The 576,716-nt window shown below is 41.3% G+C and overlaps 1 protein-coding gene and 1 long non-coding RNA gene across 6 annotated transcripts; one reads left to right on the top strand and one right to left on the bottom strand.

Moving 5' to 3' along the window:
- Positions 1-150,036: 150,036 nt before the first annotated feature.
- LOC126045173 (uncharacterized) lies at positions 150,037-152,167 on the bottom strand. Its single transcript, XR_007507945.1, has 3 exons — positions 151,996-152,167; positions 151,787-151,829; positions 150,037-150,670 (listed from the first exon to the last, which is right to left on the bottom strand). It is a non-coding gene; the product is annotated as an uncharacterized LOC126045173 (long non-coding RNA).
- Positions 152,168-152,985: 818 nt separating this feature from the next.
- KLF12 (KLF transcription factor 12) lies at positions 152,986-403,944 on the top strand. 5 transcript variants are annotated; one of them, XM_049815883.1, is made up of 8 exons: positions 152,986-153,249; positions 224,230-224,293; positions 252,963-253,052; positions 307,903-308,440; positions 323,946-324,081; positions 336,672-336,731; positions 377,040-377,197; positions 394,517-403,944. In XM_049815883.1, exons 2-8 carry the CDS (start codon positions 224,273-224,275, stop codon positions 394,696-394,698), a joined length of 1,185 nt encoding a protein of 394 aa, XP_049671840.1. In that variant the 5' UTR covers positions 152,986-153,249; positions 224,230-224,272; the 3' UTR covers positions 394,699-403,944. The 5 variants fall into 5 exon arrangements, with proteins under 5 accessions (XP_049671840.1, XP_049671843.1, XP_049671844.1 ...); XM_049815885.1 differs by lacking the exon at positions 152,986-153,249 and adding an exon at positions 153,313-153,477; XM_049815884.1 differs by lacking the exon at positions 152,986-153,249 and adding an exon at positions 154,580-154,687.
- The last annotated feature ends 172,772 nt before the right edge of the window (positions 403,945-576,716 follow it).

Here is a 576,716-nt window from a genome sequence, read left to right on the forward strand (position 1 = left end):
AGTACAATAGTAAAGAAGGAATAAAGGAGTAAAATAGTTTTAATGTCTTCTGCCATATGCCCCTTCTAGACCTTTAGGAGAGAACTAAGTTATCAATAAAATGGATTAATTAATGTTTGTGCAGCATTTTGAAGAGCCAAAACACCCTTGCAAGATATAGGTATTGTTAACAAAAAATGTGAATATTTGCAATATTATCATGATCCTCTTAGTTAAATACAATGCAGAAAACAACATGACCTCATAGACAAAAATTTAGATCTGAATATGAAAACATCAGAAGGTCCTCAGGTAAAGAAGGTATTATGCTATTCACAGTGTTGCCCACGGAGCATACATGCTTTATTTTTTCACAAGAGTTAAACTAAACTAAGTAGTTGACTACAGTTGTAACCAGTTAAGCTTTTCCTCTAGTTGCAGAGTGATATCTGATTATCTGTGGTGGGCAAACACAAATAATAATTTGTTTTTCTCCCCTCATTCACTAGAGAAATGTTTGCCACTGGTCTGGTTGATTACCTCTTACACTTTTTTGCACTTACATGGCTCTGTATCTTGGTAACAGTGCCCCACACCTGCACTGTTGAACCTCAGCTTATAGGGAGTTATAAACATGCCAGCTTGACAGAATCATTAAGTAACCACACTTTCAGGCTCTCAGAAAATCAGAAATATAGCTTAGTCATAGAATAAAACTGTGCCAGTGGATTATGTTTCTGCAGGATGTGCAAGCCTGAAGGATGATCTTGTTACACTTTCTCTGTGCCTCATCCCTGCACTGGGAGCATCTGTTTATGAATCTTCAGAATTCACCCTGGCCATCATGAAATAATTGATTGTCTTTGTACAAAGGTGGTAATAATTCTTTTTTTCTTTTTTAACAAGCCCAATATGATTTTAACAAAATGTCTTCATTTTACTTATGGATGGAAAGAGTTTGTAAATTATTTTTTTTTTTTATTCTTGCAGTGAGAATCCAGAGACATCTGTATTCCTAGAAGGGTTGTTTATTGTGTGGCATAGTCTGGGAAAAATAATTCAGTGGAAATTAAAGTACTAAGTATTCATCCACTATTCCCTCTCTTGGCCAAAGCTTCCCACAGAATTTAACAGATGTTACCTTACTAGTGATAGTATTTTGTTTAATAATTTTCATCATCAAATTTTGATAATACTTTGAGAGAAAAAATGTGAAAATAACACAATTCTGCATTGCATTTATAGGAAGTGAATGGTCATTTCTACACATCTTTACTGCACGTTTCTAGTACCCTACTAGCTTCAGCTGTCTAATGTACAGCTGGTTGAACTGTTCCATAAGGGCTGCCTGATAATCCCAAAGACGGCATAAAAAGGAAGAAGAAGCAGTCTTCCAAGCCAAGCCACAGGGATGACAAGCTCAATGCAGTGAGCTCCCAAGGGACATAGCCATTCTCTGACATATCCTATGGCTTTTCTAAGCACTTCCCTAGCTCACTGGTACACTGACAGTATCTGAAATATGCTCGCACCTCTCTCCCACACAAAGCACCACCAGTGCTGACCAGGAGTCAGGTGGCTACTAATATATATTGCTGTGTGCCAGGTACAGTGGAAGTGAATCCTTAAAAAAGCTTCCTAAAGCAGCCACACTTCCCTTTATCTAGCTCTGGCTACCCATCTAGTGTCTGCTTCCTCACCCCTCCTGAGAGAGTAACGATGCTGGTAGGGTGGCTGTGGGGGTGTGGAAGAGGATGGCGGTTTTCATGATCAGCCTTTTAGCTCCGGTTACTGTTGGGTGCTCTTTCAGCTAGGTAGTGGAAGCAAAGGCCCGATTGCATCATCTCTGTCAGAGACGTTTATGCAATAGCTGTGGTGGCGGAACATATAAGTAGCTATTTTTGTCTTAGAATTGATCTAGCTGCAGTAGCTGCGCTCTGAGACACTGACTGGGCATCCAGCTGCCCCACCCCTCCTCTGCTCATTTAGGCACTGAAGGGTTAGTTACAGTTGTCAGCTCGATCTTCCTCTTTTCCCCTTTCCCCCGCCACGTCCCTTTAACTCTGTGGGCAGCTCTGCAGAGCTTCATTCTCCACAGTGTCACCTGCCGCACGCCGATAGTGACAGGAACAGATACCACTGCAGGCAGTGACATCCCTCTGTGTCAGGCAGAATCTCCTAATCAGTGCACACAGGCCTGTGCAGCGCAGACATCTAATTGTTTACTTTCCAATTTTTTCTGCCCTAGGGAGACAGTGCTCCGAAAACAGCCCATCAACTGAAGCCCTCAAGACCTGGAAACTTTCCATATGCGTCCAACCTGACTGCTGGTCCAGGGGCTGAGGCACAGTTTCTGAGAAGCAGGTTCTACATGTCTGAGCTCTTAATCTCTCTTCCCTTTGTTCACTAGTTTGTGGTTATTCTTTGACATTGCACTCCTAAAGTGCAGCGCTTAAGCTGGAAGGGCTGATATTAAGAATAGCAACAACAATACTTAGCAATAATCTTTTGCATTTCTAGAGTGTTTTCCACCTATGGAGTTCAAATGCCTTCAGAAAAATTGGTGTTGTCAGTATCCTCATTGTACAGGTCAGATAGCTGCAAAACAGGCTAGATAATAACGTCTTGTCTCCTTTCTGTTCATTTAAGCTACTTTAAAAGCAAGCAAGAAAGGAAGAGAGAGTGTGTGAGAGAGGGGGGGGAGAAAGGAGGGAAGAAAGGAAGGGAGGGAGGAAGGGAGAGAGGGAGGGAGACGGATGGGAAGACAGAAAACAAGGAAGGAGGAAAAGAAGAAAAGATGGATGAAGCTCAGCCTTGTCATTAGGGCTTCAGTCCCAGCCAGAAAAAATGGAATGATATTGAGCCCAGTAAATCAAGTTTTAAATGAAAGTAATGTAATTAATGTTGATCCACACAGATTGATGGTAAGGAATTGTTGTCAAACTAACATGATACATCCTTTTTTTATGAAGTTAGAACTTTGGCTGATAAAGGTAATTATATTTGCATTGGCTTCCGTGAGGCATTTGTTTTAATGGTATACAACCTTATAATTGAAAATGAAAACAACAGAAAATCAGCACAATGCATGTTAAATGGAGCAAATGCTAGGTAATTGATCAATCAAAATATGTCAGTGAGAAGTCATCGCTAAGCAAGTGTCATACACAAGGTCCTGAGTGGATCTGTTCTCAGGCTTTACAGTGCTTTTTATCAGTACAGCAATTTTATCAGTGTTCTGAACTGAACATTACCCCCTGCTGATTATACCTGTAGTTGATCTGAAGATTAGTGGAGCAGTTAATAATGAAAGAGATGGATGGGTGAGATTGGGCTGTCTTAACTTACTGGCAAATTAGGTGCAAGTAAAAACATTCTGTTTTTAAGAGATGTGACTGTGATAACATACATGTAGGAAGACAGAAGGTAGACCACAATTTTCAGATTGTACAGGACAGTATGTAGCTGCCATGTGGGGAGACGGAGGTAAAGATTAACTTGAATATTTGGGGATGGACTGCCCAGTGGCTTGAAGGAATAAACATGGGGAAAGGGACTCACTAAGAATATGGTCCAAGGCTCAGTAGTGTTTCATAGAAAAACTGAAGATGATCTGCAGTTATTTCACAAGCATATTTAAAAACTCATACATGCACATTTCCAAACATAGATGGAAGTGAGAAAATCAACAAAATGAGGAAATGAGGAAAAAGCCAGCAGCAAACACACATTCAAACTTAATTTAAATTCTAGTTTTTGAAAATAAGAACTCATAGAAGTCCTGAAGATTGTTTTTTTCCCCAGAAATCTTTGGCAATCATGCAGGAGAAAGGTGTTGAGACACTCTAGTTAATATCTCTTTGGGTTTTTTATCACTTTTGTTGGAATACTGAGGCCAGTTCATTTGTAAACTCCCCAGAAAGACTGTTGAGAAATCAAAAAAGACCCAGGAGAATAACGTAAGGATTGGAAAACATGCCTTATAATGAAAGACTCGAGGGCTTTAGTCAATTTAACTTACTGAAGGAGATTAAGTCATGATTTGATCAGTCTCTATGTTACCAGTTGAAATTTTGATCAACCAGGGCTGTCAATCTAACTGTCTAAAATCCCATAATGGGACATTTAGCTTATATAAATTCAGACCAGAGAAGAGATGAAATTAGTTAATGGTGCAGGGTAAATGATGCCTGGAACACATTACCAAGGGTTATGGGTAAATTTCTCAACTATGGAGATTTTTCAATTAGTATATGATGGTTTTCTAAAACACAGGAATACCCTGTGTGAAGATATTTAAAAACCACGAAAGCTGACTAGGCCTTTGTTGTGCAAGTGACTTCTCAACCTGAATAAACATAAGTGAAGGTAGGTAGCTCCAAGAGACACATCCAAGCCCACAACAGGACAGGCAGAGCTGGAACCTCGGTAGCCAGAACTGCAGTGTCTTATCCTTGGTCTGCTATATCTCAGCTATACTGTTACTGTCAGTGTTTCCTTACCTAAGGACCTAAAGCAGCCCCATTTCAAATATAATTGCCAACTACTGCAGTGGGAACTGAGCGGGGTATTGAAGCAACAAAAGGCAACTCCCATTTATGCCACATTTCTTCTTTTCTAATAAATGTTGTGTCTCTTTATTACACTTAGAATTTCAAACACCTGTCTCTCTGAGCCTTCTTAGACTCTACCAAACTATGTATAAAAATAATAACCTCATAAAGCAAACACAAGATGAAGAAGTAGTAAAGAATTACAAAAATGAATGTTATAAAAAGTTAGACTAATCCCCTGAGCAGGAGAGGACTTCATTTTTCAAAAGTATGTCTGACTACGCTAAAGAATTTGCAGTTTTAAATCCCTTCATGGCAGTCACTTTGCCAACAGACAATAAAGCTGCAGTTTAAAACTACATTCATCTTCGGCAAAAGGCAGCAGAGAGCTTTCAGTGTGTTTTTAGCACCATCTTTTTTCTTGTAGTACCAACTACTCCACAGGGGGGAAAAGTGCAATTAAAACTTTCAATTATCAGGACGTGGCCAATAAACCTTTTTTTCTCCTTCTTACCCTATCATATCTTGTCTTTTCCCCTCGTCTCTCAGGGCATACCTGCATATTTGCTCATCCTTCTCTTGTTGCTTGAGCTATAGTAATGCACCTAGATGTCTTCCAGACCTAACATGGCTCTCCCCAGCCATGTCCCAGCTTGAGCAGAGGGATCCCTGTCTGTCCATGTAATAGATATATCTCAGTTCAGTTTGTTTATACCTTAACTTTTTAGATGCTAAAGTCTGTGAAGAAAGGGCTTATCCTGCTTTTGTGTATGAGCAAAAAACTCTTTGTATCTCACATCATATGTCCTATCAGAAACTTGTAAATCATAGAATCATAGAATCATAGAACAGTTTGGGCTGGAAGAGACCTTATGGATCATCTAGTTCCAACCCCCCTGCCATGGGCAGGGACACCTTCCACTAGACCAGGTTGCTCAAAGCCCCATCCAACCTGGCCTTGAACACTACCAGGGATGGGGCATCCACAACCTCTCTGGGCAATCTGTTCCAGTGCCTCACCACTCTCTCAATGAAGAACTTCTTCCTTACATCTAATCTAAATCTACCCTCTTTCAGTTTAAAGCCACTACCACTTGTCCTATCGCTACATGCCCTTGTAAAAAGTCCCTCTCCAGCTTTCTTGTAGGCCTACTTTAGGTACTGGAATGTCCTGCAATCACCTGAATGTTACAGCAGGAGATGTTTAAAAAGGAAGAAAAAAAAGAAAAGCGTAGTAGGCAAGGGAAGTATTGCAGGGGAAATATTCAAGATAGGAGAAAAGATCTTTGACTAGGTGCCATTAAGGTTAAGGAGCCTACATGTTCCTCCCTGTGGTGTCCTACATGTGATTGAGGTGTAGGATTGTCACACTTGGATGAAATGAGTCATTTAAGGATTAAGAAGTCTATCTATCTGTATTCTATGGTTGTCGTTATCTCAGTTGCTGAGTGCCTTACAGGCTGTAATTATTTACCCTCAGAATAGCTCTGTGAGTTAGGTAGGTCGCCTGCCACTCTGGGTTTTTTTTCACGGCCGAATTCAATCTCTCATAGAGTTAAAAAATAGTTTGAAGATAAAGAGGAGCTCATTTGACCTTTCAGTAATTAAGTTTTTGGTACTTTCTCCCTGTTCCTCACTCTACTCTCCATCATTTTCTACAGCCCCTTGATCTGAAGCACAAGAAAGAGGCTGTCTTGCCTGGGGCAGGAAAAATCCTGCTTCACTGAGCTGAATATTAGGATTGTATAAAAAAAACAACCAAGGTGATTCATCACAGCTCAAGATGTCTGATTCTTGTAAGCCTCTTGGAGGTGGTGTACTGGCAGGGCAGCATTACTGTATCCTTAATGACATCCTCTCTAAGGTGTGATTTTTAATTTTGCTGGAAAAGAAGCAAGAGCAACAGAAACAGTGTTTTCCTGATGTAATTATTATCTGATGATACTCAAGCCTGTTGTCCTCCATGTATCACTAGTTTCCCCTCGTGTACACACTGAGGAAATGTAAAGTAACAGTCGGTTGGAAAACTACAGAAAAAAAAAAAAAGAGTACTTAAACTTTCTGCCTGATATTAGAAGACTCTTGCATAGTGATGCATCTTAGTAAGAGTGAGCAAAAGACATAAACACCTGTTAAATATTCAGTATCATGATAAAGTTCTTGGAAAGCAGACTATCCAAATTCCTAAGTGCCCTGGTTTTTCAGAGTGTAAGTGCCCAGCCATTTCTGTGTAGCAGTGTCTTTGGAGAGGTCTCACTCAGTAGCCACCAAAATATGCTAAGTCATTAGTTTATTGTGAAAATGCAGGCAATAATGATGGCTATGTTTCCTTTGAGTGTTTATAGTAAATTAGACAAGTAATGGCAACAGTGGAGTCTTATGGATGGTAAAAAAGATAAAAAGACAATTTGTATTGTTTTGGTAATCAAGCCATGGAGGACATATGCTTGTGCCTGTTGCTTGGCGTGAAGGAAGACATGCTGGTTCTGTAGTTAAGAGACTTTTACAGTTTTGTGTGTTAGTGCATTTGCTCCTTTAAAGGAGCAAAGTAATTTTGATCATTTTTCCATGCATAAGGAAAAAAACCTGAAGGTTTACAGATTTTCTTCTTTCACATGATATTTTCCCACCACCTTCTTACTGTTAAACTTTTATTAGTAGATTGAAGACTCAGGGGGCTTATCTATACAGCTTATACAGACAGATCTGAACTTCCATTTGTGCTAATTGCAAAAGCAGGAATGTGGGGACAGTTATGGCTGACAGCATCTACTGTTCTTCATTATGAATTCCCATCACTGTATTCATGGATCAATGAGCCCTGCAGAGTCACAGAGCTAAGCAACTGGGATGATCTGGGCCAGGCTACCAAACTAAATTTCATCCAGAGGTGAGCTTAAAGGTGGTGTGACACTATGTGGATATGACACTATCTGGGTGAGCATCTTCACAATGAACATTGTTCGCCATTATAAACATTTATGTCCAATGCAGTCCCAAAAGTCTAGAATCTGAAAAATGGAAATGGACATAGTAGGATGGCATGGCCTGTTTTCAGTCAGATTGTTTAAACCCCTTCTATGTATATTGAATTTACTTACTACCAATTTCATTGAAATATAAAACAAACATTCAGAAGGAAATACATGATTCATACATTGCCGTTCTGTTTTTTATTGTTCTTTCCAAAGAGAAGGTAACACATCAGTATCTCAATAGCTGTCTAAAGTCAAAAGGAGGCTGAAAATCCTTATTAGGAAAGAAATGAAGGCAGAAATATAACTTCTATTTTCACCTCTAATAAACTATTTCTGTGCTACATGTACTTGTTAAGACATAGACAAAGTACATTTCCTGGCACAGGATATGATAGGAACTTTGCAAACAGCTATGCTAAACTTCTGGGAGCCAGTAGATTACAGCTAAAATTGTATCGAGGTGTGGTCGTTTTGCTTTTCAGCTCACAGAGGTTCTGTTCTTTGTCACCTTCCATTTCCAAATAAATTTGGAAAATCAAAATAAAGCCACAAAGTTTTGCCTGGTTTCCAATCAAAACAGCAAATCCCTGCATTTTGCTGCATTTTGCTTGAAATCTTAGGTTAGATTGACACAGAAGGCTTATGAACTAGGGCTGTATCTCTGGCTTGCAAAGTAGCCACAGAGGAGAAGTGGATGGTATCTGATAAGGATTTCCATTAAAAAAGGTTAACATACTTCTAGTTAGATCATGTGCTAGAAAACTGGTGAGAAAGGCTGAACACACAGCAATCATGGACAAGTACCCAAATTTCTATACATGCAATACTTGCCAAGAAAATCAAAAGTCTCCTAAATAAAGCATATGTGTATGTTTCACTGCAATCTTATAAAGCTGTCCTAGGTTGTTCTTCATAGGTAGAAACAATGTGAAGAATAACTAAGATCCTTGCTTAAGTGTTAATAATTTAATATCAGAAGACTATGGTTGTGATTTCTGAGGCTGAAAAAGCCTTTTTTTTTTTTTTTTTTTTTTTTTTTAACTGGCAAGTTGACCGCTGCAGGGAAATACTGCTTTTTCCCCAGAACAGCCTCTGGGCAAGGCCCTAAATGACCCAATAGCATGTTTTATCTTTGCTTTAGTATTTATATAGCTTCATCATACTCTTATCTGAACAGCTGATTGATCTTTACAACTCTCTCTGAGCTGGGAAAATAGTATTTTTTCAGATATATACATAGAGATGAGACACAGACACACTAGAGATCTGTCGTGGTTTCAGCCCAGCTGTTAACAAAGCACCACGGAGCTGCTTGCTCACTCCCCCCACCAGCCACAGCGGGATGAGGAGAAATATAAAGAAAAGCTCATGGGTAGAGACAAGGACAGGGAGGGATCACTCACCACTTATGGTCACGGGCAAGAGACAGGCTCAAATTGGGGAAGAAACAAAATCAATTTAATTTACTACCAATCAAATCAAAACAAGGGCACTGAGAAGTAAACCCAAACCTTAGAGAACATCTTCCCCCCAGCCCTCCCTCCTTCCCGGCTCAACTCCACTCCTGATTTTCTCCACCTTCTCCACCCCAGCGGCGCAGGGGGATGGGAAATGGGGGTTGGGGTCAGTCCGTCATACCTTGTCTCTGCCGCTCCTTCCTCCTCAGGGGGAGGAGGACTCCACACTCCTCTCCTGCTCCACCGGGGGTCCCTCCCACAGGAGACAGCCCTCCACGAACCTCTCCAGCATGACTCCTTCCCACAGGAGACAGTCCTCCACGAACTTCTCCAGCGTGACTCCTTCCCACGGGCTGCAGTTCCTCACAAACTGCCCCGGCACGGGTCCCTCCCACAGGCCGCAGTCCTTCAGTCCCAGCCTGCCCCCAGGGAGCGGCGGCCATCTTGTGGGGCCTCCACCCCCTGCTCCGGCGTGGGCTCCTCTCTCCCCGGGCTGCAGGTGGGCATCTGCTCCCCCGCTCCCCTCCGCGGGCTGGGGACACACAGCCTGCCGCCTGGTCTCCCCACGGGCTGCAGGGGCATCCCCTCCTTCCTCCCTGCCCTCGGGATCTGCACAGGGGTTCCTCTCCCATCCCGATCCCCCGACTCCCGGCAGGTTTCCCCTCTGGAATCTGTTCTCCCAGAGGCGGCTCCGGCTCCCAGCCGGGGAAGCTTCCAGCAGCTTCCAGCAGCAGCCAGACCTGCAGACCCTACCCTGCTACCAAAACCCCGCCACACAAACCCGAAACAAGATCCAAAAAAGAGCTTCACTGTCACAGTCCCACATACTCCTCTGTCTATAATATTGGTACCTGGAAGTGCGGAATGCCTAGCTTTACACTGGGGGCCTGGGGAGAGCTATGGACATCAGGTGGGATCACCAAAACATTCATCACTCATCCACCAGATGCGAGGACATACAGACACTAAAGCTGGCCCCTAGGAAAATGCTGAGGAGAAGGGTGTACTGTAAACCCCATAAATACCCAGGATTTTGAAATTATAGTTACACCTGTGTGGACATCACTTGTAATTTTTTTTAAGTGGTGTAGTCCTCCTCTAATTCAAAATATCCAGATGCTGGAATCAGAGTTTGGTTCATCTCCGTGTGTGAATGTCCCCCTTACCAGGCTTCAGACTGTGCAGAGAAGAACTTAAGAAATAATAGGATAGTGATGGTAAAGCTTAGAGAGTAATATGTAACTAAGAGTTTGGAGAAATCAGCTTGCCATGATGAAGTTCCAAGCCTTCTTCAAAGAGTAGTGATTTTACCCAAAGATCACTTCACTAGAGTAGGGAAGAAAATCCAATTCTGTGCACATTCATCTGAAAACAGGCATTTCTGCACATAGGGTGAAAGAGAGTTAGAAGCACAAGTCTTGTAGAAGTTTGCAGGACTGCAGTAATGTATAAAAAAATGGATATCTTCATCCTAATGATGCTCTTAAGGTCATGGAAACCTAGATCAAAATAGGAACTTAAGTCATGCCTCCAAAAATTGGGGCTAGCACCATAATGATGACCATATATTAACAGTTTTTCTGCTTAATCCTACATATGCCTATGCACACGTTTGGCCCTACACATCATCTTAGTTACATGTCATCTTACTTACACATCATTCCAATCTTGTTGAGTTGACGATTTTGGAATACGTTTAGGAACAAGGCTATTAATATGTGTAAGTATTAACAGAATTGGGCTGAGAACTGTCCAAGTAAAGGCCCAACTAATATTCTAAACTGGACAGATGGATATGATACGCTTTTGGCAGGCTTTCGCATTTCTCCCTCAAACAGGTCACAACTGCTTATAAAACAGGGTTTTACTGCAGCATTCACTTATATGATGTATTTTTCCTATGCTTAGAGTTTATATCTCATTTGCTCCATTTCCTGTCAGTATTTTCTTCCCTCTATTTATCCCAATTTTTTAATATATGTACATATATTCCTTTACATAAATAAATATAAATATTATCTCCTAAACACTTAGGTTTTCCTGTGAACAGTTTATGCTCTTTTTCTTGTATCAAACTATTTAGATAAAAATTAGGAAGATACTAAATTTTAGCTGATCTGATTTCATTCTGTCATAGAGATTGCATTCTGTCACATTACACTATGTTGAATATTGTGACCAAAGAATCATGACAGCAGGTAAAGTCAGAATGTGTAATATTTACTCCATACTTACATTACAAGTCTGGCAAGGAATGTTAGACAGAGGAGATGAAAACAGGTCAGAGACAGATTTGTTCTTGTTCCAATTTTTTTTTTTTTATTTCATGTAGAGGAGGCTCATGGAATGGGGCCTTGTCTTGATTATGATTGCCTGGTTCTGATTAAGGAACTGGGGTGATCCCACATAACTCAGGGGACCCTCTCTGCTACTTCACGCTATACCAGTGTGAGAACTGGTCCAGTAGTGAAGCTTGTGCCAATGCAAAGTTAGGAATTATTTGGATCTCATCTTCTCTTCTTCAGCTCCCCTGAATAAATCCTATAGAATTTGCAGGAAATTATCATGATTTTATTGAACCATCCAGCTGTAGGTCATTATTCTTTTTGCAGGCAACTCTGCTGATTTTCTATAGGAAATAATGGTTTCACCATTCAGACTTTGGTAGTACTCTTCTACGAATGGATGGACATACCAGCCACAATTTTGTCTCGGGTGATCAGCAGTAGCAGAACAACTCAAGGCCTTTAAGGAAGGATTTTAAAAACATGTTTTACTGGAGTAGGTTTGAGTACAGAATTGTGAGCCAGATATCTTTATTGCTGCCCTCAGTCTCAACTAAAGCCAATAAAAGGCCTCCCATTAATCTCACTGGAAAATGGATCAGGCCCTACATGCCTTCCTGTGCTCTTGGAAAGCTATTTTCTGTACAGTGATTCCTGTGAGATGATGAGACAAAACAAAGGGAAGGGATGTCAAGGTATTTTCCCCCACTTTGGAATTTGCAGTAAGCCAAGACCCTGCAAGTTTTGCTTCAATGCAAATGCTTTTCTGTGGGCCCAATGTATTGATGAAAACACCCATGCAAGCAACCTTGCTTCGTGCCATTAATATTGGATGTTGGCTTTTAAAAAAATTACCTGGAAGAGTTCCTACCATCTGCATTTGGTTCTGCATTAAAGTAAAGAAAATTAGATTGACCCATGGAAGCAGCTGTAGTTTTTTACAGTGTTGTTTTCCATTAAAAAACAGTTCTACATCCCTTCCATATTTTAAGTCACCAGCTTCTGTTCTTAAAGACATATCTATATATTAAAAATATCTATGTATACTCAAAAAGATCCATTTTCTCCAATACATGAGAATACATTTAAATTGCTGCAGAAATCTACTTCTATTTGTCCATGTAGTGGAATAACACCTCTGTAAAAGTTGTCAAGGAAAGTTTTGGTTGCTCCAAGGGGCTGTTTAATAGATCAAAAAACTAACTTTCCTTGCAGCTTGCACCAAATTGGAGACTTTTAGTAGCTTTTCTGAAATGAATTCAGTAGACACAGTACAGTGAATTATAAATAGCACAGAAAATAGCAATAGCAGCATAAGTGGAATTAGCTAACCATGCTTGTTTCTCTCTAGAGAGCTCTGTAGGTATAGACGTGTGCTGGTGACTCCCTTTCCTTTGTATTGGTGACCCCAGACAAAAAACAGGATGCTGTGGGAAAACTTGCGTTGCCATATTCTACCTCTTCTGAGGAGAAACAGCATCAGTTTTCAAGACTGTCTTTATTACACAGCAAAAGCAGAACAACAGATGAAGTACTAACCCCACAGTACTGCTATGTGAATAACCAATTTTTCAATTTTCTGGCAGTTCTGAATTTGTTTTAGGTTGACCTATAAAGTAATTTGTCATATGGATTATTCAGCTAGCTGAAAGCAAAAGGAAAAACAATTCCAGTACTGAGTGATGTGTTTCTTCAAAACAGTTGGTATTTCTTTGATAGCTTAAATACATTTTTTAAATGAAATTTGAATTTTTAAAAGAAGTTTATTTTGGAAAATTTTAAAGCAGAATGTTTGGGTTTTTTTCAGACTTTTTAAGATTTTGAAACAATTGGTTTGTGCCATGCTTGTCCATCAAAATGTAGAAAAAGTAATGAGATTTTACTGGAGGGAAAAAAAAAAAGATCTTCTTATACCATCCACAGGATCATCAAGCAGTTTTAGTCAGAGGACTGTATCTTCATCAGAACTTATCACATAAGTGTTCCCCCCCTCAAAACAGCTGTGATTGTATGGTTTGCAACGTATCCAGTGTCCTTTTCAATATCCCATTTGCTCAGCATCCCTGTACTAACTACAATAATTGCTAACATCAGAATAGACTGGGTCCCCAGTGCAAGCTGCCTTTATACATCTGGGATCTTCTTATCTGTCTGAATAAATGAATGGAAAGAAGACAGAATCAGCACTGAGTGATCTTCCAGCTTTGCATGATTCACTAAGAAAACTAGATATTCCCACTGCAAGTGGCTCAAAGGCTGTATATGGGGAATTGTGCTATTTCCAGCTTTGTAGTGTTAAACACAGAGAAGTAGCTTTATGGTTCATCTTATTTGGTAATCGTTTCTGAATTATGGGAATATATATGAATCTAAAATGAAAGCCTGTGCACTTTTAACTTCCCATTTTTCTATGTACACATTTCTCTTTAGCCAAAGAAACATGAAGAGTGGGATACATCTCACCTGATCTTACAAGAGTAAAAAATAGGAACCTAATTCAAAGTTAGTCTCTATAGGCTTCCTTTATAATTAATAGAAAGACACAGGTACCTTCACAGAAGGATTCATTTCAGATGAATTGTTCTGATGCCTACATTAGGATGAGATGAATAGCCTTCTGAAGGTGCCTATCTTTTCCCATTGATTTAAAAGGGACCCTAGTGTGACTTAGATGCCTGAGGTAAGTGAGATTAATCCTACCTTGAACCTAAAGGGACAATATGGTTTGGTTTCTGTAAATGCACATAGACTTCAACAAGACTAAGGAAATTTCCATTAGAGATCAATAATTTCCTATACTACATATTTTCTGAAGAACACATTTATAAACATTTGCTTAAGGGATTTCTTAGTAGCTATTATATATAAGAAAATAAGAGAACAGGACCTTCCTCTTTCCCACCCTGTCCTCAACAGGATGCTTTTGAGTATCTGCATTTACATTTTCCTTGACTTCCTGAGCCAATTACTAGTATGTAGAAAAGCAGTACTGAACTTCAAGGGGGGTAGGACCATCCAAAAAGAATGTCCCTAACTTCTATAAAAGGAAAAATGATGACTTTATTAATACACTTGTGTAGTCAGACTAGGATGCCAGGGTGAACGAATGAATGCCACTTTTGAAAAGCTGTGCATGTATCCTGACCTGGGAAGTGTCTAACAATGGGTGCAATTATCTTTTCAGTGATGGCATATCATTAGTTTTCACTTTAATTGCCCCACCAGTCACTTGACAAAGACTTATTTGATGTCTAATCCTACAAGCCAAGCTCTGGAAATACTTGTGAATTAGAAAGAATTGTACCTTTCCAGGGACAAGGACGGCTGGATCTCTATGCCAAGCTTTAATTACACATAGATTTACAGTATACTGATACTTCTAAGAGATGGTGAAGTAGCTAAATGTGTATTTCTGAGTGGGAATGGCAAACAAAGAATGAATCCCTGAGCTGTCTTTTTTCAGAGACAGTAGGAGAGGGGAAACAATGTATACATACTGCCAGAAAAGCTAAAATAAATGCAAACTGGTAATTATACTGTACACAGATTGACATTTTTTTATAGTCACGATGCTCATACTATCAAAATTTAAATGCAGTGGTGTTGATGCAATCAAGCTCTTCCCCATTGTTCCAGCCTCTCCCAGCAGTTGGGGTCAGCCGTAAGGACATGGAGCACATGAAGTATGGTTGGCCACAGCAAGACCCAGATGCTAAGCTAGGGATGATATCTTTTCAGTAGCTGCATCTGGCTCGTTGGCAGACTCTACAGGCTGATCTGCTGGCAGGCCTGGATTTGCCTCTGGGTCTGTCATCTGTCATGTTGTTACGCTGCTGATGGGCTGTCTCTGCTGCCTTGCCCTCCCGGACTGCATTTGCCTTTCAACCACTTTTGCTGCTGAGGATTACGCTGCTGTTCCAATGTTTAAGGACAAGGGGATGGCAGTACATTGCTAAGACATGTAGTTCAGAGTGCAAGATCAGGACAGCATTCTCAGAGTCAGAAATATGCTTGGCATGAGCTCGTTAATGCATGTTTTAAAAAACGGCCCTGCGGATTTGGAATTCACTTGCAGCCTATTTGTTATGCTTTACTGCTGGTTAGTAATTCAGGGCTCCAATGACACATGCACCTTTGTTTTTAATTATGACACTTTCATTTCAGCATATACCTGATGATGACATATACAATTGTTGATTAGCAAAGCAGAAGCCTTAATGAGCATGGGGTAGCTTAGTGAGCTGGCTGTAAAATAAATATGAAATGTATCACAGATTTCTCCATTCTCTGCTGCGTGGCGCATAATAACTTGAAGAAAACAGTTAAAATAAAATATTAATGGGCTAGCAGAACTGGGAAAACAGCTCACTGTTAACATGCCCAGTAGTGAGAGAAAATTACAGGTTTCATTGTGTATGCTGCACCATCTGCCTACACAGAGAACCTAAGCCATAGGCTCTCCCGAGGGAAATAGCTGTGGATAAGTTATTCAATTAGAACAGCATTATTGGCCAGCTACCTTGGAGAATTGGGTTGATGATGTTGTGATTATCCTGCTCTACATTCCTTCATGTCCCAGACAGGCTGCATTGCTTTGCGACTTCCTTAAGTGTTCACTCAACTGTACAGTAGGTGAGCAATTGAAACACAGAATATCAGGGATGCCTGAAAGAAAATCAATTTTGAATGAACTTTCTCTGCTTAGCCACAGCCTACATATTCTGAGTCATATTGTATTTTTGTGGACTTCAGTATAGTAAGTGACAGAACTGGCAGTGGGAGGAAAGAGGATTTCATTGTGTGCATTTAACCTGTGGCTGGGCACCAGAATTCATATGGTAGGTTACAAAACAGTACAGTGCTCCTTCAAGTGTGACAGTCTTATTAGCGACACAGAAGCTTTCAAAGACTACAGCAAGACATGTTTTGAGAAACTGCTTTGGCTCTTTGTCACCAAAGTCCCAAAATGGTTTTTTTCCTCTTTGAAACTTTTTTTTTTTTTTTTTTTTGCAAAACAGAAAAATCAGGGGCTGATCCCAATCTTGCAAACCCATTTTTTGCTAACCTCCTGCTGACATTAATGACATCTAAGAAGCACCATCATATTCTCAAAATAGAACTCAGTCTCCCTATGCTACCTGCACAGGAACACAGAGAAGCTTGCTTTTTAATTTTTTTAAATTGCTTAATTTTAAGCAATGCTGTACCGTAAAATTTTTATTTAATTTTTAAAAATAAAATTATAAATCCCCACCCTTTTTCATCACCTAGTCTTGCTTAGTTGGCCCTGATCTACTTTGCTTTCATCAGCAACTGGATTTTAAGACAGTGGGGACTTGCTGTATCATTTATTTTGATGTCTTGTATCACACAGGCTGTAGAATTTTTAATATCAGTAAATGAATTGGTGCCCCTTTTAACTAAGCAGCAAAGGTTTATGGTTTTCCCATCAACACTCAAAATTCTTCAGGTTTTTAATTGTTTCTATGCTCAAAATTGTAGTCATATTTCCTTCCTGGTATGTCATGCACCTATCTAATCTGGAAAATCTAACAGGGAATGTTACAAGGGGAATTCTTGGGAGAGGCACATTTTTTAACTGTGCTTTAATCAGAGCTGAGCTCTCCTGGAAAGGTGACTTATGCCTGCTCTGAGTTCACATCACTATCAGTAATCTTTTCCTCCTTCTTCAAAGCTGGATGTCTTGTTAAACAAAGATGTACATCATCCACAAGGTCCACAGGAGGGAAGCATTTGCGAGGTGACAAATGAGGTCATTGGCTTTGCAGCTGAAGAGTCCTCAGATGAGTTCAGAAAGGTCCAGTCTCTGAAAACAGCAGTAATGCGGCATGACTGATAACACCAGGTCGGTTCATTTCCTTGCCGTTTATTTTTCATTGTATATTATGGGTGCAGGTGGACAGCAGGGAGACAGCCTACCTGTTCACCTTGTCCTTGATGCAATGCCTTGCTCAGGGAGAGAGGAAACATAGTCAGCCATCCCAAATGCCTGGAGCAAGGCAGGCCCCGAAGGAAGGAAAGGGAGGCCTCTGAGGCTGTGGGAGCTCTTGTGCTTCAGGAAAATTTGGATCATGATAGTGACTTCTTGTGTAAAGTGCCTTGAAGGGACAGGATAAAAAACAATGTCTAGAAATGAAGTAATGCTATTTATTAACATCTGCTTGCATCAACTGCTTTGAAGCCTTTTCTGCAAATCCTCTTCGTGCTGCATCTTACATGACTTATCTCCTAGATCCCATCCTCCTTTTTGTCTGGACAGCTGATACCTCCAGAGGGCATCTTCTGCCAGGGTGACTTCCACTACTACATCTGTGTGACTTTTAAACAGTGGGGCCACAGGGTGACTTCCACTACTACATCTGTGTGACTTTTAAACAGTGGGGCAGTGGCTTTAAACTTGATTGCAGGGTACCAACACATAAAGCATGAATATTGATGAAGTGCTGCTGCTCCACGTGTGCTCATGCTGTTAATGATAAATATGATAATAATGGAAGTCCCTACACCCAGCAAGAAAACCAGTCTCCCCTTGTGCAGCCTCACTGAGTGCCTCTGGAAAGGACAGAATTCATCTGTCAGCTCCTTGTAGGGCCATAAAATATATTGACTTTTTAACTTCTTCCACTCCATGGAACCACATTTTTTGCATGCAGACTATGACACAGAGATTAATATGGGACTCCTGGGATATGCAAACCACTGACTGAAGGGAATGCCATTTTCCTTTTATACTACCAGCGGAGAAAATAGTGCCAGCTGAACCCATCTGCTCACCTACTGATGAATGTGAAGCTACTAGCTGGGTCTTCATTCACAGCTTTCATGTCCATTTTTTTGATATTGCTACTTGGCACTGTAATTGAAACTGAGATATCTGTAACAGTATATTGTCTTAGATAGCCTAGTTGCGAGACTGTGTTATAATCTTTAAAGTAATGGTGTCTTGTATCAATTTTGAGAGTCTTTTATTGGAAGAAAGGTTCCAAAAAACGTGTATTGTCTTTAAAAGTTTGTATAAGGTTGGTACATTTCCTCCTTATTCTTGTGCCACATTGTTGATGCCTAACAGAACAAGAATTATACCTGTTGCATAACTTGACCAAAGTGCTGCCTGGGTGTTGGGAGTTCTGGGGGTTTGTCATGGGAGTTTTGTTCCTGAGCTCAACAAGGCTGTGCTTTATGCATAGCGTCTTCATTCCTGTGAGGTTTATTCTCTTTCTCCTGTCTCCTTAAATGTGCACTTACAATTCAATAACCTCATTAAATGACATTTTTTAAATATTTATTGAAATAAATATAGGGTAATACTACACAGATAGATAAAGCTACTGTGCTTTTTAAACAACAGGAGTGAGAGAAGCAGGTACTGTGCCTTTATGGCTACATCAGCAAGAAGTTCAGCAATGAGACAGTAAGAAGTGAAACAGTTACGGGAGTGGCATTTGATTTGTCTTTGCACAGACTCCAAGAAGCCCACAAGTAAACACACTTTGTAAGCCATCAGCTTTTACTTGTGATTCATTATTAGCATTGCTGCAGGTACAGGTAATACATTTTAAAAAGAGACATTGTGTTGCTCTAATTTTTTTAACTTTGCTCTTCCTTGTAGAGCAGACAAAAACGTGGTCCTGCTACTACACCATGTTCTGCTGTGCACAGTTTCCAAAAACACAACAGCAGCCCATGCTGTGTTTAGGTGGAGCATACATGAGTTGCCCTTAAGATATGGCTCGCTGCCTGAGCAGAGAAACCTGGAAGTGCAGCCCTGGATCTTGCAAGAGGCTGTGGCTGGAGCACAAGGGGGTCTGCACACCATTCCTGTTTGCATAGTGTGTGTTAGTGAGATGCTACATCATATGGATACAGCTGGACCTTCCTGGACAAGCTATCCATGAACTGGTTACTGGTGTTTCTGCAGCCTGCCTGTGAAACCTGTGGGATGAGTGGGCACACGAGCACCCTGCCCTACTTGCTTTGCCACTTGCTCCCGAGGCCCTCCTTCCCTCCCACCAGCAGGATGCTGTCCAGTCACAAGCAGTCAGCCACCTAAGTGACACAAAACACAACCTGGCACTAAGAGATGGTGCTTGCATCTTTAAAGCCAATGGAAATTTTTCAGCTGACTTGGGTAGGGACAGGATCAAACCTTTTGGGAGTGTCACCTGACTGTGCTGCCTCCAGTGGAGGGTCTCCAAGAAGTTTGGGACCTTCCTCAGCTCAGAAATGGGAAAGATGAGTTGGGTCAGCGAGACACCTCATTGAAAGCTGTGGGTTTTTAATCTCAGTTTGCTCAATATTTGTTTAAGTTTCAAGTACTGAGTGTGAGAATTTATTATCTTTACTGTCTAAAGAAGAGCTTAGGGACTCAGCAAGAGATCATGATGAGGGAAAAAAAATAAATGAAGCTTGAACTATGAATCTTGGGTCCAGTGAAGTAAAGAAAGGGAAAAATGCTTGGTTATAGAGATGTCTAACTGTTCTGTTTTGCTCTGGCTTCTCCCACCCAGGCATGAAAAACTCTGAACTTCTCCATTAGCCTGGCTACATGGACATCCTGAAGAGACCTGACCCTAGGAGGACTTACCGAAAGAAAACCATATTCCTAGTAAAGACATCCTGTGTAGCAGTGACAAAGAGATGGTTGTCCTGATGGCAGAATTTTTCCATGGCAGAGTCAAACAAACCAAGCTAATCTGCTTGCAGGTCCTGATCTTGCCAGTGCTGGAGTGAGCTGTGTCAAAAAGCTGGGGCAAGCTGCCTACATCTGAGGAAAAGGTAAGGCTGGAAAGTTCTGAATGGGTCTATGGCTGAGCTCTTCTTCTCAAGCAACTCTAATTATAAATGAGGATAGAGGTAGGTAAGGCTCAGGCTGCCACTTTTTGTGCTCTTACGTTTGTTCAAGCTGACAAGAAGGATGACCAAGCTCCCCAAACTAAAATTGTTAAGTCTTTATTTGAACACTTAATGCCAACTTTTTTCATCAGATTCTTTGCTGTGGTCATTTCCAGAGTAGGATATTTCTTCTTTTTAAATTCCAAACTAAACTTGAGAGATTTTGGCGTGGTTTTGTACATTCACTTCCTGAAGGATTGCTTTGCACCTGAGGTTCAGATTAAAAAAAAACCTGTTCAGCTAGTTTAAAAGAAGTACTGTTCGACAAAGGACATATTATTACTTAGGTCACTGCAACCACTTATTAATGTCACAGTCAAAAAGACATCTCCAAAGTTACTGAAACAATCCTTTACAGACTATGGGAAGAAGACAGATGTCCCTACTGGACAATATCTTTGGCAGTCTGTCATCTGGGATGTGTATTTATTATTCTAACAGGAGCAGGCAAAGGGCTATGGAGTGCAAAGCAAATGGTACCTCTGCAAAGTATCTCTTCTTATTTAATTGTTTTAAAATTCTATTTTAAAATGCACTCTTCATCTAAGTGTTGTGCTTGGAGAGATTCCAGGGCTGTCTAATCTTAGTAGAGAACAAGGAGAATTTTGTACACATCTGCCTTTGAGAATTTTACAATAATGGATATTTGTGTTGTTTCATTTTTGTACATGCTTTCCCCTCAGGGAGAGTTCTGTATCTGGAAGCTCATGTTAATTTAACCCTCGAGTAGAGTTGCAGCAAAAATGGTTTGCCCCTGTGGGAAACTGGTGGTGATGGTGAAGAAACAAGCTGTCAAAGATTGAGAGTATACTGTTGTTTCTGTCACCTACTTATTTGTGTTGTGAGCATCAGTGCATATACATATTTACAGGCAGGAGCAGGTCTTAACATATAAGTGAAAAAAACCTTTCCTATTGTGTGAGTGAGATAAGCAGGATATTGGAGAGACTGGTGTCAACATTGCCACAGAAATGCGAATTCAACTTGTCACAAATGTCAGAAGTGTTCAGTTTTTTTAAAGATCCTCCATTTTTAAATAGACTCTAAGACTGCCACAAAAGGAAGAAAAAGAGACAATGCCAGAAGACTACTGAGAAATTAAGTCAGTTTTCCAGGAAAAAGTACTGAATAGGTTAGTTTAAAGGGAGAAAAAGGAAAAAAAGCATCAGAACACAAACTTTCTTAATTTTTAATGGAGGCTTACTCAGCATGGGAGAGAAAGAATAAGATTTGGCTGATGAAAAAACTATTCTCTCAACACTTCCTATTAGCTAAATGTCTTCCTATTAGTAATGAACACAGCTAATTGTGCCAGCAATGGGAACCTACATTTAAAGAATAAGCCTTTGATCTTTAAATGCTAGCAAGATGAATAGGGAGAGAGAGAACTAATGGTAGATACTTTTTCCATGGGTTTTTTTGCTGTAGTATTTTTGGTGTGAGCGATAGTTTACAAAGCACTAAGAAGGAACGTATGTGCCAGAGTTGAGCCCAGTTCATAGTTCTTGCTGATGTCCAGCTGACTCCACAGAAGCCAAGAACTGCCCTAGACGATGCTCCCTCAGGATTAAGGACAGATTAATCCCTGGAAAAGAGATGCCTGCTCTTGGACAAGATATTGAAAGAAAGACTGGAAACCTGTAAAGCACTCCTATAACTCAGGCATCGTTTGTGGCATTGAAGACCATCTCATTTGTGCTGTAGAGCTGGATAGATGGTGGTGGAGAAGTCATTAAAAAGCATCCAGTTACCAGCTAGAAAGGGAATGTATGCAGTACAGGTACTTTCATTTGAAAGCCTGGGTTCACTGAGCCTTTGTTTTGGAAAAATTCCCCCCTACCCCAGTCTACCACACTCCTTACAGTCGGAAGGGGACAATTTGAATATGCAGCAAATACAGCATGTTCAATGTCCAACTTTGCTCTGGCTTCTGCCTCAGACAGACATGACCCAAGTGGGTGTGCTCTGTAATAACACCATTCAATCAAAACATTGGCAATGTGGTAAGTTTAACCAGATCTGGCATGCACAACTATCTTAAAACCTCAAGATAGTGTCTCCAAAAACAATCTGCACACAGCAGAAGGTAATTTCTTTGCACATATTTCCAAGCCTACTTCAGCTGACACTTAATTCCAAAACCATTCTCTCTCCCTTTCTTAACGTGGTCAACTTACCAGAACTTAGATGTCTCCACATCCTTGCTATCTTATCAGTGTCTTTCTGTGCAAAGCTTTTCTACTAAAGGGTTCACATTCCCAAGCAGCTCTCCATGTTCCTTTCTTAGGTGATGACACGAGCCAGTGTTTAGAGACTCACCTACTCCTTGGGTTTCCTGCATAACTTTGAATACTCAGAAAATAACCTTTCTAGATGGAAACAATGGGTTATCAAAACCAACCAACACCAGCTCTGAGTTTTGAGCTTTTCTTAATCAGCCATTCTATGAGCTACTAATGTAAACAAAATGTTTTGCAATGAAAATGAGACACCTAGAGCAGAAAGCAGGACTGTATCTGTATATGAGGATAGAGTATATGAGGAGACCTTATAGCAGCCTTCCAGTACCTAAAGTAGGCCTACAAGAAAGCTGGAGAGGGACTTTTTACAAGGGCATGTAGCGATAGGACAAGGGGTAGTGGCTTTAAACTGAAAGAGGGTAGATTTAGATTAGATGTAAGGAAGAAGTTCTTCACTGTGAGAGTGGTGAGGCGCTGGAACAGGTTGCCCAGAGAGGTTGTGGATGCCCCATCCCTGGCAGTGTTCAAGGCCAGGTTGGATGGGGCTTTGAGCAACCTGGTCTAGTGGAAGGTGTCCCTGCCCATGGCAGGGGGGTTGGGACTAGATGATCTTTAAGGTCCCTTCCCACCCAAACCATTCTATGATTCTATGATAAAAACATTTCACACCTGGGCAGAAAGAGTGAATGACAATGAATGAACTGCAGTTGTTCTTCACACCATAGGTCATTTGTTATGCTTGTAAATGAGAAAGAGTTGTTGTCTATATCTGACAAATGAGACTATTCCCATTCTGAGTCACCTCAAAAGTTTATTCTTGCTGTTCCAAGAATTTAGGGTCAGTATGAAGATATAGCATAACTATCTTAAGTATCCAAGTAACATTTTCTTTTAGTATGCCAAGACAAACATGGAAAAGAAGGTGATACTCAGCATCTGGATCTGAGTGTTTAGCAGTGACAAGAAATATATTTTCATTTCCACACTAGTCAATTCATCTAAGCTAATTTAGAAGATTATAGGACCTGCAATTGCTAGGATTGTATTTTCTTAACTCTGCAGTTTTCTGTCATACAAGCTTTGTACTTTTGTTCATAAAATCTACTGTAGCAGTTTTTGTGGTGATCACTTCAAATAAAAACTGCAAGGGGGAATCAGGGAGTGGAAAAATACATGTGATTATCAGTTCTTAAAGCTGACAAGCAGAAGTCAAGTTTGCACTTAGTTTGTGGATTTATTGTTTTGAAAGCAAAAGCTCACCTATGGAGCACAACCTGTGATTAATTACATACTAATAAAACACTTTGCAGAATATTTAGATGCTATTTGAAACCACATCTGTTTTTCAATTTTAGTGCCTACTGACTCACCTTAATGCCTAAAGCAGAACTGTTCAAATCATCTTTCAAAGGATGGATCTGGAAGGCTAGAGTTACTAACATCAATGGAAAAAGTCCCACAGACTTTAATAGGACCAGCACGTCATCCCTATGGAGTCCCTCACCATTCTTGGCCTTGGCTGATTTCTGGTCCTTTCTAGCCAAAGGTGTGCTTCCCCTGCCACATATAGGGCTTCTGCATGTGACTAACAGCCACATGTACACTCAGAGAGAGAGAAAAAATGAAACTGATTTGCGCAAATTAGTTCAAATGGTGCCTACACATTTGGGATCTCTAAGGTCAAAAGCAGCAAGCGTGCAAGCTATGGTCCAAAATCACAAGGAAACACACATACACACACACAGATCATGATACTCATAAATTTAGAGTCTTATATTTGACAGAAAATAAAATACATGAACATTGAGTGTACAAACACACATATTTTGTTTTAAGGGTCCTTAAAAATAGTTGCTGGTGAAACAGGATTTCTATACAAACAAAGAATCATATCTATAGACGGTCTTTCATTCATTTAGTAACTGTCGGTTCCATCAAATAGGGGCTGTATCCTTAGGAGTTCCTCTGACAAAGGGGTCCCCCAGAATCTGGAAGGTGATCCAGTTATAGTTTAAATAAAATTATGGCAAGGATGACTGACTGAAGATGGAAGTCTCTGAGTGTGTGTGGGGGGGTCCTTTCTCATATGGGTAAAGTGAGGACAATTATACCTGTCCTTAAGTTTTGTGGTGAGTGGAGTCAAGGTCCCTGGTGTGAGGTTTGGACCTGCTTTCTTTCCATTATTCTTTTCTTCTATTTCTCCCTTTCTCTTTTGCTATGTACAGACCCCATATTTATATGAAAAAAACCTTACATTGGTTCTTTTTAGATTTATACCTGTTAACAAAAAGGGGCTCTTAACTTAAAAGCTCTGTTTGAGGCAGTACCGGCAGACAATGAAAGATTGCTGTCAGAGGAGTGGTAGATGGCTGCTTCTGCTGGGAGGAAAAGGTAGATTACAGGGAGCCTTTACCTTGGAAATTCCATCCAGAGCAAAATCACCAAGAGCTAACAGCTCTTCCTAGCTCTCTCCATGTACTGGGAGTTGTCAACATAACCAGGAGACTGTATTATCATGCTGTGACTATGCCTGGAAGGAGAACTGCACAATGATGCATTCCCATCCCATGCCTGTCACAGGTGTTGGGATCCCTGAGCTGTCACAGGAGTGTCCAATTGATGAGGAAGCATCTGAGGTGAACTGACTGCTGATCAAGCCTATGTACTCTTATTTATTACTAACAGGTCCTGCCCGACTCCCTTTAGGCACGGCTGGGCAAGTCTTAACCCTTGCAGTTTTGGATCGTCAGACCTTCTGCTTCAGCCAGCAGGGCTGTGAGTCTTTGAATTGCCTGGACACAAGCTAGGAGCTCTGCATTACAACCCTCATGGTGTAAGAACTTTTGGTCTGAGCAGCTGTCCAAAACTTGAGGTCCTGTAACTTGTTTCCATAAAAGAGACTGATGATGGAGTTAAGATTTCCTTGATGAAACTGTAAGTCTATAAAGGATACACAGAGTCTTGTTTCCTTGACTACAAGAGGGATCAAACAAGAAATTATTTCTTCACTGTCAATTCCATATCTATTTCAGCCAAACACACAACTGAAAACTATTCTTTCTTGCTCTTTGCTCTGCATTTTCTCCGTCAAGCTACCTTTACATCTGTTGATTTCTTTTTGCCTTCTTGGTTTTTTTTCTGTAGTATTTCCTGTGCAAAGCTCTTTTATCAATGATTTTCACACTCCTGAGCAATTGTAGTGTGCTATGTACCGCTGTTGGCAGCAGAAGACCCAGTTGTTTAAGCTGCATGGGTCCATATAGAATTTCTTGCGACTACTCTTAAAGAACAATGACAGTTATATGCTCCTGTTTTAGTAAGACTTAATCCATCCCATAGCAGTGTATTTGCATAGGGTTTGCATAAACTTATTGTGGAAGTTGTCTCACCAATGGGGAAAGAACCAGTAGAGCAGAAGTCTGGTTATACTTCTGTTTCCTCTCCTCCCTCTGTTTTTGGGGGGTTTTTTCTGTTTTTTTTTTTTTTTATAATAATAATGGCATTTAAAATAACAATGAAGCAGCACATGCCTTAGCCAGCTCTTCTGTCCCATACTACACTGTTTTAAAGAATTTAATCTAGGACTTCCCTATCATCCTGTTTTCCATGCAGAGAGAACTATCACTGCTATAAACAGTGGGATTCATCAGCTTTGCTATCCAGTGGTAATGCACATCAAACTATTAAATGGTTTCTTAATGTTAACATTTCTTAACATTAACATTCTTAACAAGATTAATACCTTACAACTCCCCACAACAGGTAACAATACTCTATCACCTACTGTGCCCATCATGGCCTTGTGCATTTCCACTGTTCTACTTCAGTACACCAACTAGCTTGACCAAAATTTCAGCTTGACTTGCTTTCTTACCACACAGCTGGCAAAGCAAATGGCTTTGCTGGTAACAGTGGCTTGTACATAATTGCAGTACTTACCATTGGACACAGTTTAAAAAATTGCTGCACCATCATGGGGAAGTTCCTCACCCTGATGATTTTGTGCATCTGTGCTGGCATGACCATAACCTTTAGCCCTCATCATCCAAAGCAGAAATTTCCTTCTATCAGAGTTGGAGATAATATTAAAAAAAACTAGCTTGAGACTGTTCCAGTAAATGGTTAATAACAAGCTTGGAAGTTTCTGTCTGTATAGGCAAATGAAGGAAGAGCATAGCACACTTTTAGTTACATGTTTCAGTTAGAGCAGGAGCATGAGAAACAGACAGAAATTAATTGATTTACAGAGAGGAAGAAAGCCCTGGAACCAGAAGGGCTCAAAATCTTCTTCATAAAGACTAGAGGTTATCACTTCACTGAGAAGCACTGTGAACACAAGAATACAAGATTTTGAAAGATCTGATACTACTTTTGCTGTGGATGAGGGTAGATGCTTTGTCAGTTGCAACTGAAAACATCACAATTCTCTTTGAAGGAAAATGTTCTCCTGTTGTACCTTATCTAGTTTATCTGACTTCATTTCAAAGCAATCACCAAGCTGGGCCTACTTTAATGTGACAATATGAAAATAAAAAATAAGTACTGGAATATTCCTATACTTGAGTACCTACCGTGTTTTCAGCTTAGACCATTATGCAGCAGCAAGAAATCATGGCAGACCTGTCCCTTGCCTCATTCCAGAAAATTGTGACTCAATAGCATTTCTGTTATGTCCACAGATTTCATTGTCATAATGTTACTAGAATCTGACACAGAGCCTTACTTGCTAAATATCATCAAGCTCTGCTCCGAGGATCTCTTTACCCTAGTTGAAAACTACATGCTGATCTTGATAACACCGGCACAGGTCCATAGCCATTTCATGGAGCATCCTGAGGATCAGACTCTCCAGCGTTTTTTTCGACAGTGCAACAACAGTGGTTCTACTTACTTTTTTTTAAAAAAAAAACTATCAATGCAACTGCACCTACTGCAGTTGCACTGATAGCAATGAGCTGTGTATAGTGCAATAGCCACTTACAATGGGAAGCTTATAAAGTCAAGAATAATTCTCTGGACTTGAATCAGCTTGTGTCCTAGTAACGGTTACTGACTTTGACCACTTTCCTGAAACCTGGCATAAAATCAGCAAATCATTTGCTTTGTTTTAATTTGTCTTCTGTTCTTCAATTAAGAGGAGTTAATCTTGCTGTTGAGTCATGATTACTGCAGCTACACATTCCATCTCTGCAGGAATCCAGACAGAAACATCCCAGTATTAGAAAAATACACATCTGGAAACTTACATTGGTTCTCTTACACTACTACTGGTCCTTAGATGGGATGAAAAAAATGCAGGCTCTCATAATAATGGAGTCAGGCAAGAACTGAAAGATTCCCTAAAATCAGATGCTGTTTTAGTTCCACTGGGACAATTTGACATACTAAAGAAGGCTAATGGGATAAAAGAGCAAGTTCTTCGTATTGAAGTCATATTGATACAGGTGCCATCTCATAGTCAGAGATCCCTACAGTGCACAACATATAGGGCCTGCCAGGATAATGAATGAAAATTAAGTATTCCCATCATCCCACTATGAACAGGGCAGGGTTCATTTGACCAATGAGATATCTGCAATGTACATACCTACACCTGAACTCCCATTACAAGTCCACTGAAGAGACAGTACTCAAGGGCACAATTCATCTCACTTTGAAATAAAGAGATGAAATAGATGAGATTGACTGAGTTCTAAAAGTGCTTATTTATTTCAGTTGAAGTGAGTTAGTAGGATAACGAGCTCAGATGTAGGCACTCAAAATTAGAGAAGTTTCCCACCCCTGGGACTGAGTCTTTGACATCCCTAATGTCCATCTAATGGGACATGGAAAATAAGTAATAAGACATAAGTTGCAGTAAGGCAGATTTAGGTGAGACATTATAATACCAGTTGGCATTTCAGTAATTTGTTTGGAGACGACATGGAACCTCCAGCAGTTTAAGATTTTAAGAACATACTACTTATTGCAAACACAACTGATCCTGTATTGGGGCAATAAAATAGCATTCAGGTCTCAAGGTGAGCTGTCAAGGTCCTTTCTAGCTTCTTTGGTGATTATAACTTGAATGAGGAGGAGAGATACAATGAAATTCTCTAAACAACACTGCAAAACAGCAAGGTTTAAGGCATTTTTGTGTATATTGCTACCTGTCGGTAGATAAGATGGAAAACTTGGTCATATGCATATTGCCACACTATGCTTCCCCCATTATGGTCTACATGTCCCATTGCTCAATGAATCTCAGCACTAGATTCCTTTGCAGTCTCCAGAAAACTCTTTCTTAGCTGACTTTCATTTTCATAATGGCACTCTGCCTTGTACTTAATACCAGTTGTAAGCACTTTGGCAACTTTATGCTCAATGACCTTCTGTAATCTCTCACAAGCCTGAAAAAAACCCAGAGAAAATAAGCATTTTCAAATGCATTGTTGTGGTTTAAGTCCAGCCAGCAACAAAGCACCATGAAGCCGCTCAACTTGGAGCTGGTGAAGGTTCTAGCAGCTTCTCACAGGAGTCACCCCTGTAGACCCCTCCCCCACCACCAACATTCCCCCCCCCCCCCCAAACATGCATGTAAGAGGTGTTCTTCTCTTCCCAAAGTTTATTCATGATGATGCTTATGCAAGTTTTACTAAATGTGCAGAATAGTTTACAATGCAACACATATGTTTAAACTGGTAAATCAATAACAAATTTTGGAAGTGGGGGAGAAAGGGAACTGCATTCTTTCCCACTGAAAATGTGACAAAGCAAATGTGTACCTGTTGGTGATGTACGAAAAAGAATTACAAATGCTTCATCTCCTCACTGATTTCTGCCCTTTTTCAATTTTTTCCAAGTCCTTGTCAGAGGATCAGGGAAGCCAGAGCAGCCTCTTGCTGAGCTCATGCAGCTATTATATGTTGGAAGTGCTGACCAAACAACCCTCAGGTGCATAGCTATGGTTGGGGAAATTGTGATTATTGTTCTGAGGACTTGCCATGGGGAAGCTAACCATGGATTCTTAATGTGTACCAGATGGGACCACAGCTCTTACTTTTTGCAGAGAAGTATTTAGAAGCACTCTGAGAATAAGTATGATAGCCTGCAGGTTAGTGCTAACATGAATTTTATGCGAATTAAAACTATTTACCACTGCCAGGGAGAACACGAATAGAAATGGAATGAGTTTCTAGAACCATGCCCAACAGTTTTTTAAAATGTTCTATAAAATGTGAATTTAACCTTGTGAGGTTTTCTTCTTTAATATATTGCTTATGTAAAGACCTGGAATAGTGGTTCATGCACTGAGTGGAGGGGTGAGGGATTCATCTCAGCTGCCCTTACATTCTGTCTACAACCAAGATCTCACTTTCAATCCTCTTATCTCACTCCACAGTCAATGGAGAGAAGCAGGCACTTTTAAACATATCATAATGATCCGTTTGACACTTCTCTGAAGTATTCTGAGGTGAATTGGTCTCTATATGTGCTTATTTCTCTCCGTTGTCCATGAGGAGAGCCCATGCAGCTAGGCAGATGTACATGCCTAAATCTGGAGAAAAATCTCACTCCCTAGTCCTCTCTTTGCTGTTACAGGTGGAGCTGAAAGAATGAACCTAACTGCAAGCTCCTCATCTGGCTTCTCTGCTGAGTGTGTTGATGGGTCTTATGGTAGTGGTGGTTGGCAAATAGGCTCTAGAATTAGTATGAAAGTTATGAATTTTCTTAAGTCAGGGCACTACCAACAAGCAGTAATCATTCCTGACCAAAAGTTATGGAGGTAGGCACCAAACCAAGACAGCACTTAAGCACATGCTTAATTTTAAATATGCAATTAGCAGTACTGACAAGTTAAGCACTTGCTTAAGTGCTCTGCTGGATCTAAGCCCTCTTTTTTTAAGCAACATCCACCTTCCTCTTGCTAATAGAGCTCTGATGGGAATGAATTACTCAGTTGGGATGTTCTACAAATGAAAAGCATGTCTTCTGTGACAGAAACAAAGCTACCCTTTGGATTTTAATGAGAAACCTTATTTTTAAAATAATAGGAGGAAAAAAAAATCAGGGAAAATTTCCATTTCAGCTCTGTTTTGTAAAGCCATGAGTCAATATTTGTATTAAAACAAGCTGTGTTTCTTTTGTTCCTTCCCCCTTAACTTGTAAAATCTAAAGTAGTTTTACAAGGAAAATCTACAATTTTATTTGGCATGCAGAATGCTAGAGAAAAGTGCTAAATTGGCAATGAAGGGAAATATTTGTACTTGTCAACTTTACTGATTGAATAATAGAACTTAGAAGTCATAAAAATTGTTCTGATAGAGAAATCACCTGACAAAAAGGTTTTGCCTGAAGGAAAACTGATTTCTGATGGACCTAACACACCCAGAGCTTTTTTAATATATATTTCACTTTTCTTGCTAGACATTTAGTAATGTTTCTTTCTCTTCTTTTAATTTCAGAGTTATACACATTGCGTTCGATCTAAGGTTGCACCACACAGTATTCAAATTGATGTTTTACATGCACAAATTCAGGAAATCCATAGTTAATGTTCATACATTAACTAAAACTCATATTGGAGATATGTCTCCGAACTCTGAACTCAAGTTTTTAAATTATTTACCTCAATCTGTTGAAAGTTAAAAGATCAGTCAGTTGCTGAATGTGCTCTTGGCTTAACCAATAATATCAAAGCTCTCCTATTGTAATTCTAAAATCTCTGCAAGGCCCAGATGTGATAGAACCCAGGCAATAACTGGAATGCTCTTATCTCACCCAAAAATCTACCTGCACTTGCAATTGCTCTTATCCCTCGTAAAACAACAACAAAAAAATGGTGGAAATTAAAGAGTTTTGCAACATGCCTAAAGGTTAACTGAGGCAATTCTGAACAGGGAAGGACATCAAGGAGGCTGCATGCAATTTCCAAAATTAAAGGGATGTGAAAAATGTTCCACGAGTAGCCATTTTTCTTTTTGTAACAGAGAGAGTTCAGTTTCAGCCCAATTGCTGACTACAGCTGTGTCACAGCATAACATCCTCACGCATGTAAAAACCCAAATTACTGCTCGTATGAGAACTTCAAGAGAATTTCCTGACTTGTTTAACAAAACCCCCCTCATCCACCATAGTGCAAAGTCAGTGTTTCATAGATGGGAAAAGTATGTAGCACTGAAATTATTGGCAGAACACACATTAAGGAATTCATTGCCTGCCTTGATAACTATAGGCAGCTGCAGCTTTAGCAGAAACAGCTTTCTGCATGGGCCTGGAGTCCCTCGATGAGATGTGTAGGGCTTGATTCCCACAGCTGTATGGAGCTCTGGCAACTTTGCAAGGAGTCCAGACCCACTTGGGTTCAGGATACCAAAGGAGTCAGTTCTTAGAGGTAAATGCATTTTATTGATTCTTACAGGGGGCACTGTCCAGCACCTCCTCCTCCTCTTTATAGCATTCATCCACTTCAGTGAGATTTTATAAAAATACATTGAAAGTAGCCCATACAGTCTCTTTCTGTTGACCCACTTCTGCTAGGGAAGATACTATTGCTTTTGTTGACCCTTTCCTCGTGAGGAATTTGTGAAATAAGATCCAGATGTTAAGTTCAAGTACTTTTCTTTCTTTTCTTTATAGAGTAAGACTCTGGTTCTAAGGGCTCTTCATCTGTGGTCACCTCCATAGTACTACCTCACTTGTAATTTCTTCTCATTCAAATTCATGTTGTTCTCAGGATGTGCCGAAGTCATATTAAAATACCATCTTTATCTCATTGGCTCAAAACGTATCAACATGATTCAGAGGATACCTAATCCTTCTCAAAGTAATGGGGAAGAACCAGGGACTATTTGTTTTCTCTGCTCCCTACTGCTCCCAAACACCACTTAAATGTCAACTTGCATACATAATAAAATAATAAGTAAATTTCTTTTAAATAAAAATTATACACCTTAATGCTTTGTCACTGAGTGATGCATTATCTTCAAGTTCAAAAAGAGGTAGCTGTCAGAATCCACCATTAAATAAATTGCAGGTTTAAAATAAACATTTAAAAGGTATTAATTATGGACCACATTTTGAAAAACTGCTACTTGGGGTTTTTTAGGTACCTCCTTTTTTGGGAAACTACTGTTTGGACCCTATCATGTATTATAGCGTCCATTCCTTTAAGAGGAATTTGGTTCCCCAGACCCAACACCTACTCTGACTGGCAGGGAGGGTATTCAAAGAGGAAGGTTTTGAAGTGTCCTGGAAGTAGGACTTCTGGTCTGCTAAGAGAAGGCCCTAAAAGGTAGACATTTTCCCACAGCACTGACACAACAAAGATACTTATTCCCTACAAGGCACTGGATTTTGGAACAGGATGGACTGGGAATAAATTGAGTACTTAAAGCATTTTGTAGATTCTTTTGGAAAAAAAAATATCGTATAATCATTAATACTTGAATGTACTATATTTTTGCCATAAGTTATATTCATTATTACTTGAAACTTATGGATGATTTCACCTTTTTGCTGATGAAAATTTGGGAAAAAAGCTATAATTATCTGATGCTGAAAGAAAAAAGTTACCATCCACCACTTTAAATGGCGTGGTTTATTAGGTGAAATTTATCCTTCATATTTCCAAGGTACTTCAATAAATCAATGCTGTGTAAATTCGTATCACACATCTGCCTCAGAATGACCTTCTGTTTGTTTATGACTATGTCTGAAGTCTTTTGATCTGTGTTCCTAACATAGATACATTTCCTTGTATTTAAAGAAATACAGTTCTTGGACCTCTCCTGGAACTTGACTGAGTATTAACTTCCAAATTAGAGAATTATTCATCAAAGTTCAGAAATTCCACTGCCAGAGTTATTATTCCTACTATTAAAAAGAGCTAAGAGTATATTATATATGCTGGGAGGAACAACTAGCATAGAGTAGTGTTGATAATTGCTGTAATGCAATTTTCTTCAGTCTGAGTTATTGTCCTACTCTTTATCTTGTCCCCTATCTGATGGAAAACAGACTTTTCTCACCTCATACAAGGCCTAGCAAGAATGACGGGCCTTATACACTCTTAGTTTTCCCCATTGCAAAGATTCTGTAAGTTTCAATTCCACAGCACTGTACCAAGATCTCGGGAAAGAGACCTGGGTGCTTAGGATCCCTGTAGTTCCTGAATGATGGGAGCATACTGTATCCCTGAAAACCTCTACGAAAAACCACCAAGATAATTATCAGGCCCATATGTTTATCCCGTGACAACTTTTTGTAGCTGTCTCAAAGGGTAGTGTTACAGAATGCCCTGACAGGAGACCAAGTTAGGGGGCTACAGATTACAACAGATATTTATTATAGCATCTTTTACTGTTCAAATTGTTATTTTTAAAAGAATCAGGAATGAGCTATATGGCTTGTTGTTGATGCCAGTGGGTGCTGCTGGCCCTGGGCAGATGTGGCAGGCTCTTGGTGTCCTGAGTTCATCAGTTCTTGTGGATTCAACAGGACCATCAGTCTCTGGAGCTTCAGTTTTTAGGAGGCTTTCACATTCTACTTCTCAGCACATGTTTTTTTCTATCCTTCACTCTGCTGTTTTCTGGGACCTCTTTCTCCATCCACACCAGTAGTTACCTATACAGCCCATTCACACAAACTTACACCAAACCGCCTTTTACCACTAGTTCACCTGGTAAGTGAAGGTAGCAATGTGAGTTGACTCTCACAGTACAAGAAATGAGAAATGAATAAGAAATGAACGTATTTTTTTCCTGTTTACTCTTAGGTGAAAAAAAATCTCATTGCAAAATCCTTCTGTCTTCATCATCTGGCCTATAGCATTTGCTATCTCCATTTTTCTTGTTAAACATATACTTAAAATCTATGTATTGTTTGTGGTTTGATTCTGCAAAGCTTACTTGCAGATGTCAGAGGGGAGACTTGCCTATGTGGTGACTGTTCATCTGAGCAGAATTTACAGAATTGGGCACTATGTTTTGAAATGCATACTATGAAATATACAGATACACAAAATAGGCACATTAATATACAATTATGTTGTAATTGTGCAACCTTAACACCGTGTTAATACAGGTTTCTTACATTTAGTGTGCGATATATTTGAGAAAACATATGGCACATAATCCTCTCCAAATGGTTTTAGAAATGAAAAGGTGTCCTCTATGAGCCTCTGCCACTGGGGAAGGGAATGTTTTCTCATTTCTCTGGATGCTGGAACCCCATGATGAGCAGATTTGCATAACAATTAACCTCTAAAAATAATTTATAACCTCCCAGATGAGAAATCAGCTTCAGGGTGGTTAAAAGGGGAGACATTCTTTATTAATGTGACTGTTTGTATAAAGGAGGCATCCAAGCAGTGTAGGCAGTCCCTCAGAATGGAATATAATACTTTCTATGCACTATAGTGAGTGCAAGGTGGTGTTTTGCTTCCATTTTCTCTGCAGAAGCATTAGTATCTCTCACCAAAAGAAAGAAAGAAAAAAAAAAAGAAAAAAGAAAAAAAGAGTGATAAAGAAACTTCCTATTTCTGCTCTATGGTAGAACTACATGGAGAAAGCAAACCACTGCAGAATCACTTGGATGGATTTTGTATCTCCCTCTGCTTACACACACTGAGTGGTACTGGGTTTCAGAGGGTGCTCCCCCAAATCCTATGCCAGAGTAATCTAATTGCACAGGTTTTATGAGGGAGATTGGAGTTGTTATTTTAAGTGGATATATGTCAGTATATATGATCTTGAAGCATTTTGAAATATCCGTAGAGACACTGACAAATAATTTCCCATCTCTGAGAGAACTGTCTAAAGGTGGCAGCCTGAGAACAAGACAGTGGAAGGCCAGTCTTCTTCCTGACTATGTAGCTAGACCTCCTACCAGATGACCTCCTACCTAGCACATCTAAGTGTAAACCTCCCATTCAGAGTCACAGAATGTAGTACTGGCTTTGAATCATACAGAGTTCATAAGCATTCATATGTAGAATTTGTGTTTGGATCAAGTAATTTTTGTCAGAAATGCCATTTTGGCTTATGCTGTTTTAAACATGGAAAAAGCAGAGAGAAATGTGCATTTGGTATTAATTAGGGCAGTGTCAAACAGTTACTTCTGTTTTCTTATTAGGCATTTATTATGCTGTTTGCTATCTCTGTGACTCAATCTTTTTTGCTACTGGATGAATCCTGATTGATATTGGCTGTGAAGTCTTCGCTCCACTGCACTCATCAAGAGTTGTGCCATTGCTTCCACTGTTGCCAAGGTATTATCCATTGAGTGTCAGGGCAAGGATGTTGTTTCTTACTGATCTTTACAGTGAACCAGCTGAATGTCTTCTTATTTGATCAGAGTTCCTCAACACTCATGTAGCACCTAGAGTATTAGATTTCAGATTTCCTTCTACAAAATATGAAATAATATTTCTAATTGCACAAATGAGTTTTTCAATTTGAAAAATTGAAAACTGTATTGAAATGAGACAACTGAAATTTTGAATGGATAATAATACAGTTGAGATGAAGGGATGTCTGACTGGGAGACCAGAACATGAGATTGGAGACTACCCTATTCATCCCCTCCTTTCCAGGTTCCAAACACATTCTTAGTACTGTAGATAGTTGAAGGCAATAAAAATAATTAAATCTCAAACTTCAAGCCTTCACCATTTGTCAGCAAAGATCAAAAAAGGATCTCCCATCACCATCACTGCACAGTTTGGGGGGTTTGCTCTCCTCTGTAGCACTGGGGCTTGGACCTGGATGAAGGCAAGAATATTGGACCAGAGCTCTGCTAAAACACTGCTGGGCACCTGGCAAGTGTCTTGGTCAATGTGGCCTAAGGCTCATCACTGGTTCTGGATAAGGAAAGGACCTTGTACCAGCTTGGTACCTTGATGGTGTTTTTAGCCTAGACATGGTTAGCCATAAGGTTTATCCAGGTATATTTTAGCTCATCAGTTCTTTACATTCCAAAGGCATAGGTTGTTAGTGGTGACCTGCTCTCTACACATGTTATACAGCTGAAGTTCCTCAGAAGACTGAAGTATGACCTAAAACTCCAGTGGGTTTGTTTCATGAAATCTGAGTGAGCCTTGATACATTTCAGTATGTAAGGGATCATCATAATCAATCTAGTGATCTCCATTAACCTTCCTTTCTAAGACACGTATGAGACAACCCTTACGCTTTCTTCTCATTCCTTTCACCAATTTTTCTGAAGCAACAATCACTATATTTTAAAAACATAACCTCTGCTCCACATTCTGAAAATCTGTTTAAAACGTGAAACTGCATTTCATTTTGGAGGGGTTGAATAATTCCAGGTATAATTTGAAAGATTCATAACTTCAGGCTGATCACAAAAGGGCACTCTCCAGTCCTTTTAATCTTTTTGTGCTAATGTGTCTAATTAATTTAAAAGATTAATTCCTTCCTTTACATGGCCTTAGTTATTTAAGAAAATTGTTGCTTCTACAACCCTATATTCTGTTTATTCTCCCCTCTCCCCACTTCCCCAGTGTCCATTAGGTCTTACTGGACTCTCAGTGCAAGAAAGGAAGGAGAAAAAAAATGATTAATTAAAAGAAAGAAAGATAATGAAAATTAATTCAAGGCTGGTAATACAATAACACCTCTCTTATCACAATACCTATTAAAATCTAGTTTAGGATATCAGTACTATAAATTTTTTTTTACAGCATAATTGGGTTGCAGATGACTTCAAATTTGGCATGCAGACTGCTGCTTTGCTTAATCCAGGCAGAAATGTGCAATACATAGAAAGAAACAAGCTGAGGACAAACTGGAGAGTTTACTTGTGGGAAGAAAGCACTTCTTTAGAGAATGTCTTATAAAACATAACCAAAAAAATGAGTGAGTTGTGCTATCCTGATGGTTTATTAGCATGGAAAAATTGAATGTACTATCTACTTGAAACTTCGTATGGATTTATGCTTGATGCACATGACCAACACTTTAAACATTTATCAGACCAACCTGGCCACAGGGTTACACTTGTCTGCCGAAGTGAATAATATGAGAAAAGAGGGGCCAGGAAGTTTGGTTTACATTTACTAACTCGAATGTAAGTTTAGATTCTCAAGAACTATGATTTTAGCATCTCTCTTATCAGCAAGAGCATCCATCCAGTGCAGAACAACTGTGAGCTTGATCATTTGTCCTGCAAACAGGGTAACAGCTCTCTACCTTGTGAAATAGTGAAACACAGACCTGATCTGAATTTGAGCTCTAATTTTTAGGTCAGCAGGGGCTGTGAGCAGTGCAAACAAGATTAATACCTCTCTGTATACTGCGTGCCATTGTAATAGCACTATCAAAGGAAATATCAATTCTAAGCCAGCTATATGGTATTACATTAAACACAGGGAGGCCTAGAAAGAGTTATAATGAGGTTTGCATCTTGGTTTCTATCGCTATACTGATTTTGATTATTAATAGCTATCTGAAATTGATTTTAAGACGAACATTTCTATGCTTCTTCTCAAGAGTGTTGTTGGAGAGGTTTTCAGGTCAGCCACCCTGGAAGGGAAACTATAAACTTTGCTCAAGTGCTCAAAATGAAATGTTTGTGTTATCTCATCTAATAAACAGCTGAAGTGAGAGTCTTTAAACCAGTCTTCCTTTTGAGCGTGTACGGAAGAAGAATAACGGCACACACTTGAAGAAATGGAGCTCAGGAGGCTTGAAATCACGTACATTTAGTGCTGATGATCTCGTTTGGATCACTGGGCAGCCGTTACGCTAGCTGGATACCGTCAGTTTCAGGGCCTCTTGAAGCGATGAGCAGATTGTCACTAAAAACAGATTCAAAAGCCTGAGCACTTCGTAGAAAATCCTCCCCAGGCCGAGGTGACTGGAAGAACATTTTGGAAAGCATTAAGTGGCCCCCATGTATGAGCACAACTTTCTCTGCAGCAGGAAAGGTGAGGATGCTGAGGTGAGAGCAGACACCTGAGCGTGAGGCAGACTTGTCGCCTCAGTCCCTGCTCAGGGGTCTTTGCCGCAGCCGGTGAATCCGTAGCCGGAGAAAGCAGGGTGCTCCCATCTTTCCCTTACTGTGAGATGGGCGCCAGGGCTGATGCATCTCTGCGGGTGTACAGAAAAACACAGTGCGTGGCTTTGCAATGGTACTACTCTGAGATCATTGTCAGACCTCCTGTGGCCTCCCACAGAGCTGGATGTGTGCATCTGCACCAGAAAGCCTTTGACAGCTGCTAGGGAGAGCCAGTGCCCTCCCCTCCATCCTTTCTCAGACCCCTCGAAAAACAGCAAGATCTGGCCCCGGATAGCACCGGCTGCCTTCTCTGCTGGATCAAACTGGAGAGTAGGAAATGAGAATTTGGGTAAACTGTGAGCTTGTAAGTTAGCAATACCTCCCTTCTCCATCACACACTTCCATGGGGGTTTCGAAGCTAAGCGTGTATAATACTGGCTCATGCAGCAGTACTGTTATCATACAGCTGAAATACTGAGCCAAAGGAAAAATTACAGGCTGTTACTCAATCTTTATAGGAAGATTTGTACATGTAAAGCAGCTAGGAGGCAGCTGTTGAGACAGAGTTGGGAAAACATGCCCTAGCTTGAATTTGGATCCTTAGCCTAATACTCTGCAGCTATGCAGTAGACCTCCCAGCCTCCTCTTTTCCCAAATAACGGTCCAAATGTCTACCCAAACTCCACATTATTCATTGTAATTTAGCAGAAGGGCTCAGCTATCTGCTATTGAAAAGAAGAAATCCCAGTTCTTCAGTGGTTTTTGCAGGGGACTTGAAATCTTTGAAAGGTTTTCAGGGCTTTACTCCTCATACCCTTTCACACAGGGAGGAGCAAGAGCAAGTTAATTCTTCTGAGCTTAGCCAGTCAGATATTGAAAAGAAAGTTAGCAAGCACCTGGCTGCAGCTGGACCAGAGCTTTCTGAAGACAAAACTCAGCCAACCCTATCTGAAATCAGAGACTGCACCAGCAAAAGCTGTCCTGCCAGTGCTGCTGGCATGAAATAAACAGTGCTGTGTTTAATGTCAGGGATATGTTGAAGAATGTCACACATTTTACCGCTGAAAACATTGCATTTTTGCAAGCTCCATAAAATCATAAAGATTAAGGAGAATGCTTTACATTTCACAAAGCTGTGCTCTGTTGGAACATCTAGACTGCCAAGTGGGATTTGTCTTACTAACCTCCTTTTTATGTGGGAGTGTATACAAATCACAGTGTGCATTTCACCTGATACAGAGGTTTTTGATGCATTGTTCCACAGAATAGTATGGAAATGAAAATACTTTCGCATAAAAGGCACTCTCCTTAGTAATCAGGGTTTTCCTATCCCTCTACTGCTTGAAGATAAAATGCTGTTGGGGGATAAAGAGGAAGCTGGATATTCATGAGAGTGCAGAAGAAATTTTTCTGCCACTTCACTTATCTGAAAGACCATGTTTCCCACTACTGGTGATGTGAAGCAACTCTGATTGCCTTAGGTCTTAAAGTTGTTGTAGCTACCTTACAGCAAAGATAGGATAAGGTCTCAAACAGCTAAGGAGTCCACCTGCATGAAAATCAACACTCTCCACTAGATTCTTCTCAGGCAAAAAACTGACTTCAAAATCAGTAAGTCCATTCTCACTATGAATAATTTTGATCTCTTATGGTGTAATAAGTAGCAAGCCCTGCTTCACTGTGGGAAAACTACCACAGTTTTGTTGCAGGTTCACGACAATAAAATCAGATTTTAAGTACTACAGCTTCAGAACTAAGGAGTCTGTACTGAGTGTGGGAAGGAAGCAAGTCTGAACTACTAGCATGATGATGGAAGTCTTTCACAAATTTGGGACCACAGAAGCACTGTGTAAATAAGGAGAGTACAAGGGGATTTTAAGCTGACTTTAACTCATTTTCTTTTGGAAACTGCATTTGGAAAGGATGTTTTTTTAATGTTTCATTAATTGATTATACCTCATAAAATTAAAAGATCTGATATAAGAATTCAATCTTGAGTTGTTGCAGCAGCCCTGTAATAAGGGTTTAGGCTTAAGACAGTGACATAGCAGTAGCTGGATTCTGTACGTACCATTTAATTGCACAAAGCATCCTTATTTCCCAGCCTCTTTTGAAAGATTTTGACCTCTCTTTCTGTTTCCTGCCTGTATTATACTGTCTTCCAGAGCACAGTTTAAAATTTAATGCATTAATAAATGCCATCAATAAAAGTATCCAGATAATTCACATTAGGTGCCATGAATAATTATAAAATCGATCATCAAAACGATCTTCCCTAAAATTATGCATTTTTCCTTTTCATTGCACCATTAATTTGAGGCCTAATCCTGTATACTTTGGCCTTGCAACACTCCTGCTGATGTCAAGCAGAGCCTCATTAAATTCAGATGTTCTGCCCTGGTGGTTCAGATTCCAGCTTCAGAGCCTGATTTTTCAGTTCTTCAGACTTCCTTTCTGTTTCTTAAGAAGGTCTGAGGAAACCTAGTTTATTTCATCTAACACAAAAACTCTTGCAGACTTTTTATCTACAGAAAACTCACTGCTGCTGATTCTAGAAAATACCTCTTCACAAGCAGCTCTGGAATGACAGGGAGCAGATGTGTCTTTTTTCACCAGTATTGCTTTCTGCTATTAGTAGAGGTACATGGTGAAATGATGGCCTTCTGTGCAGAAGCAAATTCTTTGAAATAGGTGACTATTTTTCAGACCCTTCCTCGCCACGTTGCTGCAGACACTAGTCTTTGTTCAAGGATCTTCACATTCAGCAAGGATCAACACAGCACTTGTCACATGGAAATTTTGAATCCCCAGTAACCTCCTCATTTAAAATGACTAGCTTTTGGCCTTTTCCTCAGGGGGGGAGGGAGGAGAATAGATGAAGAAACTCTTTCATTTTATGCAGTGCACTTTCCCTCCCTGGCAGAGTGCAAAGTTGGTACCATCCCCAGTTTCTCCTGGGATTTTCAGTAAATAGACGTATGGGCCCCATTGACCACTAGATTAAAGGATCTTCTGTAGTTCCTGCTCACTGATTAACTATTTTCTTTGCTCCTAAGTTGCTCTCTGTGTAACACCAAACCATCCATTGCTTTAAAGCTGAAAGGTACTGTCAAGTCAAAGACAGACATGCCGTTTAAGTTCATTATTTAGGTAGATGGGTGTTTTATTTATTTTTGTCAACAAGAACTTCCTAAGAATTCTTCTTAATTATCATATAGGTGGATCAGAGGGCTCTAACCCTCCACCACAATTTAGTGCCTATGCTGCTCTCACCCATCCTGCCTCTGATGGATTATTAGCAGTGTTACGCTTCCTTACAAATAACTCGTAGTAATGTTTTGTTCACCACTCCACAAGGAAACACCAGCAGCTTTTTGGACTTGCTTTATATTCCAGATGACTTCATCTAACTCGAAAGCATGCAACTCCCTGCACTGTTATACTGAATACCTGTGTGACTTTACGTGACATTTGCATTATCATAGAAATCCTCACTCGTATTGATAAAAATCATTCTGGCCAACAATAGTGAATTAAAATGTAAGCCTATACAAGAATAACTGTGTTGCTTTTTATACAGAAAGAATCTAACAAAAAATCCATTCTTCATTTGCTTATGGGTGGGACTCATAAATAATGTGAGTTTAGTCATTGATTTAAGAGAGAAGTATTTCTCCCTATTAATATAAAAATGTCATTTTCCAGGTTTTGATATATGATGGTTGGTATATTCCAGCAAGAAAGATTGAGGCCATATTTCTTCAGTGGTTTTCTAGCCATGATCTCAATGATTGAACTGAGTTTGAATCCCCATTTCTGGCACATATGCTAGGTTTTTTGACTTCTCAGGGTGGTTCTGCACCTACATGTTTCATAAATAAGACTGTTTGTAATAAAATTAATATCTTCCAGAATGCAAAAAATATGCATTTTTTAGTATGTTGATATCATCATAAAAATAGTTTCTAGTGACCCTTGTTCTGTGTTACAGAAGTATTAATTCTTCAATTCCGAGGCTGATTTTACCAGCTTACTATGCCACATTAAGTGTTCTGCTCTTGCTTGCTCAGCCTGACTTGTAGCTGGCCAGGTTCAGTGCTTTTACCTGCCCTTCCATCTGTCTGGACGTTTATAAATGTTAATCATGACAGTCCTGTGCTCTGTATCCTCCATGACTAAATGGAGAAATGTATCTGTCAGAGCTGTCAGACTGCCACACTCACACATACATTCTATGAAAAATTACACCATAAAATACACTTTCATTTTTTTTAATCCTTCTAGGACACCACACAGGTAGTCAGACATCTTCATGACTGTGGCCAATGCAAGATCCTTTATGGATATATTCCCTATTTTAATTATCTTCTCTAATTACATTCAGGTGCTTCTCTTGTAATTACAATGAATTGAACACCAGTATGTTTTCCTCCTTTATTTCTTTTTAGTAATTCCTGGTTTATTTTATTAAATAGTTCTCTTGATACCTTAAAAAGATAACTCTGCACAATCCAAGGCCCCCCTCCCCACATACATATCATCAACACAATATATTGTCCAGAAGTTATGTTTCACACTTGATCTTTTTACAACTGGAGCATGTTTTCTCCTACATTCAGGGAGTAAAAACCTTCTGTTGTAACTTACCATTTTTTAAAAAAACCAGTAATTTAAAATCATTCTGCGCTGAGAATAATCCCTTTTCCAGTGTTTCCTACTGAGAGAGACGGAAAGAGTTCATGTCTCGAACATCGCGGCGGGGCAAGTTGTGCCTAAACCCAGGAACCCTGCCTAGCAAGGAACCCTGTCAGGTGAAACGCGGCCGACCGGCCCCGATCCGCCCCGGACACCAGCCCGGGGCAGGAGGCCGTGCCGTGCCGTGCCGTGCCGTGCCGGAGGGTGCGCAGCTCCCTGCTCGCACACGCTCTGCTGACGGGCCGAGCGGGGCAGCCCACCGGCCGCGGCCAGAGATCCGACCGACCGCCCGACCAACCGCCCGCCCGCCCTCAGGTCCGCGCCCAAGGGGACGTGGCCCCCACACGGCCTGAAGCCCCGCATGCCCGTGCCCTGTGGAGCGGGACCCCTCAGCTGAGGGGAGCAGCGCTGGAGCCAGGGCCGGTGAGAGCTTTCTTGTTGCTTTTCCTCCTTCTCTCTCCTCTCCCGTAACCCCCCACCTCATCCCTTTAGAGACAAAACCACTGACCAGGTCTGGGACTGGGAGCGGACCCAGCCGCCGCCGGGCTCCTCTCCGAGAGGGAGTCTGGGAAGCGAGGGGGTCCGCTCTGAACCTCCTGACCCGCCGGGAGGGCTCGCCTCACTGTCTTCCCTGAATTAATCCCCAAGTCGGCAAGGCTTGTAGTGTATATTTGGTGACGTATGGTTAGCACGTGTTATGCAGTCTGCTGATGTAGTTTCATACCAATTCTTATTGTGAGCGTACCAGCTCTTGTTGCAAGCATGCCAATCCTTGTTGTGAGCGAATAAAAGTTTTCTCAGTTAAAGGATCCCTGGTGTCATTTCACCTTAATCCTGACCTGGGAATCGGCAAACCTGAGTCATTGTTCCGAAAAATTTGGATGTGACACCTATCCGTGTTATTACCTGCATTTTCCTGCTAATGCTCAATCATAAAAGAACGAGTTTCAAAGAGGCACCAGGCAACATCCCTGGTAGAAATTCCTCTGTCAAGACAATGTCACGCTGATGTTTTTATCACTACAACTCAAGTCACTCAATTTTGGGGCAAACTAGCAAGACTGATAAACCCTTAAATTGTATGGCACGTAGGAATTTCCACACTGCAGAGTATTTCTCTTTCTCCCCACCTGCAAATAACAAAAATGGCAGTTTCCTCTTGATTCCTTGTGCCTAATGTTTCTGATAGATGAAGAACTGTTGTCTTTCCATTTTTGTCCATTTCTCATTTGTAAAATAGGCCAGGAAATTAAGAATATTATGCAAGGTTTATGATTCCTGGGTTTCTCTATTGGCAGCACCACTTTCTTGTCAGTTGTCATTTATGCCAGGGTCTGATCCCGTAGTATTGTCCCAGTGGGTGACAGGCTGGTACCAGCTGAAAGGCGTCCTGGTTGTAGGTCTGGGAAACATCAGATCCAGACTGCCTTTGAAGCACAGAAGACGCCAGTTCTCTGAATCAAGTTGAGAATAAGGTTGCATCTTCACCAGCCTAAAGGTGCATATTGACAAAAAAGTAATGAATGTGTACCAGCTGCCTCACTGAAAAATCCCAGGGGAAAGAGAAATGTCTATCTTCCATTACAGCGTAATGAGCTACAGGAAGGCTCATAGCATTGGCCTCAGCTAGACCTGCCATGTGAAAGGTTTCTGGGCCTTGCCTGTGCTAGTGTTTTACATGATGGTAACCAGATTGTTAGCTGCTGCATTAAAAACCTCTGGAAGTAGGAAAAACACTCTAAAAATCTGCCAGAAGATACTCTCTGTCACTGCAAAAGCCAATTTCTGCAGAATGCTGTACCACTGTGTGTGGCAGTATTTCTTTTATAACATGTTCACAGTCCTTTCTTATTTTAGTAAGACTGGTCTTCCCTCCCTCTGGATTCTGGTTGGGTATCCATATATCTGACATACATAATACTAGTCTTTATCCTATACCTGCTATCTGTACCACATCTACTTCCCCTGATCTGAAGGGACTTTTTGGAGGGGAAAAATAGCATGGCAGGGAAATTATATTCATATGTAAGTCATGGAGAGATAGAGTCATGTGTCATGCTTCCAGACTATATAAAAATAGAGGAAAGAGCAACTTAAGCAATCAGTTGTTTTGGTAGGATTACTTATCTTCATCTTCTGCTTTTGTTGTGAATACCCTTTTTGTGTGTGTGTATGTATAAGTATGTGCATCCATATACGTATGAATATGTGCCAGTCTGATATTTTAGACTAATTTTGAGGGGACCAGGACGTGTTTCTAAAGCAGACCTACAACTGCTCTCCTCAGGAAGCTGAAACAGTTTCCTTCTTTCAGTGTGCTATAATGCACACTACTACATACCCATGCTTGGAATCCACTACTGCCTGTTCTTGAAAGTATTTCTATCATGTAGAGATACCTTTAGTTCCACAGTTATTCAGGGGTAGTTCTTGAACCTCAAATTCACATGAGACAAGCTCTTAGCAGATTCTCTTCTCATGTAATTCATATAATTCATATAGGATGGGAGATAACCAGCTGTGCGCTTCTGCATTTTCAAGTAGGTGCTTAACCCTATGAAAAATCACATCCTGCTCTTTTTCCTACTTCGCCAATTTTTTCTGACGTTCCTTAAGGACTATTTTTCCAAAACAAAGAAAGAAAAAAATGGATAAACAATAAGCTCTCCCTGTGTTTTAACCCACCACACCCAGCTCCTCTTTTTGCAAAACAAGAACTTGAAGAGATTATTCCATTCTTTATTAACATGAAACAAACCCACCAAATAAATATTTTAAGGCTTTTCAGCTAATTTCATTGGCAAACTCCAAATTCTGAACATATTTTTACCAAGCTTTCCTCCTGAGATGACAGCCTGAACTCGTTTTGTCTTCCTCCTTCCCTCAACACCCCCTGTCACCTCCCCTGGAGAGACTGAATGCCGCTGATTGTGCAAATTCAAGCCCATCAGCACTTGTCATCTCTCATGGAATTTACCCTTTGACATTCAGCTTCCACTTCGCACTCGGAGGCAGAAGTTTTATCTTTGCAAAGCACAGAAGTTGTTTCCTTGGAAAAAGCAAGAAACGTGTTCTCCTGTGGGGAAAAAAAGACTCACTTCATCATGGAGACCTTAGGGAGAAAATCCCTACATTATATTTAATTCATGTATTTTTTTGATGGGGAATATTTTTCTTTTTTTTCTCTACTTTTCTGATAAACTGAACAACCAAGGTCAGTATTTTGTTGAGTTGTCCTTGCCCCAGAATACAAACTTTCAAGACTTAGATAGTGGCCTTGCCTTCTAACCCCAAATTACAGCCAGTCACCTTTACAAAAAAATCATTCCTTGTTTAATATGTATTGTGATTACATTATCTCACAATAGCAACCTCTCTCCTGCCTTTAACAGCAGCCAGTCCTGTACATATATACTTTAAAAAATTTACTAAGAGGAAAAGATAGAAAGTTGCAAGGGCTTCTCATTCCTGTTTTATCTGACACAAGGAGCTCTGAGGTAAGGGCAAGTCTGTCCTCATTTACACTTGTTAAGCCTCATTGAAATCAGTAGGGTTGAGCTAATGTAGCTGATTACAGAGTTTGGCTCATAACCTGACTCCTGTTAACTCACAACACTATCTTCCGCAGGTGGAACAAGATGAGATCTGCTGTCTGCAGTCTTCCATTTATAGGAATAGTAGCATACCCATTACTTCTCTGCAGATCATAATGTTGGCTGCTTAGCCTGACAAGGAACATACATCTCAGGATACCAAAATTAGCAGAAATCTCCCTCCTTGTAAATGTGATTTTTAGTGGTATTGTCTACTAAGGGATATGAGTAAATGAATTTTGGACCTTACTTGCAATTTTTATTTTACTCGGCAAACAGCAGGATACAATTTTACTATAAATCTGTGTTAACAGGTTAGCTTTGTTACACTTCGCTTTCTGTATTGGATGAAATTATTTTGCCTTCTAATCTATAATTTCTTTATAGGGCTTATTATTTGTCAGGGTTAATGCTTCAAGGGTGTATTTGGGTCATATTGTTAATATTGTACATTCATCCATGAAAATGTAGCAGGACTTCTTTTAGCCTGCACTCATAGCCATGCATGTCCTGAATTGTCACACAATCTGGATAAAATTTTGTTTCAGATCCTGACAGAGAAAGTCAATTATCTGCAGACAAAAATGCTAAATTCTCAGCATCTCTCTTTCTCATCGCTATGTTGGAGAGCAGAAGTATGAAGTGGGAAGCAGATCATTAATGTGAGATCGTTTGTTCTTCTGATGCCAGTCTGGGTAAAAGATGACAGCATTAGGTTCATGTTGTGCCACTGGAGTCTTAAAACCATAACTACTGCTGAGTCCAGAGGCTAGTGGAGAGGCTCAAAGTATGCCCAGCTTGAGTTGCCTTTAGCTTGATTATCCTTCTTATATTAGCATTGCTAAGGATTGCGTAGCACATCGAATTCAAATAATGGGGTATACCTGATGCTTAGACCTTTGTAACCTGGTTTTCTTATAACATAAGGCTTATGTATTCTATGCGGCGAGAGACCATAGCTTCCTGTAGTCCTGAATCACAGGTTCCTGACTCGTGAACCTGCGAGATACCTCTATGCGTCGTGGTTATGGTGAGCTGGGCAGGGGAATGAGCTCAGTCCTTGTTCCCTCAGCCTCAGTTGGGTCTTGTGCACGCTGAAGAAGGCATCTGTGACGCACAAAGCCACAGCAAACCAGACCTCATTAGTTCTGCTGTCACTAAACTACATGCGATTTGGTGCATACCTCGTGGACTGGATAAACAAACCTTTCCAGAGTTTCGTTATCTCTTCAGTCTTTGCCACATTACCTGTGGCTGTCTGGCACAATTATGCATCACAGCAGGGGAGTTCAGCAGAGGCAAGCTGTAGGAATGCCGTGTTCTCCTCTAGGGTTTTTTTTCCAGGTTTTTTCCCAGAGTTTCATTCAGTCTTACTGATTATCCAAACTGCCTTGCCGTTTTTCTTGGAAAATCACAACTGTAATTGCTATGCTGTGCACACCTTTTTGATCACTGTGTTCTTGAGTACAATTTGAAAGATAGATTATAGAGACACTAAGCATTTTTTATGCTTACAACTCGAAGTGGCACTAGTAAATAACCATGAAATAGTAATCTCGCATCTATAATTTGTCATGGCAGGTTCTTATGAAATCATTATGTAATTAATTTCTTTATCAGCCATCTGAAAGTCCAGGTAGGGAAACTGGATGATGAAATATAAGACTAGCTAAAACTGTAACCAACCAAATCTTTGAGAGATACATGGATAGATTTTTTTTTTACTCCTATAGTTTCTATGCTGTTCTGCCATTACAGATGAGTTCTCCAAGTATGAATGTGGGTCCAAAAATCATGATGTTGAACTTCAAGCACTGCAGAAGCTCTGTGGCAGAGTACATTAGCAAGCAGGAAGACATATAATGAGGAATTTCTCATTTAAAAACTACTAAGCTTCATTAAGAACTATATTTTTCTTCATTTGCTGTGTTCCTATCCATCTTGCACAAAACTTTGCATTAGTACTATCAGGCATCAAAATTAGGATTTACTGAACTTAATTTTAGCCATATAAATCCCAGCTACCCAGCCAAAGAACACTGTCCAGGTTTCACCCTACAGTAAATGGAAAAAGAAGGTAAATCAATGGCATTCTGGTGCCATCTCTCTCTCCCCCACTGACTGTTGAAATAACATGGGCATTTGCATTACAGCACCCAGAATGCATGCACCAGTGGGCATAATAACTGGCCATAAAGGATATAGGACACACAGTGATATGTTTGGGTTTTTTCAATATGCATTTAAGTATGGCTAGCTAGATACATATCAAATAGCTTAAGTTCAGCCCAGGTATTACTTGGATCAATTTTTTTCTTTTTGTTTTTAGTCTCCCTAAAATTAGAAGCACCATCAATTTTGAAAGAGAATTGTTTTGGCATGTTCTTTGTAGAACATACACATTTATTTAGAGGTATAAATTTCACTGGGGAAGAATATACAAGGCAATAAAATACTGTGCATGATTAAAAGCTCATGCCATCTTTTAATAACATTTCCTTCTCCTTTTTTTTTTTTTTTTTTGCCTTAGGCAGCTTTGAAAATTCTGCAGTTTCCAGTAGAATTACTTTGATAAAAATAATTTGAACAAATATTTTTATTCTTAATCTGACCCTGAGCTATCTCAATAGATAAAGAAAAATATGCTCAGCTATGGAGAGGCTTGGACTTAACTTGACCCTTGCTTTGGAGTAAGCAGAACAGCAATGCAAAAGATAAGTAGAAACAGGAACAACTTGCATTGTCAAGAGCACTGTCCTCATGCTTTTGCATAGGATAAGCACACACTGTAATACCAATGCTTGTTTATGGACTACTGTCTTTACTCGACATAGTTGTGCAGGCAACTTCCCCCACTCATTTGCAACTGTGTAATAATGCAATGCCATATAGCAATGTCACCAACAGGCAAGTAAAATTACTTACTATAGATCTGGCTTTAGCAGGAGGTGGAGCCTCTTCATCCCAGTCCTCTGCAGGCAGACAGAAAGTGCTGCATAATTGGTTGAGGGACCATAAATCAGTTTGGAAACCTTAAGAGCTGGACCTAAAGGAATTGCTTATCTTCTGTTTCTGTCATTTGTAAACACTGATTTGTAACAGACTAAAAAAAAAAAAAATGGGGGTTTTAAGGCTATTTATAGCCATTTGCCATTATGTTTACTCATTAAACTTACTGAAATCAACTAAGGGCAGAACAGGGCCTTTAGATATGTCCTGGCTTGAAATCTGTGTCATCTGGAAATGATATCTCCACCACTCCTTTGAGGATCCAGCAGTCCTTGACGTTCTCAGATGTAGGAGTTACCCTGCCGGCATCCCTGGTGCTTTACCTGGCTCCTTCCATCTCTTTTCCCAGATGTTACAGCCGTCATTGCCATTTGTATCACTGTTCCCTCAGCATTGCACTAGCCTGTTCTTGTGTCAGTGGTAATATTTCTCCATTATTCATATGACACTGAGGTTAGAATTTTTCTCCTTTTTTGCTCTGTTGTAACATGCAGTTCACCTTCTAGTGACACCTTTTCTTATACCTTGCTATTGATGCATGACCTATCCGGCTACAAGAGTCATTTTTCTGCTGGTACTTTAATTCAAATCTACCCATGGGTGGTGGATAATTTTAATTGCTACCAGCAGGAAGCTGGGCGTATTCCGACCCAGACACCTCTGTCAAGAAATGAGTGGTCATTTGTGACATACTGGAAGATAAAAGTAGCCAAGGACGTTATCTGACTTGAACTGAGCTGACAGATTTTTACAGTGTTATGTCTGGAGTCCAAGCACCTATGTTTAGAAAAATACGTAGAATATAATGGGTGAGGCAAGGAAAAGGCAAGGGAAGTCACTATATAGAATAAAATGTACCATGTGACCTCCAAACCTCAGGTGCAAAGGGGACATAAAACCTACATTGTGCCTATGTTTGAGAGATGCATGGTATTTTTAACCCTGAGTAACACCTTTCTTGCATTTACATGTTACTGCATAAACATTTGTAGGGTTGTAATAAGTGACTTGGGATGTGAACTTCATTGCCTTTCACAATAACAATTACTTTTCTTAAAATGCCTATTTCCAACATAAATGAGGATGTTCTATCAGTCTTTTGGAGTACTATAATCAATGGACCATTCAAATTCAGAGGCTAATTAGGATGAGTAAAGATTATGGAATCTAGCCATAACTAAGTCTTTATGCATATTTCTCATTGGTGTACACGCTCAAGTTAATAATAGTAAGTGCTTTCACTTCTAAAGAGCTGTTCAGTGAATCTCAGGAGTCCAGAAGTGGGGGAAAAACTCATCAATGGAGGATCTGGCGATTTGCCTAAGGTCAGGCAGTAAAGTGGTGCCAAAGGTAGGATATCAGATAAACCTCACAGTTTGACATTGTTTGACAAATGAGCAAGTCAAACTCTCATGTGCAGTAAGCTTGTTTGAAATACTTGCTGTAAAACGTACACACCGCTATGTTACTGCCGTTACAGAGAAGTGTTAAAGAAAGACAAGGAGTCCTACAGAAGACCTATCCCAGATAGACCAATGTGCTGTGAATAGGCTTATCATCCTACAGGTGCAGCATATGCAGAAATAAGCACTGGGCTAAGCCTTGAGGTGTTATTAAAAAGCCAGTCTGGCAGGTGAAATCTGTGTAAATGAACCCAGGATAGCTCTATGCACTTGCTGGTAAATTAATGTCACAACGATCCCTGATGTAGTGATACTAGTTTAGTCAGTATATCTGTATTAATACAGTGCTGTACCCAAACAAATTAGGTCTGCTTCTCATCAGGGCTTTTTAGCTTGGGTCCACCTCTAGTCTGACCAAGTGCTATATGGGTACCAGTGCTAAGTATTTGCCACTTTCACATTTCCCCAGCAAAGGCACAGTTTTTCCTGGGCCATCAAGATGGGCTTAGCAGCTGAGTTTTGTCAGTACGTTGTACAAGCCAGCTATCGCGCCTCTGAAGCATCCTGCTTGAATATATGGGTGTTATTATATCCTGAACCTGGCTCCCCTGACAATTTTGGATGCTGACAGTTTCATAAAATCTTCCCTCCAACCACTGGTGGTGTAAAACAATAATAAAAAACAAATCCAAACTCTGATTGTATTGCAGCCTAGAGTAATATTGCAGCAGGACTGTATTTTCTACACTTAATAAAAACATCCTTTCAATAGACTTGTGTACATCTTAAATGGATAACGTCCAGAAGTATACAGTGTGATATGTGTCAGAATCCTCGCTGGATGACATTTCTTCTTGTCAGAATGGCAAGAACATCAATACAGAGAAATCTTTAGAGCCAAGTGGGGCACTGTTTGCTCAGCTACAAAACCCACTTTCATCTCTCATAAGCGCTCAATGCAAAATATTCTATTGACATATCAAAGTTTATATGGATTGCCAAAGGAAAATAAGGGTAGGAAGCCAGGGTGTTTGTCAGAGATAGGTAGAACAAGATCAAGATACTCTGCCAGCAGCTGACAAGGCAAAAGATTGTAGGTCAGCACTAATAGTATGTGATTTAGCTCTAAGAAGCCACTTGTCATATAGCTGCAGCCTGAACATTGTCTCTTAACCGCTCATTCTTTGCAACAGGCCCACTTTAGCCATGGTGATTTGAGCGGATGCTCATGCGTCAGGTCTGTTAACTGAACTACTGACAGAACTGCTAACCTCTAACCAGTAAATCACCCAGTTAGCTGAAACAGAATCAGGTTGCTGTTAACAGGGCTTCATTTTCCATTTTGTTGTTTACTAATACAGCTGGAGGGGATTTTTCATGCTGTTAAGTTGCAATCTTTGCTAAAGTTAGCCGAGTTGTTTTGGCAAAGACGACGGTTGCCATTGCTTGCCCTGCTAGACCCTTACATGGACATACAACCCTCTCCCTGCTTAGCTGACCTAATATAACAATGCTGTATCTAGTCCCCCAGGGAACTATTTGTCAGCAGCTATTCCCAAATACTCATACCGTGAACTCCTAAATACAAATGAGGAGGGGTTTTTATGCTGCCTGCTCGATTACTAATTTCTTTTTTGTTCTCCGCATGCCCCATCATTCATGAAGTAGGCATGTATTTGTACAAACTTCCTAAAAAGATATGAATGGATTACTTGATTTTTTTTTGGCATCTTTCCAGTGCTCTGCCTTGTTTTAATCAAAATGGGTGGAACACATATTGCACTTGCTCGCACAGCACTAAATGACTTTAATAAACTCACTACAGAATTCAGTCAAATGTTGCAAAACTTAGTACTGACAATCTGTCAACACTCGAAAACATTTTGCTCAACAGGATGTGTTACGAAGTACTCTGCCCATTCAGTTTAATTTCTGAATTCCTGAAGAAAAAAAAAAATTCCCCTTGTTGTTCTCCTGAGAATCCTCACATATGTCAGTCTAATTAAAAAAAAAAAGTTGTAGCATTATCGAGTCTATGTTCTCTCAAGGATCAGTACAGTGACAAACGTGTTCTGCTCATTTTCAGCACCACTTTTTTCTTAGAGCAAAAGTCTACCATTCAGCCAAGAAAGGAGATGTTATCTTCTGAAATAAAAACATGTTAAATGGAAAGGTATTTTAGGGAAGGGCTGCTCTTCCCCTCAAGCACTAAATATAAATCCTTGTTGTCAGCTAAGAGGTTCTTGACTGAAACTGTGGAAGCAATAGGATGAATTAGTGTGAACACACCCGCAATGACTGTGGTGAGTTCCCTCTGTCATACTGACATCATCTTTGCATTTGTTTTCAGGGCTGATTTATTCTAACAAATCATTGCCATCCATATTTTTAAAACAGTCAAAGTTTTTCCCATGAGTGCTCGCTGCAAGATTAGCGTCCCCTTTTGTTTTAACTACAGCTCAATAAACTGGGAAGAGAACTGCTGGGATCTGGATGTGAGCCCCGGGGAGCAACAATTATATAGCAGTAGTCTTTCATTTTGCTATACACAATTGATCAACACAACTCCAATCATGTCTGCTGAGCTGCATGCAGAAAGCGTACATGATCATTGAGGAAGACATAATCTAAGAAATTATAATCTTTCCACAAATATTAGGTGAGCAGAAACAGATTTGCCAGATAAATTGCTAGTGTGAAATATTCAATCAGCTTAACTTAATATGTATGTAACATATATAAATATTGCTGTCATTCAAGCTGCAAGTGGATCCTAGCACCCAGGCAGACCTCACAGAACTGAATGAGACTATACATGGGCATATAAGATTGTTTTTGATGTTTTCTAGCATCCTCAGTATCAACATGGTGACTAGGAAGATATTAGAAGAATAAATCACTTGAAGAAAACCTTGTTCTAAATTATCATAGCAGTCTTAAAATGTTAGTCTTTTCACATGCCTGCTGTTTCAGAAGTCTACTGAAATGGGTATTATTGGTCATTTCTCCAAACCAGGAATATTCATTTCCTCACGACCTCTTCTAAGAACAATAGCCTGCCCTGCAAATTGCTTCCTATATGTTTTTCCTAGGATGCTACTTAGTGCAAACACCCCAGAACCTGGTGTTTCTTGTCGATGTAGGCTGCACAGTTCAGCAGCATTTATAAATTACAGGATCTAATTATGCTTGTTAAAACTACTTGAGGACCTAATAAGAGGGCACCGACCTAGACCTCCATGGTTACACCTGTTGTGGCAAAATACATCCATTCACATCTCGCAGCCCTGTTTGTGGAAAATCGCCTGTCTACCGAAGAGATGTACGCCTAAAGGCGGCCACTGGCACGTCTAGTGATATGACTGTGGAAAATGCAGTGTTTGCAGAAATCAAAACAAGGTCCATTCATTTCTCTTTTGGAGTCAGTGGGAGTCTTGAATCTAAAATCTCCAGCAGTGTGGAAAATGTGACTTGCGTGGCGACAGTTGCCATATGGTTACTTCTACGTTTACCTGCTGTTGCAGTATGCTGTGGCTGCCCTCTCAGCTGTGCATGGAGCATCTTTCCCATGGATGTCAGGGCAAGGGCTTAGGCCACCCGAGGTATCGCATTCACGTGTGGCTACAGTGCACAGCTGGTCCTGCTCAGACCATGGCTGTGTCTGCAACGTTCACCGTTATGATTGCGGGCCGTTCTCTCTGGGGTTGGCCCTGTGTCAGGCCCCCATGCTTCCTGCCCTCAGCACAGCGGTGGCAGGATGGACGCCATCCTCCAGCCCAGGGTGTGCTACTGCTGGCTGGCTCCCCACCAACTCAACCCCCCTGCCCGGACCTGACACCCCAAGCTGCAGGATGCTCAAGGGAACACAGGCTCTCTCAGACCCCCCCCTCTCCCCAGCCGGCACCGGCAATCCCACCCAGCAGCTTTAGAAGCTAGCACAGAATTGATAGATTCTCCTTTCAGTGTTCCCTGGATGCTAAAGTAATGAGCCGGGATACCATGCTTGGACATTCAGACCCTCCTGTCCAATTTTTTCAGTGGCACACAAGTGAAAGCAAATACGCAAATATCTTGCAGGTTGAGCTGGGTCTTAAATACATAGGCACTACACTTGGCCCTATCCAGTTTCCTAGAGGCCTTCCTGCCATTGCACTGAGGTGCTCTTATCGGTCTCTAACTCCCAGGGTCTTTCTCCTGAGGCTCAGGACTTCTCTTCGAAATTGAAAAACTTCTTAGGTCAGCTATTTAGTCTAACTTTACTTCACCCTAAATGTAAATCCAAGCTTCAGATTTCCCTGTGAAAGCATACCCACCTAATTCTTTCTCTGCCTGAGAGCTGACTCTGTGTCTTTCCAGGTTTATATTTCACCTAACTCACATATGGCTTCATTTTGCTGTGTCTGGGAATTTGCCGCTCCCAAGCCACCACACCCTGCAGAAAGGCTTTTCAAGAAAACTTTTTGTAAGCTTCAGCTTGCCTGATGTGTTTTTCTTCAGTCATTAAGTTTTTACAACTGATTTTTAACCCTGAAGTTGTCAGAAAGGTGAATATGTATCCATTAAGAAAGTTCATTATGGGGTTTTATTGCACTGATTTGTAGTATTAGCCGAATCCCTAGATTAAACATGGGCAAATTTGCCAAATCATCACACAGGTACGACTGTGGGGATCATGTCAGGCACGTGGGGCTTTCTTAAGGACCAGCTTCTCATTTTTTTGTGGTATTAAGAAGACCTAAGAAAGCTCAGAGCAAGGACAGTGCCCTCCTTAATTCTGATGGGGCATGTGAAGCATTTGGCTGCAGACGACCCACTACTTTCATAAGCAAGTTTAAAAGACAGCTTAAGCAATGAATCAATGTTTTGGGCACTCACATAATTTTCTGCCTCATTATCAGTGTCTGTTCTCTGCTAAAGACAACACTGTTCAGAGGTTTTCACTTATGTGTAACAAATTACATTATATTAAACAAAAAGATGATGTATGCAATGACAAAGACTTTGAAAATTAATCACAAGAGAGCTGCTCATTTAAGTTAAATTTGCTCATGTTTTGGGTTTGTTCTGTTTTGCTTTCCAACGGCATATAGCATGGCTCAGATACAAGACCCTGAGCTCCATTTTGGATCTGCCTTTCAGGCTCTGTTAGACATAAAGGGAAGTAATTACAGTAGAGGACATTGTAGAAACTAGAAAAAGGATCAATACATGTATTCCCCTAAGAGTGTTCAGCCATTAAACCAAAGCAGGAATTTCCCAAGAGCTAATAAAGGCTTTCTGGTTTTACCCAAGAATTCTTCTAATTTTCCTGTGTTTCCTCCCTGCTGACTAGCACAGAGCTTTTTCATCATCATGTTTAGAACTCCTAATATTAAAGGCACAATTTGGCTTCCCTTTTGTTATATTCAAGGTATTGCTTCTATGTCTGGCAGACCTTGGCTTTTTCCAAACAGAAAGAGTCTTATTTTTTTAGTGGTCTAAAGGGCAAACGCAACTTATTAATCATAGTAAGAAGCATAGACCACTCAGTAGCTAAAACTACTTTTAAGTCCAAATACCTAAATATAGAGCTTGACTCCTGAGTTACTAGCCTCGCTATAGCTAGCAAAGGCTACCAATTTCTCCAGTTAAATTTGGAGTTCTTGGTGACTTGCCATGCTTTGGAAATATGCAGACCTCGGGCAAAAAGTTAGTTACAAAATCAGCAGTTCTAGACAAACAATTCTGTAACAGATTTCCTTGGTTTTACATATAAATAAAGGCCGTGTCCGAGTCACGGAATCAAACATAACCATGGTTCCTCCCCAACCTTTTGGATGCTTAATTGGAATGTCTCTATGATGCTATATGTGCCAAATAAAGCCCCCTAAAATATTTAATTCAAATCCAGACATTTCTGTGGTGGCTGCCAGCCCAATTGTGCTAACATTAGGTTTAGCCATGATTAGACACTGATTTACGCATTCTAATGCCTTCTTTTTACAATAGCATCATGAACCAAGTGACTTGGGAGGAGTTTTCAGAGTGGAAATTGCACTGGGAATATCAGTTATTACTGAAAACGTAATGAGGAAGTCTAGCAAGAATGCACTCTCCCAGCTCTGAGGCTACAACAGGCTCATTAAAAGTAAAAAATAACTTAGCATTTAATGATGTTTTGAAACTGTTACATTTAATCTTTAGTAGAAACATGGTCATGGAAATAGTAATGTATTTCTGTCAGGCAGTTTACTGAACACTGCCTGCATACTGCTGTTTCCCTAGTTTGGGTAGAAAACCTTTTACAATATTGCTCTATTTTTGATGAATTGTGTTCATGGAAATTTTATGTCTCCAGCATTCTGTATCCCTGGCACACTCATTCTTCCTCTTTTTTGTTTATCCCAATGTTTTTTATTCCATCAATTAAATTATGATTAAGGCAACACACTTTCAAAGAAATATTCCCCTTTGTACACTATCGTTTTGTTTCTACATATGTCTGTAGGGACCTAGTGGCATAGTAGTTCAAGCAACTTGCTGCATATCTAGAAAGTGTAAGTCTGAGGTTTGGGCTGAATGCTGATGGTTCCTTGCAGTCAACCCTGGTGAAGAGAGGTTATCTGGGCATTTGGACTCGAAAGCTATAGGTGTCCAAACACAGTGCCGTGCGTACCATTTAGCGGTGTTTAAGATGAGCTGGACTTCGGGCTTTGAAAAGGCCTCATTAGATCAGTGAAGGTTGTGTGAAGAAGGATGAATCTCCTGGGTTCGCACTGTCAAAGGTGCTGTACTAGTCCTGGGGTCCTGCCAGCCCCTGCAGGAGGCTGCTCCCTCTGGACCAGGTATTCCCACTTCTGCGGAGACTAGGACCTGAGGCTGGTGATCCTGGTCCCAAGGGCAGAGATCTGGCTGAGATGCACATATGCCTGCAGACGTAGTCTCAGAGCACCAGAAAATGAGAGAAGATGATGCTGAGAAAAAGCAAATGGCTTAAAATCCCCCAGCATCTCTCTGTAAAACAAACAAACAAACAAACAAACAAAAACCAAGAAAAACCCCAAACAAACACAAAACCAAAAAAACCACAAACAAACAAAAACCAGGAGAACAGGGACCAGCCATGGGTCTTGCAGTATTTCACAGTAGGTTTCCATTTCTCAGCTACCCCTCATCTTTACCCACAGCTGAAGAGATAGAAGTGACAAAGGGATATCAAGATGAGATTCAGTTGCAAAGTCAGAGACCTAAATAGGAATCTAAAACTTACAAGTGTCCACATTATCCTAGTATCTAAGCTCTTCTAATCGGTGGAGACCTGGTCAAAAGAGCCGGCTGAGGTGTGTTCAGCTGACCAGACACAAGTGTCTGCTGCAGTCTGCAGTGAATAGTTCTCCATCGTCCACTGGCTGGATTGACTAGACCTTCATTGCCTGTAACAGCATCGGACCCTCACTCACAGCTGGGTCGCTGGGTCTGGAACTGACACCCTCAAAGCTCAGACTAACAGAAGCAACTTCGAAAATCTTGACCAAAGCAGTGTTGATATGCTTACGAACAGTAAAATATCTCATGCAGAACCTGTTCAAAAGTTACATGTTTAAGAAGTATCGCTGCTGGGCTGGGCAGACCAGGCTATCAGCTTGCTAGACATATTCTAAAGGATGAGCTGAGAGAAGATGGCTTAGGCTTGCAGCCTGCTGGAATTAAGTCATCCCACAAAATTCAGCACTGCAGCTGGGTTTTTTTTAAGAAGTTGAGTACTGTTTTATCTAATAATAACACCATCACACATGCTAAGATAAAACTAATAAAATCTCATACTTCATAAAATCAACTTTTTGCTGCCAGGATCAAGAACTAAATTCTTCTAAATCATAGAATAGGTCTGTATAGTTGGTCAAATGAATTATAGATCTTTTCATCTTTCTTTAGACTGTTGTCACACACACTGAAGCAGGATATAAAGTTTGACAGCCCCTAGTAAAGAAACTTCTTGGATGTTGATATCTGTATTCTGGCACATGAATAAAGTAACAAGGCAGTTAAATCAAATTCATAACTTTTCCACAACATCCTCCAAAACTAAGTATCTTATGTATGTGTTTGCTTACCAACATTAAATTGTTTAATCTCTATCAGAGTCAAAGATTGATTGGTATTAATAAAAGTAATATATTTTTAGCATTGAGGGTGTGCAGTAGAGTATGTGTTAAGATCACTGGAGTGATGAGTGTCTCAAGACAATGTTTCAGTGTTAAGTGCATACTGGTATCCCCTGCTATTTAATTCGCATTGAAGTGAGATAGAAGCGAGGTAACAATGACTGATTTTGCAACATACCTAGGTTTTTTTTCTTCAAGACCAACTTTTGTTAAAAAAATTATTAATGTGATATGAAATTCTAGTTTCTTTTATACCAAGAATACAAAGCCGTGAGGGTGAAATACAAAGACTTATCATGGATTGGAAATTTAAAAAAAGAATAATCAAAGGCTAGGAAAAAACTAAATGAGTTTATTTAAAAACTCCACCAAAATAGGATTGTCTGTGAGAAAAAGACAGAGAAATTTTAAAATAAATAATTCTAAACACTTTTAAATTGTATATTTAGAAATACACATTCAACTAAAGTGTCAAGTATTAGTTTAGTATCTAAACAACAATATTAAATTTCAAACTAGGACAATTTATATTAACCAGAAAGATCTTCAGAAAGGTGCTGAAAGTAAAAAATTAAGTGTTGGTTTCACTGGTGAAAACATGAAACATTTTCTTTTCAAATTTAAATCTTTGGTGGGAAGTTGAGAGGGTCGAGATCCCTTAAGAATTTAGTAGGCTTTGAATTAGGCTTACGGGGCAGCAAAGATTTTTTTTTTACTTTATTTTTATTTTTTAACAAAGACTAGAGTAAGAGACAGGAATGGGAAGGAGTAAAGTCATGAACCAGTAACACGTTCTCATCTTGAACACTGCATTTGGTTCTGGACAGCCTACACCGAGAAGTATACCGCATAAACTCAGGGGCTCAGGGATGGGTGGTGAGTGTGACCATAGACGCATGCTATGGGAAAAGATTCCACTTCCAATAAAAACTCCAAAGATTGGGACCATTACCTCAGAGGAAAGTCAAATAGTCAAGGAAAAGACAACCTTAGAGAAGGTGACACAGAGGCTATGCTATGGTATTCAGCAGAGCACAATACAATACTCCTACATGGCTATACAAGGATAAGGGGAATGCCAATGAAATCAAAAGATAGCAACATTTAGCGGACATACTTTAAGCTAAATATTGTTTTCCCAGCTGTGAGGAGCCAATTAGCACAACATGTATTTGAATCCGAAGCACAGAGTGTGCTCTTGCGGATAATTAAAACATGCTGAGCTCTAAGTTCGAAATTCTAGGTATGGTATCAGTCCCTCACACACCGAGGTACCTGCAGATATCGAAGTGGCAAGAGAAAGCAATTTAGCCTCCTGGCAGATAGTTAAATAGCTGCTTGTTGGTTGTTGTTTGAAAATATGCTTGTAAAATCCAGTACTGGCAGGTGGGAGAGTGCACCCTGAGCGTGCTGGGTTACTGGCCGGATCTGGCACTGCAGTTTCCACAACCCTCTGCCCCACAAGGGCACAGCAACTGCTGGAGCAGCTGCACTGCCGCCAGGGGCTTGGGCAGCCTCCACCATTTAAAAACTGCTGAAAATGTGATCAAGAGCTAAATTCAAAGTACAGGGAATTAGGTCCCCTTAATCCACTTGTTTTATAGGCCATAATGAAGCATTTAAAACATGAAAGAAATTTTTGGAATGAACATAATTGCCAACATATCCTTATATGAAACGTGAAGAACAACTTGTTAATCCTAAGATCCTATTCAAAAGTGAAACCCTAGCGCACTCGTTCAATTAAAAATAAATATTGCAGTACCATCGGCAAATCCTTGCTTCATTCTTTGTACGTAGTGCCTTAAATGTTCTTGGTCTACGTTTTGCCAAGGGTAGTCAATAAAGTATATACTGCCTATGGAGCAGCTTCTTCCCACAAGATGGTCAGCAAGTTGTTAACAAATGACGTGACTGCTCATGCATACATGAACAGTACTCATGCATACATGAACAGTTTTAAGTATTTAACATTGTCCACTGCCCTAGTGAATCATTTCAATGGACTCAGTTCTCACCTACTGTAAATTGGTTTAGTCTCACGAAAAATCATCATGTAAGTGTATAAGGAGATGTGAATAAAACAATTTTGTATGCAGAGATAGGGTAATGCACTTTATATTGCAGAAATATATGTGCCCAGGAAAACATAAGCAGTATCAAACATGCAGAGAAACATACAGTTGTTTAATTCATGAACTGTTGAGGCTTTAATAACAAACAGTATATTTTTGTCATAATTCAAGTTTTATTGCAAGTCTTTTGATCTCCAGACAGCTGTAATTTCCTTTTGTCTATCAGCCAAAAGGACTTTTACCTCAGTTTGGTATTTTGCAAGGAGTAAAAGAAAGAATGACTCAGATAATTGTATTTGAAGCTGCTGGGTAAGGCTATTTTCACTCCCTAGAGGTAATGTTTTTTTATGCCAAGCTTGAAGTTTTGAACTACAAAATAAAAAGTGTGCTAAATACTGATTTTATTAGCTCTTTAAGCATTTCACTTTGAAATAATGGGAGGAAAGATCATAATACTTTTATATGTGTAATAAATCAGTTCTAGAAAGGGAGATGCAACGCAATGCAATTATTTAATATTAGTAGTCCTCTTGGCCTTCTTGGAACTTGTCTCTATGGGAATAGTTTGTGTTGCTGCCATCCTATGTACTGTCAGATCACAAAAGTTCATAACACCCCCCATCAACACAGTTTTAGAAAAGTCAGCAGACTGCAGAGGCAGAGCCAAGGAACTGAGTCTCTTTCAGTGATCTTTATATCAGAAACATATTCCCACCTTATGGTAAATGTTCTGTATTCCATGAACAAGAACAGCCTATTCATCTGCACACCCCAACAGGAGCGGCACAAAGAAGGGGTAACATAAAAGAAGGTGAGAGGTACTTAAATCTTTTAAACCCAAAAGATTTTGCCCTGGCATCTAAAGATGAACAAGGCTCCTGGCCAGTTCTTACTTAACTGAGCTAGTTTGTCCATGGCTATTATGTACTGAAGATTAGGAAGAGCCCTTTCAGTTCACAGAGTTATTAGAGAGTAAAACAGGCTACCAAGGGAAGTAGTTGCAGCAACAAGCATCAGAGCCTAGAATTGATGAGCATCTAGGGGCTCTTACAATGTTGAGTATATCTCCTGAAAGGGAAGAGATGAACCAGATGGATGGCTCTCACCATCCAAAAATCCCATGCTCCACACCTCTCAGCCAGCATGGCATCTTTCCTAAACAACTCATCTCCCTACTCACTTCCATAAGCTCTTCTAAAGCCTGACAGTCTCACCAGTAGGGCTAATTACCCCAGCGAAGCAAAACACTTGCACACTGTGTCAATTCAGTGTGTGTTTACAGTGAGGAAAACAAAATAACTAAATTCTTCAGCTGGAGATGGTTACACAGAAAATATATACACTGTACAATAGGTAAGTTTATACCCATGTGTTTGTTCACATATGTGCACCCATGGACACCCACACACTATTTATTTCTACCAAAGGTCGATTCTAACCCTTCTGTTGACTGAATTTGTATTGACTGTGTATCTTCTAATGGGATTCTTGCAAAGAACCTGTCACTGCATTTTTGGGGGGTAGTTTACGTGACGGGGTGTCTTCTAGATGAAATTCTAGCAGTGCTGTGACTACTCAGCCGCCCACAATCTTTGCAGGTGCAGAGGTAATTGTGGCTCCTTTGACCCACCTCAAGCAGTCTTTTTGTTCTTACTTGTTAAGGAGTGGCAAATCTCATTTCGAAAGGTCTGCTTAGCACTTACCTTCCCTGCCGTGTTAGCTCAAGTTATCTACATGCAGGTTAATTCCTTGAATCAAATCAGCCAAGTTGTAAAACACCACTTGAAAAACACAGAACAACATGGTGCTGCTGGAACCTGACTGCATGCTGACATAACTTCACCTTGAACTCCTAGCCCCTGATCAGCCGGCCAAGTTCGGACTGGGCTGCGAGTAAGTTATCTGGGAGTAGAGTGAGAAAGATCTCAGGGAAATGTAAGAATTGTGCAAGGGCCCCCACTGCAAGAATACGGTTGCATTGTGATCAAACACAGCAATAAGCTTTAAGAATACATCTAATTAATGGGGGATTTCCCCCCACTGTTGAGATAAGAGCTTTTAAGGGAGTTCGGGCATAGAATTAAATAGGCACATTCTTTTGCACACCTCTAACCTTCCTAGTCCTTGGCTGCCCCTCGGGGTAGCAGCAGTTTCTAGTATTCTGCCTTTGACCCAGTGTCCCAGACCTGAAAGTTTTTAGCCTAATTTGCCTCCTACCATTAGTTTGTTCTTGTGCTTTAAAAGCAGTTGATAGGGAATTTCCTACGAACACTTGCTGCTAAAACTGCTGTAGTAATAATATTAATAAGATGTAATACAGCCAAATAATGCATCAGAGACTCATGAAGCTTTCCTCTAAAAATATTGGAATACAATATGTGGAAAGTATTATACATCAAATTGATTTTTCATAGAAAGCTTAGGGAATCAATCCCCTACTCATAAATAAGATGGCATAAAAGAGCTGGAACTGCTCCTAGAAAGCCCAAAATTTTTCTTGAGCAGGTAATTGGCACTGTTTCCTGTAATGCATCTGTTCGGTAGATTCAGCTGCAGCTGTTAAAAAATGCACCCTAAGAAGACCATGCAGGAGCTATTCCTTTGTGGTGGTCTGGTTACGGCCATCCTTGGGCATGCTCAATAGTTCCCAAGAGTGCTTCAGCCTCCCATATTGATCTGGAGGTCACAACTCCAAAAAAGTTTAATGTATTATATACTTTCTTGGTGTTATCAGATAGTTGAAGGGAAACATCAAGAAGAGGATGCCATGGGGAGGACAGAGACTAAAAATCAAATTCCACAGCTTAGAGCCTGGGGCAGAAGAGGCTTAACTAACCATGTAAGTAAATTGAATAAATGCACAGATTAATTTAACATTCATTTTCACTTGTTACTCATTATAGATATTGCTAATTTTAAACAACAATTTGTTTTAAGAAGGTTACATGAAGTTGTATTTACTACTGGTTACAGCTGTAAAAGAACCCACCTGGACACACTTCACAATTATAATTTCTACAAAGTGGATTGGAAGCCCAAAGCCCAGGCTAAAGTAGAAAAATCAGCTATTTAACCCCAGGGTATTAAAGACACTGGCCATATGAGATCCTACAACAATTAAAGACTAAAAAAGTCTAACTAATCATGCAACAGTGACAGTGGGTTTAGGTGAATCTTCTCAGCAGCAGAAACGATTTCAAAAGGCCTCTGAATCAAGTCATTGATCGGATTCTAAAGGCACACTTCAAGCTGGTGTATCCTTCTATAAAGAAACAAAAGGGATAGATGCAAAGGTGGATAAAGGGGGAAAAGCTAAATTATATTTTTCCTTAGTTCAGGTGGGATTAAGATTTTATCTTGTAATTAGCTGGCTGTTAGAACTCACCATTCTATAATTCACAGCTTTTGTAATTTTTTGTAATTTTGTAATTTTTTCATACATGTGTCCAGTGCAGGAGATGGCACATTTCAATCAGTTACAATCATTCCCACTTTTTGGGAGATGCCATGAACTCATCTGAAACACTGACTCTTTTGAGTTTAAGCACTTTCCGTGAGTTTCAGGGCCCTAGTTATCTAATCTTTGAAGTTCATATTTGACATTTGCTCGTTGTCATAAGTTTACAAAGCCCACACTGTGGAAAGCACTTCTGAGAAAACATATGGCAATAGCTACAGTAAGGAGGAAAAAAAATCCAGACTGGTAAAACTAAAATCTTTCAGTATTTAGAAACCCTACTGTAGAAAAGCTTCCATAGGGTCTGATACCAGTATTTCTTCTAATATTTATCAGGCAAAGCATATATGATGATAACAGCCAATAAAGGGTTTTAATATTTAACCATTGTTAGCAGCTGTTGGGAAAATTTCAAAACTTCTGTAGTGTAGAAAACTGCTGTTTATAGACTAAACATGGTACGAGAGAGATTGCTTCATCCATGGAAACTTGCTTCATGCTTGGCAGTTATGCTGCTGCACTGCTTTTGCAGGAGAGTACTGCCCAGAACGCTCCATCCACTCCCCCTTTCTCTCCCCTTACATCCAGCCTACGTTACGGGTGGCTCAGAGATCAATGCAGATACGCCCCAGGTTTGCAAAGGGGTTTTTTCCAACATAGAGCTAAGGGAATGACTGGCAAAGCTGTCAATAACACTACCTTCTGAAAGAGAAGATTTCATGCAATTAGAAGAACTCACAGCTCCTTAGATGTATTTGCTCAATTCCTTTTGACTTCTTTAATTTGCTTTCCTAAACCAGTTTTACTAGTATCGATTGCACTACAGCATGATAGCATGAAAGATTATCTGCCACTAGGCTCACAATTTAAAAGGCTAAATGAAAGGTGTACTTATTTTAGCATTTTACATTCTTAGGCTTCTATTTTTGGCCATTTTTATAGGGAAGTATTAAAGTAGTAGCTCCATAAGTCCCTCTTTGAGAAATGCTCTAAAAATTTAAACTGATAACTAGAGACCAGCTAGAGCTATCGGGCAGCTAAAACTGTGACAGTAAAACTGTTCTGATAACTAGCACAAATAAACCAGACAGGAGAACTTTTGTGCCACCCTGGCCTGGCCTGGCTGACCAAAGCTTTAAAGCTCTGAACCTTCAAATGGCTTGAAAGCATAGTGTGATACCCTCCCTTTGGCCCTTATGGAAAGTACCCCAATATCTTACTGCATGTTAGGGAGACTCCAGTATCACCTGTAGTCACTAGAAGAGACTTCCATTTCCCTGTATTGTTGTGGTGCCAGATCTACATGTTCCCACAGAGCTCATGTAGCTCCGTTACCCTCTGGGTACAGTAGAAGATGTAGAGCTCTTATTAAAGTGCCCCAAGCCTTTGGTGTATAGATACAGTCCATCCAAGAGGAGGAATGCTTTGATGTTATGATGTCCTTCAGTGCTTATGGCCTTAAGTCACCTTTAAACCAGACTAAGGTAAAAAGCAAATACAAGCTTTTATTTGCTTCATTCAAAGTAGTACAATTACAAATGTCTATAAAACATGCAGGTGAATAAATGAAAGAAAAACTATGATTTACTCACTCATGATAATGTTATTTCTAAAAAATCTCTGTTGCTCTTCCCCATTCAGCTGACTTGCTCTCCCTCTTCTGAAATGCTAATAGTCTGGATTTTAGGCTTTGCCCATCCTTTTTGTCTTTTGTTCAGTGAAGCAACCTGTTGCTGCTAGGGAACAGCACTCCCCAAAAAGCACTTTCAGATAGATTCACATCTTAGATGACCCCTCTTTCCTAATTCTCCCTAGATGGACTGTATACTATAGCCTATATGCCAATGTCCTTTTGAACTCTTCTAGAAGAACAGGTTTTCTCCTGGAACTCTTATTTCCTCAACTGTCCGCTCTCTCAGTTCAGATAGATGTTGTTTCCCTTCTTTATGCACGAAAATGTCTTTTGTTAAATCAAAAGGCTTCTCTTGCACTTAATTACAACTCTCTATGAGAGAGAAAACTCTTCCAGCATCCCCCCTTCTTGGTATATTTGGCGAATTTCGGTGAGGAATCTGCCTTTCACTGCACCCACAATCTATATCAATCTGCACATTAAAGAAATTCATAGGAAAAACATGCAAAGTAGGAGCACAGAAATTTGGGGTGAAAGGGATTTCTGGAGGTCTAGTCCAATACTGCCTTCAATACTGCATCAGGTCAGCCATAGATAATCATGCTTTGCACACTTGAGGGCTCCCGACTTTTATCAGAATTTTATCAGACAACTTTAACTAAATACTTTAACAACAATTTGAGGGAAACTGACCCACAACACCTTCCTCTTAGGCTTACCTTAGTTTGAAGTTTTGGATTCAATTTCACAAGCATAGAACAGCAACAGGTTTGATGGAAATAAATGGGCTTTATATGATCACAGAGTATTTGAAAGTTGCCTTTTTCCAGTAAGACATTTTTACCTAGGAGTATCTGATGCATTATAGTGTTATTGATAAAATGACATTCTAGCCTTCTTGTAGGCATGTGTAGGCATAAATTGAAAAGAGATGGAGAAGACCTCCAGATTTCCTATTGTTCAACTTTCAGTAGCCAGTGGGAGCAATCTCCAGGAAAATAACCACAAAATCAGTCTTTAAAATGGGTGTAAATAGAAGTATTTTCTTTCAAAAACATTGAAATGTTTATTGCTCATCAGCAGCAGATTAGGTACTAGATGCCTAAGTCTAGTACAACTTCTTTTGTTTATACCTGGAAAGATTCAGGTTGTTTGAAGGGTATTACTAGATTACCTTATATTCCTGAGTTCAATATGAGTCACAGGAAGACTTTAGGTACATCATGACTTATAGCCATGGACTTTAAAGCCACTGGTTTCATTAGGATTATTTCTCAGACGTTTGCATTTCCCTTGGAGGTTGCAAAGTATTAGAAAAATGTGTATCAAAACCACTTTTTCCTAAGGTTTGGGAGGGCATGGAGAAGATGCTGTAACTACAGGATGAATCGATTAGCTGCTAACTGCCTGCAATTGCCGGTTAATGTTACCTTCACAGCAGGAACAAATATTGGTACCTCCAACAAGCTCTTGGTCTCCATTCCTAAAGGAGAGTTGAGCTGCAGCATTCTCCAAGGATTGCAAAGATGAGCTAGGATAAAGCTACTTTCAAAAGAAGTCAGGGAATAAAAACAGAGCCTTACAAACCACTGGTAGGACACAATGATTTCTGAATTTAGCCTAGAATTTTATTTACATTTCCCTTGTCTTTTTTTAAATCAATCCTCTTCTATTAGAAGTGTGAAGTGATGAAAAATATACCATGTTCCAAATCCGAAAGCTCCTACATTAATCAATGGCTTCTCGTAGGACAACCATTAGCACATGATGGGTAAGGTAAGCTTTTGGAATGCATCTTCAATTCAACAATAACTTAATGTGCTCTGTAACAAATTGTTTACATATGGTTGATGGAAATGGTATTTTTTGGTAACTCATCACTAGTATACCTCTTAAACTACATTAATACTTTTATATTTACTGTGAATAAAGTTACAAACTCATGGCAAATGAAAGTGAAGTCTATGTGTTGCTATTATTTATTCATTAGTCTTCTATGGATTTAATACCCAGAGATGGTAGAAACTTTACACAGTAAGACAAATGCCTGTCAGAAGACTTGAGCATCTAAATAAGTAGCAAACAGAGAGAAAGGCAGTAATATTATATTCCTGTTTTCTACTTCATGCTATGCATAATAGGTTTGTGTATTTTATTGCAAACCTAAAGCATAATAGGTTGGTACATGACACCAGGGTGCTAAAATGAAAATACAGCTTAATTATATATAAGGTTTCAAACAATTTGTTAAGGTGGAGCAGCGCAGGCTGACACAGCAGTCACAGTAGCTCTGCAGTAATGTTATACTGTCAATGAGGGCTAACAATTTATTCCAGTGTCTCTGTGCTTTTCTGTGCATTTCTGAAGGTTCTCCCATCAGTCTCTTTATAACTCCTATCGTGCTTCCATCATATATTGTCTACAGATAAACATGTGGGATCTTCAGAAAATATCTCTTGCAGTCCCTCATGAAAATTTAAATCCAGGTAACCCTTTTTGCACATAATACTTCAAAGTCTTTTTAAACAAAGGGTTTTAAGTATGATATAATGTATACAAAATGTGACAAAGTTGGGGTTTTTTTTCTGCTTAGGACAGAGGTTGAATCTTAACTTAGTTTTAAAATGTTGGGTTTGCTTTTGCTTTAACTGCTGTTTTCTTTCTGCAGTGAGGCTACAATGATGGAGGTACCAGCTTCAAAGTGTTGGTATGCACATAAGGACTGGTTTGAGTTAGTACTGCCAGCAGACAAGGAAGTCATAGAAACCTGTGCCCTGTCTTCGGTCTTTTTAAGGAAGTTAATTTGTTCCTTGTAGCTCCATAATGAATTTCATCTAATTTGCTTTTTCAGGAGACTAATGTATGGCTATGAAACTTGCCTACCTATGTCCAGCAGTCATAGGTACATAGCAGAATTACAATTTTAAACCTTAAACCTGATAAATGTATGCATTTTATAGAGAACTGTAGGGCTAGAAAATGAGCCAGACCTTAGTTAAATTATCTGGAGAGTGAGGGGGAATGACTTTTTTTCTCTGCTTCAGGTTAATGCTGGAAGAATCCATTTCCTTCAAGAAAAGTGGCAACTGAACTTCTTCTGCATAGGAGAGATTTCTAAAGTGAATATTTGGCACTTAATGTAGAAATATTTCCAGTCCTTTAAGTGCTCTGTTAAAAGGTCTTTAGATAAACTTCCTGAAGAATTTTAGTAAGAGTTCAACAATTCACTTCCATAACAATTATTGTAAAAAGCTGCAGAGTATAAAATGTGATTTCCTTTCTGTGGGAAGAAACTTCAGTGGTATAAAATACCTTACAGAGGATGCACTAATATAATCTTACAAAATGTTATAAAAAAAATACAGCAAAATTATAATTTCCCATCATATCTCACAGACCTTCTGTGTCTAGAACAGCTATATTTTATAATGTTAGCTTCAAACACAGTGGAAAGCCTGACGAATGGGGAAGTGATTTGCTTAGGCTGAAGGAATGAAAACATTTCTAGATCAGTTGGTAGCATCTGCCACTAATAGAGAATTAGGGAGCTAATTTCCTCAAGGACAGATTACTTCCTAATTGTCCATTTTAAAGGTTCTTCTTTATGGTTGGCATTTATGCTGTGGTAGTTCCTACAGATTGAACTAGTACTGCATGCTGAGCAGACACACGAGAAACAACTAGTGGCAAGAATAACAAATAATCAAAATAACAGGGTACTGGATGACATGGAAAAATATTCAGATCTATGGTATAATTTCCATCACAATTATTTTTGCTGTAAAGTATGAACAGATCCAGCTAAATAACTGTTAGTAAACACCGGCATTCTCTATAGCTTTTCATTAACTGCTGTACTAGAGCTTCCGTCACATGAGATTTTAAGAGCTTCCAGCTTTCCTCAGTGCCTCAAATAATGTGCAAATTATTTTGGAATATAATATCACTTTCTCCTTTTTAAGTCAGAATTTCCAAGACAGAGAGGAAATATCCATTCCATCAGATGAAGAATATTTCATGCTTAAATCTCATATCAGAATTTCTTCTCTTCTACTACACCCTCTTTATAAAAATCTATCAGAGGGAAAATTTTGAGTCACTCTGTATGGAAATAAATGCTTCTTTTCTTTCACTGTTATTTATGATCTTGTTCTGATCCAGGAGCAAATGATGGAACAAACACAATAAACTAGGTCAGCTAATTATATAATTACACAAATAACTATAAAAAGTAACAAACAAGAAGCATAAGGGTAAAGGGTTATGTACACATCGGTGCATTAGACCATAAAAGGTATTTTCCACTATGCCAGCCAGCAATACTGCAAGTGTCTCTTCAGACTGATCATATTAAACTGAAGCTAAGATGTAAAATGAGAGAGGAATAGAAGGATTTCTCTACATAGCCTACAACTGGAGAGTGTAAGAACTACAAATACAAAGTTTAACTCCCCAAAATGTTCTGAAAGTACATTAAAAATGGACAGTCTATGTAAAAAAGGAATAATTTAAAGAGAAAGTCTGTTGCTTATTTTTCTGCAGGGGGGTATTTAAGAACAAAGGGTTAATGCTATGAAACAAGAGAACAGTTCATTGTTGCTGTTATGAAATTTCCTGGGTAATTTTTACTTTGCCTTACGAAACATCACTTTAGCTCTGGGCTTTTTCATTGTAGTGGCTGTGCTATTTTGAATGCCTGATCTTGTTCCTTTTCTTGGGCCCTTCTCCTTTGCTTGCGGGAGTTTTATTATAAAGGGAGATGGACGGGGAAGATTCTGAGAGGGAAATAATGACATTCCCAGAAAGACTGGTGAGTACATGCCACGGAAACATCATTTTCTCAGCAGATCAGACATCATATCCTTGCTCATTTACAACAATGTGCTGTGATGCCCCATGTGTTAGGCTGGCTTGCAATGGGTTTGTCACTCCTGCACAGCTCCGAGTATTCAGGTTTCCATTTAGTATCTTTGTTAAACATAACATTAAGCCTGTGTTTTACTTTGCCTGTACTAAGAAAACAGCTTCAATGTGTGTCAGTATTGTGCTGAATCAATACTTCGGTGAATGCCTAAAAGTGGGGGGTTTTTTCATTTTTTGAATTAGGGTTACCTCAGACTTCCTGCAAATGGTTCTCATTTCAGTTACCTCAAGGTGTAGCAAAAGACGTTGTTCCATTTTTTTTCATACATCATACTAACTTTAAATAATCACTACTATACTTTGATCCAGAGCCTGCCCATACTAACTTTAAATAATCACTACTATACTTTGATCCAGAGCCTGCCCAGCTTCTCATGGGTGTGCAGAAAGGAGAGCAAGCAAAGTTCCTTCACATCCTTCAAAGTCTACATAAAGACAAGGGAATGCAAGATCTGATCATGTCTCCCATCTGTGCTTCTGTCAATATTTTAGTAAATGGTGCAATGAAAGTATTTTATAATTGTCCTGGGAATATTAATGCTATTTACTCCTGGGCACTGAGAATGGCATAATAGTAGTATTTTAAGGCTTTTGGTTCAATACACCATATTTTACTGAGATGACGTCAGAGTGCTGGGGCAAGGTACTCGCCTTCTGTTGAGCTCGTAATAAAAATATTCCTCTGACTACCTAATTTCTTCAGGTTTTACTGCCAGGGATTGAGCCTTGTTTCTAGTGTATGCTCTTCCTTGCCACTGAGTTCAGTGTTATCCACCAAATCAGAAGTGTCCCTGCCAAAATTTCTTTTTGTCTCTTCTAATGCCAACATTTTCTTTCCGATTCTCACCTTCATTAGTTCCACACAGTTTTTCAGACTTCAGAAATGATGGGCAATAGGTATGACTTCAAACTTCAGCTGAGCTGGAAAGGATGATCGACGGATCTGTTTTCTTTCTGCTCCCATGTATTCTGACAATGGTTGTATACGTTTTGTTTGATTTTTCTTTTTTTCTTTCTGGTCTTCTGACTGAATTGCTCATAATACGGTATTCAAAAATCTTCACAGTGCAGGTTAGGTGCTTTTCAGAAGCTCCTGCACAGCCTACTCGATTGCTCATTCTTCATGATCTCTGTCCTCTGCTTTTGGAGTGTTTGTTTTGTTTTGTTTTTAAAAAAGGCATTAACTCCTTCTGAGGATTTGCTTTCTGATATTAAGTTCTCATTGTCCAAACTCAGCTGCCAGGCTGGCATGTAAAAGCTTTCCAACAGTTCTTTTCTTCAGATCTTTTCTCAGATCACTTAATTTCAATTATATAATTGTCCCGAACTGCATATAGGTGTAATACATTAGAATATTGCCTTAGAATCTGACTTTTCATTCATTCTGTTTTGCTTGCTGCTTACAATCAGGGTGCTCAAAATTCTTTTAATGTACTTACTCTGTATGCAAAACTGCATGCGGTGAACAAATTGCAGTCATTGTATCACAAGTTTCAGGAAGGACTATGCAAAATCGCTTTTTTCCCCTGATATCTGAAAGGATTTGATTTCCATTCAGAATATTTAACCTTCCTAAGCCATGTCTGCATGTTTTACATAATGATTATAATTCTGTAATGTTATTTTTGTGTCGACATTATACACACCACATGTTCTAATAAAAAACCACTGGCTGTAGCTGAATATCTGCACCACTTAATTTTTCTGGTGTTGTAGGAACAATGCTTGTACTGTTTTACTACATTTTTTGTGTCTGTTATGGTATAATGTCTTTGACATGAAAAATGTATCGCTGTTATTTGACATTAGAAGCTTTTCGTCTCCCATTTCTTTTTCCATTGGCTATTTCTTCAATACTCTTATCCTTTACTATTCAGGGTTAAATATGGGGGGGGGGGGGGGTGTGGAAATCAATAATTGAGACTGGAAGAGTGTAGACTATGTTTTGGGGGGGGGGCAAATGCTTTTCCCCATACCTATCATAAGCCTATTTGTTTACAGGGACTGCAAACTAGGTAGCTACAGAGGCTCTGCTGCCAGGTGAGAACCTTCCTCCTTGTGAGAGTGATGACTCAGGACAACCTAGAGAGATGTTGTGCCCTCCCTGACCCAGAGAGGTGGCCCCGAGAAACGGAGGGGCGTGGAATTCCTTGTCAACAGCCAACCCCTTTCCCGCTGCTGGCTGATCCCACACCACCAAGTCCCTCTCCGTAGCAGCTGCCTTCTGCTCTAGTTGTGTCTGGGTGCTGCTGGCACGTTCAGGCTCCTCGCACTTTCAGGAGGTCAACACTGTGAAACGTGGGACCGGTTTCTAGCCCTTGGGAGGAGTAGCACAACCAGCTCTCTCCGCAGCGTTTGTCTTGGGGTGGGCTGGTCTGCAGCATCGCCCGGGAACGGGCTGGCCATGAGGATCAGGGTTCAGTGCCTGAGCTCCACCTCCTCTGTTTGGCATTGCAAATGCTTCCATCCGAAACGGAGACAAAATGGGGACTGTGTTATACACCCTGGAGCCAGGGAGGCTGGGAGGTATCATCTCCTTTTCCTCATATGTAAAGTCAATGTTGTAATGGTATTTGTCCAGCTCATCAGGAGATGACAGAGAGACTGCAGGGATAGTGTTTATTTTTCAGTGAAAAACCGGAGGTTTGATATTTTCAGTCACACCCCCAAAAATGTACAGATTTCACCCAGAACTTGTCGTGATTTGATGGAAGGATAACAATTCCTCGCAACAGCTCTGCTTAATATGAAATTTAACTGTCTAAATTTTCAGTGAGACTTTACTGAAATTTTTCAGATAGTTTTTGTTTTCAGATCTACAACTCCATTCAAGGTGAATTAAGAAGACTTTCTGAAGAAAATACTGCTTGAGTTGCCTTTTTCTAAATATTACTTGGGTTTACCTAAACGGAGCTAACTTCTTGATAAAGTAATGCTCTGTGACTTGATGTTATCTAAACTTTTTAATTTAAATTTGGGGGCTTACTGCAGTTCAGTTGCTCAGCCCTTGGCAGGTCACTGGGGGAAAAGCTGTGTTTCATCCAGGTTAACTTTTTACTCACTTAGAGGCGAAAAGAGACTGGATTCTCTCAGTCTAGCATTTGTGACACCAGGCAAAACGAGTTTGGGGCTGGGAAATGAAACTCTTTGCATCACTACAAAAAGCCAAAAGAAAAAGTGTTGTCTCTTTTCTAACAGGAAGGGTGCTGTACCCCAAACAGTTTCACAGTATTTTTTAAAAAACCAAACCCTCGTTTGGAGAAGGCATGGATTAGTTAACTGTCAGCTTCTGGAACAGGTAGATTAAGAGGCTGCAGCTCCTACAGAGAAGTCAATAGAAGTGCACCTACTTCACAAGTCCAAACTCTTAAGTCAGTTTTTGCAAGCTAACATTTTAGCTGATATAATCCTAGGGCTTATTTTTTGTGTAACATAAAATGAATTTTTCAGAAGAGGAATAATGTTGGGGGAGAGAAGGGAGAAAGTGTCTTTGCTGTCACTAATCCCTTTGGACATCAGCAAAGAGAGGTGAGGACAGGGAGAAGACAGGAGCATTGGTCATGCAAGTCTTTGGCTGTACAGCTGAACAACAAACCAGAGACTCTGGTGAGCGCTAGAAACCAGCTAAGGAAGCTATGCCATTAACTCCAATGTGTTTCTAGATCTTCATGGTACTGCCTTGCCATATGTTTGTTGAAGGATACTTAACTGTAAAATATCTTGGGTAACATATAATTCTATATTGTCCTCTGTTTCCATGAAGCTAAAAACTACCAACCTTTTGCTTGTGCAAACTATTTCTGAAATCCAGAACCACGTGGCGAGACTTATAAAAATATCCTGTGATTTACTTTTTTATTCCATTCATTTCTTTGGCCTGCAGTTCAGAAAATGATTGTGTCCTGTGTACACCCAGAACTCCTCACCGTAACAACTATGTCCACCTTTGGAACCATAGAAACTAATGGCAACTTAACAATGCAGTTGCTCATTTTTAATCAGAAAATAGTTGGTTGGGGCTTGTTTTCTTGGATTTGGGGTTTTTGTGGTTTGGGGTTGGGGTTTTTTTGCTTTAGGCCTTTCTTTTTCATTTAACTCTTGCAAATCACACTGCATTCTCTTTTATTTCAAGCCTCATTTCACATCTTTATGCACAAGGTCAAAGAGTATAAGTCTAATAAGTATAGCAGTGGTTTGCCCTGTGGATATGCAATACACGCACTCGTGTTCTCGTCTTCCACCCCTCAGCTTGCTTTCCAAATGGCACCCAAGAGATTAATAGCCATTTGAGTTAATGCTTAACTTAAAACTCCAGTTCTGGCTTCTTTACAATAGAACTGTGTGTGATACCATAGAAGCTGATAGTCCAAGCATTAAGGCTTTTTATTAGCTTTCATGCATGGATTGTTTGCTATATGGGGTTCTTAAAAGATTGGTTTTATTTTCTTACTCAATTTTGATAAAACAGCATAAAATATTTCATAGTTCAGAAGAAATCAGCAAATGGCTTTCAGTGATTATATTCTGTACAGTAATTACATGCAAAGCACAGTACACTTAAAACCTAAAGAATTCAATGCTAAATAAAAAAAATGCCAAAGGTAAGATGAGAAAAAAATCCTTTCTTTGCTCACTTTAAATATTACATGATTATATACTACCATGCTGATTATCTATCTGGTACTCCACACATATGCTTTGCAGGGCTCTGGGTAACGGATTAAATGCCTGTGGGGGCACTGTCTCTACTTAATGCCATGCAGAAGATGTTAGGACAAGAAGTGGAAATGATGTAGTGATGTTAAGTTATCATCTCATCTGTTTATGATCCTGGGCCACCTATGGAACCAGATGTATTTTTGCAGGCCTTGGCTGAAGTCTCCATTGCTGGGGGATCTCTGGGAAGCCTTAAGGCTACAGAGAATTTCACTAGTGGCATATGCTACACATCCAGTCTCATGTAGCCTTCAAATGCCCACTTCTACATCAAATCAACACAGTTTTTCTTTATAAACAAACAAACAAAATATTTACAATAACTAGGTTTGGTGGTTACAAAACAGCAATGTTTATTAACCCACTTCCAGAATGGAAATAGGAGAGCTTTGCAAAAAAAAAGGAGAGACAATTTTTTTTTTTTTTTTTTCCTGAAAGCGTATGCAGTATGATTGAAAAAGGATCCTAATTTTAATTTAAAAACCAGAAATTTGAGGTTGGATCACCTCCTCCAATACCATAAGTGGAAGGTTTTCCCTCAGGTGGAGGAGGTACCTAGAGACATTGAACCCCTTAAGTAGGCCAGAAGAAAGAACAGGCATATGAAGCTGAGCTTAGTTTAGGGAGAGAAGTTCTGAAGGGAAATGAAGGCTGAAGTAGACAAGTAGCAAGGGAAACGATTTCTAGAGACTTGGCACTAAACATAAAAGATTTTTTGCATACATATATTTAACTGCTAGACATATGAATCCTAAAAAAAGTAACTATGCAAGGTATCTTAGAGGAGTCCTTACGTTTATCCATATTAAAAGCATATCATAGGTGCAAATTATTTTTATGCATTTGCAGAGGGGCGGAGGGCGGGATTGGTTTTGTCTGCAACATTCAGTGGTGACCATTAGGAGGCTAAATGGTTGCTTCCCCAGTTGTCCTCCCTTCCCATTAAACTTATGCTAATACTGCTTCATCTGCATTAGAAACTCTGGTAGAAGTTGGCTAGTAAAACCAGTTCATGGGCTAGTACTGTACAGTTCGCCAGGTATTAGCTTACGGCAAGAAAAGAACTTCTTCCTTTCCCTTCCTGAGGGCCAGAGCCCATCCTGTATGGGCTTTGAGGTATGGTTAGTAAGACAGTTTTCAAAGAAACTTCTTTTCACCTTTAGCTGCTGATTTGTGGAAACCTCTATGTTCACAGTAAAGAATTGATTTCAAGAAATTTCCCACTTTATAAACATGCTGTAAAAAAAGATCAAAATTCTCAAAATGGTATGTATTAACACCTGCAAAACAAAAGCTTCTTTTCAATTCAAGCCAAATTTTTGCTTTCAAATGTAAATTAATTTAGAGGAATAAAACATTAAATCTCAGATGGGAACAAAAATGTCAAATTATTGAACCAAAATTTTTCCAATTACTAGATTTTTATTTGAAAATTGAAAATTTCATGACTTCAATTTTCACTCTGATTCAAGACTGGATCTGCTTTTCTATCTAATAGAAGAAAAAAAAAAATGTTTCTTCTCTAGCTATATTATCCACACCGTTTTTAAAATAGCTCTTTGTAATTAGGCATCACAGAATTAAATTGTTTTCTGGCCTCGCTTCTTTTTTCAAAATAGCTTTTAGTTTTGATATTCAGTATGAACTCTGCCTCCATTGGGTCACAGGATATTTTAGCTTTTACCTAAAAGCACATACTGTATGTCGTTGCTCTTACTAACAAAGTTTCACTGTACTTTGTAAGTGAACATTATAATCACTGAAGACATTATAACTCAACAACCCACAACTAATATAACTTTACAAACAGTATACAGGCCACTATTACTGCACGCTATATTTGCATGGTAACATTCAAGGGAAAACCCCCACCTTTTCCTCCTACATGAGTATTATATCATGCAGTGGAGCCATGACTGCAGTTACTGTAAGAGGAAACCAAGGTATTCACCTTCTAAAACAGATTAATTTGTTAATAACTTTTATTGGTTTACTTTATCTCATTTTTCAGTAGAACCAGATATGTGGATCAAAAGACTTACAGCTACCTGCTTTGCTTAATGCCCTGCAACGAATGCCCTTGCTTGCCTTTATCAATTTACTGCACATTGTAGAATACTTCTCTTTTTTAAAATAATTGAGAAAAAAAAAATGGCCCCAACTGAACATGCTAACGTGCCTCCTATTGAGTCTATCTTCAAGCACCTTGCATAATTACTTTCATTCAAGTTCTTAGAGTATTTTAGGATGGCATGCTTCATTTGAAATATGTTTCTATTGACAGGTCTTGAACCTCCAAGATGCACCAGGTAAGAGCAGCGAGTGTTGAGCAACTCACTGAATAAGGCTGCACTAATGAAGTTAAGTTATTCGAACCGTTCATTTTCACTCAGCCATGTATTCTTGATATTATTATTACCGTTATATATTTATTATTGTATTATCAGTTCTTAAAAAGAGAATAGAATGGACCGTATTTCTATTTCCCTGCCACTGGGCATAAGTATGCTTCTAATCCCACAGCTCCCTGAAGCAGCTGATGTTTTCTCTGTACAGACTCCCCTGCCTCCTTTTTTGAGTTTTGGTTTTGTTTTCTCTCCCTGATGAGTTATTGCTGGTTTACAGCCAGTGTATGGGAGAGTCTGTGACATTTAGCTGACGTGAAATGTGAAGAAAGTGGTATGGTACCCCATATCAATATGTACGAGAAATATCATCATCATCATCATCATCATCTAATGTTAAAACTTTCTGAGGATAAAGTAAATGAAAGCAGACATCTGGATTTCAATAACTTACTATTAGCTGCATTTTGTTTATTTTCATTGCAATAGTTACAGGAGGCTCCCTCGTTGAAAGCCCAGTGATACTAGCTGCTCTAAAACCTTAGAGGGAGGGACTGAGCAGTTCTAAATACATTGTAATCTCCAAAGGTAACACAAACAAATGTGGGTTTAGCCCCTATAGATCGGTGACTTGGGTATCCTGTTGATAAATCCCATTATCTGCACTGGTACTCTCCATGCAACTATTTCTCTCTTCTAGGAAACCAGCTCAATGGCTAAATATTACACTAAACTTCTAGATAATGCACCATCTACATCTCTTTTTTGTGGACCATTCTGTAAGTAACTTACCAAAAGTCAGAGAAGACTCTGTAAAAAAGCCAAGATTTAACTTCAGCCTTCTAAATGCCAGTTCACTGTCCTACCAAATAAAGGCTTCCATCTACACAAAAAATAGCCAATACGTTAGGTTTTTATTCTACCGTATGTTTATTTAAACTGAAGAGATGGCTGTGCCATGCGATATAAATCTCAAGTGTAGGCACAAAGAGCTTTGAAAATATATAGGTGAATTTTTATGTGCAGAATTTGCCATGGCCCCATGAAAGGCTGACCTGGGAGCAGCTACAAGTAAGTGTGTAACTAATGAGGACAAACGTAAAAATTTACCTGTACTTCAAGTGAACCAATTATGAGTACACCATACATGGAGCAACAATGACTGAACCTTCCTTTTCAGACTTTACTGTAACTAAAGAGGTCTCTGTAACACACTTTGGTACTTCAGCAGCATGAATCCATTTTTGAAGGTGAGAATAACACAATATAGTCCAAATGTATCTCATTTTTGCTGACATAACAATAACTCTTTCCTTCAGCAGATAAGAAAGTGAGTTGAAATGTGAGGTGAAAGGTGAGATGGACTCATGGATCCACAGTGGACAGTTTTTCAGTAACACGTTCACAGAAAATGAGACGAGTCCCTGCAGACAGACAATCAGAAAACAACCATAGGGCAGCAGTGCTTCAACTCAAGACATCTGAACCTTGGTCTGAGCTTCCTTAACACTAATATGATGAGCAATAAAGTGAACAGAAGATGTAATTCTGAGAATTAAAAATTGTTTTCCTTTTGTTGCTTAGCAAGAGAAATTTCCTTAAGCAGCCTTTTCCATGGAGGTAGATGTTTGCATGGCAAGGTTTTGGTAGCAGGGGGGCTACAGGTGTGGCTTCTGCGAGAAGCTGCTCAAGCTTCCACCATGTCCAACAGAGTCAAAACCAGCTGGCTCCAAGATGGACCCACCGCTGGCCAAGGCCGAGCCCATGAGTGACGGTGGTAGTGCCTCTGGGATAACAGATTTAAGAAGGGAAGAAAAAAAAACCACCCTGCACAACAGCAGCCGGGAGAGAGGAGTGAGAACATGTGAGAGCACCAGCCCTGCAGCCCCCCAGGTCAGTGAAGAAGGAGGGGGAGGAGATGCTCCAGGCGCCGGAGCAGAGATTCCCCTGCAGCCCGTGGGGAAGACCGTGGGGAAGACCCTGGTGAGGCAGGCTGTCCCCCTGCAGCCCAGGGAGGTCCACGGTGGAGCAGATCTCCACCTGCAGCCCAGGGAGGACCCCACGCCAGAGCAGGTAGATGCCCAAAGGAGGCTGTGACGCCGTGGGAACCCCGCACTGGAGCAGGCTCCTGGCAGGACCTGTGGCCCCACGGAGAGAGAAGCCCACGCTGGAGCAGGTTTGTTGGCAGGACCTGTGACCCCACGGGGGACCCACGCTGGAGCAGTGTGTGCCTGAAGGACTGCACGCTGTGGGAGGGACCCACGCTGGAGCAGTTCATGAAGAACTGAAGCTCATGGGAAGGACTCACATTGGAGAAGTTCGTGGAGGACTGTCTCCCGTGGGAGGGACCCCACGCTGGAGCAGGGGAAGAGTATGATGAGTCCTCCCCCTGAGGAGGATGAAGTGTCAGAGATAACATGTGATGAAATGACCGTAAACCCCATTCCCCATGCTCCTGCGCCACTGGTGGGGAGGAGGTAGAGAATTTGGGAGTGAAGCTGTGCCCAGGAAGAAGGGAGGTGCGGAGGGAATGTGTTTTAAGATTTGGTTTTATTTCTCATTAACCTACTCTGATTTGAGTGGTAATAAATGAAGTTAATTTTCCCCAAGTTGAGTCTGTTTTGCCTGTGATGGTAAGTGGTGAGTGATCTCTCCCTGTCCTTATCTTGACCCACGAGCCTTTTGTTATATTTTCTCCCCCCTGTCCAGCTGAGGAGGCGGTGTGATAGAACAGCTTTGGTGGGCACCTGGCGTCCAGCCAGGGTCAACCCACCACAGTAGAGTACGTGCCCAGCTCAAAAGACTCCTCTGCACACTCTGGATGAAAACCTGTTATGAGTTTCCAGTTTCTCTTCCTTCAATATGCCATTCCCAAGAATGGGACACCTTGAACACCTTGTGTGCATGAGTTAACTCAGAATGAGATTAATTTCGTGTAACTTTGGATTTCTACAACACAGAAAGCTGGATATGAACTAGTTACTTTAGGATCCTGTAGAGTCAACAGACAAATAAAGACTACAGCATGATTCCTCTAATGAAAATGTCTAGTTTAGGATTAAATAAATAGCGTGCCCTAAAGGGCTTGTATCTCTTCAACGACTCTATGGGGGGTCACCAATGACAAGCTCAGATGCACACATCTACTTCTGCACAATTGAATTCCACCCCTGCATAGGTTCAACGAGAAAAATCTAACCTTGCTCTATCCAGTTAAAAATTAAAATGTGCTCTTGCAGTAATGGAAAGTATTATTAACAGATGAAACAATTATCAGTATCTTCCTTTATTTCATTAGTTAGGTTGTGAGGTTGCCTAATCTACCAGCTACCTCAGAGCTGGCATATTCTCAAAAGCTCTTCAGAAACAAGTTTCTTCATCCTGTAACTGAAAACAGCAACTCCACCGTCTGGAGCAGCAACTCCACCGTCTGGAGCTGAGGTTCTCAGTATTTTTTCCTTTTCTAGTTAAACTGCAACACCCCCCCTCCCCCTCTCCCCCCCCCCCCCCCCCCCCCCCCAATTAAGACTGTCTCTCCAGTTAATAATTTAAAATGCATGGTGTCTCTCCCCAGTTTAATGTTACTCCATCTATAAAATGTGTATAGCAATATTCACCTTAGTCTTATTGTGAATATTAAGAAGAAAATCTTAATATGTTGACATGCTAATTCTTAGCACATCTACATTCTCAAAGAAGTACTTGAATATATGTGAATGAAACAGTCAGGGAGGAGAGTTAGTGGATCCAGTAGTAAAAGCCATCATTTATTAGACTCTCTCAGAGACAGGATTTCGTAATCTGGAGCAGGCTGTCTTTAAGGTGTAGACATCTTATTCTGAACCTATCTAATTAAATGCATCCTTCCATTTTTCTTCACCTATACCCATCATCTTAATCTCTAATATGCTGTGTAACTGTCAAACTTCTTCTACCCTCACGTTATACCAACCAACCACTGTCCCTTCAATCCCTCTCCCCTTTGCTGCCAGCCCTTCCAGCTGGAATTCCTTGTCGTAAGTTCACTCTTTTTTTGATCCCTCCTGCAAAAGTCAAAATCATCGTCTGACTTCGCAAAGTCAACACAGACCAGTATAAAAAACTCAGATATCTTTCACAAGCAGTTACCTTCCACACCGTTATACATTTTGATGTCTTTAAAAAGAAGACATCCCTAGCACGTCACGATGCCTCTCCAGAGGAGTACTGTAAGAGTCCACAGGGTGCAATCCACTCTTTCCCGCGCCGACGAGGGGCAGGACGTTCCCCGTCGTTCCCTAGCCTCCTCTGCTCGGTGCACTAACTCTACGTGTGCAACGTGCTACCCTGCACTCTCTGCCACACACAAAGGAGAGCAGGACACCATGCTCAGGCGCCATGCACGCAGTACTATGAAATCCTTCAGTAGATCTTCTCCCTCAGCTTTCATTTCTGCAGCTTTAAATGGGTTAGTATCATCCGTAAGCTTTGTCGTATCATAAGTATGTTTTGTCATTTCTGCCTTTTCTCAGTTATTTATGGATGGATATTTACGCAGACCATGAGAGAGATGCTTCCTTGTGACCTCCCACACTAAGAAACTGGAAGAACTGCAAACTGGCACTTTATTTCAACTTTCAACTTCTAATCTTTTAATCATTATTTATCTATCAGATGACCGTCATCACCCTGTGCCTTCTTTAAATACCGTTGGTGAGGGCATTTAACAAAAGCCTTTTTTGGAAATCCCACTGTATCTACCCAAGCTCCCGTATGTTTGTGATTCCTTTAGAAAACTGGTAGATTTTCAGTGCCTGACCACATCTTCCACCTCTGCTCTTTATGAGAGCCTCCATCAGCCTGCCCAGCAGATACCAGATATCGGCAGTTCCACAGACCTTGCCCAGACTTCTCTCACATTTGCACATTCCTGTGGCAGTTTTAAACAATTAATGCTTAAATATTTCATCCTTGAATTCTTTTGGGGATCTAAGGTGAATACGGTAATGCCTTGGTTATCTGTGAACAGCAGTTCATTTGCTGTTCTGTTAGAAATTTCTTCTAGAGACGTTTCGATATGACACGGATTTTTGAACCATCTCCTGTAAGGATGGTTTCCTTTGTGCAAAACAAACTTTTTCAGCTCCTCCATGGCAAACACAAATGTCAAGTGTTCATTCATTTGTTTGGTCTTCCCTAGGATAAGTGGTCTGTAAGCACACTGTTTTGCATTTTGGCCATCTATTAGCCTTGCAGCCAACAGAATCTTGGAAGCTCCATGTACATGATTGTGTTTCCAAATGATTTATTTATTAAATTGCATTTGTTTATTAATATTCAAGCAAGTCATTACTCAAATTCTTTTCTTTTTTTATCTGACTGCATTTTTATATTTAATTTGCCATATTTTATGTTCTTCCATAGTTCCTTATTTGGAGAGGTCATAATTCAGTCTTTGAATGATGAATGATTCATTCTTTGCATGAGAATATATTATTCCTGGAATGCTATATAGTTATTCTGAACAGTCTTTTTACTGTTTAAGTCACTCCTTACTCACAATGGCTTGGATTTTATTGGATTTTATTTTTTCTTCATTGCTTTAACAGGATATTTTTTAAGGTATTAAGTGCATTTCCTCTGAGATTCCAAGACAATATTTTTAAACAAAGCGTATCTGTACATATACATCTTTTTGCTGCTGCCCCTTTTAATTTCTTTTAAGCAAGATTCCTTTTCTTTTTTTTTTTTTTTTTTTTTTATTTGCTAGTATTGGAAATTGAAACACTATGATGGTGTTTGAGGGGTTTTGTTTTATTTCCTTTTGGTTTTGTTTACTTTTGTTGTTCCTGCAGTGATGTGCCTTACAGTCACTGGTACAAAGTAGCTCTTGGACAACACTGCTTTGAACCAGGACCGGCATGCAGATCAGGACGATCAGTTGTGTATTTATTTCCTCGCTAGCTGCTATTTGCTGCAGTCATTAACATTATGGCTAAAAATTTAGTCTCAAGCATCACACTCCAAAGAAAGATTTATCCAGATCATACAGAGGTAATTAGCATCTTTCATTATTACTGTGTTCCTGTCCTGAGAGACCCTCTGATCTCCTAAAACATGTCACAGTCAGGGTTGAGAGGTACAGGGATCAGCGAAACCGTTCAAATGCAAGACATTTCTCAGTTTCACCTTGGAGCTTCAATTCATGCAGATCCTGTGCTATTTACTGAAAGTTAGAAGTTAACATAAATTACGCAGTCTTTCAGATAGTTGGCTATGATGAGCTGCCTCCATTAATTCTTCATTATTCTTGCCATATGTATGATTTTTTGCTAATTCAACCTTCTCGTATTTACACTAGTGAAATTAAGCCCGTTCAAAAATCGTACGGCAACGTGGCATAAAATCTTTAACAAATTCTTCTTTTTCAAGGGTATCTGAGAACTCTTGTATCATTAATGGATCCAGTTTCCCACACTGCATGATAATTACAGAGACCAAAGATACTCCAATTAAATCAATATAAGGCTGTCACCATTTTTGTAAAAAGAAATTTCCCACCTTCTATATGCCATCTTGAGATCAGCTACTGTGTTAACAACTAACATCAACATGACTTTGCTCATGACAAAAATGTGGCAGACAGAGAATTTGCTTAGCACAGGGAAACAGGAGTGAGCTGTCTTTATTTTCAGGGACAGCTATTTGATTCATCCAAGGGCAGGCCACACAAACCACCGGGCTTTTCTGAAATATCGTGTGCAGATATCCATGTAGATTTAATCAAAGCTTGATGCTCAGTGTCAAAGTAGTAGAGAATAAGCATTTCAGTAAGAATTGTGGAAGAGTCCTCCCATTTTACATATTAATCTAACTCTAGTAGAAAACAATTTCTAAGAGATACTTTTGCTGCAAAATGATTAATTTTAATGGCAGGAAAAATTTCATCACTCCTAAATCTATTCTGGTTTACCAGAATAACAGGCTGCTAGAAATAGCTAAATATAAATAATAATAAAAAATGAACAACAAACCAAAATAAAACTCAAGGAATGTAAAACATATAGACAATTTTATGAAACCACTTTATGAAAAGATACAGCCACCATTTGGTGAATGATGTGCAAAATATTAATATAGGACTCCTCAAAAGGCATTGTTTTGAGACAATTACTGCCGCACGTAGCTTTAATTGAACTATTTTATTAACTTTCTCTTCTACAGTGCCTCTTACAAGCAACATACAGATGGATCTCCTGCATCATGATGTGCTTTGCAATTACACATATACATAGTAAATATACAAAGTTATACTGCTTTTCCTGCCTTGTCACACACACATCTTTTTGTCTTTTTATGGACCTGCTTTTGCTGCATTTATTGTAAAATTAGATCTGTTAAAGGTCATTATAATTAAAATAATATCACTTCTCAGTATATTCACTGAAATCCTCCTTAAGTGCAGAAGTGAATGAGAGACATCTGGTTCCAACTGGGACAGGAAATGTCTTTGCTGACATGGGATCATATTTATTTCAAAGAAGTCTAAGGGTGATCTTGGGAACTACAGATGAGCATGCTTAATACAGTATCAGACAAACTGGTGAAAAGCTACAACAAACAACAGAATAGTAGGAAAAACAGATAAATATGGTATATTGGGGAATAATTCTCTTGGTTGTTTTCTTTCCCTATACATCTCCGGTTGTACGACGGCCCGAGTAGATGGGCAACATGCTCTTCCAACAGCAGCAGAGCTGGCAAAGCCTAGTTCCCTGTGTCTCCATTTTCTCCACCCTTTTCCTAATCTCCTCCCTCGCACCCCATATCCTAGCTGCTATCTGTGACATAAACCAGCAGAGCTCTGCGGCTGAAGCCACAGGTATGTCCCTGCTGACCGGCCACTTGGCAGGTGAAACAGAGCAGCTCGCTGCCGAGTTTGGGCTGGGGCGCTTTCCTGGGGCCGTGCTTCAGCAGCCTTTCTGAACAGCATCAGGTGGCCCTGCCACTAGGAGAAGCAGGACCTTCTTCCTTGCTACTGCCCTCTTCACATGTGCCCGTGTAAGCACTGATGTATTTTTGTCCATTTTCTTGTCCATTTCTTTTTTTTTTTTTTTTTTTTTTTTTTTTTTCAGTTGGCTTGGTTCCCCAGTCTAGTTCGCTGCTAGTTCAAATGCAAGGAGGGAAGGAATGCTTTCAGTGATATTGTCAGCTGATGTCAGCTTAAAATGAAAATGCCTGTCAAAGCAGAGGCTCAGTTTAAGTGTCTACCAAAAGTCAACCACCAGTAGTTGTGAAACGCATAACTTTTCTGAGGTCATTACCCTCGTGTCAAATTTGGTAGTGCTCGATCAATTTAACATTTAAAAGTTATCAAGAAGAAACTGACAGATGGATGAATTGGCAATTACAGCACATAAGCACACTTCTTTAGGAAAGCAGGCTATAAATTATATATGTGTGCGTATATATATATATATATGCATGCAAACATGAAGGCACATCTATCTGTATGTCTATACATAACAGTTAATGATAGGCTGGAAGGCTGTAGCTAGAAGGTGGCTATGCTTCATGGCACACCATGTAGTTGAGGTGCCCAGCCTGTCCTAAGCAGGAGTGCAGCTGGAGCTCCCTCCTGGGAAGCCATGTCTACCTGGGTCACGTCTGGGAGAAGGGACACAGGACCAGGGCATACACTGGACCCTGGGACTGACCGGGAACCTTCTGATACCTTGGCATAGATATAACCTGCAGATTTTTTCATACTTAATAAAGAGATTTTTGGAACGATTTTGGACAGCTGACTAAAAATATCAGCACAGTACCAAATAACACTGGGGAACTATTAGGGATATATCATTCCAGGTACAGCTGTCTCTTGAACAGTCTGTGAAACTTTAAATCCCTTCCTCAGTAAGGACACAGCAGAACGTGAAAACTATAGATAAAGCTAACAAGAATGATTGGGGGCAGAAGAAAGCTTACATATGGAGCGGGACTGATAAAGATTAGGAGTCTTCAGCTTCAAAAAGAGCCGTCTGAAGGTGATACACCGTAAAGGGCCTTATTTACAGTGCTGCAAAAGGTTTTGCTGGCTGTGGTATGTGGGGACACGTCAGACTGAATTCCCACGTTCCCCGGTGTACTAAAACACTCTTGCAGTCACCTCCAACAGCAGGATGCTCAACGCAAATACCAACCAGCCTGTTTCTTCCAGCCTTATGTTCTCTGTAATGAGGCAACGAGCTCAAACCAAAGGCTGCCCTTTCTCATACAACACATAGTTACACTGTGGAATTTGCTCCCTCAACGTTGGGTGCTAAAGCTGTGACAGATTCCAGAGAGCATCAGACATATTCATGCTTCCACCAGTGACATTTAGATGCAACGGGCTTGACACATAGCCTGCCTCAGGATATCCCTAAAACACTGGTGAGACAGCACACTTAAGACAGTTCACTCTCATTCATTTTTAAAAATTATTTCCCTAAACCTCTGTAAGAAGCAGTATACTGGGTGACATGTACCTACGGTCTGACTTTGGTATGACCACTGTTATTTTCCTACAGTTGTGTTGAGGAGTGGGAAGCAGAGAGGTTTGTCTCTGTTGCACTCTGTTGAATGGTGTGTCATGAAGGAGACAGATATAAATGGTCTACATTATCGCTTTCCAATGCTGGCTACGTAAGAGAAATGCACTGCCACTTTACCCCTAGGAAAGAGCAAGAACCCCACTATGGGTCTCAGAATTACTCAATTAGCAGATCTGAGACTCCAGTTCCTTTATCTCTCTGCTTCCATAAGGAATAGTACACACAAAGGGCTTTAACGGCCTATGCTAGACATCCTTTCTGCTGTCTTGGATAGGATCACCATTTTCAGAGAGTCTGGACAAGACCTAAGCCTTCCCCTTTTTCCCTGGAGCCCTTGTACCACTGGAAAATTGCTGCACTGAACAAGGTGGTGGAAAGAGGAGGCTTCTCTTCTGCGTACATGGCAGGGTAGGCAGATGATTCAGAATGTTATCATATATATAAATATCTACATAAATAAATATGTATGTATAAATATATATATACACACACTTTATGCAGAAGATCTATATTAAAATAATGTTAAAGTTATGAAGAAAAGCTCTTAAAAGTTAGAAAATTCCATCATTAATTCTGCACAATGTTTACATTGTTCAATCCTTCACAGGAATTAAAGATAGGTTCATATTTTTATTCCACAGAATCTTGCCCCACTGAAGCAGATGGTTGTTTTAAAATTAATAAGCAGTTATTTGTTGAATACTTACAGTTCAGTCTTTTGCCCTGAGCTTTATTTATAGCACACTACACAAGCACTGCCCTGAAAATTTATTAACTACCTTCTGGGTAGAAGCAGTTGAAAATCTTCCAATAAAAAAATACCCTTTTGTCCAAACAACAACTTTCTATGACAGACTTTCAGCATAAAGAAAATTCATTCTGAAAAAAAGAGAGAAAGACAGACAAAAGGGGAGAAGGAAAGAAGGGAAGAAAGGAAAAGAAGGCAGAAAGAAAGCAAAGAAGGAAAGAATGAGGGGGGGGGGGAAGATCTGTTTTAAAAGCGGTTTGATTATGTTGTGATTTTTTAATATTTTCAAAATGGAATATATTGTCTTTTGTTCTTAAAGACAAAATGTACTCTTCCATATACATACTTATAAATTAAATCCATCTCCAAAGATTTGACTTTTATGACAGAAAGAATTAAGCTTAATTAAAAGCTTAATTAAAATTAAAATTAAAAATTAAGCTTAATTTTTTTTCTCCAAAAATTTGTTTCACCAAAAGATCAAAATTATTTTATTTTTTTTCTAAATTGCAGTGGGCTGAAGCTAACTTCCTTCCCCCCCCCCCCCCCCCCATGAACCAGTAATTCCCATAGAACTTTATTTCTTGGTTTTATGATGCTCATTGCCATAGAACCTCACTGTTTCACACTATTAATTAATTTCCACAGTGGTTCTATGAGAGACAGGGATTTTTTGAAGCCTATTTTATAAAGGGTCAAGTAAATGAAGGTGAGAAGGGATTCAGATACAACCAGAGCGTGTAGGATGAAAAAGAAGCTTGTAAATGTGAAGACTATTTAAAATTACCTCATAATAATCAACATGAACATTTTCCTAACTGTAACCAGTTTTCACATACTGGCTTCAATGAAAGCCAATGAAGCCAGCACCAGCTGGAAAGAGAACTTATTATTCCCCCCCACTCCCTCCATGGACTCTGCCATCATTAAGAGAAGAAATAGTGCAGAGAAATGTGAGGCAGTATTTCTGCATTAGGTCACAGCAGAACAGTGGTGGTCCTCTTGCAAAATCAAAATGATAACGCTTCGGACTTCTATTCAGTAAATCCAGTTTGAGGAACAAATGGAAATATAAACTGGAACAAGCTCTGTGATTGGCCTTATTTTGCTGTGAAATAAACTCTCAACTTTCCATGCAGTTTGCTGCAATGTTTGGCAGAGGATTGTGAACTGCATTTGAAGAGAAGTGACATTACTGTTACGTCTGCTGAAAAGCTTCATCAAACCTAGAGCTTTCCACTTCTATACTCCGTCTGCAGTGCTACACACCTTTACACTGCACAGCTGGTTTGTTTAAGTAGCTTTTCAACAGCACTTTTGCAACAGAAATACGTAAATGTTCACGTGACGCTGAGTTTCATGTGAATGCTGCAGTTAAAGGGGTATGCAGAACGGGCCTTGGGACCCATCGCTTTGACATAAACAATGACAATACCACAAGGACAAACGTGTTAACGTGGAAGTTGTCGCACTAGTGAACCAAACTGCTTGCAAATGGATTTATTATGAAACAGTATCACTGATTGCTTCATCGATTACTCTGTGTAGCTGTGTTTTATTTCGGATAAGCGCTGCTGTCTGGAAAAGTGATTAGGGATTGCTGGATTTGAAACTGTTAATCTATCAACAGGACACGCCCGCTTATAGTGCCATGCGTTCAAAACATCTACTGAAGTCTGTGGGATCAGGCATAAAAGCTGAGGGCAAAACATCGTCCTGCTCACAACCAGTGGAGAAAGAGACGCCTTGTTAGATGTTGTAGCAGAGGTTAGAAAACAGCTTCCTTGCCTGGGAAACACGCTTTGCGGTGGTGACCTGTTACAGTGAACACTGCAATAAATGAGGCAGATAAAGCTGCAGATGTATTAAAATGTCTTTTCCAGCTACAAAAGAAAGTTCCACAGCGAAGCTGGTAAAAGTTTTCACAGGGTGGTGGCAGGTGTTTAATTGCTGAGAGATAAAAAGGCGCTGGGAAGCCACCTCGTCGCTATGATTAGTCACTCTGAATCAAGTGTGACTGACAGGCACAAGGAGGATGGAAACCAATGAAGCAAGAAGTTTGCTTGGTTTGCTGAAGAAGTCAGGGGGGAAAAGAATTGTTTCCTGTCATTTCACATAGATTACCTTTCAGCCACTGGGAGATCATCCAAATCTTTCCAGTCAAACAGTCTTTATGTAACCTGGATCATCACCAAACCAAAAGCAGAAAGCAATTACAGGCTGAGAGATGTGAAGGCCAAATCTAAGGAAATGTAACATACAATGCTTGGACTATACAGTGTCGCTGCTTCCTTGCTCTTGCTGAAGCTGTCGATACAAAACATTCCCTCTGCAGCATCTGTAGCCAAAGACAAATTTTACCAGATTATGTTGTCTGACCAGAGGTCTGTTATTAAGTTACATACGATTCCAGGTATAGAACAGATGACTTGTTTTGATACACTGCTATCATGGAGAAAAATGTAAGATATGGCAGGAACAATTTCCAGCTGATTCCTCGCATGCCCATTGCCTTGATATTTTTTGAGTCCCTGAAGTGTTAGAAATGCTGACCTCCATCCTCTTACCAGGAATAAAATCAGGAATGTATGAGTGTGGGTTTCTCAAGGCCAGTTTATTTAGCTAAAGGAGACAAAACACCCTGTTTCTGTGGTGAATGTAACCCTTTGAAGTGTTGTTCTCTCCCTGGTTCTTGGAGTTTGCATTCTCAAAACCAGAGAATAGCTTAATGGTAAAAAGGTGAGCATCGTATAATCTCTATATTGCAATAGTAAGGTGACAAAGAAGGAGACGGTGATTCAAACATGTTAGAAAGAAAGATTTCTAGGCAATACCACAGAAAAAAATAAAGAGCAGTAGCAATAAAAGTAATAGTTGCTTATCATTATGGATGCGTGCCATTACTAGCCCAAAGTTAGTCTACATTTTTCATTAAGTTGTTTAAGGCAGATTTTCACACAGATACAGATGTAATTTCAGTATGACGGAAATTACTGACTGCATTGGTTTTCCCACTCTTAATGAGGGAGCTCGCTTTACAACTTCCTAAAACTCAATGAACTTTGTAAGAGCCTGAAAGACTTCTATTAATAGCTAAGATGTCTTCAGGTATGCCGTTAGGATATTCATATCTGCACACAAAGCTTGTGGGGAAAATTCACCCAAGGGTATGTGCTTGGGTATCTATAAATTGTGGGCACACTGTTTGATCATCCCAGTGAGTCATGAGGTACACCAGAATGCAATTACAAGCAATGGATTCCCATCCCCAGTTCCCCTGGCCTCCTGAACATACCTTGCAATCTCGTATGAAAATGGCCTGGAATTCAGCAGGGCCCGGGAGCAGTGCCAGAAACCACAGGATACCCATCCATATGGAAATGTGCAGCCACCAATGCAGCACAGCGCGGTATAGATGCCTGGCATAAATCATAGGTAACATCTAAGAGCGCAGGCACAACAGTGGGAGCAGGCAAAGCAGAGATAGATACATCGGAAAGGATACACTGATGTAATTATTATTCCAGAGGGGATTCTGAATGTAAGCAAGCCATTAGATGTGATGACAGCTTCTTTGTTTTTTCTTACAGAATTTCACCATAATATACAGGCTAAATTTGATTGGAAATGGCAGGATATTTTTTCTGACGATCCCAGGCGTTAAATCATCGACCTCTGCATGTGTGTGTGTGGTTTCTTCTACATCATTTTTGTGGGTACTAAAGAAAGACATGGATAAATTCCAAGTTAAAATGTAAGAATATATTTCTTTTTTCTTCTTCATCAATTTTTTTTTTTTTTACAGCAGAAGAAACTGTAAGTTACATTTTGATTTTATGGAAATTTCTATGCATGTTTATCATAGTATGATTTAGTAAAGTTTTTTTCTTTCTTCTTTAAAATACTAACTTTCAGGTTTTTATTAAAGTTTTCAGGGACTTTTCAGCAATTTTCTACAGCTTTCATGAATATAGTTTCCAAGATTATTACCTACAGGGATCCTTAGATCAACACTGTGAAAGTAACATAGAGGACTATGTATACACTTAAAATTTAAGAAGTCCTTCCAGCAAACAGATTAACTCTTAAGTAAAATTTTCCTAATAGTTTTCACTTATTGACTAATGTGCTAACATAGTATCAACATTTAATAGATGAAGCAAGTACCTTTTAACAATGTTTCTGAATTTCTTCAACAGAAAACTGTAGTAAGTAGAAAATGGAAAAAACTGCACTAAATGACTTATTATGAAACTGCAGTGATTCACCTGTCCATTCCCAAATCCTTCCTAAAATCCTTCTTTAAAAATTAAAGACTCTGGTGTTTAATTTATCCATAAAGTACTGGGCAGGGGGAGGGGGGGATGGGGGGTGTTGAGTTTTCACTCAGAAATTCTATAAAGTTATTTAAATAGGTTCATCCTGCCTGTGGCATGGAAACCTTCCTCTTCTGTATTCAGACCAATCTTTCTGCTGCTGCTGCTTTTTTCCCATTCTTCACGACAACATAGTAAACTTCAACACTGAACTTCATTCTTCTAAGCCTGCCTATGTAGATAAATTGTAATATGGGATATCCGTTTCCTTATGAACCTTTTCCAGCTTCATAGCGTTCTTCCTCTCTTCTTGTTTGTAATGGTATTTTTCCTGTATGAATTCCTCCACATTTTACATTTTAATATCTGTATTTGCTCCTGTAATCAGTTACCTTCTGATCTTTAAACTTGGTTGCAACTATATTTGATTGATCTTTATTTTCAACTTCTTAAAAACATCTTAATCTCTCATTTAGTCTTTTTTTTTTTTTTCCAAAATAGAAGTGTAGCTTTATTATGATTATTATTTATGTTGTAGTCCCAGTAAAAATGCAACCTTGCACTGTACAAATATAGAATACAGAACAGTATTTCCTTATCTCGGTATCCTCCACTGAATATATCCAAGACTACTTAAATTTGCATGTTCTTCTTTTAGTGGAAAAAAAGCTTCATCAAATGTTTGATTTCTTAAAGCAGCCCACATTTTTAATTCCCCCCTTTTGGCAACTTTAGCCTCGTTTCTCTCACGTAAAAGCCTGTTCTGTTCCTCACATGGCCATTGAGCGTCACTTGAGTACTCACCTAGCCCCAGCTGCCGGACCAGAAGGGACAGGGGTCTTCTCTAGGTCTGATCTATCTCATATATACCACTCCCACGTGGATGGCACAGATAATCAAAACAAGTTCAGTTAGCTCTAGTCACCTATGTTTAGGCAGCTGGGCATAAGCCCCTACAGTCAATGAAACTTGGGGAGTTGTTCAGATGCCATGGTACTGGAGGCTCAGTTCAGTGTCCTGGCCTGGTGTCTACTGTCATTTGAAATGTTTTATGTTACTCTGCCTGGCCTCCAACTGCCATTCAAAAGAGTGGCCATCTCTCTCTAGTAGGTCCCATGTCACACCTGCCAGCTCCATGAGAGTATCTCGGGCACCCTAGTGCATCTCAACACTCACCAGTGTTAGGGCCAGCTGAATCAAGCTCTACACATCACCTTTAGGCTTCACTCACTGCACTGAATAGACTTCACCTTCCTCGGTTAGAGCTTAGATAGCTTGGGATCAATTCAGTCTCTGGAGTATCCAGTGCCTTCTGAGATGTCCTGAAGTATCTGAGGCATTCTCACAAGGCTGGCAAGTATGGCACAGGACCTATGGCAGAAGACCCACGTGCTTCTGGAGAAGATATTGGAGGCCAGACAGTTCATCTCAAATGACCCTGAATGCCTATGTTTAGGTGACTGAACCAAAAGAATAGTTCACATGAAGACATACCATTTTAGGATCTGTGATCTGAATCTCATGTCCAGAATGGGATTCATTCATTTCGTACCTTCACACAGAACATTGTATCTGAGTTAATCACCTACATTTCTTCCTGCTAAAAAGAAAGGATGTGATTAAATGCTTGAGGCACTATAAAGTGTCAGTACTGGTGCTAATGCCAAGGAAAGATAGATCATAAGTATCCACTTTAATGAAGAAATAACATACAGTTTGAATCCAGCAAATGCTTTTTGGACAACTGTTTTCTCATATTTAGGTGAGCAAATAAATTAGGTGAATCATGTCATAGGATTATTTTCATCTTGCCATTGGCTCTGATGAGAGCCCAGATGACAAGCTCAGAAGCTGAGTTAAAAAGTAGTTCATGGAAGAAAAATCCATTGAGGCCCATTAAGGATTGAGACACAACTTCTGGGTCAGGAATTCCCTGCTCTGAAATATGCTGGATGTTAACTAAGTATTATTTAAAGATTTGTACCATGTGTTTGCTATCTCTTTTCCTTTCCCCAAGACATCTGGTACTGACCACTGCTGGAGACAAGATATTGGACAATTCAGGTTTCTGGTCTAACCCAGCACAACATTTGTATGTTCTTACATTAATTCTTACCTCTGTAAATCTGCTCTTTTTCACCCCTGAAACACTGTCATCTCTAATCCTTCTGGAAGCCTGCTCTAGTCCCTCCCTATGACTTCTGCCATGAGTATTGCATCCCTTTCCTGTTGCAAGCAGTCCCTTCCTCAAAGAGGCAACATATATGGGTTGTAAAGAGTAAGTATATCGGGTAGACATAGTTCTTGAGAATACTTTACTCTGTAAAACAAATAAACACACACTTTCATGGTCTGCTTTACAATACTGCAAAAAGTGGTTATGAACTGACATCTATTCCAGCAACACTTGTACATGTGGGGTTTTTTCTTAGTTAAGGAGATGGTTTTATGAAAAAAATACACAGCACAATGCAAGGAGCATCTGCACTTGGATTAAGAGCTTCAGCAATCTGATCCCTGCACTGATGGAACCAGTTAATTTCAGCAAACCTCTAAAATAATCCAAGGTATCTTAGTAACCGTGTAATTATGTAAGCACTCAAAATACCACAATGATGAGTGCTGTGGTGGGTTAAATGGTTGAGGTGACCTTTGTTGTGGACCCTTCACACACTGACATCTAGAAAAACATTGCCCTAATTTTCAGGCATGCTGAGATACCATACTATGAACTGAAAACCATGAGACCTGTCAATTCTCAGCAGCTCTAAAAAACACCCCCAGGTAAGACAACTTGGGAATCTCTCTCTATATACCATTAAGAATGCTATGACAGAATACAAATTATTTGAACGTGGATTGTGTTTAGAATCCCTGCTATCTTTTGCCCTGCTACTGATTTAAAACCCAGAGAGCTGGACAAGAGACATTCTAGCACAAGGCTAACAATCAACAGCTGCTAAACTGTGATCATCCTATCAGCACAGAAAAAGTTTGCTATCATTCAGGTAGACACCAGTTTTTTGAGTCTGAACTCAAAGAGACTGGCAATTTACAAAGAGGTGATAGTCTTCAACCACCTGTAAAGAAAATGTTATGGCTGGTCATTTGACAAAGAGAATTAGCGCCTATAAGAAAAAGGATAACTGGTAATTTTAATGAGTGAATGAATGAACATACTGCATGAGCAGTAAAGGACCCAAATTACCAGCAAATGTGTGGAGTTACTCCACGATGTAGGTAGATAGGCATCTCATGGAAGAAAATTTAGCATACGCTGGAGGATGTTGATCAAATCCTCCAAAGAATGCTCAAGAGTGGTAACAAAATTAAGTCAAAATGGCATACATGAATCTTATTGTTTTGTCTGAGTCCATATATCCCTTGTGCTTTGTAATTAAGGGCAAAGAGGCTCTCAATGTTTTTAAAAACTGTTTCATGTACTTAACTTTTCCCTGGAGAGGTAAATTATGCCCACCAGATTAAAGTTCAGAGAAAGGATGTGATTAAATGCTTGAGGCACTATAAAGTGTCAGTACTGGTGCTAATGCCAAGGAAAGATAGATCATAAGTATCCACTTTAATGAAGAAATAACATATAGTTTGAATCCAGCAAATGCACCAGAAGGGACAAAGGACAAAGTCAGTGCTGGAGTCTGAAGAGACTCAGGAAGTTGAAAAGCACACGCGAGTTGAGATTAAAGTAACCCTTTTAAAAAAATCCACAGTAAATGCGTAATTGAAAAATAAACACTTTGGGGTTACAGTAAACTTTTTGACTGACCCTGTTACCACTCTAATTACAGGCATTTCCAACAAAAGGAAGTACGATATCCTCAAGAGCTTGCATTCATATGACACAGCTTTAGGTATCTGGACACATGCATTAGAAACCTACTTCAGCTGCACTTACTCTATAGCTGGTGGAGCAGCTCAGCCAGAATCTGACCAACCAAGAAAAGCTGAGTAGAACAATCCAGACTGGGACTGTACACATCATTTACAAAATTCATAAAAGTAATGACACCCTTATACTGCATACCCGGTCTGAGAGCTATAGAGATATGAATGTTAACACCTTTCATGCTTGATTCAGAACAGCCATCTGAACCTCCTGGGAAATATCCTGACTGGTCTACTTGACAGCATTCTGGCTTAGACTTTCTAGTTCTCTCTGTTGAACACTTCACTTTGCATAAATTAGGCATTTATGGGCATGTTAGTGCTCAGAATGGCTATGAGTGTCCTCAGATCAAGAAGACCTTTGGTTTGTTTTACAAACCTTACAGTACATTTTAGCTCCATGGTTATAAAAACTTAAATAATTCAATTTTTAATTATCTAAGTGATGAGGTGCAACTCCTTCTTGATTTTGTGTGAATGGCAGGTATTTAATTTTTTTTTTTTATCTAGCCTGAAAAGACAAATGTATAGAAAATGTACTTTTTTCATATGTTTGCCATTTTTTAACATGAATTCACAAATATCTGAGGATATCCCATTTTTGTCTTTCCTTTGAAGGATAAACAAGCAAGCCTTCAGTAGGACTATTTTAGAAGGATTGTAACAAGTCTTTGGTTTAAAAAGAAGCCCTTCACACTAAAGTGGTATGGCGTCAGGGATGTACAGGCTGTATACACAAATCTAAGTATGATAGGGACTCTTTCCCTTTCAGAAACTTTCAATGTTCAGTCCAGCTACTCCAAAACAAATATTGAGACCGTGAAATAGAGGACTGGAGAAAACAGCGGATTAATCCACTGTGCTATTTGCAGCATCAGGTTTCAAAGCTGCTTGCCTCTAGATCTCTAAGCTCTGTAACTATTGTGTCAGATGGGAATACAATAGACTATGCAGTAAAGGGAGTGGTCATACAGACACAGTATGTGCTTCACATTTACTAGGACTGCTCACTACACTCTTCCCATCTGAACACAATAGTATAGAAAATATTTATGGGGCGGTAAGTAATTTTTGTGGATTTTTCCCATTCCACATAGCCCAGAATACTCTGAACCAGCTCCAGGAAAACAGGAGCTTGCCAAAACATTAGTTCAAGCAGGTGGTTCCAATTCATAGGACCTTTACCTTCTCTATGCTTCAGAGATTCTTGGAACAACAAAAAAACTCACATGCCTATGTTGGCAAGCGTAAGATTTGAAAGGCAGATGTTATTCTCACATCCACCCATTGGAATCCTTTTGCCAGATTAGCTAGTATCAGAACTATTACTTAGCTTTTGAACTGGCCACATGGGAGGGCTGCTATAATAGGGCAGCTACAAGCCATGTGCTGCCACTTATCTTTGTGCCTCTTACTGCGAAAGAAAAAAAAAAAAAGGAAAAAAACCAAGGAGTCTGAAGAATGGTAATTTCTTACCCACTAATTTGTTTCTCCACATGCCCTAATACACAAACCCAAACACTAGCGAAAACTCCTCCTGTCAGCAGATGGACACAGGGAAAACATAAAGCCCCTGGGGTGTCGGATTTGAAATGCAGGGGGATGATGTGTCTGGCTAAGTTCAGATTCAAATTTCTAGAACAATAAAGGGCAAAATGCCATTTCAGAATGTGCAGTAGAAAATTTTCAGAAAGATAAATTCTTCAGAGAGAGAAAACAACAGTTAACCAGTCGAAAAGATACTACAGTTTTACAGGTAATTACTAATTCCAAAAGCAGTATTAGCTAAAGTGATTACTTAGGTAAACAGTGGACAACTGATAAATATTTTTCTTCTGTTTTCTGTCTCTGTGCAAACATTTTGATTACAATGTTGGTCTGTGCCCCTCCTGATGTTCTACCTCCAGCGTGGACTGATATAGGGCTAACAGTGGAGGATTGTTATCTCTTGATAATTTCTTATTCAGATGGATGCACGTGACGTGCCCAGCCCACCCAAGTAGGACTGGTAACCAAACAGCTGACCACCTTGTAATATGATTAAAGCTTATCACAAAGTCACATGGCAGTGAAAGATGACTGGACATCTATGAAAGGATCAAGCCTGATCAAAGCAGTATCTCCTCTCACTGATTTGAAGGAGAGAGTTATGTGCTGGAAGAGGAAAAACTAGGGCAACATTTCTAACAAAAACAGTTTAAGAAGGAGTAGATACAATGTGGTTTGGCCACTTCATACCTACATGCAGCATGTCTGCGCTTTTGCTCTCACAGCCTATGTTAAGTAGCTACTCCCCAGGTGGGAATCCTTAGGAATCTCTCAGCAATGACCTCAAACAGCCAGCACAATGTGTGAGGAGCTACTGAGAGCCAGGGAGTAAGAAATACTGACAACGTGAGCCTACCTTACATCCATCCCTATGTAGAACTTGGATTAGTCAGGACTACAGAAAAGTTCCTCTCTTTTGAAGACAGGGTATCCGGATTCTTTCTTGAAGAAACATAACAGAACTCATGCTTTTTTGTTGTTGTTAAAATGCAACCAGAAGTGGTGCCAAGACCCACTTTTAACAGAAGGTGTGGTGTCCACATCTCAACTGGAAGGTTCAGGTTCCATGTCCTCCCAGCAAATAGTGCAGTTCATATCTCCCACCTGACAAATAAGGGTTCTAATAATCAGCCACATAACTAACTAGGATGGGTGGACTTTCTGTCCCTCTATACAGCAATGGGGGGGGGTGGGGGGTGGAACATTGATAAATCATGATGTTGTAATCCAGGGGCTACGGTCATCACAGGAAAGCGGCATTTTTAGGATTTGGTCTTTGCTTCTAGCAGAACTCTAATATTAAATGAGTGAAATGTAGTCAATATCCATTGAATTTTCCAGGCTAAGAGTGTTACATTCCCCATTTCTGGGGGTGAGAGTGCCCTGAACATTGGTGATGTATCTGGTATGCATGCATGCATGTATGTGTATTTGGCATGGAAGCACTACTGCCTCCTCTTCAGCTGTGTTTCAGGGGAAAGCATCCATTGCGTTTTTGTGAGGCCCAATCCATTAGGCATGCTCCAACAATATCTAACAGTTTGGGTCCGTCAAGCGTTTGTAGATAGAGCATAGCCTGCTTTCCCAACGTTTCCCTTATTTTAGACAAAAGAAAGGTATTGAGTTCTTTAATCTGGCTGTAAGTGTCTCGAGAACTTCACAGTCCTACAGAAAGGCATCTAATCAAGCTAGGCAACAGATGACTAGCTGGTTTTTGGATCACCAGTCCGGGCTCAGACAATGCAATTCCACTTAAGTCCTGCTGTAGATGCTTTAACTCTTTTATTGGCTTCAGCCCCATGATGTTATCTATGGCAGTTGTGACTTCAACATGATATTGATGTGAAAAGGTGAAAAGGTTGGAGGATGTTCAAGTGGCTGGCTTAAACATTTCACCAGGAAAAGTGCTTTCTCTCTTGGCACAAGAGCATAAGGTTGAGTTGCTTCTCTTTCAGTCCTAAAACTTAAAGAATCTCTAAAGCCTGCCAAGGTTCTCATAAAATATTGAAAAGAATAAAAAGATGACCTGACTTTGTCACATAAAAAAGTCCTCTGAAGGCAAAGGAAGTCTTTTCATTTTCAGAGGAAAAAAGATGGAAGAAATATGGAAATGGAGAAATTCTGGAGCTAACTGTGAGAATGTTTCTCTGAGGGAATAGAAATAAAGAAATGTCATAAAGAAAAGAAGTGGTAGGTGATGTCTGCACCTAAGGATGGGTCTTCTCCCACCCTTCTATTCAAATGAATGTTAAACTCACTAGTAAATAATCTCTGAGAGATGTGTCCAATATGTATCAGATTTTCTTTCTCTGTGTTGCCTTCTTAGAAAAGCGTGTTTGCTTGTTATTTTTCCTGGACTTCTTCCCAATGTTTGTATACTTGTTTGGTTTTGCTGTTACTCTCCAATGCATTACACTGGTTTTCCTTTACCCTTCTTCACTTCCAGTCCTTTCCTGAATGAAACGGCTCAAATTGAATGCTTTCAGCCCTATGTCTTGTAAAGGTTTTGATCAACCTTCAACTTCACAGAACAGCAAGTTTTCAGCCACTCACACTTTTCAGTTTCTCAAATGGCACCCAGGTTCCCTTCCCCACCCTTTTTTCCCATTTAACAAGGGTTTGCTTTCTATAGCAATAAAGAATCTGGAAAAGAAAGGCCTTGTTTTATTTCATTAATACTTAGGTTTAGACATCTCTGAATTTCTAGAGAAGATTGAGGCTGTATATAAAACATCTCTGTGGGCGGAAAAAAGGAAACTTAAAAAGAGAGGTATTTTCTCAGAAAATGTTTGAAGAATTGAGTTTTCAGAGGTGAGTTTTTGCAGAAAAAGAGCTTCAGACAAGCTGAATGCATGGACTGGCTGCCACTCCAAAAGATGTGGGTCTTCCTTAGGTCCTATGTGATAACTGACAGTGCTGTACGGCTATCTCAAACAGTGCTGGTCGCAAGTGTTTAGTCAAGTAAATTAAGCCTACAGGGATAGGATTCAATACCTGAATTTAAGATCCTAAGCACAGACACCTTGGTGTGAGCTAGGTGTCCAAGTCACTACCATGGTCATTACAGGTCATGTCAGTGCAGCCAGTGGCGTATGCAGACTTACTCAGCTGACCAAATGGAAGCATCTACACTAGGGTGCAAACTCCTTTGAGTGTTATTGGTTTACCTTCAATTGCCTAAATAAGCATCTTGTGCCATTAGAGTCGTGCTGGCTAATCCTGCCTGGCCTCCAGTTGTCTGTCCAGAAGTCACATTGTGCTGTATCTGAAGGTCCCCTTTCAATGTATGAAAGCACAAGGTTCAAATGGCTCCTGTGGAGGAATCTGAATCCTGCCCCCACTGTCTGCAATGGAAAGTTAAGACACCTCACTCACATTCTCATAGCTAAATTTCTGTGCTTGAAGCCAAAGCTGAACTTCACTCTAGGGGACTGCCTTTGAAATGCAGTGTACAGAGAAAAGAACTAACCCCCTTTTAGAGTGGGAACATTAAAGACAGTCTCAAATACCTTGGGAACCACAGAGTATAGAGAATTCATTTTTGTACTTATTTCTCAGACTTAAAACCCCATTTTGAAATGTTAGGGATAAGCAGTAGGTCTCTGGTAAGGCTTCTAGATTCTTTCTCACTTCTGTTTCTCCTACGAGCCCATCAGCATCCTGGCTCAACATTCTCTGAAACTTTTTCTCCAGACAGCGCTCCTCCCTCCCCACCACACCCACACATATTTCTATTACTCCCTATGGTAATATCCCCTTTTTACAAAGTATCACAGAATAAAATTACAGGCACAATTTGCTTGACAAAAAGAGGTTCTTTTAACGAGTACCTGTTCTCACAAAGGAAGACTAACCCAGCTTCATGAATACTGACAGAATACTTGGTGTTTTTTTCAAATATGCTTAGCTCATAGGTGGATACTCCAAGCTATACTTCAGTTAATGTTGTTGACCAAGAAAGTGGTAAGAACAACTGCATTTATTGAAACATCAAAGATCATTTGGTTTTATGGGTGACTTACTAAAGCAGCATGCCTTATTAAACACTGGCTCCACCTGCACAACTTGGTTTACCTACAACAGTTGTTTAAGCTGTTGGAGAGAATACAGTGAAAGAGAGAAATGGCAGTGCAGAACTGAAAGTCTTTGAAAATTCCCAGTGCTCTTCTTCAATCTTTGCCTTTTGTCATCTTTCATTCATTTCATACGATAGCAACATTGCTAAGTATAGTAGGGATACACTGCAAGTACAACCAGAAAGCCAGCTGACAGTAGTGGGGGTTTTTTAATACAAATGATCCCTAAAATCATTTACTTAGGAAATCAGACAGTGAGGATTAGCCGGTATCACCCTCCGTAAATGCTTGGGATCACGTATTTAAATAAACAGCAATCTCTTAAGAGAATTAGTATTTCGGGGTCCTTTACGTATTACATAATGTAAATGACATGATACACCAAGTCACAAGATACAACAAAAGCACACAGGAAGGCAATGCCACTCTTCCGAGTGACAGAACTTCACTTTAATTTATGACTGCACGTACATAACGTGATTCTTTCAAAGGACTCATAGCCCTCTCTTAGAGTAAACTGCTTTTATGGTACACAATTCCTAAAGAAATTAATTTATGCTATTTAGCTTAAGTCTTATTTTTGCTGACTTTTAGCTTTTAAAAAAAAGTACTGTTTAATCGTCTCTTTTTTTTTTCCAATCTCATGTTAAATAGCTTACCAAATCAAAACCTATCCCACAAATGACCTCATGGGAGTGAAGAATCCAGTTCGTAAGTGCAGTTCTTTTCTGCTCCCTTCTGCTTTATTTTTGGCCCATCATGACAAATCTTAAAGGAAAAAACAAGAACCGACACACAAAACCCAGCAAGTATTATATAACTGTATCAAGCTGGCAACTTAACTCTTCCAGGCAGAAAATTACTTCTAACTCCACTGTGTCTGGAGCTGAAAAACCTCCGTATGGAAATCCAGCTCCAGGACTTCTCACCGGTGAGCGTGGCAGCTCCCCGAGCAGATGTCCGCGCGCACCGCGAGTCATCGGCAAGGACTCGACCTGGGAGCATCGGCACCCAAGCAGTCGCCCACCATTTTCAGCTGAAAGGGCAACTCTGCCGCTCATCCCTTACTCGGTGCGCAGGGCAGTCGGCTAACCTGAGCAAGCCAGGCCAGAGGGTCAAAATAGTGCAAAAAACCTCTGGAGACGGGATTTTTGTGCCAGTCCTCCCGTTGCATTAGCGAAGCGACGTTGGGCAGCATTCGGTTGGGGGGAAAAGGGGCAGCAATGTTTGAAGCATCGCTTTAACCTCGCGGGCGCACAAAAATGGAAACACGCAGAGAGCGGCCTGCTGCCTGCTCCCTGCTGCCTTGCCCGGGGCTGGGCCGCAGCCTCGGGGCTGAGGCGGGGCCGGGCCGCCTGAGCCTTGCCCGGTTTCAGAGAGCTCAGCGGACAGCTCGCAGATGCTGGGGCTGCAGGTTTCGACAGGCGAACCGGAGAACGGCAGTGAGCACATTCAGCTTCCCCGGGCGGAGCGGGGTGGTGGTGGGGGGGTGTTCCCTTCCCCGCGGCTCCCCGCGGGGCTGGGCAGGCAGGGCAGGGCGGCAGCCGCCCCGCAGGCCCCGCCGTTGCCGCGGCAACCCGCGGGCGGGCGGCCTCAGGCCCAACGGCTGCCTGGGGTCCCCGGGCGGGCCTGAGGGAGGGAGGGAGGGAAGGAGGAGGCGCGGCGGGTCGTTGATATGCGCGGCGCCTCGCCGCCGCGCCGGGGGTGCGAGGGCGGACAAAGGCGGGCTTCATCCGGCAGCGGGGCCGCGCACACAAGTCGCTCTTGTGGCGGGGTGCAGATGTGCGCAGGGGCGAGGCGAGGGGTCGCGCCACCGGCCAGCGGCCCGCGGAGGAAGGCGGGGAAGCGGCCGCCCTCCCGTCTGCCGGGAAGGGGCGGGAAGGCAGCGCTGCGGTCCCGGCGCCTTTCGCTCAAGGCCCCCCCCCCCCCCCCCCCCCCCCCCCCCCCCCCCCCTCCTCCCCGCCTCGTCAGTTCGGCAGGCCCCGGGCGTGAGGGGCGGGCGGCCCTCTCACACCACGTCGCCCCTTCCGCTCCACAGCGGGCCGCCCCGCCGAGACCCGGCGGCGCCGGAGGCGGCGGGTGGGCGCCCCGCGGGTTGCGCTGCCCCGCCGCCGAGGCCGCTTTTCCCCCGGCCGGCGGGGAGAAGCCAGCTCCTGCGCGGCGGCTCGGCGCTGCGAAGGGGCTGGTCGTGGCACGGGGGGGGGGGGGGGGGGCTGTCCCCTGGGCTGCAGGTGTCACCGGGGAGGTAGGGGAGTGCCCGCCTCCTGGGGCGGTTGAGAAGTGAAAAAGGGTATTGGCTGTACTTAATTTAGAAGCGAGATGAGGTGGCGTGGCGATTCTGTTCTCTTTTTTTTTTTTTTTTTTCTTTCCTCTCCCTCCCCCAGTGGCTAGAAGCCAAAACTCTCCTAGTGAATGCCTCGCGCTGAATGGGAAAAGCTGCCTTGTTTAATTAATGTTAGTTCTTTTCCCCAAGAAGAAAAGGAGAAATATTCCCATTATTTTAGCTCTGGAGAAGCCTCAGATCTTGAGAGAGCCATGGAAGACATACCGAGCCCAACCCTCTTCTCCCCTCCTCCCTTCATTACCACCACACATAGAGGCACACACGTATACACAAAAGGAGAAGGGAGAGCAGAAAAAAAGGAGCAATTACCTGAGAAACTGGATACAGTGCTATAGGGCACCGTGGGTACACCCATACTGTGAGGAATTCAAATTGCAGAAGTAACCTCTGCAGTAACCTCTCCCTGAACCACGCCTGGTTTAGTACACTAATCCACCCAACGCTGAAATAAATTTGTCCAGAGCATGCACGGAACAGTTTTGGTAGCGTTTGCAACACAGTGGAATCCCTTATTCAGAAAATCACATGGTTGTGCATAAAGACGTTAAAATCTCACTCTAATGTAGATTATATATAATTCTCTCCAAATGCACAAAAATAGCAATAGCTACAAACCAGATAGCAGGTCAGCCCTTTTTTTTAGATGTCTGCTTTCCTGTTTCCTGTCCCTACCCTGTTTTAAAAATAAGAAGTTTGCTGTAAGGAAAATACACAAACTTCTGTTACACTGATGTAAACATCAACATTCCCACTGGAATGTTTGGAAGCACAGCAAATGTGTTTGTACTAATTGTAATCATGAAAACATAATGATGAATAATATAGAGTCATTTAGATGGTTTAGGTCACTGCTTTTTCATCCACTACTACTAAGGTACGAGTTCTGTCTTTCCTGTAAAAATACTCAGTTTTGCTGGAGCCTTGCTTTGGTGCAGATTTGTGACTGAGACTGAGATTGTTGTGTGACGGAGATTATTTTTCGTGTTTGGGAAAAAGTCTGCTGCAAGTTGTGAAAAGGTGTCATACTTCTTTTTTGGCCTTTGTTCCATTTACACCTTTCTGTGCACAGATCCTGTGACTGTAATCTATTACTCTGATCAGTTTGTCTTAGTTTTTACAATGAAGCTAGATGTCTGTTTAGAAAATGCCCTAGGAATGTATTAACATGGAGATGTGGTTCCAAGCAGCAGGAACACAGTGTTCACAAGCAATACTTGAAGGAAATCACTGTGTTTAACAGCATCGAGACCCGGACCATGTCTTAATTTCACAGTCCTTGCTTAAGTGTTAGGAATTTTCAGACTGAATTATTTAATAGACTACCAGGTCTGAAGATGAAGTCAGAATGTGTAAGGGAGGATGCACTGTTCGCAGCACCAGCACTTTTATTTAACACTTAATTATGAAGCTGTGCACAGAGAAGCTTTTGAGATTGTTGCCATTAGAAACTGAGCCCTAGTCGCTCGGGTTATGGTCAGGCTGCCATCTCTACCCCCACCTTCCTCCCCTGCCCTCCTCCTGCTCCGCTGACTGACCTTGCCACGCTCGGCTGAGCTGAACCTTGAGGTGCTGCAGTGTTTTACGTTGCTGGGCCCTAACGTTTAAGGTGCGAGCGTGCAAGGGGTGGTGCCATCCTCAGGGACAAGAGTATTTGCCTCCGCTGAAAAGCTGCCAGCTGTCATTTAATACCGCTGAGTATCATGTAACAAATATAAAAGCTACATGACAGTGAGAATCCCTCTTTTCCTACTGATCTAGGCTGGAACACAGCAAAGTTTCCATTTACTTCTAGCTATTGTGAAAAGAAAGCTCTATTGACCTATTTTGACACTCAGCCAGGGAGGTGACTGCATCAGTCAGAAGCTGACATTTTTTGTTTCCGAACTCGCCCACCAGAATTTTAATACTATGCTTTGTTTGAACAGCAAGGCTGTCATTTCAGTGCTTTTCCTCACCATTGATCTCAGCATTATGTATTTTACATGGTATTTTGGAGATATACTATTAGCCATTATTATAATATTCTCTGTGTAAAATTACTGTGTATGTAAGCTTGAAGAAAATTTCTGGTGAATTTTCATGTTATGCACTGGCACCGAACAATCTTTTGTGCAAAGATATCACAGGTTTGTTCGTTTGTATCCTCTTCTTCCCAGGGAGACTCTGATCCTTTACCGCACAAGGCATTTGAAGTTTGGCCGTTGATTTTTGTGAGACCAGGAGCAGGCCTTGAGGTCCCTTAATTCTACCTGTCACTGAGCATCTCCCACATTGGGAGCCAAGGGCATGCAGGACACGGTGGGATCATATCCTGAATTGATTCTCCTGGGAGGAATCGATCCTCTGGATGATTTCCACAGGCACAGCTTCCAAAGGTGCCGAGTGGTGATACACGGCAGCACAATACCGGCTTTGCAGACCAGCAAAGGAGTGGTCACTCTAAGCAACAAAGCATAGGAAAATGTTTTGTAGAGAACAATGCATTAGCAGGACATTACGGCCTTTAATTTGGATTGTCAGTAGGTCGAACTGGATCATTGCTGGCACACTGAGGGACCGCCTGAGTTTTCTATGCATCATTTCTGCCAGACAAGATTCCTTCAGGTGGACCTAACAGCATTTTTGCTATCATTGTGAAAAGAGAAATTTGAGCCAGGTTGCCGACAATACTGACAGCAGGGGATTTTTTTTTCCCAAAAGGTATAATCGTCAATTAGGCACTGAAGCTCCACTCGCTATCAATCATTCGAAAATCTCCCTCTGCATGATGCTGCCTGGCCTCAGGGCTAGAGCAACAGCTGGGCACCACCTTGTGCTCTGGTGGGCCTGTGGTCCATTAGCCCAGAAACCTCCACTGAGATTATCTTGTCAGGGAGGGAGCTGTTTAAACCTTCCATTCATTACCATTTTCGAGAACTGTACCGCATTCAGTTTGAATAAGTAACTAAATCTTGGATTAGAGGACGAGCATAAACTTTGTGCGTGGAGTCTTTTGAACAGAAGTGAATGTCTCAGCTGGGATGGGCAGCAGAACCTACAGTCTCTGCCTTCAGTACCTAGAAAAACACTAGCTGTGGCTGATGCAGATCTATGTTAAGCAAAGTATGAAAAATATAATTTATTTTTAAGTTGAAGCAGTTACGGAGCAGTGTGAGATGGCAGTAATTATTTTTAACCTCACTTAAAAACCTGTATTTTAAAGAAAATGTAGGAGTTCAAATATGGGGATATTTTGTGAGAGCCAGAAGAAATACTGCTGATTGATTGACAAAACAAAATAATCTTCAAGCACAGTATCTAAAAAAATGCTGCGATTATCTGAAATAAATCTAAGCAGAGGGATATAAAGTTAAAGACTGAAAAGAACTTTTCACGGAGATGTGGTGAACTTATCCACTGATGTAACTTCTGGTGAGATAAAAGTTGGTAAAAAGAATAAGAAAATGCTTACAATTTCAGATATCCCTTTTTCTGTAGCAAACTCACAATCTGCATATTGCTTTTCGCTTTCATGGTCAGAACTGGTATTTTTTCAAAAGAGCATCTTTCCAGTACAGACACTGTTTACAATAAATGTCTTCCACACATTAACTGTAGCTGTTTGCAATCTGATTTTTAAACAAGTAAAACATCCAGTGCTTTGATGTTTCAGCAGACTGTGAAGGCCCATGGTTATATCCCTCCCTTTATCTGAAGGAACTGGTAGCAGAGAAACTAAAGTCCAAGCAAGGCACACTAAATTTTTGTCCGTCTTCTTCGTATGCTTTGTCCTTGGCTATTTAACATGCAGTGACTAGTATGTGGGAGATATCTGAGGTATATTATGGAAGTCAACAGTATTATCAAGAGTTGCAGTTCACAACTCTAGAAACGCTTGGAACCTAATCTGTTTTTTTTTTCTTTCAAAGAGATGGCAAGCGCATTCTTATCACTTCAGATTACCCTGCAGTACTTTTAAGTGTAACCCGTTAACATGACTGACAGTTAGGCTTTCTAAGATCCTAGGATATCATTGCTTGTTTGATTCATACAATAATCATTAACATACCTCGTTTCAAGAGCAAAAAATGCGTGTTTTCCTGGAAGTCCTATCTTTAAGGCACTTGGACTGCTGGCAGCTGGCACCTTCTTCCCTTTGTCATGAAACCAAGCCTTCTCATAGAATCAGGCTCCATGTTCATCTTAACAGCTTTGTCTGGCTGTCCACAGAGGCAGCTGAACATCTCGCTGTCTTCAGGCTCATGTTCAGTCTGCGTTTGAAGAACCAGAGAGTGAAAAAAGATTTGCTTCCTCTCTCCGAAGAAGATGCAAAATTCCTTATTCAGTGCTAGCTTGTTGAGATACCTATTTAGATGTTTAATGCAGAACTTCTTGTCCCTAGCTTACATATACTCCAAACAGGATTTCTTCCTTTAAACCCTGTTAAAAGCCTTTCTGGAGTAGTTTACCTACATATCGTGACACAAGTGGGAGATAAGGAAAGGCAGTGACTGTACTTCTCCTTGTGAGCCAGCAAGGCTGGACAGCTACAAAAAGAGAGCTGTATCATCACCATTTTGTAGCATGTATCAGCATGTACCCACTCGATATTCATGACGGCATTCTTCTTCCAGAGCTCTGGCTAGTGATTAAATGCCCATTGCAGTTTTGTGTCTCTCAAATACAACTAAACCTCCAGAAATCTGATTATGACAGTAACTGGGATGTTGACAGGAAAGTAATGGAGCTTGCAAAGGTTAATTTGAATGAAAAAAAAACTTGTCATGAATCCATGGTACAGAGCAATATTTTCTAATCTGTGAGACTTGCATATAGTGGGCATGTGGTAGGAGGAAGGAAACCAAGAAAGGATGTCTTTCAAGCTGACAGATTTGATCATGAGAAATCTTTGGCTCCAGGTTTGGGTTTTGTTTAAAGTAAGTATCTTCCTGGCGAGGCAGGCTTCACAAATGAGGAAGTCATTTTCAAACACTACACTAATATAATTTTCTGACATTAAGGAATCTGCATCTCTAACACATACAGACTGCTCAAATTCTCCTTTACAATTTCAAGACTAGAGGAAGCCTACTGATACGAGTGAAATTATTGGGATTTTGCTGGGATACATGAGAACATAACTTGGCCAGCTTAATTACCTGTACCTGCATCAGTTAGTGCACTACGTTTTTTCTGTCTTTGGAGTAAAGAACCACTGCAATAGCCTCATACCTTTTGTTATAGATGTTCTGAAAGTGCTTGTGAGACGTGCTGGAAACTTCTCCGTACAGTCCTAAGTTTCACGTTATGGGAGCTTGTCTTTGATTCTGTGAGAAAGATGCACTGAAAGTCTGCAATAAATTATTAACCATGTCAGTGAGCCAGGTTTTGGACAGCTTAATTTATATCGAGTACATCTCTATCCAGAGCTGGCATTGTTGAAATAAATGGGGCTTCCTCTTCTGTAAGGAGTCACACAGCTTTGAGTAAGATTATCAGAAGCAGTTCCAGGCTGTGTGATTTTTGGACGAAGATACTATAGAAAGCACATGATATGTTCGTGACACAAGATGAGCCAATCAAGAATCAAGCTGGTTGGTTTTATTGCGTTTGTTTTTTTTAATAGGAAGCAGTACTGAATATTACACATTTACATAATCAGCTACATGAGTAAAACAAAATATCCATATAAAATGATTTTTTAAAAAATCCCAATACTGAGATTTAGCTGAAGTGAAAGCTGCAGCTTCTGTAAACTATGGCAAGGTAACATTTGGGCCAGTTATCTACAACTGTGAGAGGTAGCCAGGCTCTTCCTAGACATCAGTTGTATATCCTCCAGACAGGAATGCAAAGGTATTCCTGTTTGTCTTCATAGCAGTCAAGATCTCAGAATGGTCTTTCCCCAAACCCTTTGCTTTTGGGAGGGAGGGGGGTGATTTGGCTGAATTAACATGGACATGCCCCTCTGACACCCTTCTTGCCAAGACAATTTCTGAAACACCAAGGCAAGAAATTAAACTGGGGTTCAGCATATTAAGGGACATACTATTATGTAAACACAACAGGCAAGAAAAATGTGATTCAATTAGTTTTTGTGATTTAAGCTAGGTGCCAGATTGTACTTGACAATCTATGCTCATTCCTAATGTCAGCCTGATCTTAATGTTGTGTTTTTATCATGAGTTCTTGTTGACAACATAAACCACCTGCACAGTAAAACCCTGTTATTATCCACAATCACACAGGGTGATTTTACAGTACATACAGTAGATTGAATGTCATTTAGTACTAGTGTGGGGTCTTGTGAAAGAGCTTCGTATTTTACGGTTGCTTGTAGTAACTATCATATACTGGATCGTGAAATTTTGCAAAAGTGTATTTCAGTTATAATATTACTGTGGATTCCAGTGGAGAAGGCACTTGCTAGGTTTTTTGATAATCAGGCATGAGAATAATTTCTGTTACTGTAATGGATATAGCAATGTGCCTAAAAATGTACTTCCCTTTACATACAAACCTTTCTTCGTTTTAAAGGGCTTACTTCCCTGCACGTATATGTGTGCCTGTGTTGGCTGGAGAAATTATGAATTGTAGGATCGGTATTCTGACTCCCCAAATATCTGAACGATCAGAATTTTAAATTGAAATAGTGAGGACTGTGGGCAGCCAGTACCATCAAAAAGCCAAGTCCTGAATAACCAAGGAAAAGGATGGGAAAAGGCCTGAATTCAGCCAGGCTGACAGCAGGTGAGAACAAGACTGGCAGGTTTATAGGAATGCCCAGGAATAGTTGTTCTCAATAGCAACTTATAGACAGAGTGAGAAGCTTTTATCACCCTTGATAAGCTGAAGGTAGATTTCATGGGGTTAGTAAAATAATCTTAGGAGAAAGCAGCTGGCATGCTTGTTAAAGCAAACAGCAAGCAGAAGTAAAGGCCAAGGAGCTGGGCAGGTAATTGGAGATTGACCAGGTGTTGTAAGAGTTAAAGAAGAGAGCCCACATAAGCAGCTACAAACAATGAAGGAGCAGAGAGAGACTAAACCAGAGACAGATAACAAGACACACCAGCTTTGCCAAGTTTTTTCCTGCCTTACATAACAAGGAGGTGTCTGAGGCAGAAGAAGAAACAAATACACATATCTTTGGAGCAGAAAGAAAAAAACAATATAAAGAAATTCATATCTGACCCATAAACTCTTGACTGATCCCTGAAAGAGAAAAAAATATGTCATTTTTAGGCCTGTGGCACTGACCTGAAAGAAAAATACTGTCTGAAATGTTAATATTATTGTTTAACGTTCTGGGGAATGTAAATAATTTTAAAAGAAATTTTAAAACATGAGAATTTGTTTCTCCTGCAATAAAAGATAGTGCAACATAGCAATACATATATTGTCTTATAATGTTGTACCTGTAGGTATGAATACTACTGAGCTTCAGAAGAGAAACGTGGCTCCGTATCCATTATTTCTGGTAAAAGCTTTTTTTGCCATTGGATTTTAAATCTCTCTGCAATGATCTATGTATAGACTTAAATTCCTGAATAATTTTGAATGGCTCCATTCAAAGTTACGTAGCTGTAGCAGTGTGTGTGATACCAAACCAGCTCTATCCTTGGGGGCCTTGGATGGCCCCCAGCTCAGGACAAACTGTCCCCTTTGTAGAGGTACCCACCTCTCATGGGACTTTTTCCAGCAAGCATCTCTGTAGCTGCTTCTTAGGGATTCTCAAACACTTACTGCCCTACAGTGAGCGTTTTATTAGTTATCATCTTCCAGCGGTAGGGATCTTTTCTTACTGATAAAAGGTAGCCCATCTCCACAGCTGTTATTTCAGCTGCCTTACCTAGAAGTGAGCAGCACCAAGCTGCAGATAAGACCCATGTTCATACCTTGAGATTAGACACTGGCCCTACATATATAACCACACACTTAAATTTAGGTGTCATTATCTGGAGCTGAGTCCCACTAGTGCTAATTTCACTGTTACTCTATAGCCTCTGATTTCCATCTCGGTTGGTGCCTGCCAGCATCAATCAATGGTGAAGTGCTGATAATGCTGACAGCTTCTCAATGAAGTGCTCTGGCACATGATACCATGCAATTGGCCTACCACTTCCCCCCAGTACCACAAAAGCTGAGACATCTGCTCCCAGACCTGCTGAACTCTACGTCTCCACAACAGTAAGGATCAGGGGATGGACCTGCACAGGTGATGTTGTAGTAGATATCCCTACAGATAACTTGATCAAGAAGAGAAGGATCTTCTATTGTAAAGAAGAATCCTTCTTTAGGCAGCTGAAGAAAGCCTCAAAATCACAGACCCTGGTGATCATAGATGACTCTCATCACCCTAGTATCTGCTGGAAGGGCAATATGGCCTAAACAATCCATGAGATTTCTGGACTGTATTGAAAACTGCTTCTTGATGCGGATGATCAGCGAACCAACGAGGAGATGTTGGACCTGCTACTCAAAAAACAAGGAAGACTTGATTGAAGATCTGAAGGTCAAGGGCAGCCTTGGCTGCAGCAACTGTGAGACAGTGGAGTTTAAGATCCTGAGAGAAGTAAGCAAGATAAATAGCAGAATTACAGCCCTGGACTTCAGAAGAGCAGATTTAGGTCTGTTCAGGGAGGCTTTCATGGGAAACTGTGCTCCAGGGCAAAAGGCCCAAGGAGAGCTGGCTGATCTTCAAGGGCAGCCTCCTCAGAACACAGGAACAGCGCACAATGTTCAGAAGGTTGAGCAAGCATGGCAGAAGGCCAGTATGGACGAACATGGAGCTCCTGCTTGAGCTCAAACACAAGAAGTACACAGAAGGTGGAAGCAGGGACAGACTACTTGGGAGGAATGAACAGATGCTGTTCAAGCATGTAGGAATACAGTCAGGAAAAACAAAGTGCAACTTGAGTTGAAACTACAAAGGGAAGCACAGGGCAACAAGAAACGTTTCTGTAAGTACACCAGTAGCAGAAAGAAGACTCATGAGAATGTGGGCTCATTGCTTAGTGGGGCAGGGGATCTTGTGACAAGGAACATGGAAAAGGCTCAGGTACTTAATGCATTTTTTCTCTCAGTTTTCAGTGGTAAGGTCTGCCCTCTGGCTTCCCAGGTCTGTGAGTCTCCTAGCAGCCTGCAGGTGTGAAGCAGTACCCACAGTAGGAGAAGACAGAATCGAGGAGCACTTAATCCACTTAGACATTCACATGGGACCAGATGGGATGCACCTGAGGGTGCTGGAGGGGCTAGGTAATGTCACTGCAATGGTGCTAACACTTTTGAAAAGTCATGGCAGTTTCAAAGCGGGGAGGTTCCTGATGACTACAGAAAGACAAACATTGCACCCATCCTCAGGAAGGGCAAGAAGGAGCATCTAGGTAGCTACAGAATGGTTAGCCTCACCTCAGTCCCTCAGGCAGTTAGGGAGCAAATCCTCCTGGAAGACATTTCTAAACATATGAAGGACAAGAAGGTGATTGCAAGCAGCCAGCATGGGTTTATCAAGGGCAAACCATGCCTCACCAACCTCATTTCTTGTCTATGATGATGTTGTGCACAAGGGGAGGGCAGTGTGTGTTGTATACCTTGACTTTAGCAAGCCTTTGACGCAATGTCCCCTAGTCTTCTTATCATAAAACTGGTGAGATACAGGCTAGATAAATGGATGATAAGGTGAGTGGAAAATTGGCTGTACTGTTGGGCTCAACAGGTTGTGATCAGTGACGCAAAGTAACTTGTGTGGTGGCTAGTAGCTAGTGGTGTCCTCAGGGATCAATACTGGGACCAGCAGTGTTTAATCTCTTCACTGATGACCTGGCTGATGGGACAGACTGCATTCTCAACAAGTGTGCAGATGACACCAAACTGGAGGGAGCAGTCAGCACACTGGAGAGCAGGGCTGCTATTCAGAGGGACTTTGACAGGCTAGAGAAATGGCCTGACAGGAATTTCATGAAGTTCAACAAAGGCAAATACAAAGTCTTGCATCTGGGATGGAATCATGCAACAATGCAGGCTGAGGGTCAGCTGTCTCAGAAACAGCTTTTCTGAAAAAGACCTGGCGATCGTGGAGGACAAGAAGTTGAACATGAGCCAGCAATGTGACTTTGTGGCCAGGAAAGCCAACAGCAGCCCGGGCTGCATTAGCAAGACTGCAGCCAGCAGGTCTGGGGAAGTGAGCCTCCTTCTCTGTTTGGCACTTGTGAGACTGCATCTGGAATAGTGTGTCCAGTTTGGGGGTCTCCAATACATGAAAGACATGGATATACTGGACTGAGTCCTGAGGAGGCCAGTAAGCTGCTCTGGAGCTGAAGTACATGATCTGTGAGGAAAGGCTGCAAGTGCTGGACCTGTTTAGCCTGGAAAAGAGAGATCTAAGGGGAGATTTGCAACTAAAAGTTGTGTCTGCAACTACCGGATCAGGTGACTTAAAGAAGACAGAGCCAGGCTCTTCCTGGAGGTGCAACAGCAACTGGATGAGAGGCTGTGGCTGCAAGGGGGAACATGGGAGATTGCAATTAGATACAAGATTTTGTTTTTACTATGAGGTTGGTCCACTACTAGAAGAGATGCAGAGACACTGTGGGACACACACTCCATCCTTGGAGGTGTTCAAGACTCAACTGGACACAGATCTGAGCAACCTGATCCGATTAGCCCTGCCCAGAGCAGGGGGGGTGGATGGGATGTCTCCCAGAAATGCCTTCTGGCCTACTTGATTCTGCAAATCCGTGGTTCTGCGTTACCTGGCCTAATGCTCCTACTATGGAATGCATAATGTGAAGAAGGAATAGGTTTTAAAAACTTGATTTCGAAATTCTCAAGTGTGGATGAAGATTTATTTACAACAGCAACACCTAGAAGTCAGCATAGGTGGTTACACAGGGTCACAAACCGTAGGACTCTAGAGGCAGATCCCAGGTAGTGGTAGAGGGAGTTCCCACCATGTCATGTAAATCTAACATTGTTCTGCAATTTTTTGTGTTGTGTCCATTGCTGGAATTCTTCCAGCAAACACCTGTGACAAATTACACATCCTATTTTTGTCTCGGTAGCTGGAGGCTCAGAATCCAGTTTCAGCCTCTGAAAATGATTGATACTGAGCCAAAGAACAGAGATAGCCAACCTGATGGCAAATATGCTTATTAATAATGGAACATGAAACTGAACTAAAATAATAACCATAACAACACGCCTGGTCAGTCAAGAAATGCGGAATTTTTTGTGCCATCAGCAATGTTTCAGCCAAAATATGTAAGAGCAAAACAAAAAAGTGAAACATGTCACAAAATAGGGACATTCTTCACATGAGTATAATCTGTCTGAAAAGAAATATCAACAATATAATACTGGGAAAGGCTGAAAACTCATAACCGTACACAGTGTAGACGATGCATGTTAATTCAATCCTCTGTGAACTGGCATTTCTAGCGAGACTGTTCCAAAATGTTATTAAGGGCACTGCAGCATATTGCAGAATGTGTTGGCAATGCCAAAAACAGAGGGAAATCACGAACATAGCAAAAACATAAAGACAGCTGCCAAACATTGATTTTCTTTAAAGGTGGGAAGCAAAGATACTAGGGGTTTTTAAGAGTGAGGAAAAAATGTTGGAGTGTTTTTTGCATGTCTGTTCACAAGAGCTGAGGAGGCTAAACGTAGTGGTTGAAATGGGTTTAATATATTCACATTCTGTGCATAATTACACTTGGGGGAACACATTTGACAAGAAACCAATAGTAATACATCAGTGCCTGTCTAGGAGCATCTCAGTTGTTGCCATGCAGCAATTCACGAACTTGGATCTCCTCAGTGACTGTCAACAGAACTTACAGAACACTTCTGTCCTCCAAAGGCATAAGTCCCTGCCACCTGAAATTTTAAAAAAAAGGTCCCATGAACTGCAACATGTCAAAGGTAACTCAGAAAAGTGATAAGTCAAATCCTAGTTTCACTTTTACTGTTGCAACATCATAGTTTTCAGAAAGTTTGTCAATGAATGCAAATACGATGAAGTGAAAATTTGCGGGAACTGTGTTTTAGGAGGTTCTTATGCATGATCCAGCTGCATGACTGCTCACAGAAACTGTACAGAGGATTGTGGCAAGTGCTGAAGAGTTAAAATTCAGATACTGAATGAAGCAAAACTCTGTCAGAGTATTTGGTGCTGAGTAACCACTGAATCACACATTGTATCAGCAATAAAATGAATGAAAAAAAATCACATAGGAAGAAATGGACCAGCCAGCAGAAAGTCCCACTGGAGTTAAAGATCTATGAGTGTGGAAGACAACTAGGAAAGATTTAAGTAGCTCTTCTCCATTGACAAGTAGTGCCTGGAAGAAAGAAGAGTCAGAAATTAACTTTACTTCTGACAGGAGCTGGCTCAGAATCGTTTAATGTTTTTAATTCTTTTCAGTTAACACTAGTAGAGGAGGCTGACCATGAAAGTACTGTATAAATTTGAGGAAAATATTACTGCATATAAAAATGAAAAATATGAGTGATACGTTTTTAAACCAAGAATAAAATCGAAAAATGAAAGTACATGCACTTGTGACTGATTTAAGGGCTTTCATTCAGCTTCGCTTAGCAAACAGTTCAGGTGCTTTAAGATGTTACTGCTTCCCAGCTGTTTGTTATGGTCTCTTTGTAAGAGGTTATCACCCTTTAGCAGAATTGACAGGAGGAAATGTATGCCCATGCACAATCTACTTCAGTACAGGAGTTGTCTTATTCAAGCCCACCTTTGCAGGTGATTTAAGGCTGGCTGTCAGCCTTTGCGTTATCACAGCAGAGGCACAAGCACACGTTCCCTTGTGCCAGCCCCAGAGTGGTGATGGTAAAGGAGGCATGAGTAAAATTTTCAACCACTGAAGCAAGATTTGCTGGATTTTACCAGTCAAAGCCTTAAGCCCACCAAGCACCTTTGGAGGTTGGGGTTTTTTTCTTCTTTTATGTGGGAAAAGAAGTCGAGGGGCTGAGTTACAGGGCTCAGGGGCTAAGTGAAGGGATAACTGTTAAATGAGCAACACATAATTAAGACCTGGGACTTAACACTCATACAGAGACTACATTGGAAAGCAACGGACAAAAGCATTAGAGTTGGTCTTCCAGGGACTTTGGAAGATCCCAGTGGGTTTAAGAACATAGATGAGAAAACCGCATTGCCTTCCTTTCGCCGCTCTCCTGTGCCCTCCTGTTCAAATTCCTAGGAGAACACCCTTCATCCTGAAATAGAAACTGCTTTGGAACAGGACAGTTGCTGCTCTGCAGGAGGAAAGCAAGTGAAACAGCAGGTAGCATGGGTGCAACTTTCTGGCCAGAGCAGGAAGCACAGTGGAAAAAAGGGTGGAATCTTCCACTTCTGTATAGGTCCAAAACCTGTAAAGTGGGAATGTTTTCCACCATATTTCTGTAGAGGAGAGTTGGAAATACTTTTCTGCACTTGATGCAAAAGGAAAATATGGTAGCTTTTTGACCATTTTTCCTCCCGGTTGGAAAAAATCGTTTTTGAAGATAAACATCTGAGTTTTTAACAGATGTTTCACATGAAAATACACCTTTCTGACAGTCTAGAGGTTGTTAAGGTATACCTAGATGAAATTTTGATGTGAGAAAAACAGTAGGTTGACAAGTGACTCCTGGCAGCTTTGAAGACATAAGCTTCTGGAATAAAGCAAAAAGAAACAAAAATGTATATTTTATGTGGTGGAAATAGCATACCCCATTCAGAAGCTAACCCAACAATATGTACAGGGAAATGAAAGTACAGCTGAGGCCATCACCCACCTGCCTTAACAAGCCGGAAGATACTTCCTTTTTTATTTTCATGTGTCTTGTAACTGCATTGTCAAAACTAGAGATCACTGCCTCAGAGGGGCTAGCAAATGCAGAATGGTGATGAGAGCAAATGGAGACAGACTCTTTGGCTTTAGTAATTAGGTGTAGAAATTTTTTGTCTTTATTAGTGAGAGTGTTATTTATGAAGTGTGGATGGAAGCTAACCATAAACCGCTTCTTGCCATTGCCAAAAGCACTTCAGAAACACCCTTTCTACACCTTGGAGAACAGATACTTCTTTTTTTCAGCTATACATATACGATTTCAGATTGAATCCACATCTGGGGAAAAATGCACTGGTTGGTACATTCGCAATAGCAGGGCTCTGCAACTGACAATTTAATCTGGCCCAAAAAGTATTTTTAACATTCTGAAATGCATTTACGCATTACCAGGTATTTAGTCCTGTGAGCTGCTACTGCAGCCATAAGACACAGGAGAATAGTGTGGGAGAGCAAACTGCAGAGGTTTCCAGAACAGGTATCCAGCCCTGATTCAGAAGGTCAGACATCCCTGGCATGGAGATTTGGCAAAAGTGCAACAGAGCAAAGTCTGAAGGCAGACTATGTGTCTGTTGAGCTGATAAAGTATCAAACTGATCTCAGATGTAATTTGGATTACTGGTGGGGGTGAGATCCTAAGGAAAGTACTAATACTACTGTTGTATTATGATATCTAAAATAAAAATATAAAATAATAATGGTATAATAATAGCATATTCCCAGCTATTGCTACTGATTTATGGAAGATCCTCACAACACTAGATGAGATTTTCTCTAAATAAGCTAAAATAATGTTTCCGAGATGTTGCCCAAAAACTATTTCAAAAGCTACAAAAAGGGAACTTAGGTACTGGAAATATAAGAAATGAAAAGGAAGTATTTTTAAGTTTGTTGTGTATGCCAAAAATACAGGCCAAGTCAAATGAAAGAGCTCATATTGGCACCACAGAAATTGTTGGACCCCTGGAGCAAGGTAGGCATAGGTTTGTTTATGCTGGCTGAAGAAGACTAATATTTGTCCTAGCTTGCTATTTTCACTTTCTCATGATAGCTTTACTAGAAAATATTGCAACTAAGTAGGCAATTAGGCATAACAAATTATTTCCTGGTATAGAAAGAACAAAATGCAAGCCACAAAAATTAGTAGATAACTTAAAGAATTTTGTGGGGAGTGGAGTCATGTAACTGCCAATCCTTGTTATCTCAAATCTAAAGTGTTGTTAGAAACAATATCAAAATAATAAAGCACTGTGAAATAACCCGCAGAATCAGACTGATCTGTATTTTGATTAAATTACAGAAGGGCAATGATTACATTTAGGTTGTCATCCATTGACATTTCACTTGACAGGATGCTGAAAACTACTAAAACCCCATGTCTGCTGTATAAAGAAAGGAGTACAGCGGGATAAAAAGCCTGATACGATCTCGTGACCCAAGAGCTGCCCTCACTTCATAAACTGATGCTATGCATCAGGGAATAATGGTCTCAGAAGACAATGTCATGCTTGTATGAGAACATCACTCTTCATATATACTGTGAAAGGATGGGTGACCCCTTTTCACAAATGGTAGTAAGAGATACAGATTAGCAATCTTGCCAGAAAATGCCATCATGCTGAGGACATCTTTCCCGAGAAGGTCTCTGGCACAAACCGAAACAGATGTTAATTGCCAGGCCTTATGAAGCTGCCGTCTAGGCCCCAAAGGGCCTTACTGGCCTTGACCAGCATGGCCCGGGGCCTCCCTCCACACCCTGCCCTTGGCCCAGGGGCCCCATTTCAGCTCAGCCCCAGGCACCCAGCCCTGCCCTGAGAAATGCTGGAGATGTCTCTCTGCCCAAATTGTTGCTTGGGCATCCTGGATTGACCTCGCACCTGGCCAGTAGCCTCATGTATGGTCACTGGACCGTCATCTCAACCTGACACTGCTGATTAACACAAAGAAAACCTTCACGTGTTGGGCTCGTTTCTCCACTGGAGACTTGGCGTACACGACACATATATTTCAGCACTTTACGTTTCAAGGCCTCACTCTCATTTCGGTTTCTTTGAATGGTCTGACTTCAAAAGTTCCTATGAATTAATCCATTTCAGCATCAAGCTGAGATGCTCTAATTGTGCTTCTGTAAGAAGTGTCCGAGTTCTAATATATAATAACCTGCTCATAAGGCTTTTCCCTTTTGCACTTGAAAGAACCATGTCCTTCTCACTACAGTCAGCAACCTCATGCATGAAAACCATCAGTCATCATAAGGGATGGGAGCCTTTTCTTGCAGATCCCAGAACTGATGGAATTTCAATCCTATCACTTTTAATCCTGACCATACCTTTGCCACTCCAGTGGAACAGAAAACCTTGCCCTTTTGAAGTTAGTGAAAACAGCCCTTTTGAGCCTTTAGAATGTCACACCTTTATTTGTGAGATCAAAAAGCCCATTATTACTGAATTCCTGTTCTCCGGGTAGGTACTTAAGTAATTTTTCACCTACCTTCAATGTCTTAAGTAGTTTATTTCCTGAGTTCCATGAGGAAGAGTTTCCATTTTAATCATCCTTGAGGACCTTGTCTGCAATGTCTTTGATTTTTCAAAATCCTTATCAAATTGTAGACACCAGAGCTGGGCTTATTCCAGCAGAATAACAGACAGCAGTATGTAGCCTTCCTACACTAAGTATAAATTCCTGGGTTACATGTAAGCATTGCATTACCATGGGAGAGCCTGTTCACCTGATTTATTTCTCACAAGCTTCTTCAGATTCATTTCTTCCCCCATTATTTGTAGATGAATGAGTTTTCCTATCACCATGTTGAAATACAAGTATTTTTATTAAACTATTTACCAAGCTCTTGTACAAAGTTCTCCATGATACTGACTCATCACTCCCCTAATATTTTAGTCTTCTACAGACTTCAGGGACAATATTTTTGTCTTTTATTTAGGCGTCTGTGATAACAATTTCAACAGCATAGGGGCCAAAACCATCTAGGAGTATACCTACTCAGTGAAGAATACGCTTTTACAGTTACTGTTTTGGTCTCCTGGAGTAACCATATTTCACACTGATTTTGAGTTGGTTTTGGTTCTCAGTCAACGTTACATCTTCTGGTTAATTATAATCTTGAAATGTCTTCAACTGTATTAGTATACAAAAAAATCTGCCTCAAAAGGCAATAATTAAAGCTTCAGTCAGCAAAGGTAAATTTATAAGACTACAAATAATCCCAGCTTTACCAGTGACAATTACGTTTAATGGCAATCTTTTGCAGAGTCATGTAAGATTCCTGGAGTTGATTTTCAGTTCTTGTCTCTTGCTCATTCAGGCAGAGGAAAAAAAAAAAAAAGAAAGAAAGGTGCATCATACTTTGCTCCCAAGGTAGAAATATTCCTCACCATTCAGGGAACGTTTATTACAAATGGCTAAATGTAGCACTGCTGATCATCTACCACTGCACTGATGCAATGCAGTCCATCTCACATGGTGGAAAGAAGAGGAAGGAAGACAAGGGAAGAACTGGAAAGCACAGAAGAATGTAGAACAGTTTCCACGCCGTATCTCACTTCAGCTCCTTAAAACCTTTTCATTAAAATACATTGTGCAGGATCAGGAAAACAAAGTCAAATTTTAGTGAAAGAAAATGAGATTTTTTTTGTGCCTGTTTAGTATCAGCCGTGAACATTGGCCATTCCAGAACAGCCAGCCACTGATCCAGAAGAAAAATCCTCAAATAAGAGAATGGTTAATCTCAACATGAGGCATCCCACAATAATAGTGTTTTGATTTGAGACCCTATATTGTGAGGCACATCCAAGAAATATTTAGTGGCTTAACTGACCCTGAGGAAGCTGAGAAATGAGTCACTAAAACTAGAACACCTGTTATTTATGCAGTCAGATTGTAGCCCAGCTGCAGGTAGAATAAAAGGCTCAATTCCAGTTGCAAATGCAAAATATTTAAACATCGACTTACACATGCATTAAGTATATCATAAGCAGTAATCAAATCTATTTATTTCTTTTTCCGAAACATTTGGATGCTTTTAAAATTATAATTAATTATTCTACAGTACTGTCACACTGTACTACTTAAAAACAAGTCTGAACCAAAAAGTATTAACACTACAATGTTAGTATTAATAAGCAGATCCCTGGAAAAAAAGAGGATAGATTTTTGAAAGTAATTAAAGTGAGAGAATCTATGGATACCATTTTTAAAGCCTATAGAATTTATTAAAAAACACATATCCATAGAGTTTCAAACTAGTTTGTAGAATATAATAGAACATTTTCTCTTTGGCAATGCTTGCTGTTTGCAGTAGAGACCATATACCTTTCTTTATATTGGCATTGCATCTATCATGCTGTGGAATGTTAAAAGAAAATTTTAAAATGGTGCAACTACAGTCTCGAGTAGTGAAAAGGGCTGTTTTCACTGATTTCAAAAGGGTAAAGTTTTCTGTTCTGTTTTTCTAATTCTATAGAAGTGTTATACTCAAATGCTAAATGAGTTTTCCAGAAGGCCTATTTTAATATCATAAAAGCATATCCAAAATGATACTGGCACATTTATTACAGAAATAAGTATAGGTAGGAAACAGTTAAAAAAAATGGGCAAGCGAACTCAGAAAAGCTTAAGCCACTGAGTCCCTCTTACGCATAATCTAAGTTTCAGATACCTTTTACTTGTATACCCCTTCTGCTTTAACAAAAAGGATAAATTTAAACTACAGAGCTGGGCTGTGTTCCATTTCTCCTCTACTGTTTTAAATAAGATATCCAAATTCTTTCCATTTGTCATGGAGCATTAAGGGCATATTTTCATCATGGATTATATAGAATCAGTTGGTATTATGCCATGTTGTGATGGACCACAAAACATCATATAACCTGGAGCAAATTTCAGATGTATGGAAGAAATTCTAGTTGAACAACAAACCATGAAAATCTAGGGGAAGCTAGGCCTCTTTGACTACAATTAAAGCATGCAGCAAATTTGTTCCACCAACAGGTTTTCCTGTGTTCGGTGATTGACAAGGTTTGTTCAACTTCTACAGCACTGTGCATACTGAAGTTTGTGCATGAAATTATTACCACATATGGATTATACAGATGCTCTGCAAACTGAGAATCAGTTTATCACAAAAGTGATTAAGCAAATGAGGCAAAATCCAAGGATATAGTTTATATCCCTTTATGTTTATATTTATATTCCTCTCCTTAGCAGGAAACAGTACTTTTTTTGACCTCCAAATCAGTATTTGATAGAAGGAATGTATTAGTCCCTTTGGTAAGTCTCAGAGAAAAGTCCTCCATCGACAGGAGCTGCACCTTCTTACACTGCCCTGCCACCCGCAGCACCACAGTGTTCCTAGCTTTTCCACAGCTTGATGCCAATGACCAGTTTCTTCTGGGTATTCAGTTCCTTCACCTTTTCTGAGGATCCAGAAGAGTCCTAGGGATGGCTGTGCCGTTGTAATGAAGACGTTCACCCTTAGGGCTTTCACTAAAACTACTGACTTATTTCAAATTAGCAATTAAATTAGAATCATTTTCTTGGTCAGATTGACTCAGGCCAGACTTTGAATCAGTAGTCTCCATACGAAAGGTGAAAGTGTTATTACCAACTCACGGGCAGTAGGTTTTCAAAACATCCTAGATATTGCTAAGTCGCTTACTCATGATCCTGTCTGTAATGACACAGGAGATATAAAAGGATCCACTTTAAGTAGTTGGTTTCTGAGTATTTTGTAGCAACCATCTGTTTCTCTCTGCAAGCTTTATGTACATCTAATACCCTCACGAAGTCACGTCTGATGACTTGTGTACATCAATGTTGCAGTAGTTGGGGTGGGGGGAATTACTAGAGGCCAGTTTCACGGCCAGATTAATTTTTACTGCAGCCTTGAATTTTTACTGCACTTTGATGATGGAGGACCATAATAATCTGTCACAAGTATCATCAGATGTCAGTATCACTGTATGTAGAGTGCTGGATTAAATTTGGTACAGTGGCTATTATTGTTACCACGAAACAAGCTTATTGCTTCGTTATTAAGAAGCAAGGAAAGAGTAGTATGTGCCTGACCTCTGAATAGCATAGATGCTTTCAAAAGACACATTCATTTTCAGATTTTCCTTAAGCTGGTCTGTTCATCCAGAGTTCCTATAGGTAGTAATGGCTATTTTTAGACATTTTTTTTGGTTTTGCCAAAAGGATAAATACAGCATAGGCTACATATTTAAATTGGTGATCAACTGAAGTAAAACAAAATCACTTTCCTGTGTTACATTTATTATACCTTCACTGGATTTGGGCATAAAGGCTGGTATCTATTCAGAAATACAGTGATTTGAGGACATTTGATCTAGAGAAATGCTGAAGAATGACACAATCAAAACCAATGTGTAGCAGTGCCCAATTTGGGCCAATATTTCTGTAGTTGACACATTCAGTATGTAATTAGCCCCAAATATTTCACCTGCTTCTTCCTGCTTTTTTTAATATACATAGGCTACACCTTGATCTTAGGTGTAGTACAACAGATAACTTGTTGTGAGAGGGATTATCATCATTATAATCATTGTCTCTATCAGCTTATTTTTTTTCTTGATTCTTGCTGTCATTTTAGTCAGTGGAAGTAGTCCCAGGTCCTATACTTCCCTAACTCAGAAAAACAACAATAACAGAAACCAACTCAGTCCATTTCTATACCGTGACAGTTGTATTGGTTGCATGCAGCCACCGACATTGCTGCAAACAGCATGCACATTGCCTATGCTCAGGACATGCATCTTCACAAAAAGTCCAAGACATTATGGACGAGTATCACCATTCACATCTTCGCAGTGAACTGTCTGAGGCATTTCTGTAACAAGCTGTGAAATACCAGTAGTGCACCAAGAGAATTAGGAGAACTCAGAGCCAAGTTTGAACAGGTACTTTTATTTTATCTGATAGAATTCAATTTTTCTTGGTTTTTTTTGTTTAGCCACTTGAGATATTTCCCTGCACCTCCTCATTCCTTCTAGCGTCTCACATGCAGCTCCTCAGCAGACCAGCAGAATTCTTTCGAGACACAGCACCTGAGTGGGTTATACCAGGAGAAATTCAGTAACTGCAGCAGCTGTTCGACTAGTAATCAGAATAGGGCAATCTAAGAAAAGCAGATGATACAGATAATGCATGAAAATCACCAGGTCTTGTAGGTATTTATTGTCCAGGAAGACCACCGTGCTAGGTGTGACTGAGCAAGGAGTAACTAAATTTGTGGAATGAACATTGCAAAAAAGGTGTTGTTTATGATAGGGATATGCCCTGACTTCTATATTTGAGTCTATAAATACCTTTTGAGTACTGTTACAGAGTTTTATGAGCATTAATGGATTAGTGAGGTTGTGTCACTAACATGAACACTGACTGCTCAGAGGAAGTAAGTGAAGCCTGTATCTTTAGAGAGACAAGACTTCAGAAAAAAATGTTATGTTTTGGGGTGGGGGGTTGTTGTGTGTGGGTTTTTTGTGGGGTGGGGGGGTGGTTGGGAGATTAACACACTGGCAGTTATTCCTGAGGGGCAAGACTACAGCCTTATAAATCCCTATTCCAGATATCAGGACTACTGCTAGGAAAGATCTGTTTGCTATACAAGCAAGTACAGGATGCTTTTCTTACGATAAAAGACAAGAAGAGTGATGGGGTGCATCACGACAAAGTTGGCTCTCAGTAAAGAATATACTACCTCTTTTTTCCTTTTGTGTGTTAAATATGGCATAATATATGTGTGAAGCAAAGAGGGAAACCTGATTATCAAGGTAAAGAGTGAGGTTAAACACTTGATTTTGAACAGCCTGTCAAGATGCTATATAGCTGAAAGCTTCTTTGTGGTTTGTCACAATACAGCAATATGTCTTGTACATACTTCTCCCTCTATTTGACTTGCATAGGGATTTGAAATCACTTCTCAAAATGCATGTTCTGAATTCTGTAGGAGTTTGCTGGCTTGCTGTCTGATATTTCTGATTTTTGAACATAGATGCATAAATCATTACCCTTTAAAGCCTCTTCTAAAATTTATTGGATTATAATTAACAAGGATCAATTTAATAAAAGCAGGAACACTTTTAAAAACACATTAAATCTAACCAAAATTATTATGACATTTAAGAGCAAAGTGCAAGGTGCTTACTGTTCCAACATTAATCATGTGCCAGTATGGATGGGATTCATTTCACCTCACTATAGCCATCTAAAAATAAGTCATCACACCTAATCTACTCACCTAAATTCCTATTAAATCAATGGATAGAGACAGGAATCCCCAGGGGTACACCAGCCCATTCTCAGATAGGTGGGATAAAGACACCTATTTCTTACTGGTAAATATAGACAGAGCTAGATGATGTGAGATAGGAGCTTCATTTATTTGTCCACAGATAAGGATCTTGTGCCGTTTGAGATCGCTTATTGTATTGGGTCTGGCTGAGATGGAGTTAATTTTCCCCGTAGCAGCCCTCGTAGGGCTGTGCTCTGCATCGGTAGCTGGAAAGGTGTTGGTAACACACCAGCGTTTGGCTACTGCTGAGCAGTGCTGGCACAGCATCAGGGCTGTCTCTCCAACATTTCCCCGTCTCACCAGTAGGCTGGGGGTGGACAAGATCTTGGGAGGGGACGTAGCTGACCCAAACTGACCAAAGGGATATTCCATACCATATGACGTCAGCTCAGCTATAAAGGGAAGCTATAAGTAAAGGGAGATGGAAGGGGGGCATTTTTGTCCTCCAGAGCAGCCACTACATGTACTGAAGCCCTGCTTCCCAGGAGGTGGCCAGACATCGCCTGCTGATGGGAAGTAGAGAATAACATCTTTTGTTTTCCTTTGCTTTTGCGCGCGACCTTTGCTTCGTTAAATTGTCCTTATCTCAACCCACGAGCCTTTTGTTATATTTTCTCTCCCCTGTCCAGTTAAGGAGGGGACGTTATCAAGCGGCTTTGGTGGGCACCTGCCGTCCAGCCAAGGTCAACCCACCACACTTAGGGTACCCAAGATATCCATGTGGAGGTGGCAGATGTGACCCAAGACTGACCCACAGAAGACCCTTCCACAGCAGCAGCTGGAGGCTAGACAGGTAGACAGAACTGTGGATACTTTTCCTAAAAATGTACTAAATACGTGACTGTTGCCTCTGAATCATGTCCAATGACTATAAAGGCAGCTCAGGCACATCTAAGTACCAACACTTATCTGGAAGTATGTATCACTGCCACACTATCTAGAACTGGTTGGTTTACAGAAGGAAAGAAAACAAAACTGGCTGAAAGTTTCCCTGTAAATATACTCAGAAAAATAAGCAGGCTGGCATTGAGAGAGGATGGTGCAGGGCCTCTCTTCATCCCATCTGCCTGCTCTGGGACGTGTAATGTTGAGCTGAAGATCTATAAGGACTAGCTGAAATGACTCCTAGGGAATGAATGCAAGGATGGTGTGGGGAAGACTGAAAAAACATATTATAAGCAATGGTTATCACTGTTGGTATAGGTTGATGAAGGCAGATTAGCAAAGTAGCTGGAAACCACCCTGGCTTGCATGATGCCAGCAATGGCATCAAAAGAAAGCACCACAAAGCAGTTTTAGAAGAACAGCATCCATCCTGCTGCTTCAGTTGGCTTCCACTCCTAGTCCAGGAAAGGGTCAAAGACTGTCTTCCTAAACACAAAAATGGGATTGTTAGAGGACAAAAGGGACATTCACGCTTAGAGCAACAGAAAGTCTACAGGCAAAGAACTGTTGTGGCTTCCTAGCTTCCCAGGCCAAAGCAAAGTGAACACTGTGAACCACCCACACTGCCTTTACCGCATCCCTCTGCCTCGGGCCAAGTACCGCAGGAGAGTAAATTGTTCTTGACTTGAGGAATGGGACTTGAAAACCAAACCTCTGCTTTCTGCAATCTTTAATTTACATGCTTATCTTACAAGATTACCCTTCATGTAGGCTGACTTGGCACCGGATTGTTTGCAATGATAACTTTAAAATTTTCTATGTTCTTTTATATTTATTCTCAGGTATGAGTTGCATCAGTGGTTCTCTTTATAATTATGCCCCCTGCCTCCCACCACCCTTGCCTTGCTCCCAAGTACATTTTTTCTAGCCATGGCTGAGATTCCTTCCTCCTGGCCGCTGACAGCTCCCTATGACATTTGCGAATGCTTCATTGATACAGAAAATGACATTCAGTCACATGCATGGTCCTGGACTTTCTCCAGTCTTCTCAGGTATTCCGGTAGAACGGGTCATATGTGTGTCACTCAGTGTTGCTAGCAATCTCTGTGGTAACCCAGCTTTGCATGTCCTCCGATTATCCAAATGAACATCTCTATTTACTTACTTATTCTGAAGTTTAGGTTGCACAGCCCCTGTTAGGAGGCCAAAGACGGCTAGCAGAGACTGTCCTCAAGTTCAGCCTGAATGTTCTGTCTCCCAGCTGTGCATGTTTGTTTGCAGAGGTGGCAACTGTGCTCACAAGTGTGGGCTAGCAGGAAGGAAAGCCCATTTCTAGATGAGGCCAGCCATTTGAAAGCTGTTCCAGGAGTTCCAGGGACAACGATACCCTGGGTAGCAGAACTTAAACTTGTGACAAGGGTAATCACTGTAGTATATACCCAGGGGACTGTGGATTGTTGCTGAAGAGCCATTTTGGGCAACAGATGCAAGGCGTTTAACGAAGGGTTGGCCATGCCTACACGTTGACCCCTCTTACAAGTGGACTTCCTTACCTCTTTGAGAACCCAATAAGATAACCTACGACATGAGCGGGAGAAGATTGGAAGCTCCCACAACGTCCGTGATTTCATGCTACGCATCAAGAATGAATCACTCTTGAATTAAATTTTTCCCATAGGCAATACTACTGAGGATTTTGCAGTCTTCCCTTTGAGGTATTCCCAAAGGTTGTATTCCAGTGCTGCTCCCACCACAGCAATGGGCACAAGTAACACTGGGGGTTCTGGTTTTCAGATAAGGGTAAAGCCAGGTTTCTAAATAACTAGATTATAACCTCAAAGGCATTTTTTTTTTCGGAAGAAATTAATATTCACTTAGTTGCCCTCTCATCTTCCAGCTCAAATTTTTTTTTTACCCTCTGTTATGTATTCTTCATATTTCAGTTCTCCAAGTCCATCTTCCTTTTAGTTTCAGTATCTTAATAGGCATATATGCATTAAATGTGCTTTTAGTTTTTGCTTTATCCTACCAGAGCTGTAAGTGGGAAAAATTATTCCTGTCCATGTCCAAACCTCAAATATTGTTTATTAAACACATGGTATGTCCCAGTCTGGAGGTAGCTGCACTTCCCTGAGAGGTCAAGTGACAATTGTATGTCTGATTTAAGTACCTTTGGGATATGAAGTGCTGTATATATGTTGAGTGTTATAAAATGTTAGTTTATACTTGCGTTGGTTTTTTTTTAATTGTAGACTCATATATCAGTATTAGAAGCTGTAAAACAGTTCAGCATATATAAGAAGAAAAATATATTGCCAGTATTACCTCCCTCACTGGTATTTGTTGAAACAAAAAGGTCTAATGGAATGTTTGGCTTTTAAAATTATGCAGCTACGTCCTGCAGAAGCTTAGCAGTTATGGCAGGGCAGTAATTGTGTTTTGCCCGTGAGTTTTTAAAATTGTCCGGGCACCAAAAAAATAATGAAATTTTGTAAGTAAGTGGTGGATTCAGCTGGGGCTACGCAGGTATGGGCAGTCTCTCTTCGTTAGTGTTTATATCATGGCAGTGCTGAGGGACATGAGCGGTGAGCAGGACCTGATTGTGCTTGGCACTGTACAAACAAGGCAGAGTTTGCCCCAGAGAGGTTATAACCTAAACACACGGGTACCGAGAGGCGAGGGGAGCAGCCCCACATCAAGCGGGAGGCTGGGAGCTGAGGCGAGAGCCCCCTTCTCCCAAAGCTGAACCCCTGTAAACCAGATTGCTTCTCTCCTGAAGACTCTTGTCTTCATGTCACAGGTGCCTTTCTAGCCAGCTTGGGGGTTTTTTTGCTGCAAAACCTTTAGTGTTCTGCCTGCGAGGTAGAAAATATTGATTTAAAAAACAAAACCAGAAAAAGAGCAAGAAGGGTCTGCTTAGAGCTGTCAAGGTTAAACTTTGAAATGATTAGTCACTTTCCATTGCAGTCAGTGTGAACTACCAGCATTTCTTAAACATTTCTTTTCGCAGCCACTTACTTGAATAATTAACTCCCGTGACCCTGCCTTGTCATTTACTGGTTAACATGGTCAAATGCTATCATTAACTTTCAGCATTAGATGTGCTTTCTCATACTTTCCACTCACTGATGCAAATGCCCGGGCTTGAGGCTCGCATTTCTAAATGTAGAAGCGCGTGAACTCTTCGGAGGCGTCCTCCTGCACAGGCAGTTGGCTCTGGTGTTGCGGTCTCCATGTTGTCGTCGTCTTCTCGGATCCCTTGTTTCTGGGCAGCCGCAGAGGAAACGTGTCGGGGAGAGAGGTTTACCTCGCAGTGGCCCTTCTTTATCAGCAAAGCCAGGAAGCTGCACAAATCCCTGGCACGCATCCACCTTCGGCTTTCTGAGAAGCAGATACCGTGTCCCAGCCTGTGCTTCATTTAAAGAGGCAGAGCATTTGGGGTGAAAAGCTAAGAGTACGGAGCACTGGGGCATCATATTTGTCCAGATTTTTTTCTCCCATCCAGGGAAAAATGCAACCTAAGCGATGGTGGGGACTTTGCAGCTGATTGTGGCTAACAAAGTGATAAGGGCTCCTCAGGATGTTACTGAGAACTCCCGAGTTCTTCCCTACAGGGACCAAATTTTGCAGGTCTATTAAGACCTGCAATGGGAAATTTTGTCCTGGAGACAAATACAGGGTTTGATCTGAGTGTAAAGTTCTCATTTTGCACTCCTACTGGGAGTAGGGTGGGAAATTGCAACGCAGCAAGCTCCCTCTGTCCTCTTGACGCACAGGCAATGGCAAAATGTCATCAATCTCAAAGAAAGATTTATGTTCTTGTCCTTTTAAATCCCTACCTTGCATTACACCATTATCACAATACATAAGGTAATGGCAGAAGTTGAACGAGTCATGGGAGACTTTCACTTAGATTTAATCCAAACTTTAAAAGCTGCCTACTCTGCATTGCCACTGCGTGGCATGTTTTTAAGCTACAGGAAATATGCTGCATTCAGCAACATCCCATAACGTTAATTGCTGAATAATCTATCCCGTGGACCTCAGTGTCAGTGCTGTAGGTGACAGGCAGGGTTAAAAACCGAAACTCTGATTATTAATTTTGTCTGTCACTAGCAAAGATAATTCTTTGATTATGGAGGTTATTATGGAGCTTGATTCAGGGACAAAAAAAAATACTTTTAAACTCATCGTAGTGGAAAATCTTTAAACTGCTCTTTGGTACATTTAAGAATTCCTGTGCTCCCTCTGGGAACAAAATCTAAAACAAAATCTAACATGAAGGGAACAGGTTTGCTCCAATGCCAGAAGTGCTCTAATTAATTTATCTGGTTTTCATGGTGATAAATGGGGTCTGTCAGAGGGTAATAATTAATTCTTAATAATGTGAACTTCTCAAGGTCATTTTGCCCTTAGGTTTTTGAAGGGTTCTCCATAACCAAAACTGATACTGTAAATAAACAAATCTTGATTTGCTACACATGTGGTACAGGTATGTGTTTGTATTAACGAGCTCAGCTCCCCTCAGAAGCAGGAATGTCATTTTTTGATGCTCTGGCTACTGCCTTCCCACCCTTTGTTTGCACTTACTTATCTGTCGTACAAATGGCCCTGTTGACTCATACTGTCACTGCAAAGCTACCCAGCCTCTTCAGAGCCAGGACTGATCCATAGATCTGGGTCTGATGCCGGCAGCCCTTGTGTGGGACTAATATTCTCACCTTTAAAATTAGAGTCTACTTTGTTGCTGGAAGGTCCCACAAGAAGGACATGAAATGTTAAAGTGAGGGGGCATTTTTTAAAAGGTATCGTAACACCAGGGAGAGAAAAAAAAATTTTTTTTTTTCCTAAATCACTAATCTCTGTTCTGCATCTGTCTACTCATTTACCCTCTGGTAACACTGTCAGCTCCCCCTTTCCCAACAGCTCTCTCTCTCATGGAAAAACTGGGCAGGAAGAGGTCATTGAAAACATTCTTGGGGATTGAGGCTACCAGGGCTTGCTGCTGCACAATTACGCAAGCAGATCCTTTTGAAAACAACTTTTAAGAAGGAAATAGGGAGCTTACAGTGAACAAGTGAGAACAGTACTTATTGTAACTGTGTGCCTAGTACTGACTTTCCGGTCTTATACTGTAAATCAGGCTGCGCTAAGGCGTAGCTGAAGGACATGAAATTGAAGAGAGAAAAAAAATCAGATAGCTATGTTTATGTTCATCATTTTAGTCTCTATTCTGTAATTTAAACTCCTAGTAGAGAAAGCTTGGAATTCTGTAAAATATGCATTTAATAGTAAAGAAAACGTAGCTGTGTGAGCATAGGTGGCAACCCCCAAACTTCCACTTGTCGTTACGCAAGTCATTTTCCTGTGAACACTTTGGGATTTTTTGGTTTAGTTTTTGGTTTTAACATGTGTTTCTTTCAAGGGTTTTGAAATGGTGAACTTAAAGCTGAGCTAGGTAAAACCAGTTACGGATCCTGAGTAATCTTTCATTGCCAATCAAAGTAATGGCTTTGTTTCGCTTGCCCTTTTTCTTTCTCTCTCTCACTTTGATTTATACCCTGGAGTTTTGCTCAGTGATTTTTCAGAGGCTTCAAAGAAGTTAAAATAAACATGTTTAGTGCTGAACAGGTTCATCTTCTCTTCATATTTTCCCTCCAGTTCTTTGCCACGTTCACAGAGCTGCCATGCAGAATCTCTGCCTCTGGTTGACAGCCCCTGCCACCCTCTGAAACCACGGCTGTTCCATGCAGAGATGTCCTTTGGGGCAAGTTTCTCCTATGGAGGGGAGGCAGTAATGTGCCCTTAAAATTGTCTGCCCTCTGGGTTAGGAAAGGTGTCTTATCTAGGTCACCGGTCAAGTTGTTGCGTCTGTATGCGCAACCACCTAGGCTTGGCTGAAAGTCTGCTGGGGATAGCGGGAGGCTGTGCAGGGACAGGGTCCGGCTGCAAGGTCAGGGGCCGAGTTTGGGAAATACCTCTGCTATTGACTCTGCCTGTCACAGATGCACTTCAGGGGAAAAGGATATGAAATTGATAGCTCCTGGCTCTAGCATGTATTTATTAAATTCTCCTCTCCCTTTTGAAACTCTGTTTTTTGGTTTCATGTTTTACCTGTTCAACACAAGTTCACTGTGCTGGGTCTTTCACATGGTTCAAATACATGTATAGGAACACTGAAATTTTTATTTTAATGAGAACTATCTCATGTTTGCCACTGATGGCTACAATTGCAACCCACCTTACTGTAATAAACAGATTTAAGTCAGAGGGGCTACTTAGCATAAATGAGGACAGAATTTTAAGATAAAAGCTTAAAATGATCACGTTTCTTTTTAAATGCTGTTATGTTTGTTAAGTTATATTATGAAAATTCAGGGCTAACATTTAATAGACAGAGGGTGCAAGCTTCAAGAGTGGAGCCATTATTATACTGTGTTTATCCAGTTCCCTGTAAACTGATTTTAGTTTAAGTTTATTTTTACACCACGGCCACTGCGGAAAGCAGGACTTGGAAAAAAACCCAACCCAAACCAAAACCCCTCAGCTACTCACAGCTGTGCAGATGTCCCTAACCAATGCTGCTTTTACGCTAATGACTTTAGATATTAGTACCAGGGAAATCTCCAACGATTGGGTAGCTGCCACACACCCGCTTCTGTGGATGCCTCTCTCCTCCTTTTGCTTTGTCTGGTTTATGGCTCCTTCACATTGTTGCTCATTAACAGACCAGTGGCATATTGCGCTCCCAGCTGGTACTGTGCTTTCCTGTCTATATGCCTTCATGTAAAAAAACCCACTGAATCGATGCCTTGCCAATGTGTCTAAAGGTTGAAAAAACACCTTAAAAAATGCTGACATGTTTGTTTTCTCAAAACAAACCTTGTGCCTGTAATGTTAGAAGCTCTAATTGCCTAGGGAATTTCTTCCTCTGACTGTGTGAAAGTTGACAATAAAAAGAAATCTTCTTACAGGGAAGCCTTTTTTTTTTCTCTTCACCAAATTGTTTCACTATGAATCAAGGTTATAACTAGAATTACAAAGCTGCAAAAGGAACGGGGGCTTTCATTCAGGCCCTTTTTTACCCTGAGTCCTCGGGGCCTGGCCCACCTCTGGGTTTCCCAGGACATTCCCACGGCTGCAGAGGCAGTGACAGCTCTGCCTCCGGCAGGGAGGAAACCCCAGGGCCCAGCGACGACAAGAGTAGGACCCTGGGCCAACAAGGATAGGACTGGAGAAGCTGCTGCTGTAGGACAAGGCCGCTGGGGTTAGAGGAAGGCTCGGGGGAAGATGCCTCCTTCCTTTTCCATGGGTCCAAAGCAGATGCTGAGGCTTGATGTCAAGCAGGTATCGCTGCAATAGCGGGGGGGTTGGGGGGGGGCAGTATTTAAAAAGCCTTCATCTAATCCTCCTGTATTAATTAACCCTGCACTGGCATGAAATATTTTCATAGACTCATAGAATCATTTAGGTTGGAAAAGACCCTTAAGATCATACAGTCCAGCCATTAACCTAGCACTGCCAAGTCCACCACTAAACCATGTCCCTAAGCACCACATCTACATGTCTTTTAAATACCTCCAGGGATGGTGACTCAACCACTTCCCTGGGCAGCCTGTGCCAATGCTTGACAACCCTTTCATTCCTAATATCCAATCTAAACCTCCCCTGGTGCAGCTTGAGGCCATTTCCTCTTGTCCTATTGTTTGTTACTTGGGAGAAGAGATGGACCCCCACCTCATTACAACCTCCTTTCAGGTAGTTGTAGAGAGTGATAAGGTCTCCCCTCAGCCTCCTTTTCTCCAGGCTAAACTTGTCAATTTGTCTTAATCTAAAACAAAAAAACAGTGGGTCTTAAAATGATTTAACTTTCGGGATTGCATCAGACGAAAGATTGAGACTACGTATGGATTGGCATTACATATGCCAACATGTATATACTGAAATAATATGTACTGAAGCTTGCAAACTGGGCACCAGGGTCCTCTCCCAGCAGCGTGACTGTGCGGAGGGGGCTGAGCTGCCGTACCACCCTCACCACAGACCAGCTCTGGGGGCTGCTGGGAGCCAAAGGGCTTGGCAGCAGCCATACAGGCAGTGCTGCCACCCCAGGATCACCCCAGCCACGGAACCGAAGCCGGCATGGAAAACGTCCTGCAGGTTTGGGGAGCCACTCCTCTGGCATGTATAGAGCATCCCTCCCTTCCGCAGGGCATCCCGTCTGTACCAGCGCTGGGCGGGCAGCTCGGGGGGTCACAGAGAGCTGCCAGGTAGAGCGTGGACTCAGTCTCAGCTGCTGGGTGATGGTGTCTCAGACCAAAAAGTTACTGGTATTTTATGTAAAGCACATGTGACCTCTTGTGATTTTATCTGAACTCTTTATCTGAGGTGGAAGCTTCTGTTATTGCTGGTACTTTTCCCATAGGGTCTGACATAAATCAAGAACTGAAAATGAGGTGGGATACCCAAGGCTTCTAGCTCACTTTGCAAAAGCAGTGTGTAATGTGCTGAAGTGGGAGTGTCAGGCTTTGGCTTTCTTGTATTTCCTGGCTATTGTTGATTTATATCAGATCCTTAAAGCTATTTAAACACAGTGTTTTGTTGGTATTTCCTTAGTATAAATGAGTGAAAGGGATGACATGTTTCATGGAAGCTTATGAATGTATTCTTCTCAGAAAGACCCAAAGGGTTCTCTTGGCATCAGCACATCTATTAGGCAATTGTTGTTAAGATGTGTAATACGTACGAGGTAGACTCCGTGGCTCCTAGAGGTTTGTCGTGCTGTCTTCCTTTAAACAGATACCTATAGTATTTTGCATATGGCACATATACAAAATTCTATGTATTTATACTATATACCAAACCATGCTCCATAAAGCTCTCTGGTCTCTCTTATAAAACACTTACTTAGGATATATGCCACGTGTGGAAAAAATTCTGTACCAGATTAGATTTTACAAGTTTTCATGCATGCTCATTTAGATGATTTATCAACCTCGCTATCAGGATCTTTTAAGAAAAAAGGATCTTTCAAAGCTACTAAAAGGAAGCATATACCATATGATTACTGCCAGTGCTTACTTTTAATTAAAACTGCCCTGAAATAAAATAACAATATAAAGCATATGAAAACAAGTACCTTCAGGGTCATTACACCAATTCTTGTATTTCTTTGTTCTTACTGGAGGCCAGTGACAATTCTGGGAGCAATTCACAAGGACATCCCTTTTTATCAGTTCACACTTGGTCTAAACTAATGGTCCTTCCCCTTTTTTTTTCCAAGTGGAGATAAAAGCACAGAGATCTGGAGGTGACAGCTGAGTTCAAAGCTCTGCCTTGGTGGCTGTAGACAGCAGAAGCCGGGCAGGAGCCTGAGGCCACAGGGACTGCCCCCCGCCACCCCTGGTGACGGTGATGCTCCCCACACCACACCAGTCTGGCCAGGGGTCAGCCAGGAGCTCACCTGCAAAACCATCTTTTCTAGAAAATTCCCTGGGAAAGCACTGCGTTGGCATCATCCTTTGAGGTCCTCACGAGCAGATTCTCCCTCTGAAGAGTGGCAGCTTTCAGCTCAGCTCCTCACACGTGTAGCTTAAAAACGTCCCAAATTACAGGCAGCATTTACAGGGACAGCAACGCGCTGATTCTGTGCAGAGTGTCCTCCCTGGCTGCCTCCAAGGGCTGCAATGAAGACTATGAATTCTGGGAGTATTTCTCATTTAAAGAGTACGGCAGCCAGATTTCTAAACCCAGATCGTGCCTTTACCACTCACTGGTGTCACTGTCAAATCACTAAGCCTATGTTACGCTGTTTCTTAAACCCAAGCCATGTGCAATGGCAAGTCAAAAAAAAAAAAAAAAAAAAAAAAAAAAAGTCCAGAAACAGCAACACGCAAAAAATGTGGGAAAAGGCTCTGTATTTCAGACATCTTTGTTCTTATACTGTTGTTTTTTTCTTCTTCATAGTACTAAAATTGAGATTTTTCTCACCAATTAATTCTATTTTTTTCAGGACATGCAACTAAATTACTGGAAATACTATAATAATCATTTCTCACAGTCTAAAAGAAATAAAATCCAAGCCATTACAGAACACATCCAGCAGCTACAAAGAAGATGCTGTTTTGACTTGAAGGTGCAACAAAAATATTGTTTCCCACTGAACGATAATGGCAAAGGCTAATGCATACCAGCTGGGGAAAAAATAATTACGTGAATTATAAGGAAATATTGCCCTCTTATTTTAAAATGCATATGCACACACACAGGAGTGGGGAGCTAGGGTGTACCCTTTTTGTAAGTGAGCAAGATTTACCTTTCTCTAAATTGAATGGTATGAATCCACAATCACATGTCATAGCCTAAATCTCAAATAAAAGTTGCATGGGTTAAATTGATAAGTTATTACAAGTTAAATAACCAGAGGAAAATATTAGTCAAAAGCTTGCTCCCACCAAAGATTTGATATATAGTTTCTGAGAAAAAAAGAGACTGCTAGGTTCTGAAATGGGCCCTGGAGTCATTCAGGTATTATTTAATAGGAAGAGAGTTTATCCTGGAACAGACCACGGTGTGTGAGAGTGACTGAGCAGGATGAAAGACTCCAACAGCAGAAGCACAAGGTGGTATCTATCACTCCAACCTTTTCATTTCCCAGCCAGACATATGGCTGAATCTTGTAATTTAAATGCAGATTATCTGTCCCAGCAGGAGTGCCTGAACATCCTGGAACCAGTGTCATGTTTCAGTAGGGGTGTCAGTGACTGTTTTGTGTTGCATCATTTCAAAATGTTTTGTTCTCTGCCAAATTTAAATGTTTTTCATGCTTTGAAAGGATGGGTCTTCCTTCTACAGATGCCTTTTAGCCTTTTAAGGGGAAAAGCATTCATTTCTGGTTTTCTGTGCTACCTGAAAGCTAGTTTCTCTCCTGTTTACACAGGAGGAATGAGTCTCCCCATTTACAGTACCAGGATGGCTGAACTTCAGAGTGTTTGGCACCTCAGCCTGGGACAGAGCTGCAGTGTATAATGCACAGTGGTGAGCTGTATGCCAAGGGCCTTTTGATGCAGACACGTCATTTAGTCATGCAAATAAATAGAGGGGTTTCATTAAAAATCAAAGTCAGTAGGTACATGGGTATAGGTATATAGGTATTAGCACATGCAATTTTTGGCCACATTTTTTTGAGGAGCAGGCATTAGGAGCAACACATACACCTTTCAAAATTATACTGGGACTTGGACAAAATCCACGTGCCTAAATCCCAGGGATCCAGACTGCCTACTCTCCAGCAATGTCTAACCCACTAGATGTTTACTCTCCAGAATCATCCTGGTCTGCTTGTCAGCTCCCTCAAAGAAAAGTTTTGAGCCAGCTCAGATGCAGCCCAGTGTCAGGACATGCCCCACATCTTTTACCTAAGATCTGTCGTGCTCCAGACTGACCAGACAAGATGCCCAGACTCTTCTGAAATTCCCAGAGAGGCCTTAAACTATTGGACTCAGCTTTCAGGGTCTTCAGTGTTATCCATCTCATCTTGGAAGTTGGGCAGGTTTTGAACTGTCAGGGTTTTAGGCTGCAGCTCCTAAATACCAAAAGAATGCTTAAATCACAGTGCTGGGGATATTCGTAGAGGGAGTAAGCTCTGCTGCTGCTCAAGTTAAGACACTGTGTAGGTGGCACAGGAAAGGTCGCATGGACAGAAGGAGAACAGGGAAGAGAAAGCCAGTCCACCTCAGCAGCTGTAACAGAGGGGTGAAAGAGGGGAATGAGATGGACAATGTGAACGTGGGACAGTGGTTGCTCTCAGGGGAGGTATAGGTGCTATGGGTGGCACGAAAGGCTGTGTCTGATGTGAAGCTCCTATAGAAAGACACAGGCATCCTCAAAGGCACAGTAACAGTATGGCCCAACAGGTACTTGTTCTCAAGTCACATCCGTGCCAGTAACTGGGGCACAGGTCCGAACGCTAGTGTGTGACTAGCCACATAGAGCTAATCGTTGGTGTGGTCTCCTAGTAATTGTCACCTGGGGTAAGATCACATCTGGTCTAGGGCTGAAGTGAAAAATACGGTTGCTGACACAGCAGGGACAAGGAAGTCCCAGCTGCTAGGACTTATTTCCCAAGTGAAGGAGAAATGCCATAAAAAGGCTACTTTTTAAACTGGAAGTAGGCAGCAATTTACAATGCAGGACCCAGGAGAAGTGACTGGATAACACAGCAGAGTGACAGAACAGGATTCAACCTGAGCGCTGTAGAGGAAGCCACACTACACACCTGATCTTAATAATCTCTGTATTATGAAATGGTGGACAGGGGAGATGATAGTCAGAAACACATGCTGAGCTTACCTTGATGGAATGCCATTACCTGGTATGTCCAATCAATGAAATTTCTGGTTTAGCTCATGGGTAATGAAATAATTAGTTTAGATAGAACTGAATCAAATGGGACATATTCCAGAGTAAGAAATACTCAAGCCACAGTGAAATATATGTGCAGGGTAAAAGATATGTCCCTCAGGAAGGTTGTTACTACATTTATTACCTAGATTAGTATGTGTGCTGCTGTGGAGGGCAATTACATGTGTAAAGAACTTACATTGCTAACAGGTACACTGAGAAGCCCATCAAAACTTAATTCAAGCACTTGTGCTGTCTGTGTAAAGGCTCTTTGATTCTTCTTCCATTGTGTGCTAGAAGAGCTAAATTCTTCCTAAAAAACTTGCATGCAGACTAATCAGTGAGCGAAACTAGAGACAAAGGTGAGAAAGGATAATGTAGGGTGGGGGGAGGGGTTTGCATTACTGTTCTTCCCACTGAATCTCCAAATGTCTCTTTAGCAAAATGTATTCAATAGGTTAGGAATCAAGGAGTGTTTCCACATTTTCTGATGCTCATTAGCAATTGGTAGGAGAGAGCAGATCAATGTTTGACAGCCTTCTTTCAGAAGCATATTCTTAAAATATCTTAAAATATTTAGAGAGAGATTTTGACATGTTCATTCTCCAAACCCCTGGCTTTTAGTTTTGTCTTTGCATTATTTTGGTTTAAAATCCCAACCAAGAAAATCATCACTTTCTACGCCTTGTAGGCTTCGATCCTTTGAAAATCTGATTTAATTAATTCTGCCTTTTGCCTCTCACCTAGATAAACAGTCTTTTTAAAAAATAAACTAATGCCATCAACAACACTAACAAATGTCCTGTCTCTGAGCACAATTAGTAAGAAAATAACCTTAGTGGTGTTTAGCCTGCAGACACCCGGTGGAACTCCACAACCATAGATTCTAATTAAGAGATTGACTTTTCAAGAAAGATTAGAATAACAAAATGCATTTAGCTTTGCTAAACAGTGACAGGGAGGGAATAGGAGAACCCTCGGCAACAATAAGAAGATTGTAAACACCAACAATGGACAAGAGCTGTTTAAAGGAAGAGAAAGAACACTTTCTTAGGCACCAAGAATAATAAGGAATAATGGATATGTTAAATAGAATAAATAAGTTCAATGTTGATTATTGGTATTCTTATTATATTACAACTTTTGAATGAACACAGGGATGTTACTTGTCAAGGACAGATTTGTTCATGACCAAGGGAAATGCAAGGGTTCTGATTACCTTATTAGCACTGTGAAATGTAACATGTACTTTCACATGAGAGGCTGTACCACTGTATGTCTCCCTCGTGATGAAAATGTTTGCATCAGGTCTGCTTTCTAGGTGGCCTTTGTAGAAATGCTCACCAGAAATAACATTTACAGAACTGCAAACCCACTTTATCCTTCAAAGGAGCAGTGGTGGGCCCACCACCTTCACGCTGCAGAGCTCCAAAGCCTCTAAAAAACCACAGCTTTCCACTCATATTTAAAATGCCAAACTCAACATTGTTAAGTTTTTCTAGGTTATCAAGATTCAGGCTCAGGCATTAGTCTAGCTGCAGTAAAGGCTAATGCTAAAATCTTTCATTAAAAGCACTGTTGTGTAACCAACCCATCAAGTTTTTCTGGGTCTTGATAGTGGAAGTGTATGCTATTATTGCTGAGAGAAGTAGGGTCTTCGAATTAACCTGGACTACGTCCATTAAAGTTCTTGTAGAAAAGCTTAACTACTTCCGGTGAAGTCTCAGGATCCAGAGATGGATACGGAGCCCATATGCAGTTCTGGGTGTCCAGAGTGGGAGGCGAATCCAGCAAGGCTCTGAGATTGCCTTCTCCCTTGGTTACCTGGGGACAGTTTCTGATGGCCCCTCAGAGTGTTTCTTTTCAAACAGAAAAATAATCCCCTCCCTACTAACATTAAATGTCCTGCTCTTCCTCTGGCACGTGGGCTCGCCAGGTGAGCACCTTCCCTCGGTTCCACAATGTGGACAGAGCTGGGGATGTGTACTATTATATGTCATTCTAATGTGATGTTTTTATCAACATTTCCCAGCAGTTATTCAAATAGGAAGATAACTAGGGAATTTTTTTTGTTTTGTTCCAGTGTAGAGGATGCATGCAAGTGTAGCATTACAGCATCTACCATGCAATTGTGATGGCATGTGATGGCACTGTTTCCAAATAGTCTGTCCCACAACAAAAGGTCAAGTAACCACTCAGACAGACACAATGACAGACTTCCTTTCTACCTGACATGCAATCTTCCCAGAAAATTAAGACAGAAATTACTGAGTACATTTGTAAAACATAAAATGAGAGGTGTGTGTACAAAACCAATTAAGAAAAGAATTGCTTTTTGCGGCTTTTTTCCTGGTGCACTCTTTTGGAAACTTACCTCCATATACTAATTAACCTTTGGGTGACTTTATGTAAATTAGATGGCATTCTTTGCAGTATTGCTGTAGTAGTTTAAGTGATTTAAAGTGATATAAAGTGCTTTAAAGGTAGCCAAAAAGTTTCTTTTTAATGTATTGCACTATAAAGATGTTGGAATGATCAGGCTCTCTTGGAATGAGAGACAGATGAGAAGAAGGACAAAAGGTGAAAAGTGCTGGGGAACATACTGGGAAGATACACAGACTTGATGGGCCACATCCCCAGCTTGATAAACATGCCCAGGACCACTACCTCAATGTAGATGTTCAAACTGACATCACCTCAGGACCTGGTCTTATACATTGAAAATAGATATTAAAGATGTTAACTGGAGTTCTAGAGCCCTTGGTGATCTCAGAGAAGTAATTTCAGTAGATCATAGAGTATCACTTATGAAGCCAGGTGACTGGCTTCCCTTATGATGGCTTGCTGTGCAATTAGTTTTCCTGTGTGTCTGAGACATCAGGAACAAAGAGTCTTGTGAGGGAATTTAACTAAGGAAACAGTAGCCAGATTTATAAAGATCTGTTGTTATGCCTAGAAGATTTCAGAGCAGAATTAGCCTCGGTGATCTGGTGTTACCCACAAACACCCAAAGCACTTGGGACAGCAAAGACATGAGGAGCGACTAAATCAGCGTCAAAAGAGCTGGAGTCCACGCTAAAGCCAAGTGTGCTCCTGATGCCCACTGAACCATTTGGCACCACAAAGATGTCTGGCAATGCCAGTAAAATGTAGAAACCTATTTTAGGATGAGGTGAGTCATACTCTAAAGCTGAGTATCTTTCTCCATTAGAGAGAGTGCAAGGGTGGTTAGTCCTGATGTAAATGCCTACAGTCCACATTTAGTCAGAAATATCCCAGTCCCTCAGGCAAGCACAGCTAATATAAGGAGTGGTGCTGGGAGATCAGAGGGGTAAGAGATACATCACCTAGGTGCCTGCTGTGTATTATTATTATTATTCATAACATATATTAAAGCATTATACATTAAAATGTGCTTATTACATATTGTATTACATATCAAATATATATTATTGTCAGGGTACTGACAAATCATTTTAAAAAAAAAGTGAGCTGATTCAGCCCCTGGAAAAGATGGCTAAGGTGCTCAGCTCAAGACGGTACCAGGCTGTGACTCCGAACGCCATAAAGCTACTACAGCCCACACGTAGGCTCCTTAGGTGCTGAGATGGGGGAAATGCTACTGTATAACTGGTTTCAGTTGTTCTTCCTTGTTAGTTTAAGAGGCTCCCCACTCAGTACTGTGGCTGTGATGAATCCCAGGCACCTGATTCTCCCTGTGACATATACAGAACGGGTATTTCACACTGCACGGTATGAATTCAGTACTGGGAGCCTACAAGCAATGTGCGGCAAAACTTGGTATTGTCCCGTTATCTGTAGATGTAAAGCCAGGTGTCTAGAAGTTAAGCACAGTAGCAGCTAGCCTGTAGGCTCACAAATTTTGCTGGATTTAGCTCAAACTCTTGGAAGAATGCCAAACAGCTACCTGGTTCACTGTCTGCATTGAACAGTGGAGTCAGGCTGAGAGATTTACTTCAAGGCAGTCTGGGGGAAAAAAAGGAAAATTTCAGAGAAATTAAGGGAAAATTATATCATCAATTATATCATAATGGCATTAGGCAACTTTGCAAGCTGCTATTAGATAGGGGAGTGAGTTTTCAGGATGATGGAGAGGCAGGCGCCATGATAGCTGTGATGATGAGGGATTTTCTCCTCAGGGCATCCTGACCATCAGAGCGTCCCCAGTTAACTCTACTGGGAGAGCCACCTGCTTAACATCTCCCCTCCACCCATGCTTTTCCCAATAAACTTGTTCCTGGGCAAAGTGGGGGTATGTAAAACCCTGAAAGGCATCGAGAAAATTTCTAATATGCTGTTTCCCTTTGCTACCTCTGTTTTGCCAAAAAGAGATGTTCATCCTGCAAGACCTCTGGCAGAGCAGCACCGAGGCTGCTGGCAGGGCACTCTCCACGAAAGCCCCTCACTCCGCAGTGTACTTTCAAACCTCTACCCACTGCAGCCGGCATTTATTCGTGTCTTGGTTGCAGAGGCAGGTTCCCTCCCCAGCTCCAGCACATAAAAAAGAGGAGCGGAAGTCCCTAATGCTGGGGCTGTGAGATGGTGATGCTTTGCAATCAGCCCTAGGTTTTCCAGGTTCAGCGTAACTTTGCATTGCTACAAGGGACATACCAAGGACACAGTGGCATAGGAGGGGCACTCCTAGTAATGTTTTAAAAATGAAAAGAAAGCTAATTCACAGAAAAAACACGGCAGACTAAGGAAAAGGATGGAGCTGCCTTTTCTCTCTACCCCACGACTGGCCTCATGCTCTGGTGTGTTTCCATGGAGGCTGTTGCTGTCACTGCATGGCTCATGCTGGAGTGTCACATTGGATGGGAGCCAGCTCAACAAGAAAAATAAAGTGAGTTTTTAAGAGGTAATGTGGTAAATGTTCTTCTCAGTCTGTCTACCAATATGTGCTGTCTAGCCTGAGGCGCGCAGCACATATGGATGAAGCTACTGAAGTTTGGTACTTTAAACTTCTCGAGTCACTTTTTGCAAAACCAAAGGAGACACGTTAGACTAATTGAGGGGGAAAAAAAAAAAAAGATAGGTAAGGAAAGGCAAAGCTGGGCAACCTGATCTCAACAGACTGCCACCGCCCATTTCTCAGTTCTTATTCTGGGGCTTACAGGCTTTTCCATGTACCAGGGGATTTTCCCTGCTGCTTTGACACTGGCAGAGTGGGCAGCTGTTCATAGCAGCAGACAGCCAGGGGAGCAAAGCACTCTGGCCATGCTGACGGTGCCCAGGCAGGTGACGGCGTCCAGGGCAGTGGCAGATGCTGGCATTTGGGCCACCTGCCTGGGGCAGCTGTAATGGTAGCCCTGCCCTCCCGCTCTCCCAGCAGCTGCTGGAGTAGGCAGCCTGGCTCCAGCTCCTCCTTCCTTCATGGAAATTCAATTTTACCTCCACTGCTGAGGCTCAAATAAGCTCTGATGCTAGCTGCTCCGCAGAGAATTTGGTCAGCCTGGTTGGGGGGGGGGGCTGTGCTTAGAAAGGCCAACTTTTAAAGCAAAATATAGGTGATGTCTGGTCTTTGGAAATCTGTTCCTCTCTCACTTACGGTCTTTCAAGACATTTCAGCAGTCATTTTGCGGTGTGCCCCTGGGCTTCTGGGAGAGCATCACAACCTCCTCCTCTTTTTCCCATCTGTCAGCTCAGCAGCGACAATAGGGCAGACTGGAGTTTCTTTCAGCTCATTCAATTTCTATGGTTAGCATTTGCCAAGTGCTCAACCATTTGTAAAAATCATGTCATCAGTTGTCATTAGAAAGAGAATTGATAACTCGTATTTACTGAGCTTTGCAGTCACTCAAATGAATTATTCCCTTAGTTTAAAAAACAAAACCCACACAAACAAGCCCAGACCTTAAGTAAGCAATTGCTACAATAAGATGCTTAGGTTTTTCAGCTGTTAGATTGATACCTGGTGGCACAACTATGGTTAATAACCTGTGACATTCTCCATTTAAAAAATCCTCCTATAACTCATTTTAAAAAAAATAATTTACTCATCTGAAAGGTGGTATGTACAACTGAGTCCAGATGAAGCCTCTTAATGCTTGTGAGCCATCAACTTTTGATCCAGAAAGCATACGATTGAGAAATCACCATGACCACGGATATGTCCATGATGCCCAGGTGCAAACCCAAGCATTTCAAGCCAACCTAATGAAATAACAGAAGTGTTGAAAAGAACCATTTTCAATGTTTCCCATTTCCAATCTGATTCTTAATCTTCTCCATTCCTGAGGCTGGGTAAATATCTCCTAAATCCAAGAGAATCTGCTACTGGAAAAGCCAAGTTGCGTGGCCTTGAAATCAAAACAGAAGTTAACAACATGAATCCCTTAGCAACACAGGAAAGCATCTGTAAGACAGGGTGGAAGACGGGAAAGGAGGAATGCTGTCTGAGTAAAGAAAAAGCATCTAAGTGCTTACTTGTTTGGAGATTTATTCTGTTGTAATTTATTAACATCTCCATGGAGAACAAAGAACTTTGCTGAATTAAAAACAAGTGGGAAAAACCAGAATTTCTTGAAAATATTTGTTATACCTAAAACCTGTCAAGAAACACGTGAAAGATTGCTATGATAATATCTGCAAAGACATCCCAGATGTTTTTGGCTGCCTACTAGGTACAAAATCAGATCCATGCCCAGCTGAACTCGTTCCTTTGCTAACCTGCCTGCAGAACACTTCTCAGTCCCATGCACTAACCCCAACCATTTCCGAAACATTTCTTCTGGCTTTGAAACTGCTCCTCCAGGTCTTTCATGTGAAGAACTTCTTTTGTAGCCTAGGGCTACATGCACAGGGAACAAATTAGCTATCACTAATTTTACAAAGACGCAGTAGAGCACAAAATAACCAAGAGCCGCAGAGAACACAACACAGTGGGAGTTACAGGAAAAATTTGGAAAGATTATCCTGCAGCGTGTCTCTATTTTACCAAAAGAGATGTAGTAGCTTTAAGGCTCCTATGAGAACACAGTACACCTCTCTTTATAAAGCACTGTTTAAGAGGTCCCATTTTTTTTTTTGTCTCCTAAACAACCAAACAACACAGTATTCAATATGAGGAGCTGAGATAATGGAACTGAACATGGAGCTTAAAGTGATGTAAGAAATTTTCTCAGGGTGGTTTAGGTCCATAAATTCAGCTACAAACTACAGAGTTTTGAAATGAAAATCCAGAGCAACCCGTTCCATTCCTGAGCATTGAACTGACACGGTGTCCAGAGCCAGGAAGTGCTTGTCTCCATTTTTTTTTTTCTTACAAAAACATTAACCAAACACTGGAGAGATGCAAAGACCAAAACCTCCTTCTTTTCCAGAACATGTTCCTTGATGATTTCCTACTCCCTATTAACTTTTGCCAATGTCGGATTATATTAAATAAGGAACTGCCCCTCCTGTTCTCCTGCTTCTTAAATAAGATTGTAACCCTTCAAGGACTCTTGCTAAAAGAAGGCAAGTTCAAAATAAAAAAAAAATAGTGGATGATCTCAATCCAAGGTTATAGAAAGGGCACCAAGCTTTTGGATCAAGGGAGTGAAGCATTAATACTGTGTGGCCCCACTTGCCTAGAATATATGTCTTGGCAACATTGCTAGTCTAGCTCTGGCAAATTGAGTATTTTGATCTCTGTCCCTGGAGAAAAAACACGCACCTATTATATCAGATTATAATTTTCCTCTTTTGTGTAGTGTAACTGAACTATTCTCCATTATATACTTTATTGTATCAGAGAGGCTGCATTGTGTACACTAACACTGCCATTTATGCACTGAGCTAGGTTGTTTTTGTTGTGTTTTTTTTTTAAGGAGAGTGGGCTGAAGGGAAGATTTCCTGATAGTCTAAGAACAAACAATTGGTTTATACAAAGTACAGAAAAAATACAAATGCTGTGTACAAAAGCTCCAGTGTTCATACCCAAGAATATTACTGCTAGAGTTTTGAGTGAGTCACATGAAATACGATAGCGCTACTTGTTAGTTGTACTTCGATGTTTTAGAATGACCATTTTGGTTAATGGCCACCTAGAAGTTGACTATAAACCCCAGCATTTGATGGCAGAGTGCCATGCATGTTGAAACACTTTATAAATAGATTCAAAGAAACAGCAGCTGACATCCTTGCCCCAAAAAGTCCGCAACCTCATGCTTGTCGGCGGCTGTCGGATAAAGGGGCAAGGCCCACGTATTCATGTTGAGCTTAACACCAGTTTGAGTGGAGAAGGAGTGGAGGAAGCACTTGGCAGATGATCACAGGCTGGATTGCAAGACAGCAACCATACCCGAAAGGCTGTATCTGCTGATGTGGTCAATTCCTTGGCAAAGAAAACCCGTTTATTTGCCTGTGTCCAAAAGGGAAGGCTTGTGAAAGGAATTAGTAACACAATCCCTCAAGTGCAGGTATTTGAATTGATTATCTGTCAACCCAAAGGTTTCCCTAAGTTCAGCAAATGAACACAATCTGTCTTCTAAAATATATCATGTAATTTGTTAAAGCTTTTGTCTAACCATGCATCCCAAATAAAAATGCATTTAGTTTTTGGTTTGGGTAGTAAGGTTGATTTTTATTTTTTTTTTTTTAGTTTGAGTTAAAAAATAGAATATAAGCTGAAATGGAATAAACAATAGATAACTTAGGAGTGATTTTTTTATAACGTGTTAATTTAAATGACAAAATCTCTCAATATTCAGCACATTAGTGATGTATTTCAGATGTATCTTTATGTGTTTGGGGCTCGCATTGTTAAAATATGCTATTGATTTTCTGTTTTCTTTTGTTCTGAGGTTCCAGTGTGCTCTCTGCTGGTGATGCCATTCACCATTTTGAAAAATGATTGATTCATTATGATTAAATTAAAAAAAACCCCACAAAACAACAAAACAAACCAAGACTTAAAACATGCTGAAGTTAAAGGTAGAAGTCATTAAATTGCTTTCAAGAGTGTTATTTATTTGCACATTTGCTGGATTAGGATCTAAGACAAAATGCAAATAGGCCAATGGATACTGGGGAAGAATGGTGAAGAAAATTCTGTATCATCAGTAGAGAAAAACTATAGGAGAGGTGAGAGGCCGAAGAACATTATGGGGAGATTTTATAAAACCTTCTTTTTGGTAAGGTTTAGGAAACTCCATTAGGGGAAGAACAGATATGGGAAGACTGAAAAGAGCCATCTGGGATTGTAAGTGATGGGTCTCAATAAAAGTGAACTAGTAGTACTGCTTTGTAAGCAATATGGCAGAAGTGGAGAAGGATTACGGAAAAAAGTCTAAAATATGCTTGTCAAGCTTATGAAAAAGTAACCAAAAATGTTCCGTGGGCCAATTTGTTCTCCTGACTTCCAAAAGTATGTTTTTCTATTTTTGGAATTGTATATGGCAATGCACTGTTCAGAGTCCTGCTTCAAAATTTAAGATTGTTTCTGAAAAAATGGCATGCTGAAAAGTCCCATTGATTAATAGGAAATGTGATTAAAGTTCCTTTGTTCAAGAAAAAAAATTAAGAAAAAAAGAGAACTTTCTAAATCTTTAGAAACACTGTATGTTTTCAAAGTATTTCTGTGTTAAAATGTAAGCCAGAACATTTTCACATAGACAATGTATGCTCAGCATTGTTAAGCCAGATGCGAATGGAAACAGAGGGGTCAGGTATATGGAGTGAGCCAAGACGGTGATTTAGTAGGACAGGTTTTCCATAAAAGCATGTGATTGAGAACTACATTTCTCTATAAATCTGTGATATATATCAAATACTAATGTGTAATATCCCTACTTCTGTATCAATCTATTGATATATAATCATGTAATACGTTTCTCCTGTGAATGTAGCTACATATTTTTTGCTTTAGATACTGCCCTGCAAATTCATGCATATGGGTAATAGTTCTTAGTAGCAGGCAATAGACCATGTAAACAGCCAACATAGCACATAATGAAGCTCACAGAGAACAAATTTTATCACCAAATGTCAGTCAGCCAACCCCTCTTCTAGATGATTTCCTTAGATGTATTAGATAAATGAATAAAATATTACTAAGTATGACAAAATAAATATTGATGTTTTTAAATATTTTATCTGAAATTCAATGGAAATGAGCTTCGTCTGCTTCTCGGGGCATGGCAACGTGTATAACATGATGTTTCTCTGTTACGCACCTTATCACACTGTCTACATGCAATCTTCCCACTATCACAATTCATTTTTCATGTGCCAAGTATTCATTAATCCTTTAACCTCAGTAGGTAGAAACCAGTTTTTCTCTGCAGAACACTCAGTGCTGGGAAATTGTTGCTCCCTGTTCCAAGTGGTTAAGAAGGATGAATGTTAATACTCATGTTTTTTATTGATAATCTGAATATAAGCTGTGCATCTATCCAGGGAATGTTTCCAGCTGTGTTCTATAGTAGACTGCTTCCTATGGGATTGCATATTTTATCTTTTAAAACAAGCGTTACAACATTAACTTTTGACTTGGGTAAAATCTTCTGAAATCTAATGAATCACATATGTAACTTACGGTGAGTTGTTGGAACTGGTTCTGTATCTAAAGTGGTAATGCAAGGAAATGGTGTTGCTTGGGTCATTAGACTGTATTTTAACTCTACACTCAGTTTTCTCCAAAGGAAATGATTACACCAGAGGCAAAATTATAATAGCAAATCATGCCTAATCCCCTTTATAGCTTGTGGAGACATATATTTATATAGACTGCGAGGTAGACTTCTGTTTATATCCATTTTAATATTTCTTATTTGCTATTCTGCATTTTTTTTTTTTTTTTTTTTCACCTTGTGGAAATAGAGGTAAGATGCAGGGGCAAATAGCCAGGGGGTTATGTTACCTAAACTGTTTATGCCAAAAGGCGGCAGAAGACCAGTTACAGGGAGAACACACGAAGCAATGCATAGATGTGTATTTCAGGCAGTTGGCATGAAATCCTCTATGGGACCAAACATTGGTTCTGGTTCTTCTGGCTTCCTTGGTAAATACCGTGTAGAGCAGCAACCCTTAATTTGTATTTACTGAAAGTAATAGCATTTTAGCAGTAATTATTTACCTGAGCTCAGCCTGGCTTGCTGAGTAAATACACATGCTATACAGGCTTTTACAAACCTGCTCACTTGGTGGGCCAACCTACCAGACAAGGGATCCCTCTTTTTGCATTTTATTTACCAAATTACTGTTAGGAGTGGGAGCCGCTGGAGCTGTTGAGCTGAGCTTGAATTTGAGGAGGATGAGGGCTTGGGACTCCTAAAGAACTTGCCATTTTGTACCCCCTCTGACCGTGGCTTTTGCCAGGGTCCAGCAGGGCACCCTGACTATTCACAAGGCTATTAAGCTTCCTTGAATTGAATCCCACCCGAACACTGCCTGGAAACCATCCTGGCAGCCAGGGCTGGTCAGAGCTCACCTGCGCTCTAGCCACACGCCGTTTACTTCATGCAACGCCAACCCTAGGGGAGGAAGCAGAAAATGGCCACATCAGCTTCACATTAACAAAAGGCTCTTCAAAGCAAGGGAAGCCCTAGGTAACCCGTGGGGCCAGCTTAATAGTCTTGACACTGGTCAGGCATGGGCCAGGATCTTTGCACCAAAGTATTTCACTGTGTAAACACGTACCTGTAAGAAGGCTTTTGGAAAGAAATAGAGATTCGCTTCTTAAAGTTTAACACCGACCCTCGGGATTTCTATTTTTGCTTCCTAAGGATTTTAAAGTTCTTCTTTTAAAACACCCATGTGATAAGAAGAGTTTACTTTTTAAACAAACTTGTAAAGATTTTGGAAAACGCTCCTCCGCATACCGTCGTTAAACCCTTTACAACCCAGTATCTGCAGCCCTGAGGTGTGAACCCCACCCCCCCGGCCGAAACTCTCGGTTTGCAGAGCCGCGACTCGGGCTCGCGCGCCCACCTCCACGCTAAACCCCCCACCTCGCGTACTTCTCACGAGCTGCGGACCGTCCATGCGAAGGGGGGGGGGGGGGGGGGAATAAAAAATAAAAAATAAGAGAGAGAAAGGTTTGCGGAGCTCGGCCCCCGCCAGGTAACCGCCAGGGCCCGGCCGGGACAGGCAGCGAAGCGAAAGCCGCCGCGGCCGCCCGGCCTCCCCTGCCCCGCCGCCCTGGGACGGCGCCGCCCGCTCTGCTGCGCCCCGGCCCGCCGTCCCCGCCCGTTCCCCGCAGCGGCCCCCTGCCTCTCGCGGCTGCCCCTCAGCGTCCCCGCCGCCCTGCGCGCCATCCCCCGCGGGACGCCCCTCAGCACCGCCACCGCCATGGGGCCCCCTCAGCACCGCCACCGCCCTGTATCATCCCCCCCCGGCCTCCCCTCAGCGCCCCCGCCGCCCCGTGCCCGCCCGCGAGCCTCCCTCACCGCCCCGTTAACCTGCCCCCGCCCCGCCCCTCCCCTCCCCTCAGCGCCCCCGCTGCCGGCCCCGCCCTGCCCCTCCCCTCAGCGCCCACGCCGCCCCCCCCCAACACCCCCCCCCCCTCCCCCCCCCGCGGCCGGCGGGGCGGGCCGGTGCCGCGGGCCGTGAGGCGGGCGGCGCGGCCGGGCGTTCCCGTCCCCACCCCCCCGCGGGGCGGGCGGCGCACCGGGGCGGCCGAGGGGCGGGGGCGCGGCCCCTCCCCTCCCCCCGCCCGGCTGCCGGTGGGGGCGGGGACGCGCCGCATGCCAGCGACGCCACCGGCGCCCGCCGCGGCCGGAGCAGGGGCCGGGAGCTGGGGAGGGGGGGACGCCGGTCCGGACCGGGCCCTTTGTCTGAGCGGCCGGTGGGGTGCCGCGGCGGCGGCGGCGTCCCCACCGTGAGGCGAGGCGAGGCGGCGCCGGGAGCCTCCACCCCCGGCCCACCCTGCCGCTGGCTCATCATGTGACGCGGGTAAGTCGGCGGCGAGCGCCGCGGTTCCCCGGACTGCCCCCATTCATTTCCCGGGGACGGCGGCGAGCCCGGCCGCCGGCTGCCTCCCTCCGCCCGTGCCCTGTGTGAGCGAGCGGGTGACACTGCCCGGGGAGAGCGGGGCGGACAGACAGACAGACAGACAGAGCGAGCGGGGAGCCCGTGTCAGGGGAAGGGAGCAGTTTCTCCGGCTCTGCCGCTTCTGCTCAGGTCTGTGCCGATTCCCTTTCTTACCAGGATAAACGGCTAACGTGTGTGGCTTTCGCTGCTGCTGTCCCAGTCAGCTTTCGATTTAAAAAAAAAAAAAAAAAAAAAAATCGCTCCTATACCGAAGTTAAATAATTCTAAAGAAAAGCGGGGGCAGGGCGCCCCCCCCCCCCCTCTTCCCCCAGCGCCGCCGGAGCGGAGGTTAACGGCGGTGTCCCGTGTGTGTGTCCCCCCCCGCGGTGCCCCGGAGGCAGCGATGCCGGGGGGGGGGGGGACGACGACGCTGGGGGCCGGGCCCCGCCGCCGGCCCGAACTTTTCCCTCAAACTTTCCCACTGAGGCTTTAGGAGGGGGGGGAGGGGAGATGGGGTGAGGTGGGGGGGGGGGGGAGTGGTGGTGAAAAAAGCTGGGGGGAAAAAAAAATCAAAAGCGATAAGCGAGGAGTGATGAGCTGCGAGCTGGGAGCGCCCAGCCCTTTGTGCTGCCGTCCCCGGGCGGGGGTGCGGGCGGCCGCGGTGCCCCTGCGCCTTTTGGGGGGGGGGGGGGTGGGGGAAAAAATTACTGTATATAAATAAATAAATAAAGATTGGAGTGTGACGCTCCGTTGGGGGGGGGGGGATTGGAATGTAACGCCATATGGGGGGAAAAAATAAAAACCGGAGTGTAACGCTATATTACAGAATAATTACCTTCTGTAAAATAAATACTTGCTCTTCCAGAAGTCGGCTGGCGTTGCTCGGGGAGCAGACCCCGGGTCTTTACGTTAACAGCCCGTGCCCAGAGCGGCTGCGGGAGATGGGTGCCCCGTGGCATCGGCGTCACCCTGCGAAGCCCACCGAAATCTCCGCTGCGGGTGCAGCCGGGTAAATGCGCTGGGTGAGCGTCGGGCTCCTGTCCGCCTCCCCCGAACGGGCGGTGCGGGATTCTGGGGGAGGCGGATAGGAGCAACCAGATGCGTTATTTTTTATAGTTCCCCCCCGCCATGGTTTGCAGGGATGTGATGCTCCGCTCCAGGCAGCGGGGTTTTTTCGGATCTTGGCGTGGCGTTCGCTCCCGCGAACGGGCTTGCGTGGAAAATAAGACGTTTTGCGCGCTTAGGGAGCAGGTACGGGCAGTTTGGTAGGAGGCACCGAAGAGAAGTTCACTTGCATCGGGGTTTATATCGAGCTTGTAAAATCCTGCTAGCTCTCGGCAGTCCCCCTCCCCCTGAATAAGTAAGTAAACCAATTTTTTTTTTTTTTTTAATTATCCACCATGGAATAAATGGTATTCTTCTTCCCCACCCCCCACCCCGCTCAGTTTTGTGTTTCGTGTTTTTTTTTTTTTTTGTTTTTTTGTTTTTTTTTTTTGCTTTTCCCTTTTTGTCTCACCGCGGCAGGTAGACATTCGCGGCAACTTTGCAAGGCTGCTTTATATAGCGCTGGCATATGGGCTCCATTTTCTGCTTTCTGGTTGGTCTACAACTCTGAAATGTACAGGAACAGCAAAGTGGTCTTAGCGTGGGATTAGTAACTGTGCTGAATAGGTCACAGATGGGGCGATAGGAGCATTTTATTAATGACGTAAGGCTGCTTAAACCGAGTCTGCTTTCTTTTTTTTTAATACATTATTCGTGCTGGGGGAGGGGGAGTATCTTTCTAATGGGACGTAATCAACTTGAAACCGCTGTCTGCAAGCTGGCGTGTCACCTATCGTCACAAACCGACCACGCATAGCAAAGGAAACATTGCATGCGGATTTTTTTTTTTTTTCTTTTGGTAATGTTTTTTATTTTTTTTTTCCCCTCCCCGTGCTGCCGGAGGCTTTGGCAGCCGGTCGGAGCTGCTGCCGCTACGCTGCCGGCAGGTGCCCGGGCTGGAGCCTGGTGGGATGACATCACCCCCTCGGCGGACGGGGAGCAGCACCCATGCGCACCCTTCCCCAGGCCAGCACCCCCACCCGCTCGCCCACGCTGCGTCCAGAACAACAGTGGTGGTATTCTCCTTCCTTCTCTTTTTTTTTTTCCCCTTTTATTTTATTTTATTTCATATTTTATCCTCCCCCCCCCCCCCTTCTTTTCCTGTGTCTGGTACCTGCATCTGAGGGGGAGGGGGGCAGTCTGGGGAGCACCTTCTTTTAGGCAAACCTTTTCATTAGGATACTGGCAGCTTTACAAGGTGGCTTGGGCTTTTTTTTTTTTTCCTTTCTCTTTTTTTTTTTTTTTTTTTTTTTTTTTTTTCCCCCAGCTCACAGAGTAGTCAATAGCATTTAAAGAGGGCTGGGAAAAATCGTATTTTTTCTTCTATCCCCCAGATGTGGGGAAAAAGAGGCTTTTTGAAGAGGAGGTATGCCATGGGGCATTTGATGAGTGATTGCACGTGTGCTGGAGGGGCTGTGAAGGCGTTTAGGACGTGGGAGATACTGTTTGGTTTCTGCTTCTGATGGTGAGGCAATATCAGATGTGTAAAGAAGGGGGGATGGGAAATGAGGTATTTTAAATTATTTTTTTCCCCAGCGATGCTTGGTGGTAATATTTCCAGGCCTTCCTGCACTCTTTTTGTAAAAAAAAACACCTTTGCTGGAAAGGCCCTTGAGAGCCCAAGAAGACTCTGTGTAACAACTTTTAAAAATAAACTTTAAGATTCCAGGACAGGCTAATCGCAGAGTCTTCTGCCAGCTGTTTCTGTCGGGATGAGCCAGACCTGAACGTGCACAAGCAGAGTTTTATTTCAGGCAAGAGGAGGCTGAAATGCGGTGGGTGGGTCTGAACCAGCTCTTCTTCCCCCAGGAGATGGTAGAGTGGGGTCAGCGAAGGGCTTGGGCTGCAAAGTCCTGTGGGAGCGTCCACCTTCCTCTTCACCCAGACCAAGGCGGTGCGTGACGGTGCCCGCCATAATTAAATAGAAATGCAGACCATGTTTCTGAGGAGAATGGGTGATGCCTCTCCCCGGTGTGTGGGGAATTCTCTGCTGCACCGCAGGGTTGCAGAAGGTCTGTGTAATTCGGTGCAGGTTTCGGGACCAGCAGGGTGTCCTGTCATTTAGATTTTGGGTAGCTTATAAAATAAAGGGAAGGTGTGTGCCTTTTCTCATCACTGGGTGGATGATGCCCGCTTACGCTAGCCTTCCCAAAGTTGTAGTGCTGTAGCCTGCAGGCTGCTGGATCACCTCAGTGAGCCTTGCGTGGCTGCTGGTGTCGCTTTTCAGGATGGCCAACCTCCTTGCTCGTTCCTTCAGTATGTCATTTGCATTGTGTAACAGGTCTCATCAGTACAAGGTTGGTTTTGACCAAGTCTTTGTTCGAATCGAGTAGAATATGAGACTGTGAATGAGGTGTTTGTGTATTAATAAAGCCAGAGAAATACTTTACTTCTGCTGAAGTGTTTTGCTTGTGGCTTTTTAAGGATTGTATCTTGATTTATTTTGTTAGGAGGATGATTGTGGTTTGCCTTTCCTTGATGTAACTACAAAATGAAACAAAAAATTAATTTCTTGAAATGGAAATTTAATTTTTGGAAAAGCTGAAATGGATGCAGCACTGAGACTTTGACCTTCTCAGCTCCTGACTAGTGGTTGTTTACTACAGCTGCAGCTGTGCGTCTTTGAAAGAGGAGGAGCTGCAAACACAAGCATGCTCACTTTCCCCAGCTAAGAGGAAAACATATTATGAGCATGCCATTTCAAAGTGAGATGTAAAAAAAGTATTGAGCAGTCAGGTTGTGGCTATTCCTTTCCTTTTGTGCAAGGTGTGCTGTATCTGTAAGACAAATTTTGAATATTGGAAGTGCAAATGTGAAAACATGAAATGACTGCACTTCCCATGTGGTGAAAAAGAAATTAATTTTTTTAAACTAAATGCATGCTAATGCTAGAAAAGAGAAATGCTTTTGCACTGTAGTACTAAGGACACTTTCAACATTGTTCGTTGGTGGAAAAAGCTCCACGTAACCTTACCCTGTGTTCAACAACTGAACTTTAGACAGTCCTCTTGCTTCAACTGGATGATTTTTACTTTTCAAGTTGGTACTAAATGCAAAAAAACCCCAAACAACAAGAGTTATGTTTGACGATTCAGTGTCAAAATGATTGTTTTAGTTTATAGCTAGGCATAGAGCTATGTTGACAAACTTGACTGGAGCATTGACTAGACCTAATATATGTATGTGGCACTGTTGCAAAAGTGGGTGAAATTGGACCAACTGAGAACAGTTGCGCAGTTTCTTTCGGTTTATATATATAAAAAAGAAAACAAACAAACCTGTGCTAGTGGTGCTGTGCTTGCCTTTGGAAGCTCTTCTCTGTGCAGAAGGTCTGCTTGGACTTGGTGCCTTAAAATCTGTGAACTTTCTCGTACTTTTGCAAAGTTTGGTGTGACTGGTAGGTTTGAAGTTTATTCTGAGTCTGTGCTCTCATGTTTGCTCCGAAGCAATAACTATGATACAAAAATGGTAGAGTATTCTTTAATTAGTTTTATTTACCTTTTGGTGGCAGAGAATTCTTAAAATAATAGTGAGACACAGAAGGAAGAGGAAAAATGAACATGTCTTTGCCAAAAAGTCAGTGTATCTACACTGTATGTAACTCTGAGCTTGCGTGGACCTTCCTTTCTTGCGTTTGGTGTAAAATCTCATGGTACTAATCAGAAAGCGTGATCTGGACTTTGGTCTAAGCCAAAATCAAATTATAATATACAAATATCTGCTGCATTTATGTCTGCTGCAGAATGATGTGTTTTGATTTGGAGAAGACAACTTTAAATTATGGTGTGCCTTGGTCCTATAACTATTTCTGTCATTTCCTGCATTTTTGGGAAGGGATGGTGGCATGAGCCATCCCAGTGTTTCTCAACTGCAATACATGGTAAAACCTGGGACTGAATATATGAAGTCATGTGAAATATATTCAGGGACCGTACGCTTCATACTCAGTATGTTTCTTCGTGCAGTCCGCCTCTGTGCTCATCAGCTCCTGTGTCAGAGGAGCCCCTTCAGCTGCAGGTACAAGGGTAGGACTTGTCTAGGTGTTGGCTTGCTGATTACTTTTTTTTTTTTAATTTTTCAATTTATTTTTTTAAAGTTCAGTAAAATCACAAGGATATGAAAGCTAAGGTATATTAGAACTAAAATTGTGTGTGTTAGGGTCAAGGGAGATTCCATGATTAAAGACTATTAAAAGTATGTGCTCTGTGATACTGAATAAAGTTTGCCAAGACCCTTGCACGCTGGTGTTTCCTACCCTCTGAATGCAATCCTAGCAATGGCTCTATTTTTTTTAATCTCCTGGTTCATTTATTTGTTTATAGATTTTTAAATTTTTTTTTTTCTTGAAACAAATGCACTCGTGCAATGTTGGTTATCCTTTTGTGGGTTGCTGGTAGAGCTGGCGTTGACAGCCTTTGGAGTCGGAGCGCAGACCAGCACCACTTGAGTTAAGGAATGTCTGGTTAGCAGTAGCAAGCTTTTGTCCTCTCTGTGAACCAGCCTCCAGGACGGGAATGAAGCATGCTCTTTGCTAATGGCTGGCACAGTATTTGCTACATAGCAGAGTAATGATGGGACTCAAAAATCCCAAGCTTTGTTCCCGGCTGTGGGGCGAGTGTGTTCTCGTTGTTTAAGTGTAGAACAATCAAATGCATGACCTTGGACATCCGCGCTGCAAAGGGGATAATTAATCAGATGATGCGTCGTGTCGGGAGACCTGAGTTCTGGTCTCGGTTTTGTCGGATGTCACCTAGGACAACCGCTTCGTTACCCTCTCTGTAAGGTGGTAAGCAGTGACCCTAATTCCTAATTAGTGTGGGGCGTTGTCCAGTGGTCAGAGCTGCAAAGAGCACAAGGTTATGCATGCTAACACTCATCCCCCTGTGGACTACCTAAATAGTTTCTTTTTCTCTGCCTTGGCCAAGAAGGGCTTTGCAGGTGGTGGCATTGCTTCTCTTTTCTGGAGCCTTATAGGTCCCTGAGAGCAACAGGGGAAGCAGAAGGATGCCGGCTGGCCGGGTCGGTGCAGGAGACGTGCAGAGAGCTCAGGCCAGCTGGAAACAAGTTCAGGTCCGTTGGTGGAGTCGGAGATGCCACCAGCGAGCTCTGGAAGCCTTCCTGAGCATGGGCAGACTGTCATTCTCGGATATTTTGTTCAACTCTCGACAGACTGGTGTTGACATGGGTAAAGGCAGCTATCTAACCCCAGCAGTTTCTGTCGTCTTCTGTGGATCCCTGAGGGAGAATCTTTCCAAACAGAATATTCTGAATTATTTTTAGCTTTTTTTCCCCCCTACCAAAATTGTCAGAAGTGACTGGTGTGCTCTCAAAAATGTTCAAATCAAACTTTGCAGAAGCAGTCACTGAGAAATTCAGCTGAAATGATTGAAGTCTGTTAAATGGAATAATGCGACATTAGAAATTTGTAACGTGAATTTCAAAGAATGACTGTGACTGTTATCATTTACCATGGATGTTACTCCTTTTTTTCCATGGTACCAGCATTTTCAGATGGTCTGCTAAAAATTCAGGACACCTTTTACAGCAGATGTGATAACACGTTGTCATCCGAGGTAGCCACTGAGATATCTAGGGTTAATGGTATCAGTTGCCAGTTCTTCCTAGGAAAAAAAGAAAGATAACGGCTCTGAGTATTACGTAGTAACATCTGACGTGAATCTGAGCAGGACTTGACTTAAAATCAGAATAATATAGAAATATTTTTTTTGTATCTGTCTTCATTTTGAGTGTGCAATGCTGGCATAAAACAGTTTTGAGTTAGTCTTCAAGTATGGGTTGGCAGTGCTCTAGAAGAACATGTAAAGAGCTGTGATTGATGACACTTTAAAATCTTTTTAAGTGTTGGACAGTAGTTGGAGCTTTTCCAGTTCTTTTTTCAGAGAATCTTTCGATTGCAAGAAAATTTGGGTTAAGTGGGAAATGAAAAGATTTCTCTTAAAAAAACCCACCAAAACAACAACCCCCCCCCCCCCCCCCCCAAACAAAACAAAAAAAAAACCCCACAACGAAAAAAACCCAAAATGCAAAGTTGGGGAAAAACATTCCTTTCCAGTTTCTATAAATCAGTAAGAGTTAGAAGGCAACTTAGTTTTTCACTGGTTCCATCTAACCAAGGAAATCTTTCATATAGACAGTGCCCTACAGAATTTTGAAAGGGAAAAATGAGCAAAGTGGGTTATTTTTCCCCCTTTGAAAGGGAGAGCATGCAAACTCAGTCTAGTTGGTAGGCAGATTTGGAGGCTGCTATTTCGGAAAGCATTACCATTTTCACTTTTACTTTCCAGACCTATATTGGGCTAAATCGATGTTTTGCTAAAATGTCTTTGACATTTGTCTAAAGAGTACATACCAATAATTATGCACCTTCTATTTTGAGAAGGTGATAGATGTGTAATTTTTGGCTGTGACTCTATTGGGATAAAGTTTACAATAGTCACATCGATCAATTAAATATAAACATAGCACAAATTGAAAAATATAATGAGAGTTAGTACACTTTTTTCTTCTTTGCATCCCAGCCAGTATCCAAGAGGGGTTTATTTTGTGCTTGTCAAAGATGTGCTCTCCTTTAGGTTTCATGTGTTTCTGGATTTAAGGAGACAATATTTCTTTTTCATTGCAATGCTGAAGAAGCATGTGGGCTAGGCAGGGATGGGAGGCTTGAGTCTATGCATAGCAATTACAGACACTTGCCTAAGTCACTTCTGGTGGATAGCTTGAATAAAATACATTCCTTTCCCCAAAAGAGGAGCCTGGCTCATCCTCGCCTTGGAGGTGTGTACTAAGATCATGACACCAGAATCATTCTTGTGGTCAGAAGGCTGTCAGAAACCCTCTCCGTTGGCTGACAGTAGAGGACGTCTCAGATGTTCAGCTCGCATGTAGATGCGTGCGCTGTACTTGTTTGAAGATAGGTGAGAGGAGACCTGCTCTGCTGAAATCCTGGGAGGAGCGTTCCTGGCCCTGCAGGGTTTGGTGGTGGCGAGGAAGGAACAGTAGTTTCTGTGGGCTCTTCTGGTGGCTTTTGTTACTTCGCGTTTAACTAGTCCCGTGTGTTGTGAGAGCAGGCACCCCTAGCCAGGCTGTGGTTTCCTACAGCAGGGACAGCACCGGGAGCTTAGTGGTTTGGTACCCAAGTCCTCTTGTGGGCATAGCCTGAAGTCCATCAGCAGAAATGAAAAATGCTTGTACATTCAGATCCCTCCCAAATACTGTTGAAGGTCCGTGTGTGCGTGGCTTTCGTTGACATGTCTTTTTCCTTGCCCTAAAAAAGCAAAAAAAACCAAAAACAAAACCAAAAAAATCCCCCAAAACCACAAAGAGAAAAAAAGAGGAATTAAACTAAAAGGAGAAAGTTTCTTCTTGTGATGACTTCTGACCGCGGTCAATGTTGCATGTTCCCATACATCAGTTCTCATCCCTGTGCGTTCAACTATTGCTCTGCCTTCTGCCTCTTGCCAGCAGTGCTGCCCTGCACCCCCTTGGGTGAGGAGTGCTGGTCTCTGACGGCCGCTTCGTCTTGCTGTAACCCTTCTGCCGATGACCTGGATGGAACAGTGTCTTGTTGTTAAAAAGCTTCTTTAATTGCTATTTTCAGCCACAATTTCTGGATCCTGGATTATTTTAAAGCTGCCTTCATTTTATGAAAAGTGTAGCAACTTGAACTACTCTTCCCCTCCCAGACCCTGCTTTTTCCTAAAAACATTTCTACTTGTACTGTTGCGCTTTCAGCCCATCTGACTGAAGAAGCCAGGGGCCCTTAATGCTATTTATAGTGCCTATAAAATATATATATATATATGTGTGCTTAAAATTGCTACTTGCCCTGTGTGAGGGACATTTTCTCAGTTGTTCAGCACCTAACTGGCAAGCCCTCTGAGCAGGGCTGCCTCTCTAAGCGTGTGGCTTTCTGTGGTGGCTTCTGCCTGGCCAGAGAGCGGGGCAGGTGGGGCGAGGATGCTCCCCGGCATTTGGCCGTGGGTACTGGAGCATCTTTCATCAGGCCCAGAGCGAGCCAGGGTCAATCCTCCGTCCAGGCTGGCTCCTTGGATATTACTGTGATACCATAAATAGAAACGTGGGGGTAGCACAAAAAGTCTTCTTTTCATATCGGTTAAATATTAGAAATATGAAAATAGTCAGTGGAAGTGTTCTCCTTGTGTTATACAATGTTAAAACTAATTCGGCAAACCTGAGAATTTTTATCTGTATCAAATAATCTGTGAAGGTAATTTTTATAGGAGGGAGCAGAAATGAGACAAATGCTACAGCAATCATTTGATATGATCTAAACCAGTAATTCCAGTCAGCATTTGTCAGACATCATAGTGTTTTCAGTTAAAAAGTTGAACGACTAGACCGCAGCTTTTATGAAGCTTAAGGATTGGCAACTGTGTCAAGTACGGGAATTGTGTCCTAAAAGCATCTTGACAGAGCTGCAAGTGCTACAGAAGCAGCGAAGCCACGAAGCCACATTTAACAAACATGTAAGTTGCAAAGACTTTTAAGGATTTTTGCCTGGATGAACAAGTTTGAATTTAGCCACAGATGCCGAATTCAATTGGTTCTCCCAGTTTGTAATATGAACCCTGGTTTTGGAGACCCGTCCAGTGCTGTATGTGTAGTAGGAGGCTTCCAGCTTGAAACTGAGCTCTTAGTTCAGTGGTTTAGGAGTATTTCTAGGCTGTTTTGCTTTAAAACCATCATCCTTGCTCTTGGTGCCTGATGCAGGCTTTCCTAGCTTTCTGTACAGCAGTCTTCTGCCTAAACATGAAGTCCCCATGTTGTGGGGGATTTAATTCCCTGTCTCGTAGGCTAAACAGCATATTAGGTACCCCCCATGGAGTAGCGTGTAAAATACAGTTTAAGTCTGCAATGACTTAATGAAAAGGCTTTGAAAAGTGTGTGTTTGAGGTCTTAATTGAAGAGTGAAGCTGCGTTTTGAGTTCAGTACTGTCCCGAAGGATGGTTTCAGGTGATGGCTGGCTCTGTTCAAAGTCTTTAGTTGGTGGTGGACATGTTGACATTTAAGCAAATAGCAGAAGGAACGTACTGTAAAGTCAAATGAAGTTATACTCGCTGGGGGCAGGACGTAGCGAAATGAGAAGAAATAAGAGATCTCAACATGGGATCAAAATGTAGATTAATTGATTTGAAGATCAGAAAAGACCATTACGATCATCTAATTCAATTTAAATAATGCCATCTGTAGAGTGTCACCTTGGTGTGCATGAAGCACACATGGTCTCTTGGAGCTGGAACATTTTGTGAATGCACGTTTGCAATGTAAAAAACTTCATGCGGTGGGGAATCAACTGTCGTCTTTGGTAAGCTGTTCCAGTGGTTGTAATTACTCTAATCTCTATGCATTATTTGTACCCTGAATTTTTCCATATATTTGGCTTCCAGCCACTTAACCTTGTTATACCTCTGTCTCTTAAGTGAGTGGTCAACCAGTCTTCTGTCAATTCCTTCTCTGTCTTCATTTTCAGAGTTTGCATAATTGAACAGTGTTTTAATTTGCAGTTGTTGAAGAGGGTGAATTCATTTAAATAATTTTGACTTTAAAGTAGCAGGCAGGAAAACTTGATTTAAACAATCAGTTTAAGTCTTGTTTGGTTTCTGCAGTTCTTACTGATTTTTCCGTTCCCAGTGATGTCTGTTGGGTAAGTGACGCTTAGTTTGCTGTTACGCAGCAGATGAAATAGTCTTTATGCAGACTATGCTCAAATTTTTAGCGGAGAGAATGTGTTGTATGCATACCTATATATTTAAAAAGTTTGTGGAGTTAATGTTCGTTTACTGAGTTTTAATTTTTTGCATGTTTAGTATTACACTGTGACTGATGATGTTTTTTTTGCTTACTAGATGGTTTGATTTTACTATGGACTTGGTCAGCTATACTTAGAAATTGGAACTTGTGTAAATTGTAGAAAAAATAATTGAAATTATTTTTATCAATATTTTGATTTATTTTTAATGTGCCAGGTTAAAGATCTTACTAAAAAGTATTTGTGTTTAAAACTAAATTTTATATTAAATACAGGAAAAATAGTACTTGGTTATTAAAAGAAACTCATAGTTTCTGTTTAAAATATCCTTGAGAGTTTTAGAATTAGAAGGTATCACCCTTCAGCATATTGTTTATATTAAAAGACTGGAAGAGAAAAACACATTTACCTAGTTTCTTTTGCTCCCGGTAGATTTTTCAACTTCTGAATGAGCTAATTATTGGTCTGTGGTGGTTGAATAAGCTGTGAGAAAGAAGATACTCTATTATGCACCTGCTTATTGATTAGTTTACTACATTTGAGTTTTGTTTAATCTGCGATTTTTATCAGGTTAGTAGTTTCTTTGAAACTTCAACAGCAAATGAGTACTGAAGAGCATTGATGAAAGAAGGAATGTAAATTGGTTTCATAATTTCAAATGTAATTTTGTTGAATAATTTAAATAAGAGTCAGAATTTTTCATTAGAACATATAATAATGTTACAGAAAACAGCTATTTCTTTACCAGACAGGTTTTGGAGCACTGTTGGTTAACCTGCTTCTTCTAGGAGTATTAAACATTGTCAAAAGATAGGAGTAGCTGTCTATTCTCATTTTGTGAAGCTGCCTATGAAAATAACTTTTTCAAATATTTCACTTATTCTCGGCTGATGACATTGACACCTCGTTTTTTGGGTGCCCTTTCGGACATGTCTATTCAGTGTATTATATCTGAAGTTTGAAATAGGATGCTCGTTGGTTAGATGTACCAGCTGAGCAGAATCGCCCAGGCTCAGTGTTTGGTGTGCCTGCCTTGTGCTGCACTTCTGAGACCTTTCTGTCTCTTGCTCACTTTGCTTTTTCTTCCTATCTTTTTTCAGGATCAGTGCTGTTATTTGGGTACTCTACTTTTTTCTCCCCCATAACTGCTGTTCCTTAATCATACCAGTTTTAAAAGAGTGAGTAAGAATACCAGGTGGTTTTGCTGAGGTCTGCTCAACTTGGGGAAGTTGTGCTCTTTCACAGTGACCTTACCGTTGAAGTCCTACTGGTACTTGAACAAACTGGAGCCCTTCCCTGTAATTATTTCATCCTTTTTGGAGGCTTTCTTCCATGCTTATGTATACACTGCTCTATTTCCTCAGTCTTCTCAAGGAGATATAATTGTAAATAAAGCTTAATTTCTACATATTCTGACTTCAAAACTGTGATCATAAGTAACCTTATTTTATAAGGAAACCAAACTAAAGATGGGCCTTTCTCCTTTTTTTTTTCCTCTGCCTTCTCCCTAACTTCTTAAAATAGCAACTAAAGGCCAAAGCAAGATATATTTTTTGTTTTTTTCCCCAGCTTTTTCATTGTATAGTTTCGTTCAGTGTGATAATTCCATTTCTGCTTGTATTTCTCATGGAGCCAGGCAAAATGATGTAGGATGCAGAGTTATCAAAAAATAGTACAATTGGAAATGTAATTCCCTTCCTCTTTTCTCAAAGAGGGAAAGGGAGCTTTGCTGGCTGTGTCACTTTCTTTTTGCAAGTTGACGTAACTAGTGCAGATCCTGTGAGCAGGATCAGGGTTGCGAATGAGGACCATTGTGCGGTGTAGCCCTGTGCAGCAAGTCAGAAAACTGAACAGTGGTGGTCAGAGGAAAGGTTTTACTAATGCTTTAAACTGCCAGAGAGGAACGTGAGCCAGGTAAGAAGCGCTGGAAATAACACCCAGGCACAATGGAGACTCTCTGCCAAAATACTATCTCCTTGTGCTCTTGAGAAGTCCAAATGGGTGTTTACTTATCTGTGTTTTAAAAAAGGAAAGTGAAATGTGTGTAAAATTAGCTTTACAATGTATCTCGTACACCACTGCTGCCAAACTAATTGGTCTGTGGGGAAACATCACTCTTCTAAAATCCAGTCGACCTCCGGTCACTTGTTACAGTCCCAGCGTTTGCTCCAGTTCTTCCTCCTGACGACAAACTCTGCTCCAGTGCGTGCTGCAGCGTCTTGGTTTAAGCTTCCAATGGGGTGCTTGAAGTGGGCTTGTGCTTTCCTCCATTTGGCTTGCTGCTATTCATGATTTTTATGTTCTTTATGAACGACCAGTTTATTAAGAAATAGCCCCTTACAGTCCAGCAGTGGTGTAGGAGGCTCGTGAACAGCTCTCCATGGAGCTTTTGAACTTTGTCTTCTAAGTACAGCTCTTCGCATGGCAAAGAAGCGTGAGCCTAAAGTGTCTGCAGTCATTAGCTTAAAATCCTTCCTCTGCAAAGGCTAATAATGATTTCGTTTTCTACTGAAGTGGAATTTTTAGATGTTGTTTGTTGTTCTTCACCAGTAATGTTGCTCTTGTTTTCTCCATGCAATTTCTATTAGACGTTTTATCTTTTTTTACTTTCAAGTTGGGTTGTCTGGGTTTTTTTTTAAATGCAGAATTAGTTTCCGTTGCGCACAATTCTAAATATGAAAACCAGCCATCCCTTAATTTATATTTTCATGTTATAGATGACATAGCATGTTATAGGTCCCTGGAGCCCTGAATTTCTGGCGAAGATTTATTGCAGTGGTTCCTGAAAACACTGCGGTGAAGCAGTAACCCCTTGGTTTCTGGGTCGGAGCAGGAGGCAGCTGGAGCTGCACGTGGTGTCTTGGTGCTGGTGTCTCGCATTACCTTTGGGAGAACTTGTGGTACCTCACAGGGAAAGCAGCTCCGTTTCTTCCGTGTAGGTCAGGCTGTCAGGTGCCTTTTGCGTCCTGCTGTTCTCTAACCGGGATGTCTGAGGTCCGAGGTGACCGTGACATCTCTTGCAGTCTGGCGGGAGGGTCCCTGGGGCCTTTCCCTCTCCCTGTGCTCTGGGGGAGGGCTGCCTGTGGTACGTGTCCTCGTGTTTGTTCTGGCTCCAGGATCTTGGGAGAGTATTTCTGCTCTTTGCCATCTGTTTCCCAGTTGTGCTGTTGGACTCTGTGCGAGTCACCCTTCTCTGGGATGAAGGCAGGTTGCAGGGGAGAGAAATGACTAAATTAAGGGGTGGAGGGAGGACACAAGTGGTCCAAGAAAAGTAAACGTGTGTGTGTGTTTCATTAGTAAATGGTGGCAAAAAGAAAGCCCATCATTGCTACGTGGTGACTTAAGATCTTCTGAAAACTATTTGCTGCTGAATATACTTTCCATGTGACATGGATTCCTCTTATTGCAGCACTAGTTATTATCCACTGAAGATCTTGTCCGTTACTAATATCTCAGTCATCAGCTCTGGAATGACATTTCTTATACTGCAAATGACTCTGAGACGTTTTGTAAGGCAGAAATTGGTTTTCACTGCTTGCCACAGAAGTTTATGTAGCTAATGTGATGCCTGGTACATTATGTAAAGTGATTCTGTTGTAATGGGTTCATTTTTGTTGTTTAAACAATCCTCTGTTGTAAAGTCAAAGGAGTCTCCTGGCTGCTCCTTCTAGGCTTGTTGAGAAGCTGCAGCTTTATTTCATGTGTTGTTCTTGAATGTGGGTCTTTGTAGGTTGCAGATTCGTGTTGGATGCAATAAATTTTGTTACAGCCAAAGTCCATGGGTTCAGCTCGATGCCTGTTACATCAGGAGGAGGTTGAGGTGCTTCCTCGAAGGCTTGGTGTTTCTGTTGTTACCCTAAGCCACCAAAGAGCATCCGTGTCTTATCCAGTGTTGAGTTTCTCTAAGCGAACAAAATGCAACATCCTGAGGAACTCTGGATATGTGTTTTGTGTATTAAACAGTTGTCGAGGGCATCTTGTAGGTAGATGTGAGCAGATGTGAGAGCGCGATGTGTATTTTTCTAGTCTGGATTCTTCTGGTGAAACTTCAGAGTCTTTGTTTTTCAGCGAGGATGTTTGGACATATAATGCTCTTTAAGTATATCATTTAAAAGCACATTACCCGGCTCTTTGGAAACAGAAGTCATACAGAACTTCTAACAGACAGGAAAATGGATTTCTTTGTTGCTTTGATCTGTCTTTAGTGTGCAGGAGCACAAAAATACTGTTGCAGGCATTTTGTTTTAAAGTTTTAAGTCTTTGCATTAATCAAAGTGGAATTCACAGATTTGTTATTTCTACTTAATGTCTGGCTTTTTCCTCCTCTCTTTTTCAGATAGAGATGTTATGTCATCACTGATTTGCTGATAATCTTGCTTTTTCCAAAGATCCCATCAACAAAATTACTTCAAGTATATTTTGTGCACCTCACCATTTATTTTATGTCTGCAGGATGCAGTGAGCTAGTCATGCCTTAAATTGATTTAAATATCTGTCAAATAAGAAAAATAATAGAAAAAATAAGTAAGCAGCATTCTATTATAACATGCTACTCTATCCCTAGATCTGGTCTTTATCTTCATTAAGATTTGAACTTTACCATGAGATGCATAATACATTTTTAGTAGAGGGTGGTGAGATATGTTCAGACCTCCAAAGCTGGTGTACTGGCTGATAATTTGGAAGTAATTTAAGAAGTGTCTAATTTTTGCATTTGCAAAACGAATGTAATGCTGTTTGCTCTGGACACTTTTAGATCTACCAATGGGAAAAATACATAGAAAAGCTGAGTAATGCAAGGGTTATTATACATCTGCTTCAGATGGCAAAGTCCACAGGGATTTCTGTAGATGCTTGCTATGTATGTAGCTTCAGTTGCTTCTGCAGGCTGATTTTTTTTTTTCTTCTTTTTTTTTTTTTGAAGATGTAAGGAAAAGTGTAACTTCTTTCCTTTGTCAGACCACGAATAACTTCTATGAGCCCTGTAGCCACCAAAAGTATACTGAAGGAGGCTGTTTGCAAGAGGTATTACCCACTTGGTTTCCTTGGAAACGTGAAACATGTTTTACAAATATTGACTTGAGAAAGCTGCAGCTTAGAGGAAATCCTAAACTGTTGGTTCAGGCTTTTAAATTAATATCTCTGAAGAGTTTAGGCCATATTGAAAGTCACTGCATGTCCATGAAATGATATTTATAATAATTCTGGGTTTCTGTGTTTCTTGGTGTAATAGCTAATTCTGGATGCTGGAGGACTGGAGAGAATCTGTGAAAGTTTTGCTGGATAAGGAGTGCTGAACTGGGATCCCTGGCTCCAGTTTCACTTGTGTTAACCCAGCTCCTGCTGGAGTTAACAGATTAATGCTCCTAAAAATCAGGTGGTTAGTGCCTTACTCACAGCTGATGGACTGCAACCTGGAACGTTTTCTTCTTGGTGGAGTTAGACGCTGTAAATCATCATTCATGTCTTGTAAATGTTCCTAAACTCTGTGGAGGGTGGTTTGAATGCTCTTTGTTATGTTTATGCAAGAGACTGTGTGATAAGCCAAAGTAAATTGTGTTTGCTGGATAACTTATTTTTATTATATAGGAATTTTCATATCCACTCATTTTTAAAGGCTGCTGATCATAGTTTGGTCTTGCTGGGCTTGTTAAGGTTTTCAAAATGAAAGATCGTTTATCCCTGGAGCATGGTGTTAGAATCATGCTGGGGGGGTGGGAAGGGGCATCCGTATGGGAGGAAAAGCATACGGCAGAGTGCGTACATGTTAACAAGTGCTGAGTTGTACATAGAGTGGATAGAGATCTCTTCTTTGCGCTCATTTGCGAGGAACAGGTCTTGGTTCAGTCACTCTAACGGAGGTGCTGCCGGCTGTGGTTTTATCTGTGCTTCTCTTAGTGTCAGCGCTGGGTTATGTGGTCCCTGTTGCCACCCATCTGTGGTGCCTGTCCCTCCGTCACTTATACCACTTCCACTGTAAGTGGACTGGATTGGATCAAGAAACTGCCCTAACTTCTTGGGTTTTACCGATTTATTCTTAACTCGGGTTATTTTCCCGGTTCATCCCCCCAAACAGCTGTGGCTGTGCAGGAGCGGACCAGGTGGTTGGAGGCCACCGGTGCTGCTGGCAGGAAAGCACCTCTAGCTGTTCCCAAAGTTAGGAGAGGGACAGCCTTACATCCCCAGGGTTTTGGATTTTCCCAGGGAAAAGCCCATCCCATGTGAGTTTGTCTGCTGGCTGTAGTGCTAGTTGTTTCATGGCCAGGAGAAGATGGCAAGGCACGGTTTTTAAGGAGGTATGATGTATTATGATGAACAAATGATGTACTTGGAAAGAAAATGAGCATGCAAGCCTGTATGTCTGTTTTAGACCTGGATAAGACTTTGTGTGTCTCAAATCATTGGATTTTTCCCCCAAAATGTATTAAATGTTTTCTGCAAAATATTATTATTCCTTATGAACTGTGCCTTGCTTGGTGATTATAAAGGTGTTTATGGTGAGTGGTGTTTATACTGAGTGGTCTAAGGTAGCCTTCTGTGGCTACGTTAATTAAGGCAGAGTGAATCTAGGTCTGCCTACATCAAGGGGCTGCAGGAGGATTTTACACTGGAAGTAGGAGGTGGGATACAGGCAGGCGGCTGCACAGATGCTTGTAGGGATCGGGTCCTAAGTGTCCCGAGGCGTTGGTAGCATAGGCAACCAGGGACCACTGAAACCTCTATGTCACAGATAAGACAGCTGTATCTATGGGCTATATGTCTTGTGGGACTTAACGTTAAGAGCAAATAGGAGACCACAAAAGCCTTCTGTGCATGGGCCAAGTGATGCTGCTTTTCTCATCAAGCCAGTTTAACTGAGGAGAAAGGCTTTGTTTAATGCTTCACATCCTGAAGGTTACAAGGATGTTTGTCTGTGATGTGGGTGCTAAGGGAGGATTCAGCTGTATTGTTTTTCAGTGGCTGGCTCTAGCAGGTGAAGGCAGCTTGCTCTTGACTTGCCACCTGCAACGGCTGTGAATTACAGTGGCAGAGGCTGTGAGATGGCAGAAAGATAAATGAATGGGAGGTGGGAATCGGGGACCTATGGAAAGAGAAAAAGTGCATATCTAGGAAAGACATAGTGGAAAATGGCAGTGATGCAGAATCCCATGGAGACTCCTGCTGTTGGCAGCTTGTGTACAGAAGCGTTGAGCTGAAGGGGAGGTCAGTAAATGATGAAAAAAGGTTTCTTGGTTGGTGTTTGCAGAAGGAAGACTGAGAAAGGGAAGTGCTTGATGAGTCTTAGGGTGGGGTGGTTTTTTGTTTGTTTAGTTGTTTTAAAGCCCACAGATAATCAAAGCAGAAGGTAGAGTTTTGTATGGCTAAAGGCAGAACAGCAGGTATACTGAGTCATTCATTGAGGATCATGAACGTGCATCAAAAAAAGTGAGTATGGCAGTTTAGGATGCCATATATAGGTACTAACAGAAAAAGAAGATAATTATGTCAAATGAACTGTGATTCTTTGTGTAGCCAATTAAACTACATGGATTACTGCAAAGTCAGTCAAGATGGGAACAAGGATTTGCAGCATAAGAGTTCTGCTAAAAGTATGATTGTTTTTCTGTGAAGCCATTGTGCCAATACAAACTGAATTTCATACTGCAGGACTGATTGTAAGATAAATGCCTCCAGATGAAAGCTGGAGAGAAGTCACTGCTCTTTACTTAAACTTAGAAGGAAGAAGGGATAACTGCAGTGAAGGTGTATAGAGAATTCTCAGAACATGAAAATAAAAGATGGAAATGTATGAAATGGCAGAGTGCTATTGCTTTTATTTGAAAAGAGAGGATTATTCTGGGTTCTTTCATCTCGTAATATGATGAGTGTCTTCTGAATATCACTCACTTTAAGCCATTAGAATAGTAGCCATATAAGTAAGGTATGCAGCCTCTAAGGCAGTAGTCAGGGAAAAAAATATACCTTTAGACCTGTTGCTCTTTCCCCATTTCTTCTGATTTTCTAGGGTGTCACCAGTAAATTGGTAGCTGCAAAAACTCAGTCCTGTAGAAACATCAGGGGAACTTTAAATGTTCAGTGTTTTTCTGGCAGAATATTGATACTATTTTCAGATTTAGATTCCTTGTTGTTTCTAGCAAGTATAGGCAGATTTTTAGAAAGAGTTATGTGATATTTAGTTAGCTGTTGCTTGTATAATACTGGAGGCTCAGAGCATCTCTTAGCTTTGTGGTGGCTCTAAAGCAGCTCCAGCGTAGCATCAGTGTCAGTCCTTGGATATGTTGGCTCATGTAGGTTGTGTTGACTTCTGGGAGTAAGGTGATGAAGGGAGTGATAGATGACATTAGTCACAGATAAAGGGAAATAACAATTCAACTAGAAAGTAAATATCTCTTTCTTACTTACCTTCAGCCTCTAATGTGTGTGAATCTCTGTCAGTTGCTTCTCTGACTGGGCATGAGAGCTACAAGGTGTTAAAACTTTCTGGACAGAGCACTTGAATTCTCTGTAGTCTGATGTGATGAAAGAAAGATAGATTTATTTCTGCTGGAGGAAAGATGGAGACTGCTGTTTTCAGCTCCATGACAAGACGTCCTTTACATTGATGCTGAAATCGCCACTGGCAGTGTTCAAGGCCAGGTTGGATGGGGCTTCGAGCAACCTGGTCTAGTGGAAGGTGTCCCTGCCCATGTGTGATGGGTTAACCCTGGCTGAACACCAGGTGCCCACCAAAGCCGTTCTATCACTCCCCCATCCTCAGCTGGATAGGGGAGAGAAAATATAACAAAAGGCTCGCGGGTCGAGATAAGGACAGGAGAGATCATTCACTATTACCGTCACGGGCAAAACAGACTCAATTTTGCAAAATTAACTCAATTTATTACAAATCAACCAGAGCAAGGTAATGAGAAGTAAAATGAAATCTCAGAACACCTTCCCACCACCACTCCCTTCTTCCCGGGCACAACTACCCTCCCGGATTTCACCACCAAGCCCCCCCAGCGGCACAGGGGGACAGGGATGGGGTTTATGGTCATCACACGTTATTTTCTGCCGCTTCACCTCCTCAGGACGAGGGCTGATCACACTCTTCCCCTGCTCCAGCGTGGGGTCCCACCCACGGGAGACAGTCCTCCACGAACTCCTCCAACGTGGGCCATTCCCACGGGCTGCAGTTCTTCACGAACTGCTCCAGCATGGGTCCATTCCACGGGGTGCAGTCCTTCAGGAGCACACTGCTCCAGCGTGGGTCCCCCACGGGGTCACAAGTCCTGCCAGAAACCCTGCTCCGTGGGCTCCTCTCTCCACAGATCCGCAGGTCCTGCCAGGAACCTGCTCCAGCGCGGGGTTCCCACGGGGTCACAGCCTCCTTCGGGAACCCACCTGCTCTGGTTCCCTCCACAGGCTGCAGGTGGAGATCTGCTCCCCCGTGGACCTCCCTGGGCTGCAGGGACACAGCCTGCCTCACCAGGGTCTTCACCACGGGCTGCAGGGGAATCTTCGCTCCGGCGCCTGGAGCATCTCCTCCCCCTCCTTCTTCACTGACCTTGGTGTCCGCAGGCTTGTTTCTCTTACATGTTCTCACTCCTCACTCGGGCGGCAGTTTCTCCCCGTCCCAACTTTTTTTCCTTCTTAAAAATGTTATCACAGAGGCGTTACCACTATCACTGATTGGCTCGGCCTTGGCCAGCGGTGGGTCCGTCTTAGAGCCGGCTGGTATGGGCTCGCTCTCTCTCGAACACAGGGGAACCTTCCAGCAGCTTCTTACAGAAGCCACCCCTGTAATCCCCCCCCAGCTACCAGAACCTTGCCAAACAAAACCAATACACCATGGCAGGGGGGTTGGAACTAAATGAGCTTTAAGGTCCCTTCCAACCCAAATCATTCAAGATTCTAAATGAGAGAGGTTAGTATGGAGGTAAGCTGGAAGTGTCATCTCCTTCGAATCAGAAGTGTCTTTTTCATGTCTTCCAGTGTGTGTTTGTCACGAAGCCGTCATTGCCGCAGGCTGCCTGGGGAGGCTGGAGCCAGTGGGCAAATGGCTTCTTCTAAGAAAGACAGGGCAAGGAAGAGAACTGATGGGTGGAATTGGCAAGGCTCACAGAGTCCTCATTGCTGACTGAAAGGAACTAATTATTCCAGACTTGTGTGTCAGACTTATTGGTCTGGATTCAAATCTGCACCCTGTATGACTTGAAAATAAATTCACCAAACAGCAATATAATACTCTGGGCGTATGTAAATGGTGAAGTTACTGAGAGCATAGGAAATACTGCGTTTAAGAGGGAAAGATTCATGTGGCAAATGGAGCCTCATGGAAAAAGCCCGGTTTTAATGTACTCTAAAAAACCCTGAAAGTCTGAGATACTGGCAGCATCCTCTTCAGTTAGCAAACTGCAGAAGCATGTCTGTGCAAAATGAGAAATATGTTTGCTTGGCCAGCTTTTCTGACTGAAACATTAAAGGTGTTGTGAAATACTGTAGAATGTATAAAGGAGCATGTTGTCAAGAAAATCACTTTGCAACACGTGATGGTTGCACATAGAATACAGCTGGGGTGGCTGTATGAAAACAAGAGTGAAGCTGGTTAGGAGCAGTTGGCCCTGTTTCTAAGAAAGATGACTTTCCTATATACGTAAGAACTTAACAGCATTCTCCAGGCTTACTAGAGGCAGTTTATACACTGCGGTGCACCTCATTTAGTCATAGTGACAGTCCCAAACTTAATGAATGTTGAGATTTTGGGGACAAGACTTAGGAATCTTAATTGCATCGTTATCGGTATTTCTCTGTGTGTGGTGGGTTGAGATGGAGGTGGGAATGGAGAGGAGGGAGGAGGAGCATCTGCTTCTTACTAAGCTAGGGTTGTTTTGGGTTTTTTTTCTGAACTGAATTAGTCATTGAACTAAAGGGGGGGGAAGAGTTAGGGAAAGAGCAAGTCCTTGGAAAGAGATGAGCAAGCAAGAAAGGAGAGCTGCAGGAATTGATGGAGGACCAAAGGAGCGGCTTTTGGTGTGGGGCTAATAGGTGGTAGAGTGGGCCATGGCATCTGGAGGCTTCCTAGCGAATATGAGAACTGGTTGGGTTCCCACCTGCCAACAGGCTGTTCAGGAGAATACCAGTAACAGAGAAGACCCAAGGACAGCAAGACCCAGGTACACTCACATAATACCAGGGGATGAGGGAATAAGGTTGTGCCTCTCAGCAGAGTTGAACTATCGCAAGAGCTGCAGTGGCAGTGCCAGGGTACCGCCTGCCCTCTGGGCATGGGAATACCGAAAATACGCATCGGTGGGTTTCGTAATTCACAGCCGAAGAGCCTGTGCCTCTGCAGGGGTATGCCTGTGTTGCTTGGGTCTAAGAGCAGCTCTTTGCCCAGAGCTGTGCACCCGTGCAGCATCAGCCTTTTTCTCCCGGCTCCATCTCCCTTCTGCTCAGTAGCAGCAGTAGCTCCATCCTCATGGAGGTCTGGAGGGCACAGCTCTCTGAACCAGAGGTTCTCGGGCACTGGATTGGAGGTGCTGTACAAATAGACGAAAAACTGCGGGATGGGAAGAAAAGAAGTGTGTTAATCTTGGATTTACTGGAAGTTTAAACAGTGAAGCTCCCACTGTTTACACAGTAGATAGAGGAGTATCTATTAAAGGAAATAAACCACTGCATGTCAAAACCTAAAACAGCCACTGAGGGATTTTTTTGAAACAACTGTGCTTTAAAAAAGTCAGATCCTTTAATTTGCAAGCAGCAGGGACATTGCATAGTGGAGTTTAACTCTTGATACAAGTGGATATCCACTTCTGTCACTAGCAGGTTTTTGCATGGGGAGTGTGGTGTTTCAGTCAGTGTGTCCTGAATGTCACTGTAGCTAAACTGAAGTTGTTCCTTCATGGTTTCATCATGTTGTTTGGCTTTATAATAGTGAAAAATCGTGTAGTTTGTAGACACTCTGGGGGCCGCCTTTGCTGTCTTCTTTTCTTAGATACTTAAAGGTAACTTCAGGGTTTTAAAGACTCGGTGCTTAGTTAAGTGTAGGATAGATGGCTGTACACGTACAAATTGCTGATTTTCATGGTTTATCACTGTGTCTGGGCTTCAAGTTAAAAAAAGTTGATTTTTTTTTTTTTCCTTTGACATAGTTGAAAATTTGAGCTGACATTGCTTCCTCATTAGTAATCAAAGCGCAGCAGGTAGAGGCCTTCATTCACGTGCGTAACTGTGCTGTCTTAAAAAAATGCAAGTGATACCAAAGGAATGAAACACAGACTGGTGCGTTGTCTGCTTTCATTTCACTAAGAGTATAGATAACTTCAATGGGAAGAAAAAAAAAATCCTGCAGTAGGAACTTAGCATTGTTCATCTTGCCCGAGTATAATATATAGAAGAAACTATTGATTCAAGCTTACACTTGCATTCTTTGTAACACTTAGAAGTTCCTTCTGTCTTGTTGCCAGCTCTTCTCTCTTAATTAGTCTCTGTGTGTGTAATTTATTTCTTTTTTTTTTTGAAATCTAACCAGGTAATTGAGCAACAGCCTTCTTCAAATTCACTTACCAGTGACTGACTTCTCCTGTAGCCCTTCTTTCCCATCTCTGATATAAATTAATGATGCAATAGCATGCAGAAGAAGGTAAAAACCCTGGTACAGGTTGTCTGTATGAATCTGGGAATTGGTCTTAGCATTCATTCTTTGCTTATTCAAATACTGATGATAATACTTGAGGGAGAAGAGCACTCTCATAAAGGTACTAAAACTGGAGATGATATTAGATTGGCTTGAGACAGTCTGGGTGCGGTCTAGAGGTGCAGAGTTGTTTCAGCTCATTACTGAAATAGTAAAGTTACCCCACAGGTAAATTTTTAGGCTATCTGAAGTTGGGTACTGAAAATGTGTGTCTGCTTTTGAAACAGTTCAGCTACTAGTATTAGTTTTCATATTGAGACACTGAAAAAAGATGTGCATATATTTGTAAATAAACATAGGGTAGTTGCGAGAAGCATTATTTACTTAAAAGTTCTTGCGTAAGTAACTGGAGACAATTATTACCCTTCCACATCTGGGAATGAACTGAGAGGCAACCGAAGAAATTACTAGCTTTGCAGCCTTTGCCTTTTTGCTCACAGGCATAAAGCTTGGTTTAATGTCAATGCCAAGGAAGTAGTAGTTGCCCTTTTTCAAAAACTGAAGGTGCTCCCTTCATTATCATCTGTACAAACTGAGAGTGGTATTAGATGTACCTCACATCATGTCACTTTAAAGAATTATGAATTTTACCTGCATAATGGTTTCAAAGAGATGAAAATGCGATTTGGGTTTTAATTCTTGCAAATTGTAGCATAGCAGTGACAAGAAGCTGAAATCTTGGAGAGGCTGACTTGGGGGAGTATGTGATTTTTGTCAGTGATTCTACTAGAATAAAGAGAGGAAGAACAATTTTGATCCTTCTCTCAAGATACCAAATACATGAACAGTTACCGTATTTGTGTTTAGTGCATCAGTACTGTGTTAACCTGAAATTAGACAAATGAAGTTTTAAAAATATTTTTTCTGTCTTTATACTGAATTTTGTCAGAGTTACAGTGCATCCAAATGGATTATTGCTGTTCAGTAAGTCTTTCAGAAAGTGTATGAACACTACGATCAAACCATTTGCCGAGATCTTTCATACAGGTTTGTTATAATTAAAATCAGTACCCAAAGCACGCTTCAATTTTGCTAACAGTAGTGCCTGATCAGAAGGCCATGGAGAATAACACAGAGTACATGGGTGGTCCCTTCGAAGAGAAGCTGATCTCCTCATTTGGGTCTATCTAAAGACTCAGTGACTGTAAATTGTTTAATCTGCTTGGAGAGCACAAAAGCTATTCAATTATGTTAATCATCAGTTCAGCATCATCACAGAGTTGAGCTGTGCTTTTCTTCTCCTGTTGGAGAATATTGTCCATAAATGTATCATAAATGTTTCCTTTTCAAATAATTTATTTGTTTTATTTGTACAAGCCCTGGTCACAGGTGAGGATCTCCTTATGATAGGTGATCCACAAACAAACTCCTGAGAGTCTTAAGAGTGAGACAGCTGGCAGTAGATGGACACAAGCAGGCTAATGGGGGAACACACGGGAGAGCAATGAGGGGGATACTTATCACAAAGAATTAAAAACCCCCAAAACCCAAAGAAGTCAAAACAAGTGGAAAAACAGCTGAGGTCTCAGCACATCAGCATCGTGGAAAGAAAGTTTGAAGGTAGACAAATCCCTCTTATAAGTGACCACAAAATGCACTGTAATGCATGTGTATATATATACAAGTAGCTATTCTAGATATATTTTCATATATGTAAATACAGTCTCTTCTGTTTTTCACCCATCCTTCATTTGATTGTTGCTGTGCTGTACAAGAACTGCTTTGCACTTTCTTGGGTGTTTATGTCATTTCGGTACAACTGGTGCTTGCACATCAAGAGGGCCCATAGCAGTGATGGTTCACAGCTCTCACTGGCTCTTTGCTCTTCTTGACCTACTCTTGTTTCTCCCTTCTACTCAGAAAGCAGCTCCTTGCATCAAATCTACCTGAGATACATCAAGATAACTTTCCCCTTACCTTTTAAACCCCTTTACAACCCTTTACGCTGGGTTTTTTTTTTTTTTTTTGTTTGTTCCCTGGCATGTCTTGTCTGTATTCATGACGGACATTAATTTTCTCCTATTTCACCTTACTGGTTGGTATCCAGCCCAAAGGATACATGCATACGAATCTGTCATCTTTGCTCAAACTTTTTATTTTTCAAGGAGATAACTTTTTCCCTTATTGTTGATGAGCATCTTTTGGTCTCTGTGTCTCTCTGCTGTACCTGTCTTTGTAGACTTTGAGTCCTCCTGGGTAAGGACTTAATGTGGAGTTGCGCTTAATGATGGGTGCTCAAAAAGACCCCACCCAGCAGCCTGCTAACCAGCCCATTGGTAAGGACGTCGCGCCCCAGGTCCACTGAAAGCGAGAGCGCGCATCAGCTACGCCAGTGGCAGCTGCTGGGCTTTCAGCACGCTTCTTGTGCTGGTGCTGGAGCCTGCTCTATAGACAGGGAGGGTGCTTGGAGGCAGGATTGGTCCTGCTGGGTTTGCAGGCCTGTGGGCAGGAGGGGAGGTGCTGGGGCGGCTCTGTCAGGTGGAGGAGAGGGCTCCCAGCGCAGCACTGCAGTGCAGCAGCAGCGGGAATGGGAATGGCAAAATGTGATGCTGTCTGGTTGGCAACTGAGATTTTTTTTTAAAAAAAAAAGGGGGGAAAAAGACAGTGTTAACAGTTTAATGGCAGCAGGGAGGTTTTTGCAGAAGTCTGGAAAGTTTATGACGTTGTTGATAATACCATGCAAATCCTCATGCTTAACAAAGCTTTAGTAGGCTATCAAGTGACATTAGCTACTGATACGGTGCTTAACTCCTATGCCATAGCATGTATAGCTGAACAAGAAATGTAAAAAAAATAGCCTTCTTGAAGTCACATTTTTGGCTGAAAATGCCATCAGAGGTTAAATGCTTGCTTTTTTTTTTTTTTTTTTGGTCTGTATTACTGCATGTGTAAGGATATCTTCAGGCAAGACTGACTTGCCCAGGCCTGGTTCCACGGCCGAGGCGTTTGCTGTGATGTGCTGTAATGGTTTGGCCCTTGTGGTTCTGTGGTGCTGGTGCTTTGTGTGCTGGAGCTCCCGGCACCCTGCGAGGCGGCCTCTGTGCGGCCGCGCTTCAAAGCTTGCTCCTTCCCATCTGATTCACGCGGCAGCTGGGGCACTGAAATTGAATCCCGCTACGTTGGAAGTAAAAAAGAAAGTCGGTTGTGGACTGTTTTTAGAGAAAACATCACGGACAAAGAATTTCCTCAAGGAGCCCTGAATGGGATTTGGTACTTCCGTGCATCTTTGGGGGAGGGAGCAGGGGGGAGGCAGCACTGGGTGTGCGAGGGCCAGCATGTATTTCAGGGATCGCTTATATTTTCACTGATCGTAATTAATAGCTGTTTTTCAGATGCGTGATTTGAAAATGGGGTAAAAAAAATTCCTAAAACTGCTCAGATAGTTTCAGAGGTAAAACTTGTTGTGGGGTAGGTGGCAGCTCTGCTGCACCTCTGATTTTTGCTTCCATTTTTCTGTGCTGTTCAGTTGTCTTATGTGTGCGTGTAACTACAGTGGGAATTAGAAACTTGAAGAAGTTCAAAGTCTGACTTTTCCAGAACGTGACCTCTACCATCTCAGGCATGAGCAGGCTCTGGCAGATAGATATCTTACTTGGCAATTACTTCTGCTCAGCAGTAGCAAATGTAGCAAGGTACTAAAGAGCTTTTAATGCTCCCTTTGAACAAGTTGATAAAATGTGATGGAAAGAAGCCAGAGGAGATGAATTGAGCGCAGTTTGTTAATGGTACTGCAGCAAATCATGGTAGTCTGAGTGTTGCCGTCTGAGTGTTGCCATCAGCTTCGTTCTCCCCTCTTCTGCTCAAAAGTACCCCTGCCATTCTGCAGAGAAGGGGAAGTACTTTCTGAGTCTGATGGTACGTATTTTGCCTTTACCTTCCTCTACGCAGTCTCCACCAATCTTCATCATCCTGTTACACTGAGTTTTTGGCAGCATTCTCTGAAGGCTTCATGGTGTCAGTGGGGATCAGTCGGAGCCAAGTCCTCTGGGTGTTCCTGTGCAGACTGCAGGAAGGTGTGCTGGTGGTGGCAGATGTCCCTCACCGTGCTCTGTGCTTGTAAACATCGGAAAAGACATTAAGTGCCAAGCGTGCTTCACCAGGAAACTAGCGAACCTCTTTGGTTTTTACTTAATTTTGAATTGCAGAATGGGCCTTAGATGTAAACATTAATATTAAAGATCCTTCCACTAGCAGTCCTTGACCCACATCTGCATCCCCTTCTTTGTCCTCTGAGGAGTTAAAGACCTCAGTATTTTGTGCAAATGATGTTTTCTCTGGGTTGTTCTCTTCCGAGTGCCAAGTAGTTCTGTCACCTTGCAGACTGTGAGGGTAAAAGCTGCTTCCCCTGCGTTCAGTCACTGCAGTTGGGCATCTGGTTTAGCCTCGTTGCCTAGATGTCCTCCATCAGCAGTGGTAGACAGGTCTCAAAAGGGTGTTTCCTCCCACCAGTCACAGAAATGTATCTTGAAAGAGGATAAATTGCTGTCTGGAGGTTGTCTTTTTCCTTGACTACAGAGGGAGCCTTGGACTGTTAGCTTTAGTTAGAAGTGTTTAGATAGCTAACGTTAGGTGAGCTGAAATCCACCCTTAGTTTACAGCACAAGTTGAGTAGTTGAGGTTGCCTTTTTTCTGCATTATCCTCCTCTTGGTTGATAATGCAGAAAATATTGAATAAAAGAAAACCTAAGAGAGTGCTACAGTTGTGGTGTTTGATGTATCCCCATCACAAGCCCTGAGTAAAGGATAAAGGTTTCTTGAAAACTGAATTTGCATAATGTGCAAGGGATAGTTACCAAATCAGTCAGGCACTGAGGTAGTGGTGTGTGAACATGCACATGTAAATCTTCCCTTTAGTTACCCTTTTCTTTCCTTTTGCTCTGAATTCCTGACCTTCTGTTCCATGATTTAATGGGAGTTATTCAATTAAATACTTACTTGCTTTTTTCTCTGAATTTCTTCCCTACTCCTTCTGATCCATCTCTTTCTAAATGAGGTTTACTCCCTCTCGTTTTCCCTTCACCCACCTGTAAGTGTATTCAGTGTCGACTGGGAAAGGGGCATGAAATGGTTGTCTTCCTCTCCTCCCTCTGAAAGGTTTATCTGGCAAGTTCATGAATTTCCTTTATTCCCAAGAGCAGCTCATAAAGGATAGATTTCTTCTCCCAAGTGCAGTGAATTTGAGGTGATTGCCAGAGCATTGTTCTTCTCAACAGCTTATTTTTCTCTGTGGATGGACCCTCCTCCACAACTATTTTTAGAGCACTGATTAAGTGATAATTTAAGTTTGTGTTCAGGCTTCCCTGAAGTAGTCAGTAACGTAATCCAGTACCACTTCGTTGGTGGGTTTGGTATTCTATACAGAGCACCAGCAAACTGGTGCACTGAAGCTCAGATGAAAAATGTAACCCAAATTTTTCTTGGAGACTGCAGGGAAGCCCTGGCCCATCCCTTCCTCCGTGCAACGTCACCAGCTTTCAGCTGGGCTGTTTCAGGTGGCAAGGAGAAGGTAGATCACTGTGCTGACGTGATTGGATCAGTATACATGGTTCACGTGCAACTTCTGCGAGGCACCCGCATCGTATGTCCAGAAGCAGGGCTGTGCTGGCACAGGGGTTTGGGTGACCTGAGCAGACGGCTGCAGGAGGAGGCAAACCAACAGGCTCTGACGAGGCTAATGTTGCTGGACCCCCTCACGCAGAGCACTGTGTTTGGCACTGGAGAAATGAGACCTCTGGAGATCCACCGTTGTCTCCCCCCAGCTCCTCCAAGGCGTGAGGTATGTGTTTTGTGCTTCTCAGAGCATGTGGAGATTTTGGTATGTAGGCTGGGCAAGGTTGGCCAGCCTGACTTGCTGCCTCGCAGCGGAACTCCCTTCCCTCTCCTGAGTGCTCTCACTCATTGCCGCTGTGTTGCTTCCCAGCTGCTGCTTCTGTGTCTCTCTTTCCTGCTGCGAAAGGCTTGTAAACCTTGCCACTGACCTCTCTCCTTTGCCAGGAGCTTGATGCATCTCCCGCAGGGGCTCTGTGCCCTCGGAAGAAGTGTTACTTGCTTTCCCTGGCTAGTAGCTCTGCATTCAGTGGCCCAGTTGCAATGTCAGACTAGGATTGTATCGCTGGCATCATTTGCACCACTGAGCCATTTCAAGTGGGCTGTGGGTGTGACTGGTGTGAAACGACTCTTTAGTGGGCAGTTCCCAGCACCTTTGCAGTGTTTAATTGCTGGTATCCCCACGTGTGTGTTCCTTTAGTAATACTTAGTAGGTGATGTACAAAGCTTGCTTCACCTTAGTCTTGCAGTGATCTGACGCTGCTCTGACAGCCGGCGTGGCCAGAGACTCTGCGGTTGCGCTCATCTGCCAGTAACCTACCAAATGAATTGCTGCTGGGATTTCCACCTATGCTGTTGGGCTGTCAGCTTGGGGTTAGTTTCTTTTACAGCACAAAACTCTCAGAAGTATTAGCAGAAAAGCTACAACCCTTGAAGGTGTTCACAGAACAGTTAGCAGCTATGCAGAAGACTGCTCTCACAGGGTAGCCCTAAAGCATATGGGTAAGTAATGGTTGTGTTGTTAAAAGTAGAAGTATCTCCTTAGGAACCCCTTTTTGCAAAGGTTTAACCTTTAAGCACAAGTCAAGGTTGTTGCTCTGTTCAGTTGGGTTTGTCTCTGCTGTGTGCAGACCAGATGCTTTAAAATACTAAAAAAGTATTTCTTCCCAGTGTTTCCAGGTATGTTGGGGTCCTGCTGCGTCTAAGGGCTCCATCTGCTTTTCATTCAAGCTCTGGGCTATCTCCAATTTGCAGTTCTGTACTTGAGGATCTTCCTATTTACTGAGTTTTCCTTGTCACGTGGCAACCGATCTGCTTCATTTGGTTTATTTTTGTCGGAGATCTGCAAATGGCTCATCTGGGGTAGAAAAGACCCCTTTGTTGTGACTCTCGGCAGTCAACAGCAACAGGCTTGGAAGATGGCCCAGATCCCAGCTGGCCAGGCCCCGATGTGGCCAGCTTCCATGTACGTGGCACCCCACTAGTCTTCTGCAGACAGATGGCTTACGCCACAGTTGCAGCTTGGTGCTGGTAGACCCAGACCCTTATCCGTGTCTTGCGGTGGTCACTAGCTCTGTCATGCTCACGTGTGGTCTTTCAGCGTGGGATGGGATGTCAGAAACAATTTTTGCTAGTGTGGGGGCCAGGACCTCTGAGCTGCTTATGGTCAAGTTGTTATTGGATCGTTACGCCCAGTCTGTATAGCAAAACAAGAGGAAGAAAGTGCCGTCCACAGTTGTCTTACTCCTGTTTGCTTTATAAGATGAGAACAGTTTAAGGGCCCTTTTTGGTAGGAAGGAGTATGAAGGTCTTTGCAGCTGTGAGATAGGTGACCCTGACACCCTGCCATGCTGCTGTGATGGTGCCTTTCTGGCACGAATGTCACAGCTGTTCTTCAGACCAGTTCCATGTCCAGTTCCTTCCTACTTCCTGGCTTCTCTCGATGGATCTAGGACTCGCTTGGCTTCTTGGTCTTTCAGTGGTGTACTCCTCAGTCCTTCACCCTGAGGAGCTCCTAGTTTCTCTTATAGCCCTCTCCCAAATGCCTTGATTCTCTCTAAAAGGAGGGCTTTGAAGGCTAAAGGATGAAGAACCTGGAACACAGTATTACCAGATACAGGGTGCAGGCAGAAAGCTCCTACCTACCCAGATGACTTACGCTCCCTTTCAGTGGCGGTAGGAAAGCTTCAGAGAGTAAACAGCTAAAGATCATACAGGAGATGGGGATTAGTGATGGGATCAGTCTCCAGGTCTGTCTGAGTCCAATAAATATGTTCAGCTTCCTCTCCATAGTAAAATTGGTGTCTCCATGTAACTAACATATGTTGGATTTTAGTCCGTCACCTGTATGTAACAAATAACTCTATCTTAAAAATGAACAAAGAGCAGACCACACACACACACAAAAAGTATTTGGAGCTGATGCTCTTTTCTTTTTCTTTCTTTCTTTCTTTCTTTCTTTCTTTCTTTCTTTCTTTCTTTCTTTCTCTGTCCATCACCGTTCCTCCTTTTGGTGTAATTCCTCCCTTTTCTTCAGAAGGCTATTCCATTGCAACTTCAGACTGTTGATGGCAGAAAAGTAGGCTATGGTCCTGCATCGTGACAGGCCCACAGACCTCAGCAGGTACCACCTGCTGAGGGGCTGTGCTGAGAACACGCTAGCCTTGAGGTGCTGCTAGTGGATGTCCATTTTGGGGGGGAAGCAGGTTGGTCCTCTTACGACATTCCAGAAGTGCCTTTTAGAAGTGATCTCTTGTGTATGACCTCTGTACTAAGCTGTTGTACCAACAGTTTCAAGAGGGCCGTCAGAGATAAGTAGATTTGTCTATTCAAACCACCACGTCTTTATTTCTGTACATAAATCACAAGTTACAAAATTTCTGAAAGCCTCTTAGTCGTTTTGACTTTGGATGAGAAATAGGCTCTAAAACCTAGCAGATTTAGCAATGTCTCTGGAGCATCTGAAGTGGAAAGATTATTTGGAAAATGACCTGTGTGGTACTGAGATGGTTAATTAAGGTTTCTTACATAAATTCAGTTCAAGCCTTTTTGCCTTATGAAACCTGCTCCTGTATAGGCACAGATGACCACTGCCAGAGCAGTGATGTTTTCTGTCTGCATCGTGACCGCGCCTGGGCCCTGGTTGAAATCTCGCAGAGGTGTCTCACGTCCTTGGTAGTCTGGTCCTGAAAAAGGTGTGGTCACGGGCCAAAAAAGCGTGTTGGTTGTGCCGCCTGCTCCATAAGCGCAATTCCAGGTGGCTCCTCCGGCCAGGCGCGCACAAGCGAGGCGCTGCCGCGGTCCCCCGAAACGTGGCTCCGCGAGCTCGGCGGTGGGGGTCGGGGCAGCCGTGGCAGCGCGCTCTCCGGGCTTTGCCTGGAGGCAGGGCTGTGGAATTGCGATGCATCACAGGCGCTTGCACTCGGCGCCGATCTGTGCGTTGAGGTGTAAAGCATTGATCGTAAAATATCCCCTGGTGATTTATGGTCTTGTTGGAGCAAAGCTTACTGACACAGATGTTCTTTTAAAGTTTATTTAAGTCATCTTCTTGAGTATTTTGTACTGTTTAGGAGGCTGAATCTCCATCTCCTTCTACTCCTGGGTGCATCACGGGTGTTTTGGGCACTTCCAGTCTTGCAGGCTTTTCCTAACTGTCCTGTTGGATTTTGGTGTGCCCCATAGCCCTTTGTATCTCTCTTGCTCATCTGCTTCTCCATAGTCTCCCTGCATTATGGCAGAACAGCAGCAGTGTGAAATTTGGGCTTGCTTGTTAATTTTGGGGTTGTCCCCAGGTTTTCTGGAGAGGAACGCTTTTGCTCTGAAGCGGTGTAGCAAGGTACAACAGTAGTACTGGGAGAATTTCTGTAGCTCATTGCCTCATGATATGCTTGCTTGTGTTTGGAAAGTTATCTCTGCAGTCATAACTTCTAGGTTTCCTTTTTCTCATAGGGAAGACTAGGTTATGTGGAACCAGATGACACTTGTGAAGGTTTCCTACTCACCACGTGTGTGCAGATGTGTGGATTTTTCAGTTTTTGTGTTCAGAAGAGAAATTCTTTCTTTCATTTTGACTAAAAGGGGGGGGGGGAGTGAACATTCAGACTTGGGGGGGGGAGGAAATATTAGACCCACCCTTTTCTACCCAGGAGCAGACTGCTGCTTCTGCCAACTGGCCTCTTTGAGAGAGCCAGCGAAGTTGTCAAGCCCGTCTATTTTCATCCACTGACACAGTGCACCGAGGCAGCTGGAGGTGCAGGCACACAGCAAGCAAGCGAGGGAGGGTGGGTGGGTTTTATTTTTCCTTCCTTTGCTCCTCCAGCAGCAGAAATTTTTTCTTGCTGATTGACAGCATCACCATTTCAACCCTGTTGAGGTTTTGGGAGATGGAGTGATCTGAAGGGGCTGGAAACGTCTCGGCCAGAAGTACTGAAGGGGCACCTCAACATTTGTCATTTAGAGAAACTGGTCTCAGCCTCACATGCGTGTGGCTTGGCGTCAAGCTGCTGGGATGTCGTTGTTGAACTGACCGAGTCACTGTGGGTGGGTGCAATGGTGACCATGGGGGGCTGCAGGCAGGATCCTTGATTCAAACAACAAAATGGAATTTTTTTGACTAAGTAAAGGTCAGAAATGCCAAGGCTGCTATTAGCTGACTCAGTCCTGCAGGAGATGATCAGAAAAGTGTAACTACCAGAAGTAGGACACACGTAATTTATAATTTATCAGTATATAGGAAAACACATTTAATGTCCTGCTGTGCAATAAATGTATCCACTACAGGATCACCAAAGAGCGATAAGATGCTCTGCTTGTTTTTTTAATTCACCTCTTTTCACCTAGTTTAAAAAAAAAAAAAAGTTGCTTTTGTTCTTTACTGTTCACTTAATCAAGAGCTTTATCTCGTGTGCTTTTATCTGCAGGCTTAGAAGAGTGAATGATGCATAGGATCCTGACTTGAGGATTACATATTTGCCACCACAGCATATTTAAAGGTGTACCATGAACTTCATATTGCGAGCAATTAGTGAAAACTGTTATTTCTGAAACATGAAAATACTAACTATTAACTGTACACAGCCTGAAGGAGTCTGCTGGCAGCCTCTCAGCTGGCTTAGGGAAGAGTCAGGCTGTTTCGGAGGTAGGCACAGAAGCGCTATCTCACTGTGATGTGTAGTTAATAGAACTAGACAGAGTTGTGGCATGACTGCGTTCGGGGGTCACGATGGTGAAGGATGCCATGATTCATCCTGATGTAGCAGAGGAGCCTTGGCAGGAAGCCGCCGTGTTTATGAGAAGCGGGGTAACCACAACTGCTGGCAGCCCTGAAAGATTCCACCGTGGCTTTCGTTATGAATTGCAGACATGGCTGCTGAAAACTCGGATTAAAAAAAAGTTTAAATACCAGTGGGAGACATCAGGTGAAGGAGACATGAGTTCTGGCTCCCAATAATAATAAAAATTTCTGGTTCTGCATCTGTCACAGTTGTTGTAAGACAGGAAAGGATCAAAGATCAAATAATTCCAAAACACCAATTAATTTTTTCTTTTTTAATATGGAATTGGTACTGGGGAGGAGTGGGGAAAGAGGAAGGCCACCGTCGTTTTGGTTTGTTTCAGTAGAAATGGAGAGGATGGTCTCCTTGCAGTCTGCTGTTCACTTCACCTCTCCTATCAGTGGTTTTGTTCTGTTGCAGAAATCAAGTGGTTTTGTTTTTGTTGTAAAATGCTTTCTGAAAATGACAGGCCGCACTTGCCTGACTCTGTTGAAATTATGTTTCATCTTAATCGTTTGAATGTCACATGTATACATGTCACTGGCAGCCTGACCTGGAATTTAGATTGAAGCCAGTAAAGAAACTCCAAGTTCTGCAATAATTTTTTATTTCATACAAGGGATGCGTTTTTTCTGTTTAAGTGAAGGGAAATCCCTGGAAGCTACACACCTCAGTCAAGGTTGAATCTATCCCAATGTGATGCATGTTTTCTAGGTAGATTATATTTACGCGTAAAGAATCAGAAGTGAAGTTCCCATTCTTTGACTGTAATAACAAATGAGGCATATGAGCCAGGATTTTTGGCTGACGTGTTATTGTGAAAGAAAGCGTCAGTCAGTTTTGCCTCCTTAACATCGTTTACGTGAAAATGGTTTAAATTGCCAAAGATAAATGAAGAATTTTTGGCCAAGCTTTTCCACTGCAAATCTGTTCCTCTGCTGTGGTGGAAGCATGGATTTTTGTTTTTAACCTGCTATATTATTTCACATAAGGGGTGGTATTAGTCACCTTTGAAAACAGGTTTTGTTTTCTTTGTTGGCTTTTTATTCTGGAGCCTATTAATCTCTTTCTAGTCTTGCGTATCTTTTTCTTGGTGCGTTACTGTGAATGCTTGAAAGGATGCTGAACCTTTTGTGGTACCAGGCTCAGTCCTGCCTGTTGTTTCTTCCAGGTAAGTACCGACTTCTATGAGATCTCTGCCATTTTGTAGCTCTGAGCGGGGCTCGCCTCGGTCCTTGCAGGGCCAGGCACCTGGTTGCCAAAGCTCAGTGCCCTGCGCCGCTTCTGCTTTGCCTGTGGCATCGCTCCTTGCTTTGCTCGCCCCTCCCGGGGAGTCGGAAAAAGGGCAGCCTGTCCCCGCTGCCCTCTGCTAACCTGCCACAAGCTCAGCTGATGAATTGCATAAGCGCTGTGCATGAAATCAGTGCGGAAAGGAAAGCGGGGGGGAGCGCGGGGTAAGTCGCTGCACGTTTATAGTTTGGTTCTTACTTGGCATCCCGTGTCGGAGGGAAATTTGACGAAACTTAGCAGACAGTTAATTCTGAACTTGACTGATGTTATCTGCTTCCTCAGAGGTCAGGAAAGTGCAGACTTGAGCTTGTTTTGGTCACTGCTGAGGTTGAATTACAAGCATGGCATGTGGGCTGGGCAGATGATGAACTCTCCAGCTGGGGAGGGAGGGAGGAACAAAGAGCTCGAATCTGGCCGGTCTGCACCTCGTTTGGTAACTGAGTAACTAGATTAGGGCCTTTTTATATATCATACTTTGCTCTTGTGCGGCATTTGCACATAATGTGCAGTTACGGGTGGTCTAGATTCATGTTGGCTTGGTTAAATGTAGCAGTCACTTTCGTCAAGTGTCTTAACGGGTTACGGGGGTGCTGATGGCTGTCCCCCGTCTTGTGATGTCTTTGTAGAGAACGTGGAATTCCCTTACATATATTCTTTATGTGGCTTTGTTTGGCATATAATCTATCGGGATCAACATGTTTAAAACCCTCTTTCTCTTCCTCTTTGATACCTCTGCTGTTGTGGTGAGAGAAATTACTCAAGCTGGAGTCCTTGTTACCTTAAAAGACAGTTATTAGGAGCAGTTTGCTATTGGGAGCTTTGGACTTTGGACTTTCTGAATTTGCCCAGACCTCTGTTTACTGCAGAGCACAGCACAAACCCTTTGTGCTTAGCCGTGTTACGGACAGAGGTGGTCACTGGGCATTGTAATTTTTGTGCTAAGAAATGAATTCTGCAGCTGGATCAGTTTTTGTCTTTTGAGAAGTTCAGTGAACAGTTTCTAGCTGCCGCCTTATGTTTGTAAATTTACCAGGCAGGGGAAGTGCCTAAAACCATGGGTTTCTGCTCCCCGCCGCCCCCCCCCCCCTCCCCCCCCCCCGCCCCGTGATACAGATCTGAAGCTGCTGGGTTGGAAAACTTTGATATTGCAGAGCCATGCAACTATGTAGAGGGCTGTGATACCATTAAGTCTATTACAACAAATTAGTCTTGTAATGTCTGTACGGAACAATTAAAGTTCAGAGTGCTGTTTTGCATTGACACCCACGCCTCCTGAAAGCCACAAGAGTCTTTTAGGTTTCTCGATTATGTGCTTCCCAGCCTTAAAGAGAAGGTTTAAGAGAGCAATAGCACACATAAAATCTAACCGCTTTAAGACGTCTTGAGTTGGATGCTTCTGAGAAGCCCAGCCTCCTCTGAAAATCCTGGCTGACAGTGCAGGTTTTGTTTTATTTTTTATGGTTTGGGTTTTTTTGTGTGGGTTTTTTTTTTTTTACTGTAGACTCCAGCAGCTGACAAAGTGGAGCCCAGAGGATTCAAAGAGGTCTGAGAGAGCCCTGTGAGAGAGGTAGGGGTGCATTGGGGATTGGACCCCCTTTCTCCTCCTCGCCTATGTCGGTCCAGCCCCCAGCACCAGGGCTTTGGTGGAGCACCTCATCTGGGTGAAGAAGCCTGGGTTTGCTTTCTTGTTGCTGTGGCACAAGTCAAGCAACCTGTGGTTGCATGCAAAGATCTGGTGGCATTTTGGATCAGTGGGGATGAGAAATCAGCAGGACCAGAGGGTGGATCTGTTTGAGAGACAAGGGGTGTGAGTGGGTGTGGGAAATAGGTGGTGGGGAGGGATGGGCATGCCGTGGGCACGAGGGTATCGTGCCCTCTCCCATCTCTGGACATCCTTCAGTGGGAAGGAGGAGGTTTGCAGTTCCCGTGTGCTGCTGCTCCGACCAGAGCAGGTGACAGCTGCCTGTGAGAGCATGAGCCAGTGGTTTTTAGAAGTAGCAGACACCCACAAGAGGTTTTTCTTTCCTCCTAAGAAAAATTTGTCAGGTTCTCTGATAAACTCCTCTTTTGGCTGCTCCCACCTACCTCTCCAGAGCTTCCCGTTTTGGAATTTAGCTTCAAAAGGCATTTGAGGGCTGCTTGGGTTTGGGCTCAGAGATGTAGAACTTAAAAGCAGGCTGACAGACCAGAACAGGACTTGATTTCTGGAAGGCCGAAGTGAATTCTACCTGCCCAGAAGTCTGAGGGCAGAAATAAGAGCCCACATATGGAGGAGAAAGTTAACAATCCATTTGTGAAACCAAAGAGCAAGCAGTGGGAAGACAGACAGAAATACCAGTAAGGAAAGCTCTGGGGTGTGAGCGTAGTGATGCAAGAAAGTTTACCAGCACAGATCATTACATGAAATACAATTTTTAGGGGGGGAAAGATCTTTGAGGGCATTTTGGTGGTGATGGTGACAGTCATGATGGAGAAGAGGAATTCAGTTCTGGACATGGTTACCTTTTTGCCTCTTCCTGTGCTTCAAAATTGGGCAGAAAGCTGTACTCTTTGTCCTTTCCAAACCAAACACTGCTTTCCAGGCACAGCCCAAGCATGGAAAATCTGATGCTGAATGGTAGGAGCTTCCTTCTGGAAGTGACCATGAGAGAGTTAGCATGGCAATGCTTGTGTGACCCTGCAGTTAAGATTGTCTGATTTAACACCCTGTCGTGAATCATATTTCCCACTTTGCCTTTTTGAGTGTCTTCTGCTCTGAAGACAGGGAGATTAAACTTTAATATTACTCGGTGACCATAAATATCTCCTTTCTAGGTGTTTGAATCTGTGGTAGCATAGCCATTTAACAGTTACATTATTTTTAAATTACCTGCATTGCCTGAAAGACGAAATGAAGGCTAAGTGACCCCCTCAGGTGATGCTGGTGGTTGTTATCAAATGTGTTGCGGTTATGTCTTCCTGTTTGGGACTCTTTCCTGTTTGAACATGGCAGGGTTGCAGCAAGAGACTTCTCTGACTTTTTTGTTGGTTCACAGATCCCGAAGAGTGGGAATTTTGGACTGTTTTGGGAATGACAAGGACACAGGAGGGAGGCAGAGCATTCCTTGTGCAGTATGTGGAAAAGAATTGAAGCTCAGAGCTACGTTTCCAGATACCCAGGTTGTGATTGCCTTAAAAGATTACTGAAAAAATAAGGGGAACTGCTTTTACGGCGAGAGATGGTTGAATTGAAAGGAGTATGCTCAAGAGACTATACCTTATGACCTTTGGAGAAGCCTGGAAAAGCTGGATCTCGCCAAATACATTCCTTTTTCCTAGCCTTTCAGAAAACTGAAGATGCACATAGTGTGTGTTAATTTTTATACAACAAGACATCTTGGATAAGATGAGCTGTATCTCCTCTTTTTCTCCTCCTTTCTAACATTTCTCCGTTTCTTGCTACAGACCATCTATTTCCTTAATGACGCTCAGACTCTTCTAGATCTTGCTGCTCCATCCCTCTTTCCCGAGGTCATTGTCAAATCATCCATGTTCTTAGGACTAAGAATAAACAAATGTGCAGGTGCATGTGGGGCACAAAAAGAAGAATGAAATAACTCCAAATCCCCCAAACCCTGTGGCACACATCTGTTTTTTCCGAGGAAAGATTTGAGAGACTAAGCTTAAGATGACAGATGTTAGTTATGTTTCTTTATGTCCTTTTGGAAGATTCTCAGATACTACGGAGCAAAGGACCTGAATTAATTCCATTTGTTTAAATATCCTCATACCTTTTACATTTTGCTTTCTTTATGGTTGGTGGACCTGATTGTTTTATAACTGCGTGATCTTTTTTTTCTTGCCTGGGGCAAACAATTTAAATACACTAATAATTCACATAACTCTTTTTGAGACTGTCGTATTTTTTATCTAGGAACAAACATGCAAAAAAAAAAAAAGGCACCAGAATGTTATAAGAGAGGCTTTCCTCTTAGTACGTTGGTCTCTGCAGTTGTAAAACTCTTTACAAAATAATCACCTAAAATTTCTGTGATGACAAGGATTTGGCTCCTTAATGCCAAAGCACTTCCTGAATTTAGTTGTTACGTAGAGTTTGTCAAGACAGTGGCATTTGTTTTGATTTCAGAGCAGCTCAGTTTTCAGCTGGAAGAAGTCTGAAGCTGTATTTTTGATTCAGGACAAGAAGCTGGAACGATAACGTTGCATTCTTCCTTCTGCAGCAGGCTTCCTATAGGAAGCTACTGAAGTGCTCAATGCTTCTGCACCTCACTGTGTGCTTTAGTCATTTGAAATGTTAATGCTCTGGAAATGATTGCTTTGGAAATTAATTAAATTTGGAGATCATTGCATGAAGGTGGTCTCATGCAGACTCTATTTTTTTTTTTTTTTTAAATATACCTAAGTATATGAATATGTAATATTTATTTATATAACATATGTATTTAATGCCTCATATTTTTAAAAACTATTTTAAAAATGAAGGGTACTATCCAGAAGAGAAGGATATTTAATTTTAATTTTTATTTAATTAATTTTAATTTTTAAAATTAAAAAACAATCTTACTAGAGCAGCTTACAACTTGCTCTTCATATATTTTATGTCTTGGCTTTTGGAATTCAACACACATTAGTTGCAGTTCTCTTTATTCTCAGCCATTATTGAGAGACATGATACATATACTGCAGGGCAGGGAGGTGATGAATAAGAGCTGGTCAGGCAGGAGCAAGTCCAAAGTCTTGTTTTTAAAGCTTCTCATGGATTATAAATAATTGTGGTCAGAACGTTCCACATACTCTGTTTTGTTCTGCCTGTTGGACAAAATGAGTTAAAGCAAAGAGCATCTTCAGACCATCACGGTATAAGTTTCTGTAGTTACATTCCCAAAATACTAACAAGATAAAGCTTGCATTTGACAGTAGGTATTTTAAGAGGTAGGTTCTATGTATTGCTCCATATAAATTCCAGATATATAGTGAAGGAGGTGAATGGAAAATAAAAAAGAAAATGCTTTAAAGGTAGATGAGGAATAAAAGGAATATAGGATGTTGTCCTTTTAAGTAAGATGATTTAATCAATAAATCTATAGGAAGCCAGTGTATAACAGTGCTATAGCCATAAAGCAAACACTATTATTGAAATATTAATCTTGCAAGTGGGAAAGTATCTTGCATAGTGTAATCTGCACTTCGTGGTAGTATTTGATGCTTGTGCAAGGGCCACCTACCTGCGATGACCTGACCTGAACTTTTCCTTTTAGCTCAAGTCGTTTTACTAAGCACACCTGGAAGTTTGCTGTGAGATTTGTGCTCAGCTCTAGAAGCCTTTCTTCCTCCCCTTGGCAGTAAGGGGAGCCTTGGGTGATGGCTTCAGATGTGCTGCTGCCCAAAGGTACCACTGATCGGATGCCTGCATTTTTGATCAGAGGATGTCCCTGAAGTCTAGCAGTGTCCTCTTTACATGTTCCCAGGACATCTGCTGTTAATTCCCAGGGGCAAAGCTGCCGAGTTCTTCAGCTTCAGTACTTCAGCCTTTGGGCTCCTTTCCCATGATTTTGTAATTAGTTGCAAACAAACTTAAATGTTCTGCCCACATGGAAAATAGGGGAAGGTGGTTCAAAGAAGCAGCAGGAGTCAAGGAGAGTAAAGGGAACCATAAAATATCCAACAAATACTGACTTGGTAATATTAGCAAAACATATGTCCTATGTCATGCAGTGTGCGTTTATTTTAAAAGGGATTTGAGGCAGTTGCAGAATCTTGAAACTGCCAGATTTAGACTTGTCTCACCTAATGATGTGCTGGAGGCTACGTCTACATTAGCAGGTGATCTGGAGCAGCAGAAGCAGATGGAAATGATGAAAGCAGTTGTTATTGCGGACCCTTATGACCCCGCTGGGCACTGGAGTGCATTTGGTGTGCAGCTGGAGCGGGGCTTCTGGTTTAGCTTCCTCCAAAAGCAACCTCGTTTGCGTGCACCGCGGCTCCCCTGGGAACCGGGGTAAGCTGATAGCCCAAGCCATTGTGCTGGTACAGAGGTGGGCTCCGTGTAGCAAGGTCCCTCCAGAGATGGACACATCTGCACGGGCAGTTCAACTCTTCTGACTCTCTTCATTTGACTACATTTGAAACTGAGGGCCACCAAACTCCTAGTTAGGGTAGTTTGGCATTTAGAACTTGTGGAGCAAAGCTCAACTTAACTGCTTGAAGTGTAGTAGATGAATGCTCCTTTTGCCACAGAGTTTGTGGTCCTGTGTTATAAATCTCTGTTCTCAGTTACTGCTTCAACGAAAGATTTGTTGCACACTAAATTTTCTGAAGTTTAGAGCAGACCCAAACTCACAGAAAAATGCTTCTTCCCCTTCTCAGAAAGGGAAGAGGTCTCATTTTATTTATTTACTCTGCACTTGGTTTGTGAGGTGATTGTCTCTTTATCTGGCATCCTCATTTGGCCTGGATATTCCTCAGGGCACAACGATGAATCATTCCTCTGTGCGTGGGGCGAGACACTTTCTTTTTTTAATGAATAATATTGTGGCAGAACTTGCGCTTTTTTTTTTTCCCCCTTGGGAGTTGCTGCTGCGTAGAAAATCAACCAAATAGGACATAGCTACGTAAGAGATGAATCGCCCCTCACCGCGTACTGACGGATGTCACTGTAGGAGTCGCAGTGCAACGTGCCATGTGGATGCTGTCCATTTAGGATGTAATCATATAGAGGACCATTACCCCAGGTCCCCTCGCTTGGGGGCTTTGTCCCTTTGACACCTGCAGCGTCGCTTAATTTCCTTGTTGAATTTTCCCATAGCGTACAAGCAGGATGTGTTGTCTTATAGTGAATCTTGAATAGATAATTAGGTTTTTAGATGTGATTTATAATTTATGTATCTGTTGATTTTGTCACGATTACTCGGTCTCCTTTGCCAGTCTGAGAAATGAGCCGTAGAATTGTGTAACTGTTGGCTTACGCTATAATTCGTGTGTTATTTGTGCCTCAGGACCAAAGAGCCAGGGAAAGACAATAACAGTCATGAAGGACTTAAAATAAGTTGACTTAAGTCAAACCCCAAACAGTTAATGCTCCAAGGATACTGGAATAGGAATATATTCTAGGTTTTTAAATGCATAAGCTTGGAACATGGCTAGTTACCTTAAAATTCAGTTGCCTGTTACACACAAATTAGTATTTTTGTGTACTATGTGCAGTTTTTTTAGCGTGAAAGAGATTGATTGCCAAAATGGATTAATGCCTTTCACATCTGTAAGTCTTAGTTCAGATCAAAAGTGAAATAAGCCATAATGTGTTCAAAGTGGACATGTGCGCACATCATAAATACTGCCGCACAGGCTGGCCTGGTTTGAGAATTAAGAGCTCCTTTTTTTCGTAGGAGGGATTCAGTGCTAAAATATTAGTATTTCATAAGCACCACAGATTTAGCCTCAATTTTTTTCTTTTCAATTATTATTTGGATTAATCCCCAAATCATTCTCAATGGAAAATTTCCAGTCAAACTTTTCTTTTTAAAAATTGTATGTTACAATTTTAAAGTTTTATAGCCACAGGATTTCAAGGACTGCAGTTGTCTGGCGTTTTTCCAGCTAGTCCAGCTGTCTTCAGAGGAACTGAGTAGTTCGGCAAAGTGTGATGTGGGCTCTTTTTTTAAATCCATCACTGAGAAAGCGAGAGAAAATGAGCAGTAGCTGTGGTGAGGGCTTTATCGTGTGAGTACTTTCCACCTTTTCATCTCGACCTCCCCAAATTTGCTCTTCTTCCAGGGTTTTCCTTTTTAGTGCCAGGTTTCCTGAGGGCGTTCAGGCATGGGAAGCCTGGGGTTGTTACTCTGCTGCTTTCTTGGGATCTGCCGGGGGGAGCGAGAGCTCCGGTTGCATCTTCCACAGGTGTTGGTGCTCTGAGATGGCCTGCAAAAACGTGTGACGTGCTCTGTCCTGAGGGTCTCCGGCTACTGGAGGGGCCTCTGAGCATCCTCTGGGAAGGCAGGAGCAGCCTCCTCATCTTTTGGTGATAGCGTGGGAGGGGTAGGATTTCTGAGACTTGGTAAGACCACCAGTGAGTGTGGGACAGGGGCTCCCAGGTGCTTATTTGACATGGCTTACTTGGAAGTATGGGTGAACAAAGATTAAAGCAAACAGTGAGCTGCAGGTGTGGACACTTCAGCAAACGCAGGCGAGAAAAATCAATTTTTCACAAATGAAAGAGGAGAAAAAAAATCAATAGGGAAAGGACTGTTACTTTCAATTTAAAGCCGGAGGAGTTGGGGTTGATCTGTGAGTTCATGCTTTCCTCTTCTCATTCACGTGTTGCACGGCTCTGTTATTGGAGAACTGTAGACTGTGTCATATAGAGATCATTAAATATAAATGGCTGAAAGAATGTTGAACGCTCCCCATCCTTATTTATTTATTTACTTGTCGGCTTGCAGATATTTCTCCCTATGTGGTTAGCTCCTGTGGATGCTAGTTCCCTGTACAGGAGTATTGGAGCGCATCGAGCTTTTGCTGTTAAGTCCACCAGCCTTTTCCTCATGCATGTTCTGACAATATTTAAAGCACACGAATCAGACTGTAGTTATTGATCTGTGTTTGTTTCTTTTCAACAGACTGTGATTCCATCTGGCTACCTGATGGTGAGAGTGCCCTGCAAAAACATGACCAATATTTTAAGTAGAAACACAGAATTTGACTTTGCAGTACTGTCTGTGTGAGGTCTGATAAATAGGATGTGAGGAGACCCTGATAGGACGCAGAAGACCCTCTCATCTGCCCTTGGTGCAGCCTGCTGTAATGGCAGGGCAGAGTGCCAGTTTTTTATGTTAAAAACAAAAACGAGACAGTATTTTTGGCTGATTCTTATTGCTAGATTCCACGTTGCCAGACACGTCTGTAATAGCGTTAACTGTGTGAGAGCTGTGCTATCTTGCAAATCTATTCATGTGGAGACTTAGCCTGGTAGGTAGTAGGCAAACCCATGTACTGATGAAAAGACTCTTTCCTTTATTAAAGCTCTGCAAAAGTGGAGGGCTGACTTGCAAACAAGCACTTGCTAGGTCTTGGCTCTGTTGGCATCTCAGGAGAGCACACAGAAGTGATTATCAGGAAGGTACTGCCAAGTTCATGAGCGATCTGCAAAACTACACATCTTTATCACTCTCTTCAATCTATATCAACTATTTTTTCTAGTTTTTTTTTGTTGTTTTTTTTTTTTTTTTAAATTTAATTGGATTAATTTCTTTGCTGTGTATGACTCCAGCTATGCCAGTACAAAAGGGTGTTGGGAGAGGCACCTGCACCCACTAAAGGCTTAGAGGTTTTGTAAAGGTAAGGGAGAGAAATAAGAGTCTGTCCTGACTTGGATCAGTTAATTTCTTTGCAAGAGCAGCTTACTGCGTAAGTGCAAGCATGCCAAGAGCAGCTGTGCTGAAGAATGCTTAAGTGCACGTATTTATATATGCATGTCTGTATGTACAGATAAATATGTAGTTATACATAGATATGCATATGTGTGTATATATGGATATGAAATACAATAAGGGAAGGTGACCTAGGCTTATTTCATTTAACACCTGATGGAGACACTGTGCTTAGGTAAAGTGTAGTTGGCACAATGCTCCTGCTATGGTCAAGGGAGAGGTAAAAAGCCCTTCTACGTGTCAGGTGGGCTCTGACAATCTCCAGAGATGCCTGTCCCTGTGTAAACTGTGTGTAGGGAGAGTCTTGGACACCTCAGGTCCCCATCTGGGTAGTTTGATTAGATGCGTAACATTAAGGGGAGGCGGACATAGACCACGATGGCAAAAAATAATTTAAAATGTAGGATTTTCAAATCTTCTAAATGACCGAGACAACTAAATGTGAGTCTGGCTCTCAATGGGTTGTGTCTGAATGGCTGAGATGCTCTTGAAAATGCCTCTCAAGCTAATACATAAGGAGTTTTGAATTAAACTAGTAAGAGACGTACAGATTGCAAACCAATTACTATGTTCCCGTGTTCGTGGAGCTCCGTGATAGGACCGTGCAAGCCAGGCAAGGAAACTTTGGGTTTTACCACACGTTCTCTTTCGGCTACTACCCCAAAAACCTGCTACCCCAGCCTCACCCTGTCATAGGTTGCTACCTGCTCAAGTGTTGCGTATTTGAGAGCATTATTGTTCCCTAATGGGGAGTATCAGGTCTGACAGGAGGGTAACCACTGGCTGGGGCAGTTTCAGCAGCAGTGGGCAGCATCTTCTTCAGCAGTGGTGGTTGGAGGAGGAGAGGTGCTTAAACCCTCAGTTGTTTACATGTTGTGTTGCTGTGTGGAGAGTAGTTGTAAATGGCAATTCAGTCTCGTGTTTCTCTCCATTCCTTGGCAGTTCTTGAGGCTGTGCAGCTTCTCTGTCCCTGCAACTTCTGATGTGACGTGAACCTGGTGCTTCTAATGAGGGGAGGTTATTGCAGGAAGAACCCTTGCCATGTGGTTTGAGGAAAGGTTGCGTTATCGTTTTTTGGCTAAGACTGCAGGAAGATAAGAGGGAGAAACAGGGAGGGGAAAAAAATTCTTCATGGATACTCAGACTAACATTTTTAGGGGATTCTTTTATTATATATGTATGCACCTGGATGGGAAAATAGTCGAAGAGATTGGAAGAAAACAAGATGTTTGCTAGCTGGGGAGCAGAAAAATTATGAGTGTGTTGGACCCAGAGCGCTTCTCCAGTTCTAGGAGAGGTAAATAGCAGAGAAAATAAAGTTAGCTCTAGGCTTTAAAAGCAATCCCCCAGTATTAATTGGCTGTGGTCAGGTAGGGGTTGGAGAAAGCAGGGAAGTCTAGGATGGTGTGAATCTCTCTTGCTGTTGAGTTTGACTCCTTCCTCTGAGGTTGCTGTAGTTGCCAACAACTGAAAGTGCTTGCAAGAAATTGTTCAAGTACAGCAGAAGCCTGCATGGTGGGAGGGCTCCCGTGCTCCTGCAGAGCTTGAGCATGGGTGCAGTTGAGGTTATTTCCTCATTCTGTCTTGCTACAGGTTTGCTAAAATTCAGAATAGCCAGAAATACTAATATAATTAAAATACTCCTACCAGTCCTGTCACCTTTTTATTATGCTCATAAAAATAGGACATTGCCAGATATGTATACTGTAAAAGTAAGGAAAGCACAAGCATTACAACTAAGTAGCTTGAAGTTTGCATTTTTCTGAATTTTTCCATCCTCTCATTTCTTTGGACACATTTTTTAGCTGTTTCCATATCTGACTCCTCTTCATACTAGTGTCTCAATCACATTTGTGTAATGTTTTCTGTTTATGGCTCACTTACCTTTTTGTTTCTCTTTCCATTCTGGTCTCTTGCTCATGAGTATACATATGCAAGATGCTCTTGTGATTTGAAAACATTTAAAATCAATAGACATAGTTTGTCTCGAATTTGCTTTACTTCCTGACAGTGGTCAACTCATTCAGCTCTCCGATTCAACAGTTTCTGTAAAAACAGAGAAGCAGGAAAAAAGCCCCAGACCACCATACCCAACCAAACAACAACAAAAAAGACATTATTCCCTCAGAGGAGCTTCTTAAAGTACTTAAGGTTTTCATACTGAAAAAGCTGTAGAAGTTTACACTGTTTCTTTTCTGTTGCCGCTCTCCATCACGTACTCTGTTCTTCTTCCTTCTGCCTGCCATTTTTTACTTTGTGTACTCTGTTCTCTTTCTCGTATTCATCTTTCCACTGCTCTTTTTCCTTCCTTTGTCCATCCTTTTCCTTTCCCAGAAGGAGATTATACTCCTGCTGTTCCTCCTGTCCCTAAAGGTAACTGCTGCCATTTGCCATGTCCCTCTCTTTGCCTTGGAGGAGACTTCTCTGCTCTCGTGCAGCCATGTTCCTCATTGCATGGTTGATGTGCTTGGTCTGTTCATCTTCCTCCTCCAGGGAGAAAGTGTGGGAGTGCTTCAATCCTATTGAAAAATCAGTGTATTCTTGCAGACTGCTGAAATGATTGCCCCAGTGGCTGTTTTTGGAGCTCCAGAGAAGGATCTGGTGTAATTGCAGAGAAAGGCCAAGGCCACCTGCAGATGATGGTCACACAAGGTATGCGTGGGGCTGGACCCGAATGAGGGACTTCAGTGACTTTCTTCAGGGAGTAACCAAATGCATAAACCAGCTCTGGGAAGGTGGGAACACCCTTGGTACAAGACTGGTCGTGCTGTCTTTTGCTTCTTGCCGTCTTCTGGAGAGCAAACCTCTTGTTCCTGGGTGGGAGAAGCTGAGCGTGGATTTGGGTCCTGCTGATCCAGGAGGAGCAGCTTAGTCCTCTCTGCCACTCCTAACAGGTGTGGAGAGTGGTGCCGACCCCCTGTTGCTGCTGCTGCTCTGTTTTAGCCAAGAAGAGTGAAACATTGCCAGCTCTTCTGAAGTGAATAATGTTCTTCTCTGGATGCGGGAGCTGCAAATCCGGTACCTCATGCACAGGGTTTGGGTTTAAGATCGGCCTTTTTTGGTGCATTAGCAGTTTACTAATTCTGGTCATCTCTTAAAAGTGTGGGTGAAGGCTTCGATCCTGCTGTAAAGTGCCTCTTTCTTCCCACCACAAAGTCCCCATCACGGGCTTCTGGGTGGCGGAGCTTGAGGACCAGGTGCCTGCGAGCTTGGAGCTGCAGTGGGGGATGTGTGGGTGCTGACGTGTACTGGATCTGATCTTCAGGTCTGTAGGTACCAAATAACACTCAGCTTCCGCAAACTGAGTGGCTGTCCCTTCTAAACATTGGACTTCATGGTACCTTTTTGTTTGTGGTTCTGGTATTAGAATGTTGGGATTATGAACAGCTGGTGGTGAAAAATCATTGGGACAAAGTCAAAATCAAGCAGTTTGATCTGTAGTTTGAAGGGTACTTCGTTCCAAGAAGCTTAAAAAAAAAAAAAAAAAAAGTTTTTAAAATGAAAGCTGAGATAAGCACTATCAGTAAAAGGACCTTAAAAAGGTTGCAGCCAGCAGTCATAAAGATAGGACATGTATGGAAGCGATTGTAGATAATGTTTTACCTTGAACTGTTCATTTCTTTTTATATTCTTACAGTAAAGGTTTTTGATCATATTAAGTAGCTGAAAACCCATATTTCTTTTACCATATCTAGTTAAATATGTTCATGCTTCCACTGGAAGTCTGTATCTTCAGGGCTGATAATTCTCAGCTGTAAAAACATGTTTGGAGCAGAAACTTAGCATAGGATATCTCAACAAAAATAAAATGAAAGTCACTTCAGGTATAAATTATCTGCCACCTGTAGAAAATAAGTTAACAGGACTGGAGAAGATACATTGTACTGTACTGCAAAGTCCTGTGCTATATAATAGAAATGACAGATTGACCAGAAAAGAAAGCTAATGGTCTGTATATGACTGGAGTTAAGCTGTTGCCCAATAATAGTGGTAGCTTTGAATTACCTCGGAAGTATCAGTTTTCTTAAATAAAATGTCGTCTGTAGAGACTATGCCGAATTATTCCTAGATGAATGTAGGAACGTGTGCTCCGTTGGCTTAGCAGCTGGGTCCAGGATGCTTCTCTCTTTTGCTGGACCTACAAGCAAATCTTGGAGGTTTCATTGTAATTTTATTTTCTTTTGCCTCTATAAGCAAACACATAATTTAAATATGCCTTTTATGCTGTCTGCTGTGAGACACCATGCAGGTAAAGATTGGAGTATGTTCACTTGTACAGAAGCAAAGTACTGAAAAGTCATCGCAGCGTATCTTGCCTCTTGTCTCTGACTGTCTGGTCTTTGTTAAAGTGCCCATTGGTATCATATCTGACAGTTAAATAGCACTCATGGGTTAATTTAATTTTCTTTTGAAGCTTGTCTGTAATGTAAAGAGAAAGAGTGTTGAGAAATAAAAATACTCCTGTGGACTCTTCATCTCCTTTTTATGGAGAGTTCTCTTTATGTTTTGCTCACTGTTTTGGGAGTGCAATTACATTAAGGATTGATCCCACTGAAGTTTAATGAGAAAATGTATAGCTCTGTCAACAGTAGATGAGTCCTAAGATGATTCCAGAATTACAGGGAAAACGAAATGGTTATGGGGCCACAGAACATGATCCTACCAGCTCTGGCTGATGAATTCCTGACATCTCTCTATCTTGATAAACCAATCAAAAGTGTAAGTGTTGTCTTATGTTATTTAAAAATTCTGTGCAAAATTCATGCTGTTATTGAAGAATGTAAAAATTCTGGAAAGCGTTCCAGTTCTGCAGTAACAGTCAGCAGTTGGCACGTTGTCCCATTTGTCCACCAGATTACAGTTTTGATGGGGCAGACCTAGCAAACCCTGCACCTCACTATGCCAGAAGCAGCGGTCTCCATCTCCCCTTCTCCTTCCACTTGTACTCCCTTCCCTGTGCTGGCTGCAGTACTGATTTGGCCTCTGGGCAAGTAGATTCAGTTCATTAATCTGGCTGAAAATTAATTATTTTTAGAAGTCAATTGTAGTTTTGCCCGTTTGGTGACCTTAGTTCTCCAAAGTATTCAGATGAACATCAGAGGTGGTGAACCTCCCCTGAACCAAGAGTCAATGAGGTGAAGCCAGAGTGGGGAGGGGGGAGGATAGAGCTGGTGGCACCACGCTTTTAGATGGGTTTGTCTGTTTTGATTAACTGTGCCCTCCACCAAGAAATGTGACTGTCTTCAGGTAGAGTTGCTGTTCTGCTTTACAGCTGAGGAAGCTGTGGCTGGGGTGCACAAAGGGTTTCCTAGGTGTTAAGGCGTGAAAAAAAGGACTACAGTTGGGGACTACTTGTGCTGGGTCTGGATTATTCCTTAGAAGGACTTGCACTCCTTGATGTGCTTTGATTTTTAACTTGATAAAAAGAAATAGGGTATTAATTTAAGTATGAAATAAGGAATGCAAGAAGTAAAATAAATAATTAAACCATAGTTATTATTTTAAAGTACAGCTTTTGTCTATTAGATACAGCTTGGCCTATGTCAAGATCTAGAAACTGTTACTGCCACAGTCAAAACCTATTTTGGGGTAAATTGCATGACAGCAGTGATTTTAATAAGGGCCCTGATGCTTGGAGACAGTGAGTAAACCTTTGCTGGGCTCTGAAACAACCCATGCTCCCAACTTAAATGGGTGTGCAAGGCACCTCGCACAGTTGAGTCACATATTTGTGTACACAAAAAGGAAACGCTAGGTCTGTAGCATTACTAATACATTATCTTGAAGGATTAGCTACAGATTTATGATATTAAAAATCTGAGCTAGACCGATGTGTTTTTTTCCTTGCCTCAAGCTAGATTTATACAGTGTGGTCATAATCAAAAGTGTCATAAATCTGTCTTTTTTTTCTCTTATTTTCAGTGAAAGCTAATATGTAAAAGTATGCTTGCCGTACTTCTCTTAATACTTTTATGACTTGCAAGTATAATAATTAACTTAAATCCCCTGTGTTTCCCACTTCAAAATCCATGAGGGTGAAACTGGCATTGTATTTTATGAACAGCCGTGTAACAGTGAATCTGCATTGTTAAGCCTTCTTAGGCAACATGTATTTATCCTGCCTCCTTCCATCCCTCCCCTAGAGAATGTGGGTTAGAAGTTAAAACATCTAAGTCTTGTGACTGTATTTTGAGAAGGAGGATGCTTTGCTTTCGTGGTTGGGGTTTTTCTTTTTTTTTTTTCCTTCTTTTTTTCTTTTTTCTTTTCCTTGGTGTTTTTTTTTGTTTGGTTGGTTTTTTTCCTCCTCCAGAGCTGTATATTCTCTTTAGTATGTGACCTGATCTTTTAAAAAAATAATATGGTGTTTATCTTTGAAATTACAGGTACAGTCCAAGGATGGTTATGGGACAGAACTAGATACTTGGTGTGAACTGTTGGGTGGGTTTTTTTGTTTTTTGTTTTTTTTCTTTTCTCTTACTGTTTTTCATTGGGTACTACTGCCAGTTGGTTGGCTGCTGCTTGTTTTCACAAAAATGTTGAATGTTGAGTATCCCTGGTACAATACAATACGGGGAGGAAAGTATGGTCGCTCGCCCTTGGGCTTTTGCTGTGGGCACCTGGTGGTGTAGTTTGTGGAGAGCCGTGCTGGTGAGCATCCATTGCTGAAGGCGGTGGGGGCTCTGGAGAGATGCCCGGAGATGCTGTGCACGTAGTAAGCCAGACTGAGGCAGAGCTCCCTCCCTCTCTTCCAGATATTTCCCAAGGATAGGTATGTCCCACGACCCGAAACCAAGCATGACCTTCATGATTTATGGTTGAAATGCAGGCAGAATTTTCCACAGTCTGCTTTGTGTTCCTTCTCTCTGCTTTTATATGAAATCAGTTACACCAGTGCAAAAAAATTGTTACAGATGTTGCTGAAAACCACTGTTTTAGCGCGACGTTATTAAATATTTTGGAACTGACTCACAACCTGGACACTTATTTTTCTAGAAGGGGGAAACAGTATCATCTGAGGTTGCACTAATTTTGAAGGGAAGAGGGAACTGGACGAGTCCTGTGAGTCCTCGGTACTGAGCACAGTCTAAGTTTAGCATCAAAGTATAATAATAATTGTGGATTCCATATGTAATTTTGCTGATGCAATCTGTGGAGTCCTGGGTGATTAATATCATGTATGCGTCGCGGTGCTTCGTTCACAGATGATAGGAAACTACAGAAATCTGTTCCTCCTTCTGTTTCATCATGTGATTCATAGTCTTAGTTTGTACATAAAAATCCGAGACTTGAAATTTGTTTTTGGAAGATATAAAATGTCTCAGATGGATTATAACATGCTTACATAAACCTACCATGTGTTCATAGAGGAAAAAACCCCAGAAACCCAAGACCAGAACCTGGTGGAATTATCGCTTTGCTTTCCACATCTTCAAAGTTTAAAAAGTCTTTCTCGGAGCAGTTGATCTGAGCTACTGAAGTCCCATAGATGTAGTCTAACAGTATGTGCTAGCAATGGCATGTGATGTGGCACTCAAGTAATGCGGATCTTTCTTTTCAGCTGAAAACATATTGCCACTTTTCTGGTGTCTGTAAGCCATTGCTATAGCTGTTGTTACGCTAGTGGGCATCACATGGGAAGAATAGGAAACTCGTGACACAGGAACTGTGTTTTGAAATACAGTTTGTATTATGGGAAAGCTGGAATATCCCTAAACAGTGAGAATTAACTATGTGAACTGTATTTCTGTGGTGTATAGTATTTAAATATGAAGCTGATGGGTTTTTTACCTCTTCAGAATGCCATGAACAAATTGGAAGTTTCAAGATGTGTTAGCAAATATATATAAATACACAATATATATTTTTACATACACACACATATGCATATTCAAGAGGGGTTCTAAAGAAAAATGGCATTTATTTTTGAACAGCTTCACAGGAAAATAGGGTTTGGAGTTTTTTTTTCTTTCCAGTCGCAAGAATGCTAAAACTTGTGTGAAGCTTCCTAGTTCAGATTTTTTCCCTGAATTCTGGATCTTAAAAATTTGTGTCACTGGAATGGGATCTTCCTATACTCTCAAAAAACTATATTGCCAAGTCTTAATGGTTGGAGAAACGTAACATACATAGGGGAAGACTTGGAATAGTAGACTAACATAGGTCGGAGGGGATTTCTGGGCGTCATTCATTTGGGTCCAGTCCCACGTAGTGGTGCATGGAGTTATTCCTCCCCAAGTGGAGGACCTGCCATTTCCTTTTGCTGAATTTCACGATGTTGCTGCCAGACCATTTCTCCAACTTGCTGAGATTCCTCTGAGTGGCAGCACTACCCTTCAGTGTGCTCACCACTTCCCCAAATTTTGTTACCTGCAAACCTGCTGAAGGTGTGCTCTGTCCCATCATACTAGTTTTAATGAAGCTGTTTAACAGTATTAGCCCCTAGAAATTGGCTACTAGTAGGACTTTGAGTAGCTGGTAAATATATTCTGAGGCTAGTGGTCCAGCTGGTTTTCCACCTACTTTGTAGTCCAATAAGTGGAGGTGAAGGACAATTTATCTCATGTACATAGTAAGTCACAGGGGTTTCATGGTAGTAGTATTTCTCTCTTGTAAGTCTTCCAGATTTTTTTTAGGTATAGTCATAAGAATGATTTCATTCCGGCACCCTCTGGTTCCCTTGGTCTTCAGGGTTTTGCTTCAATCACTCTGCTTCTGTCAGCCATCTGCAAGGTGATTGTTCAGCTCATATTTTTGTAACTCCTCACAGACCTTCCTCCCCTGTGTTTCACATACAGAAAACCTGCATGTGTGTAGTTACAGGAGGCAGTCCTTGCTTCTGAAGGTCGTGGTATTTTGTTTCCTTTTACCGATGCTTTGTCCTGTCCTCTTGTTCCACCATATGCTGAGACTTCTTCTTTGCCAGTATCACCACTTTACACTAGATAGCAATTTTAACCCTTTCTCTTCTAGACCTCACATCTATTATCTTATTTTTCTGGTTTTCTTTTAAAATATAAATTAATATGAAAATGTCTGTCTTTGTCATGTGGCTTTGTTGCACCTCTCTCCACACACTGTAATTTTGGTGGCAGGGCTTCCTGTTGGTGTGTGAAAGAAAACCCGCCGCTCGAGCTCGTTCACACAGGAAGGAATTGCTAAAAATGGCAAAGCTGGGCCACTGAAGTGGGAGCAAACAAGCAAATATTCACAAATACACCTGTTTTAAAGTGAATAGGAGTGCACAGTCACAAAATAGCTGTCAGTTGCTGGACTCATCTGCTATGTCCCTGAAAAGAATCTCATTAAAAAATACTAGACTTACATAGAGAAATAAACTGAACAAAATAAATGTAAAGCATAGTTTTCCATTTGCTGTATTTTGCAGAGTTGTTTAGTATTTTTGAAGAGATACTGTGTATAACCCTAGTTTTACACTGTAGGGTTTGATGGATTTCTTCCATAGTGGCAGTAAGCTAGATGGTCTTCACTATCATTAATACTCCTCCATTTCCATTTCCAAGAAGCAGAGAAAATGCAGATGCAGTAGTGTGCGTTGCAATAAACATGTATTCATTTCCCTTCTCTGCTTTTCAGTGGCATTTGAGTCTTTCTACTTTTTCCCTTCATGCAATTTCCTTTCCATTCCTGTAAAGTCTGCCCTTGTCTTTCACAAGTGTGTATTGATGTTTGTTACTGCTTTTAACAGCATTGTGTTCTTACGTGACTGTAACATATAAGGGAAGATAATTAAAAGTTAAATAATTGCTCCATATAGGTGAATGCTTACGATAATAGATATATTAATATCTTTTTCAGACAGTACATCCCTATGGCACAGTACAGGAGTGAAGCATTCTGTCTGACCATTACCCATAAGAGTATATCTAAATGTCCAGGATCCTTATAGCTAAAACTACATTAACATTATATGATCAAATTCTAATAAAAAAAAAAAAAGTAGTTTGCAAGTTTTTGTGCATGTAATAGAGAAAAATCCTAGTATTATTTGTGGTGACTCTCTGGGTGTGACTAATCGGATGTAACCAAATCCCAAGAGATCAGAGGTATTTAGAAGTGTCTGTACGTAGAAATAACACCTTCTGCATGTGGTTACCTTGAGCGTGTCTACATTTCCATGTGTCCTTTTACTGTACTAAAAAGATTATTATTTTAATGGTGAGAATAGTGTTATTTTGAGGGCATTCACTACTGTTCATTCCTGACATATAGCCTGTGTATGGATTTACACTTACAGATTTACATTTATGTCTTTATGTACCTTGAGTTGAGATGCATTGAAATAAATATATATATAGTGTGTGTGTATATATATATACACACACACACATAGACACACACCAAATACTGACTTTTGTATTTCACTAGGGATCACAACCAATTAGATCATCAGCTCCAAGGACCTTTTTAATGACCTAGATGTGCCAGTATTACAGAGTTCAACAGTATCTGGAAAATTCATCTGACTAGGGTTAGCAGTAGCCTTGCCTCTCAGAAAATAAATTCAGCCAGGGGAAGACAGACTTCTGCATGAGGGAACTGCCTTTAGCCATTCCTGTTGTTGTTTTGGGGGGGCATGGGTCATAAAGCCTGTGTACAAAATCAGTTTTTAAGAAACTGGAGGACTGATTTTTATTGTGTATGGGTTGGTTTTTTCCATTTAAAAGACTACTGTATTATTTCATATCATACTGAGGAATGAAAATGTATTCTTCATACGTTCACTCTTGTTCTTGACAGCTAAAACTTTGTGATAATAATTCATACTGCTTTTCATCTTTAAAACATTTTGCAGACATCATCTGTGATAGTTCATCTGCAAAACCTCCTTAAAAGGCACAGAATTTATTGGAATTAGTTGTATTTTGTGGGGTGTTTGATCCTAATTTTCCACTGAAAAATGTTTACTTTATAGACATCTATAGGAACAATTGAAGTAAATATCAGAGCTCTTGGCAAACTCCCAGCCCGCATACACTGACTATTTTTGTTCTACTTGTGGTCCTGGTGGTAAGTTAAAGGAGATGTTTTGTCTTCAGGGTGAATCAGGATGAATCTTGGTGCTACAGGCAGTTTTTCTTTGCAGGTCCAGCGATTCTGTTCTTGAAGCTTGTCGGTAATGGATATAATAAAGATGTAATGATTTTTGAGGTAATCACAGTGGTGCGAATTGCTGGGGAGAGACTGGATGATCTCTTGAGGTTTCCTCCATCCTAGTTTTTACGGTCTGTGTGAATTTTCCATTGATGGCTCTTTAGGTGGCAACAGAGAAAACGAAGCCGTGAAAGCAGGGGAGGGCCCGGTGATGAGGATCCTGATCTGGCACACCCCAGCAGGAGTGGAGGAGGAGGAGGAGAAGAGATGCTCTCCTGGCTATGCCACCCCGTCTCACTAAATTCTGCCAGTTTGGGAACAGCTCAGAAAACGCCATGGTCTTGCGGGGTGTTGCCTCCAAGGGCGGTCATAGCTTAACCTCAGGCTAATGTTGATCGGCTGCTTGAAGCTTAGTATGAGTTTAACTGAGTGTTAAGGCCCCTCACTTTTATGGAGGAGGTGTTTTGTCTTGGTCTAGCTTGGGAGATGGGAGGGGAGGTGAGGGGGGAGGGTGACTGGGGCAGGGAGCTGAGCCCCAGGGACACAGCAGGGCAATGGTCTCCTGCTGAGGTCCATGACGAGCCTTCTCCAGCGCGGGGCCCTGTCTGGCTTTCCAAGGCCTCCAGGAGACTTTTAGGATCCTCTGTGTGGAGCTTTGTGGTGCTCCGACCTCCTTACCTGCTGCTCCAACTCCCTAACAGAGCTTGAGACGGCTACTTCTTGTCTTTGTTGTCCTCCTCAAGAGCAGGGGAGGGCATGTTATGACTGTTCGGTCTCTTATCTTGAGAATTTATTCTCCTTTTCTTTCCTGAACCCAGAAACGACGCTCGTCTGAGAGCGCTGGGTACAAAGCGTGAAAAAGCTCAGAAGACACGGCTGGCACTGCTGTCACCGTTGCTGGCACGCTGGTCTTCAGGAGACTTCTCCAGGGCAGCTTCTGTGAAACTTTTGCATCCCTGGTACAGCCTAGAGATGTTCGTTTATTTTGAAGGCGTGTACAGGATAGTAGCAAGATGTTTGTGAATGTCATCTCTGGATATTAGTACAAACGTGCTTCTGTATTTAGATAATATGCTCCTCCTGAACTCATTCAATGTAGTGTTTCCTCGTGGGCTCTTTTCAAACCCTGGTAAGAAAGACAATACGGAAAAAAATATGACATTATTTCTTTCGGTATGTGTTTAAAAGAGCGTACTTTTGTATTTGCTGACATACTGCAGGTTAAGATGTTTCCAGTTAAGCTTGTGGCTTTTTAGTGAATTTGCTTGTTGGGAAGCCAGACCTCACTGCTCTTTCATTTTGAGATGGTGCTGGCTTGTTCTAATCCTTCTCAGTGTGTCAAAGTCCTTTAAACCGCTGGCCCCGGTGTGCGAGATTTTTTCCATACAAGGGGATGACTTACCATATTTGATACCCTAAAGATCAGGGGCCTGTCAAGATTTCCTGACTGCCTGACACTTGTATTTTAGCGTGCCCGCTGTGAGCAGCAGGATGCGAAGGCGGACGGGCAGATGAATCACTGGACTGATCTCGTGTTATTGTCACTCGGTCAGTTGATAAGGGAAAGAGAGATGAGAAAAGTGGGCTTCCTCTCTACGTTAGATTGGAAAATGCAGCTGGAAAAGCAAAATCTGACTGTAATGCATCAGTGGGACTAAGAATAGAAGTGATGCAGCTGGTGAAAATGGCCCTTGAATGCAAGAAACCTTCCCCTGTTTGCCCTCCCCAGCTGTAAGCCTTCGGTTGGGTACCAAGACCTAGTGGGCCAGGGAGGGGTGATAATAGGCCTGTGCTGAATATAGCCCTGGTGGGAGCAGTTTGGATTTTAACCCTTTGATATGCAATTTTATTATTTTTTTTGAAGCTAACCCTTGAAGGATCTAGAAGAGCCTGATCCAATACGTAGACTTTGTTTTCACTTCCATATTTTTTCTGGTATTAACTTCAAGGCTGTAACACTGATTTTTGTGGTGTTTTTTTAAACTGTAAATGTACACTTCTGGGGGTTTTATTTTCAGTGGTTTACTTTTTATTATCTATAAAACTTGGTCTGTGTAACCGAAATTTATGATTTTTATTTTTATTGACTTATATTACTTTCTTCCGTGTATATTAAAATTGGTTTGCTTTTCTTCTTCCCCCGAGAGACTAACATTTGTTTTGTTTTCTAATCCTTAAATCATTGTCTTATAAAAATCAGCAAGCTACAACCTGCTTCATATTATAAGTCTGAATTACAGTTAATTAAAAATAGATATTTGTAACGGGCATTTTAACAGAATCTTAATTGTGATAACTCAACAGGATGCAACTCTGTAGGGGTTATCATTAGGACGATGACATTTACCACTTGTGGAAGTGTTAGTTGTTTGCAGTATTCCTTATGTTTATTACAAAGACTATTGCATCTACCTCTGCTTTTAATAAAATCGTTCTCAGAACATCTTAATATTGCAACATACAGCGATATTTGCTGTTTGCCTCTGGACTGCTGTCATTACTTTGATTGCGTGTGGTGGTGTTATTAACTGAAGTTTGCTCCTGTAGTGATGCTTTTATAATTGCTTTGTCTTTGGTAACAAAACCTTTTCAATAGGAGAGCATTATGCGAGACAGGTTCTCTTTTGGTGGCGTCTTGGAGTAGGAAGCACGAGTCACCTGTGCTGCTAGCAGTGAATTCAAAATATTGAAAGCTCAAAATACAGAGAACTGTGGAATCATGACAATATTTGTGTCTAGTGAATAATCAGGAGCACAGCTTAAGATACAGAAGAAGTAATTCTTGTGTATAAAAAAAGAAACCCAACCTTGAAATCTGCCTTAGCAGTGGATTAATCAGCAGGATGGAGTCAGACTTTGTCTTTTTAATGGGAATAAAGCCAGTCTCAGTGAAAGTGAGAGGGTTGTTGTTGGAATGGTGCCGGTGGGTGAGCGGTCCGCAAAAGAAGGAAGCTCAGGGACGAGGGTGGAGCAAGAGCTGTGGTAAGAGGGAGCGATGAAGGTAGGTGGGAGAAGTCACGGAGGAGTTCTGCGTTCACAAACCCTTCATCGCCTTGTTTCGGATTATAACCTATTTTGAAGCCCCTGAATGTAAGGCAGCAGGGCACGAGCGTGCTCGCTCCCTGGGGTGCGAACAGGGCGGTCTGGTTCACAGCCCCACAGCGCCGACGTTTGTGGCTGGAGGTGCCCGCTGCGGCACCAGCACCCGGGTGTGTGCAGGGGGCAGGGGGCTTGAGCTGGGGGGGCTGCTGCCTTGCAACACCAACTCGCCTTCCAGAAACCTGCCCTGGCAGGGGGGAGGCGGAAAGGGAGATCCAGCGGTTGAGGGGGGCAGGATTTCCCTGCCTGGGGCGAGTGTCCGTGGGAGCAGGGTCTGGTGGTGGCTGTGTCTCAAGGGTTGGCCGTAGGGATCGTGAACCTGAGAGAGATGGGAGGACGCTTGAGGCTTGAGATGGGGACAACTGCAACGTTTCTGTGTTGGGTAACGTGGAAAGGAGAACGGGTGTAACCGACGGGAGTAGTTGGGAGAAAGGGCTGGGGGAGCTCTGTGACGCTGACGGTAGATGAGGGGCAAGCACTTGAAATCAGTATGATTGTAACCGCAAAAGCTGTGTTTGCTATCTCTTACTTGATCAAATGACAGGAATATTTTTCAGTAGTTTGTGTAGTTTAGGAGCTTCCTCGTAATTCCAAAATACCAGGTAGGTGTATTCCTGGCATTAAACCGAGGATGGGTATAGCCCTAGGTGCATCTTCAGCTAACACATTTCTCCGAGTTAGCTGCCAGTTAGTTTAACTGCTTCGTTAAGCAGTTTAAGTCGTGTACCACGTCAGGTTACCTCCAAATCAAAAAAGTAATCAAAGGGAATTGACAGAAGAACAAAAGCTTCGATTGGCAAGGAGTTGCTGATCTTGACGCTCAGGGAATCGGTGAATGTAGTTGTTCATATCGTTCGTGTTCTTCTGAGTCAGGATACTTTGTTATGGGTTGGGGGTTACAGATCGTGGTGGTTAGACAAGGAATAGTTTTGGGTGTCGTGGGTAGAAGTCTTTGAGCCTTGCCAGAGGCATGCTTCATTCAAAACAGCATCCATACTGTCACGTCTGTGTTGGTTTTCTGTTACACCTGGAATACGGGAGGGGGAGGTTCTTCTCAGTGGTAATCTCCTCTGGTATTTGTGTCTTCTGTTGTTATTAAATTATTTATTAATGCTGTTTATTAATTTATTTCTTGAACCCTCTTCCCTGAAAGATAATTAAATACAATGAATCCACTTGCTAGCTTGTAATGGGAGTGGCAGGAGCATACATTTGGGATTGATTGGTTTCACTGGGGTGACACAGAGTATGGGACTAGCCAAGCTGGCCAACTTCCAGGAGCTCCAGGGTGAAAATCCTTGGTCTTTAGAATTTTTATTTCCCATATGCAATACAGGATTGTTTCTTTGGTGTGCTTTCCTCTCTAGTTTAATAAACCAAGCAATGCAACTTCCTTACCATCCTTAGTTTCTGATTTTTATGATAATTTTTTATGGTGGCATCCATGTAACTGATGAGCAGTGTACTTGCATTAACTTCTCTGTATCACCTTGGTATGCAGGAAGCTTAGCGTGGGTGGTATTGCCATTCCTACTTGACAGTAGTATTTAACCATCTCAAGTTACTTTTCTTTTTTTCTCTTTTTTTCTCCAAGCTTTTTTAAAAATGGGATGCCTTTCCAAGTCTGCCTGGCTCCATTGAAAATGATGGCTTTTAAAGTCTTAAAAATTGGAGGTTTTGGTCGGGAGAACAAATGAACCCAAGACTTGCTTAAAAAAACCAAAGCTCTTAAAACTTGTAGTACCCTTCACTCTGCAGGCAACCAAGCACCATTTTATTTAAAATCTTTTTTGGGCAAGAGCAGTTGCTGGACTTACCACAATGACAGTGACTCAGGCCCTTGTGCTGCCCCTTTCTCTCCTTTAACTACAGAGCCATGAAGGGCAGCTAGCGCAGGTGTAGGTGTCTGTAGGTAGGTGAGATGAACCCGCCAACTGGCAAGAGCTTTATCTGGTAATGTTATTCTTCAGGTTATAGTTTCTGGGCTGTGAATGTGAATAATTGCTGAGCCACGGTTAAGGGGATGTTTGTCCATGTTGGTCTGCAGAATGAAATGGCACTGGCTTACTGCATGCAGATGGTGAGTCCTGCAGGCTGCTGCAGTGATCTCAGTAGGAGACCAGAAAGTACAAATTACCTTTGGAAATCAGGCTACTTCTGGTTTTTGCACTTAATCTGTAAATCTGACTACATATTTAATCCCCCCCCCCCCCCCCCCCCCCCCCCCCGGAATACTGAATGAAATAGTACATTGAAGTACTCCTGAACTCCCCCCTGCCCTCCCAAATGTTAAAGTGATGGGGAAACTATCAGACAGGGGAGAAGGAAATATATTCCTATTTAAGCAAGGACAGGAAAATAACCAGAGGAATTGTGTCTCCTGTCAAAAATACAAGGAGAGAAATGACGAGGGCTAGGGAAGCGAGTGGAATATGGCCAGATATGTATCAGGTAGATCTCTGAACAGATGCACCTTTTCCTAAGGTTAATCATAGCTTGAGCTGAGCTTTAGAGTTTATTGGGAAGTTTGAAATGCTGGGATGGAGAGTTTCCAGTGGAAATTCTCCAGGCACAGTACTGGGGTCAATTCTACTGTCCTCACTCCTCCCAAAGATATCAAAAGCATGAGTATGCTTCAGTGACTTTCTCTGGATTTCAGATTATTATTAAAAGATTTGTAGCTACTGAATCTGGTAGTGGAGCTGTTTCAAGCTGGTCAGTGCCTGAGGGGAATGGTGTATACTTAGATGTGGGATTTCTCCCTTTTCTGAGCTTTTTACCTACAATATGCTGAGGGGTAAAGATTAGTAATAATGTTAGTCTGCACTTTCAAGAAAGGGCAGGCTAGGAGAAAAGACATTAAAAATTATTAATGGAAACACTTGTGGTCAACTGATCAATTTTAGAGGGTGTACCTTCCTGTTAAAATAGACAGACTCATCAGCCACGGTTGTAGGATGCCAGCCAAATAGACTCCTCAAACTAATTAATAGCATAACTGCCATCACATAGTGCCCCTGGTTTAGAGCCTGAATATGTACCCACACCTTCACGTGCATAGCTATCACACTGTTTTCTTTAAAAAGCATTTTATTGGTACGTTTCTAATGGAAAGCAAAAGGGGCCTAAATTGTAATGTATGCAGTGATTAAATTTATTGTGGGTTGAGCAAAGGCAGGAGTAGGAGCTGAACATAACTACCTGCTTTGTAGGGCAGGGTGCATTCATCCGTTGACTTTCTTTTCTTTGGAAGCATAACTCTGAACCTGGAAATGAGGATGGTTGGGTTTCTTTGGTACGTATCACAACTTGGAACAACGTTTTCTTGGTTTTCTTTGCTCGTCTTTCCTAGCTTTGGGGTAAATTGTGGAAGCCTGTCCTCTCTCAGCTGCAGTGGCTGTGCTAGCTAGAGGGGTCAACGCCGCCTCATGCTTATTGTCACCTCTGTTTTGGAGGAGCAAAATAGGTTGGTTTGAGCATTTTGATGGGTTTTTGCTAACTTACCTTGCGGTGAATGACGCGGTGAGGTGGGACGTGCACACATAGCTCAGTGGGCTCTCCCGAGGAGGTGGCCGTCTCCAGGCTGGGGCTTGGCGAAACGAGATGTTGGCTCTTGCTGCCTGTGCCAGCTGCGGGGACATCAACACCGGTTTTACAACCACCTTCTGGTGATGTTTAAACTTACAGCTTGTTTAGCTTTTTCTGCTGCTTGTGGGAATGATTTTGTTCCCTCTTTTAAAAGAAGTTTAACGGGCACAGCTTTTTCTGTTTTTGCTTGTTCTTTAAGTGGTTTTGCTGTGAAAGTTGGCACAGCACGCTCGACACTGTGGTAAGGGGAAAGCTGCGCGGTATTTTGTCCGCGGTGGGATGATGGTTAGTGCTGTACAACATCTTGAACAGCGTAAAAGGAGAAGACGTGCCAGGGTTTGTATAAGCTACTACATATAAACAGTGTTACATTTTTTCCTTCCCACTCCGATTTTTCCATTGTCCTGGTGTTCCCTCTGAAGGCAACTATGAGGAGAATCCCTACAAAGTTTTGAGCCACATAAGGGTGGTATTTACCATCTGCGGCAGAATTAATCTGTTTCAGACATTCATGTGTTTCAGACTTTCTTCCAGGCTAAATCTCTGATACCTGTGCTCTGTTACCAAATCATGGGGTGCTCTCTGCAGCTGGGTTGACCGAGAGCAGATTTGGGCACAAGTCTGCAGTGAAGTTGTGCTTGTTCCTTTGGACTTGTGGCATGGAGCCTTAGGTGTTCAGACACCCTCCCTTAGATCAGGTGGTCGGGGGGGTTGCCATCACCACGAGAAACATCAGATGCACGGTCTGCACAGAAACCAATGCTTCACCGAGCGTCCTAAGGAAACTGGTGACCTCATCCTTAAGCTCTGGCTGTTCAGTTGTAACTGCATACAAGTGCAAGGATTGTTTGTTCTTCTGATGGTCTCTGGGATTCAGCAGCCTCTTAACAGGAAATAAAGAAAGTCCTTGATTTATTTTTGAATGGGTTAGAATGTAAATGAAGATTATCTTGCAGCTTTGAGAAAAGAGCGTAAGTACTGCTGCCTGTGCTGCAAGGAGGGCTGGCTTGATTCTGGACCGAGCGTAAACCTGGTCTGAGTAAAGGTATTAAACCAGAAGAGGGGGAGTGGGTGGTAACATTTGGTAATGCTAATCCTTATTATCAGGGAAAAATAAGAATATGGAACCTGTACGATTAAGTCTTTTTCTGTGGAACCTCTGTAGCCAGCCTCGTCTCTTGATGAAAGATCTGCTGGAGAGGTTGGTCTTTATCCCTGGCCTCACTATGATGATGCAGAAGAATCACTGGCAAGTCTCTTCCCTCTTATCCTACTTGAAGCACAAACACTTTTCCTGTGAGGTACCTTCCTTTTGGATTTCACACTTTGACTTAATTTTTAGTACAGTTAATCATATTTGTTTTAGTTGAAGTGCAAACTAAATGTAGCAACACAACATACGTGATTCCAACCTGAAATTAGGAATAACCAGTTTTAAAATATTACTGTTTTGTAATTTCTTTCAGATGCTTGTAAGCTCTTATGAGTAGAAGTCTTGCATAGTCATTACCTGGAGAGTAATATGTACTGTTTTGCTGAAGAAAGTCTGAAGATAAGGGGAAAGGATCACTTTTTTAAAAAATTCCAGTTCTTCATGGGTTTAGAAACACAGTTACGTTTTACAGCTTGGCTGAAAGTCCTGTGTTGTTTTGATGATACATTAGGAAGTATGCTTTTGGCAGATTCTTTAAGGCAAGTATTTACAAAAAATATTTAATCAATCCACCAAAAATTCGTGGCTGTATGTCTGCGTGTTTTTATATACATATATGTGTATATATGTGTGTGTATAAATAGAAATATATGTATAAAGCTGTAATTCTTGTAACAAGAAAAGGCCCATTAAGTCCTTTGAGTTTGTGGACAGGCTGGTAAATGAAATTCTAACTCCAAAGTGGAGTTTGAACTGTGTGCGAGGATCAGGTGATGAACTGAGAGACCTTGCGCTGAGTGTGTGTACTGTAACATGAACATTTCCTTATGTCAGAGAAGCTGTCCGAAGTGATGTGTGATTGTGTTTATCAAAATTTTATTTAGATTTAACAAAAATCAATGTCATTTTATTTAAACTAGAGTTGTGAAGGGAGTATCAAGGTTTCAGAGCTATCTATTCAAACAACTGAGAGTGTCAAAGATAACTACTTTTAGAATAAAATTTCAAGGAGGGTGTAGTATTCTGCTGCCTTTTCCTCTGCTCCCTGCAATTTATTGCACTCTTCCAGATTGACCGCTGATGATTACCTAAATGCAGGCATTTGAGGACTCCGCTACTTCTCTGGATTTTAACTAAGTCTTTTTTTACCTTTACAGTATAACAGTGTGCACACACTTTCAAATTTCATTTGTGTATATTGATACAGTTGCAGGGTTTTTTAGATATTACTGAAAGACATTATCTTTCCCAGAGTAATAATTCTCTGAAATTATAAAACGTAGCATATTTACATAAAATTATTTTTGTCAAACTGGACCCTTAAGCGCTGGGGAGAACAAAGAGTTCTTGAAATTCATCTTTAAGTCCCAGGTCTGGGACTTATCCTTGAAGCTGTTCAGTTCAAAATAATTCATTAATGTCAAATAAAAGACCCCATAAAGAATAATGTTTATTCCTCTAAGCCTCTACTGAAAGACTGTGTAAGCACTCCTTGAAAGTTTAATCACTGAATAAACCTTTTAAAGGGAGGAGGGGGAGGAGCATGGCACAAAGGTTGTATGTTTGGTTAATGAATTGTTCATCCACATCTGGCCAGCTGCATGCTTTTTCCTGTGGAAACCTGTTATCGGAGGATAATGATTAGGGGAAAAAACCCCAAACAACAGAAAAACAACACAGCTATACAGTCAGGTGAGCGAAGGATGCATTTTCTTGTGCTGCCAAGAGCTCGATGGCATTGAGATCATTCTGGTTTGGCATAAAAGTCTTGAAGGTATCACCCCATAAGTCTCAGCTGAAATCAGGGTAGACATTTAGGAGGAGCTGCATTACCTCCTCCGCCATCCCAGACTGCAGCCTCCTTGGCTTAGGTACCCCAGGGACTGAGCTGGTGGCAGAGCTGCTGCTTCTTATGTTGAATCATGGTGTACTTCAGTAAGTGCGTGCATCTCTCTCTTTCTCTGTGCTAGATGTCATTCTTCGTGGGAGTCTGGATAAATATTTCAGTCTGTAGGAGTTCAGGAGAGCTAGGTATCTCCTAGCAACAAGCATCCCACTCTCTGCCTCCTGCTTCTCTTTACTTTTAATAAAATACTGGTGAAGACCAGAAACTGAAGCATTAAGTTAATTTTCAGAAATATTTTGAGCAGCTTAAGATATTTTTGTTATGATACTACATCAGAGCAACAAAGATGTTGGTGGCGGGGCTGGCATCTTAAGTGACTCTGCTTGCCTTGTTTGAACAGAAATCACAATCAAAGACTAGCAAAAACTTTAGCTGAGGACAGAATAAACCTTATGATCACAGTTGTTCAGTGAGTAACAGAATGCGTAGCAGGTGCTCCTTTGGTCCTGTGTAGCACTTACACTTAACCTAAACCAAATGTATTTTAAGCTGTATTACCTAGTTTATCTTGGGTTTAACCCCAGCCAGCAACTAAGCACCACGCAGCCCCTCACTCACTCCCCCCCATCCAGTGGGATGGGGGAGAAAATTGGGGGAAAGAAAAAAAAGTAAAACTCCTGGGTTGAGATAAGAACGGTTTAATAGAACAGAAAAGAAGAAACTAATAATGATAACACTAATAAAATGACAACAGTAGTACCCGCTGACTGACACCCCGCCAGTCCCCAAGTGGCGATTCCCAGCCCCCCCGCCACTTCCCAGTTCCTAAACTAGATGGGACGTCCCATGGTATGGAATACACCGTTGGCCAGTTTGGGTCAGGTGCCCTGGTTGTGTCCTGTGCCAACTTCTTGTGCCCTGGCTGGGCATGAGAAGCTGAAAAATCCTTGACTATAGTCTAAGCACTACTGAGCAACAACTGAAAACATCAGTGTTATTATCAACATTCTTCACATACTGAACTCAAAACACAGCACTGTACCAGCTACTAGGAAGACAGTTAACTCTATCCCAGCTGAAACCACGACAAATGGTACAGAACTCAGTTTACATAAGATCCTGGGCACTAGACACCAAGGCAAGAAAGGTAGGCACTCAAAGTGCAGTTTAGGTAGATTTTTGTCTATGCTGATTCATTGCAGTGCTGCACTGAATTTCAGCCTCTCCTGTCCCTTATTGATTTTAAAAAGTTGAGAATTGTTGCAAATCTGTAGCTCGTGGCTAATATATATTTTATCTGTAGCTTCTGCAGAATGCTTTATGGAGTTTATGAATTTCCCTGCAAGAATCAGAAACATAGGAGAAAAGGGGCAAGTATGTGACTACTATTAATATAAAGGTGGCCATACTCAACACTGGGTTGAGGATAACTTGTGTTCCTCTGTCTCCAAACGCTGCTGAAACCGTGCTTTCAGTGATCCTGCCTTACCTGATGTTCAGGGTGGCTTTCATGAGTTTGGGAGAAGTTGTACTCTGTCGTCGGGGAAGTTTGGTGTGACTCCGGGCCTTTGAAAGGGATTGCAGAAGTGTAAGTGCAGATTTAAGAGCTTTCAAGAAGAAAAGTGCATACTTTAAAATAAATGATGCAAGAAGGTGATTCAGAACCACAGTTATGCCTAAATATGGGGTTTGCTTTGTAGAGGGAAAAGTTATTAAGTCCTGAATCAGCCAATGACTTAACTTTGTGAATGAGTTGGTCTTTTCCAAATGTACATTCCCATATCTGTCTGAATTAGAAAAGGGGGAAAATAGCATGAGGAATAATTTGTAACTGTATCAATGTGAATTTACTTAAGTTAGCAGTATGTAAGAGAGATGTGAAGGTGGTACCATTATGAAATTTTTTTGAAATGAATTTACATGGGTTTATATGTTAAAAAATCTACTATTTGTAGAGACAAGGGCACCTCCACACACATAGTGGCCTCTGTTTGTCTAGAAATATGCTCAGCATGATGGTGCTGAAACCCTTCTCATGTTCCTTACTCTGGTCTGCGATTCCTGCTCAGCTCCGCCAGTGGGTAGAGATGCTGGCCAGGGTGGAACCACCAGGGCATTTATTCTGATCAAGACAGGTTTTTGAAAATGGACTAGGTGTTGTAATTTCTGTTTGGTTTTCTTTTTCTATAGGGGGAAGAATCTAATGTTTGGCATCATTCATAAGCTTTATAAAGTACAGGGGTCTGAAAACGTGATTTTAAGGTGATGGTTAGCCTTTGGCTGGAAGTGGATATAATTCTGTTTGCTACTTACATTTCTTTCTTTTGGTTGAAACTGGTCGTTTGTTAGGTGCTCTGCTCTCTGGTTACGTAAAGAGCCCTTTTGACACAAAGGTTTTGAATCGGGGATATTGTGCGGTTGTCTTGTTGGGTAGATTTTCTTCTGGCATAAAAAACACTTGATACAACTGGATGATGGTTCTATTTGGACTTTGATGTCTGTTTTCATATTTGTGATAGTAGAAACTGAGATTTCACAGTAAGCTGCTGAAAACCAAAGTCTAGAGCAGGTTTCACAGCAATGACAGATGTGGCGAATGGATGCACTAGATCTGTAAGGACGGACAGTCCTATTTTTATATGCATTTTGAAGTCATTTCATCTGAAGCCGAAGCTTTTCAGCTCTTCTGAAAATGAGGCAACAGATTTGTGGAATTACTAGTTGGACGCCATTTTCAGATAAACCGTTTACTCTTCATCTTCTCCCCAAAAGCAGCCTAAAATAGTTGCGATGACGAGGCCTGTGGCCTATATGCGTGGCAAGAATGCATTGGCCACCAAAGTCAATGCTCTTGGTCACCGTGTTGGTCAGTGCTAGGGGCCAACCCCTGTCCCCCCTGCGTACCGTGGTGGAGCAGCGCTGGGGGGGTGGCACTGCTGGAGCTCGTCGTGTGCCTTGCCGGTGCTCGGCGAAGAGGAGGACAAGCAAAAGCCCTTCCATGGAGGAGAGCACCCCAGCGGTGCAAGGACGAGGGCAATTCAGTGCTTGATAAACTGCGCAGACCTGAAGAGAATTGATAAGCTAACCCAATTATTTGTCAATGCCAACAAAAGTAGCTTTTTCACGGGGAGGGCTGTTGTACATGATTTGCACAGCGAAAGCAGCTGTGGCTATGGCTGGTTGGGTAGCGGTGTGTTAGCGGTTTTGAAACACATACCCGTGTTTGCTCTGTCGCCATAGCCACGGTAACCTAATAGAACTTCAGGGTTTGTGTGTAACTTGAAGCTAAGTTGCGTTGTAGGAGCGTGTGTGTCTGTGTGCGTGTAGGGAGGAGTAACGATGAGAAAACTGGAAGAACTGGAAACAACTACAGGTCAGACTCTGTCTTCCTCTGACAGAGATCCCGTGAAGCTTTTGAATATATTACATTTAATTTTAAAGAACTTGATGACTATGTCATTTCCTGCTCAGGTTAGATAACCATATCATGTATGTCCAGGATATGGAAAACCTGGTCCACTTGTCCCATTTTTGGACATTAGCACAGAGAAAGAGCAGCTAGAAACTCAAAGGTGGTTCTTCAAGTATGCAATTAAAAAAAAAAATAAATCTTCTTCATGAAATGGAAATTTTGAAGCAATCCAAATAATGTCAAGGGAGATTAAAGAACAAAAGGAAGGAGAGTCTACAAGATGCATGGGAGATGGGACAAATGGTCTACAATAGTTAACATGCTCTAAGCCTACAGTATTTAGTTACATTTAGTTAGATCAGTGTTGGCAGTGATTTTGCTACCTTTTATGATTCATATGAATATTTGGAACTTTTTTCTATTAACGTTAATATTTTCTTAGAAATCAAATTAAGTACATGGTGTTTAGTTAGCATAATAGTAGCACAGTATATGAACATTTACTAATTTTACATGCTGAAGGGAGCTTCTTGTCGTGTTTTCAGTGTAAAATTTGCTTAGTGTTTGGAAACCTGTTAGTCGTGTTGTCGTATATACAGCAGTAACGAAATACTGGGTTGTGGTTTAAAAGCAGGCAGGTGATGCTCCACTGCTATTTTGAAGGATGACCTTATTTTGAATGATATAAAAATAACAACAGATTGTTTATAATAACTCTGACAGCAGATTTAGATTCTTGACTTCACACCGTTTCCATTAGTAAGAGAGACATATGTAAGTAGCATTTGCTTCCAGATATATGCATGTATTCTGGCAAGAGGTTTAAGACATACTGTCTGTTATTTAAATTTTGGACATCTGAAGCTTCCCCCCACCCCCACCCCAGGCTTTAAAAAAGTTAGACTACTAGATTAGTATATTTTCTTAAACCTGAAGGAGCCTCCCCAAAGTATAATACAGTATTTAAATCTCAATATACATTTTTCTTTTATAGATTCACATGGAAACATAACTAAAATAATCATGTATCCATAGGAAACCTTTCAAGGAATAAGTATTCGAATTTTGTAATGGTCTTGCACAGTTATTTCCCATGGCTGGAGTATTGACTGAGCTCACTAATCAGTGTATTTTGGTTTTTAATCTGGTATTGTCCAGATCTGAAATAGTATTTTTGGGAAACACATTTTGAAATACCAGTAAAGAATATTCGCACTTGGTAACTGCTGGGAAGTTTACCGGTACAAATGCAGGGTACTGAAATATAATGGACCCTGAAGACTAATTAAAGCAGTTGGGATTTAGTGTGCTCAAGTAGCAGCTCAGAAATTAAAGACACTGAGAGCATTGACTGAAATCATTAGTTAAGAGGAAACATAATGCTTTCTCCAATATACTTTTTGTTGTATTTATCCAGTTTTATTTAAAGTGCTTTATAAACTTACTGTTCTTCTGACCTCTGTTTTACTGTGGAATAGATGTCTATTGTTAGGTTTTTATTTACATATGCAATAATATTTGAGAAATTAATGAACCTCTAAGAAAATACATCCGTTAAATTATTTCATCTTTTCTTTTTTCAGGATTGAAGTGGATCTAGGGACAAATGGATGACTGAATATTCATATGAAGAGGAAAGCCATAAAAGTTGGTTGACATTTTTATAGCCATATGCATTATACATATTACTGCTATTATCAAAAATTTATATTGTGTTACAAAACGTAATAGATGAAATAACTGGTCTGAGCTTCATATGCTGTATTGTCTTTCAGGCAGGGGAATACTGTAGCGTAACACAGCTGTAGCTTAACGCAACAGTTTCTGACCAAACCTGAATGTTCAAAGCAAAAACTAGTAGTACGTTAGGGACGTAGGTAATTCCTTTGCAGCCAGGTGCTTGAATGGGCTGAGGCACAGTGGTGTTCATTATTCTTATGTGCAAGGATGAAGGGAGAGTGAGAGGCGTTGTCTTCCATTACAGCTGCTGGCTATGAAGCTTAATATGTTGTGGAGTGGCACTCGGATGCCACATTGACAGATGCTCTTTAAGAAGTCAAATAGGATATGATATCTTTGAAAGTATCTTGGTGCTTTGTTTTCTTATCATAGAGAGATGGCTGTCTTACAGCATGTATTTCTGTGCTAGTTAAAAAGGAAGAAGCTGTTAGTGGACCTCTGTGCTTTACTGACTTTATTGTTGTGCTTTGTAAGATGATAAAATTCAGTAGGCCTAGACGTCTGTCAATCTGACTTATGGGTGACTGAACTGTAGGCTTTGGCTGGGATGCTATGTTAACCGATTCCTGCCAAGGCTGTTTAAACAAAGCTGACTCTGCCTGTGGGTTTGCACTGGAGCAAATGAATTGTAATGACAATTGCAGGGTGCGGTGCAATGGGATGCAGGGCACAGTCCAGCAGGATACTGCACAGCAGCTCAGTTAAATAAGGCATTCTGGAAACCCCGTTAGTCAAGGAGGGATATGTTATGGTGGAAAACATATTTTCTAGATAGCTTTCGTCAACCCGTGAGTCTCAGTCAGGGGTGGGAACAGTCAAAAAAACCAGCAAAACCCGTGGATTTTTTCAGAAGTGGTGTCAGTTCAATACCAGAAATGTAAGTCTATAGTTCTACTAACTTGAGCAAAGTAGTTCAGGAGGACAAATATTCTTATTTATCTTAGTGATAATTTGGTTTTATCAATCTTTTAGTGGTTCAGAAATTTTGCAGTTTATCAACAACTGACTTGGATACAGAAGAGCTTAATTCCTTCTCAGGTATGCTTTTTTTAGTGTTTACAACAGGTAGTGGACATGCTTATCCTAGCTACCTCTGGATCCACAAGCAGCATAAGACTTGAGGAAATCATCTGTGTCCTTGAATCTTGTCTCCCAAAATGACAGCCAGTGAAACAATCTTTAGTTTGGAAGCATCCACAGAACATCTGCTTTGTATACCACAGGTCCCAGAAAACACCTCCAGCCTCTAGGAGCCAAATTTAAACCCTAGTAGAGACAGCTAGTGGTATTAGTAACTCTGCAGTAATGTACACAGTTTCTCTATGGGATCAGGGACCTGTATGCCCAGATAGGAACCAGCAGTTTTTGCCTGCTATAACCAGCACACAAACTCTTAAAGAATTTCTCTTTGGTTTGATGGCTGATGTGTCGGTGGCTGCTGTCTATCCCTACCGATGTCTGATAGCTCAGGATGGGCTTGCATAGTGGGGGAGCAAACACTTCCCCGCTCAGACCTGCTGGCTGTGAATAGCAGAGTGAAAAACTGATACTGTCCAAACCTTGCTTGCATCTTCCAGAACTGCAGTGATAAAATCCTGTATGTACAAACTCGGGAGGCTCTTTACTGGCAGAAAGCGTGAGAGGGTGCAAAGACCAAACTAATTATCTGTAAGCTATCTCTGGATATCATTATGTTATGGTGGACTTCTCATGCTATCCAGAAGACAGCACAGAGCGGTATTACCATAGCATGGTAATGTTTTGCATTGAATTGAGGAGAAAGTAGGTCAGACTAGAGGACCTTCTTAAGTATTTGGCTCAGGAAGTGACACCAAGCCAGAAAAAGTTAAGGATTTGTCAGATCCTTGAGAGGGGCTGTTGTAACCAGAGTCTGCACAGAGGAGGGAGGACTTCCAGGTCAGGCAAACGCAAAAGACTCTTGCACTCGCGTGGCCTTTTCCCAGGTACCTTGGGAAAGACTGTAGTTGCATGGGAGATGCAGTACTGCTAGTTTTGTATCTCTGTTCCTCTCTCTGCTTTTGCCTTTCTGGTTCAACACAGAGTGGTAGCAGAAGGAAGGAAGAACAGGAGAACAGGGTGACCTCTTCCACATCGAGCCATAGTTCCACTCCCTCATGTCCTTCTGATGACATACTGCAGTAATTGTGAGGAAGCTGCGCAAAATCTGTGAAGATAAGCAGGGGGATGCTGAGTAATTTCTTTACATGTTTTCTGTTTGGTAGTCTTTGCAAACATAGGGCTCTGAATCCAGCTGTTAATCTTTTATATTAGGAAAGTACCATGATTAAGTCATATCACCGAACACGAAAAAAATGTGGTTATGTGGAAGAATTCAAAGTCTGAGGCTAAAAATTCCTTTTGTGGGAAGACTGATTCCAGAAAACTTAAGCAATAGAGGTGGGAGAGGGCTCCTCTGTGGTCACTATTAAGATCAGTTGATAAAGTTCTGGCTCCAGTAGGAAAGAGATTGGGTTTCACTCAGCAGCCTGCCTCAGCCTTTCACTTTATTGCTGTTTTGCTAACCAAGTTGTGAAAGCTTTCCATTGCTAACATGAGTATGTTGGTATATCGTTGGGGGTGTAAACAACTTGGGTTGCATCATGTGTATGTTATATTGGTATATTTTAGGTCTTTGGTCTGCCTCAGACTATGTAATATTATATGTAAATATATGTGGTTTTATATAAATAACTGACATTTAAGCATATATGCAACTAATGAAGGAAATATGAACATAAATTTTCCTGTCTCAAAATGAGGTTAGATGAATCTTTCCCAGAACAATGAGAAATATGCAAAATAAACCTGGTAGCATACATGTATATTGAATGCACACAGCTTATGATGCTTCTACATTTTCCATTATAACAGTGACTGAATCCAGAGGTTCAGTTCTCTGTTGATTCTGATGTTTGAAGTTTACATTTTTCAGTCTACAGTGACTGAATGTGGGTGTGTGGAGAGGAGACCAGGGTAGGAGCTGGTAAGGAAATGGGTAACTGACAGGGAGGAACTATAGCTCAGAAAGTCTCTGGCAAAATAAAGATCAAGACTTTAAATCAAAAACAAGTGGGCAGGGCTGAAAGGAGGTCAGAGAGTGAAATTAAAGGGGAGAAGAGGTTGCTCAGATTGGAAAGGCAGGTCTGGGTTGTACATAACGAGTGGTCTTGGGTGCAGTCTCCCGCTCACACTGTGGTTTCACAAACAACTTGCAGAAATACTACTGGGCAATTCATTTGATCAGGTGTAGTGATGTTCTAAGTTATTTAATGCTCAAAAAATGATAAGCAGCACAGAGCTGTATTGAATTCAGTGGTGTTAGGAGATGACTGCTTATTTTCTAAAGAGTTCTGTGGGATAAGCCCAAGAATATTGCTGTCTCACATTGTAACCTGTGTGTCATCTCTTAAAAAAAAAAAAAAAAAAAAAAAAAAAGGCAAACTTTGGCTTAGCTGTTTAGAGGGAGGGACTCAATACAAGGGGCTGTTTCCTGAACTCTCCAGAGCTCACCCCATCTCGGCAGTCTCCCAACCTCTGATGTGCCTTTGCCTCACCTCCTCTGACTCCTGTGCGGAGCAGGGTGCAGGAGGGTGCCCATCCTCTGAGCTGCTGGCTGCGTCCGTGGTGCTGTGCAGGGGTACCCAGCTGATGCAGTGAGGGCAGGGCTGCCCTTCAGGGTGACCTTGGCAGCTGGAGAAAGGAGCTGGCAGGGACCTCATCAAGTTCAGCGAGGTGAGAAGTCCTGCACCTGGGGAGGACCGACCCTGTGCTCCACTGCAGGCTGGGCAAGCCCCTGTGTTGTCTCATCTGACTTTGGAGCTACCCTGGTTTTGGATGCAGTTTGGACTCATGGGACTTTCAGTCTTTACTTTCTTCGTGATTTTATAGTCTGGTTTTGAAACTTTTTAATTTTTTTTTTTAGTGTATTTGAGGGTGTTTTGAGGAACTTTTGTGTTTATATTTGCATAGTCAGAATATTAGTAGCAGTGTGGTGATGTGTTTGGGTTTTGTTGTCAGCTGTCCCTTCCGTATCTACTGCAAGCAAATGCAGTTTTCCTAGAAAGTAAGTGATTGCTCTTAAGCGGTCTTTCACATCTAATGTCATTCAGTGGATTCTTGGAGTATAATTATGACTAGAAACATCAACAGGGTAAAATATATTAATCTCAAGGGAGTTATATTGCACTGGCCGTCAATCTATCCTTTCTGTCATGTGCTTTTCAGTTTAGATTACTCTCAGGCAAACAGGCTGTAGTTTGATGTTTTGTCTCAATTCATTATGATTATAAATATCTTGGATAAAACAATGTAACAAACGACCACTTAAAAATGACTGATGGCCCCATTCATCAAGGCAAGGAGACTGAAGTTCTTTTGGTTTCATCTGTTGTCTAGCATTTATCAAGATGGGTCCCTTAACAGTCCATTGGTGGTTGATATTTAATGAATATTTCACAGTGTAAATAGATAGCAGGCCGTTTGTTGTCTGGAGCCCAGTCATATTCATAGGACAGATCTGCTTTTACTTACTGTCACTGAAAAATGTAAAACTTACGCTGAAACTGTAGAGTGGGAGGAAAATTTTTCCCCAAAGCTTATATTCAGGAAAGGGAGGAGCAGCAGAGATTTTCTTTCCTTTTCTGTTGCTTACACAGACTGCCACATACTGTGCTGTCTCTTGCTCCCATCCTTTCCTAGGAGGCACCCGGTGGGGCTGACGGGCTGCTGGCGGGCCATGGGCTGTGAGCCCTGTAGCCCCCAGCTTTGCTTATTGCCAGCTCAGCCCCGCTGGGAGTGGGGTGAGGTGGACTTGGAACTGATCCCCATGGCTGAAAAATTGCTCGGGGCATTTCCAACACTGATCTTTTCCAAGGAGAAAAAGGCATTTAAGATGCCTGCAACGAATCTCTTTGGCTTGATGCATTTGCATTGCGTATGAGCTCGGTCCTCTTCCCTTTGCCTTTGTAAAGTTAATGAGTGATTTCTGGGGAGACCTCGGCGTTCCTATTAGGCTTTCCTTATGAACAACAGTACAAATTTTGTTCTACATCGCTTCTTTCTTCATTTCTGCTGGGCAGTTGCTTTCATAGCCTAAATGGTTTCTTGTTTATGGGTCCTGGGTCTTGGCTCCATTCCGTTCATTTCCCAACTATTTCGGTGTGTTTATACAATGCTCTTCAGCAGCTGGCTTAGGGTGGGTATCCAAAGCACACACATCTATACACACACAAAATCAGTTCATCGGAGTTGGGGCCAAATCATATTAAGTGCTTGGCTTGTGATCTGACCTTGTTTAAAATCGAGTTGGATTATGATTTTTGAGGGTTTTCTCCTTGTATTTTATTCCTGCCAGTGTGGATTCGGGGGGCAGACATCTATGGAGGATCGTAACCGTAGCTTTTATGTTTCATATATCAAAAATACAATATGTTTTAGAAGTGTTACTTTAGTGGTTGAAGATAACTGTGGTCTTTCTGCACCCTCACACTTCAGAAAGGCAATGGAAGTAGGCACGGGGTGTGTTAGACATTGCCTGTCAAAGCCTGGTCTACTGCAAAAACCTGAAGCTTTGCTTTTAAAATCAATAGATACAGAGATCCCTATATAAAATAAATACGATTGTATTTTCAAGTAGTCAGCGCAGAGCTGCCCAAGAGGCTTTGCTCAGGATCGGGAGAAATGTCTCTGGCCCCGCAGCCGCTCGGCAGTGGTGTGCGGGGTTTGCATCCCAGCGGCTGCACAGATTTTTGCTCTGCTTGAAGCTGCTGTGGAATGTTTCAGGTGCATTGATTTTGCAGTAGTTCTTGAATTAAAATCCTATTTATTAAATGTTTTTTTGAAAAAGGAAGAATGGAGAATTGCATAAAAAAAGGATGGCAGCTACCTTCATGTGAGGTGGTGTGGGGGGAAATAAGGTAGCTCACAAGAGAGTAATTAGTCTAGAATTGACAAAATGTGACGAAAACATGGAATATTAAGAATACCAGAGTTGTTCTCACAGTTCATGTCATTAAAATTACTAAGTGTCATTGCAAAGCAAAGATAGATCTTGCTGGTGTTGCCTAGATCACTCCCCCACAAAGAGATGGGTGGTGGTGATGAGTCTGTGATTAGTAAATTGTGGATGTAGGTGACAGCTGTGTTTAAGGGTCTGCTTCAGTGCCTATTGACATAACTCAGTGCAGTAGAGTGCCTGTTAAACTGCTTCTGAAAGTTAATAGGTATCCCCTTACAATTTTAGTTAGTAAACATTGGCATCTATCGTTTGTATTACTGCTGTTGATTGTAAGGCTTGGTGTGTGATTACTTAACTTTTTTTGATTAATTTAGGTCATACAAAGCTTAAACTCTTCCTGTGATGAGTATCCTCCTGTAACTGTTGCTTTGGTTTTTAAAGTTTGGGGATTTTTTTGGCTTTTTGGGGTTTTTTTGTTTGTTTTTTAAATTCATCTTGGGAGTGAAAAAAAACTTCACCTTGAAAAGTTTAGCCAGAGCTGAGAACAGAGATAGCAAAAACTAGCCTGTGAGCATAAAGTGACAAATTGCTTTATAATGCAGGCACAGACACCCTTGGTTGCCATTTCTGGTATTTGAAATTCATGTTGTGTTGGTGTTCCTGGGCTGAGAGGGGGAGAAGATGGGCTACATGCAGAGTTCCTGCTTGTCAGGAGAGGCAGAAACGGACGCTGCTGCCTCTTGTAGTCTCCAAAATGCATGTTGTAGACTATGTGAAATAAAATGATGGAAGCAGCCCGGAGATCTAGGTGGGAAATTTTGATGTGAGCCTTTCCTCAGTTCTGGCTGCAGCTGCATCTAGTGTCTCAGGACTGCCAAGCCTACACGTAGGACCTGGCATACCTGCCTTGCTGAGTGCATCCCCTTCAGCGAGCGAACTGTGGCCATGGTGCGAGCGATGCCAGGTCCCTGCATGCCCACCAGCCAGGGTTAGCTCCCTCCATACTGCGCTTGCTGCAGGTGTGATGCTGCCTTTTGGAGTATGGGTGTCCTCCAGTACCTTTGCGGTGCTCCTGCTGCTCGTTATTGTTGTTGTTGGAGATAATTGGGGGCCTGTCAGTGTCGAGTTTCCATGGCATGAAAGCATGCATTGCATGTCGTGGGCTCCGGTGCGAGGCCGTGTGCAGGGGTCTCAGGGGACAGGCTTGGAGGGCTTGGTAGGACCAGTCAAACTGGTAGAGGTTTGTCCACACTGTTACTAGAAGAGCCTGGAAGGATCAGTCCTGCCAAACCACAGGCCAGTTTTGGTTTTGGAGGAAGCTGGCTGGAGCAGTCTAGACTAGAGCTGGGAAGCGAGCAGACTGTTACTGGTTTAGCTTGGATCAGGAGATGCTTCCACGAATGTCCTGGCCTGGTGTGCTTCCTTTTGCCTTATAGCATGGCCTTGGGCTGCGAAAGCTAGGTTGGAAGAAACCAAACCAGGAGCTATGCTCCAAAAAGGTTACCTAACATACTCTCATTTCCCATGGGCTATTGAAAGGCATAGGCTGTGGATGTCTTCAGCTAAACTGAGAAGATCCCTTCCTGTTGCAACAGTGCTGCTTGCGGAGGGAGATTCAGACTTGCAGTTCTGCTAGTGAATGCTCAGGGACCTCCCAGCTGAGATTCCACAATGTCCCTCTTTGTTTAGTGGTGTTCCCAAACCAGCTTCTGTTTCAAACCAGCTTCTTTGGTTCCTCTTTCAGCCTCGATGCCCCTGGTGAGGACTAGTCATAAGTGATGGGACATAGTCCACAGGAAGCTAGATCTCAAAGGCCTGGAACCGTTCCTTTCACCTTCAGTCATTTTGCTGAAGGTGCCTGTCTTCCACTACTTGGCAGACAGCAGTAGGCATCTGCAGAAGGCAGTTCTTCCCATGGGATTTCTGTGTCTTCCCTGGAAGAACAGACATCTCCTCTGCCTGTAAGCCGTGCTGGTGCAGACATGGTGAGGACACCAGGCTCCGCTTTGCTGGACTCGCTCTCCAGTCCTTCAGTTTTCAAAGCATCCCTGAGCATCCCTGCTCTTGCATGCTGACTTCTCTGCTGTGGCATGTTCTGATGGGAATGAAAGAGCAGTCACTGAGCTCATTTCACCTTTCATTCCTAGAGCACTTAGAAAACAATTATACTAATTCTAATAATGACTAAATTTGTACTACTCCAGAGAGGGAAGCACAAGGCATTTAATTTCAAAGCTGTTTGACAAGACCATTTTGATGTGTGTATTTTCAGAAGTATGACACAAGTTTCCAAAGCGCCTAATGGGGAGAAAAATGTTTAAATTCATACTCTCAGGTTTTTGGTTTCCAAGAAGCTGAATACTGTTCAGTTCTGTTGGGCATGATCCATCATAGAAAACAAGTTTAAACCAGAGATTTACAGGACTGCCTGCTTCTGCTTGTTTCTTGACCTGTTTCTGGTCATTAGTTATCAGGATGGAAGGGTTTGCATGGAAAAAAAGGATGCTTCTGTTGTGGGAGGTATTAATTCTCAGTATCATGAAGCAGGACAGCTAACTGCATTTTAGAGTTAATCTTTATTTCTCAATGAGAAGGGAAAACCCCATGGTTTTTGGTCTGCACAGCAGTGATGATTGAGATACATTGAACCAGAAATTGAAATACTACATACACTTTCTTGTTTTCCTTTTCCTACATATCTGACAATAAACATTTAGTGCTAGAAATAAATGCATTTGTATTTTAGTATTTTTGACATGCCATGGAGAGAATAATGTCAACCAATGGCAATTTGTCACTTCTTATATGAAGGTGTAGAAGAATGTGTTAGAATTCAGTAGCTAGCACATAAGGAGAAGGCAGTTATTTTAATACTGATACCCACTGCTAACAAACCTGAATAATGATTCCACTGGATATGGTATTTCATATACCCAAGGACATGTGTCTAAAAGAGAAAATAAGCTCCTGGTATTAATGTAAATCTTGACCTGCTCTTACACTTCCCACATGGCACTTCATGTGTACTCCTGGTGATTCATTAAGCCTTTCTTGTGCAGAGATTCAGTGATGAGTCAGGAAAGGGCAAGTTTTCTGCTTTGAGGCTGTTACCTTCTTTTGAACTTTGCTATTTACTTAGGGTTTGTTGTTGTTGTTTCACTTCAGTTTGGTAGCAGTCTGCTACAGCTGTGATTGCTGCAGTCAGCTGTGATGGACATGTGGGCATAGCTCAAATGAAAACAAAAGCCTTGGCTTTCAAACGTTATAGGTAAACATGCACTGAGTTTCCACCTAAATTTCTAAGTAATGTAGCAGTGTTCCAGTATTTGTATTAGCAAAAAAACCCAAACCACCCAACAAGGAGGATGCCCTAGAACCAGTGAGATTCAAAACATTATTTTTTCCTTGGCTTTATTTTCCTGTTTTTAGAAGAGGTGGTGCAACCCCCAAAACCCAAACATTTGGAGTTAGGTCTGAGTTTCATTTAAAACTGTATGTGCTTGGGCTTTGGTGGTTATGAAGGAAGATGACAGTAAGAATCTCTCTTGCAGATTAAGAAGTAAGGAGTTTCTGTTGGTCTTAGGAAGATGAAAATTAACTTAGATGTGTAGGTCGTCTTATTAGGTGCAGTGGAACTGAGACGGTGTTTGCTGAACTACTCTTTGGAGATTTACATAATGGATGAGATACAGGAGCTCCAGGCAGCATGACAGTGGAGTTTATTTTATTGCAGAATGTAAAACAAGTGAATTGCCTTAATAATATCTGCAGAAAGCAAGGATAATCTTTTTTTATATGCAGAAAGAGAGCCAGAGAGTTCATAATATCCTTGGCTATTCATGTACAAGGAGCTAGACCTTTCTTTTGAATAGTCTGGATGCCTTTAACTATTGTACTGTCTTATTCAGGACTTCTAAAGCTCTTCAGGAACAGCAAGCAATGTGCATCTCTGAAAATATGGCTTTTATGCAGTAAAAATATACTATCTGCTGATAATTCATGGGTTGATAAAGGAGGCTTGGAAGAGGCTGGGTAATTATCCTAACTGCTACGTATTTAAATATATGGAAAGCATTTATAAACCAAGCTCACCTGCTATTTATTTCTGTGGTGGTAATAATAGTAATTTCAAAAGTTTTAGAACTTTCATGATTTCATAAGTGGGTGTGTGTTGGAAAGAAGTTTTAACACTAACGTTAAGAGGTTTCAAGCTTTAATTTACTGAAACCAGTTCACCCACTTTGGTTGGTGCGGATGTTTTCTCCTACCTCAGCTGATCATACCTTTTCAGCATGGAAAATAGACAAAGGAACACTGGAAGATAGAGTAGTTAAATGTAGACTGTAATAACAACACCTATTGTGTGCTTCTCAACCATGTATTTGTCTTCAAGCAAGAGTTTGGCTATTAGTTTACTCTGAATAAAAATGTGCCGTTACTCTTTGATCTGTAGCAACAGTTTGTTACGATCAAGGCTACTTACCACTTTTGCCTGAAGGAAAAGATTTACTGTTGGGCATAGCAGGTTTCCAAAAGAGTGAATGATGTCCTTAGTTTCTGGTTTCTGTGAGCTATATGAAGCTTAAGAATCCTTTTGTGTTAAGCTGATGTCAGTTGCTACTTCTTTTAGAAAAGTCTGGGCAAGTAGTTCATCATACAATGTTGCACAGAAACCTAGGCACTTGTTTGACTAATATGAAAACAGGTTATTGGAAAAAAAGGGGTAATTTCATGAATGTAACATTCCATGAGCAGGGTGAGTTTCTGCTTTTGTTCATGAAAAAAAATTAAAACATTTTCAGTGATTCAGTGGGTGATAGGCAATACCTAGTTGGTCTACTAAATACGCTGTGTTCCACTCTTAATTCCAAAATGCAGGCTGGGATTAGTTCTGACAAATTTACTCTGGATACTGGATAGCGATTATTATTTATCAGTTGATGTACAAAGTCAGACTTTTCTTCTTACCAGTTTCTTTTTCTGGCTGGGTTTCTAGTTAAACCAGTTGTTTTCGCGTAGTCATAAGTCTATGTCAGTAACAGTTACTGCAGTTTGCAAGGAAGGGCACTGAAGTAATAAACCGTTTGCTTATTTTGCTTATATTTGCCAGGGTCTGTCCACATCGTGGCCTGATGGGATCAGAGACCAAGGAATGGTTTATAAGGACAAACAGAGGGGTTTTTTTGATCAGAAAGTGTTTTAAAACATTGAAATTCTTCCACTGCAGTGTCTCGGAACTCTCCCACGTGGGGATCTTTTGAGTAAATAAATAAAAGACCACACCAGGCAAATGTGATTTAAAGTGTCTGTAACTGTTCCCCAAATGGTGTAAAATCCTAAATAAGATATGAGCAAGGTAAGCGAGGGGAAGAGTTCACTTCAGCCTCCAGACTTTCCAACACGCTACGTAGTTATGTAGCACCAGACCCTAAGGACACAGAAGAGCATCCTGAAAAGTTGTGGTGTCCGAAGGAGCCCCCTGGTTAGGACAGCTTCTTTGCGCCCTGCTTCTCCACAGCTTATCCTGCTTTGGGATGCATCTACATTCATCTCGGAGAGAAGTCTCTCATTTCTAATCCAAACATAAGTGACCTAAAAGTATCTGCCTACACGTGTATCTAGCAAGTCAGAAAAAAAAAAAAAGGTGTTTTTCCATGTGTGGTTGAGATAATGTTGCATTTGCAAAGGAACCTAAGTGCTGGCTAGCATGGCTGTGGTTGTTTTGTTAAACTGTTTAGTTAACAGTCCTGAAGCTTGCAGTTGGAAAATTTTAGAAGTTATAAAAATTGAAAAAGGAGAAAAGAGTCAGCATCTACAAGCATCTACTGCTTGTTGTGTTACAGCATGGAAGTGTCTGCCTCCTTCACTTCTTTCTGAGATGGCAGGTCAAGAATGCTTGTTACACTTAAACCGATGAACCCACATTCCTTGCTTGTGAGGAGTGAACCTGGGCATTTCCATCCTGCATCGGCTTGGACTGCTTTGGACCCTGGGGGACATTCCAGGTAGCCAGCCAAGATTCGTCCTGCACGGTTGCTTTTTACGAACTTCTTTGTAGGCCATTCAACACGATGAGCACTTAACTAGTATCTGCCTTGCAAAATTTCAACAAAAATGATCCAATCCAGGCATAAACCTTTACATCTGACCCTAGAGCAGTTGTATGGTAGCTGGTGATGGTAAAAACGTGAAGGATTATTTGGTAACCTACTTTAAAAGGCTTGCTTTGCCTGCGTGGGCTTCTACGAGAGCTTGATAATTAGATATAGTCATAACAGTATGAATTCTTGAATTAGTGTAGTCGTTCCTCAGAGCTGATCAGCAGTATGACTTCTTTTTTTTCTTCTCAGTTTTAGTGTGCAGGTTAATACTTAATTTTGTGTTCTAGAATAATAAACATAATCCATTAATCTTGTGAGTATTCTTTCAGGTTGAAAATTTGCTGTTTTTCAGGCAAATGGCCACTCATAGAGAGCTGTCATTACTTTAAAAAAAACAAACAACAAAACCCAAAAAACCCCACCTGAATGTTCTGGAGACTATTTTAAACTTAAGAATAAGTTATGATAGACTTTCACAATTTTTGCTTAGAAGTGGATAGTTTATTATGCCTGGTACCAAACAGGAAATAGAATTACCATGCTTTTTTTCTATGATTCTTCAAATGCAGAATTTATTAATGTCTTCCAATAATATAAAGTATACATCCACATACATAACGCATAGACATGCACATAAAAGTTGGATGGAGGCTCTGTGTTGTTTGCACTGAGCCAGAGGATGGACATCTGAAGAAACAGCACAAACAATGACATCGTTTTGGTGCTTTTCGTCACAAAATGTGAGTTGGGTACCTAGCATAGATGACTTTTTTTTTAATTATTATTTTTTATTATTATTTTTTTTAAGCTGAAGTCCTGTGAGGAGTGATTTTTAAGAAAATGTGCATTTTCCTGAAAGAATTCTTAGATATCATTTTTTACTTTACGTGTGAACTGGTGATGGTGACTTGGCATGAGTGTTCAATGTGAAAAGCATTCTTGTGAATCCTCTACATTGAATGAGGGAATTACTCCCCAGATTTGTGTCCAGCATCATTCAGTGTCTGATAAATACTGCTCTTGAAACCACTGTGGCTGTGATTTTAGTGGTTAGAATATTTCAGTAATGTTTATTGAATTTCAGTATCCAGAATGATGATGGAGGCAGTTTGTCACATTATTAATGTTAGTGGTCCAGATCTCCTCAGAAAGATGCAGTACACATAACACTCTATGCCTGTGCAGAAATCGTTGCTTAAAAATATGAGCAGCTTAACCCATCCAGTTCTTGTGGTGCAAAGTAAATCTAATAAAAGCATTTTATTCTATGTGAGACATAGCTAGTGTGGACAGGAAATCGTTTTCATCATTTTACATAGTGTAACTAAGCCACGTGTTGGGAATAAATATGTGATTTATACAGGCACAATTTCTTATGATGTCCTAATGAGAAACGTTAAATATATTAGTATGACTCAGAGCTTGACACACGCTATAAAGGCTATGTGTGATGCCAAACAACCAATTATCTCAGTGCATTATTTCTTGAAAGCCTTGACATGGCTAGGGTCACTATACATTTTTAATGGGAGCATGATGCTAGGTTATAAAAAGATAATACAAATAACAATACTTTGTTAGATCTTCCTGCTGTGCGATGTATAATCAGGTGCACTGGCTTAACACTAATGAGGATTTAAAGACCCAGCAGGGGCACATTTAGCAGTCACACACAATTCTGTCAAATGCTTTTGCATAAGGCACCTCTGATGCAAGGTGAAGTTCAACAACAGGTAGGAATGTATAGTTCCATTGGTGTAACACTTCTACATATTTCAGTGAAAATAACATTAACTTGCAGTGCTCTGGTGCTTTGCCAGGCACTATTGTTTGGCTGTGATTTTTACCATTCATGAAATCGGCCAGGAATGGTGGTACACATGGACGCACTGTAGTGCTGCATTTTCAGTGATTGAGTAATAACCTAGGGAAACAAAGGAAGAGGGCTCTGAAGGTGCCGTTTGAAGTCTGTGCTGAGCTGTAGATGCTCTGTGCTGTCTCATTTACCTCTGGAATAAATAACAAGGAGTGTGAAGTGCTGCAGAAGAATAGACAGCGGCCCACCTAACTGAAGGTCCCTTTTTGGCAGTGATCTGTACCAGCTACTTGGCGGAAGAATGTTAATTTGTTCTTGAGTGCAAGTCTTGAGACTAGAATCCAGTGGTTTAGAGCTGGTTTAACCTTCATGTTTTTGGCATGTATTATACTTAAAAAAAGACATAGGAATATAAACATGGACGTTTTCTGTCAGAGCAAAGGACCTTATGTACTTCCTCTAAGAACAGTCAATAGCAGATGTGTGCTTAAGGAAATGATGTAGCAAGGTTGTGTGTGAGTGATGGTATTGGCCTGGTATATCTTCCAAGTTTGAAAAAATCTAGGGCACAAATACTTTCATAACCAGAGGTTATAACTGTATTTTTGTGCTGATAGCTCTTGATAAGCAAATCTGTAGAAAACTCCAATTTGAACCAAATTCTGGCTCATCAGACAAGTGGATTTGTTAGGATACCAGCTTCTCTTGAGTGGAGAAGTCATGGCTTCCAGTGGAAAACCCATGGATTCCAGTGCAAAAAGGCAGTGTGTGTGTGTATATATATATATATATATATAGCAGGAGGAGCAAGGAGGGACAGGCTACAAAGTATGAACGCAGACATATCACGCAGACGCACAGCGGTGGTGTCAGGAAAGCCAAAGCTCAGCCGGAGTTCAGACTTGCCGGTCATATCAAAAGCAACAACAAGAGCTTTTGTTGTCGCTACATCAGCAGGAAAAGGCTGGACGAGGGAAACATCGAGTCCGTGGGCGAACACCCGTGAGGCCGAGGAACTGCATCGCTGCCTTCGGCATCAGCCTTCGCTTGTGTGGCCTTCTCACAGGCAGACGAGGTTCAAGGAGCGGAACCGCCAGCCGTGAATGAGGACCGAGTCCCAGGGACGACCCGAGAGGACTCGACCCAAACCAGCCCATGGGACCCACCTGCCTGCACGCACGGGCCTTGGGACAGCCGGCCGATGTCCTTGTGGCACCCCCTCCACCGTGCTTGAGAGGGCCTGGAGACCACGGGAGATCCCCGGTGACGAGAAGAAAGCAAATGGCGCGGTCCTCTTCAGAGAAGTCCAGGAGGGTGCTCTGGGGCCCTGCAGACCAGCCAGCCTCCCTTCGCTCCATGGAGAAGTCACGTGGAAAAGCGAGCGAGTCCTCTGGGAACGGACTTCTGGGCACCGTGAAGGAGGAGAAGGTGACTGGGAACAGTCAGCGTGGATTCACCCAGGGTGGAGCGTTTGGCATCGCTAATGGTACCCAACCCTGCCTTTCCTTCCTCCGTCAGCAGTTGTCCCTCCTCACCAACAACTCCCTGTTCCACAGTGCAAAACAGAAGCCCACAACTAATCTTCTACCGGTTTACACCGTCCTGTTCACAGACAGCTGTTCAGTATTAAAAGAGCAAAATGACCAGGCTTCTGGGCACCATGAAGGAGGGGTAGGTGACTGGGAACAGTCACCCCGGGTATAAAGCATGCCCGACCCCCCTGATTGCCATCTGCAGTGTAAAGTGACAAGTGACTGGAGTAGTGGGTGAGGGGAGAGAAGTGAACACCGTTCACCTCAGCTTCTGCAAGGCTTTCAACGGTGTCTCCCATAGCGATCTTGTGTCTGAGTTACGTTTATTACAGCTTGGATGGGGACACAGTCAGATGGGCAAAGACTGGCGGGTGTGTGTGCTCAGGGGGACCTCGTCCGTTCATAGCCACGCGTGGTGGGAGGATGAGACGGTGCGTTGAAAACGAGAGGCTCAGGCTGAGTGTGAGGGCAGACCTTTTTCACCCCCCATGGGGGCTGTCTACCAGTTGAGTGGGTTGTTTTCAGAGAGGTGGTACCATCTCCATCCTTCAAGGTTGCTAAGACCTCACTGGACATCACTCTCAGCAACCTGGTCTGAGCTCTGAGCTGTACCTGCTTTGATTAGGACGTTGGACTGGAGATTTCCTGAGGTGCCTTCCCACCTGAATTATCCTAGGATCCTCAGAAAAAAAACATTGGCTGTAGCATTCATTGCTCCCTGAATTTTTCCAGAATTACACAATGTTTCTCGCTGTAAAATGCTATGTTATAAATGAATTAACTAATTTATCTTGTCTTTCCCCTAGACACACACTCATGGATTTTCTTTATAATCGTAAATTTATTATATATGCCCAGTTTGATTGGCTGTATATAGCGATTTGGTATCTCTGAATTTTATGCATTTTACAAGGAAAGTTCAAACCATCTGTTATTGTAAGTGCTATGTGTGCTACTCGTATATCTTTGATTTTTTTTTTTCTGTGATTTTTATGGCTATACCAATAGTTACTTGATATACTCTTTAATCTTGAAGTTATGCAGTTATTTCAATTATTAGCAGTAACTTTGCTCATGTGCAGTATGCTTTTTCCAAATGTGTTTGAGGAATCGCAACTTCTCTGAGAATCTGTGGGAAACGTGTGTTGGTGACATGTGAAATGTTAATTAGAAATTCTTAACACTTAATTAGAATTGCCTTTAAAGTGGACCCTTGTTCCACAATAATTTATTGCTTGTGGAATCTAATTTGACAGTTTTGTACATAAGCATTTTGATCATCCTGTCTTGGGTAAGAAAACACCTGGTGAGCAGTTGGGTATCGACTTCTGTCTAGAAGTTGTTGTGAGCAGTCTTGAGAGTGATATGTTATTTTAGATAATTTTGTTCACATGTTTGGTGGATGCTTACAGATTCTCATTCTTGAATTGAAGTGCTTTATGATTCATTCAATAAGTGAACAAAAGTCAGAGTTTGCCCTTTTTTTGAAATGTACCAAGTGCTTCTTGCCAGCTTTAATATTAATATTTTCCCAGGAGTTTGTACTGAAGCCTGTGGGGAGTGGGAAAACCTCAAACCGATGTTAAATAGAACAGAGATTGGGTTGAGACAGGATGTTAAACATTTGCAGTTTCGGAGTTTCATCAGAGCATTCAGCCTTTCTTTTGAAATGTCAGAGTAAGCAGTTTGTTTGCTCCATGGCAAGAAGCTTATAAAGCAATTACCGTTCCTCCACGCGCATGTAAGGTGCTGTGCAAAAGGTGCAGCAAAAGGTGATGGAGTGATGCTTAGCTTCTGGCAAATAGTCTGACTTTTTCATTTGAGCGTGCAATCGTTCAGCTTTATTTAATTATTCCTTTGTTATTTTGGCATGTGCATGAATCAAACGGTCTTTATGCATGGTTTTGCAAACACCAGCACTCTGGCTGTGCCTCTGCACCGGTGGAGCTTCTGAGGCGAAGCTTGTGGTTGCAGCTCTTCCTAGCAGCTGAATAGGGCCATTGAAAGAACATTTTTGGTTTCATTGCTTGTTGCCTACCGTATCTATGACTTCGTACATGGACCGTGGCAGACGGTTTCTGAGGTCCTGTGAGAACTGGCTGCGCTCCTTGCAGGTGTGTCCTATGATATCTGGCGTTGGAGAGTGCAGCTGCACACAAGCATGTTCTCCTCCTTCTCTCAAGGCTGCAGTGAATTTGCTCTGTCCCTGTAGCTGGCACTGCAACAAGCTGAGCTGGAAACAAGCAACTGGCTTCTGCGAACAAGGTGTTCTCTTATGGGTGTCATGTACTCCTCTTTCTTTAATAGTAAAAAAATATAAAAATTAGAAAAATTAAAATTGCTTGTGAAGAAAGTAAATCTGAAATAAAAATAAGGCTTAACTGAATTTCCTAAACTTTAGCGGTTATGTTTTTAACCTAAAGTGGGAAAGCTGGCTTATCCTGGTTCTATCTTAGTTCTGCCTATACATTTGAGACCTCAGATAAGCGAGAAACACTTCTGCTGGCTAAGAGCAATATCAGCTGCTTAACGTTTCTGTGGCCCAGCTGCTAGAACAGAGCTCGACATATTTAATGACAGCATTACCTTATATTGTTCTTACTCAGAGGATATAGTTTGTAGTGTCCGTGGTTTATAAGAAGTCAGCTTTTGGCACCCATAGTCAACTTATCGCTATATTTTGTCCTAGAGGAGGGAACACGGCACCTGGCAGAGCAACAGTTTTCTCCCCAGGCTAAAGGGCTGGGGATGATCCGCCAGCCTGTCGTGCTCCGGCAGGGCATACAGTATTGTTGGCAGCATGTTTGCTTTCTTGGACACCCAGGATGGAAAGGGCCAGCGTAATTTATGGAGGAAGGGATGATGTTCAGGTCTATGAAACCTCCTATGCGGTTGTTTCGCTGCTCCCTCTGGGGCTTTGCAATTGCAGCGCTGGAGGTGCTGTCGCTTTGAGGCGATGGTCCCTTTGGGCTGCAGGGAGTGATGGAGCCAAGCAGGACCTGTTGATGGCATCTTGTCTTCTTGGCAGAGAGCAGCTATGTTTGGCCATTTGGCCTGCTACACGACATCTCGGACAAAAATTTTGGACTAAACCGTGGCTACTGCTACATGCTAAATGCTCCCTTTATTCTCCAGCGTGCAGGGCCCATGCTGTATCTGTCTTCATGGAAGCAGACTTCGCATGTTGGCAGGTGGGGGGGAAAGTGTGCCAAACAGCTCCCTGTGCTTTCTGCAGCTCGTTTTCCTGCCAGAGCAGGTGAGGGCAGGATTCAGAGTAAAATTTAGGTCAGTGTGTATTTGCTGGTAAGCTCCTGGGCAATGCCGTTCAACACGTATTTGCTCAGCAAATACAAAATAGTCACAATTTAGACAATTAACAGATACAGGAAAATTTTGTCAGATGGCAGAATTATTCCCTTGACGCTCTATTGATGTCGCATACTCCTTCTAGTGCCAGAAGTTAATTAAAAACATGTTGTGACCTGAGACTTAATTTTGATTATCTAAGCTTTGATTTTAGTTCTCAGTAAAGGCAAAAGACAGGGGACCTCTTGAAAGAAAACCTGACCTGAAACTCTTCTTACCAGCTGTTCATGTAATTTGTTTTCTCAAGTTTAATAATTGAGGCAACAACCCACCTAATAGTCAAGGTAACCTTTAAGTAGTATATGTTTTAGTAAGTTTGATCAATATAATATTTGTAGGACTATGAAAATTCTTTTATATTTCCTATTGCAATTTTTTTGGGGTGGTGTTGGTGATGTTTTTCTTTAATTTTAAGCTTCATATTCTTCAAACTGTTCTCCAAACTCGAGGACAGTTGACATAAGATAGCAGAGAACTACTTTGGAAATTGAGTAGTAATTTTTTTAAAACCACTTGACTTGTAACTGTGGTCAAGGAAAAGTGGCAATCTAGGTCAATTACTAGGGGTTTTTTTTTGTAGAAAAAGTAATGAAATTCCACTTGATAGCAATCTTCACTATTTGTCTGTGCTTTAAAAAGCCCAAAGGAAACTACCAAGAGTTTATTTTACTATTATGCATCGTGAAGTGTTATGAAAAGGGTTTTTTTAATTAATTCTAGCATAAAGATAAATACAGTGCATGCTTTTTCCACACTTACCCTTTCTTAAGTATGCTCTCCTAAATGATGCCTCTTTTCCGTCTCTCTCTTTTTCTGTTGTTTTTTTTGGGGGGTGTTGGTGTTTTTTTGTTAAGCTGGACTTTTAAGTGCAAGATAAAGAAAATACACAAATACTTAATGAATCCATTGGTATTCACAAAAATCTTATGAAATATTCTGTGAATGTTGTATTAGAAGGAAAACAATGAAGCCATTAACGTTGATAAAAGTTAAATATATGGCTCTGGTGTCATTACTGTTACTTATAACATGTTGTGTCTGAATTACATACTATAGGAATGATCGGTAATTCTTTGTAGAGATAGCTAGAAGTAGCAGGAGAGCAGAGCTGATGTAAAGGGATTTTAAGCAGCCTGTAAGCTGACAGGATTGCCTGCTGAGTCTGAGAAATAGCAGATTGGCCTCTAGTTGCCAATGCACTTGACGCTCCTCTGTCACCTGGAAGCTGACCACATCTCTTCAGTTCTATTTATATTTGCTAAACCTAATTTAAACCCAAACAAACAAAGCTTTTGAAGCAAAACATGAGATCTTGGTTCTCTTCACTGAATATTGTCTGGACTTGAACTTTTTACCTGGAGACAGATTTGTAAAAATAGATAGCAAATTAAAACATAGCTACATCCTTAGGTATTTGGCTACTTCACAACTTTTGGAAACCCGCGGTCTGGAAAATTAGTTGTTTTTTTTTTTTTTCTTCTAAGTGATCTAGGCACCGGACTAGGAATTCAAGAAGCTTGTGTTGCATGTGTACATCTTTGTACTGGTAGCAGCAGGATACAGCTGGATATGGTCTGGTACATCAGATGAGGATCTCAGCAGGACAACACGAGCTGAAGGCCAACCATTGCACATGCTTCTCAGGCATTGACAGCATCAAGTCACAGCTGCTGTTGAGGTCTGGGCTCTACCTCGCATGCACAGTTGTAATAAGAGACCACACTCAGAGACCTTCCTGGAAAGCTTAGAGCTATGATGCCTCCATGATCACTGGATGCCATGTAGATGCATGTCCGTGATATATACATATCTATCTATACCTAGACTGCTCTCCTCCCACGGCTTTGTATGCCACAGAGTGATGTATGGAACTTCATGCACTGCATTTGGGTCCACCCTGAGCTCTGTTCATGGCTAACAAGCAGACCAGAGAGAGGTATGTAGACCAGTGAGAAACAACCTTGTTGTTAGCTTTAGTTAATTATTCTTCACACTCATGAGCTGAGCTGCTGTCTAGCATATTTCCAGAAGTTCATTGCTGTGCTGTGTTAAGCTTTTGCTTTTTAGATAAGGCAAATCGCAGCTTGTATATCCATATTGTTCACCTAGGCTTCTGCAAACTCTGCATTCTCTTTTCACTAAAGGAATTTCATTTTGAATTGGAATGAACTCTGATCAACCCCACCCAGTTTCATATGAAAACAGTATGAAGTTTAAGGCTTCACTCTACTTTTTTTCTTAAGAAATTGTTTTGGTTTTCCTTGATGCATCAATCAATGCAAACGATCCTTTTCTTTTCTGGTGAATTTGACTGGAAATTCAAGTTTGGAGTTAAATGCAGAACTACAAGAATCTGCTTTCATTATGGGCATTTCACACAGCTATAGACATAATTACATATGATGAAGATCTTATGGCAAGACATGGGCTGTTAACCCCGATTCCTGGCAGAACTCCCAGTTGAGTGATTATCTTCTAGCCACATAAATTTAATTTTATTTTCTATCAGATAGTTGTTTCCTTCACTTTTTGGAATGAACTGCTCTTATACATACTGTGGCAATGTTAGCTGGTATGCTTCACCCTAGAGATAACTACATTTAAGTGACTAACAAATCTCATTGTATGGTATATAAAGGACTTCTTTGGAAATGAAGGTCTTTGGGAGATTGAGGTAGTAGACAATTGAGTGATTCTTTGCTGTGAGAATTTGGAAAGAAGACATTCTCCTTGGCTTCCTCTCCCTATGGAGATAGTTACATTTGAGAAGAGATGGTAATCTTTCATTCTTCTATTATCCCTTGAAACAAAGAGAAAAAACAATTTCAAACTTCAGAAATCTTATCTAGTCATATCCTTAAAAGGATCTGTCATATCTTCAAAAGCTTTGCTTTGAGTGGATCACTTCAGTTTTTTTGCTCTGAGGTGTTATGCTGTCTGTTGCTTTGACTGATGGATAACTTCAGTATAGTAATGTAAGTAATGAGAATAATAGGAATTTAGGTAATCCTGATCAGAAAAATCAACAAGGTAATCTTACTGCTAAGGCATATAAGTGACATAGGCTACTTGGTGGTTAGTTCAGTGATGTTTCTAAGATATCTGTATAAAAAAGGAAAACTTAAAAATTCATGTTTCTGAGGTATCAAGAGCGCTGTTTTCACAAAAATCACTCAAAATTTTGGAACCATAAAATGAGAGTATAATGATGAATTAAAAAAGTACTGCATGTGCAGAAAACGTGTAAAAATAACTAGAAGATGAGGCAGGGAAAGTTGTAAGTCAGCTTTGAAACAGAAAGACTGCTTAAGGGCTGTTCTCGGCTCTTAGCTATTCAAACATACTCCCCTTAAACTTGAAACTTTTTAGTGTTGCTTGAATGTTGAATTTGAGACTGCTCTTCCCCCAACTGATACTTCATTTCTCAAAAATGAAAGTGTGTCATGTTAGAAGCTAAGTTGGTACAGAAAAGAAAATGAAGAGTTGGATTTAAGGAATGAAGTTGGGCCTGGGAAGAAGGGAGGGGTGGGGGAAGGTGTTTTACTTTTTCTCTTTGTTTGTCACCACCTAACTCTGTTTTAATTGGCAATAAATTAAACTAGTTTTCCCCAAATCAAGTGTGTTTTGCCTGTGATGGTACCTCATAAGTGATCTCCCTGTCTTTATCTCGACCCATGAGCTTTTCCGTCTTATTTTCTTCCCCTCTCCTGTTAAGGAGGAAGAGTGTGAGAGTGGCTGGGTGGGCATCTGCCTGCCGGCTAAGGTCAACCCACCAGAGTTACGAAGGATTGAATTGTCAGCTGAACATTTTTGTTGTCTCATGTAAAAGTTCAGAACCATCAGTGGCTTTATCTTGCCAGTGTGCAGCTCCTCAGTGTGACTAAGTAAGCCCCTTACCTTAATTAGTGACACCGGTAACTAGCATCATCCACCTTGCTTGTCTATCTCTCTTGCATTGATGAGATGATACAAGAGGAGGAGACTGCCTGGCGCAGGAATGCGTTTGTTGATCCATGCAGCAAATGTGAGTTCTGGGTGCTCTGAAGCCTGAGCTCACTCCTTTCTTCCTGGGATTGTGTGGGGTTGTGCCCATCACAATCTGGCCAGGTCTGGGACAGCATCATTTCACTTCTGATCCTTTAGTACTGAGCAGCTTGATATGAAGATCTTGGGACAGTGGGAGAGACAACAACTGTGGTGTGGGATGGTGATGTGCAGTTTCTATCATCTTGTGCTTAGAAGAAATTAGGGAGGGGGTTTACGTGTGTCTTTAGTGGTGTCTCAGGACAGGAGGTTGGTTGTAGCACCAGCTCCTCTGCCGTTAAAAGTTTGCAGTGGGATTCTCAAATGCATGACTTGGCCAAATTAAAAACTTGGCTACAAAGCCACAGCCATTCTCGTGGGTGGAGCTGTTATGACCCAGACTGGACAGACCAGGGAGTCGTGTTTAATTTGAAATTCCCTCAGGCTAAATTAAGTTGAAATGACACCAAAAGATCAGTTAAAGATTTTATTTATGACAGAAGTAAAGTGAACTGCGGAGGTGTGGTAGTAGGTGGCAGGGTTTCTCACAACAGGAGTTGGCATAAGACTACTTCTGGAAACTGTGTAACCCAGGGTAGCCATGTACATGGATTTAGGGAATAAGGAGATCCCTCCCATTGAGTCAGGAGGTTCAGAGCAGACCCCCTTGCTTTCCAGACTCCTCCTCAGAGAAGGGTCTAGGGGCAGCTGGATCCACTCTTAGTCTCAGACTTGGTCAACAGTTTATATCTTGAAATGGATGAGGTGTAGGGATTGTGGAAAAGGAAAAGCAAAGAGAGAAGAAGACAGAGAGAGAGAAAGGAAGGGAGAAAGATTTCACCGGTCCTGGGTCCAAGTTGGTTCAGTCAGCCAGGGGGTCCAGTCCCGGTGGGCTTGTGCACCCGGGGCTTCAGTGTGTGTCCTTTTATCATCCTTGCCCCTCCTTCAGGTGGGCACCCAAACTCGTCAGGTTAATGAGCAGTTTGTGAGCCTTTGGGCTTGGGAGTCGTTTGTGGAGTAACTTCTCCTTCCCTGCAGACAGGACCATTGTTTGATCTTGGCATCAGAACAGGGAGCTGGGCACCCTCCAGCACGCCCTCCCCCTCCTGTTGCTGATGTCTGAGCTGATGGGCTTTTCACCTGGGTTCCTTGCTGTGCAGGGTTTGTCTTTAAGCAGAACTTGCCCCACCACAATGTTTGAGACATTAACTCTTTCAGTCTCTGACAGGAGCCAAATTTCACAATGGTGTAATTCATAATTAAATAAGCACTACAGGATGCTGGAGGGGGGGGGGGGGGGGAGGCGGAAGGGTGTTGTACCAGCATAAGATATGAGTTTTGGTTTTGTTTTCTCTTAATCTAAAGTAGTCAAAGATAATTTGATTAAAACTTGCAACAGAAAGTCATCCGCATGAAGAAAATGCCAGTTGTAGTTGCAGCCGTGCTGTACGGAAGACGTAGGCCTTTTGGGGGTGAGTGGGGGAGTCTTGTTATTAGACTGATTGCTACAGCTTCTCAGAAGAAGAGCTTGTAAGCCCAAAAGCATATCCATCTTCTGTAACAACTGCTCTAATAGCAGTTGTCCATACGGACCTGGGTGTGATTTGTGGTTTTGATTAATCTTTCAAGGGAATAAATGTCCAAAAGTCATCAGTGAAAGGCTCCAACGGATGGCACCGAGAAAGAGAGGTTGATCTCTTTCAGCATGAGTTAGTTTATTGATCCAAGAGAACAGATGTTTTGGTAAGGTCATGCAGTGTTTGGCTTGATTACATGCCCAGTTTAGGATATACATCTGCTATGTGTTTTACCTAGGTGGGTGACTGGAGTCCACCGGGTGGGTTGGGGTGGGAGGTAGGAGGATAGAGAAAGAAGGGCTGTCACATGAATTCAGGTCACCTTCACCTGGGCAATTTTGGGAGCCAGAAGTTAGTTGCCACAGTCAATGAAGAGAGTTGAATGAGCCAGGAGTGGCCCGAAAAATGCGTTGACTCAATACATCATATCTGCAGTCTCTGCTGGCGGGTCTCCTGAGTGTCATCAGTTAACGTGGGGCGCTGGAGCAGCCTGGCCTCACTCTGGTGTGGATGCTCCATCTGCCTGGCTGGCTGGCGAGGCTCCGGGGGAACTCGGGTCGCACCCCCAGCCCCTGCGGGGATGAGTCAAGCCCCTTTGCCTTAGATGACTGCCCACTGTATGCAAACCTCCGCAGTTAGGTCTCATTCGCTGAATGGATTTGAACATTCTGTAGTGCAAACGCTGGTTATGGCACGAGAGCTCAGTTGGGAAGGATCAGCAATGTGGGCGACCATTGAGCTAAACGTGTCGCCCGTATGTGTGAGACGCAGACTGGATCTACCAGGCAGTGGTCCCCCAGGATGTGTCACACAATGTCCTTCCAGTTATAAATGCAGAAGGGATCAAATAGTTTGGAAAGAATCTACTTCTGTGATTATTGCTACTCCGAATTATAAAGTGCCCAAAAGCCAGAGCTATTTGCTGCACTCGCTCTTCAGACCAGTGCTCAAAAGGCAGAGCGCTGCTTTTAAGAAATATGATTTTTTAGAGAACAAAAGGGGAAGCAAGCGCTACGAAAATTTAGTTAAATGTAAATGTGTTAAATGGTACATGAACCAGTCAGGTTTTCATGATTTATCAGTTTTAAACTTCAAAGGCTCTGGTTAGCTTGCATTTTTAAAACTAATGAGTTTATCACAGTCAGTGGGGAAAAATGGTTCAAGTATATCAGCTGTAAATTGGTACAAAGCACTAAAAGGGACATTAGCCTCTAATCAGATTCTAACAGTTCATTAAACCTGCTTTTCCTCGGTGGCGCTTTGTCTTCCCCCCTCCTCCTGCCTGCACCTCCTGCGCAAGCCAGCCTCGTCCCTTCGTTCAGGCGGGTAAGACCTCCTCAGGGACACGAAGCTGTATCAGCTCATCCTTCTTTGTCTATGAGCTAAACAGCCTAAGGGATGCTTGATGATGGTATATTCCTGATCTTGCTGTAAAACTCAACTGCACAGCACATAAATCAAGAAGGGAGAGGGACCTCTCTGCTTGCAGAATAGGCGCCGGAGGAGCCAGGAATGCCAGGCTGGCTCCTGCTCTCGCTCCACCCCAAACCACATCCAAACTGCTTGAGCTCAGTGACACCCGAGATCCGCTTCTGATAAGTAAACAGTGCACCGCCCTTGCTGGGAAGAGGGATGCAAAGCCTGCCAGCTGTTTTCAGCCAGCTGTTTTGTGGCATCAGAGTCCCTCCTGCTCTTTCCCCATCTCCTGCCTTGAACGCTGAATAAAGATACAAGGTGCACAAAATAAATTGCTGAGAAGGCATAGGAAGAGCATTTTTCTTCTTCTCTTTCTTCTTCTTTTTCTTCTTCTTTTTCTTCTTCTTTTTCTTCTTCTCTTTCTTCTTCTTTTTCTTCTTCTTTTTCTTCTTCTTTTTCTTCTTCTTTTTCTTCTTCTTTTTCTTCTTCTTTTTCTTTTTCTTTTTCTTTTTCTTTTTCTTTTTCTTTTTCTTTTTCTTTTTCTTTTTCTTTTTCTTTTTCTTTTTCTTTTTCTTTTTCTTTTTCTTTTTCTTTTTTTTTCTTTTTTCTTCTTTTTTCTTCTTTTTTCTTCTTCTTTTTTCTTCTTCTTTTTTCTTCTTCTTTTTTCTTCTTCTTTTTTCTTCTTCTTTTTTCTTCTTCTTTTTTCTTTTTTCTTCTTCTTTTTTCTTTTTTCTTCTTCTTTTTTCTTTTTCTTTTTTCTTTTTTCTTTTTTCTTTTTCTTTTTCTTTTTCTTTTTCTTTTTCTTTTTCTTTTTCTTTTTCTTTTTCTTTTTCTTTTTCTTTTTCTTTTTCTTTTTCTTTTTCTTCTTCTTTTTCTTTTTCTTCTTCTTTTTCTTCTTCTTTTTCTTCTTCTTCTTTTTCTTTTTCTTCTTCTTCCTGTCATGTCGAGCTTAAACTACATAGGCAGCGGTAGCATAGCCTGGACTGGGACATCTCAACAGCTTGACTTGTCTTCATTCACACACCTGTGAATGCAGAGGCATTCTGCCGAAAATTACTTGTTTGATCTGAAATTTTACAACTTAAGCATTTATGAACTATATAAATGCACTTTTTAAGGAAAAAAGTGCAGATTGCGTTTGCTGTTGCATTTGCTTATCTGCTTTACCATCGAGTTCCTGCCCGCCCTGTTGTATCAAACCGCAGCTCTGCCTGCTGTAACACGTGGGGTTCAAAGTGAGGGCGACGGGGATTTTAAGCAGGTCATTTGCTCTGCCCGTGGCACCCTGTTGGAGCGTGGGCGTATCAGTTTCCCTGCTTTTCAGCATGTTATTTAAATTACAATAAAGTAAAGGAGTATACAAAAATAAACAGTTGCTGCAATATTTATATCCTTGAAAAAGAAGATCCTGGGATGAGGTGCGTTAATTGGAAAAAAGAGAAATGTTTAAAATAATTTAAGTTTTTAAAATGTATTTTGGAAGCTCCGTTATGACAGACCATTTTCCTTAAAATTCCCCTGAAGCAGACATGGTAAGAAACAGGGCTATGAACATATTCCTTATGAATAACAGCACCACACAGTACTGAACAGATCTGCTGCCCATGAAACACAGGGAAAGTGTTTTTTCCATTACAGTGTGGTTATTGAGGGCTACGAGGTAACAGTTACAGTGTAGGTGAGTCTCCAGTCTCAAGTACTGCCTTCCAGATGGGGCTGCAGATAAATAAGTGGCTGTGAAGGAGTCACTTATAAGCTATATGTGCTATAGTTTCACTATCTGAAAAATAGCTGTGATGTCTTTGTATTTCTGTACCGCTGACCAGGGTGTCTGGATTCGTAAGGTCAGATTCTAGCTTGAGGGATAAAATGTCTTTTATTCTGTCCATGTTGCACAAACTAAATGGCAGCTGAAGGGGCTAGCTTTCAAACAGCAGCCTTGAGCCTTGGCCGGAATAGAAAATTGACTCAGGTTGAGGTAGTGTTTGAACTGAAGGCACAAGAGGTTGTTTTGCATGTCCACATAAACTGCTTCAGCAACAGTGGGGTGAGACATTCAGAGCAGGGATGTTGATTGAGGGAAGCACAGTTTTACAAATCTGTCTTCAGATTGAAGCTTTCAGCATATATTGCCCATTACTACAAGGACAATGCATGCTTTTAACATGCTCTTTTATTTCTTTTGTGTCAGAGGTGAGTGTGTGGAGATTTTCATTGACAAATGCTGATAACTTTACAAGGTAATGAATGATATGAAATCTGAGGAGTTGTTGATGTGTATTAATTTATGGGGGGGGGTGTCTGTGTGTACAGGCTTTCACTAGAACTTCTCTGAATTGAAGCATATGCTTTCTCTAGGTAATACAGAAGTACAAATGATTTGATTGGAATCCAAAATACCTAAGTATACTGTCAAAAACCTGCAGCTATTTGACATCACTGCTCTCCTTTCCAGTTCTAAAGCAAGGAATTTATATATGTGCTCCTGCATGATTAATTTCAAATTAAAAAATAGTAATTGGAGATGATTTTCCCTTGTTGCTTACAAAGACTTAGCTTTCTTTTAAGGATAATTGAAAGTATAATTTACTATTTTAACAGAAGTAGTAACTTGGTAGCTGTCCTTAAAATTAATATTACATCTTTGCTAACTTTATTTCTGCTAAAAGAAACTTACTTGTGTCTACAATATTACAGATCTAAACCAGTGAATTAAACCCGGTGTTGTTCATCATTTTTTTGATTAACCTTGTCCTTTTCTGCCTTAGGACATCAGCGCCTTTGAGAACAGAATGTTAATGCTTGATGGGATGCCGGCAGTCAGAGTTAAAACAGAGCTGCTGGAATCCGAGCAAGGGGTAAGCAGTTTCTCTGCAGCGCGGTAGTGACCCTTCCTAAGCTTCTCTGTGGTCAGATGTCCCTCCCGTTGTACTATCATTTTCTTTTCTATGTTTTTCTTCATTTCTACGGTTTTGGAGCTCATTTTCTTGGGAGATGTAGCAGTGAGCATCTAGTCTCATGTGCTGGGAGCACAAAACAAAACTCTGTGGAAGACTTATTGGAATTATCTGTCATAGCTGAGATGCTGTTGGTGTAATTTTATGATTATAAAAAAAGGTGCAGTTTAAAAAAACGGGAAAAAATAATGGATTACAGTAAAGAGGCCAAATTCTTGTGTCTGAGAAGCCCGTACATATCTTTATGTTCTGCCTTCTTGGAATATTTGCCTTACTGTGGTTGTTTCATCCTTTATATGCTTGTCCTACTCTGTTTTCTGTTTGCGCAAACCTGCTCTCTTTCTGGTGGAATACACTTGTTTATCATTATGTTAAGAGGGCTAAAAGCCTCAGATGGTTAAAGCTGGTATCACGTTGACTGCTGAATACAAGTCAGAGATCATGAATAGGATTCTGAATTTTTTGCAGAAGGCGGCTCTGGCATTTGAGTGGTTGATTTAGAAAAATGGAAGACTATGTTTTTGGACATATTAAGGGTATTTTCTTACATATGTGGTAATAATTATATCAGGGATTGTAGATTGCTATGAGGGCATCTGTATTTAATGGATTTTGTGTTAATATAAACCTTTATTTCCTTGTGTGCATCTTAAGTTATCCCAAAGAATCCAAGCCACTTTACTGCTCTGAAGACAGATGCCCTCAACAAGCAGAGAGCATAATAAAAACAGCAGTGCTGTTGCCATGTAGGGATGGCCTTTTGCCTCTTCTGCTAGTTGGCTTTTTTTCTTCCTGCTATTTTCTCGATTATTTAATTGAGAATTTAAATGATATGGAAGAGGGGAATTAACTTTCAGGATGACTTAATTTGAAAGACTTGCAAGGAGATATCAGTTACTCAGGATTTTTTTGAGGGTTTAAGTTTGAGAGAAATAAAACTTGACATTTAATGGAGCTCTTGCTCATCTCTTGCCATCTTGAGAGCAAATACCCTCAGAAAATACTGCAGTACAAAGTAGTTTGAGGAAACATAAAAGTTGGAATATTGTAGGAGCCACGATGATGAAAAGACGGATCCATTAGAGGTAATTTTTAATACTTTCTGGATGCTTTGCATTATGTCTTTTTATGTAACAAACCTTTCTCACTATTGTTCAGAAGACAAATGTTTATTGATATTTGCCTTTGTCTAGTTTAAAAGAAATTCTATGCATAATGTATATTGCTGGGTCCTTTATGAAGAATACTTCCTTTAGCAAAGTGTGATTTGATTCTGGAAGACCTATTTGGTGTCTTAGGAACTGGAAGGAAATGAACAATTTATATAGTTTTTTAATTTCCTTAGGGTTTTTTTAATAAAATTTTACAGACTTCTGTGTAAGCAGAAAATGATGTAATTTTTTTTTCTTTTCCAGTGACTGAGCCGTTAGACAAAGAGCTCGGTTTGATTTGGGATTTTATGCACTTTGGTACTAATTAAGTAGTGTCTGGTCAAGAGTCTCTGGCACCTTTATGACTCTTCATTAGGGAGCAATCAATAAATACAAAATGAATTCTCCAGTTCACTAACAGAGGAGCTAGCCATTAGGATGGCAATTTTCCAGCAAACAGCTTAAACTCTGAAGAGAAAGGTGGTTGAAACAGATGTTTAGCATGTGCTTCAGAGACTGTTGTGAATATGTAGATGTTGGTAGACATAACAGGGACAAGTGCTTGAAGGATGCGATTACCAAAAACAGCACGTGGAGCTGTTTGGGAAGATGAATATCGTAAGTGAAAAGCATGGAGCGGGAACTAAAGCGTGATCCCAGGTAGTATGAATTTGAAATTACGATCTTTGTCTGTGGTGTTATAGCGCCCAAAGTCCCTAGAGTTGCACCTCCATCACAGTGTATGTTTTTACAGGGAGATGTGATTTCTACTTTTTGAAAATTTGCAAACTAAGACAGCATTTTGAGTCTTCTGAAGGTAGTGGCCAAAGTGTCATCACTTAGGATGCTGAGCACCAGACAAGACTAGACAAACTTTTCCAAAAGCTGTGGGGAGACGGATGGTTTTTTTGCAGTTCCTGTTTGGTATCTGCTATCGGCTCTAGGTTTGCTGCAAGGGTGAAAGTAAGACATGGTTTAAGGGTTATGAAAAGAAAGTTTAATCTGTGGTTAGGGGATCCTGAAGACATATCAGTTGCAGAGGAGTGAAACTAACAGAGTCTGAAGCACCAGTGGTCCTCGACCAGGGTGGTCCTCGACCAGGGTGGTGAGCGCTGAGCGGTCAGAGCAGAGAGCACTGAGTTGCTGTGCCTCGCTAATGAGGCTTTGGAGGAGCTGGGATAATATCATCTGTTCTTTTGTCTGAGAGGGGCTATGGGACCACTTTGAATTGTCTCCTCTTTAAGTCTGAGCCCATATTTCAAATAAACATCTTGTTGATTTTAAAACCAATAATGAACCGCCCACAGCTATGCTAGTAGTTGCCTGCGCTTGTTGTGAATGCACGCACCTAATTTTTAATCTGAATCAGCATCAGCTTCCTGCCTTTTCCAGTGGCAACAGAGGAATTCCCTCGTGGTGCTTGTGATGATCTTGCTTAGCCCTTTTGGGGCTAGGCCACACAATGCATGGTGAAGCAAGGGGGGTGCTCCTCAGGTTCCTGTTGCAGTGTGGGAGGCTGCCACATGTGATAGCGAAGCAGCCCGGTCTTGGCGGGTCCTCTGCATTAATGGTGATAGGTGTTTTTTACAAGGCAATTACTGCAAAACTTTATTGAAGTTAAGATGAAACTAATTGTGGGCTCCAAGGATATGTGCCTACTTCTTGTAAGGATATTGAATGCTTTCCTGCAGGGCACATGAAGATGTCATCCAGAAAAGCTGCTTTCTCAGTAGCTGTGCCTTGATCAGCTGTCCCTTGTTCATGACCTCCAAGGTGGGATTCACAGAAAGGACCTTGCTGGGGGAACGTGGATATTTTTTGACCATGCACGCATGCACTGCCGTGTGGGACGCCCAGCCAGTCCTCCCCGCTGTCCTGGCTCTTGCTGTGCTGGCCTGATGAGAGAGCAGCCAGTAGAGTCGAGTCTAATCGCACCCTGGGCAGTTGTTGTGTGGAGCTAAGTGGGTGTGCTTGGAGGGACGGCAGGGTGGATTACTTCAGCAGATGATATGATCACAGCGTTTGAGTCCATTTTTACTCCAAGGTTTCAATTTATTTCATCATTTGATGAGTGTAATGATTAAACAAAGTGTGTTTATCCTAGGACTTCGTTACAAGCCTTTTTTGAAATTCATGTGTCTCCTTACAGTTTGTGAACAGTAACCCATCAACCTATTGATTCTAGCAGTAGAAAATACCACTGCTTAGCAACCTTGGTAAAGTGAACGATGATCACTGCGGTGACTGGACAACAGAAATAAAAAGCTCAGAAAGTGGTAACATTCCCCTTCCTTTTACACCTACTCCACCAAAATGGAAGCACAATAGGAGAAAAAAAACCCAAAGAGATTTTATACAAACAGCACCGGCTTTTAACCTTAAATTGGTTCTTCACTGACCTTTTGTGGCATATGGCTACAGTGAAATAGGCACCATCTGGCCATGTGCATTTCATTCATCAGAAATTCATCTTCCCTGTGCTGCTCTGAGTAACCTGGTCTTCAGCAGGTGTTGTCTCTTGACTACATGTGGTGGCGGTAGGAGTAGAAATCCTCCATGATGTAGATAAGAACCAGGACAGAGTAAATCATTGAGCCGAGACTAGCATTTGCTACTGTATTTGGATACCAAGCCAGGCAGTCAATCCATTATATTCCCGTGTTGCTTTTGGTTTTCCTATTGGAGTCCTCAATCTTTTTGCAGGAGAGGTTAAGTATAACGTAAGGTTCTTCTGTACCATCCATGCATAACCTACAGGGTCTTTAACTTTCTTGTTTGGAGATGTTTTGTTTCATGATTCATCTGTGTCTTGCCCAGTGTTTGTGTGCTCTGTGTCCAAACCGGGGCTGATACCTCTGAAAAGTTTTTAAGCAGTTTTCTTAAATAGTATCTCAGTCCTTACACTGCAGAAGCATTCCATATCTAGAGCAAGTGAAGGTGGATTTAAAATGCAATACAGCAGAAGGAATAAGCGAACGAATAAAGTGTAGTCAGCTGAAATTTTAGGGTAGCCCTGAGAGAATGAAGCTGTGTGAGCTACACCCACTGCAAGCCAGCCCAGTCTCTAGCTGAGGCTGAAAGGAAATCGGAGGCGATGCCTGTGTTTCAGCTATGCCCCGTGCACCACCAGTTCCTTTGAGCCTGTGACTAGAGGAGAGGTGGGCAGGGCTCAGGCGCTACAGCCTGCATCGATGTAGTGAAGACAAACCTCTACCAACCGGGGTTTAAAAGACACCGAGTTCAAGCTAGATGCTTGTGGGAGAATGGGATTTAGGCAGCCCAAAAAGGAGACATGCCTCATGAGATATAGGTTACTGGGCAAATTTGGAACAAAGAAGTATTTACAAGGGAAATGGATTTTCTCTTTGCTTTGGAAAAAGTTAAAACAGTTCTGCTTTGTTTTATCGTCGCCAATTTAGAATAGTTAATGATTTTTAGAAGGCCATCAGCATTAGCAAGAACAGATGCTTATTTTTCCAGTGAACTACTGTCCTTAATTTTGCACAGGAGATTTAATGCAGGCTATTGTTTGAGGCTTCAAGAAGACACAGTGCTGCTTTAATGACTTTATCACAAATGAAAAAAAGACATTACATAAAAGATATCGCATTGCCCTTTAACAAGGCTTCGTTATTATCTCCCCTACTGTGGAACAGGAGCTAGCATTGCTAATAAATTGGTAGAATTACTTTAGAAATGTGAATTTGCTTATCATTTAATATCCTCCAGTGACCTACAGCTTTAGATCTTTTGGTCTGCAGTAAAATCTTTGTGCGTCAGTAACCAGCTTCAGAGAAGGACATGAAGAAGGTAGTCCCTCCCCATGTAAGTGAAGGTGGGCTATTTCAGCAGGAAAAAAATACTTATTCTTTGGCTCTGCCAAAAACTGTTTTGAAAAGTAATACTCCTCATTGTAAAAATGTACAGAGGCTGGATTAATTTAAACGGTAATACAGACTGGGCAGTGAATTTATTAGCTGATGGCTACTGTCAAGAAGTGAGGATAGGTAGTGTTGACTGGCTTCACTGTGAAGTCTGAACGTCTTGCTGGTCATTGCAGGATGTGACCCAGTTTCTAAAAACTGGTAAATGTGTCTGACTTGGATGCATGAAGTTACACTTTCTCAAGTATTTGCAGAGCCAGGCCACAAGCTTTTGTTAAAAGGAGATATGAATGTGGGACTTACGCCCCACAATTAATCTTCAACTACAGAGAATAATGAACGTCTAATTTTCATCAGTCTTTTTGTTTCCAGATCTGCAATTTCACCCATTCCTGTGCCTGCATTTTGTCCCCTCAAATCATTATTTGAAGGTTATATATCTTATTCTGAATTCACCTCCTAATTCTGCTTGATCTGTCTCCGTTCCCATGCCTTATCATGGCTGAATTATGAAAAGAATGACTAAAATGACAAAACCCTTTAACAAGCCAATATTGTTCTCTGTGTCTTTTGTCTGTAGCCAAATTATCTTGTCATCTTGTGTCTGAAGAATGCCACCGATGCTTATGTTGCTATACACATAAACATTTTCTACCTCAGCCTGGGTAATAGTGACAGAAATCTGGTTTATTTTCAAAGATTTCAAAAAATAACTGCTGAAATTCAGTTGAGAATAGTCTCAGCAGCAAATCTTGCTCCTTGACTCTATGGGGAACTGTTTTATGTTGATTCATTCAGCTTATGTACATTCTTTGTATTGTTAGACAAAAGAGCACTTCTAGTATTTGCTGTGGTAATTTAGAAATCTCTGCTTCATTCATTCAATTTTTTTTTTTTTTTTTTTTTTCCCCTGAATTACTTAATGTTTAGCATGACTGATTTGGGGAAACAAACAGCATATGGACAGTGCACATGTATCAATCTCTTCTGCAAAGAAACTAGCCTGTCTTACTTTGTTTTCTTCATCTTGCAATAGATGGTACTCGAGGAGTGTTATTGAGGTGTTAGAAACACAGCTGATACAATTCGTTAGTTGCTTTACAGTGCCATAAATGTATTACATTCTTCAGAAAGAGATCAGGATCTGATCCCGAAAACCAGTAAGGACATAACCTACAGGGCATGATGCAAAGCCGTGTGAGATGTACCTAAGGAGATAACAGCTGTATTCCCTGAGCACTGCTGAAGGATATGCTTGCAACCCAGAAGGGTGCACCACAGCTACGTCGGCTGGATTAATTGAGCCGAGTGAAGCATCACAAGCTGATAAATACTGTGGGTGCTGTTTCATGTTAAGTGGAGGCTCGCATGAAGAATAAAAGGTAGCCAACTCCTACAACATTCCTGCTGTATCCATTGCCAGTGACTGAACGACATCAGGGACAGCTGGGTCAGCCGATCACTGATCCAAGAAACCCCAACCCAACAGGAGAAGGGAATGGCTGTATACTCCCTGCAGTCGCGCTGTTAGGAAATCATGGATATCTTCCATCCTATGGAGAGGGGAAGGGTGAAAGAAGATCCTGGGTGCTGCTTTTGACAAAGGCCTATAGTTAGAGCTGGTTAACTGTATCTGGAACTATACCCTGAGACACCTTTACTGCTTCTGGGACCCAGACTTTCTACCTTGGGCATGTCTCTGCTCTGCTGCCTTGCCAAATGCTGAGTGTTTATAGTGTTGCACGTGTTCCTTACTCCTTTTGAAGTCAGCCCTCCTATAGAATAGAGAGCTAAGGGGGTTTTGTGCCATGGTTGTAGGTGTGGTTTATTTATTTGGGTTTTTTTTTCCCCAGGGATCAGACACAAAAGTGCAGTAGAAAGGTCATAGATTTAAGACTAATAGGAAATGCTGACTTAACCAGCTCAGTCAGCACACTCACTGTCACGCTTGCCAGGCAGTCTTTTTGCCAAGTTAACCAAGTTTACAGATAGAAAATGCAGGTGGGGTTGTTAAGATGCATGATGCTGTCTGAAATTCTCACTAAGAGAAGGATCCCAGATTCTCTTGAGACTTAATTTACTGACTGCTATCTGCCATTGCTTTCCTTTCCTAGGCACTTCAGTTGGCTGTTACAGAGCATTGCAGGGAATGTACTCCTTATTCTGTCTGGTATCGTTTGTGGTATGTATGGCAGGAACAGGGAGATTTTCAGTTGTGGGCGGGGACTTCATTGTGCTAGGCACTATACAAATAAAGGGCTGTCCCTGGATATTTTGGTTCAATTAATCAGAAGTTGTGTTTAGACACTCTTTTAATGGACATCTTCAGATAATAATGATTGCGTGTATTAGGAATATAGTAGCAAGTCTAAAAGGAGTGAAGCAGAGAAAGATCTCTTCTCCAAACAGCTCGTGTTTAGCTAACAGTGCCATGCCAGAAAGAGGTTTCCCATATGTATAATGATAGAATAGCAGCAAGAAGATGATTTCACTTACTAAAAAATAAGATTTTATGAGGATGTATTTGGTAGAGGAGAAGGATAATATTTTATCTGCAAGACTGGAAGGAGTTTCAAAGAGAATGTGTGATATTACCCAGAAATTAGCATAACTTAATATTGTTACAGTTCCATAGAAAAATCATAGTTGCACAATATATCATAAGTTAAATACATGAATTGATGACAGTTTTGTGTGCTTATATGGACTGAAAAAATAATGTTGGCTTTGGGAGAAGGAAAGTCAACACTTTGATTTGAACGTAATGCTGAAGTGTGTCGTGAGATTATAGTTGGGTTGCCTTCTATCCCCAGTCAATTATTTTGTGAGCTCACCTTGAAGCCAGTCTGCTTTTTTGATGATGTATGACCTCTCAGCTTGCTCTGCTACCAGAGCTTATGATGGGAATCTCATGGAAGATTTATTCAGCTGAGAAACTCTAGCCATAAAGAAAAACAAGCATGGTACATACAAGCTGTATATCTGTCGGTTACTGTCAATTTATAAATCCACATTTTGGGTTGAAAATTGTGTGTTCTATAGAGATGTGAAAGGTCAACATTTCCTTTACTGCATTGAAAAAATAGTTGAAAATGTAAAAAAAAAAAAAAAAAAAGAAAAATTTTCAGCCATCCAAATATCTACATTTACATCATTCCCCCGATAACCCTTGTTCCAATGATTCTTGTGTGTGCTCCACATTCTGTTTCTTTTGGGAATCAAATATTCACAGCTTAACTGTAGTTTTGATCTAGTTTGCAATCCTAATTGAGGAACCAGTGAGGTACAGATTTTTGCTCTTTGCATCCTGCTGGAAAGTTATTAACGCTGTAGTCAGGGGAGCGCCGAGCATGCCATATATCAGCTGGTATACAGCGCTGTAATCTAAAATCCTGTTGCACTTCTGCACTGAAACTCAACACAGGCCTCTGTTTTTTCATGTCACAGTGCACTGCAATTCTGAGATACAATAATGTGTGTTTTAGAATTCACGCAAAACAATTATTGGCATCTAAAAAGAAGTTACTCTTCTGATCTCGTGCCTTACCTGGTAGGGCATCTGAAATTTAATTCAGGTTGCAACTGCAGTGAAATTCAACAGGTTCCAAGGGAATGTAGTCCCTTTATTCCTATGGAGAAACCAATGAAGGTGAGCTAGGTAATCCTGCTTTTATTAACAGGAAAGCTACCTTGAATTACCTCACATTTACCTCCATGTGTGATTATGTATATAGATGGATAGTGCAGACCTGCTGATGCACAGTAACTTCTTCAGGGTTTAGAGTTCCTTATTTAAAATGTTTTCCATTGAAATGTCTCAGTGAAATAATTGTGAATCACAAAATCTTTAAATTGTTTCACTAGGAGAAAAGTTAATCATTACGTTTCATCTTGTTCTACTCACCGGTGAGTTTAATGGATTTTTTTTTTTTTTTTTTTTTTTTTTATGCTCATTAGAGTAGTCTGTTCATTATGATGGCCTGTATTTTGTTCAACAGGGCATGTTGGTATGTTCAGAATGGAAGAGAAATGGAAGTGACTGGGATTTTGTTCTTTCCCTTTGTTTTGGCTCAGGGTGAAGTAAAATCTTTCTATATTCCTGGTTCTTAGCTGGATAATTGCTATACTTTATTTCTTTAAGGACACTGAGATAGTTGAAGTGAGAAGTATTGTGTAAGTGTGCTTTGTTATTATATTTTATTATATACTGGCTAGCTTAAGAAAAATAAGCATAAGCCAATATAACTCAATAATTTACAGTATCACAGAACACTTCAGCAGTGAGACAAATACCACTATGTTATGATAGTACCAAAATTATTTTAATCTTTGTTGTTTGTTATGAGAAGGGATTACTTCTAGTTTTCTCTTGTTTGTTGATGTTTTCTTAACTCTTATTTTCTATTTGAGGTTCCTTATAAGTAGTCTTTTTAATGTATATTTTACTCTTGTTCTGTATCCTGCTGGGAAGTACTGAAAGAGCTGTATATTTTTTAGCATTGTTGGCTTTTTTCCTTATTTCTCCCTGTGGAGATGAGCCGTTACATAAATTACTTTAAGGATCCTGTTTTCTTGATTTTATTTTTTTTATATATTTTTTTTTAATTCCCTTTCTTCACACCCCTCCCCTCCTTTGTTTCACACTGGAAGGATGAGTATTTAATAAACTGTTATTTAGGGGCCATCCGCTTTCACAGGCATCCTTTTACAAATGTTGTTTCTGCTTGGTTGCATCGCATAAACGTACCAGAAAACCATAGGAACCACAGGCAAAAAAGCCAACAGCAACGAAAGGCGGTGTTCGTCCTCCCCTGTCCGCGCAGGTCGCTGCCCGTGCTTGCCGTTGCCCGAGGATGGAGCCCAGGTGGACAAGGACGACGAGACCCGTGGCAGCTCGACGTGGGCCACCCCTGCGGCCGAGCCCCAGCTCGCTGGGGTGGGCCAGGAGCGAGGGGCTGGCGAAGGAGGAGAGGCGCGGGGGATGCGACAGAGGGAGGACACCAGGTCTTCCCAGGCGAGGCTTGTTGACGGGAAGGCTCGTGTCAGATCAGCCTCGCCAGCCCTGCCTCCTCCAAATGCCTCCGCTCCCCTTGTTCCCTGGGGGGATGCCAGCCACGCGGGTGTCACCTCCATCCTGCCTCCTTAGGCTGCTCCGGTGGCGTTTGTAGCCCGTTTCCTACTTCGTAATTTAGACTACAGATCAATATTGGTACCGAGGCACTGACTTTGGCTTTGATCTTCGTCTGTGATGCGGTGTGTGGAGCTTAGGTCATTGCGGTAGGTGAGTTACTGGAAGTTCCCTAGCAGTCGCGTCAGTTTGTCCTTGGAAGATAGCAGGATCACCCTCTCCCGTCTGGGTTACAGATATGCTCAGTTATGTTTTTAATACTGTAGGTGCCCTTCCATGACATTTGCCACTTTCTTTGATAGCTTTTCGCCAGATAGATGGTTTGGATACAGCCTGGTCATATTCTGGCTTGGTAGTTCTCAAGTACTGGGTGTCTGGTGGCTCCGAATGTTTTCTGGTCCCCTTTGCTGGATTTCTCTGGTCATTTTGCTGTTTGTGAACAGGACGGTGTAAACCGATAAAAGATTAGTTGTGGGCTTCTGTTTTGCACTGTGGAACAGGGAGTTGTTGGTGAGGAGGGACAACTGCTGACGGAGGAAGGAAAGGCAGGGTTGGGTACCATTAGCGATGCCAAACGCTCCACCCTGGGTGAATCCACGCTGACTGTTCCCAGTCACCTTCTCCTCCTTCACGGTGCCCAGAAGTCCGTTCCCAGAGGACTCGCTCGCTTTTCCACGTGACTTCTCCATGGAGCGAAGGGAGGCTGGCTGGTCTGCAGGGCCCCAGAGCACCCTCCTGGACTTCTCTGAAGAGGACCGCGCCATTTGCTTTCTTCTCGTCACTGGGGATCTCCCGTGGTCTCCAGGCCCTCTCAAGCACGGTGGAGGGGGTGCTGCAAGGACATCGGCCGGCTGTCCCAAGGCCCGTGCGTGCAGGCAGGTGGGTCCCATGGGCTGGTTTGGGTCGAGTCCTCTCGGGTCGTCCCTGGGACTCGGTCCTCATTCACGGCTGGCGGTTCCGCTCCTTGAACCTCGTCTGCCTGTGAGAAGGCCACACAAGCGAAGGCTGATGCCGAAGGCAGCGATGGAGTTCCTCGGCCTCACGGGTGTTCGCCCACGGACTCGATGTTTCCCTCGTCCAGCCTTTTCCTGCTGATGTAGCGACAACAAAAGCTCTTGTTGTTGCTTTCGATATGACCGGCAAGTCTGAACTCCGGCTGAGCTCTGGCTTTCCTGACACCACCGCTGTGCGTCTGCGTGATATGTCTGCGTTCATACTTTGTAGCCTGTCCCTCCTTGCTCCTCCTGCTATATATATATATATATATATATATATATATATATACTGCCTTTTTGCACTGGAGCTCCATCATGTGTTACACATCGGCCAAACTGGTCTCCAGATACTTGCTTTTCTGAGTAGTGGGTTGCACTAGTCTTGCACTTTGATGTTGTCCTTAAAGATCTTCCAGTTTTCCTGTTCTCTTTGGCCCTTTTAGAGCTACCTCCCATGGGATCCTCCTTAGTTCCCTGAAAACTTCTGCTCTCTAATAGTCAAGGGTCTAGATCGATCTGGACTAGGTCTCTGTTACTGTCTGTCTTTCCTCAGTTTCCTCAGGGTCTGAAACTCCATTACTTAAAGGTCATTTCACCAAAGCTACTACTGATTCCCACAGCTCCAACCTGTTCAGCCTTCCACACAAACAGTGATCATTTTGGTTTTGTCCGTACGGGACTTTATGAGAACACCAGAGTGACCACAGTGGATCACTTGAAAGGTTCTTCTTACCCATAACATGGTAGCTCATAGCATGTGCTTACAGAAAGCGCAAGCAAAAAGCAAGCATATAGCACTGGTACACTCTCCAGTATCTGCCAGTGTGCAGACTGGGGACCACGTGAGCAGATAATGACCTTTAGTATTGCAAGTTGTCACTGCTCTTTGAGCTCCACGGAGATTTTCCTGATAACCAGAGGTTGTAGTGTTGGTTTTGACCTGTAAAACCTTAAACTGTCTTGCACCTGCCTGCTGCCATCCTGAGACTACAATGAGAGCCTAAGATTTAATGATAGAGATGGCAGTGGCAAAGAGAGCATTTCCTGTGATAGACTTGGATTTATTTTCCCATTAGTCGTAGCAGAACAGAGTTGTGGATTTTTAGGAAGTCCATGCTATGAAGCTTCTGGGGAGGGCCAAAGCTATGGTGTTGAGAACATTGTGACACGCAAAAGATTTTTTTTTTCTGTTCCTTCCTCCTGTGGAAGTAGTAGTGGTATAGGCTGTGGGGTTTATGGCAGAACTTTGGTTGGGGAAGTTCCTGTCCACCGTTAACTCTTCTGCAGTTGTGCCAGTTCAGACATGGGCAGGGATGTGTTCTATACCAGGAAAAGAGGAAAAAAAACCTCTTTAAGGTATTTTTAGCTTTTTTTCTCTTGAAATTTAGGTTATTTCACAGATCCAGTTTAGGGTGTAGGTATAAACTGCTTAAAGTGTTAGATCTGCAACATCCTCAGTTCTGTGTGGTCTGCAAGTTAAAACAATGCTGTGCAAATGTGGTGTAGAAAACATTATTGATTTTCATGATAGAAAACTTTTAAAATAGCAGATAGACTAGAAGCCAAAACTATTCTGGTTGGCTTCTGAATAGTATTCATTTTTACAGAATAAACTAAAAAACTCCAAGGTGGAAAGGTAAGTATTAGTTACCTCTGCTCTTGGAAAACAGTTCACAGTTTTTCTCCCTGAAGCTTGAGTTTGTTTCCTTTTTTACTATACATTTTAGTTTTTGTGTACGGATTTAGGCTGAATGACTTGTTTGGAACATGAAATAGAGTTAATTTTTTTTTCCTTGAATAACCATTCAGAATATTGATGGGATAAAGTGGCAATTTAAGACGGCTGTTTAGCATAAAATAAATAGGCATGTTGTTAGTATTGAATACACAAGCATTAACTTATTCCTGGTTTAAAATTCTATAAATGCTTCTAGCCTACCCAAGAGTACTCTTTGAGTTTCATCCCACTTTCACTGCCTAGTTTGGGACCTTACTGTTGTCAGAAAAGTATCAAATATTTATCAAAGGCTGAACAATAAAATAGCTGGCTTATGTAAAATTTGGTAGCTTTAAATGGAGAAACACTTGCAGCTTCCCATGAATTGATATTTACAAGTTCCTGTCTGCAAACCCCAAGTTGAAAAGAAACAAATGGTGCTGAAAATGAAGTAAATCCAAGTCACATACGCAGAGTGTGATATATCTGGTCCACAGTGGAAAGCATGCTGTGGGCCTGTTCTTGAAAGGTACTGAATATTCACCATCCAGCAGAGAATGTAAATATCTGCTTAGTTTTTAAGAACAGAAGGAGTTCTGTTATTTACTCATGGTACCAACGTGGGGCCAGGGTACCATGCAGGAACCTTAAATGTGTAAAAACTCCTACCATAATCTCTAGAAGCATTGAGATGTGTAAAAGTCTTTAAAATAATTGGAAGAAATCAACCAGTTTAAATTTCCTTGCTTTTTAAGGCACAGTAATGTATTGCATGTCAGGAATGATGCTTGTTCTTCATTTTGTTTTAACTCTACTATTAAACTAATCAATTTCCAATACATCCTACAACAAGAGATGTTTCTGTGAAGAAGTGAATTTTAAATATTCTTTATGGACTAATTTTTTTCATATCAAATGGAGGGATGTTGTGAAGTACGTATGAGACAGGGTGTATTGCTGATTGTGTACCCTGATATTTTTTTTTTCGTATGTTCCTTGATTCCATTCAAATGATTTCTAGAACCATATAATCTCTAAAAAGATACATGTTTTTTGTTGTTATGCAGTAGTTAATGGTGAGTGCAAATTACATCAGCAACTGTCGTTGGGGTGCATGCTATGCTAAAATAACTTTCTGTTTAAAAATTTTGCATGTAGTATCATTAGATGGATTTGCCTTACTCGAATAAGGGAAAAATATTTTTCTCTATAACAGTAATTTTTTTCATCTAAAAGATGCATGACAGGTCCATAACTGAGCCCTGACCACTTCTGCATGTTTAGGAATTGCTCTTTACATTGAGTGTGTTTCTGAACTGCAGCTCAGTCCCTAGCTCCACTGCAGAATGTGTTCCCCAGGGAACAAGAGGACTGTGCACACCTATGCATGCCACATGCAATGTAATTAAAAGCCTTTGAGAAGGAGTAGGGCGTGGACAGTAACGGCTTGAAAGGGTGAAGAGGGACTGGTGATGCTCCAGTCTGGGATCGTTCCTCGAGCAGCTGGGAAAGCTAGATGAGGGTTTCACAAGTCTGTCTTCCCCAGTAACTCTTTTGTGTCTCCCCTTTAAATCACTGACTAGTGTACTTACTTTTTGTCTTCCTTGTCTCTTCTAACACAATGTGAAAATGCTGAGGAGAACTTCTAACACTGCCGTTTCTTACCAATATGTATTTCTAAACCCTGATTCGCCAGGTGTCCTGGAAGTTGGACATGTGCTATTTGCACTTGGTCTGTTGCTCTGTAAAACCTCCTGACTTCAGAAAAGGAGGGGAAAAAAAAAAAAGCCAGTGAAGCTTTGGCTGAAATGATTAATTTTTGTCTTGCTCATGCATTGCAGGAGAAATTAGCAGTGCAAGGCAGTTGCATTGCTTTACCTCCAGTGCCCTTAAAGCAGCATTCAGCTTGGACTGTGAGCTGTGTTCAGAGCGGTACTCCCATGCTCAGGGTTTGTGCACTTTGGGTATGAGCCACCTCTGGGATGGAAGCAGCCAAATGGGGTTAGTAGGGAGTACCTCTGGGTAAACCGGCCCCCGCCGAGTTCGGTGGTGCTGCAGCTAGGCTGCTGCTGGCCCCCGGCATGGGCAGGTAGCTCTGGTGTGCACTGCCATGCCCCTGCCCCTGTGCGGGTGGCTTGTGCTCCTCTGCTGCCTTCTCTCAATCCCCTGCTACTTCTGTTGCTTCGCTTGCAGGCGCGCAAACCTCAGGGCAGCAGCCAACAAGATTCTTCCACTTGTGCTGATGTTTTAAGTGATGACCTCTGCTTTTTCTGGCAGGGTAAGGCATTGGTTTAGCAAACTGGACAAACACAAGAGTGTGGTGGTTTCTCTAGACTTCTGCTACCAGACGGGCAAGATGAGTGCTCTCTGGTCTTAACAAGATTTAATACTCCTTGTAGTAATGATCTTACCATTAGTTATAGTGGAGGCTAGGTCAAGCATTGGAAGAGGTTGTCCCATTCCTTTGCTCTTCCCACCCCCTCCCTTCCCTGACTCCTCAACTGCTGTCCCTGAGTTGACGATGGTACCTGTGGGATCACTTGGCGAGCTGGTTCAGCTTGCCAGTCTGGCATAAAAGTAGCTTGGGGGGGGGGGGGGAATGGCAATAATTTTGGCTTTCTGAGTCAATCAAATGCCAAAGCAGACTTGAAACAGAAGGGGTGTTCAGGGAAGGGGAGAAGTGCCAATAAATGCTTGGATATGTGCTACCCTAACTCATGTGTCATGCTTTTAGTCATGCCACGTGGATGAAGCATGTGGTTTAGGCTTTGCCACACAGTTTGCAGGTGCTAAACGACTGAACAAGGCAGGCATCTTGACTCCGACAAAGGACAGCAAAGTGACATTATGTGAAAGAACAGAGCCGCATGACAGCACAGCCTGCCCTGGTTAGGATGATACAGGGATTTCCCTGCAACCCTATTTTTCTGATGGAATGTGCTGCTGGGGGTTTTTGTTCTGTTTTTAAAGCTGTTTTTCTGAGCATGAGGGATCGCACATGCAAAAGAATGGCAATTTTCAAACATGGTGAAGGGCTACGTCTGAGGCTTATCCTTTATAAAACCTCTGTGTAGCCTGTGCTGTTTCTGGTAATGGAGTACATCAACCTTTTGAGCCACACAAGGACTCACAGGATCAAGGCTTTTCTTTATGAACACAATGTATCTGCATGCTAGAAATCTTGAGGGGATGTCATTGGGGGGGGGGGGGGGGGCAAGAAAAAGAGTGGAATGGCACAGATCTGTTAAGATTTATTGCATCATTATCTCACATGAAACAGTAAGATTGTCCTGGCATGACTGAGCAAAAACAATGGTGTGAGAGAATCATTTATTTTGACGCCCTGCTGGTTGCCTCTGGACATTTCTGGAAGCCAAGGTATCCTCAGCAGCAAGGTCTTCTGTTTCACATAGTTTCAAAGATAGTAATTTCAAGGAGGGAAGCTTGATCTACATCATGTTTCATTCTTCACTATATTCCGAAGATGGGATGTGTTCATCTGTGAGACTCTTAAGTGGGAACAGTTTCTCCTCCTGGCTTCTGTTTGCTCCTATAAAACCTGACAGAAAAGCCCCTGAGCAGATGACTAGCAAGTTTACACTGAAAAAACATAAAGACCGATCCCTTTCCTTACAGACCTGGAGGAAAAACAAACTCTGCACGATATGTTCTCACTCTTCTGCGTGTAACGAACCAGCAGTTACTTCTGTCTGCAGGAACAACAGGAGACTGCACAGCTCAAGCTCAAGATACAACCCATGACATAATTCTGTTTGGTCTATGGTCATAGGAATATTTTTTGGAGAGCATTATTAATGATGCACAATGTTAATGCAATCTTAATATGTATCTCGAGAAAGGAACTTGAAGTGAATAAGCTCCCCATTTTTCTAAGAGGAGCTTTATAACCTGGAAGTGATGCACCAAACTTGGATAGAGCCCAGTGCTAGTAGAATGGCTTAAAAATGAAGGTCATTGGCTAATAGCAGGAGTTACTTGATCAGATCAGCTTTTAAAAAATCAGTGATCAGTACAGATAATACTATTATTGGTTAGACATTGTTACTCTTTCATACAGCATAAAGGTTTTGAAGTATTTGCAACATCCAGGGTTTTCAGTATGAGCTTCAGTGTGCATAAGACTGTTCCCATTATGCATTTCTTTTTCTCAGTATTTTGTTTATCTGTAGCACGTTGGTGTATTTCTGTAGATATTTCTTATAATTCACTTATCAATTTGCTCTAGGCAAAAGTGCCTAAACTGAAGGTTTCGAAAAAAATCCTCTTCATATGAGATACAGATAAATGTATTCATTATGGTCCAGCTTCAGTTAAAGGCTCAGTCTAATTTTGAATTCAGAGTGTGTCTCCCAAGTAAATCATTTAGTTCACTGCTACCCACCACTTCAAGCCTGACCTTGAGGAAGTAAAAGAACTTCTCATCATTCTCATAAGCTTGGGGGTGGGGGATAGAAAAAAGAAAGTTGGGCTCTGCTGGGCCAAGGAAAGCACTTTTGTCACGAATGCCCTGAACATCTTAATCTGGTTAGATTTTAGCTGGGGAACCTTATCTGAGTTGAGTTGTCAGGGAAGAACGTATGGAGGAGAGTTTATCTGGACTAACCAGCCTCTAAGTCAGTAAAGAATTCATAGATGGAAAACAACTGCTTCCTTTGTGCCCTGATAAGAACAAGAAGTCTGTGCCTTTTGCAAAACACGGGTATTTGTTTTGTTGCTCTTTTTGGGGGGTGAAATGAATGGTGCACTAGATGATGTTCAAATGAACTTTGTGTCCCTAATAGGAAGAATTAGCTTTACATCTAATATGTGTGGTCTTATCTTTGCCATGTTTTACTGACCCCTGTGTCATGTTTCCTCAGTCTAAAAATGTGCTCAAAATGTAACCATCAACCCTGTGTGTTTCACTATGCTTCTTAAATCCAGGTGCAGCTCTTGTCTTCTAATACTTCATCCTCAGACTAAACGTTCTGTAGATCTGTTACCCTGGTCGATGGCTTGGGTAACTTCAACAGCAAGCTATCGGATAGACCCATTGGGTGGCAGTTGGGGCAAATAGTGAGACTGAGGGAGTACTTTGGTCTCCAAAATTGCTGCGTGGTGACTGCCGAACACTCGGCCACTGGAAGAGCCTCACCTTCACCTGTGGAAGCTGAGTGGTCTGAGCCCTGCCCTTGCACTGCTGGAAGCTCAGGGTAACTGGGGAAAAATACAAACCTGTATTGAAGGAAGAAACTGTTCCTTCATCTCATACTTCATTTATCACACCATCTCTTTCATGGTTTTTTACTGGGAACATGACAGCGTAGATGCTTCACAACCTATTCATTAGATGGTATCCAAATGGCATCTGACTGAGTATGCAGCATGACATTTTGAGTGGTAATATCCACAAAGGAGCTAAGTTGACACTTAACAAAAACACAACGTAAAACCTTTGTGATGTGGGCATGTGGTGAAACATACTGTGCGTTAAAGCGGTCTGTGGTTTAAGTCTGGTTGTGAGGCATGAGGTGGTAGCAGTAGCAGGCTGCTTTATTCAGAACCACTGTAACCACCATGGAGAGTCAAGCCAAAGGCCCATTTGGCCACACACTCCAGCACGGTCTCCAACAGGTGAGGAAAACAGGGAAGATGAAAAAGGTCTGTGTTGTGTGAGCCTTCCTTGGACATAACTTCGATCAGTCAGCAGTTTTTAGGTGATTTTAAGCCCATTGGTATACTTGGACCATTGTGCTTAATAGCCACTAATGAACTCTTCCCAGTGAAGCTGTTTAATCCATCTTTTAATTCATTTATGCTTCTGGTCTCCAGAATACCTGTGGCAATGTGGTAGAAAATGTAGATATTACATGAAAGTCTACTTATTTTCCATTATTTTATAGCTGTTGTCTGCCAATTAGTCTTGTTCTTAAGTTGTGAGGAACAGTTTCTATGTCAATCAGGATTTTGATGTTTATCATAGGACTTCAGTCATCGTTTTCCAAAACCGAAGCATATTATCTGCTTTATATATCCTTGAATATTCATTCCTCAGATCATCCTTGTAGCTTTTTTTTTTTCTCCTTTTTTCAGTGCTAACATACTTTTTTAAATAACAGATGAAGAATTCTTCTTCAGTAAGTTAGGTATTTAAATGTTAAATAACAGTGTCTGAGCTAATCATCCTTAGTCTCTAGGACAGGCAAGTCAAATTATCCTCCGGCTCCCCGATTTTTTCTCCACTGGGTAGAGTGGGTGCATGGATGATCAGCACACGTGAAGGTGTGAGATATCCATTTGAAGCTGGAGGAGGTAAGCCCCACATGGGGAACCAGAGCTATATGGTGCATATTGGATTTGTTCAGTTGTGCGGTGGTGTTTTCCATTTTGCTCCCTCCCTGCATATTCCTCGTGTGTGATAACATGCCCAAACATGGTTGAGCTGATGTTCTCAGACAAGTGTTCACAGTAGCTTCAAAGTCTTGAGACATTTGTGTTGTCATTCATTATATATGTAAGATACAGATTTACAATGAGTTTTCATGCTTTAGGTTGTGGTTGGCATTAAACAAAAATGTTACCTAACAACACTCCCCTGGCCAGCCCCTACCGAAAACAGGAAGGTGATTTATTCAAAGTCCTCAATGTAAGTGAAGTTCATTCTTGAAGGGTCTTTACCGCCTTGCCCAAGTCTATCTTTCATGCAGCATTTAAAGGAATGTGTTACACATCTTACTCCATAACCTGGCATCTTTAAGGAAATGTCTTGTTTCCCAAGAGAACTACTGTAATATAACCCCTTACCACCAGAACAGCTACATTTACATGTGCGGCCAGTTTACAGGTCGTCATTGTGTACGCACAGTAAGGGTTAGTTTTCCTACATGCATGACTTGTTATTGCTTTGTCATTCCGTATTGCAAGTTTGTTCTGCAAGTCTTTGTAGATATACAAAGACACCTGATATACACCTGATATACAAATATAAGAAAAGTCTCTGAAATGTGACTTAAAAAGCAGAAGTTTCATATGTTAAGTGTTCTTTAAAGGCCCAAGAATACCGCATATTAAATAACATGACCTTTCGTGGGAATCTCTTGATTTAATTAGCATCGGCCTTCTCGCTTATGCAACTGCTGTATGTCAAGTGGCAAGTTCTTTCTTGGCACTGCTCTGCTGGGTGCAAAGCCCTCTTGCCTAGGAAATGGCACTCTCTTTGTGCAAGTTGTGCTTTGGCTACTACCTACATCCACTTTTTCATTGTTTCACGGTTTAATTAGAGGGAAAGTATATTTTAAAAAAATTTTCTATGTCTACTTTGAAATGTAAAAAACCCTCAGAAATCACAGGATTATATATAGAATGTTTTGTATGGAATGTTTATATGTATGTTTTATATATGGAAAGTGCTAGTGGGATTGTTGGTTATTTCTTTAAATAGGTGCGTTGTTCTTGGTAAATACATTGTTTGCGAAGCCAGTAATGCTACCAGAGATCATTTGCTGCACAGGTAAATGCTGCTAGATTGTTCGTCATTACCTTATTGTTCTTAATTGGAACTGTATTGAAGTTAGGATCTACAGAGATCTTTGGTTTTCCTCTTAATTAAAAAATAATACTGCTTTTTCTGATCTGCTTATTGTGCCTGCTGTTCATCAGGGATCGTTTATATGTAATGCAGCTTAAATTAAGCCTTGTGATTGACTCTCCACTGTTACTCAGCTGTTTGTCTTTAACTTCTTCAGCTTCTGAAGTGTAGAGGGGAGGATGCTCGGTGCCTATCTCCATCGTCCTCCTTTCCTTCCACCCGCAGTTTATCATTGGCAGTATTGCCCCATCTGCGTTGGGTCCATTTAGTTTGGTGGGTGTGTTTTTCACATCCACAGAGCCTCACCCCTGTGGCACTTTTCATGGGGGGGAATTCGTAGAGAGGAAGGCTGGCAGGGCACATAGCACAGATCTCCTGCGCCCTGCTGGGAGCAGAAGCGGAGTTCACGGAGGTGCAGAGTCCTCTGCACTGCAGGGTCTCAGCTTCCCACAGTGTTGAGGCCTGGCTGGTGGGTCTGTACAGCAGCGGGGAATTCAGTAAACCTTGAACTCGGGTTTTGTCTTCTATGAGATGGATGAGAAAGCTTTAATATTACTTCAGGTGGCTGAGTGGCATCTTCCAAACGAAACACAGCGTTGAGCAGTCATCAGTGACAGCAGCGTAACAAGTACGACCTGTTGTCTCATTCACTGATGGCCATTTATCATGAGCGCTGAACGAATGGAGAGCTTTGCACAAATGGTAGCGTGCAATCGTGTAAATCAAACACACGAGAAAACATTTTAGGGACAGTGGCACAACAGAGTCGTCTGTGTGTGGTCACACTGGTCCCAGATTACTGACAGAAGAAGGCACCACTGAATGTGAGTTGATTATACAGGACTCTGACCACTTGGGCAGATGTCAGTGTCCCTTTTGCGTTGCCCTCAGACCCCCACTTCGTTTCATTGCCACTGTTGCATGGCGTAAGCCAGTACTGCTGCCAGCACGCAGCATCCTCCCACCTTGTCATCTTGGCCGCACATGCTTGACCCCAAGCTCCTTCCCCATCGCCAACAGAAGCGTTACTAGTGCGTCGGATCGAGGAACAGATATACGGTAATAATGAATCGTTTTTGGGGAGGAAGAGGTTATTTTCAACCTGCCAGTTCCCTGGTGCTGCTGTGTGAGTCCCTGTGGCGGCATGAGGGAGGAGGCAAGTTGGGGGCAGGAGGGAGGTGGGATCGCTGCTTCTCGTGATATCAGGGTTTAATGTCACTTTACACCGACCTTGGGATGGTGGTGTAGTGCAAATGCTGCTCTCGGTTAGAAAGACCAAGGTGACGAGTTAATTTCTTAGCTGTGGTGCTGCCTCTTTGGTACTGGCGGTAGCTAGGCCACTTGTTGTTGTTATGTGAAGATTTTCAGCCTGAAGGCCTGTTCTCAAGTATTTATAATTTTACAGTTTGCACAAAACCACATCCCTGTGCTTATTAAGAGAGTAAGCTTTTTCATTGGAGGGAATAAGATCAAGCAGAAACAAAACGAAGACTGAAAGAAAGATGCAAGGAAGAAGAGGGAAAGCTTGGCTTTTATTATGAAAAGAGATGTTTTTAATTGTTGACTGAAATTAATGTTATTTCTGAGCAACAGTCGCAGATTTTCCGGGGTCCATGGATGGATTTCTGTGAATTTTGAGTGACCAGTTCAAAAATAAATCCTAAATTGCTGTTCATACTCTGGAACAGCCTGATAGAATTTTTTTTAATTATTATTTTTCAGTTTTGAGGTATTACAAATTATCGGAAAAAAACTTTTACAGAAAATAATTTTGTTCTATTTTCTTTATCTGAGAAACTCACTTAACAGCCTTTTCACTAGCAGATGCAATTCATACTAGGTAAGCACCAGCAGCCTTAGCTTTGTATTTCCTGGCATTCTCTTTAAGTCTATTTTTCATGGGTTTCAAATTATGTCATTTGGTTCCTGCTTAAGAGGTTGCCTGTGCTTCTTTGGACAGCAATCTTAATGATCGTCTTCAAAAGTCTATTATCAAATACTTGTTGAAAAAATTTAGTGTCGCAATTCAAGCCGGTAGGGAAAACTTCTGATTGATTTTCTGTTTAAAAGTTATTGACGGTTTGAAATACCGTCAGAGTAAGGAACATTTTCAATTATGTCCTATTTAATATTAGAGAAGCAGTCAAAATGTCATAGTTAACGATGAAATATCTAATTTTCAAGCTTGGATCCCTCACTCTTCTGGAGACCAATGGTTCATATCTTAGCAGAGGTTAATTTCTTTCTTCATTTATATGAAATAAGTAAATTGAATACCATGCACTTGTCTGTGTGGGTGTGTTTTGGATGAGATCTCAAAAACTGAGATCCTGTTTATTTTGTGTGGGTGTTAAAGATCTTACTGTTATGCTATATGGTGTTTGCAAGTTGCTTAATACCTTCTGCCCTTTGAGATGACTATATTTCAGCAGTGTTATGTGTACATAGTTGCAAAATGTTTTGAGGTCGTTCAAAGCGAAAGGACCTCCATGTGAAGAGTCTCTGTTACACACATTTATTGTGCCTATCGCTGTAGCATTGTATACCATTTGTTATTGTTGTTCATTGCGTTCATGATTATTATTGCATTAATCAGTCTCAAAAAGTAATAATCTATTTAATATTTTGAGTTGGCACAACTTAAGTTTCATCCAAACTTTTACAATGATATGAAAAAAATTTAGTCATGAATTGCTCACTAGCCTTCAGAAAGTGCAGTGGTGGTTGTAAGGCTCAGTTCCTTGCTGGGAGCCCTGATTTACCCCAGTTACTGGTGGAAGCTGAAAATATTCAGGACCTCATGCAATAAAATCCATGCAACATCAGGCAAGTATTCAGTTTGCCTGGAAGTCCAGGAACTTACCCTTTTCTGTAGCATTTGTGACTCCTTGTTCTTTGGAATCCCTCAAAGTTAGATGTAATATCATTTATAATAATTCGATTAGGATGAGTTAGTCCATAATTTGTACTAATACCCAAAGAAAAGCATAAGAATAGGTTAATATAGAGGTAACATGTGGAGCTAAAGACAGCTTGGCCTGAAGATATTTCCATGGCAACAGAAAGGTCCCTACAGATGTCTTCCTGCTAAACTTGATGCTGTTTATTAAAGGCTGTCTGTAGTACAATCTGTAATTATCATTAGGTAAAGAAAGGTTGTGAACGTGGGTGGACTGCTTGGCTGATGCTCTCTGATTTGTTTAGTGCAGCTTTGAAATACAGTTGCAAAAGAATATTAAAAACTGAGATCATTTAGCAGTTTCTCTGCAGGTAAGCTGAGACTTAATTCAAGACTGTTGGTTAATAAGAGTGAAGTAGCTGAAAAACAGTGGGGGGGGGATAGGGAGAAATGTTTTCAAACTCTTTCGGCACGATGACTATTAAAAGGACATCAAAAGCATGCTGGACAAATTAAAAAATGCAGAGCTGCAGATAGTACGGGAGGTAACGCACAATAAAATAAGGTTTTGTAAGTAGTAAAAAGGTCCTGTAAGTAGAAGGAGACAAAGGAAACTTCAAGACTGTTATCTAAAGGAGAAGATGAGAAAATAATGGATGACAGAAGAAGTTAATCTGAGTACAGATTAACCTTTCCTGCTTCTGTCTTTATGAAGAAGGTTAATTGGGGTCAGCTGCTTAGCACAGTTGAAGCTGACAGAAAGGTGGTAGGAACACAGGGCAGAAAAAAGAAAGAACAGGTTAAAGAACGCTTTAATGAGTTAGATGCATTCAAGTTTGTAAGCTTAGGGTGGAGTTTATTTTGGTCTGCCCAAGCAACTAATTGAAGCAATTTGGAATCCATGAGCGATTACCATGTAAAAACTGTAAAGGACAGGTGAGATCCCATAAGAGGGCACACAGAGAGTATGTTCTTAAAACAGAGAAAGAAGGAAGATCTTGGAATTGCAGACCGGTCGACCAAATTTGCTACCATGAAATATGTTCAAATGCATAGCTGTTCAAAAGCAAGTGGCCATGAGTAAGTGTAAGCTGGAACTTTTAAGACAGTTTTGTAATAAAGTACATACATTTTAAGCTTCCTAGTTACAATACTGAGGACAAAACCACATGTAATGATGGAATATAGTGCTTGTGAAATGGATTTTATGAAATATTTGCTTGAGATAGTGATTTGGTGACACTGAAGCTCAGCTGGGATGTTCCTTCTTGACTTCAGTAAGGCTTTGGTTAGAGTCCTATATGACATCTCAGAAACAATCTGGAGATTTTCAGTGTATGTAAGATGATTACTATGTAGATGACTGCAAACATACAGAAGCACGCTATGTGGATGACCACAAGCACACAGAGTAAATGGTGATGGTTGGCCATCTGGCAGAAGGATATATCTAGAGGGGTTATCAACTTGTGGTTGGTAAGATGCAGTTTAACAGAACCACAGGATCACAGGGTGGCAGGGGCAGGCAGGCACTTCTGGAGATCATCTGGTCCAACCCCCTGGTCAAGCAGGACCACCCAGAGCAGGTTGCTCAAGTCTGTATCCAGTCCACGTTTGCATTTCTCCAAGGATTGGAGGCTCCACAACCTCTCCCAGCAACTTGTTCCAGTGCTTGACCATCCTCATTGTACAAAAGTTTTTCTCTTATGTGTAAATTGAATTTTCTGTATTTCAGTTTGTACCACTGCTTCTTGTCTGTTCACTGGGCACCACTGAGAAGGGTCTGGCTCCATCTTCTCTGGTCCCTCCCAACAGGTGTTTATTTTATTATTAATTATTAAACATTAGTAGTTTAATTACAATAGTAATTATTAAACATTGATAAGATCCCCCTGAACCCCTCTGTTCTTGTGGCTAAACAAAGCCTGTACACTTCAAGCTGGTCTGCAAGCACTATAGAAGACCAGACTAAAATCAGTAAGCTGGAGGTGAGATCCAGAATCATTAAGAGGAATTTCAATACAGAAAAGTAACAATTTTAGAATTGAAAATAAAGTTAATAAAAGCATAGCATGAAATAACTGGATAGAAGAAGCATTGATGGATAAACATTTGTTTAGTCTAGAAAGGAGAAAAAAGGATAGCATTCAAATTTTTGAAAAGGTTGTTTATAGGCAGCACGATAAACATTTGTTCTTCATATTCACAGAGGCTATGATGATAAGGTTTTGTTTTCCAAGGAAAAACCACGCAACTTCAACAGTAGCTAAGCACTCTAACAGACCACCTCCCGAGGTTGTAAAACCCTAGTTCTTGAAGTTCTAACAATAAACTGAACAAACCTTTCTAAATCTGATCCGGTTCAATCTTTAGGACAACAAAATTAATTAGTTTCTACCTTAATATCATGGGCAGCCTTACATTTCTGTGTCGCTGTGATATTCTGCAAAAGGATTTTTCTTTTTTGCAGGGGACGGGGTGTCCTTTGAATATGTTTCATGATGTAGTCTATCATCATTACCATAGAATATGTTTCTTTAATGTTTTACCTGGTTTTCAGTTAAGAACTGAAGCACATGTGAAAACCTGAATCAGCTGGCAGAGTTAGGGTGATCCTGTAACTCCCTGTAGTGTGCGCACGTCTGATTAGGGGCCAACTCTGTCATTACTAGAGGAAAAAATTAAGCAGCAGTCCATTTTACAGCGTTAATAAATTATGCCCTCATGAGTTTTGCTCACTTGCTTGCCTGGAACTGACATTTTAAATTGTAGCTCAGTCAGAAGATGTTAGTTGATATTCATAGTAATGTTCAAGTTGGCATTTGAAATGTAGTGATTTCGGCAGCTAAGTAAACAGCAAGTAAGGGGGAGGAGAAGTGTAGCAAATAGATTTGTGAAATAATTTTTTGATAATATCTTGCATGAATAATATGGTACAGTGCTCTTCTGTTAATATTGGTAGTGAGGCATTTTGCATTTTATTCTGTGGTGCATGATCTCAGCTGAGACAGGAAAAAGAATACACGGGCCCAATAATAGAAAATCTGGTAAAAACAGAAGGACATCTCTGTGTGCCTCAGGACAAGAGCAAACCAACCTTTGATTTATTGCTGGCATCTCTGCAGAACTTTGCCAATCCCTAATCAATGTCTGAAACTTGACAAAAATTAAAAAGCGGTGTTGACGGCTACTCCAGCATTTTATGTAAATCAAAAAGACGTAGAAGTCAGATAGAAGCTACATACAGTTGAGCAAATACTTTTGCTTTCCCTTTTTTTTTTTTTGTTGTCATCATTTTAGCATCTCCTGGAGAAGACCTTTTTATTGTTTATAAAGTTAATGCCTAATTATAGCTGGGTTAGCGTCTGTGAGGAGAAGAGAAAGACAGTGGCCTTGCAAATGCTTGGGGCTGTTTCCTGAGTCTTGTGAACTTGAGTATTTTCTTTCACTTTTTTTGTCAGAGCCTTACAACTATTTTATGCTTACCCACAGCTTTCCATAACTACAGAAGATTCTTGCGCGGGGTGTCTATTTTATTTGAATTAGACATTGATGGTTGCTAGGTTCTAGAAGTGAGAAAAGAATGATCCTGAGGTACTTGTTTGAGGCTAGTCAGTCTCCAAGTTCAATGATAAGCTGAGGTACTTACTTTTTAACCTGTCTCATGCTGAATACACTTTTCTAATGCTGTAAGAGCTGACTCATCTGCTAGTTTTTCATAGAAATGAAAAAAAAAAAAAGCTTTTTTTATATATATAAAGCTTTTCTTTATAAACTAGGTGGAGAAGGAAGGAGGCATCTGCCTCAGTCTCTGTGCTTTATGCAAGCATAGAGTAAATGACTGATACTGCTATAATCTCTGGCATCTCTAAGTGAGGTGAGTAATGTCATGCAACCATACAGTCCTTCCTCCCTTAGCTGTGTTCATGATTGTATTGTGTTGGGATGTAGAAAATTCTGTCGCAGGACAGGAGCCCCTTGTAGGAGCTGGTCTTGTTTCCAACCCACCCTACCCCCTGAATAAAACCAAGTCAGTCATTTCTTCTGTAGACTAATCAGTGCAAAAACATGTCTGCATTTGAGAACATGGGGTTTTTTTTGTTTATTTTCCAAGTGTTCTTCAGCAGAAGAATGGCTGAATCTGTATTTACTTAAACTCTCCGTACCTCCCTCCCGTCGTGCGGAGAAGAGTGCATCACTGCTGCTCTGAAGGGTTTTGATGTCGAAGTTGTGCATGACCAAAGCCAAGGCATTTGAACGTAATGCTACGTGTTACATTGCTTACTCACTTCTACTTCATGGGTGTTAGGGAAATATACTTGTTTTCATGCCCTGTTGGTATGTGCCAGTCATAATTATAATAAAAAAAAAAGGGACAGTGATATATTTGGTGTGCTTGTTAACGTCAATGTGGAGTTTGCATTTGCAGCTCTCTAGGAGTTATGAATGTGTAGCAGTGTTATACTGTTGGAGTAGTGCTGGAGTAAACTGGGTCGCCTGGGACATGTCTATGGACACTTCAGTCTTTTCTTAAATAGTCTTTGAAAACAAAAATGCTGTGACAGGCATCCTGTTTCACTCTGATCTGCTATTGTGTTTTAGATGCTTAAAGCAATGTGGTCACTGCTTGCAACTCCAAAAAAATCCATTTTTCTTTCAAGTGCTATGTCCTGCCCTCGCTGTTTTGCACTCTCTCTGCGCTGGCTGTGCATGCCCAGTTCAGAGAGATGTTGCTTGGCATTTTCCTCTTCACTGGGTCAGTTAAGGTAACTGCTCGGCTTCAAGTGTTACAAAGAAAATGAGCTTCATACACTCACATTTAAAAGCGTAGATAGTTTCAAAGTCCGTTGGAAACTAACCTGATTTTAAGCTATGTTCCCGTAGCAGTCATTGGAATAGGTTTCTGAACAGAGTGTCAAGCTGCAAGACAGCTGTTACCTGAAAGAACTGTGTTTATTACTGCTAGAAAGTAGTAGTGAAAAGGACTTTGAAAGGAAAATACAGGCTTAGTTTGTAAAGGATCAGAGTTGAAAGTGCCTGAACAGTGACCGGTGCTCTGGAAGAAGTGCAAGTTTTTAAAGAGATACAGGGAGATGAACACATTAGCGGACTTTGCTGTACCATGTTAGTCTATGAGTTTGCAATCTAGTTTTTGCAAGGATGCCAACTTTACAAAGAATAGGATCCAGCTGTCAAAACTCAGATATATCTGTTTGCAGGATTGTAGCTATCTATACTACGGAAAATTTAGTTGTAACAATAGTGGGAAAAACCCCTGTTGCCTAATGGAAGGTAATAGAAAAATACTGAACCAGTCTGTTTCACTTACAAAGACCCCATATAAGCCTGCAATGCTATGTCAGGGAGGAAGAAAAAGGGGGAGAGCCCCAAAAGAAGGAATCTGAGGAGCACATGTCATGACACTGTTTTCTTTTTGAAAGAATCTCTGCTTGCTACTGTATGCAGAAAAGATGTCTGGGTTTTTTTTTGTTTATTTGCTTGCTTGTATTTTTTCAAAATTTTCTACATTCTTAAACATACTGTTACAGGAACACTTTATCCCCTTTTTCTATACAGCACCTTTGACATAGAAAAGTTGTGAGAAACTAAACAAGCATAGTCCATGGAAGGTTTTTGGGTTTGGATTGTGTTTACAGACAAGTTTTTGGATTCTTGGTGCATAGACTTGGTTGGATCCACTCACCAGGACTCAGAGCATATCTGAAAATGTTTGCTGTTGAATCTTCAGTGTTTACATTGTATGCTTCCTGACTTAAATACAGAAATTTGTAATCTTCATCCCCTGACCATGACTGTGGATAGAACTTTTGATTACGCATGAAAAAAAATCTATCAAGAATGTCCTCCAATTTTTGTAAAGTTTTCAGTTTCAGACTAATAGCTCTTTTTCCTAGCTGTGACTGTAGCCGAGATCATAATAAAACCCTATTGCCCACAGAGTGTTGGTAGTGATTAAAACCAGCTCCTAATTTAAAAAATTGGCTTCTCCTTGGTGGAGACGTTCTAGTATCAAATTTAATCTCCCTCCTGCTGTTCCAGTGGTCAGGCTAGCATGTCTGGGAAGAAAGTCAAAGTAAGTTTTGGAAGATGTTTCATAACAGCATAAATCAGTAATTCTGGAAGAGAAGGTAGTTTCAGGGGCAGGGGGTGGGGAGCTGCCGAGAAGAAGATGCTTTTATTATGGTTTGCTTAAGTATGGAGTGCAAAGTAAGAGCGTGGAAAGGCTGTGCCCCATGATCTCTGTGGGTGGCAGGAGATAATGTTTAGTGTGTGGGAATGGTGTTTAGGGACATCGTCTTTATAATGCTATCTGATTTAAAACTAAAAATAAGACTAGATGCAGCCCTCTAAGATATCTTGTAATACTGTGCCCTCAAGTCTACTGTAAAAGCCACATGATGATGTTTGATAGAATAGGCTTTAGCTGCTGTTGTAACTGGTAATGCTGTATCTGTTACTTATCTCAGGTTCTCTTTCTTCTTTGATCTTTGTGTCCCCAAATGTCTTTCTGTGGCATCTCCTATGAGTGCAGCTCCTGTGCCTCTCTAACTGCAAACCAGAAGGAAATGGCTGTAAATCCCTCTACTTCTGCCTAGTTCTGGTGGGAAGATAGCGATGATGTTCTCTCCAGAAACTTTGTTACATTTCCTCAAAACAAATTAAATATTTCAATTACATCTGGAACTTTTTCATTTGGCTTTTATACCAGATTGGGTATTGTAGGGTATTGTAGAAGAAATATAAAGCTAGTAAAAATAGGCTATGCCAGGAAAGGAGATCTTTAGACCAGATCAAGTGCTGTATGAACAACGAAGAATAAAGATTGTGCTTCTTTCAGAAGGACCTCTAGACGATTACATTGAAGTGACTGACAGTTCACTAGAGAACTAATGTTGGTCCCAGTGCTCCTCAGGCCTTTGCTGAGGGACATATCTTGTTGGACATAAACACGTATGTGGGCTGACTCCTACGAAGAAATGTATGAACCTGCATTAATTACTGACACATTCTCTTTGAAGAATACTGGAATACCCAAAGGAGAAAACTGATGTAAAATTCATGCTGGAGTTTTCTTTAAATGGATCCTTTCCTAATAAGACTGTAAATTCAGTGAATTATGAATGTCCTGCATGGGGGAGGCACATGGATGTGGCACAGAAGGGTTGCAGCCAAGGTGAGGCAATGTCTGTATCTCTTACAAGCCTCTTTGACCAGTAACATCAAGGAAGCAGCACAGGAGTAGTTAACTCATGGTCAGGATTGTCCTAGGACCTCTATCTTTGTTAGTTTGGTAATTTTTAGGAATGGTTTAGATTTATTGTCATGAACTTGCACACTGTAAAAAGAATGATTAATGAAATTTGCAAGTATAAAAAGCTTTTGCAAACCAAGATGGTTTATTTCTGAGAGCCCTTTACCTCTTTAGCTGCAGTGATTTCAATATCTGTCTGAAGATTAAACTTCTTTACTTTCTCTGGGGGATAAATCAGTGACGGGATCAAAACACCAAAAAGCAGGATCAGGAACTGTTTGACCTGTCTTGAAGACTGAGACTGAACAAAGCTTCTTAGATTTCTATTTGCATACATTTTCCCCATTATTTTTTGTGTACCTTTTAATTCTGATTTATTTCCCTGGTACCAGAAATTCTTGTGCCTTATGAGTACCGATTCGCTCTACAAGTTGGGAACTCAGATGTGTCCTATAAACCTAAGAATTTTCTCTGGAAATGCAGGCAACGGGTAACCTTGGAAGATTTGTCTAAGGTGGACCTCATTTCAACACAGAGGCTTTGCAAAAATACGTTGTGTTTTGTTTTCAGGTCTTTCAAGCCTTTGAAGAGTCTTGGCAGTGCTGTGCCTCTGAGGTTAGCTGGGTCTGAGATGAGATCATATTTGGGGAAATCTGAAGAATGAGAAATGGGTTTGGTTTGGGGGACAGACTGTTTCAGCTAGCTACAATTTTTCTGAATTCTAAACGAGCACTGAATTCACTCTGGTTCATACCCGTAGGTTCTGGCAAAGGCTGTTTTGTCCAAGTCAGTTCATTCACCCCCAGTGCAAAAAACATGCAAAAGGTTTCCTGGGAAGTATGTGCCTCCAACTCTTTCCCCCTCTGGTAATTTATGCTGCAGCAGTTGGGAGACTGGAGCAGAATAACCTTCCCTGGTTAACTGACAGAGAAGAAAGAAATGGAAGGAACCATTATTTTCCTGTCAAGATTTTCCTGAAACAAAGAGGTGCAGAATTATGCATGCTGAGGGGTGTCTTTGGTCCTTTGATTAACAGCGGAGGCCCAATTTCACCATCAAAAGCGTTCTTAATTATAAGCCCTGTTGAAAAGGCTGCCTTGAACGCTGTAGAAATGATATTACACGAGCATGTCTGTCTTTGCTTAGGTGATCTGCAGGCATTTTGTAAGATTGTTTTATTAAATTCTTCAGAAATACACTGAGAATACACGAGGAAACTGGAAATATCTCTTATTTGTTGCAGTTTAATCGCAGCAGAAGGCGTTGCATCAGTGAGGAACTCAAATAGCTGGTCATGGCTTGAGTGTGAGAAAGCTTCCCGCTTTGCTACCTTAGCAAAGCCTGATATTCTCCCCGTGCAGCTGGTGACATAATGTGTATCACAAGGTCTTCCTTAAATAAAAGACATCCGTCTTGGTTATTTTATGAGTCTGCTGATTAAAGAGATTTTATTGTAATTACTATGACTAAAAGGCTACAGCAGAAGATGGAAATGTTAATTTACAATCTGCTTGCTGACCAAGTGTCATGTGATAATGGATTGGGACAGACTGTGGTTTGCAAATGGACCTGAATTTTTGGAGCCGCTAATTTGAAGTGGCACATAAAGTACCAGCATGTACGTTTCAAAAGGGACATGTTTGATTAACCAGCTACAGTGCAGCAGCGGTTGTTTGACAGGTTGGTTGAGAAATGATCACCTTTGATTTTGCACTGGTAGAGGGGGAGAGGGAAGTAGCAGAAAGACAGATGGACAGAGCTTGAAAGTAAATTTCTGCTTTGTGGTAGGCAGACTGTGCTCCAGACCTACCACAGCACTTTTGTTCCCAATTTCCAGTTAAACAAAGGGGATTTAGGCACCTAACCAGGTATGTAGATTCTGTCAGTCTCTTAAAGATGTGTATATAGCCACAGATGCAGCTAATTCATTTAAAAAGAAAAAAGAAAAAGGTATTTTTCCAGCCATAGTATTGGCTTTGCTCTTTTTTCAGGGGCTTTATAGCTCAGGATGCAAGGTGTCAGGTGCCCTCACTCTGATATGGTGCCAAAGGATTTGAAGGAGTTTCATAGATGTGGGCTCAGGTGTTTCAAACAATACTAGTGATGGTAGCCTGATAGCATTTCAAAAGGGTTTTAATGTTTCTATGGAAATTTTGAAATAGAATATTCCACAGCAGAGGGATAATCCTTTCTGAAATCCCCCATCTTAGTCTACATGTCCTCTTAAAAAGATTATCCTGATGTGTAAACTTAAAAAACAATTTCTGCAAATTTTGGTTCTTCATGTATGCTACTGAAATCTCCTGTATAGGTCAACTTATATACAGCACTTCTGAGCCTTGTTAGGGGCTCTTAAAAGATCGCTGTACTGAAGCTTTAATTGTAACTGTCTTGAACTAACAATAAACTAAGAGAATATTGATTGTTTCAGTTCTTATTTTGGAAGGAGATATTATGTTATTGAAAGAATAGTTTGCAGTTCAAAACACCTGACTGTATTTGTATCATGGCTTTGAAGTAAAGATTTTGTATTAATCACTCTAAAAACATTTGTGTATCCCATAACATCATGCAGAACTTTGTTTTTTGAAAAATTTACTACTGTTATGTATGATAATTGAAAAACAAAAATAGAGCTTAAATGCAGATTCATTACAATTGACAAACAGGTTTTTAGGTAGACATCATTGCTTTACAGAGTAAGGTATGACACTTTTCTGTGAGATCCTTTAAATTATACATGAATTGCAAACGACAGATTACAGTTGTGCTCCAGAGGTGACAGTGGAAATGAGGAGTAGGAAATAGCCTTGTGGCTTTAGGTCTGTTTTACACACCGAAGGATTGCAAGTTGGAAACAAGAAGTGTGTGTGCAGTGTGTATTAGGGATCTATTTCTAGCCAGTAGTCACCGCAATATATTGTATATACACTACAAAAACACTCATTGCTGAATGTCATGAGTGGCTACTGAATTTCTGAAGAAGATATAAAAAATAAGAAGCCAGAGCTGAAAGAGGCATTTTAGTGACTGGCCCCCAAGGAGCAGTTTCATAAGCACAGCTTGAAATCTAATGGAATTAGAGCTGATTTTATTAGAATTCACTCTCTTCTCCTTTGATCTTTGATGGAATGATATTCAGGTTGTGCTGGTGTAAAACCAACTGTCATAAGCAGAAATGAGTTGGAAATTCTCAAACTAAAATGTTTATTAAGATATTGAGGGGAATCGTAATAAAAACTGACTAAAAAGAAAGAACTGGTGTTCACTGGGTTTTTTAAAGAGTTTGCAAAAGGGAAAACCCAAAAGAGGTACTCAAATATCACACACATTTTTGTGTGTTTATCTATATATAATTATTATTATTATTCCACTGTTCTTGATAGATCCCAAAATGAATGGATTTGGGGTGGATATTAATACAGACAGATGGATTCTCAGGCTTGAGCTTATATAAAAGCCTTGGCACTTGCTGATGTCAATTTAAAGGCAGAAAGAAAAAGATGGAATAACTTGGTACTGTAGGTAATGCTAAGGCAGGTGTTTGAATTATGAGATGCCTGTTTTGGAGTGGCAAAAGGAAGTCTTCTGTTGAGTTTGTTGGGGAGTCTGGATTCCTCCAAAGTTAATACTAAAGCAAAAGCACTGCTCTGACCCGTTCGCTACCCTGAAGCGTGTGTGATACATTCATTGACTTTGTCACATCTCTTAATATTGAGACAAAATGTCATTGGAACTGTTGTCATTTTATTGCGATGTCGTTCATGATAGAGCTGGTATGCCGTGGAAAGTGGTTGCTGACCTATATGTAATTATACTGTGACCGTGAGTGCTGCTGTGGTGGAAACTGGTGTTCAAGAGACCATGGAGGAAGTACCAAAAGCTGGGTCAGACCTTGAACTAGTCCCAAATTCTCAATGAGAAGCAAGGGGAGGAGGGCAAATAAAACTTGACAACCTATAGCTCTGCTAAAGAGCACTTGCACTGTAGTGCCAAATAAAGCTGCTTCATCTCGCTGTCATCTTGGTGGGCTTTGAAGGTAGCTGGAGTGAAATTTCTAGCCCATGACGGCATCGGGTATGTCTCCTGGCCCTAGTCCCAGGCAGCCTGCGGTGAGGCTGCCAAGGGCTTTGTGGAGAGCAGGATTTCGGAGATGTGCTTTAGCTGAGTGTATCAAAATGTTGTTTAGTCAGGTTTTTTCAGATTTGCCAATTTTTAAGAGTTCATTCAAGATTTTGACAGAGCTTGAAGTATTATTGTTGTGGTGTGACATCACTTTAATGCAAGTGGGCTACAAGGGGTTGAATCCAGCTTTCACCCTGGGCACTGTTGTTGACACCTTGCGTGACTTCATTGCCGCCTCAATCTTGTTTTCACTCTGTATGAAAGAAAAGGTGATCCTTATTGACTGTAAATGAACTTTTGGATATCTCCAGATGAGTAGTAGTCCCATATTCCCAGAGCTCGATGTGTGGCTGGCGAATGACGGTGAGTGGTATTGCACACAGCCACCTTCGACTGTAGGATCTTCTGGTTTGTCCAAAGCAGTCTCTTGACATGGTTCTACCAAGAGCAGCATTCATCGCCCTGCCACCAGCCCTATCCATAAAAGAGGTTTTCTGTGCAGTGAATGTACCAGCACCCTGTGGCTGGGATAAAAGTGGTGATTCATCACCCAAAAATAAGTGCTGTGCTGACTGTAGCTGCCAAATACTCAGTCATCACTTTCCTCCCTGTTAAGCATTTACCACCTCTCTGACTGTGGTGTAAGCAGATGGCAGGCGGAGAGAGTTAACCATTGATGAAGTTAGTCATTGCTGGAGCACGGTGGTGGTCTTGTAGCTGCCCAAGGCTTCAGGGGCACATGAGGCCAGGTCAGCAGTCCTCACATTAATACCTGTTCTTACACTGGTAGTAATCTTGGTGGTTTAAGCGAGCAAAAAGTTATAGCTCGTAGTTCTCGGAGATCAGTTGAATTTAGTCGCTATTAATGGAAAATAAAATTTGGTTTTCATGTTTGCAGCCTACTTCATCAGAAATTGTTATTCCATAAGGTGAACCGATTCAGTACATCGAACTTGGCTGCAAGCTGCACTTGGTCACAGGCACCTGTGCCATTTAGTCACCACCCAAGTGTTGTGTTTATTATCTTTCCATTTGTTTTATATGTATAGTAATAGTATGTAAATCACAAACTGTATCAGGTCACATTGTGACTTGGGTAATATCAGATTAAATACCTTAATTTTCAATAGTTTTATGATGCACTGTAAAACAGAAAAGACAGCAATTCATGTGTCCTACTCATTCTTTTTAATCTCCTATGTATTGTTAATTTTCCAGTACAAAAATGTCTCTGTCATGAATGCAAAACAATAAGTCTTACTCCATTTTATCAAAGTCATTCATTACTATATAGATATTTTCATTGTGTTGGTCACTTCAGAGTTTTCTGTTGAGAATAAATTGAACTGCTTCACTGGTTTCTGGTAATAAATATTCTTAATACCTGTGACTCTCTTGGCTACCCTAAAGGTATTAATACCCTTCCTGGGAAAACCAGGCTGAAGTTAAAATTCTGGACATCCTTTAAGTCTAGTGCCTTCTAAAAGCCTTTAAATGGTGCCTTGTTTAAAGAAGAAGAAAAAAAGTTTTTGTGGAGCATCCTATAGCCAGCTCTGTTTTAATTTGGATGAGTAACATCATGCTATTTCTGCTTCCTACTGTGCTCTTTCTATTTTTACTTCAGCTTTGTTCTGACCATGCGTACTTTTGGCCAAAGTTAATCTGGACAAAACAAAGGGGATATTGGCAGATTGAGGAAATCAGTATGTCTGAACGAGACTATGCCTTTTATTGAGGCACTTTGCTTCCCTTTTTTGTTGCTTACCCGTTTTGCAGCTTGGGGTCTACAGTTAGGAATTAGAAAGGGCTGAGTATACAGGTCCCAACCTGAAATCTTGTGTATCTTTATGTATGTTGTAATTAGGGCGAGAGCTGCCTTCTTCCATTATACAGGTGTAATCACCAAGCGATGTGTTTTCTTACCTTAGCTTTAGCCCTGTCTATTTGTGTACACACTTATACAGGGGAAATGCAAGACTCAGGAATTTAAAACAGAGGGCTTACTTTTCCTAATTTTCATTTAGAACCTCTAGTTACAACTTAGATGAACTAAATGGGTTAATCTATTCAAGTTTATCTCTGTTCTGTGTCATTTGGGGGATTTTTTTTTTCTTCTTCCTTAATTTTTACAGCATTCTGTGTCATTACCAAAAATGTATGTGGAGGGAAAATGAGTGGCATTCTTCTTACTATTTATATACCAAGGATTTGGCCTTTCTGCCAGATTTGAAAGATTGAAGGGAAGACTCAAAGACGCCTGTTCCCCAGGAGGATTTGACTGCTTGTTTGAGAATAGCTGGACTAGTTCTTTTACTGGACAAAGCTAATCCGTAAGGGGTATACTGGAAAAAATGTCTCGCATCATTCACAACCTTTCAAGCAGGAGAGGCTTAGTGAACTCAACATGAACTTAATGATACCTTTCCAAGAACCACCAGTTACCATATTTGTTGTCTTTGTTGTACACAGTTGCTATTGCAAGTGCTACATTATCGTCGTAAGACGTATTTCTGTATCTTGAAAGAGGTAAACTAATTTTCCAGAGATAGCTGGCTTAGCCTCACAATGATAAACATATCCCTCTATGATAGTATTCTGTTACTTCAGGATGTAAGGAAGATGTGATTTGAAATGTCATGATTTTAGTGTGTAATCAATATTTCTAAGATCAACTGTATCATATGCATTAATATTGTTCTGTATATAGAAGTCTTTAAACACAGGTAGGATGAAGGCAAAGCAGAAATTAGTGTTTTACTTGACAAACTTTTCCTAGGTTCATATCTTATGTAATACTATAAAAAGTTTGGTTGTTTTGTCTTGTTAAGGTTCCTGATTCTTTCACATTTAGGTACATCAACGCCAACATTTTGCAATGGCATCAATGCCTGAAGCAGGGCTCAGTCTGCAAATTCTGGCCTAAACAAATGTTCTTTCTCTTTTGAGATACTGAGTATGAATAAATAACCTGAGATTTCCCTCAATAGATTCTCACATTCATTTTGGCAGCCAGCCGGCCCTACTATTCTAACTGTCAGCCCTGTTGGGACATATTTTTCATAGTCAGAGTGTATCAGTTGGTAAGCTGGCTTTCTTGGCCATTTGGAAAGCTGTTCCCTTAGAATAGGGGTCTTTAGTTGGTTCAGCGACAGCCCTGGTCACTCTAAGCAATGCCTGCATCCCATGGGGCTGGTGTCTGGGCTGAACTACCGCCTGATGTTATGCTGTAGACATAATACATCATAAAATGAAATAAGCAAATTTTGGAGGATGATACATTCACATATGAAACAAAATTAGAATCTGCCAAGAAAAATCTGCTTCCTGTAATCTATGAGTGTATCGGCTTTGTTGTATTCTTCCACATAGCACAGCCACTGTAGTTAGTCTTTGGGCTAATACAGCTGGCTTTGTAAAGTCCAAGTGATGACCTTTCAGTATGATTGTTAACTTACTTTAAATTTAATGAAATTGCAGTATCTGTCACAGACAGTAAAATATAACTGCTATTTCCCTTCCATATAAGAGGAGCTTGCTTTTTAAAAGGAAGGGATGGGAAAAAAATGGTGATAAAGCTTGTCATTACATTCCAGGATAATAAAGCAATAAAGCTATCAATTATATCCTATGCAAGCACTAGATTAGTTAGTAGTTGAATATAAATTGCTGTCTAAGCTGTAGAGTCATTGGATTTGAAGTTAAACAGAATCGTCAGAAATGCTTAGTGCACTTGAGGAATAGGTGCTTGTATATCAAAGTTCTGGTTACCATGTAATATGATGAAGTACCTCATCTCTCTGTGAAGACCACCGGGTTTTTATTAACTGTGAGTCATTCTATTAAAATCTTGTAATGGGATTATAAACAGTCTTTTCACAGCACTGTTGCCGTGTTAAATAATGTCTGTATCAGCTAGTCACTTGGACACCTAGTCATATGCAAGTGTAAATCTGACTTTCTTTTTCTCCTAATTCTCTACGCAGCAAAATAAATGGGTATTTAGCCAGATTTGTTCCTGAAGTGGAACATCAGTAGGGATTTTAGTGCCAAAATTCAAAACTGAAATCCTTAAATCTTCTGTTTGGCCTCAAAAATTTGGAGGAATGTTGGTTTGTTTTTTTAATAACATTACATTTCTTAGGGCCTACAATCTTGTTTATGTGTATGTGGTCCTTTTAAAAGGCAGAGTAGCTCAGCAATGTGTGCATCTAATCAGGACTAGGAAGAGAGGTGATCTATGTATCTCCTGTTGAGGGTATCTGACCTGGCAGTTGAGATGTTAAAACTTCTACTGCTCTGACGGCGACTCTGCTTTAGATGCCCTGAAACCTTGTAACTGAAAACACAGAAATAGCAGGTAATGTTCCTGCCTTCTTTTTTACCTAGAAACATGGATCACTTAACACTAATGATGTGGAAGACTTGGGTTCAGTTTGCACTGGTGCCTGAAGAGATTCAAATCTGTCTCCTGCACTTGCAAGGAGAGCTCTATTTATGAGGCTTTTTATGGTTTACAGGGTGCAGTTATGAGGCTGTTCTGAGATGGGATCCTTGTGATGCATCCTTTTCAAACTGGTCTGCTTTACAGGCTTTAAGATTTACTTAACAGGAGAGAGAGATTGAGAATATTTTGATTGTAGTTTATTTGCTACACAAATTTTCAAGAGTGTTGTTCTCAACAGGATTTTTCTCTTAACTGGACATATATTACCAGACAGGTAATTCATTACATCTTGATTCTGTGAGAGACGGATGATTTAGCATCTAATTCGTGCTGTGTGCTATTCGCAGTCTGCCCACATGCAACCTTTGGCACAGAGGCCAGAGGTTGCTGACAGCTATGCTAGAAGAAGGTGGGCTCACACCATCTCACACATTGCTTACAAAATACCCTCCATTGATTTCATCCAGTGATTATCTAGAATAACATGGGACCAGAACTCAAGACTCCTTCCTCAATATCTTCTCATTGAGGAATAGTCTTTTTTTCCCCCCATAAAATGCACATCAAAGGTCAGTGTGGGACTTGGGTCTCCCAGCTGCACCTTCCATGTTTTCAGGAGGGACTTCAGGGCTGTAGAAGAGGACGCCAGTGCTGGAGTCTGGTGGCCGGTAGTGAGAATGCTGGGTGGCTTAGCCTGGCACCAGCAGTACAGGCAGTGGGATGTTCTGCTGCTCTGAGAGACCGCTTCCCTGCTAGCTAAGTTAGATGGTTTTCTATTTAGTGTAATGGGGTTTATTTGTTGGGATTTTTTATTTTTTTTCTTCTTACAAAGTTAATCTGAAGTGCTTAGCACCCTCTAGTCTGTAATTAATGAGGCTATAGGAAGCATTCCATGTCATCAGAATTTTCCATACCTGCTCATATTCATAGCTCCTTCAACCTTTCTTTGGAAAACTGGCCTGTTCACAATTGGAGATGCAAGTGGTAGACCCGTTGTTCTTTGCTGGCGTGGCTGCTACTGTGAAGTTTGTTACTTGGGAAGTACACACAAGAATTGCTCCTTGCACGGCCAACGTATCTGTAAAGATGAGCAGTATCTGGCAAACTTGCCCCTGTGTAATGGGTAGCAAATCATGGACTAGACAAGCTGTTGAAGCGGCGAGGAGAGTGCCGCAAAAGGGTGTTATATATGCCATCAGAGCAAGATTTTAATTTATGCCATCACTGTGCCTCTAAAATATTTTTTGGCAGGTGAGGGAGTGGTTGGCTCTATGCTAACCAAGAAAGATAATCTCTGTTGTGGAATGAGAATACCACAGGGAGGACCTTCAGACCTGGTCCAGAGGAGGGGGCCACAAAAATGATCAGAGGGCTGGAACAACTATCGTATGAAGAAAGACAGTTTAGAGTTGCTCAGCCTGGAAGAAAGAAGGCTTCAAGGAGACCTTGCTGCAACCTTTCAATACTTAAACAGGGCTTATAAGAAAGACAGAGAAAGACTTTTTACCAAGGCCTGTAGTAACAGCACAAGGGCCGGTGGTTTTAAACTGAAAGAGCGTAGATTTAGCTAGGACCTGAGGAAGAAATTTTCTAGAATGAGGGTGGTGAGACACTGGAACTGGTTGTCCAGAGAAGCTGGGGATGCCCCATCATTTCAAGTGTTCAAGGTCAGGTTGGATGGCGCTTTGAGCAGCCTGATCTACTGAAAGATGTCAGTGCCCACAGCAGGGGGGTGGACGTGGTGATCTTTGAAGGTGCCTTCCAGCCCAAACCGGTCTGTGATTCTACGATACATTCGTGTGGAGATGTGAAGGGTAGTGGAAGTGAAACGGAGCAAAAGTGGTCAGTGTACTGATAGTCGGAAGGGGTTACCTGAGCTAATTGGCACAATTAGACTGTGGCTCTGCCTCAGGTAGCACCACAGAGGAACCACGGCCCTATCTGCTCAGGTGTTGCTCTGTGTCAGAAGCTATCTTTTGTATTGCTTGAATGCAGAAATCTTGAATTATTGAAGCAAATTTGTGAGACGCCAAGCCATTTGTGAAACTGCTGCACTTCACAGCTTTCAGTTTTCTCATGTTAAATTTTCATGGCTGTAACATGCAATTATGTATGTATTAAAGCTAGAGATACTCAGTGGAAAAAAACCCACCTAAACCTAAGTGTGAATTCTCCTGTTTAATTTCTAATAGTCGTCAGTACTAATTAGTGCTGTAAAATAGTTTAAATATAAGACCTGCGTGTCAACAAGAGTAATAGCGTTTATGTCTCAGGAGAAGCAGAAACTTGAGTATGCCTAGGGAGGTACTTGGTATGCTCATCTTCATGCGGTTGTGCGCCGTGACGATGGTTAGCGGAAAAACAGAATGATTCAATTTATACTTCTTTTAAAGTTGCCTCATGCACCTCGCCCGAAGTAAATTAGCACATTGGTTTTGCATGTAACTCAAGTCTTCCTTCCGAGTCAGAGGAGCAAAGCAGCACACATAGAGGGATCAACTCTTGCACCTTAAACCATGGTGCTTCTCGAACAGTAAGGAAGAGAATTTGGAAATGCTCAGTAGCTTTGGATCCTTCATGTAAGCTTTGGCTGTTGAGTAGGGTGAATCCATATGTCTGTGTACACATCTAAAATGCGTCAATAAATTCTCAGAGTCGATGGACACATGCAGTTAAGGACCTTCTTTCTTTGACTGTAAGAATAATTTTGACTGAAATAGGGGGAGTGATTTCAGATGTGGCAAAACACCAGCTCCATAGCCAGTACCAGCTGTCGTGTCCTGTTGCATCTGACGTGGGTATGTGTGATAGTGTTAACCCTAACATCATTGTTGTGATGTTGCACAACATCACGCAGCGGGCAGTAAGTTTATTTCTGTATTAAAAATGAAATAAAGCATTACAGAACCTTTTTACCAGCACGAAGCATGGACTTTTTTCTTCTGCTCCCTCTGTGCTTGCAAGAGGTGCTTTTGTGCGTCTTTTGCTGGGGTTTGCATAGGTAGCAAATTGCACAGCTGCCAGCATCATCACCTTGTGCGCTCGGAGGTGTGCTGGCCTAACCCTGCCAGTGCCTCCCCGTGAGGGTGCCAAAGCCCGTCCCCCAGCTCCGTGCTGTCTTCTGTGCTCCAGGAGGTCTCAGATGGCACCACACGCCTATGCCTGGGCATTCGAGTTGAGCCCGAATCATTTGGTTTAGTGAAAGAGCTGAGGGTAAACTTTGTACAAAAAGTCCTTCTGTTAACAAAGGAAAGGGGTGGGGAGGAGGCAGGGAAAGGGGATTTAGGTCAATGAAAAACTTTGGGGAATTGATTTCAAATTCACTAGCTTGTTATAATCAGTAAAGAAATAACAAAAAGATCAGAAAATAACTGATGTGTGTTCTTTGAGTGCCTAAATATTAAATGGGTCAGTGTGCATCATTAATGATGGTTCATTTTAACATTTATTCCCCCCCACCCCCCCTTTTTTTTAACAGAAGCTTCTAAAGAGCTTGAAAATAAACTAAAACTTTTAATTCTGTTGAAAAATAATTTGTGGGCCAAAGTAAAAGTTTTCTTTTCTCCTCTTCCATTTCTCCCACTTCTTCTTTGGACAGGAGGGAGAAAGTTTGTGCCTTGTTGCCCCTGTCACCATGGGGAGCATATAAGAAGTTTCCATTAAATTAAAATATGCATCTCTTAAGGGGACTCAAGAGAATTGTTTTACCTACAGTTTAGCTTCAAGTGTCTAATCTGGTATTTTATTTGTATTACTTGTTGTCAAAAACCAACAGGTTTTTTTCTAACAGAATTTAATTTTGGGGACTGTCGTATATTCCGAAGTTGATACAGGTTTAGGAAATGAAGTTATTAAGGTGCTGTTACAAACACCTTCTTTGAAAATTGATGTTTCTTCTGTTTAAAAACAATTAGTCTTCTGGAACAAATTTAGAATGATGTCATCCATAACTAATGACATGGTGATCCTGTTAGTTTTGTATTGTTCTGTTCTGAGAAAAACAAGTAAATACCCAGTTTCTTCTGCTGTATAATAGAAATCACTGTGATATTGCTAGCTATTTAAAAAATAATCAGTTTGAGTTTGGTTTAGTTCAGCTGCTGAGATATATATTGGTTTTAAGATTAAAGGTATAAAGAAATAAGAATATGAGTGTGCAGTTGTCTCAGATTTCAGACATGATAGTTTCAAATAATGAGTGTTGTTATAGATACACACTGCAGGCTTTACTTTAGACCAGGAAAATTGTTGTGAATAATGATAGATTTTGTTCTATGCTATTTATATTCAGTACCCTTAAAAATCAGAAAGAATAAAATCATATAAATAGGACTTTGTGGTTAGAATGCATTTAATTTTTTATTCAGTATTGTATTGTTTTAGCTCTAATGTTGTAACTCTAAACTTTGATATTGTAGTACTGGAAAAACTCTTAAGATTCTCCCCCTAAGTTTTCCCTTTTGTAAAGTGGGAGTAGTCTGTATTATCCCCATCTAAAGGAGATTTCTGAAGACTAATCAGTTTGAAATAATCAGTAAGTGGTTATTATTGCCATAAGATAAGAACTGAAACAGGGAAGTCTCCACAGTTAGCTTCAGCGTATTGCATTAAATGGTCTGTACCTGAGTGTTTGCCTGCTGGTCTGTGTATAGTGTCAATAGGTTGTCCATCTCGTAATCCATATCCTATCTTATTTAGCCTTTATGTGTGATTTTTATAATATATGTAAAGACTCACAGAAGGTGCACAGAGAGGGTTAGGTTTTTATTGGTCTTTTCTTCTGTAACAGTAAGTACTGTGATGTACCAGGTCAGTGAGTTGAATCAAAATCCATTCCAGAGGCATTAAAACCTAATTTTTCAAATATACATATTCATGGTTTATATAAGAGTACATTCACTTTGGGGGGAAAAAGTCAGAATTAGCCATCCCAACCCTCCCTTCCCAAAAGCTGTGTTAAAACATTAGTAAGCCTGAATGATGAAGCAGCATGCCTTAGGGCAGTGTTAGGAGGAGGGCTGTCTGTGCTAGCTTTGATCAGACCCTGTAGCGGGCAATTACTGCAACACGCACTTCTTGTCTTCATTTTTTGTGGATGGGTGTTGCGGAGGGACCGGATGTTTCACCAGTGGGTTTCGGGGATATCTGCTGACAGCAGAGGAATGGTGAACCTCAGCGGCTTCGGGTCCCATGCCAGGCACTGGCAGGGCGTTTTGCTTTACTTGGCACAAACCCTTTTGTCTGGTCACTCCAAGCTTGACCCGTCTCCTCTCCTCCGGGCTGGGACGCTCTTCCTCACATCCAGCCAGGCCCCGCAGCCTTCCCAGCCAACCCCACCACCCAGGGAGATGGGCAGCGCTTTCTTCTCACCCTCATCTTCATCTCATAATCCTCCCAGTTGCATCTGAGGTGACGTTAGGTGACCTAATGGCTTGCTTAGGATATAGAATGCCGAATTTCCTTAATTCACAGACTCGCCTCACATGACCCCTTGGAGCCCCGGTCTCTTTGCTGATGGTATCCCAGCCTTCCCAGCCAGGACTCGCTATCAGTTTCCTCTGTCAGACAGAGCCAGACCAAATCTCTGCATTTCGTCTGCCTCTGTAAGGCTTTTTTCCAGCCAGTGTTATTCTTCTCCTCCCAAATTTGGCTCTTTTTCCTTCTTCGAGATCAGCTGACGTTCTCCTTGGTGCTGCCCAGTCCCAGAGGAAGGGCAGCAGTGGGAAGCAGGAGGAGGAGTTCAAGGAGGTTAGGACTGAGGTCGTTGCACCCAGTTTAACGAGCCTGGGTAAAGCCACCCGCACTCAGGGGATGAGAGGTTTTGGCTACACAAATGCAGGCTGTGGACCCTCAATGCCAGCGAACGGCACCGGGTATGTTTGTTTTACTCGGACCAACAGCCAGTTCTGGGGTAGGTGGTCCTGGAAGTCTGTTTGAGGAACAGGCACTGGAAAGTGCTAGTTTTAGTAAAAACTTCTTTAAATTTTTTCTCTCCGAATTGAACCTTTTTTTTCCCCTCCCCTCCCTCCAAACCACTGAAAGGCTTAATTTCAGTCAAATCCAACTGTAGTTAGTTCTACACAATGTATTTATTTTAGTAAAGAAAACTGTGTTGAAATTGAGATGCAATCTCAGTTGAGAGGTCAGAAGAACAAAATGAACCTAAACTTTAGCTTGAAGAACAGTAAACAGAAGGAGGGGGTTCAGTTGGGAAAATGAATCCTTCTGGTGGAAATTAAGATGAACAAAGACATGTAGAGAGAGACAGAGAGAAGCCGAGTTGCGGTGCATGGATTGCCTTAGGTGTGAGTTTCAGGCATGGCACCTCCACCACCACTTGTGATGTATTTATCAGATAGCTGTAGAATTACTGACGTCTCCTGTATAATGTTACAGTAGTTCATGAGTATCTTCATACCACAGAGGACATGCAAGGAAGACTGACTAATGAGGAATAATTAAAAAGAATTAACTGCCCAGTCTTTTATATCTTTTTCACATCAGCTGTATTTACCGGGTGCAGAGTCTTCTTGCCGCCTCTGGCACTGCTTGCCCAAGGAGGAATGACTTGGAAGTGCAAGATCAGTTTGGGAGTGCTGAGCTCCAAGACTGTTGGGAACATGGCTGATCTTTGCCTGGAGCTGGGCGACAGCTTGCAGGTGGTTAAAAGGTATAAATAATAGTTTCATGCATTATTTGTCATAGTCCTTTTTTGCTAACATATTTATGAATATTCTGTGATGATGTGCAGAGTAGGAAAATATTGACCAAATCTTTGCATCAAAGTTTTAACTTGTGGATCTTCAGCAAACAGTTGGCTGCAAATTCTTCTTCAGACTTTCATTGTTTTTCAGTGCAGGCTGGTTTGTGTGGAAGCATCGAATGCATCCGTGTTAGATAAAAATAAATCTTAGAATATAATTTGAATATTTTCACCTAGAAATGTAAATGGTGCTGAGTACGTTTTTAAAAAATGACTTTCACTAAGCCTTGCTAATTTGGTGGACCTCTCGATCAGCAAACTTGCTTGGTGGGTATTTGTGGAAAGTTCCCAATGTATTCAATGTGAGGCTAAGTAACTAGTCTAGATTGACAAAACCAAATAAATTAAAAAATCCTACTGTATGTCTAGTACAATTTTTCTTATTGTTTTCTAATGTAAATGTCAAGGACTCAAATTTATTAACTCAAGTTTTTGGATAACCTAAATGGACCGATTCTGATTTAAAATTGTACTAGAGAAAAGAAAGAACTAAGGGAAATCAAAAAGGGGAATAATTACCCCCCAAAAATGAAGGGAAAAACATATGATGAGAGCTGCTAAGTGGAAGTGTGAAGTTCTTGTTGTCTGGGATTTTATAAACTAACATTTTTTTTAAATCCCAAAAATCTTTCTGAACTGTGAGCAAAAAGACATTTTTTCATGGTATTTTATCTCCCCTTTAACAATTATTTAGGGATCTGCCATTTGTTCACAAGTTATTCTCAAATCTAAAATATATTAGTCCAAGGAATACAAATATATTAGCAGTATTCTTCATATGCTTGAGCATGTAATATTGCAAGCAACGTCTTACAATACTGTTGTTCCACACCTTTGTTAGACTCATTTCTCTTGAAGAGTTGTGTCATAGAGATGGGCATAAATTAGTTTCTTTCAACAGATTCTTCCTTTGATAGAGCATTCTAGTAACATTGCTCAAGTATAAATAATACATCTATGCTGAACAGCTAGTTTTCTGAATGTGTTAATGATTTACGGATCAAGAGGGTAGGTTTTGTTGCTTTTCAGAGAAAATCATGGAAGGCCCACGTGGAGTTTGACATACTGAGAAACTGAGAATTTGGCCTCATGTTCAAGAAATGTATCATTTTTACATTTAATGTACCAGATAGTACAGGGGCTGATTAGTTTATTGGGCTGTAGAAGTCTGTAATCACTTGTTCTCGTTCTGTGCCATTGGAGAAACCCTCTGGTAAACCTGTCAGTTTGGGGACAGGAGAGTTAAATGCCAAGTAACCTTAATGCTTACTCTGTCTTTGTAAATGTATTATTTAAAAATAAGTCATTTCACACTAGATGTATTTGCGTTCATTGTTAAACACGTTTAAAAATTAATGCTGTTTGCATAGCGATCTCCTTTCATTTTGAAACACATTTCCCCAGCCCTAGTTTGAGCTGTTAATAAAGGTTGCAGCACATGGTAGTTTTTAATTGTTGAAGTAGTTGTGGAATAACACCATAGCGTTCTGTTCAGGAAGAGTTAAAAGATAATTTTTACAGCCTTGAAGCTTGAATTTTGCTTGTCTATTTATGAGTGGTTGGTTTGTATTTGATCTCCCCAGCTCTTAGTTAATTCTCCTTTATTTGGGGGGCATCTTTTGTAGGTTCTACACATTTTGCAACACTCTGCTGTCAAAGGCCACCTGTGCCTCATAGCGTCTGCTGAATTTCTTTTGCCTCTTCAGATTCACAAAGAGAATAGAAATTTTATTTTTAGGCCTTGAGGGTTGGAAACATCCACTTTGAAATCAAACATCCAAGTGTTACGCAGAGATAATGATACATTAAGTGAATCACGAGTACTTTAAAGTGGTATCTCTCAGTCTCTACTGTTGAATCGATTCCAATTTGTTTAAATGCATTTTCATTGAACCTCTTTTTATTTTAATAATTCCTGGACCCTACCGTCTGTCTTTCTTGGTGCCAACCGGTGCTTTTTAGAAAAGCTTCAATGGGAGTTGTCGTAACAGAGTCTGACTCAACCTTGCTTGGGAGTGCCATCTCTTGGGAATCTCTTTTCTTCCTTGGAACACAAATTTAACCTTGACCCTGAGCAACCGTTTCTTGAAAATGAATAGTAAGCCACTTTTTAATTTCTGCTTCCAGAAAAAAAGCAGAAAGGTCCAGCTGTCTTGCATTTTGCTCTTTTCTTCAGCGTGACCTGCTGCATTTGTCCAGCGCATCCGAGCTGAGCAGTTCTGTCAGCCTGGGAAAGCCTGCAGCAGCAGCCTCGAGCAAAAAGGCACAAATGCCTGTTCGCTTGGTGCTTTTGCATTTGGAAACAATTTTTTAAGTATTTTGCTCAGTTTTAGTTTTCAGCTGTCTACGTGTTCGCCCTTCTGATTTTCAACAGCTGTCTGTCACCACTGTACTGATGTACCCCTCGTGTACAGATTAATAATGATAGCTGCATCTCAAAGCGAGCATAGTTGAGTCTTGGATGTGTCTTCTTTTCAGGGGGATAGCAGAGTGTTTCTAGTAGAGGTTGTTTAGTTCATTTTTTTTGCAGGTTGTATTACTTCTTCCTTTTCTTAGAGTATTTTGTTGCTTGGTTAAAGTGGAGATTTTCAAGCAGAAGCATGTGAGTGTTGTGAATGTAATTTCTCATGATGGGAAGGTGTTTTCAAAAACATCTCTTCCCATAATTTTAAAGATAATTCACCCTTACATTAGTAAGATAAACCAAAAAAGACTCCGAGGAAAGCTCTGGGTACTTAAGCCGTAACTTACAGGGCTCTTTGAAGTGCCCACGCTGCTACTTACCCAAGCTAGCCGTGCGCCAACCTTTCGTACTCTGCAAGTGCCTAGTTGCCACTCCAGGGTGTGACAGGATAAAACCTGATACAGGCAGATATGCTTCATGGCAAGCACCCTCAGAACTGCCCTTTCGGGGGCATGAGCTTTCTACCCTTATCTACAAGAAAGATTAGGAAAATATTCCATTTTAATTTGAAAGAACAAATTGTATTCCAAAGATGAACATACCATATCCTAAACCCAATCCACCTGCACATCTCACGGCATTAGAGTTGTAAGCACATCTGTGTGCTATGCAGAAGCAGTATTACTTCTGCTAGAGCAAGTGCTTTTTGTCATTTCAAACCTAGCATGTGTTTCTTTAACTGTCAAGTGTTAGAAAATCTGTAACCTGCAGAATATTCCTGGTTATTTAGATTTCACCCTTCAAGGATGGTGATCAGAGCTGAAAGCTGCTCTAGCTGAGTGCAGTTCTGCCCTGCCTGCCCAGAAGACTGTATGCCTGCACTGCTTGAGCCTTGGCGTTTTGGTATGGCTGTGGCAACGACATGGTTAAAAATGTGGGTAGCTTTTCAGAAGGATTTTCTCATCACACTCTCCTTTAACTGTGACAAAACAAAATCATGCTGCCTGAAATTTCTACTGCCAGAGCAGAACGAGGTGGGGCAGCACGATGACAACCAAGAAGGGGTTTTGACTGAAGAGTTAAGCATTTAGCAATTTATTTTTTAACTTCCTGTCCTCAAAGCCAGCTCATTTTGTAAATGCTAAATTTAGTCTGTTCGGTTTCCGTCATCAAGGACAGCTTTTTTGGTACGCTTTCTTACAAATTGTTTGACCTTGGGCGATTGCTGCCAGAAAGGAAGAACACTTTAAAAGCTGACAACTGATGGTTGGAGGTTTGTAAACTCTCGGTTGTGTGGGAGCAATAAAACTCCACAAAGGCACAAAGACTCACTGAAGCTTAGTAGCCTGTGAAGTTGATGAACTGCAAGGCATCAGGATGAGTTGCTGAAAACAAAATGATCTTTGCTTTTTCACTGGTTTTAACCTCAGCTGTGTGTAAACTGAGCTCATCATGACTTGGTCATGGATGGGAGACAATGCCGGTACACAGAAAAGATTGCAAAGGGGCTGTTACAAAATTTCCTCCCAAGGAAGTTAAGAGGAGGTGGATTTCAGGGGGCTGGAAAGAAGGTGATGTAGAACTGTGCAGGAAAGGATGGCCATCCAGCAGATAACACATTATCAGCCCTAACTTCACCATACTTCGCTCAGGGTCTTGTGGCTGGTTGTGTGGCTGACTGGTTGTTTTTCCATAATGGTTGGGGAAGAGGGCAGTAAGGAATGCTTTTTTACACAGCCAAAAAAAAGCTTTGTGAATAAGGAAATCACGTGTTATGTTCCTGGCTGCGTTTATTAATGGCAAGCTAATGAAACAGAGCACCGCAGAGAATACTGGTGTACAGCTTTAAAGGGCAGGCACAAAAAGCGTGAAACAGAGCACTGACTGAGAGGCTAGAGCTTTATTAAAAAGCCTTTTCTAGCAGGGAACCATCCTAACCTGCCTTCCAGTTCTGTTTCAGCCTGGATTTGAGTGGATGTTGAACAGCATAAGGATGTGATGGTGGTGTCGCAGAGAGAGGCATTGCTGGGATTTGCCTCTGAATCCCAGCTGGAGGCAGGGCTGAAGCTGTCCCTCGCCTTTATAGCAGTGGGCAGGAGCAGTGAGATGAGGGAAGCCACGTGGAGCTGTACCCCTTCATGTTGTATTTCCATGGTCTCGGCTGATGTCCAAGGCAGCCCACTGGGTTACAGGGACCTCAGGCTGAACCCTTTCTAACCCACCAAATGCTCTGGAAGCTGCCAAACTCTCAACAACAGAGTTTAGACCCCTAAAACCAAAACGAAGTTTGCAAAACCAACACGGACGCTTTTGGGAGCCAGATGAGGAAAACCTGTTTCAGCCCAAACTAGCAATCAGCTGAGCCCACACCACCACAAGAAGCCCAGTTCACTAGGTAAGGATAGAAAGGCAGGAATAGAGAGACAGACACCCCCCCCCCCCCCCGCAACCATTCATTTTTCAGCCAGTTGACTTTATGAGCTGACACTGTCTGAAGGTATACCTCTGAATATCCCAGCCACAGTGTTATGATCTCAATTAGTAAAGATGTGGTTCTGTTAAATGGAACTAATGGCAACACTCATCATCTAGGGAAATGAACAGTTAATTGTCAGTTCATAACATTCTAACTAAGAAATGGTATACTGAGAATTCAGCCATCCTTTTGGCTTCATTGCTACTCTTTGTCCCATAGTTCCTAACTGGACTAGTCATCGTCATTGGGAAAAGTTTGCTTATACCATCCATTTTCAGGTAATAATGATAATTGAATGTTAAAAGTTTTGATTCAAGTACAGTTTAAATAGAGCTTTGGCAGCTTAAGTAAAATCTGAGATCATGGAGAAACATCTATGCTACTCGTAGGTCACTGTAAGGGAGTGTGAGTTGTTGGGGTAGATCTCTTTGTTCACCACCACCAGAACAAAATATAACACCTGTTTACAATTTTTATCTGAAGTACAGGATGTACAAACCTGTTTTGATAAGGATCCTGCTGTCTTTTGTAATGTGGACTGACATCAGTCACAGCCTGAATTTGCCAAAGAAAGGGCATTCTTAATCTGAGAGTTTTGGAGGTGGGAGGAGGTCATTGAAGGGCATACCAGTTTTCATCCTGTTTGGAGAAATTCATGAAAGGATTGTAAAGGTTTTGAGTTTAGTTTCACAACTGAAGACTGAAATAATAGTATTGACTGTATTACCGTAGTACGTAGACACTGCATGGCCCCTCCAGCAGTTCTGGACAAGAAGACGGTACCTACCAAAGGTGGATGCAATATAAGGAATGTGCAGTACAAAAGTAAATGCAGAAGAGCTATTAAAAGAGAAAGTGATTTCTATGATAGACTGCAGTTACATGTTACTTTTTCCTTGGTTTTTTTTTTTAATTTCCAAAAGACTAGGTGTAATTACTATAGTAAAACAAAGGCCTGTTCTTAGCACAGTCTAGAAAAATCTGTAAGTCATGACCTGTGTTTTGTCTCAAAGACAATCGACTCCATCTATGGAACAAGTACTTTGTGTGGCATCAGCTACATAAGGGTTTGGGGTTCTTCCTTACTCTTCCTGTAGGGGGCCTGATGCTGCTTGCTGCAAAGGCAGGTGGGACTTCGGGGCAGACTGCACTCTGTTTGGTGATGGACTGCTTTTGAGGTCCGCGTGGATTCCTTGTGTCCAGTCCCAGAAGTATCCCCGAAGTCAGAAGACTCCTTTGGAGCAGTCTGACTTGCATACGCTGGGTACATCAAGTCGCCGGTGCCTTCAGAGCAGTTCGGGGTGCTCTGAAGGGCAATGGAGGACAGCAACAGTGGGGTAATCCATCCTTCAGCTCCCAGAGTAACAAGTTGTGCTGCTGAGGCAGGTGGCATTGAGTCAGCCTGAAATCTGCCTCTGGCACCCAGGTGAAGCCTGGAAGTACGTCAACAGGGAGTATTTCTTCCGTGGCACGTTTATCTGCCTTGTGGATGGAGCTGGCGGTTTGTACTGCTTCTAGATGACCCTTGCCCAGCCATGTGCACAAGGGGATCCCTCATCTCCCTTGTACGTGAGTTGACCCCATTTATCCCCCTTCTCTCAAACGTAGGATAGAAGATGTTGCCTTTGGCCTTATGAAGATGTGGGTATGGCCTGTGCAGGGTGTCCCTCTCCATCTTGCCTTCACTCTACGACCGATCTGTTTAGTTCACCAGAACCAGTCTGTTTGCCCATTCCATATATGAAACTTGTAAAGATTTGACAAATGAACTGCTCGTGTCATGTATGTTTATGGTTTTGTCTTTATCACGGCACATATGGTATGCCTAATGCGGAATCTCAGTATTGACAATAGCCAGGATAAGGTGTTTCAGGGAAGTTACCAGGAATCATCACTGGCCAATTACAGGCAGTTTTGCCACCTTGAGGAAGCGGTTTTTGTAACCTTGTCACTCTTAGCTGCTTATGCACTTTGAAAAGTAACCTGTTCTTCACTCTGTGTTCTTTATTAGCTGGAGGACTTCCCATGGTCTTTATAAAGGGATTTTTTTTGCTTTTGTTTTTTGTTTTACAGCAGAACAGCAGGGTCCAGGGGGCCAGATGAATTGGGGTCCCTTTGTTTCAAGTTGATTTGTGTATGAATAGAGGAAGAGACTTACTGTTCCAGAGGTGTTCTTGCTTTCAAATAGGGGAAAATGTCAGATCTAAGAACCAGTCTAAATCAGCTGAATAGATGGGATCTACTAGAACATCTCATCTTTCAGCATGCCAGGGATAATATCCACTTAGGCTGTTATTATTACAATTTTTAATATTAGTGTTTCTATTTTCCGTTTGCAATAGAACTCCATTCTGTGATGAAATTTGGCTCTGACTCAAAACCAGGAGGGTTCTCCATGAAAATATTTAACATAGCTGATTATAAAAATCCCAAAGTGAATTCATAGCTTGCTTGATTGTTAGCTTATTTAGAGTAGACGAACTAAAATATTTGTGGCTTAAATATTTCTGACTTAATATTTTTAGATACTTAGTAAATACTATAATCTAGAGATTGAGAGAATGCATTTAGAGCTGCTTAGGTACCATAAAAAGATTGCTTGTTAGATCTGTATATGGAATAATTGCTTTGGGTCAAGTGAGATTTGAGGTAGCTTGGCAAATGCTTTTTATTGAGGTTGGTTTTCTGTACTACAGCACACAAGCGCGTGTGTGTGCCTGTAGAGAAGCTCTGCTGCAGTGCAGTGCCATTGAGGTGCTTAGCTGAGAGCTGTGCTTTGTCTTACTACCAGGTTATTGATGGGCATTTCCTTCCTTGCTCTGCCTATTGAAAATTACTTGAAAAAACATTTTTAAAGAGTGGTTATTAATGAAGTACTGTCAAAAAGGAAAGATATATCTAATGAGCTTCTCTAGGGATCTATCTTTGGCCTAGCATTATTCAAAAATTCTATTAACCTCTTTGATGATGGAAATAAGGAATAAAAGTATAAAAATGGCAGTTGGCACCAGTCTAGAATAAATTTAGACCAACCAGCTTTGAAAGAGTTGGTCTAAAGAATAAAATTACTTTGCGAAGTCAGGAAAATTGTTCTTAATTAGTATGGAAAACAAATAAAAAAATTTATAACAATGGGGCAGGCTATCTAATGTGCTACTTCAGAATAATGAATCGCTGTAGCCATTGCTGCCTGTAACAGGGCAACCATACAAACTGACTTGTAAGTTCATTAGCAGTAACCATGCAGAATGCAAAAAGTCAAACATTGAACTGAAAGACTGTGTTTAGCATAAGGCTTCTGAAAACTGGTGTGGCCAAAACTGCAAAGATCACTGCAAAGAGCAAACAAGAGTGCTAAGGCTTGTTCTTTTAAAGCTGACCTATGAGAGAAAGAAATAAGATCTGCCTAGTCTAGAAGAAGGTAGACAAGTAGGGGGAAATTACAGTCTTCAAGCACGCAGAAAGTTTGAAAAACTTTGAAAAAGTTTGAAAACCAGTGGTGACTGGTTTGTCTTCATGTCCATTGGAAATGACACAAGAGAGTAACGCTGTAGCTTAAAGCTAGATGTTGGGGAAAAAACATCCTGTCAATATAAATAGTGAAGATATTAAAATTTTTGTCACTGATGACGTTGCATAGTGCAAAGAAACAGGGTGATTTTGTACAGTTAATCCTGCCACATTCTAAGAAATGGGAGTAGAACTTTTTTTAAATATTCTGTTGAAACTGAACATGTCTGTGATTTCTAGCATGATTTGTCCTTTAAAATTGTGAGCTGACACAAGAACAGGAAACAAATCCTGTGTTTTTTATGACCAAGTTGTGTGATGTGTGTTAGCAACTGTGTGTGCAAGTCATCTTTAGCCACATGTGTAACTATGTCCCTTTGTCCTTCCTCAACAGTCTCCAAACGTCCACAACTACCCAGATATGGAAGCTGTACCCTTGTTACTAAACAACATGAAGGCAGACCCCACAGAGGATTCATTATCTACAGACCATTTCCAAACACAGACTGAACCAGTGGACTTGTCAATAAACAAAGCCAGGTCGTCCCCTACAGCAGCTTCATCTTCACCAGTTTCCATGACAGCATCAGCCTCCTCCCCTTCTTCTACTTCCACTTCTTCTAGTCGGCCAGCTTCATCACCCACAGTAATAACATCGGTATCCTCAGCGGCATCTGTACCGTCAGTATTAACTCCAGGTCCTCTTGTGGCCTCTGCATCTGGTGTTGGAGGTCAGCAGTTTTTGCACATTATCCATCCAGTACCACCTTCAAGCCCCATGAACTTGCAGTCCAACAAAATGAGTCACGTGCACCGTATCCCCGTGGTGGTACAGTCGGTACCTGTTGTCTATACAGCTGTGAGATCACCTGGGAATATGAACAACACTATAGTAGTACCACTGTTGGAGGATGGGAGAAGCCATGTCAAAGGTAAGGTGGAACCAGTTTTGTGCATCTGTGGCATCTCTAAAAACCGCTCTGGTATGGGGAAAATGGAACAACGTTATAAAGCTGTTAGTTTCCAAGCTTGCTGTGTTGTTTGCTGAAAAGATACACAACTTACACTATCGGGAGGAACCTTGAAAAGTCTTATCCCAGATGCTCTTTAAAATAAATAAAACATTTTATAAAGATTGAGGTCAGCAGTGGTGCTAGATGCTCAGACAACTCGTGGCAAGTTTTGTCCTGAGAGAAATGAATCCCTCCCCAGAAGCTGGAGAAGTAGGACAACAGAATAGCGACAATATATAAAACATCATAGATGAACATGGAAAACTCACCAGGTGATACAGATTTGGCAAGGGAAGGAATGTCAGAGAAATTGTTTCCATGCAAAGAGAAAGCAGTTGCTGGGCTGTAGGAATGTGCGGAGGAAAGGCTTTTGGACCAAAGAGTGGCAGCAGATGCAGAGAGGTAGGCTTTATTATGCTCAAGGAGTGGCAGTGCAATACTTTGAATTTGGTTTCTTCTTCCAGATTAAACAGCAGAAAGGAAGGAAACCACACGGAGTGTATATTTTGGGAATGAGTTTTGCAGACACAGGACCTGAGAGGCACATGGAGGTGTGAAGGGAGGAAGAAAGCATGCGCCAGAAGGACAGATACACTTGTGGAGAGGTGTCCAAAGAACACAGATAGGGGAGCTGGAGAGCAAGAAAAAATGAGAACATAACAGTTACTGAGGGGGCAAAAACTTGTTAGAGATGGTGACATGATGGGTGGAGGAAGAAAAGAGAAAACAGATGTGCCCAGATACTTTGAAAAGCATAGCTTTATAAAGAAGGCATTAGTGGCAGAGATGGGAACATGAGGAAAGGAATGAAAGAGACTCATTTCAAGGTTCATGGTTTATTGTGTGTGAATGAAATGTAGCTAATTTTCCCCTGAAATGAGGTCTATGTTCCTATGTCTCAGCAGGCTTGGACATAGGAAACGAGCTCACAGCTGATCTGGGTTTTGGTTTAAGCCTCAAAATGACAGTTTAAGAAGTTTTATTGCACTTCATACAGTGATGTAATTTTAGGACTTTGTACTGTTATGTCAAGAAATGATAAATGAAAGCAAAATTTTTCACCATGCTGTCTGGGGAAAAAAAGAAAAAGGAAATTTTTAGTCTGCATTTTGATTTTGGAGCTTTGAGCAGCACCTGACCTTGAGCTCATCCAGAATTTTTCCTGTTTGTTTTCTTTTCAAAGGTGCTAGTTGGCTCTGGTAGTAGTCTCTTCTATAGGAAGCACCTCCTCATCGTGTAAAACTGGAACTTTGCTACCCCAGTTTCATCGTCAAAATTCCAGAATTTAATGTGCCATAGAGATTTCAGCCCATGAGCTCTGGGTCTCCTGAGCTGCCCTGACAATATCGCCTTTGTGCTGTTATTGGCAGACATCATTAACCAGCCCTGCAGTACCTATTAATGTACAGCTAAAGAAGAAGAAAGGATTAAGCGTTCTTTAATTATTTTTTTTTCTCATCAGTTGTACCCATTTTGCTATCACTGATTCTTTTGATATAAGTGTTCAGGTTAATTTGAATACATACAATAGAAGAATAGTGGGCAACAATCCGCTCTAGGTAGTCGTCTTTTCTCAGCTTTTGCTGGAGTGTGTTTTTCTTTCTTCAATGTAAAACAATATAAATAATAAAATGCAATGATATTGCACAAATTAACCGATTAAGTAAATTTCATATATGTGCAGACTAACTTCCCTTCAGTGGTCAGCTCTCATGCTGAAAACAAGAAATAAAAATAAACAGATGTTAACAGGACATTGCTGTCAAATTGAATTGGTTGCTAATCCTTTACCACTTGAAGGAGAAATGCAGGTTCGGAATCATCTAGAGTCACAACTTTCAACTTCTACATGAACATTGGTCATTTTCAGAAACAAAAAAATACGCACTCTGAAACAAAGTTGATCCCCGGATAGCATTGGCAGCATTTGTCGCATAATCTCTGTGTTGTTGCTGCTTTGGTGCTAAATCAGAGACCATGTTGATGATCCAAGGGTGCTGTTGGGAAGCATTTAAAGTTATATTTTACATTAGCCTGTGTCTAAGTCCTTTTCATCTGAATGAGACTTGGGCACTTTCCTGAACAGAGATACTTCCAATGCTAAAATTAATGAAAATTACATCAGACTTCAGTTCAGACCTCTCATGTTTTTCTAGATACAGGTACTTGGGGAAAGATGCAAGAAACGAGCTAGAAAGGTTTTCTCCTTGTTATTCCCAGTTTTATATTCCTCATGCTGAATTTTCGTCTTCCATCCAGGTTTGACTAGAACCATTTCATTTTTAATTCTATTGCAAAACCTTCTCAGGTCACCACCATCCCTCTAATCCTGCCTCTAGGCATTTTGCTTGGGTGGTTTTCTGCTTCCCCTGATGCTTCCTAGTCCACTTTCCTCTCTCTCGGACAAAATTGTCTCCCGGCAGCTGCTTTTCTAGGCAGTTCAAGCAAATACTTCTTTCTTCATGTTCTGTTTGAATTCTCACTTCCCTCCAGCACAAGAAATCGCTAACTCTTCTGTTTCCCACTCTTTTTTTATTTTTCCATTTTTTTCTAGTCCTTCACATCAGTTCTTTGAATGCCAGTTTCACCAGCTCTACTTTATCTCTCCATCCTTATCTGTTAATATTTCTAACCCATACTGTCATCTCCTTTGCCGCTGTGCATCCGTCTTTGTGGCGTCATTCATCCTGGTGTTTTCCGTTGCACCTTCCTTCAGGAGAGTCTCAGATCTCCTTTTCTGCCTCCCAATGTGCTGCTCATTTCTGCTCTCTTTCCTGCCTCCTCTCTCCTATTTTTTTACTTGCAAGGTTTCCTGTTAAATCAAACCCTTTCTGCAGCATTGAAAACCAGATGGGTTTGCAGAGAATTAGCTCTTATATGTATAAGCTGCTGGCAGCATCCCGTCAGGTCCTGTGCCACTTGCTGTACCCCAAGGGGGGCAACGGGAGCCCAGGGTATCATGCTACAAAAGCACCCTTCTGTCAGACTGATGCTTTTTGCAGGATAAAAACCTCTCAGTTCACCTAGTGTAAATCAAAATCAGGATCGAAGCATTTTTAGGAATCTATTAACAACACATAATTAGAAGGTAATCGGTGGACGATATGTTCAGTATCGGTAATACAACACTAGCCATTTACAACGTCTTACCAAATTCCTACAAATTTCTAACACTGTTTGGTAATCCCACAACACTGACATAGGTGCACATACACGCACTGTTACATGCAGACTCCCCTGCTGATCGTGGACCTTCCCCTCCTGACATCCCCCTGATGCACCCGCTGGGGAGGCAGCACCCCAGGGAGACCCCCAAAGTGGGGGTCTTGTGTGCTGCCCCACACTGCCAGCCCAGCTGTGCAAGTTGCCCCCTACAACCTAATCCTTACATTATTTCATGTGCACAAAGTGTTGTAACGTGTTAGGGCCGTTGGGGCACAGATGGGACGGGAGCCAGGCACAAGTCCCCGTGGGCCCCGTGGGTCCAGGCTGCAAGCTCTGCCACTCCCTACAATGTGGCAGAGATGACGTTCACTCCCTTCAGTGGTCACCGCTGTTGTCTTGCCATCCAAAGCCTTAAAAAGCGCTTGGAGATTTTTTTCTGCATGGAGTAGGTGGTGACCACTAGACATTATTATACATTAAAGTATTCCAGAGCATTAAAATCCCATGAAAAACTCTTTCCTTGCCTTTTTTACTCCTGGTTCAGCAATGGTGAGGATTGCTAAAAGGTGTAATTAGAGGCACAGCAGGTAGCAGCACCTATAGATAAGGTTGCCTGATGGTTTCCATTAAAACCCTGTCTTTAGTTGCTCAAAGTCTGTCTATGTGCTAACCATTTAGGCTAACATTTTCCATGCTGCATGTCTGCCTCAGGCTATTTCTTTTTTCTTTTTTTCTTTCTTTTTGAGGAAAGTTTCAAGAAAAAAACTATTCCACTCTTCCTGAGACTGAGCGTAGAGAAAAAATTGTAGCATTTTCCATGTTGAAAAATTTATTCCAGCTTTTTTTGGTGAAAAGCTCTAGAACCTCTGTGGTGGTGTGCCATGAACCTCAAGTTTGGTTTGGACCATTGTCTTTTTTTTTGTCTTTATAGGCAGTTGCAGAAACCAAGCCAAACTGGGAGATCTGAAAAAAAAAAGAGTCCCCTTAAAGGGTAAAGCAAAAAATATTGTGGCTGGGAGAAAGCATGGAGGAGGTTGGAAGGGGCTGGGCATTGCGGAGAGGGGCAGGATGGAAGGGAAGGGGGCAGAAGAGGAGAGGTGGTGAGATGGCTGTGGATGTGTGAACATGTTCAGGAGGAAAAGTGGGAGAGGGTTGGAGACAGAGTAAGGGGGAAGAAGCAAAAGGAGGGTAGAAAAGTGATCTGGGCAAGGTGAAGGGGAACAAGGAGAGGCTTGGAGCAGACAGGAGCGAAAGGGCCTGCCCTGGCAGCACCGTGTTCCCCTACGAACTCTGGTCCTATTAGCCTGAGTCTTTCCACTGCTTTGCTTTCAGAAGATATCCTTGAATACTACAGGCAAATCATGTCCCTCTAGCAGCAGATTTTGCCAAAGATAATATCCTTAAAAATTGTTTTCTGTAGTTCAGAAGAGTTATTCCATTCACTGAAGGGCCTTTTAGAAGCTTCCTCCTGATAATGGTGCACCAAGGACCTGTGCAACTTTGGTATTTCTGGGGTTTGGGGTTCAAGTTTTTGGGTTCTCGCTCTTAAGGGTTTTAAAGTTTTCAGAGGACTCAACCACTTGCAAATTCCACTAGTCAGAACATTATAAATTTAAATTTGCTGACTGAACTTCATCTGCTTCCTGTGTACGTAAACATCTGTAATGACATTGGTGTGGACTATTTTTTATGATACTATATCTGTGTATAGACCTAGCAGAAATACACAGATTGTGTCTTTTCACAGTTTACACATGCCATATTCCTCATTGTGGAGACATTATTAAGGAGTAAAGGGAGTACCTTTTGCTACAGATTTTTCTGCAACTTAGAACAGGTGATACCACTAGATTACATTATCTACTGTCCTTGGGGTTTTTTTTTTAAAGTATAGCCTGTTATTTCTGCCTACTGTAAAGTTTATTCCACAAAAGTAAACGCAATTTGTAGCACAAAGCTAGAAATTTAGAGAACCCTTCCATATTTTTAAAGGTCAGATTATATGGTCTCTTTGTATAAATTATGCTATGGAAGAGACTCTTAATTAAAACCAGTAGTGTTGCCTTTTTTATTTCATGTGAAGTGATTATCCTTTCTACGTTTTAGTAGATGGTTATTTTGGATTTGAGTTGTATTGGGGCAGAGAGTTTCTACTTTAGCCATAATTTTTTTTATTGTTACGCACAAAAATCTTTTGCAGCTGTATGTATTCCAACCTGTCCCACCTCCACCCTTCAGTCCCCCAAAGTGTTGAATCTCTCTCCCCATTTGCTTGGTTTGTCTGGAAGAAGTATTAGTAGTTCTTGGAAAAGAGAAGCAGGTTGGCAATGCCTAGCCAGGAAGAGGAAAGGCCTGCGTTCAGGGTGGGACCTGTGTTACTGGAGATGGTGCATATATTTAAGAACTAGAGTAAATAGTAATTCTTGCCAGAATGGAGAGTTAAAACACAGGTTACAAGATACGCTGTGGTATTTGAAATTGAGAAGGAGGTTGCTTGAAGACAAAGTAGCTTGGGTTAACTGTGGGGAGTCCTATAAACAGTGTTCTACTTAAATCTCCAGAAAAGTCATATTTCTGGTGACTCACTAGTGACACGCTTAGGTTTTTCCACTGTAGAAGCACATGCTCTTTTAAGATTTATCAACAGTGGATTTAACATCATGTACGTTTTTTAAGTAGGAGCAGATTTGGGGAGGGTAATGAGGTAGATTTGTATTCCGACTTTATTTGTGAAGCCTAGCAATAAGGAGGGTGAGGAAGTCCTTTTTGACATATCCTGAGTCTGTGCACCTTTTGGAAGCTGTTAATTCCTTGTCTTCTATGCCAAAAATGCCTCTGGTCCTTCAGCTCTGTACCTTCACCAGGTTTGAGCTTTGATCTAGTTGCCTTTATCCCACAAATTTGGATCCAGCAGAAACACATGCATAAAACTTACCATTTATTTTATCCCTGCCTTGGGTTTTATTGTGCCTTGGACCAACCTGCTGAAAACTTTCTGGTGTCTAAAATCTCTCTAGACTGTTGCAGTGTGTAAGTTGCAATCTGCTACCATTTTGTAGTGGCTTTGCAATATTTTATTTAGTATTAAATATATTCTGCCTTTACTGTTTTCCCTGTTTACTTTTGGTGATAGAGTACTTGTATATTGGATGCTCAGTGAGATATAAATCTCAATAGTCTCAGCAGTTTGTTTTTTGTGTATATGAGGTCTCATGGCATTGAAATACCTTAGAAAGAGAAAAGTCCTTTGCTTAACAAAATGGTGTTGTATGTTTATGTATACAACCCAATGACAGAGATGCTTAAATATGTGCATATATTACATCCATGCAATCACTCTCACCCCTGTATTTCTCCACACAGCTATTCTTTTACAGGTTTATGGCAAATTATTTGACTGGTGAAATGATTTTAAATATTGCCTTTGATTGGATCATAGCAATTAATATTCTCTGGTAGATTAGTTACACTGGCATTCAGTGCCAACTCCCATTCTCTGTGAACCATAGCCATGCTGGGTGCAGTTAACTGCTCTAGCCATATAGTCCCATAAAATCTCAATAAAATCTGAAAACTGTGGAGTATGGGTAATCTTGCTATAAATTGTAATAAAAATTACCCCTGTAAGACTCTATATTCTGACAATTACGTTCATGGATACTGCTGCTTTGTACATAAAGTTTTATGAAATAAATCGACCAATTCTGCTGCCCCAACCAGACACCAAGCTGTTTTGATTAAAAATCTGATAGGTGCGCTCAGAGCGTTTTCTAATGCATAAAGTGCTTATAATGAACCTTAAATAGGAAGAAAAATGCCATATATGTGCTTCATATAGTATGGACCAGCTTAGGAGGAGAAAATCATGAGTACCATCATTCCTGTGCATTTTGTTAGGTCCATAAAGCCAGGATTTGGTTTCCTAAAACACGTTAAGTAAACCTGAGTATAACACTTAATCTGTGAGGGCATAATTTCAAATAGCTCCTGTACATCTGCGTCTGGAAGTGTTGCTTCCACTGTTAAAAACCCGCAGCAGTCTCTCTGATGTTCTCCTTTGATGTTCTCCTGCTGGGGAAATCCACGCTGGGCTCCTGTTCTCTAAAAAAACTGCCAAGAAGGGGGATGTTCAGTTTCTTCAGATAGCGAGCTATGGTGTGAGGCTGGGCTTGCACAGTTGTAAAACCTGTTTTCCAAGAGTAACCGAGAAGGGTGAAGATGAATCGGTCCTTCTACTTGGCATTTGATCCACCCAGATGCATTTTTTTATCAGAGGAATATGAAACAGTGACAGTTTAAGAAAGAGCAAAAGAAGTCTGTGTTGGCCAGCAGTTTTCTTCTTGGGATATGTCTGGTACCAAACTATGCCGTATGCCAAAAGTATAGACCACAGTTATGGTTTAGAGACTACAGTATTCATAACTGTTGGCAGATTATTGGTTTTAATGGTGATTACCGTGTCCCCCTGTGAATTACTTCTCTTCCAAATTTGCCCACTAGGGTCCTGAGGCCAGAAATCATTTTCTTCAGCGTCGCTGCTAGGAACCGAGGCACCTCATTGGCATTAAGCAAATAGTGGCAGGCAGGGAGAGAGTGGGAGCAAGCTAGGTCGTGCAGTGCTGTTGCCATTGTCCCATCTTCAGGCACTTACTGAGATCCCCCGGACACATTTGCTCCTTTCCCAGAACACCAAGTCATGACAGAGTTGCATGGCAAAGGCTACTCCCCTCCTCTTCCCAGCAAGGAACGGGTCCACAGTGGCTCAAGGGGGCACCGAGCCACTTTCCTCTTCCAGGGCTGGTACCCCAGCACCCGGCAAGAGGAGGGAGGTGGGCTCACACTGCTGAATTCTCCATTCGGTCCACGGAGGCAGGTGGACTCAACACCCTGAAGGCACCCATCTCCCTCTGCTGGCTGTATGGAAGGGTTGGGGTGGTTGTATTTGCAATGCAGGTGCCTGAAGGCAGGAGGAGAGAGAGGCTCTTCCCTCCCCTCCCACTGTCACCCAGCTCCTGAGGTTCAGGGCTCCGAGGGAGGATGGGGACTGATAGAAACGTTAGGTGCTGTTGGGTCATGGGATCATTGCGAGTGGCAGATTATTGTTATTAGGTTCAAACTACTTCTTTTGCAGTGTCTCTGATGCTGCCAGATTAATAGCATATTGTGCTAGGTCACGAGTGCCATAAAATTTTCTTAACCGTATTTTCTAATACTGTCCTTATAGGAGTTTGGCAGCAAATGTCACTTTGTTACTTCAGTCCTTCATGCTCTGCAGACACACAACCTGTGTAACAGCAGTACTAATGAGATTCTTGTAAATGTTAATTTTGGGGTGTGGGATAGTATTTAGTTTTCCATTCCAAAGGGAGGTAAGTGCAAAGCAACCATTGCTTACAGCTAATCTTCTTTTACCTGCTGTATGCCAGCACACACCGGAAGCAACTGGAGAGGAGTTTCTGAGAAGGACATTTGGCAACAGCAAACATGACTCTTTTCAGCTTGTTTGAGGTACCTCACATTTCTGCATAATTTAAACTTCCATTGCAATAAAAACCTCTGGCTATGTTTGCAAGACCAAACACGTCACCCAGGCGTGGATCAGAACCAGCAAGGCCAGAGGGGCCTCCCCACCATCCAGGCTGACGTCTCACCTAGCACAGGTCTTGGCGTTCTCCCTGCTGCAGACCTGTGTAACCCTGCTTGTGGCTGGCAAGTCTAGTGGGTGGATATCAGGGCCACTTGGAAATCCCATCATGAGCAATCATTTTGATTAGTGGGTTGAATAGTAGGCATCCTTCAGAGAAAGCAGGGTGGGAAGTTTAATCGGTGAAACAGAAGCAAATGGTCTCTGAATTTGGAAATCCTTTCAAAAAGCAGAAATAGATTTTTAATTATTTTAAGAGAGCAACTAAGTGTAATTCAGGTTTTATTATGTTGTGGTGTATCAACAGGCCTACATGCATGTATGTTTACAAAGTTATTAGCAGAGAAGTTAATTTAATGCAGAAAACTGAGGTATTAAGATAAAATGAGCCAGAGGCTTCAATATTTCAGGATGCTGAAATTTTCTCTCTCTGCATTCACACCAGCAAGGATCGTCTCATAATGAGTCATTTCGGCATTAGTTAATACTACGTGGCTTAGCTATAAAGAGAGGCAAAACTCCTGATGGTTACTTAGTTTTCTCCTGCTCTTAAATATTTAATTCATCTTTAACCCAAGGGGCTCAGATTTGCCTTTAAATCAAAGATAGTGTGTAGATGTGAAACTACTTCTAGTGGGTCTTTGTGAGCCTACTGAGGGGATGAGTTTTCATCCCTTTCACTCACAGGGAATTTGACTGGATAAAAAAAAAATCAGGTTGAGTAAGTGGTGATAGCAGTATGTTAATGTATGACCCTTTTCACCCCTGAGAGGGCCCAGATTCAGGCCACCTACTGCAGGCATCCAACTGCAGGATTTTTGGCGGTGCTTGGCCTTGCCCAACCAGGTCAGAGCACTTGAGCTGCGTATCCCTAAATAATGGCTGGAAAGAAATGAAGTGATTAGGATATAGTTGGGTGGAGCCTGAATATGACAGACGGGAGACAGCATTTACCCATCAGCCTAGTAACCCCAGCACTTGTGTGAGAGGTGAGGGGTGGCATGCTTGGGCTCTCACCAGCCTGGAGAGATTTAAATCCGCAGTCCCCCCCTTCCCAAGAGATGCCCCCGTGCAGACAGGAGCACAAGTTCAGGGAGTGGAGAAGGAGGAAAATGCCCTGATGGCGTGGCCCTGTGCTCAGGTTATTCCCCTGGGAAGGTGGGGGCTATGTCCTGTCCCAAGGGGTTCAGCTGCCCTTAGCAGGCAGCAGGCTGGATCCTTCCTGGAGATTTTGCTTCCATGACATGGCTAATCCTGTACTATGTAAAAAATGACACAGCCATACGCCAGAAAGAAGAAATTCAATCAGTGCTCATTAGAAAGTTCCTGTGCAAGTTTAAATCTGTTCCAGAATTGTAGAAGGGACAATTTTGTCCTGAGAAACAGGATCAGGTATTGTCTGGCCCCCCCAGCCAGTATAAATTTTAAAGCCAAGAAGCTGTTTAGTTCGATAGAAATAGAAGCAAGCTTATATCAGATCCAGATCAGATTTTTTCCTACTGGAAACTGACAGTTGGCAGATACAATATTAATGATGGTAGACCAAGTTCTGGAGTATTTACAGGCTGGTATGCATCTTACATGAGACCCATTTGCATGTCTTACCTTAAAACAAGTGCAGAGAGTGAATTTGCTCGTATGGCCGAAAGGGAAACTCCTTTTTGGTACAGTTTGGCAAAGGGGACATTGAGAAGTGACTGCATATATGTGCATGCATCAAGAGCAATTCTCTGTACACTCTTTCTCGAGGCTAACAGGGATAGACAGCGATGTGGCCACTTGCAGCCTTCAGCACTTGCAGATGTTCTTAAATAACTCTCCTGGCTCACCAGTCTTTTTAACATGGAGTGCTAACAGCTTCCTTCTGTGGCTCCTGTGCACTCTTTCTATGACACCTTTGTCCCACAAAAGCAGTCTCGACTCTTTTTGTTTGCCTCGCCTTAGCCTTATTCACACCTCACAAAACCACCCCAATAGCTCTGTTGGACAAATCTTGTCTTTCAAGAGGAGTAGCAAGGGCAAGAAAACCAGCTCATTTTTACAGCCTGAGCTTTATTAATTAAATGTGTCTGCCTGTGATCAGGAGGACTTGATTCAGTGACCCAGCTGGATCCCTTCTGTACCAGTAGTCTTAAGTTCAAGGAAATGCTTGGTCATCAGAGCAAGGTATAGCACAAAGTGAGGTTAAAATGCACTGGCATGTTTTGTGGGCTCTTCTCCACCTTGCTTGCCAATCACTTTCCATTGCTCACTTGTCCGCCACCTTTTTCAACTCATTTGCTAAATTATCTCTTGCCTGCATCTCTTCATTCTCTCCAGTTTGATGTTCATTAGGCCAGTAATTACTCTTAATTCAGTGTTTATGAACTGCCGCTGGTATTTATAAACCTTGGTGCCAGCAGATCGACAGTTGTTCTTAGATGTCCAGAGAAAGTCAAAGCTGTTGACGTAAGTAGGAGTCATGAACTCTGAATGTATAAAAATCCTGCACTGCAGTTTGCACACTGTAGTGAGTGGTAAGGAGGAGATATCTGTTAGGCTTTCAGCCAGTTGGTTATTCACATGGCTCATTTGGGGGAGGAGAATAGCTTTAAAGTCTGTTTTTCCCTGCAGCAGCTGCAGCCATGCTGATGAGAAAACAGGGCAGTTTATACCAGCTGGCAGCAGCAAAGCTCAGCCTCCTGGTTAGTCACCTTGGCTCTCCAGTGCCTCAGCCACCCAAGTCTGCAAGCTGAGAAGAGGTCACAAATGGAGAGGGAAACAAAAAAGGATGTATATGTGGGCTGATATTAAAAAATAAGGGAATAATCCCTAGATCATTCTCTAATTTAATTATCATCTTTAGTTAGGTTCACTGCAAAAATATAACAAAAAATGTCCTTGAATTGCCCACCTTCGAATTTGCCCACTGATACGTTTCTGTTCCTCGCCTTTTGTTCTCACCATGCTCATGTGTCGCAGCACCTCGTGATGTGCTCAAACATTGGCATCTGGTGGGGCAAACCATGCCCAGTGGGCCAAATGGTGCCTAGGTGCAAAAGCACAACCCCATTGGCAACGTCGTAGCTATGTTAGGAGTATGCAGAGTAGGATTTAGCTTGCCAAGCAGAAACAAAAAGAAGGTAATTGAGAGTTGTCATCCTAGCACATTCCTCTGGTAATCTAAAACCAACACTAAATATCATAGGAGTCTCAGTAATATCTTAAGAGCTGGTAATCTGCAATAATAATGAAACAACGTGGCTTATAAAGAACAAAAGTATGTAAGATTTTTCATATACATTTATACTGTGTCTTTTTATGTAGGTGTATTCACGCTTAAGTGATCAAAATTGGTGTATAATAACTCTGTTACAGACTGAATTATGTAACAACTTTTGTGATTTCAAGTTAGGCCTAGGTTTAAACGTTAAGAAAGTTTCTGAGCTAGCTACTTAGAACTTTTGCTGTAGTGCAAGTCAGATTAAGCCACAGTTAATACAAAGTATTGCATACATAGTTTTTTGTTACAATTTGAATTTTATTTACAAACATGAGCTTTCAGAAAAGCATCATGTATAGCAACATGTAAATATCGGGCAGATACAAACATATAACTTCTTGTAACAAGATTGACTTTAAGAAAAACTGAAGTAATGAAGTAAGTAATAATAATCTCATACTTAAAGTTGCTTTTAAGAAGGAACATTAGGGAACAAGGCAGAAGTAGTACTTTTTTCCAGATAGTTGTCTGGGGCTAAATCAGCTGGCTAGATGGTTCAGTTTCGCTTAAATCAAATACTAGATTATCCCTAATGTTCAGGTACACATTGAATACCATCACATGTAAGTGGTGATTCTAAGAAATACACTCAGAAACAATTAAATGTTTTGAACAATTTCTAAGTTGCTCTACATTTGTCTCATGCAGGCCATTGTTCATTGTCAACAGTCTTTGCTTTGATAAGTAAAAGGTGTTTTCTTTACCATACATGAAGAAATAATAAGCAGTCCAAATGTAGCCAGTATTACTGAGGCACCTGAACTGTGCAAGTAGAAAGTAATACTGTACATCTGTAAATGCACTGTGCTTCCAGAAGGGGTTGTCGCATCAGCTTACTGAACATATTTTAATAGGGGTTTTTTTTATGAAGTTCTTTAACATTAAAAAAAAAAATGCAGCTGAAGGGTAGTTATAATCACTTACTGTTCTTTTACTCAGAGGTGGTTCGCAGCTAAGACATAAATTAAAATTTAAGACCAGCTTTCCCTTGAGTCATCACTCATTTGGGGAGTGCTTTCTTTTCAAGAGCCCAGTTATCCATCAGTGCTACTGTTATGGCTGCACAGCTCCTGGAGTTTCTACAGCCCTCCCATTTTTCAGTGTAACTCAGTCACTTTTCTAGAGTTAGTGAACATGGTAACATAAGAAACACGGAAAAATGGGAAATTGAACTGTGACTTTTGGAGCCGCTCTGTAGCTGTAGGTCCACTGAACTGTTCATGGTCTCTTAAGGGAGCCTGTTGTACCTGTTGTCCAGGGCTGTGGTTAGCCAGAGTTGAGTAGGAAGGACAGCTACCTTTCTTGAAAAGCACGTCGCAAGACCCAGGAAGCGTCCTGTCTCTGACACAGCAATACAAGAAAGCACAAGCTAAGAAACTGCAGCAGTTAGGTCTTTAAATAAATAATCTTGGATTCCCCTATTTCACCTGACCAAACAAAGTAAACATATTTTTAAACAACTCTCTTCGCCCGTGTTTCTCCTTCCCGCTCCTTCCTTGCAGGGTCAGGCATCTCTCCAGCTTTGCTTTTTACTCCAGCTGCCTTCAGTGTCTCTCAGCACCTATTAATCCTACATGGTATTTCATGAGTGAGGAGGAATGCCTCTTTCTCTACATGACCTCTGAAGTTTGTCTCCGGGTCTGTCCCCTGACACAAGCAGCCCCCACGTCCTCTCGGGACTATCCCAGTCACATTTGTGCCCCATAGTCCCCCCCATGCCCATCTCCAGGTTTCCTCCCCCTGCCCATATGCAGTTTGTGCTTTCTTCCTTTTGGAGGGCAGCAGCCAGGATAAGAGGGAAGGCGGGTAGCCTACCTTTCTGCTCTCCTCTCCTTTCTTGTCTCTTTTTGGCACAAAATGTAACCCTGGTGGGTTGATCTTGGCCGGCTGCCAGCCACCTACCAGCCACTCTTGCACTCCCTCTCCTCAACAGGACGCGGGGAGAAAATAAGGTGGGAGAGCTCATGGGTCGAGATACAGACAGGGAGATCATTTACCAATTACCGTCGCAGGCTAAACGGACTCAATGTGGGGAAAATTAATTTAATTTTTGGCTAATTAAAAGTAGATTAGGATGGTGAGAACCACCCCTGAAACGCCTTTCCCCAGGCTCAACTTCCCTCCTTCATTCCCAGCTCCTCTCCCTCTCCCTCCCAGAGCGGCGCAGGGGGATGGGGAATGGGGGTTGGGGTCAGTCCCTAGCAGCTCCTCCCTGCCGCTCCTTCCTCCTCACGCTTTTCCCCTGCTCCGGCGTGGGTCCCCCACGAGCTGCAGTTCCCATCGGGAGAGCCCGATCCACGGTGGTCTCTCCGTGGGCTGCAGGGGAATGAATCTGTGCTCCGCCGCGGAGCACCTCCTCCCCTCCTTCTCCTCTCCCCTCGGTGTCTGCAGGGCTGTTTCTCACACGTTCTTCCTCTCTCTGCCCGTGTGACTTTTTTCGGCCCTTTTTGAAACCTGTTTTCCCCGGGGCACCCCGGCCTTGTCTGTGGGGCTGAGCGGTGCCCTGGGGTGGGCGGGTTGGAGCCGGCTGGAGCCGGCTGGAACCGGCTGTGTCCGGCATGGGGCAGCCCCCGCCGCTCCTCACAGGCGCCGTGTCTGCAGCCCCCCCGCCACCAACGCCTGGGCACCTGCACCGTTGCCATACAGCATGGATCCTCTAAGCTGTGAACGGACAAAACAGTCCTGCAATTCCTGATCTTCAGATGTTCGTAAGACCTGAGACTATGTGACTTTTCAAAAAAATCTGGCTAAGCCTAACTGACGTCCATCACCTGAAAGTTAGTTGCCTGGGTAAAGTTACATGCAGTGGAGGGAAGGTTCCTTCAAAGATTGACACCAGTGTTGAATTGAGTCAGAAATCAGGACAACTGTTTTTTTTCAGATGCCTGAATTTTAGTTGACTGGAGTGACATGTGTCCCAGCCTGGTATCTCATGGTGAACACTCAGAATCAAAGATTGCTCCTGAAATTTTGCTGTAAAATTTACTTTCGAGTGTGCTGTGTTGTACAAAGCAGATGTAGCCCTTTCTCCTCACTTTCTGAAGACAGGCAGAGTAAGTAACTTGAGGGTAAACAGAGTTTTTGACGGATATTATATATGCAGTTTTATTCAGGTCCGCCAAATGCATTGGTGTAGCCTGTGTGCATTTGCACGCCTGCATGCCATTGGAAATGCTTGCGCCTAGCTATAACACCGCTAGGTGACTTTGCCAGTCCGTCACCTGGTTTGGGAAGCTCAGCACAAGCGGTGCCATGCAGCCCGAGCAAGTGGATGTGTTGTGTGCCCTGATGTTGTTCTGGGATGAGATTAATTTCAGCACGCTCATATTAATCCATTATATGTCTCTTTCCAGCACAAATGGACCCCCGAGGCCTATCTCCCAGACAAATTAAAAGTGACAGTGATGATGACGACCTGCCAAATGTGACCTTAGATAGCGTTAATGAAACTGGATCTACAGCGCTCTCCATAGCCAGAGCAGTACAAGAGTAAGTATCACATTCCCAGAGCAAGATGAGTGTTGCTGAGGTGTCCGTGGACCATTGGAGGCACCGGCCCTCGGTGGCACCGCAGGGGTGTCCCACCAGCTGTGGGCTAGCACACCTACCAGCATCCCTTCTGTGTAGCTTTGTTCCCTTGAGGAAGAGATGGCTGTATCTCTCATGTCTCTCTAATTCTTTTTTCCTTTCTTTCTCTCTGCCCCCATTATTAGGTAAAGTTTCAAACTGGAATTGTTTCTTCCCCTTTATTCACTTGCAAAGCTTGCAGTGTTTTTATATCCTCTCTAAAGGGAGACCAGGTTAGACTTTCACTCAAAAACCAGGAATTTTTTTCTTGACTGACAGCAGAATCAAGAAGTTCATTCTAGTTGCTGTCAGATAGGAACTACCTACATTTCTCCTGAAGGACAGTGTCATTGAAAGGAAATGAGTAAGGGGCTTTGAACAGTTTTTCCACTGCTGTTATTTTTTCTGTGTACTTGTACTCACTAGACAGACAAATAAGTTCTTAATTTAATGTTTGTATTGCTTGTTTGAAAAAAAAAAAAAGGAACAGTTTATCATGAACATTAGCAATTCTGTAGATGCATGAGCTTGCTCAGTCACTGTAGCAGCTGGAAGGGAACCAACTGTGAGGTAAATAAGTATTAATATCCCCATTTTATAGGTGAGGAAAATGAGGTTATGCGTAAAGGTCACCCTGTAGGTCTGAAGCAGAGCTGGAAATAGAACTAGAGCCTCCAGGCACTGAAGCCTGTGCTAGACCCACAAAACAACACATTACTTTATTTGAGAGGTTCAAAATATGGGCATTCTGGACATTATTAAATAGGAAAGGATATAATAAAGGCCATTAGACATTGTTATTATATAATTTATTATAGATGCATTTTAAACATCTTAACATGGTATCTAAAAGTAGTTAATGTTTTGCTTTGTTTTCCTGGCCATCAATAGCCAAAGGCACTGATGTTTCTAAGCCGTGTTTGAGGAGGAACTACTTTTTTTGTGTTTTCATCAGACATCTGCTAATTCATCTTCTAGTCAAGCACAGTAACTGTGATCCTCAAACCTATATTCCCCTTAAGCAGAGAGGGAGGTCTTTATGGGCAAGGCAAGGTGTTGGCTCTCACTGTAATTAGCATGGTTCCCTTCTGACGGTGATAAAGGAGGGGAAGGTTTCTTCACTAGTGACACTATTGCTTGATAGACAGTCCTAGCACATATTTTGAATTCGCTAGTTACAACACCAGGCCCTGAAATGCGAAGTATTTTTTCCTCAGTTTATAGCGCACATAATAAGCCTGAATAATAAAACAACCTGTCATGATTTTGCACTAAATAGTTCTGTCTAATTAATGAAAAGAGGAAGCATGGGTCGCTAGCAAATACTTTTAATATATAACTGGCAGGCAGATACTGTTCTCTGTGATTGATACTGCTTGAACACTTGGAGAATTGGTCAAACCATGAAAAGCTTTTTTAGCTTTTCCACAGTGCATTCCACAGTTTGTGAAGGTAGATGTGTTGAATATTACTTGGCTGGCTCTGGAGCTTAAGAATTAAATTAAGAAATTTAATAATATAACATCAACTCATCCTTGTTACAGGTTTTATTTAAACAGTAATCTGTTAGTTTATTTCAAAAGCCCCATTAGGAAAACCTAATTTGACTGTGATCTGCAATTTGTCTTCTTCTTTACTTCATTCTCAGTCACAGACACGACACATACAGCTGCAGAGCTGAAAAGAGACATTAGCACTTCACTCAATCCATTTCTTTCTCAGTCTATAACATAGTGCCTTACAGGAAGGATCTATTCTGAATTTAGGCATCTAACATGTACCTTAATATTAGACATTTAGCAAAGCAGACCACTGAAAATAAAAGCCTGCGTTCTACATACCCTTGTTGGGGAGAGGAAGGTGCCTTTCAAGCCTTCCAAAGGGAGATCCTGTGTGCTCAATTTCAGCATCTAAACTTAGCAGACAGGAATTTCCTCTGAGGATGTGGAAAGGCACCTACTGTTCTGCTGAATAACCAGGCAGCGTAGGGGCATGCATAGAAAGGCTGCTTCAGTAGGCAATAAAGCATAGGTCTAAGCTCAGTGCCTAAGTGAGGCAGGCTGGACCTCAGAGTCTAGAAGACTGTCCCACAGAGTGTGTTCTTTCTTATGTGAGCTTGTAAGCTCGCTCTTGTGAATAGTTATACAGTTAACAACAAAAAATAACTTTTTGCATATACTGGCTGGGAAGTACAGCATGGCATCTCCAAAGAGATGGCAGCATCTTTTCCTTCAGTACCAGATTGCTGTTGTGGAACCTTGTCTTTGTTAAACAAAATACCAAGACTAGTTTGTAGATGGTGGTGGCAGGTGCAAGACAACAGTTGACCTTTTTCTGGTTGGTTTTCAGACATGTTTTAAATTATCCTGTATAAGGATTATAAATATATATATGTATGTATATATATTTGCCTATTGCCACCTATTCTTCAGGAGCAATGGGATTTCAAATACCCTGTGGTGGATATTTGCTTTGGGTGGGTCCTGTACAGCCCCTCACACAATATGTGGGGCTGCAGGGTATTGCCTTGGTGAGGCTCCTGACTTTCCCTGTGTGCTGTCTGTGGGGTTCAGGGTTTGTCTTGCCTAGTTAGACATCTGCAATGTAGGTATCTGCATCTGAGCTAGTTATCTCGCCTCCCTGAATGTGGGCCGGAGAGCAGTTGGCGTGTCCAGGCGGTAATTCTTTTGACCTATTCTAGCTGTCTAATTTAGGGAGAGAGAGAGACTCAAGCCCATGAGTGCTCGTTCCTCTCCATTGACTGCAGGCGATGCAGACAGCTGCCTGGGACACACGTGTCAGCACTGCAGATCTCTGGTGTGAGGTGAGGGGACGGCAATCCACGCTGCCTGACTGGGGAGTCAGTGTGCCAGAAACTGGGAGTGACCAGACGATACTGAATGCTCCAGCATCTTCCCTTGGATCTAAATCTGCAATGCCAAGGTTTTAACCACAAGCTGAAGGAAGTAACTAGCTAGTGTTTGGGGGGGAACCATTGTTTTAATAACAGCCATTTTTAAGCTTCTTGTCTTGGAAATTACCCTTATGTGGCTGGGTCACAGGACAGTTTGGAACACCTATATGAAAGCTTTGCTTTTCATGTCCTCTAAAACTGGAAGGCATCTGCCTGTGTTGCTGCTTTGTTTCAGGTCCACTATATTCTCAGAGGAAAAAAATTCTTACCAGTAAAAATTGTGACAATCATACACTTAGAGCCATGTGTTTGGCATTAGTTCCCATTTACTTAAACAGAATGTGATTTGCTTGCATATTTGTAAAATAACCAAGTATGACTATTTTTTCTCAGGGAAATTGCCTTCTTGCTGCTAGCTTTGTATTGGCTGAGCTTCCAGACTTCTCAGTAGTTCTTTTGTAATGACTTCATAGTCCTTCTTCAGTTCAGCAAACCCAATCAATAATGTAAAGTTATTGATAAACAAAGTCATTATTTCAAGCAGGGTACTTTAGTGAAATTTCTTTATGTGACAGTGCTGCTTTATGGCAGTTGCTATGCCTTACAATAATACAGACTAAGAATAATTTATTAATTTCAGATAATATGCTCTGGCTGATAATACATATTGCAGCAGTATGTAGATTTCAGTGGGCTTTGCACTGTAAGCAGCATTTCATCCTTTTTGTAGCGTGTTTTACAAACTCATTTTGACATGTAGCTCTCTAACAAAGAGCAGATTTGCCTCTATATGCCTGACACCACTGATGCTTATTACACAACAAGAATAGCATCATATATTCAGGGTCAAATCTCAGATACACTCTAGAAATCTTTATGAAGCCAAGGGAAGAGAAGGCATTAGTCAAGCCCTAGAAGACCAGTAAAACTTTTTATGGGCCCCTCTCAGAGGCAACATGCTGTTCCCTCAGCCTGGCAGCCCTGATGCAGTGGGGCTCAGGAGCCATCTCCATGGTACATGGCAATGCAAACCCTGAACAGGGCATTCATCTCCTTCTCTCCCTGCACACTTATTTTATGTTACTTTACAGCATGCAGCTCTCTCTGCCTGAACATGTACAACGTAAGATCTCCTGCTTGCTGAGGGCAGAAGCAGGAGAGGCAGAGGGTGATTTTTAGCATGAACTTTTGATCAGTGTATTGGTAAAAATCCAAAGATCCAGAAATTCCTCCTTCTGTCTCTAGCCCTTTTTCTCCTTAGGCATTGTAGGCAGAGGGAACCCCTTTGACAAAATCGTTTTTTCTTTCAAATCATGTCAAGGAAAAGATGGACTGCGCATATAAACTGATGATGGTCGCTTATTTTTCTGAGGTAACGGAGAGACAGAAAATTCAGAAAGGAAATCCTGAATACTTGTAGTTATAGCTGCGGTTAATTCATAGAAATGTGATTTGTCATTTGGGTGTGACCATGGTGACCTTTAGAGTGAACTCTTCTTTGCGCTGAAGCTGGGTGCCACTGAGTGCTTGTATGAAAATGAGATTAGGGGCTTTGACCCTACCCCCATTCTCTTTGGCTGCATTATGTGATTGATACATTGATGCTGATGTGATCATCTTACTTTATTTTTAAATTGTGCTGGCTTTTATTGCAATACTGTGGAAGATAGTTTTGGATACTGCACTAGTGAAAAAGAAGTTCCACAGCAGACAGACAGCATAGCCACGTTATCAATGTACTCTCTTAAACTGGTATGTATTTTTTGAGTCTGAATTTTTCTCCTTAGATCTTTTTTTCTCCCTCCTCTTCTTCAGTGTAAGTCAACTTCTGTGGTTGATTTTTATCTCCTTTCAGGTTTATAACTGTGTTCCCATCAGCCATTCATTTTCTACACTGATATTGTCTGTTTTCCTGCTTCACCTGCAATCATTATTACCATTGTGTTATTCATTATAGAGAACTTTCACCTCAGTTTTTTCTTCTACTTGCAGACAAATACTTTGTTCTGAGTCTCCAAGAAACGTAAGCAAGGGTGTTTTGGCAGTACTTGCGTGAACTTTGCTTCTCTCTTCTCTGGTACATCTTCCCTCTGTGAACAAATGCTCATTTTAAAACTGGCACACAATTGAATGGTGATTTTACAGATGGCGAACTGACTAGTGCTGGTCTGGAATTTCTCAATAAAGCATTTTTTTTTTCACTGGAGAATGCTAATGGGTCTAAAGCAAAATAGTGGGAATACATCAGTTTCAATTTTACTGTTCTCATGAAGATTTGCCAAGTCTGGGATGCATTTTTCCATTGCAGTAAAGCTTTAGAGAAGAAGGTTGCATGGTTGCTGCAATGCTCACGGTGGGAAACTGGACCCCACACTCAGAAAGCAGAACTGCCTATGGGCTTCCCACCTCCCCACAGGCTCTTATGCAGTGGAGCTTCTCCTCAGCTTCCTCCAGAGTCACTCTACAAACTGAACTGACTTATTAAACTTTAATAGAGAGGTGTGTATGCAGATACGTAAGCGGAAAACACTGGTGATGTAGAGCCCTTACAGGCAGGCAGTCATCTGTATTATGGTTGATGCCCCCACTGTGTCATTATTTCAGGGATGTTTCTGTTCTAGCTTTGTTTTATTTTTTGTCAGCGGTGTCAGATGTATATTCTGTGGCAGAAAAGAAAAGGTATCTGCAGTGAAAAGTGTTGCTGGTTTGGAAGTTGGCTAATGACCCAAAGGCACCGTTGAGCTGGCAGAGGTGTGCTGTGTGTCAGCTAGCTTAGGGAACCTCTGGGCAGTACTGGACTGTCCAGTTTGGACATATCTGAACCCTGCAACAAGGTTCATCTCTCACAATGTAATCTATCTAAAAATTAGGCTCAAGTATTTGGGATTTCCTCAGTGGAGAGATGTGCATACTTCTAGGTCCAATAATCTTATCAGTTGTGATCATCTGTCTTTTGGAGGTGCCTGCCTTCCCCAATGGTTATAAAGGAGCCTGCACAAATGTCTTAGGGAGAGCGATAAAACTTAACATTGCTGAAGTTATATGTGAGCAATCCCCCTCTGTGATTTTCTAAGGCCATGCTGGAATTCTGTGGCTCAAGAAGAAACTGAAGAAGAACATCTAAACTTTGAGCCTGTGCAACTACTATAAGTGTGATTTTTCCTACCTACATGCAGTTCAGATGACTCGCTAAAGAAGTACTGACTTCTTCTACAATGTATTTATATGGCACTTTACAGACTTTCTTCTAGTAGAATTTAAAGTCTCAGAATCCTCTGTATATAAAAATGAATGTGCCTAAAGCTGTACTAAGGACGACTACTGCAAGAGCTTGACAGCCCTCTATACCTTTGGGAATTGCTCTTTAGGCACTAAACTGAGCCTTTGGCTTCAGTAATCCAAATGCACCTATACTATTCAAAAAGGTTCTTTTTCTTCCTTTTTTTTTTTTTTTTTGCATATGTAATATTTTACCCCCAGAAAAGTTTAATAACTTGACAGTTGGGCAGTAAAATCAAAGGATGCCATTCTGTGCATGCACAGAGATTTTAGGATTTTTGGTGTGGAAATTTACCGGTATATGTCCCAGAGCCTTTTGCCAGGATAACAGATTCCCCATCAGCCAATGTTCATTAGGAACAAGTGCCAGGTGGATGGCAAATGTAAATCAAAAGCAGCTTCTACAAAGAAATTGACGTTGCCGCCTGCTTTGAAAGGATGGTATTACTTAAATGACAGTATATTAGGAGATAAGGATATTGTCAAATTGTTCCCTGAAGAAAGCTAATTTGACAATAAAAGTGCTTTTACCTTGGTCTACACAAAATTATGTTTTCCTATCTCCCCTATAACAGTAAGTTACCATGACTGTTGAGTAGATGAATCTAGAGCAAGGATGCATTGCCATTAGGATGTCTGTTCTCTTCTTTTGAATCACTTTGAAGTGCTAGGCATTGCTCTTCAATACATATTTTATCACACCATTGCAAGGAGTAATATTTTCCTTTTAAGAGAAATATTGAAATTAAGTGCATAATAAGCTGGAAGAACCAAGGAATCCTGGCTCTGCTAAAGTCCAGAAGAGTTTTACCATTAACTTCACTGGGTCTAACGATTAATCTTAAAACTGTAACAGAAGTCTGGATACCAAAAAGAAAAAAAGTAAATCAACACTTAGGCTGTTTTGGGGACCAGGCTGTTTTGGGGACCAGCATAGTGCAGCAAGAGAGTTATTTGTAACAGGTATGGATTCATAGATACCGTTCTGTATGTCTCTTTCAGTACCTTTATCCATCACAAGGAAAGTTTCAAAGATCTTGTTTCCCTTCAGTTCAGTGTCTATATTGAGTTGTCTCATATGATTGTCTTCTCAAAAATAGATGGAATTTGTTAATTAATTTAAATTTTAGTCTAAGGAGTGTCAGTCATTTCAAAGTAGTTATCAAACTTTGCCATTACTGGGAATTTACATTACTAAACATGTTTACATAAATGTGCTTTGGAATAAAATGCCCCAAAACAATAGTGTATGATTATAATTCATATAGCACTTTTTATCTTTGGAGTGCTTTGCAAACATTAACTAATTAAATTGTACAGGTCCCTTGTGTGTTCAAATATTATAATTACCCGCAGGTTAGTGACTTGCTCAAGGCCATGCAGCAAAGCAGAGGATGAGCTGGGATCAGGAATGTCTGCTTTCTAGTCCCATGCTTAATCCACTACAATGTGTTGCTCCAGAGTGAAGCTTGAGTCATTAGTAGTTAGATATGTGAAATGCATTTTATTGATAGGGAGGCAGGCATTGTGTAATTGCTTGAAGAGCATGACACCAAAGAATGAATTATAAATAACATTATGCATTACTGCTACCCAGTTAGCAGTTTGTACACCTATTTGGCAGCTGTTTCCCCAGTGATTCGTTATTCAGCTTTTTCTGTTTTTTCTTTCTAAATCACCACAAAAGGCAGAGGCAGAGCTGTGTACATTAAGAAATTCAGAGCTGTAGCAAATACTCATCAGTGCGGATTAGATAGCAGAACACTGCCAGAAAAAGCCACAATAAAACTACCTTAGTGAACTGGTACCTTGACTTACTGATAAGAAAGAGTATTGTCCTCTGCTGTCACTTGAGCCAAAATTACTTCTTTTTTCATTATCTAGATCAGATAAGTTTTTATCTTTCCTTTTCCATAAGGCAGTTCCTGTGATTTTGTGGCATACAAACATGCAGCACAATTAAATCTTAATAGCAGTGCTTATACTGATTTACGGAAGAATATTTCCTGAGTGTTTAGATCAATGCATGCAAAAACACAAAGTTGTGTAGGTCACAAGTATGTAAAATGCATGCAAAGGAGGTCACTGTTAAGAGGGGAACACTGGTTAGCAAGGCATAACTGAGTGAGCATGTGAAAACAGGGATCTAAAAAAAAAAAAAAAAAAAGACCCACCACATTTTTTCTGCCATTTTCTTTTTTTCCTGCACAATGGGAAAAGATTGTGCTAGGTTTTCCCCTTTATTAGTTCAATCCTCTTTCACTAGTAGTGACTCCACTGCAACCTCATTCCTCACAGCAAGTTCTTCTTAGGCTGGAGATAAAGAGGAGTGAAAGGAAGTTCCTGGATGATGGATATGGAGGAGTTTTTTGTGCTGAGCTCATGTACCAAGGGGCTGTCATTCTCCATGTGCATGTGACTGAGGACATGAGTATTACTATTTTGGACACATCAAGAGAAGGATAATTGGAGCTTAAAGCCACCACACATATGAAGTTACTGTAGCCAAAATGAAAGGAACTGAAGGCTGAAACAAGGAGTAAAGCAATGCAATGGCTGAGATAGTAGCATGTGATCCTGAGGTTAATCAGAAATAATGATAGTCACAGGTTCCAGAGTCAAACCGAGCACCTTCATCACTATAGCTGTGACAAACAAAAGATGTGTCAGGAATGAAGTTGTGGGTCACGTTTTTCTTTATGTACCCTTCTGGGATATACTGAGTTGCCACAGGATGCAGCAGTGCAAGGGAGTATGAAAACTGAGGCAGGCAGAAAATAAGGAAGAAGACACCAGGGTGGGTCAGAGGAGGCAGCAATGACCAAACCGCTCTTGCCTAGCATGTATTGCTAAGCTCAGGCAGTGTGGAGCACACTGGCAGGTACTTAGGTCAGAGGCTGCCCTAAAAAGTGCTCATCCTAAAGCCTCCCTACAGGATCTGCTGCTGGAAGAAATCTACAGCATTGCAAACACAGCCTGAAAAATGAAATAACCTGGAACTGAACAGAACCTGCCAGCAGGCACAGAAAGAAATACTTGCATTTCTGTATTCATTAGAAGTCAGCAGGAGTCTCAATCTTGTCAAAATATCTCCCTCAATTATTTGTATTAAAAATATGATACTTAACATAGGGTTGGGATACTGCGTGATAAATCAGGGACACACAATGCTGTTAGACAGACAGATAGCTTCACATAGAAGTCACCGGGGTGTTTCTCTTAAGAACTGATGGCCATTGCTATTTCTATGATCAGTTGCTTATCAGGGCCAAAGAGTCAAATCATTTATAAATAAGTTCAGAGGAGGAACTGGAATAATGACCGAAATACCAGTCATAAAAATTTCGAAAGCAGAGTAACAGGATAATGTTGTATAATAAATTATTTGCTGAAAATTATTTAGTCAGCTGAACAGGTTGATGCCCTTTGCACTCAGTATTTCCACTTCTAAACTACTTGCTCTCTGTATCACCACATCATTTCTGAGGTTCTTAGCTACTACTAAAGCATAGTCAAAATAAAATCTGTTTTTCCTCTTGCTTGAGAGGAGCTACCACGTACATGCAGTTCTGTAACAGGCACATCCTTGTCAATATACTGCAGGGTGTAGAGGTACCGCTGTCCTCATACCCTCACAACATATGTGAAATATTGCAGGTACTTGGAACCAAGATGAACCATAATAGCATGGGCACTTGAGACGAGATGCAGATTGCCTGCTTTGGGGGAGGTCTGGTGGAGGTGTTGTGAGGTTATGAAATAGGAGATTGGATCCAGCCGTGTTTCAGAGCACCTACACAAAGCTTCAACACTCCCATGATATAGTCAACACAGAGTTAAATGCTCTCAAGTTCAACGGGCAGAGCAACCAGCTTCCTAGAGCTGGCTCCACTTACCTGCTAGGTATTTGGTTGTCATCTCTGCTCTCTTTGGAGCTTGGGCTTCTGACCTGTAGTTGTTCATTAAAATACAGTTTGGAAAATAAAAAAAGGCTTATGTTCCCAACTTCCCATTGTGAAAAACAAGAGATCAAGTACTTTGTTCTGAGCTTACCTATTTCTGCCTGGTTTAAAACCCAGAGCATGCTGTCCTCTTCCTACCAGCCTTCACTCTGTTTAAAAATGTGACCATCAGTGGCAGCAGTGGTGCAGCCACCCACATCTGGCATAAAACCCTAGTGGTTAGAGCACTGACTCAGGAAGCCAGGTACGTACATTTGCCATTTCTGGAACACAAGGCTATGATGCAAAAGATATCCAGGAGTGGTCCTATAACATCCTTTACCTCTTCTTTTTCCTCCAACACTTGTATTTTGGATTGGGAAGTGACTGTTACGTACCCCATTCATGATGAATCCATGTCATCAGGTGTGTTTTAGCCATTTTCATAGCACAGATAAGGTTCAAGTCCTAGAACCAAGGGTTGGGCATTTCTCCCCATGGTTTCGGGATCAGAGCAGAGGCTGAGTGGGAGGCCACAACCGTTTGGCTTTCAGGCCAAACAGAGAGGAGCGTAGCAAGTTTTAGGTGTCTGTGAGGTTGGTTGGAGGATGTCTGGGTGTCTTTCACTTCAGTGCCTGGATACTGTAGATTCTAACCAGAGTTTTAGTTGTCTGATGAATTTCCCGCTGACAAAAATTCAGCGTGCAAATATTTATCATCCTCACCTATTGCTTAGTTGTTAAAAAGGGACCTTTATGAAAAGAAGTGTACAAAATGTAGAGTCATGACTTCTGGGTAATGTATTGCTATTTGCATCAACTGTAGGAATAAATATTTTTCCAGTAAGACACAGAGATGATTATAAATTAATTGACATGGGAGAGAACGGTCAGTGTTATGGTTTCCAGTTGCCGTTTTTCCAGTGCGTATTGATTTCAGTTGAGGTGTAATGGGGTGGGGGAGATTTTGTCCCAGTGCCCATTGATTAGGTACTGATGCAACTGTGAAGTAAAATCTGTACCTAGAGATACCATGGCACAGGTACCTGGAGAAGGAAGACTCTACATGGAGAATGGGAAAAAAGGGTGGAAAAAACCAGTGTCAGGCTGTGATAGAGCTAGTAACTTAGACTTTGAAAATTCTTTACATCATCTTGTCATCTTGATAGCAGATTTCTGTCATTATCAGAAATTTAACATTTAACAAATGGCAAAATCAAGCAAACAGTAAAGAAGACCAATATTTACTGTACACTTGAAGCAAGGAAATGTGAGAGGTTTGAAAGACGTAGTGCAAAATGTTGGGAGAAAATAGATTATTTGTAGGTTTCCAAGGGCCAATGGAAAGTGCAATTATATAAATCAAGAGAAGCTGCTTTGAAAATTTCCTTTTCACTTTCAACAATTACTACGTCAGCCTGGCCATTTTAATTGAGCATTATAAAGGATCCAAAATGTTTCCAGTGCAAATGTATTCAACTGCTAGTGTGCTAAAACATTTTTATGATTCATGTTGTTATTCTAATATTTTTGCTAGTTTCTTGGGCGTTGGCCCCAGACTAATTTCATGGTACAGTTGAGGTCTAAACCACAGAGAGAGGGACTGAAGGGGATTATTCATGGACTTGGCTTTCCACAGGTTTTTCTTTTTTTTTCTTTTTTTTTTTTTTTTTCCTAACGTGGTGGCACTGTTTCCAAAAGCCAGCTATATGATGCTTCTTGTTTGAGCACATGCAGTAGGTCAGAATTTGTCAGTGAAAAGGAGCATTCCACATAGTCCAAATCCCAACATAGGAGTTTATACAGTTGTATATTGTATATTTGTGTTGTTCAATATTCCAAATAATATTCTAGAAGATTATCTATTTTCCCTGGAGTCTCAGTTTTAAGTAAAAAGCATTAAATAAAGGCTAGATTTTTCAGTGATGTGTTGGGAATAATATGGAGTAATATTACCTAAGCAGCAGAATTCTCGGAGCAGGTGTTCGCTCCAGCCTCTGTTTCCTTTTTGTGCAGTGTCTGCGTGCTCTAGATTCTTGTTAATGTTTTCGTCTTGGTCACTGATTATTTTTTAATAAGAAAATACAATCCACCATGATCCAGAATTACCACTGAGTGACACCTGGGCCCTTAAGCTTTGACTCTGCTCCCATGCAAATTAATGGCAGAGCTCCTAGTGACTTGCTTAGCATTAATTGGGACCTCTACAGAGCAATTTCAGTTTAAGAAGGAGTTTTAAGTGAATAGGAAAATCATAAAGTCCCTTCCACACTGAGGCTATGTGCTTACTTTGCAGTAAGTGTCCCTCAAGCTTGTCTAAGCCCCCTGCAATTGTTTGGGGTAACTTAAAATTCCTAATTGTCTGTGTTCAATTTCCAGAGAGAGCATGTGGGGCTGTGCCAGGTCAGCTGTTAACCCTTTTCGTTTTTTCAACTCCAGGTATGAAGCATTTTATTGTGTATTATATAATGTTCTGTTTTATTGACAAAGTCTAGAAGCAGTGCTTTTCAGCTTTGTTTCCTTCTTTATGTCATGGCTGGGGGATATGCGGGGCTGGGCAAGGTCCGAAGTTGATTTTTTGCTATTGTTTTTTAAATTTTGGGGCTGGGAGGGTGGTGGTGTGCATCATGGGAAAGCTGCAAGGTTTTTTTCCAAATCCCAATGAGTAGAACACGAGAATAGAAAAAAAAATCCTGTCTGATGTTTGATAATGCAGTTTAAAATGTTCAAAATAGTCTACTGAAATTGAATAACAAAGTTAATGAGAATCAACATAGCTCATGTTACATTGGGTCATTGCCAGTTACCACGAAACAGTCGACAAGCAAAGCTGTAAAATGTAGGAAGAGGTCTTTGAAAATGTCTTCTTATCTTTTTTTCAAGGAGGCTAAAATTTTAAAACCTTACTGTGTAATGTGTCTAGTAGATGCCCTGCTTTAGAGTAGAGAGTTTATATACAAATCCAGTGAGGGGGGTGACTGGGAGGTTTCAGTAAGCATTATGATGCTGTAAGGTGCCTCAGGTTCATCTTACTTGCCCAAGTAGAAATGATGTCATATGACATAAGCAATGTACCAACGCTGATAGTGTTCCTGGTTTTGTTGGATTCATTGCTGTTGTTTTCTTGGAGTTTAAAATAGCGTGCAATGAAATGTCCGCTGTCTGTGTCCTTGCTTGCTTGTTTGTCCTCCCCGCTTCTTTTCTTTGTTTTCTGGGCCCCTGTAAAAGTTCTTTTGCAGTCATGTTCATCATGTGACAAGTGTAAACCCATCAACTCACTGCTTTATCAGCTCTTAGTAATCTGTGGGCCCTTCATCTGTGGAATACAGAAGGAAAAACAACATCTACATTCAGTATAAGCAAATAAGTTGCAGAATAAATACAATTTTTCACATTTATAAGTAGATCTAAGCTTCATAATAAGAAGACGGCATGTTTAAGAGCAATTACACTTTCAAATTGCTAATGAGTAGTCAAATAACCAAAATCGTTCCTCAAATCTAGTTGTATCTCCAATTTGCAGTTAATTGCATTACAACTGCTGTATTTATATTAAAAATTTGCAGGATCTTGTTACTCAAACATTATCAGAGTAGCAGTAGCAGCAGCAGCAACTTCTCTGTTAAAGCCCATACAAAGCTTTTAATGTTTCCTTGAGTACAAATATGTAACATTATTAGCAGAATTTGAGAATTTGATGCATTGAGAAAATACGTTTATTTTTTTAAAAATCCTTAGAATTTTCTTTGATCCGATTGAAATCATCAGTGCAACTTCAGAAATTATCCTGAAGAGCCTGCTAGTCTCCCAAAATATTGTATTTCTAAAATAAATTTATATTTTAGATACAATTTTGGATACAGGCAACTTTAGCCAAAATTAGCAATAATATTCTATGTAATCACCAATTACATTTGCTTCTGTTCTACAGGAAGCATTTTCATGAAAGAGGCTTATCTTGTCAGTTTTTTGCCCTTTTTTTTTTTTTATGATGTCAACATTCTGCTCAAAAAATTGGTCATGGATTTATAACGTAGAGTTTACACATACTGTAACAATGAATATGAGATCCTACTAATGAGGCCCCCTGAACAACATGCATGGTTAGATGTAGATGAAGATGGCATAAGTCATTTCACGTACCACTTCTAAACCACTGAAAGTTCGTTGGCTCTGACTGGAGTGAGATGAGACTGAAATGTAATATTTTGATGAGCCAAATAGCTGCTAATAAAACCAGAAACTTGGAAGAGAGATATGGGTTCTTCTATGTCTTTTTAAAATCAAGGACCAAATTGTTCAAGAAAATCACATCTGTCAAACCTCGCTTAGGCCACGTCAACCTATCTGTAGAGTAAAAGGTGGAAATGAGACCAATGAGATGAATATTTAAGTCAGTGTATCATTTGAAAGTATGAATTCTTATGGTGCACCTAAAACTGCTCACACTGCTAGGAGTATTCATCACAGCTGGTCTTGCTTCTTGGAGTACAGAGCTATTGCAGTTCAGGAACAGTAACTGCTTGTCAGAAGCGAATTCTGCTACAGTTAAATACAGCTATGTGAGTGTATGTATTTTTCATTTGAATGAAATTTCATGCATGCCCAGTTTTGGAGGTTTCTTTCAATTTTGTATTACTAAAGTTATCTTTTTCCACCAAATTTCAAGAAGGTTATTCTTCCATAAAATTACATGCCAAATTATGGTATTCTAGTTATGAAAGTACAGAAACATTCTTACATATTTGATTTTCTTCGTAGTGGTGGGGGAACAGAATGGATCACAAAGTCTTAAAGAAACGTTTTTTGTAGGCTACTTTCCCCTTTTTTTATTGGGCCCATGGAATCTACTGAAAGCTGTAAGTTTTACTCAAAACTGATCCCACACAAATGTTCTGCATCTGCTGACCTCCGTGGATGGCCACAGGCTGGGACTGTTGCTCCAGTTCATGCATGTCTAACTGTTCTTTTCCTGTAAAATGCTGAGCATTTTGTCCGTACTGCCTCCCCTGAACCAGAAGTGCCCTCATCCACCATTTCACTGGTGACAAAGTGATATTATGTGTGAGTTTCAGATGTTGGCGGGCACAATGTGCCCCTTCGTCCTTGGTGTCTCGCAAATGGTACTGCTTTTGGTCTTGTATAATTTACCTCTGTTCTTCTTTCTAACACCTCGTTCCACAGGCTCAGCCAGATGGGAGATGTTTGGCAGCTGGACGACCCAGATGCCAAATTCTGGAATATAGCTTTCCTGCATTGGCATGTGGGTTCATGGCTGGCTTCTTGGCTTGCACCTCTGCTAGCTTCTTGGCTAGCTGTCTAGCTGGCAGCTGTAGCACTGCCTCTGGGGCTATGTTAGGGTCAAGCTGCTATAGAGTTGGATGACTTTCCTGATCTGAATTACCCTGCTGGACACCATTTTCACCTTAGTTTGCTTTGAATCTCCACTATTCAAAGACGAATAGTTTGCACTGTTCTGTTTTATTCCTGCCATTTGTAAGACTAACTCGAAGCAGTAGTTCTCATTTGTCACCAGTTCAAAAAGAAAATAAGCATTGCAGAGTACACTGTTTCACTTCTTAAGATTCCCATTCAGTCACTAGGATTGTAAGGCCCAATTCTGTACTTCCAATTCATCTCCAGGACCAAATTGTAACTACAGAACACAGACTTTAAAAAGATACATTTCTTATGTCTAAACTTTGATTGCTTTCAACCATGAGTGAATATAGCCTCTGTCAAACAGAAAAAATACACATTTAGGGAGGCAATCTGGATCATTTTTAAAGAAAAAGGATAAAGAATAATGATGATGATAATAAATAGGACGTTGCTGGTAGTAATTAAGAGTGTGGCCAGAAGAAAATGCTTGATCTTTTCTTTGCCTGATTTGGAATGTCCTCATTACATACTTTAGTTTTACCTCAGGTTTTTGTTGTTGTTTTGGGTGGGTTTTGTTTCATAAATGAGGTAATGAAAAATTAATGCATCTAGGATAGCTAAAGCATTTGAAGTTATTCCCTAATCTACGCCTTTTCCTCCATGCAGCTCAGTGCATAAACCTTACTTTCAGTGGGAAAAACTGCAAAATCAGGAGGTCACTAAGACTTCGGATACTTACAGTAAAGTATGGATTAGTCACACGTGCTATGAAATTTTCATTCCCTCACTCAGCTGTAGTGAGAGTATGTTGTGCTACTCTGGAGGGGAGTGGTATCTGTTACACACTCACAAAACTTTAATGCTTGACTAAAAATCACTTGTGCCTAACTTGACAAACTTCTACCTGTATGTCAAGGTTAAGCATTGCAGGGTGATTGACTTCTGAGGAAAAGCACTTGAATTCCCCATTATAATCACTGGACAGTTGCATGTCTCAGGAGCTACCAAAAAGGAGACGCTACCCATCTGGTTTAGGTGTATATTCCTCTACACTGACTACCTAGGGAACATAAGTGTTTCCATAGGAATACAGCTCAGTTACATTAGATAAGTCATGATGGACTATATAGGGAACCAGTAGGATCTAAAAGCATCTGTTTCACTCAGAGGTAGTCCACATAGCCCTTTCTGGATGATAATGGAGCAGGGATGATTCTTTTGAAAAGCAAGCTGGCAACTGCAACAGCAATATTCACCTTTTGCGGAAAAGCTTCATTAACTAGCTTGTCAAAAAAAAAAGGAGACCTGGGTTTTAGGTTCTCACCACTAACAACACAGGGGTGTTTTAATCATTAGGATCCTTGGCAGAGGCCTTATCAAATGAGATACTTGGGGAGCAGTGGAGTATCTCATCTCCCTTCTTACTGAATATGGGCCATGGTATAGACAGGAGCACAGAAGTCATGGGATGAGGAGAGTGGGGGTAAGAAGAGCCTGAATCCTACCTGAGCATGGACAGGACTGAGGCTGTAGGCTGCATACCCTGAAGCAACATTAGGACAGAAAGAGTTGTGGATTCTGAAATAGAGCTTTCACCATTGCCCTTTTGGAGCTGAGCGTCCAGATTTCCAGTATGGAGCCAGGATGCCCCTTTCCTGCCCAACCTTTTAGCCTTGTGGTTCTTGCATTCCTGGTTGCAGAGCAGCCTTGCTTCCATGAACACTCATGCAGAAGATCCTGAGTCCTTATAGCCAGGTTATTCCTGCGATGGTGGAGATGCCAAATCCACCCTTCTGTCAGAGAAGGACCTACAACCAAAGTCCTTCCTTCCCTGGGAGAATTACCTGACCACAAGGCTACAATACAGCACCTTGCCAGTGCCACTGCCATCAAAACTCTGCCTGCCTTTTGGGGCTTTTTCACAAGACCTAGGCAAAGGTCAGGATGTTGCCCTGTCTGTAGGTGGAAAATGGGCACCTGCCAGAAAGAGGATGTGTGAGCATGTGCCTTGTGGTAGGTACCCAAAGAAGATACAGCTTAACAGCAAAGGACCTCATGAGTTTAGGGACATGCTGGATAGGACTGTTCATGGGACACTGGGTGAGAAGACTTTTGGGTGCCTGCCTTCCGAATCAGAGTTTCAACATGCTGGTTTCCACACTTCTCCATATATTTCACTTTCCAAACTGTATTTTCTCCTTTCAAATAAGCAAGCTTTCAGTGCTTTTTAATGTAGTAGAATTAAAGATGTTATTCCATTATCTAGATAATTCATTTTCTGTGCTTACCTGTTTCTGCCCTTTTGCCTATCAAAGGATGTATCTGGCTATCCTTAGTTTTTACATCTCAGCCACAATTTCTGCCCCATTAAAGAGATTCTTGTCACTTTCTGTATTGCAATGGCTTTGGAAATCATATATAAGGTGAAGCAAATTACCTTCATTTTCTTTTAAAAAGCAGCTATGATTGTTGTCCCTTATGTGTTCTTTTCAAGCAGGGAAACAATGTGTGCTGTTAAAAAAGGAAAATAAACAACTGCAAAGATGTTTTTCCCTTCCCTTGCACCTCCAGTACATTCTGCAAACCAGTTACTGTAATTGTTTTTAAACTTTTTTAAACAGGCATACTGTCAAGAAGTTGTGGTACAACAAGGCCATATAATCTCATAAGGCCAGTGTGACCGCAAGGGATGAAAAAAGATGACAGAGCAAAGAGAAAATCCCATGTTTTGTTTATCAACATCTTCTTTTGCCTAATGGCAGATACTTGGAGAGAGAATCTGTTTACTTCAATGAAAGACTAGCTTAGGGTTTGCTGATTCCTGTGGCAAAAAGATGGCATAGTTCCCAACTTGCAAGCTCTTCAGTGTGTGTGATGAGCTAGAGTCATTTGTGGATTTGTATGTTGCATTTTGACGTGATTAAATGTTTTAAGTCTATTGATTTCATGCTGGGGATTAATGATGCTGAATGAAAGAGCATCAAAGAACAAAACGTGTTTACATGCCCGATTAAAATACCTTAAAAAAGAGTCAGAGTACCTATTATTGGATAGGAATGAGATAAGAGCAGCGTAGGACCAATCATGCATTCTGCATCGAATGGAAAATGAATTAACTTCTTTAGGCATAGAAAGAAGAAGAGCGAAGATTTGATAAGGATTGACTGTACCTTTCTGAATGCTTAACACTTGTGTTTGACTCATTATTTTGGAAGAGGGGATTAAAGAGGTTTCATTATCAGTTGCTGCAGATCTGTTTTACTGAATCAATCAAAGCATGATGCTTAGCTGCTTGGGATTAATGAGACAATCTTTTAACTGGAGAACTTGTTGGTGATGGCATGTTAATAAAGGACAAGACCCAAAGATACTCAGTGCAACTGTGGACATGAGATGCGCTAAAGGTGGTGTTTGCTGCTTTGAATTTGCATAATACTTTTAGATCTGTTTGCCTTAGCATATTAACTAAAAAAAATACCGTTATCCTAAAATGTTCATAGTGCTAATTGGTTTGTATCTGCTCTCTGCAAATGTTCCTAATGGCTGTCTAGATTCATGGGTCATATCTGGATTTGCAGTTAGGTGTCACGTTCTGTTTACCAAGATAATAGTAGATGAAGATGGAAAAGACCTATTTGCTCGTTAAATCCATCCTGTTGAAAGCATGATATAGGCTCTTCCAATAGTATTAAACTGTTAGTACCCCTGATGTTAGCCAGAATGCCAAGGAGAGAATTTATTTATGCTGTATCTGTGGAGAAGGATGCCTTAATGATCAGGTTAACATGTGAAATACTTGATGCACATGAAATACTCCCTACTGAGCTAGGGAGAAGTTTAAACGTGCAATCTAATACAGCTGAGTAAATATCTGACGAGACCAGCTCATGCACACATTTGTTTTTTCTCTGCTGATGCCCTGATCCGGATTAGCATATCTGAGATGAATTCAGCAGTCTGATACACACTACAATTTGTCTCAGAAGGGGTTGAATGATTATCCTGGGTTTGGGGCAGCGGAGGGGTGTTTGACAATGTGAGGTTATTCCCCCCCCACACTTTCACAGCTCAATACAAGACCTGAAGCCCTTGGTTACAGAACAAAGTGTCTGAGCAGTAACCAAGCTTGTGCAAACCCAAGAGAAGAGTAATGACTGTTCCTTGCAAGCTTCCTGCCTCGGTGCAGGTGCAGGAATCAGGAGGGCCTGAATAATTCATAAGGTGCAAATTAGCCCCAGCTTGCTCCCACTGCTTGAATTTTGCTTCTGCTTACCTACCTAGTTGCTAGAAAGAACAGAAATAAAGGAAGCTTGAGAAACTGGGGAGGGCAAGGCAAAAAGTGTTACAGTTTAAAGGCCAGAGTCATAGAGACTGCTGAATACTGGGCATGTTTGAAGGCTTGGTACTTATTGAGGAATTGGCCTGTGCATTGATTATTCATGAAGTATTTTCTCAGGAAGAAGTAAGCTCTGGGGACCCATTCCATTGCTCTCGGAGAAGGAAAAACTTCCTTTTAAGAATTAGGTTTTTCCTGCTTTTATTGTTATTGTTTCTAAAAATTATTGGTTAAAAAAAAAATCTCTTAAAAGCTTATCTAAAGCCTGTTAAGCTATTTGAGACAGTATGCATTTATTGTATCCCTAAACTCAAGGGTCCAGAGAATTGTGACAAGACATTTGGGATGTTAGGATGCTTACTGCTTCGAGTAAATGTGGATTCCAGGATCTTGTATTAAACTAGTTGCATCTGGAAATGCAATGTGTAGTTAGCTTGTATTTTTATCATTTAAAAGGCAGTATTCCTCTCTTTTAAATACTGTTGGTGATGGTTACCTTTTCTATTGGGTTACTTAGCTGCTTTCTACCCAGAAGAATGAAATGAGAGTCAAGTGGTGTTTAATCCTTCTACTGCACAACATTGCAACTCACCCAAATATCAAGTAAGAGGTTTTGCTGAGCACTGTTGTTATGGGAGAAGGGAATTCCTGACATAGATCTTTGAACAGTTCATGTGTTGCTGCGCAATACAGAGAGGAGTTGGTCTGAAAAAGGCAGATTGTTTCTGCCGCGTACCTGAATATCCCTTTGACATCTCTCATATGGGATAGGGAAACACCCAACATTCCCAGCAGGAGCAGGAACAAGGTAGGTAGTTCTCCCTATCAGCAGGTGTTCATATGGAGAAAAACTCCCCTAACGTTTTTGCTGTGCTGAATATGAAAAGAGAAGAACAGAAGGAAAAAAAAGCTTCTTTTCAGTGGTTTTGGGGGTTTTCTGGTTTTTGGTTTGTTTTTTTTTTAACATATACCCCTTCCTTCTCCATTCCCTTCTACCCCACCCCCTCTTGGCTCCCGCATGCAGCAGCTAGATCACGTTGCCATCATCTGTTTTTGTATTTCCCTCATTTGGGTGGCTGGAATAGGAGCTGGCTCTCATTTCTAGCTGATTCTGTCATTTCCGCTAGGCCCCAGCTTGGGCGAGCGCCAAGACCAACAGGTGATCCTTGTAGCTGCAGAACAGCAGGAAGGAGGCTGTGCATGTAGGAGACAGTGCACCAGAGGGGCTGCCTGGCCCCGCTCCATCTTTCTGTATAATTAACGCCCCCTTCCCCAACCCCCCATACCGAGCAGAAAATCTGTGCAGAACAGCTCAGCTGCAGCAGCCGTCATAGGGAAAATGTTAGTAAAGAGTCCTGGAAGAATCTTGGCTGTGGGAGCGCAGAGGTGCGCTCTGTCTTAGAGAGAAATCGTGGTTGGTCCTTTATAGGAACAGGGGCAAAATTGTATTAGCTGCTGAAAAGTAATACACACTCTGTCAACCGTTGCAGGAAAATAAGCATTTCAATAAATTTTGGTGCTGTGCTCACGGGCTTTCTTATTTGTATAGGAACTAGTTTGGAATGAGGTGATAATTCAGTTACGCTTTCCTCTACAAGAAGTAGCTTGCAAAGCCACGTGGAAATTATGTGGGCAGAGAGTTAGCTCTGGTCAGGAAGGGCCATCTCAAGCTGTAGAGCTGGGGGCACCCAGTGCAGGAGCCCTGCAGGCTCTGCATTCACTGGGCATCTGCACCAGAGAGGCATGACTGTGAGGGGCTTTGCAGGGGTAATTTTTAGAACACATGAAAAACTTCCAGGAATCCTCAAGACAGCCTCAAAGAACAATTTTTTTCAGAGGAAACTCTTAAAGGTTTGTTTGGGGTTTTTTTATGAAAACAAAGTTATATTTAGGAGATGACAATGACTTTACAAAACCAATTTCAAAACATATCTCCAAGGCTTAGGTTAACCCCTTGGCATATACCATAATGTGAGATCATGTGTCCCTGGAAACCCTGACTGCATGTTTATATTTGTGAGGCAGGCTGATGTTTTAACATAGATACTTGGTAGCCTTAATCCTCTGCAAAATAGATGATATCTCAAATTCTTTCTGCTCCATACACATGGAAGCCAAATTGCTTCTCCTACCTGTGGAGTCGGTGCTAGTGGTTTGAAAGCTGAAGGTTGTATATAGACAAGGTATAAATTTTCTGTATGCACTTCTGTAGGGAGCTGGGCTCTCTTTCAATGCACCACAGCGCATCTCCGCAGCAAGGGTTGGCTGCCGGGGAAGGTGAACTGGGAAGCCTCGATCAGCTCCGCCGGTGAAAATGAGGTATTGCAGCAGATCTGCACAACAGCAAGCATTCGCCCTGCCTGACTGTTCCTGCTATACGCAAACCAGAAACACAAATAGCAAGGAGAGTAAACTCAGTTACGAAACATCAACATATTTAGTAATGCTTCTAGCAGCTAGCCGTCTGCAATCCATTTAACTAAGCCAGCAATCATTTCTCCGTGCATTGTTCTACAGTTTGTCGGCCATCTGAAGGGGGAGGAAGCACCCTAGCAGGGACACATTGCATCACAGGGGTACATCATGTGTGTGGAAATCTAAAGGTGATCCAAGACCTGAACTGGCAGCAGATTGTTCATGAATACACACTTTACTTCCCTTGGACTTGTCTCCCCATGCTAAATGGTGCACTGATGGACACTAGCATCTCAATTTTTTTTTCCCTTGTGCCCCTTCCTTTCTCAGTGCTGGTGTACTGCCCCCTTCCAAAACCTCTGGTATTTGAGGCTATGAGCAGGGAGTGAGGTGTTTCCAGCAAAACATTCTGAATTTTTCTCTTTTCTCCTCTGTATCTTGTGAGACCATCCTATTCTCTACATTTGCAGTGGGTCCTGGACAAACCTGAATAGTCCCTCTGGCAGGCTCTGCTCTCCCTTTTGCTTCCCCTTGGGTTAAGGGCCTAGTAGGAATGATTTTACCACTGGCTCCAGTGACCTCTATAAAGCCCCATGGGCATGGCAGGATGAAGCAGAAGCTCTTATCTGTAGGGTGGTCAGGGAGCCCAGTGACTCTTCACCAGAAGGCAGCAGTACCAGTTGCAGAGACTGGAGGGCAAGCAGGAATACTTCCCACCTGCATTTGTCTCAGTGCAGCCCGGTCTGGGTAAAAGCCCTCCGAAGAGTATTGCAGACAGGAGAAAAGCATCCTTCGGCGGCCCCCGGCAAGTCAAGTTTTCCAGTGCGTTTGGCAGGCAGCCTGGAGCAGATCCATTCCTTATGCCAGCCCTGTGGAGAACCACCCCTCGCGGTTCTCCCTCCCGCTGCAGCACATACCTTACTATTATTAATAGTCCGGAGGCGCCAACAGCATGCTTTGTTCTGGATGGTATGCGGTTGCCCAAAGAGCAGGGAACAGCATGGCAATTGTTTTTGCACTGGTAGATGGATTTGGTCACGAGCACTGTATTTTTTCCTGGTCTTTTTTTTTGATGCACCGTCCTCGCTTCTGCCTCCCCCGCTGGGCTGTCCCCAATGCACTCAGCAGGTGAAGGATGCTGTAATCCCTCTGGCAGAGGAGGGGGAAGTGCTGTCAGGACACGGAGGTGCGTGGGAGCAGCAGCCTCACACGGCATCGTAGCACTCCAGTGGGAGTAGATAAGCTACACGAAGTGGGCTGCGTGGTTCCCTAAACAGTGAGCTCTAAAAATCAAATGAAGAGTGAGCAAGAGAAACCAGTCAGTTGCAAGTTCTTCTAACTTGCGCTGTGAGCATGCGGAGTCCCACCGTGTGGTCTGTTGATGCATCGTGGTGTGTAGGGAAGCAAGCTGCTCCTGTGCATTTGGCCTGGTGCATCCTGGCCCAAAGTCATGGGCTTTATTGTGCCATCACTGTGAAATAAGTGAAAGCTTCCAATCTGTGGCTGCTGTTTTTTGCACCATAAATCCTTAATAGTCATATTTACTTTGGAACTGACAAAACTTTCAAATATATCTACTTTCAGACTGCAAAACCTAAGAGAAAAAAAATGCGGCTTAGCATGCAAGCAAACTGCATTTTTGGAAAAAAAGTGGATTTGGAGAGCGTGCTAACAAAATGTCCAGTCACAGGGATTCCTCTGAACTCGGTGTGGAATAAGAACAAGCAGTGTGCGCTGAACTTCATGTCTCCCAGATTAGTAACTGTTTAATGTTATTCCTGTAACCTGTATACTTCCTCTTGTTACACCACCTCCTCCTGTTTTTCCACCCCTGTGTAGTTCTACTGTTTCACCAAGTATTAGCTCACTGCAGCACATAGTTTGTCTTTTTAACTACTTTGTGAAGTACCTAGTGCTCTTTTGGGTGCCATAGAAGTAGTAGTAGTAATAATAATAATAATAATAATAATCTGCCAGGTGTACTGTGTCAAGTTGTTCTTGTATTGTTTGTTGCACAGACACAAAGTAAGGGTGACTGCTGAATGCTGATAACTGAGCTGTAAGGTAAACCTCTAACACAGGAAGGGAAATGGTCTGGTTTATTTATGAATACACTCAGAAACAATGTCTGCCTTCCAGTATACTGGTGCTTTTTTAGGATAGTGCATTTTACTTGGCTGCAGTATCGCCAAAGGTCAATAATAATCAGGGCTAAATTGCTTACAACGGAAAGGTAATGAAATGCTCTCATTACACCAGTCATCATTTTCATTGTTAATTCAATGTTGTTTAACTTTTCACTGGTTTCTCCGTTACGAATGTGGCGGTGAGACAGCCAGGCTGAGCCATCTGCTTCTGGTGCTTGAAAGGTACAAAAAGGCACCACAAAGAAAATTGACTGCAGTTGACCATATTAGAGAGAGACCTTACTTGAACCACCAGTAACTGGAGGGAAGTGTAAACTGGCTTTAATTCTCTAGCAGACCTCTGAATATTAAGGATGTACACAGCAGTTGGGAGGCCACATTCAGAGTCCAGTCATGTTTGGGATCACATCCCCTCGGCTTTCTCGTTGTTGCTGTGGTTGTTTGCAGCGGAGGGGAATTCTCTAGCTTTTGGACTTAATGTTAGATACGTAATGGGGTGGAGAATTAATGTAAACTTAAAATAATTCAGTTTCACAGTCATTATACTCCATAGCTTTAAATTATTTAGCTTTGTGTCTCCAGTATCTCCCAAAAGCCCTGCCATTACCGATCGTCTGACTCTTTTTATTAGCTTATATTTTTCTCTAAAAGCAAGGCCTCATGTACAGTGTAATTATCCAGCAGTGCCAATTTAACTGCATAATTCTCTTTTCTGTAAAACTGCTGTGTAAATTACTTTTCATAAAAATTACTCGACAGGCAATTTTGTGGAGGGTTTTTTGTTGGTTTTGTTGGGGTTTTTTTTAGGTTCCTCTTTCTCAGCCACCCTCTCCATCACTGTGTCATAGTAATATCATTAAATACTGTTGTGTATGATCTTGATACAAGCGCTAAGCCCTACAATTATTTCAATGGAGAAAATTAAAGTGGTTTCCATGGTATTGTTACTTCTACCACCAGACCTGATGAGCAAAAGTTGCTAAGATATCCTGTCCTTAGAGTAGGGACTTTTTTAGAGAAAATTGTCTTAAGAATGAGATCAAGGAGACTTGTTCAGTTGAGCTAGCTGTTGAAATCTCCGCCACTTCTCAACCTTTCAGACTACCTGTTGCTGCTTCCAGTATGCTTCAGTCACTTCAGCAGCCTGTATGTCCTGTTCTTTTTTGCTGTTGTCCCTTCCCTATTTGCCTTGGCAGTGGCTCCTCACCCTTCCTCCAGCCTCTTGTGCTGAGAACAAGAAGCTCACCCACCACCTTCCCATGCCCTTAGATATTTCTTCATGCTCCCTACACCTGCTTCCTGGGCTAGGTGATACTGAGAAGATGGCATGTCCTTATGGGACTATAAAATATTGAATGGGGAATGTTACTATGCTCATCAGCTTGTCATCTGGATTTGACCTGAACAAAACAATGGACAATGTGCAGCGAAGAGCCCTGCCTTGTTGGACTGAAGGATAGCCTATGTGTTGCAAATTGAACATTTTCCTTTCTGATGAGCGTGATTCCTTGGGTCTGCCATTTTTAAAGCTGTCATTTGTTGCACATGCCATGTATTTGTAAATGCCCCAAGCAGTGTGGACTTTGGAGGTCATCTTAGTCCTGCTGGCATAAGAGCTAGCCTACCTACTCCTCTGATATGGGAGCCCTTCACTAAAGCTGGCATTTGGTTTCAAAAGGGCATGTTTCACTAGTGTGTGTGTAGAAACAACTGACCAAAGTCTAAAATCATTCCTACTGAGTCAGTCCAAGTGGACCCAGTAACCTGGCTAGTGTTTACCAAAAGGACAGAAAAACAAGGTTGGTATAGAGTGATTCTTCCTCTGGAATACCTACGTCCCCTCCCTCTATCCATCTTGTACTTTATAGCTTAAAAAAAATCAGTAGTTTATGCACCTTCAGCCTCTGAGGCTATTTCTTGACTTGAATGTTTAATATCCATATATGGTCCTGCCCTTTGTGAACTTGTCAAATCCTCCTCTGAGCCCATTTATTCTCTTGGCCTCTGTAGTATGCAGTGGCAATGAGTTCCAAGTATGTGTTGCATGAAGAAAAAAGTTCTTCCCTCTGTTCAGTTTAAGCCTCCAGTTCTTAGAAAAAATAGTGAATAATCACTTCCTATCATTACATTCTTGGCTGTGGAGAGCTCTACTATCTCTCATTGGTTATCTCACAAATTTGGCATTCTCAGAGTAACATGGTTGTGGGCCAGCTGTCAAAGATGTGGCTGAAATAATTTTCACGGGGAGAGTGTTCACTCTGTGCTCTCTTCTTGAGACCAAATTAATCCTAGATCTGCCATCATTTGAATCTGTTACTAAGAATAGGATAAATTAAAGAAACATGCTTCCCGTAAACTATTCTATCACTCTTTACATTCAGAACATCACTGCAAATCATTCCTCATGGCACAAACAGTTGCAAAGCATAAAACTGCTGAAATGCCGGTCATTTAGCTGCTCTCACCATTTGTTTCTAATGAGTCAGTAGCTTGTTCAACCCTCTTTTTTTAAAGTATGACAAAATGATGCTTGTTGCTGTTCTGCTACTTGAGGTATTGGCATACCCCTGTAGAGCACCTCATTTCTGCAGTACCAGGAAGAACTAGGATTACTGTACCTATTGTTCTAATTATTTCCAAATTTATCTCTATAGCTTGTATTTCTGGAGCTAATTTACTGTCTTTTTACATTCTTTTATGTCTTCTTTTTGTTTAATCCCATGCACCTGCGCTTTTAGACTATATGTGTTTTCGCTAATGTTCTGTGTACTGCTGTGAGTTACAGCAATGAGCAGATGGAGTCAGACAAATAAGTATCTTTTATGATTAAAAAAAAGTTGATTTAATGTGTCTAAAAATGCAAATGTGTATTTTGCATTATATATTTTCCTCAGTTTTAAAGACTTTAACCACTTGTGTTAAAAATGATCCTGATACAGTTATTTCCCTGGTACTTCTAGCCTCACTGACCTTAACCAACCAGTATTTTTGTTGAAACATGACTTGGCAAATAAAGGCTGAAATAGTAAATGGACTATCGTCTTTGATGTGTTTCATAACTGTTTTCCATCAGGCATTTGCAATACTGTTTTTAAATGTTTAATTATACCCAAAGTCATTAGAAATCTATTATATATGTCTGACTTTGAAGGGATAGAAGTAACCACTTCCATACTCTCCTCTGCTGGCCCCCAATTCCACTGCAACATTGTGACCGATAATATTTTCTCCTATTAATTAGTTTTATTATCAAAGCATAGACATCACTGTCTTCAAATCTCCATAGGCCTTCAACTAGAGTGGTTGTCGATACTGAGGACAGATTTTTGTGGGATGTTAGGGGACATTATTGTTCAGAACACCATAAACCCTGTGTTTTTCCCTACCATGTTTCAGTACACCTCTGTACTGCAGAAGGGATTTGCATCAGTATGTGTACTGAAGAGTTGCTCTACATTAGCTGTCCCTTCCTTATAATTGGGAGAAAAAGACACAAACGTGTGCTTTGCAGCAAGGATCTGCTTAATTGTAACAGAGGTAGGGCTGTAAACTATGCTAAGTCGTAAAGGTCACAGCTTCTGTGAAAAGTTTCTCTATTAATAGTCTATAAGTATTTTGTTTCTGCCAAGCTAATGCTTAGAACCAAATTAGTCCCTCATTACAAGTCTGATACATTAAAGTCAAGGGTTTATCAGCATGCCCTGTGTTGCCTCCAGACACCCTCTGTGGTCCCTTGCTTAGACCGCGTTTTTATAAATGCACGCGTATGGCAAATATGAGTAGACAAAGGACTAAGCAATTTGCTGGGCAGTCAAACAACTTGTAAAACAAATGAGTCTTCTTCGCTTTCCTTTATCTCTGCTCTTAAATACATTTCACAAAGCAGCACCTTTTTTTTATCAGCAGTGTGTAAAGAGTTGCCTTGATTTCTCAGTGTCACCTGTTGCCTTCAGTGTAACAGCTAAAGATACTGCCATGGATAAATAAATATTCCATATTTCTCTTAGTTTGACTCCTTTCACCAGTAAAGTAGATAAGTAGAGATCATTCTGCATTTAATGGAGAGAGGTGGTCATCTCCATCCCATGTTAAAATATGTATGTCTAAGATACATGAGGTGAATTATCCCAAGAATTGCCAGTTTCTCCCTATGTCTGTCTTTCCTTTGGCCCTGAAAGGAGTCTAAGCAAACCACTTAACCAAATTAGAACAGAGAAAGAGAAGGATGTTTGAAGAGGACATAACAAATGTAAAGGGAGGTATAAGGTAAAAATACCATCCTGGAGAAAAAATCCTTCTTTGAAAATTAGTATGTGAGTTCTAATTGTAAATGCCATAAAATGAGCACACAGTGAAAACCAGGAAAGTGGAGTTTGAAGGATGAGTTATCTGGAATCACGTACACCTTTGCTTTCCGTAGGTATATGGGACCATGACTCAGGATTTCCTGTCTGCCATATGCCACCCCTGTTATCTCACATTTCTTATGCCCTGATTTTTAAAGATGCGCCAATCACTCATATTTTCTATTCCAGACCATACCTATTGTTAAAAAAAAAGAAAGAAAAAGGGCAGTTAATTACTCTGTGTGTCATTCCTTTGTTTGAAAAATGGTAGTAACATTGTCCATCAGCCTCACTTGGGTATTGAGAGAATAAATTCATGAATCTGAACTCTGTTCAGATTTTATGTTGATTCTCATAGCAAAACCTATGAATTATAGATAAACCTGATAATAATTGAGAAGAAAGGAAGAGGAAGGTTTACTGCTTTGTTTGGTCTCTTTTTGCTCCCTCTAGTAGCAAAAAAATGAATTGTTCATTACTGTAGTCCTAACGGTGAGACCACTGGTGATTTCTGATGCTCTCATAAATTGTGTTGGGCCCTCGAGATACAGTTTTTAAAGTGGCTGTGGTTCACGTGTCATTTCTGAATTGTAATTGTGTTAGACCCAAAAGTAAAGATTTTGATCCCAGTGGTGCAACTGCACTCATGCAAGGAACCCTTTGCACCTTCAAGGAATGTCTTTAACTCGCGTGGGGTCCCATGTGGATGGAGGTTCAGCCATCTGGATTCAATTGCAGGATTTAACGTTTAGATCCACCAATTTCAGTTTTCTACACACACCCCCAACACAGAACTATGTATGTCAGTGTTGGGTAGTTGGGGCTTTCACGTTAGAAAGTGTTAGCGTTAGTGTGGTCTTCTAGAAGACACTTTATGTCTGGGATGCTTCAGTTGTGATGTGACAAGGAAGATAAATTAGGGAGTGTATGTGAGTGGAAGTCTTCATTTGTTGACTTAGTGTTCGAGTCCTTTATCAGTGATGTGACTTGGTGATATTAGTTACTTTTCCAAAAGCAGTTTTCCAAAAGGGTTAACTTGATTGCACAGATGAATGGGCAAATCTAATGGGCAGAGTCCATTCCCCGTTCCTAGCCATGGGTTTTGGCCACTTCTGTTGTGTGGGTACCAAAGTTCACCCAAGTGTCGGTGAATCACACCAGGGAGGGCAGTGGCACATATTAGCTCCCTCACCTGCTTCTCCATAGGGTTAGACGTGCTGTCACATCCCCATTTCTCAGGACGACGACTCAGGTTTGCTGATTCCCAGGTCAGGATTAAGGTGAAATGACACCAGGGATCCTTTAACTGAGAAAACTTTTATTCGCTCACAACAAGGATTGGCATGCTTGCAACAAGAGCTGGTACGCTCACAATAAGAATTGGTATGAAACTACATCAGCAGACTGCATAACACGTGCTAACCATACGTCACCAAATATACACTACAAGCCTTGCCGACTTGGGGATTAATTCAGGGAAGACAGTGAGGCGAGCCCTCCCGGCGGGTCAGGAGGTTCAGAGCAGACCCCCTCGCTTCCCAGACTCCCTCTCGGAGAGGAGCCCGGCGGCGGCTGGGTCCGCTCCCAGTCCTAGACCTGGTCAGTGGTTTTGTCTCTAAAGGGATGAGGTGGGGGGTTACGGGAGAGGAGAGAGAAGGAGGAAAAGCAACAAGAAAGCTCTCACCGGCCCTGGCTCCAGCGCTGCTCCCCTCAGCTGAGGGGTCCCGCTCCACAGGGCACGGGCATGCGGGGCTTCAGGCCGTGTGGGGGCCACGTCCCCTTGGGCGCGGACCTGAGGGCGGGCGGGCGGTCGGGCGGTCGGTCGGATCTCTGGCCGCAGCCGGTGGGCTGCCCCGCTCGGCCCGTCAGCAGAGCGTGTGCGAGCAGGGAGCTGCGCACCCTCCGGCACGGCACGGCACGGCACGGCCTCCCGCCCCGGGCTGGTGTCCGGGATGGATCGGGGCCGGTCGGCCGCGTTTCACCTGACAGGGTTCCTTGCTAGGCAGGGTTCCTGGGTTTAGGCACAACTTGCCCCGCCGCAATGTTTGAGACATGAACTCTTTCCGTCTCTCACAGGTGCCTATGGCTTGGGATCGAGGGGGAAGAAAGCAAAACCACTGCCTTTATTAGATGCCTGTGGTTACATCATTTCAGGTGTATGGTAAAACCGCACTGTGAGAAAAGTCATGTAATGATCATGTAATTAGTAATGGTGCTCAAGTATAGTCTAGTAGCAGTCCTGGTCTGTATTCAGACTTCTTAAAATTGTCTGATCTTGCAGTAGAGCAAGTCAGAGATTAATTCAGTAGTTGATATTTTTTGTTTCTTACATAGTTACATGTTTCTTACAGTACTTTATGTCAGTCTGCTACTCTTAAATCCTTGGTTCTCAGAATCTTTGTTTCTCTTGTTTCTATGCTTCTCATAGAAAAATGCATTTCGTGACTGCAGCTGGAGAAATGTGAGGATGAAAATATCTATTGGACTTTTCTGTATTTTTATAGCCTTTATCATTCCACCATGTGTATGCTTTCCAGCTAGGTGTATGCATCTTCAGCATCACCAGCCTTTGGATATTTGGAGCCTCAAATTGGCATGTAGGGGACTGAACTGTGTGGGTTTTATACAGAAAAAAGAAGTCTGTGAGTTGTGAAGACAGCACAAACATAAGCCTAGGATGCAATGCTAGCACGTTGATGTGTTAGAGCACTGCATTAAGTACCCCTCAGCAGTAACTATTCCAAAAGGCGGTTTCCTGGATGGTCTCCGATGCCCCTATGTCTCCTTACCAGTAGAATTAAGACCATGACAACATGTGTATGTGGGAATCCTCAAAATGCTGAGAGTAAACATGAACTTAAAAGTCTAATATCTTGGTTTTGAAAATACATTTATGGGAAACTGCACAGGGGGGACTGATCCAGCTGAACTGGAATAGTTTGCCCAAATAAAATTGCTTGTATGCTTGGGGGCTCACAGAATCAGCCTCTAATTGCAACAGTTTACAGATGTTAAGGAATGCATGCATGGACTTCTAGAAATCTCTGTTTAAGATATTTTTGTATTTTCATTTGATTGATGTGAATGTCAGAGATGTGATCATGTCAAAGAGCATGTGAGAAGCGCTAGAGTTGGAGGAGGTACAGTACCCTACCTAATACCCATTACAGGGGACACTAGCAACAGGGTGGGGGAAGGACATAATTAGAAAAATACAGAGACTTGCCGAGTCTGGTGGCTGAATGGCAAAACTAAATGAAATATTAGAAGGAAAAAAAAAAAGGAGTTCAGACAAGGTGTTTTAGCTTGAGCAATAACCTTCCTTATGTGTTAAGTTTTCCAATACATAAAGTAGCCTCAGCTCATCTAATAAACTCCACCAGCATAGTGTCAGTATACTGTGCCCAAACAGAGAGCTTTGTTAAATTGTTCAGTGCTTTAAAGCCATATTCTTTAGGTTGACTTTTTTCCTGGTTCAAAGTCATTATGAAATGGCACCTTTCTGTTCCATTTCTTCTGCCTGTTTTTCTCTGTCCTTTGCCCCCTCCCTTTCTGAGGGGGCTGTTGTTAGACGAAAAGAAGCACTGTTTTTCTAACATTTCTCCAGGTGACTGATAGGGGAAGGGGGAGGGGAAAAATCTTCCTTTCTTTTTTCCCACCTTAGGCCTCAATTATTCTGTACGCTTTGAAGAACCATGTAGCTTAACTGCAGGAATGGCCTGATTTCTTCTAGTGAAAATGCCTTCCAGTCATCTTCCCCAGACTGTGCAGCCTGGAGCACTGAAATCTTTATTTTGGGGGAAGAGAAGGAAGTATAGAATTGTTTGGAGGGTTAAGGAACAAAGGCCGGGAAACTAAGGAGAGAACTAAAAACTAAAGGAGGCTGCTGCCATCTAGGGTCGAGATTTAACATTGATTGCGTTTTCAAGAGTGGCATTCAATTAATGTATGTGTGAAAACAATAGTAAGAGGAAAACCTCTCAGAGCAATAGAATTGCTTTCTTTGTTTTTCATTTCAGTGGGAATAATGGGAACTTCTAAAAGTATTTTTGATTTTTTAGTAAGTGCTTTTTTGTGTACAGGTAATCTAGGTATATTAAAACTGATTAAAATTTTCTAATCATGTACAAAAATTGAGAAATAACATAGTGCTAAAAGGAGGACAACAATTTTCATGTAAGTACACATTTAGAGGAGGCAATAAAAAGTTGCAACAAAGTTGGGTACAGGTAACTGAGACTGAAAACATTCCCTTCAATGTTGTACTCAATACGATGCAATTTTCATTCATGTCTATGGATATGCTATAATATTAAGCAGCAAGACATAAGTTTTACTTTTTTCATCTTCTAAAAATTTTTAATTTTATAATATAATGTTGTTAAATCCCAAACATCACCTGATGGTCAAGTTGTAGAGGGGTTTTGAGCTTTCTTTAGAATACTGATTTGGGGCACAAACTGTATAACATGAAGATCAACCTGAAAAAGTATGTGTGTAGAAGCTAATCAAGCTGGTTAGAAGCTAAGCTGTCTCTCTAGAGAGACAGAAAACAGATTACTTGGTTTTCACAAGTTCAAACCCTGGAGAGATTTAGAAGGACAAACTACTAATTGAATAAAAGTATGTTTCATTTTTAAAATTCTCTGGTTTTATACCAGAAGTGGATACCTTTTTAAGATAGCTTCTGCACATGAACAAGTCACTCTGGCATCCTACTTTGGTTTTAGACTTTAAAAAGTAATTACATTTTTGGAGTGACATGGCCTCTCCTTAACTTTCTGACCAACTTAACATTTGACCTGAATTTTAAACCCTTCTGTGGCATTTTGTGGCTGTATTCCTGCAAGTAGTTGCACTGAAAGCAAATTGGATTTAGAAGAGTACATGTAAAGATGCTATCAGAATTGTGGTCTGTATTAGGACTTCTTAACTGACAAACATCTTTTTGTTTGTTTTTGCTTGATGTAAAAAGTCTGCTCAACTGCATTCTTTTTGCAAGGGCTTGCAGAGTATCCTGGGAGTATGGACGGGAAAGCAACTTGTGTGTAGAAGGGCATATATGAAGGGACTATTCCCACTGCAGTGTCACAGGGCTTTTCTCATCTCCCTTGTCTTCTTTCCCTCAGATGTTTCTGCAGCTCCAGCCTCTCAGTCCTTTGTTTAACACTGTACTGGGAAGTTAGCACTCAGACCAGGTGGTGGCATACTGGGGAAGACTGGGAGCAGGGCAGGCATGCAAAGAAGATCCCGTGCAGACTCGATTGGAGTAAGGCTGTGACTGTTGACCTAGAAATCACAGATAAGATCTGCTGGTTGGTTGTTTTACACTTTTTCCCCTTCTTAAAATTAGAAATCAGAATTAGTGACCGTTGTCTGGACGACTTGAAGACTTGTAGCACCTTGAACTGGGACAGTGGCGGACACCTTTTTTCCGGTGTCACATTTGGTGCCCTCACTTGTCTGGTCCTCCTTTGCTGCTCCCTCTGTTCCTGGTTGTCCAGTTTCACAGTCCAAAGGGAAGACCCAGCAATGGATCCGACTGGGAGGAGGACCTCTCTTGCACAAGGCCAGCCTCCTCTCTCCAAGCGAGGCAGCATCCCACTGAAGTCTGAGTTTGCAGGAGCAAGCAGACACTTGTTGATGAGACCAGGTACCTCTGATCTCCTGCTCTGTGGCAAGCAGAAGCTCCCGCGTTTTCGCAAGGACTGTGAAGCAGGCTGCCTCGCAGCACAGCCTCTGCATAGAGCAGCGTGTCCTGTCCAGTTCCTGAAGGTGTTGGAAATCCCATTGCATGCTTGAAGGATGGCATTTGGTGCAGAAAGAGTAACAGACTGTCCTGACTTCAATCTATGAGAATGTCCCATCCCTAACGTACAGCTTGCGGGGTGGTGGAATGGCTTCATTCCCCTTGGTGGGTTGCAGATGGGGGCAGGGGAAGGAGGACAACCATCAGGTGGAGCAGAGCAGGGCTGGGCTCAGCATGGCATACACAAGCTGAAAATACTGTGCCCTAGTATTTGATGCTGGCTATGCTTTCAGAATAGATACCTATTGCCATTACAGCATCCTTATGTCTTTTCATCACTGATAGATCCTACTTCCAGAGATTTGATATAACTGTTAATTAGCAAAAACATTTTGAGTAAGTTTACGTATTTCCATTCTCTATATAAAAAACTATATTTCAATTAGCCTTCTTTTCACTTATGTCATTTGATACTATTTTAATTTCCAGCTATTCAGATTTTGATCTCTTGGGTTTAGTCAATTAAATGTGTAAACATTTTTTGTGTTTGGGAGCCACCTTTTAGCAACATATATAGAGACATTTGTGTCTATACATGCAGCACTCCCTAATTTAAAATCAGAAAATGCTCTTTGTGCTTTGCTATGGCTTTGGCAGCGTTTCTCTGACCGCTGAACAGAAAGGAATATGATTCTGTTTTCATGGAAGTTCAGCTTAGGATCAAACATTTTACACACTTTGATAAATCTGCTCAGCCACTTTTTAAAAAGAAGGCTGTCAAAAGCTCTTTATAGTTTTACTCTTCCTTTTTGTTCTCAGTTCTTTGAATTATCCTATTCTGAGTCTTGAAAATAACTTCACATTTGTTAGTAGTTTTGTCTTTTTCCATTTTCCCCCAGTATGCTCTTGTCTTGTTATTGCAGCCTAGATGCAACTATTAAGAAGTTAAATTCACAAAGTACGTGAACTCTTTTTTCCTTCATCTCCTTTGAACTACTTGATCTCTGTATTTAATTCTGAGGTCTAAAATGAAGCCCTGGCACTGTATCTTTCTCTCTACCTTGCTCAATTCTCCACAGCTCTGAAAGGAGAAGGAGACCTATGACAGATTACTCATACTATTTTTCTTTGTAGTTGCTGCAATTAAGAAGATTCACCAAAAACTTTTTGAGGGTTTTGGCGGGGGATTAAAATTCTCTGCTTGCTGGTCTAACATGATTACCTCCTCCAATCTCCTTTTCCCCCTTCTGGTTTAATAGAGTTTTAAACTAACACAATATTTCTGTTTAGTTTGGCCATCAGCATCGCAGAATTTATGAGCAGGATCTGGGTTTAAAAAAAAAAGGTATATTAGTTTGCTTGTATCCTCTCATAGATTGGGCATTTAGACATTAATAAATTAATTGCATTCTTCAAAGTGAAGTTTTCCATCAAAGAAAATGTGGAGGGGAAGAATATTCTGCACAGGAGTCATTTACCTGGTTTTTAGATTTCTGCATGCTTTTTTCATTCTGTATGCTGGCAGTTCCACTCACCTTCATTTACAGTGGCTTTTCGTGTATGGCATCCACATAGCGTAACATGATTAGATTACACATAGAGCAAATGGGTCTCATCCTGCAAATGCTATTGTCATGCTTCTTCACTGAGAACATAGCATTATTTCAGGGAACTGTGCTTCATTCGATACATTTACAAATCTGAACAAGACCTGAGAGGAGCACCAAACTGCTTAGATTGCTGGAGGGGATAGCTAAGAGGACAGAGTAAAAGAGTGAAATATGTATGGCTTGGCTGAACAGCAGTTCAGAGGAGTATAGCATCATGTCTTGGAAATGTAGAGGAGAGAGGATGGAACAAGAAAGAATCAATTAAGACTGTACATGAAAGTATTAGGTAAAAGCAGCAGCAGCAGATTAATTTAATCTGTTTAACCCTCAGTTTAAAAACTTTCTGCCAGCACCTTTCCTTTGCATCACAACATATGGTGGAAAAACTTCTTTCAAATATGTAAATGGAGAAAAAAAGATCAAGGATCCTTTATGAGTGGGAACCAGAAGAACGTAAGACAGTGGGCTCTCAATTTGTTGGGTGTTAAATTTGGAGGAATCTCCTAGTCATGCTGTAAGTAGTTTGCGTGGCTGCTGCTTCTTTGGATGGTTTATACTACCTCCCCCTTTGTCCTGTCAACATGTCCTGTAGGACCTTTGTTATTACTGGTGATGTCCCCATGCCGTTGCCTCCAGGAGAGAGGATGAGGTGTCAGGTGAAGCATATGTAATTCAAAATTCTGCTACGTTGCGATTTGTCTTGTCTATGCAGGGAAAAAGAGCGTGACCCTTGCTGTGTGCATTCCTCCCTGTACTCCCATCATGTTAATCCATATTTCTATATCGGTTGTCATGCTGATGCCTGGGCAATGTTAATTGTAGGCCTAAACCCAGGCAGAAATGTGAAGAGAGTAGGGAGGGATGGGTGAAATTATGGCTCCATGGAAATCAGTAGCAGGTTGCTAGCCAGTGTGACCAGAATTTCCCCCCGAGGTGGTAATATATTAGTAGAGTTACCTTCTTGTAAGTTGGCTCTTCTGCATTTCATAATTTGAGCCATTAGAGATTTTACTCTTTTGAAAGAATTCTTTTTTCCCCAGATATTTACTGAACAGCTCTTCACCAAGATGCCCTGTTAGATTTTGGTTAGCTCAAGTAAAAAAATATTTATATTACCGTGTCTCCATTTAAATAGGCACTACTGTCCTTGAAATGTCAAACGTAGTATGACATGTCAATTATTGTATGTCAAGCACATGATGTATTTTGAGCCCCTGTTGATTTAGATGGGTTTTGACGTGTGCTTGACGTATTCTAATGGTGCTTCTTCAGTTCAGTGAATGTCTTGAAAACAACATTGAATGGCACATAAATCACAGCACCACCTTTTGCAGGGACGTTTGCCAGAACATGAAGTAGTGGCTTCGCCTTCCTGTGAGCGTTTGGGCAATAATGACTCTCTTGTCCCAGAGCTGGGAGCCTGCAGTTTCTGGCGGGTTTGCCAGCAGGGTAGAAGCAGTCTGATCACAAACGTGTTTTACTCAATGATTTTTTTAATCATTACTTTAGAAAAAGAAAACCTAACATTTTCTTAAGAGATCTTTCAAAAATCCGATACCAGTATTTGGCTTGCATTTTCTGTGGCGATGCATGTGTGGTACAAAGGCATGAGGTAGGACCATAGGCGTGATCACCATGTAGCGTTAGTAAGGATTTTTTCCTAACCATACTCGCCTAAAACACGCACCTACAGTAAGGATGAAACACACTCCAACCATCATTGCAAACACTAAGTAGCATTTACTGGCTGTTAGCAGGGTCAGAAATGAGGAGAGATTACGTTTTGATCTTTTATACGATATACTTTTAGAATTTGTTAGTTTTGTTTAGTGATAGCATTTACTCTTCTGCCTGGAAAACCTGTGTTTTCATACAAGCGTGTGATTCAGCCACTTCCCAAAAAGGTGATACACCTAAGGTGGTGGGAAGAAGAGGGAGAAAAGGAGGAAGGCTAGTATCCCTACACTTTTCAAATCAGGAGCTAAACCACAAAAAGAATAAGGGACAGGACTAAGGATATCCAGGAAGTAGTTGCAGGACTCTGGACCCCTAAGCCGTGTTATCCTCCTTCCTGTTGTTCGCCACTGTTTGAATGTAACACATTGCTTTAATGAGCAGCTGTGCATTTAATTGGGGCATACTTCCAAATGGTATTGTTGAGTAAGAGGGGCTCTGAAATAATGTGAGACTTAAAACAGAGTTGTTCTTCAAAATGGCTTTTAAATCTAGTGCTTTCAGATTGGTAGAGTTAGGCTTCAGCCCTTCAGAAACAGAAGCTCACTCGGGGCACATCTACGTAAACCACGTCTCTGCTCTTTGAACTCCAGAGACTGAAATGTAAGCAGGCTGTCACAAAAACAGATGAATACTGGGCCATTTTTTATTGTTGCCCAATTTTTTGTCACAGAAATGAGACAATAGGATTTGCCATCCCAGTGTTAGAGAGCAATGCAGTATGCGCTACTGTTTTGGCTGATATTCTGTAATTTTACATACTATCTCCCTGCCTGCCTTGCCTTTTTCAGAAGATGTTTGTCAGGCTTTTAGTATGAAAAGACACAAGAGGTCCGCCTGCCAGGCTACTGGCCGCTGAAAACGTTAAAAGATGTTTTGAAAACAAGTACAATTTACTGAACACAAAACATATTGAAATTCCGACATCTCATTTTTGTAGGAAAGACCATAACAAGAGCAAGAAATAACTGGCCAGCGAACACAGAGATTAAACGCTACTTTGAACAAATACATTGACAGAAGCACTACAGCTTTATTCTGTGCCTGTTGCGGGGTGAGCGGTGGGGTGGGTATGCCAGTCCGCATCCACTACCTACCTCCTGTATGGCATGTTGTGCCACAAGATGCTTCTACATCACATTTAATTAACATTTCTACTATTAAAATATCCATTATATCAGTCTTCAAAACTTCTACCTCAGTTTGTGTAACAAGCTGGGTTGTATTTGAGATGCCAAATGTGGGACTTAAATGAGAAAGGGATTTTTCTGGCTGCTTTTATGGCTAATACAAAACTTAAAATGGACCTGCACTTATCCAGGCAGAGGGGGAAGAGGTGGACTTGGAAATGGGAGTTTCCGAAGAGGATTCAGGGGTGTAATTGAAGTGAATGTCTTCCCTACAGCAATATTTTGGGGAAAAAAACCCAAAACGGATATGGGCACATCGAGTTGGGTTTTCTGTGTCCAAGTTGTAATCTTGTGTTAAACCCGGTTTGAGTTTGTGATGACAGTCCTCCTCGCTCCATCCCTCCCGTATGGGATAGAAGTATGTAACAGGGGCAAAGAAATGAGATCTGTGGTAGGAGGGAAGAGCCCTGCTCTCTTTTCCCCACTTAAATGTGTTCCTTTACCTCTGGGTGGGTGTCACGAGGTGCCTTGAGCAACCTCCCTCACATCCCAGGCGGTGTCGGCAGCAACACCTCCCCAAAGCAGCGGGCAGCTCGGTGGTGCATGTGGGGCGCGGGGCCCCATTTCCAGGGTGAGATGTCTAGCTTGTCTTATTCAGGCAGTCACTTGAAATGGTCGTGGTTGTCTCATCTGGCCTTGCGCCAAATGCCGCTGTGATGTCTCCTTCCACCTGCCTAACACTTCTTATTTAGTGTAGTTACGGCAACGTCATTCTGTCGTGCTGGGAGTTGTGGATTTGGATTTGGTTTTTTTTCAGTGCCTCTTCCAAATGAACAATTGTGACAGCAAAATGCTTTGATAATTATCCCTTTTTACTGCATGCGAAGGCTCCAAATGTTTTAGGAAATTACGGGGGTTTTTTGATCTTTAAAGTTCTGGTATGTTCCATCCCATTTAACAAAACAAAACAAAACAACATATGTGCAGGGTTGAGTTTTGCTAGAATTTAACAGACTCTGATTTCTCCAGTAAAAGCTTGAGTGTAAGCACGCCGGTTGTTCTTAATTACTATATTGGCAGTACTAGTTGGTGCTTTATTTGGTGACTGATACTGTTTGTAATATCTCAGATAGTAAACAAGCAGAGATTTTAGTAGATTCGGAAGGGGAAAACATCCAGAAGGCGGGGGGTGTGTGTTCCCCCCCACCCCCCCAAAAAAGAAAAAGAAAAAGGAAATTTAATTTAGAAGTACAACTAAAGAAGTCCTGATGTGGATTTAAGTTATTAAACCAAACATCCTGTTGGTGAAGATTTGGGAGACTGGTGCTTTCAGAAATTCCAGAGATAAATGAACTGGATCCTGGGTCAGCACAACTGGCTTTGGGCTAATATATGCAGGAAACCTGTGGCAAACCAAGGGACGGCTGGGTCCTAGACCGCTGCTCCTGACCACACATTTAAGATGCTTGAAATTCAGAGCACTCTTTTCTAGCCACTGATATCTGTTGACCTACCTTTGGGGCTTAAAAACTATGCTTGGCAGAGCGCTAATGAGCAACATGCATAAATTAGCAAGGTGAACAGAGTGGCCTGTTATTATCATCCCTTGATTCTCAGCGTTGTAGGAGATGCAGTCGGGAGGGGTGCGCCAGCTTCAAAGAGCAGCTAGACAGATCTGCTTTGCTTCTTCACAAGGTTTCCTCTGTAATGTGAGCATGCTTCCAAGTGTGAAAATAAATTACAGTGAGAGTAATGTAAAAAATAAATACACCAAGTAATAACAAGGCCATAGAAATACTCTTTAGCACTAAATAGGACAAGGAGTATCACGCAGATGAAGGAGGTCTGATATGCGTTTCTAAGGCATCTGCAAGAAATCCTGCTGGTGACTGGGTGATGTTTCTGCATGGATGGAAACTGAGTTCCTTCCCTCCTCCCTGAGGCATTTTCGAATCAAAGGAAAAAGTGTGCTAATCTGAAAACAGTGTCTATTTAACCCCCCGTGAAAAAGTGTTCATTTAACTACAATACTATATGACTATGAATTCTGTTTCTTTTGCTGGGTAGCATTGTTTCCAAATATTTATCTAAATAATTCTTGTGGGATGAAGTTAAATAAAATTTATTTCATAAAGCCTGCAAATATGCAATTTTGCCTGTTCCAAGTGTTTAGGGAAGAGCTGGGTCAAAAATCTGACAGTTGCAAAGCTTGTTCAACTTTGTATGCTTTTATCCTTTTCTGAACAAAACATTCAATGTCTGTTGGAAATAGCAGAATAATTTCCCTCAAATAATTGAATACTTGACGTCCCAAAGGGAGGCATATACCCTTAGCCAGTGGGAAAGCATTCCTTATCAGGAGAACTCATTGTGTCACATTTCAAAAACCTGAAGAAGCAACTTCATTTGAATCTTATGCTGTTTAAATCCTTGCATGAGAACTTTCCTATAAATTCACATACAAAGTGACAGTTAATATAACCAGCCAAGTCCTCAGTCTGATTTTGCCTTAGCAAGGCTAGAGCATGCATAGGGTGAAATCTTGACCCTTTACTTTGATGACAAAAAGTCATCAGGATTTTGTTCTTGCCTTTCTAAAGAAGAATGTTGTTATCCTAGAGGCATCTGTAGTTTTTTCTGACCAGGGAATAGCCACAGTGAGAACCACCTCGTTGTTCAAGTGGAGGAGCCTGAGAGCAAGCCCACACAGCCACCTTGACCCAGTGAAGCCCAGAGTACTGGAGCTGTTTGGCCACCAGCCTAATTGATGCTCTTGAAAAAGTGTTATGGGGTGTTTATTGTGAAGAATATAGACTGTGCTCTGAGTGCAAATGGAGCAATTTCTGATGTGACAAACATCTGTTAAAGACATATTTCCTTAGATTTCTTAGTACTAAATGTACCTCATGGCCATATGCAGTCTGCCTACAGAAGAAATTTTACTCTTAATCAAATCTTGCCCTGCCCATGAGCACTTGAGATTGTAAACGGAGTGCTGCCTTGGTGAGAAAGTGTTAAGAAGACCGATTCATGAAATCCACAATACTCTGGCTTCTTTTTTCTGTTGGGAGAACATTTGTCTGACTCCACTGAAGTCAATGGCAGCTGTGCCGGACTTTTCCAAGGCACACATCCAAGCTGGATATCTTTTTGACTGCTAAACTGGTGTAAAGATAAACAAGGAATTGTGGAAATTTGCCTTTTTGGTATGTGTGAAAAGTAGGTAAGTGCTCTGTTGCCTAATTAATTGCAAGTGGGAAGACTCTACCTACCTGCAGTTACTCAGAGTGCAGACTGAGTATTCACTGGATGGAAATCAGGTTGATTTCAGCGATGGAGAGAAGAAAAGGAATGGTTGCCCACATGGTCCAACCAATCTGTGCAAGGCCAGTAAAAAGATAGCGTAACTCTTCTAGCTCATAGATGGTAGTCATGGGTTCCTCTTTCTCAGAAATTGTATGGCCGAGTGATTTCTACAACTTTCAGGGATGCTTTCTATCGCGGTGTGCAGATGAAGCCACTAGAAATCTTACAGATACCAGCAAATATGGTGATACTGCAACTATATAAATTTCTGCCTGTGTAAATATCTTACTCAGTGACAAAACCTGGCCCTGTGATTCTCTAGAGAGGCAGTTCCTAGCTGGGGAGGTGGCAGCAAGTCTGAGGGAAGAGAGAAGGAAAATAAAAGGCAGGAAGAGAAAAGAAATGGCAGTTCCTGGGAAAAGAGCCAGAGGAACTGGACCCGGTGAAGCCCAGAACATTGCTTGGTTTTCAGGTGAGACTATATTATAAGTAGGTGTGTAAAACCACAGATGCAAGGAGAGGTAGTGGGGTTTCTTCGTATTGCAGTAGTGTATTAGTACTCTGTTCATGGATTTGGACCTCACTGTACTTATTTTGCTTTGCAAACACAAAACAGCAAAAAAGGTGTAGCAAGTATCTCGTAATCTAAATTAAGAGGTACTTCGTCAACATGCCAGACTGTAAAGCCAGGTACAAGTTAGAATATTGAATAGAAAAGCTAGCTTCTTGTATAACATAAATACATCAGGGTTCCTCATTGTTAACAAAAATGCTTGGGAACACAATCTGTATGGCCTCTGGGGTATAGTAACAATTTTGATTTATAGAATATTTTCTTATGTTCTTTTGTAAAAAATTCCTTTCAATAGGAGAGGGTACTCTGGAAGGAAAAAAAAAAACCAAAACCAAACATAAATCTCAAACTTTATCAATTAGAAAGTAGTTTTAGAAAAAGAAACCCAGATCCCTGAAGTATGATCTTGTGCTCAGTAACTTTTTTGTCCCCAAATGAATTAAATTATTTAGTCCCTTTTTTCCTAGCCAGATCAAATAGGTATGATACTTATTTTATCTCTGCAATAGATTAATTCTTTGTGATGTATATTCTCAGCTTCTAGAGCTGAGGGACCTTCTAGAGGGCTGTGGGGCATATAAAATTGGGGTTTTGAGGTGACATTCTATTGGGGGTGGCAGGTTATCTTTACATATATATAAGCACCAAAGTGTACACTTCAATGGAGTCAACTATTTAGCAGTTACCAAAATCTGCTTGGTGACACAGAATATGGCAGATGAAGACCCATAATTGCATTATACGTAGGTATCCAGGGTAATCAAATATGTAACTTACGAATAATAAAACTTCTGAAAAGGAAGGAAGAAAAGGTCATTCACATGAGCTTCAGTCCCAGTGGATGCACTGTCCTCATTTAATGTCACTGACCTAGCAAGACATTATGTGACAATTTTGTCAGCTAAGGATACAGAAGAGAGAATTTTTAATCACCATGGCGGTCATCAGTTCCACATTTGTTAGTCTGACCAACAAGAAGAGGTGGATGCACAGGCAAGAGTCATCAAGGTATGGACGTTGGGACTGACTACTGTGCTGCACAGGTGTGAGAAATCAGAATTAGAGATATGAGAAGAAAGTAAAATCTGGAAAGCAAGGTACAACATGCAGGGAGTCCTGCATTAGTAAGTAAAGTGTCTGTGCTGCTTCTACAGGTAACCAGAACAAAGGTGAAAGACGCGAATATGTACATACTCATCTAATTTCCATGCTGGAAATTTCAGGTCAGCCTCTGTCTCCAACAGAGTAGTCTTTATTTCCCTTTTTTAATTTCCTCTGCTGAGAATACCAGTATTGCTGTAGCTTGTTTGCGTATGTGTTGCCAGAAAAACATGAAGGAAAAATATGAATCAGAAAGAAACAGGAAAGGTAAAAAGCAGGGCCCTGTGCTCTCAGAGCTGAGCTGGAGGTACTCAGTTACCCAATTTTCAGCTCTTTCTAAAAGGGTACAAAAAAGAAAGAACAGACTCGGCATTGATGCAGCCTCCGTCTGGAAGGAGCATTAGGACGGCTAGTGTGTTAAGAGATCTTGTGAATGATCACTGCTGTTCTGCCAGCTCTGAAAGGAGGGGGTGAAATAAGATGCTTTTTCTCTGCTAGACCACGTTCGGCTCCTAGGCCTGAACTAGCATGCATTAAACACGTTTGGCATACAGGGTTTCTGGAAGACGTGCAATGCTTTGTCTTCAGATCCAAAGAACGGTCCTTTGCTCATGTACTTTATTCCATCTGCAAGTTCATTGTGAAGACAGGTTTACCCCACTGCTTGAGGTTTCCTTATTTTCATGGATTTCCCCTTCAGCTCAGATGACCATTGGGCTAAAGCAAAGTATTCAAATTTTTTTTTTTTAAAGAAATAAATTCAGACTTGCATTAGCTCATGGTCACTTGGTTATCTTTCATTATAATGTGTAGATATCTGTATTTATAAATATAAACATTTATGTAGGAACTATTTAGAAAAAATGAGCATTCGTTAGAAATTCCCTTTAGAACATGAGTGTGGCTGAGCACTGGAACGTGTTGCCGAGAGAGACCTATTTTCTTCCACCTTCGAACATTTTCAGACTTCAACAGGACAAGGCCATGAACAATCTGATCTAGCTCTGAAGTTAACCCTGCTGAGCAGAAGGTTGCTAGGTCCCTCCCCAGCTGAGTTTTTCTATTACTCTTTATTCCATGGTAATGCAGCATGTTACAAAAAGAGGTGTTAACGTGGGCTTCAGCATCCAGAGGAGTCTTTGCACTGTGTTCAGCTGTCCTGACAAGCTGAAATTGTTGGTGATGCAGCCATGCATCTTCTGTATGTTGCATGTGTTAGAAAAAAATACCTCCTAAACAGATTTAAACAACCACTGTCATTTGTCATAGATACTTCTTGGCCCCACTTCCTTTCCTTAGAAACCCAGGACAGAAGAACGGCGTGAAAGAGGAGAACATGGTGTGTACTTGGGTCTCAGCCCAGAATGGAGCTGGGCTACACCCCAGGACAGCACTGCTCTAAGAGCACAAAGTGCTCCTGGGTCTCACAGCACAAACACAGATCAGGAGGATCAGGCAACTGTCTCATTCTCATGTCTCGGCTTAACACAGCTGATAACGGAGGTGGTGGATAATTTAGGTAAGGCATGCCATGGTTGACATTAGTGCTTTTCCTAGCAGACCCCAAAGCTCTTTCCCTCTGCCAGAAGTTTGCTTCATGTATAGTCATGCTTTCGGTTCCACCACAGCTGGAGAGATGTTGTAACACACTTGAGTATTACAAGGCAGCTCAACAGTTCAAGTAACTTTAGCCGGTCTCAGCAGGAATAAATACTGCAGATGAAGTTGTGGTCAGAGATGTGTAGGGTATTTTGTTTGCTGACCATCCAGGACAGGGATGTAAGAGCACAGGAATGGCTGAATGGAGCCACAGGAGAGGATCCTCTTGCCCGGGACTCTACCTCTGGCAGCAGCCAGCAGTGGACACCTAGGACAGAGTGTAACAGGGCAAACTTACCATGGTCCTACCACCGTCTGCTCCCAGTGCGATTTCCCACCATCTCCAGCTCAGGCACTTCCTGAACCAAATGTATTCAAATCATGTCTTATCTGTGTCTTGTTTACCCATACGATTTTTCCCATTTAATATGTGTGCTGTTTGCGTATGCTGCCAAGTTCCTCCTTTCTTGACAAAAAGTATAATTTCCAGTATAACGTCACCTTAAAGTACACTGATTGAAGTAACTACCACTAATAAAGGAGTAGTATGTATTTTCTTTTTATGATCACCTTAAGTACTGCTTGATATGTTCTAATGTCTAACATTCCTAAGGCAGCTGTTTACCTTTCATGAAATATTAATTAGAATCTAAGAATCAAAGAGGAGAAAAAATACTTATGTATATATGCATGTGCATCCTCTGTGAACAGGAGACAGTAGAAACTTTGTATCAAAAAAAGCAGTGACTAAATATTTGAGGGGAGGACTTTATTAGGAGACTACACTGATATTTAGGCATATTAAAGAAAAAAACTACTATGTTTTTATATAGCATGATTTTGGCATCTCACTACTAGGTGAAGTTTTATAAACTGTAATGAAAAATAATCCATATCATATTTCTTCACAGTTTAATACGTAGTGTTTATAAGGATACTTTCACCAATATCCTGAGTGGGAAGGTAACATACGAGCTATCAGAAAATGAAATTACGTTATGTGAAAAGCTACTACAGGAGAAAGTAATTGAGAGCTGGAGACTGGGAAATGCGGTTCAATTCCCCTTTTCAAAAACGCACAGTGTGCCCATGTCATGCCTGTTAGCATCTGAAACTTGAAGGTCTTAACAGAAAGAAGATACTTTATCATAAGTGAGATTAGCTCGCTGAATGAGTGGTGTGCTGCTGTGCACGTGTTCACTCGATTCAGAAATGTGCCAAAGGAGCCAAGCAAAGGCATTGGGACAGCGGTCGTCTCTGCTTCTGACTGTCCTTGGCAGGGAGCTGCTCATGAGCTGCTTGCAGTCTCTACTGCCTTGCTTCACCCGAAGGAGGACGGACAGACGCTGTGGGTTTGCGTGAGCGTGCTGCTCGATGTGCTCAGGGGGTGCTGTCCCACCACTGGATCCAAAGGCCAAGATTTTCAAAAATAATGGAGAAAGCTCGACTTGGCGCCCATAGTTATTCACTTAAGAGCTCTACTTTCTGTAAGTGCTAAGTGGCCAAAACCCATGATGTTTCTTTCTGCAGCCCAGGTTCCCTTTGATTGTTGAGCAAATGCTGGAGGTCCAAGGATTTTCTTCAGCTGCTCATTACCATCTGAATGCAGACATGTGATATTCTAGTTTTCTGCTTTTATTTCATTTGCCTGCAGTTTTAGTTTCTACGACTGACAGGTTGGCCCAGAAGCTTTTCGTATTTCATAAAGCAAAGATTCACATTGCTAAATTTATACACTATTTTTATATTTGAATATTGTATATTTATATCTTTTTTCCCTTTAAAACCAAAGAAAAACTGTAAATATCTGGACGTCCAAAATTGGCCTGAGGGTGAGATATGAATGTTAGCCCGTTGGTTCTGTCCTGTATTGCCAAGGCATGTTGTCACCTCCTAAGTATTTAGCATGGTAATATCTCCCAATTTTTGCTTTCAGCCTATCCATTTATGTGTTTATTTTTGTGTGTGTTATATATACAAGTATCACAAGAATAAGCTTCGTTGTGGAGCGAAAGGTGGATTTTCCAGTTATTCCTTGTGTTGATTGCTTATGTCCACATTCTTGATTTCTTCATAGAAATTCTAAATTTCCATGGAAGTTGCGGCATTGGTGATAATCACAGCTAGCTGCCACTGAAAGGGGCGATGACACGCCCCTAACCCTTGGACACGGGTTCCCATCCTCTCCCATGTGTCAGTGCAGGTACTTGGCAGACTCCACTATTTGGGGAGTTAAACCAGCAAAAGCAAGCAAGCTGCTCAGGTTTTTTTTGCAGAATTGACTTTTTGTTACTGTGGGTCCCTGAACGGTCTCCCTGCAGTCAGACAAGTGCCAGTGCCAACACAAGGGAAAGCAACTGGAGCAGGACTGTCCTGGTATGCTATCTTAGTCAAATCACATCCTTCAACAGCCCAGAGCCTGAGAAACACAAAAGGACCACAGCTCGCATTATGCCCACCTTGTGGGGCACACTCTGGCCTGCCAAGCCCCTCGTCTGGGCTGAGCAGATGCCACATGGGACTGAGCCCAGTCTGTTTCTCCTTCTCATGGTAGCCAGCACGGAGGAGACACAGCTGATACGTGCCTGGGTCTCACCCCGAAGTGAAGTTAACATCTGTTTTTCACAGCCGTAGACTATTATTGTTAAGGTGCAGCCTTAAGTCCCTTGTTTAACTGCAGGGCCAGCTAGGGAAGAAGGTAGTATATTCTGAATGCTATGAAGGAGGGACGTATGGTAAGGTGTGGGGGACTTTGGACACAAGCTGGTCTATACCTGTTTGCCCTGGGTCAGTGTGTTTTCCATGAGGTCTTGTGCGAGGCAGGCAGGAGACATAACCAAAGAGCCTGAGCTCATAGCGGAGGGGCCAAGGAAGAGTAAAGGTGGCAATCGCAAGGACAAAAACGCAACACTGCGACGCTGTTTGGGTTTGTACAGCAAAGAGCAAAGCGTGGCTGGCTGCACATCACCAGCTCCATGCTGGCCATGTCAGCCAGCTCTTGCCCAGCTTGCTGGCAGCACCAGGAAGCTCGTCCTTCGGTGGCCGACACTCTGCATGTTTGCCACAGGGTGAGAGCACGTGAGCAGGCTGTTTGTGGGGAGCAGCCAGTGTGCAGCAACTTGTCACTGCATGGCATGTTGTTGGCGTGTCGCAGCACTGAACACAGTTCAAGGCTTTAATAAACATACCGTGCTCCCCGGGCAGCTCTGCTCTGCATATTGCTTAGAAGACAACAGGATTGGTATAAAAAGACCTGCTACATCTGCGTTTAACGCATATCCTAAGGGCCTTTCACAGTCTGTATGTAGAACAGAGGCAAAACACCTAGGAGGTCATGGGCAGCAACCGTAGAAAGGAGAAATAATCCCACATTAACAGGGCTGTTTTAATCCCCTTCACATGCAGCGCAGATCATGTTCAGCAGAACTTGATGGCCATCTACCGGCAAAGCCCCAGTCTTTGTTTTACTTTGCAGACTTTTTTCATCAGAGAGACAAGCATTTGGCCATGTGTGAGTTGCAGATGCATGTTTTCACTTCTAGCTGGAAATAACACAGCTGAAGTTCTGTAAATCACTGTAAATGCTCTACATTGGTTTCATTCATTTTCCCCCTATGAGCAGTACTGAGCACAGGTGTTGCAGCTGCTTATGGAGGCAGCCAGCAGTCTCCCAGGATTTCTGTTAGTGTAACAGTTTTTACACTAACATAGAAATTTTACAGGTTTTAGAAATAACAAACTGCAAATAAATAAAAGTCCACCTGACAGGTCAGAACCCAATTTTCTTCTTTGTTAATTTCTCTCTCAAACTTGGTGTATTGGCAGTAATTTGAGGCATCCAGCAGTTTTGCTGGGATGTTACATCTGGTGTCAGTCCTATTGCTAAACCCTACCTTGAGCCTTAAAGGCTGACTGAGATCTTGGCCATTAACAGGAGAACTGGCAGCTCCTGGTCTGGGCACCCTGGCAGCTCTTGGCTGCTGACGTGTTTTCAGGTCTTCGCTCTGGGCAGTCTGTGAGGGACACTTACGGTCAAAAGAGGCTGGGTCAAAAGAGGCTGCTACGATATGTTGTTGCTGGTTTAATTTATTTAATTTATGTGATTTTAAATACATTGTAAACAAAAAGAAAAAACTCAGTATATAAAAAAAAAAATACCTGCGAGTTCCCTGTCATGTCCATTCTCAAAGTCTTTGTCCACTGTGGTGCCATCAAACAGTAGTTTCTGGAGCCCTGTGCTGACCAGAGCCACCTGGCAGAACTCCTGTGGCCTTTAAAAGGCCCCAAACATGGTTTTGAGGACTTTTTTTATGTCTGTGTAGTCAGTGAGGGTATTTTGTAGAAATTGCTCACGAAAAAGGAGGGTGTCCCTTCACTGCTCTGTGGCCAAGGGAAAGAACATCAGCAAATCGACTGAAAGTTACTGTGAGAGGGTCTAACCTCAGGAAGCTCAAAAAAGCGCTTTGTGCTCTTTTTAGGGCTTCGTGTGGTATCTCCATTTTTAAAAGTCACGCGGCTTTTGTAAGGCTGAAACAAAGCTGGTGGTACCAGGTAGGATCTGGCTCCTTCTCCACCAGTGAGCATGTCTGCACTGTGGGGTCCCCCTGTGCCATGGGAGTTAGAGTGGCAGAGGAAGATCCCCTTGGAGGTGTGCTCTCACTTGCCACGTGAGTCTGTTCTGCTGGTTAGTTTGTCATTCAGCCTGCACTGCTGCAAAGGGAAGGCATGAGGTTACATTTGCTGGTTCCAGCTGTTGGTAATGCTGAGCAAGCGATGGCTGTGAAGCTCCCAGGAGATGTTGGCAATGCACGTTGCCTTCTGTGGTTTACTCGGTTATTTTCCTTGGCGTGGAATAGGTAGGATGCTTTGCATTTTAGAAAGAGGGAACAATCCAGTTAAGAAGCAGCAGCACTGATCGTGTGCCACCTTCGCGGTACTGCTTTACGCCACCCTCTCCTGTACAAACACCCGGGAAAGCACAGAGCAGTTCCCAGCAACGAGGTCACTTTCTTGTATATGACAAATAGCTTTTACAAGGTGCTGACTCTGCTTAAGGCTTCCTTTGTCTTGGGGCTGGAAGTTGCAGCAGCCTTATAAGCTTGATCCTCCTCCCATTTAAACTGGCTGTACTGTCCAGGATCTGAACGCCCTGTTACAAAACAGGCTTTTAAGACGGCTCATAAATCATATGCACAGAAAAATGATGCACAGATATTTATTTTTAAAGATAAAGATTTTCTGGTCTTGAGCACTGGATTTTGTACCTTCAGTATTGAGCTTTATGAACAGATTTACATGTTTGCTTTTTATTTTAGCTGGTGGGATATTTAAAAAAAAAAACTGGAGTAGCAAGACGGTTCTCAGTGAATCATCTAACCCAAGACTTTTATTTGCCCTGAGATGCAGATGCTTGCATGCAATTCCTAAGCCATTTCTGTGACAGCTAAACATATCTGTATTCTTGTCACATAGTTAGTGCTGATGTGTCTTACTCTCTTAGGGACTACTTTTTGCTAGTTAATGTTGATATTATGACCGTCTGTCCATTTCTTTTTCCATTTCAGAAATTCCCCGCACACCCGTTTACACACATTGTATTATAGGCAAAAATAATTAATCTGGAAAATCTCTTTGCCTGAAGGTTAAATATGAATATATATCAAGTATTAAGAGAAAAAGAGGGCTGTCAGAAAGAGAGTACTCCATTTTTTTTTAAAATATTGCTTTAAATTAAGGTTGTACTGTAAAAATATTTGAACAAAAAGAAAAATGTGACACTTGGACTACCATTAATTCAAGGCTTAAAGATCTGTAATGCAGAGAGTTGGAACATCAGTGAAATCACATGCTAACAGTGCAAGATGCTTTATGCAAAGTTTTAACCCAATATAAATAGTCCTCAGCAAATTCTGGAAATCTCTAAAAGTGAAGTTTTTTTCCAGAAAAGCCATAGCTGTAACAGCAGCGGCTATTGTAACAGAAGGTTGCAGATTGGTGTTGACACAGGAGCTTCTCAGCAGATGCATCAACATCAGTGGTTCTTTCAAATGCCTTTCTCAGTATCTTAGCTTCCCCAAAGATTCGTGCTTCTTTTTGTGATCAGATTCAGTTTCTTTTCCTCCGATTCATTTTCATTTGACAGTCACAAATTCTTTCAGGAGAACTGAGAACTTTAAACTAAGAGTTTAGAAGAGCTGGCTGACGAATCTCTAGATCATTTACCTTAAATGTCAATAAAGCCAGGAATGTGGGGGAAGCCCCAGCAACTTGAAGAATGCCAATGGTGTTCCAGTACTTAAGTAGCTAAACAGGCTACTATAGCTGTAGGTGAACGTGACTGCTGTGCAGTATAACCATAATGGGGTTGATAAGGCGATCACTTAATAATGATTTATTGCTGGGTAATATAATTAATGGAAGTCAGTGAGGGTTTGGATCTTGGTATTCCAGCTTGATAATAGTTTATGACACAGGCTTATCTAACTGAGGCAAGTGCATTGTTGTAGCAGGCTTTCTTCAAGTATTAGCCTCAGTACGCACTGTATTTAGAAACTCAAGCAATGTGACTTCAACAATGTATTTTTAATTGCTTAAAATTAGGATAACTGATAGGCCTTAGGACGTTGCTGTAAATGGAGTATCTTCGATGACCATTTGCATTTCTGTAGGGATTGTTCACTGTGCTAATAAACTTTTTATTTATCAGTGGTCTAAAAGGAAGTAAAATTCATTGACTTGCAGGTGATAGATTGAGAATTTTTAAATAAGGAAATGGAAAAATCGCTGCTGCAGGGTGATATGGATCTGTTAGCAATCTGTACGCAAGCAAACAACAGGTGTTTGGCCAAACTTGAGGATCCATAGTCCAGATCTGGGTACTGGAAACACTTTTCCATAAAAGGTTTCAGGATTTTTATCTATTTAAACTTGTCAAATGGAAATTATGGAGGCTATATATAAAATTGTTTAGAAAGCAGGGTTCAGTGCACTTGGATCTAGACACATATAAAATAGAAATAAAGCTCAGATAAAGTCAGGCTACTTCATTATTGGAGCGGTATTTCAAGGATCATGGTGTTTTTTCTGGCAATAAGCACTTCTAAATCAAGAGTGGAATTACTTCATGCTGCAAAATACACTCTAGTTCAAGCACAGATTGTTTCAAATATGTGCTGTGGACTACATTGTAGAAAAGGAAGTATTTAATTAATTGTTAAGGTCACTTCTGGCACAATGATACGTTACAGCTGATCTTTTGGGACCCAGGATATACACCATGCTCTTTCCTAATTTTTTTTGCTTCTGTTCTGTCTTCTAGTTCAATTTCACCATTCAGTATTGAGAGCACAAGGCGTCAGAGAAGGTCCGAGTCTCCAGACTCCAGGAAGCGGCGCATCCATCGGTGTGACTTTGAGGGATGCAACAAAGTATACACAAAAAGTTCCCACCTGAAGGCTCACAGGAGGACGCACACAGGTAAGACTTCGCTGGCACTGTATACCGTGGTTAAGACAAGCAGGTTCCCTTCTGCCTAATTTAGGACCTATTGAACTCATTATCCTACATTAAGAGCCAAAGGCCTGCACCTAAATAACAGATATGTCTGCAGGTGCACCAGCATTGGTTATTCTGGTGCAGATCAAGAGTATGCTTTTGAATTGAACTTCCCTGTGATCCCCACTTCACAGCACAAGACCGGTGTCAGCTCAAACCAGGCTCCTTTCAGATGAAACTAAACAGAAAAGTGGCCTCCAGGGACACACCTACTGTGCTTCAGTGAACAATGGGTGACCAGAGCTAGTCCAACGAAAACCGTCAAGAAGAGCATATAGTTTGGACATGGATCTTCAGCACCATTTTTTTCACTCTACAGACCTTCTCCTGTTGAGCTACTATTTGCTTTTACAGATGTAGCCTTTGAATTGCTTGGTGCCGCTAAATGCCTTCAGTTCAATTCAAGGGTAAACTCAAGACCTCAGTATTTCTTTCTGGAGGTTTTCAGAGGCGCCTACCACATACTGCAGAGGGAAGTCGGTCATTATATGAGAATAGGTTGCACTAGGTCCCTACAACAGAGATGCAGGAGAGGTGCCTTGATGAGCTGGGTCCCATTCAGTGATGATACTACTTAACACTTAATCAATACGTGGTGTCCTTATTAACTTTATGGGCTGTTGTTAGTCTATGTGACAGGCATGTAAGGGTAGCTGAAGCAATGATGTGTAATTGTTGTAATTTTATTGTGGATAAACTCACCAGCAATTTGAAGTCACTGAGAACAATTTAAAAGGGGATTGCTTGGATGGCTAGAAAGGCAGTGGACAGAACACTCTGAGTTTCAGTGCTGTTCCTTAATCTGCTGATGATTTGCTTAAATTAAATTTATTGATCTCTCTGCTCTTCATGTACTTCAGCATTCTTGTAACTCCTTGGAGAAAAGATGGTGTTTATCCAGCATGTAGCACGTTGTTCTTTGCTGAGAATCTGCTGGCGCTTTCTGTAGTGTGATGTACTCTAAAGAGTATGAGCTATTATTTTAAAAAATTAAGTGATGGCTTCTCCATTTCACATGAGGCCACGTCTCCATCACTCTTTCCAATATGTCTTTTGGTTGGTAGGACTTTTGTTGAGAGGAATACTGAACAAGGCTCGGTCCTAATACCCCCTACTAAACCAATTTCTGTAAGGTAAGAGTCCCTTCCTTAAACAGTGGAAATTTTCTGGTGATCTGGGAATTTTGTTACATTTCCCTCCAGGCCAATTACTCTAGTTTCTTCATATCTTCCCATTAATGCTTGTGCCTTCTCCTCTCTCTTGATTTATCATGTCTTGTCTTAATTCTTTTTTCCTCTTCCCTATTCTTTCCCATCTTCAATGTGGTCTTCCATCCCTACCCTTCTGATATATTTTATATATCCTTACCCTCTCACCTTGTTCTCTGTCATTCTTGTTTTACTTCTTTTATCCCAATCTAACCCTACTCTCTCCCTTTCCTTCTCCCTGCCCTGATTTCTAAGTTTTTTCCCTAGTCTTGCCTGTATCACCCTTTGAGCATTATATGGCTGTAGCAGATCGGAAGGCAGAGAGCCCAGCAGAGGCATGAAAACAGTAGACTGTTAGGTTTGAACCAAAAATACCACTTCACGTGCTTATACCACAGGGAGGTCACTCTTTTCTAGCCTGCAAGACTGGCGACCAGCCCAGGAACATAAGCATCGTGTAAGGAGCTGAGTTACAAAACTAGATCTGAACAACCTCAGAAATGTCACGCCCAAGTTAGCCCAGATATACAGAAGGCTCTTCTCTACCATGATGTTTGAAAACACTGAGAATCACATTTGTCATGAGTCTGTAATTCATGAGTGATCTCATGGCAGACCAGTGCTTGGGGTAGCGCACCCGCAGTGTTAGATCCTCTGCACTGCTGAATCTCAGGCTGTGCACTTAGGGTGCTCAAAACTAGGCACTGAAGGCTTGAAATGGTGTTGGTAACTGCAGCTTTTGCAGCTGTAACTCTCCAGCAGCATGAAGGGAGTTTCTGTACCTGCTGTAATCGTAGGATCCATCTCCCCAGCCTTGGTGACCTGGCAGCTGGGTGTCTAGGCTATGCTATCTGTCTGGGATCTCTGGGTAGTCAGAGAAGAGGGATTGGCACCTCTGGGGCACGTTATTCCCTCTTCAGGTAGACCCAGGGATTGGCTTGTGAAGGTGCTTTTCTTTCACTGCTGAATACAGAGGAAGCCCAGGTACCTACCAGGCTGTTAGGTGGCTGAAGTGAATCCCCACCCCAAAAGGCAGCTTCCTGAAGTATTTTGCAGTCATGTTGGATGTTGGTTTATTCCTTCAGGGAGAAAAGAAAAATAATATCAAATCAAAAACCTTCATTAAATGTCAGCTGTTAACTGCTTTATATTGTCATGTCTTCATGCCTGCTGCAATGTAAGAAGTAAAGTGTACTCGAGAGAGAAGGTGAGCACTGAATTTAGCCAATGGATCCAGTGAGAAAATCTGTGTCATGCTGTTAAAATTCAATGTGTTGTACACAACACTTCTCAGGTCTTGGTAAGAAGTTGGTATATTCAGACTTAGATGTAGCGTACTCTGTGTATTAATCTCATCTTACTTTTTTTTATCTTGGCCTTTACTTTTGCTTCAGGCAAAAGAAGTTAATTATTCACGTATGACCCACAGTAATTAGTGCAGTTTGGGATAAGTATAAATGAAGTATGACAGCTATGCACGCAAGGGTGAGCAAGTTTCAGTAGGAAACTTTCTGAGAAAAGATCACAGAAACTCAACATTGCATAATCAGGACTTGTTGTTTTTTGTGTTTTTTTTTTTTTTTAGGCAGGCTGATGTTGCTGACAATCATTTACCTAAGCAGGATGTGTTTGAGAACTTTTTTTTTTTTTCACTTACTGTATATGCATAGCCACTAAAACATTCACAGTCATTTGGATACAGGAGGAAAAACAATGCAGTATTTTGACAGGATGAACAACTTGGTTGGTTGGAAGGTATACCTCTTATAATTAAAAATGGAAACAAAATATTATAGATGATAACAGCTGCATTTAGTTCTCTTCGAGTAACTCCTAGGGTTTTTTAAGTATGCTATTGTCTAGCTCCCCAATATTTCTCACCAGTGTCCTCAAAACTTAGTGTACTGGTGTGGGCATGGAGTCCACTGGGGGGCGAGCTTGAATTACGTATCATCTCTCCAACGAGAAAAACTGCAAGTGAAACCTGTACTAGAACATTTCATAAATCACAAGCACTGGTATTAAATTTCTCTTTCTAGTATCAGCTTCTTGTTGTTGTTTTGCCAAATCGTCAAATAAAGCTATCAGGAGGTATCGGGTGTGATGGAGAGCCTTCGGGGCTCACAGGCAACCTCGCAGCTCAGGTTTATCAACTCTCCGCAAGGAGAAACTGTGAGAAATCGGCTTACTGGAGCTGTGTTGAGTTAGTTTCTGCTTCAGTGATCTTAAAGAAAATTACTAATGTATGACTCTACAAATTAGTAATCTTTAAAAGTGGGAATAGCAGCAGCCCTGGGTTGCATTCCCAGCCTGCATATGTCTGCGTTACACTCAGCATAGGTGCTGATGTCAGCTCCGGGAAAGGGGAGGGTTGTAACTGCTGTTCCCAGTGAGGTCTGCGCCCATGCGGTCCTCGTGGGACTCACCTTCCTCACTTTGCTGGTTTTACTTTGAAGACGGAAACAACCATAGCGTTATTTTATGATATGTAATGGCTATTTCAGGCCTTTTAGGTGGTACTAAAGTTGCCATTGACACTTCCAGTAGGACAGCTGAGTATTGCAGACTAAGTAGTACTGGTTCCTTCCACTGTGTTTTTTTCCCCCCGTCAAAATGTCATTCTAAAAACGTTTAAATTTACCTTAATGAATTGCTGTTTGCTTTCTACTAGCCCTGGTTTGTGAAAGATGTACAGATTCTGCTCCCTCTGAAGAGAGACGATGAAAATCTGATCTGTTTTATGTAAATCAGAGTCAAATCATGCCTTCTCTTGAGAGGCTGGTATGGGTTATAAAAACCAGACTTTAATAACTGATCTGTGAAGTTGGTGAAGCTGGAAATCACGGGTCCATGAAAACTGTAAAATGCGTTAAATAATTTCATTATTTTGGCAAAAAGCAAGCAGATATTTTCATGCCATAAAATTGAGAACGTACATCTTGACCTCCTCTTAAGTTGGATGGATGTTTCTGAAATGTCAATGGAAAGCTGCGAAGTGGTCAAAAATGTTTGCAATTTACCTGCAAAATTTCACTTGACTTGTCATTATTTTTCAGTCATCTGTAACTAATGAAAATAGGTTCATAGGCTAGATATGGTGAAAGCAGCATGACAAAGCCTTATGGTCACACCATTTATGAGGTCAAATGCAAGGCAGTAAAGTCTCTGGTGAAATAATACATTTCATTATAGCCTCAATCAGCATAGTAGTGGATAAAGTGTGTGTATGGAAAGATGAGAGGGCAGGGGAGCCTGTTTTAGGGAGAGAGAAGTGAGAAAACAAAAACAAACACCCGGGACCCTTTGGGCTAGTTGCCGTAACAGTGCAAAGGAGACATTAGAAGGTGAAAACATCTTTTGGATAGATGACAGTGATCATACAAAAACCACACAAACCCTTTTTTATTCATACTGATTTCAGTTGCCTTATTAATGCATTAAATAATGAAAAGCATGATTACCAAAAGATGGCAGGTTTTGGCTGCCAACAGAGCCACTGCAGGGCAGTGGCTGCGGGCTGTGGGCGATGTCGCAGCATACGCATGTGGTGGTGCACCTGGTCATGGACAAAGTGTCCCACTGGCTGACCACATGGCTAAAAGCTACTTTCACTTTTCATCCACAGGCTACTTAGTCTGCAAATCCTAGTGTGGAGTATTCTGTTTTAACCTGAGTCGGGGGCCTCTTGGTACGAAAGCTAACCTTTGCGTATCATGATCCAGTTTTCATAGACATCATCTGTCTCCTCTTAAATAGGGAGAGCATGTAAATTTGAGGCGTATTATGTAAATTGAAGAGGCAAATTATGCTGTCTGTTAGGGGGCCTGGTAAAGAACAGAGAGACCTGAAACATGTATAATGGATAGTACATGTGGAGAAGATTTAAAGCTCTTCCCTCTTTTCTAAGTATGCAGGGCACACTGGGGGGTGTGAATGTGTCCCAAAGCAGTTCCTAGCACGGGGACTGTGACCTGAGAAATCTAACCAACTACATAGTCATTTAAGAGGAAATTTGATTTGTCTTGGATTTCACATCTAAATTTGCTCATGGCTAAATCCAGTTCTAGCTCTTTGTGGCTACCCTCCTACCACGTGGAAAAGCCCAAGGAGTTTAAAACAGTGTGAATCATCCAGAAGAAGTGAATAAAGAAAGAAGATGCCTGCTTTAAGGTTATGTGGGACATAATTTTACAACAGCTGATACAGAACTGATTCTTCCCTGTCTCTCATCTCCGTGGGATTTTCTTTTATTGTAGGAGTAATGAGCATTCTTTATTTCTGTGCAACCTTATTTGAGTCATTACTTACAAATTTCTAGAGGAATGTGGCAGAGTAGCTTTCTGGGGTCAGTGGCAGCAAAAGCCTGGGACTTTCCAGTTGGCATGAAGTGGGAATGGATTTAGTCCATGAGCAGAGGGCATCGTATATCCACAGCCATGGCTTTGCTCCTGCCTCGGAGGGGTGGAGGAGGGCAAGGGCTGTAACCAGAGCACCTTCTGTGGGGCTCAGATACTGGGCTGCAACTGCTGCTTTTCATCAGTGAGACCCAACCAGCACCAGGTCTTAATCGCTCTTCTCAGTGCTGCTGCTGCTGCAGAAGATGCGGCTGCTTCATTAGGCACTTACAGAGGCAGGCTGAATATAGCCCCCAGGCCAAATGAATTTTTTGGTGTTTGGTGCTTTGTCCTTGATCAACGCCTATATCATTCCTGAGAGATGAGAGCAAATACCTTTGCCACAGATGTAATGAAGCCTATTTGTCAGTGTCAGAGGGTCTTCAGCAGCGTTACATGGAGACAGTAAACATCTCTGACATACGGTTTTGTACCTGAGAAAATGACAGCATTTCCTTCCCGAGATGTTCCTTTATAGCTGAATTGAGACACCACCCCAGAGGAGAGAGGGCTAGTGAGTACATGGGTGTTTTATTTAGTCTGTGCTTTTTCAAACATTGCATTCCTCTCACTCACTGTTGCTCCATGTATTATTTTAATATGAAAGGGGCCCTGTCATTAGTCTTTGTTCACATTTTCCTTTGAGCAATTTCAGAGCGGGCTTAAGAAATCATAGGCACCAAAAAAGTTATTTTTGCTTTGTAGGTTTTAAAACTCTATTCATTACCTGTTGTTTTCTAAAGGTCTGGTTAATGCCTTTTGCTATCTGTAAGTTCCAGAGAGATATTTACAGGTTTCTAATCCTTTCTTTAGGTAAATATTGGGAGGAAGCAACATTTTTAAAACAGTCTTTCTGGATTTGACTTGAACTTTGTAGATCTTTGGCCTACTTCAAAATTAACACCTCTTTGTCACCTCCCCTCGAGACTCACTCTTCAAAGGCCAGTTTTTCTACGTGCTCCCTGGGCCCTTATCCCAGAGCTCTCCCTCCTCCACGTAAATCTGTCGGGTGAAAAAAGCTGCAACGGCAGGTTCACATGTTGTTGCAGAAACTGGGAATTTAAATAAACAAAGCCAATTTAAAAATGAATTTAAGTAGAATAGGAGGTTCTATTTGTATTGGGTGATGCTTTTATTTTTTAAGAGATACTTTCTTTTAGTGTTTAAAATTTACTGCCGGTTTCAATAAACAGTAGAGCTTTCCAATGTGGAAACCAGTGTATTTCATAGAAGTTTTCACTTCTAGCTTTTCTGCTCTTTCTTCATGCAGTTTCTATTTAAAAGTTGCACAGGTTATTTAATAAATGGGGCTGCTGAAGCCTCAGCTGAAGCCTCAGCCTATTCCCATTGATATGACGGGGTTCACATTTCAGGACAGAAATATATTTGAATGCAAATGTCTGCTGGTACAATATGTACCAGGGTATAAAGGCAGGCTCACCAATGCCACCACAGCCTAGTAAGGTGATGTTCAGAAGTGGGAACCTCTGGATGTAGTGAGATAGTAGTCTGAGTCCAGCTACTTACGGGCAGGTGTCCATACCACAAGCAGCTTGTACATCCAGTTCTCTTCCAATAGCCGCTCTGTGGAAAGTTAAATGATTTCATTTTTGGCACATTTTGCGAGCTCTGAATTCACCTTGCACACGGGGAGTCATTCCTCTGCATTGTAGGTCTGATGCTGTGCCGATATGGAAGAGTGCCCACGTGGTTATTCCAAGGCCCTTTGATGGGAAAGCAAATCTAATTGCATCTGTGATTGCTTGCAGTCTCTAGGTTATGAAAAATATTTGCAACAGTGCCCCTTGACTTTGTAAATATGGGGTGCATATGTGTTTTGTCTGTGTGTGGCACGGGGGAATAATGATAATTTCATTATGCGGAACAAAATTTTCTCTAAGCAAACCATTTAGTGCCTAATATTCTACCTCCAAAGAACTCCAGTTCATCTAAGGTCTCAGACATGATTGTGGTCTGCGATATGTAGCCCTGCAGTGGCATGGAAGGCGAGAAAGGCCTCTCTACTCCCATTCCCTCCAAAATGCTTTCCCAGATGTTGCACCCAGACCTGGAGGAGTAAATACACAGTACAGGGTTTCCAAGGACATGAACTCTTGCAGCTTACTCAGTCCCAGTCAGAGGGAACAGGATAGCAACTTGCTACTGAATGCCCGATAGACTGTGTCTTTTATGAAGTGTGACTGAAGTTGCTCGTGCCTGCCCTGTCCTTTTCAGGACAGCCTTCGATCGGAAACACGGTCTTCGAGATCAGAGCATCCTCAAAACTGCAAGTAAGCTTCACAAAAGCCTTTGGTTTAATGTTTTATTCAGGTTTTCTTTTTTTCTGCTTTCTTTTTTCCACAGCTAAAAGGAAACAACAGGTAGAGCCTGAAAGCTACTGCTTTCAATCTTCATTTTTTGCAAATAAGTAGGTAGAAAACGAGGGAAAGTCTACAGAAACTTCTTGTTTTGTGGGAAAGGAAAAAGGATCAGATGACACCTGTGTAGGACGAGGGGTTATTTTCTGCATGTCAGTGTTTTCTCCGCTTAGGATATGAAATGTAGCGGTATCTTGGTCACATTAACTCTAATGATCTTTTCCCTTGTCATGTGTATTTTTGTCAGTTAATGTTTTTCTTTAGTATCGTATATATTTGTTCTGCTTTTTATGGTGATAAAAATTGGCATCTCTTCATTTGGGAAGTTTAATTCCATTCACAACTCATTTACCTCATGGAAGGTGAGTTTTATAATGCTCTCTTTCTGCAGACAGCCCAGCACACCAGGGTCCAGGCCTCTGCTTGAACCTGACTTCTAGCACAGTGCAAACAACAAATGATAGGTTGTGCAAACCTGGGTGAGACAAAGCTCATCCCTTGGAGCCTTTTTGTTGGTGTTTGTTTGTTTGTTTCTTTATTTCTTTGGGGCTTTGTTTGTTGTTTTGTTTTTAACAGGTAGTGGAAAATTCAACTTTTATACTGAGAAACATCAGTATTGCTTTTGATGAATATGCTGGAGCAATCCCTGGACTGCCCAGGAGGAGTGACGGTAGCAGAATCGTAGGCAGATGGAAAGGGAAGTGTCACTTGGTTGGCGTCTCCCTTGCAGTTATGGACCACAATGAAGGCAAGGTGTCTGGGGAGGCCAGACTAAAACCCAGGCCTGCAGCACCCCAGTTAAAGAGAGTTAATGTGCAGGTCTGCTGGCACCCTCCGTGCAGTTGGCTGCTGATGGAAATATGGATCTGTTGCGTCACCTTTCTTTCCCAAACACCTTTGTGAGTGAAGGCTGCTGTAAAAGGAAAAATCTCAGCCTTCCCCATGGCACTGGAAATTTGATAGTCCCATATATTTGCTGTGGCTGGAGGGAAGGAGAAAACTTTGTGCAATCTTCCACTACATATATATATACATGTATAAAAAATAAATGTTAAGTGTATATATATATATATGCATTTAACATATACTTAAATATTTATACAGCTACCACATCATGCAGGAAAAAATTATCAGGAAGGGTAATAAAATGCTGTTTGTCACCTACTGTTGATTTGCTCTGGCTTCTGGATTCAGGTGTACAGGAAGAGGCCTTTTACATTTCCAGAAATTGTATTTTTTCTGGTTTTACAGGATTTAAAGTTTATCATTTTACATCAGCAATGCCCTCGGCAATGTATGTAACTAATCCTTGTCCTACAGCATTAATTCATTTGTGTCTTACATAGTACTAGGTATGTCCCATTGTGAGGCAAAGTCTCTGTGCAGAAGCTCAAAAAGAGAAAATGTGGAAGAGAATTTTCTTGGATTCCCCCTCTTTGTTTCTCTTCTGAGCGTGTGGTGACAGAACAGTGCTGAGACTGATGTAATGGATTTGCCTTCTTAAAATTATGGAGAATTGAATTTTGTGAGTCTAGTCACAGAGGCTTTTTTTGCTGGGATTTGTATTAAAATAGCGGCAAACTGAGGCAGCTGTATACCTAGAGGGGCATGTGGGACAACAGCAGAAGAAGGAAAGAAATAAGGTTGCTGAACTAGTACTGGTCTTGCAGAGGGAGTGAGAAGAAGGGCCAGGATGGCAAACAGGACCCAAGCTCAGCAGTGCAGTGAAACGAAAAGATACTTGTGTGTTGTGATGTGGGAAAAGGACTCATGCCTGAATTATCAGAAGTGGAGCTTGTAAATAATTGGTTCAAGAGCTGCCAAAAGTGTCTCTTGTTTAGAGTGGAGTTTTATTTTTGAATTGAAAAAATAGCTTTGTTCCCAGTTTTCACATGAAGAAACCACGTCCCTGTGCTTTGCCTAAGTCAGGCTGAGAACAAGGAATAAAAAACCTGAATTTCAAGACGTGTCACAGGCAGCACAGTATGTTCCTGTTCTGCTCATAGAAATTGTTTTCCCAGACTTGCTCACCTGATACAAAACTTTAATCTCTTCTCAGAAAGATACTTTATTTGCATATTTTGACAATACTGAAACACAGAATTCAAATTCACTATGTTCACCAAAGAGATCTAGTGAATCAGTAACTTGGAAACAAAGGTCCCAAATGACCTATAGAAAGACATCTAAATAATTGAATTGAATTTTTGCATCAAATTATTGAAAATATTTCAAACTTTTAAAGGGATGAAACTGAGATCTAGCAGCTTCATTACAGAAATTAAGTAAGGTGTGCCTAATATGTGAGTCATAGCATTGCTGTTCACTTTCTCTACAGTTTTGGGAAGGTTGCTGATGCTCGCTGTGTTGGTTTTCCTACCTGCAGAATGGACGTTATTTGTTAGAGAGTGCTATTACAAAGACAGATTTTTATGAAGGATTAAATATAAAAAAAAAAAGCTTTATAAGGCACTTTGAAGTTGCAAAGTGCTTTATAAGTGCTCTGATGTTTTTTCATTAAAAAATTATACTAATAAAAATATCACAAAAAACATAAGAGTTGTCATTTTTCCCTTTCCCCTGTGTCTAAAAGCTAAGCTGCCTTCTTCCTCTGGGACTACCTAAGGATGCTCATTATCAGGTAGTGTTTTTGCTGTAAAAAGATTCTTTTATGCCTGAAATTGCTTATTTTTAGTAGAAATGCAAAATCTAATTAGCCATCATTTGTGGTTTTCAATTTATGATTTCCTCTTCCAGAGTCCTATCAGTATGGGTGCAGTAGGACTGCCCCATATGTTTCAGAATGATTCTGGTGTTTACATGGGAGCTGAAACTAGCTGACATAAATACTATACCTTATATATATTGCATAATATGGTGTAGCAGAAACCAAACCAGGAATCACCAGGAGTTGTCCTCAACCCTGCAAAACTGCAGATCGGTTGACTGTGTCTAGACAATTTAACATCATCAAACATAGGCAGAGGCATGCTTGCTGGAGTTCTTTATTTTCTTTTGACTTGTTATGGGCTAAATCCTTTAGACCTGACTCTGGTTTTATGTAGGCAATACTCCTGCAAGAGTAATGGCAGTAGAAACTGAGTGTATAAAGATGTGGCTGTAGACAGCAGGGCTGGGCAGGTGCCACCTATTAAACTGTGCAAGTTTGATTCCAACCCATTATATTTTGTGCATGGAGTGAGGAACGGCATCTCCCACCCTCCCAGTCTGGAGACACTACACAAACCTATAAACCTATAAAGTTTCGTTTCCAAGTGCTTTTCTTTGTCCTTCTCAAAAGTAGAATTTCAGCATGTGGCTCTTTCACAGGGTGATGAAAGCTTCAATACAGAAAAATCTGACTAGATGGCTAAGCCTGTACCCCTGAACAGTCCCTTAAGTTTATTTTCTAGTTGACTCTTGTTTGGAATAAAAATGTTACCAGTGTTTCAAAATGCTGAGTACCATTGCGGGAAGGGGCTACAGAGAAGTGATGTAATAACTTGGAGTCACAATGACAATTCCATGTGCAGAAAAACTGGGTAGATGGGAATGTCTGAAGAGGACACAAATAAGAAGGGACATGGCACTGACCTGTTATACCAGAGAGAGAGGTGAGTTTATGCCAGAGAAAGAAATGATATAGAACTCGATCACTGACATGTTTTCTGTCCTGGTAGTAGACGGTGTTAACTCATCATTACTTAATGACATGGTTGCCAGGAGCCTGCTAAACTGATGAATAAATGAAGCTTAAATAATACACAAATGAAAGGAACTGCAAGTGCACAGGGAGTACATAGGGCATCTGCAGTTGCAGTAACTAAAGTTCCTTGCCTAGGGAACATAAGCCTGGCTGTGTTTCCTGGAGCCCCAGAGCAGTTTCCCCACTGGCAGAATAACCTCTAACTATTTACATGGTGGTTTTGTGGTGCCTGTCTTTCAAGCATCTGGCATCAAATACCATGATACCAGCTAGTTGATGGGCAGAGGATAACTGCCGAGGAACGTACTGCATGGGAAATTCTGCCCACGGTAGAACAGACCCTGGTCCCTTCATCTGTTGTATGGCATGGTCTCCTGCTGGTACCTACATAGGGCTTTTTTTTAAGGAATATGTGAATGTCATCGGGTTGTAACGTAGAAGTTTAAGAGAGATTTATTTCTTTGGGTGAATGATCTCCTGGATGTTAGAGTACATGAATAAGAATATGGGAAGACAGAAGACAGATGTTGGGTTGTGGGGAGGGTGGAAGATTTTGGAAGGATCGGCTGAACAGTAGTCATTATTCAGTATTATGAATTCATTATTTGCTTGAGTTTAGGGAGATTTAGTGAGTAACCACTTAATGTTCTTAAGTGAGAGGAGTCATGGTAAGGTAGGAAAAATAACATAGCAAAAGTAATTAAACTAATTTAGATTGTGGCATCTGGACTACAAAAGGCAAGGGTTTGGAGGGCTTTTAGAAATAGATGTTTTGTTAATAGAAGATTAAAAAAATGACTAGTTCCATTTGGGGCATTGAGTCATACCTTTAAAACTTCATAATTAACTTCCCCAAACAATAGAAAATACTCATTTTCTACAGGGAACTGTCTAGAAGAACTTTTTCATGCTCCAGGGTCCCACTTGATCCATGTCAATGCCTGTCATGGTATACTGTTCTGTATCGATGTATTGGAAGACTAAGCTGCAGAATAGCATGAGAATACAATTTCTCTGTGGTTTGGGATCTTTTTATCAGGTTTCGGGGCAAAACAATAGAGCTCTCAAAGACAGGTGCGAAAGTAGAGGGTCAGCTCCCATGAAAACGTTCACAGCTTCAGGCATTTATTTTTAAACTGGTAGCTTCTTTAACTCTAAAACTGTACAGATTCAGAAGATTGAACTAACAGGGTTTTATCTTTTTCCGATGTTCTCTTTCTCCTTGTGTTAATTGCCACAGGTTCTTAGTCTCTTTCTGCAGCTCTTTCTACTACCATTTTCCAAAAACTGTCCACTGTTTTGTCTTCTCCTTCATTCCTATGTTTCCACTACCCTGGGCAAGACTCGCACTGCCTGCTTTTGCTCCTTAGAGCTGAATGAGAATTTGAGTGTCTGGGTGCGTGACAGTAACTCTGCACCCTTGCTCCAGTGGCTGCCGAGCCATCGAAGGAGCCGAAATACGCCCACATGTTGAACCTGAGAGTTTCTTAGACACTTAAGCTCAAGTGCTCACACAGAGGCAGAAGTGTCTGAGGGAAAATGGTTGAGTATTTGACTTCAACTCTACTGCAATGCAGCCGTGAAGAGAATATAGGTATAGAGAGAGAGAGAGATATAAGCACTGGGGCTAGTTTCTTCCAATTAACAAACTAGTTTTGTCCACCTCCTCACTCACCGCTTTCTGAGTTCCCCTGCTGAGGTCTAGCTTCTTTCTGTTGATTGTACTGAGAATTTCAGCTATGAGTGCTCAAGCTCATCAGCCAAAGCTGGTGTGTGATACCTGACACCAGCTTCCCATCCTGTAGCAATTCTGCTCCTGCTGGTCCTTTCTCCATCCTTTGAGTTCCTGGATCTTCTGGTTTTTACAAACTCAGTGGTCAGTCTTCATGTCTGGCACATAACCAAACAAAAGGTTGAGAGTTAGTATAGTATTGCCTATGTAGAACATTTTTTTTCTAGCACCTGTCCATCCACAGATAATGTAGGTGTTTAACAGAACAGTAATATTATTCTTCTTCCCCTAAAAATTAGGTTTGCATAAAATGTTGTTGATTAATCTTAATGAAAAATCATATCTTTCACAGTTTTCTTTACAGTGGCTTTTATAAGGTACATATGAGTGAATGTTTCCTTCTTATCCTATATGCATATATTTAATTGAAAATAATGAAAGGTCTTCTTAGGTTGAGCTTGTAAGAGTGATTTTCCTTCAGTGGTGTAAATAGTTTGCGAGGAATGTGGTTAGTCCTGTCTCTTTCATATAGCTGAGGCTGGGTAAGCAGGACTCATTGAGGAGGAAGGCTGGAAGCAACACCTGGGAACTCCATCTGACTGACCTGTACTCACGTCCTTCCATCAGCTGACTTTCGTTTCTTACCCGAAGTAATACTGTTTTAATAGACAAACTACTTCTGGTATTTGTCTTTCACCAACCATCCCTTCCTGCATTGGGTTCTCCATTTGTCTTCTACCAAGGGAAAGAAGATCTGGGATTTTTTGTAGCAAAGAGGCAGTTGCAGGGGAAGGATCTCATGAATATCTTTAATATCTTTAATATCTTTATCAATGATCTTGATGAGGGGATCGAGTGCACCCTTAGTAAGTTTGCAGACGACAGCAAGTTAGGCAGGAGTGTTGATCTGCTTGGGGGTAGGAAGACTTTACAGAGGGATCTGGACAGGCTGGATCGATGGGCTGAGGCCAATTGTATGAGGTTCAACAAGGCCAAGTGCCGGGTCCTGCACTTGGGTCACAACAACCCCATGCAGCGCTACAGGCTTGGGGAAGAGTGGCTGGAAAGCTGCCTGGCGGAAAAGGACCTGGGGGTGCTGGTCGACAGCCGGCTCAATATGAGCCGGTAGTGTGTCCAGGTGGCCAAGAAGGCTAATAGCATCCTGGCTTGTATCAGAAGTAGTGTGGCCAGCAAGACTAGAGAAGTGATTGTCCCCCTGTACTTGGCACTGCTGAGGCCACACTTTGAATACTGTGTTCAGTTTTGGGCCTCTCACTACAAGGAAGACACTGAGGTGCTGGAGTGTGTCCAAAGGAGGGCAACGAAGCTGGTAAAGGGTGTAGAGCACAAGTCTTGTGAGGAGCAGCTGAGGGAACTGGGGTTGTTTAGTCTGGAGAAAAGGAAGCTGAGGGGAGACCTTATCGCTCTCCACAACTACCTGAAAGGAGGTTGTAGCGAGGTGGGTGTCAATCTCTTTTCCCTAGTAACAAGTGATAGGACAAGAGGAAATGGCCTCAAGTTGCACCAGGGAGGTTTAGATTGGATATTAGGAAGAATTTCTTCATGGAAAGGGTTGTCAAGCATTGGAACAGGCTGCCCAGGGAAGTGGTTGAGTCACCATCCCTGGAGGTATTTAAAAGACATGTAGATGTGGTGCTTAGGGACATGGTTTAGTGGTGGACTTGGCAGTGCTAGGTTAACAGTTGGACTTGATCTTAATGGTCTTTTCCAACCTAAATGATTCTGTGATTCTCTGTGGTAGGAGAGACTTAGAATTTCAGATGCTTTTAAATAAGAATCCAAAGCTTAAGAAGTATCCTCACGCTTTGCTCTGGAAGTCTCTGTGATCAAAGAAACCAACCAGGGCAATATCTGGAGTCTAAACAAAGAGAGTTTAAAAGTACATTGAGGATGGACGGGGCAATGCTCCACTTGGAAAATGTTGATGCGGTGTGATGAGACCGTTAGGATAGACCTGCCAAGTTGGATGGAGGTACTGCTATATTTGTACAGTGCTCCGCACCAACTGTTTGTGGCAAGGATATGTATGTAAGAAAGTTTGGTGGCGAATCTGAGCACATTTTGTAGCACTGTGTCATTGGCAAGAGCATGCAACCCACCATCTGCCATGTAGCTCGTGCCCGTCCAGCTCACAGCAGCTGCCGGATTCCAGGCGTGCAATGCTGCGGCCACCCAGGGGCAATGAACACTATTTGGTGCTTTGTGCTTGGCTGAGGACTATAACATTATCTAGGCTAAGTTGCTGCTGGTGCAGCTATGGGCTGTGGTCACCTCAGAGCCTGGATTGCTGGGTTTTCCTCGCAACAACTGTTTCCCACCCCCGTCTGACATCAAAACTGCAGCACAGCCCAGATGGTGCACAGAAGGTACCAACCCAAGGAGCTCAAATGTTGCTGACAACCCTGCTGACATGCCTGTACAGCATCCGATTTCCTTACAGAGGCACCCATGGCCATTTCAGCTGGACTTTTCAGGGCTGTTTGAACTTTGTGATGATATTCTTACTTGGGAGTTTTCTTTTGAAACTGAGGGCTCTCAGCAAAGCTTTTATTGACTTTTGAAGAGATGCATGGAGGGAGGTGCTGCCTATGACAAAGCAAGTGTTGCGTCACTGGTTCATGTAATTGGAATAGTTTCTTGCAAGCTGCTCGTGATTCAGAAGAGATAATAAATAACTGAGGAATTACTGTGCCTGATGAAGGAAACAGTTGTTGCAGATGCTCTTTTGTTGTCCTGGTTGTGATTAACTGGTTTCAGAAGGGGAGGTAAAAAATCATTTTTGACACACCAAAGGAAGATACATACAGACCTCACACAGTTTCCCTTCCTCAGTTTTGGTGCATGCTCGACTGTGGGATCAAGGTAATTGCCAAGAGCATTTAACATGTAGACTTTGAGGGCTGGTGATAAAAATCACAAATAAGTATAGCCTACAAACATGGCAAAAATGGGATTTTATAACAGTTTGCTTTATGAAAGCACAAAATCCAGTTTTGCTGTATTAATCTTCTCCTCTGGCATGATACGACACAGAATGTGGGGTATGCATCATGCTTACCTTTAAATAAAAAGCAGAGAGTGAGATTTTCCAAAAATCTACACTTAGCTCGAGTCTGATCTCATTGAAGTAAACGGGTATTTATCAACAGTGTTGTGCAAGTCCCATGGCTGAGTACATTTAGAAATTGTACACTGCTCCTGGTAACATCTTCCACACAAAATTAATTTTACAGAAAGCAAGTACAATAAATAAAGGGGATGTTTGGCAGATTGTATTTTTATGTTTAATTGGGAAATCGTAGTTCAGTTTTACCACCTTGCTAAGAAGTGTCCTGCACTGTTATTTACACAAATAATGAGAAGCCTTCATAAAAATAATTGGAAGTCTCTGGCAGCCTGTAATAGATTGCTGAAATATTGGGTAATCTGGTCGTTTTGGGAGAAAGTGTAGCCTGACAAGATGAGGGTAGCAAGCTTGTACGATAGTCATGAGAATAATTACACAGCCCTTTGTCCTGATGTTAATCCCCACATCACCCCTGCAAGGTAGGATCTATATTGTTGCCTTAATCCTGTTGATTTTCTTAGTCATGTGAATGCCACAGGAATGATAAATCTCAAGACCCTTTCCTTATATTCAGCAGATTTGGTACCTCCTAATTGTGTAATTTGGCCTAAAGCAACCCCTAGGCAGTGGGTGTTCATGGGAAGTGTGCAGAGGGGGTTGCGGGGATTAAGAGCAACAAGGGGAAAGTCATCACCTGTTTTTCCCCCCTTCCCCTCTTTCTTTTGTCTCTCCCAGGAGAAAAACCCTACAAATGTACCTGGGAAGGCTGCACCTGGAAGTTTGCTCGCTCCGACGAACTGACGAGGCATTACCGCAAGCACACGGGAGTGAAGCCATTCAAGTGTGCAGACTGTGACCGCAGCTTTTCCCGCTCAGATCACTTGGCGCTCCACCGCCGCAGGCACATGCTGGTTTGAGAAACGCTACCTGTTCCAGCCGAGTTTAAGAGCTGGGTCTCTTAACTACCCGGAGTGAATTCAGCAGGGCTGAATCCCCCTCTACAGTGTTAACAGGCAGGGCTTTCCCTGATGTCCGTAACAAAAAATAATAACAAATTAAAAAAAAAAAAAAGCAGGAAAAGAAGTGCCACTCTTCTCCTCGCCATCTGAAGTTAACCCCGTCTGCCCCTCAGCATGGCTACCCCCTGAAAGTGTCATCACAATCACCTGGGAAATAGCAGCCGAAATGCTACAGGAATGGGCATTATTTTACATGCTGCATCCTTTGACAAAAAGTGTTTATAGCTTGTATGTTTTCTCAGCTGTCGGACATTTTGTTCCTGAAAAATCACTGCTGATTGGAGGATTAGATATCACAGACCGATGATGATGATTATGATGATGATGATGTTGAGAGCAAGACCGCTAGACCTTTATTATCCCATCTTTCCCCCTTGATTTGAATACCATCTGGCCGGTGTCAGCATTACGCCTGAGCTGTGCTACAGACAAGCTGTGTATGAGAAGGCAAGAAGATTCTGCTGGAGAGGTCCCGCTGTCGGAGCTGAAGGGTCGCTTGAGCAGACTTTTGCAATAACAATGGTGGCATTTTAATATTGTACCACAATTTGTCATTATGCCCTAGAGGACACCAGCCATTTAACCTTTTTCTTTTATCTTTTTTTTTTTTTTCCTTTCTTTTGTTGTTGTTGTTGAGTCTGTAAAATAAACAAGGGGCAGCAGCATCTCTGCTGAAAGTACAATATTAAGTATCTGTATTTTACCATGGACTTATTTAGAACCGTTTTCTGATTTGTATAGAAAGAGCGCATCTAAAAACTAGTACCCCATTCTCAATGTGCAGTTTTCTTTCATGCAGTTATCCTCTTCCCCACAACCATTATTTGAACACAAGGAAATAGTCCTATCTTATACTTGCTGGTACCAAGGTTAGTGGTGTAGCCATTCATGAAATGGTATTGAATGTACCAACAAAACAAAACAGAGAAGAAACAGCTGCATCTCTTGCAGAGAAAAAGCAATAATGAATAAAATGGCTCTCGGGACAATAATTTACTCCACACCAACAGAAGGGGGGGGGGGGGAGGGTAATGTGGAAATGGCACGTAAGATCATTTAAGTTAATCTTTCTGATGGTTTCACTGACCTGCTAGGTACCACAAGTAAGTATTTTAATTTCCTTCAACATAATACTTGTGTCTGGAAAGCAAGAAAGATAAAGGAAAGAGCTGATTGTTGAGGAGTCAGTGGATGAACCGTAAGTAGGAAGGAGAGATGTTTCTGCAGTGGTGCTCTGCAAGACATTAGGTTTCTCCCTGGGAGTTAGGGAATAACAAGATTTTGCCAGCTGTCTAGTATGATATACATGGCCCTTTATATGGGTACCAGTGGCTGCCTCTGCTGGGATTTTCAATCCAAGCCTTTTCAGATTAAATAAAAGGAAATTCTTGATCATTCCCATACAACCCTATAATTGTGAACCAATTTGTATTAATTGAATTATGTAGGAGAGAGAGAAACTCTTAGTCATCAGTTGTTCATGCAAACGGGATAGTGTTTTTCTATTTCTTTCCTCATAAGGATCTGCCTATTCAGCTAAATTTGACAAAGAGGAGGCTTGGCAAGATTTTTTTAAGTGTTGAGATTTTTATAGCTTAGAGATGAAAGATGTATCCATAAAGGTCTTTTGCAATGCGTTTAATTATGAATATTTGGTTCCAGGAATTGCAGAGATTAAACTTGAGATGCCACTTGTTCATTTTTAAATGTTAGACCAGTCTTGAATTAATTTCTGATTCCTGAAGTAACCATAGTAATGTTGGGGGGATTCTGAAATTGAGGTAATCTTTAAGAACAGAGTACCCATACAGATACTGAAAGCAATTACAGTTAATGGAGGATTAATATGACTGGGATAATATATTATAACAACATTCACAGGCCCCAGAGTTTGATAGTCTTTAAATACGTTCTTAATATTCCCCAGTACCGGATAGTTTATCAGCTCTCTGAAAGAAGAACTTCAATACTGTTACAGCTCAGGCTCCCCTCTGCCGAGTGGTCAGCAGAGAAACCCAAGACAAATTACTCACAGACATTGTGGGAAAAATGCTTCATATCAGTTCCCATTGACCGCATTGGTAATGAACTTCTACCAAATTCGGCAACATTTTAGTATTCGGCTCCAAATCAGGAATGAAGCAGAGGCGCTAAGTGTCCGTGCAAAGCCTGAAAAGGCTGTGACGGATCAGGGCTTCTGGATAGGCCATGAGGCATGGTGGGGCAGCAGAACTGGGTCTTTACCAGCAGTGTTACTGCCGTTGGTTTAAAAAACTGGTTGTCAGTGTTGTGCGTGAGATGGTTCATGGATTACGTCTGAGGTCTGTCTTTTATGTACTTCAATATTGTCCCCTTAAATGGATCTGTCATTCTCAGCGTTTAGGGAAAGAAGTCAGGTCAGGTAGAAGTCAATTGACAAAATTATTTTCCTGCCCAAGAACTTTTTACCAACTAATTACCTGAATAGCAGTAATTCAGTTGAAGAACTGATGGCATACAGAATTCCTTTCAGAATCTCTAACTTCTTTTCTCCCATAGAAAATGAAGTTTATTTGACCAGAAACTCTTAAGGCCATTTTGTTAGCATACAAGAGGAACGGTGAGAGAGATCATCTCTAATGTTATTCACAAAGGCAGGGTAAAACTGGGAGAGACGAGTGTCCTCTTTAGGCTTCCCCTCTAGTTAATGAAGAGAGAAAAACTCCTCTGAGAAAACTTGAGAGGCCTTAAATTTCAGCATTCAGCTCGGAACTGCCTGAGGAGGAGCATATGTATCACAGACTTTGGGGAAGCTCATCTCTTGAGGCCGAGGTTGGTCTGTGTGAATCCCTTGTCTTTCAGCTTTTCCTACTTTATGCCTAGGAAACACTGCAACAGAAGGAGGGTCTGGTTTTATTCAAGGAACCCCAAAGTGATACAGGGTTAAAGCAGCACTCGCACCAAGGGACACAGGCACAGAGCGTGTCAGAGGTAACAGAATGAAGCCAAAAGGTAAAGGAGTATACGCTACGTTTTCTTATTTCACAGGCAGGAAGTGTATCCTCAACCTTTCCAGCACACGTGGAAGGGCTCTTCGTGCTACTGTTACCCCCAGACAACTTACACAACCAGCAGTAGTCTGCCACTGGTTCTTGGCAAGTTTCTTGTTCGTATCAGCACCCACAGGCTTTGACCCCAAATACTCGGTGAGGTTGTTTTCTGGTTTGTTTTCCCCTTCAGAAGTATTTTAAGAGAAGTTACTCTGCGCGAGGGGGGTGTTTGGATATGGAGTTGATGTCCCCCAGATTCCCAGGGTGTCCTTCCCTCAGTGGCTGCCGTTCACACCCACCAAACTTCTGTGCTTGTGCAAGGACTAAGGGCGATTGCTCCATGGTAGTTTCCTCAAAAATCCTGGTATCCCACCACAGGTCCATGACATTTCACAACCGTGGTAAAGGCTTACGTCATATGTAGTGTGCAGAAGTACCAGATCTCACCTTGACACAACACAGTAGATCCATCTAAATTGAGCAGTTGGGAGAGACAATACGCAGTGTCCCATTATTTCAGAAAGACAGAGATTTATGCTGTTAAGTGTGAGTAAAGGATAGGTAATCTCCACCATGCCCATTAAAGCTTGCAAGGGAAACTATGCCACAAAGTGTCAGATTTCATATATTTTCAAAAGGATTCAATGGATTTGTCAGGAAATCTCAGTAGCCAGCATTATAGGAAAACATAACAAGCAAGCAGCTTTGATACAGAACTTTTTAAATTTTAAATTGTCGTTATTTTTTCAGCACCTGTTTTATTCAGCACTGTAAAATTGGCTCATTGCAACAGCAGTTTATACTTGGGGATGAAGATGCAGTATTCCTTATTCTCTATCATGCTTACACAATTAATTAAATAGATTTAGACTCACTTGTATATATGATTATTTGCTGGAGTAATGTATAACAAAATTAACAGTGTTGAAAATTACATCAGTGATGTTGATGTTTGGGGTAAACTCACAGTGCAGAGCATGGACAAGTAGCTGGACAACCTTTCTCCCCTTTAATAATGGGAATAACAGTGATCATAAGTCTCGTTTTCCATTAGCCACATTGAAAATGTATTCTAGTTGCCATTTATAAATTTATCTTCTGATAATAAATGCTGTTTAATGGAAAAAATCTCTTTCTCCTTTATTGAAGGTGGGTACCTCAAAATCAGAGTAAGTTTTGCTATTAATATCTCGCTTATTTTTTAGTTTTAACTTTGGTTTGGAAAGGTCAGTGTGTGAAACTGCATCTTCCACAGCAAACAAGTCTTAAGATCTTTCAGTAAATCCGCCCTACTCCCGCAGGCTCATCTCTACACTCATGCCTATAAACCCCAGCACTTCCACGTGCCTCCATCCATGTGCAAAAAAAAAGAAAAAAAATCACAAAAGGAAGAATTGGAAATAAATACTGTAAAGGAAAATACTACCTTCTTAAGAAACCAGCTCATGTTATTGTATTATGCCTTTGCCTGTGATTTATAACTGGAGAAGTGCACAAAGAAATTCAAAGATTGTTATATTTCACAGTTCCACTAGCGTAACAGTTGCTCTGTAATGTATGCTTATGAAGTCAAGCCCATTGGTAGCTTGAAAAGGCTTAAATTCTGATCAATTTCTGCAGTAAAGCAGGTTTTAGTACAAAAATGTAACTATAAGGATACTGCATCTTTAGAAATCAAAATACCTTGGAAGTATTTTACTATACTTGTAACAGTTTAAATATTCTGTAATATATGTGATAGTGGAAAAATATTTTCAAACTCACAATTTTACATGGGATGTAAATAGGTTAAATGAACACAATTTTTAAAAAACATTAGTTTTCGTCAGGAAAACTGGTAAGATAATGCCTTGCAAAGCTTAAACACAAAAAATAAGTAAATTGTTCTGGTTTGTCAGAGCATGTTTTCTCTGCAAAATGGAGTGGCCACTTCTTTGCTGTTTTGCAGATGGCGTGCGATATAGCGAAGTCATACTGCGTCCTTCAATGTCGAGTAAGTCAACACTCAGAATGTCTTTGACTGAATAAAGGAAAAAAACCACTTAAAATGAAAACCATATGAAAGGTTTTGGGTTTTTTGTGTTGGTTTTTTTCCTTCTGGCATTTTACAGTGAACTGCAGATACAGTAACAGCAAACTCTCATTTGATTTTATTACTTCTTGTATTTCCCTGACTACAATGCATCTTGAATAAAGGTTGCGGAGCTGAAAGAGGCAGCTGCTCTTTGCTGATTCCAGGGGAGTTTAGTCTTCTAGGTGCAGTAGCATGTCAACTAAATCAATTGTAGCAAGACGGTTGTGACATTTAAAATGCACATACACTTCAGCAAGATAGCCTAAAATCTATTTTAAAAGATGAAACAGAAACTGAAAGTGCCTGTAATTAGAACTGATGGGATGTTCCTATACTTTTACACAGCAATAACTTACACAATTCTGTAACAATAAGGTGAAAATGAAATTTTACTTGGAGAACAATAATGCAGCACAGAAACAAACACAAAGTGCCATTTGTATTTTCACATGTTGAGATATTGTGTTAGACGTTTAAGTTATTTTCTCAGGTAACATCTGTCATATATTTGTAAGAAGAAAGTTGATCTTAGTTTACAAATGACTCATATCCATATCGATTCTCAGTAGGTGTGAATGGAGGTCATTGTCAAGCAGTGTTTTAGGGGATTTCTTCCTAATTTATGTCTGATGTGCCCATGTATCCAGGGTATTCTCTAGTGAAATAATCCAAAAACCAGCAATAAGCCCAATGGAGCTTTTTTAGGGTATATGGTAGAATGGGGATTGTCATGAAAAATCCTCTGCATCAAACTCTGGAAACACAGAGTTCACCTTATGTCTCCATTCAATTTGTCATGTAATGCTCATAGTATTTCATATCATCTTAGAACTGGTTGACTTCAGGAGTGGACAAAATATGTCACTTTTCTTTCTTTTGGGGACAAGTGAGTGAAAAATTGGGGACTGTCAGTCTGGAGACTATTTGAATAGCAAACAAGAAGTTGATACTCCTAAAATGGAGTAAGGAGATTTTTATATTGAGTGGCCTGAATATTTGCATCAATAGACTAATTGATCTTACAAGAAAATGGCCAGCTGTGACTTTCCCACTCTTTTTTTCTCAATTACTGGTTTTTTTAATTTGGTAGGTTTCTGTAAAAAAAAACAACAACAACTAACTACTGCTAATGGATTCTTAAAATAGCAGGGTAATGCCATCCCTCATGCTTCTTCTATTTCTAAAAATGAATTTATTGGAGATCAAAATGTAACTGGTTGTCGTAATACCTTTGCCAAGGAAGATTGCTTTCCATCCTCTAAATTTGTACCTCTCATTTATTCAGGCAGAATTTTGTATTTGAAAAATTCCGCATTTTGCCTAGACTTTTGCTGCCATTGGTGGGTTGCTGCTGGAGTGGGAGGATGGGTGTTTGGGTTTTATTCACTGAGGGAGGGTTGGGGGTGCACAAAGATGCTCATAAACAGAAGAAAGTGCAGGTGCAAAAAAAAAAAAAAAAAGTGCATGGACTCGCATGTAAAACTAGACATTTATGCACATTGGTTAATCGTGTGAGAAGACCGCTAGTTTAGTAACAACTTATTTTAAAATGTTAGCCACCGGTGGATATAATCCCATCAGAACACACATATACTTACTCTGTCATCCTGAGAGTAATCTCCAGATATTAAGCACATAAAAGAACACAGTTCATGCTGGGGATCTTAGGAGGGCATCAGGGAATGTGTCATCAGAAGGACAAAGGAAATATGAGTTTCCTACCTCGCACCTGAGGGTTTGGTTCTTTGTTCTGGAGCAGCAACGCTACAAGGAGGCACCCTTAGAAACTTGCAGTGTTGGGAGGTTTGGCTGACTCCAGCCCTATGTGTGTTAGTTCTTGCGTGGGAAAGGGCACCTTGTCTTCACGATCCCAAAATGAGTGAGGCTTTTTCTCCTTCATTCTGGAAAACAAACACAGAGTTGGGTTTTTCTCAATTTTATTGATTCGCCCGCATACTTCTATAGCAGCTTGTGCTTACTGACTTTAAATTGTGAAATAAACTGAGTTGCCCTTGTAGTAGTTTTCAGATTATTCAGTACACAGGTGTTCAGTCCTCCAGACAAGCAAAACTGAGCATGTGAATTTTAGCTATTATGAAAAGAATAGAAAAAATTATTTGACATCCTATTGTCCATATGTGTGACCTGCAACATCTTCCTCAGTTCAGTATCAAAAGTTTCAGTGAGCCAAGATGCTGTTAGTTAAAAAGAAGAGGTGAATGGTGGTTCACACATTAACTTGCTAAACCTTGCTCCATGCTGTGACATCTGCATTTAAAAAACAATAGTTCAGTGTCTGGTAGGGGACCACAGGTGATGGCTTTGATGGATCACCTTAAGCATGAACCATGAAATACAGCAGTAGGTTCAGATATTGCTTTTGTGCCTGTCCCTGCCTTTCTAGATGGAAAGAGCAAAGACAGTTTGAGCCATAGTGTTCAGGGCTGAACTAATCTTTTTCACAATTCAGAGCTCATGTTGTCATTTCTGGTTTCAAACTATTTTTCACTGCTACATTTGCATCTTATTTTTCATTTTAAAAAAACCCATGGTTTATTTCTTTATCACCCTATACATTGCTTCCTTGGTAATATAAGAAGTTCTCCGCTGAACACCTACACAGTATGCTCTCTTGACCTGCTCTCTCTCCCTAAAAAGTTGTATCTCCCATTTGCACTTGCAATAGAATATACACAGAGATAGTAGTGAATTACTTAAGTTTCATGCACCGTCAGCCTTAAGACCTTCAACCCACACACAGACACACGCATTCATGCGCTTCAAGTGAAAGAGAGATTTGGACACTGCTATCAACATGTGGGGTCAAAAATACCATTAAATTGGAAAGTTCTTTCAGCTGTGTTTAGGAAGAAACAACAATAATGAAAAATACCATTCTTGGCCAAGTCACTTATGGAAGAAGCAAATTCCCCTATGGCATTAGTTGAATGAAATCTTAAGGACGGGGTTGCATTTGGCCCCAAATTGTTCCTTCTAATAAGGTCGTTATTATTGTATGTACCAATGAGTGTTTATTTGATCCTCCTGTGTAAAAATACAAAAACATCCCTCTAGTTTACAAAGTGATTTATTTGGGACTGAAGCTTCACAGCAATGGAATTAGTATGTATGGCACCTCAATCTTTTTCCTAGATAAGATGCAAAAGGGAGGGTCGTTATCGGTAACCCCATAGAGATAATAATGTGAATAGAGGTCCTACAGTTAAAAGGAATAAAACCACCAGTGCTAGCAAGCAAACATAGTAGTTTCTTAAGTCTTTCTTTTGCCTTCTTTTCAAAAGCTTTTAAATGCAAACATTACTTTTCTTCAAAAATAAAAGTAAACACCTGAAGATCTAATTTCCCAATAGTTTCCTCTGCATTTATATAGTATGTAGTGTTTAGGCAACACCTATGTTATAAGTTTATTAATATTATGTAAGTGTTGTTCTTGTATTTATGTATAGTGTATGTATTGTAAATATACTCAGAGCTTTTTTTCCTCTTACTGTAAAATGGTGATTTTTGCCCTATGATAATGTAAAGGGAGTCCCCTAATGAAATTCTGTCAGAGGATGATTATTCCACTCTATTCTCAAAGATTTAAATGAACAAGTGTTATCGTTTTCAATGGTGTCTCGGACATATTTTGTTGGTGCATTGCTTTTCTGTATTCAACTTTCCTATGAATTGAGCTGTGAATTGAAATAGAGTTTAAACCTTTAAATGTATGCATTTGTATAATTATCTGAATGGAGGCATGAAGGTTAAATAAAGCATTTTGTATGGAGCAAAACCCCTAATTATTACTGTGGATGACTCAGACCTTCTGGAATACCCAGTTATTAACTTTTTTAAATTAAACCTTTGTTAAAAAATCTTTTCTATAAACATATAGTGATTTTTTTAATGGAATGTTTGCTTACAAAATGGATTTTACTTGCTTTTCTGATTTTTCAAAAGCCATCATATAGAGTAGACATTCTTTCTCCTTTCACAGTGTTTGTGCATCCGTGGCAAAGCTGGAACAAATAAAATAGCACTCAGCAGTATAAACAAAAATGTCCTGGGATGATATAAAAATATTTTGCATTACTATATAATCTGAGTTCCTTAAGTACTTTAAAATGGAGTTGTGTGTCTGTCTCTCTCTGCTGCTTTCCCTCTCCTTCCCCCGTGTGTAGGGAAGCTGGCACAGTTAGTGATGGTACCTGTGCAGCCAGGAGAGGATTCATTCACTGTGTGCCCGTGAAGTAAAGGAACAGCTACTGAAGGAGGACAATGGCGGACTGGAAACATTGGCTTCCTACTTAGTTGAAGAGGGTTGGCTTCATACTTAGTTGAAGAGGGTTGGTATTTGTCATTGTTCCTAAGGTCATTTTGAGGCCTGTGGGCTTCTCCCTCATGTCTGACCGTTCCACAGAGAAGCTTCCTTCATGTTTGAGCCAGTCTAGGACAACTGGGGATATCGAGTCAGAGGCTTGGAGTTGCACTTTGCCCTTACTAGTGAAATTTCTCCCTAAGTGTGAATTTTCCCTTTCCCTTGCATTACCATCCATTTGCTTTTAACCATTTCTCTAATAAAACCCATAGTTTTACATGGTTACAGGCAGAGAAACAAGTAAACAAAGAAAGTGATTTGATTTGGAGACCTCCGAGCCTTATCAAGAGATGTGTCTAAACCAAAGCTATGCTAGAACAGATCTTGAATCTCTCAAACCACTGATGAATTTAAAAATCAGATAGTCCTACTGGCCCTTCCAAAGCATTTTTGCTTTCCACACAATAAGTTGTTTGTTCTTCCTCAGTGTCCTGCGTGTGTTTAATATCATTTTTTCTCCCAACAGTGCCATAAGTATAAAACGCATCACTGCCTGTTTAGTCTGACTTCTCCAGCGAACGCCCACACCGTCCACTGCCCTGACCCATGGTCTGTTCCTGAAAAGTTATTTCTTCCACTTGCACAAACAACAGCTCAGTTGTCATCTAATCCATCCACCCCCCTTTTTTTTTTCCTTTGTTATTGAACGGTCCATTTAGAGTGAAAAGTTGGCGCGTGGTGTTTCGTACACCGTACGGGAGATGTCCGGCTCTCTGCGAGCGTGACGAGGAGCAGCTGCTGGTAACCACCTTCAACTTTGCACGTTGAGTTGCGGGATCAGATAAGCACGGTCCCTTCTCTACGTGCAGAAAGCAATCACATTGGCATCATCCTTGAAGCTGGGCAGGCTGCCCGCCTCCCGGACAGAGCTCTGGCAGTGCAGACTTTCACCCGTGGGTTTACGATGCTGTTCCTCCTTGCCAGCCTGCAACAGGGAGGCACACCCGTAGGGGAGATTTGGCTGAAAGACCAGCTCGCTGTACTCCAGCCTGCTGCGCTGCGACCCGGTGGCACGAGGTTTTGGTTGGGAGTTGAAAGGGCGAGGCTAGGGGAGCCAAATTTTGGTGGTCGCCGAGTATTTGTCCTTTCCAAAGAAGAGCCAGCCCTGTGGGGCAGACTGCTCCTGGGCATAATTGGTCTCCTCGGCAATGCCTGTGGTGCACGCTGTGGAAACGTGTCCCTTCCCAAGCCTCCCATCCTTGCAAGTTAGGCAACGTTATACCCTTTTAATGGACAAAGAGCCAAAGACAATCAACTGAAGCTGGGGTGACTCAGTAGTTGGGCAAGAAATTACAGAATCACAGAGGGGTTGAGGTTGGAAGGCACCTCTGGGTGTCATCTGGTCCAACCCCCCATGCTCAAGCAGGGCCACCCAGAGCTGGCTGCCCAGGACCATGTCCACATGGCTTTTGAGTATCTCCAAGGATGGAGACTCCACAGCCTTTGTGGGCAACCTGTGCCGGGGCTCAGTCACCCTCACAGTAAAAAGTGTTTTCCTGATGTTCAGAATAGCACCTAATCATTTCAGTTCCCCGGTCTGTCGCTTTAGCTGTCAGGCAGAAAGGTCTCCCTGGTTAAGGTTTCGACCCAGTCCGTAACTGGCCACGTTTTTTTTTTACCCATTGGTATTTTCCCTGAGAGGCCCTGAATAGCAGCAGTAGCCACTACCCTTCCTGTTGAAGCATACTAACGAAGGCATTTACTGCTTCACATATTTGTGTTACCAAATATATATAGCCCATAATAACTAGGACTGCCACTTACAGAGGAATGAATAACCAGATTTAGCCAGTAAGCTCAAACATGTCAATATATTTTATCCTTCATGTTTTTGTTTATATCTTTGCCCAACCTCACTCACAGGTGTACTGTGGCCTTTCCTGGTTATCTTTCTCATTTGCTGGAGATACTGATCTATAAAATCTCCTTGTAAAATATTTCACATAAATTCCTTCTTTTTTTTCTGGAGTGACTTCCCTATGCCTGTATTTTTGGGCCTGTACAGAATATTAACAGACAGAAACTAACAATAAAGTCCAGAAATGACTGCAAAAGCAAACAGTGAAACCAAGACACTTGCAAAGCTCTATAAATCTCTGCTGAACTCGGGTTGCTGTTTAATCTTTATATACAGGTACATCTCAAGGTTATCTGCTCCTGAGGGGTTCACTGGAGGCTTTTGTGATTTGTCATCCGTTCAGCTCCTTATCAGTCAAAGGTATTTCCCCTTGTAACATTTATTAGGGGCTCCCCTCTGTGTTCCTTACTAATGCGATGCCGTGAAGAGGCTCTGGTATGCAGCCTGTAAGGAGTTATTAAATTTCCCTCCCCTGTGATCAACAGGATCGTAAATGTGACACATGTGGCGTAGCATATGCGGCACCGCTGATGGCTGAATGCCGTCACCGGGTACTGAATGAAAACAAGGAAGCCTGCAGCTCTGGAAAAGAGTTTTCTGTCTCCATCCAGCAGTCTCTGGCTGGAAAAGCATAGTTAAATACATTCATTAAATAAGTCATGTACGTAGAAAGGAAACTACTGCAAACGTAGAATAAATAAAATAACCATTGTAGCACCTTAGCTAACACACTGGGTCTGATTTTGAGGCGGAAAAATCTCAACCCTTTCCACCAGGACGATCGTGGCCATCCTGCCGTGCCGTTTCATTTCGGCAGAGGCGAAGCCGACCCTGGCTGATGCAACCACGCGTCGCCACGTCCGAGGAACCGGCGGACTTGGGAGAGGAGCACGCCGAAATTGCTTCATCGCCGGGATGGCACGGAGCCCATCTGTGTGTGGCCGAGGCCGGGAGGGCAGGGGATTTCCTGGGCAATGGCTTCCTCCCCTGCCTCCACAGCCTGGTGGAAATGCGTCGGAGCCACCGAGAGAGAGGGCTGGCTGCTGTGGGAAGTGGGATGCAACTGTTCCCCAGCTACGCTTTATCCAACAGATAGAGCTGCTTGGATTCCTCATTTGCTCTTAAATACCAGCTACGTCTACACTGACGTCAGAGGTCTGACTGGTAGCACGTATAGACATGCAAGTACATATATGTATCTGCTTACTACGTACATATATATATTTATATACACACATGTGCATACATGCATGTATGTACTGACTGGCTCCTTCTAAAGGCAGCTGGGGTACCTCCACGAATTCATGCCTGCGGGCACCAGGAACATTGCTGGGAATATCTTGGGAGCCAGGTGTCCGCGTAGCCACGCAAAAGCCGTATAGCAGTTTTGAAGCCCTTTATTTCAGGTGTTAGAAGCGACGGGCCAAGAGGAGGGAACGAGAGCTCGGGCTCCTTCTCCGCCTGTCCCCCCCCCCCCCCCCCCCCCCCGAGCTGGTGCTTCAGGAGGTGCCCCGGCTGCCCCCCGGGCCGGACCTGTTCTCATCTCCCCCACCGGCGGCGCGGGTTCGGCCCGATCCTGGACTGCAAAGTGCGTCTGGCAGGGGACAGCGTGGCCCCCCCATAGAGGGGCCCGAGGACGTCTGCGCAGCCCGGGGTCCCGCAGGCAGCCCCCCGCCACGGCACCCAGGGCTAGCCAGAGGCAGGCGAGGAAGACGCGGGCCGCCGGGGACGCGAAGCAGAGGCTCCAGCCTCGGCCGTGCTGGGGGTGTCCCCTCGCGTTTGGGCTGGCGGGTGGGTTCACAGGTCAGCGGTGTGAGCGGGGGGCCGGGGGTGCTCCTCGGGTGCCTCGTCTCTCCTCAGGCAAGCAGAGGTCTGGTACGTCCCCGCTTCCAGGGGAGTCGCGGCGCGGGGGAAGGAGCTTCACGGAAATCGAAAACCTGGGATTAGCTGAAATGAAATGGATCTCTGTACGCGCAAATTGGTAACGTGGCTGTTTCAGTCGGCTGGTGAAGTACGCAGCCTCTTTCTGAGGCGTTTTACGAGAAACTAGAAAAGGCTGGTAGAGGGTTTCTGTGGAGCTTTTTGGTTCTGATTACTCATTTATTTATAAATGATCATTTATACCATCTGGGGCTTTTCAGCGTAACTGAGAGTAAACTCTGAGCTTCCCAGGACTCTAGGAAAGCGCCAAGAAGGGAAGACTGCAAAGGCTTTTAGAGTAAACAAAACAAAGGCAGAAAAGCGGCTCGTTGTGACAAGGCGGGGGGGAGGAGAACACGGGGACGGGGCCCTTTTCCTTCCTCAGCTTTGCTTTGTTTCCCGTTTTGTTTGACATTTGTAATCAAAGCCTCAGCACCTTTGCTTTAGTTATAATAACTTTGCTGTAGTTATTACATGAGCCTCTGCAGATGTACACACAACCCGAGTTTCTAGCCTCCGGCACTGACCACTCCCCAGACAAGATGCTTGTTCCTGTACCACGGTACGTGTGATTCTGCAAGTTTCATTTATCACAAAGCGGCAGTACAGACACAAAAAAAGTACAGCGGGAGCCAGGGGCTCAAGATGAGGTTTGGCACACAGTACATCAACAGCAGAAAAGGCTTATTCCTTGAGCTTTCATCACTAGCAACATCTGGGAAGATGAATGTAACTCAGTCACGGTTACTGCAAATTAAAATAAATGAATAACCTGCCAAGTGTGGGACAGAAGTGCTACATTCATGTTTTTTTGTGGGAAACTAATGTGGCCCTTTGGGACTGTCAGCTTTAGTTTGATTCACACTGATGGCCACGTACCCATAAACTTTAAGGAGGTTTCAGGGCTCAAAATATTTTCCTTGACTATCCTAGCAGGAGGGTTATTGGTAGGAAGTAGGGACAGCATCGCCAGCGATTTCGAGCTTGAATTCAGCTATGAGCCGTGGTGACCAAAGGTTAGTTCAGTGGCCATAACCTGCAGGCGCGGTGATGATTACCCAGCAGATAGACAGTCACTTATCAAAGACAGGGTGGAAGGTGACGCCTTGCTGTTGGAGGCAGGAAGGTCTGAACAAGTATATGAAACCGAGTGGGTTTTTTCTCTTCGTTATTCCTTTTCTATTTCTGATTTGGGCTGCTGCTGGTAGATTGAAAGACCACGTCTCCGCAGCTCAGCGCGGCAGGGCTGGGCTGCAGCCCCTGGTCCCGACGGCATGGGGCGAAGGCTTGCCCACGTCCACGCTGCTCGGTGCCAGCCCCCGTGAAAGGCTGGCCGTGTCCATGCCGCATAACACATGGAGCTCTTCTGGGCCCCGTGTGGGCCCTGTGCCACAGCTTCTTTGCCGTGTGTTTTCCTGCGTTCGGAGGGTCTGGGACAGAGGCCGGTCTCTGCTGCAGTCCCCCGCAGTCCCGGGGTCGTAGCTGCAAGAGGAGGAAGGCTGCGCACGCTCCGAGGAGCGGCAGCAGGGCTCGGAGCCTGCGGGGATGGCGCGGGAGGGCGGCGGAGGCAACCGGGCTCCGAGCTCCGTGGTGCCTGCTCCTCCGTGAGCGGTGCCGGGCAGGAAGGCTCCCCAGAGCCCAGGGTGACCCTTTTCCCAGAGGAGCAGAGGCTTTGAGTCCCCCACGCGTTCCCAGCAGAGAGGGCAGCGGAGTTACCGCCCGGTTCGGTGCTGAAGGATTGATCGTTTAACGTGTTTAGCAGAAATAATGAGCATGAGTGGCAGTAGGCAGCACAGACAGAAGCCATAAGATTGTGGTGTGCTCTCAGGGTGAATCTCCTCTAAGATGTGAATCACTGATTCCTCTTCCTAGGCGTCTCCAGGGGGTCCCCCATCACTCATGATGGAAGTCCTTGTCCCAAATCCTTGTCCCATATCTGCCTAAGAATCTGATGTGGTTTTCTACCTGAGTCAATTTATATAAGGTAGCAGATTTGGAGCCATTTGGCTCACTTCATGCCAAAGCCAAAAGCCATCAAACACACCTCGCTCCCTGTGCGTAACGTCTAACACATCTCTTTTATCTTAGGAGTACGTGTACTTTGCTGACTGCAGTGGCATCTGCATGGGACACAGTAAGCTTAATGAAAATTGACAAAGGACCTGGATGGGAAGTATTTAATAACTCTCATGTAATATATTTAGCTATGGTGATAATAATACAGTAGCTGGAGTCGGAGCTGGTGCTTTTATGTGTGGGAGGAGCACAGGATGCAGAACTCAGGGTTTCTCAGCATCCTTTTGCAAACAGCTGCATTACTCACAACCACAAAAAGCACCACCAGATAATACAAGTCACCGGTTCCTGCCTGGGGAGGCAAGTCTCACACCACGCTGGTTAGCTCAAGTCAAAAGGTTTTCTGGCCTGCCTGGTGTTACAGAGATTCAGCTGGGTCTATTTGAGGTTGTTGTCTTTAATTCCTACCTAGCAAAGGGTGGGGGGTCTGTGGAGGGAGAAGAAAGAGGTAACAGCAGCATGAAGAGGCAGTAAGGCACCTGCAGCACGAACCAAGGACTAAGAAGTGGGAGATGAAGTCAGAAAAAGGGATGAAAGGACACAGGGCAATATCAACAACCCTGGGGCTGAGATGAGGGTGAAGTATGATTATACAGTGATCTTAGGGGTCAGGGTTAGGGGGGGAAAGAGGATAGTGGCAGCATTAAGATTTGGAAAAAGTTAGGCTGTGAAACACTGAATGAGATGGTGCCAAACATAACCATTTATACCTTAATTACACCTTTATCTGTATGTCCCATGTAAAGGTTTTTAGAAATGTCTTTTCAAGCTTTGAAAGAATTATTGATGCTGGTGAATTTCTCCCCTTTTAAAATATGGTTCCCTACCCTGAAGATTCAAACTAAACAAGATGCATTTCAAAAACTTACACAATTGTCTTATCTGAAGTGTTAATTGTATCAGATTTACCTCCAGCTTTATTAGAGAAAACCCAGCATTTTGTATCCCATGAGAAAATCTAGGTCTTCCCATTCTTTTGTAGTATAAAACCAGTATTTCTAATCCTAGTGGGCAAGACCATGAGCCATGAGCTTAAAGGTTCAAATCAATATCAAGCGAAGCAAATACTGCGAGAGTGACATTTATTTCTTTATGAAAGGTGTTTAAAGTTTATCAAGAGATTGGAAGGGGCTAACTCTTGAAAGGCCTGTATGAAATTACTTTAGGTCCACAAGGCATCCTTTCTTATTTGAAATTATATTCTAGCCCAGTTTTAACTCAAACCATGTATTTTAGACATTTCTAGTGAAATTTTAGGAAGCTTCCTCTGCATCTGCCTGGAGATCCTGAGCTTTTCTTGTTTTCACCGCTAATGGAAAATGGTGAAAGTTGACAAGAGTGTGTATTCACTAAGAAGCTGCCAGAGATTCATAGGGTTCCAATAATTGATACCCATTAGGGATCTGAAAATCTACAAGGGCTCATTAAGTAGGTCTTGGCTGGATCAGTGGAGCTCAGTCAACCAACACATTTTTCAAAAGACACTCTCTTGTGGTGAAAAACTGTTGACCAATGCTCATCTTAATGCGAACGAGTAGATTATGCATTCCGAGACTGGCAAACAAACAGGAATTAGATTCAGCCTAATTGTACGACTTTCTGTTCCTCTCCTGGGCATCCTGTCTCCATAAGGGGCAAAGATGCCACAGATTGAACCCACAAGACTGAGAAGTGTATGTATCATGTTTTTATTCTGTGTTTCCATTTAGAGGTACATTATCGTATTTTAAACAAGCAACAACAATAAAGCTTGCAGCAAAAAGAAAAGCGGTGGCCCCAGTGCTTGACTGTAGCACGAGCTTGAACTCTGGTGGACTTACCATGTATGCTTAACCACAACACCGGTGACATGTCAGCAGTTTATGGACTGGAAAACAAAGCCATTAAGTTCTTTTGGCATTGTGTTTCTCTCAACAAAAGAAGGTCTGAAGAAAGGGAGTTACAAAAATGTGTTTTACACTGGAGGCCCATTAGCTCTATTGGTCGGAGAAACTGCTTTGCAGCCTCCACCTGCAGTATTGTGTGTGAGGGATTTATTTCATGCTCTGTTCATCACAACAAACAGACCTCCCGAGTAGCAATGTGTGTTCTTATATAAAAGATAATTCGGGGGCTCTGAAGACTTGAAACTCAAATTTGGTCATAATTATTAGAAGGTCACCTAGGAATTCTGGAGCAGTTTGTTTATCCTGATTCCAGCCTGCTAGGTCCAAGAAAATACACTTAATTCAATCCAGGTGACTCTCCATTAAATATAATCTTGTCTTAATTGGTGCCACCTTGACCTCTACTTGTGAAGTCTGTTTTGTAGTCTACGAGTCTAGCTTTAAGTGCTCAAACACACATTTTTCCATCTGATTCCCCATGATTTCATTATGACAACAACACACTTCATACCAGGCACTCCATGTGTGTGTGAAATGCAGGGAAGGTTTAGTAACGAGACTGCGTCCAAGTGGGATGGCGGTTGATTCCTCAGGCTGCCAGCTGTGATGGGCTCTGCTACTTGTGCCCAGCTTAGTTATCACAACCTTTAAGACGTCCAAGATCAAGGGACCAGTGAGCGATCCAAAGGCACTGCTCTCTGCAGTGGCCAGGTTCTGGCTGCTTCTACAGCCCGTGCCACTCACTCTCCCCAAAAAAGAGGTCACAACATCCAATTTATGTGACCGCCGAGTAGTCTGCACGCGTCGCGTGAGTTTCAGTTTGCGTCTCCCCTGGTGTGTTTTCCCCCTTGAGGTAACCCTCTTAGCCCGGCAGCCCTGCAGCAGGCTTGAATTCGCCCTTGCGGGTCTATTTCCAGAAGACCTCAGCCTCTGTTAATGATGTGACACTTTAGCACTGCTCTAACGAGGGGTGGGACAGGAAGGTTGAGGTGCTCCGACAAAGTGGTGGACGGAAGAGCATTAAGAACCGCAGTTCAAAGCAGTGCATCAGATGCCCTCCTCTTGGCATCAGGGCTTCTAATCTGATCTGGCATTGCAAGCTGATGAAAAGATTGCGCTGAATTTCCATTTCTGACAGTGGCAGAGAAACAGAAGCTCCTTTATTTCACCGAAAGCCGCAGTTTCCATTCTGGGAAGGAATACAGGACTTAAGTAGCCCCTATCACAGGCAATAGCCAAGAGGGAGCTTGTCATGTTTGATCAATTGCTGATGGTAGGAGATTTTCTGTGAAATGCGGTTAAAAAAAAAATTGACTGAAACACTGACATAAATTAATACACTAATGATATTAAACCTTGGCTCCAATGCTGGCTGCTGCTTCAGAGGGCCTGAAAAACTGAAGTTCTGAATTATGTACCAAACCCAGGCCACCGATTCATCTGGCAACATTTACAAATGTCATATCAATGCTTTGCCGGCGAAGAACAAAGTAGAAACACTGACAGGTCCCAGCAAGCTTGGAGTAGATAGAAATTGGATAGAAATTCATGTGGAGTGCTTAAAACAGGTACGGTCTGGATTGAGCTGTAGGTCGGTGTCTCAGGTACTTTACACAAGCAGGAGGTTTGAAAGCTTTCAGGTAAAGTAGATGAAAATCAGTACTATTAATAAAGCTACACCATATGGCATAAGGAAGCCAAGCACTGCTTGATACAGTGCACAAACATATTCATTGTCAAGATAATATAAACTGTATTTTATATGCAGCGTTTGAATAGCATCTACATTTTGCACAGCAGAAGGCAGATATTTTGGCTTTCTTTCAAAGCCACAGCTTCTGGAGTCACATGGCATTGTGAGACGCAGCTCCCATTTGAGCTGGGGGCAGGAAATGGTCATTCTTGGGGCTGCAGAGAAAATTTTAAAGTCTAAATTGTTCAAGAACAGAGAAGGAAAATAGGAGGAACAGATTTCTACAGCGTTATTGATTTTAAGCCAAGTTCAAAATTTGAACCCTAACATGAAGATTTTTATAATGGTATTGATAATGCTACGTGATGCTACGTAGTAGCATTTTATAATGCTATTGATAATGCTACTAACCTGAGTAATTAATATCCTATGTTACTTTATTGCAGAAAAGATTTTCCTATTGCTGCCCAAGAGCCACATGCAGTTCCTGAAGCAAAATCTGGGATCTTCAGCTTCCCGGTGGTGTTGTGGAATTCAGCATGTGCCACCTTAAGGCACCCAGGTGGGATCTTATTAGAGGAAAGGCAGATCTGAGTGTTAAGGATGGGTGGGGAGAAATGCGAGACCTGTTAAATCTACCTAAAAAGAGATTAGGTGAGGTTGCAAGGTCCTGGAACAAAGGTCTCCTGAGCAGCGGTGGTGCGAGAAGGCAGCACAGAGGACCCTGTTTTTTAGGGTACGTTTAAAGAAATCAGTTTAGAGGCCATACCAGTGTTTTATGAATGTGTGCTGTGACTTAAATTTCTTCTTGGAAAGGCATAGGTAGAGTGTGATAGGTAGAGTGAAGAGGTGGATCAGTACTGCCATAAATCACGTTGACAAGACACGGCCAAACCTCCTCTGTGGCCTGCAGACTCTGCCAGTCTGGTATTTTGGTGTATTACAGAAATAAATAGATACCCAGAAACTCACCTGTGCCAATGGATCTCACTACAAGCCAGACTTCAGTCCCGCCGCGACTGTCTCTGTTGGTTTAGGAGCAATAAGTCACCGTTTTGCCTGGGAGTGCCCCCAGAGTTTGCCCCCAAAGCCCGTGTGGACATGGTGACCTCACTGGGTTGCAGCTATGGAGTGTGGCAGCAGTCCTAAACCAGGATCTGGGGCCGGAGGAGGCCAGGCGTGACTCCCCACTGGAGAAAGGGTAGGGAAGAAGCTCATACAGGCAACTAGATCAACAGGGTCCCATTTCGTGCTGGGTCCAATCCAGCCACACGCTTATGCCATGGTGACCCCAAACTACTCCAGAACTGCTTTAGCTAAGCTGAAATAATTAACAAACTATTGCCAGCTCCCTCAAATACTTTTTTTTTTTCTTCTTTTTGTATTCAACTGACCGTGGTTTTCAAAGCACGCTATGAACACAGAAAAGCATCATTCATTATGTAGGTGTATTGTTCCCCGTTTAACAGATGTATTTCCAAAGGAGTTGAAATTCACCTGGCTGGTGTTTTCTTTCACAGTAGCTTTGGCTTCCATGGCACTATGCCAAGAAAGACATCTTTATTTGTGCCCTTAACTATCAGTGGTGTCAGCAAATTACTGGCAACGGCACATATTAGTGTCTTCATCAGAGTGAGGATTTATGATGTCACCACTAAATCCATCAGGGACATTATATCCTTACAATTCATAGCTGAATCTTAAGCACATGAAAGGAATGGCAATGTGCCAGCTAACAAAGAATAATTGTGTTACTTACCTCAGCCATGATAATTTGCTTAAATAATAAAATATGCTGGTGCAACAAGGAAAAATTAATGCACTGATAAACACAAAGGAGAAAAAAAAAGGAAGTACTGAGCAGTGTATTAAACACCCATCTTTTTGGCAGCACCATTTTCAATTTCTGATATTTTAAGCTGATTGAAGTCTTTACACTTCATTCAGTCAAGAGGAACACGGCAGCATTATTTAAATTTCATTTTATAACCAAAAGGATGGCAGTACTGTTTGGCGGGAAAAAAAATTGTACAAGCAGCAAGTTGCAGTCATTCTATATTTTTAATGCAAAATTGATTGACTATGCCTGAGAAAGGATATTAAGCAGGTATTCCAGAAGCCTAATTTCACCTGGGAAGGAAGCTGAGCTCACTGATGAAATAAATTGCTAAAACCAGCTCCCCCCCATGTAGATTTCTGGATTCTTCATTGCTCATGTCAGGTTCGCCTTTTCTTTGAATTTGTCTCAGTGAGAAAAGATTCACAAAGATGGGAATAGTAGAGCTAAGCAGAAAATGGGATTTCTTTTCCTATGAACATTTATTATTATTATTATTATCACCATTCTTATTATTGTCATCATTGCTGTTATAAGGACAATGGCAAAAGCAGAGTTTTGTTTCAAAACTGCAAAATGTTGATTGGAAAGTACCATCTTCTATACGGAAAATGTGTCAAGGTGCCTTATGGGAACTGTAACCGGAGTGTTTCTGTGAGCTGAACACTGTGGAGAACGTCACTCATGCACTGTTTCTTTCTTGCTGAACTGTCTCATGGGCCTCCTGGTTATTGCGAATGATGGGAAATGTAGTCCAAGCAACACACGTGGCTCACAGAGGAGAATTAGGCCACAAACAGATTTCTGTGGGATACCAAAGCAGTCGTCTTGGGATCTATACACTGAAGATTTTTGATTTGGAAAGTATCCATTACTGAATCAAAATACCTTCGCTTTTTAGCACCGAAAAAAAAGCCTTTTCCCCTCATTCTCTACTCTCCATCCTGAAAACTCTCTTTAAAAAAACTTTTTAATTAAAAGTCAGCCTCAGCGGAACACTTTCAGTCAATTTAAATGAATGTGTTTTTGGTAAAACAGACTTCAGTAAAGTAAACTGGAAAGGAGGAGCATATACTGAAGACATTTGCCATATTAACCCATACCTAATTTATTAAATGCTAGAAAGAACTGTGTAGTCAAATAGCTTTGCTTTCCAAAACATCACACTTAAACTCAGAGGGACGGGGGAGAGAGGGAGAAAGGAAGGGGAAGCTTGGTGTAAGAAATCATCTATACAAGCTACAAAGGCTGCCAGACAAAATATTAGTCTTCTGTTAAATTATACAGCGTGATATGGAAACACTTGCATTCCTCTCAGTTTCTGAACGGCAACGAAAGAGAAAACTACTGACAAAGAGACTGAGCCTCAGAAGCCAAAGCCAGGGATGGTATTCTCCACTCCATGGTAACCCCCAGCTTACCCCAGCTCTCGGTTTGGTCCCCAGTGCCAAGGGACAGTAAGCTCCAGTGATTTCACCACCACTATCCTGCAGCCTCTGAATCAGAGACATTGTATTACGGCCAGGAAAAAGGAACCTGTTGAAAGAGATGTGCTCTGTAACCATGGCAGTCATCAAGAGGGTTACAAATTTTAACCACATTAGTGAGTAAAGTAAAGCAAAGCAAACTGTCAGCATAAGCATGTAAAGGGGAAAAATCCAGAGGGAGGCAAGCTACTGCCGGTGATGATATTTCCGTGATTATGTGAGACCGGAGAACAGTGTATACCTTGTTACACGACTTATGAAAGCAGTTATAATTTGTGCTCCTTACATTTTGGAAGATGTTTACTAGCATAGATCATGTCATTAATGGTAAGAAAAGTTGTCTATACTTACTGCAGTAAGATTAACGTGCAGCCAGACCAGACATTTGTAGTTTCTTATCCAACACTTGCAAAGTGCAGTTTCTCCTGTAACTTCTATTAGCCAGCCAGAAACATTAGTACAATTACTCTACAGTATGTTATGAGTTACCTGGAATTAAATTTACCTGGAATTAATTTAGTGTTCAGTCTGAATGTTATCATGTTAAGATGGGATTTATTGCTATAAATATTTTTCTTATGACTCTTTCCCAGTGCTTGTTTGACAGTGATAAAAACCAAACTGACATATGTCCATTGTGCGGTAATGCACTTAATCCATGCCTTGTCTCTTGAGTCTTATAATCTGTAGGCTGCATTGCATAAAGGAATGGCTTTTACAGTACTTCAGTCTTTAGAAAGCAAACATTTGTGGATTAAGGGTGCATTTCCCTCCTGATACATGTTGGCACACCTACTTCTAATTTCCATTGTATAAGCCAAGAGAGAATTCTGCTTGGTAAGAACATGTAGGTGTATTGATGCAGGTGCACTGCATCGCGAGGGTTACCTGAGGCCATCCGAAAGCCAAATCCGCTCTTGACCGTCTGGGAGGCCACAAGGTTGGTGCAATGAGAGATTTTTCCTTTGGGGCATTTTAGTGCTTTATGTATTCAAGGCATGTCCAGCACGTTCGTAAGCTGCCATCATGCCGTGAGAAGGTCAGGGTGCGCATGAGGAGCTCAGGCCGAGCAGACCCGGACAAACTTTTTGCAGGTTGCATATGAAGGCATCAGGTGGACAGGAGGTGGGATTGTGTGTTCACAGCTACAGATGCAGCTGTAGCGTGCCTTGGCCAAAGAGTGCTGAGCACATGTACGTATGGCTAACTTGGGGCGGGGCGGGGGGGAGATGCAAAATCTATGGCACCTTCATTTAAATAAAAATGACCTGTGGAATTGGAACTAAGGAGCATTTGCTCCACAGGCATGAACCTACAGACACAGAACACATTCACTGAAGCAGCTGAAGAAAACACCGTACCAAGGAATCATCGCCATTTCAGGCCAGTGTTTTGAAGTACTGGGGTATGACATACTACTCACTTGACCTGCCGTGTCAAAATGTACATGTTTATGAATAACCCTCCCCAAAAATGTGGCTTGTGTCAATCAATCTGTCCTTAAGATGGTATGGGATTCAAAACTGTCATGATCCTGGTTTTTGGATTTGATTCAGATGTGGTCAGGAATACGAGTGAATGGTTTCTGTATTTGGAAGTAAAATTTCTAAAGGTCCGTGCATCAACACTGCTACATCCAACTGAGTTCCCCCTACTTGTGTGCACATTTTGAATCCTGAAACAAACACAGCCTACACCCTCTCCCATGTCTCAAAGGTAACACATTCATACCTACAGCACTCTTTTGTTGTGAGACTTGCAAGAAGCCCCACAATTTATGTATGGCATGAAATACATTTATGGTCTTTAACAGGTCAGCTTAAGCAACAAATAAAAAAGGCAGCAACTTCCTCATAACCCACTGTGAGTAAAGAGGGTGGAGCCCCTTTAAAAGGTGGAGGTGCTTTTGAGAGCCTTTCAGCAACCAATTCAGGAATCATCCAGAGGCAAGATCAAACCTGTTGATTTACAGGCCAAATGGTTCATACCTGTGACACATGCTGCAAGCGGGAGATTATTGCAGCAGAGCAGCTATGATCTCATGATCGCTGACTACGTGTAGACCTCATTGCTATCATCCTGGTCCTATACGGACTCGGCAGGCTGCACACTCTGTATGGGGCTATGAGTCAAGGGGACTGCAAGACTTTTGAGTAAAATAGGATGTTGAGAGAATATCACACCTCATCTCCAGATGAAGTATCATGCGGCGGCCACACGATGAGCCAGAGACCAGGTGATGAGGACTGTCTTTTCTGTGCCACCAATGCTCTTTCAGCAAGCTGCAGTGACAGGGGTAGAAGGAAGTCTGGGTGTGGTGTTGCAGAGGACAGATAATTGCTACCTTAGCAGTTCTTCCTTCTGGTAGAAACACATCTAAACCTGAGCTTCCCCATGTTCAGCAAGGGACTGGAGACCCACCTCTTTGTTCAGGCTTTTAGCCAACTTCCCTCTCTGATAAAAATAACTAATAGCGAGTGTGGAGTTCTTGGCAGTTTTGCAGCAAACTGGCAAAAGTTTCTACTTGTTTTTCTTTCAAAGCTGAAGTGCTTCAGGAGTTCAAGAGATGTTTGTTTCTCAAATCAGGGAATGGCACTTCTTTTTAATTGAAGGTTTGCGAGTACCTCAGATACCTGGAATAAATAAAAAAAACCCAAATAAAAGAAGTAAGAATAATGGCACTCTTTGTGCTGAGGAATGCCGTTGATGCCCTGGACTCCTTTCACCATGGTGATGCCTGTTGCTGTACCCCTCTCGGCATAGTTGTACCCCAATCCTGCAGCAAGTCCATGCCGCTCTGAGGGCTTCCCAAAGAACCTGAAGAGCCTCTGTATCAACCTGGTACAGGTCTTTGTTCTTAAATACAGATCAATTAGTTGTGCTATTTTCTTACAAGAACCTGATTATCAATCAAAATGGTGACATCCGTGTCAGTCCAGGATTAACACTTGGCTCAGCAAGAATCGTTACGTGGAGGGAGGGGAGAGGAAAGAACACATTTTTGAGTTTTCTTCATCGTAGTGAAACAGCAAACTCTGGAGAAAGGTTTATACGCATGTTCCCGCACCTTCACACATGTTTGGTTTATGTAGACAGCATGTTGTAATCAGCATCTCTTCTACTCCTCCCCCATCCTTTCTCTGCAAGGTGACCAGAGGAGTATCTGCATTTCTAATTCTTCAGTATCCGGTTTCATTCACAAAAGTATTGCTTCTTTCATGCAAGGAGGCTGGTTTGAAGATACTTAGGCAGCCTGTTTGCACTGGGCCGGATGTTCAGCACACTGTTAGTTTCAAGTCTGGCAATAAAATCCTACTTTGGATAAGGAGTTGCAGCTCACAATACCAGAACTGTAGTTGCACCTCGGTATTAAAAGGCCCTTCTTTCTTGGTGACCTTCCACATAATTGAAAATGAGGTATATCTTTCTTTATGAGGGGGACTCTGTTTTGTATGAAGTAATCTCCTTGAGATCTTTTCCAATATCTGCTTGATTATAATGTTCCATTTAAACAAACTAGCAAGCCTGTCAGAAATGGTACTTATTGCAGGGCAAGAGGCTTTTGACCTTCTGTGTAATTATTCCCAGCTCACCCTTGGAAGTCTGCATTACTCTGAACTGAATTTGTGGCATTGTGTGGTGCAAAAAGGAACTGAATTGTATCCATTAGTAAATTTGAACTGGAACACACAGTAAATGTCAAGACTCTTAATTGCGCTTTCTATAATGACTTCCAAGCTTACTAAGGAACAATCAAAAGCTATTAGTTATGACTAGGTAAACATTTTAAGGATATTTTTTTTGCCAGAAGACTCTTTACTTCTATTTGATGAGTCTTTGTACATGACTTAATGTAAAGTTATGAAAGAGTAGATGTGTTTGTGATAAAATTAGTGTGGGGACTTTATGAGAACATTCAGGCCTAAATACTCATGGTTTCAAAGTTCTAACTGTAAACCTTTCTTCATTAGTCTATGTTATAGCAAAGCCTTTTTTTTATGCTAAAGTATCTGAGATGCATTCTTGCCTACCAGTCTGCCTTCTGTGCTGGACTTTCTCCTGTTAGATGTTATCTCTTCCCTGCTCAGCAGTATGAAGTTGACCATGGAAGTGATCTTCCTTTATGTGTGAAATCAGTGATAGAGAATCTGCTGTTTTCTTTTCTAGACTAACATTTTTTTTCCAAAGCTATACAGGAGTCTTGTGAAAGATCTGGTCAAGAACAACATAAAGCAAATTTCTTCATTTGGAAATCTCTTACCCAGCATTTGTCTGAAAGCTAGGCAGAAGGCAAAGACTGTAGCTGCTTGCAACAGCTCCTCAAAAGCCAGTGTTATCTGACCCACAGTAACACATCCTTATCCAAGACTAAGAATCTGTTCAAAGACAAAGATAAAGTAGTTGGCTGCTGCAGCAAGATTGGTTAAGATACAATGCTTCTGTAGCCAGCAGCACAAAAAGGAACAATGCGCTTAGCATCAGATCTAGGTCAGATCTCAGCTCGCATAACCACATATGCATTTAAGTTGCTCAGAGTGGAAGCAGCTTTCAGCAGCAGAAAGAGTTGAAGTAAGTCCAGACTAAGACTTGAAATCTTATCAGTGGAACCCTAGTTCTGCCACCATTACCCACAATCTCACTTAGAAACTCAGAAAAAGTACATATGGGGCTACGTCCCATGGCACTTCAGGTAACTTCTGAACTCTGATATATAGCAATAGGCAGCAGAAAAAAAAAAACCCAAACCCTGAAGTAACTCATGAGGCACCAATAAGCAAATTTGGAATTCACTTGCTGACAAGTAGCTAAATAACTTGAGAGGCATTGGTCACTGTTACATCTGGACACCAAAGTACATGGTCAGACAGTGAAAACTTGATCTATAGTCCCTGTGTTTAGCATCCCCTGTGTCCCTGAAGACATAGGGACGACCACAAGGAGACACAAGGTATAGGGAAGTAGAGGGAATTTAGACTGCCTTAATCTAGGCTCAAGTGCTTTATAGTCCACCATCCTAAAAATTTCTTCATTCACTGTTCTTAACAACAGCTGCCTCTTATTAACCATGAAATGAATTTATGCTAATTAACCTTTAGAAAATTATGCAGATTTTAGCAGAAGATAAGTGTAAAATCATTAAGAGATAGTTGCTTGCAACTGGCTCCTTTTTTTCCCCAAATGGAAGCATCTGTTAAAGCTATATGGTTCATCTACACTGGGACTGCAAAATTAGAGACATTGTTGTCTAAAGTGACTATATGTGAGAACAAGGATGCTCTTAAGAATGCAGTGAAAGAGAAATTAGAAACTTTCTGGGAAGAAATCCAGAAAGCAAGTTCTTCACAAGCAGTTTTCAAAAAGATTGCCTAAGATAAAATGTCAAAAGCAACTGACAGTCAACAAGAAACTTATTTTTTACATCTTGATTTTCATGTAGTCTCAAATAATAGTGTCATAGGAAATTGGAATGTGTACTCAAGAGGAAGTCATTATAGGAAATATTAGTAAAAAAAGATGTTACCACTGCTTATTGTCATATAGTTTCTTCACAAAATTAATTCGGGTTGTGGGTTTATTGTTATGAAGAGGTAGACTTTAAGTAGAGAGGAGGAAGGATGAAAGATAACCACAGTAAAAGAGAAGGGATAACTACCTCTATGCCACTAGAAAAGTGAGAAGACAGAGATAAACAGAAGCAGTGAGAGATGATGCCAGTGATGACCTATTTTTTGTTTTCCAAATAGCAGCATTGCCCCATTAATTCTTCTGCCAGTGCCCTATCTACATGCAACCAAAGTGTCCCAGTGCTATGCACTAGGAGAAGGTGCTGCATTAGAGTGGGATTTGCCTGCCCTATCTCAGGTACCTGGGCTGCTTCAGGCACCCAAATGTTTGTGACTGGGTCATCTTGTCCCCATGCTATCACCGCTCTCCTGGCTTTATGTCCAGTAAGTGACTAAATGCAGGTGGTCGAAAATTCTGCGGGAGCATTTGCAGAACATGTATCCATGACAACATATGTCCCTAAGCCATGGTAAAACCTACTACTAACTGGAAGCCATTATACTATTGATGGGCAAATGAGGCCAAATGGGCAGCCTGAAAACGAAGCAAGACAATGTGAAAAGCATCAAGGGCACAGGGTGTCCCTGACCTTTAGGCAGCTGCGAAGGAGTGAGACAGCAGATCTACTGAGATCAGGGTCCTTGTTGTGGGTCCTTGAGTCCTCATGAGCACAGACTAACCAGGTGGGACCACTGGGAGATGAGGTGGTTTTAGCTTTACATCCGTGTCTAGTCTAACACAGGTCTCAAAGCCATAGTCCGAATGAATGAGATGAGGGACAGGGCGGGGTTTGGTAAGTGCGTAACACTGGGATCCTACTGCTCTTTGGGTATCTGTCTCACCTGATGCTTGGCTTGACCTCAGCTACTAAGATGTGTGTTGAAAGATACCTCAAAACTATCCATTGTTTTGGGGTTTTGTACTTTCTCAGTAGAAGCCAATGCCTGTCTTCCTTGTCTTTGATGCCAGACCTGCTTGAAGCATACCTATACCCATCCTGAGGAGCAATGTGATTGTTCCCAGGGTAATAGACCTGGCCTTTGGTAAACACCTGATGGTGGGATGACACCAACACCTCTGGACTAGGAGTGCTCTTCATTACACCATGGAGAGAGGTGAAATGATGCACAACTTGCTCCCCTACATCTAGGAGCTGTAACAAAGAGAAGCTGGTGTGGCAGTGGTGGGTAAAGAAAGGCTTCGTGGAGGCCTGAGGGACCTGAGAAAGGAGAAGAGAAGTTAACTCCAGCAGCCTGAAAAGGAAAGTAGGAAGACTGCAGCGCCGCGTGCCTGGAGAGTCCCTGGATACTATCTATGACCGTGCCAAACAGCCACATCTTTAACCAACCATGGTTGATCCTAAAAAGGAGGACATGTGCCCACACTATGTTATATTTAGGAAAAACACACAGGATTTATTAAGATAGAAAACGTAGAAAATGCAACAGAAGGATGGAGTGAATATATATTAAAACCCCATGGTTTTATGTTGCCTAATGTGTGCCCACCGATACACTGAGCAGCAGGCAGCTTTGAATATAGCTCCCCCACCTGCTCAGGACCCTCATTTGGTTTGGCATACTGTTTCCCCTGAGCAGCAACCAAGGAACTAATCACCTCTCCATGGAAGACTGCAGATACCTACCTCCCTAGTGAACCCTCGGTGTTTCAGAGGACTGCTGAAAGCTGTTGAGAGTCACATCCATGTCTCCTTTTTGGTCAAAAGAGCTGACCACCTCACAGTCAGAAACCTGACTGTCAACGTTATGGCCAGACATTGCAGCAGTTCACCTGTCTTACCCAGGGGGATGCTAATTTCCACGGGGTCTGTAGAGCAGGTAGCTATCACTCATCCCACCCACAGCCTTGCCTGAGGCTGCTGAGTAGGCTGGACACGCACTGCTTATAGACGAGCGCCAGCTGCTGAGCGGCATCCCTCGTCTGAGCGTGGTCTGTCAGGAGCTCACGCTGTTGGGTGACCTGAGCTTCACAAGAACCCAGGGAATCACATGCTCTACAGTGTTCATGAGGCATGAATAGGGCTTGCAAAAAGAAAAAAAAAGAAAAAAAAAAGAAAAAAAAGAAAAAAAAGAGGTTGGAAATCAAGCCTGTAAGGAATTTGTGGTTTATTTACTGCATTTGTCCTCCCTGCAACGGAAAGAATCAGCGCCATGAACCCGAGCACTGAGCCAGACTGGCTACTCTGCTTACAATTTTTCCTGTAAATTAAGCAGTGGTGGGAAGCATTCACAAGCGCTGCAACACAATTGCCTGTACTGTTGTATCATTGGAGTGGCCTTCAGCCTGAGCTAGCGTTCTTCCAAACAACACCCAAGCACCCTTAAGGAGTATGGCCCAGAGACTCTTCCCAACAGGCAGCTGGATGCTGCTATCCCATTTGGAGACGAATGGAGTTGAACAGTGTGGACAAGTGTCCCATGCCAGATGGCATCAGTGCCAAAAAATGGTTTCAGGGTGGGTTTTTTTGATGTACTAATGTGCCATGAGGTAGTAGGGCAACTCCTCTGTTCTTGCAGCTTGGTGGCCTGGGCCTTCAGCACCAGGTTCATCCACATGTATTTTAAGAACTTCAAGCAGTTTCTATTTTATCCCACTTCATTGAAAGCTAGGGGCCTGCTAAGGGCTGGAAGTCAGTGATTTAGAATATATTGACATGCATGAAGGGTCTGTATTGGTTTTGTGTGGCAAGGTTTTGGTAGCTGGGGGGGTTACAGGGGTGGCTTCTGTAAGAAGCTGCTGGAAGCTTCCCCTGTGTTCGAGAGAGAGCGAGCCCATACCAGCCGGCTCTAAGACGGACCCGCCGCTGGCCAAGGCCGAGCCCATCAGTGATAGTGGCAACGCCTCTGTGATAACATTTTTAAGAAGGAAAAAAAGTTGGGACGGGGAGAAACTGCCGCCAGAGTGAGGAGTGAGAACATGTAAGAGAAACAAGCCTGCGGACACCAAGGTCAGTGAAGAAGGAGGGGGAGGAGATGCTCCAGGCGCCGGAGCGAAGATTCCCCTGCAGCCCGTGGTGAAGACCCTGGTGAGGCAGGCTGTGTCCCTGCAGTCCAGGGAGGTCCACGGTGGAGCAGATCTCCACCTGTAGCCCGTGGAGGACCCCACGCCGGAGCAGGTGGGTTCCCGAAGGAGGCTGTGACCCCGTGGGAACCCCGCGCTGGAGCAGTGTCCTGGCAGGACCTGCGGATCTGTGGAGAGAGGAGCCCACGGAGCAGGTTTTCTGGCAGGACTTGTGACCCCGTGGGGGACCCGCGCTGGAGCAGTGTGCTCCTGAAGGACTGCACCCCGTGGAAAGGACCCACGCTGGAGCAGTTCGTGAAGAACTGCAGCCCGTGGGAATGGCCCACGTTGGAGGAGTTCGTGGAGGACTGTCTCCCGTGGGTGGGACCCCACGCTGGAGCAGGGGAAGAGTGTGATCAGCCCTCGCCCTGAGGAGGTGAAGCGGCAGAAAACAACGTGTGATGACCATAAACCCCATCCCTGTCCCCCTGTGCCGCTGGGGGGGCTTGGTGGTGAAATCCGGGAGTGAAGTTGTGCCCGGGAAGAAGGGAGTGGTGGTGGGAAGGTGTTCTGAGATTTCGTTTTATTTCTCATTACCTTACTCTGGTGATTTGTAATAAATTGAGTTAATTTTCCCAAATTGAGTCTGTTTTGCCCTTGACGGTAATAGTGAATGATCTCTCCTGTCCTTATCTCGACCCGCGAGCCTTTTGTTATATTTTCTCTCCCTTGTCCAGCTGAGGATGGGGGAGTGATAGAACGGCTTTGGTGGGCACCTGGTGTTCAGCCAGGGTCAACCCATCACAGGGTCTTACACAGCTATGAAGGGAGACCTCAGAGCTGAGAGGTTTTGTTTTCTTTTCCTGTGCAATTCGGAATTATACTCATTAGCTACTTGTGGTGGGCAGAGAGCTGTTTGCAGCTATCCACAGGCTGGGTGAGCTACAACTTGCCAGCAAGTGGTTGTGGGCAGGAGAAGTGATAAGACGTTTAAGTTTCAATTTGTTTATCTAAACGTGTGTATCTAGTATAATCAGAGATGTCCTAGAGTCTCATACCCGGCCTCGGCTGCCTCTCCATGATGACAAGGGTCACCCACAGGCCAGACTTCATAGCTGCCAATTCCACGTGGACCGTCTCCTTGCCTATGTTTAAAGTACTGACTTGACTCTTGCAGGAGTCTTTATCTGGAGTAGCTGGAGAGTCTGCTGTCCTAACTGAGGAAGCCACTGAGGATGAAGCCCTTGATGTCTACGTGGTTGATAGTGGGTGTATTGAAGAATTAACTGTCTCCTGCAGGCAACTGTATTGCAGCTTAGTGCAAACATCTAACTGGGAGAGACGTCTACCTGTACTTAGGATGCATAGTTTAGGGCAGACAAATTGCAACGAAGGAGTCTAATAAATTGCTTTGTCACAAGAGTAACCAAAGCAGTAATGGGCTCTCATTCAGTGGAGGTAGTAAAGTTCTATGGAAACCAGCCAGTATGATTTAGCACTCGCTTTAGAAGGTCCCTAATGTTATTAGCTAATGGTGCAATTGTACTTTTGGAAGGCCTTTACAGGGAAGAGCAATCACCCTGCCTTGCAAAGAGGCCGAAAAACAAACAGATTTATAAATGACTCAGTGAAGAACTCAAAAATGGCCAGACCAAACAGCCCTCATGGCCATCTGCTCTCCTTCCCAGCAGAAGTGTGGGAGGGTAGATCAGGCAGACAGTGATCCTTCCTTCCGAGTTTAAAAGCCTGGGCTAAGGCTTCTCACTGTTTTCCCTGTACTAGTATCCTAAATTTATTTAGGGGACACTCACGAAGTCTGTATTTAACTTCAAGCAGACAGACTTTTCAGCACAGCGGTGGGTTGGTGGTAAGGAACCGCAGTGGTGCTTGAGGCAAGGATTACCTGGGGCAGAGCGTTTGACCATCCAGAGTCACTGAAATGTCATAGGGAAATTGCTGCTGTCCCTGTAACAGACTTCTGCTAGCTGCTGTGGAGACGGTGAATGCTTCAGGAGGGGAAACCTTTCCTCTCATAAAAACTGCCACTCTGGCAAGTAAAGGTGGCATTTCCAGAAGTCCTCACCAGAGCTCAAACTGCTTTCATTAGAGCCAGCTGGAGTTTCACCACTGACTGCAAGATCAGTGTCAGTCCAGCTCTCACTACGCCAAATTAGAGTAACTGTGTAGTACTATATAGCAAACACAGCAGATCTTTGAATGTGTCATGGTTTTTTTCCTGTAAACAGTTGGAATAGAAAGTGACTGATAATTAACCGAGCACTGTGTCACTGCTTTTGAATTCACTCTACTACCTGGGTAAGCTTATAAATAACAGAAGAAGCTATAAAAACAAATAGGTCCTATTCACATACACAAGGCAATCCCAGAGGATGCTGCTAAAATGAAACAAAGAGCTAAATAATTTTAAAAGCTGGATTTTATTTATTTAGGCATAGCAGGATAAACAAGGTGGAGAATGTATTGTGCTGATTCTCAAAATTGCATCACAGGAGCAATAATCAGCCTTTTAATTACTTTCCTCTGTAGTCAGCTTAGATCAATATCAACTTCTCTGTTTGTTTTATTTGAATTCTGTTATTTTTTTAAATATTTTTTTTTTTTTTTTTTTTGAGGGAGGACATTGCGTGACTGTGCAGGTACTGGAACGGAGAAAAGATCTTAAGGGTTTGGCAGGTGAAAGCCAAATGCCTGTTGGAAGTGACACGTATGCACCTCCTCCCCAGTGTTTCTGAAATAAAGAGGAGATTTGCGGTGTATATATTTTTGACAGGACAACAAAAAATAAGACCTGAGTAAATGAATCTGTGACTTGTTTCCACCTGCAAAGGGGGCCTCCCCAGACTGAGCAAACTGGAAGTGACTCATATTCACAGTCAAGGAATAATAAGGTTCTTAAGAATTGCCTACCTAATCATCAGGGATCTGGACTTGACAAACCAGGCCTGCATTCCTAAAATAGGTTTTATATGCCAATGTCAAGAGTGTAAAAACAGGAAAAAGAGAACCACCTAAAAGATATTTTAGTATAGGCCTTCTGTTTGTCCCCATTAGCTAATTCCACCTTCCAATTTGGTGGCAGCATGCAACAGACCAGAAATTTCTGCTGTATGCCTCATTTTCCCAAGTACAGAGGGCATTTAACTGGAAGACCAGGTTCTCCTCCCAGGGACATGCTTAGCATCCCATTCATTTTAGCGACTTTAATTAAGCTCCACAAATGAAAAACAAAAGGTCAGAGAACAATAAGGAAAGGAATGAACTTTAGGTGCATCTGATCCAAAAGCCAAACAAACAAAAACCTCATGCTTGCTCAGCCTAACCTTACTGAGCTCACTAGACTTGCTGAACTGACTTGCTGTCTGACCTGAGAGTTGCCTTGGTGCCCGCATGCCCAAGCATGCCACAAAGTACTGGTCTAAGTAGTTTTGGGGCTTAGCTCTAGTCTACAACATGCTGAGATTCAGAGTTTGACAGAGCAGAACGGTCTGATGCAGAGGTTTCAAAGGGCACTGCCACATACAAATCTAAGACGTGTGTTGCAGACAGGAGGCACTCATGCTCGTACTGCCTCGAAAAGCATTCGATAAGTCTGGTGGAATGAATCCTAGACCCTGATGCCTACAACTGAAGAATTCAAGAGCTACGCTGGAAGCATCATCTAAAGACCTCAGCTGGATCTGTCCCCTTGTGCCACTATAACTGAATTCTTTTATTTACAATAGGAATACGCATATAGAAAATATAAACTTTAAGCAACTGGGACATGCTGGCAATTTATTCAGACAGCTACAAGCAAATGAAAAAAAGTCAAGACTTACTTTCTGCTCTATTAAAATGTTAGCTGTACTGTATGGAGATGTCCCATTTTGCAACACTGTAAGCAAAATGCTCTTTCTTGTATAGGACTTCTGGCTTGAGAACAAGTGCAACAGGAAAAACAGCAATGTAAACAGTTCCATTTAACTACATTTGTCTGGGCAAACTCACAGAAAAGTCTGGACAAGCTTTGGCTCTCAGAGAGATTCTCAAGCTGAGGGCCAGAGTGCCAAGATTTCATTACTCTTATGCTGAAAGAGTTGTCACTATGCTGAAAAAAAGTTGGAAACCTGCATCCAAATATTGAAGATTAATTTGTACTTAATACTACAGTCCTCCATTGGCAAAGAGAGAATGAACTAGGTGATGTAATAACTATTTTCCATCTCAAAGTTCTACTAGGCTGTATATTTTCTTTGATAATTATTGTGATTTCTTTTAACGACTTGAAGAGCGCCTCAAGCTTTGGCAGAGAATTGCCTTTTGTTAATAGCAGCATTATTAATTATAATAATTGCATATTTCAATAAATGTTTTTTGCAATGGTATATTTTGGTGTTCCTCCATGAAATTTCCAGCAGTTCCTATTTTAAGCTTGATGAGAAATTGCTCGAGACTATGTCTTTTCCCAACATTCTGTGAAGGCCTGAATGGGCACACAAAATGGAAGTCCAATTTTGTTTCAGAACTTGACATCTTCTCAAAATGCAGGGTGTCTGCTGCTCGGGATGTTCATTTTTTGTTTGCTTTCAAAATACAGTTCTGAAACAGACCTAACTTCAATTTCAGATTTTTGGAAATTTCTTGCAAACTGGAAATTCCAGGAGTCTAATTAAACACACAATAACTAATTAACTAAATAAAAAAGCTGACAAGAAGTTTGGGGTTTTGCTTACTGTACTTTTCCTCATGGGATCAAGTATGAACAAATGCAGAAGTGTTGTTATAGCCTCCTCAAACAGGCCAGATGATACAGCTTTAGCGACTGAGTCTTGTTATACTGACCTAAAGGATGCAAGAATACCAGTCTGAAAAAAAGCCAAAGAATCTTAAATATCTGCAGTGACAATTAGGTAAGAGAGCAGGAAGAGAGCACTGTCATAAATACTGTAGTAGGTAAGAGATGCCCCGTGCAAGCATCCAAAATCTAGTGGCAGTGCAACGTGCTTTGTCCGGCTCTGGTAGTATCATTTAGAGCTTTTGATTGTGGATAGATATTTGCCGTACTATTAAACATGAAGTGCAAGTTTAATAGCTCCCTTCTTCTGTTTTGTCATGTGAAATAGAAGGAAGCAGAAACTGTGCCATGATTCTGCATTCTTCTTATGGGTAATCATAAGAAACACCAATTAACAGAGCAATAATTATTCTGTTTCACTGTTGAACTGTAATACAGGACTTAATGGAACTTATGCCTTATATGCCTGTTGTGGAGAGATCTGTAACACAACTCAGAAAACCCATAGAAAAGATACCATTCTAAGGGTAAAGTATTCCATTCTGAGACAATATATTCAAAGACAGGAAAATGAATGTTTGTGAAAAGAAGAATCCCTATGCCAGATATGATTAACTATATGCAGATAATGAAGCTGTGACTCATGGATGAAAGAGGTTGGATGTGCTTAACAGCTGTTTTTCTTCTATATTTGAAAAGAGGCTGAAAGTTGTGTCCATTACAAACCATGTCGTGGATGAAATAGAGCAGTTACCATCTGTAACTGCAGAGGAGGGAACGCAACATCTGCTGGAGAACTTGTATCTAAAAATCATAAGGAAATTAGCCAAGATCTTTGAAGGCCCATGGTAAACTTTTAGCAAAGCTTGGAAAACTGAAGGAATTCCTGAGGATTTAAAAACTCTTGGTACTGGTCTGGTGTTTGAAAATGATGAAAGGAATGACACAGGTAGCTATCAGATAATTATCCTGACAGTGTTGGTTAGAAAATACAGGGCCATAGGTTTTGGACTGCAGAACAAAGAATTAGAAGCTGTAAGTATTTTGGTTGGAAGACAGGTTTTGTTTGTTGTCTTTTGTTCTGAAGCTGGCAGACAATGGTAACTGTACTGATGTCACATACTTGGATTTCTCCAAGGCATTTGACTTTCTATCAATTACATTTTGACTAAGAAACATGAATTATATAAAATTAGCGCAGCATAACCCATAACAGATATGTCATAAAGTGGCTCCTGGAGTGATCTCAAGCGGTTGCTACAAAGGAAGAGCAGAACTGTTTCCAACACTGACTCTTAAGCTGGCACCGTTCAGTATTTGCATTAACAACATCGATGACCATACAAAGTGTTTTCACGTTGGGAAACACAATACAGGCAGCATCAACATAATTGCCTGCCTAAACAGTCACAGTCCCATAAAATGTGTTTCAGTACAGACATGCACAAGACCTCTACAAACAAAGACGCAGAGAAACAATTCCTTCCACAGGATGGTGGGCTTCACCCTGAATACACTCTGCCTTGTGTTAGACCCTTACTAGAGCCTTGCTGTCCTCAATACTTTCCACGGTCGGTGGGGAGAGGGAGGCATCTCCTGAGGCTCGCTCCAAATATAGTCAAGTTCTGACCAGTGTTTGTTAACTCTTTGGTTATAAGCTTTTTGTAAACCTTTGATTATTTAGCCTTTTAGTCTTATACTACCAACTTAGATGCAATCAGGAGCCATAGTTGGGGGATATAATGTTAGATGAGATGTGTGCAGCTCTGGGCCTCACAATGTAAGAGTGATGTCAAGGTACTCAAATGTGACCAGAGAAGAGCAACAAAGCTGGTGAAGGGACTCGAAGGCATGTCCTGTGAGGAGCTGCTAAGAACTTTGGGCTTGTCTAGCTTGGAGAAAAGGAGGCTGAAGGGCGACCTCATTGCTCTCTGCGGCTTCCTGAGGAGGGGACGTGGAGAGGGAGGTGCTGAGCTCTTCTCCCTGGTACCCAGTGATAGGATGGGTGGGAATGGTTCAGAGCTGCGTCAGGGGAGGTTTGGACTTGACATTAGGAAGCATTTCTTTACCGAGAGGGTGGTCAAACATTGGAACAGGCCGCCAGAGAGGTGGTCGATGTCCCATGCCTGTCAGTGTTTAAGAGACATTTGGACAATGCCCTTAATAATAAGCTTTAACTTTTGGTCAGCCCTGAATTGGTCAGGCAGTTGGACTAGGTGATCGTTGTAGGTTCCTTCCAAGTGAAATATCCTATTCTAATTCTATTCTATTCTATTCTATTCTATTCTATCCTATCGACCATTCTCCATGGAAAAAGGGGCTGTAAGTAATATTTAACAATTTTGAAAAATTGACTCTCAGAATAGGGCAGTGACAAAATAGCACCTGTGATCCTGGGAAATAAAAAGGAGAATATCCTGTAAAGACTGGGAAATACCATGGCTGTCCACACAGCTTTAACAACGCTGTTACTGTGATACAGATACCAAGCCTGGTCTGAAGTCTAGATTTCAAGAAGAATGTGGAAATACGAGTGTGGTTATAAATGGGACCTAAGGGTTGGAGGCAACCCTTCCCTAAGGGTTAAGATGTACTTTTTAAAATCAGTGAAGAGAACAGGAGAGGTCATTCATCGCATACGCTAGTGTGTATGATGAGACCTGATAGTGGGATGCTTTCCAATCTTGTTGCCAAAGGCTTAACAAGAGGTAATGGCCTGAGGTTCAATTTAGGCAAACTTGACCTTGACATTAGATGCATTTTCCTAGCAGTAAGGGTAGTTAAGCACTAGAAAAGCTTAACTAGGATGACAGTGGCTTTAGACTCTCTTGAGTATGGTAAGAAATATTGCTAAGGATATGCTTTAATCCAGAAACTGGATTCAAGTGTGAGGGTTAGTCTTAGTGGCTTCCTGAGGCTAGAACCGGTAGATCTAGGGACTATGTTTTTTCCTCTCTCTCCCTTTATGAGCCATGGTGAAAACAAGAAACTAGGCATTTAGCTCACCATAGAATAGAACAGAATAGAGTAGCGTAGAATAGAATAGAACAGAACAGAACAGAATAGTATTAGAATGCTGCCTCAGCCATGCAAAACTGAATAAAGAAGAGAGACACACAGGTGGTGGTGGAAATAAGTGACTTAAATCATGTTGTAATTTAGAGGGCAAAGTCTTCAATGGACTAGTGCTGGAGTCCTCTGAATGTCACTCTAATAAACACATACTGTCATTATGAGTGATTTTTGGCTCGCCAGTGTTTCGTGAGGTAATGGTCTGCGTAATGGTTACACATGAGCAATCATGATAAAGGAAAACACTTAATACATCATCTTACATTGCCCACAATCTATGGCTGAACATTAGCTCATCTCATCCAATGTGGTGCACCTGGGACTTTGAATTACTGCTGGAATGAGCTTGAGTGAGTATTTTGGAAGCCCCAAAAGATCTGCTCTCTGAACTCATACCGTACTCTGAATTCTCTCCTCCCGGGCATCCTTTGCATTGCCCAAACCTGATACATTTTAACGGCCATTAGCAAATGAAACAGATCTTAAATTGAGAAGAGCGTTTGCACAAGGTGAGGATCAAGAGGTTTAATTCTGGTCTGTCCGGGCTATCACAAAATATTTACTTCAATTTTGGTAATATTGCGCAAGAAGCTGGCAGCAGTGAAGAGTCCAGCAAGGCCAGTTCTACTTGACTGAATTTTTGAAGTAATGGATTTATTTATTTTAAACCTGGGTTTGGGTTGTGAAAGAGCGCACCACTGCTGAAGCCAGCTGAGCTCCCGCAGGCTGTGCCAGCAGAGGAGCTGGTCAAAGGACACCAGAGACAGTCCTTCTGAGAGCCACCGGCTGCTGCTCAGGTAACAAGTCCCTCTGCTGCTAGGTGCTCTGAGCACGACAGTAAAGCAGGGACAGGCTTTGTGTTAAAGCTGGTATGTTCCATACAAGTGTGGAACATCTTTCTGTTATGGGTAGCTTGTTAAGTTTTATTTTCTATAAATTATATCAACTCACTTCAGTTGCATTGGGTTTTTTTAAATTATTTATTAATTGAGTCATGTCCACCTGCTGGACTATTTTGCCTGGTATTGACATCAGGATGACACATCTATAATTATCCAAGTCAATCCAATTACCCTTTTGAAGTGTTGGCAGAATGGCAGGGTGCGTGGGGGACAGTCTTATTAATTCTGTTGCTGTTAAAATACGGCAGATGTTTCAGATTGCTCCTCAACTTTTTGTTTTACTACTCTATTGTTCAAGAGATCTACATCTGTGAATTAAGAAATGCCATTTGTTAGTTTTCTTAATTACTGATATGGTAGAAAGCATTTCATCCTCAGAGGGTGGTATGATGATATAATGGAAGAAGAGGATTTAATGACTTATTGTGGGGGTTTGTGCATTATGAATAACTTAAAGTGAGATGTTCAGACATCTCTGTAAGGTATAGTTTTTCCAAATCTACTGGAAAGCCAGAGATCTTAAAAATTTACTTCCCCTCTATTTTTATTCTGTATTCTCAGTGGTTGTCCAAGGTGTGGGGATATCAGCAGCCCAAAAGATAACGTCAGCATTAGGTGTTGAATGAGGACATACAAGGAATACTCTGGAGTGATGGTAGATCATCTCAGGACATTTTCAGAAAGTGTTAAAATTAATTTGTATTTCAACTTCAGTCTTCCAAAATGGCTGGGTTATAGCTATAAAACTTAACATCTCTTATGTATCGTTACCAGTCATTAGCAAATGTCACCTGTCATGTTTTCCAGTTCCCGCATTACAACGTGCATTTCTGCTTCTCAATGACTGTGAATTGCCCCTGTTCGATCCTGAACTGTTGAGACAGCTGGCAGGAACATCCAAGATGTCAATTATCTCATATGTTTGGCAGATGGACAAGACTTTTTCCAGAAGACCTTTCTGACAGACTCTTAGTGAAGCTGTCATATCCCCAACCTGACCCTCATCCTTACTACATTTGCTTCTGTCAGAGGACTTTGCTATGTATTTTTGTAATTACTTTCCACAACTTATCATATAACTCATATTCTTAGCGATGAACTGTGAAATATAACAGATGGGATTGCAAACCCCCAAAATACCAGGAAGCAGACATTCTCCATGGTTGCTATATAATCATGCAGGGATGTTAGTGACATGTGAAATTGCTTGAGACTTGCAAATCTTTCAAGAACACCTGCAAAAGGGGTGCTGATTTTTTGTTTAAAAAGTAACATGAGTCTCCACAACTGTTACCCATATAGGGCTGTAAATTCAACCCTCTGATTTTAAAAAATGACCTTAGGGAGAACTGACCACCAGAAAACTTCTGAGCCATGTAAAGCACAAACTTGAAACAAAAAAAGTCTAAAATGAAAGTCATTGATGGTTCTGCATTGGTTTTCGCACCCAGCGAGAAGAAACAATCAAGTCCTACCACTCTTGATTATTATATTTGTGCTTGCAGAGGTGCCAGTTTTGTACCTTTCCTTTGGGCATGTCCCAGTAATAATGAGCATGACTAATGGCACAGAAATTTCACCTTTATGAAAAGCCTTGAGGTCACCCCAAGTTCTCCTTTGCACCAAATATTATTGGTGTGCACAGCACCTATCCTGCACTTAACTGTATGTGAAATATTCTAGGCATCTAGAGAAAGTACATACACTTGAGACTGGTTTTGAAAACTCATTAGAATAATATCCAATTCATATTTTTAAAAGAAATGTTTACCTGAGGCTCCTGGCCAAATTCCAATCCCACTAATTATGTTTTACTGAAATAAATTATCACCTGCAGTTTTACTTGGACAGAGTATAGTTTTTTGGTTCTTGCTCCATTTGGGTGAGTAGAGTTGCTTTGGGGTGTTAGCCCTTGTTATATTTCACTGATCGGTATAAATGAGGGATGACTTTGCCTGGGAAACACAGATCAGGATGCTTCAGACCTTGGTCATATCTGGATGGGATATTCAGGCGGTTTTGCAGGTGAGCAGGCAGAACAGGTCCCTCGAGGACTGACTCTGGCCACAGTGATTGGTCTATTCAGAAGGTTAAGGCCCCAGTCCCAAATCATGTTCTGCTCTGCAGATTCTTGGGCAGATATCATTTCTGCTTAGGACCTGGTCCTGATGATAGTTACGTGTGGAATCAATTTTATCTACATGCTTTCTCCTGTTAACTAAATGGAATTAATCACATGAATGTAGTTACGCCTGGGTTTGAAGTATGGGCTTCTATGTTTCTAAAGTGACTGGGGATGCATTTTTCATGCTTCTGCTTTTTAACGTTAAGTAGTGTAAAAATCATGCTTCTTCAGCAATATTTTAATGCCTCTTAGTAGTAGTCGCTTCTGATTTTTTCCATTGCAGAAAACAGTTTTTATTATGATTTCTGAAGACCAGACCTAAACATATATTTAGTTTCACTTAAAAGCTCCCAAACACTATAAAACTGTAGAAAATTCACTAAGAAAATATTTATATTCATATACTGGCTGTAGAACACAAATATTTTGTCACCATTAACATTCCATGGCAGCTTAAAAATGAAAATGCATACAATATATATTTATTTCCAAAGTGCTGAATATATTCCTTTTCAAAATATTTTCAAAGACATTATAATTATTAGGATGAATCACAGAATTTCTTTGCCTTTTGGGTTGGTCAGACCCACTATATTTATTCTCTCTTGCTTATACTGGTAATCAAATTTTTGGCTGTTCTCCAGAAATGTTCACTAGCCTGAAGAGAGGGCAGTGAACAAGACAGCAGAAAACTGGCATCTTGGAGTATTTCTACTTGAGGGACTGTTGAACACCACCCTTCAGCTTATGGCCAGGTACGACTGTGAACCAGTCCGGAGGCTCTGCAAGCCTCTCAGCATAGCTCTGGGCATCATCTAATACAGCCTATACCAACTGTGACACACTGTTGTGCTAATATGGCTCCTACACTGTGTAAACTTGGAGGCTGTTTCTCACCAGCTTCGAGCAGAGTACAGCCATTCTTTCTGCAGCCACCTGGAGAGAAACCCCTCCAGACTCCCCGTAGCCAAAAGGAGCTTGCATTCATTTCTCTCAAAATGTCTCCTTTGCAATAACTTTCAAACAATGATAATACGTGACCACCTGCACCGAAGCGGTCGTAAGCTAGAGTTTGGCACATGGACTAGGTGTCGGGACATGTAGGGTTTGCTGCTGCCCTCCTGATGGTCCCGGGCAAGCTGTGCTTCATTTTGTGTATTTGTTTCTTTGGCTTTGCATTGAGGCTAATTACACTTCATGTTCGTTCTCATCTCTGAGATCTACAGTCTTCTGCCAGCAAGTCACATAGTGCAGTGATGAACGCGAGGAGACTTGGACAGGCAATGGTGGGACACTTTCCTTTCCTACCCTTGTGCCTGTGAAGCAGCTTGTCTCTGTGCCACGGCCATATCTTTGACCCCCTCCAATGAGTTGCATATGGTTGACTGTTGCCCATAACAAATCCAAACTACCTGCTGAAGACTGGTTATTTTCCACAGCCTACAGCCCAACAGTCAGAATCTAGTTACAGTTAAGAGTAGGATAAAAGCATCCTAAACCCTGTTTAGCTTAGGTCATTATTGCCCAAACGCAGGTTTGATCCAAGATGAAAGTTCAGCTTGCCTGCTTTCTAAAACTGCTTAATACTGTATGCGCTTAGGTTTGCTAGATTCCTCCCTAATTAACCTGAAAGGTCCCCAGGCATTTGGGTTTTGCCACCCACATGTGGTCAGGAGCATCTGTTCCTGGTGAATTACTTCTACCTGCAGGTAAACAGACACCTGAATGCTGTTGGTATTCCCTGGAAAAGTCTCCAGGCTCACTTATGGTAAAAACTGCAGTCAGTGTCATTAGTAAGGGTCATTCTTACTGTTTTGACAGATGCAATGTTAGGCAGTTTCATCTCTTTGCAAGACTTCTTCCTTCTCTTTACAAGGAAGGGGAGATTTCAGTTTTAAGTATAAAAGAGGATTTAGGCTTATCGAGTAAGTTCCAGAGGCTTGCAGACTGAGATATTCTTGCTGAGCTCCGTATCTGGTTTTCTACTCCTGCACTGAAGCCAGGTCACTGCAGTATCAGGCATCCAAGAGTCTTGGAGCTGTGAAAGCAGTTATGTCAGAGCCTAATTCTAGTCTAGAGACTAGAATTGCTCAGCTGAAGCTGCTAGAAATTTGTTCTTGAATTTTTAGGAGTTATTGTTCTTTTCCAGGCGAGACTTTGTTCTTCATCCAGTATCTTATGTGACAAGCACATGCATCCAAGGGACTTGGAACGGAGCTCCGGCTCTGCAGCGCACGTGTTGCTTGTAGACATCCAGAGAGCCATTCGTACCAAAAGTGTCGGCACAAGCGCTCTGAGCAAGGGTGTCAAGGTTCACTGCAGGTGATGCCATCACTGTGCTGCTGCTGCTGCTGCTGCTGCTAGTATCATCCTCTTTCTTCCTGGAGTTTTAGGAATAAAATCAGAGCAGCAAGAAACTGTCATAATCGGTAAAGATGGCAGAGAAGCTCTGAAGGATATGAGTGCAAGAGTAATAAATTTCAGGCAACTCTCAGTTATCTGCACGTGTTGTATCCAGGTTGAGGATTATGTGAGTCAGGACCACAGGGTCATATAAGCTGATTCAAGGTCGAGTCTGCTTTAGTAGCTCAGTATTGGCAATCCCTGAGCACGAACATGCTGCTTCTTAAGGACAGCTCATATGCAGAAACATCGTAGCCACTTCAGTGTGTCCTACAGTCCAAACTAATAAAACTTGCTGAACCTGTACTAAGTCAGGGTAGAACCAGCTCAGCTGCCCCTGCTTTGTATCCTTGGAATCCAAACAAGCACAAAATATGACGCATGCTACACAACCAGCTCAGACCCAGCAGGGTTTATTAGCCTTGCCTGACCCAAGTTACCTTTTTATACTCATGTTATTCTGTAGCCAGTTTAAGAACCTCTCCTGGTCCTCAGAGTGCTGGAAAACATGGATACAGAGGCACCAGAGAGGTTTTCTAGCAGCTCTCTTGGGTTGTGCTAGTGCTTTGGCTAGTGCTCGTATATCCTGATGAACCCAAGCCAATTGAGTCTGGCTGGACATTAGTACCATGCATTCAATAACTCAGGCACTGGGTCATCCAAGTTTTTCTTTCATCCTCAGTAGCCCGGATAATGAGGAGCTGCTGGTGCAATTCTTACAAAATCACATTTGAGATAAACTTCAGATTGATGTTCCTATGCCTGTTATACATCATGTCAAAAATACAAACACTAACTTAAAGAGCAACTGTTCCCATAACAGGCTGAGACTTGCAGCTTCACACCAGAGGGAGCCATTTGTGGAGGGTCTTTGTTTGGAGCGTGCCCCAACTCTGGATTTCTGACAGCAAGAAAGATTACTGGGTCCTCAGAGCCATTTAAAAGCAGACTGAAAAAAAAAAAAACCAACCCCAAAACAACAACAAAAAAACAACTTAATTTGCACAGTCTCACGGTTGGAAAGCCTTCAGCTGACTTCTTCAGGGTAATTTTCTTTCTTTCTTTCTTTTTTTCATGTACATTTCTTTGAAGTGTTTTGCATTAAAGTGTTATTGCATATTTTGGGAAGTGTTATTGTCCTTGTGTGTTTTCTTCCAATGTAACTATAAATTTCTATCCAAATATGCTCAGAAGCTGTTCGCTGTCAGAACATGAAATCGACTAGTAGATAAGCATACATAAAGGTGGTTATTTCCATAGAGAAATCAAAGGCACAAAACAAATTAACAACATTCTTTGAGTTTTAAACACAGGCAGCTATATGGGTGGCAGGATAGGTGGTTTTGCTTTTTAAAGTGTATTTCCTTAAGTATGAGCTTGAGTTTAAATGTCACCAACATGAATTTGCATCTGACTATTGATGTTCTTATCTTTTTTTTTTTATTACAGTTCACTCATGAAACCCCACCTCACATCTCAAACTGTGATAGATCATTAATTTTAACTGCCTAGAAGTTAGACATGTAGTATAAAGTAGGTCATTTACCTGCCTTGATAACACATAGAGGAAGAGAAGCAGATCCCAAAGGTCATCATCCCATACCTTAAATATGTGATATCCCGTATCAGTCTTCAAAATGGAAAGAATTGAAAGCTCTGACCTGGTGACTACAGCAAGAGTGGAGACCAACTAGCTTGGATGAAGTGCATGACTTTTAGATGGCTAAAATTAATTATGTTAAATCCTATCTAAAAAGCACAGAAGATGTCTAATTGAGGCTAGGTTTACATTAACAAGTAATTCACCACAACAGGAGCAGATCAGTGCTTCACAGCAAAGGCCTTACAACCATGCTGGCTTCAGACTAAGTAAAGGCTGGTGCTCTGGACTGAATATCCCCACAAATCCTGTGGTTCAAAGGTGTGTGAGGGGCCAGACATTGGTTTTAACCTTTATGTCCTGCCTTGGGGTCAGAGAGCACTGGTGTGCAGCTGGAGCAGAGCTTCTGGTTTAGTTTCCTTTGGAAGAAATCTAGTTTATGGTTCTCCTAAACTGCCTTGCAATTGGAACAACACATGGGACACTTGGGGAAGTGGGCTACTGCTCCAATCCAAGATGCTTGAGTACAGCCTCAGTTTTTTATTAATGTCTGCTAACAGAGGCTGCTGATGGTCATTAAATCTCAGTGAAATCAATGAGAGACTCGGCCGGGACTGAAAAGTTTCCATGGGCAGATCCCTGCCCAGTTATAAACCCTTATAAATATATTGATAAGAGTTTTATACCAAACTAAGTCCTTATGCAAGACTGTGATCTAAAAGAGAACTTAGAAGCAAATCACCCGACAAGAAACAAATCAAGCAAGTTAAGCAGACAAGGTAAGGACAGGCCAAAATCTTCTGTCTTTTTAAATTTATTTTTCACTACTCATTTCCTGTGCACTCATTTATATTTAAAAATAATTTATTAAACTCAGGTATTGATAAGCTGCCGCTACGATAGTTTTTCTATACAGCAATTCAAAATACATTTTCTCTTCTTATGCCTTATCCTGTCATACCTTTAATCCCTCCACCCCATGATTTTTGAGAGATTTTTTTTTAAGAACTATAACAAGAAAGAAGACCAGAAAAAATAGTTCACCTCATTTAAAATAAAAAAGGTGAGAACTTTTTGACCTGATTCATCTGCCTGAGCTCTGGATTTCCTTTTGGACATGACACAGTTCAATTCAATATCAGGATTTTAATGAGTGGTAGTTGTAGTTACCATCTGTTATCAGGTTTTATTATGCACACCTGGTCCATGTGACAAGTGAGCTGCTTTTTAGTCAATGTCTGTATCACATGAATAGGGCCCTGCAGTTTCTTTGACTTGGTATACCAGTAGTTAACAGACTGAATAAAAAGGGGAAGCACTACATGAATCAAATACTGAGAAGGCAGCAGAGAAATATTTGCCTCCTGCCAGCTGCAAAAGAATCCAGCTGGGAGAATCTCAGAGTGGTACAGTAGAGGCAAGACCAATATGTAAAGGAAAGTCGATAGAAAATTTTATTATGGCAAATTTGCTAGTGGTTTGGAACCCACTATGCTGGTAGAATAATTGGGGAATGCACACTGAATAATATTCAATGAGCTTTTGGCTCATGCTCTGTCTTTCAAACTATCCCTGAGCTATTAGAAAATTTAAAGATACATGATTTAATCAAAAGTAGTTCACGCATGGTTGAGAAGGTAATGGGGAGATGTGGGGAAACACTAACCCACACTAGCTCCAGGCAAAGCGGGTGAGATCCTGAAAGTTTTCTAAACAAGGTGTATGTACCTCATCATGTAGTATGTATGTAAAAAAACCCATTGCCTAGTTTCCCTTAGTGATACAGTCAGAATAGATTTCAGGCTATTGATTATGTAGCCATAAAAGATTTCCATAATTAATTTTGGATTTCAAAATGCATTTTTCATGGACGTTCTAAAAATGTATAGTTCCAGTGACCTTCCTGCATAGAAATAATTTACTGCTCTTCTGTCACAGGCAAGTGGAACACTTAGGAAATTTACATTTTATTTTGCATGCTGGTAGGCAGTTCTTGCAAAATACCCTTAGGGCTAATTACCTAATTATTAAGTTATGAAAAGAATATTATATAAAGTCTGACAGAACATATCAGTACATAATTGAACTGTGGTCAGTATTTTGGATCACGTTCTCAGCTGCTCTAAGGCACATGGGGTACTCAGTTTACACCACTGACCCTGGACCTTTGTATTCTTTAGCAGTTCTGAGCCACCAGGCACAAACCCCTCTTCTCTCTGCAGAACTGTGCTCCAGACTATCAGATACATCCCTGGCATTGAAATACGTGAAATAAGTGAAAGTTCTGCTGAGTGATTGGTCTGATAACAGCAAGGAATGTTTTAAAAAGAAAAAGCTCATAGCTGGAATTGCAATCATTGCAGTTACTGTGAGCTGGGCTTAAAGCAGATAGATTGAACTTTAATCAATCAGTATGTTTTTCCAGATGGCCATAAGTATGTGTTTTATAATCTGCGTTTTAAGGAGTGTTTGTTTCTTAACTCCTGAGGTAAAAGTAAATTAAGACATAACCCTGAAATCAGTTTAGAGAATACCACAAACACTAAAGTCTATTTTTCTTTCCGATATATAAATAAGATATTGCTGAGAGACAGTGATAGCCTGCTTTTCTCTGTTTCTCTCACAGGGACATGTATGGGTGCCTGTGAATACTGTGCTGCCAGCACCTTCATTACTTATTCAGAAGCAGAAAATCCACTAGGCTCTCAGGTCTAAAGTTAATCAGGATTGCTCCAAACTTTTGTCTCTGTGTGCTGGATGTTAGACAAGAAAGCCAACAATTATCGCAGCACTGGTAGAGGCCTTGGACTCCAGGGGTCTCTGCTGGCCCTCACTCTACCACTAACCCAATTTTCAATAAATCCCGCCTGTGCCACGGGTGGATTTCTCCGGTCTGTTTTCCCGCGTGGTCAACCTAGAGAGTCCCTTGAGATCCCACAAAACCTCTCCCCTCGGGAGCAAGCTTGTCTAGAAGCCAGCTGGGCACCCATCTTCACTTTCCACCGGGGCAGAGCGCTTCCACGTAGCCCTTTGGTCTCTAAATCTTTGGTGATGCTGGGTTGACCACAGAGCATCTCTGGTAGTCCCAATCTGCCTTTCCAGTCCCCGCGCAGCAGATTGCTCCAGAGGGTGGATCTCGGCAGTAAACTTCAGGATCAGACCCGGCAGCTGGAGCTGGCAGGCAACAGCCCAGACCCTGCGAAACGCACGTCCCTCTGAGCAACTTCTACTACCCGCCCTTAGGAAGAAGCAGATCTGGAGGGAGCCTCGATTGTATAACGTCGGTATTAGCAGCGGGATCAGAAATGCCCTAATTCCTGGAGTAATTGGGAGTTGTGTAACATGGCGAATGCGCTTTGCTTTAGCACGTGCTCCCCAGCAGGAAGGAGGCACTTGGAGGAATGGGATGAAATATGCTGCGACTCACATGGAGGCGGTGGATTAAGTGGGATTGTAAAACAGCGCAGGCATTAGTTGTAGTAGCAGCAGAGCATACCAGAAGGTACCGCCTCTCCATCTCTGAGGGGAAAAATAGAGCAAAAATCCACCACAAAGGTGCAAGACAGTGGGAAGCTTCAGAGCGCCAGAAACATGGCATCTGAGCATTACAAAGGCTGCAAACTCCCTTTTTACAAGGTTTAGCCTTTCAATATTGCTACCACTAAAAGTGCCTTATCCCCATTGACTCCCCCACAAAATTAGTGTAATGCTTAAGATTTTATTATTCAGTAACTCACTAAGTGGAGCTATTTCCTTTATGCCCCACTTGCTGTGGGAAGCAATAGACTCAAAAGTAGGGGATCAAGGAAAATAATACAAAGGAAAGCTTAAAAGAAACATTTTTTCTACTATGAATTTAGAACATCTAGCAGAGTGCGCTTCAAAAACCTTCTAAGTCAAACAAACTGACAGTAGAAAGAAAAAAAAATGAAACCAGTTTATCCTCAGTGTTCCAGGAGCTCTTCTAGGGACATTTTAGGTGCAAGACACGTGACTCAGATGAACAAGATTCAGACCTTGGTTTGAGTCATCTTCTGGAAATTCCTCCCTCTCCACCGGCTGTACAGAGAGGGTAAAACAGGTCTGCTCCTAACATAAGCTTTTCTTTAGGGACCTAAAGCAAGGTGGGATGAATCTGCAGCTGGATGATTATGTGTTCGCCCGGGTGAACCCTATGTAATTTGCCTCTGAGGACTATAAAACAAAAAGCAGCGTAGCAGGTCAAGACGTAGCTGCAACTGTAGCTACAACTCTCCAGAGGGCTCTTTATGTTTCTCTTACTTGGCAATAAATGTGTGGGAACAACTTGCTTCCCTTCTCCCGCTACAGTTCCACCTTTTGATTTTGTTTTCTTCAAAGCACAGTCAAAAGATGTTCCTGCAGGACAGATCTGCGCTACAAGCACTACTAGGAGCAGAAAAATAAGATCTACATGAAATTTAAAATCTGGTTTGAAAACAGCCTACCAGACATATATTTCAAACTCAACTCACTGGACTTTTGCAAAATACATCCTGGCAGTTGCAATGTAGACACTGAAAGGCTCAGTGTTGGTCTGGGTTTCTTAAGATCTCTAAGAAATGTGTAAAACATTAACTTCTGTACTGGGCTGCCAACACACAAAACCTGCATATATAGTACTTAGCATGGAAACATCAATGTAACATTCATGCAGTATGACTGGTATTGTTTCCTTTCTGTAGGTCTCTATGGAAAATCTTTGCGAGTGAGCAAGTTCTTTCTCAGACCACCACATTCTGAAACCCAATATTAGAGAAATTCAAAGACCATGAATGGAAACAAGACTTGTTTGCTGTACTTAAGTCCTGCATCATGTGGCCACTCACATGCATTTGTGGAAGAATATTTGTATGCACAGAAATAGCACCACAAGGAATCTTGGCAGTGGTGTTGAAGGTTTTTTAAACATATATATAATCATACCATATATTTGTTTCTTGCTTCTTTAAATTGCTGCGGAGTTGAACTAGGAATGACTTTTGTCCACTTTCCTTCTTCTCAACTCTTTCTGGGTATATTATTACCTCATCAGGCTTATTATTGTACCTTGTGTTCTTTTCCTTCTTCATTACAGTTCTGTAAAAAGCTTTTGGGCTTATTGTTAATTTTCTCTCTCTTCCCCTCTCCCCCAACCCCCAGTCTTAATTGTATATCTCTGAAAATGTGTTTCTGAGGTTTTTGCTTTGGCTGGGAGCACAGTAGATATATTTATGGGTCTACAATCAGAACTACTGCAGTTCAAGTGATTTTCTGCTTTTTGCTTGTTATGTTTTTGCCTGGACTAGATATACTTTATGAGTTTTTCTGTGATATTGGCTTATATATCTGGCATAGATAATATTTTGCCTTTCTGCTAATATCCTATCAGAGACCCAAAGAGTAATAATTTTTTCTTCCTGTGTAATGTTGGGAGATTATTTTTTTTAAATGAGCTGGAAAGCTTTATTAGTTTACCAGAAATGAAAGCTTGTAATGAATCCACATGGAATTCTTTAATCATATCTTTGCTATTTTATAACTGTACCTTCAAGTGGAATGTGTTTATATTTGCTGAGGAGAAAAAAAAGTTCTCTTGTTTAGCATTTCAGCATTATGCAGGAATTTTCAGTGCATGGGGTTGCTCATCATTTTTTCAAGAGTACAAAGAGTACTCAGAAGGGAGAGAGGAGAAAGGTGAGAGGTGCTTTTCCAGCCTGAGAAAGGTGAAACAGCGGCTCCTTTTTGCCACCAGAGATTAAACTTCTGGCAAGCTGACTTGTGCACTGTCATGTAGAGCTGGGTTGTGGTACTACGAATGACACAAACAGCTCAATATTGTACTGAGGGTTTTGGCAAATAGTTCTGTTTTATTAAACTTCCTCTCCGTGACAGTATTCCAAGAGAACTTTTAGGCTAAGAAGGTTTTTACCTCCAAAAGTTAGTATATATCCACACTTTTAGAGGGTGTTTTGACATGTACAGCATTTCAAACAAATGAACATAATAGGAGAACGCATTTATCCATGTTTAATTGTCCCTGAGAGATCTCTCATGGAGATTTTATTAAGTCAAATGCGAACTGAGCCCAGCCAAGTTTGGAATGGTGGCCCTGAGCTGCAACCTCAGACGCATCCAACTGTAGCCCAGGATGCTCTGAGTGGTATGTACGAGCCCATAGGCTCTGCTGGGTGAATCTGCTCTTTATAGGCTTCCTCTATGAGCCCCAGATGGGCTGTAGGTGCTCTCAGGGCAGGACACTCGTCACCTACTGCCATGCTGCTGCTTCTCCATGACCTCCCCTGAAGCTTCCTGACTGCATAGTCTTCGCTAGAGGCAGGTGGTTTTGAAGACTATGCAAATACCTAACGCAGTACGAAGGAAGAAATGTCTTTTAGCATTTGCGGCAAAAGCAGCTTAAAGCGGCACGATAAAATGGTGAGGAGAAAGGTCCTCTGGGGCGGTCCAGGGAATTTCAGTTCTAAATGTTAGACATCATTTTTTAGGTACTGGATCCTAACTGATGGCAGATCGTGGTTACAGGAAGGTGAGCAATGGGCCTGGAGTTTTTCAGCTGATAGTTGCCTTTCATAACAAAGCATTAAAGACTTAGCAAAAGATCTAGGGGCTGTCTGGTTAAAAAATCTAGCATAAACAATCTACATTCTGCCACTTTCTGATGTGCAGAAGAGATTTCCCTTCTCCCACTTTGCTTTCAGCTTCCTTGCAATTGCTTAACACAGGGAATAGCATTACAGCGTCAAATTGTTATGAATTTCTTGCTTACTGTCACAAATAAGATACATTTATTTTTGAAAACCTCATAAGACCTTCTTTTAAGAGTCCTACTGATTTCCAGATTGCCTGGATTGCTTTCTTAGATTATGGAGAAATGAGTCTCTCTGGGATCTTTTAAAAATTGCTGTGTCTCTTTATTATGTCAACTGTTTTTTCCCCAATTGTAATCTAGTACTCTCATCATTGTCTTTCAATTATTCTGAATTATTTTCTTCCTTCCTAGTGCGGTCATATGTACATTGCTTCTTTATACAATTTAAATGGGATGCTTTTGCTGGCATTCTTTGTTTCTGAAAAACTTTTATAAGAAATCATAAATTAAGTTTAGGAAAAAAAAAAAAAAAGAAAAGAAAAGATAGTTAAGACCGATGCAAGATCAAATCTAGGAAGGAGAAAAGAAGCAGCAGCTCCCTGAAAACTCTTATGTATTCCTCTGTTTACTCACACTTCAGACATCTTGCCAGGAATGCTCAGCGTAGAGGGCGTGCAAGTGGTAGTAAAGGGAAAGGAGAGAGAGCGGTGTTACGCCGAAACAACGGATACGTTGTGGAGACCAAGCCAAGTGCCAAGGGCAGCCCTGCACCTGAACGGTGGCCAGAAGATGATGCCTGCAGTTCACAGAGGTTTTGACGTTCTGCGGTTTGCTTCTGGTGGAGAACAAAAATGAGAGCTCTGGTGGTTTTTTTTGTGTGGGAGGAAACAAACAATAAACAAAACCATCAGAGAGTGCCCGCAGCATGAGTGAGGGCATCTTATGATGGAGTTAAGTTGTGAGGCTCTGCTCCACTCTGAGCAGAGCAAAGACTTCGAGCCTGCATGCCTACAGCCCAGCCAAGTGCTGCAAGCTTTTCCAGAGTTGGTCTTGCTCCTTTAAGCTCCTGAATATTCACCTCTTCCTACAAGCTATACAGATATAAGAGGAGGCAATGGCCGCAAGATCTGGCTTTAGATAAGGCTTCTGGTAGGGATGTGGTTGATCCGGATTTAAGCTTTCCTTTCCCCCAAAAGGTAAAGAAAGCCTTTAATTTGGGTTCTGTCACATTTCCACATCACCAGGACAAGGAGGGTCCCTCCTGTGTCTACCTGGAGCCTGAGTAATGGTGCTTAAAACAGGGTTTGATGGAGGGAAAATGTTTCAACCAGCTCAACTGGGCTCCTAATTTGGTCTAATATATACCCTGGGGTCTATTCTGCATGTATTAAATACATATGTAAATGTCTTTGCATTTTTCTGACTTGTATGTCACATTGCACAAGCTGTCTTGAGAAAAAAACAAGAGGTGCAAGTGTTTAGTAGGAGCTGCTGACATGCTTCAGAATTCCAGATAAAGTGTTTCTTCAGAGAAGTGTGACAAGCGTGACTTCTGCCCTCTGCAGTTTCTCGGCACTCGGTCAGAGACAGTTTTAAAGGACCTTGATTTTCAGGAAGTGCTTTTAGCACCAAGATCTTTCATGATAGTGACTTGAGCAACTTGAAACAGTTAAAAATCCCTATATGTATTTGAAAATTTAAATCAGGAATTTATTTTTGATGTCTCTTGATAGTCAAAATGAGTTCTTCATTTCATCTCCTTACATGAGATTGATGGTGCATTAACATAACATCTAAGTCTTGCACAGATTTTTAGACCGACCTCCCTGTGGACAGGGTCTTTTATTCATATTGAAAGATTTCATTTGTCATGGCATTTGAAATACCAAGCTCTTTGCACCACTCTAGTCAGGGAGAATTGGGTGTCTTAGTACAAAAGGCACACTATGTCTGAGGTTTTTATATCTGAAAAAAAAAAAAGATAGTGAAGTAAAATGAAGCTTCACTTTTCAGAGGAAATTTTAAAAATACTATAATTTTTAAAAGGTATAACTTCCAGTGCTGCTATCACATATTGAAAGGAGAAGAGGGACAGGTCAAGTCATAACACTGTGAGAAAGAGAAGGAATTTTCTGATCACTTTTGGAAGTTCATTCAGACCACACTAAGAACTTGTTGCTCCCAAGGGTTTCTGCCATTTCCTTATATATTTTAATACTTGATTAAAAATAAAGAAATGAACATGTGCTGGAGGGATGCAAACACTAGGCTATGAAAATGAGGAAAGCCAAGATGAGACTAACAGATGGCCAGTCATGAGGTCCCATTTTAAGACACATACCATCACATTAAGCTACTGTCCTTCTGGAGATGTAAATGCACTCAGAGAAAGAATAATGCACCCCGGTTAAGTTTTCTTCACTCTTTACATGTAAAGCCTTTTTATTTCCATTTCCACTTCATTTTTATTTCCATTTTAAAATAGGCATTGAAGATAGTTCAATGAAATGTCCTCTGGAAATGCCAATATATTTCTGTTGCTTCTGTCCACCCATATTGTCTAGAAAAATCCTGAAAGTTTACTTCTCTGTGTGTCAACACAACAGAGAGAAAGAGAAAAAGGAGAGGAGGGTTGTGTCATCAATTTGCTACCAAAGCAGTTGTCCTGTCCATGTGGTCCTAAACTTCTCTCCAGACTTTCTCCCCGATTATAGTTTTCTCTTTTCTCTTCCCATAACCCCACCTCACTTCTGTATCGTGCTCGCTGAACTCTAACTTCCCACCCTTCCTCTTCTCCAGAACCAGCACTTTTCCTACTTTTCTCCAAGAATCCCCTGTGAGAGAAGAGGAGCTACTCTTTTCTCTGACAAAAAAGTAGGACCCCACCTTGCCCCTTCCACCTAGGCAGGCCTTGTGCTCCGCTCAAAGATAAGGGAAGGCAGGAAGGAGCATGAAGCAACCCTAGGAAGAACCTCCTGGCTGCCCATATACAACCAGTCCTTCAGCTGCTGCCTTCTCATCTACTGAACTAGCTTTTTCTACCTGCCTCCATTCCCCACCTTCCCCCAGGGTAGGAGGGAGTAATGCTACACCTTGTGAGCTACAGTCTCAAGCTGATCTCCTCTGTCCTCTGCTCACTGTCCTTTTCCCTCACTATCAGAGGAAGAAAATAGGTAGAGGTTGTTAGCCCTTAAAAACCCTTCAGAAAGCCAGAAATGGATGTGCTTCCTTCACCTGCAGCCTTGTCTTAGATGACACCCACAACAGAGAAGCAGTGTCCAAAGGTTTTACTTGGTCCCTTAAAGAGGAAGAGGCAAATGGGGTAGAAAGTAGCAAGAGCTGCCAAATCTGTCCATTAATTTCTATCTCCCTAACAGTAAAAGATATTTAGAGGGCTGCACCAGGCTTAGCAGTTCACGCTTCAAAAAACCCCAGCAATCTGACTCGAAAGACATTTTTGCCATGAGGCGAAGTCTGATTTCTGCACACGAATTTGCTGTTATAAGCAGTTATCCGTTGTAAGGGTGCAGTTTCCCTGTGCTGCTGCAATCCCACCGAACTTTTCCTATACGTGCAGTCACTAACCTGCGGGTATATAGGCCTGCAAAGTGTTGTCGCCTCGCTGCTTCTTCAGCAAGGCTCAGCGTGTCTTGGGAATAGAGTACAAGGATGCATCTCGATGGGGCCATGTCTATACTGCTGAAGGCTCCAGACCAAACCCTGGCCATGTGCCACAGCTTGGTTCCTCTGTGCGCTGCTTAGTGCTGGATCCCAAGAGCAAATTGTCTTGAGAGGAGCTAACTGAACCAAAACCAGGGAATAAGCTAGTCTCCTGAGAGGGCTGGATCACCAGGAGACCTGAGCTAGACCTCAGTCCTTGGTCTCCTTGTTTTTAGCAGTGTCTACATGCCATAAAATCTCAGTCCTGCTCAGACTCATTTGTGTAAGAGCCATTTAGCCCAGAGGGGATCACAGGCAGTGTATTCCAGACAGTCTCATACACCATGGTCCCAAAACCATCTCCCCAGTGATGGGGACTCTGCAGAATCAAATCCCCCACTGCTTTACAATTCTGCAATCATTTTCAGTCTGCTAATCAACATTTTTTTCACAGATTTCTCTTCAAATGCACCACTAATGGTTCTGCACATATTTGTTTCTTCATAATTGTGGGTTTCTATAAAGCTTAATGTCCCCTCTCTAATTTTTCAGCTGAAATATGTGGAGAAGATCTGACATGGGTAGGGCTGGTAATTTTATAAACTCAGCCTCTAATTTTCACACAGGAATCCGTGAAGTAAGCAGTGTCTATTTAAAAAAAAAAAAAAAAAAAAAAAGAAAGAAAACCGTGAGCATCTACTATTCTTTTAAAAATTGATCTGTATCTTTGTAGCTATGATACCGCCATCACAAAATCCTCCTTTCACAGTAATTTTAGATAGATCTTGATGTGTTTCAAGTGGTTAAAGTAGGCACTTTATCATTAATAAGTATAATCCCCCAAAAGTTCAGAGATATTCCAAGGGAATTTAATCTTGGAGTTAACTGCAGAGTTGGTTGAAAGTTTACCTTAGGTTGGATGATTCATGGATTTGTTTGCTTTTTTGCTCTATCTATGAACAACTGGTGAAATGTTTACTGCTAATAATAACTACGTACACTCAGCCAAAAGGAGATGTTTCTTGGACAGAAATTCTTTATGCAATGAAAGAAGGTAAATTTCCAATATGTAAAACAATTCTTTTCCTTACTTATGATTATTCTTATTTTCATTGAAATTTGCTCTTATTAGAACCCTTAAGACATACATTTCCTATTCATAATTATAAAAGCTGATTTTCTGTTGTAGTTCTTAAAAATGCATTTTAATATAATATCCTTCTGATGTGTACAAATATCAACAAACTCTAAAATGGTACTGAGCGATTATACATTTGATAGAAAATCTGAAAATTGTCAAAGTGGAGACTGTATCTAAGAACCTCAAATGTATTAGAGAAGCCGTATAGTACAGACACCTCATGCATTTAGGAAGACCAGGAAAATCAAGTCTCTAGGTACAGTATTTGAAACATCCTCCCATACAACAGAGAGTACAGAAAAATAACTGCAAATTCTAGAGAAAACTGCAGGGTTTCGAAGGCAGGTGTCAGAAATCCCAAAATATTTAGAGTACGGTAACCTGAAGAAGAAGTAATGGAGAGGCTATAACACATACAAGACTGTCTGCAGTAATACAAAAAATGCAATGCTGATGAAGATCTCATCACCTCTGATAGACCCCTAGGCAGACCAAATAGAAGCTATCCGAAGAGGCATTTCTTCAGCACTAGCAATGGCAAGAGATGAAGCAAACCAAAAGTATACCCTGTACTAAAAAAAACCCAGCTGAAGTGGCACTATTTCTACCGAAAATGAGACCTGGAAAAATGAGGCTGTGGTGGGAATGACTGGTGTCGTCTCTCTTCTGCTTAATGGATATGGTATGAAAGGAGGGAGGAGGTTAAGGTTTAACAGTTCTTTTATGCGAACCCACAGGGCTTGACTAACACAGAGTATAATGAAATTTTAATATCACAGGACATCTATCCAGTAGGTGAAATCTGAGAACTATAAGTACTGTTTCTCATCCCATCAAAACTGTGCAGGTTTTTTTTCTAGGTATAATATAGTGTCAAAATTTGAGGTAACCTGGTAAAATGTAAAATTTACTACAGATTGATACAGATTTCTCACGCTTACAGCTCATACAGAAAATGGTAGTGCAGTACCTTTAATTTCAGGTACAGATTCAGAACAATGTAAAAGAATATCAATAGCCCCTGTTTATAGGGTCTAGTTCTCAATAACCAGTCCTCCACTCCCTCTACTGTCCCACTGCTGAAAAGGGACATCTCATACTGCTAACCCATTATTTAAGCCCCCAACCACATATTTTAGTGAATGTTGTTTGAAGTTAGGAAAAATAAGTCTTTCTAACTGAATTTTATTTTCTGCACAGGAATTGGGAAAAATTCCCCTGAAATCAAGGTGTGATTATTCCTCCTGTTTCGCAAACTATAAGTAAATATTAAGCAATCAGCATCTCCTTTTTTGTTTCTATAAGCCTTGCGTTGAGTAATGCTTAGTACTCTACTGGATCAAATCAGCAGACATGACATGATGTACTGTACGTGTCAGATGTATTTAATTTTGCCACGCATTCTGTGGGTGGCTGAGGAACAAGCACATTCCAGGACCTTGAAAATCCTTCTTGTTCTGCAGAAAGGAAGGACTTTTTTTTTCTTTTACAAAATCTTTTTCCATTTATCTTATAGCATTCACCCTGAAGGACAAGAAGAATTTTAAAGGGACCAGATAGTAAATCAGCCAAATGCTGAGAAGGCAAGAAAATATACCAGCTCCACCCATTGCTTGAATGATAAGGTCACCCCATGAGACATATAGAACAGGTTAAAATTTTTTTGGAAAGTAGTTGTGTTGGTACATTAAAGAGGCACATGCACGTTCTAGTCATTACACTTCTGCTAGCAAAATACCATATAATTCTACAGCTGAAGCTTCACATTCAGCTTAATCTGCAATACCTTTTTTTAGCTACAGAATCAGCTGCCTTGGTCACACAAGGTCAGGGCTATAAGTAGCTCCAATGAACTCTGGAATGTATTTTCCAGTAACAACATCTGGCTATTGAAAACTCCACTGGCAGCTGCATTGGTGGCTGCAAGAGGCTATCTTCAGGTCAAACTGCTGTAGGGCTGGCTGAGCCCTCCTTTTCACCAATGAGATTTACTTTTTCCATCCCTTTCCCTTTGAATCTGGATGATATCAAGTTTTCAACCTTTCCTTGCGCTCATGAAAAACACACTCATCATGTTAAGCTATGAACTGATGAAAGAATATAGTTGAGCAATAATATAGTTGAGCTTGAACAGTTGAATTTAGTTGAGCTCACAAAAAAATAATTTTTGCAAGCTTTCCCTTGCAAAAATAAGTCCAATAGCCAGATCTATACTACCTTACGAATCAGGTAAAAAGAGGCTTGCCCTGCTATCCCACCAGCAGATCCTGTAATGATGCTGCCTCCTCTGAGAATTACAACTCTTTCCTCATTTCTCCCTCTCCCAGGAGGAAATATGTTATCCCAGTGCCTTCCGAAGTGAGGTTTAGCCTCAGTAGGTACGTACCCAGAACACAAGGACGGGCTAAGCCACATTTTCTCTGAGCTTGCCACATTCTTCCTCTATCCCACTACTATTTACTTGCGATAGGACGCAGAAGAGGACCCAGGTGGAGGAGTGAGGCCAGCCTCACTGCAAGGCACAGCTGAAGACAGGGTATGACAATAAAGTCTGCGAAGTATCCTCAGAGAAACTGACTGCTTAATGGTTGTGTTGGTTGGTTGGTTGGGGGTTTTTTTGTCTGCAAACCCAGTTGAATTTTACTGATTTCAGCTGTCCCTTACTTCAAGAGCTTCAGTCCGTTTCTCTAACCTGGCAGAAACTGCTGAATTTTATTAAGCCTGAGCCACAAGCAACAAAGCTAACGTAAAAGGTGAGAAGCTGCTAGTAAACATGTGCATAGATAGAGCCCGTACACTCCAGCTACTTTTTCAAAAGTGGAGATGCTGCTGGGACACTGGCTGACATGTATGGAGAGTCCAACTAAATCCAAAACAGTTATTTCTCCGATATGTTTAAAATGAGAATCCTGATCATTGCCTGGAAAGATGTCAGTGCTTTTCTAAGAAATTGATTTGCTTTGACTTTGGCAAAGTCAACCAGGAAAGAGCTTTCACATCTTTCTGTTTATTTGGTCGTGTTTATTTCTGAATTTCTGTTTAATTGCTCTGAGGTAATCATCTTATTGGAGATGGTTTCCAGAGAATGCAAACCGAACTGGTAGGTACCACAATAAAAGCTCTTTCCAACAGGGATTAGGAAAGATCATTGGAAATATTAGTGGTTGTGTTTCTAGGAGAGACTGAAACCTAGACCACTTTTTTCCAGTTGGCTTTAGAGGTATGATTAAATTGTTTTGCATAGCTGAGAACTGCAGGAAGACTGCTCCATGTGAATACTTTACTAGGAAATTGTTTTAGCTAGTACATTATTTTTGAAAATGCTCATTTGCCATTAATGCTGGAAATGCTCACGCCCAGCCCTCAGTGGGTTTTAGTGTTTGCAAAGGGCTCAATCAAACTCTTACTGAAATTAATGGAAAAATCTGAGTAGTGGAAAAGTCTCTAAATATAATCAAGTGTATCGTTCTATGATTGCTCAGAAGACTTAACTGCCATGGTTCTTAAATGAACCACAGACAAGAAGTCCAACAGATAACCCTATCTGAAATCAATGACAGCTTTGCCTTTGACAAAATGAGGCTATCGGCTAAAAGGCAGAAATGACACCAACAATGTAGCCTTTGCTTGCTTCCCTTTATTCTTCTCTATTTCTGCTACCCTTCCCAAAACTAATGTGCATTGCAAATTAGATTTTAACTCTGAATAATAACTCAGCATTAGCAAGGCCTAATTACAATCTCACTTTATATTTACTATTGATTTTGTGTAATCTTGATATACAGAGAGATAAGAAAAGGATCATTTCAACCCAGTTAGATATTGTCCTGTTGAAATCAGTGGGAGCAGGAGTTGGCCCTAATCCAAAGCCTACTAAAGGAAACTGGGATCTTTTCATTTGTTTGATGGGTTTCATTTCAGATTTTCGTCAAGGACAAAAGGGAAACTGTTGCTGAACTACAGAAAACTTTTTTCCCCCTTCCTGAATGAACATTAAACCCTATCTGAGTAAAGGTTTACTTTTTCTTTCCTTTAAACTCAACAAAGTTGTTTAAAAAAAGCTGCAGTTTAATATTTCCAATGAAAATCTCTTTCATACAAATAAAAATAGTCGTGTTGTATAAATGACCTTGGTTTATTAAGGAAAGATGACTGCAAATGGAAAAAAAATTTCCATTTGCAACACTGAACGTAGGCAGCATTTGTATCTGGCAAAAACACTTTGTATGCTACTATATTGGCTTTGAACTTATTTCCCATGGGAGTAGATGTTGCTCAAGAAAACAGGTGTTTCAGTATAATACCTGGAGGGCATTATTTAAGTAAGTTTAATATTATTTGTTTAAGGAATCCACTCAAGGTATCTTGCACTTTGTTTTGACACAGTTCAGCAGAAGATATTTATTAGGATTTAAATAGACCATGGTTCCTAATTGTAAATGCCCATGACTGCTACATAAATCTGTTTAGACCTGCTAACAATTTAAAAACTGTACCAGGACATCACATTTTCCAAGCTCTAGTTTTTGTATACCCCATGTCTCAAAACTCTGAAAACAATGGCATTAACCCTTTGGTTGATCCTGTCTGGAACACCAGACCGAGGCAGCTGCAGTCACACTGGCTGGTGTCCCACCGCCGATTCCCGAGAGCTCTGCCCGCTCTGTGGAAGGTGCTCTCAATCTCGCCCTTGGCGGATCAGATTTCTCTTCCCTAACTCCGACACCTCAAAGTTAGACAGAAGTCTAAGGTAACCACTGCAGTTCCCTTAGAGAATAAAAAAGGAGGACATTTTCAAAGGGAGATTCATCACCCCATCTTCCGGTGCGATGAGTTGCCACTTGAGTTGCCCACCTCTCCATCGATGACAGAGAGAGCCTCTGCACCTAGCAGGCTTTCCGCAGCCAGCTTTTACGTGGATGCTGTTAGGGAAGTTAATCCCACGGCTGTGACTAATGATTTACAGAGCGTGCCTGCACAGGTGGGTACAGACAGCCCTGAGTTCATCCTGTCCACACTCCTGCTCAGTCAGCTAGCTCTGCGGAAAGGCAAAATGAGCTCAGGTCTGCCTGCACCTGCCTGGGTAAATCACACCCTTGGAAGAAAAGGTATTAGTGGCCAGTTGCTGCTTTCACGTGCACCCATGCAGATCTGGTGAGGCCATCCCTGGAAAAAAAAATTTAAAAATCAATAGGAAACGATAACTGAATGACGTCAAAAAAAAATCCCCTCTTTCTGACTCTGCGTGTGAGAAGAAGAAATGGAGAAAAGAGGAGCTGTGTCCCAGGAGATATAGCTAATAAATATGTAAGACTAGGATTTCTTTTTAAAGGCCATTAGGCTCTAATTGCTCTGAAAGAGGGCAAGTTCCGTAAAATCAGCTTCTGCACAGTAGCAAGTGCTTTTATTCCCATGCACAGACTGCTCTGCTCTGAGTGTAGAGCAGATTCAGAGGTGTCTAGGACATGAGTTAAAATACTTATTTTTGAAACTCTCTTCATCTTCTCTAAGTGCTGGGAGTTCTATTTTTATGGTGAAAATAAGCACAGTAACATATGAGTGCTACTTTTTAAATGGCATACTTGATGCACTTTTTAACAAATTAAGCATATTGAAAGTGTCTGGTAGTGAAATTTGCAAAGAAAAATACAGAAAATATTTTTTGTTTGTGCTTAAACATATGGTTTTAAAGCTGGCATGTGTGCATTTTTAAAATGTTATATTTTGCTTCTCAGCATAAATCTTTTTCTTTTTTTCCATTGGGGATTAGGTGAAGATGAATCGATTCTGGAGGCAGATCTGTTATCATTAGGCTGTTTACCATTAGACTTTTGTGTGCCCTAACAGAGAAAATCATTCACTAGTTTAAGTAAATCTTGATAACACTATACCTTCTTACAAATTTCCCACCTAGTTCTTTCAATGTTGTCACTTAATCGGATGGATAACACTAATGAGGTCTCAGATGCATAAGCTATCTAATCTGTTCAGTCATCTGTTGTAACACTGGTTAGGGATATAAAAGTTGATTCTAAAGTATCTGTCAATAAATATGACTTTATATTTTTACTCCAAATATGCACTCTGAAAGCAATGCATTGTTGACATGAAGATGTCAGTCAAGAACTACAGTGCTGCATGATATCTCCGATGAGGGCTGTGAGAAGGAATGAAGTTCCTCTGGGAGAAATGGCTTGGTGTGTAGCTGTTACATACTGCTTGTTTTACAACAACACTCAGCTGAGGCAGAAACCCCATTTTAAGCACATGGGTAATGAGGCATAATCACCACAATCTGTGTGACTTGAGAAAGAAGAAGGTAGACATGGAAACATTGGCACAGAAGCATGGAGGAAGGAGTCCAAATGCAGAACCTCTCTGCCATAACTCCAATACTCCAGATTAACATCTGGGTCCCACTGCATCGCTTTGCAGACTGCTGTCATACGTAGGACTAATGGTATCTATGCCGTTATGAGGCACCAGCTGGCTTTGAATTGTTGTTTTATTCAGCTAGAGAAGACATTCTGAGATCTTATCTGCTTTCTGAAGCCAGAATACTATTGTTGATGTTTTACTCGTGTATGTCTAGACAGGTAATACAGCAAGACAATCCAATGAACAAAAACTCCCACAATGAAAAATTACTTTGATAAAAAATTGTTTTATTTTGAACTTTTCACCTTGTTCTTTACCTACATATTTTTTGAGTGTTTGGAGCTTGGTATCACATCTATCTTTCTCTTTTCTTTACGAATCTACAGATTTATGTACCTGTGTCTAGGACAGACCTCACTGGTGTATGTAGACAGAAATCAATACATGATTAATCTTGCCCAAGATGAGTTCTCTTTAGTCACTCTTTTCTTCTACTCTGTCATTCTTCTTGTGTCATCATCAGAGAGAGATGTCATTGCAAAAGGTAGTCCTGCTTGTCTAGCTTACACATCTAACTTGCTTCTAATTTTAGGTTCTTAGTGAACTTACTCTATAAAAGTAGGTGCTTGTAAAGTCAAAGGAAAAATGTAGATGCTTTCAAAGTCATCCAAAAAGAATTACTGCCCATTAAGTTTTAGGCATCTAAGTTAGGCTCCTGCTTTTCTTTATTTACTGTACAGAGAATTTTGGTGCTTACTGTAATGCTTCTCTAGATCCCTAAAAATTAGGTGCCTAAACTAGGCAGAGGCAATCCCTGTAAGTGGAATTCATGTGACCTGTGCTTAAATATCTGCAATGCAAATATCTGCATTTGAACTAGTTATATTCTTAAACATCTGATCTTTTTCAGAATTCTTCCTCCAGAAACTGGGAATTGCATGACAGGAGTGTCTATTTCTTTTCACAGATTATAACAAAGGATGATCATCTCAGGAGCAGGTACCAACAGAGCGTGGGCACTGAAATTTGGAAAGATTCGTTTCACTGTTTGTAACTGTTGTATCTATGGGAAAGACTTTGGAAAAAGATGGACTGTCCATTAAATTAAGAATCATCCCTGATTCATGTTGAATGCAACTTCTTCCAAGAGACATTATGCAACAAAAAAAAAATACAGTTTAAGATGTACTAAAATATTTGAAATATACATGCCATATCCAGCAAATAGTTTGAGCCCAAACCTGCTGCATTCATATCCTTGCTGGTTACAGCTGTCTTGTTAGATTCTCTTAGTTTTATTATTCACTGCATCTTTATCTTACTGTTACCTGAAAGGATCTGGTTTTGTAAAGTAGGGAAAACATCTGAAGAACTATTGTATATCCTAAGCTTCTTCAGTTTTACGGGAAGATAAAGGTACTCCAAACGGATTCAGGGTCTTACCAGATAAAGACTACACAGAGAATGAGGCACTTTGTGTCTTTATCATAAATCTCAACAAATACTTTAAAATAAGATAGGACATTCTCAGCTTCATGTGACTTCAAATTCTCTATTACCAAGTAATATTACTGAGTATGAAGACCATGTGAGGAGCAGATCACAACATCATGTACAGTTCCATGTTCTCATGGGCAAACAAACTATAGAATGCCTTTCATAAACTGATCAAAGGCATTTTAAAATGGCTAGTTTTCTTCCTCCCATTACTTTTCTTGTAAGACTCACAATTTGTTTCATAGAATCATAGACTCATAGAATCATAGAATGGTTTGGGTTGGAAGGGACCTTAAAGATCATCTAGTTCCTACCCCCCCCTTCCATGGGTAAGCACACCTTCCACTAGACCAGGTTGCTCAAAGCCCCATCCAACCTGGCCTTGAACACTGCCAGGGAGTTTACTTCTTAGAATCCTTCTTTTATTTTCTACTCTGAACTGTGCTTGTTACTAATTTTTAACTATATCTGCTCAATTCCAGCATGATATTTTAGCTTAAAATAGTTCTTTTGCCTTCTTATGTTTATCCCAAGTTTAAGAAGAGACCAGCCATTTCTCCTCTCAGCCTTCAGTTTGCCTAGTTAAGGAACCAAAGAACAGTTCCACGCTGGGGGACCTAGCACAGTGAGGCCACACAAATTTTTGGTCTTTGGACTCAAGCCTGGAAATCACAATCCCAAGTAATACATTTAAATTCTTTGTCCAAGGATTTGGTGCAACCTGGTGCTTATGAATGGAATTCACTCACAAGAGCCAACATGCCAACACCTAAACTAACCCCATAGGAAACGCCAGAGAGAGGAATGTGTCTGCGATTCTCGCCATGGTGTCTACCGTGATATTCATATTTCTGGGTTTTTTTCTACTTGAAATGCCTGGTCTGATACATCCTAAGAATAACAAGCTAACTTGTTGCCTCCAGAGATCTGAGTTCCTAGTTTAATACAGAATCCAGCCAGGGTGTACTGGAGCATTTATGCATTTAGCAGAATTTCAGACTTGAAATAGCAAATATGAATGGATGTGACTGGCAGAGCTATCCCTAAAATTGTTCACAATGGCTGTGGATTATTTTGAGATATGCTGGGGTATTGGTGTGGTCTAAAATCTACAACTTTAAAACAAACAAAACAAAAAATGCAAAAATTAACTGAGTTAAGTCCATCAATGTGCCATTATTTTAATGATTTTTCTGGTATTACATTTAGTTGGTTAGGGAAAAGGATTTACAATGTCTTTATTTAAAAAATAAAAGTAGGGAGAATTGTTGCCTACACAAATTTTATGTTTCAAAAGCATCAGAGTGCATTAAGAAAGAAAGCATACAAAAATAAACCAGACCAAAAGTGACATAAGTAATAAATAGACATTCTGTTATTAGAAAAGTTTAGTTTCATGCAGACAAGGTGTTCTCAAAAAGTTCATTTGTTAATCTATTACAACAGTAAATCTTTCAGCCTCTCAAATCTTTGTCTTTCAGTCTTTCTCAGCCACATTTCTACAGGCTACTAAGAGAATATACCTAGCTTTTTGCACAAAATGTGAAGGCTGTTGTCATCCCAATTTTGAAACTCCATGAAATCATAATTACAATCATAACAGCAAATATAACCTTGTTATTAAGCAAATAACTAGTTCAAGCCTCCCTGAAATCTTCTCCACCCATCAGTGTAGGATATATCAAGTCTCACATTCTTTGTCAGTTTTATTTGGTTGTCAGTTCAGTTACTGATGCAATAAAAAGCTCTATGTAAGTAGTACATTTATGACAGAAGAAACCCTATTTGTGGACTTCACTCATTCATCACTGTTTTAAAGACATTTTTTGGAGTTTGGTTACATAGCAACATTCCATTCAAACATCCCCATTGGCAAATTTGCTATAGTTGCCAGAAATGCATCATTCAGCAGGTGATGGTGGCAGTTAGATTGGGTGTTCTGGTGAAATAATTTTGTTTCAGTGAGCTAAACATTCATACATACACAAATACAAAATTTAAGACCTTAAATTACTGGCAAGTTAATATAACATGCCTTTATCTGTATGCTTATTAAAAAAATTGTTTCATTAAAAAGAAAGTATTCTTTTTCTCATCTCAAAGATCCATTTTGTATCTTCAAATGTCCAAATAACATTGGTATGGATCTGTAGTGATTGCATTTAATTGGGTTAAAATAATTGCACAGGAATGTTGAAAATGGAATGAATCCCTCAATAATTAGTCAAGACATCTTTATTTTTTCTTTTGAAATCCATGTACAAGTCGGGTCAATTTATCTCACCTGTCTTCAGGACATCAGTTCAGTGTATGAGTCTAATGACATCTTAGATTCCTTAGGTTAGTCCACCATGCCTTCAGCTACCTCTCTAGAAGAGTGCAAGATGTTTGGATCCTGTTTAACACCAGGTCAAAGCAGATTTTTTAGACCATCTAGGATACTATGAGTGATGCTGGATGCCTATGTTTAGGCAACTGATTTGAGCCCCCAGATACTTAAATTGTCTTTTGAGGTGACATTCATGCATCGGCATGGAGGTATCTACACATTTCCAAAGTCTCTAACCTGTGAAAGTAATTTTAGCTCTAGTCAATACAGTGAATCTCCATTCATTTGATGTATTCAGCTGACCAAATGTAGGCATCTACTGTAGAGACAGTTGAATAGCTGTCCAGATTTTATTGGCTCTACTAAAAGTCATACACGTGTCCTATCTGCCAACCCTAAGCAATGTCCCAGGTACCCAGAAAAATCTCCTCAGCACCCCTGTGAAGATATAAGAATCAACCCCTGAATCACCATTTACTATAATGAGAACACATATATGTGTCTCACTGTGGTAGGTTGATCCTGGCTGGATGGCAGGTGCCCACCAAAGCCTCTTGATCACGTCCCGTCCTTAACTGGACAAGGGGGAGAAAATATAACAAAAGGCTCGTGGGTCGAGATAAGGACAATTTAATAAAGCAAAAGCAAAGGTCACGTGCAAAAGCAAAGGAAAACAAAAGATGTTATTCTCTACTTCCCATCAGCAGGCGATGTCTGGCCACCTCCTGGGAAGCAGGGCTTCAGTACATGTAGTGGCTGCTCTGGAGGACGAAAATGTCCCCCTTCCATCTCCATTTACTTAGCTTTTATAGCTGAGCTGACGTCATATGGTATGGAATATCCCTTTGGTCAGTTTGGGTCAGCTACGTCCCCTCCCAAGATCTTGTCCACCCCCAGCCTACTGGTGAGACGGGGCAATGTTGGGGAGACAGCCCTGATGCTGTGCCAGCACTGCTCAGCAGTAGCCAAACGCTGGTGTGTTACCAACACCTTTCCAGCTACCGATGCGGAGCACAGCACTATGAGGGCTGCTACGGGGAAAATTAACTCCATCTCTGCCAGACCCAATACACGCACACATAGACACTTACACTTATACACTTGTGGTTTAACCCCAGCTGACAACTAAGCCCCACACAGCTGCTCACTCACTCCCCACCCCAAGGTGGGATGGGGGAGAGAATCGGAAGAGAAAAAGTGAGAAAACTCATGGGTTGAGATAAAGACAGTTTAATAGGTAAAGCAAAAGCTGCATACATAAGCAAAGCAAAACAAGGAATTCCTTCACCGCTTCCCATGGGCAGGCAGGTGTTCAGCCATCTCCAGGGAAGCAGGGCTCTGTCATATGTAACGGTTACTTGGGAAGACAAAACACCATCACTCCAAACATCCTCCCCTTCCTTCTTCTTCCCCCAGCTTTATATGCTGACCATGATGTCGTATGGTCTGGAATATCCCTTGGGTCAGTTGGGGTCAGCTGTCCCGGCTGTGTCCCCTCCCAACTCCTTGTGCCGCCCCAGCCTACTCGCTGGTGGGGTGGGCTGAGAAGCAGAAAAGCCCTTGGCTCTGGGTAAGCACTGCTCAGCGGTAACGAAAACATCCCTGTGTTATCAACACTGTTTTCAGCACAAATCAAAACCACAGCCCCATACTAGCTGCTATGAAGAAAATTAACTCTATCCCAGCCAAACCCAGCACAACACATTAAATCTCTATAACCTGGATGGAGATTCTGACGTAATTAGCCAAGCCTAACGTTGTGGTCTAGTATGTCTCTAGAACCAGCAACAGCGACAGGCACCTCCCATGGGAAATTCAGACCTTTCTAAGATCAGAGATAGCTAGGATAAGATGCTTGTTCCTCTCCCTGGGCAATCCTTCACCATTAATGAAGATAACTGAATATCCATGTTATTCTCTGTAAGTTATGGGCACTGTAGATGAACAAAGGTGTTGCTGAGGTAAGGACCTGTGTGAGGCCTACAAACAGCAGAACTTGCCCAGAATTGTCTTTAAGAATCTGGGAAGAAACAAGCAATAACACATGCCACTAGAGGTAAGTGACGAGAACTTAAAAATCAGGATGCACTTGGAAGTCACAAAAAAGTCATTATTTGGGGGTCAAAATCATGAGTTTTTATACCTCAGATATTATCCATACTGAGTGGGGGTGCATCAGTATTTGATTTTATGCCTGTGTCATAAGTTCAAAGATGTATGAAGCTTTTGTCAGATATTTTCTTTTGTTTTCAGCTAGTCAATGAATGAATAAAGCACACTTACAAAAGAACGCATAATCCTAGCATAGAACTGCCTTTTGGTGTATGTTTTGCAAAGAAAAAGAAAGACACTGGGAATTCACATTTGGAGAGCTTCCTTCTGTGTGGGCTGAACAATACAAAACAGATAGTTTCCTTTCATTACTGTGTGGGACTGTCATTTAAGGCACAATCTGAATGAGTATGGAGCAGCTGTTCTTTAGTTCTCCAGAATTTAGAGTCTGACAGCTTAAATTCAGTAAATCAAGAGCACCAACAAAGTTAGGAAAAGGCTTCTGTGCTTGCTGCTTTTACTAGGTTTAGTAGTTCATAATAGGGTATCATGCCACTGCCCAATGTATAAGGAGATGCAGAGACAAAGCCTTGATTAAAGATAAGTTTCAAGGGCTTTGGTCTGTATCTCTTAAAAAGATTAGAAGTTCTTAACCCATTCTCTGTAATCCTGTCAGAATCAATCTAAGGTTAACAATGTGGTACAATTTAAATAGCTTCTTATCTTCTTTTATCAAAAATAGAGAGGCAATTGTAATACAGAACTCTTCTGCTGGACATCAGCGGTCACTTTGGGTTTTAAAGATAGTGAGAGCCGGGACAGGTCAGGAAATAAACATAATTAGTGAATATCTAGGACCCACATCTCTGGATCCTTTGGCTCCCTTAGTATACAGTCTTTTAAAGTTACCCCTTTGCTTCCTTCTACAGATCTGAAGCCTTTCCTACCCATTCTTTAGGTGTCATCTGAAAGTGAAAGCGTAATTAGTAAAAGGACTTCTCTAGACTTTGCTGTGCCTTAGACTAGCACCAAACAGTGATTCCATCTTCATCCAGATACATTTGAACTCTAAAGCCTGCCACTGTTGCTCTAGCAGTGATTATGACTATTATATGTACGCGCATACACACGCACATTTCTTTGCCCTTTGAAGATGTGCTGGCTGTTTTACATTCCAGTTTGTTTTTGCAACTACACGGAGCAGTGTATCCAACTTTCTTTCCAATGTAGAGTCCTTCCTTCACACGTAACTATAATATTTAGTAGATGAAAAAGCTCTCCGGAATCCTTGCACTGGAACACTTGTAGTGCAGCCTTCCTCCTACAGCACGTCAAAGGTACGTAGACACAAATTATGCAGACACATCTATTGCCATGAAATACATGTTTGGTGGAGAGAGGTTACCTGGCCAATGCAGTAACAGAGGGAAAGTGTCTGTCCTTATGACAGAAATGTATGTTGACTGCTAATAAGGTCCTATGAAAAATATTATAAGGATCTTATGCTGTCTAATCTTGAAGGTTAGATTCTTCCTTTTTAGAAGAAAAAAGGATCTGAAGAGATTCAGATGCTAATTACAACAAGCGTGACTTCTTAGACCACTGAAAGAGTTTCAAAGGTTCCTCCTTGAATACTTGTTGAAGTACATGTAATATTTGTATTTATAAAACAGGAGAGGAACTTCTAGCCAAATTCTCCTGCCTGTGCCATCTTCTCCAATGCCTCTAAACTGTACTTGCTACAGCTGTGGAGCAACATGGGTGACACTCTTTTTCCCCAATGCAGTGGACCAACTCAGCTTCTTTTGTAGTAACGTCCTATAACACTGACAGGAATCACACAAACACAAAAAATCAGAGCCAGGATGCACCATTGAGTATGCACCATCCACACTCTTCTTTCCTCTAGCAGCAGATGAGTATTCTGGCGTCCTGGTTTCAGCTGGGATAGAATTAATTGTCTTGCTAGTAGCTGGTACAGTGTTATGTTTTTGAGTTAGTTATGAGAAGAATGTTGATAACATACTGATATTTTCAGTTGTTGCTGAGTAATGTTTAGTCTAAAGTCAAGGATTTTTCAGCTTCTCATGCCCAGCCAGCAAGAAGGCTGGAGGGGCACAAGAAGTTGGCACAGGACACAGCCAGGGCAGCTGACCCAAAGTGGCCAACGGGGTATTCCATACCATGTGATGTCACATCTAGTATAGGAACTGGGGGGTGTGGGGGTGGGGGGATTGCTGCTCGGGGACTAACAGGGCGTCGATTGGTGGGTGGTGAGCAATCGCACTGTGCGTCGTTTGTATATTCCAATCCTTTTACTATTGCTGTTGTCATTTTATTAGTGTTATCATTATCACTATTTGTTTCTTCTTTTCTGTTCTATTAAACTGTTCTTATCTTAACTCACGAGTTTTACTTCTTTTCCCGATTTTGTCCCCCATCCCACTGGGTGGGGGGGGAATGAGCGAGCGGCTGTGTGGTGCTTAGTTGCTGGCTGTAGTTAAACCACAACATTTGGTTTAAGGCGAACTCATAGGTTGGACTGCAAAAGCCACCAATTCTAGGCACTACTTTAATGAAGCTTTGTACCTCAGTGGATGAGCAGAAAGGGAATTTGGGGACCCAAAATATCACCCTCTGGATTAAGTGAGAGCCAACTGTTCTTAAATTCTATGCATAATCTGCTGAAAACATAGAAATGAGCTTAGTTCTTTCTATATAGGTCTATTCAATAAGGTAGGTAGATGCCTATATTCACATGGACACATAAGCATATCTGGACAGGCTTTTTAATTAATAGCTATTTAATTTGCAAAGAATGTTACCATTATTAAAGACATGTTAATACCAATGGATAAGCTAGTTAATCTCCTTTTATAAACTGCCAACATGTAGTGACATTTTCTGGTGTTTTTTTTATGAGTTTCATCACAGTGAAGTGCTGGTTCTGCTATATAATTCAATCCATTTTACTGACTCACAAAGGGTGGAGTAAAATGACAAAGTCTTTTGGTCCTTCAGTTAGAGCTTTTCATAATACTGAGTGATTATATATTTATCTGCTTATTAACATCAAGTACAGCACTATGTGAACTCTTGATCCATAATTACCATTGTAAAACTAACTTTAAAGTACAACTGAACCACCCTGACATGTAAAGAGATAGACAAATATGCTGGATCTGATGATATACAAATAAAACTCTAACCTGTCATTAAGACGTAGGGGGGACCCCAACCATCATGTCGTGAAGACTGGAATCTTGGCCAGAGGTCAAGGGCTCTGTGTAGCAGGTAGTACAAAGAAGACAAAGAGGTATTAAATAATGCTTGTCTGCCATAATACAGGAGTACCTGTATTAAGTGTTTTGGAGCAGAGAGGAAGGGGATCACGTGTCTTTGCAAGCCTGCTTTCTCCCATGTTCATTCATGAAAGTGAGGAACTTAAGTTAAAACATTAAAACTGGGTTAGTTGGATTAATAATACACCTTGGCTTATTTGTTGCCCCCCCCCCCCCCCCCCCCCCCGCAAAAAAAACCACCACTGTATTTCATGTGTTTTTGACATTCATGTCATGTAAGAAAGTGCTCTTCTTATGTGTAGGAATGAAACAGAAGACTTTCACAGCTAATAAATAAAAATGAGAAAGCCCTGCTTCCAAAGAGCTTGGTCGTTATATCACTTAACTTTGGAGTACTTTCCTGTCCTGCCATTTCACACATCTCTGGTAAGGACCCTTACCACCAAGCTACTACTTGGTATTTTATGACGAAACTTCTCTATCACTCCTTATGAAGTTGTTAGTAGTAAACTTATGTTAGCATCTAAATATTAATTGGAGAAGAGACCTTAATGAGGGACTTACTTACTCATTTGAGGTAACTGTATTATGCATTGGACCAAAACTACTGTAATACTGTATTTGATTTTTCTCACTGGAACCAAGTCGATTAACAATCATCTCAATTACTGCAGGGTAGGGAGGAAAAGAAGAGAACAAGGAAGAAAAAACAGAAATTCAGACTTGGTCCTGTCATATTGCTATTTTTGGCAAGGAAAAACTGTCATAAAAATGTCTAAGTGACTTAGGAACCCAAACCTTGCATTTCAAAAAGGAAAATGTTTAAAGCCAGCTAGACAGCTGAATATTTAGATAGAGTCATCAGGGGAAGTTTTTTTAAAGCACTGAGCAGCCAGCAGAATATAATTATTGAAATCAATAGGAGTTTGTTCTGGAAATAATGCATTGTTTAGAAATCAGCCAGAGCCAGGATGTCTAAGTTCAGAGAGTTTCTTCGTTGTCCATGTTCCGACTAATCAGCACAATATAGCAACAAGCTCCAATGACTTGTGCTCAACCATTTTCGAGGTGCAATCCTCATACCTAGGGTTATTGTTTCCTTATATCCCATTTTTTAATTATTTCAGAGAAACTGAAACAGCCTAAATGGGAAATAAAGAAAGACCTATTCTGTCAGAATAGCTGTTAGCTTGACATTAACATGCTTTTTTGGGAGGTCAAATTGAATTAAACACCAATGGTAAGACCCAAACCTAAGTCTTTCTAGGTGGTCAGATAATTTAACCACTGTGCTATGGACTGAAACTGCAAAATCTTTCTGGCCTTCTCAGACTTCTTAGTCTTCTTTCTTCCTTATGCATGAAGCTTGATTTTGTGAAAAGGCCTTGTGAACTGAAGCCACCAGGTGTGATAAGTGGGGAAGGATTTAGGTCATCCCAGCTTTTGTTGCCTAATGTGTCTAGATGCAAGCTAGGTATCTAAATTTCTAATAGGGAACAACTTAGTGGAGTTTTGGAAACAATTCAGCTTACCAGATGTAGGTGTCTTCCTGAGAGTGACCTGGACTGATTAGGTCTCAGATTACTTCAGCAAGATTGTAGTCACTCATGTAGATTCCTACACTGCACATACCCTATTTCAGGCCATGTGCTTTGAGAAACTCAGTACGGTTTTGTCTTAAATAAATACAAAGCCACCCTACGTTTAGTAAATCTAAGGTGTTTCTGAGTGTGCAACACTTTGAATACATAGGTCTGCCTTCAGTGAAAAGAGGACAAACACTATCAGAGGACAGCTTAATTCTGGAGCGAGCCAAATCATCCTCCAGAGATATGTGTCTCCTTTGACAGGGAGGAAGGTTATGGTGAATAGCTGCCTAACTTAAGTAGTATGAAACCAGCCTTTCCAGTCTGGAGCTTCTGTGTTGTTGCGTGCTTTTGGCAAACTCTTCTTAATGGTTACCTTTGGCTCAAGTGATCTGTGTTTATGTTTCTGTGTTGCTGTGTATACACAGTACATATGCCTGTGTGTACAGGTATAAAATACAAATGTGCTGTTGATGAATCTATTGGTTTCAGAAAGCACAACTATCAAGAAAGATGAAACTTGTCATCTGAATTGCATAGTTTTACAAAATATGCATAGTGGGACTGAAATGACAACTCTATCCATTCTCATTAGTGACTATGAAAGCCTAGGTTTATTGACATGACATGCCAGTTGTGAAAGGGACATAACCTGTGATTCAGAAGACGGTGTATCGCATGGTCACAATTGTCCACGTTAATAAACATCAACTCAACACCTCTTTGATTTCTAATTGCTCTGTTATCCAGACTTCCAGAACAAACTTTGTAGCCCATTTAGCCCAAGCTCTTAAGCCAGCAAGCAAACGCAAGAACTTCATATAGTCACCACAGGAACAGAGGTAAGCAGTCTAAATTCTTCAAGACTGTAAGAATACAGAATGAAGCCTTTAATGAGGAGGTCAAAACTTCTAATAGCACCAGCTCAAAGAGGACACTGTGGGTAAGCCTACATAGTAATTAAGAGCAGTCTTGAAAAGCCAGGATCTGAGATCCTTCCATTTATATTGTTCCCTCAAGGACTGACTGAACTGGCCCTGCCTGAATTCCTGATTTGGAGGAACTTGGGTGAGAGGAGAGAGAAGTCAACAAGCCAGGCATATGGAGGCATGCTTGCCCTGGCAGATCTGGGAGGTCATGGTTTGTCCAAGCCTCAGGCTACTACTGCATGCCTGCAAAATGGACAGAAGATGAGTCTGGTTTTCAGGGTGACTGTGTGGAGATAGACACCTTGCTGTTAACATATCTGAAGTTTCTTGGAAGACTTTAAAACCAGGGTTGAGACCTAATAGTAGGTTCACAGCAATGCTATCTCACATGACAAGTGCTACATTATTTGGTGTTTCAGTAAAGTCCAAGTTCCCGAGACAAATGGTTATCTAAGGATCTCAGCTTTTTTTTTTTATTATTTTTTTTTAATGAGAATTTAAGTCTGAGCAAGACATGTTGGCCTTTCTGTATACAGTAGATGCAGAGAAGGAGACACCTCCAGAAGGTGATTCATCTCATCCTAAGATAGGCATCTAAGATAGGTCATAAAATTTGCCTCTGGTGGTGTTTATTTTCTCCTACACTAACTATAAAAGAAGCCTTGCTTGACTAGCTCACACTTAGATGTCCGATTTTCAGGCATCTGGAAGCCATCTGAAGGCAGTATTTGAAAGCCCCAATAATAAAGCCAGTGAGCCTGGGCTTCGCATTGTGTTAATGGGATGCACATGGCTTTTGGCTTTCTTAGAGACTGGGCAGAGCTCACTCAGTGCCTGCAGAAGACTATGGACACACCCTTTGAGAGATTATCTGAGGGAATTCCCTGAAGAGAGATTTTTTTATCCTACCTGCAGCAAACCTTGAGCAATAGTGGCAAAAATGCTGTAAAGCACTGGGGAGAAGTGGTGAATACATGAGGAAACTAGAAAGAGAGCTCCCAAGGAACGGAATTTCTTTATCTGGCCTGACCTCAGCGTGGGGAATAGCCACAGGCAATAGGAATTCCTCCATACATCTACCACCCTGAAAAATGTGAAACCAATGACAATGAAATATCTGCAATTTCCAGGCACATTTGGCCTAGGGGTTCAAGTGGTCACAGCAGGTTTCCTTCGTCATGCCAGTTTTTACAACACGCATAACAGACCTTTATTCTTCCACTTCAGTTTATGGCTTCTTGTACATGACAATGGATTCTAATTGTTAGCCATGTTTATGACAGTAGTGTCCCCAGCAATTTGAAAGATGAATAGACTATCATCTCAGACTTCACAAGCCACTTTTATGTTTCTTGATTTTTATAGCTAAAGTATATGACTTTCAGGATTAACTGGAAGATGCACCTGCTTTCCCAGGCTTTGACTGAGCAGAGAAAGAATGGATGGCCTGAATGAATGATGGCTTTTGGGCAGACTCATATGGAGATAGTAAAAGATTCTCTAGTGGAGGCTGTGCAGCATAACTGGATAGCTTAGTGGTCATCATGCTATGCAGAAAAAGTTCGTCTGCATGATCCAATGCACTTTAATCCACTGTTTTCATATTTCAGTCCATAAATTCTTCAATATGTGCAGACTAAGAGATAACGGCAATAAAAAACTAGACAAAAAAATAATGTGAAATAAACTTGTCATCATCAGTCTGGAAAAGGTGAGCTTCCTTGACTGGTCAAACACGAATAGGATAAATGGTCTAGTATTTCCGGTTAGCTGCATATTTGTGAGCTTGAAACCAAACTTGATAGTGCTGTCATATGAAATAATAATTACTGGAAAGACACACACTGCATAATTAGCTAAACTATTGAACCTGGGTGCAGCAGAAGACAATGAATGCCTCATACATCTCCCTCATGTACAAGGAGAGATGCACTGCTTTGTGTATAATCATTCAGCACAGTTTCATTCAGTCATTCGTTTAATGCAGACCAGAAATGCTGGATTCTGCACGCACCATGCACTATGTCTGGATGCACACCATGCACGGTCACTCTGGTAGGTCTGACGGATTGCATTTATTGTTTCATAGCCACGTGCATGCTTAGTGCCCAGACGTCCAGAACCCTTCAAACAGTCCTGCCTAGTCTTAGCTGGAGCTATCACAAGATCTTTCTTCACAGCGTTCTTTGACTAATTGTAGCCCAAATTAATCCTGAGCAATTTTAAAGGTATCTGAGACAGCTGCACTAGATGTGTAGGTGACCTAAATGCTGCCAACAGTCAATAGAGAGAACCAGACACTTCTCAGGGTGCTGAATCACCTTCCAGATGTGTCTTTCTTTCTCTGTTGACTCCCTGGGGGCCTGGAGCAATGAAGCTTCTGGCTTGCATGCTTCAGCTAAAGGTGTTTGGGGGAGGAATTCAGGCCTACATGATCCCTGGCAGAAGAGCACAGAACAGGCCAGACCGCATTCCCTTGAGCAGCTTTCTCATGGAGCCCCACAGGGACATGGCTACGTGGTCTCTACTAACAAACAGAAGAGATCTGGGACCTGGTCCCAAGGCAAGTGATGCTAATTGCCTCGCATGCCCACTGCTTCGGGCTTGCTGCCTCTACAGCAGATTTCCTCTGGGCAGAAGCAACTGGGGCAGCCCAAGCAGAGACTAGTAGCAATTAAACTATGTGAACCGTCAACGCTCAAGCTTGCTCTATGGCTCTGGCTGACTTTTCCAGTCTTATTATTGCCCTGTACACTAGTATTTAGATTTCTGAGAAGTACCAAAAATAGTAATCCATTACATACCCAGTCTCTGCCAGTGTTAGTCAAAGATGGATTTACACCACCAGGATTTATGCTTCAGGTTCTTTAGCAAAATACCTATCAAACCTTCCCATCCACCACCCCTCAGTTGCTAGCTACCCATAATTAGTCTAATTCAGAAAATGATTGGGTATTTGGACAACATGCTTTTACATGCTGCCTCCAGCTGGACATCTTAACCACTCTGGTGTGGGAAGCTACTTAACTCCCCCCCCCAACTGTTTTTTGTCTGTTATAATGAGTATTTTGGCTGCATAAATCTCTGTATTAATTGTAATTTTTAGAATATTTTCAGAATTCGTTGGAAAAATCCAAGTTTGGCATAAAAAAGTGACCAAGAGACCCTTTTGAGAAATTCTGCCCTTATTCTCTAGACCAGCGTTACTCATTCTGCAGTCACTGGCAGATGGTTCATGAAATATTTATTGAGAAATTAAACCCAACAATAACAACATTGACAACAACAACATTGAGAACAACAGCTTGTATATACACATTTTTCCACAAACTATTGAATGAAAACCTTTTCCCCTGTAAGGACAGTCGGACAGTGTGCAGGCTGTCCAGAGAATTTGTGCAGTGTCTGACCTTGGATGTTTTTGAGACCACAGGCCTGAGCAACCTGGTCTGGTAGCAGAGCTGCCTCTGCTTTGAGAGGAGGTTGGGCTAGAGGGGTCCTCCAATCCTATGATCCCATGATCCTATGAAACCAGTGTGAGTGAGAACATAAACAAAGATTATGTTTCCTGACATTTAGTCCAATATTAATTTGACTGTAAATGAAAATTACTGGAGTAACACAGCACAAGGTGATTCTTGGATTTAATTCAAGAGTTGAGGTTAGTGGAAGAAAAAAGTTTTCATAGAAAGTCTAATTTAGTAGTTAAACCTATTGAATTTTTTTTTTCAGTCTTACTCATGATTTTGCATACTTTAAGTGCTGTTCGTGAATTGGTAAGAATTCTTGTCAGAATCTTCCAAAAACTATAAAGCAGCTTCATCTGGATGTGAAAGTTTGTTGTGGGTTTCAGTAACTCCATTGGAGCAAGGTTCAGCCAACTTCGGTTTATTTCCACATCAGATGTGTTATCTATAGTCCTTTATTTACAACACAAGAGCATGGCCTGTATCCCATAAATGTTTGGTTTTTACTGTTTACTTACAGACTTGTCGCATTGAAGTGGTTCTGTGTTTTGTTCCATGGTTCAGTGCTCGAGTCATTAGAAATGGTCCATTTGTTTCAGATTTTTTAGCCAATTGTTTAACTGGAAATTACTCTGACACCTTTTCCCATAGTTTTTCTGAGAATGGAAAATATTTAAAAGGGAATAATCGCAGGACTGCTGTGTACGCATCTGCTTGATCTCTACACATAGATAAGAATCATCCATTCAAAATGCTACAGATAGTGAACGTGACTGTTATAGCTAAGCATGGTGTTTTGAGATCAAAGGTGAAGTATAGATGTCACCTGGAAGAGACTTTTTTATAACTGCGTGGATAAAGACTCTTGAAAGAATTCCTGCTTATACTGGTATACTCTTATTGATCTCTTTTATTGTAAACGAGTCTTGTGGGGATAGGCAAATTACCCAGGAACATGGGGGAGAAATATGCTTCCTTTATCTCTTTGTCTTTATCTCTTTTACTTGTGCAACTGATAAAAATTAATCCCTGATCTGTGGAGGCTTGTGAATCAAGGGACCTACAACAAGAGCAGAATCAGCTCTGCTCAATTCCCAGAGCACAGCACAGGGAGATACTCTGAATGCCAAGGTTTTGTAAACAGCAGAAAAAATTAAAAGCTCTGTAAACACATGCTGCCTGCCTGTATTCACAAATGTTGGTGACAGAAATCTCTGTCCTTTCTCTTTCTGTCCTGAAATGCTGCTTGGGTGCTGCTGTATGCACACTAAAAGTTTTTCAACCTAGAGATATTTCCAGATGGTTTGGCGGCAGAAGCAGAATGTCTGAAACTCACACAGCACTTCGTGACCATTGTGTTCAGCAGCACATCTGTATTAATGGGGATACTATCAATCATCTTACCATACTGGCACAGACCCTCAAGCTCACAGAAGCTGAGGGCAGAGCAGGAACTCTCAGTATCCTGCTATATCAGTAAAATGCCTCGCGCGAGGACCCTGATCTTTAGTGGCCCTTCAGTGTGCTGCCCATGCAGGATTAGGAGGATTAGCATCACAGAAAATCATACCACAGAAATTTAGATGTTTCCATATAATTTCAAGTATTTCCCATGGCATATCAGGTTCAGAGAAATCTGGAATTAAGCCTGACACTGGCATCGAAGAGATCCAGTCAGCATTTTCTACTAACTTCTCAATTTGATAAAAATCATCATGGTTCAGTCTGAGCGAAGAGAGAACACGAAGTCCTGAGTCATCCCCTGCAGTGTTAGCTGTCAAACCATCAATGAAATATTTCAGTCTGTGCCTCTGGTGCTTAACCACTTACTGACTAACAGTTCAAATACGTTTTTTATTTATCATGGGCCAATTCTCCTCATCCCTTACCTATGGTCTAGTTGGAAAAAGTTAGTGAAAAGGAGTTTGAACTTGTACAATCAAGCTGATAGTGCATTATGAGTAGGCCAAAGTGACTTGTACTTTTAACAGTGAGAAGTGTGATAAATGATCACTCTGCTGGTGTGCAGTTCAAAAATGACTTGGCAAATACTTTTCCAAGTTCTTCTAAAACTAAGCAACAAACTTTCCAAAGTCAAGAAAAAATGTTTACTCACTTGCTGTCTCTATAACAAAGGTAAAAATTAAGAGGCAAGAATATAGCAAGTGCTGAATAGAAAATAAATCATATCGCAGGAGTCTGGTTGAGACCTCAGTGTGTGGTTCTCCTTTGAAAAAGGATTCTCTAAAGTTTTTCCAGTTCCCATCCTGCACTCCAAACTCTATCCTTCTCTTTGCTCATCATTCCCAGTTTTAAAGATTGTGTGGGCTAACTAAAAAAAATTTAAAATGGGCATTTTTTTTCTGACCATAGTCCAATGGAAAACATCTATAGGCCTCCCCAGTCAGTTTCCCAGCTCCAGAAACTTCTTTGCCAAATTGCAATTTATGTAATTTGCACTTCAAAATGTGGGCACATAACCTCAATGCTCTCAGAGTTGTGGGAATAAACAGAATTTCTCCACAAATCTTCGGGGGAACTTTTAATCAAAAGTCTGCCTGGGGCCGGATGTTATCATGCAACATGAAGAAGCAGGATTGTGATAGATCTACTCCCAGAAAGGTTTAATCAAATCTGTTCAGTCAGAGTACTCTGCCCTTGAGTCACTGATGGGCATAGGCAATGCCGGAGTGATGCAAGAATGTCCTTAAAGAAGCACGGCCCTCTCTTGTCCCTTGCAATAAACGTGGACAGCATAGAGCACTGAGCCCTGCCTGCTTCTCGCTCCCTGGGTGATGGGTGATGGGCACTTACTCCCCTTTCTAGTAGTAGGATAAATACAGTGGAGTGACTTCAATATCCTTTGAAATCACTTGCATTTGTATGTGTCTCTGGAAAGTGTTTTCAAATCTCAGTAACCCACAAATGAAGAATAATAAAAATATTTATCACCATCAAAAGAGTAACCCTGAGGAAAAATCAGGCAGAAATGAGGCACTGACAGTACAATTTATTTATTTGTAAGTTTATGTAGAACTGCATATGAATTTGATGTTTTTGAGTATGAACTGATCATTTATTAATACTGTAGAGATCTAATTTGAATCTCAATTATGCTGGTGTTATTCTGAAATAAGTCCAACAAGGTAATGCTTTTGAATCCAGCAATCCATTAACACCTTTAGTCTGGAATTTCCTCAAGTTTACACTGTTTTATCTGAGACTGTGGAATGAAGACTCATGTCTGGAAGAGAGGCTAAAACAACTATTAGTGATTTGCTTAGGATGCCAAGGCATCAGAAAGAGATCACCAGTGAAAAGTGGCTTAAGGATTTACTACTTGGAGCAAAAAGAGTGGGGCAGCTTACATGTAGTATTGAAAACCACAGATATCTTTTTTTCAGATATCTGGGTTCAGCAGGCAGAAATGAAGGGGCATCTTATACAACCTGCGAAGTCACAGAGTGAGGCCCAAAATCTCTGTCACCAGCTTCACCAGGAGATGGATTCACCCTGTGCAGTAGGACTCGTGGTATTGATCACACCATGCCTTCGTTCAGCAGGGCCAAATAGCCCTAAAATTAAAAGGAAGTTCATTTACACCACCAAAATTAATTAAGTGCACTGGTTGGGAAATGATTGGAAAAATATTTATTTTAACATTTTCCACTATTTCTTAAACCAAACCATCTTCTCCTTAAAATACTTGGGACATTGAACTGTTAATAAATATGACTGTGTTGGAATGTGGTTACACTACTTCATCTGTATAAGGTAGGGGATTATTTTGAAGAAATAAGAGGACTTGGGGTATTACAAATGATTTCTCAGTCGAGTAAAAGAAAACATAACTTTTAGGAAAATGATTCCCAGTAACTCAGGTTTTGGTTTTCCTCCTACAGGAAAAGTACGGGGTAAGTAGGGATAGAGCTGAGTAGGAATTTTCAACAATTCAGACTTTCAGCTGAAAATAAAGATTCAGTCAAGGGAAACCTTTGCTTGGAAAAGATTTGGTTTTCACAGGTTTTTTTTCTCTACCTACATGCTTTTAGGAATTATTTTCGGAATTTGTTTTTCTGTTGCTAATAACATTGGAATCAGTAGTAAAGACAAATTTCTTAAAAAAGAAAAAAAAGAATTCACAACCATTTCTAGAAGACAGATGCTCTACGGGAAAGTTGCTAAGAATTGAATATGTTCTTCTTGTTGACCCTATATGTATTTCTTTTTAAATTGTTGTTCAAACATATACAAGTATTTTTAGAGAGCCCTTTGGAACACCAGGAGTGCCAATACAGTCCCCGTTGCCCCCTTAGCACAAAAAGCCCCACTAACAGTAGGAAGCACTCGGCACAGGAAAACCGCAGCTATCCCAAGCCATATGGTGTGACCATGAGACGTTCCCATTCGGTTCTTGCCTTTACCTCTCCGTGCTCCCGCAGGGAGCCTGGGACAAGGCAAAGGGGAGGCAGTTTCACCTGCAGCATTTTAAATCGTTCTGAGAGGGATAGATTTACAGTACCCCTTCAGGCCAGTGTAAAGGAGATGTACAATTCTGCAAACAGAGTCTAGAGATGTTTTACAAATTGTAAAGACACGGAGACAAAGACACAGAGACAAAGACACAGAGCAAAGCCAGCAGTGAAATCTAGCCAATCTTGTAAACTGCTTGATTATTCAGGCTCCGAGTAGGAGCGGAGACTTTATCCCCCGAGTGAGCAACCTTTGAACTCATCTTATGCTAAATTTCAGATTGCATTGATGACTGTGATCCCAAGGAGTACAGGTTCCATCAAAGGTCTGAGACCGCACATGAAAGCACAGCAATTGCAGGGGACGGGAATGAAGGGGAAAAAGCATTGACTCGCTGTGTGAATGTGAAACAGATCTTGTATCTTTCATAAATATTTACAAACTAATTAGAAAAAAGGAAAGAAAATACACATCAACAAATGAGGCACATCAAAACACTGTCACTAAAGCTTGCATTTCAAAAAAACATTAGGAGGAAGAGAAGGGCAGCTGTAGTCTATAGAAAACTTCATTAATGATTTCAAATCACTCATAGGATTTAGGTGCTGAAAGGCATGCTAAATTGGGATTTATACATAATCAGATCATTGAAAAACATACAAATGGCTGCCAGAGTAAAGTACAATGTTCACTTTTGAAATTACAAAAAATCCTTTGTTTCAGAGAGTGAATTGACTAAAGTTTAGTTTCAGTGAAGCATGTTTTTGCTTTGGGTGTCATTATTTAGTTTGGCCTCCTTGCCAGAGAAACCTTTTTACTGACTGCAGTTCCTTCAACTGTTGTTTTTATTCTCCAGCAACTAAAGAAAAAAAAAAGAAAGAAAGAAAAAAAGAAAAATCAAGGCTGTATCAGATGCTTCATATTTAAATGAGAACTGCTCAGTGTTTACCTTTAATTTTGAGATGGCAGTGGGGGAGAATTGCAGGGGGCTTGATTGCTTGCCAGGATTTCTCAAACAGATGGATTTGAGCCTCCTCACTTAAATAATCTGGAAAATCAAGTTGGACTGGTTGAATCAAAATGCTGGCGAGTGGGTAAAGAAAACATCCATCCATCTATCTAGGCACCTCTATCACTCCCATCGCCATGGTATCTGTGCACCTTCAACAGCAATGTCATGCAGCAGCCTCAGATTCCACACATCACCAAACATGCCCTTGGCAAAAACCCAGCAGCTTTGCCAGAGATAAAGGATTATGTATGTTATGCCTGTGCACACTAAAGAAAGGGGTTTTGCACTTTAACAGCAGTTTCTGAGGTTTCTATGGCTAAGACATTCAAGCACACTCATATCCTAAATCTCAGGACTTAGTGATGATGAATAGCTCTGAATGTACTCTTCCAGTATGCTCATCGAAACCTTGTGATTAGAGAAGGAATAAAACACATATTTCCTTTTATAGTTAGATGGAGGTAGGAGGTAGTGTTTCCAAATGGTTACTAGGTAAACTCGTTTGTCATCATTTTGTTTTCCTTTTTTTCTTCTCTCTCCCTCTTTTTTTTTTTTCATGTGAGAACTGCCTGTCTCAACACCTGTGGAGACAGGAATTATTTAGATAGGAATTCATTCAGGGGAGGGGGGGAGGAAGTGGGGGCAGGGCTGAACCATCTGTTTGGACATCCACCCTTGCTGAAGGTGGTTCCCATGGATACAATAGAAAAATACATTTCTCTGCAAAGGAAGAACGAAGTTCCAGTGGATAAGGAACATAACGTGTCCCATACAGCAAGAGCAAACTCTGATCATCCTGAGCCGCACAGTCCATAAAGGCTATTTGAGAACAATACAGAGGGTAACAGCAACCTGTGTCCAGGAGTAGCGTGACATGAAAAGGTCTGAATAAGGACCTTGAACCCTTTTTCCCCCTCCCCGGCCCAAACTTGGCAGGTTGCACTGGCAGCAAGCTAGTTTACAGGTACGGAAACAAGCAGATGAATTAAATGGGCTGCATACTTCATGGGATTATGTATTACACATACTTTGTAATGATTTAAGAATCGATTTGTTGCCAAGAACAGAGTAGGAAAAAAGAATGTGCATCAAGCTTTTCTGTATTATGTGTTTATAGACATGTACATAGTCTGAAGGGCTAGGCCTTTGCATCAGTGCACTGCTTTCTGAGCAATCACTATTTTGTATCACAGTTCCCATCTTCCTTAGAGTTCTACCAGGTTAAAAGACTCCCTCCCTTTTCTTCCCATTGAACTACCCTATACAGTTAAGCTGTGGAAGTCCTGCCCACAAGATGCTGCAGATGTGGGATATTAAATTTGTTCACACAAGATTGATTGAACGCATGATATACAAACACTCTGAGGGCTATTAAACACAAAGCCACCACCTCTGGCTCAGGAAACACCTCCTGCCTGCATGAGGTGGGCAGGACCGGTCCTTGCTGGGCACTGGTGGAGGCAAAACACGGGCAGAAGGACTTTGGTTTGACCACTACAGAAGTTCCTACCTTCTGCTCTCTTTCATGACTTTGCGGAGCCATAAATGCGCAACAGGTGTCCTAAATCTAATCACTTAACTGAGATTCCTCAGTTAGGAAACAAGGCGCACCAAGGTGCTCCCACAGCCCCTGGAGAGGGGATGCGAGGGAGGCACCCACTGAACCCACCTAACTCCTGAACTGCCTCTAGAGAGACCTCTCTCTCCACTGCCTAGAGAGTGCCAGGCAGCCAGGGTTCTCAAGTCCCTCAATGCCTAATTGCTTAAATTTAGGTAGGATAAATCCAGGCCTATGCTTTCATGTGAGCATTTACATGGGAAATGCTCACCACATAATTGTTGAGAATGGATGTCTAGTAGTTGTCTAGAATAATAAGTGTAAATGCGTACTGTAGAGGAACCAGGTTCACTGCAAACTGTAGAACGCAATCCTGCAAATCTAGCTGGAAAACTCTGATTTCTGAGCACTTTGCTTTAATGTTTTTAATACCTTTTTCATTTGTTTGTTTCTTCAAGGAAGTTTAAAGCTGAAAAGTGTTTTTAAAAAAGTATTTCAAGAGAAGAAAATAGCTTGTTTCCTTTTGAAAGTCCCCAAAGGTCACTAGGGAAAAGCTTTAGTTTGCAGATTACCCATTAAAATTTAAAAAAAAAAAAAAAGAATAGGAAATGTCAGACAGAACAGGGTGTCTAAAAATTGTTATTGTGGTCAAAAGCCACTTTTCAATTAAAATTGCCAGTGACACAGTGTCTCCAAGTTCTAATCTCCAGTTTAGAAGTGCTGACTGATATAAGCGGTATCAATGACTTCATTAGAACTACTTATAAATAAAAACAATTATTATTTAAAGACATGTATATTATACCCTAAAATTATGGTTTCAGAAATGATACCATGTATTTCATTCAATACAATGCAATTCGATGCAATTCGAACTCTCTCAGCATCTTGCAAAACTCAGATCCCCGAGCTGTTAAGTGGCAGTGATGTTTCATACATCATTGCTATACTGCTACTGTTTTGTATTGAAATAGCATCTAGACCCCAAGCCTAGACCCAGCATTAGCGTAATGCGTACAGGTACAAGGAAAAGACAGTCTGTGAAAGGTTTTAGAAAAATCACCGTAACATGTCGCAATGCAAACATAAAGAGTTTTCAGTCTGGCTGAGTATTAATGCAGCCATGTGGCCAAGGTTGGGGCACAGGAGCTTTTGTGCACACTTACTTAATTTGTGCTGGATCCTGTTAGCTTTATTTACATGGAGTAGCAGGGCAACCCCTGCATGAATCAATGAAATATTTACAGAGCATGAGGCTGACCATGACTAAGGACATGTTTGCAACCAGAATGAAAGGTGATGCAAAGAGCCCAAAGCCGGTTCTGAGACTGGTATTATCACTGAACGACAGTACAATAAGGTCAGACCAGCGTGACACTGTGACTGCAGCAGAACTGGAGATTGGCAATGCCTGACCCTGAAAAATGCAGAGCCCTTGTCCCGGGTGGAGCAGCCGGAGCCCATACCACGAAGCGCGTGCCCCCATCTCTCTCCCAAGCCGCCTCTACGGCACTAACATGCAACTGTCCCTTTCTGTGTGGTTTTTTTCAGCTGCACAGTGTATCGTGAGGGCTGTGTTGTAGCCCACCAAAGGAGTGTTTCTACACCGCGAAGCTAAGAGCGTGTCTCGCCTTCTCCCTGGTGCGGGGTGACAGGAGGCGGGCGGTGTTTAGGGGTGCAGAGGACGGCGGAGGCAGCCAAGCCCGGTGCCGTTTAATGTAGTTATACTGCTTCTGGAGCAAATTATCCCAGAGCAGTGCCCAGGCTTACTTCGGTGGAGAATCAGGACCCGTGCCCAGGAGCCCCGTGGAGAGCTAAGCTGTTTGGTAGCACAGCTATAGCTGCTGCCGAGCCCTGCTCCTCGCCGGAGACAAAGAGCCGGTCTGGGAGGAACCCTTGCCTGGCTCCAGCCTCCTCCTCCGCCCAGCAATCCCTAAAGACACCTGAGCTGAGGCAGTATCCAGCCGTCAGGAGGATGGGGACACGCAGCAGAGAGCTCAGCCTGCCGCCCTCCCCTGCGGAGGAGTGTAAACTCACACACTCTGGTCCCTAAGGAGTTAAACAACCTGCTTTTCCCTCCACTTTTTTCCTCTCCCCTAAAAAATGTCTCCATTTTCTCCCTAAACCCATCTGGGTTTGAGGGGATATCCTCTTCATCTGCCTCTTCGTGCTGAAAATCCGTAGCTGCTGCGTGGGTTGCTGGGTATGCGCACAGGTCCCTGCCATCTTGTTACCAACATTTAGGGCACAAATCCTGAGGCTAAACAGAGAAAATGTATAAATGGTTAGTTCAAAACTAAAAGTGTTTTCTTACTGTGTCTGCATTTTTTCTGCAAAAAGGTGTATGTTTTTAACATCCCTGGTTCCATACTCCAATGTAGTTCTGTGTAACTGTTCAAACACTGTGTAAAAATATGTATTTGTGCCCCATCTCTACTAGATATAATATCACCGATGAACAACAACAACAACAACAACAATTTTATTTGAAACGCAAAATATTCAGATTCTAAAGTACAACAGCCTGGGTGACATTGTTTCAGTAAGGAAAACAGCCACATAAAGGTAGGGACGATGATTTTACCCAATGTCAGATGCAATTCAGTCACGGGAAGGTTCCTTATGCTGAATACAGTAGAATAAGTAATGGACAGGACGTTATTCATCTCACCCTGGTGTATATGTGAAAGAGGCTAGATGAACCAGCTCCCTGCAAGTGTTTGTTTCTCTACCCTGACAATAAAGGGAATATAGAGCAATGCAGATGTCTATATTATAGATGTTTGAAGTTAGGTGTAAACAAAATATTTACTTCTGGACCAGGATGTCTTGGTGCCGTAAATGCTCAAAACTCTTCTTTCATACCTGCTAATAATTATGAACTTGGCCCTAATATCAAAGATATTTAGAGATGAAACATATTTTAGACTTTTTTTTTTTTCTTTTTTAATTTACCTTCTATGTTGTGGGGGGAGGTTCAGCCTTCGAGGCATATTTTGGTCACGTATTTAAGCTCTCCCTTATAATGAAGGCTGAAGCTGAAGTCGAAAAGTCTCATGTAATCAGATGACTCTGGAAAGTGGGGTTTCAATATTCGTCTTACCTTTGCTAAGGGTTAGTAATAACAACTGGGTTTATAATGTAAGAATTTGAAGACGTTTTCTAGAAAAATACAAGTGGCTTCTCTTAAAAGATTACAAATCATGCCTCTCTTTTTCATAGCAAGTGCTGTGAGATTAATAACTTCAGGAAAAATGAGAGGTGTTTGCACAGTTACAAATACTTACACAACGTAATGCCTTTGAATGACAAGTAGTCGTTGCGGATCCTGTATGAAGAAAATGTTGCTAGGTGGTTGATAAATAAAAACAAAGTGGGTTGGATGCGTAGCTGAGTCTGAACATGAATTTTCAGAACTGGCAAATGAATATGACATGAACAAAGGAGTCAGCAAGGAAACAAGAAAGAGTTTCAGAGTAATGCTGGAGTTCCTTGTGTTGCTTTCCAGAGGTAATTAGGCACAGTCAGGTGCAGCAGCCGCCACTGTTATGTGGCTGCAAAAATTAAGGCAATAAAGACAAAAGCAAGTTAACTTTAAGGTGGAACTAAGGCAGCTTTCTAACAGAAATGCAGCCAGTGCAAATGGTGGCCTCTGAACGGCCAGAAGAGTTAACTCAGGTAAGGGATGAAGCAAGGTACAAACAAATCATACAAGCTAAACAGTAAGAAATAACATTTGAAATCATTCTGGGAACTGTTTAAGTGTGGTCAAATTCTATACAGCTATGTGACACAAATAATATATAAATATTATTTAAAGGTTGTAACCTGCAAAATTCTGTGAGTTTGGGAGATCTTACAGATATAAAACTTGAACTGACAAGTTTAGCAAACTGAGGCAGGTTTTGATTTGTTTCATAGAAAATAATTAAAAGTTGGTAAGCATCACCTCAAAGTTATTATTTTGTTACTGTAACCACAACTCCATATTATTTTCCTGTAAACTACTAAAAATGGGATCAGGCCATGCCTCCAATATCAAGACTATAATTTGTTTGTATTGAGACGTTTCCAATTTATTTTTTTTTAACCATAGTTTTGCACAACATACTTAGAGACCTCAAGATTGAAACATGGACAGATTTTCCCTCCTAAAATGGCAAATGTATCTTCCTGACTTGAATTTCACTGACCTAACTGTACAGCAGTATCCATTTTAAAGAAAGGGGAAAACATTTCCTTCTTTCCCTCGAAATTGGAATTTCCCCTCAAAGTGATGGCAGAGCAAAAAGGAGGTTCAGAATAGGTGATATTCAGCCATATGGAGGGGTGAATTTAAAAGTTTCCTTATGCAAAACACATGTTCAATAACTATTTTTCAAAAAAGGTTCAACCCTGCAGGGCTAGAAACAAGACTTCATACTATTGCTTCTAGCTGAAAAGGTCCTACAATAAATATTAGGCCTCAGAATTGTGACATTTTTATGCTGTGGAGTAGAGATTTTTGAAGATTTTTACGGTTCTTCTTGACCCCTGAATGGTTGGATTCATGGTAAGTAGGGCATGTGGCTTTTCAAGGCTACATAGCATAGTCTCAGTAAAAACAGGCAAAACTCCCTCCCTGCTCTGATGGTTACAAACCTCCTTCTAATTTCCAGCTTCAATTTATTCATGGTGAGTTTATACCATTTGTTCTTGTGCCAACCTTATCCTTTATTTTTAATAGCTTTTCAACCTCCGTGTATTTACCTCCCTAATGTATTTATAGAGAACCATCACATGTCCTCTCAGATCTTTGCTAACTTTTTCAGTGTCCTCTGGTAAAATACATTTAAAAGATGCTGCTTTAACATACACAGCACATGCAGAATACATATTATGCTATAAATTTTTCTACCACTTAGACGTAATGATCTTCATAGTTTACCCACAGCTTTCCACTGCTGAATACAGCAGTCATCCCAAGCTTGGGTTCGTATTTCCTTCTTAAAATAGTTTCCTTTACATCCATATATATGTATACTATGTATCTTTTTCTTGAAGAAATTACATTTTGCTCAGGCTGTAGGTGAATGAGTATATTAATATATGGTTTATTATTTTTAATTAATCATCTACGCTGCTGTTGACCTGAAAGTAATGCACATTTCAAGTGCTCAGTACAAAGTAAACTGATGTAACACAGAGTCATCCCATGAAAACAGGTAGTATGTTGATGAGACAGTATAAGTATTCAAAAATTACGAGCCAGAATCCCAAATTAGGGAGACAGCCATAAAAGCCATGAAATCATAAATATTTCTTAGGTTTTCATGTAGCTTTTGTCTTTTTAAATTTTCATGGCCTAGACCTTTCTCTGCAACTGTAAGGACTATGTATCAATGTCATAAAAAATGAGATGGGATTTTCTTGTAATTAGCTGACTTCAGTGGAGGTTTAGATAAAAATACAAAATATTATGAGACTTGTGATAAAATCTTAAGAGTCAGCAGTGCTAAGTTATAGAAACAGAGAGCTGTAGGTGGTAGGAGCCAAGGGAGCAAAACAGACATCACTCAGCTGTTGATGGATTACCTGGAGGTCCAGAGAAGAACACGACTTTAGAAAAAACAGGGGATTTAGAAGAAAAAAATTAAAAATCTTAACAGTGTTCACATTACAGTTTTGAGAATTGCTGTGAAGGGGATCTCATCTCAAGAAAAATTGCTTCACACAGCACCTATCATAGCTCTGCGTCATGAAAGAGGCTTTTGGCTCCTTAAAATGCCATCTTCTGCATACTTAGAAGTTCTGTGGCTGCTTAAAAGTGTGCTGGAGAGTAGCCTTTCTCAAATGGGAATTGCACAGCAGAGATCGGTAGAGAACAGCTTGCTCTGGTCAGAACCCCTCCAGCGGGGAGAGTGGTCAGCTGTGCGCTTCAGGCAATTTTCCAGCCTCTTTGTGTAGCCAGGAGTGGATCTAGCCCAAGATGTATGAGGTACAATGGGTTGGAGCAAGTGCCTGAAAAGTCCGTAAAACCAGGGGAGTTATTTTGAACTGGATCATGAAATAAATAAATAAATAAATAAATAAATAACAAAACCCAAAACAACCTATTACAGTTGCTTCAATGTGGGGGTGATGTGTCTGCACTTCTTTGTACTTGTGAAAAGGCGCCAGCAGCACTCTGCACCAGTTCTAGTCTGGAGGTCTGGGACTTCTGGAGGCCAAAGAGAAGCAATTGCGTTGATGCCAATAAAAAGTATATGGTATGCTGAATTTTAGTTCAAAAGCAACATGACTAGCACACCTTCCAAGGGAACAAATAACCACAAAAAAGAAAATCAAACCATGGAAATTGTTTAAAGAAGAAAACTCACATTTAATTGAGAATTGCTTCATGTGAGGCAAGGGAGCCAAACCCACTGAGTTTTTCAGCTATGCTTGATTTATTGAGCACAGTGGGCTTGTCTCTATCACCTGACATAGTAATTTTAAACTATCTTTGAATTATCTTTTTTAATTAAATTTCTAAGGGATGATTGGATTTGCTGTTTGAGCGATTATTTGTTTGCTTAGAAAACACAGTAGACATCTTGCTGTTTGACCTTTCTTTTACTTCAGATGAGGGCTTAGAAACACTGAATAGCTGGCCACTTTGTTAACAGTCAGTCGATTGTAGCTCCAGAGCCAGTACATCCTTCCTTAGCAGGAGTCCCTCCACCGCACAAGAATTACCTGGTAACACAGACATTGGGTAGCAGCCCACAAGTTTCCCACCAGGTTTTGCTGCTGACGTACAATATTTCATGTCTTTCTGTTCTCTGTCAGACATACTGAACACCCCTGTAGCCTTTTCTACAGCTACAGCTTGGCCACAGCTGAGAATACCGGGAAGGTGTTGAAGAATCCTTAACATGTTAGGTGTACATGTGAGAGGTGCAGAAAAGGAGAAAACGGGTGGTGGGGGATGAGGCTGTAGATGAAGGCCACCCTTAACCAGTGTTTTGTATCAATACATAAATAGTAATTGTTATACCCAGAAATAAACAGAAGAGGTTAACTTTCTACAAATCAAAGAAAAGTGCGGGCAGGAACGGGCATTTCACTGTAATTTCAATGGTAATGAAGTTAAGCAAAGCTGAATGCTTATGACTAGTCTCATCCCATATCTCATATCACAGAATCAGGGGCACAATATCACCAGTGGGTTTTGGTTGGTAAAAACTAAAGAGAGGATTAAGCTACTTGGCTACATTGACACTAGAAAAACACATGCTAATAGAGACTGAACAAGCAGCAATCATTCTAATGTGAATGCTGGAATTAGCCCAAAAACAAATTTTAAAAGAATGACCTTTTCAACCGCTCATAGCCACACAACCCTGGGATTTAGACACAGCTCAGATTAACACTGATCTATGGAGTCCTTAGATTTTATCCCAAACAATGCATGAATTATCAGACCAGTGGCCGTTACACTGTTGGGCTTTTTTCCTCCTCTGAGGTAAAGATAAACATTACTGCTATAAACAATTTTAATAAAAAGAATCACAGACAGACCTGGCTGCTCTGACAGTTTGCCATACTCAGCTCCCTCTTTTGTTAGAAGTTCCTAAGCAAATTTCACAGAGTTGGCTAGGGATCTAGTGAGCCATTTGAGGAAGAAGTCTTCTCACCTAGTTTTGCACTTTTACCTTGTAGACTTCTACATCTGATCTAGTCATGCTAGTTATCGTTGATGAAAGAGTAAGCACACAGGACACATTTAATCTGAACTGGCTTAGATGCTTCTGCTATGAGAGAGATGCATCACACACTACATGCACCTTTTTCTCTCTCCAGTGACTATTAAGGAGGACCATGTTGTTTAACTCAGATGAAAACATCTGTTCTACAGACTTTATGTAGACATCTACATACAGTTAATATACTCCTTTCTTACTTTTATGACATAACATTACACATGATCCTAACTCCTGGTTTGCCTACTTAATTTTTGTTTGTTTGTTTGCTTATTTATAATGCATAGAATATTTATGCATTACCACCTTTGCACATCTCGTAACTTTTTCATATAGGCATACCAAATTTCTGACCACACAAGGTCTGAACCATTCATTTTGGCACATACAAACGTACAAGTGCTTGCTCATGCCCAAGTAGAAAGCATATTATGATAGTTGATCTCGTAATACCAACAAAAAAATAGTGACTTTTCTGTGCTAAATGACCTCAGTCATGACCTGCAGATTATCTGGAGATGATCTGTCCTCTGTGACTCCCTGAGTCTTTCTCAGGCTCTTCTGCTTCACAGTTATGACTGGCTGTGATGAACTGAGCCAAATGACTCAATTTCTTAGCATCTCTGATTAAAATGTTATGCTTTCAAAACCAGTTAAACAGTTTTCATTTAATTCTAAAATTGGGGTTTGTTTCTGATGGGAAAAAAAGATTTATTTTTGCTTTATTTAGAATTTTCCATTTTAATGTTTCTGTCTCTCCCTGTTACTTTGGGGGTGGGTTTTTTAGGCTCTTCTTTCACTGGAAAAATCATCAGAGATTTTTTTTTTTAATGGTTGGAAAACATATTTCTCAACTTTTGAATCCTTTTAAACTTTATATTAGAAAAAGTCTTGGTACAAGAACACTATTAGTTCTGTTTAGTCCCTTTCCGCTTGCATTCTCCATGTTTTCAGTGGGAGAAAATGAAGGGAAAGAGGGAAAGACATTGAGTGAAAGCTGATGCATTACTGAAGGAACAGGGTCATAATTTTTTTTTTACATCCTTTGAAAAATTAAACATTTGACCAAATGATTTTTTTTCATAATATTTTTGTGTCAATTCATTTTTTAGATATAAACACAACCTTTTCTCAAGAAAAATGACAGTAAATTATAAGTAGTAACTCAGAGTCTTTTAAGATAGACTCGTATTTCCTTATAGTGCCTAAGACAAATAACCCAGATCTTCTCTTCGTTAAAAACGTCTGATTTCATGAGCATCTTTGGCTACCCTACACAGACATCTCATCCATCTCTCATGTTTACTTTCCATTTTCAAGCAAGTTAAATTTGCATCCACACTATAAAAGTTTTTGCCCATTGATATGGCCCCCAGGAGAGGTGATTTTCCACTGCTACACCAAATCAGCCAGACGATACTGTTTCAGAGGGAAGGAAGGCAAAAAGTCTCTGCAGGTATTTATACTCCACCAGACTTCCTAAGCACTTCATGCATGAAGTTTTAACTAGATTTATATGGAAAGCACCCTTCCCTCCTATTCCTCGTTCCAGACGTTAGCTTACTTCTATAGCATTGCATCCGAAATCATTGAAGACACAGAGACAAAAGAGCCCATGTAGGCTTCTGGAAAGTTTCTGAAAGTTTCAGCCAGCTCCCGACTTCCCCGGTCACCCCGCAACAGATTTACATGCTGGCGTAAGGAGCGTGAATGATGACCTGCTCTTTGTCATGAGCCACCTTATGGGTCTGTCTGCAGAGAAAGAGGTTAGCAGCAGATAACCTTTGTGTTGTCGGTTCTGCTCCAAATGGGCAGATGAGAAGAAAATAGCTCTTAGTAGATGTAAAGCTAGAGATAGTCGAATAGAAAAGAAAGTAAGTAGAGCTCTGGAAAATCTCTACAAGCATAATGGGGAATTTGGGACATTCATGCAGCAAGGGAAGGCATATAGGTTTGGTGAATAATCTGTCCACATGATTTGACTTTTGAGACTGACTTTCATGTGGATATAACATGATAGTAAAATGGTCCTTCTCAGCATTTTTATTCTCCTCTGTTGTGATGCGGAGCAACAGGGCAGAAAGCAAAAAATTTAACTAGCCCAGCAATGTCAGTTCAAGCACTGAAACCCAAGTTTTTAGCAAGCTACAGAATTTTTACACGCGTACACAAGCTATGATACATACACAGTTTTAGAGTTTAGACTGAGACATAGTCTAGGTATAGTGAAGACAATGGAGGTGGGAGAATAAGAAGTCAAGTTTTTTTCCAGCATTCACTGAATAAAAGTAAAACATCCGCTTTGATCCATGGTTTTGAATATTTCTCACAGAGATGAAAACAAACAATTGTTTTCTCTTAATTCTTACTATGAAGTGTCGAAGTATTATTAATTTGCTGTTATTTGGTGTAACAAGAGTATTGCTGAGAAACAAAAATCTCAAGCCGATGTGTAAATATGACCTAGATTTTTAAAGGTGTTAAAAGGTATGAATGAATGGATTTTTCAGCAAGTATTTAAGTGCTTACCCATCTGTAATCCCATTAAAGAGCTATCTGCATCTGACATTTCTTGCACGCTATTTTAAAAACTGACCCGCTGTTTTAAAGAAAAGTTTTTTGACAGTCATCTTGAAATCACTTGTATTGCTCTTGTTTTATAAAAACGTTGGTTATTCTGTGAGGTAGCAGATATTAATGTACCACACAACCAGTCAAACACCATAAATAGTTTCTAGCAAATAGTTTGAGGTCTGTACAGTTTAAGTAGTTTATGGGTAACCTATATGCTCAACTAACTTACAGGGAAGCCTTCTCAGAAATATTTTTGAGATATTTCACAGAGAGAGAAAAAGACAATTTTTGGACTATTTTCTAGGAGTTATTCTTCCAGCTCTACAAGACATTAATTAGAGTTCCCCAAATCAGGGGTTTTTTTGGTTCTGGGTTTGTTAGGGGTTTTTTAACATAAACTATGCTTTCCCCTCCCCAAGGTTACCTCCTGTATTTTGCAAAAATAAAGCATGTAAATGCCTACTTTAGAAACTGGAACAGGGAATTAAAATGATATTCAAAAGGAGCTGAATTCATCTAAAACTAAAGTACATTGTCAACCACCTCCACTTGCTCCAGGCACTGATGCCATGATTAGCTATGCAAGAAGCTACCTGCTGGTTTAGAATTATATGAAGTCACCTCAGGGTATCTACAAGCTTCTCACGCACAAGATACTGACAGTTTTTTTACTTGGCTTGAAACACAGTTGTTGCTACATCCAAGTACTATATCATAGATTGTTATTTCACAAGCTGTCATTAAGGTAGCTTGCCTTATTCTCACCAAACAATTAGTCTGCAAACAGTAATGGTTTGTTCCAAATACCCTCAAAGACTACAAGACCTCTAGCATTTTTCAGGTAACAACTTCTCATCTGAAGTATGAACGTGCACTGTTTTTTAATGATAGAGAATTAGCGGGGGGGGGGGGGGGGGAAGTATTATAGTCTACCTTTACAAAGCAACTTAAACTGGAGAGTGGTGGCAGGAAAGAGGAGATGTATCATGGTACAAAGATGCCTGGCAACAAAGACATCTGCGAATCTGAACAGTAATATGTATGTACAGGAGTTTGGAGCTGAAAGTGTTTTTACCTGAACTGGCCAACTTTCTCTGGAGAACAAATATTTTATTTTAATTGTTTTTTGTCAGTTACTGTGTACATGGAAATCAAACCCTGGCACCACTGTGGATGGGACATAAGAACACATATAGTTAAGCTCTCTCAAGATAAGCAGCATAAATGCTGTTTATTCTTTTTAAAGTCAGTGAGAAAACTTCAGTCAGAAGGTGCTTGACCTACTTTCGGTGATCTTTTTTGCAAACTTTGCCTGATGATCTTTGGTTATCACCAACTCACACCACACAAGAAAAGGACAAGCAGTTCCAATTAGATCAGATGCTTTGTACCCATCCTTATGCAAATGCATCAATAAAACTCCATGTGGACAATCAGCTCTTTGCTCTTCCGTGTTAAGGTTTCTCCTAGGCTGAAGTCAACAAACTCTACTGCGTTTTGCAGCTCTTCTCTGACATGAACACACATTTCCTTAAAAAAGGTGCTTCAGTAATTGCACACTTCGTTATTCAAGATTCAGTTTGGATCAACTGACTCATTTTTACTTGTAGTCTAACCAGATCTTCATTGCCATAAAAAATCAAGCCTAACAATCAGTCTTCGCTCTGATCTTCCCAGCTTCTGTGCTTACTTACTCATTCCCCCTGAAGTGCGTCCATACAACCTTCCTCATCCTGGTCCTTTTACATTTGCAGATGGCACTCATGATATTTACATGTGTTTGCATGTCAGGAATCCCTGCTTGGCACAGCACGGCACGAAGGTGCCTGTTAATAATTCTACCAGGGAAGATGGGAATAGATGCTGTCAGCACCAGTCTGGAGTAATCTGCACCTTTGAAAATGAAACCGTTTATATTTAGAGACATAAATATAGACTCAAGAATCTAAATTTAATTCTTAGGTTGAAAATGTTAACCTCAATGAACAGACCCCTCTGCTGAAAGCTGCAGAGAAATGGTATTACTAAACATTTGAAGAGGATGATCTGAACTCTTCGCTGCAGTCATCTTCTGGTACAATTCTGGGGCCCTTAAGCGAACACTTCCTCGAAAATTACCTTGATCTTAGCTAGCACACAGGATTCGCATTTTAACATACCTGGCATTAAACTAAAAAACAGCCCCTGAGCAATAAAAAAAGCTATATTTATAACTGAGGAACTATAAGACGTACTGTCACTAGGACAATATAGCTGCACTTTGGGAAATTCATGCACAGGAGTGTGCAAAGGACTCAGAACAGATGAGTTGTCACGTACAGAAACACAGGCACACAGACACACATACATATGTGTATACATAAGTAGACAGTCTTCCTGTCTCAAAGAGCTTATACTGTAATCACAGACAAGACGTAACATCAGAAAACCACAAAAATAGGAAGTAGAGGGAAGGAGGAAGAATGGAAAACAGTCACCCTGTTGCTAATGTATTTACTGCCTCAGCTGAGATTTCACACTATATGTTATTCAAAAACATACTCATTAGTGACTTCAAAGCACACGGAAGTCAACATAAAGGCTCCTATTTGTCTGCCATACACATTGAAACAGGCCTTTGAAAACACATGGCTACCTGCTTTGTGTCAGATGGTGTTAACCAATGCAAAATGTCACTCACCGAAACAAACAATCCACATGAATAGCTTTTCTGTTTCTTCCTTATTTTGCTGTCAGCTTGTCATACATGAATTGCTTCACAATAATAAACAGACCATGGCAGGTTTGATTAATATCAGTTTTTATTACAGCAGTTGCAACCATTAATTATCTGGCTGACTAATGATGAGATGTGATGTGGTTCTTATCTACTAGCCAAGGGTATCAAGTTCATTAAAGTTCATCAAATATAAAACTAAAAAATTGGATGCTGCAACTTTTCTAGAAGTCTCATAAAAACAAAATTCTCCAGCGTGTACATTCACATGACTGGTTTTTTCCTGTCATGGTACAAAATTCAAGCTGCATTAAACAAGAAAAGCAAATGAAAATTAGTTGAAAGAGTATTTCAAGTTGCTCCCATCTTAAAATTATTTGTTCTTCCCAAAAAAATATTTAGTAGCTCCCTTAGTGGGTGTTTTCTGTTATGATTTAAAATTATATCTCATAAATCCCTTGAAGAATTATCCTAAAAATACAGGGTGAAACACAGGCCTATTGAAGTCAATGCCAAAACTCCCATTGACTGCAGCAGAGCCAGGATTCCACCCACATTAAGATTCAAAACAAGAAATTACAAAATGTCCTTTTTTGTAAATGTTTAATACTATTGTTCAATGCCCAGTTCTTCAGTGTTTTTAGTCTTCACTTTTACTTTGTCTTTGAATGAGGTTTTAAATCCTAACTCAGCTTACAAACGACCTTTGAGTGGGCCTTTCATGCATTTATGCTCTTATTTATAAAAATATTCACCCTGTGCTTACACAATATCTAGAAAGAAATACAGTATGTGCACTTATTTCTTGCTTTTGTGCATCCAAACATTCTGCTGCTACAATTTGCATGTATATTAAAAAGCTTGATTAAGGCAACTGAAAAAATCTACTTGTAAATGACTTCAGCGATAACTGTTTGCCTTAGAGAAAAAGCACTATTTCTGTAAAACAAGATAAGAGTCTTTCTTAAACGTACTACATCTTGAATTTTAAGTGTTTGGCATCCAGATGACATTTTAAGAATTTAATGTTAATATCCAGGAAATAATAAAGTTGCTATAATTAATACACAGAAATCTTGCTTGTGAAGCTCATGGGGCTGCTACATATGCAGCGTATCCAAATAAAGGCTAAAAAGTAAGGAAATGAAACCACCATAAGCTACATGAAAGCATGCAGATTCTACTTTTCCTTTCATAACTTGCTTATTACTGTCAGAGCACCAGACGCTACACTCCTAATGGAGCTTCCTTAAGAGCACCAAGCTCCTGCCACCCATTTAACCACTTTTCCCAAGCAGTCATTTAACCAGACTCTGCTCTCAAAATGTAAAAGCCACGGGATGAATACAGGGAGTCACTCGCGTTGAGAGATAGTCACCTGGCAAACGCAAAACCAGACCAGGAGGGAGAAGAAATCTCGCACAAACACAGTAGATGCGTGAGCGTGGCAGGATGGGTGCATCCGTCTCCAGCACTGCCCTGCGCAGAGCGGTCCACGCAGCCTGAGCCAGTCGGTGCCTCCCTCCAGAGAGGTTCGGATTTGAGAGCCTGATCTCCACTAATGAGAAATAAATAACTGAGGTTGCCATACAATTCAGTCCCGTCTGCAAAAGTTTTAATGAGATTAAAAATTGCAATGAAAATGTGTAATTAATTCACCATTTTCATTCTAGCTCTTTGTATTTCCTTGCCAGATGAAAATGATAATAGGATGATATGGTCTCTCAGGCAAGAACCTAACTGCCTCTAGCTTCAGGGTATTAGATGACTTGTTCTCACAAAAGGAGATATTAATAGTACTCATTAGCAACTGACTGACTTTCTCTCTATCATCTTATAATAACTCAGAAAGGCAAGAGTCTATTTTACTGGGGCCTGGGCAGTGCTTATTCAGCACACTCAGAACATGTGTCAGTGAGTCTGAGTTTTTGAGGCAGAAGAAGGAACCTTTTACACTGAAGAGCTCTGATGTGGTCCTGGGTGGCTGGGAAAACATGACAGACAAGTGAAGCAGCTTGTCAGCATCTTCAGCAGGGTGCTCGTCAGAGTGAAAATGACTTGATGACACCCATAGCCTGCCACGGACCTAAATTTTGCAAGAAACAAAGGCAGGATAACTACTTTCAGTTCTAGGTGACATCATGTTCTGAGTTAACATAAGACCTGAATTCTGCACCTGACCAACCTTTGCTCTCCAGATGCGGTGAAGAAGGCGGTGACTTTCTAGAGAGCTGGAAAAGCTCTCCACCCTTTGCAGCCGTCTCATCCACAATGTGCCATATTGCCTTTCTCTGGTCAATTATGAGAATCACCATTGCTCTGTGTCCTCAAGGTGAGAAAGAGGCAGCAGCACATTCCTTGCAGAAGCCTCACGGGACTAGAAATAACTTGCTCCTGTGAATTCTCAGAGCCAAGACTGCTGATTTTTTCGAAGGTGGAGCAGACTCCTCATTAATTCTGGCATTTCCTCCATGTAGACCTGTAATCACAACTTCCTTGTTCCAGACTGACAGAGTTGTTTCTGACCTATAAACTCCTGAAAGGCTTGACAAGTGTTTACCTCAAGGATTACCTCTTTCTCTGCTCTGTGCTGCTGCAGCTGAGAAAAGGCAGCTGAAATAATACTCCCAGAAGACAAGAAGCTGTTGCTGCACCATGGAGATGAAACGAGTTCGGTTGGATATCTGGAGGACAAAGGTTATTACTTTGCTGTTAATGTGAACTGGAATGTACTTGTAAGGATATGTCCAGGGTACCTGCACCCTATTACAATGAAGTGATACATTTATGTTACCACTGTTGGATTCATCATCCCCAGTGAGATGTAGAATGAGGAGCACAGAAAACGAGCAGCAAAATGGTATGGACCCCATGTGTTGTTAACTCCTCCGGAGAACTTTACAGAGCCTTCCAGTAGGTTTCACACAACACTCGGTCCCTGCTGCTGTTCTCTCCCAGGAGCAAAGTATCATCCCCTTTTATGCAACCAGGCACTTCCAATTCCGTGCCTACAGGCTGGGAGTCACTTACAGCAAGTTTCTTGCTGACCCACAAATATTTTTGAGGGTCCTTCATAACCTGTAGCATTTGGACACCCTGGCTTAACTGTGCCCAGAAGAAACCATCACCAAGACTGTCTCAGTCCCTTCTTTCCTCCTTGGTGGCTTCCCTTTTCTTCTCTGGATATCTGGTTGCATGAAACCATGGTAGCTGGCATGAAGGCAGCTACAGGTACATGTATGATAGCCTTAGCATCTCTCTCTGTAGGAGACAATTTAACTCACTTCTCTCTGCTGGGGATAGTCTAGATCCTTTCCCCAGAAATATTTGAAACAGGTGTTGTGGAGCTTGCACTGGCACTTCCAGTAGTGTGTGGAGAATCTCACAGGTATTTCAAGCATCCCTACACTCACTAGTCTGTAGGCATGTAAGATCCTGCAGGCCCTGTCATGGTGAGATAGTACCTTCTCTCATTTAGATGTAGGATGGCCATAGCTCTGCTTATGTAGCCATTTGAAATTGTTTAAAGGATTAATTGAGAAGAATATGCTTTTATGTCAAAGCGGTGACTGCTTCTTCTCAGCACACATGAGACTGTAAGAGAAACAGGGCAGATTGTTCCAGGTAAAGCTATGAGGACCAGGTGGTACCTAGTGACGGGACTGCTTCACAGGGATATAAAAGCAGTACACAGATAGGCTTAACTTTAGTCTAATGAGGTTCACCACTGCTCCAGGACTGGTTCAGGGCACTTAAAGCTAGGCTTCTGCTCTGCTTTATCTACAGAAGCAGACTGTTGAGACTGTCCTCCCCATGCTGAAGTCCACCTTTGGAAGCACAAACCAGAAACCAATTTGGGCTTGAGTGACTTTTCAGAGCAAGTGCTTACGGCAGCCATAGTCCCACCACTGGGGGACAGAGAAGACTATTGCCCTGCCTTCTTCTGTCACCACCCAGCTGAGCTGCCCACCTGCCAGGAACTCTGCACAATACACGTGAGGTGAGGATAACTCTCGGGGGCTAAACCTCAGGTAAACATACCAGAGCTGCTCGTTAGCTCAGGCAAAGCTAGCAGCGTAGCTGTGGCAACAGAGAACTTGGGGCAAGGTGCAAAGGCTGATCAAAAAGCTGACAAAATACTTGGGTAGTTAGCTCACGCCGTGTTACGTGCTGTAAGGGCATGGTTGCTATCAGACCTGGGGAAGGGAGGCACAGATCGAGGCTGACAGAGGGACATCTGCAGAAGCCGAAGTCATTGCATGGAGCTAGGCAAGGCAACAAGCTCCCAGTCAGAGATGCGTGGTGGGGATGGAGCAGCTCAGTTACCAGAAGATGCTGCTTTTACCTTATACGCTGTACACACAAGTCCTCCGAACTCAGCAGAAGAATATCTAAGAGATAGCAATATTGTAGAAGTGCTTGCATGTTAAACCTATTTGTGTCCTTCTAGCAGGGACTTTGTTCCACGAGACTTTTCCTCTTGGCTTTCTGGAAGGTCAGAAAAGGTAAACGTACTTCTCAGTCCTCGTTTTGTCTGCCAATATTACCCACAGAGGGTCAGAAACCCCCTTACATCATCTTAAATGCTTGTTGCCTTCAGAGGAATGCTCCTGCGTCTAAGGAAAGCTCAGCTGTATAGACCATGACCAGACTGATTGTGTTTCACAACACAGAGTTCAAGTTGGAGGGGAAACAAAGCAAAGCACATGTGCTCCTGTCCTACCCACTGCCTCTGTCAGAGACGGTATTTCAGAAACAGAGTCAAAATGCCAACATTTTCAAACAGTGGTAAGTGCAGCTGGGCCTTAAACCTATATTCTGGCACCCACAGTGCGTAATTAGCTCTAATATCAGAGCTGGTGAGGAGTCACAGCCCCTGTTTAAGAGACAGGCATCAAGGCTGTTAAGGGGGTCGGTGCTATCTGTGAATCAGGACGGTGGCCTCAGGCCTACCTTTGGAAAAAAGAGCTCCATCTTTACAGCACCAAAGCCCAGATACTCAAAGACATTCAGATGCTAAATTCCCATTGACCTCCCTTTAAGGTTCCAGGCTTCAAATTTCAGCATTTTGGAACCAAGTACATAAACATGTTCCTCAGTTCTCTCTAAAATCAACATTAAGCTTCCATTTGTTTCCAGCTTATAACTTATATCAAACAGTGATGACAGGATTCAAGGCAGAGTATTTGACAGGTAATAACAACATTGTGTCCGCTTTGTGTTTCTGGGTGAAAATCCAACAAGAATAACTAGCATCAAATTCTTTTGCTGTATTGTAGTCTTTGGTCATAGTGCTGAAACAAATTGCACCGACAAACGCTAAAGCCATATGTGGACTAGATGAAACAAGCAAATTTAAATGGGAATTGCATTGACAGAAATACATTAATAGAAAAATAGATATTGGAGATAAGAAATGAAAAAAGCATTCAAGTCTATCTGCTTTTCTAAGTAGTTTCCGTTCTGAATAAGATTTTATTTGTTCTTGTTTTCCTCAATATGCTGGATCCAGGATGCCCTAAGAATCACACGGAATTGTTGAAAAGTCCAAAAATCTTAAAAAATAATTTATTTTGATAACTTGTAAAAATTAATAATAAAAGTACATTATAATAAAAAAAATAAACCCCCAGCAGTATAATGCTTTGAACAATAAGTTGTATGTATTTAATGTTTTAAATAATTTATAATTTGTTTTTTTAAAGGGATTTCAAAACCAGTGGGGATGTTTCATTTTAAAAGTTTGTAGAGATATAATGGTGAAGAGTACCTCAAAATTTAAAATGTCTTGTTATGCTGATCTTGTCAGTGCATATACACTGATCATGTGGATAAGTATAATCTTACATGTAATGGAGAATGAGAAATTTGCTGAAATCCATGCTTGAGGAGGGAGGGAATACCAATTTTCAAGAAGCGCCTGCTAAATATTGAATACTAATGTCTGAAATACTATTTTGAAAGGAAGAAAGGTTATTAAATTAAAAAAAAGATAATCTTGATTCCTGACTAGATCAAAACTATAGTCTTTAAATGGAAGATCACTCAAAACTCTTTGCTTGCCCACTGGCCAATAAGTTGTCCATGAATATTTTTGGCATTAAGTAGTTTAAATTAAAACCACAGTGCTCTATTTCATCACGATTTTTTTGATACCCAATGCCAGACACTGTAAGGTTTGAATGACAGAGCCACATCGCAGTTTTTAATTCCAAGTGTAACCTGCGGAGAGGCGCGAGTGTGTGAGCAAGAGCATTCCAACTGTGTCTAGAGTATCTGGATTGCCAGACTTCAAATCCCCAGTAAACAGCCTGTTGCAAACCTAAAAATAGCTGGACATGTGCAGGACCTGATGCAGCAGCTTTTAGAAGGAAGATTCCCAAGCAGGGGGACAAACAGAAGGCATTAGGAGTTCAGTGAATTATTAGAGCTGATTTTCATTTTAGGTTTTTCTTCATTGCTGTCTACCTCATTATCATGCAATAAATACTACTCTGAGTCAGGACGTCATTTAGATACTAGAGGACTCTGGAATATATTTTTTTCAGCCTTTTCCAGACATACAGTGAAATTGAGTTTTGATTGGTTTTTTCCTCACCTAAATATTAGCAAAACTGTCCTTATAGAAAAGGCCTACACATCTGGACCTTGCTCTTTGACAGCCAAAGTCCACTTATCTCAGAAATGGAAGGATTTGGTCTTTTTTCCCTCACTCTTGTGAACTGGTCTCTTGGCATGTAAGATTACCTCAGTTTCAGGGTCTCCAGTAGCTGTTCCCAGAATTTTGAAGAATTCTCTTAGCATATATGGAATTAATTTATGTGATTGACATGTTTGGGGTTGGATGGAAGTCGTACAGAAAAAAAGCAAATTGCCATAAGCCATCCTAAATATTCCCTTGCAACAGCTGGTCTAACTATATGGCATACGTGGTTTCCGTCAGACTTGGAAATAAAATGAGTAGTCTCTAGTCATGGTCTGGCATACAAGGGAAATGTTGAGAGCGCTGCTAGCCGTATCTGCAAAGGGTGTGCACCTTTAAGCACCCATCTGTGAAACACGGGAGGCCTCCTCAAGAGATGTTTTGCCACAGCACTACACTTCCCCAGTAAAGGTCTCAGTATCTTTCCCCTCAGTGCTGCACCACAATGTGATAATTAGCACAAAGTGATAAAAGGTGAGATAGCAAAAGAGTCACTCATTGGCCTGGGAGGCAAGTGCAAATAATTGCAGCTCTGTCAAACTTACATGCATGTATGGTTTATCAAATAAGTGCATTTGAAATATGATTTATGTATAAAGTTCATGATGTTCTTTTCTGACTATGACTTTGCTGGAATTACAGTGTAAACATGTTATATAAAATGTTTTGAAGTCCTAAAATAAAAAAAAAGGCCTGGCACTTGTTTTGTATGCCGAGGATTTATATTGCAAATATACATGCGTGCTGAAACAGTCATATTTCAGCATCTTATAGTCCCTTACATATGTAGTTCATCCTTTCCAAAGAATTTCATTGCACGGATGTTTTGAGAACTGCTCTATTTATATTCATCCTGCAGCAAAGTACATTCAGAAACTAATTCCATGACTTCAGTACCTATTTTGAAAGAACTCTGTTCTGGTGCATTTATGTCTTACATGCATACTTAAATCCAGTATAATGACTGTGGGTAGTTACCGTAAGGTTGTGTATACCAGAGACATTATGCATAACATAGACTGACTCTGTCAGTCATTTCACCCCCACGCAGAGCCAGAGGAGCTTTCCTATTACTGTATGATACAGACACTGTTAAAGGATCATCTGTCAGTATATGTCATAGAAATCTTAGTATGTTCAGATGTGAATAACAAGCATAAAAGTTCACACTGAATTTTCAAACATGCAAAATCTCAAACCAAAGCAGAAGCAATATTCTCTTATTTCTTGCAGGGGAAAGTGAACCAGTAGTTCCTCTTTGCGCTGAAGGAAATCAAGGTGCTACAAACAGCATGACCTACATTTTCACAATGGCTCATTCCTACATGTTCATTCGTTTTTTAACATTTATATATGTGAATATTTTTTTCTTTTAAGTTTATGTAACTGTAAAGACAATGGACAAATATTAGTGCCCTTCGATACCATCATTTACTCTTTGTAAGTCACAAATACTCCATTTTTCTATTTTGAATTGAAATGTGGCCTGAAGCATGAAATCAGTATCACTGTTCAGGGCGGGTCAAACCCAAAGATTCAAATCTGGGCTCATTTGAAATTTGCAGGAACTTCAATGGTTTCCAAAACCAAACTGGGGTTGAAAGCCAAGCTCCCATTCAGATGGATTTCAAATCTCATCAGAACGATGAGTATCTCCTAACTACTCATTAGCTTTTCGACGATGCCTATTCTTGAAACTTCACCATAATTGGGTTAAGAACCTAATCTATCCCATATGGATTTGAGAATAACGTTGTGGGTTGTTTTGTGCTTTTTTCCACTCGTCTGCTTTACTGAGGGAAAGCACAGGAAAGAAGCTCACTATGAAGTTAATGTGTAGTAAAGCTTAGGATGTGATTCAAGGAAGTCATCATGAAAATAAATACAGGGAAGTTGTGAAATATGGCACAGAACTGTGCTACTAATTAGCAAACAGCACTTTCTTCAGCAACTAAAAAGATAATGAGCAAAAGGAATGTCTCCTCCCTTTTTCCTCCCCGTATACATCTCTGCCTTCTAGCAAATTGCCGTCTGACATTCGAACCACGCTATGCCTGGAATTACATAGTGCCCATACTGAACATATATTCCATGCACCGACAGACACGAGTGACACGGGAGCCACAGCACTCGCAGGGGCAGGGGAGTGCAGAAGGAGGGGGGGGGAACAGACCTTCTCTCGAGTGACTCTGGGGCAGACCGAAAAACAAGCGGCTATAGGCATTCGCCTAGGAGGCTGTTCCAGCAGGATTTCGAGTAATGCCTAGGCACTGGGGACCCAGTGCGAGCTTGCCACCGAGGCCCTCTCCCAGCTGAGGCACCTATATGTTCTTGAGGACTTCTGCCAGGAGCCGCGCTGCGGAACGGTGTCGGACCCAGGTCTTGCAAAGGCTTTGGCTAGCACCCTAACCACCACAAAATCTTGCCTCTTGTTGTTCTTTATCATTCAAATGCCAAAGAATGGTCTTGCGGTTTAGCCCCAATCGGGATCAGAAAACATGGAGCCAAGCACCCCAGGCGCAGGCAGGTGCAAGACGAATTGTAATCGGTTGGAGGCACACCCACCTTAAATCAAAGGTACACTTGCTTCCTGGCTCCCGTTCCTGGCTTGGACCCTGCGCAAGTCACTAGAACTGTTGGTGCTTCTGTTTCCTCACCTGTAATTTTAGGATAACGAAACGGGTCTAGCTCCCAAGGCTACCGTGAGGTTCCACCAACGCAGACTCGGGAAGGACAGCGAGATCGCTGGTCAGGAAGCTGTATATAAATGCGCCGCAGAGTTATCATTAACGTTATTTGCAGGGAACTCAGATATGTAAACACACACACACACACACACAATCATATAGTTTTATTGGTTCATATGTACCAGTGAACTAATTGCAGATTGCTGTGTCATTAGTCTTAAATACTACTCTTTCCAGAGTTACTGAATTGTTCAGTCAAGCGTCAAAGCCTGGCTGAATACCTTTAAATGATTTGGGTCATTTTCTCCTTGGTATAAATGAGTGGCTGTGGTTTGACACAGCTGAGAATCCAGCTCCCAAATTTTTGTTAGGTAGGGTTTCAATCACTGCCATCAGCCAGGACGAAATGTTCCAAACCGGTTGAAAAAATTCACGAAGATGAATAACCTGGACCGTTAGCCATATCCCGTCTTCCGCTCTGGGGCTGCCCATGTGGCATTCCTGCAGGGAGGCTGGGCGGTGGGAAGGGCGAGCGCGCTGTGGTTAATTGGTAGGGCTGCAGCCTGGCTCCTCTCCCACCGGCAGCTCTCAGGCATCCCCGGTGCAGCCCTGACGGCTGCTGCATCGCTGGTGGCATCAGCCCAGCTTCGGATGGGGCTGTGTAGTTTGCTGTTGTTTTGCCGTGCAGCCGATATATTCCCGAGAAGCTCAATCGGGAGGAGAGCGGGAAATGTTAGTAGTGTACAAGTCAGCCAGTTTTCCACAAAAGGCATTTCTTTCCCTTGCCAAAAGTCAAAGTCTACTAGATACAAAGGAGGCATTATAGCTTCTCATAAAAAGGTCACAGGAATCTTTTGTAATGGAAAGTGGTGTACAGCCTAAATATAGGATCTCTCCCAGAATTCCTATAGCGTGTAGATTAAATTCTGTTTATTAGTAATGTGTGGGTTGCTGCTACGCTGTGCCGTACAAAACTTGGGAGTTGAAAGAGAAGAAACCCAATCTATTCTGTATGTAGCTATGTAACTGGAAGGAGATGTCATTATACATATTTTAAAGCAGAGGAATTTTAATTCATCTGCAGAACATTCCAAGATGAGTCACTGACCTCTCAGCCTCTTATGGAAAATGTGTATGTTTTGTTTGTCTTCCTTCCTTCATCAGAAGTGTAACCTGTGGCGTGTGCATTTGCGCAAGTGGAAATAATTGTACGTGAGCTTTTAAAATATATCATAAAAACCCATATTGTGAGGAGTTCCTGGACAACACATGCCATCATGTAGAAATTCCTGAGTGTAGAATTACATCACAAGCCATTACTGTGTCAAAATATGTAAAGATTAGCTAGTAGTGGCCCCTGGATTAATAATGAACTTTTGAAATGTCCCTGAACACATATTCACAAGATACAGTTCTGCAGGCTTGACAGAGTTCTTACCCAAAGGTGAAGGAAGCTGATTAATTACAATTAACTATAACCCTGTTCAGAAAGCAGTAGTCATTCAATAATGCATCATGTGCTGCCCAGGGAAATGGGAGTGGGGATTTGTCTCCCATCTCTTTTGTTGTAATGTTCCTGAAAGCTTCTCAAATCCCAATCCTATGTGGTTCCCACTACGAAAACTTCATGCCAGAAAAGTACCCTCAAGTCAGCTTATCCACGTAGCCAGTGGTAAGGAAAGAAAAAAAAACCTATTTGAAGAAAAAGATGGAATTTCCAAACCTTATCTTGGCCCCGCTTAATCTAAAAAACCTGCTTGGCCCTTCAAGTATTGTTGAAAACCTGGCAGGCATCGCAAAGAGCAAAGCAATACATATTAGCTGTGCTGTTAGATATTCACTTCTAGGAAGCTCTGTCCTTTTGACATTACAGATCTTGAAATGGGGAATTACTGGCAATTTTAACATCAGAAAACTGAGCCAGTGTTTTCCATGGAATAGCTTTTCCCCTTTCTGGCTATACTTCTAACTACTCAGAAACAAAACAGTCCTTACCTACCGGTATGTTTTCTATTCCGCTTTCAATCATTATTCCAGCAACATCCCCACTCAAAAAGTGTGCAGGTTATTATTAATAAAGATCATTAGAGGAAAACCAGCTTTTGCTATCTCATTTTTTTTGTGGCAAAGAAACAATCATTAACCTTTATAGTTTCAGCTCATATTACTGCTTGTGCTAGATGGGGCAGCAATCATTTCTACTGCGAACAGGGCAAAGCGCTTCAGAAGGCGTGTGTCTTTTATTCTTTATATATATTTATACACACACATATGTATGCAGATGCACATTTGAGTTATATCACATCTGTGAGGGAAAAACTGAACAACAAAAAAAAATCAAAATAGGTTTTCAAAGTCTGTATTTGTAAATTGCTATACTAGTCATGCTATACAAAAGACTACAGAAAAGTCATACTAAAATATGAAGACAGTGTTCTGGATGCCAGCCATGAAACCCCACTGTATGTTCATCCTGCATTGCTTGAAGCAGTGCACAGTTGGGATACCAATGATTCTGACGTTATCTAACTTACACCAGGAAAAGAAACAAATAATGTCACTGACAACTGAAGAGGCATTTTTTAGAAAAATATATGGTTGCTGGAGGCCATGATTCTGGTGGGGTGAGATTCCTCTCCTTATTTTTGCCATCTAAAAGTGAATCGTCTTATCTAAACTTGTCACCTTGATTGTCTCTGGGGAAGTCAATGGGGAAGTGGCAATTCATCTTATTCTACTATAATTGTCTTAGATAGGTAGATGAGCTGCCCTTTGTAGGCATCTCATTCTTTCCATTGCCTGCAGAGAGCCAAGATAAATTATTTAGATTTGGTCTTTAATTTTTAGGTGATTAATGGTCAGAGAGACAAATACCACCTGGCTCCCATGGGAGAAGAGACAAATCCTTCACTGTGAGGCCAGTGGAAGGAACGAGTAATCCAGGACCTGGAGGCTGCAGTCCAGAATGTGGCTTCCTTGCACAGAATCATCAAGTCTGGAGGGAAGGAAAACCTCTGAAATGAAGGGCATGCCTTTAATCAACAATTAGGGAGAAAGATTTGGATTTCCCCTACCGTCACTGCCTTCGAATCCCTCTTTGCTTCTATTTCTAATGATAAAGACCGGCTCTTCAAAGAAAAGGATTAGTCTTTCCTTTTTAATAGATCTAACGGTTGGTCTTATGGTGCTGCTAAGTCATAGGCACTATAGATCCATTTCTAAAAGCATTTTCTGCAAGACACACTGATCTTCTGGAAAGTATGGCAGGTAGGTCATGTGGAGGGGAGACATCTACTAATGATCAATAACTTATCAATTATTTACCCCCCCCATGCAGAGTCTCTCTTTGGTCCTGTGTCCTTCGAACTGCCAGATGGTGCCGACCAAGAACAACTTGCACAGAGGTGAGTAAGCACTCGGTGGAGGCAGCTGACCTTTGCACAGGTAGACAAGGCAGTGGGAGATCACTTGTGCTCCCTGACCACTCCATCACACCTCAGGAGAGGGATTCAGCATGGCCACGTGGAGGTCTGAAGAGGCTCTGGCATCCCTTGTAACTCCAGCAAAACCAAACCGAGCTACCCTGGCTGCCTAGACAGGCTTTTGGGTGAAGCTTATCCAACTCCCTAAGACTTTCCTATGACACTACCAGACGATTGTCTGGAGACAAGCATGGCATCACAGGCTGCATACAGACCTGAGGGGGGAATGCATGCATGCTCATTTGTTTTACGACAAGATTAATTAACAGAACAACCACAGTGTGCGGGGCTGAGTGCTGATCTAATCAGCTTGGCGTGCATGTTTTACTCTACCAGCCTCCATTGAATTAATTCCCTCTAAAACTGGTGTCAAAGTGAACAACTGAAAGGGGTAACTCTATTGTGACAGTTAGCTAAAAGACTTAAATAATGTGAGTAGTCCGATCAGAAATAATTGGTGACATTTTCTTTGGCAAAATTCTCAAAAATACAACTATCAGGAAGCAGCATAAACTGAACCAACAGACTGGTGTACCTTTGTGGCAGCTTCCCAATTCCATTGCAAAACGTGGACCCTGTTGATGAGACAGCTGTGGATATTTTGCCACTTTGTTGGGCTTAATGAAGAATTGGTGATGGACACAACCACCTTTTTTACACATTCCTGGTTCACTCCTGGTTATGGTAAATACTCAGGCTGCCGTTTCCTACGCTCAGAAGGACTCAGACAAGGGAGAGCAGGTCTGTACCCTGTCCTCTTTTGCCAGCCATCTCCCGGCACTGCTTCTGGCAGCTTTTCTGGTTTTTTTGTATCTATCATCTCCCCTGTCTCTCTGTGGTATTTCTCCCACTCTTATGCACAGATGCAGTACCCTAATCCCTTTGCCCCTGAGGCATACCTTCATGATACAAGGCAGCAAAGGCCAGCCATGCCCCATGCTTGCTCTGAGCCACAGAGCAGCAGAAGGATGCACTGCAGACATACTCAGCTAAGCTTTCCATCATACACTAGTGACTTGGTAATGGACTGACTTTGGCTGCAGAGCTTTGCTATGCCTTCCATAAAGAAGCTAAACTGCATCTTAAAATTATCTTGAATCAAAGAGAACTCTGATACTAAATAGTGTCAGTGAGGGTTAGCTTACTAAATAAAAATTTATTGTAGTGCATTGATAGAGTCCCGGACCAAATCGAGGTATCACTTATAAATCTCTAGTCTTCAAAGCAATTAAAAAAGTAAATACTGTAAAAATCTACTGCAATCAACTGCAATTTGTACTAAATTCTTGACTTTGTTTATGCAAAAAAGTAGGTGGAATTGTTTTTGATATCTTAATCTCTGTTTTATATCAGCTTTCTGTTTCTGGAATGTAAAGCAAAGATATTAAGTATCCCATAAATCTATAACCAAGCTACTGGGAAAGAATCCATGAAAAGCAAATGCCCTAAGAAATACAAAAGCTGGTTTCTCTGTCTAGTTGAGAAATTTCTAGTCACTTCAAAATAGTTTGTCCTAAACAAAGTAGTACTTGCTTGCCATTAATCAATTGTACGCAAAAGGAGTTTAGATTTTTGCCTCAGAAACGTGTGCACTTGTGGCATGCAAAGCTGCAGGTAGCTGCTTTAATTGGTTTTCCTTTTGAACAAGACACTTATTCCATGGGACAGGAAAAATGCGTTTGTCTTAAGCATATAATAATCAATTATTTAAATAATAAATAAAGCAAAGGCTAATTTAAAAAATGCTGAGAAAAATTGTGTACTCCAAGCACTCTTGAACTGTTTCAAATGAATGTGAAAAAAGTTCAGTTATTAGTAATTCAGGCTCAGTGTATCTCATCAACATTAGTAGTAACTGATTTTGGTTTTTGAAGAGGGAATACATACACGCAGAGTTATTGAAATGATACGGATTATAAATCCAAAGATAAAAAACCCAAACAAACCTTAAACTCTACCCCTCACAAAGTCTCCCCTTGCAAGGAAGAGCTTGAGCATTACATAGTGGTGTAGGACACCACATGCTGAGGAAGGGCTCAAGTGAGGGAAATTTTCAGAATGGGAGTGGGACTCACCAGAGCAATCCACACTCAGACCTGGTTTTGCCCTGTTAGGACAATGTAGTCTTTCCCAAGTGCAATACTTAAAATGAATAAACTATTCTTTCTTTTCGCCTTCTGTTCTGTTTATTGTTTGCTACCTTCTTCCCCAATGAATTTCACAATGCCTGTACTTACCAAATAGGAAACCATGGTATTTTTCCAGCAGTATCCGAAGGACCTTTCTTCTCTCTGTCATCATGAACGGTTACCCTGCTATTTACAGTTTTCTTCCAGAATCTTTTTTTTATTGGCCACTGTCTATGACCGGATACTGAGCTAGAAGGGTCTATGGTCATATGCAGTGTGGCTGTCCTCACACTATGTTCTTATGAGGGATGCACAGAACTGTCATACATTGATCTTGTGTGAGCGAGTAAGGCTGTATCCCACAAGTATAGTAGTGACAAATTGGGCATGTCTTAATCCATGCTGTTAAAACTGATGATTTTTTTTATTTAAGTGGGTGGTGGCCAATTTCTAAAGCTGAGCTTTCAATAGAAAATTCCTTGTAGCCGTTACTATAAATAAGTTAAATTGTGTTTAGAAGCTATTAGCAAACACATTTTAGAGTTCAAAATACAACAAAAAGATGATCAGAAATTGGTAGCAACTTCATTTGAGCAGGCTAAATGAAGATGAAAAGTGTATGTTCATTGCTTGAGAGAAATTGAAGTAATGAAAATTCTAAGTATTATAAAGGGTTGCATGTTCCTTTTTTTTAGCTGGTAATTGATAAGGACACAAAGATGGATATATATGTGTTAGGATAATATTAAGTGGAAATTTATTCTGAATACAGGGAAGAAATAATCCAAGCAAAGGATGACCTGTTAAGCAGAATTTGGAAGGTAATCTATTGTCCTCAACTGCACAAGGCCCTGAGCCTTGTAACTTTCAAGTTGGTCCTGCTTTGAGCCGGGGATTGGACCAGAGGACTTCCAGCGGTCAAATCTCACCAAAATTATTCTGTAATTTTATGTTCCTATGTCTCTCTCACCAAAAAATAGGAAGAGGCAAGGAATTATGAGTAAAGAGAGCGAAATCTGTCTTCTCCATTAGGGATTGAGAAGAAAGCAGCAGCCCATATAGTATCCATAAGGGGACATGATGCTACCCAGCATACCTGAGGATGTGTATTGGTTGAAGTTTGACTGTGGTCTGGGCAGAAGAATGAACAACAAGCAGCAAGCTGCTCTACTCCATCAAGGTTGAGGTATTTTCCACATTTCTATATGGCTGCAGAACTTGGAAGTAAGCAGAAATTTGAAGTTCCTGACCAAAGGGATTTGTGAAGCTTTGGCACGCCTGTAAATGGGAAGATGCTGAATGTCGGCTTTTAAGATGGTCCTTTTCAGGATTCGAATACAAGGATCACACTTTCTCTTGAAACATGGCAGCAGCTGGTGGTAGTGGTGATGTTGGTGGTGCAATTACTCTTTTTTATAGGAATATGATTCTTATAGCTGCTACACAAGTTCTAGGAAAACTGCTCTAACACCTGAGCTACAGGATAAAAGAGGAATTGTGGTTTTGTTATGTGCTATATAACTACCGGTTTGGTATTGTCAGGACTTAGATGGTAAAGGGCTTGTTCAGGGGCTGAAATTAGGTGTTTTGAGAACAGAGAGTGTCCTCTAGTACCTCAGGAATTCAGAGGCAGCTACAAGCAGATAAGTGACCCAGGATGATCCAGTAAATGTGGCCACAGTTGCAACAATTTCTTGACAGACCACATAGGATGTTCAATATTAGGGTCAATTTTACAGTAATGTCTCTGGTTTTTATAAAAGAGGAAAAGTAGGCAGAGAAAATATAATTAAACAAGACAATATTTCAGAATGGAATAATGGAAAGCTGTGGGTATTGAGTTTTGGAGAGGGCTTGGGTTGGTTTTTTTTCACATAGCCTAATTCAAACCCAAATAACTTTGAAATGTATCCTACAGAAAACCTTGTAACTTAGTCTTTTAAAATACAGTGTCTATACAATTTCTGGGCAGAAACTGTATTTGCTGGTGCAGCTCTCAGTTGTGCATAACCTTTGTAATGAGCTAAGAAAATTAGACAAATACCATGAACTTCATCTTGCTAATTTTTTTTTCCTAATCAAAACAGAAGATCCTCATTGTGTTTCCTCTGCTCCAAGATACACAACTTAAGAGGAGGGGGTTGTTTTTTCAAGAGTATTTTCTCTTCCTTATCCCTTATATAAACAATAGTGTTTCATTCCTGAAGTCAACTGTATATGGAATCTTCAAAACACTCTCCTAGCATTAAAAGAAAACAAAAAAAAAACCCCAAACTCTTCCCCTTGGTGGAAAGGTACTTATAAAATCAGGTCAAATGTGACAAATGGTACTGCTGAAGAATACAGCACCTTGGGTTTCAGCCTTTTATAGAGCACCAGCATCACTTTGTAATTTAAATAGTTAATGAAGACAATAGCAGTATGGAGCCCCTGATAAGGAGTTTGTGGAACCCCTAAAGGGAGCAAAGCATGCTGATAAATAAAGGATTTCAGGAGTCTTCACCTCCAGATGCTCTCTTTGCCTCCTAAGTTACAAGAAACTATCCACAGGCTGTGCATCATTATATTAGGTATGAGGAATGCATCCTGAATAACACTGTCAGGATGTCAGCAGTACCTGAAGGAACTGCTACCAAATACAAACAAAAGCATAAGAATCTAATCCTAAATGTGGCAACTGACTTTATTAACCAAATAAGTTTGTTTTCTACAGGAAAAGTTTCTTTACATTGTTTGGATCTTGAAAGTCAGGCGAGGTACTGGAAGACCACGTCCTCCAGATGGATTTTACAGTAGAACTTTGGGGCCATATTGCCTAGATCCGCATTGCCCACCGCAATATGGCAAAAAGTACCAACAAGAACATGTATATCCAATGACACAGTGGAGCACTCGGGGGCTGTAATAGGTCAGCACCTGACAACAGTACAGCTCTGTCAGCACAACATAGTTAATGAGATTTATCTTTTAAGACTTGACATCGTTGCTTGTTTTATTCGTATAGGTGAAAGCAAAATTATTTTAATGGAAATTACATTAAAAGGATTGAGAATCTCAGACTTTCAGATTTAAATATTCATGTGAATGTGTGGAAAAATTACTTTTCAAGAGATCATAAATAATAAAAATAATTATTTTAATTGTTTCTTGTAAAAGGAGGCAAGGAAGAAAGGCAGCCTTTTATGCTTCATGTAGCTTGTTTGTTTTCTGCTTGGAATTTTCATAAACTCCCAAAGGTGTTTGGAGCCCCCTTGCCACATTATAGCTACAACAAAATCAACCTACACATCTCAAAATTTCTCCAAAGGCACTTCTTTCCTCTGTGTCAGGAAGGAGTGGGAAGAAGGGGAGTTAACCAGATTGATGTTTGTCTAGCTAGCAGAATGCTTGTCATCGTTGATCAGGACTCTAATTTATGTGACCACATGAGAGATAGAGACTCTCAGTCAGCAAGTCTCTTGCTCACTACTGGAGGAAGACTTTGGCCAAAATTCAAACCTATTATTTATTTTTGAAAATACAAATAGAAGTTCCACTGGGATTTCCCTGATGAATATTAGTGCAGCCGGAGAGGGAGGTAGGACCAAATTAACATAGCTAGAAAGTCACATACGGGCAGAGTTACTGTAACCTGTGAAATGTCCAATGAAAACTCCTAATGTAAAATGAAAAAAAAATATCAGTCATTTCTTATTAATTATGATTTACTATTATGGAACTTTGAAATTCTATAACATTTCAAATATTAAGCAAAGAAACATTTTCTTTCTTTGAATTGAAGGTGAGTTAAGAAAAAGAAGAACTTGCCTCAGGAAGCAAGCATGAAAAGAAGAAAAATTTGATACCAGTGCTGAAGTCCTGGGTGATAATAGGCAAGGAAGGACAGATAATGGAGTCATTAAGTGTTCAGGGAAAAGAGGACTGGCAAGGCTTGAGGGGTATCTTCCCAGGTGGAAAGAATTTAAATGAAAGCTGGTCAGAAGGGTCATGAAGACTTTGTGCCAGAAGATAGGAAGCATGCAGAATGAGTTTAATCTCACTTCACTTTACAAATCGCTTTAAAAATCTATGACTTAGTCATTCAGATTCCCTTTATAGTCAATAAGTACTTCCAGGGAGTGAGTCACCTGACCTAAATTAGACGTCTATCTTGAGATAGGATGAATCACACACTCAGAGTGTCTATTGATATCTATTGACTATAAAAGGAACCAAGACTTGCTTAGATGCAGACATCTACATTGCAGATGAATCCTGTCCTTAAGCATTTTACAGAGTAACTTCATAAATGCCAGGAAAATCCGTTATTTTGGGTCAAGCTTCAAACACAGAATGTGGGCACAGAGAGTTTTGTACAATGTCTCCCCCCCCCCCCCCCCAACCCCCCCCATATAACTGTAAATAGGATGATTGGACTGGGGTTTAGGATAATGCTTTATTGAGTTGAGAAGGAGAGGCCACAGCAAGGAATGTTGCTCCACAGAAAACTGCTGTTAATGACAATAATTAGGCTCTGCTTAAAAGACACAAGTAAGATATGTGTTGGGCGGAGGAGAGAAGGAGAAAATCGCCTCTCTTCACTTTGGAATGCAGGATGCTGCATCTAATCAGAGACTGATATCAAAGTGTTAAAACTTTATTAAAAGCAGAATCTAAACAAATGCCTTTCTCCCCTGCTCACCCTCCCAAATTCCTTAATAGAGAGTTTAAATGAAAATAAAAGTTCAAAATAAGTTCAGTCACTCTTGAGAAGCTCTTATATCTGAACATTCTGCAATGAGAGTAATTTGTTATAAATTAACTGGAATCCTTAAGAAGCCAAATTTTAGAAAGGTGTTGCTCATGCTAGCAAAAAATTACCATGTATTTCTAATATTCCATACTTTTAAATACCATATGTTATAATTACACTCACAGACTATTAAATATAATCTGTGTTTTTAAATCGTTGATTGTTTCTGCTCTGTATTGTCACCTATATACAGTGCTCTCGCTTGATTGAAGTCAATCAAAATTTTGACATTTACTTCTGTGGGGGCAGGATTTCACCCACTATGTGGGCAATGCCAAATCTGCAGCATCTACAAGCACAAGACTTCCATCTTCAGTAAGATTTTGCCCTGTGTGCAAAAGACCGAGTAGAGGTGTTGATTTTGGCTGCCTTGGCTGGGCACTAGCAGTTTGGGAGTCCTGTTGGAACCTCGGGTGCCTCTATGTATTTCAGTAGTGGAAATAGTTAAAAATTCCATTTTTATGTTTTGTTCAACCTTTTCTCAGATAGATATTCCCTGTTGATATAGAGCTTCCCTACTTTACAATTAGGCTGTTGCAGTATGCCCTGCTGGGATCACCCCTCTTATTTGTGGAGGTAGCTGTGTTTTCACAAAGTGTTGAGCACATTGTTGGTGGGTTTTACTGAGCTGTAAGCATCAGTTTGTTGATGTATGCAAGGTAAACAGAGAACCAGTGCATTTGTTGAAGGTATCCATGATGCAAGTTAAAATATAGATATCTAAGTCAAATACTGTTATTAAGCAGATGTTGTACTCATAAAAAATTATACTGTATCTACAATACAATAAGGTTACATCACTGATGACGGTAACTTTGTTTTCCCTAATAGTGTACAGGAATTTTTTTAACAGGATTGTGACTATATTATTGATACATCAGCAGTACAAATCTGGCCAATATGCAATAGGTTAAAGGAGGTATATGGTAAAAATCACCCTTTAAAACTCCAGAAGTCCAGGGAGGCTAAAACGTGGAAAGATCTACATAAAACGTGCTTGCATAATTCATGCCAAAGTTTAGTATCATCTCCATTAGAGCCAATATAAGGAATATAAAGACAATCTTAAAACAATCAGTGAAACGTTTAAATGTGCTCTGCCTTCAGACTTAGTGTGGAGATTCCAGTGAATCTTAGAGTGCATTACTTAGTTTAACATTTGTTTTGCTAATTCCTCCATGTCTCCATGGATTGTATTTACTGTTCTGTTGCTAATGCATTTTAAAGCTTTAAAGCTTTTAACCTTTAATCTCCACTTATTCAAGTGAGGTTAAGTGATCTTTTTCCTTACCTTGTGTCCAAAAACAGGTCTTCAATCAAACATTCTTCTGAAAAGACCACACTCACACTTACCTATATCCTCATAAGCTTCCTTTTAAATGCAGAATCCTTTCTTAATGGTAATTCATAAGAAACATATTAAACAGCTAGTGCAGAATTCAAGAGCAAAATAAACACTGTTTTTTCCCCCTGTCCTTTCACATTTAAAGAGGGAGATACAAAGCATACTTCATGGAGACACATGAACAGGGTGCTTCACAGCAAAAGTGATATTACGTTTATTTGAAGTAGTAGTGCAAGACTGCTACTGTACTGTAATACAGAGATTTTACTGAGATAAAAGCAGAGCTTCAGGGAAAAAAACAGAAAGTCGGACACGCTGTATTAAGGCAGATATGTTTTTAAACAAATCAACTTCAGAATTAGTTTTGTCAGTATAAGACCTGAGTTATAATTAACTCAACAAAGACTTCAGGAAATAGCACTGTTTTTAAACATTCAGTCTGTTTTTCCTTTGGCATTCCTCCCTGATTCAGTCCCCAACACACTAGTTGTATGTACCTTCTGGAGGTGCCTTCATCTTTCTCTTGATGAAGAGGAAGCCTGGGAGAGGAGCTCAGAGCAAAAACCCAGCCTTCAGACAAAGAAAACTGGGAGTTCATGTTCAGCTACTTCACACTACAAGTACTTGAAAAATCTGGGTCTAATATGCCCCCTTTCAAACCCGGCAGTTTTGCACCTTTGTTCTTGCTGTGCATGGGTAAGATAGGAATCTGACAACAGCAGAAGGAAAAGGCCTGCAGAAGAGGAAACATGTAGGCAGGAGGCTATACAGCTCCTCTGATGAGTCTCTTAGTGAAAAAAAAAAAAATAGAAAAATCACTTCTAGAAATGAGACTCACAGTGTAACGCATTCCATTTCTCATTTACTCCTTGGCCTCTAGGTTGAAATTCCCAACCAAGTCCCCAGTTAGCTATTCTGAAATTTGCTACTGGGATCTAATCACACAATTTGACCATGAAATCTTTCTTCTAAAATTTTCCGTATCCTAAAACACTTTATATTAAAGCTGCATGTAAAAACTAAGATGACATGGAAGGATCAGTTCAGAGAGATGCTGACATACTGTTTCATCCTATGTGGATTACCGAACACACACAGTGTCAGTATTAAAATGAGGGCTAATAAATGAGAAATCCAGACACAAGAGGCTATGAAAACTGGGACTTTCAGTTATCAGAAACAGATCCAAAGCTGTTTGTTTTCAGTAGGAATTCTCCTATTTACCCTGCAATCTTTCAGTCAGTCTCCACACAAATCATACAGCAAAATATCCTTTCGGTGTCAAAAGCTCAGAGTTGTTGCTTGCCTATTTTGTGCACATGGTAAAAAGTTAGGGGAAATTTGAAACCAAACTAGTTCAGTAACTTGTGGAAAGTGGAAATGCAGTTGACTCTCAGATGATGTAACAACATAAATATCATGCTCAGTGACACTGCATACCAGCAAATACCTTTTTTCAGTGTCCAACGGTATAAAAAAAACCTTTAAAGGAATCTTGCGGCAAGTTTGTTCAAAGATAGTATTCTAGGGTGTTTCTTTTTTCATTTTGATTTTAATTATAGCAATTGCTGTAATAAAAGGTTCTGAGGTAAGGCCTTGTGCATTCCATTCACTCACTGCCGTGTTTAATTCCTATCACTGTTCAATCACTTGTTACTTTATTTTTAGGGGCAAATTTATAGCAAGCTGCTGGATCACATGTACCCAAGTATTTGAAGTATCTGCAGCTGCTTACATTGCAAAAGATCCAAGCTGCATTCCTGTCATGAATCATAGATTTGTGAGGGCAGAGCCACAAATATATATTAAAAAAATGCAGCTTACACAGCTCGCAATCGGATTTTAAACAACCCTCCTAAAGGACCCATAGTGCCAGAAGAGCCGAGGAACTCATTCACCCAGGTTATGATCTCTTTCCCGGTACAGGGCATCTGTAGGTACTCATTAAGAGCTTCTGCTGGGATGTTTACTGGAGGCAAACAATAGTCACTGTGTGACTGTAGGTAGAAAGGATAATTAACAGGTAATGAACAGAAAATCATTCAGGACCAACTTTCCAGGGGGTTCCCACTTGCAAAAGCCAGGGCACAATGGATTTTGCATTGTCATTGATGTAAATTCTTTCCTGCAGGATTTGCTTGTGCAAACAGGACTTGGACCTATAACTTACGTCACTTTGCTATATATGAGAACGTCATCAAATTGCACTTATAACTTACAGGTGGTGAAATATGTGAGACAAGAAAGCTATTATTCGAAAAATCCGTCTGCGCCAAATAGATCTACACACCAGTGAATATCTGTGTGTGTGAATGGACATGGCCAGTTTAGTTCATTCTCAATCACATTCCCTGTTCTGAGAATGCTGACAATTGCCAGGTTACTCTGAAAACATTTGGGACTAAATAGTTTCTCAACTGCTATTGTGACTAGATAATAAAAATGAGAGTGATTGCTGTTAGTCACTCGTCATTGTTTTGTGATTCAGTTTTAGCTTCCAATCGTGAAGAAAAAGAATTATCGTGTGACACAGATATCAACCCAACCAATACAAACAGAGCTAAACAAACAGTTCATGAACAACATGTAGTCTGAAATTACAGTTTTCCACCACTCCCATTGTTTTTCTTTCATTTACAGATTGGAATAATTCTGAAGGGAAAGAGGGTAAGTTCATACATGAGTCACTAACCAGAGAGGGCTAAACTGCTTGCATAGTTTGAAAAGTTCTCTCTATAAGAAGACTAAAATAACATTATAAGCATGTTCATTCAACAACTAATAATGGTAATAATCACAATCTGAAAATGAGAATTGGTTAGAAACCCTTGTGCTATATAAAAAATCCTGTAATTTTATTATATAAGACAAGAACTCTCAAATACCACACACACAAGGCAGGTGAGACTGTTAGATTGCAGAAAGTTCCAACTTAAGCAAAAGCTATGTTTGCAAATAATTATTCAAACCTCAAGATGCATATATTTTATCCTTCAAAATGTCCACAAAAACATTTGTCCCCAATTTCTTTCATATTTTCCACATTTTATGTCTCTTCCTGCTTTTATTTCCTAACCTATAATGCCAGTTTAATGATTCAAAATTAATTTTCCTTCCAGGTCCTTTTCTTTATTAAAAAAAAAAAAAAAAAAAAAAAGTTCAGCCCCCTGTTAGTTTATAAACAAACAGTGGTCATCTTATTACTTGCATTCAAGAGGAGATAACTGTAATTTCTTGAAGCAGGGACAACATCCAAACATTTTTCTCAGATAATAAGAGGAGACTGAAGAATAGTATAGAGAATTTTCACAAAGCAGTATCTTGGGAAAATGAAAGTAATGCTTTTTTGACTATTTAAAAGTCTCTGATGTGCTTGCCCATGTTCAGTGCTGAAAATATACTGAAAACAAAACCTTTTGATATGTATCCATATAATGAAATGAATATGTGTCAGCATTTTTCTAGGATCACGCATCTGAACAAATAGCTACCAGACAGACACAACAGTAGTAAACCTAATATCAGGCGCACAGTACCTGATCACACAGAGTAAAGAGCACCTGAGAGTAAGAGTGGACTGGGAAGGAACCTGTGCTTTTTTATTTCCTTTTATTTTTTCGTGGATGTCTTATCTACATTACAGAGGGATGAAAAGTTATAAGTTCAAACAAATACCATTTCTGAGCTCCTTCATGCAACTTGCCATCTGAGTTTAACTTCCCTCTAAATCAGCTACTTATGTGATCTCTTAATGTTGAGTTTGGAGATAAGAACAAAACTAGAATGAGCTTTGTTTAAGAATGCCTGTCTTTTTTATTTCTGAATATAATTATAAAGTTTTATACCAGGTTTTAAAGACACAGACATCTGTTCGATGCCCATAAAATGCTATCAAATAATAATGACACATTATTTATAGGTATTGTAAAAGTGCTACCTGTAGAAGGGTTTTCTGGGACTAACAATATATTACTGTCCAATCCACGCTGACCTGCAGTTTTTCTCAGATAATTTCCCACATTTGGTATGTGTGTGCATATTTACGTGGACACACGCAAAAGCCCTGAGGTTCTTTGCCAATACCAAGCGCAAGCTGAGTGCAAGCCAGCTCTGCCTGGAAGCTTTATGACCCTGTTAGTATGGAGTGCTCCTGAGCTAAAATACCCTTCCTTGCACAACACTCTTTGCCATGGAGATAAGCTCTGTTGTTAAAGAACAATATACGATTCTACAGATTTTCCCAAGGTTATTGTTTTGGATTGATGACAGTACCTAAAGAAACACATGATATCATTTCCTTCAAATTCCTTATAAAAGTTTGTTCAAATATTTGTTAAAGAATTGCAGGGCAAGCATTTTCACAGCTAATTTGAAATCTCTTTGATTTCTTTTCTCTTCAAAAATGTTGCAGTTAATCAAACAGCAGAAACGGCACCATATGTTTAATCTCAATAAAATTAGATAATAATTTTGTAGAGAACAAAGAGAACAAAGATGTAGTCGATGCAACTATCCTAATTTAGACTGCAGTGTTACCAGGACAAGAACTCTTTTCCAGTAAGTCTGTAACATACCTATGACACCTTTTCCCCTACTCTGGCTCAGACTTGTGGCTGCTACTGCAATATAGATTATGTTTGTCAGAAAAAACTCACAAAAATCATAGCATGTCCCTGTCTAATTCCTTAACAAAATTATTAACTAAACTAGTTTCTTACTACTGCTATTTTGAAATATTTGCAAAAAGTTATAATTAATAATTAAATTAAATCACTTATTATGTGAAGTCACAAAATATTGTTTTGCTGTATATGACATTTAGTCAGACTAGTGAACTATACATTTGCATATCTTTGTTTCAGTCTTTGTATTTAAAGTAAATGATCAATCAGCACAGAAGAGACTAAAAATCAATAAAGCAAATACATTATCCTTGTAACTTGTCCAAAGGTTACGATTTAGTTACAGTGCAACTTAAGTTGTTGGTTCAGTTACAGCGTGTACAGCAGTATAATGTCTTTTTATTGAGCACGAACCATGTGGCTCACAAAACAAAGACAAAAGGGTTTAAAAATGCCAAGTCCAAAAAACAATTCTGGTTAATGGGCTTCAGTACACCCATTTCCCAACACTGTGTCTTGATCTGAAGCCCACAGGACTAAATAACTGTCTTTCCATTGACTGCAGTAAGTATTGAAACAGGTTTTTGAAATTTTATATAATTAAAAAATAGTAATAAAACCTACATATGAGAAACATTCATTTGCCAGATGCATTCCTTGTATGGTGCTTCTGTTGATGACAATGACATTTTGCCGTACAGAATGCAAGCAGAAGAACTATATAAAGCAGGAATAATTCACTATGAAGAAGAAAACCCCAGATTTTCCTCAATTTGTAAAGCAGGTTTACTGCTTCAGTTTTTTAAAAAGTCATCTTTTCATGGAGGACATTCTTGTCCATTCCCTAAATGGAGGACTTTGAAGACCAAACCCACTTAGGCAATAGCTACTGTGCTGTGTACGGATTTATGTATGCGTATACACAAGTGTATATATACCAAGTATAATATGCCCCCTCCTAAAATCAGTTGTAATTCCTGGCCTGGGAAGGCTGGCTAAGGGCAAAGGGAGAGGGAGAGAGATTTTGTTACCACAGGCATAAAAAAATTCTGGCACCAGTGCTTGCAACCGCAGAACAGAACAGAGTAATGATAGTTTACATTTTTTAAATTTCCAGAAGGACATATTTAGCATCCTATGGGCTTATCACTTAAAAATATATGCCTTCTATTCCTTAAATAAAATTCCTACTTTTAATAACTTCTGCTTTGACCTTGCAAAACAGACAATGCCATAATCAATTATCCCCAAAGCCTTCCTTAAATCTCCTCTAAAATGTTGCCTACTGCACTGAAAAAAATAAGATCAGGATTTTGGAAAAGTCCCAAGTGAAGTAGTAAGTGAGTGACTGGCATCCATTAAAATCAGAATGCCTCGGACATGAATTTCCATGTGCCCGCTCACTAATGCCAGTCTCTATCAATGAGACCACCAAATATGCCTTCGCTACAGCCTGAAGTGTCCCAGAAGGTCCAAGCAAAGCCAGCCTGAGGAAACAGAGAGGTGTATGTGTTACTGGGAACGGGTTTTACTCTGTAACTCCTTAATACAGAAGAGCTTCCGTGTAGTTAGCCCATCATCCAAAAGACAGCAAGATCCTATAAATTATTTGAATGTGAAGTCACTTACTGCCTGCTTAAGACCAAAAAAGAAACGGGTTTTCTAAGTTACTGGCAAGACAATTCACCTAAGGGATGGGACACCCAGGTACAAATCCCCACTTCAGAATACTTTTATGTGAAATAAAGTAGCTGTGGCAACAGGAGCTGAAACGAAGGAACTCGGCAGAAAGGGGCTTTTTGCTAGGCATGTGGCATGTGGATCCAGCCTCTGCCCTCCCTCAGGAGAGACCCTGTGTCACACTCACCTAGCAGAATAGCTTCATTATTGGTGAACAGTGCAAAAGCATACCCTGGCTATACGTTTTGCTGTACTTTGACCATATTTACAGGATCAGGCCCATGACGCCCCTCATTTGAGAATCCTGCTTTGGCTTCAACAGCTTCTGTGCCTGTGGGGATTTGGACTTTAAATAACTTTTCAAGCCAATCACTAGTAAATATTTGGTAGGAATACTTATTATTACTTATTAATCTTCATTTGTACATAGTTCTTACAGTGTTCATTCTTGTCGTTATGGAATTGGTAGCTCATCAGGGAGACCTAGGGTATCTGTGCCAAGATAAATGAAGCAGCTAAATATGGAGCTTCTTATATCCCATCTCTTGCTTTGGCCTTTGTACACTCTGTGATGTTTCAGTGAAATGAGAGATCGTGGTACATTCTCAAAGCATCTTAATATGGGCCAGCCAAGTGTCAAAACACAGAACAGAGCAACACAGCCATGAATCATGCAGGCTGGTAGCAAAGTGTTAAGATTTTGAGTAAAAAGTATGCCAATCCTCTAAAAACTGGAGTCTGGGCTGTATGATATCTTTTTTTTTTCTTTTTTTTTTTTTTTCTTTATTCCTGTATATGCAATCTGTAAAAAAACTGTAATGCATTTTGGATCACAGCTGTTTACTGTACCACAGTGCAGTACTGAATTTGGAAGAACGCATGGAAGATTTTAAAATTACATGTACCACAGATTCTGCAATGAAAAGACTTGGCATTCCTGAGAGATCATCTGCCAAACCAATTAATGACACTTTGGATGTGTAGGTTAAGGCACTGATGGCGTTTCTTCCCAGAAGATGGTATGAAAGAGACATTTAGCGTCTTTGCTGCAAACTTTCTGCTCCACTCTGCCTGGAGCAGGGAGAAAATTGAAAGGGTGTGTCCCATATATTTAAAGTGTACACTAAGAATTTTCTAAAAAGATACTGAAAACAAAAGGCAAACTTTAGAAAATTTAATAACAAATAAAGATTAAATAAAAGAATATGACTTGCATGAACTTGGCAGAGGTAAGAGAAAATGGTTATCTGCTGGGGAGTGAAAATGTAAGAAGATAAAAGACTTTGAAAATACATCTAAAAGACTTTGAAAATACATCTTTGGTTTGTTTGGCTGCTTGGTATCATAGTTCTTTGTCACATTAGTTTTTTTAGTACAAATAAATTTTGTGAAGGGATCTGTTGCATTAAAAGGCTTTGAACATGAACTGACCTGCTAGAACAGTACAAATCTGCCCTCTTTCACATTACCCTGAATTGAACAAATAGAAATAATTTCTTTTCCTTTGAAAAACCACTATTATTCCTCTATTTCAACAGTCCCCTCACTTTCCTGTATTGCAAGACATTTTTAGTTATTCTGATGAGTCACAGGGTTGTGCTGCCAGGAGGTTCTGTTGTATAGCCAATGTATTATTCCGCAACATTTCACTTAATTCTCTTTTTGCTAGAACTTTGCCTACAATAACTTTGGCCCTCTTAGTCCTAGATTTGTCCCATCCAAGTTTCAAGCACATAACTGATATAGGAGGGTAACAGCTTCCTGAATACGCAACAGGCACCTTCAAAAGTTAAATTCGTCTTGATTCACCACAGTGCTGCCTACTCTCACTTCACTCAATACTGAGAAAGCCTCAAGTGACTGCTGATACAGGCAGCTGTTAGGGAGTTGGGATTAATTGAGGTGCTGAGGTCTTCGAATCAGTACTAAACTCCTATTTTTAAAGATGTGCTATCTTTCATGCAGATACCACAGCTCTGGTACAAAATATACTGGTGAAACCGTTACAAATTGGGCAGACTTGGTGTTCATAGTGGCATCTATGACCTTTAAATCTACGCACTCAGAAGTCATGGCATAAGGTATAGGACTGATGGAAAGTGTCTACAGTCAGTCTGGCTACAAAAATTCTTACTAGGTGAAAAGTATTTGAAATGTGTATGAATGGGATATGCAGCCCTGCAATTGCCAAATCATGGAGGGATATACACTAGTGGGTTGCAAAATAAAGCAAAGTTTGAACAACCAACTTCTATTTGCAATGTTTTATATACAGCATAACTTAGAACAAGATATGCCAACATCCTTGTTTTTCTTGAGATAAATTTGGGTTGTAAAGATTTGCTTTCCTTCCCTGTATAACCGCATTTCACTTCGCTATGGAGGATGGTTTCCTGACGAATTGACAGCTGATGTTCAGCTTAGAGCAGCACTCTTTGTTACTGTGTAAATGAGCTCACTGTATTACGGTTGCTGAGATTGTTGCAAAAACTCTTGGTTTCTTCATCAAAGTGGTTTTTTACATAGAAAATCGATGGGAACATTTTCTGAACCTTCAGTACTTCCCTTGTCTCTTTCTTTGTGCTTGTTTGTTTGTTCTTACTCCGTCCCTTCATCTTCTGGCATTGTTCTTGACTAATTGTAATGGACTGATTCCTAACATGTGTTGTCAGTGGATTGTTTGCTGGCATATCTGACAATATTGCCATCTACTTCAGTCTCTTATAAATTTTGGTGTTTTTATACTGTGGAAATTTAATAAACAGACTGGTAATTTAGAAAAAGAAATGTCAGCAAGATGTGTGGGATAGGACAAGGCCTACTCTATATCCCATATTCTTCAAATGCAATTGTTTCTTTTCAAAGCAGCACAGCTGTTCAGCAATCAAGGACTATCTGTATCCCATATGCTAAAGCCAGATGTCAATATCGCTGTGTGTGAATTTGCAATGCACTATTCAGAACAGTCAAACCATATTTCAGGGGAGGACATTGTCCGGGGAACTGAAGCGGGAGAGTTTCCAGCACAGCTCCCTGCCAAAGTAGTAATAAATCCTTTCTTTAGGGATTAGGCAAAAGCTTTGCATTATGTGGAAAACTAACTCTTCTTTTTTAACCAATAAAGCCGCAAAAACACAAACTAATGTTTTAAAAAATGCTCACCTCTCTCCACTGCCTGTGAAAGCATAGAGCGTGAGCAGCTCAGATGAAAACATCTACTTTTTGTCAAATGAATCCCACCCTCAGTGTACAGTCACATGTGATTATGAAAGCACAGATTTACTATCCTCCTCCCCTACAGCGCATGCTGTATCTTCCCACTCATTCCACCCCCCTCCATGAGATATGTTCATCATATGTGTCTCCCCCTCTGATCCTTCTAAACGCTCTTTGCTCAGCCAGTACTGCTGAGGTAGGTGGAAACCTACCACCTCTCCAGTGGCAGCAGCACTGAAGAAGCATTGCTTTCTTGGCCACTTGCTTTCCAGTCTTCTAGAAGGGGCTCAGTTTTCTTCTTGGTCCCTATCTGAGTGCTGTCACTACAGACCACTTAGCTGGGTGGATGTGGGAGGTCATCAGCTGGTCCTCTGTCCCTTGGAGTGCAACATCTACGTCAAGGTTGGAGGCGTTGGAGGTTGGAGCAGAGCCCTTTCTCATACCACGATGACTCTAAAGATGATATTTAAAAAATGGAGACTATAATGAAGATTCATATAGAGAGCTACAGTTGTGATGCCATGAAACAAATTCTTTCTGGGGTAAATCAAATGTTGGTAATAAGGCATAGAAGTTCCAGACAAAACTAATGAGAAACGAAAAAGGAAGTGACGTGATATTCAGCCTTCTGAAAGGCCCTTCTTAGGCAAAAAGACGGGGCAAAAACTTAGAATATATGCTGGATAAAAGGAAATACATTATTGGATTTCCTTTCTTATTGACTGAAACTCTAGGGACCCATCACATACCAAATTATCTACAGTTCATTATAATATAAATCCCACCCATTCTCCATACACAGTGCACCTATTCATCATCAATGAACAGCTATCCTTACACCATTAATTTTTGTACATTTACATCTGGGACTATTGCTGGCATGGAAGCCACAAGACCCCCCAAGATGCGCTAGGAGATTCAGTAGAAAATTTTACACTGAATCATGAGCACTAGAAGTTGCACGAACACAAGTGAATGACCTCACATTTCAAATAGTTTGATCCAGGATGGTCTTTTTAAGTGAGACAGACTGCAGGTTTGTTTGTGTGCATGTAAATCAGTGGAGTACACGGAAATGAACTGCATATAAGAAAAAAAGACTTTTTGCTCTTTGTATACTGTTAACGGTTAAGAAACACAAAGCTTTCACCAAAGTTGAAATGAGTCTGTTCTTTTTCAGCTATGAATATAGCTCTTTTTTTTTTCTTTTCTTTTTTTTTTTTTTTTTTTCCCTATACCATGCAAAGGACAGATGTAATTTACATCTTTCCTTTCCTGGAAGACACCAGATGGTTAACACAGTGCTGCAGGAGCTGAATTCAGAGGAAAAGAGACAGATCCTATTTCCAAGAATCATGTAAGGTTCTGAATTTCTGTTTGAAGGTTTTTACAGCACTTTGTTCCCAACAGTTTATTGTATCCTGACTAAAGCAGTTGTGGGATACGATCCCATTAGGATAGCTGTGTCCTGATATTCTTTAAAACTACTTCAAACCTTTGCCATCTAACTGGAAATGTTAACTTCTCAGGTGTTATCTTTAGCTTTACTAGCCAAAGAACAAAAAAGAATACATATTTGGCAGCACCCAAAAGAGTGACATCAAAATAGCCCCCAAAGAAGAAAGTCAATCTCCTCTTACTGCACAATAAGGCACATTCGAGTCGTTAAGAGACTGTATGTAAAGCAAAAATGTTCTAAAGCACCTGAGTAGCTTGACAGCCTAGGTCCCAACTTCAAGGTTCCATTTGCATATTTCCTGAAAATCCTATCTAAAACTTCAAGCACCTTAGTACCTCAACAGTTCAAGTTTCCATGAATGGTAATTCTGAGTCTCGTAGGTCTTTGGACACACTCCGAGTAAGAAAGCAACCATTCCCAAGGGATTTAGAGAAGCCTGCTTGACTTCTGAGTTGATTAATGCAATCAGTCGATAAAATGAGGTGCTTGCACTACATGAATCAGCCCTCCTGACAAGAACATGGCTGAGATCCAGCCGGCAGAAATCAGCACTGACCTGTCCCTTCTCCAGAGTTTAGGCACCTAACGCAGGATTTGGGGAGGGGCATTCCTAATTATATGGGTTTCGTTTTCTGCTGTATCCACTCTGAGATTAGGCATTCACAAAGGCAGAGCTTGCTTTTCTAAATACAGCCTGCCCTCTGCATAACAGTTTATTGGTTTAAGCACTCATGCGGGATGAAGGAAATTTGGATGCCTGAGCATTTTTAGCTTGAGGGGAGTCAAATCACATTCCTTTTTTCTAGAGCTGTGCCCTAAACTTCGTGCTGTAGACCAGGTTCAGCTAGGCACTCTACTTTCCTCATGTTAAGGCTTTGTTTTTTAAGCAAGATCCAGGTTCAGGACAGATCATTCCCTTACTGCTGGAAGGAGAACAACAAACAATTCAGGAACCTGTTGGTTAGGTCAGTCAACTGGGAGGGGGAGACCTGGTTGAGGTCCTGATCCTAGAGTCTCTTCTTTGTTTCTGAATCCCATGCCTATCTCATGCAAACTGCATAAACAGCTCTGAGAGGGGAATGGGGCATCTCCGTGCTCCCTGCAGAGTGCCCTAACTGCGACGCCTCATTGCTCCAGGCAAGTTATTGCTCAGTATATGGGACAATCATCCTCTCAAGATGCCTAACTTTCTTACTTGTCTTACTGGGCTGCCTGAACACCTGATTTAGGTACTTACTCCCTGAGCACTGGGCAGAAGCTCTGTAGGCACTGCAAAGAAAATGTTCAAAACAGGCATTATGAAACTAGCTCTAAATCATTTTTCAAAGGTCTTGCAGAAGTCCTAAATCCACTAAATGCACATGAAAAAAATCACCCTGAGTAGTTTCTATTTTTACATATTTGTTTTGCCTCAGTCATTCTTGCATATGTTTAATTGCTGGCAAACTGCACTAGTGCAGTCATTTCCTAACTGGGTATGCTCTCTCCAGTTGCAGCCACTTATGTTGGCCAGGCAGCTAGAAGAAGACATCATCATCGTTGCTATGAAGGTGAGCAGAAGATGTGACAAGGCAGAAGACAGGTTGACAGTCTGTACGGCAGCGTGCCTGGCAGGAGGTACCAATTGCCAACCACAAAGGTTGCCCTCAGATTCTTCTCCTAAGGAGAAAACAAGAGAAATCAAACCAGTCATAGGGACACAATGTTGAAGAGGACAAAGAGCAAGCCTAAAGAGAATAGCAGAGTGTAGTATAGCACTGCAAAGAATACAATATTCATTCTCTGCTCTTGCCTCCCAGTGATTTTGCTGCCCTGCCCTCTGTACTTTATATTCTTTAGCTATTAAAGGAATTAAAAATTCAATAATGCACATTAAAAACTGCATCCTTGACCCGAAGGAATGGAAATAACTGTTGAGGCTCTCTGAACTTTCTTAGAGAAAGCACACAAAAACATTCACAACCCTGCGATTCATCAAAAAAGCAGCAAATTGTTTCTTATATATCTTTATTCTATGCATCTTCAAGTCTTGTGTTAGTTTTCTGCAGGAGGTCAAATTAATTCCACAGGTAATTCAACATAGCAAGTGAAGCTGCATTGTGGCTTCATGTGGCCATATAGATTATCTAGACTATTCTTTAAAAACAACAAATTACCCTAGTTTAAAAGTATTTGTAATAAAACAAATAAGTGTTTCATCATGTTCCTTCCTGTGGCACATTAAAGCTGTGGCTATTGGTCTTTTACTACTATGTCTTAAATCTGTGACAGGGTATTGGAAGTGTTTTGCGGCCTGTGGTTTGAGGGGGTGTTTGGAGTAGATGTTCTGTGAATCCTTCAGGACTATCCTATCTTTTGCATGCAATTGGAAAGGAGTGGGCTTGGTAATCTAGGTGGTCCCCTCTGTCCTATGATCCTACCCTTTGGTTTTTCAAACTCTTCACCATATACTTCACTATATACGTCCTTTAGACTCTCGACTAGATTACTACCCTCAGACCACTGATGGAGAAAATGTAACTGTTTATTACAGAAAAAAATGTTTGAAGGCTCAAGGACTTGGACAGTATTCACTTCCAACAGTGGGATATTAATCAGAAAAAATACATCTCACCATAGGTTAAAGAAACATCTTTCAGTTCTGTGACTTTAGATGTATTTTGTTCCTATTGAAACAAAGGTGTTTTTCCATGTAAGGCAAGTAGTTACTACTGTATCTAACAACTACTTGAAACTCTATCAGGCCATCCCGATTTATCTTTGTCAAATAGTAAGCCCTTTGGCTACAGCCTTATTTTCCCCACAGGTGTCAAAAATGCAAAATTGTAATTTATAAAACAGAAGATGACAGAATCCCATTTGTACAATACATCTAGATGCCAAAAGGTAATCTTATTACAAATAACACAATCTTCTCACAGCACTTGCTGTATTATTTTCCGGGTGGTCTAAAAAGTTGATTCAGAGAATAATGCCACAACAGCAACTTGTAGTTCCTAAGGCCAAATAGCCAGATGTGTCAATAATCAGTGCAAACTGGAAACAGATGTAGGTCCTTGTTGAATAATAAATGTAATGAAAATACTTCCTTAGCTCTCTCATGCTTTCACACACACCAGAATTTATTTCTTCCATATTTTTTTAATTGAATTTATTTGCCGCTTCATTTTTATGTCACCAGGATCTCTTTCAAAATCTTAGTCACTCCACAATGAACTAATAAAGATTAGTATATCTACAGCAATTGCTTAATATCTGGTCAAATTGGTTCTACCTGATCATTTTATCAGGGAAATTCCTTATCATTCAGATAAGATGAAAACAGTTGAAGGGAGATGTGAAGGCTAAGTCTGGGTAGTCTCCTCTGTACCTGCATAGTTTCTGCATGTGTATGAAAGTAGACAGTCTATAGAGTTGCTAACGCGGTTCAGTTCAGACCACTGGCAAAATCCCTGACATGACTAAATAGACTCAAGTATTGAGTGAAAGTCAAAACAATCTTTCAGGAATATTTCACGCTATTGGGATCTTTGTGAGATCCAGTATAAAGCCACATGTCCAAACTTGATCTGTAACTTCAGTCCTTGCTTGCAAGTGATGACAGCTGAGTTATGTGAAAAGCTACTTTAAAACAGAATACCATCTTCAAAACTAAAAATAAATACTTCGTGAGCTAAGTATCCAGGTACTATTTGCTTAGATTGTGATGTTCAGCACCAATCAACCCCCCCCCCCCCGCCCCAACTTCTTAAAATGGGAGAAGTCACATTTTTCTCACCTAAAGTAGTTTGAAGATTTGTGAACAATATTGCATCCCAAATTAGGACAACAGTTTTTACTACAGAGAAAATACACCATTAATGACAGGCCTATAAAGCCTTCACACAAAGCTTATATTATGCCTTTAGAGACTAACTGCACCTAGCACCTTACGAAATTAAACAGGAAACTGGGAGAAAAAGTTATCTGCCTTGATCCCCAGGTGCCAGCATGCACACTGATCTGCATCAAACCTTTACCCGTCAGAGCAGTCATGTCTGCGTAAGAAAAGGACAAAGAGTAGCAAGGAAGAGCGCAGGAGTGTGAGTCATTGCCGCGAACCGAACTGGGGAAAACACTTCACAATGCAAAACCCCAGAAAGGTGTTCCTGCACTCATCGCTTTTCCTAAAAATGAGTACGGGAGGAGAAGCAACGCTGCAGAAAAAAGGGTTGCGAACTGGTTATATTACTGTTTCCTGAGGCGCTTTCATCCTTCAGGCTCTGGCTGCGGTCTGCGAGGGGACAGATTCAGCAGCAGTGCCAGCTTTGGGAATTCCCAGCCCACCAGCTCCAGCTATTCACTCCTCTTCCTCCCCCCCCTCCTCTTCTTCCTCCTCCTCCTGCCTTCCAGTGCTGCCGTGCGAGGTCCCCTCCGTTTTACCAGCACGATTGTTTGAAGGACTGAGCTCCCTACCCCATTTTATCAGAGCTTTTCCTTAATTAACCCAAAGCATTTCAGCAATTCAGCCACGCTGTAGCTCTGAGAGCATTTGGGTCCGCGCAGGTGATGGGGCCTCTGCTCTGGGATGAAAGCTGGGCAGGGAGCAGAAAAGCCAAATTTTTTAAGGTGGCATTGCCCCATAGCTACTGCATCCTGAAACTGCTGCTTCAGTAACAGTGTTTTGCCCTTCCGAGTTTATTGTTGATGAAATCCCAAGTGGGTCAGATAAACTGTGTGAAGGGTGTACTAATATTTATACATACACAAGTTTATTACCTTGCCGTAGGAATGTGACTTACAAGTGATAGCGGTACCTCAGCTCCCATGTGTCTCCTTGGACGCTGATAACGTGATAGAGAAAGAGAAGGTGGGTGGATTTAAGGCAAATGGGAACAAGGCTGTGCTCTGATTTTTGTGTCAAATTTATAGTCATTAAGTAACCATATCCACGGGCAATTAGGGATGGGTCTAAGTTAAAATATACCCCTTACTCCAATTTCAAAATCTTTAAACTCAAAATCAAGTGCAACAGAGGGCTAGATTTGATCTAACAACGTTAATTGTGATACAGCCGTAGGGAGGATGAAAATAAAAAAGGTTAGTCACATGTACCAGATGACTGCAATTGAGAAAGCAATGACACTAAAAAGAACACAGAGATCAATGTCCAGAACCACCTGAACATGATTCCCAATACATGTTGTTGCAAAAGCAAACTAAGACATTACTCAGATGCACAAGTGGGGTTTTTTTAAGCCAGAGTTGGCCAGTGGCATTATTGGTGTTTGTGACATTGAAATCATCTTTCCTGTATCTAGTTTTGCTGCCCTCACTGAAATGGATGTTGAAAACCTGGTGAGGATTTGTGCAACAGTGATCTGTGGTTTAGAAAATATGCCGTATAAAATCAGAGGAAAGCCATGCCCACAATCTCATAGCACTGCCTGCTGCACAGCCATCAGGGCTGCTCCATGGCACAGCAAAACCCAACCACTTGACGTGGGCTTCCATTAGGTCTCTAATTAAAAAACTGGAGCTCATTATGAACTATTGTAGAAGCAGCAGATTTAGAAGTTTATGTCCCTTTCAGAAGCAATCCGGGTGCGGGGTTCCTTAGGCCTTGTGGTGTGTGGCTCCCAGCTCCTCTCCTCCTCTCTGGGATCCCGGCTGCGGGATGACCGGAGGTTCAGTTCTCTTCTAGCAGGGAAGAGACATCAGGTTCACTCTCCCACAAGCTGGGTACACGTCATGTTTGGGGAATGCTTTGTGAGAAACTTCTACACCTCGCTATGCCTGTTAACTGGGCCAAGAACCCCTACTCCTGTGTCACTCTGGAGTATAGACATGTCACTGGTCAGGGAAACATCGTGATGTTGAATCTGAGTAAATCCTAAATAAATCTTAAAGACAAGCCACAGCCGTTTGTTGCCTTGCCTGTGAAACGCGTGCAATAACTCTGTTTCACAAGGTTGTTAATGAGGATAAACACCTAAAAAGTTGTCAGAAATAAAGATAGGACCATATAGGTACCTCATAGAAGCAGGTAGGTAATAGCAGTCACAGGATAGAGAAATTAAGATATGTAAATTCTGAAGCTCAAAGAGACCATGACAGCCAGTGTGACCACTTCCATTACATAGTCCCAAAAGTGCACTGAAAATTTTTTATAACATATTACTAAAGTAGAGACACCCTTCAGAAAGACTTCCCACCTTGCTTTAGAATGGGGGATCTGGAGACTTAGTCTTATGCAGGTACAGTCTGTTACTAACAAGGGTTAATTAGCCTTGTGAAAAACTGCATCTTATTTTCTGCTTAAACTATGTTGACTTAACTTAGAGCTATTAGTTCATGTAACAGCTTTGATAGATTACAGAATCATTGCAACACTGACTGGAGCAATGCCTAAATACCTTTGAAAAACAGGCCTAAACTATGTGCCCAAGGAAGCCTGCTGAAAAAGGAACCTTGACTTCTCAAGTCCTGGACTGGCATTGACATAATTTGCCCATTTTTTTCTACCAGCCCTATGAACACACTTACCTGCCTTTTATTAGGTACAAATAAATATAGCGTATTCAAAATAATATCAAATAATAAAAAATACAGTATTTCTATGTACAAACAAGAACTAAAATTGCTGCTTACCAACCCTCTGTAACCTGAAAGCCCTTTGAACACAGGATTTTCTTTCGCTGTTATCTTGTGATAAGCAATGGAGAAGAGGAAGTCTTTTCCAAGAGAAGATGACTCATAGAGAAAACTCTTAGGAACTCACAACATTCAATACAGCTGGCAGTGAATAAAAAAGCTCTTTTTATAATTATTTTTTTTTAGATCTTCCTTCTTCCAACAGTCACAAAGCATAGCACACTAGTCAGTTATTTCCACAGCATCCTTCAGCACATTCAATTATTATTTCCAGCAGGCTATGCTGATTAGCAAGTTTATATTCCTAATGCTAGCTATCAAAAATCTAATTTCATAGGATAAATTAATTTGCACTGAATTTCATTTTACCATAGTTACACTACTTCTACTATTTGAGATAGCTTACATGTACATTGCAATGTAGAGGTATCAGATTGGATTGATATCAGTTAACTTGGGACATTTCTGTCTGAGTTGGTTATCCTCATCTTCTCTTAATATCAATTAAGAAAAGGAAGGTGATATAAGTAAAAGGTTAATCTCCTTTGTAGATATGAGAAATGGGTCAAAAGAATCATGTTCCTGAGAAGTTCCTGTTTGTCTCCACTGACTACAAAGTAGTGACTAGTTCAGATATTATTGTAACCTTCGTTGTCTAAGGACAAAGGTGAAGCAAAATTTGTAGGTAGAGGTAGTATCTCCTATTTGAACAACTATCAGCATTGGTAAAAGCAGCAAAGCTTCTGGACTTTTCAGTCTTTCTGATTTGAAAAAAAGGCCTTGTAGGTCTGAAGCCTTGTCTTCTTTTCCCAGCTATAACAATTGATCTAATAAAATTTCAACCTCTACCTATAAGTCTGGCCTTAGCTCACATGGAAACATCTACATCAGAAATGTCTCCGTTTGGTCAAATTAACCTACCTTGACACTGATGAATGTGTTTGTCAAGATGAACCTTTCTTCAGTATCCAGATGAGCAACAATTACTATTTTAGTTGCAAATTAGACCTCTGAATTAAATACAGCCCACTGGGAATACTCATTCTCAAAGTTCTTGTTTACACTTCTCTTACAGTCCTGTACCTTGCTTGCCTAGTTTAACTACCTAATAAATATCTTACTCCCATAAAAGTTAGATATTCAGCACTGACATAACACTTTATGGGTAGGGAGGCATTATCCAAACAAAACAAAACAAAACAAAACAAAACAAAAAAAAAAAAAAGAAAAAGGAAAAAAGAGAAGAAGAACATTGCCAGGAAAGCAGATTGACTCATTGCTTCTGAAAATATTGTCTTCGGAGGCAAATTATTCAATCTAGAGAGACACAGCATCACCCAATGTGTACTCTGGGCAAGATATCGAAATGCAGCCCTTCCCACATGTAGGCAATTATTCCTATATCAGTAGGCATAATAGTATCTATGGGCACAACTTTAATCTACATTTTTCACTCTTAGTACATAATGTTCTCAAATTTGTATCTTCCCTTATTTGAACCTGGCAGTTGTTAACTTTTTTTTTTTCCCCCAAGTATCAGGCCTTTCTCTTTGTCTAGGATTATAGGAATATGAGTGAAATAGTTTTGCTCTGGAAAATTTGAAACACTGTTCAGTTGTTGCTATGGCCCTGATTAATTAGCAGACTTCTTATTGCAAGCTCTACATTCCTCACCTGTATCTCCCACTGTGCTTTGCTAGCCAAGTTAAGGAGAATCTTGCAGAGGAGATGGTAGTTGGGATATCTGATGGGAATAAAAAGAGAGAGAAGTAAGAAAGCACAGTCTTGCCTCTTTCATTTTTCATACTTTTCAGAATGAAAAGATAGGACATGTTTTACCAAATACCTAAGCGAGGAAACCATTAATCCCTCTGATATTGCCTCACTCTTCTGTCAAACAGGGTTTATTAAGAGCCAGCTGAGGTATTTCTGCAAAGCATTGCATAGTGTGACACAGACACATTCACTCCAGAGACTGACAGCAGGATCCTCAGCTAAGTGACGCAGAATGATTGCATCTGCACCTCTCAAGTGTAGCCTCTTTCAGAGAAAGCTCGGCACTTCTGACCTGGTGTAGCATACAGCTGTCTCGTGGTACTCCCATAGACCTTAAATACAGTTAGCAATTTATACATATATATACCTATTTATTTATGTATAAAAATAGAGTTGAATACATATATAGATATAAGTAGCAAATATAATTTGAGTTCTGCTTGGTAATCCACTGAGTTTTTGTTCTTTTAGCGTGAGATCGAAAATAGGTGTCGTTATGTCCTGAGGTGTGGTATGAGAGTAGTGGGAGGAGTTTGAACCTGCAAAGCCTGCAGGAATGTTGTTGGAGGACTGTGTAAGGCAGAGGGAGACAAACCTGATGCAGTCTCATCCTTACCACACTGTAATGGGGTTTTGTTTCAGAGGAACTACTTGCCACACTACAGAGAATGGCCTGGCAGCAAATGAAGATTTATGCAACATGGACTGTGAGGGAATATGGACCCAGGAATGAACTGAGGACCTAGGTTATTTGATAGTGTGAGTGTATCCAGAGAGACCTGAGACATGGTTGATGCAGGTTTGACAAATAAGAGTATATGACCTTATATAGCAAGCATCTCCTTTTTCTACCTATCCTGATCTTGAAAATAATGCATGTAAAAACCACAGTGACGGGCAGCATAGGAACTCCAGAGTTAGATTTCAAGTACTGCTCCAGTCTCCATCTTCATCTGAGCCAAAGTAGGTTATTGCAACAGATAATGCTACTTGGTCTAGCATTTTCGCATTGTGGAGAAATGGATTTGAATGGAACCATGAAACGCAATTTTTTCAAGACATAAATTGTGCTAAAGGTTTCCAGAAAGTACTTCTTTGGAATGTTGTGAATCTCTATTACTGTACTAACTCTACTCTGTTCAGCTAAAGCAAAGATTGGAGTTAGTACCTATGTAACTTTACAGTCTTGTCTTAGTTGAGAAAATTTCAGGCATTATTTTTCCTCATTTCAAAATTTCTCAGCCAAGTTAGATGAATAATCTGTCTTATTTTTCGTGGTTACTTGATAGCAGGTCTATTCCTGTACACGTCGTCCCAAACACTCTCAGCATTCACATAAAGTCTGCTGACGCTGCTTTTCAGGGCTCAAGTCATAGCAGTCTTTTTCCCCATTCCTACAAGGTTTCTACAGTGTCAACATTACAGCTAGTCACGAGGTTATAGCACCTCTCCTTGCTTTTTTGTATTCTAAAAGAGGGGGTTAGGTTGAAACAACTTGCTGAATATAGCATAGATACCTTTTAAACCTGATCCAGTGGCAGCTCTTGAATTCCCCTGGATTTCTCAGGTTTTATATCACACAAAGAGAAGTTTGTAAGCCTGATTTTAAAGGTTGTAAGCTAACTTCTGCAATAAATGGAAACTTCCTTTTCTTTCTTCGTATCATGAAGATATCTGTTAAATAGTAGGTTTTGAAAATGCCCTGAAAAATGTCAAATGCCCATTCCTAGACATGATATGAAGTGCAGTTGCATGACATTAGCCCACATTATGAAAATGTTGGCAAAATAACTCCTCCATGTTGTTATAACAAACAAAGAACGGGCTGGCTAATTTCGTGTCCTACAGATAATTGCACTGTCTTCATACCACTTGAATAGATTTTCAATGGAGATACAAATTGAGTGTCGTACCAAATCCAAACCTTTGCATGATCGTTTTGTGCAGTAAGTAATTGCACACTGGAATAGGTTAGAGAATTGCCAAATGTAACTAAACTTCAACTTCTCTTTTTGCAGACGAGACTGCAAATCATGTTCATTCTGATAAGTCATGGGCCAAGACTATATGTGTAGAGAGTCAGTGAGGTTCATCCAATGAACAATAAGTTGATCATGTATCTGAACATTTCATATCTTCCGAAGTTTGAATTTCAAATTCAGTTCAGTACAAAAACACATATCTATAGGCGCATCCACAATACCATCAGTGCATCTTTGTGTGTATGATCATTTCTAACTCAAAGGTTTGACTCTAGGAGTTCAAACACCATGGAAGTTATTTTTTATTATTGCAATTCCTTGTCAGTTCCACTGGACTTCTTCTCCCCCTTTTCTTTCTTTTTTTTTTATTTGAAGTTCACAGATGACCATGATATTCATGCAAATTAAGGCTTGTTGCAATAAAAAAAAGCTGTATTTTGGAATAGCTGTCATTCCTTTAGTAGTTTTTGATTGAACTTTTATCACTCAAGACAGTATCTCATTTCAGTTTAATGAGATATACCCTAAATCTGTTTATTAATGCATTTCCATAAAGAATAGGAATTCTTCTACAACAACAGAGCATTCCTCAGTAATCACTTTATCAGTTGGTCTGTTGAAGTATTTCAGACAACATTTAGTCACAATAAGAAGAAGACTTACTTTATTCTGTAATGCAGTGAGAAGACTGGAAGGTCTGTCCATCAGAATTACACTTAACAGCTGAATGTTAAAATTCATTAGCAACCTGGAAGCCAGAGCTGACAGATTCAAGTTATCAATGCTTCTCTCCTCTGGTGAGAGCAAATATGTTAGCTGGGGGGGGGGGGGGGGTTGCAGGCTTCAGAGAGACAAATAGTTTATTTTTATTTTTTCTTAACTTCTTTTTTTAAGCACAACAAGCAATGGGTATTGTCGAGAAAGCTCTGTCTCTTTTCAGTGGGCTTACAGGAAATTACAGCTGGCGTTATCACGAGGCATGAATTTGCTCCACAGTCATTCTCCTACTAAAGGCCTGAATCAAAGGAGAGTTCTTCACAAACCAGTTTCTTCATCCATTTAAATTTTCTTCATAATCAAAAAAAAGAATCCCATTGGGGATGAGAATGGAAACTTGAAATTTCATAAAATTTTTGAAAGAAAACAAAAGAACAATTAGTTCAGACACTTTGATATTTTTAGTTTGATAATAAGGAAACACTTTAAAATCCTAAGTGATCAACATTATTTTTATTGTAGTCAATACTTCTAAATAAAAAATAAAGAGAAGTGGGAAAGCAGAGCTTTTTTTGTACATTTCAACAATTCCAAACTTTTCTTTCCAAATGATTTTCAAGACTCTGAATATATCAAAACCAGCTATTTCTCATGAAAAGTTTTGGCTTTGAAGAACTGCCATTTTTTTTCAATTAAAAACATTTCATCATAATTTAGTTCTATTCCAAAATCCGCTGAAGTCATTACAAACTTCCTTTGATTTCAGAAGTTTTTGGATCAGGTCCACAGATGGGATTTATGTGAGCAGGGTAAAAGAAAAAACACAACCATTCCACTGGTCCAGTTTTTAAGCTCAGATCTACTCACACAGTTTCCCTTAACTTCAGAGACAAACACACATAAGGGCAACATTTGGCCCTGAGAGGTATTTTCAAAAGTAAATGAAATGGAACCTGAGAGTTCCAACTGACAAAACAGCTGATTTACTTATTATTATTATTATTAATGACTTATACATTGATGATTATGTTAATGACTATATTATCACATGAAAAGAAGGTAACAGTCTACAGTGCAGATTATCTTTTTTTATTGAAGTACAGATTTAAATCTAAGCAATTAATTACTTTCTTGTTCTTGACAGCAGTTTATTAGTCACAACACAATCAGTTTCTGCATAAAATACACATAATTGAAAGGAATATTTTAAATCTACGAGATCTAGGCACATATTCCATATAAATTATTTTATGACAAGCATACTCTTATTTTACTTGTCTTTTTCCTGCATTGATGAGGGTCAATCAGCTGTGCTTAGTTTGTTCAAAGTGACATTGTCACTGTCCCAGTCCTGGAATGGGACGGCCCTGAAAGAGAACAGTCTCATTGTGAGCACCTGGGCTGTTTTCAAGCTCACATCTCACTGAGGCTTGGTGGCACATTCTTTGGCAATGCAATAGACCAGCATGGGATCTCTCCTGTCTTCTTGCAAATGCCATCGACAAGGTGAATAGAAAGGTGTTTAGAGCTTGTTACAGTGTCTTTCACCATCTTAGGTCAAGATATCCGCAGTGAAATCTTCAAGGATGTTTTCTAGTTGCAAAGTAACATGAACAAGCAATGAAGGATGGGGCAAGTCATACAGGTTTGACATACCAGCAATTACATTGCATACAGGTATATGCAACAGTCGACCATAGATACATACAAGTGTACATCTATCTATTAATCTCTGCTATGTCATATAGGTAATATGTCAAAGTAAACTTCATTCAGAACTACTATTACATCTAATATAATATATGTATGTACATATATGCAATTACATAAAAAAGGAGAGATTTTGAGGGGGCTGCATGTAGCGTCATGGCATATCATTAAAGAACACCAAATGTGTATTTGGACTTTACATGTACACTGTCACAAGACAAATAGGTTTCCATGTTTCTGGTTTACTCCTTTATATGCATATATATACACAAAACTAAAAGAAGTTTTTGTGTGTTTGGAAGTTTGTCACATTTATTCAGTTGCAAAAGCTAGTTACCTTCACTAACACACTTTAATTTTTTTGTGTACACAAACATATGCACAGGTACACATAAAAAGCTTTTTTTTTTTTTTTTAATAGCAAGATATATTGCACACATATGACATCAAAACTCTACACTAAAGCCATTTTAACTTGTGCCTCAATTTTATTTCTTCTAATAACACTTGTTCCACGTTATGACCAAATAGTTCACAAGTAAGCACTTAGGCATGAATTAATCTCATTTAACATTAAACCTCTAAAAGTTCAGAAGTTAGCTGTTGAGGCTCTGTCTTCAGTGAATGGTGGGAAACAGGCAAATCATCCTTGTGTAAGACAAGAATCCAAGATGGGTAGATGAATCACCAGCTGAACATGCCTATTTCTCTCCACTAAAGGACAAAACAAGTAGATTACATTTAGACAATTAAATATTAGACATCTAAAGTCAGCAGCGCTGAATCACACACCGGGAGGTATGCGTGGAGAAGCAGAGGAAGGTAGCTGGGTACCTGAAACTGAATGGCATTAACACGTTGGTCTCCTTGCACGCACCTGCAGTTTGGACACAGTCTGGTCTTTCACTCGTGGGTGGTGGGGGAAGTGATGTCCACAAGGTTTCGAGTGCAGCTAAGGTATTTGTTCAGATGACCTAAATGTTAACTCTGCCCTTTCAGCAAAATAGGGTACGTGTGGCACATCATGCTACCTACCAGGTGATAGCGAAGACCTGCTCCAAGGGCTAAGCTGTAACCGGTTTGCCATGGGCTCCCTGCACGGAGCAGGGCTTGGCTGAGCAGCCTCAGGCACATGCCATGGAGCTGCTTGGTGATGGGATGACCCACAACATCAAAATGTGCTCCTACAAAAGGTAGCCTTGTTGTGGATGAGGCTGAGGAGGAGTAAACTTGCACTGACCCTGTACCAAGTGTAATGTATGTTTTCTGGTTAGAGGCTCTGTCTCCTTTTCTTTCCCACTCACTCCTCACCTGCAGGAAGCAAGAGAGGGAGCAGTATTTCTATGTGTTTTGGCCTAACATGATGTCCTTAACACTTTTAATGCTGACCCCCATTCTCCACTGAAAAGCATATGGAATGATGATATTGATGAGCATGGCACCTTTTCTTCTTTCTTCAAAGGGTTCCAGACAATATAGAGGTGAGCAAGGCACATAAAAATGGACTGAAAGATTAAAATTGTGGCACAGGGGATATGAAGCCACTCAGTCTACGATGTCTCATATCATGATGCTACTGCCTGGGAATCCAGCTTCATTCTTTCCTGTTATGCAAACTGACTTCTCTGAAATGATTGAAGCCCAGTTTCAAAGTATTGCTACAGTTCCTGAAATCAAACTTGGAATATAAGACTACAAAAGCTTCTCACTTATATAACTGTAAAAACTTTCTGTGCACAATAAAAGGCTGTAATTCACTCTTTGAGATTCAGGAATGCCATAAACCTCCAGAGTTGAGTTAACATAATTAATCACCAGAGCCACAAAATTAATTGCTTTATATTATCATGATCTTTGTCTGTTGTTTTATCATACACATTTAAAGCACTTCTACCTTGAGATGCTCTCTAAGACATGTTACCTTACTGCTGTCAGAGTTTATTTAATGTCAGTCAAAGTTTACGCTTTCTCTCAAAACTGAACAGTCATTATGGGGCTTGAGCAAAAATTAGCGTGACCATGTAAACTATGGGTGAAATGGTGCTCCTAAATATTCAGCAGTCAAGCACCTGACACCACGCTTCCAGGTTACCACATCAGATATCCTCCTCCGTTTCTACTCCTACCTGTTTGGAGTAATGCACCACAGCTTCAAAGATAAGCAAGTGCAGGTGCAATGTGACATTATTTCCCTACCAGTAAACAGAAATATGTGCTACATAGCTTGGTCTCATCTAATTTTTGTAAATAAAACATGTAAGTTAAGAATATGTTTTCTCCTCCACAACTCCATAGAAGAGAGAAAGAGGCTTTTCCTTAGGGTGATTAATCCATGTAATCACTTTTAACAAATGCCTCTTAGTCCTGACATCCAGCCCCTTGTGAATCAAGCCCTAATACAGCTCATCAGCTGAACTTTTGAATGGCTTTGCCACTCTTTTGGGTAGAGATGGCATCGTTCAGGCATTTTGGCAAGAGGTTGGGAAAGAGCCAGCTCAGGTGAGCCAGGTGGGAGGCTGCTGCTGAGCCTCTTGGTATCCAAAAGGGACTGTTGTCTGATTTTCTCTGTGAGGAAGTAGGGCAGCACGGCTTGCTCCATTTACCCAAAATATTGTGTTTACCTGTTCCCAGTCAGCTGTAGGCAGACAGGATAGCTCTGCTGGCTGCGAGCTGCCTCCATCCCAGACTGTGCCAAGAGGCACCAGGAGACTAAGCTGCTTTTGCCCTCAACCTCCACTTCTCTCACATAGGGTTGGGCATCGTCTGGCCATAATAAAGACTTCAGCTAACTCGTCTTTGAAGTGGGAAGTTGAGTCATGCTGTCTGTGAAATCCTCATTTTTCATCATTATGAAAATGCATCCCAGTGCCAGGGTATCCCGTTGTTTATTCGCTGCTCTGGCATGGCAGGGGGGTGGATGCCAATCACAAAGCAATCTGCGAGAGGCAGACAAACACAGTAGGTGAGACTGGGTAAGAGGTATAGACTAGACACCTCCCTCGGAAAGGGCCAGTGTGTTGCCAGTATGACTGGGAGCCCTTGGAGGTTTCAGAGATGTGCCCGTCAGTATCTTGGCTTACGAGTCAGTTATATGGGAAAACAATACATGGTTTTACTATGCCCAGCAACACAGCTCCTGCCTTAAGCAGAATTAGATGGGCTTGCTTTTTTAAAATAATAGGGGAAGACACTTTGAACTAAGAGATTGATTCATGCAGTTGCAGTTATATAAAATGCATATTTTTGCCAGAGTATCTCATTATGCATCCACCGTTTTGGCGTGCCAATGTGATGAGCATGCCAGTTAACCACATAATTATGAAGAGGATGCAAATGGGACTGACTCTTGTACCTTTTTCTTCTTTTAGACTCATAAGTGAAATGCCACCTCCACCGTAGTATATGTAACTTGTGGAATTAAATCAGGATTTCATGCATAATTTCTTGCACCTACTGTCAGTGAAAAAAATCTGTCAATAAATTATTTCCTTTGCTGGCAATAAGTCATTGCATATGTCAATTATTACTAATTCTCTGTCTGAAATTAAGATTTCAGTACCTTTTTAACGCAAATGCTTCCATCAAGTTATTACATTGTCACAATCTTGCACCGAAATAAATTCTTCTTTTCTCTCTTTATGAGAACTACACAAGGCTATTGAAAAAGTGAATGACACACCTTAATGGTAGTGAAAGTTCCCTTTTACCTAGATCAGCTACATTTGAGTTATACAGAGTTCACATTTTCAAGCATTTCTGCAACCCCACTTAATTTGAAACAAGAGCTGAGATTCTTCTGTAAGTACAATCCTTCCAGGGGGTACTCCTCTCCAAGTTCTCTCTAGAACTGGAAAATATATTCTGATATAATAATGCAGCCCTGCTTATAAGCTAATATTTGTTTAGAGGCAGGCTGAATTAATATGGGTGCCTGTTTCTATTCTCTATGCTAGTTCACTTAGGTAGCTATTAAGTCTCAAGTGTACGTGCTCTCAAGATATCAAGACATGACATTTGGTGGGAACTGCATCTCTGAAGTGCAGTCATTGAGCATTAGAGATACACCTGAAAAGTAACTAGAATAGATTCTTGATTAATTTGCAGTATTATATTTTTATGTATAGAAAGAAAAATACATACCACTAAGACTTGAATAGAAATATATAAATTGTATTATTTATAAAATTCTATCATTAAGGACTATGTGGTGCTCTATTGTGTTTTGTGGTGCTACAGAAATAATCGTAGCTATATTTATATAGCAATTCTTCCACATATGTAGAAGGTGATGAGCTTTCTTAAAACTTTTGAATAGAGAAAATGTCAAAATTGAGAATGAAATACATTAGACATTAATACCTTGAGGTTTTAGAGTAGAAATAAACTTTATACGTTTCTCCACAGGATGGGAAAAAAAACATTCGCTTGAAACAACATTCTTGTTATGTCCCAGAGGTTCAAAAGTAGTCCAAGTATGGGCTCCATCACATACCTATGAGCATCCATATTATGTTTTAAGATACACTACAGTCTGGTTTTGGTCCAGGCTAGTAACCTGCCAGATGGAGCCTGGACATGGTTTAGAGGATCTCATGGGCCCAGGACTGTTCCCTTAAGGAAACTGTGGATGCAGTTACACTGTTTGGGGGATGGAGGAGCTTTAAGCTAGTGCTTGTGAGCCACATCTTGCCACTTGCCCTCAGGACCAGAGAACAGTCCTGTCTCTTCTGCCTGTAGCCATTGGGCCTCTAACCATATGAGATGCCCTAGAGTGTTCAAAATATATGCATGTGACTACAAATACCCCACCTGCAAGCAGCCAGACCGAGGTACCTTGACCATAGTGGGAACTTAACCACCAGGCTTCCACATAAACACCTGTGTGAAGACATCTGCTTTCAGTAATCTGAATCTGTGACAAGAATCCTGCCCATGGGACTCAAAGTAACTGCTTAAACATTGATATTTAGCACCATTCAAACACAGTACGTTATCCTGCCTGATCAACAGCTGCTACTGCAGAACAGCACAGATATCCCACATCTTCTAGTGCCGTGCAGGTGTCTTGATATCTAGAAGCCTTAGGTATCTGAGTCTACCTCAGATAGCACTAGGCAGCTATGTTGAGGCAACTGAATGCTATGCATGGTGATCAAATTTTGAGTCAACAACTAAAAGAAATCACCTTCATATGATTGTCGGCTCAAGATGCTAAAGTAAAACATTGCAGCTCCAGATCTGCAAAGACTTACTCAAGAGTTCTTTGCACATTGAGTACATGGACTTCCAAGACAGCAGTTTTGTACTGTAAATGACACTGCTATCTGCCCACAGAATGATGGTTGCATTGAGGTTGAAGAGAGACCTTTCGTTGTTTCCTCTAAGTGATAAAATCCATATTCACTATGGTTTAAAAGAACTAAAAGGCCCAGTCAAGGCTTACCATCTGTGGGGCTCAAACTGTTTAAATACGATTGCAATATTGATATTGCTCTAACCTCTGTTATGCCTCTCTCTGCCATCTGCAGAGCTGGAAGAACAGGTTTTCTTTATACTCACCATGACGGACTATGTGATAGATTGAAGGAAATCATGTTTATATAAATACATAGTGTGTATACAATATATATAAAATAACTTGAACAACTTGTCTGAACACCAAGTATTCAGGAAAGGACAGTAAGTCAGCTCTGTTATCAAAATGCAAACAGAATTCTGTCCAACCAGACCTTTCTGAAACAGGTGGCATGCAACAGTATGTTTGAATGTTATGTGTTTATGTCAAACTTAGCTACAATAACTGGTAAGAATAGAAAAGTCTATGTAATCTATGTAATCTAAAAGCCCAAATAATAATGTTGAACTTCATTACTGATACAGAAAGAAATTGTCAAGAAAAGGAGAGGTATTAATTTTATGACTGGTGCTGAAATGGGGAAATAATGTCTTTGTGTTACCATAAAATATGCCTTTATATGTAGAATGTCAATGAAAGAGTTCATACATTCAGTTCAGCAACTCTCAAACATTTAAACACATAGGAAGATATAAATAAAAGAGAGCACCTCACTGGCATTGGGAAGTATGTCTTAGATACTGAGAGAAGCTAATCGGTGTCTGAACACAAGCCCTGAGTCAGCAGGGCTGCATGGAACATCAGGGGCAGTCTCTTGCCTAGGTAACATAATTTTGAAGTTAAAGTATTATTTTAAGGTACTTGCTGCTGGTCTTTTTCTCAGAGATGGCATTGTAGGGTGAAGAAGGCACCTGAGATTGAAGAAGTCTTCCTTTGTCATTTGGCAAAATACTTCAGACCTACGCCACAAGCCGCAGAGGTCATTACAGACTTTTGATTGACTCCAGCAGTCTCTGAATCAGAGATGTCATGTAAGAACGGTGAGAAAGAGGGAAACTGGTGTTAGGTGCTGGGTGACGTGACATGATAAAAGAGGAGACGAAATGACAAGACATAGACAACGCTCATTTCAAACTGCAGGAGAATTTTAAGGAGGAAAGGCTACATGTAATCCTCAAACTGGGAGTTCACAAGAGCCACAAGTCTGAAAAGCACTATGGGATTGACTGTTCACCCAAAAGGTGGCAATTCCACAGCACGTGCACCCTCAGGAGCCTGCCAAGCATCCTGGTTCTGACTCAGAACGAAAAATACAACCTAGTGAGTCATCAGCATCACTTCCTTCTGCACAATTCATTTCCTGAAGAGTTTCCCATCTACTCTTGCTTTCCCGTAAGATCTAGCAATGATATGGCTGGAGATCAACATAAGAAATTTCACACTGACAGAAAACTAAGAGGGAGAATGGTTCTTCTCAGAGAATGTACAGCACATTCTATTTACCTATATTTTATGGGAGTGGCAGTAGAAAACACAAGTCAGTTTATAAATTAGGCCTGTTTTCCCAGTGTCATTTTTCAAGTGAATCATCACATTGAGTTGATAGCATTTTCTAATTTAAAAAGTTTAAACATGCAGAAAAATGTACTTTTTCTCTCTTTATCTTATCATGTACATCATCAGCACACTACCACCCTCTTCCACTAAAAATATTCTCTGCCATACCAACTATGAACATGCCCCAGGCCTATTTCTTAAGAAACATTAACCATTACCTCATACAGTGCATTGAAAATACATCCAATAACAACACAACATCTAAGAAAAATGCAGAAACCATTATTTGCTGTCAGTGAGGTTAGGAACTAATTTTCATCTTAGTCTGGAAAAAAAAAAAGGGGGGGGGGTGGTGGTTTTCACTTTAGTTTTTGATTTCCTGATGCAGATTGCACCATTTAAACTTCATGTTCCTTTCAGCAGGCTTACAAGTGAGACCAGACTGGTCAAGTCAGTTGATTTTATTGTATGTCATTGTCAACACCTAGATTTCAAATTCTTATGGCAAACAACAGATAATAAAATCAAAGGTTCACCATGCAATTATTACTCATTAGAGCTGGCGCAGCCCTCACAAAGTCAAGAAATGATGAAGACTATGGAAAATTTCAGTGAGTAGGATTTCCCTTTGGCAAGCCAAAGTCATTACTTACCCTGCAGTAACCATGGCTGTTTCAGATGCGTTGTCCATCTGCACTTCGCTCTTGGCACACCTGAATTTCACATACTTATGCTTGGATTATTTTGGCCAGCCGCATCCACTGAGCCTGCACCTGCGCCTTAGAGCTCCTCCACCCATTGTACCAAGACTGAATTTTTTTTGCTGTTACAGAATTCAGGTGTTATAAAACTCCATGGCAGTGAGAAGGAGAGCTGGTTGGACAACATCTCAGAGAATCCTCACAGTTACTGCAACCATTTTATTTTGCCAAAGGGAAACCCTAGTAATGGAAATTTCCATAGCTGACATCCTTTCTTGACATCCTTACGCTTTCTGCTGCAGTGACTCACAAGCAATGACCTGATGTGTAGGAGGTGAGAGTACTTGGAGACTACCTTGGAGACTACAGGACAGCTCTGTGAAAACAAGTTTCAGATTTCAATTTTTCGACCAAAGAATAATGTTGTGTAAATCTATGGCCTGATCCCCAGTCTCCTCCAGATTTCAGAGATAGGCACACTTCTCAGGGAAGCCACAGAGGCTGCCGGCACTCTGGTGGTGGCATGATCTCTAGCCTGAATTGGTAGATCTAATCTGGTTAGCTCATAACAAACTTAATGTAATTAGACACCCACTTAAATAGCCTCTGGCTAACTGTCTGACTTTCCGTCCTATCTGTGAAACTGGCAAACAACATTGGGAAAACCAAAAACTTTGGTCCTATCCTGATTTTGAAAAGAGCTCTGTGTATATCCAGAATATGCAATCTGGCTTCATTGTGTCAAGGTCAGGTTTTGAAAAAAGAATAATCAAATAAGTAATCTGGAGCAAAAGTAAGGATGAGACCATGGTATGCAAAGGCTCTAATGTGAGACATAAACATGACTCTGTCCTTACGGAATTCAGTGGCCTTACCGTGCCAGCATTTCCCTATTTCATGGGCAAAGGAAAAGATAAAAATGCACAAGTTTCTTAACAGTTTCTTAACAGTATCTGTTTTAGAAGTTACTATTACATTTGTCAGCATCCAACACATGTTTCTCACCAGCTTCAGTAATCATTTGTTAACCATCTTAGCCACGTGAACTAACTGTATTATGTGAGGATATCCAAGGGTATGCGAGACAGGGTTCTCTCTGCTTCATCTCTAGGAATTCCTTAGTATCTCCACCTGAAGAAAACAGTCCTGAGATATTTGCTATTTGTCTTGCCAAAATGAGTGTTTCAGGAATTCAAACTTTTTTTGAGGCTAACAAAAGGATGGTTTAGGGGTTCACAGGGCACATCTGCCAAAGGCATTCTCTCAAAAGAGAGATCTGTGGCCCACCAGGCCAAGTACTGCAAGGTGCCTCATGGCCATGTTGGCTTGGACCTCCTCTATGTCAAGTGGGAACACCACAGCTCCCTTGGAGCTTTAAGGCATACTGTTGTGGTTTAACCGCAGCCAACAACTAAGCCCCGCGCAGCCGCTCGCTCACGCCCCTCAGGTTGGGATGGGGGAGAGAATTGGAAGGGTAAAAGTGAGAAAACTCGTGGACTAGATAAAGACAGTTCAATAGGGAAGGCAAAAGCTGCACACACAAGCAAAGCAAAACAAGGAATTCATTCCCCACTTCCCATGGGCAGGCAGGTGTTCAGCCATCTCCAGGAAAGCAGGGCTCCGTCACGTGTAACGGTTACTTGGGAAGACAAATGTCATTGCTCCAAACATCCTCCCCTTCCTTCTTCTTTCCCCTGCTTTTTTATTGTTGAACATGACATCATATGGTCTGGAATATCCCTTGGGTCAGTCGGGGCCAGCTGTCCCGGCTGTGTCCCCTCCCAACTCCTTGTGCCCCCCCAGCCTACTCGCTGGTGGGGTGGGCTGAGAAGCAGAAAAGGCCTTGGCTCTGGGTAAGCACTGCTCAGCAGTAACGAAAACATCCCTGTGTTATCAGCACTGTTTTCAGCACAAATCCAAAACACAGCCCCATACTAGCTACTATGAAGAAAATCAACTATCCCACCCAAAACCAGCACACATACTAATCATTTTTGTGTGCATTTTTTCAGTTCAACATGTCTGATATGAGGACTGCATTATAGCCAGTGGAGCAGTGCTTTCTGAGGGTATGTGTTACATGTCTTGCAATATGTACATATTCACTTGAGGATGCTTGGGGCATAGTTTTGGAGAACTGTGGAGGACAGAGGGAAATAAATTTGGTGGAGATGTGTCCATATTGACATCAGTGAACTATCCCCAGAACTGGTTACCATCTCAGAGGAAATAAGTTGGTTCAGTCCAGAAGAGATATTGAAAGTGAATTAATAAATAAATGATATGACCAACTTGGGCAAAAATCTGGAAAGTAAGTTATTTGATGGTGTAGGCATACCAGCAAGGTCCTCATTCTGCAGATGTCCCTTGCCATTCCCTACTTCACTGGAGTTGCTGCTCACCACAAGAGAGCTCCCCTTCTAAACTTCATGATCACCTCAGTGCTGATGGCCTAGCTCTGAAATTTTTATTTCAGGTGGCTTAGTAGGAAAGGGCCACAGCAGCACATCTTCATCCTTTTGTGGGGTCTACAAGTATTGCCATCAAAGCAGGAATTAGTTGAGTGAACCGGGAATATTTCACTGTCATGTTTACAAGATGATAAATGTTTCTTTCACAAAGGAGATAACCTCCGCAGTCTGAATTAGGTGCTCCTTTCAGCACTAAGAAAAGGCTCATTACTTTAGCTGCCTACCACAGGTTACATACGATAGAAGAGGCAAGTGCAGCTCAGCAACTATAATTGTATGACCCAGCACTGCAGAGGATGCAACTGTGAAAGTCTGCCTGGGGTCAAACTCTTCTGCTAGCAGTGCTAAGCAATGTGTTATCAATGTTCCTCTACCAAAAAACCTGTTCTAGGGGCTGACACTGCTGCTGTGACTATTTTTGCCTACAGCTGTCCTTCCAAGTATGAGCCATGAGCTACCTTTTGAGAATTACATGAAGCCTCTCCCTTCCAGAGGCCAAGGAATGCAATCCACCCTTTCAGTCCCTTGAGGAAAAATGCTTTTTCCAACCACAGTCAGGACATTGTGTGAAGGAGGACTTGGCTGCTTTTCTGGTGCCCTGAAACCTTCTTAATAGAAGGCACACGGGAGCCTGGTCTGAGCCAAAGCTCACATCAAGACTCCTAAAAAGGACTGGGTCTGTGGCAAACTTTGGAGTGGAACATGGACTCCAGCACTTCTAAACTGAAGGAAATGTTTGCAGCAATATTCTTCAGCTTCCTATGATCTTTCAGGGAAGGAATGGGAGATGGAACATTCTTCTGGAACATGCCTCTTCTGAAGGCCAAAAAGTGCTTCTGTGGACCATTGTTTTAGCAACACTGAAGGGCAAGAAAGGTATTTCTTGAAATCAGAATACTTTGCTTAGTTATAGAACAATCCTCAATACCGGAAAAAACATTTCCCTGACCTAACATTACAAAAACTGCTTTTGCTGGTTTTGAAGTGATGAACAGAATGCTACGCACTAACACTATCTCTAACTAAACAAACACATAACTAAATATTTACTTAAATAAAATGGTTTCCTGCCGCTCAGAGAAGAGGATTCTGCCAAGGGCTTCTATCTGGCAGTCACAGAGTCATAGGCAAGACTCAAGGGAAAGTTGTTCCTGCTCCATCTCTCATAACTTTCAGTGAGGTGTAAGTGCAGTCAGAGTGCAGATGTAGTTTTAAAGGCCAGTAATGACAATGGGAGGCCAAGCTCACTCTTTTGGGGAAGAGGCCCACCAGAATTAGAAATATATGGATCAGTGGAAATCTTCCCTACTAACGCCAAGGCTGTCAGAATGTTTATAATGTAAATATTCTAATGCCTACTTTTAAAAAAAACCTATATCATGTAGTTCTGTCACTGGAAAAAAACAGTATCCCAGGAATGTAAATGCAGTTAAATATGCAAATTTAACTTTACAGTCGATTGGCTCCTGATGTACCTAATGGCACAAACTTCATATTGGAGTGCTAACACTTCTTTTTTAAATGAAGTAGTGAAAAAAATTAGAAAAAAGACCTGATAATCAAGTGATCTAAAGTAATAATTTAGTGTTTCTGGTTCTTGGAGCGGAAGTTATAAAGTTCTATGTTTCTTACATGATGTGTGCAGAAGTCAGGCACCTAGTAATTGCATATGCAACAGCCACCAGTATGATAAACAGTACCTCAAACATTAAAAAAACCAGAGACGTGACTAAACTAAGCAAGTTGGATGTCCCTTTGAAATTCCTCCATAGCCACTGACTCCACAGGCATCTGACTGTACAAGAAACTTAAGCCCTTGCTTTGGATTAAAGTCCAGTGTTTGGGTTTAGGTGGACAGGACCACAACACAGAAACGTTGTATAGCCCTCTATGAATCTGGTTCTCCTATGAAAAAAGTAGGATCAAGGCACCTAATTTATCTATTTCAGACTAAAGAATTAGTTATTTTTTCTTTAAATGGATGACTAAGAGTAGCAATATGCAAAACATTTAGAGCACTCATCATACTTCCCGTTCCTACATCTGTAGTAGTTATATATTCTTCTTTATGTTCCTTACCCCTTACTGTTACTACAGAACAAAGAATTCTTCCCATTAAAGAACAGTTAGTGAAGAGCAGAAACTATATGTATCTGTATAACTGTGAGTTAGGGAAGCACTATTACCACAAAATTCACAAAATGGAGGCCACCTAATTAACTTACTAGGAGAGGGGTCATAGAACTTTTTTGTACAGTGCTTGACTACATATTCCATGTATATAATGCAGAGGGACAAAACACAAATGGGTTCAAAGTGGAAATAGACAAACATGGCAGAAGAGTTCATCAGTGAATGTTAAGTACAATGATTTGGATACAACTCCAAACTCTTCTGATCATAAAAAACCAGAAAACTATGTTAAGAATAGATACCCTACTCATTTATAGAAACTTATTCTAAGCAACTGCTCCTGGGTGGTATCAAAGACAGAGCTATGGGGTATTTGTCTTATTTGGCCTATCATTTCTTATGCTCTTAGCCCCCTGAGGCCACTGACAAAAGTGGATGTGGAAGGAAGGTGTTTACCACGGCATAAACAAATGATATAGGGAGGTTCCTTGCATTACACCTCTGCACTCCTTTAACAGCTTCTTGTGCCCTACATACCTCCCTGATAACCTACAGAACTTCAAAATATTGACTATTTTTGACTAGGACTCCAGGGGTTTTAGCAGCTGTCTCTAGTTGCATCGCTTGGTCACAGCTGGGGAAATTAATTTGCCTTGTCACTACCTATTCCTGAGCCACTATCATGTCAGGGGTGTGTATCTGCTATCACAATCTCTACTTCCCATAGAAGTTGCTGTCTGCTGTCCCCATTTCGGTTGTTTCTACAACTAAGTCTACTAGCTGGAGTTTCTGGTTTGTATGTTTCTGTTATTTTCCAGAAAGTTTCCTATGAAGGAATCCACTGCTAAATGAAAGAGTTATGGTACCAGCTTAGGAAAGGGGAAATCTTCAAAGGGCAGAGCTATATCCAAGACACCTCTTAGCAAAACTCTGGATTCTAGCTCTAGGCTGCTTCCATGAGAATTATTAATGGTCATATTTTATTTAGCTCATTCAGATATAGGCAAATACGAACTATTTCACTCACTGTTCGTCTGCTTGCTGATCCTGGCTTCTGGGAGAGATATGAAAAGTTGAACCTCACATTTCGTCTTTGAGTAGGATAGGGAACACCAAGCTCTGAGAGAAATTGTGTGTGGGCTTTTGGGAAGGATTGCTTTTTAATGAACACGTAAAACCTCATCTACTGCCAAATGTGCTACAAACACAGAAGAGCAAATTAAAATTTCTGAAAGAAAACAGTATGAAATTTCTAACAAGTAGAATTAAAATGATCAAAAAGTCCTGTGGGAATTTCCTGAGGGAACATAGAGACATTGCTTCTGAGGAAGAAATATTGTTCACAGTCAATGATGATAGAAGCAGTTGATTACAGTACTAGACTGGAGGTACAGTTATATTTACTGTTTGGCTAACTACAGAGAGTATGCTCTATTTATCCATATGCTTTCTTGTCTTCGTTCCTCAACCTTGTATTGATTGAATACAGCTGACAAAAAAGGGGTGTTTGGTAGAAATACTGTGATTAATTATTTTCTCTAGCCTTTGTATTTCTTATACATTTTCTTTTTAACATTATTTGAATATATATTTTTAAGATGTGTTTCCTTTTCTTATAAAAACTGTTCATAGGAAACATGTTTTTCCTAGCTTTATGTGAAATGAAACAATATGAGAGAAAAGGCTCTATTATATATTATACTGAACGTATATATAAGCTCTGCAAAGCTTAAAACTTTCAGTTATAGAGAATACCACCGGCACCCTAATCCAGTCATATGTTTTAAAGTGAGCTCATGATTATGGAATTGTAAACCCAATAATAAATAACCAATGGTAACATAAATTAAAATATTTAAGTCATGCATAGGCACAAATGCATCAGAGCTGACCAGGGCTTGCTGTACGTCAGTTATTGAGACAAGGATGGAACTCAAGAGTTTGTTCTTCAGTTTCCCCTGCCCCTTCACAACTACTCATTCATTCAATTGTCAAAGGTAGCACATGGAGACGTCACACAGAGTGAATTTCTCTGATGTCAATAAAAATCGCAGTGTAATGTAAATAATACCTTATCTGTGTTACTAATTGAGGGCCAAATTGAGACCTGAGAGATAGCGAATAGATTGGGAAATAAGGGACTGTTCGATGACAGCAAGAGCAGCAGAATTTGGACCTTGGAGCAAGATTCCTCAAGTGAAGACCTGGAGGCCAAATGCAGCTCGTGATGCCCAGCCAAAGCTCCTGACAAATGAGCCTGCCTGGGGAGCGGCCTCAAATCCAGACGAGGTGAGTGATAAGAGCCCTGGGATCTTACTCACGCATATGCATGAGGCAGGGAGAAGTAGCTGCAAGTAGCAGCTACAAGGGCACAAGCACATCCCATTCTTCCCGTTCACGTGTGCTTCTGAGCATACTCCTGTCTGGGGTTTGATCTGTCTGCTCTTCTTTGTTATTTTTTTGTCACCTTTCAAAAAGGAGTACAAATTTTTTGTTGTTGTTGTTCCCAACTACTCGTTCTCACTGGAATGTTAAAAGCAAATTCCTCGAAGATGTTTCGATAGTCCTTCACCACATTTTTTTTTAAAAGAAACCAAAATTTGGGCCCTAGAGTATACCAGTGAAGTTAATTCTCTGTGCATCTGGTATTTCTGCTTCCTCTTTTCTTAAGCTGGTCCATCCAAAGGAGTGTTTTGGCTTGAATTCGAAAAATATCATAAAATTTTGCACATAAATAAATGTTTCAAATATAGTTCCATGTTTGACAGTTGGTGAATATGTTTTAATGATTGTTATAAAAAGTAGAGACACAGGACTAGAACAGTCAATAGGGTAAGTGTATATGGTACATTTACATAACATACCTTTTAATAACTGGAATAGGATTATCTCCAATGCCTGTTTGCCTATGATAAGTTACAATGGGTACATTTACACAGACAATCTGCTAGTGAACTTATTCACCAGACTGTTGGTGGTCATACTGCTTGACTCTTAGCTCACTCTTCGGCCCTGTCCTTAAGTTTGTCCCTCCTTGCAGTCTCCGGGATGAGTCTGCTGTAAAAAGGACAGGCGCTAGGCAGCGTTGATGCAAGCCAGGCAGCATCACTTGGCCTCCAGGTGAGGGGATGGTCCCTGTCTTTCTTTTAGACAGCATCATTTCATTTACATGCACAGATGCTTACACATGAGATTAACACACTCTTATTTTTACCTGGCATTACACGCATCTTTATTTCAACCTGGTAATTATGGCATTAAGTTGATAGGAAGACAGATGGGGTGCCAGCATAGCAATCAAATTTTGTGTGCCTTTCCCTGAAGTTGTCCCGTAAGTGCTGAGACATGAGAAGCATAAAGGCTAAAGAAACCTGACCACCTGCCAACCTCTGCTGGGTTAGCCTATGGGGCATTATTTTGACACTTCCCATTAATATAAAAGATGCAGTGAAAGAAATGAAGTTGTATCCATTAATATGCCTCTTAATATGTCCCTTAGAACTCATAGGGCAGAAGAAGTCCTGTCCTTATTGAGTTCCCCTGGAGAACATCTTGGGTGATGGGACTCCTAACTTCAACACCTCAGTTCAGAGCCTAAACTTGTGAACGAAGGCCAAACCCCTACTGCTGTCCTTGCAATCAAAGCCTGTCCTGCATAATATACTATCCAATATTATTCCAGCAACATGTTTATGTTGCATATACTTGTAAGGCCCACAGCTTTATTATTCTAGCTGTCATCTTTTTAAAAAATATAGATCTTCTAGTATATTTTTTATGCTACAGTTTCATGATTCATTCCAGCTTGGCTTCAGCACAACATTTTTCCACCCACATAGAAAAGCATGCCAGGCCTCCGAGGTTTTGCAATATTCTTTTGTAGTATTACTTTTATCAGGCAATCAAGTAAATATTAATATAACTTTTTTTTTTGAAGGAAAAGCAACTTTTGCTGCCAACTGCACAACTTTCCATGTGATAATATGAAGTATCAACATGTATCTTCTTTGAAAAATTCAACTTAAATATTCCTAAACATTTGTAGCTTTAAACTGCTCATGGGCATGAACTTAATATCACAGGTATTTTTACTTTTTTTTCCATATAGATTGTTCGTGTTGATCAGGACTCAAAGTCTGTTCATTTTATTCATGTGAGCATTCCCATTTGACTTAGAGCAGGTAAAACCCAGCAACTTTATGAGCACAGTTTTGTGCTCTGGTGCAAACACAGTTATGGTGGCATGTAAGTTTTAATGGTATTATGGCTTATTCTAGCTCCTGAATGGGCATAACCTGCAGCAGTTTGAGTACTTCCAAAAATGTGATAGCATGTTTAGACTGACATATTTTAGCCGTTTAACAATATAATTAAACCAGGCAAACTTTCAGGTCTAAATATGATGTCAGAGCGTAAGAATCTGCCTGATATACCCTTCAAATGATGGGTTTTGGATTACTATTTTGGAGACGGGTGAACACATAGATACATAAGAGATACTGCCCAGTTTCACAATCTTTATGCATGATGAATCACTTTTGCTCACTCACATAGGTGAATAAGTATTGTGGCACTTCACGTGAATGCAATCCAGAGTAAAAGTTGCAGACTAGAACCCATAAAATATGTAATATAGCAGATAAGCTTTCCAGTCATGCTGTGAAATAAGATTGTTTATTATTTCCTGTCATATTGCTGCATGGTAATTTTCAGTTTATGATCCAGTGGTTCCTGCCCAGCATACTATCTATGCTTCTTAATCCACAGCTACAGGAATATAGCTACCATGCTTAACCCATGGCTACAGGCTACATAGAAATCTAGTTCCTGGTCACAACAAACCAGATGAGACACATGTTCCTTATATTAGTTAACAAACACACACACCAAAAAATCTATTTCAGGTTAACTGAAAGGAATTTATTGTATAACTTTCAGTTCAACCACCAACCCCTCAAATCCATTATTTGCACAGTTCTATTTCCAGCACACGAAAATATGCCATTCCTGTTCACTAATAGTACCACAACCTACCTCTGTCCTTTCTTCCCTCTGAATAGGGCTATTCTTCACACAACCAGTACTTACTTGTTTACCACTTCCATTGCATCCATTACGAGATATTGGGTAGAATTCAGCTTGCCCGAATTCAAGCTATGCAACACAGGTGTCTATATCTGAGCTTGTCCAATTTCCCATCAGGGTCAAGGGAAAGCTCAGATCCAATTCAGTTTCCTAAACGTAGATGCCTTATTGATATGTTAGATGCTGTGTGTTGTCACCCTTCGGCTGCTCCAGAGGAGCACGGGTCACCCTAGGTCTTGTGTCTTACCTGCAGGCTTCAGGCAGATATCTCATATTCTTGATGGCATCTCAAATGGCACTAGAAGACTGTGCTGAGGCAACCTTCAAGCTCTCCATTAACTTTCATAGGAGCTTAACACCTAATTGAGGTGCAGACATCTACACTGCCGACACCATAAATTAGGCTGAGCTGAATCCTGCGCTCTCAGACTTGAGGGCAACTCAAGTTTTGGGGCTTGTGGAGACTTCTCTGACTAACCTATCCTAACTTATTGAGGACTATTCTGAATTCAGAAGTCCTTCTCACGAGGTGCTTTTTCCTTCGCAATTATACTTAAAATCCTTACACATAGACTGAAGAATCCCCTATCATTTGTAGACAGAAAGTAAAATTAATTTACATCTTTTGTACAGCCATTTACATCAATGTAATCCATTACTATCTGGCATAATAAAACAACCAACAAAACACAAAGTCAGGAAGATCATCTGCACACACAGTGCTAATTCTGCCCTAAGGAAATCAATTAATGTTCAAATGTCCATAAGAACTTTCTCTAAAAGGAAACATACTTTTTTCAGGATCCTTCAATACTCTTACTATGTTTTTAATTCTAAACACCAGAAAGAGCAAAGTAAACTAAGACATAAAAAAAAAAAAAAAAAAAAGGAAATTAGGTGCTATGGAGAAAACCACAATCAGCACCATCTGTAGCCTAATTACATTCAACAGTGCATCGGAGAGTACTCACCCACAAGTGACCAAAATAAATGGACATTCCTAAAGGCTCTCAGGGCTCTAACAACAAAACATCTTTCTAGGACAGCAGACAAAATTTTAAAGGGCACTGTCCCACTCATATTGCAGACAAATGGAATAGCTGCAAATTGCAATGAGGTAGTTCTGGACCATTTATTGACTCCTCTCAGAGCTCTGCAGTGAGCTCTCAAAACCTGAGGTATCTAAGGCTACAGCTGCGTTAGCAAATCCAGAGCAATGGGAATAGGTGCAAAAGAATGATATGTACACTGCACACATTTCAGGGGTTTGATGTCAGACTAGTTTTAGTTAGGTCCTCTTGACTGAATTTCCATTAGCAATTCGAGGGTGTTAGGTAGTCTTCTGGAGCACATTTCCTAGCTAGTGTCATCCAAAAGGAATCCAGCTTGCATGTTTTGAGAGGCTCCATGATGCAAACCAAAGCTTCACTGGCCAGCAGGTCGAGCGAGGTGATTCTGCCCCTCTGCTCTGCGCTGGTGAGAGCCCACCTGCAGTGCTGCGTCCAGCTCTGGGGTCCTCAGCACAGGAAAGACGTGGACCTGTTGGAAGGGGTCCAGAGGGGGGGCACAAAAATGATCAGAGGGATGGAACACCTCTCCTATGGAGAAAGGCTGAGAGAGTTGGAGTTGTTCAGCCTGGAGAAAAGAAGGCTCCAGGGAGACCTTGTTGCGGCCTTTCAGTATTTAAAGGGGGCTTATAAGAAAGATGGGGACAAACTTTTTAGTAGGGCCTGTTGCGATAGGACAAGAGGTAACAGTTTTAATCTAAAAGAGGGTAGACTTAGGCTAGATATAAGGAAGAAATTTTGTATGATGAGGGTGGCGAAACACTGGCACAGGTTGCCCAGAGAGGTGGTAGATGGCCCATCCCTGAAAACATTCAAGATCAGGGGCTTTGAGAAATCTGGTCTAGTTGAAGATGTCCCTGCTCATTGCAGGAGGGTTCGACTAGATGACCTCTAAAGGTCCCTCCCAACCCAAACCATTCCATGATCCTATGATCCTATACTAGCTCAGGGCAGTCAGGAGATTGCCCGCAAAGTAGCACTCCCAACCCAAACTAAAACACTAACAAAGACCTGTCCTTAAACAGCTCCTTCTCCTATCTTCTGATTTTGGTAGTATGTTCTGCTTGTGGTTCCTGGGACACCTCTGTACACTCTCTACATCCATTAATCTCTGGAGGTATTTCTGTCTTCTAACAGAAGTATTCATTGGGATAGAAAAATTAGAGGTCTGGGCAGATGCAATATCAGTGTCTTTATATGATATGACTGAGTCCCTTTCCCAAATTACAGGTGTACATCAAAGAAGTTACCGTAATTAACATTCTTCATGACAAGTTCAGCACAGTCTCTAGAAAATGAATTGTCAGCTATGTAATACATTAACTGAACAGGGTTATGGTGAGATTTTTGCACTGTACTTGTTCTATGACTGTACTAACGGCTTCTCATGCTGGGTTTGATTACCTGACACCTTTTGCCAGTTCTCTGTATAAAGGAGTGTATATGTATTTTATTGATTTCACAGTCACTGTCCTGTTGGCACACTTCAGTCATAGCTTCTTTGCATCTTTGCATTTGATGATGTAGTAAATGGAGCACAAAGGGTTAACCAGTTTCCAAAGGGTGCTGTTTAACAATGGCTGGCCTTCTGAATCATGGATTAGCAAATAATCATTTATTCTGATGATGTAATATTTGTAACTTACAGTAATGTTACTAAAGGGAGGAGTTCTGTGAAAATTGGTTTGAACTGGTCTCTCTGGTTTATGATCCTTCCTGTTCCCCTGCTCATTCACTTAATCTTACTCAGTAAACACATTTGTTTCCTAATTCTCCTTCAGACCCTAATTTGCAAACAGCTTGGAGGAACCCTGCTTTCAACCCCAAAAGCATCAGGAAAAAAAAAAAAGGAGTCTTAGCACTGAAAAGTGAAAGAAAACATCTTAGCACTGGAAAATTATTTACTTCCAGTCATTGCATTCTAACTCAGCATAAGATTAATTCACTCGAGACTGCTGATAAATACATTCATCTTTCTATGCTTTCATTTGGCTAAGAATCTGGAGTGTATCAAGGGTTTCTTTTTAAGGCAGTTCCTACAAGGCAATACTAAATGTTACTTACTGTTATTAGGGTAAAAAAAAATAAAAATTCGGTTATATTAATATATTTGTTACCAGAAGCATATAATGTTTAAAGCCCTTTTAGACATTCAGGTGAAATCTTTTCTGTAGGTGCTAAAAATTACTATTTCACCAGGGCTGCAGACTTTCTCAGGAATACCTTGAATACTTACCGATAAATCCTGAAATTGAATTTTGCTATTTTTCCCTATTTCCATCCCTTTTCTACCACAGACAAGTGAGTAAGAGTAAGTATTATCTCATTGCCTCGTACTCATTCACCCCAGCAATGCTGACTGCTGAAAAACAATGATCATCTGTTGTCACACCACAATGTATACCATAACATGGAAAATAAATGGTTACTTTCAAGTTTCATATGCCAATACAGGGAGTATTTCTGTTAATGAAAACTAATAAATATTTACTTTCTAGTGTGTATCTGATTGTGTGCAATAAAATAAAACATATGTGAAAGACTGGATGCATTCAAGATGGAAAATCATGCTTAGACCACGGAGTGAACAGGAAGGAGGAAGCCATTATTCTACATGATGGATTGTGATTGTGGATTTGACAGTTGCGGGATGGAGATTCCTGCCAAATGCCAAGCCACCTCCTCTGCATGCGGCTGCAATGCTTCTCAACTTACAAACCACCTTGATTACACAGTCCTGAGCACAGTCCACTGCTGACTCGAATCTGTTATCTGCAATAGAACCACAACATCTTGTCTTAACATGGCATGAGAGATTTCTTGCTGCTCAGATAAAGTGGACTTTTACAAGAAATTCAGTGATATCAGTACCAGGCCCTTGCCAATGAGATGCAGCAGAGCTGCTTTTTTACTGAGAATCACCGTTTATAAACGGTTTTCCCAGCTGAACATTGAATATTATGTGTACTATTCAAAAGAAGGGCAAGTTAACTCAAAAAACAAATGCAGTAAGCATACGTATAAGATTATGTGAGAATGTTCCCAAACTGTGAAATAACTCAAATTGGATTGGCATGCACTGATGCTTAGGTCAATCAAGTCCCAGCGTGCTTTTGTTTAGTTTAATAGTAGATACTCTGCAAACAATCATAACATTTTTAGTTGCGTACTGCATAGTCAAAGAATATCGTAAATGGATTTTTTATGTGTGTTCAGTTCATATTCTATTCAAACCAATGTAAAGTTTTTCTTTTTTGATTTTTTTTTTAAGGTTGAATAAGTTTCTGGTGACTTTCTTACTATTGTTAGAAAATGCTTTGGTAAACAGCCATACTTATTATCCATTTAGAATATGTTGACCTAGAACTTTTCTAAAGAGTATTCATCATATCCTTAAACACTTAGCTTACTTTTGCATCTTAAAGACAAATGATTTGGGTAGTATCCAGCAGTTTAGTGGTAATGCAATCCATTGACCCACTACTGACAAAGACCACTGGAATTTCTCATTACCTTCCAACCGTTCAGTCAATCTTAAAGATGAGAATTGATAGCTGAATGGCTCTCTTGTTGCTGGGACAGAAAGGCTGGTTAAAACTGTGAACACAGTTTGTGTTAAAAGTAATTTCAAAATTTGTTTTGGCCTTGAGTCACAACTAAACCAAACATTTTAAAAATTGCCACAGAATAAAAATTTTTACTTTTTTATTTTAAAAAATAACTTGGAGAGAAATTCTGATTTCAATCCAACCCAAAATTTCTCATTGTTACGAGTATCTTTTATACAACTATAGTTACAGATAGTTACTTAATTTTATGTCTTGATTGTGGAAGTCCATAATAAAACACATGCCATAACATATTAGTTGAAACAGGATGGCAGGACAGCAGAAAGATACAGTAAACAGCTAGCTTCTCTAATTAGTATGTCAAATGTTTACGTGCTCCTCTTGTTAAGTACCAAACTGTTTCATCAGAACAAAAACACGAGATACTTTGATCTGGAAAATAAGGTAAGATGTTTCAATGATATACTGCAGCCACAATTCACCCTACCTAACGTTAATCACCTATGTGAGGCATGTAAATTAGTGGGGTTAGTCACCTCAGACTCCCTCCAATGTCGCAGGAGGAAGACGGGCACTTTCTCAGGGTGGCAGAGAGACTTGGTGGCCCCACAAAAGCAGAGAGAGCCATGGTGGCTGGGCTACAACGCCAGTGCCTCAGTGGTCCAGCTAAAGCTGGCGGGGACAAGTGCAGGTTCAGGCACTACCTCATACCTCCTGGTTTCCAAAACAAATCAATGAGATTGTGTAATTGTTCCTAGTTTGTCATTCAGTTTGGAGAGGGGTTTTTTTTGGCAGGAAACATAAGTAAAATCCTTCTGATTCCACATAAGCTTCTATGTCATTAGAAAGGAAAGTAGATTTGGTCCAGATCGTCCCACCAGCTTCAGCTGTGAGCACTGCAAAAGAGCTATGTTACCAATTCATACAGGAAAAGGTATGCTTTTATTCTTTAGCAAACTACATTTATGACTTCAGAAATGGCCTTTAACAAGATCTGGAAAGAAGCCAAGTCAACTTGCCCTCTGGCCTACAGGCAGGTCAAGCAGAAATGATGGTTTCGAGAGACAAAATAAGGGAGATTAGAAGAGCACCTGAACTGCAAGATGAATTCAGCAAGAGGCACATAAATCCCTTGGGTGGTCTTCTTTATATTCTCTGAATTATGTTGTTTTCTGTTACAGAAAGAAACTGAACTCAGAACACATTATTGCAAGCCTATGGAAACATCAGCATTATGCGACAATGCAGATACACATATCTGTCATCTTGGACAAAATTAAAGGGAAATGGAATGAGGCTAGTGTAGCGTAAGGTGTCAAAGGTAAGGACGCCTCTGTGACTAAAAGTCTTCTAGATTCCTAGCACCAGGGACCATGGGAAATCCTGTAGGAAAGGAGGTCTGGAGGTCATCTACTGCAACCCCCAGCTCAAAGTGGAACTATCACAAACACTGGATCAGCTCAGCCGGGGCCTTTTCCATCTGAGAGGTGGAGTCCTCCAGGGATGGACATGCCACAACTGCTCTGTTTTTTGTACTGGAACAAGTAACCCAGAGACATAAAAGGTTACCCACATGGTCATTCCCTTCAAACAGCTCTATCCTTTCAAAACCAGACTGATGCAGGATGGAGAAAGAGGTTATTGTCCCTGTATGCATCACTGCTCCATGCAGGAATTTTGAGGACCCTGGAGGTGGAAGCAGTACGGAGGGGAAGATGAGAGACTGCCTTCATTCCCCCACTTCCACTCTCTCTGATCTCAGAGCCTCTTTTCCTCCAAAGCATTCAGCTGCTAGTCACCATATTTCCTCAGAAGCCTCCACCAACTCCCAATACAGCTGATGTCCTTTTCCTAAGGGGAAATTTCCTCCCCTGGCACAATTCCAGGATCTTACACTTTGCTCACTGAAGTGTCGACTATGTCCTGACTTCTCCTAACCCTCCCTCCGCTCTTCTGCAGAAAAATCCCTCCTATTTGAACTTCCCACATACTCTTTCTCATCCTTCCAGACTAACCCCCAAATTCCCAGCAACTCAAAGCCCCAGTTTTTCCTGTCCATCCAACTCGACCTCTCACCTCTTGTCCCTCACCTGAACTCTCCTGCTCCAAGCTTCCCGGCTCCTGCCAACCCTTCCTATCCCCACATAGATGTGGCCTTCCTGTGCTGTTGCCATCTTCTGCTGTCACCATCACTTCAGAGACAGAGCTTCCACTAGATATCAAAACCCAGGGCACTTGCTGCCTAACCCTTCCTGCTTTCTGGATTTCCCTAGGGTTTCTTCTGCTTTGGCAGGGATCTAAAGACCTGACACTCTTCAAGAATCCACTTCAGTGTTTGCTTAGTGGGCAAGGAAAAAAGAGTACATCCATGAAAATGACAAAAGACAGAAGCCATAGATACAGTAGAATATATCCTTCTTGCCATTGTGAACGGTTTGAAATCCTTGACTACAAAACTGATCAAACATAATTGAGGTTAATTGAGAAATATAGGGGTCCAGAAAGACACGTGGACCTAGAAAGAGCAAAATTATATCACTAAAGGAAAGAACTGCTGGGCTTGTGGTTAAGGTGGAAAGGAACCCAAATGCTCATTATTAAGTCTTATCAAGAATAACGAAAACTAAGTACAGTCATAGCCTACGTGGCTGGCTATTGGGGTGGAAACCAGAACCTATGTATAAGGCTTTACGTACACAGCACAGGGAAGATCAGGTGCCCTGAGACAGGATTCAAACCTATGTTTTCACCATGCTCACCATTCAGGTACTTTCAGCTACTTTACAGCAAGTACAAAGATCAAGATGTGTCTTACTTTGCATTCACAGACCAGAACCTGTAAGTAGGTGCCTACATCTCCTCTTTCCAAAAACATACTTCTGAAACGTGCTGGTGATGGAAATTTTGCCGTCTATTTAGTACAAGTAAAGCTGTAGAGGACAAAGTGGGAGACCAGGATTTAATTTCTTCCAGTCTTTCAAATGTCAGATCTCCTACTTGTCTGAGTTGAATTGAAAGGGTGTTGACCAGAAAGCATATAAACAGAAGGAAGGAGCTCTGCCCAAACCTACTTTGTGCAGGCTACAGGATAATGTACCTCTGTGGAGGTGCCTACCCAGTGACTTTTGAATTTTCTGCTACACAGTAAAACAACTTCAAGAGGAAGAGTAAAGAGCGTGCATGAAACCCCATCTCTCCCCCTCTAAACAGTGTCGCCCCTGGGGACAACATTTTCCTTGGAGAAACGTTGGTTTCAACCCCTTCAGTCAGAGCAAAGGGTTGAATCTGAGTCTAACTTCCTAAGCAAATGGCTTAACCACAGAGTATTGTCTGAAAGGTGGGTGGCAGATCCTCCTCCACTGTCTGTTCTAAAAAAGCACCCACAAAACATTTTCCAAGGAGTCTTCTGGGTGTGCGTTTGGTGTTTTTTGAGAATGTCTGCAGGTTTGAGCCCCCCAGGAGACTTCAGCAGAGGAATGCCTAGCTTCTTAGGTGGGAGATAGCTATCAGGCTGCTTAAACTCTTCTGGGCATGTGCCAAAGCAGAATTCTGGACACCCAGAAGAGCTGAAGCTTCAGACAGGCAGGTGCCTTCAGCAAGATTCAAATAAAGCACCTAAGCACTTATGGTGCAACTGAGGAGAATTTCATCAAAGAAAGAGAGAAGTGCTTTTCCCAATAACGTTTGCCCCACTAAAGTACTCCAATTTTCCATTACAATATTTACTTTGATGCTTAAAATTACACCACTGACACCTTGACTGAACTAAATATGTAGACTGCCATTTCCCTGAGTGCATTTGGGATTTACAAAGTAGGTATTCCATTGCCTAAGGCCCCCAAGGATCCCAGTCTTCTAGGCATGCTTAGATCATGTCTAATGCATATCAACAGCACTGGGTTCAGCACAGGGCAGAGCTGCCATGGTCACTTTAATTCAAAAACAGTGGTGTGGGAGAAGCAGTGGTGGTGGTGGTATTCACTTTTTGCATACTAGCCTATAGCATCAACAGCCTACACAGCCATGGATGACCCAGGTTCATTGAATTCTGGCATTGGACTGCAAGCATGAGAGCAGATAAATCCTTCCTGGTGAAGCCATGGTGTTATCTGGCAAGACTTTTATAATAAGGTAATTATTGGGTTTTTCATGGTATTCATAATGAAGTATATTTTGAAGAAATTATGGACGTTTTTCCTGTCCCAGCTGATGTCCTGCATGGACTGGTTCGGTCCACAGTCAGATTAATTAACCTTTTCTGTTCAATGAGCTTCCCTGCTCTGTAAGAGAATAACTCAGTTTAACGTGTCATATTCCAAATGGACTGGGACTGCACCACAGCCACCTACCCCCGTCTGTGACTAAGATGAATTTAGCCCACTTCTACTGAAAAGGGCAAACAGTGACAGCAGCTGTCTGTTGGGACAAGATGATAACGAAGTGTGAATAACAAGCCTCCCTTTCACGTAGATATTATGCAGATTATTCTTATTTGGTAACACCCGGCGTTACTGAGAAACTTAAACACATGCTGTTTGGTTAAGTAAACTATGAAAGAATATGGGAACCCAAAGGCACTGTTAAAAAAAAAAAAGCCCAACCTCATTGCCAGATTGGATTCAAAATTCTGCAAAGCTGGTGAACGTAGGCTGGAGAACACAAAAGACAGCAATGCTATCTATGACACAAGAAGAAAAATAGGAAACTCAGCACAGGGTTTAAAGATGTCTGTGGAGGTGGGTGAGTCACTGTTGCTCACACTTTGAAGTGAGTGAGACAAGCCTGTGCGTCATGTATTATTTCCTCAATCTGCAGAGAACAGGCCATCCCAAGCCATTGATGGAAGCCAAACACTTCAAGCACAAATGAAACGTGACTGGACATGGGTTTCTCTTAGTCAAGCATCCTGGGAGCCTAGAACCACAAGTCAGACTGTCAGCAGTTGAAATACCTTTGGTTTACAGGTTAACAACCTGGCGATAAAAATGAACTGTGGCTGAAACTAAGCCTACGTGGGCCTAATGTAATTAGGAGCCAAGTTTCATACCGCTATAGGGCTGATACTACACCCACTGAAGTCAATGATAATCTTTCCATGAATAACAGAGGCAGATCCTTTCATCTGTTGATCCCTGTACTTATAAAACAGGGATAACGGTACTTTCTTTCTCTTATGTTTGCAGCCTCAAAAATATTTTGCAGCAAGGACTGTCTCTTTCTACACACTCCATGTGGCATTTAACACCTCTGGATTGCTCTCTTGTTTGGAATTTGAAACTAGAAAAAAACATTAGGACTGGCATGACATTTCCAGCAGATATGATGTTTGTTGTACAGAGAGTGCCACAGACTTGTGTAGATCTGAAGACATAAGTCTATGGCTACCACTAGAAACTCTGTAAGTAAGTGCTACTGGTAGTTTTTGAAACCCTTGTCTAAAAACTCTGAGTTTTTTATTTCTTCTTCTTTGAACTAGTACAGTAGTATAAAGCTTGTGACGACAGCATAGCTGTTGAATGTCTAAGAATTTCATAGGAGTCTACAGGTGCAAGGCTGACTCCATCAGTGAAGATAACTGTTGAGTTGAATAAGTTGGATATTTATGTATATTTTATTCATATAGTGCTGCTTAAATGTGTAGCTCAACATATTACATCAAGAACAGTCTCTAGCACGTACAGGACAAACGGCAAAAGAAAGCCTTGCATGATTTATATTGTATTGATCTGTATTGATAATTGAGATGGACCCTTAATTTCATCTTTAATTTTCTTAGGTGAATGTATGCTTGGTTGGGGTTTTTTCTCTTTATGGGAAGCAACTATACCTTGCATAGACTGTTATTATTCACTGCTTTGGAAGAGATGCTGACAGACTTGTTAGTTTACATCCTCTGCAGGGCTTGGGTCTTCTTTTTTCTTTTTTTTTTTTTCCTTCCAAGTAAATATATGTTTACTTGAACGTGACATGCTGGAAAAGCATTTTATTACAGTTTTGTACCAAAGTCCCACACCATCAAATATCGTGCAAACACGTACACTACATGAAAGGATATTAATCTTTATTTAGGCTTAAGCAGACGAGAGTCATGCCCCTTCTAGGCTCTAAGCACCTTATTAATGAATATGATCAAGTAAAATGGTGTTAACACTCAACACAAACCTTGCCTCAGAGTCCTCAAATGTCCTCATTTAGACCTCCAGATCCTGTCAAACTGCTGCCATGTCACAGCATACCTGAAAGGTCACAATTTCAGGAGAAAAGCTATAGGTAACAACCTGCCAGTCCTTCATAGTTTGCAGAGCCCTTCCATCTTGAAAACCTGGTGTCTGTCCTAGTGGAACTGCCCGTTTTCAGGCTAGAAAAAAACTCTCAAAATGATAGACTCTTTCAAAACTTTTGTAAGCCAAATACTTTGTTGTTGCTCTTGGAAGAAAACAAATCCTTGGGCAACTGAGCATAGAAAATAGGGCTGAACAACCTGTTTAGAAATCCCAACCTGCCTAAACACAGCAAGTTTCAGCTTGACGAAGACTGATTGTGCTGAGGATGGCCCGAAGCCCACATAACGCAGCTAACTTCCGTGTCAGTTAGTTAGGAGCTTCAATGAGCTGGGGGAGACGCTTTCATTTACAGAGAAGGCTCCACTCAGCTATTTGAATTGGTTTTAGTTTTGCTCACAAAATATAAACAAGAAAAAGAAAAAAAAAAAAAAAAAAGTGTATTGAAATAACCTGGATGGCATTTTTTCAGTGTTATAGACGTAATAAACTCCGAGATGCTTGTCGGGACTTTATGGATGCCAATATCTTCCACTGCTTACTCAAAAAGCTCCCAGATGTGGAAAATTTCCTTGAATCTCTCATGGTGGTGGCGGAAGAATGTAGAAGAAAGGAGCAAAGGGGCCTGATTCACTATAGTGTTTTATTCCAAAATGACACATGAATGTAATACTGCTGGGATCAATTGAGTCATACAAACATAAAATTGGGTCAAAGAGTAGGGGATTTGGTTCAAAATATCTATAAATGTTTTGAGGAAGGGGACGCTGCGTCCTACTATTTCAAAATAGCATGAAATGTTTTTTATGTAAAACAGTAGTGGCTGCCAATAATTCACCAGGCTGGTTGAAAACACTTTCACATGACTGCAGGTAACCATATGTTATAAACTAGCTGAGACCTGGGAAAACACTCTAGGCAGTGGTAGGCAGACAGGTAAACTTAGCCCCATGCTTTGCTTTTAGAAGTTCCAGTACGTACTGCCGCAACCAGTTTTTGTTTTGTTTTTTTTCCCAGAGAGCCAGTCTGTAACCACAGACAAATGTTTTTCTCTGTTGAAACTCATCCTTATGGCACGACAGCCTGGCTAATTCTTGGTTATACTGCATACGTAATAAGAATACTCAAACATAAAAGGGATGAAAGACCAAAGCAGGAGAAATTTTCCCTCAATTTTATTTTCCAGAAAAGCAAAATCTGGCATACCCAGATCTTTTTGTTGGTTCCCAATGCTCAGACAGGGGAAGTGAATAGCAGTCACTGATGCCAGTTAGGTTTCTAAATTTATTTAAGAAATCTTTCTCTCAGGCTTCTCCTTTGTCAATTTTTTCCTACATATTCTTTCTCTCATACTCTGGATTGAACTCATTCTGATCAATAGCCCACGATACACAGAACCTGTCTTCTAGTTTCTGTTGTCTAGAATCTTTCATCTAGTTTCTGTTTTGTTCACCTTTTGTGACTAACCTTGTAAATCAACCCTTATCTCACTTGTGTAATTGTGCCAATAAAAATTTCAATAAAATGACGTTAAGAGCCCTTATGTTCATGTCCTATGACTGCGTCAAAATACTCTAGTGAGCAGTTTAAGGTGAAAAAAAAATTTGTTCTTTGTTGCTTGCCCTAAAAATTCATCCTTGGCATCTGAAAGTCAAACCGCTCTTTCTCCATACATTTAAACAGCTATAAAAATTCAGCTATGGAAATCTGGTCCCCAGTTCAGCAAAGCACAACTATTTGCTTAACAATGGATGAGATGAGGCTGATCCAGCTCACTTTTCCATGTATGGGCTGTGCAAGGCCAGCCAGAGCTAGGGAAGTAAGAAAATGATTTTCATAAGCAGCATAGGTGGGCACAACTGAAAAAAACCATATTCATTTCATATTTATGTGCATTTGTGCTCCCACTTTCCAATCACTCAGGGATCCTCTGCCCTGTGCAGGTGCTCACCACATCCCAGAGCGGAGTTGGAGCTGCCAGTATGGACTGAGCTGGGTATCGCTGATGGGATCATGCTCACACAGAGTTGTTGTTCAGCTACACAGCTGCACTGAAGGAGCTAATAGTCTCTTGTTTAGTCGTACTCCAACTATCTTTACTCACGGTGAGTAATTCTTTTGAAGTCAGTGTGTCTACGCAAGTGAGTAATGGCCTCAGGATCTGGCCCTTCAACAGTGTATGACGTGTTATGTTTCAAATGCTTCTGCACTGTTGTTTTTAATACTGCATTGCAATTTACCTACTGGAATTATCTTCTGAATAGCTTCTTTCCATGGATTCCATTATGTATATTCTTTTATTTATTACATTTTCACTTTGATCTGCATGCCAATCAAGATAAGCTCAATAAAGATAGAATTTTAATGAACACAGGGAACTATGTGTAGCTGCAACAGCCAGTTTTACTAGTTTTATGGGTGTGTGCATTTATTTTTACTTGTATAAAATCCAGATTGTAAGGTTGCAGTGTGCAAAGCACTTCGTATTCATTTGGTTGCTGTAAAGAATGAGATATCTCTCTTATTTTCATGACTATCATAAGTACCTTGTTTTATCTCTTTGATATTTTTTGTTTGATTATACAGAATTAAGGGAGACTGTTAAGAAAAATACTAAATAGAATCAAGACACAGATTAATATCTTCCAGAGAGGATACCTAGGAGTCTTTAAGAAGAGGGACTGCTAACAGTGAAACATCTACCACCTGGCTCTGGATAAGTTATAGATGGACGTTTCTGAGGTCAGGATCAGAGAAACTTAAACCTGTTAAAACCCTTTGCCTGGAGTAGAAAGGGTGGGAAACAAGCAGCAGTTACTGGGTATCTGTATCTTCTAGTAGAAAAGAAGTGGGACAGGACTGAGGGGAACATATGGTAAACACATATGGAAGGACTAAGACGTAGATGGAGATGTGCAAGTCTTTTGACATCTTGCTTTACTGTTATATATCTTTTGATAAGTAATACATGAGTTACCCAAATAAGGCAATCAACACAAGCTCTTGGAGAGATGTTTCTGTACGTGTCAAACCCAGTTAGGTTATGATCGCGAGACAGAGGTAGCCTTCCCCAGACCAAGGTCCAGCCATAGAGTTATTAGGGGGACAGTTCCTGTCACAATAGACAGGGGCCAGAAAAAAAGAGCAGGTTCCAATTGTGAGAGAGGTTTAAAAAAAAAAAAGGAAAGAGGGGAGGTCTGTGGTAGAAAGGTCTTGCAAGAGGATCTGAAACACAGCTTGTCCTGCAACAATGGAAGGTACTTTAACAGATAACAACCACCAGAGCTGTGTAGGTACCTGAAATTAGTCAAAATGTAAGAGTTAGACTTCATTGTCTGTAATGTAACAACATTAAGAAAACTGATCATTGCTTCATAATCGAAGTGGTTGTTACCAAAGAGATGATGTTTTCTCTACAGTCAGGCATGCACTTTGTGTTCCTTTTCATTTTTCTGGCAACATTGAATTACCGCACCATTGAAGCCACTTGTGGGTGTTTGGACACAAACAGGGACATGTTGTGGCACAACATGGACAGCACATTGGACCAAACAGCATTTCCCAGTGCATGCACCCATAGTGGCTACTGCTGAGGCCCCCCCAAAAAGGAACAACAAGGGTTTGACTTGGCAGAATTCATTATAGTGGAGCCATAATGTTGTGGTGCACTTCATTATAGTAGAGCTATAATGTTTTGGACCTATTCCACAACACATTGATTCTGGCAATGAAGTTGATACCAGTTGCCTGTCCAAGATGTACACTGCAATGCAAAGCAGATTTCCGTACAGCCATCCCAGATTGCTTTGCCATTACTAACAGAATTTTGTGCTTGCATAGAGTGTGAACTGCTGAGGGACGTAGGGAAGATGTGCTTTCCTCCTTTTGGAGGTACCTTGCACCACTGTTGGTGGAGTGCTCTGGATGGAACCCTGGAGCATGGCTTCAGCCTTGGCTCCTGGGGTGCACTCAAATGTGTCTTGCACAGTCCCAAGAACAGACACAAGGCAAATTTTCACCTAAACATTCACTTCTCCAGAGCACTAAATTGCTAACATAGATGCACTAGTTGAGCACCAACCTACCCATCTGAGTGAAAGCTTCCATGAGCCAAATTCATCCCCCTTGCAAATTCCAGTGACAAATACCTGTATTGGAACATGTTTATGCTTTTCTTCACCAGAGTTTTACTACAGTTTAGCAACTGACAACAAAGAGGAATCAGCATCATGTGTCCATCCAGCCCTCAGTGAAACACCAGTGGGGTATGAAAATCGCCTCAAACTCACCATCATAATTCTTTTCTGTATATTAAAAGTGTTATGATAAACAAGGTCAGATGTCATCCAAATGAAGAAAGCAAAAGGCAGATTCTCTTTTCTGAAATTCACCCTGACCTTCCAGTACTGTCTCAGAAGCATGAGGTTCAAAGATCACTAAATTTTAACTGGTTTCAAGAGTTCACCTGACCATCTTCTTGGTAACACAACTAAAGTGCTTCTCGAGAAAATGACAGGACTCCAGCAAGGTAGGCAGAGGTTGTAACAGCTCAAGCAATTAGTGCCACAGAGATAATAATAACGTTCAGCATCCATGAGACAGGGCAAGTGTTGAAAACACATGGCTCTGCCAGAAGGATCCGGAAAAGGAGAATGGAGTACACAAATGGGAATGAAGGATGAGACACAGCATGTTGTTGCCATAGTGGGAAGAGTATATTATATACATTAGCCAAGGAGCAAGAAGGTACGCCTGCCTCTCAGTGATGTTTCACTGTTCATGATTTGTCAGTGCTTTGTCACAAAAATGGTATATGTTCCACTTGGAATGCATGTATGAGAGGTTTTGGTCCTTGCTTTAATCATTTGCTCAAACCCCTGATCTCCCCGTCATGCTCATTCTCTTGTTTTCAGAGTAGGACTTTTCCTCAGCATGTCCTGAGTGCAATATTGGACTTATCTGAACAACCAGGGCTTGGTCTGTGCTCTGCATTTCTGCTGAGATAGCTCTGTCACTACATGTGGGATTTCCAGGTTTTGACAAATATGGACATACCAGCAAAAGGCCTGTCTATACTGGCCGTAGACCTGAAAGAAGACCGCTCTTACACCAGCTAAGTACTCCAGTGTAGACACCATCAAGCACAGAGTACATATCTCTCTGTATTTTGTTCAGAAGTGACCACAGTCTTCTGCCTTGTGTCAGGGAAAGTATTACTTGGATTTGAAAGTAGTGGAAGAATCTCTGCTAACTTTCAAGCAGAAACAATAAGGTACAAGCAATTTCTTTCCCTTTACTCAGGCTTGTGGTATAGCAAGGTTTGACTTTAAATCATTAGCAGAAATCTGTTGCTAAAATTTTGGGATGAACAACTGGATAAAAATCCATACAATTAAAAAAAAAAAAAAAAAAGGTACTTTACTGACTTAAGAAGTGAGTTAACACCTTATTTGGTCCTGATGCGTCCTTTGGTATAACCTGCACAGTTAAGGCACAACACAGTATGAATATGGGTTGGATCCCAACCTCTGCACTTTCAAGAGCCAGTACTGCTTCATTAGCTTCAAAGAAACCTGAAGAATGAAACAAGAATACGGTGCCCTACAGGCTGGATAAATACATAGGAAAGTTGTGCAGGGTTGCAGGTTCCATCAAGGAAAGCCAACAGCAAGAAAAAGGTGTTTGCCCATTACCACGAGGAAAATGAACGGTATACACCAGGCAAACAATTTCACCTCCCTCGCCTCAAAGGGAAAATAACCACAGGAGATGCATCCTTGGTATACACACAGCTTCCCAGGTGAGCAGGCTGGAATAACGAGCAGCTGTCCTGAGATCCCCGCAGGTGTGCGAAACTGCGCGTGAACTCTTCCCAAGACAGAGTCAAGTTTGGGTTGGTGGAGAGGGAATTAAAGCGGCATCCCTAGTAAAAAACTCACTGGGCAGAGGAAGCATCCCGTGCTGGCTGGGGACGGCATGAAGCCGAAAGGGGAGGCAGGGCACGTACGTAACCTGTCAGTGGCTTTGACACGTGGGGGGTGGCTTCACCGAGGTGACTCCATGCCTCAGAGACCTGCTGAGCCGCGCTGCCAGGCGGCCTGCCTCCCTCATCCCCCAGGGCTGCAGCGTTTTCTCCACTGCCGCATCCCTCTGGGAGCCGGCTTCCCTCTTCAGCGGGGCTGGGAATCCATGGCCCGTGGGCCGGGCTGGCTCCGGAGCTCCGTTCCGGAGGACCCGCAGCAGCCCCGGCGGGAGGGAGGCGGGCGGACACAGGCGGCTCGCTACTGCGCGGAAGGTGAACGCCAACCGTGTTTCTAGTTGTCGTAGGAGAAGCCTGTTGTGTGCGCGTCCATGTGCAGCCCGCAGACAATGCACCAAAACCCCAACTCAACCCTAGGCTAAAAAAAATAATTCCCATCCTGTGGCTGCAGGACCTCCTCTGTCCAGGGATCTCTAGCAAATGATACCAAAGACTCGCATCAGGTGCAGCAACGTCTGATCCTTCGCGGGCCATAAAGTAGACAGTTTATCACCTAACCCTCCACACAACAGAGCCTGCTTTATTATTATGATGAGTGTGACCTAGTACTCTGTCAGTGATTAATTTATGTGTGTCTCTTCTGCTAAAAAATGGATTTTGTAGTGAGTGCTAATGACGGGACACAACTACTTTCGCTGAAAGAAATGTGGAATTAAGTCAAAACATTTTACTGTCACACTCGCAACTTTTTTTCTAAAGCAAAACTGTCTCTCCATTTCCTCCACTGCAAAAATAAATGAAGGATTTTGGTTTTCTTTTAAGTAGAATGCTAAACTCAATTTGAAATCCGCACAGCACATTTTCATTTCAATCAATTCAAGATGATTTCTTGAATGACAACAGAATGTTATCAAGATAACAAGAAAGTCAATTATTCTCACAATCCTGTCTCATTGAGTATACTGAGGGCAGCATCCAGAGGTCACTACTTGTAGTTAAGTAAATTTTTAAAGGGCAAGTGCTCCAAAAAAAAAACCAAACCAACCGTTGCAAAGTGATGCAAATGAAGCAGATGTGATGCAAATGAACCTCCCTAGTGCCAGTAAAAAAAATACTTTGAGATGTATGTCGGAAACTGAAGAAACTGGATAAATAAAAAGTATTCAGAATCATGTATTTTACAACTAAATATCAGTATGTACATTAAATACAAATGTTACAGTTGTTCTGAGAGAGAGATTAAAACTTTACCCTCTGTGATTAACTATCTGTGAGGAAACAGATTAAAGAGGTATTTGCCATCTAACAAACACCTATAACATTATAGCAAAACCCTTTGAAACATAATTCTGATTTAGAAAAGGCCTCCTAAAGCTTCAGTGAAAATCATCAAGTACTAAGAAAACACTGACATCAGAATTACAAAATCGTCTGTCTGTGGAAAAAAATAGTAGGGTGCCATGCTAAAAATATACCACCCAAACCCCTCTCCTAATCATCTATTTGAAAACAGATGTTTGATTTCAGGTGCATTTTTATGGGGTGGGTCAATGAATCAAAGCAATATAAGGCTGGAAATGACCTTCAGATGTTGCTGTGTTCCCAGATCATCCCTGCAGGCATTTTTCTAGCCCTTCCTTAAAAGCTTCCAAAAAAGGAGATTTTCAATTCCCTCAAGTGAATCTATCTTGTTATGCTAATCTTCTTACTGTAGTAGACTCTTACATTCCCTCCTCAGTCTTCCCCTTTTAGACCAAGCGATTCTCTTTCTATGGCTCTTCTTTTGTATGTCATGTTTTCTAAACCTATTACCCTGCTTGTTACCTTCACCTGGAGTTCGCCTACATCCTCGTTCAAGCGCAGCGCCTGAAGGTGGGCAGAGTCTTCCAGCTGAGGTTTCACCAGTGCCAAATAGAGATAAGCTGTCACCTCCTATCTCTTACAGATGACGTTCTTGATCACATCATGCTGAATTTGTCTTGTTCACAACAGCTTCAGATTGCTGACTTGGTTTGTGCTTCACAGTAATCTCCAGATCCTTTCCTGTTGTGCTGCCGTATCTCTCATTATTCTCCATTTTATTTTTGTGTTTGGCTTTTTTCCCCTCTGAACTGCAGTTCTCTGCACTTGCCCCTGCTTAGTTTCATTCTGTGGATTTCAGGGAATCCCTCCACTTTGCCCATTTGATTTCTGAAGCTCTCTTCCAAAGTGCTTGGAGCACCACCCCACCGGTGCCATCTCCAAAATAACTCTGTGTGTATGCTCTCTAGTTTGTTGTCTAGACCCTTAATGAAAACTCAGATTAGGGCTGGGACCAGGACGAAAGCCTGCAAGGGTCCCACTTTGAAGGACTTCACAATTTTGCAGTGGATCTCGTGCTTACTTTTTAAGAAAGATGTTTCAGTCTGTCCTACTTCCTGATTATTTCCTATAGACTGTGTTTCCCTACCTTGCTCATGACATCACAAGAGGCGGTGTCAGAAAAGTCTTGCCAAAATATTTATCTGCTGTTCTGCCACCATTCAGCAGGTTAGTTATCCACTCAAAGAAGGAAAAGGGCACATTAAGGCAATACTTTCACATTGAATCATGCAACAAACCTTATATTCTAAACAAAATTTTGACGTAAAGCAATTTCTAAAATAAATACCTGAACTTTCCTATCAGTGATTTAATAAACCTCCTCCGTTTAAAAGAGAAAAAAAAAAATAAAGACACTCATACTGCAGGTATGTATAAATACTTCTGATCAGACAGCAAATGAATAAAACTTACACTTCACTTATAAACTGTTTGCTTTGGCATTTGCCATATAATGTCTCTATACAAAGAGAAGGCTAGTCATGCACCACAGTTATTTTCCCACCTATTCTTGTCACAAAGTTTCCTGAAAGTGCATTTTCTTTCTTCACTCTCTGTATGTAACCTCAAAATAGTATCTCATGGTCAAAAACTCTTATGTTGTGTAAATATCTTTTAGGGCATTTGATCTTTTCCTTCTTCCCTCCTCTTCCATTAGCAGTTTTTATTGCAGCTGCTTGAATACAAAGTAATGAAAGCTCACGTTTCTGTTTACACTAGGTCTGTATTGGTACACAGAACAAGAGAGGAAACAAAAAGTCTGGGCATCATTATAGAGATTGTCATCAAACAACCACTGTTTTCTAGTTTGTACTTTAATCAGTGTCTGGAATGACACTTCGGGACCTGGCAGTTAACACATTAAAGGGACTTTCTCAGGGTTTCTTTGCAAAATATTGTTTTATTTCTGTGCACAGTGAAAGGCAGCATATTTTAACCCGGTAAATAATTTAAATCAGATAATAACTTCTGCTTGTGTATGATGCATGATCAATGAGTGATTTGTGATTGAGTAACAATTTCTGTTCTTCAGATGGGGTATGCGGCTCCGCTCAGTGTTACACAGGGATGGGAGGTGAATCAGGCTGTTACCTGCATACCCTAGGAGTCTGTTAGACTTTTCCAGGAGAGCAATAGAAAGTCTCCAACAGTGGGAATGGTGCTGTTATATCACAAGAGGGACAAGGACGATGAGAAAAGCCAGGCAGAGAGTGCATCCTTCTTGCGGCTGCGAGGAGCTGCGCCTTTCTACATTACTGTACTAGGGCACACGTCAAGAGAAGAAAATAGCCCAACAACAGGTCTCCCACAAGCCCTCCATTTCTTGCTGAATTCCCTCTGCATGGTGACACAGGAGGTACTAAAGTCCGGTGGCTGTTTCATCCCCTGGTCCTGTACGGTCTGCAGGCAGCTTTACTGTCACTCTGTACTCTAGAGAAGAAGGGTTTCTCTTCTCCTTCACTTCATCTGGTCCATTAAACCAATTCCTGTTTTCCTGTCCAGGGAATGGTCTAGGGGATATATGGAATCTCTGAGATTCAAGCCTAAAATGTTTTTTCTCTGTTTTTCTATTATTATTCTTATCAAACATGCTACAGCTAGGCTCATTTGAAAATAAGTCAGTCATCTTGTGTCACTGATTCTTTGAACCAGTGTGTTTGCAGCAGAAATATGATCATCTTTTGGTATATTT

Source organism: Accipiter gentilis, chromosome 13 (assembly GCF_929443795.1).
Source record: "Accipiter gentilis chromosome 13, bAccGen1.1, whole genome shotgun sequence".
In the NCBI taxonomy this organism is placed as follows: Eukaryota; Metazoa; Chordata; class Aves; order Accipitriformes; family Accipitridae; genus Astur; species Astur gentilis.

Coding starts and splice junctions, on each gene's coding strand:
- KLF12 (XM_049815883.1), top strand. CDS start 224,273: ATGAAGAGGAAAGCCATAAAA. Junction 253,053..307,902: donor TGCTGGAATCCGAGCAAGGG/GTAAGCAGTTTC, acceptor CTTCCTCAACAG/TCTCCAAACGTCCACAACTA. Junction 336,732..377,039: donor TTTCGTTTTTTCAACTCCAG/GTATGAAGCATT, acceptor TCTGTCTTCTAG/TTCAATTTCACCATTCAGTA.